The sequence below is a fragment of the Thunnus thynnus genome, chromosome 18 (assembly GCF_963924715.1).
Source record: "Thunnus thynnus chromosome 18, fThuThy2.1, whole genome shotgun sequence".
NCBI lineage: Eukaryota > Metazoa > Chordata > Actinopteri > Scombriformes > Scombridae > Thunnus > Thunnus thynnus.
In genome coordinates, this window is record NC_089534.1 from 27,953,060 (window position 1) to 28,529,775 (window position 576,716).

Consider the following 576,716-nt stretch of genomic DNA (forward strand, 5'->3'; position numbering starts at 1 on the left):
CTGGTGGAAATGTAACTGCACATACAAAATGAGTTTGTTCTCATTTAAACAAATAGTTCAACATTTTGGGAAATACACACATTGGCTTTCTCTCCCTGAGCGAAACAAAAAGATTGATATCAGCCTCTTGTCTATGTGTTCAGTATAGAGCTGAAGTCAGGACATGGTTAGCCTAGCTTAGCATAAAGACTGGAAGCAAGGGGAAACAGCTAGCCTGCCTCTGTCCAAACTTCAAAAATACACCTACCAACACATCTAAAGCTCACCAAGTAATATGTATCTCATTTTTTAAAATCTGTACACAAGTAGAAATGTGAAAATTTTTCAAAACGCTGATTTAGATTTAGGGTCATGTTCAGACAGACTTTAGCTCTGCATGAAAAAAAGCAGTTGTCTCATTCATTTTAATAACATGCAGGTTTCATGGCAAAAAAAATTAGCTCAACTTTTGTTGCAATGCAATACTGCATCATCTGGTAACAGCAGTAAGACTTGGGAGTATTGTTTGATGTGCAATATAGATTAGTGTAGGCGCAGTTTTATGACCCACGTGTCTCTTCTGAAGTCTGTAGGCAATGGAAACAGAAGAAAACAGATCATTCATAAAGGGCCCACCCTCTTACAGTTTACTTTGTTGGGACTTGGTGGTTCTGGGTTTTGATTTTTTGATTTTTAAAAGTAATTAATGAAGTCATTTCTCTAATTCTATCTGACTGTGCCAATAACTGCAGGCTGTTGATGCTCGGAAGACAGATCTGGCATTTTCTGAAGTGTCTTCCACACCAAAATCATCTTTCACAATTCCAAACAAATCTGCTGATTAACTCATAAGGTCTGGCTGTGTTTTTTTTAAATATATCAACAGCAGTGAAAGTTTAAACAACATAAAAAAAACAAGTAGAGACCTTGGCATTTTGATATTTACTCTGATATGTCTCTTGTCTTGGCACTTGTCATTTTTGAAAAAGTTGTGTATTTGCCTGTAAGCTAAAGGTGCATTGTTCACATTGTTTGTCTTCCTCGTTCAGAATGGCAGACTAGAGTGTTTCCCATCCCGTTACAAAAGGAGAAAAAGGAGAAAACCTGCCTCCTGATGCATCTAAAGCAGGCCAGCATGTCTGCCGGTGTGATTCATCCCTCTGCAGTAGACTAGACCTCTTTACAGGAAGGCCGTGCTGGAAGACAGCTCCCGGCTCGCTGCCGCTCCCTAAAATGTGGATCAGCGAGCTTAATATTTCGCTGATTGCTTTTATTTGGGGAAATAGGCCTGAAAACAGAGTGGTGCGCTTTTTGCTCCCAGCACTTTACCACCTACTTGAATCATGCTCATCCATTCCCATCTGTGAGCCTCATATTATAGGACAAACCTGTGTGTGACTGCTCCACATGCGTATTTATATACACCAGAGAGAGCTGATGGATGAATTTCAGATGTGCTTCCCAGGAGTCTGAGGGGATGTTTCCATTTCTAGACTGGGGGAAAATGCTCTATGCAGCCCATGGGAATAGAGTATCTTAGGTGCCTGTGCTGCCGTTTCCATTCGATTACCTCATCTCAAACTGCTGCTGTTACTCCAACAGCCCCCTGTTCACGTTTTGCATGAAACAGAACAAATGCATTAACATTATGCATAAAATATACAAGTGAGCGTATGTTTAAAAACACACATGAGGGAGAGGACTCAACATCTGCAGAAAATTATTTTCCTATCACATGGTGAGACTGTAAAGTCCAGAAAGAAATACAGCATGCGCAGTTACACCCACTTTGTTCCCCTTCTCCTTCATTTATCCCCACGACATAGACTTTGATTTATTCCAGCGTCTTGCATGCACACAATAACAAGGAAAAGTGGACCTGAGCAGCATTATCCGCTATTCGGAAAGTGGAGAGTCATTCCACAGCACCGTTCGCCTCATACTGCAAGTTTCTGTTGCAATAATTTCCCAAATGGTCTCTTTCTTAACTGTGAGTTTCCAAAAATACATTACACATACATACATAACACTCTCAGTGAGGAGGAATATCACACAGCAAGACTATTTCTTATTATATTGCCTGCAGACCCAAGAGACACCAAATCTATAACACCTTCCTCATCCACAAATGGACTATTGAAGACAATAATTCCTGAAATGAATGTATCTGTGGCCATGGGGCAAAGTGTTCTTAATTCACGTGTACTGCATTCTATAAAAGGACGTTATTCTAGCAATACTTTATACAGACAGAATGTATGAGAGTGTAATGAGATAAGTTAAATACAATGGGAAACTAAACCCATACAGGTAATTAGCCATGACCTTAACTTTACTTGGTTTGATGATGTTTGCCCAGTACTAGTAAGCAAAAATTTAATTGTTCCACTGAACATTTTGCTCCCCTAATGCACCATAACAGTAGTTCCCCACACCTGAGCCGAGGTGTGGAGAACTCACATCAAAATGTGTACCAGACTCCTATGTAATGAAACCTAGTTTACTATTCCAGCAAGTGGGCCGACCCTTTGTAACGACCTAGCAACAGAGATGATTTCTGGTCCCTGTTGAGTCAGCCAGCCAACTTGATCTAATGCTTTCTAGAGATCGTGGGATTCCCCAAACTGAATAAATATCTCACATATAAACACAAAACTGCTTTGCTAGCTCAATCTTCTTGTAACTAAAGATATCTGCAGAAAATGTCAGAGTGGTGAGTGGAGCAGGTGGACCCAAACGCAAGAGACAGCAGGCAGGCAGGATATGATGCAGAATATTTAATGAACAATATAAAGTCACTGGAGACACTGGGAACAGGAACCAGGAATAAAGACCATAAACGCAGGAACACCGAAGATACATAGACACAGCAACAAGGGCCAGAAACACAGGACATAAACACAGACGACTAAAGCGAGACCGAACTGAAAACTGGACTATAAATACACAGGGTGTGATTGCAAACTGAACACAGGTGAAGGAAACGGGACGCAGGTGAAACACATGAGGTAATCAACAAAGGTCGGAAAACCCAGAGACTAAAGCTAACAAGACACAAGGAGAAAACATTTCAAAATAAAACAGGAACTAAAATAATCAGACAACAGGTGACACAACACAAGGGCAGACTGGGAGCTGATAAACTGGGGAATATACTAGGAGTAGGGCTGGGCTAACAAGGGTGATGCAGGGCAGGTGAGAGGAGGTGCACATAAACACAGGAGGAACACACAAGGGAAACGGAGAAAACCAAGAGAACAAAAACAAAGTCCAGGCAGGATGTGACAGAAAATTACATTTTTCCATGGACAGATTTAGCTACAGTTTTTAAGCTAGTAGCGCCGTGTTACCGACACAGCTGATGGAGGAATCCAGAGTGGAAGCTGAGATATACTGTCAACTTGAGGGAAAATGATGAAGTCTTGTTGTGTATGGGGGTGCAGGGTAAAAATAAAGAGTGGAGAAGGGTTGGGGTTTCTCAGTGTGTAACTCGTCCCACAGTCTCAGAGTTCAATGCACTCGATAAAGGGTCCGTTTTGTTTTTCCTACAATCCCGAACCAGTTCAGTTCAATCCAGTTTCACAAAACATAAAAGAAACACAATTCAGACTATATATCTTCAAATGTTACAGTTACAGCTGAAAATGACAACCGAAATAAACAAGTTTGCCAAATTCACAAATCTCCGCAACTCAATCAACTGCCAGTTGTCTACATGGAAGTGACTGTAGTTGTTGTTAGCTCGACGTCAGTCTATAGTTTTAATGAATGGTAGAGTAATATTTTTAGTGATGAGGCATTTTTCATTTGAGCACGGCTAGGTGTGCTGTCATGATGATTTGATCATGTTCTAAAATGTCTAGTTGACCAGACTGCTTGGTCGGAATTACCTGTTGTATAATAATGATAATAAAAACAACTATAAAAACTAAACACAGGCAAACAAGGGAAGCAGCAACAAACAACAGTGGGAAGGCTTGTAAATTCAACCCAGCTGACTGTCACTCCAAGTCAGCTGCTGTGTGGGGATGTTCATCCTCACCCTGGTCCACCCTTCGCTAGAGTGTTGAAGTGTCCGTGCCCTAACTGTAGAAAGACAATGAGAGCAAACAAAAAGGCCGTTACCTGTTGTCTGTTTGACGAATTTATTCACACCATATGTGGAAATATCACCTAAAAGACCTATGAACTGGCTGTCAGCAATCAGTCTAATATACAAGTGGTATGTTATGGTTGTTGTTCTAAGGAAATGCATGCCCCTCCTCCCAGCGAGGATGCGAGGAAGAGACACAAGAACAGAGGGGCTGAAGCTGCCAAATAAAAAATCCTTGGTTCCTTGGTGTCATTCCTAAGCGACAGCAGTTACTTATGACGTGCTGCACAGCTGTATCACCTGTCAAACTGACTGATACGAATGTCCACAGAACCCCCTACTTAAGAAATTAAAATTTTTAAACTTTACAGTATCTTAGATAGATAGAAAGAACAAGCTCTCATAGGCCTATACAAGTCTATATACAAGAGGCCTTTATTCATTCAGTTATGTATTTTTTAACATAGCCAATTATCAGTAGTATTATTACTGCTGTTGTTGTTGTAATCATTTAAAATTCCTTTTAAATTGTCTAATTATGTAATTACTTGCATTATTTTCATCTGCACAATAATACACCACATAGCTGCTTAAAGATGTGTGTATGTCAATTGTGTTGTAGAATAAAAAACAAATAAACAGCTGCAGTGTGTGATTTCACTACATTTAGCAATTGAATCAATCCATATATTCTAAAATGTGTGTATTGTGAGTTATCACACACAAGGTGATTGTGCATCATATTGCATCACACCATGTAACTGTGTTTTATAATATATGTGGATCTGTTGACACAACACTACAGAATAAGTGCTGTGAGAATAAACTGTGAATAAAGAATGACTGAATATCGTTTAGGATAAGTCATTGTCATTTAGGTAGTCAATCATGCCAAACGTACAAATATCACTCAATGTCAGCTGGTGCTTCAATTATCATACTTGCTGCAGCTGATCATTAACCAGATGTCCAGCCCATGGACCAGCTGGTGCCATTTAAATCATGAGCCACTGTGGTTATAAAGGTGAAAGATCCTCACCGTCTGATTGTCCATTCAAAAATCACTCTGAGTAGGACTGACTGATCGGTTCTCAAATGAATCCAGGAACTATATGTGCTGCCAGGATCTGGCATGAGCTCGAGCGTAAGGTCGAGCGCTCAAGACACAGGAAAGTGCAACTGTGCCGCGGCATTCTACTCCTCCAGCAGTTAATAATCACTACGCCACTTGAAAGATGTCATTTGTAATACTTTGCATTAGAATATAGTAGAATATTAGAACACAGCAAAATATTAAAATGCAGCGAATGTGTAAATAAGCTTTACAAAGGTCAGTTGTAGCTAATACTGAAGAGCACATATACAATTTACCTGGATAAATCTATAAGTCCTATACCTACAGAAGAGACATGCACACTGATTGTGATCTTAATAGCTACACATGTTGATCATTCTGTAGGCTAGTCAACATATTCACTGTTGTGTGTCAACACAGACAACGACTAGGCTACAATCCTATATTGCATTCTTTTGTAGCCTGAAGATCCACCATGTCGCCATTATATGCACAGAAATCCCACAGTAGTTCTCAAGATCTACTTTGATGGGGAAAGTGAGATTGTGCAGGATTACTGCCTCACGTGTACCTCCATGGACGCTGTGATGAGGCTACTGCCACCTGAGGGGAGCCGTGGCTGGGGGCACCACATTACCGTACTGACAATTGTACTGGCTGGTATACAGCTTGTCATATAGTGTGGTGTCCCAGGCCTTTGAAGTACCCCTGTCTACTGTTCTTAGGTATGTAATTTCGAATAACATAGGCAAATACATTCTGCCACAGTATGAAATGGCATGCCTTAACAATTGCCCATATATCATCTACTCCTGTGTGCAGGCTGGTTCACAAAGGAGTGAGGAGGATTGCCACCCTGCACCACGACATGATCAAACTCCCCACCGCCCAGGAACTTAATGAGGTTGGTCACCAGTTCCAGCTCCTGGCCAGCAGTCCTGTGTTTGGCACATGCGTCAGTGCCATTGATGGATGTCATGTGAGGATAAAAACCTCCACCAGGACCTGCTGGCCAGGACTGCCTGAACAGAAAACTCTTCCCTTCCATCCAGCTACAGGCCGTGTGTGAAGGGATGGGCAAGTTCTTTAACACGTACATGGGTAATCTGAGGTCTGTCCACAACACCAGGGTACTGAAAAATAGCGGGATGTTTAGAGGTGCTCTGTAGCCTCCACAAGGATACTTCATAGCGGGTGATTGTGGCAACCCCTGTATAAACCATCCTATTGCCATCATCACCCCGTATCGGGAGCCACTCTCCGCCCCACCTGTGCATACTGGTGCGTTACAGGATCACGATTACTGACTTTTTATTTTTTACTAGGCCCTCTTTTTTCTTATGTATCTTGTCCGTGCCCTGCCTTTGTTTTGTGGATGTTGTATTACTTGCACAGGCACTCAGATTTATTTCATCCTATTGTGTTCATCAAGCTTATTTATTGATCTTATTTATGGACCTGTATTCCACATACAGCACCCTGGTGTTCTTGATTCCTTTTGTTGCTGTATATTATATTATTTCTCTGCCTGTTTGTGTGTTACTGTGGTGTGTGTCACGCTGCTCCAAACAATTTGGCCTTAGTGGGATGAATAAAGTTGCTGGTAATGTACACTGCAAACTTGGAATTTGTACTATCTGATGGATATTTGTTTAAGGATTGGAAACCGGGATGTAAACATAAGCCTTACTTATTTTGTTCAGCATTGATCTGTATTGACAATATCAACAAAGGTTTACCCAGAATACATAAATACCAACCCTGGTGGTGGCACATAATACAATGTCATAAATTAAAGTCGAATCTGGACTTTAATGTAACAAAAAAAACTTAAGTTCAACTCTTTCTTACAAGTTCTTCAAAGAGATCCAAGAAACACTCAGTCTGTGCATGAGTGGCCCGAAAGCGCTCAGCCTCCTCCTCCAGCAGCTGCAACAGCCCGTTTCTCCTCCTTTTGGGGGGCTGCATTTACGCACAAGGCAGCATAACTTCATTGATTATTTAAATCTCCAAACATGCTGACAGGATCGGTCAGGATCTAATGTTAATTAATGTTCTATGTTCTTCTACACATCCAGTAGGTCAGCTGTTAAGGTGTAAACAAGGCCAAAAACTAAGACTGAGTAAGCGATGAGCACAGACTGAAATAAAAACAAAGACAGACTAACTAGTAAGGGCAACTAAAATAATTATAATGCCAGAATATTTTAAAGACATCAAAACCAGAAGACAGAAAACAAACTTAACCCATAAGTTCACATCCCAATATTAGATCTCTGTCTATTGACTCAAAGTGAATAACAGAACAACATAAGAAATGACTCCGCACATTGACTGGCATAGCTTAACAAAATATACATGAAAATAAATTAAGTCCAGAAGTACTTCTCCAGTGGACTGGTGGACAATGGCAACTAAGAAATACAGAGTCAGACTCTCTAGAGTCTCTAGAGTCAGTCACAGAACCATGACAAAAACTGAGAAGTGCCAAATTGACAGAGACAGATTTTGGACCTCATTAGACAGAGAGATCACAATATGTTGAAGTCTCTCATATGGGAGCATGAGGACCAGGTAAGTAAAACTACTTTAAACCCTTTGTTATAAAATCAGGGCCGGAGTGTGCCCGTGATGCCCCTTCTAAAATTAACTGACCACACAGCCAGTTTGGCATGCCCTGCCCCCTGTTTGAACTGGCTGTTGTGCCCTTAAAAGAAAGCTGCAGATTTTCTCATTTAAAACTATATGAGACACAGCAAATAAACAGACTCTGTTTCCCAGTGTCTCCATCATCACGCTGGACATCAATAGTAGCACAAAATGCTCCCACCCCCACAAATGTGTGTGTAACGTCAACGTTAACATTAACAGCAAATACATTAACGTTATGTGATAAGTGTATCAGTCACACAATCTCCTATCAGGCTCATGGAAGTGGTCAAAATTATTTTCTCTGGCAGTTAGTATTTGTAAGTCTGCCTGTAACACGTGTCTGCAACAGTGAAGTCTGGCAGCTTGATATATTCTGTTTCTGCAGTATAAACGTCAGTAGATGCTTTGGACTCATTTTCACTCATCATTAATTTATTTCCTCCATGGCAGAAAAACACGTTACAAGAGCTTTCAGAAACTCCTGCAGGTTAAACTGGACTAATGAAACACTTAGTGCTGACTGACTTTAACACACTCGCTAGCCTAGTAACATTAATGCCACAAACAACACATAATGCAACACTCCGTGTGAGAGTCAGTTTTACACGTCTCATGTTGTGAACATGTAATTGTCTAGCCATTAGCGGAGCGTGTATGCAAATGAACCTATCCGGTCTTTAAGTTGTGACGCAACACCCTTTCAAAATGCTGTTTCCATGTCAAAGTCAGTCAGGACTCTGGTCTTTTCAACAGTGTCCCTTGTTATTTGAATGGATCTGAGTCAACAAAAAACCTAATTGGTAAGTTCTAAGACTTACCAATTAGGCCTGATCTGTGTTTCATGTGTTACCAGTTTTATCTTTATCAGGGTGTGGTGGTTGTTGAGGATCTTTACCAACTCCAGGAATATCTGAAGTATTGTGTCAGGAGTTTTTACATTTCCGTCTCTTCCCAATCTGCCATACATATGTTAGCTTAGGCTGGAGCAAACCATTTGCCCATTGCTGTACCTTTAATGTGGAGGTAATATTGCCTGTTGAATTCAAAGTCATTTCTTGTTAGACTCAAGATGTAGAATTTCCTTGTCCTTGTCCTTGTCCTTGGTCAATCTTCAGATGGGTATTTTCCATCCATTTTCAACAGCTGCCATTTCCAAACAAATGTCGATGTTTGTGTAGAGGCTGTCTACATCCATGGTAAAGAGGATACATGGCTCATGTAGACACATGTTGTGGATTTGTTGGATGAAGTCTTGTGTATTTTTGGTATAGCTGGGGTGGTGGCTGGACAACAGGTTCAAGAAAGAGTCTAAATATTCAGTTATACCATAGATTTCACTCCCTCAGTCTGACACAATGGGACGTCCAGTATGTTCTGTATGGAACAGGCCATGTTTCTGGAGGTTTATGGATCTTCAGGAGAAGGTAGAAGTATTGTGGTCTGTGAGGTTCCTCCTCTTTTAGATATGTTACTTGTTTTTTTGTGAGAAATTTTCCGTAGGGTATTAAGGACCTCTGCTATTAGATCAGCTGTTTCCAAAAGGGTACATAATATGTGCTGTCTCGAAATTGGCGTAAAGCTTCTTGAATGTAGTCATTCCTGTCCATAATGACTGTGGAACTTCCTTTGTCTCCTGGTTTTGAAACAATGGATGTGTTTTCCCTCAGTTCCTGTAATGCTTTCTCCTCCTGGGTTGTAAAGATTAGTTTGTCCACATATTGCCTCAGCTGCGGCACTGTTTGTTCGTCCATTTTAATCAAGGTTAGCAGTTCTGGGGATAATTTGTCTCGGTCTGGTTCCCATTGGGATTTGGGTAGGAACAGTCCTCTAATTTGAGGTACATTAGGGCCGAAATATGCACTGAGTTTGAGTTTCCTGTGGTATTGTGAGAGATCAATTGCAAATGAATGTTTTTGTTTCTAGCCCTATTCCAGGTTGGGACAAAGGAGAGGCCTTTTTTCAGGACTTGTTTTTGTGCCTGTCTAAGGTGAAAGTAAGTTGATTAATAATCTCCTTATTGTGTGGTTGTACGTTCTCCTCCAGGGGTTTGGTGATCCTAAAAAAGTCTTCCAGGTATGTCACATTTTGCTGGCTGTTTTAGAGGTCCATTGTATGTTAACCGCTTCTGTGATGATGATTCTTTTTCCAAGTGTGGTATCTGATGTCCCATACCCTTGATGAGTTTTCCTTTAATTTTCTCCAGTAATTTTCCAGAAAAGTTGATGGATGGGATAAATATTTCCGCTTGAGGAAAGGATGTTTTGGCTGCTTCCAATATGGCATAGAGGTCTTTTTTGAGCAGGCTTGGGTTTCGTTGGTTCCTGTTATTAAGTCCAAAGGATAGTATCACCTTGATTACTTTATCCGTCGTTAGTGTTTTGCATCTTAGTAGGTTTATCACATGACTGAGGTTAGCCCCTAGGTAGCTGTCCACTTGGATACGGGCATCAGGGATGAGTGGTAATCTGGCAATGTTTGAATCTCCAATGATCATAATTGATCTGGTAGGGTTTAGATCCCAGTTGCTGTATTTATTTCCCTTGTGTTTGTGGGTCTGATGAAGGTGAGTGTCCGTGCAAGGTTCTTCTGTGGTATTGGTGTCCATGATTCCTGGTTCAGTACCAAAGGTGGTTTTGAGGCTTCTTCGTGGAGGTCTCTGTGGTAAAGGACTACCTCCTTTACCACAGGTAAAGGAGGGAATCTCCAGACTAAGGCCCAGGTCAAAGCATATGTTGAATTCTGGTATTGTTGTAGGGTTGTTTGATGTTTTTTTTCCTCATGGTTGGGTTAGGGTTTGGGTTAGGGTTAGGGCCGAAAATACCAACCTGTTCTCTTTGAAATCATAGAAAAAAGATGCTTCTTATAACTTTGGATTTTGGTTGATAATCATCCAATTTATGACTTTTTCTCCAGTAAAAGGAACACAGTCAACATTTTTACAGCTACATCCACGTCTGTGTGTGAAACAGAAGTGTTGAGAAGCAGACACAGCATGGACTCTGGAGCAGATTCACCATCATGTAAAAAAAATCTGACAACCGGAACTCTGACAATGTCCTCTCTCCATTCATATATGGATATTTATGCCAAATTAAAAATTCCTGAACATAATGACAAAAAATCACTACATTTAAATTTATACTTTTTATATATCTTCCCCCAAGCTCTCCTAGAGCATGTATAGTACTACTCAAAGGTAAAATTATGGCATTTCTGAATAGCCTAACTTGTCCCGAATAAAACAATATATGCCAGCCTGGGTGACACACACAGTATAGTGACTATGTCATAAACCTGTAAATGAAGGAAATTAAAAATGAGAAAAAAATAGGGGTTTTTAAGTAGTTTTTTTGTATTGTGGTGTGTTCCCTGCTTCAAGTCAGTGCTGATTTTTCAATATCTAACCAAGACCAAAATCTTTTCCAGTCTGAGTTGCCTAAATACATCTATAAAAAGTAATCATGCTTTATTTGCGAGGAGTGGAGATTGTAGGAAAAACAAATAAAGGGCCACTCCACCCCGTTTTACACATAAAAATCAGTTTACTCTTCACAGTGAGTACAACAGTTATATAGTGTCCTCTGTGGCTCTGACTCTTTATTACTTTTTGGCATTTTATTTGACCATTGACAGTGAAGCCTGCCATGAAATGCTGTAGCCTAAAGCAGTCGTTTAATTAGTGCTCTAAGCCTACTTGAACACCAACCTGTTTTGGTTTTTTTTTTGGTTTTGTTTTCTGTATTGTTGGCTTTAGCCTTTAGTCAATAACGGCAGTTGAGAGATGACAGAAAATAGAGGGGAGAAAAGAGGGAGCTGCCTTTGTGAATGCATGGTCAGCTTCTTAAACCCATAGCCCTCCAGAATGCCTCTGACAACTACATTCTTTTGTTCTTCACAAAAAATGAGTATGATCTCTTAAAATACAATTGTAATAAATTTGGATAGCAGTCTGAAATAATGAGGAGTTGTAGAGCAAAGGGCCAGAGTGAACAGTCCTTAGGACAAAGGGATGGATGTGTGGTGTGGTAGACCTGACAACATGACAGCATGTCTGAAGAGGCATGAGTTGCCTTTACTGATAATTCAATTAGATTCTTTATTGACTCCATCAACAGACCTCTCTTTGCTGAGCATTTATTGTGATCTCAGACACAGCAGCTTCAAGTGGTAACACCAGTGATATAATTAGAAATATTCCTTTTATAAATTAAAACCAGTAAATGTTTTATTTGGTATAATATTCATGGTATGAGCTCCATGTCTGTTTGGATTGACTGTTCAGTTTGAGTGTATGGGTGCCAGTTTGTTGACTGCCTCTTCATCTTATTACACAGAATTTTGGTTTAGCAATTTGGCTATGAATGCTAATTGTGCTAAGTGTATTAATTAAATTACTTGTTCAGTGTCAATGAGTTTTTCTGCTTCTCTACATCTATTAGACAACCAATGCTTAATCACAGCACTGAATAATGAAATTGCTGGACTGCAGATGACTGCAGCAAAGATACATGTACTGCACAGCTTTAATGTCTCACATTGCAAACACGTGCTTCTACTTCACATTTATGTAGCCTTTGGTGTTCATCACAGCTGCCTGATGCTTTCTATCAGTCTAAAGTGTGTTAAGCAGAGACGATTATTTGCCACATCAGCGGAAAGGCTGACAAATCAAAATCGTTACCCGCAACAAGATTTCCCACTTTTTATACCCATGATAGGCAGCCAGTGCAGCCAACCATAAGACAGTGGGGAAAATGTGACAATGAGCTTTCCAGAAGCTCTGTTTGATCATGGTTTAAAAACATCCTGCAGGTCCTACAAAAGTGTTGCGGGTGCAGAATATATTTCCTCCACTCCCATCTAAAAACAGCGGTGTACGAAGAATTCAACCATATTTTTTTTATGAACAATGGGTCAAATGACGTCATGTAATGTGAAAGGTGTCGCTTGTAGAAACTTTACTGTTTTGGTTCATCTTTACTGCTCTCATGAACTTGGTTTCCAGCAACAGAAAAAAAGTTTCAATTAAACCCACTGTACACTACCTGCCCAGCACCACACAGCAGACAGTTAGCAACTAGCTGGTGAACAACTTACATTAACAACTAGAGACTGTGCATATAATGGCAGGTAGGCCAAGTGAAAATAAAGTTGTTTTTAAGTGTCTATGGTAAAAAAAAAAAAGAAAGAAAGAAAGCTACTCATTGGGCTATATTGCATAATTTAAATATAACTTTCAATATATTATTGGAAGTCACTTTAAATTAACTATCATTACTATATTATGGTTTGGTTTGAAGTGTCTATGATGACATACAAGAAAGCTGCTGATAGAAATCTCATAAGCTCTCCACCATTTTGCAGACACTTTTAACATGGTCCCTTTCTTCATCTCCTCATCGTCCTGTCTACTTTCAAGTCAAGTTTGTGAAAGTGCCAGGTTTTACTATCAGATCATGGTGTACAAATGACACATGTGCAACATCAGTCAAGCTTTATCCTCACTGCGTAACAAATCTGATAAAAGATGATGAGCTTGTGATAATGTGATAAAATCACACAAAAGTGATTGATCAATATTAAGTTAGTTAATAAATACAGCTTTGATTGGCATTTTACAGATGTAGACTCTGTAGGCTTCAGATGATTAACAACCTAGACAAAAAAAATTCAATTTAAATTCCTTCTCTCACCCACAGTTGGCTTTAGAAAAACATGCCTGGTCTGAAAGACTGTGTGTGGTGTGCACATTCTGTTTTTATAAATACCAGTTTATGTGTGGGAAATTGAGTATGCATGTTTTTTGTGCGTACACATGGTTTATCCATCTGGCCTCTGGTCATATGTTATGCATATTAACCACTACGCAATGAGAATTCCCAAAGCCCATATTTGTTTGCCTTTTGGCAAATCAGTGGCTACTAGCAGTTCTTGTTTCCACTGTAACCATGACTGTACAGACAACAACTTTTGACACTGAAGAAAAAGTCTGAATTTGATGATACTGAGAAAAGATCTGAAGTGGGGGTTTTTTGTTTTTTTTTCCAAATCAGATCCATGGAGGTTGGACATTGAAAATACTGCTGCAGTGGTGGAAGAAGTATTCAGATCCTTTACTTAAGTAAAAGTACCAATACAGCAATGTAAAAATACTCCATTACAAGTAAAAGTCCTGCTTGAAAAATCCTACTACAGTAAAAGTACATGAGTATTATGGGCTTGATGTAGTTAAAGTATTGCAGTAAAAGTAGTGGTTTGGTCCCTCTGACTGATATATTATTATATATGACATCATTAGATTATTAATACTGAAGCATCATTGTGTTAGCAGCATGTTACTGTTGTAGCTGCTGGAGGTGGAGCTAGTTTCAACCACTTTATATACAGTTAGCTAGTTTAGTCCAGTGGTTCCCAACCTAGGGTCGGGCCCCTCCAAAGGCTCACCAGATAAATCTGAGGGGTCGTGAGATGATTAATGGGAGAGGAAGGAAGAAAAAACAAAGTTCTGATACACAAATCTGTTTTCAGTTTTTGGACTTTTTCTCTAATCTTTGGTGAAATATTGGATAATTTGAACATTTATTGAAATGAAACCATGTGAGAACTTTAGATGGAAATTCAGTGGAGCTGTTAACAACTCATAGACATCTGAAATGTGACCCCGACTACACACTGCTTTTTGTAAGACGTCAAAAACCAAAAAGGTTGAAAAGCACTGGTTTCATCTTTAACAATGTGTTGTATTTTAAAAGCTTGTTATATAATCCATTGTGTCAAATCTTCATCTGAAAAGAAACTAAAGCTGTCAAATAAATGTAGTGGAGTAGAAAGTACAATATTTCCCTCTGAAATGTAGTGGAGTGGAAGAATAAAGTAGCATCACATGGAAATACTCAAGTAAATTACAAGTACCTCAAAATTGTATTTAAGTACAGTACTTGAGTAAATGTACTTAGTTACTTTCCACCATTGTACTGCTGTTACTGGAAAGAGAGACTTCAGCTGATTCTAGCATTGTGCTTGTGTGTGTGTAATGTCTTTGTTTTCCATTTTAACAGTGAGAAAAATTAATGCAGTTACCTTCTTTTACAGTCGACCATGAAATCTCCACCAGACCATGTGCTGCCCTAAAAGTCACAATTGCCATTGCAATGAGTCAATCAACTAAAACCATGTCTGTTCAGTAAATCTATTAAACGGCATAGGTGTCTATGGTGCTATAAAGCGAATCCTCCTCCACACCAACCTTTACTTTCACCTGGTTGCGCAATCTGAGAGCTTAGGAGCATCACTTTGCTGTTGGCGGGTGATTACCTGTGCAGGCTGAGCGGTAGCGAGCTCACAGTGACGGGGCCGGGCACTGTGCTGAGGAGAGGAGGGGATCAGGGCTTAGAGGGAGGCTGCAATGCCTATAGCCTACAGTAATCCAGGATCACAGAGTTAGCTCCGTTAGCTTCTCCCACTCACTGCGGGGATTAGAGACACTGAGCTGACCACTCTGATGAAACACTTACAATATCTGGGGACTGACAGAGACCTGGCAGGGGGATGGTGGAGGGGGGTTGGACCTGACCGTTAACTGACCGCTCGGATGTTCACCATGACATGTAATGAAACCACAGAATCAAGCCAGCCTCATTAATATTATTTCCATATGGGCACATGCTAATGTGAAAACATATATACAAATTACTTAAACCTTTAACTTAAATGCTTGTTGGTAATTGATGTAATTGACTGATTTAATTTAATTTAGATGTAATTAATCTTTTAAGATTTTTTTTTTCTGACCAGATCTAAAGAAAAAGAAACAATGCTTTCTCCATCATCCACCATGATAAATGTATATTCACTGGCAGGCTGCTTTGTCCAGTCCAGTGTGTGTGAAAGTTTTGTAGACAGTCCTCACCACAAAATGACCACATTGGTTGTTCAAACACTTAAAACTAACTGTTTTCCTGACAGGCGACCTCTTGTTGCCGCGCAAATAATGACTTTTCTCTCTCAGAGGCAAAGGTGGAAGTAGCTTTACATTGTTACAGCGCTGTAAAACACTATAAAACGAGGCTGGGGTGTGACTTGACTTGACAACATTGGATTGTTTAATCATGACCACAGTCTTTTCCTACTTTAACCATTGAGGTGGCAGATCAGAAAACAATCATGTGAATAACTTTTGCAGTGGTCATTTGTAAGTTTTGGAAACCTCTGACATATAGCCTAAAGTTGTTCTGCCAGTTGGATCACCAGATCAGAAAAGGTTTAAATAGGTCATTTGGAAACAGCCCACTATCCTAGAAATTATTGGTATTTAATGCCAATGTTCTGTACAAATTCAGGAAGTAGTGTGACCTTTCCGTAGCAATGCAGAATGTAAGTGCGTAGGAGAGTGTATTGAGTCGGACTATCATGCAGAAGGGTGAAGACTGTAACCACAATCTTTCCCTAACCTTAATCATACTGCAGTTGACAAACGCAGATATTGCAGAAAACAAGAATGTTAAGAACCTTGTTGATGAACATAATCCATGGTTTCGCAAAATTTGTAATGGGTCTATCCTCCACCTAAATTGCTGCTTGCATTTTCATTCCATCCTCCATGGTTTTCCCAGTATTAACTCTCTTCTCATTGCGCCCTCAATCATCTGATCCCCTCCCACCTGCACGTCTGCCCCTCATCTCATTAGTCCCTCAGTAGATACACCAGTTCACTCACTCATGCCTCTTGTCAGATTGCCTATGTGTTCAGACCTTAGTGTTCTAGCCTTCTCCCTGCCTGCCAGCCTGATCACTCACCAGCCCAAACCCTGCTTTTGATCTCTGCCCCCTTTTGGACTTGTTCACTTTGCTGACTGCCTGCCTGTTACCGAATCTGTTTCTGTCTTTCGACCAAGTAAACTGTCTTATCCCTACCTGTTTTGTCACCATGTCCTGTCTGTGAGTCCTCCTCATTATATCAGAAATGCTACAGAATTGGTCAATATAGACATTCTTTTCTGGCGATAGTGTTATTCGCAAGGCAGTGAGAAATGATGTATTTTGTCAAGTGTGAGAATTCATTGTTGAACTTGTAAACACTACATCAGGGAAACAGCAAGACAAGACAAAAAAATGAACTCTAGAAACAGACAACGTCAGCTGTCACAAGCGTCCAGCGTCCACTGAGAAGAGGTCAAAGGTCATCAACCAGGAATCAGCGGACAACCAGAGAATCATCAAGGATATTCACATCTGACACAAGAAAAAGGGTACCATCTCCCCCCATATACAACCACGTATTATCACGTGACCTAAGTTCCATACTTAGGTCAAATGATGACAACTGAGCCATCTCCATGATAACTGAACAGACTTGAACAGATGTGGTTGAGAGCTCTGAAAAGCTCGTAAGTTGACCTTAAGTCTTGTTTATTAAATCGTTAATCTTTGTAAATTTTTGTCAGACCTGTTGTGTATATTTGCCTGTAGATGTGTCTGTGTATACATATGTGAATGTCTATTTATATATTATATATTTTACATTGCTGTATTTCTAATGCGCAAACAAATAAAATAAAAAATATGTATTATTATTATAAAATTTAAATAAGCTGGGGCTCTTGCTCATGTTCATTGACAGTTATTATGAGATTAATAAAAACTTAAATAGTTTAAATGCAGCTATAACCCCTGTAACTGGCATACAATATTTATTTATAATGATTAGAATCCAATAGTTCCATGTCAACCATCATGTTGACATTACAAGAGCCATCTGATGAAAATAGCTTTCAGGTCTTTTTTTTTTTTTTTTCTAGGTTTGTAATCTTGAGAAGATTGAAATAATTGTGTCATGAAGACTATTTCAGGCTTCATGTCTTAACTGTTCACTGTGAAAGAGCACACAAGGTGTTTCTAGGGGGAAAGTAGATCAGCTCCAAATATTCATGCAACCAATACAATACAAACACTTCACACTAATTCAAACTTGACCAAGTCTTTCATTTACACAGCAAATTGCTTCTGTCAGTATTACCTCTGTCAACATAGCGAGCTCCTGGTGATTACTAAAGGACCAGTCTTATTTTTTATTAAAGTTCAAGTTGAAATATATTTAAATAATTTGGTGAATGTGTGAGTCCTTTATGTGTCTGATTTGCTAAGGCTGCTTGAATGCCTCTCAGGCAACATGTACAGAAAGGTAAAGTCTGGTCAAGGTTTATTCATTTGTCTGTTTTACACCAAATCATTTCTTCTATGGTACAAGTAGCCGTGTGTGTTGAGTTTATATGTCAATCACTTTGTGTTCTTTAAGAGTAAAGTGAGTTGAAACTGCAGATTCTGAGTCTCAATGTATAATTTATGAGACCATGCACACTATAACTTTTTCACCCTCTGCTACTGGCATTATTTATCAAACGAGTACTGAGTCATCACACCCAGACAAACTCTACCTTCAGTTGTTCCGCTGGGTTTGCAATAGGATGGTGTATTTCTTTCTTGAGACATCATCATTGAAAGCTGAGCTTAATGTATCTATCAACAAAGATAACTTTAACTTTTAAACTTTATACTTAAAATATCAGAAGCTTGGCAAAAGTTGTACACCAGTTTATCAAGAAGCTAGTTCAAAAAAATCACATTTCTCTGCCTTTTATAATTGATGCCAATTTTCTGCTGTTGATAATTAAGATGGACAAATGCCAGGACAATGTTCTGTTGTGAGTACTGCTGTGAAAGAAATTCAGCTCACTGATTCAGGCCCAGCCTAAGTTAGCTCTAAACATAAACTTCAAAAAATAGTTTAATATTTTGAGATTTATGCTTGTTTGCTTTCTTCCTGAGAGTTTGATGCAAAGGTCATTATCAATCTCATGGCTGAGTGTTAAGTACTTTGCTGGAGACTGGAGAGAATTAGCCTAGCTTAGCATAAAAACAAAGCAGGGGTTTCCCCCTAGCCTGTCCAAAATTCAGAAAATAGAACTTCCAGCACCTCTCAAGCTCACTGATTGACATATATCTTGTGTAATCCATACACAAATAAAAATGTAAAAAAAAAAGACAATTTGTGGTTTTAGGAGGGGGGGGGGGGGCAGTCTAAGAGACAGTCTGGTACCATTGTGTGTGAGCTAAAGTCAGTTGAATGAATGAACAGACTTATATGTCTTATAGATTTATGTTGGTAATAAACTGTGTGACATATGGCTGAATTGAAGGAATGTATAGCAACATAGTTTAGTAGTGAGCCAGTGTCAAGCAGGCTGGAGAGCTAATGGTGACATGGATTTGTACGCTAATGCTAATCATTGCTAGTATGCTAATGTTACATCCTATGTTATTTCTGTGCTATCCCTTCAAAGTAATTGGGTCAAAAATGTGTTTTAAAAAAATAAGTACAAGTTTTAAGATAAGAGTTCACATAATATTCACAGCTGATGCTTTTAGTTGTCATATCTGTGAGTACACTGGGAAAGAGAATTACACTGACTGGTGCTTTTGGTATAAAAAAAACTGTTCAGTTAGATGATATTAGTTCAAGGTTCAAGTGGTAATAAGAAAGTTCATACTGTTACACATACTAGAGCAATGTTAAACACCTATTACTCCTATTATTTACTTGTTGTTTTCATGTAAAATAAGGTTGTCCATTGCTCACCTGTCTCTACCTAAAGGAGAGTAATTCTGCAGCTAAACTGTTACTTACCTGTCACTTACCTGTAATCCCTGTAAAAGAAAGAAATGTAACTGAACACTTGCCTTGGATAGCCAGGATATAAAACCTGTGAAAAGAGAGGATAGGAATGTGTGTTTATGGCATTTTGTATGAGTTATCTGTGGTATTGAAATGTTTATTATTATTTGTTACTATATTTGGTTATGGTGTAAAAGAATAAGGAAGTAAGTAAAAAGTACACAAACCAGTAAAGTAGAAGCATGAGTGAGTTCAGAGTATGCACAGAACAGAGAGTGCTTCTGACTTAAGTTGTATCTTCATATTTCCAACAGGAAATAAATGTGTTGCACCAGAGTGAGCTTCACATCATACTTGCTTAATAACATATCCATCCTCCCAGCACTTCTGTGCAGCATCCCTGGCTGTAGCTCAGGTTGCCAGATACAGTGGATGAGCACAGGTTTTAGTAAAGCTGTCTGTACAGGCACAATGGTGCCAAAACTGGCAACCTCACTGACAACAAGACTCTGGGAAGAGGTAATTATATTTTTGACTGACTTAGTATTCAATAATAAAAGTAGAAATAGAAATTGTAATTTCTATGACACCTTAGCAATCTTAATCTGCTAATGAAGATCACAAGAGATGATTAAAAAAAAAACTCTAGAAAAGCTACTCAGTGGACCTTGAGGTTGTTTTGTTAAATGTTGTTTCCAAGGTCAAAGATAAATATTGAAACTCCTACTGAAGTTGTGCATGATTGCTTTGGTATGATTAAGGTTACAGAAAGACCATTGTTATGGCAAATGAACTACAGTTATGTGTGGTGGTTAAGGTCAGGGTTAGGCAACCCAAACACTTTAATGTCAGGGACACATTGTAGTTCTTGTTACTAAATCAGTATGTGTTAGTTGCAGGTCTGTGATGGCATGCAAACTTTGGTTTGCCCACCTGCTGATCCACACTCTTTTCACCTCACTTCATAAAGGACATGTTACTTCCTGCATTGGCACTGAATGATATGTAGAATAGTCCAATATGGTTAATAATTCCTTGGATGCTGGGTACACTGAGGTGTTGGTAGGTGTATTGTTTCACTTTGACAGAGCCAGTCTAGCTGTTTCTCCCTGCTTCCAGTCCATGTTCTCCTCACTCTCTGAAAAAAAGAAATAAATATTTTCCCAAAATTTGTATTCATTGTCCTTCTTTCCATGCATCATCACATGTCAAAACCTTTTTAATGAAGATGCTGCTGTCACTACAGTTTTTGCAGTGACTACTCTGGATATGTCCCCATGAATTATATGACACTGCAAGTCATCACACCTGGCTGTGGCCTCAGGTGGATTTTATACTCACACAGAGCACCTCCCTGCCTGTGACAACCACTAGCTCACAGTTTTAAATGACCTCTCTCTCAGTGACGACATTCAATACCACATCGCCATGGAGCCACACAGCGAAGAATGCCAATGACTTCTGAATGAGTCATGTCAGCAGTGCTCTTTCACCACCGTGTCACCCCCAATGAGCCTCTCTGCCGGCCTCCCCGCCAGAGATGTGAGTAACTGTCACATTGTTGACAACATGCAAAACTGCAGAAAGTGTCAAGGAACAAATTCAATTTATGCGTTTTGGAGTTATCATTATGCATGAAGAGAGATGCCTTCTTGGCTGCCTAAGAGCATATGCAGCACTGAGAGTGATCCAGCAGCAAAGTTCCCGTGCAGCTGCTGCATGACAACTATATCCCTCAAGGCCATATTCCTGTATGTTAGCATGTCATTGCAAGGCACTGCTGGGATGACACAGTCGGGGAGGTATACATATTTGATGACCTCTGAGTGGGAGTTCAGTGGATGATCAAAGAGAAGAGAAAGAATCTGCAGCCCATTAAGAGAAGAAATATTGGGAATACAGAGGGGGTTCACTGCTTAGTTTTTATTTAAAGCATATTGCCTGAATATTTAAGTTATATAGACTTAGTCTTTCATTAGTGCAACAAAAAAGCTGTCAGTTAAAAAAAAAAGGCGTATTCTTTCTGATAGTGTAATTTCCTGAGCCTCAGGGCCATCATGGTGTTACGACTGCTGCAAATACATTTGACATTTCCACCAGTGTAATAAAAGTGTGCGAAGGATGAAGAGAACTACTGACATTTATGGTAATAAAAAGAGCGGTGGGCAATGCACTGTATGTGTTTGACCTCATCCCAGGAAGGGAGTTGACTATGCATTGCTTTTTGAAGTGGCCAGGTAAATGAAAGGAAACTGGTAAAATAATAAGGCAGAGAGGTGCTGGCAGACTGGGATGCGCTGTGTTTGAGGTTGAAGGAGGGGAACAAAAGAATGACATTCTGCTAGTCGCAAAAAAAAAAAAAAAAAAAGGACATTTGTAATCCCTGCTATCACCAACAGGATGAAAAAGTATATCAGGGAGCACGCATGACCTGACTCACAAGGTAGAGGGCTTACAGCATGTCCTTCAAGACTTCAAGGCACAACACGGCAAAGAGCTCCATTCTTATATACACACTGACTTCATGGCACTTTAGGTGTCCTAAGACAGACATTCATTACTGCCCTTAAGGGGATTGATCTTTTCATTGCCAAATTATTTAATCATATCTTAGTTTAATTCATGTTGTGGTCTGTGCCATGTCATAAACAACACATAGCCTATAGTCTGTCAGTGAAAATGTTCATATGCACACCAGTGTCCCAGTCTTATCCAGGTTATAATCATATTAATGATAAGATATGGAACTGAAGAGACCTTGTTATTCATATCCTTTATCCAGGTTACTGATCATCTGTGCAGGAGTGTCCTTAACTCTTCAACAAAGGAAAGTCTCTGTTCAAATGTTCTGTTCATCTGATTAACTAATACGTGTCTCTAATCGTCCTCTCAAGATCACATGTAACTGTTTAACAATAAAATGTATTGCAATGCAATTGTGGTCCAATCTTTCCCATTTATCCAACAATGACTATAGTTTAACACTCTGTCAACACATCCATTTATTTACTGTAATAACATCACACAAGGTCTGCCTTAAGGCTGCTTTCAGACTGAAAACAGCCCTACATTAAAACAGTACAAGGGGCTGCATTGGCGGGGGCGTGTTTATTGAGCTACTGATGAGACAGTGAAATACAATCCAGGTCAAGTTGCGTTGCAGCAAAAGTTTAGCCCAGATCAACTTTTTGTCAGACGACTGCTGAGTTTTTTAGCCGAGCCGTCAGCGTTGGCACGCCAGCTGCGTGAATGCATTACCCCCATTCAAATGCGTGGGAGGGCTGCATTTTTTCACACATAGCTAATGTCAGTCTGAACGCCCCCTTACTCCTGACAGACAAAAGTCATAATTTACACAGCCACTGGAGGTTCTTGTCACTTACTACCTTCAGTCAGGTGCTTACTGCTGGTCTAAGATCTGTTGTCACTTGACTGAAGTTACATCACATGATGACAACTGAACCAAATCCATGACAACTGAGAAAACTCCATCCACTGATCCACTGCTGAGGGCTGTGAGATTAAAAGCTCTGGAAAAAAATCTAAAAATAAGTGAACATTAAGATTATTTTGTTGAACATACAGTATGTTGTTTCTAAAGGATATGGCTGTCAATTTACTATATTTTTTTATTGTCAACAAATCGCATGTGCAGAGCCAATTCAACAATGAACTCATACTACTAACAAGTATTGTGTGTGTATCTAAAGCCTGATAATTCTTATTCCACTGTGCCGTAGACCATTGTTGAAAAATGTAAAGTATATAGTCAAATTATACAATCATAACCTTACATAAGAATATTTCATTTCCAGGCAGAGTTTTCACTGTTTCCTGCTCATATTACAAAGACTATATTAAGTGAATGAAGTTATATCACAGTTTATTCTCACTATTTTGATTTCAGTCTCGACTTGGTCTCAAGTTCATTTGGACTCTGTCTCGTCTCTCTCCAAATGCTCAAACTTTGAGTTGTCTCAAGTTCGACTCCAGTGGTCTTGACTACAGCCTTGCATCTCAGCACTCTCAGGTTATCATAACCGATAGAAGTGATGGCCAAAATAACAAAAATAAGACCCAGTTTCTACTAAACCTTCATTTTATGGCTGTCTTTGTTTTTTTCTGCGTCACATACCTCAGTAACTAAACCTTTCCAGGTGTGCCTGTGAATATTTGAAGATGTCAGACTGTTTTATATTGTTTTGATGCACTGATACTAAATTCATTCATGCTTCTTCCACTGTTGTCCCAGTAATATCGAAGAAGACTGGAAGAAAATCTGATCTGCAGGGTAGCACACTTCCTGACATTGATGCTGAGCAGGCATAAAAATAGGAATGAAGAGCCTGCTTGCTATTGAGAAAAGAAAATGATTCAAAATTACCCTTTTTTGTCAATGTATACATTCACTTTCTTCTTCATCAGCGGATTTAATTTAAAAGGCTACTTAAGAGAAACATGTAGCAAGAGATGCTACTGAACTGTGCACACTAATAGACATAATCAAGGCTAATTCAGATGAATAAGAGAGCATGTGTGGGAAGCGGAGCTCTGATATAATGTTTTTCTTTCTTACAGTCTCTTAACTGCATCCTCCACTAAAAAGATGCACTCAGAGTTGTGTTAGTATAGCACACACTACTCAAGGTCCTCAAGGAGAAATTGTTATTGCTATACGCACTATGGAATCATCTGATAGACTAGATAAAGAGTGATTTATCCCACGGGCCCTCCCCCTTTCCTTTGACTCCAGCAGAACAATCACAGCGATTCTTCTGGATGTCCAGACTGTCACTGCTGTAATCAGGGCCTGCCACACTCCGGAGTGAGGAGCCCACTCTTTTGGAACATTCCACATTCAAGGTCCATTAGCTGCGAGCGGCACAGTGCTTCACTCTACTCTAACATGTCCTTGAGAGAAAACGGCTAGAGAACCATGAAATGTTGGTCACATATTGGGGAGTTGTGGATTGGGCCCTCCTTGAGACAGAAGTAGATATTACCACATTATGACTGATGCCATTAATCTCACCAAGCCCTGAAACGTGACGTGAGGCCCTCATGAACACTGAAGTGAAACATTCATTTGCTGTTTGAGCGGTAACTAGGTTAAATGGACCTGGTGGCGTTAATGGAGCCATCACTGTTGCAGTGAGGCCTAACTGGGAGCTCTTGCAGAAATTATCTACAAACCCTTGAAAATGAAATGTGGTCTCTGTAGAATGTGGTTTATCTCCACTTGTTAAAAAAAGGAAAGTTAGTTCCAGGTTGCATTACTGACTCTAAGGTGAAAAGAAAAATCCACCTGCGGATACTCTCACACTGTTAGATATCATCAATTTGTGGTGTTCAGTATAACCCACGAGTGATGAAGTGTTGTAATTTACTTTTTTTTGGTGGAACCACGTTTCCTCAAGCCGCCTCATCTAGTTCAAGTAGCGATTTCCTGCATTTCCCAGAATGGCTTTTGACAGTCCCCAGAGAAGAGGCTTGTCTGTCTGTGTGTGTGTGTCACAGTATGTTTCCACCTTAGAAAAACTCACACAGAGGAAGTCATTGTATCTGGTATCAAAAAGTTAAATACCAAAAGCTGGCATTCCTTACTGATGCTCGAGTGGTATCAAACCTCACTGTAGCTGCACTCAAGGTCTCATCTGATCATCCAGTTATCTGCTGGAGAAAGAAAACTACACTAAAAAAGAACTGTACTAAATGCTGGAATTTAAAATATGCCAACTGCTCTGTCACAATGATAAAGTAAAGGATAAAGTAAAGGATTTTTACTTTAAAATTCATAAGGGGGCATTTTGGGGGCTTTTTGCTTTTGTGACATTGTTGTGACGTCCACTGGGGATATAAAAGCTTCTTTAATTGGGAGCTTGACTGGTCATAAACTGGTAAACTGGCACATTTTTATATATACACACTATTTGCTACGGTGCCATTTTACAGGAACATGTAGAGAAAAAAATTCATCCACTGGGGAAGACCATAAGGTGCAGTTGAAAGCTAGCGGACCTTGACTTAAGTGTTTTGTTAAACTAAAGTCGACACGTGACACATGATTGAGTGACATTATAGTAATGTGATTTGTTTTTAGTAACAAGTAGTAAAGTGATTACAATATTAACAGTTGGATGGTAGGACTGATAGTAATTCCATCTTGTATTCAGAGAGCAGACTGTTCCAGAAAGTGTTAGCTTGTCGCAGCAGCTGGGTGTGGGAAGATGATGCTAGCTTCTTGCCAAAAGAGGAGGAATACTTCTTCATCTTTCCTCAACTCCAAAGTTGTCACATGTTGTGTGTTCTTAGCTGGCTAGCTAGCTACGTTCAGGAATCACTGGGGTTTTGCTCACAGTTGGGAGCATGTGTGAACTGCAAAACTTTACCAACTTCTTTTTAGCTGAGTCACTGTACACACAGTAACGCAGGAAATGTGATGGAAACAGAAAGGAAACTCTGGCACTCTCAGCTATGGTGCTGAATGTTTGCGAAATTGGTTAAACTACTATTGAACCAGAGGCAGGTATAACCTCCTCTCTCCTCCTCTCTTCCTCTCCTCTGACTGTTTGGAAAAGTAATATATTCACATCACACGATAAACAAGGGCATTAAAGCATCTGACAGGTAAAACATAAGACTCATGTAGGCTGTTATGGGAGGTCAGTGTGGGGGCTGCTCTGATTGTGGAGTAACGGGTGGAGGCATAAATAATATACTGTATATATTCCCGACTCAATACATCAGTCTGAAGTGCTGGCTCAACCATAAATCGACCATAAATAACCTTTCGGTATAGCCCTAAAGTTAAAGGACAAGTTCGCAATTTTTCAAATCTGTCTTAAAACAACAGTCAGGTGCCCAGATGAACACTGGAACAGGTTTTCCTGTCTTCCTTTCTTTTTTATAGTCCTCCTCCATTCTGTCCATCAACCCAGTAAATCAAAATTAACGACAAAATCTGACAAATTGGAACAATATGTATAGGTGACTAACTGGCACCATAATTTGTAATGTGGTCACAGGTGTATGTAACTAGTAATATAAGTAAGTACTTGTCAGTGCTTCTAACTTATAAAACATACTGTCTTTTTCTGGCATTTTTAATGTTTTTAAAGTAGTTCTGGATAGTAACTTGATCTCATCTTTGTTAGCCGGTGCACTTCTTGTGCAGGGGAAATCATTGAGCACATTAGAAGCCCTGGGGCTGAGTTGGGAGACAGTTTGCTTGGCTGGACTGGCCTGCTACCCTGCACACTGTCTGCTGGGTTGAGGTGGAAAGGGGAGGATTGTTCTCAGGTCATGGATGAAGGGATGTTTGAGCCCAAAAGCCTGCGGTGTCCACAGTCCCATGACTGAGGAGATTGTGTATGTGAACCAAGAGTGAAATTTGCCCTAAGCCTCCTCTCACAAAACCTCCCACACTTGACGCCTGGAATAAGTGGTTCTATGTCCAACATCCAGGCAGGAATAAATATGATCGATTAAAAGGTCGGTTCCTCTTAAGGAAATGTATTGTGATATGAGTTAAGAAACTCTCTGTCTGCTGTATGTAGTCTATCATTTTGATGTGAGAAGTTTATAGCTGATGTCAACAGCATATTGTGTCAATATCTGAGAAAGCTTTGGGTATGAATCAGAAACTTGAGCTCTGCAAATCAGAGTAAAACTTGTTTTCAGCTGATTCCCTTGTGTTTCTTTCTCTTAGAGCATTGGCAATGGGGTGTGATCACACATTGCAAGCCATAATGGAAGAGTTTGCTTTGGTGGATTTTTGTATTTGGTTTGTTTACATGGCCCATTTACAACCAAACCACAGCTGGTAAACAAAAGTTAGGCACTGTCATCCCACGAGGGTAAAGTTTTCTGCAGTGGTTCTATCTTTAGCACAGCAGACTTTTCTGAGCTCTTTGTTGTTATTTATCATAAAAAAGCAATACAAAGCTTTTTCATGGCAGACATTTTGACATGTCACAGCTGTAAAAGCACCTCCCAGTACTCCTGATGGCCAGTCCGCCCACCACTAAGGGTGTTTTCAAACCTATTGTTAATTTGCTCTGGTCTAAATCACTGGATAAGTTGGTAAACTTGGTGCGTTTTCCCCCTTGGTACGGTTTCTTTTCACAAAGAAAAATCAAAAATGCATCACTGCAAGTTATGTGAGAACACTCATGCCACTTATTGGTCACATGTCTAAGGCGGGAGCAAGAATGCCTCAGCTAATTCTTGATTCATTCTCTGGCTAGTTGTTAGCAACGATTAAATTCACTCATCTGCATCCCCGCATGCACAGCACACCTGGCTACAGGAGCCATTTTGCTCAAACTCGCAGGGTATACCTAGTACTCTGTGAGGATCAAGCTCAGATCACGTTCCCACCACAAACAAACCACTCCAGAGTTGATTTGGGACCAGACTGAGACCACCTTCTGTAAACGGTCTGAAATCGACCTGTGTTTGTTTGTAGCTGGACTACTGTAGTTTATGCCCAGACTGTGTCAGTGGCGATTTTGCATTTTAACAGCAACTATTTGTGCTATAAACAGGAGTTCCCAACATTTTTTGCACTGCAGACAATTTTTCAATTGACAGTGGAGTCTGTTTGTGGGTTAACATGCATGTGCTTGTAAGTGTTGTTTCTCGCTCTATTTACCTTCCCAACACACAAACAAGTCTCGAAGCCTTGATACCAAATTAGAAAATGACAGACAGATGCAGAAAAGAGATCATGGATGAGCATGACAAACAAAACTAAAGAGACTGAAACTTTATTTGGTGCGTATTTCATTGTGGTTACTTACTAAATTTAAAGTCTCCTTCCACTTTTTATTCTTGTTCCCGCAGTTGGATGTTTCGGCTTCACTGTGCAGAATGATGTATGTGCAGAGTTTGTTTTCACCTTCATCTGCTAAAAGTGGAAACTTTCTTAGTGCTCATAAAAAATCTGATTTTTAGGGGTGGGCCTAAGAAGTATGGTATTAGTAACTGTATTATAATAACTTATTTTCGAATTGTAATCTGTTACGCTACTCATTACTGAAAAAGTAATTACATTACTGTAACGCATTACAAAGTCACTGCCAAACACTAGGCCAAACTATTTCATACTCTGCTGTTGTGTCTGCTGATAAGGTATAACAATGATCTCTTATACCCTTTTATACAGCTAACTCCACACACAACAAGTGAAAGGGTTTCCCCTAGAATGATTCCGGAAACCTCAGATGCTAATCAATAAAAAGAGTTCTCCAGAGTTTATACAGGTCCAATTTGTGATGCAGCGCCTTCAGAAATCTGTCTGCCAGGTGCAACCTGCTCCTACTCTGTCCTTTTATGTTTAACAGGAAATATCCTCCTCATGGTAAACTTGGCTTTAGCGAAACGTGGCGAGAAACGACTCTGTGCAATCAAATCTCCTGTTGATCAAAGTGTGCAGAGTGAACACCCTGCCAGTTTTGTTGTGGCTGGCCTGTTGCAGTAATGCTCAGGAGCCTCTCACTGTGAGTTTGTTCCGCATGGTGACCTGACTCCCTGAAAGAAGAAGCCTCTCCTGTGGCACCATGTGGCCAGACAGAACACACTCGTCCTCCCTGACATTCTTATGTGCCCGCAGCCAGGGGAGAGAGCTTTTCATGCTCCACTGTTTCCACAGAAAGCAGTGTTACTTCAACTCCCAACCACTGGGAGACTGGGACCTGTTCTCTCTTACTGTACTGTGAGTCAGAGAGTACAGCCCACTTTCACCTGGATGAGTTTGCTTGAGAAGAAAGAGGCAAAAGGAGCAGGATCCAAACACATGAAAGACATTATTCATGGAAATGATTACTTGCTCATATGGTAAATAACAATTTCCACCAGATAAAAAAGGTTCTCAATCAGCACTTATTTTCTTTTGGGAGATATTTCATAGAGGCTTTGAGGTGCAACACAAATCTCCTAGCAACCACAGCTGACTCTATCATACAGTCATTGGCCCATTAGAGAACTGGCCATGTCTCCAATAACAGAAAAGGATATATGAGAACAGAAAATATGATCTATTTTGTTTGAAGGAAAGTTCATTATTTTTACATTATTTTGTTGGTCTTTGCCAAAAAATAATCCTGCTTTATGCAATGTGTTGGAACTTTCTAGTGACCTCTAGTGGTTGCGCAAAAAAGACAGCAGGCAGAAATGCAAGCCACTACCAAGACAGCAATGCACACCGCTTTATTATAATCACATAGAAATTCTACATAAGCAAAAAACAAATAGCTGTTTGTCATTTACTACTTTTACATACACATAAAGAGTGGAATTATGATCATTCTGAATTTTCTTTTGATGAATTATAAGGTTTTCTTGTGGCTCAGTACCAATCTGCAGCACAGGTTTTGAGAACTAGAGATGTCCCCAAAGTTTTTTTAGTCCCCGATCACCAGTATATGTCAATACACAGTCTGATCTGATACGTATATTTAACTAAATGTTAATTAAATATGTATAATATTTGACACATCTAATTTTACACAAGCTACTTCATCCAAACACCAAAGGTCTTAGTTCAAAGCTATTCAAGTGATCAGATTAGATTATTGATGTGATATTAATGAAAGTTTAAGTGGAGAATGTGACTCCTGAAATTAAAGTGAGTGAATTAAAGAGTGAAGACGTATCACTCTGTCGGAGTTGTAGGAACTACAAACACTTGCAGTGGTGTACAGTGGTGTGTAGAGTGGGGTATCTTCTCTCACAAATGATCTTTGAGTACAGACTAGGGATGTGCAGAAAGCCCAGTATTTGTATTTGTATCTGTATTTGTTGAGGCAGCAAAATTATTTATATTTGTATTTGTATTTGTATTTGTATTTGAATAAAAGTGGAAAGAGGCTTAAAAATCTTGTTTTTGTTTTTATTATGCTTTTAATTTTAGAAAATTAAAGTGTTACAATAAGTGTTCATAAATAAACTACCTTGTGAAAACACTGGGTCTTGAACTGGAGTCTCCCAGATCATAGACGACTGTGCTGACTACTGAGCTAAAACTTTACTCATCGCCTCATCAGACAGACCTCTAACTAACAAATATTTTTTAAAATATTTGTATGAAACAAATATTTGTAAAAAAACAAACATTATTTGTGCTTTGCCGAATAATGTATTTGTATTTGGGCACACCCCTAATACGGACACATACTAACTGTCATCTATTTACTCACAGAATTAACATTAATCAGCAACAGGTGATATAAAAATGAGAAACTGCCAGCTGAATGTTTTCTGCACTGCTCTTTGCTAGTCAAGAATAAAGCAAATATGTGAATTTTTTCAACCTTGGTGGATGTAAAAACTCAGTCACGCCCCAGTTTTCACTCACATATACAAGCAAAATGCTTGCAGTGTTGGCTGTTGTACAGGAGAACTGGCTGCAACACTAGCAGGCTGAGGTGGACAAAACTTTTTCTAGAGTACAGAAAGGATCTGATTTTGAGCAGGTTTATTTTAGCTGATTAAAATATGGTTCAGATATCAATCCTTAGGACTGGTTCAGGACATCTTTAGTTCAAACCATTTAAAAAAAACCCTATCTAAGCAGCAGTCATATAATTTAACACACAATGTAACATTTTTCCATATAATACACTGACATTTTGCCAGTCTTGGAATCATGATTCTCAGTGATCTGGTTGTTTTGCGTGCATGGAAACATTCATATATGGTTGCCTCAGTGATACTGTTGTAACTTAAGAGTTGTATCCTCATGAAAAAAACATTCCCACAACAATGTCATGAAACCAAATGTAATATCTGAGTTGATACCCACATTTAAGGTTTACAGTGAGTCAAGCCTGCTGTTCCTGATCAAAGCTGTGAGCTGTGGGCCACCAGGGAGCTCATTCCTCATGCTTAAATAAAGCAATCACAAATTAAGTGAAAGTGGGATAGGGTCTGAAATCAAAACAAAAAAACTTGGATAATTTTTCTTAGCAGCTTGGATTCTCTCATACAGACACACACACAAAAAAGATTCAGCAGAATATCCATGAAATGCAGAGCTTCATTTCAAAATGAGATATCCACTGTTGGATGATGTGTCAGCTGCTCTGGTAAAATGATTGCTGGCATGAAATTTAAACTCCTGATGGAATAATAGTTCTTTAATGGTTATTTCAAGACTTGTAAAGCAGTTCCACTTCAAATGAAATAATCATCTTTGGTTTTACTCAACATGCATATAAAAGCTCATATGGAAAGAAAGGCATTAAATACAAAGACTATAAGCATTGTGAATCATAAATGCCATGCATAGGGATTTAGCAGTGTTCTTAAGTATGGTATTAAAACCGTCAATTTGTATTAATCAGCTTTAAAGTGGTTGAAGAGGACATGAAAAGCTCCGTTTCAATAAGGTTTATTTTCTGAATGCTACAGTCAGAAGTGAGGGACACGTCATTCATGATGTACTGTGTTCTCACTGTCCCTCCAGTGTGAACTCCAAGTGAAAAACTGGTGACACTGGTGTCACACCAAATACAGGATTTTCATTTCCCACTTTGAGGCTAATTTACTCCATTAATTATTTGAGGGAGCCTGAGGACATGGTCAGATGAAACGTTAGGGCGTCCTGAGGCAAACATTTGCTTTTGGGCCCCTATATATAGATAATAATTATGATCTTCATTCATAGAGAAACTTTCTTAACAATGTTGTTTAAACAAACATTAACAAGACTGGGGTCTAGGGTCTACAGTCATGCTTGCAGCTCTGTGAGGCTCCGTGGTGCTTTAAGCTAAATACTAATGTTAGCATGCTAACACTCACAATGGCAATGTAAGCATGCTGATGATTAGCAGGTATATTGTTTACCACGTTCCCCATGGGCCTTTCTCAATAACAAGACTAGGCAAGTTTAACTCAGGAGAACAGATTTCCGAGGACAGAAGGACGCAGTACGATCATTCTGCAATTGGAACAGCAGTGTACATGCTGACAGCAGCAGTTCAGCTTCAACACAACAACCTGACTGTACTGTGACAAAATAATCTCAACTCAAAGCTCCACTAACACTTTTTTCTCACATAAAATAAGGCTTATTGACAGAGAGATGCAGTAAATTATGTTATTCAGTCTGTAATGTAACTATAATAAAAATCCAAACTGTTGTGTAGCTTATTAAAATAAAATGAAATTCAATACAGAGCGGTCTGTTGATATTAATACATTTATATTTATTGAAGTGTGGTGATATTTGTACATATGGTGCAGCGCTGTTGTTCTGTCCAGTAAGAACATGAAGACTCACTTTACATTCAGACAAACTAATGTGGCAGCTACAATTGTTAGATTTCATCTGTGAGACCAACATTTCTCTTCCAAAATGAATTATATCATATATCAAAATGCTACAGAGACATTAGAGCCAGTGGTAAACAGAAGAGCTGCACAGATCAGTTCATGGGATCATGTTGTCATGTTTGTTCTCCCCGAGATGACGACAGACGTTGACCAGCTGCTCATCTAAGGAGTCGGGTTGCTGCTGCGAGATGACCGGCTGGTCTCACCCGGCCAGTGGATCCTCACATCTCTGAAAATGTCAGAGCAAATTTCCAAATAGACGTTATTTGAATAAATTGACCACGTATTGGGAATGTAAATGGTTACTTTCGCACCTGAAAAAATATTAAAACTTAATAAGATGACATATTAACCGCTCTACAGCGAAAATTACAACAGCTAACAAAAGTTTGCATAGTTTGGAGCTACTGGAGAACGCATGCCTGTACTAGGACATTGCAAATAAAATCATGTTAACTAACTTTTTGTTAGTTAACTCGAAGCAAAAAAATCATTGGGGGGATGCAATTCATGTCTTTAATCCAAAAAAATATCTCTTCTATAGATACCTGTGGTCTATGTTGATGAGGTATGCTGGGGTATAGACTAGCTACATCCACTGAGCATAACAGATCATAAGTTTCAACAAGGCAGTTCTTCAGGTTATTCAAAAAGCCTGTAGCATCCCTCAGGTAAGAGTTTAACCCTTTCATGCATGAATTATGATAACTTCAGTCAGGAAGTGTTTTTATTCCTCTTTAGGCATGAAAAAAAATGCCATGAATTGTTTTATTTGAACAGATGATCAATTGTCATTTTCTCCCAACATAAAATCAATACTTGGAAATTTTAGCCATTGTATTACTCCTTAGTTGTTCCTTGATGTTACAAAATTTTATTTACCTGCAAGGGTCGATTACTATAGAAGGATTGGCAAGATATTCCTGAGCCGGTGAGCATTTCCGGCCGGCAGGGGGCCATCCTGGTTTTGAGCTTTTACAGTCTATGGTTTTGAGAAATTTGTGTTGCACTTACAAAGGCTGGCCAATGGATGGCAGCGTATGGGATCACTAGAGTCCACTGTGTTGGCTGATGTGCAACTATACCATTAAAACCCATGCATATATAAGAAAACGGCTTTTGAATAGCTGTCCACTGTAGTGACCACTATGCATAAAAGGGTTAAAGTGTGAACCAAGTCTTTGATACATATATAAATTACACATATTGAGAAATAGGTTAGTGATCCAACGCCTGAAATAATAAGATTTTCTAACAATAAGAAATTCTTATGAATTTTTGAGAGGGAATACAGAACTTATCTAACAGGATGATTCTGAACCATATATTTGTATTCATCACCATTTGCGTGTCCATCTTGTGAGGCAAGTTTCAAAATCATTTCAATTCAGTTTAATTCCAGTTGACAAAAGGTTACAGCTGATGAGTTGTTCACTTGGCACTTCATTGTGGTGTACATTCACATCTGCTGTTTGTGATCACCTTGCTCCCACATTTTAGCAAATATCTGTCCGGTTTTATAATAGAATGTACAGCATGAAGGACTGACAGAGCTCAAAGGACATGAGAGACTGTCTTCTACAGCAGTCTGACAAACATCGACTGCTATTTTTATGGCAGCGCTAATTAGATCATTTTTCCCCACACGGTGCTGGGATCAGCTGCTCGGTTACTGTTGTAATAGTCATGGTGGCTGGCCACAATGTGTTGGTATTTGTGTTTGATTATATTATGTTTATAACAATAGGATATCATAACAGAAGGAGTGGTTGTGTAATGTGTGATAATACAATATTTCATCTTCCAAAACATAAAGTGCAGAGTGATCGTTGATGAAGAATGTAAATAGTGTACCTGCATCATTGCACTGATACAGCTGCATCACAGCTCTTGTGAGTTTTCAGCATAGAAACTGCTACAGCAACACAAAGTAAGCTAGTTGAGCTAGTTGTAAGCTAGTTAATGCTGAGTGTAACTTTGTTCCGAAAATGGTCTTTAATCTGATATCTATGGTGGATGTTGTTCTTACAGGCCATATGACCTCCTCACATATGTGTGAACCAATAGAGACAAAACAGGAAATGGAACAGACAAGAAAATGGGCATTTATGGTCAATACAGTATAAATATATCACTTGGACATAAGCAGCAAGGCAAGCACATGACAGACAACACCAAAAGAAACAAGCTCAACTTTCAAATAATACTGATTTTTTATCAGTTTTATCATATTAATTAATAGCAATATAAATGAATACACAAAAAATGCAAATAAACAGCACATCAGCAGCACATCACCCACATGCATGCAGAAGCCATGAATGCCGATATTTCATGCTCATCACAAACTGAATCTGAACAGCAATAGCAAAGCAGCGAAGCTAAAGCATGAAAATAGCTAACAACAATGCAGCCTCATAGCTAGCACTGGCATTGGCAGACAAACAGCCTGTACTGAGCCAAACATGCATGTCACTAATGAATGAAAGCCCAGCAGCATAAAACAAGTCAGCCAATACAAGCACGGCTTCAGTGCTCTACGCCATGCTTCATTCATTGGTGTTATTATAGTTATGCTAATATGATTAAATATTAGATGATTTCAAAATATCCACCAACTGTACAGAGATAAAACATTTATTGCACATATTCATCTGTAACATATATATTTATTTTACACACAGAATCTTGAATATGCTGGAATTAAAAACAGTTACAGAGAAAATTATAATTTGCTCAAATCCAGTCTATTTTAGCCTCTCGCAGTCTTTATCTGCATGATATTTCCAATCAAGAACTTGTCATTTAGAGCATTATTCAATGGCACGTTGCATTTGATTGTCTTTTAGCAGCAAAACATTTTGACAGACATCAGATAAAGACTTGTCACTCGATACAGCCATATTGTTTTCCTACCTTGCTCATCAGAAACCATTTCCCTCCAGACAAAACTGTTTTGTGATTTGTGCAAAACGAAGAAATAAGCCCTCTGTCTCAAATGCCACTTGTCAAATGGATTTGACTGACACAGATTGCAGAGGATAAGGTTTCAGACCACAAATTTCCAGCCTGACGTACTTGGCAAATCTGGCTTACCAGTGAGGCATAAAGAACTGTCGTCTTCCCTCAGAGAGGTTTACTTTGGAGAAAACTTTGTCTTTCAGACCTTTTGACAGCATCTCAGGCTTTACTTCCCCTTAATTTATGATCCTGAATGCAAAGCATTGTTATACCTCTCTTCATGTAATCTGTTAGTCATTCTTAAACAGTGGTCGATTTTAACTTTCATTTTGCCTCTTCCATGTGTTTTCACTACATATACACCTCATATATCAATGTAGGCCTATTTTTTTATATATTGCATTTGCATGTTTAAAGTCCCCCTCCACTCAAAAATATGTTTTTCTTCTTGTTCCCACAGTTGAGTGTTTGAGCTTCACTGTGCAGAATGATGTATGTGCAGAGTTTGTTTTCACATTCATCTATTAAAAGTGGGAAGTTTCTCTGTGCTCATTGAAAATCTGATTTTAAGGGGCGGGCCTATGAGCATGATTTGTGACGTCACAACTAGTTTGGAAGCCAATCGTGGTCCAATATTCAGTCTACACAAGTTTGATGTGGAAACTTGAAACCCCCAGTGCACATACACTGGGAATGAACTTGTGTCCAACAGTTCAAAAATTAAATATATTTGCCTATTTTGCCTGGAATTTTTAATGAGGGAGAAGGAGTAGATGCTATTTTAAGGATTTTCATATCAGACACATATTATTGTTCCAAGCAGAGTATTTTTACATGTCTTTATACATATATCGATTGGATCTTTATCTGGAGCAGTTTTTTTTTTCTGAAAAAAAAAAAAAAAAATGCATGATTTCTTTGCACATTGATGCTGATGCCACTCAGCCACACTGAGTGACTTTATAACCATATGCATATGAAAACTCATTGACCTTAATTTATCGACTGATACAATAAAAATATGCATAAATAAAGAAACTTAATAAACTCCCATCCGATTGGAAAGACTGTCATTATTTCATTATAGCATTCTAGATTTAGATGATTTATTTTATTGTCTTCAGTGCAAACATTCAAACATTGCTTGTAATCCTGACAAGAACAGCTCATTAAATATGCAAATTTATGGAAATCTTCTACAATGCAAGAAACTACATCAAATTATACACTTGTCTATATACAGTATGAATATCTGAGTATATGTAGCATTAATAAGACAGCAATAGAAGGGACGGAAGTCGACTATGACACTTAGCTTCTGGGTCCTCCTATTTCACATGGATGAGTGAATGTCACTTTTTTTGACCGCAGCAAAATGCAGAAGTCCCCATGCACTTTGACTGCATCTATAACTCAGTCAATGGTCAATTAGCTTTCATAAAAAAAAAACCATTTAAAGCATCAATGCACACAGAAATCACACTTGTTTTTCAGTGAATGCCTCTCTAGTTTTTAAAAAATTTCCAAGAAGAAATGGCCATTATGTAGCAGTTAGACCCATAATTTCCAAGAATAGAAAATGCATCAAATAATCCAATTTCAAACAACAATCAAGCAAGAGTAAGGCAAGCAATTTGCTGTGATGATGCAAGTTTGTAGTAAAATTGGTGCTTTCAAAAAGGCCTGGAGTACATCTGTATTTTCAGACCAGCTCCTGTTTATAGAATTCAGCTGCTGCTCTATGATTCCATCTGAGGGCCTTTATTTTGCAGACTGTCATTGCAGTGCCTCAGGTATTTGTGCAATAGATCTCTGCCAGATGGTGACCCTCTGCCAGTGATTAAGGTTAAGATTTCTTTATTGTCATTGTCATTTCTCAGCATTCACATACATTGAAATAAAATTTGTCCTCTGCGTTTGACCTACCCTGTACACTAAGAGCGGTGTGCAGCCTCAGTGCAGCGCCCGGGGACCACCTCCACTTCTTTTTGCTAGTATCAGTGGTCAGGGGCACTGACAGGAGTATTAATACATGTCTTTGGTCTTTTATGCAGTAATGGGGACTGGACTCTCACAGGTTAATTTTCTCTGGCTCGATGAGAGATTTTCCAGGAACCCCCCTTGCACTTTGATGCAGTTTAGGATCCACTTCCTCAGCCCCTCGGCTCTGGCTGACCACTTCCCCCCGCCATTCAGTCAGAACAATTTCCAGACTCCAAGCTTCATAGAATTTGTCATTTTAGCTGCATGTGGTTTCAGCTGCACCCATTGAAATGATGACAAACTGTCATTACAGGCAGACCCAACAACTGTTTACCACCTCATCTATATTCTGCAGCCTCATGTCCTTTTATTTACAGCTCATAGCCCCATTTCGCCTCCCACCTCACCCACATTGTTATCACCATCATCGTCAGAAAGAGGCAGCAGACTGACTTCCATATTGAAAGCTGAACATCCTCGTATTTTCAGTAAAGTATGGCAATTTTTGCTGAGGGAAATATTTCACCTGTGATGAGCTCTGTGCCACAACATATACACAGAGCGTCATCCTTCTTCCTGAAGGAGTTAATAACATCTGTGTGTACTTCTGGTCAGGGTGAAGGTCAGCACTGACATGATTTCAGCGCTGCTCTATTTCAAGTTATCACTAATAAAGGGCAACAGCGGCGGCCGCTCACACTCTGCTGTCACGGCGACACACCTGATCAGCCCCTCTGCTTCTCAGAGGGTCGTGGTTGTTCAAGCCGCAAGGTTACTTCTTCACGAACCCACTGGGAAGGAAAATTGGTCATATCTAGAAAGATGGCATTGACATCTTGACACAATACTGCATCGAGTACTGTGTGAAAATATAGTCTGACACATTACAAGCACAACTGAAATGTAATTATTTGTGTAAATAAGATTTATACTTATTCACAGGTATGGGCATGAGTAAAAATGAACAAAATGAGGCGGGCAACAAAAGAACTAAAAAATATATATATATTTTTTTTTTACATGTAAACTAGCTGAATCTTATCAGGCCCAATGAATTGTTTTATATTATTTTTCATGTTGAATGTCCACTGAACAACTTTTCACCCATCAGTTCACATCCAGTCAAGTTATAGGCAGTCGCTGATGAAACAGCAATGTAGGCGAGCAGCTAACAGATCAAAATGGAAAAAACTAAAGACAAAAATAGCCAGTGGTGAATGCAAAATTGTGGACAGTACATAGTCGAAGGCCAACTCACATATATGGGAGACATTGGGTGTGATCAGAGACTGTGAGAATAACATTATCAGTGGCTTTCTTGCTGGTAAAAACTGCCAAAAACTATTAGCCTTTGACAGCAGCAAATTGTCACTGAAGAAACACATCGACAGCTGCAGGAGCACAGGTACCACGTCAATCAGCAATACTTTTCCCAGAACAAAACTCTCAAACCACCAGAACGGGAGGTCAAAGAGAGAAGCTTCATATTCACTTCTGATAAACTTTTAAATACATTTTTGCACAGACGGACGACTGTGGATTTTGTCCTCCATCACTTACATTGCAAGTGCATGATGAAGGGATCATCTAATGGTCAGTATATAATTGACATATTTCTTATATCAGTATGACAAATGTGATACTGCTCCCAGAAACCATACAGTGAAAAAGACACAATCAGGATGGATATTCCAGTCACTACTGATTGACAACTTAACCCCCTCTCCCAAACAGAAAATGGTTAATATAAACATGATGTCAGTCAACATAATGAAGTGAAAAAGAAATGGCAAGACTGTCCTTCCAAGAAAAAACAACAGTCTCGGTAGCTCAGCAGCCACCTATGCAACGTAATTATTGTACCATGATTGTTTGTGTGCTTTTCATGCTCTTTCAGTAAGGAAGTAACGTACTGTATCCCACAGGTGAGCAGAGCTTCAATGCTAAAAGCTACAGATTTGATCAGTGATGCTAGTAATTCAGTTTAGCTTGAGTTGGTGTTCATTCATGTACTAAACTCTTGAACAAGTGAACATTTCAGTCAGATTGCTCTGGACTGTAGTTAATGAGATATCACGCTGTGCCAAAAAAGTGATCAAGGAACATTTTTCATCTGATGGTGGCGCTAGAGGAAATCAGCCAAGATAATTAGCATATGCACATGCCCATCCATGGTTTTACTTGATTGGACAAACTATACAGGAGAGATATTTTCTGTTCTGTTTTGAGTGTACATATGCCTTTAAAGTTCCCACATGCTGCGGCTGCTGACCGAGGTTTCCTGACGAGGTAATCAGTCGCTGGCTCGGGCTCAAATAAGCTCAGTCCTGAATGAGCTGTATTAATAAAGCAGAAGATATGTTCAAGGTTATTACTGCTTATATAGACGGCGCGCGCTGCTTTCCGTGACTGAGAGGGAAAGTCTGTAAATTGTTGAGGGAGAGAAATATTAGACTTGTATATTACTTCTCTCTCATCATCCTCCCCCTCAACCCGGCTGTGTGATATCATGAAAGCTGGCGACTCCATAACTGCATCTCTAACTGTGAGTTGTTATTTGTTCTGATTTATCCTGGGGCTCCTATTGTGGCTTTATTCACTCTTTTCAGTTTGAATGTAAAACAGTTTAACATCCAAAAGGTCAACCTCATATTGTAATAAAGAACAATATCCTAATTGTTCTTCAAAACCACAAATTATGTGATCTGCAAGCTCATTAATTGGGAGAATGTAAAATTCAAAATTCATAATTATAATAACTTAACAAGGCAAACTAAGTTCTTTACAAGTGAGAGACACACTAAGAATAAAACCATGAATTCACAATATACATGAATATTCAAACTAAGGACATAAAATCAAGGCAGAAATAGAAGCATAATTAAACTGGTGATGATTATTTAAAAGTCAGACCACAGAAGTTTTAAGATTCTTCTTTTAAACCGGGGCAAGACCACAAAGACATTAAAGCTGCCCTTATGAAAAAAGTATTTTACCAAATGATGTGCATGATGTGAAAGGTGTTGCTTATAGTGACAAAACCACAGAGAATTATCACCAACTCTGCAGTTCCCTTCAGCTCTATAGAGAGCTTTTACCATCTTTCAGCTCAATATTTTAGTTTTTTAGCCAACACCTTTACTGATTTGGTTCAGTCCAGCCAAATGGTTACCGCACATGACACATAACCGCAATGTCCTTGGTTTAATTCCAGATAGGGACCTTTGTTGCATGTCATACCCATCTCTGTCCCTTTGTTTTCTATCAGCCCCACCTCTATCTGCTGTCCAAAAAGAAGGCAAAAATGCCAAAAAAATTCTTGAAAAATTGGAAAAAATGTGAGTTTTCCTCCTGGTTGGATTAATATTCTAGCAGGTGTTGTGATGAGCAATGAAGGGAAATCTTAATGCAACAACATATACTGATATTTTAGACAATAGTGTTCTTCCAGCATTATGTCAACAGTTTATCTTCCTTTCCTGTTTCAACTCTTCCTCCGTGCACAAAGCCAGCTCCATAAAGAAATGCTTTTCCTAGTCTGGTGTGGAAGAACGTGACTGGCTTGCAGAGACCTGACCTCAACCCCATCCAACACCTTTGGGATGAACACCCAACATCAGTGCTGGACCTCACTAATGCTCTTGTGGCTGAATGACAGTCCAGGAGTTCAGGTGCCTATAAGACTACAGGCTGTTGAACTGCAAGAAGCTTTGAGACATCTACTGCATTACAATTAAGACATTTGATTGATTTTCTGGATGTCAGGTCTTGGAAAAAAAATTTAGCTGACTATCTATGTATCATACAGTTTAAATGTGGTTCCTCATAATTATATTGCAGCACATCAACTAAGGCACCAAAAACTCACAACCTCACTTTAACTCGTTTTTGCTGGCCAGTGGCTATAATTGACCTGGATGGCTTTTTGGAGTCATAAGATATACATGAATTAAAAGATAGTTAATTGCATCATTCGAACCCTACAGTAGCCTGCGGCTCTGTGCTCTCTGTTACAGCCTCATCAACACTCTTCTACAGCACCACATACTCCTGCAGAAAAAAAGAAAAACACAACTTCTTTCCATGCACTAATCAACTTTGAAAGTTTATTTCATAGGAAATATGCTCTGTCATCACTGCATGGGTAGGACAGCAGCATACTGCATCCATTAAATCCTCATACATTTTTTAACAAGCACTGTTCCCAAACAGTGTACTTCTGCAAATACAAACAAAATACACCTTTCACCGCGATGTTGAGTGACTCATGATATTAAGACTTTAATTAGCAGCCGGCGTGCTCAGAGCTTAGAATTGCTGAGCTGTGATGTGTTAAGCAGTATCCTAACTTCCATCCCGCAGGTCACTACCTGCATGTTTCAAAGAACATTTGCAATCCCAAGAGGAGTTTTATTATCAATGTCTCCTCATCTCCTGCCCACTGAAGAAGGCTGGTGTGGAACAGGAGAATGTATGGATGTGATGCCCAGACAGTTGGCTCCTGCTGGTGCTTCTGCGGATTAGCCTTAAGAGACGTTTGCTGCCTCCCTAAACAATGCTGCCCCTGGAGCCCTCTGTGGATTATAATGAAGACACAATATCCACACAGCCATGGACCTGCTGGCCCCTTCTCTCATCAAGCCTGTTGGATGATACTCCAGCCGTACAAAACGCAGCCACAGTTTGTAGGTTGCCTTAATCAGCCTCTCCAGAGGTGGCACATGAAGGTGAGAGCAAGTATCAAGAGTTGTTTTTTTTTTTTATCCCCATGCTACTGTGACACAGACAGGGTGTCTGGCAGCTGGAGCTTTTCACAAATCAGCAGAGGAAAAACAAGATATTTTTGGATGGTGTTTCATGTTTGGAGTGAGGGGTTTTCCAAGGTTTGTCAGCTGATGAGGCAGTCAAAGGATCATTCCGGTATACGCCGTAGCTAAGCTGCACCTCCTCAAAAATGTAACGACACATTAGGAATACAGCAGATGCTAATAAGAACTGTGATTGGTCAGCTTGGGCTGTGTGTTTTCTCCTACAAGTTTCTGATGATGGTCCAGATAGTTATAGACATGTTTGTGTCTATATGTTTTAAGACATATAAAAAAATACTCTGCTTGGAATTATAATTTGTGTTTGATATGTTTTTTCCACAAAAAAAGTACAATTACCACATTAAAATTCTCAGACTGACATCTTCTTCTGAATACTGGACCATGATTTGCTCCAAACTAGTTGTGATGTCACAGATCATGCTTGTAGGACCATGCCTAAAACTGAGCACAATCTAGGTTTACCTTTGTTATCATAACAGGAAGGAACTGGAATCTCCCTTTAATAACTATGGTTTTCTTAAACCTGTCCATAGATGACTCATCATTGCTGTTCTGGAGCTTTCAATCATATCACACAATCTCCTTCAGCAGAATTATTCGTAATTTGGACCAGTTGGGTCAGGGCTTCAGGTTATTTGAGGGTTCAGGTTTAAGCACATATGTATCGATCAGCCTCCATTAACAGACATCCTGTCCCAGTCTACAGAGCACCCAGAGCCCCAGCACTGTAATGAGCACAGTCCTCAGAGTAGAAGGTTAAATGTGGGTTTTACTTCTAACTAAAGTGATTTGGATAATCTGGATAAATTGTTCTCTTGTTTGTAACCTGTCTGATTGTCTGACCGCTCTTGTTTCTTGACCTGTGGGACTTCATAGCAGCAATGTTGTTGTGATACTTAACTGAGATAAATCGTGGCCAAAACTACAGAAATCAGACTGAGGTTGTAATACATTAGAACTGTCCTTTAAACGAAGGTCATGCAGATTTTTTGCAGAGCACCATGCGGATAAAGTGTATTCTGTTATAACACACACACTCTCCTCTGAGGCCAGAGTGCTAGACAGACAGCCCTCACCGGGTTCAGCCGTGTCAGTCTAGTTTGCGCACTGAACTCCTCACCTCCTCCCTTCTCTCTTCCTGTGTTAACAAGCAGTCATTTAGAGCAAAAGGTTGCCAAACTGTTGCTCCACTGCTACTCAACTTCCCACTCAGGTGAACGTCCAGCTGCAATAATGCATCTGGGATTCACATGGATTGAAAAGACACACAGTATCTGTTGGATTCATTTTCTCCAGCTTAGTCACGTTAGGAAGAAATGTCTAAATTAAACTACTCTGACCTTTAGGTAAAGTGAAATACCACTGGTCTCATTATTCTGAAAGATAGCTGGAGGCAGGAGGAATATATATATAACCTGTTATGTTGGTTACACTTTATGGAAAAGTGCAGCAGGCTTTGGCATGCCTTTGTCATGACATACACCATACGACTTCTATAAAGCTTAAATACAGGGCTTTGTAAATGTATTCCTGGTATTAACAGCTCACTACAGGACATATATAAAATAATGCAACCCCTTAAATCCCAGGTGCTATTTCATAAATTGTGTTTTAAGGACTCAGTGCAAATATTACAAATGATATCTCCCAGAGGGCAGTGCGACATGTAAAATTAACTGAATGGCACCTATGCTGCAAGAGCCTGGTCACCTTGGTCTGCAAATATGTGATCCAGGGGATTTTTCAATGACTTTACTGCGAGAGGATTAGCTTTTAACAAGAAAAATAATATGCAGGACAAAAAAAAAAAAAAACGCTGCAGCTTGGGTTCTTATACCGGCGCCACAGCCAGCAGCAATTTGACAAAGATTTTCCTGTTATTATTCACTGGCATACATATTCATCGACTGAACACACAGGGGGCAGGCGCATGGATCTACCAGGGATGAGGTCATGGTATTATAACGGGAAGACAGAGGACAGCAGGGAGGCGTTAGCTGGGAAGTTGGGAGATCCCAACCTCTTGACTGCAACATCTCCGCGGGGTGAAAGCGGATCGTTTCACTCCGGGCCGGTGGCCAGGAAGCAGGACCTTAAGCACCCGACACACAAAACAAGATGGATGGGCTGCGATTATTCACAGCTGCGATGGCGGCTTATTATCAATCATATCACACTGCAGATTTGAGCCTGTTGCAGTGAAGAAAAACATGATTTTATTAAAGTTGCGTTAACAGAATTCCCTGACAATTAATACATTTCATAAAGAAATTATGTGGAAGAAAAATGTGGACTGTGGGCACCTGAGATGTAGCACATTCTTTCATCATGGCGAATGGTAGTAATAGATTCAAATGGGTGAATTATGCCTATGCATGTTATAATGTAGTAGCATTACTGATTAATGCACGCTCTGAAGTGCGAGATTATTTTAGCAAAAAAAAGCTCTGAGGCTCTTTATCACTGCTTTAGCTAATTGTGCTCCCCTTGTAACATGATTTCCTACAAATGAGAATGTAAGGAAGAGTGGGGTTATGTGCCGGAAGATGCATTGTCTTCCTTTAAATGCCCCATTAAGCTCGAGCTAAAGGATTATGAGAGTCCTCATTAGTTAGCCTATTCCTCACCCTGACATGCCATCTCTTATGGGTATCCCTGCCGTCAAGGCTCTCTGAACTGTGTTTAAACAAGGCGAGGGCCTTGTCAGAGCAAAAAAAAAAAAATGGAATTATGAGCAATGTCTGAAAAACTGTTCATTTTTTTTTGCAGGATGTCAAATACAAGCTGCCTTACCTGAGTCATTCTTCTCCGTTAATCCAAAACACTCTTGCGTCTTGATTTGTGGTGTCATTTCTTTGCCAAAGCAAGGCTCTGTCGAAGAAGCTGACGGGGGGGCGGGGGGGGGGGTAGGATTTAAATGTGAATGAGTAATGTGCTCCGAGTAAGAAGGATGTGTCTGCCTCTATTTTTGGCCTCTTAATTGGAAACTGATCTCCACCATGGCAGTTTTCATGAAGATGTAGCAAAAGAGGATTAGCTTTGAAATAGTATCAAAGGTCGTTAGGCTTAGCGGGATTCCACAAGTCATCCAGAGTACGAATGTGTCGTCATCGCGAATGTTTGGCTCAGCAAGCCGAGGTGGGAGCGTTAAAAAGGGAGGCTAAAACAGCATGCATTAGCTTCCACTGGCTCAAGGTTGAACAGTGGCCACTTAGATCCTGCTTTTTTTGTCGAGCACTGAAAGTTTGTCCCCGTAAAAAAAGCGGAAATATCCAATATTGCATTTCACCTTCTCCCACGTGTATTTCAGTGAATCACGATGCATTTCATCACCAAAATGATGACATCATCTAAAACGCGCTTTTATTGCATCACGCTCGAAAGGAAAAGCACGCAAAAGTCGCACCCAGTTTTAAAGGGATATACACACAGTAATAATGAGTTGAAGCCTGACCCTGCATTCTCCTCTCGTAGCGCTCTCACTCATTGAAAAATGACAGAAATGTTGATCCACATCATTTCCAAGTCTGGAATAAAGTTGAAATGAGTGGTCTCTCTATTACACCTGTGTAATCTCTGAACCATCAACGACAGACATTGATCTCTGTCTTCAAGGGAATCCGAGTAAATCAATCAGCCAGGCAGGCTACAGATAGCACAGACCCCCCAGATCATCCTCTCATCAATAAAGGAGCAGAGCGGTCGATGGTGTGAGGCCAAACTACTGCTAACTACACTGGAGTGCCAACTTTGCCCGTGGAAGACTGGATATACCCAGGATGATGACTGCTGCTTTCTCTCTTTTGGGAAGAGCTGCAGTAATCAGTAAAGCAGAAATACTTAATGAAATGGGACCACTCACCACATCTCCACCGGTGTTAATATAGGCTGCAGTTGCAAGAGAGTATTCATCCTCATGAAAATCATTTCAAGAAGTCACATGTGTGTAGTGCTGCATACGGCAGACCATCTTAGTTCTTATTAGTTTGTGGTCCTTGTGGAGAGGAATATTGGTTCATCAGTTTTTAAACTGTGTGAACTCTGGATGTGGATGGTATAAGACAATATGTGTTGTCTCATGGTAAATGGGCTGTACTTGTGTAGCGCCTTTCTAGTCTTTCGACCACTCAAAGTGCTTTTACACTACGAGTCACATTCACACACATTCATACGCTGAATGGCTACAGGGACTACCATGCAAGGCCCCAACCTGTCCATCAGAGGAATCTAATCATTCACACACTGATGGAACAGCCATCAGGAGCAACTTGGGGTTCAGTATCTTGCCCAAGAACACTTTGACATGTGGACTGGAGGAGCTGGGAATCGAACCACCAGTCTTTCGATTAGTGAACTCTTCTTCCTGAGCCACCGCCACCTCATGCCATCTACAGTGAATCACGATGGGGGAAGCAAAGTGTGGTCATGTGCCCAGTGCACTAAGGGCATGTCAGCACACTTTTGGTCATTTTGCGGCCATGGCTAAGTGTCAGTGTGGCACCTCTCCGCTCACCTTTCTTCTAACCCTTAGTTTCTGGGTTCTGGGCTGAATCCACCTTTCCCTCACTTGAATTCCTTGCATCTTATTCCCTCCCACTAAAGACATGAGGAGAGATGCAGAAAGAAGATGTTAGGGAATAGGAATTGAAGAAACATGTTTTCAGAGAAATGAGCTGTTAATAATGTATTTGAAGTTTTCACTGTGCACTCTGTGAAAAACAAGCAGGAAACAGAAAGTAATCAATTGAAGACTTTTTTCAACAGTTAAAGTCAAGAATTAAGTTTAAAACAAATTCATGGAGAAAACTGTGCAGTAAATGTCAGATACTGAAGTTGCATTAAGTATTTCTGTAAATTGACATCAAAGTGCACTATCTGTAAGGAAATCAATAGGGTGGTCAGGACAGGCTGCCCTCTGGTCTGTGAGCCATGTAAAGCTCCAACCCTGCTGGAACTGTCTCTATTCAAGCTCATCCACTGCATTAAGTCTCTACATTCTTCTCATTATGAACGTACTAGGAAACCAATTAATTGAAGTGATTAAAGTGTTTCCTAACTCAAGTGAAGTTAAGAAGATTGAGGTCAAATAGTGTTAATTTATTTTAGTGAATATTCTACTGGTGCCCCCTCATATGCAAATTATCAAAAGTTCCCTGCTGCTTATACACTGATTAATTCCCAGCCTTAATTGTTGTGTCTGGAATAGCTCGGGGTGGACAGACAAAGCTGTTCTTTTCTTCACTCCAGTGTCTTAAAGTGATGTGTCTCACAGTGGAACAGTATGACGAGGAGAGGGATCCCTCCAAGATCCCTCAGATCTCGCATTTAGCATCACAAACTGCCAGCTTGGAGTCAGACAAAGAAAGCTACATTCAATGATGGCAAGTATCTGCCCTCACCTGTTCACCAGGAGCAGTAGTGCAGTAGCTTTTGGCAAGAGAGCCCAACAGGTCATGAGTAATTGATTTCATTTGTGAACTCGAATTAAGTAAATTGTGCTCTCGAATTATTTCATTTGTTTACACCAAATAGTAATTAGTGCCTTCAAGTCTAATTACTTAAAGTCTTAACACATTCACTACATTTGTCCTACAAACACTGACATACAGTATAATATACCACTGTGTAGCCTAATGAGCTGCTTGGATTTAATGTTTTGGGGGTTTTTTTGCTGCCTTTGACATCTCTTAAATATACTGTATGTTAAATGTTAACAGTGTTAAGACTGACAGTTCATTCTTGACCTTGGGAAAAAAACTCAACTCAAGGTCCACTCACATGCTTGTTCTAGAGCTTCACATGGGCTTCATCAGCAGATGAAGTTTGTTCATTTTGTAAACCTTTCATTATTCTGGGCACTTTCAGAGTTTTTTGTCCATGTTAACTTAGAAGTTGAACTTGACTGTTGGAAACAGCAGCTGAGAAAGCAACTAAAGTTCACTTAAAGTTCACTCACTTGCTTGTTCTGGAACTTTCCATCATATCATGCTGTCCTCATTTGCTGATTTAAGACTGAATCTCTTGTCTGCAGGGGAATAAATTATCAAGTTTTTTAGCCAACGTGCATGAGAAGTCATGAGCATGAAAGTTCGAACATGTACGTTTCCATGGTAACTGACAAGAGAACAACTCCATGTGCTGATGAAGACAGCTGTGGCAGAATGTCATTATAGATATTGTAATAATATCTCATCTTCAGTTTTTAACTGATGACTTAGTATTATCTTCAGGTCAGTGTGCTGTATTTGCATGACAGTTAAAACCTTCGTATATAAATTAAAGCTTTGTTATAAGTGAGTAAGTGGACCTTTAGTTGAGGTTGTTCCCTCAACTCTTAACAATATTGTTAAAGATTATATTCTGGTAATTCATGCACACAAATTATTAATTGGAGAGCATGAATTAAGTAAAAGTAGTGCACAAATTATTCATTTTAGAATATCAATGAGTCATTTGTGTCAGATCTGATTCAAAGAATCAAAGCTTCTGTGTTACATGCAGTGTACAGTGAAACTTTTGTAAAAAAAAAAAAAAGAGAATGAAAAATTACAGAACTGTACAAAATATAAAACTTGTTTTTTTTTGTCAATTCAGTCATCAGTCTCAATGGGTTTAAAATTGTATAAAACCTGTTTAAAAAAATTAAATTGATTAATGTGCTTTGACACATAATTTGATACACTGAGCATGTTACAGTAGTTGTCTCTGGTATATTTTTCATATATTTATAGAAAACACATCTCTGTCTCAACCCTCCTGATACATTGTTGTCATCTTCTATCTTCTCTTGCTTGCGCTCTGCTAGTTTTTGATCACTAGTTTGGCTGATATTTTGTTTTGTTTGTGAGGTGGTCTGCCAATTTATAGCTTCTTTAGGGCCTGATATCATTCAGATTGACACAAATTCTTTTAAAATGATGTTTTTACAGGCTGGAGCCCGCACAACCACAGACTGAATTTCAACCAGTCAATACTTCTCTACAATCTGGTATCTTTTCCAAAAGTCTGAAGAGCACTTGACGATCCACTGCAAGATGAATGATGTTGATCTCACTCTGATCAATAACTAAAGGCTTACATGAACTGTACAACCAATCTCACTTTCCTTGTAAGGTACTTGTGGAGAAAACACTCCATATAAAAAGCTTTATGACTATACTGAATACATTATGGTATGCATTATAAATAAGCGGGTTTCAAGCATATCAGAGCACTGAAGCTGTTAAATTTAAAGGCCTTTTTACACATATGAACCTCTCACACTGTGCTGGACAAGTCAAGTGCACTTTTTTTCTCCGACAGCAGCAGATATGCATGATATCTTTATAAAGACTAAATCAATTTAGCACGATTTTAGTCTCCCTGTTCCAGTATTTTATATTTATAAACTTTCTGAATGTGAATGCTCTCCTTTGATAGTTGATTGTAAATGGTTAATGTACTGTATATTGCTATGTCAAAATATTAATTTCTGCAACTGAAGCATTTAGAGCAGGTTGAAGCCCTGGCTTTTGACTTGCAGGGACATTACATTCATTCACCTCAAGTTTTGGAGCTTTGACCATGTTTAACATTCAACATCATTGCAGTATAAAAAAAACCCCTGAAAATCAAAAAAAAAAAAAAAACATATGTCCCTTTTAAAATTTGACTTCATGCAATCTGTTGGCCTGCTGGCTTGGTCTCTGAGCTGATACTTCATTTCATTCATGACTTGTATTAATTCAGACATCTTTCAAATGATTATTGCACAATAATAAATAATAAACACCAACGTATCCTTACACATATCACAAGCAAAGATAGGGATGACTTTTGAGATCAGTTAAGTAAAACTACAGACAAAATTGATTCAGTGATTTGTTTAGTCAACTGTATATATATATATATATATATATATATGTGTGTGTGTGTGTGTGTGTGTGTGTGTGTGTGTGTCTTATTATGTTGTTATTGTCAGTTAAAGTATGTTACAACACCTATAAATACCAAAAATATGAATATATAAACATTTATGAAGCAGTATTCACTGAGGATTCATTGTTGCAATATTTTACAACTGCCTAGAGTTATGTGTGATGTTTTGACATGTTTTAAAATAATATGTCAGTTGCTATTGTCAGTCACTATCATATTACCACTTTTTATACAGCAGAAACTTGATGTTCACATGAAGGCAGAAGACAGAAAGAGGAGTCTCCCCTTGCAGAATTAACAAGCTTTGTCTCACACACACACACACACACACACACACACACACACACACACACACATATACACACACATGCATGCACAGTCTAACTCCAAGGCCAAGACAGACACAGCGTGTGGTACACTGAGTGTTACAGTGTATTCCCTTCCCCAACACTTGTGTACATGGAGAACACTTACCATGAACCCCGAGCACTAATTATAACATAGCAAGAAGTGTATTTATTTGTTTTGCTCACTGTGCTACAGTACCATACTTTCTGGCTGGAATATAAGCTTCATTATCCCAATGCCTATGGAGTGGTTTTTGGAAGTGGGTTAGTTGTCAGGCAGCTTTGAAAATCCCCAGCTTTTGGCTGCTCTTGACACTCCAGTTGAACCCGTCCTATTAACGCTGGATTACTGTGGAGAGGCCGTGTTTCCTTGACAGGACTAGAGCATAACATCTGAGCAAGGATGATTTCATCTCGCTCGTTTTTAATTGCTCTAGCATCCATTCATGCACTTTCAAGATGCGCCAAGCAGCTTTTGCAGATTCCAAGGGAGAAAAAGTCAAGGTTCAGCAGAAATGGCTGATACCAAATATTGTAGGTTTATGGCTGCAACATCAAAGTTTTATGGTCTCAGGATAAACAGATCCCTCTTCAGCTATAATGTGTTTTCTAAAAAACATTTCAAGGGAGCTTTTGTTGTTTTTGTGTTCACTAACAGTCAGCATGAGCATTACAGAGAATTTGAATTTGTAACTAAATGAGCTTTTTTCTAAAGTATAGTGATGATCGTGATCACTGAGCAGACAGAATAAAGTCAACATTAGCTTCTCTGCTGGTGGCAACTTATAGAAAAAACCAACAGGCTGATTTTCTAGACGTTTCCTTCTACTAACGCTGCTATCGTGGTGTGAATATTATTCATCATGTAAGATCGTGCTGGACCAAGCAGCAGCAGCAGCTGATACTAGAGAATTCATATGTGACAGGGAAAATGAAAGGTGCATGAAAATTACTGCTTATACATGAACCATTCTTGTTCAAGTACATATAAGTGAACTGACAACTTAAGACATGCATCTGCAGCAGTCATTAGGGTAATCACTTATACCACATGGAAGAAATGTTCCTGAAGAGACTCATACTGAGATATCGAGGCAGTCATGGTTCAGCCCACTCTTCTGTGTGATACTATAAAATTATCTAATAAGTGTCATATCAAAATAGAGTTCTGGTCTGTTCATTTGAACACAGTATGAGGTTTATTAAAACAAGTGCTTGGAGAGAGTGAGGATGTTGTCATTATAGGGTGAAGATAACAGCAAGGTCACAGAAGTAGCAAAAAGGAGTGCAGCGTGTGTACCTTACATTTCCCCCTTTTTGATCATAAGATCAATCATGAAGTTAACTGTAACAGTTTGACCTGAGAGGTCCATCCACACACAGCCTATTAGTGGCCATTTATTCATTAGGGACACCTTTACACTAGGGATGCACAGAGGGCCCAGTATTTGTATTTGTATCTGTATTTGTTGAGGCAGCAAAACTATTTGTATTTGTATTCGAATAAAAGTGGAAAGAGGCTTAAAAATCCTGTTTTTGTTTTTATTACGCTTATAATTTTAGAAAATTAAAGATGAAAATTAAAGTGATGTCCAAATTAAGAAATATGCGTCATGTAGCAGGTGGATGTGACATAGACGTCACAGCGGAGCAGAGGAGAGACACTGAGATAGCGACTATAACTGACCTGCTCACTGGTAATTTGTTTTTTTCTTCCCAAAAACAAATAATTTAAAAAATATTTGTATGAAACAAATATTTGTAAAAAAAAAAAAAAACACTATTTGTGCTTTGCTGAATAACATATTTGTATTTGGGCACACCCCTACTGTACACCTGCTTATTCATACAATTATCCAATCAGCCAATCATGTGGCAGCAGTGTAATGCATACAATTATGCAAATACAGGTCAAGAGCTTCAGTTAATGTTCACATCAAACATCAGAACAGGGGAAAAATGTGATCTCAGTGATTTTGACCGTGGCATGATTGTTGGTGGCAGACAGGCTGTTTTCAGTATTTCTAGAACTGCTGATCTCCTGGGATTTTCAAGCACAATAGTCTCTAGAGTTTACTCAGACTCAGTCATGGTGCGAAAAACAAAAAAACATCCAGAGAGCAGCAGTTCTGCAGACAGAAATGCCTTGTTGATGAGAGAGGTCAGAGGAGAATGGCCAGACTGGTTGGAGCTGACAGATAACCACTCTTTACAACTGTGCTGAGCAGAAAAGTATCACAGAATGCAACAACATGTCAAATCTTAAGGCAGATGGGAAACAACAGCAGAAGACAACAGCGGGTTCCACACCTGACAGCCAACAAGAGAAATATGAGGTTACAGTGCCCAATTTAAATCTAATGCTAACATTCAGTCAATACAGTGAATAATATGTCCATAATATTACAAAGTGGAAAGTACAGGTGTGGAGGACAGGGTGGTGGATGGGCATGAAGCACATCTGGCAAAGCATAGATATATTTTCAGAAAAAATGGTTTTAAAAAACAGCAGCATTGTTCAATGTTCTTTCTGGCGACAGGGTTACTGAGCAAGGATTACTGTATGTTAGCAAGCCACTTGATAAGCTTACCTTGTCTCGCGTCCTCAGTAGAAGATGGTGACATGATCTCCTGCTCAGCTACTCTTTACACTGCTTCTGACAATGAGAGAATGCAAACTATTTCAATGTAAGCTACCTAGTGTCTCCAATATTAGGCTTGTTTGAGATTAACTGCACCTCGAAAGTGAACAAGATCAGGCAGCAGCAGCTGGGAAAAAGTGACAAAAAGCTGCTCTCAAGTCAGACAGCAGCCTTCCAAGAATATAAAGGAAGTCATACAAATGTTAACATCCTGTTAAATCTGATCCCAATTTATTAAAATCTTATCAGATCAATCTATTCAAGCCTGTAGCTACTCAATCACTAACAATTGTCTTTTTGATGATGTTCTGTACGATAGAGTACAGCCCATTAAAATTACCTGGTACATTGTGATAATCATGACAGTGTTTGTTATGTAATCTCCAGTATTATAAAATCATTTTTCATGGAAATGTAACCGCTGTAGTGGGCGAAGCCGCGATATCGACCAATCAGCTGCCGACCTGAACCACCTATAACTCACTCACATCCTCATAAAGAAGTTCAAAACATCATTTTAAAAGTCAAAATGCACAAGAAGAATTTCCCATCATGCCCTAAGGTCTTGCAATTACAGAAGCTGTGGCGCCTGGCTCGATCTCATGAGGTTATCATTGCCCACGTACGCATGACGTCAGAGCAAGTCATGATCGCACACAAATCTGACCGGCATGCATTATGCCTTAGAGGCTCCAAAACACTAAAGATTGCTCCTTGAGGGCCCTGGGTGGTTAGATCCACTCTATATCACCCCAAGTGTGATGCAGTGATAATTTATCCCTATCCCCAGATTCTCACTCTGATGACTGAAAAATAAGCAGTTCATTCTGCCAACTGCAGATTTTCAAATTTCCCCCCTCTAAACCACTGTGGGTCTGCGGGTTGATTATCACACATCACCGATAACAATAATGACATAAAGTATGAGAGATTCAATTATGCTACTCATGATTTATTTGCGGTTTAATGATTTAAAAAACAGCCTGGTTAAAAGACATTAAAGCTAGCAATTATGAGGCAGTGTAATTTACCCTTGACGACTGGCCAGACTATCATTTCAGCTCTGTTCTGCTGAACCTCATGCCAGCAATAATTGATATGAGGTTGATATGATCTTGTGTCCTCAGAGCAGCAATGATTATCTGATGTTTGTTTGCTCAGTCACGTTGTGCAATCGCTTATTCAATAATTTACTTTTTTATATCCTCAGGTGAGCACTGCCTTTGATTGTTAACCCACCAGACATAGGCATGCATCTTTTATTTTCTGCTTCACTCTGCTGCTGTGACATTGCAAGTTGCTGCTGTGCTACAACGTTTTTTTTTTTGGGGGGGGGGGGGTACTGTACATCTGGTCTGGTAGCATTGTGTACATCCGATTACTCTGTGGAATTTGTTTTCTCTCCCCAGGAAGAATCACACATTCTGTAAACAAACGTTGGAAAGTGTTCAGATGCTGTTTGTTCCCACCGCAGACTACCATTGAAATAGCAAATTTTGATTGTGTAGAGAAAGATTTACATCTAATAAAATGTAAATGCCAAACTTTGCAAGTAATTATTTCATGTTTGTGTAGAGAGTGTACGTTCACTATGTGTACACACATATATGTACTTATATATTCATATTTATATGTATATATACACACACACACGCATATATATATATATATATATATATATATATATGCGTGTGTGTGTGTGTGTGTGTGTGTGTGTACATCTTTCTATAGATATAGATATTTTAATAATACAATACCTGATATTTTTAATGTATATTTTTAATGTTTAATGCTGAAAGTGACCCATCTGTACACAAGATTTTTTTTTTTTTAATTCTTTATGTAATTCTGTGCTGGGCATAAATGTACTGCTGCAGTCTGGTACATGGGCTGCTCCATTATTTATTAGAAAAAGTACAACAAATTCCATGTAAAACCCACAAATGGATTTCAGTAAGGCAGAAATACTGCAAAACTGTGACAAACCAGTAGTTTGCCTTGTCTTTACAGAGGAAACCTCTGTTGTGTCTCCAGCATTCAAATCTCCTACCGTCTTTTAATACAATATCCTAATTTATACAACACGATGCTTACAGAACTCAGCGCAAGCGCCTCGTTCCTGACTGCATTACTGTCATGCCAACAATGACGGTAAAGCACACCCTCTCATGTAATATTGCTTAATTAGAGTCTCTCCTAGAACCATGTATTCACCCTGAACTGTCGTAGTACAGTTCGGTCCATGCAGTCGTATGAAGATTACGCTCAATGACCCAAACAATTACTGTCAAAATAGTTTAATAATCCACTTACTCAGAACAATATTTCTAGAGCATGCACTACTTAGCTGTAGCATGGATGTATGCTAGAACCCGAAAAACTGAAAAATTCTCCATAGCAAGACACATTCTAACTCCAAACAAACAAACAAACAAACAAAAATAACTCATAGCATTTTGTAAAGGACAACTCTGGCAAAGTGCAACACATGACATACAAGGGAGATTGTTGTGATTGAGGTGCTGGGCTACAGATTTAAGTTTTACTGAATCCAGTAACATTGACCGGCGCTTTGAGCTGAGGTGTTCAGTGAAGTGGAATAGGAAGAGACTTACTGTAAGTCAAATCATTGTTTCATGTGGTCAGACCTTGTAAACAGCAGATAGACAAAGGGATATGTGATAACAGCATGGATCAGTAGTGTTATGGTCCTAAGAGGCATAGATGCAACACGACAGAGACAACTGAAAACTGCTACAAACTTCACAGTGACAACAACCCAGAGAATTTTGAGCCTCAGGTAGAGCTGAATCAACACAAAAAAACAACTTTACAATATGATGCCAGAGCACAGATCCTACTATTATAACTTTTGAGGCCAAATATCATGCTGTGGAATCAGATACAACAGAGTGTGGAGGAGGAAGTGTCCACCGGGGCTATGTTACAGCTGAGAGATAGGCGCCGCAGCCAGAGTGGCTTTGCTGCATCGACCGGTGCCCGGTGAGGATCGTCAGAAAGAATGGAGAGAGACTGAAGAGTCTGTGCAACAACAAACTTTGCAGTGCTTTGGTAAACTTGACTTTGTTTTCTCTGAATACAGAATAACACACTAATGTTGTGCTCTGGCAGGATTCCGGCCTGTGTTGAGCTCTTGGAAAGTTTGCAATAATCCACATAGCTGACGCGCTGTTTGTTTTATGATCCTTGGACACCAGTACGATATATCCAGACTGATGAGGAAAAACATTTTGTAAACGAAAATAAGCCTCAGTAAAGAGATATAATGTGGCTCACTTCTAACTTTATCTCCGCTAACCAGCCGCTCTTCTGGGAAACACCACCTGCGTTGTGTAAAACACACCATCAGCAGCTTTGGATGGGACCACACGCAATGCATTCTGGTTGTTGGTTGTAGGCTTTCCACCTTTAGAGTGATGGAGGAATCAACAGCCTTTTTCTCAGTTTTCTCTACTCATATGGCACCAATTTGGAAATTAATTGAACATTTCTACTACATAGGTGACCTAGTTTTAAGAAATCATATTTACAGCGGTGAAATTCCTTTTTAAGATCAAATGCAGTTTTCTCAGAACCCCCCAGGGGTCATGTGGCAGAAATAAAATATTGAGTGGAAATCTGTGAGCACAGATTGGCAAATCGAGGGCACATATTACTAAACCGTGCGCAAGGATTGGCAAACCATGCACATCTGATGGCTGAGACGGCCCAATAAACCTCTGTTGTGGCCCATCCTGTTCTCTGTGACCACCCAAACTGTGTTTTAATGAAGCAGAACTCACAATATAGTTGTTCTCATTTATATATGTGCAGATATTGTGCATAATGTGCATATTTGCAAAATATTTGCATAAGTTTCTGTCGTAGAGTATGAAATTCCATCATGGCTCATTGATACTATACTAGTATGACCAGCAGTCATTACCAAGCTGCTGCTGCTCCAGATAAAATCATTATTTCACGATCAGGACATCAGATGATGAAGCTGCTGTGAGATCGGCTGTACTGACCATAATATCAAAACCAACAGCAGCGCTTTAAAAGTGTATCATATTGTTTGATGTATGGTGCTGTCTGTTCTAAGCACTCCATACTGAGCTTTTGTTTTCTTTTGTTTGTTTTTTGGGGTTTTTTTTTTTTTTTTTTGCTGATGCTGTATGTGTAGCAAAAAAGCTGTGTAATCTTATAATGTGTTTATTAATAATGCTCAAGCAAATAGTGTTCCACAGGTTATGTCTACTTTATTGGATAGTTGAATAGTTGAACCTACAGTAATTCATGACACTTGGAAGTATTTGAAATGGAGTTATTATTATAACAAAGGTTCAGGAACAAGACAACGCCCCTCTCGCTCACTAAATTCAATCACCTGTGCGTCACTAATTCAATCATCCGTGCATACCCATATAAGCGTGTCTAACCCCTTTCTCTCCCGTTCATCTCAGTTCTCACGCGACCTACAACACGCTTGCATCGCAAACACTTACCTCCCGCCCCTTGCTCCGTGATCCATGTTCCTAGGCAACATACTGCCCGCGACTAGATCCAGCAGTACCAACGAGATATGTCCTTCACCACCACATCCACATGGAACCCTTCTCCTCCAGACGCCACACTTCGGATCAGCTGGGATCCAGACGCTCCACACGCATCCACGCAATGACTCAGATGTGGCTCTTTTACAAGCGATTAACATCTTCAACCGGATGTTTGTCTCTCAAGGAGACGGTCGTCCCACTCCTACGAAACGATGATAAAGACAAACTTTCCGACTCTATGCAGACTCTACTTCCATCAATCCTCTCGCCAGCAGCTCAAATCCTCCCGCTCTTCAGGGTTCATTGTCCGCCGCCGGGCCGACGCACGTCGCACACCGATGATGTCACAACACCGCCTATTACAACAGAGCCCAGACTTCTTCAGCCCCGGCTGAAGGTATGGATGTATTATAAGAGCTCTTATTATACATCCATAGCTGAAGGCCAGGCTGAACTCCAGCTACTGACTGACAACAAAGCCAGGTTCTTCCTACTCCTCTCTGCCACAGCCTGTGGCCCACAGGTTATATCTACTTTATTGGACAGTTGAATAGTTTAACCCATGGTAATCCATGATACTTGGAAGTATTTGAAGTGTAGTGTAATAAAAGTGCAATGTATCCTGGTGGTCCTGTGATGGAAGACAAATATCCTGTCATGTCCTCAGTTTGCATCTTGGACTCTTGTTGCATGACGTTCCTCTGTCTCTGCAGGTTTCCTCTTGCTCTCCACAGTCAACCGTGTAATACAGGCTGAATGCTCAGTCTCAAAACAGGATAGAGGAAAGATGTTAAAGAAAAGTACCAGCACCTCTATACAACACTGTACTTAAATCCTCATTTTAATGGAGCTATATTCATGTTTAATTTGAACTGGTCCTGCTCAGAGTAATGACATCTTGTATTTTCTCTGTGGTGAGCTGACAGTTGCCTCCCATGCTGACTGCAGAGTGTTTCAGCGAAAGACCTAAATCTTTGTACTTAAGAAAGGACCTATTAATTGGCAAGCTTTCAGAACATAATGGTCCCCTTAATTACTGTAGTTAGTGTTTTATTTATTAAAGGCTATTCCACTGCAAAGTTTAACTATTTAAGCCTCTATATCTTCAACAGAAATATTCAGTCTGTGCCAGTATTGACTTTAAGACAAATATTCAGATGCAGTACGCTGTCAATTCTCTACATGTATAATTATAATTAGTGAGATCTAGGTCATTTCCAACTATATCTGGGTCATGACTGAAACAGTTAAAAATCAAAAGACATTTGTTGATCTCTATATTGTCTTTTTTTGTATTTCAAAGTTGAAATAATTCTCCTGACTTTTTGCTATAATTATAAACTATAATTGTTTTCTATATTTTTCCTTTCTTTTTGCTAAAAGACATGCTGTCAACCTCCCTTGATTCAAAATGTTGAAACAAGACTTTTTTCCTCCTTTTGTGTATTAGCTACCAGTAGCAACAGTCTGTTCATTTACAACATTTAACATCTGGGAGGACCCATCACGCTGTTACTTTAAGTTTTTATTCCTCTCAGGCAGTGGCAGATAGTTGACCTAGCTTGCTAATGTTAGCACTAATTCCCAAAAGATGTTACTTTTTGTGCATCTTCTTGCACAAAAATTACATGTACTGCTATAATATTGCATTGGGCGTGTAGCCAGGGCTGTTGGCTGGACTGTTAACCATCAGGTGCTGAGCCCAGATTCTTCTCCATCAAAAAACTTTTAAAGTTCATTCTTCCCTGATAGAATATTTCTTTTGGCATGGATGTGAGCCAGATAAACAGCAAAGATGTGGCCCACTTTTGGAAGTGAATGATGGGCCAAATCCAGCCCAAGGGTAAGACAGCTATGGCTGAATCATAACAAAGCCTGGCTTCTACCAGGAGTAAGCCAAATACAAATAGTTGATAAGGCTCATAGCTGGGCCTGATACAGAATATCTGTATAGCTGAGTTCTGTTATGGCCTTACAGCCCTTATGTGGCCCGCATATGGCTGACAGACCAAAATCCATATTTATCCCAAAATTTAACCATAACTACACCACACTAGTGATCTGGCCCATATTTCTAAGTGAATGATGAGCCAAATCTAGCCCAAGTCTGTAATAGCCTTAACTGAACCATAACATAACCATAACTGTACCAGAAGTAAGCTAAGTAAGGGACAATCAAGGAGAAGGTGTGCATTAAACGGTTTTAAGGCATGACGTGGAGACAAAGAGCCGCTTGACGCGAACCATTTAACTCTCACCTGCTCATTGATTATCCTGTTTATACCATGCTCATTTGCCAACAATATAAAATTAAAGCTTTTTTGTATTAATCTCATCCTTCTCTTCCTCCATCATTTTCAGGTCTCAGTTCCTTGTGCCATTTTTCCTCTTGGTTTCTTTCTTTTCTTCTCCATTTCTTTTCCTCTGCTGCGTCCCATTCTTCAAAACTTCATAACGAGTAAGCTTTGACAGCTGTGCTCTTTAATGTCGCTATGGTTACAGGTTGGGTAGCAGACAAATTTAGAACGGTGATTAAACTTGAGCCGAATTACGTGTACAATTCACAGTTTCAATGCACACCTGCTGGTGTATTCACCCAGACCACGGTATAAATACATATAATTAATTTGGCTCATACCTGGGCCTTATGTGGAATATCTATATACCAAAGGCTTTGATGTGGCCCACATATGGCTGACAGACCAAAATCCATACTTTACCCAGAATTTAACCTAAACAACACACCTGTGATCTGGCCCACATTAGGAGTGAATGACAGTCCAAATCTGGCCCAAGGCTATAATAGCTTTAACTGAACCATAATATACCCATGAATATTATCCCAGAATTTTACCAAATGAGCTATAGCCTACTTTGACTCATAAGGTAAACAGTCCAGATATCCAAAAATTTTAAAATGTCAATTTAATATTTTAAATTGGCAATTTACTTGTTTCTATATGATTTTTCCTAATAAAGCACAGGTTAATAAAAATAGTAGTCTATTAAGCATTGGTTAATAAAAGCATTATTAATTCCAATTTGGCAAATGCAGCATTTTGTGAAGCCTTTTATAGGCTTCTAATACAAACGTTTCTAATACACGTTTTTCTTTTTATTTACAAAGTCCACAGGCTTGTCATTTTAACAACAGAACTTGCTTGTCATCTATTGTTCTTTGTCCTTTTCTGTGACCTTCAATCACCACAGTCTGTAGGAAGAAAATGAAATAGAAAAATTATAATTGCACACAATCACGCAGAGACTGATTACCTGGAACAACAATACACACATCAGCAGGGGTGGGTGAAGAATAGAATAATTGTACTTGAGTATGAGTTATAGTTACAAGAAAACTACTTAAGAGTAAAAGAATATTCACTAAAAAAAAACCTACTTGAGTAATGAGTACTAGATTTTTAGTTCATACCATGTGGTAAAATAAAGAACTGTGATTCAAAAAAGTAGCAATTTATATGTCTATCTATCAATCTATCTATCAATCTATCTATCTATCTATCTATCTACCTATATCTATATAAATATAATAGGCTATATGTATATAATTATGTTATAAAAGTAAAATATTAAGTGCAAAAGATGACACGGTAGCCTAATCAGAATGCCTAAATAATGGCAGTGCATCATTTAAGCAATGTTACACCAGAGCATTACAACATTACAAACAAAATAAAGTTGTGTTTTATGGAAGCTGTGGTAACTTAGCTGTCAATGTATGACATGATCAGAAAAAAAAGTTGGATTGGTAATAAAACTTGTCTCGGGTGTTCTCACTGTTTGAAGGACTACCAGACTGATACAATGTAAAACCTTTGTGCTATCTAACACTAGACTAGGCTAGTTTGGTGTCACTAGTGAAGGGGAGGCACAACTCAGCTATCACTGCTAACAGTTTGGCTGCTTACAGTGCAATATCATGTTCATGGAACTCATACAGACATTTACACACCTTGTTTTACTGGCTCAGCATGAGAGGATGTTTGTGCCACTGCTTCAGCTTCAGCCTCTTCACCAGTAAAACATCTTCTTTAGTGACAAACCGGTCAAAGTGTAGAATTATTCAGGGCTAAAGAAAAAATGCATTGACAATGCATTCAGGGTTACAGCCCCTTCTTTCAAAGGTCAGGATGATGTGATGGCAAATGGCCAGACTGTCAAAACTCATAGCAACAGATATCCCTGTTAGCTCAGTATGTTCCTCTGTGGCAACTACTACAGCTTGAGGCTGAAGCCAGTGTAGAAGTACTTTAAAGTGCAATGCCACTGATGTGTACTACATCTTGGCTCCAAAAATTCCCTGGCTCCTATAGAGTTGAGAAGTGTGAGGGGCCGCTGGTTCCAGAAATGTTTTTCCCCATTTTGTATTCCAATTTTAAATATTTCTTTAAAGCTGGAGGATGAGGGCAGGACATTTCTTTTCGTTTGATAACGTTAAAAGTAAAGTTAGACTTCTGTCGTCTTCCCGACTCATTTTAAAAAAGAGAGAGAGCAGCTGTGGTCGAGTGAGCTACTGAGTGTATGAAGAGAGGGAGCGATGGTAATGAGAAAGCCAGTGAATCAGATCAATAAAATTTTATTTTCTGATTGTTTCACAGTGGTTACATTCTAGAGCTCAAACACGCCCACACACCTCTGCTCAACCCTGCAGCTGTGCGTTGCAACACCTGATTTGTCCTGAATACAGCCTGACAGGCATGCAACAGCTCTCATGTGCACCCTGAATGACAGGCGCACAGAAAGGGCCGGTAAAAACAGATATGTTTTGACAGTACACTGGCCCAAAAATGTATTTTTTGACAGCCTACCGGGATGTGTCCCAGCATGCCTGATGGCCAGTACATACTGGTCATAACCTACTGTTGTACTGCTGTAAAACATTGGATATATTGTTTTGAGCGTCACACAACCCCCACGAAATGACACGTTTTATTATCAGAATTTGATCCATTTGGTCCTATAACATGCAGAAAGTCTAGAAGAGCCGCACAATTAACAGCCAAGGGGCCAACGCAGGAATGTCCCCCCCGACACTGTGAGAGGTTTATTGGCAGTGATAATCAGCATTGTGTGAACTCATTTGTCAAGGGCTTGAATGTAACAGACATTCATCTATATGTAAAAGTTCCACGCTGCAGGTTTAAACAATCTCCTTGATGTTACTGAACATAGAAACTCAGGACTCTCTTGGATAATGTAACTATCATATAGGATTATATTATGATCTGCACCACTTTCAATTATTTCACCTTCGTTACTGTGAAATGCTGAATTCACTCAAAAGTGACCCAGAAATTAAAAGTCCACTGGTTTATGCTGCAGACTGTAAAATCAGTTCTCTCAAAATCATAATCTTTAGCTTCTACCAATTTGGTTGTGGCACACATGACCAAATTTCAAGCTTGGTGATTGGCTGTTGCAGTGTTGTAAAGAACCAGATATTTTCTAACACAGTTGTTCATCTTTTGTACTCATGATTTAATTGGGAGAGTAACACTGCAGAAAATTCCATTTTCATTTCTTCCATTTTTAATTACAATTTTGATCTTATAAGTATACAAGTCAAAACAACCAGGAACATATATATATTGACTTCTCAGCAAATTCATTTAAAATTTAGTTGGACTTTAAAATAAGCATCCTGTTTGTGATTTACAATATACTAAAACACAGAATAAGCAACTAAACAACAGTCCTGACATGAATTCAGCCAGCTCTCAGTCAGGGAAAACTAAACATGAAACGGTCAACTAAAGGACACATTCACACTGACCAGTGGCTGGTCAGGCTTACAGGGTACTTTGTGATAACCCCGAGCTTTGAACATTGCCTTTGAAGATTCCTGTCCCAGGCTGAATAACAATGTAATCACATCTAAAGTCGGGTTCCTGCTTTGGGCCTGAAACACCTTTTCCAAATGAAACCTCGGCTGCGAGAGGTATTTGTGTTTCCAAGATTTCAGATGAGTATTTCCTGCTGCATGGGCACATGCTAATAACATTGCAGATCAAATCGACAAAGGATTTATTATGACAAAAGTGAGCAGGAAATTCATGCCTCTGGCTGATTGCCACAGCGTTATTGAACTGCTCGGTTGGTGACACCACCTGCCTGCCACGGTATTGTCATCTTATGGGAGAAAAGTAAAGCACCCAGCAGAGTGCACAGTACCCAGCCATCCATGCTTTGACTGATATGTAACCTGCTTCTGTCCACTTCCTAAACACATTGACACATGCTAACATTTAATGATTGTTTCATCTACTAGAAACCATAATCCCCTAATCTCTGTTTGTCATATCTATCATCTCCCACTGTTCTGTGCAGAAAGGAAGGAGCCCACCTTCAGCTCAGGAACTAGTAATCCGCTTACAGTCACATGTGAAATGGAAGAAACTGTTGTTTTTGTTGCAAACTGGCCAACATCAGTGGGACCTAAATGGAATGGCAGGAGGTCATTTCTGTTGATGAATCACACAGATGTTTGTGAATAGGCTTCATAGTGATGCTGATTTAGCAACAAAAAGAGGAGGTTAATTTGACTAAAGATTAATTTAGTCAGGGCATCCTGGTGGCCCAGCAGGTGACGCTGCACACAGTGTCCTTGTAGCGTTATGACTTCACTTACATCAACCCCAGTCTCACGTCATGACTTCCTGTCTGTCTCTCCTCTGCAGGCTGTTTAATGTTGGAGAGACGCCTTGAAAAGGAAGAAAAAAATCGAACAATTTTCTGTTTTGAACAGTTACCAGTGTTTCCTTGAAGTTATAATCCTTATGACACCTGTGGCTACAGGTGGGAACAGTGACAGAAGTGTAATGAGAGTCATCACCTCTGGGCTAGCTGCTGCTCCACTAGCATCTATAACTATGTAACTGTTTTTTGGTGCCTCTTAAAAAAAATGGAACATGTTCCTGGAGTTAATTGTCCATAGATAAATCTACCATTAGAGTTTGAACCCCTTATGATTGTAATCATGTAACAATTAATTTGTTATCATGCAAAAAACTACAAATCCCATGAAGTTTTACCAGTGCTACAGCATGCATAATACATCATCATGACCATTGTTTTCTCCCCGAACTATGATATCCACCAGAGCTTTCCTCTGATGTCATCCTTCATCATTTTCAGCCGTAATCTCAGCTGTAAAAAAAGCCAAAAACATCCTCTGAAATGTGGGGATTTGTTGCTTTCCTCTGTCATTTTAAATTGAAAATCTTTGGATTTTGGAATGTTGTTTGGACAAAACAAGATATTTAAATATGTCACCTTGGGCTGTGGGAGATTGTAATGGCCATTTCTCAGTGTTTTCTTGAAAATAATAATTAGCTACAGCTCTACAAATTTTCAGTCTGGACAAGTCTTGATAGTTTCTTCTGTCAAGCTGGTGATGTTTGTTAAATGCTCTTAAACCAGAAATGTCAAACAAAACTATTTAAACTATAGTTATATAATCTATAGATCATTTTATAAAAGATCAACATACCTGTCAAGACATATGAAGTGAACCACATGACATTCTGTTATGTTAACATTGATGGCTTTTAGTAACTTGTGTTTTTACAAATGTCAGTGTAAATATGAAGGTTTTCTTACTTCTAAATCAGGACCAGGACGGTAAACGGGGTCAGCAAACATAGTATGAGCAGTTACAAAAATGCAACAGAGGAGTTATTAGCAGTGTGTCTGTTTACAGCACTGCCAAACAAAGCATGGGTGAGGATTTATCACATCAAACCACTGATTCAGAATTCGCTATTGAATGTCGTCATCATGTGAAATGTGTGCACATGTAGCGCAATAATTGAGTTGAATAATTTAATTTGAATTTCCCTGAATGTAATATGTGACGCCCCCGCCACTAATGTTTATGTGACAGCTGATTAAGAAATAATAATAATAAAGTTCATTATCATTACATATGATTACGAAGTACTATATAGAGACATTTTCAAAATGTAAATAAACTGAATGCCTATTGATGAAAAATAATAAATAGTATAAAAAATGTTGTTTCACAGAAAGTATGAATGAACAATGTTAAAAGATTTAAAACTCCTTGCAGAACCAATAAGATCTCCCTGTGCCACATGATCATTTTAATGATTTTAATGTATATATTAGTAATGAGTATCACAGTGGTCTATCTGAGCAAAATGTGTGACCCCCTCTGGCTGTGTGTGGGTGTGTGTGTGTGTATGTGTGCACGTGACCACACACAGCCTGGACAGAGCCGTGCAGTGAGACAGTGTTGTTGAGACATCACAGCTTTCCCTCAAGGTCAGGGTCAAAGTCATCTCCTTTTATCTAGCAAAGAGAAAATAGATGTGCAGCCACACACAGACCCAATCATGTGATACATATAACCATCAGAGCCACCTACATGAATTCAAATGCATTCAAATGCATGCATTACAAAATGCATAAAAACAGAATAAATGTAAAGTGCAGAGGTGATGAATGAGAAATGTCATTGCTTTTGGAGGACAGAAACAGCTCTTTAGGTGCTGCGTTAAACAGAGATTGTCATTATGTCACTGCTATCAATGAATACTTGTATTATTATACTGCAAAATATTTAATATCCATATTGTTACATGAAAGCACTGGCTTATCAGCAGTGTTTTATGATAACATCATAGTAATAAATTAAACACACAAAGGGACTTCAGGAAGGATTAATGTTGCCCCTCTACTGGCATAGTTTACGTATTTGTATGAAGATTTCAGTCTAAAATCTGACATACATCATGTTTGCTTCGAGTCTTATGTTTGAAGGATATTTTAAACTGTAAAAGATATGCTTAGATTATTTTGAGTTACAGCAGGTGTGGAAAAATTGCTGATTACATTTTTACCAATAAAAAGAAAATCCTCTTGACTCGTCTTGGCTTACAAATATGACCTCAGTAAAAGAGATTAAAGAGTCTAAATGACTGACAAACATCACTTGTATTTAAGTCAATTAAAAACCCTTTTTCTTTTACAATGATGACCTGCGTGGTATAATACTGACAAATACTTTGAAAAGCAAATGCAGGTACACTTAGTCTCCATTCACAACTGGCATTGATATGTGATGTCAAGAAAACACTCACGTTATTGCAGCTGTAAATACACATAGAACAAATTACAATAGGCTATTTTCACAGAAGACATTTTTTCATCTGACAGCAGCTACAGCACAGGAGTAAATAACAAAATGAATGATGGCTGAATTCTATTAAGTTGATTCAGTTAATCAGTTCTTGTGCATGCTGGCTCACTGTCACACTGTCATGACTTGGGACACTTGACTAGAACAGAGAGAATGTTATCAGTAACACCTGTGCTTTTGCAACTATGACAGGTCTAAATGTCTGCTATGAAAAAGGAATGCAGTGGCAGAATGTAACTAAGTACATTTACTTTATTGCACTTAAGTACAATTTTAAAGTACTTGGACTTTACTTGAGTATTTCCAATTTGTGCGACTTAATACTTCCACTCCACTACATTTCTGAGAGAAATATTGTACTTTCTATTCCACTACATTTATTTCACATCTATAGTTACATTTCAGATCAATATTTTATCCATAAAACATATGATCAGTTTATTAAACATGCATTAAAGATCAGAATCCTACTTACCTAACTTACAAATATGAACACACGTTCATCAGGGAAAAGTGCACTGCTAACTAGGGATGGGAATCAAGAACCGGTTCCAGTTTAGAACCAGTTCCAAACTATAGGATCCATCGATATCATATGCCTCCGAGCTAATCAATTCCAATCAATTCCTCTTATCGATGCCCAGGCATGTGATGTTGACGGAACGAAAAAGGTGGAACTGCAAGTAGTAATGGGCGGACCGATTCTTTTCACAGTATCGGTTCCTTCGGGTTGATACATGTAAATGTATCGAACCTTTCGAGTTTTGATACCTTTTGCAAAATATGCCGTCAGTTTCGTGCCGACTGACCCACAATATTTCTCTTCAGTGCATTACCAGTCATCATGTATAAGTTTACATTAATGAAGATAAAATATTAATTTAAATGCATTGATTCAGCATCCCACTTGTATGTAAGTAGGCTATATAAGCTAAATACGATGTTCAGAAATGAGATGTGACACTGACTAACGATCTGTCTTTTTGAGGGGCAGGTAGCAGACCTCCTAGTTCCAGAGAGCAGCAGTTCGTTCAGTCTCGTTCAGTTCAACCTGCAGTCTGTCTCAACTCGCTCGTCTGATTAAATCGCTTCTCGTTCACTCATATGTCCTAATTTGAGAGAACGGTTCATTTGATCTCGTTCAGTGAGTAGCTGCCAGGTTGTCTCGACTCGAGTCACTCACTGACGATCTCGTTCGAGACAATGATTCCTGCTCATTCATTGGTGCTCATTCATGTTTTGAGCGACTGTACTACTATAGCAGGCAGGTGTGAGCAGTACCCTACAATAACAGTGAGAGGGCAGAGGTTGCAAATATGTTTTGATCTAATGACTAAACAATTGCCTTTGTGAGACGAATGTGAAGTATCGTGAACTTTCTACACCATCACCCAGAGACTAACGTTAGCGGAAATGATAATGATAAAGGAAATGATAAAGAATCAGACCGATAAGCAGAATCAATAATGGCATTGGTATTAATAAAATCTTGTCAATTCCCATCCCTACCGCTAACGTCAGTTAGCATTCTAGATAGCCAATCAGCTGTTCAGCTGCAGCACACAGCATTTAAGCATACCTGCAAATGTCACTTCAGACCTGTTAGTTTGGTTGTTGCTCTTCAAAATCCCTGTTAGCAACACATTGTCTGTCCATGACATGTAGCTACAGCAGATTGTTTCTGTTAATACAGTGTAATACTGGTAGCTTGCTAGCTGCTGTCAATCAAACAAGCCTCCAACATGCTCCTGTAGCTACTGTCAATCAAACACAGACACCGACACACCCCCAAGTCAGCTGAGACCAAAAGGAGGATTTCTGATATTTTTCCAAAGACTTTTTTTCTTCATTCTAATAATGAAAAACTATTAACAATACTTTTGAACACGTCATTATTTTTGACTGCAAAGAGGACCAAGGTTAGTCAAAGTTATATTAGAGATAAAAAAAGAGGGCGAACATTAAAAACATTACTAATTGCTGTGCAGTGATGAACGGTAAGTGACACCCCGTGACCTCCAACACGCACTGGGATGGTTTGCAGCGGAATGTGAAGCAGCTGGTGTTGAGAGTCAGCACATCCAAATCTGAGGCCATGGTGCTCTGCCAGAAAAAGGTGGACTGCTCCCCATGGGTTGGGAGTGAGTTACTGCCCCAAGTGGAGGAGTTCAAGTATCTCGGGGTCTTGTTCACAAGTGAAGGTAAGATGGAGTGTGAGGCTGACCGGCGGATCAGTGCAGCATCAGCAGTAATGCGGGCATTGTACCCGACTGTTGTGGTGAAGAAAGAGCCAGAGCCAGAAGGCAAAGCTCTCAATTTACCAGTCAGTCTACATCCTAACTCTCACATATGGTCATGAGCTTTGCGTAGTGACTGAAAGAATGAGATTGTGGATACAAACAGCTGAAGTGAGTTTGTTCTGGAGAGCACCTGGGCTCAGCCTGAGAGACAGGTTGAGGAGCTCGGACATCTAGGAGTAGAGCCGCTACTCCTTTGCGCTGAACGGAGCCAGCTGAGGTGGTTTGGGCACCTGGTTAGGATGCCTCCTGGACACCTCTCTCTGGAGGTGTTCCAGGCATGTCCAACTGGTAGGATTCCCTGGAGCAGACCCAGAACATGCTGGAAGGACTACATATCTCTTCTGGCCTGGCAAAGCCTTGGGGATCCCCCAGGAGGAGTCTGGGTTTCCTTACTCAGTCTGATGCCACCATGACCTGGTCCTGGATAAACGGTTGAAAATAGATAGATGAATGGATGGATGGACTTCCAGTTTAATCTCCAAATAAAGTGCTAGCTAATCTAGCTAATCTGTTGGCTTGTTTACAACCTGTTTGATTGTCTGACTGCTTATGTTTTTTGCCCTGATGGATCTGTTTTAGTGATGTCAATGCATTCATAGATCTCAGAAAATACTTTGGTGAGTGCAATGTTGAAATGATGGGCAAAAGTGGAAATATAGGACCCGAGTTGTAATAAACCACAATTATCCTTTAAGAATGTCTATTGTGTCTCCCTTCAACAAGGCATTAAAGGCAGTAGTTTCTTGATTCCTACACATGAAATCAATAGCAGAGCTTGGAAAATAAAACCCAAGTTGTAATAAACTATAATTTCCTTTCACTTTCTTTAATGAGGCACTACACAGCACAAAACCAACATGTCAAGTAGAGAATATTGCATTCCTCAAAGGTAGCTGTTGAGTTTTAACTGTGAATGTATCATCAGTTGATGTCGAGGGCTGTGTTTGAAGGCTGTTGTTCACATGAGGAAGAGGTGTTGTCAGAGCGGAATCTCAGATGACAGGGTCGTAGCCTGCTGCCATCCTCCAATATATTTTATATTATGCTAATGTTCAGATTTAATTGTTCACACAGGGGTTAGTGGATGTGACTTTGACTCAGAACTGACCTTTCAGTTAGCCAATAAGCCATTCGTTTCCGCCATATTAATATAGGAGATTTATATTCTCATAATGGAGGGCCTCCACTGCAGTATAACTCACAGTGATTAGTGACTAATGAATGAGTGCCAACCTGTGTTGTGGTAATGCATTCCTCTGACTGATTGTGGTCAACCCTGTTTTGGGAAGGCAGCCAAAGAGAAAAGTTTATTAGTGAAGCCATATTAATTAACAAGTTACAGGAAATTAATCCAGGAAGGGGAGTCCATTACTCTCCTGAGCATGATCTCACTTTTATCATATCAACTGTGATGACAAAAAGAAAAAAAAAGTAATATTGCAGCATTGCAGGATGTTTTACAATTACATATGAGGGATTTTCAGATCCCCAAACAGATATTGCTCTAAAATGTCATTGGTGAGCTATGGTTGGCTTGTTCAGTGAGAAAGTGAGTTAGTAAGTTGGAGCTATGGGATGGAAGGAGTGGCTATAAGCAGTTGCTTCTCTCCCCTCAGACCAGCACTCGATATTACCTTCCTTTTTTTGGCTGGATATGGCGAATGCGGGAGCGCTCAGGATGAAGAAAGTCTCCAATTTTGAAGAATAATAGCGTATTCAGCTCAGTTATGAAGGAATAGCCACTCAGACATTAGACACCTGTTGATGGAAAGAACCCCAGGTCGAGGGAAGCTGGAGATTATCAGTGAAGGTGTTTTAAAGCCATCACTTAACTAGGAGCAAATCAGCAGCCAATCTAGATGTTACCCTACCCAGATTGACAGAGAACTGGAGGCTCATAGAGGGTTTATATGTGGCTTTCTGCTAGCAGATGGATTTGCTCTACCTCCACTTTAATAAAATGTTCATTCCTGGGGAGAAAAACATTAAGCGTCTCTCCTCCACAGATGCTTCTCTCTCATATATAACACAATGTCCTCTGACTTCCAGCATGCATGAATCTGTCACTAATGGTCCTGGCTTTATAAACCTACACTGCTTTATGCAAATGATGCCAACATGGAGCGACAAAAGAACGATTTGGGAACAAGACTAGAATGATAAGTTACATTGTCAACGTGAAGGCTCACTGTATTAAGCCAACAATATAAGAGACAATTTGCTCTGTCACACTGTTCAAAATTGCTCCAATCATGACTTCTAACACTTAAAAAGAGCAATAAAGGAGGATTTTTATTGCTCTATAACACCAAATGACTGTAATATACCTGCAGGAGTTGGATTGGATTTTAGATTAATTCCAGTCACTCCGTGATTACCGGGCCAGATGCTGAAATATCTGGCTTTCACAAGTTATATTCTGTATAGAATTCTGCATTTCATATTTTGAAAAATTTATTTTTGGAGGGTGATATATTATGTTCATGTTCATAGATGTTCATCATGTTCATATTTAAATTTGATCCTTCCACTCAATAGTTCACCTGTATTTTAAACATGTAACATTATTGCTTATGTGAGTAAAGGCCATTACAATCTATCAGTGTTCTTCAAACATGCACCCACAAAAACACACACACACACACATCTTTGCTGTTACTTCCAACATAGTGAATTTGCTACATCATCTGAAATTAATACAAAGACTTCAAATACAAATACTTCAGTATGTAACGTTTTTCTGAAAAAAGAGGGAGCGCTGGCGTCATAAGTCATATGATAGCATTGGCTTTTTGGTTTGAGGTTGGCTCCACATTTCGATTTTGAAATCACTTGGAATTTTTTCTTACACACTAGGTCACAGCCACAGTGAACATTAAACAATTTTACTATCAGGGCTTCACACAGTTTATCATACCAACACCTGAATAAAGACAGATCCCCTTTACATCAGAAGAAATTATTGCATTTTCTTATTAAATATTAACCTTCAGAGAGAAAGTGCAAAGGTGCTATATTACACAGCAAAGGCCATATATTTAATGAGGAAATTGTTTACACTGTCATCCAGCAATTACATCGATCACATTGTATGGTCACTTAGCAGTAATCAATCAGAGCTGTGAGTAGCAATGTGGGACGAAAGAAAACTTTACAAGATGGGAAGTCAAACGGGCATCGGTCACAATCAGGTGGTGATGTGTGAGGAAAAACCTGCTGATGTTAGTTTGATCATCACCAGCTATACACTTATTTTACACTGTCTATATCAAGCATCATCATATTTTCTTGTCTGTGTTTTTGTAGCATTGGAGCAGTCGATGTTGGTTCAACATCTGCTTCACATTTATGTGACAGTCATTTCACAGACGTCTCCATGCTTTGGCAGAGGTGTATTATGAAAGTATCAACACCCCCTGTTGAAACTCTATGCCTCTCTAGGGGGTACACCCACAGTATATACAGGGTTGCACCTCTAAATGTATCAAACTCTTGTTTTTTCTCAAGTGTTAGGTATTGTTCATAAGAGTGCAGGACACATTAACAGTAGGTGTGGGTATCATTTTATGGTAAATAAATAAAAATCCTCCGACATGTATGTACTGTATCATGACAGTAACAGCAAAAAGAACTGAATGGAGACAATTATTAACACTTATACACACTACAAGTGTCCAACTATCAACCAAACTGCAGCAGCAAGTCTCGCCAAACTCCTCAGGAGGCAGGAATATAATAGTATCCTTAGGCGAACTAACACTGAGTCTACTGTCTGACTCTGGTACATGAACCGTTCTGGCAAGCCAGATGCCTCCAAGCAGTGTTTTCAGTAGTCTCTGGCATACAGGCAGCCATTCAGCATGTGTAGGAAGTGTCGAGGAGTAAGTATGTATGAAAGCTGGTATCAGTAGCAGACTAGATTGTTACGCTGTATCTGTTTCCTTCAAGCAGCACCTTCTGAGTGCAGACCTGGTAAATACCAAAGTCAAAAAAGTCTCAGTGGAATAGATTAATTATTTCTTTTTTTTCCTAGCACTATCCCCTAGTTTGGAACCACTGATTAGGATAACATTACACAAAGTAAGTTAACTGCTAAGATCTCAGAATGCATCATTATTACTAAAAAGAAGTCCCACTGGGCAGGAAAAAAATAAACCCCCAGGTAGCCGAACTTGTTTGGAAGAGAAAACTAAAGTGAATACACACAGTTATCCTGTGCAATGAGGGCTGACCTCCAAATAAAATGGTTCAGATAATTTGGATAAACTGTTGGTTTGATTTGGTTTCTTACCCTGTCTGACTTAAGTGACGTGTTTTCAGATCTCAGCAAATACTTTGCTGAGTACAATGTTAGCATAGTTAGTATAGCAAGTGTTTTTAGATGACACATTCTCCTATTAAGACATATTTTATATTATTACAGCTGTGTTTTACTATATTGTCATTCATTATCAGCTTATACAGCAGCCTTTACTATATAGTTATAGTTATTAACGTATTAATAAACACCTATACTATGTATGTGTTTTTTTATAAAACGTTTATTAAATGTTTGAATTCCAATTAAGTATTGGATCATACAATGTGATCAGAACATCCATAGTTGAAAGTAGTTAATATCTACAACTCGATGCAGAAATGACAGAGACTGGAAGCATCAAAGACACTCATGCACAGATAATCAGTAACCAGGACGATGAAACAGGACTATAAATAATCAGCTTTCTAATGTTCCATAACATATCCTGAACATGATTTAAAGCCCTCATGGGCACCTGTGGATGTCAGAAACTGTGGATTTTCAGAACTGAAAACCAATGCAAAGTCTGAAAAAAAAAACAGTTTTTAGGAGACAGAGCGGCAAGTGAGAAACCCTCTCTTAACAGCTCCTGAGTTCATTCCCAGGCATTATGCCACCGCAGGAAACAGGCAGTCTTGTCAACGTATTGACAGCTAATTTAATAAAGTGAGACAATAAAGACCTGGGCAGACACTGCATCAGCCGGAGCCATCCTGGCATTCCTGCGTGAACGGCGTCCTCACAAGGACAGAGGTGCAGCCTGTCAAGATGGCCAGAGCACTGTCAAAGTCTGCAAACTTTCCTCGTCTTGAAAAACCACAGCGTATCAGCAGCCTTCACAGCATGTCAGGGATGAGACACAGCTCCATTAGCACCTCAGGCTAGCTCCGATTCTCAGACCAAAACATCAGCGTCTTGGAGCCTTGGCTTCCAAATGTTTTAGTCTCAGTCATGGACATTAGAAGAGATGGGACTGTGCCTTATAGATAAGTGATATCTGACAGACAGGAGTGTTCTGATGATTAAACTGTAGAAAGAAATCTCCCCTATCCTCCTGTTTTAGTTTCTTGCAGTGGAAAGTCCCTTTCATACTGTATATGGGTTTTATTTGTCTGTATTCTCTAGTGATTTATATTGTGTCCGTTTATATCAATTTGTGCCCCCTCAAAAATTTTGGCTATACTACGCCCTTGTCAGTATCAGTTTGTTGTGATGTGGTGGTTCATAGATCTCATACATCATCCTAGTCGCCAACAACCACAACAGTCTGTTTGTGTGTGTCCAGCAGATTGGTGTGTTAGTTACACAACATTGCTTGGAGGCAGAGTTTTCTGGCCCTGGAGACAGAAATAATCTCATTGGAGTTCAACCTCAATGGCTGGAGCCAAAAAAAACAACTTTTTCAGAGTGCAAGGTAACATTTAGCATGACTTTCACAACTTGAAGGTAAAGTATGAACCCTGAATGAAATACAAATTTAAACAAAAAGCTATCATAGTATTCATGAGGGAGGTCAAAGTATATGGCTTCACTGCTGTTTTATCAATCTGGCCATTAGCAACAGCACTACTCCCTCATGTCCACCAGGTGCAGAAAATGGTACTTTTGCTTCATAGTTCATAAAGTACATCTGCTTTGTGCTATGTTACCAGTGGCCGAAGTTCATAGCGTCACTATGATGTCATCTTGTTTAACTTGCAGTCCCCTAAACTAATATTCTTTCCTCCTCTGATGTCACAAAAAGACACTTGTTGACTGACCTGACTGTGACCTGCTTTCTCTCAACAATACTGTGGAGTTTGCTTGTCTGCCTCAGGATGCCATGGACTAAAATTACTCAAGAAAAATAAGTGACTTCTAGTTAGCTCTATAGCTCTTTTGCTAGCAGTTAGTTAGGTAGCTAACTAGTTACAAGCAAGCAAAAATAGTTAATACATTGCTTGCTGACGACAAGCTGGAAGCAAACAAAAATGATTAATTGATTAATGGTCATTGTAAATAAACCAAACTGACAGACAAATGGCACCAGATGAAAAGCCACAGGTTTATCAAAGTTCATGAAGACCCTGAATGTCTTAAAAAGATGTGGAAAAACTAGTCCACGCATGTCTTACTTCTAGGCTGGATTATCGCAATTCCTTATTATCAGGCTGCCCCAACAAGTCTCTAAAGACTCTCCATCTGGTCCAGAATGCAGCTGCATGTATACTGACAAAAACTAGGAAAAGAGATCATATTTCTCCCATTTTAGTTTCTCTGTACTGGCTCAGTGTAAAATCCAGAATTTAATTTAAAATCCTTGTCCTCACCTATGAAGCTCTTAATGGTCAGGCACCATCATATCTTAAAGAGCTCATAGTACCCTATTACCACACTAGAACACTGCGCTCCCTGAATGCAGGCTCACTTGTGGTTCCTACAGTCTTTAAAAGTGGAATGGAGGGCAGAGCCTTCAACTATCAGGCTCCTCTCCTGTGGAACCATCTTCCAATTTGGGTCTAGGATGCAGACAGCCTCTACGTTTAAGAGTAGGCTTACAACTTTCCTTTTTGATAAAGCTTATAGTTAAAGGCTAGGCTCGCCTTGGACCAGCCCCTAGTTATGCTGCTATAGGCCTAGACAGCCAGGTGACTTCCCATGATGCAGTGAGCTCCTCTCCCCTCCTCCCCCTCTCCATCTGTATGCATTCATGTACCGTTAATGCATATTACTAACTTGGCATCTTCCCCGTAGTTTTGTGCTTTCTCGTTCTCGAAGGAGACCTGCGGACCAACTGCTGTCCAACATGACGCCCACCGCTGCTGCTATTATTATTAGTCATTTTTGCCCACTGCTACCACTATTATTACTAGTCAAATTTCTATTATTATTATTGTTGTTATTGTTATTATTGTTGTTCTTCTCTGTGTCCCTCTCCCCCTCCCTCTTTCTCTCTCAACCCAACCAGTCACGGCAGATGGTCGCCCGCCTAGAGCCCGGTTCTGCTTGAGGTTTCTTCCCAATAAAGGGGAGTTTTTCCTTACCACTGTTGCCAAGTGCTTGCTCATGGGGGAATGTTGGGTCTCTGTAAATTAAAGAGTGTGGTCTAGACCTGCTCTATGTGAAACTAAATCAATTAACAAGCTAACTAACTTTTATCAGTGCTAAAAAAAAGACTAAAATGTTAACAGTTTTCATTGACTAAAACTATACTACAATAATTACCGTTTTCTTGGACTAAGATAAGACTAGACTTTTACTCAACTAAAACTTGACTCAAAAAAACAGGATGAGGTTGACTAAATATGATAAAAACTAATAAAGACATTTAACACAGGACTAAGACTAAGACTAAATAGTTGACAAATAGGTTAGATCCATAAGTGTCCATCATTTTGTATATTAGGTTTTCCAATTTTTTTGGTACATTCTGATTCATATCATAGTTTAAGTTGGAGGCAGTGAGGCAAACTGAGAGCTTCTCTGACCTACTTGCCCTCACTCCCACACACACACACATGCACACGCTTCCCTTGAAGCCACACTTGTCTGTGCTGGTGAAGGTATGTTGATTTGAGGTACACCACCTCTGTCAACCAAATAAGCAGTGAGCGGATGGGCGATCAATAAACTTGTTCTAATACCGCTCTGAAAAGTACCTGTTTACCACAAGGACGGTCCAAATGAAAAGCTGTCAGTCCAGCACATTGATGGAAGATAAGGCTGTAGTGTGTGTGTGTGTGTGTGTGTGTGTGTGTGTGTCAGGTATTCCTCATGTTGTGGGGACGTAAATCTGTTTACACAGTCATGTTGTGGGGACTCGCCTCCCTTATGGGGACAAAATGCACGTCCCCTTAACATAAATCATTAATTTTAAGGTGAAGACTTAGTTTAAAGTTAAGGTTAGTTTAGGGTTATGTTAAGGTTAGGGTAAGGGTTACAGTTAGGCAAGTAGTGGTTATGGTTAAGGTTAGGATAAGTCTCCAGGAAATGAATGAACGTGTGTGTGTGTGTGTGTGTGTGTATGTGTGTGTTTGAGTGAGTGAGTGAGTTTGGAGAAAGGTTTGGGTGGCTGCTCCAAGGTGCTGCTTTTATTGGTTTTGACTGTGCGCAATGAACAAAGGAGCATGAAGATGATCTTGTAGGTGATGACAATTAAATAAATACTTAGCTTATCAGAAATTGCTACAAGGTGACTCTATATTTATGTAGTATACAAACTAAGTTGTTGGCCTGCTGCCTCTATCGGCCCTGAGAAAAACAAACAGCCCAACAGAGAGGCCATGTCTATTTCCTGTCTTTTCCCCTGAGCTGCCTTTAATTTGCTCTGTGGCAATGCACCCACATCAAGGGCCAAGGGCCAGGAGCTGCTCATTTTCTGGAGTGTGAAATGTCAATATATACTCACAACAAAAGGTATGCCGCTGCACGTCCAGCTCTGCAGGCGCACTTATTTGAACCAAAGCCCTCGCTGTCTGAACACACAGGCGGTCTGCAGACCCAAAGTTTCACATTACCACTACCAAATGTCCACCTTAAAGATAAGAAAGTCTGCAGAGCCAGAAGGTCCAGGATCAGGTGACCATTTTGATTTCTTGTGTATATTCTACAAGGATAACCTCATGATGATGTACAGTATATGTATAGATAGGGTATGTTAAAAAGGAAAAGGAATGGCCTGAAGCAAATGTTCTTTCCTTCCCTCTGCCAAATATTAATCTCATATAAAAATGAATGATAATTTTAGCTGAGGGGTCACATTGTCTGCATCTGGAGTCACAAAAGGCACCAATTAGCCATCACAGGAGCAGACAAAATGACCTATGATTGGCTCTTTTGAATTCTGTATAGTTAATGTATTGTATTAGAGGTTTTATAGTATTTTAATGGGGAAAGGTAACGCAGAATCAGACATTGTTCCAAGCCACGCTGGCGGCAGAGGTTATGGGCATTAAGTGAACCGATTCGTGACAGCAATTCCAAATGAAAGTCAAAATAAAGGGCAGCGCTTGAGAGCTGCTTTTATCTGTACGCAGAGTGAACCATCATCCTGTTTATTCATGCACAAAGAGCGGTGTTAAGTTCCCTATATCCCCTTTGATGCTGTTGGGCTGGCAAGGCATTATCCCTCTTTTTATGATTACTGCAGTGGATCTGATTTAGCTGATCTCTTGTGGGATTCTCCTCCAAACCTCTCCAAACTAATAGGTTTGCCATGTTTAATGATGCACAAAATCTTCCTGAATGAAAGTTATTTATCTTTATGAACGTCCTCAGAAGTTGTCTTTCAGTCGGAAATGCATTGTGTCTGTCATAGACTCTGGGTCAAAGCAATAAAAAACCACTCATCACTGCAGAGGGATTTCAGCCAAGCCAATAGTAAAGGGTGAATGCTAAATCATAATCAAATGCTGACATGTCATCACTGCAATATACATGTATTTCAAATATAATCCTTTCGATGCAGGCTATAATACTTTAGTCCGCAATCATACAGTAGATATACCCAAGAAATAAAATAGCTGCCTTTTACTGCTTTTTCAACAACAAAAACTCCAAACTAAATAACAAAATGCATTTTTTTCATCACTATATTGGGGAATAGTTACAAGTATAGTATGTGGCATGTAATGTTTGATAAAAATATAGTAACCAAACATTAATATATAATAACAATGCTAAAAATATGGTAAATGGTAAATGGACCGCATTTATATAGTGCCCTTCTAGTCTTCCGACCACTCAATGCGCTTTACACTACATGCCACATTCACCCATTCACACACGCATTCATACACTGATGGCAGAAGCTGCCATGCAAGGTGCCTGCCCACAAAGAGGAGTTTCTAATCATTTTCACAGCAGTTTGGGGTTCAGTATCTTGCCCAAGGACACAACATGCGGACTGGAGGAGCCAGGGATCCAACCGCTGATCTTCCAATTAGTGGACAACCCACTCTACCTCCTGAGCCCCAGCCGCCTACTACTAAATAAAGCAAAAACAACAAACCATCACAAAAGGCCTTATAAGCTATAAGAATATCCTTATGAGTCATTAATATAATTAAGATAGGTATCCCATTTAGTAATTATCTGATCTACTCATAAGGGAAAACACTGAGGTAATATGGATATGTCAATGAGTGGTGTCAGACGTACACCGACTTTCATTATTCAGTGAACAATATCCCACTTAGGATAATGGCCAACTGAACCCATTCACAAAGCATCCAATGTGTTTGATATTTTATAGCGCAAATAACATGGGCAATAGTGAACCTCCCGATCAACAATTACCTAAGTAAAAAACAACCCAACTGAGCTAATTCTGATTTAATGCTAAGCCTAACCCCAATCCTAACCATCAGGATGACAATAAATAGTGTCTTTAGAATTGTTACAAAAATTATTTATAGACCATTTTTCCTAAACTGCTACGACTACGGTTAAAGTTGGGTTCTCATATAGCAAAATTGCTGTGGCCCCAATCCAGCCCTTACCTGACACTTTCAGCACTTTCATTTGGCCCACATACCGTGTGGAATGATGGCACTTAGGCAGTCCACTCTTGTTTCCCAAATCTGGGCCACAAGCAAGCCAGAGTAATGCCATATGTCAACGAAGACCAAACCAGATAAACCAGAACTGGCCTACATCCAGCAAGAGCATCACATCTTTACCAAAAAAGGCCCACATTTGATTTGGGATATTTGGGCCATATTTGCTGGTTTACATATGGGCCATTTCAGGCTCACATTCATTTTGTGTGGGCCAGAAGAAGGCCAGTAGTGCCACATCATTGCCTGAAGGGGCACCACTTCAGTATGCTATCTGGGTTAGGTTTAGGTGAAAAAACAAACACAAAAACAACTAGTTAACACATGCAGCAAAAGTATTCATGGCTAAGATTAGCAAAAGATTGTGGTTATGATTAAAAGATGATGTACTTGGTTAAAGCTTCATTACTTTTATATTAACAATGATGGATTGAATGACTATGTGTAATGTGAAAAGTGTTGCTTGTAGTGAAATATCACCCAACTCTGCAACTGTTTTAGCATCTTTCAGCTCACTGTTTTGGTTTTATGGCAGACTAATTTACTGTTTTGGTTCCGTCTCACCGTTCTCATTGACCTGTTTTCCAGCAGCAGCAGGCAGCTAATTTCAGGGAGAAAGCTCTAAAAACTCACTGTACACTACCTGCTCATTACCAAACAGCAGGCAGATGAAGTTAAAGTCAAGCTGTTGAACATAGTGGAGCATTCAGCAGCTAAACAGACAGATGTCTTTTCTCACGAGTTGGTGGAGATGACTTAAAATCATCAGGTGGACAGAAACACAACTGCAACTCAATAGTAATGTTGCTCTGTGTCTGCTGGATGTGTAAATAGGCAACTGCTTGCTAACATGATAACTAATTAACTTTATAAGGCCATTATAAGTCTGGTGTTGTGTTTCATTTACATTGGAAAAAAAGTCTAAAGACAGTAATCTACAACATCTACTCACAAGTGTTACTTCTTTTCTCTCAAGACAAGAAAATCTGTTGGCTGGTCATTCCAGATCAATTTCCCTTTAAGTTTCTATTCAAAATTCTGGAAACAAGTTTAAGCGCTTTGGAATCGAGTGCAAACCTTCTATGATTCTGTTTTCTCTTCATGTCAAAGGAAAGATTTGAAGACTGAAGACAAGATTGAATAACATGGAGGTTTTGGCACTGAAGGAACTGCTGGAACTGAAAGAACCAAAGATATCGGAAATCTGAAGAAAAATGCTGTAAGACAGACCACACAATAAGATGAGACAGCTGAATTCTAACAGTTGTTCATTCTGTCAGACCACAACAGTATGGATAGCCAGATCATACCAAATAACCTTCACTTTCAAACCCTAAAAACAACATTGCCTTGAAGCTGAATGAGGCTGAATTTATGTGGTAGACATTGTTCCAAGTTTTGGATTTGAACTTTGAACTTGGTTTTTAAGCCAGCAGTGAAACCCCTCCAGCATGAGGGTGTTTTGGATTATCTTCAAGAGAAACCATCAGAAAGACAATACTGTAGCATGCAGTGGGAATATATACTGTTCACTCCTGTCTTCAACAAAACAGCAGTAGTGAGCACAGACATGGAGGCCAGGGGGACTAATTATCTGTTTCTATTTTGTTCACATAAAGGACCCCCTACCAAAACATGTCTGGGTTTTGCAGGACAGTATTTAGTTATGTTGTCTCAGTCAACAGCTCTGTCACAATCAGTCTCTGCAAAACCCATCAACTTTAACACTACCAAGCATGTACACGTACACAGCACAGGTTAACCACATTGAACTTCCATGATTAAATAACAAAATATTAGTCTGCTCTTGTACAATTAAACAACAAGACAAAGAAAGTGGAAGGACTTATTTCTGGCACTTCTTCTCATATGTTTGGGTTCATTCTGTGGAAGTTAATTAATGACAAAATTATTAAGTGAGCACAAAATAAATTTTAATACTAATCTATCTGTGAAAGATAAGACAGGGACTGAATCATAAGAGCAGAACAATATTTGAGAGCAAGTGAGGACAGAATCATCATGTGTGTAAGAAATGTGATGATTGAGCACTCCCGGTTTTGGCAGTTTGGATCCCTCACAACTCTAATGGAAAATAAGCCTCACTCTGTAATATTGGGCGGGTTGTGAACCACGTATCCCAGCGTGCTTCACAGACGTTATCAATTTGACTCTAATAATCACATTTGGGTTCATTGTTCCAATGCATACTTGTCAGAAATTGCTCCTTCTTGTGTTTTCTGGTTCTCAGAATCATCTTAAACAGCTATCTCAAACTCAGATAACAGTATGTATGAGCCACTGGCCAGGCTGCTCTCTCAACACTCAAGACATGGGAAAGACAGAAGAAAAATGTAAATTGAGTTCACACGAATCAGTCTTTTCTACAAAAAGAATTTTAAAAATTCCACTTTTTTCACAATGACCAGGCATTTCATTCCTAAAGTCATAGGGATAAGTGATTTACACACAGTATTTCTTTTAAAGGTGGTATTTCCCTTTAGACAACAAGATTTTCTTTGTGTTTAATTGACCATTTTTGCCAAACCCCAACACTATTTTAAAAGTAGAACCCTGTAAAAGGGTCTTAAATACGCACTTGATGGTACATTATATCATGGCAAAAGGATGAGGCTAAAGATGCATGTCCTGGCTAAAAGTCAGTATCCTCTTCAATTGATGATCCATTCTGAAGAAATAAAAGTAAGGAGCAGAATTGTATTTGGATGCTTACAGAGAAAAACATACTTAGCACAAGCAACACAGAGGTTTGATCTATAATTTATTGTTAGTTTAAAGAAGTAGTAACGATATGTATGTGAGAAAAGGGTTTCTGGTTGAGTACAAACCAATGTGTTTGTCGAACATGACATACTGTAAGTTATGTTTGCCACATGTAGTGTAATCTTCCCTAAATACAAATGTAATATGTCCCAAATACAATAAAGAGTAGGACAGATATGTGATAATTACACCCAACTCTGATATGGTTGTATCAAGAACCAGCTCGATGTCCAAATCCTGAACAGCATTTTTTTTTAATGTAACCAAACCGCACAAAGTAATGTTAGAAGACCACGCTACTAGTGTTTTAAGTAGGCTAAGGCATGCAAAGCGTCTTATGTCAGAGCAGGCAAACTCTATGTTTATTCCATTCCTTTTACTCTGTTTTCCTCTTGTGTTTTAAGGTTTAGGAAAGGCAAAAAAAGACACAACCCTGCAAGCGTCACATGCCTGCCATGCCTAGTTATGGATGCTTATCTATGATTAGACGATGGCTGTTGTGCGGAGGGCAATTTTAAGTATAAAACAATGGAAAACATAGTGTTTAGCATATTATCTCCTCTCTCAATTGTTTTCATTGAAACTAAGGGCAAAGTGACAGATTATCCTCTATTAGAAGTTTCTATGATTTTCCATCAACCTCTAAACTCTCATTCTTTTGCCCTTTGTAAATAATACACCTGTGTGTTTGTCAGACATTATTTAAATGTTTAGCCAATTTGCCAATCATATGGTCCACTGCAGCTCAGAGTCCTTGAACTGATTGATACTGAGTATTTGAACAACATTTAAATCTTTGAATATCTGCCTTCCTAATGCAACTTAATGATCTGACTGACCCTCTGTGAAGCATAAGGACTGGAAGAATTGGTCTCCATTATCTCCATTCCTTTTATCATACAGCTCCCTAACATATGTGGAATATGCTGCATTCATCTCTACTATTCAGTGCTCCCCGTTCTTTCCTTTCAGAGTGTGGAGAAATGTGAAAAGCTTGTTACATGCCAGTGAAAACTTCTCCTGCTGGGTCGCCCTCACACTCGCTTTATAACAAGTTGTTGGAGAGGTGCTGTTGCACACACTGAATAGATGAATTCCTCTGGCTAAGGCTGCATGTGAAACAACCCACTTACTGCCTGTCGACATCATGCTCTGGGTGAAATTGTATTCTTAGACATTTATCTGTTACATGAAGACGCATCAAGTTGTGGCTAAATATTAATTGTTCCTCTTTTAAAACACGCGTCTGACTCCAAATGAAACCTAGATACGCTATGAAGTTCTCATTTGTCACGCAAAAGATGTCATCTGTTGGTGGGAGCCGAGTCTACAAGAGAAGACAGCTGTGTGATTAAAATTCTCACACGCTCTTGCAGTCTAAAATACTTTGGGGCAGACGGCTTATTATGGCATTCCCTTTCATGTCTTTGGAATAAACTTATCACAGTAATACTCTTCCCCAGATCTCACATTGATTCACATCCCCTTCGGCGTGTCAGGAAACTTCAGATGGAGATGAAACGAGAAGGGGAATAAATAGTCTTTCAGATATGCAAGTCTCTCTAATCAGCTGTGAGACAAACAGTGAGAGTTCAAAGAAAGGTCAGCCATCAGCACAGCAGTTCTAGACTCATCTAGACTGTGTTTATGCAGCTTCTCAGCAGTAAGGATGCCCATACCACACCTTACGAATGGTCCACCCCATATGGAAAAATCTAGACAAGCTCCCCTCAACCCTAGACAGAGTGTGGGCCCATAATGGGAAGTGACAGGCGACGGATGATAAAAAGAATTCTTCCATCACCTCCTTGGAAAAATGCATTTGAATAGCTGGTGTCCATTTACTTGTCAGCATGCGGTTGGTTTCATGGTAAGAGCAGGTTTCTATGAAGTCAAGTCCTCCACATAAGATGCTGAGCAGCAACCTCATGCTTTGATCTCTTTACCTGCTGTGTATATTTGATCTCATCCTCGCTTTGTTGAAGTCTGACTGCTGTCTGGCTCTCAACGCGGCAAACAACGGCCTCATGCTGAAAAGAACACGGAGGATGATTGACATGGAAAACGAGATTGCCACACATTTCCGGGGTTTTCCATTCAGGCAGTGTAATGTCACAAAGATTTCCAGAGTTCAGGGGATCTCTTGTGGGGTGTCACGCACCTTTGACAGTTCCTGCTCTGCCACATCAAGGCCTGCCATTGCTAATTCCCTGCAAACAACATGCTTCCCATTAATCCTCAAATTGGGGCCCACGGTGGTCCTCCGGTCGGCCCCCCTGATCAGCTCCTGACGTTGCATCGTGTCACCACCACAGGCACAGCAATGCTCTGGTTACCTTCAGACTGGGAATTAACAGGAACACGTGTGTCCGGGGAAAAATGGGCCCAATTAGTCAGTTGAACCATTTCCAAAATGTGAAAAAAGGTCTGTGTTAGTAGAGCAAGACAGTGAATCTATGTACTGCAAAAAAAAGTATGGTATAAGTATCAAGGACAGCTACAGCCCTACTTTTTTTGGAGGGGCGGTTTTTACTCAGTACTGCACCTGCCTATCAGTATAATTACCACTGGGGTCAGTGTACACCCACTGGCCCTCAGCAGTAATAAATGTTGCATTTCAGGCATGTTGGAATGAAGGAAACTCCCATTTCATTGAAGGAAAAATGCAGTTTTTCCCTGGAAAGATTTCACAGCTCTTGACTTCCAGGAGGCTTCTTGGCTACAGTTATTTGGTGTCAAGTCAACATTCAGCTTACACTGTGCATGACATTACACAGCATTACATCAAACACATTTATAATCCTGAAAACACAATTAGGTAAAACATTCAGTGTTGCTCAAGGGTGTAGGTTTGCTTTCCTGTATCTACTGTCTATATTAATCTGGCAAATAACACATTATGATGAAACTGGTTATCATGATTTCCCTAACAATGGTAATCCCACAAAAGAATTAGAAATGCTATATGTACAATATGTATACTGCTGTACACTCACTGGCCACTTTATTAGGAACACCTGTGCAGTCTAATGAGATCCAATATAACAGCTCTGCCATAAATTCTACATTTACGAAGCTATACAGTTTCAGTTTTTGTTGACATTGTCAGAAAGGTGATAATTCTACTTTATGTTTATTATTGAGGTGGTAGTGTGTGGTGGTGGTGTACTGGAGTGCATTATATTGAAAGGTGTTCCTAATATTTTGTCCACTCCATTTATATACATGTGGAAGGCAAAATATTAGGAACACTTTTCAATATAATGCACTCCAGTACACCACCACTACCCACTATGACCTCAATAATAAACATAAAGTAGAATTATCACCTTTCTTACTCCGATACTTATCTGATGACAGATAAAGTTGTATTTACATCTTCACTAAACCAGCTTTTTCTTTTACTGCCTTATCTTTGTTGTTGTATGTTCAATACTTTTATTCAAAGAAAACTGTGACGAAGAGGTCACAGTAGTTTCTGCAGATCCTCCTCTCAGGCTGGATACGGGCCAAACAACCTTCGACAATCAGAGGGCAACCTGTATGTAGCCTCACAGACAAAACCGATGGCAAAAGAACATTTGCACATGCTTTTGCTACGGTAACAATTTAAGGTGGGTTTAATTTTAATGATGCATTTATTTAAAGACATAATATAGCTGTTGTATATATTGTTGAGTTGTGTACTTACATTATACCAAATGTTTCTAACAATGCTCAAACTCAAAGAAATCCATAATTTTATTCAAGGCAATGGTCCGTTTCATTTGGTCGCCTGTCAATGGCGTCATGTGCCCTTTACCCACTCTACTTCCTATAACTTCCAGAGAAACACAGGAAATATCAGATGATACATTAGAGAATAAAGAAGGAACTTGACAAACTAGCTAGCTAGCCACTCTATTGTCTACTTTTGTTTGTATTGCTCACTCATGATGGAGCATTCATTACCATTTGCTGCACGTTCTGTCTCCGAAGCTGTCCCCATAAAGCCACCAAGCCAATGCGTACGGTAACATATGTAAGTAATGCTAAGTTAACATTATGTTGTGGCTATTTCATTAGAATGAAAAGACATAACGTGAATGTAACTGTATTACCTTGTCTGTGAACATGATTTCACCTCTCTTCTTTTCCTCTTCTAAGTCACATCAGATCTATTCTCATCGGCAATCATCTAATACTACTTCACAACATCATCAAACTCCGTCTTTTTTATTGAGAGACCCCTAGTGGCAGAAATTACATATTGTGCAATTAAATTTCATAACAGTTTTTTGGAATTTCTTATATATTTTATCTATTTTCTTGCTTGCTTTCTTTATTTGCATTTTAAAAGAGTATTATTTACTCTGCGTGCAAACCAGTTGATTTTGAAAGGTGAGGGAGACATTTACCTCCCCATGCCAAGCCAAGCAGAAACCACACTCTTGGTATACAGTAAGATACGATTCAATACACCTTTATTTGCAGCTTACTAATTCATTTTGCGTCCTCAGGCAGTTCAGTTTAAGAGGTTGATGTACAGATTAAACATGCAGTTACACATATGACATTTTCCATCTATAACAAATCATATCCTTTGGATTCAGATCTCAACACTGATCTTGGTTAAGCAACAAGATAGACTGATGTCTAAAAGAATTATTCAGCCTGTTGAGTTTAAATTGAGGGACTCTAAATTTACTTTATGGGAAATGTAGGATCCAGGGTTTTGGAGGTTATCCCACACTGACCAAAAGTCAGGATACCAAAGTCCCTTCTGCTTCAGTTTCTATCATTCTTTTTTAATATCTCTTAAATGTAATTGAGAAAACGGAATGGAGTGTTACACATTGGGTTAATTCAGCCTCACAAACCTAGGTTTCACTTCTGTTTTTTTTTGTTGTTTTTTTTAGTTGGACCAGTGAAACACACAAAGGTTACAATTATCACCTACAAGCTGTGAATATTCAACTTCTGACTTTTAAATTGAATGCGGAGTAAAATTAACCTCCACATGACTACTGCACCACACTTATGGCAAGTGTATATTAGGCATTACACAGAACAGTCACTGTTCAAATTACAGCAGAACGCCTTCTATGTTTGAAAGATTCTGAACAAGCAAAATAATTTATAAGCTCAAATGTCCTCTTTTTGATAAGAGCAGCAGTCGTGTTAAACAGTATTTCTCTTTGTAATATGGCCTCTTCACCTCCTAAGCAGCCAGCCAGAGGCAAATCAATATTCACAGTTTGTAACCTCAGGTGAGAATAAGGTGATGTGGTGCTCAGTGCTTCCTGAAATGTATTTGTTATTGTCAAATTAGGGGCCGAGGGCCACTTTTGTCAGAAAAGCAATATTTAACTGCAAAGAAATTATTGTTTTCTATAATAGTCATCAATTTTAAGGGTTAGGTTAAAATTTTAGACACATTTGTCTTTGCAATATTATTAATTTGCAGCTCTGGGCGAAGTCCTGTCTAAGAAATCAATACAGCACACACAGGTTACAATTAGGTGGAAATTAATCAGAACCACTGGCTTGTTCACCCTGTAAATAATCAAGGGACAAGTCCTGTTACCACCTGGAAACCAAACAGGAGTAAAACACCTGAGTCTGGTGCAATTCAAGGATCAATCAAAAGTCTTTTATGGAAATGGTTGGAAAGGAGAGAGATTCTGAAATCGAGCTGTGATGAATACGCTGGTGGAGGAGAGTGTGCAGAAATCAATAGCAGATGATTCATTTCTGGCGGCGTAATGGTAGCAAGCTGAGTCCCCCAGGAAGTCTGAGCCATTTCCAAGACTGTGTGTGTGTGTGTGGATACGTCTGTGTATGCCTCTCTTTTTCTGTACAATATGCACTTGTGTATTTTACATGTATTTATGTGTTTGGATTTGGGCATTTCTAAATGTGTTTGTGTGTGTGGGTGAGATAATAATAACGAGAAAGAGACACCCACACACTGAATAGATGTGTTTATGAGCACACCTATGACGTTTGAACATTAATTCTTAATACTCAGTATGTGGCCAATAAATATATAGACATAGAGTTCACCTAGACTCAGGTTTGATTTCTTGTTTGAACCACACCATCAATTACGTCAACACATACTAGAGGGTGGAGGATAGGGTTCAGACAAAAATTTAGAAATGATCTTAGGGTTTGGTCGAGTTTGGTCAAATTATACTATATTTGTAACTGCTGATGACAGTGCGTAATGTGTGTGTGTGTGTGTGTGTGTGTTAAAATAATATACCTATAGCCTATATAAAACCGTGCTTTCTGAAGGCCATTTACAAGGTGCCCACACATGTAATAATCATGGTAAACTGGCAGGCTGTAACCATGGTAACAACAATTGTGTGACAGGGTAACACAAATTCAGTGCTTCATCTTATTTTAATGGCATCGGGCTCGGGTCAGGTTCGGACATAAAAAACAGAATGCCTTTTGGGTTTGGGTCAGGCTCGGTTACTACTCTCTCAGATTCGGGTCGGATTTGGATAAAAATATGCAGCCTGAGCCATACTCATCACCATACACATCAAATTATTGATTATATTTATAACATGAAACTCAAGACATCAATCAAAAGGGTGAAATCAAATATTTCAGTCCCTAAAAGCAAAAATTTGTGATGATGATATAGTGAATATACTGTAGTAATGAATATAATAAATCCATCTTACTAAACAGTTTGGAATTATGATATAATAGGAAAACAAACTCTTCACACAAAGAGATGATTAACCATAATCCAACTAACAAGTTGACAATAAAATGGAAAACAATGAACAGACGTCTGTTGGTGTCCAACCTGCTGGTTGGGGCCAGATAAGAGATTGCAAGATACAAGAAAGCAGAAAAAAGATGATTAACAAAATCAAGATGATTTTTTTTTTTTTTCCAATTTTCAAAAACAAATCAAAGAAAACAAGCTGTTCTTTGCCTGAAGTGATGAAAATTGGTAGACAACCAGTGACAAGGGGTCATAAGAAGACATTGCTGCACTTTAAGTGGTCACACATAATCACATTATTCATATTAGATTATATTGCATATAAATCATAGTCTTTTAAATCAACATTCCATACAGCAGCAGAACCTAAAGGTCTATTCAGTTATGTTTTAATATAGACAAGAGACAAAATCAAGTTTGGAATTTACAGGTCATTAATAGAGTACCAATCATCGTTGTACTATTATAACATCATCAGATTCACTTGGAATAGTTTATTCTTTAAAAAGGATTCAAATCAATTCAGCAGAACCAGAGATACTGTATTTTTTATTCCATGCATTCTCCTTCTTCTACTACTTCTTCGTCTCCTTCTTCTTCTTCTTCCTTGTCAAAACCTGGTGCCTGCATTATCCACGATGCACAATGCAACTCGACCACCAACAGTTCAGTCAGAGTTTGGGGTATTTTATGCTAGTAGCGGCTAATGCAGCCTGGAGCTGCTAGCCTCAAGCAGAGATGAGGAAATGAGGGACTTCTCTCTAACTCCACTTCCCCAGATTTTTTTCATTTTCAAACTTGTAGTCTTCAGCCCCAACCGATGCTGACTGTGTTGTGCCTAGTGTACTAGTGCACTCTAGAGGGCACATGTGAGCACCGTGACTGGGATGAAGTGAAAAAAGTTGATTCCTAGGGACGCCGTACGCATTGCTGTATGTACTTGTAGATATATTAAAAGTGTCAATGGGCAAATTGGAAGTAAATTTAAGATCTTGAAAATTTCTGAGGCTGTATTCATAAAAATGTCAGACTGTGAAGTACTACTGATACTGTATATAACCGTTTTGACACCATTAAGTAGATCGTGTTTCCCAAAGGCTGAATCTAAATGCCATTTTATGTCTCATTGATCTATGCTACCAACTTGTTTTGATAGATATTAACTGAATGTGCTGACATGCCAGAAAATAAATTCTGCTCCCAGAGCAGAGTATTTAAGAGTTGTTGGGCCCCCAGACTGTAAACTCTGTGCCTGAGAGATACATATTATTAATTGGACTGCCCCTGTATCAATATAATTTTTATATTTTTGCCTTTTTGCTTAAGCACATGAAATAATATTGGGTTGTGCATACACTTCTTTGTGGCTGTGTAAGCCTTACCCATCCCTTTTCCATCACAGTCACTGCTAGTCCCTGAAAATCCTGTTTCCAGACGGCAACACATCCCCAAAACAGCATTGTTGCCAGAAATCCTCGCCTTTTCAAGATGCTTTTATTGAATCGATAAGTTCAAAAGGTGAAGATCTCGTATTGTAAAGGTTTAGACACCAGCCGTTGCAGGGAAACTGCTGCATCATAGCTGAGGCAAGTGTTGAGAGGTAATCTTTAGGTCAGGCTACAGACTGGAGGGCTTCACGGGGCCAAAGACAAATAGAGAGGGGAATAGTAGATGTGTTCATTCTGCGGAGATTCATTGCCGCTGCCATGCCATAATTATCTCCACTCTGGGGCTTGTCGGCCAACCATTCTGCAAAGCACTCATTATACACTGTATATTGTGGACACTCTTTGTCTTTGTCGCTTTCCCTCTTACCCCTTCCTGCTCAGTTTCACTCCCCTCTCTCCTCCCTCCCAGTCTACCTCGTCTCTGTGAGTGTCGGATGTGGTGTCACTTCTCTCCTCGTGGGCTCGGGGTACGTAATTGAACGGCTCTGCTCCCCGACTTCATTTTATTCAAAGTGAAATGAGGCCGGCCTCCCGGGGTATCTTCAAAAAAAACAAGATAGGGGTGGGATCACGACGGGCCGCTACAGTAGGGGTGTGGAGCACTGGTGAAAATATCAGGTGAGACGTGTCTGTTTCTGAACCACCTCAGGGTGTTTGTGTGAATTTTGTTCTGCTTTTTGAGAATCAGTGTGAAACAAGTAAATAGTGGTCTTTTATTTATCTGCACTCCAGAGAGATAATATTTGACCCATTTAGATAGAGGAGTAAAGGAGGTAATGGGATATGGTCGACACTTGATCAAAATGCTGTTTGCAGAGGGTTTCAATTACATTTCACAAAAATAACAAACATATTTCCATTTGCATGAACTGCATGAAAACTACTAATTGTGAAATACCTCTATCTATGTTCATATAAACCAAAAAAATCATACACACATTGTCGGTAAATATCGTTATATATTGTTTGACCTCCTAAAACTGATTTATTTATATGAAGGCTAAAATATGCTTCTCCAAGCTCAACTTGTATAACCTTAGTAGATTTTCTGCTCCGTTTCAAATCCACATCCCCGCAGGTGTTGGATCAACCAATCAGCCTGCACGGGTCTGCATGAGAGGAGGGTTGTGTGTACTTTGGCTCTGCAATCTGTGGTTACCCATTGACACCCTTCTCTATGTAGCAGAGATGTTCACTAAAGCATATTTCCAGTTTAAGTTTAAGTAAAAACCTGCACAGCTCCTAGAAGAAGAAGATGATGTACCCATTCTTAATCCCACCTTCAAAGCTCTGATTGGTTGATTCTTACTGGGGGAAACAACCATCAAAGAGCACAACACCAACAGAGTTGAATTTCTAAACAAATCAGAGATGTAGGTGGTGATTCAAAGGTCTAGAACAAGGCTAGAAAACCATAAAACTCAGCATTTCCTCCATGTGACCATATCTCTCTATATAAAGCAAGGAATCTCTGTCTGTCTGTCTGTATGTTTGTCCTTCACATATCTAAAAAAAACAGTCATCTGATCTACTCCATACCAGGCAGGTGTACTGCCGGGGACCCAAGGAAGTGCATTGTCAAGTGTGAAGTTGTTTGGACATGCGGTTCTCAAGAAATAAGCAAGTGAACAGCAAGCCACTCAGCCCCGTGTCTGAGTGTAGCGAGAGCTGTTTGATATAAACACTCTCACATCAGCACGGGGCGGGGCTTCTGAGCTCTGACTTGCTGAGTGGGACAAAGGCACATGCTCAGCTCAGTTAAACTGCCTGAGAGAAGAACGACCTTCTACGGTTCAACCTCAGTTTAGTCTCGCTGGTGAAGAAATAATATGCAATTGGCTTGTTCCGAACAGGTACTTTTTGAATGGGCACTGCGCTAGTGTCTTGATAAATTCGCTTTAACAGATAAACTGTTCTTACATTTGGAACTTTGTAGTTATTTTGTTCAGTGTTAAATTGAGCAGCGTTCCTGTAAGTAAAAGCCTTTCAGCACCCTGTAAGGCATGATGCTCTCCTTTTTCTAGTAGGCATTTAATGTGAAACATCTGTGAGGCGTGTTGGGTTCACTGACCATTGGTTAAAGCTGCTTTTTCCACTTCACAACAAGCTACAAATCACACACATTGGACATGCAGTATTATAGCTTTGCAAAGTTGATATGGCTTATGTGTTAGCATATAATTGCATATTTACAAATCCAGCACACAGGACACAAAGCAACATTAGCATTCAGCTGTTTTTCTGTCCGTCTGATGAATGTAAATCCAATATGCACTCTCCTTTTAGCTCTGGTTTTATCTAAATGCTAAATGCTCCACTATGTTCATCAGCTAGTTGCTAACTTGTCTGTCTAATGTTTAGTGTTGGGCTGTAAAAACCTAAACAAATTTGCTAAAAGACGCAGAGTTGGGTAATAATTCCCGTAATACCCTTTGTCACTATAAGACACCTTTCACCCTATGCGTAGTCATCTGATCCAATGTTATTGGATCAGATGACTTTGTTATTGTTATAAGGCTTTTATTATAGACCAGTCTTTGTTTGTGCTGGCCAAGTAGATGCAGATGAGAGGATTTCCTGTTATGTCAAAGATTCAGACACAGAGACGCAGTACAATTCTATATATTGTAATATAGCTGTGCTGAAGTCTCATTCACTGTGCCAGACATGTTCGCCCTTGTTTATGAGCGTTGAAATTGGGGTTTAAAAGGCTTTCTGTGCCCAAGGAGGTCCAATGGAATTCTATATCCTGACAAAACATTTGTCCTTCTCTAGTGCCAAAGCTGATCTGTCAGGCTTTACTGTAGCTCTCTGAACACCTGAGCAGGTCCCTGTGAATACAAATACATCACTGCACCTCGTCTGTTTTATCCCGCTTCAGCCTGCCTGCAAGTCTTGCTATCTGCTTAATCTGTGGAGCCTGAAGTTGTAAATTCAATAAAGTAAGCTGTCCTCAAAATGTGTATGGCTGTCTGCTGTTATTATGACATTTGTGCCTTGAAAATGTGTCAGCGCAGGAAAAAGCACTGCAGGCGTCTCCTGAAACTTTCTCCATGTAAATCTGATCAGTCCAAAGAAAGGAATGATGCTTGTTTCTACAGAGCAAAAGCACAGTTAGAATTCTGTATAAGAACTTTGGATCATTCAATTTGTACTCTATTTTCCTCCTTTGTCAAAAGGCAGCCATGAGGATCCTGTTTTTGCTTTGTAGTCCCTCTCTAGCTGAGTATCATTCCTCTTTATCTGAGTAATAACTGAAGCGGCAGCTTAGCAAAGCATGTGTATATGAATGTTTGAGACAAAGCAAGACCCCCTTAAAACATAAAATGTCCTGTCACTACCTCCCTGCTCCCAGTTTTCCCCTTGTAAAAATAAATGGCAGGATCAATGCTAGCAAACAGAATTCTCATGTTTAGCTTTCATAAACTATATGAACATTTATGTTGTGAGTCTTGCATTGCACAAAGCCAAAACTTACTTGCAGGGCTGGTTGGTAAACTACTATAGCTAGCAAGCTAAATGCTAACATGTCAGTAACAGCTGCTCACCAAGTTTCCCTTTATTTTCTTAGCACTGGATCCTTTACTCCTCCTTGGCATTTTATTTAATTGAACATAATTAATTCATTCAATAAAGAGTTATTGAAGTGGAGGACAAGCTAGAGAGTTAAATAAAAGTTAATGGTACTGATAGCATCCTCCATTTTGGACTCTCCCCAGATAGCATACAGGAGTGGGCAACTTCAGGCAATGATGCGGCACTGCTGGCCTTCTTCTGGCCTGGACATGAGCCTGAAATGGCCCACATGTAAAATAGCAAACATGGCCCCAGTGTTCCAAATCAAATATGGGCCTTTTTTGGTAAAGATGTGGTGCTCTGAGGTATGTGTATTCTGGATGTGGGCCAGTTCTGGTTTATTCGGTTTGTTCTTGGTTGGCATATGGCTTGCTTGTGGCCCAGATCTGGGAAACAGGAGTGGACCACCTAAGTGCCATCATTTCACACGTTATGTGGGCCGGATTATAGTGCCGAAAGTGTTGGGTCTGGACTGGACCTGGGCCACAGCAATGTTGTTATCGTGGTCTGGCTCTCAGTTCCCTCAGAGGTCAGTGCTGTCAAGTCAACTTGCCATTGGTCAAATTCGTAAGTCAAAGTTTATCAAAGTTGGACTTGCCGCAAAAAAATTTGACTTATTTAATTGATTTTTCTAGTGTGACCGGGCCTTAAGAGCTTTCAACAGAATGCTGGGTGCCATTAAACCATTTCAGAAGAAGCAGGCACAACAAGATGACATAAATAAAAGAGCACCAGTCAAACTGGCTTAAACAGTGAAAAACAATCTCGTATGTGATGGAAATATGACATTTCTCTTTGTTTTATGTATTAATTTGAGAAACGTTACAGTCTCTTCATCGCTACACATAAGGAGTTATTACAAACCCAGCTGAAGCAGCTTTAGCACCGGCTGTTTGGCTGGGAGGTCCCCGGGGCAGAGGGAGAGCATTTGCCAGGCAACACTTCACCAAAAAGCATGGCATGAGAGGCTTTTGCTCCAGGAACAACAGTAACAAAGTATTTGTTCCTGTTGGTTTGATTTGTACTTGTAGATTTGATTCATAGCTGTAAACTTGGGATTCACACATACAACTGAGTTCTGTTTGAACTTTTTTCACCCACAAACAGATAGATGTTCAACCGCAAACCGTTGCGCAAATCTTCTTTATGCACTCACACATTGGAAATTATTTGTGCAAATCTTTTTCATTTGTTCAAAAAACATCATGCACAGCTACAGATCTCCTTATGGATTCAAAAATGAAATATATTTGTTCAGATATTTTTTACTCATTCAAACCTTTGAATTCATTTGATTAAAATGTTTTTACACATTCACACATTTGAATATATTCACACAAAATGTTTTCACAAATTCAGATATAGTGATACAGCTACAATACATATGACCCTAATTTTATTCCATACTAAATCTGTTTCTGTTGTACTTTGTCGTATTTTGCATGTATTGATACCCCAGACTTTTCCACCTCAGCCAAGTGTTCTTTTCAGATTTTTGGCATTTCCCCTCAGGTTTTTTTATGTGCAAATTCAAAATGGGAATAAAAACTGGTGGATGGAAACACACCTATTACTACCATGAGTAGAAAACTGCATAGCAGTCACTACTAAATATAATTCCACTTTTGAATGTAATGATGTTATCATAAATTACAATAAAAGGAGTAATTTGGAATATCACAGTATGTAGTTGTTAATACTAATTGTAATAGATACAGATGAATTTTCAATTTCTTGTTGAATTCAAGTTAATATTGATTAAAATATTTGTCAGAGGCATCATTAAGCCATGCAACAAAACCATTTTTCATTTTATTTTATAATCTCCTAAAAATTACTGAGTGTACTAATACCACTTAACTACAACATCCACAAGTCAATTCTGACAGGGGACCTTGGTTTCATGTCATACCCCTCTGTCTCCCCATGTTTCCTGTCTGGCTCTATACTATGCTATCCAATAAAGGCATAAATACCAAAACAATATAATAATCTGTGATGTCTACATGATATATCTAATATCTGTTCTTGTATAATTTAACATCATTTTGTAGCACTCACCAGGTATAGAGTTTTCACTTGAATGGAGCAGTGACCCCCTAGAAACGTACTAATGGGCCCATTTGACCCCCCCCCAGACAATCCTGACTCAAACACTGATATATTTGTGTGGCTTCGTTCTCCTCTCTAGTGTTTGTCACCACTGTCTAGACTCATAATAGCTGATATGTGGGGAGCCTGATGGCCTTTGCTGGAGGTGAAGCCTCTTTGCTCTGTGCCAGCAACACACTGTTACCCCAGATGCTCCTGGCTAGCAGATTGTCCCCCCAAGTCACATTTCAACAGCAGGAAGGAGACTTTCCCTGCTGAGGACGCACGTCCTACCAGCGACGGAGCGAACAGCCATTGCCTATAGAGGTGCAGCGCTGCCAGTTTGTCGAGCTGCTAAATCACAGCCCCTTGATGTTGGGCTTGATTGGCATGGTGCTCTGAATGAACAAAGAGTGAGCAGAGATCATAAAATTTGGAAACAAAGGGCGCCTGCACTTTTGAGGGAGATGTTTACTTCACACACACGAGCCGATGGGGTTCATTTGATGCAGGAGCAGGCTAATTGTGGAGACAACACTTAAATCTGTGATAATTATAAGTGATCTGGGGTGAAATATAATAACTAGGAATTGTGCCCCAGAGGAAAGCGGATGAAGCTGTATTTCATGAGCAAACCCAATGTGCCTGTCGGTCGGCCGCTGCAGCGTCGCATCACAACGGTGATCTTAATAAGGGAGCATTAAGCAAATTACCTGTGAAAATGGACAGTCATTTTCCTGCCCCAGGCAGCCCTTTTTTCATCTGATTAGACCATTGCAGTCATTAATCTGAAAGGAGGCCATTCTTCAGCAGCAATGTGGCTTTTCAGGAATGAGATTGTTTATTCATAATGTCATGTAGTAAAGTGACAGGGTTATGAGCCTGGGTCGGACACAGATATATATCATAATCGACCTCGAGTGGCTCAGCTCTCCCCTCTGTTACTCACACTATCACCCTTTCTGAGCATGACGTCAGGAGGGTTTTCAAGCGTGTGAACACCAAGAAAACAGCAGGACCAGACGGTATCAGTGGGCAGGACCTCAAACTATGTGCTGACCAACTAGCGCCAGTGTTCACAACGATATTCCACCTGTCCCTGGCTCAGTCTGGCCTACCCACGTGCTTCAAGAAGTCCACCATCACCTGTGCCCAAGAAAACAAGACCAGCATGCCTGAATGACTACCACCCAGTAGCACTCACCTCTGTAGTGATGAGGTGCTTTGAAAGGTTGGTCAAGGGTTACATCTGCTCCTCACTACCCAACACACTGGACCCACTACAGTTTGCCTATCATCTCAACTGATCAACGAAAGACGCCATAGCACACATCCTTCACACCACCCTATCTTACCTGGATAAGAAAGGGAGCTATGTGAGATTACTGTTTATTGACTACAGTTGAGCATTTAACAGCATAGTTCCCTCCAGGCTCATCACAAAACTCAAGTACCTGGGATTAAACACCTCACTGTGCATGTGGATCCTTGACTTCCTGACGGGCAAACCCCAGGTGGTGAGGGTAGGCAGATACACATACCCTCATTCTACCCTCATCCTTGACAGGGCTGCGTTGTGATGACAGCTGTGATGGGCCTGATCACAGATAACAAGGAAAAGGCCTACCTAAAGGAAGTAGAGGAGCTGACCCGCTGAGGTCAGGACAACAACCTACTCCTGAACATCAGTAAGACTAAGGAGTTGATAGTGGACTTTTAGAAGAAGCAGGGAGGAAACTACACCCCCTTTTATATTCAAGTACCTTAGAGTCCACATCACTGAGGGCCTGACCTGGGCACTGCATACTGATTCAGTGGTGAGAAAGGCAAGGCAGAGACCTCAGACGCTTTAGGGCATTCCAAGTATCTTCTCAAATACTGAGGAATTTCTACTCTTGCACCATTGAGAGCATCCTGATGGGGAACATCACTGCCTGGTATAGAAACACTCACATATTACATACACTACATCTACATAGCCAAGAGTATGTGGACACCTCAGGATTACAACCCTGTGTGATTGTTGAACACCTCATTCTGAAGCCTAAGTCTAAAATGCTGCTCTGACAGTATCCAATCTCCTGGGAAAATGCCTTTTCTGCCTAGTACTAAACACGTTCTTGCAAACAACTATAACTTCAATTGTGAAAATATTTCAAATTAAACAAGCAGCTTTGACACTACTGTATCTTCATCAGAATCAGGTGTTGAAATGTTGGTCAGTTTCCAATATTGAAGGCTGCAAATATATCAGAGTGATCCAGTCCTTTTTTCCCTCTGAATTTGCTCTCCTTATTCTGACAGGCACTTCAGCTGTACACTACTGGAGGATGCATAGACCCCTTTTCACCATCAAAGCTAACTCTAAACAGAGATACCTATATACTTTTTAATTGTAGCTATGAATCAAACTACCAATTTCAAAAAATTGAAATTGATAGTTAAGACTGAAAGAATTTCGGGGATCAACAAAATAACCTACAGAATTAAAAATCAAGAATCAGAATCTGACTCAATGAAGTAACTAGTTTGAATATAAGGCCTATAAGGCCTACAATAAAATAGTATAGAAAGATATCTCATTAGACTCAGGCAGATAAGAATCACATAATAAAGTTGCGAACTTAGATGTGATAGACTGAATGTTAAAATGATGGACTAAAATATTAACTTCAACAATCAATCAAATTGACTGGTTATGCCATTAACTTAAGTATTTATTTAATTCATTTTCAATGCATTTTTTTTTTTACTTAGCATAAATGGTATGTTATGATGTGTGTGTGTGTGCGTGTGTGTGTGTGTGTGTGTGTGTGTGGGTGGGTGGGTTTGTCATAGGCTACTTTCAGGGACAAAATCCTGACTTCAAACCAGTTAACTGGTGACGGTTAGGGTTAGGTTAAGGTTAGGGTAAAGGTTAGGTTTAACCTAGGACAACGTGTGTATGTGTGTGTGTGTTGGGGTCTGTGATAAAGTTTAATGTCTACATGTTTTTTTCCTTACATTCTTTTCTTTTAAAGCAAAAATATATGTAAAACTGTATTAATGTCTGGAGCATTTCATGCCAAAGGTGTTGGATGGGGTTGCGGTCAGGCCTCAAGTTATTCTACACCAAAGTGGGAAACCATTTCTTTATGGAGCTGCTTTATGCGGGGGAAGTGTCATGTTGAAACAGGAAAAAGAAACACAAACTGTTGACACAAAGTTGGAAGAACACTATTGTCTAAAATATCATTGTATGCTGGTGCATTAAGATTTCCTTTCACTAGAACTGAAAAAAGACCAACACATGAAAAACAGCTCAAAACCTAAACTATGTTTCAACTCTGTCCTCATACTTGTGGGTATATAGTGTATACAAAACACACATACTGCAGAGAGCTCACATATATAGTGTATACCCACAATGAAACACAATGCCATTGCCATCCATTTTACCTCCTGACAAATCATGTAATGGGATGTGGTCCACAGTCCGATACCTGCTATTCACTGTACGTATAAATCAACAGAGAAGTGAGAGTTAGATTTGCACGTACTGTAGTCTTCTTTTATCTTCCAGCTCTGTTGCTTACTGTTTCCTACTCTTGCTTGTTCACAGTGCTCCCCACAGGGAGGTAGCTGTATTGCACCACCATCACTTCAGGAGGATGGAAATTGAAGGTTCTTTTATTTGAAAATGTTATAAAAGCATTTGGGTTTGGAAAATATTTTCAAATTACAGATAATTCTCTCCTCTCAAATGTCACCGTTTTCAAGTACAAGCTCGAGCTTGGTAATTACCTTTCTAACATTTTACACCGAGTGCCACCTCATGCTATCAATTATCCTGAGAGATATCTCAATGTGGAATCATATCAGCCTCATATCCTGGAGAGTCTGGAGATAATGACATGATGATATGTCATTTACTACTGTTGATGAATATTTAAAACAATAATTTCATCAAATTCTACTGACCTTAAAGGTTCACAACAGAAAACAATGCTAATGATATAACTGAGCATATATTGACTATGGTCAAGTTTTCTTCTGCATGTCTCACTGAATGAAAACTAAGTCTCTCTCCAGCCTCACAGTAACTTGAGAACTGCAAAGAATTTCTGCTTACCCTGCAAGGACCTTAGCAGTTGACAATATAATTTCTTTATTCATTGTTTATTTATTTGCTTCTTTTTCACCACGGTGGAAATAACAAGAAATGCCCTGAGAGAAACACCCCAGCTCTCCCTGGTGTAATTGGTGCTGCCTTCATACTGGTGTGTCAGTCACCCACTGCAGCAGATTTACAACTTCATCTGATGTGGGTGAAACCCCATAAGGGCATTTTCCCCTGACAGCTTCTGTTTCACAGCGTTACAGTGGTTACAGTCCATCGCCAGCGAGAGAGTCATTGTTCAGAATTCATATACAGCTGAGTGTGTCAGCACAGCAGGCAGTCTGAACCATTATGCAATAAAACAGATGATAACCATTTAAATTGCAGTATTTTAACACCATGAAACTGAATCCCATAATTTTTCTTAACTTAAAATTACATTTATGTACCCATTATTAATGATGTCATTAAGTTATTTTAAGAGGATAACTAATGGCTTGTAATATATTAAAGTATTTTTAATGGATTATCTACACTGATTAGTGGCTTTTAAAGGGGTTAAAACCCTTAAAGTAGATAAAATAAACATGAAAATGATCCCTTAATTTATACCTTGACAAAACCTTTATTTCTCAATTAATTCCGTCATGACATTTCTTTTACTTTTATATAATATACAGTATCAAAATCTAATGTTAAGATTATTATGAAATTAAATTAAGACTAGGATGCTCACAAGCAGAATTCTGTCCATTTTGCTCTTTATCTGACTTCTTCTGGAGCACCACCCCCAGGTCAAATGATCACATTTGTAGACAAGATAATAAATGGCCATATTGCATTGATATTTTCTCACCACATTCATGCTCCACATTGATTCAGTGCAATAGTGTCATCCTGTCAAATTTGATTTTATCCTCACTACTGATAAAGTTCTCATAACTGCAAAATTATTAAAGGATAAGGCTGGTGATTTTCTATATTTTTCTTATTGTCAGCAATTCTCATGTTTAGATCCAAACCAACAATGAGCTCATCCTCTTTTTGGAACAACAGAGGTCTACGGCACAGAGGAATGAGATATATCAGGCTTTGGATACAGACACAATACTTGTTAGTAGATCAGTTCATTGTGGGTTTGGCACCAACCATGAGATTCGTTGACAATAAAAAAATATAGAAAATCACCAGCCAAGTCCTTAAGTTCTTGATTACAGCAGGGCTTTAGACACAGTTTTTAGCTTTTGGCTAATTCTGCATAATTTTGTGCACCCATGTAAAGGAAAACTATGGTTTCTTACAATGTGGGCTACATTCGTAGCTAGCTAAACTGTTAGCTTGTTTACAACCTGTCTGATCGACTGACTGCTTGTCTTTCTTTCCCTGTTGAATCTATTTTTAGCATTGTGGCTGAATTACAAGATCTTTGGTGAGTACAATTTTCTATATAATGATGTATAGAACCGATGGCCTGAGCTACAAAAATAAAGCTAAGTTGGGGGAAAAAAATATCAAAATCGGTGCAGCAGAACCAGAGACATCGTCTTTTATTCCATGCATTCTTCTACCTTGTCAAGACCTGGTCGTTGAGAGTAACACTGACAGTGGCTCCGCTGGACAGTAGCTAGGATAATCAGCGGTGCTGGGGCATGAACAGACAGCTAGTCCTGTCTGGAATCCACCTTGTTCTTCTGCTGACAGGCTCCGATGCAACACTTGAGGATTATAGGAGGTTTGCTCGGAGGCGTATTCACTTTCTCACCCAGATTTTCCTAAACAGGATTTGACTATGCAACCTTTCAGTCATAAGTCTGCCTGTTTAAACGTTAGGCTGCTGCTGCCTGATGGGCTGCTCACTGAAAATTTTCTCTGTGGTTGTTAGTTCAAGAGATTATTCAAGTTATAAAGTATGCAAAACCAGTTTGAAACTCAGCAGTGTTCACTTTTAAATGTTGGTGAACTCCAGATGACCGGTCACTTTTGGGCCAAACTTCAACAGCACTAATTGTTGTGTCAGGCTATGGACATGAAAAATTAGTGTCCCTGTCACACAGAGTAACATGCAGGATTAGTTTAGTTGTGAAAGGAGAGAGTTGATTGGATTGGATTGAATGATGTGATAAAACTAAAGAAGTTGCCCATATGTAGCTCTCTTCAGTCAGAGATATTTCAAACGTCATGAGTCTGTATGATTAAAATCATTGACAAGCCCCCCTAAAAAATTGAATCTATCATTTTGTCCATTGAAATATACATTAGTCTCACAGAGTGTGTGCTAGCATGCAGCGAGCCCACAGAGTAAAAAATACCCTTAATATGACAGGACCCATGGTTCACCAAGTAATAAGTATGGAGAGTATTGCACAGGGAACATCCCAAATATTATACAATATAATGTCTTTGGGTGCTCCCAAAGAGCTACAGATTAAATTGAGCTCTGCAGCTCAAGGATCCTTGGCTTTGGGCCCTTGTTAAGATAAAATAGGTAATAGACATAAGAGAGTATATACTGCTATATGAGATTCTCCCTCTCTTTTTTTTTTTTTTTTTTTTTTTTTTTTTTTTTTAATAATGCTTTTGTCGATTTCACTTTCTGGGCAGCTAGTGTGCCCCATGCAGTCAAGATTCTCCTTTCAATTATTTCCAGTATGGAGAAACTGTGGTTTGAATAACCTGAACTGTGCAGAAGAGTCGCAGCAGGCATTGCGGTGTTCTGGCTTCCAAATGAGAGCCACTTGTCAAGGTCATGCTGCAATCCGTTATTAATTTGTCCTCTGACAATAACTTCCCGGGGTCCTCCCTGCCATCTTTCGCTGGAGCAGCTCAATCTCTTGCGTTTACAGGAATGTGTTCACAGAAATCAGCAACATCAGTCACCTGCAGACAGCCAATTGAATATTTTGCCCCCTGCATCTTTTCAAATGACCATATAATGCCACCGCTGTTGCTTAGATCTGATCAGAAAGATATTTCTTATAGAGACAGTTAATGGGGACAACGATGCCCGCAGATGAGATTGCCTCATCACATTGTGGCTCCAGTCTGCAGTAGTTTGTATTAAAGAAAGGCCACCGAAGCTTTACTGTCACTGAGTATGTAATGAAACTGCAATGCATAAACTGGGGGTATGAAAATGTTTACTGTTTCCTTCAGCTTTTTATATCACACACCAGATTCAACTAAAACAGTCACACAGCAAGACTAATGGTCTAAGGACCTGCTAACAGCCTCTAGAAGCTGCAGCATTCATTACACCCTGCAGTATTAAAAAGTAAGAGCCACAGTATGCTTTGAATATGGTGCTTTTGTAAGCCCCCTTTTCTACGTCAGACTTTGCTGGCTAGGTCCACCAATTTTTGTAACTTTCTAAAACTGACAACCCAATGAGCATTCCCGCCTCACACAGTAATTGGTCAGGTGTGATGAGGTGTGAAAGTAGGCAGGGTTTGAACTTCTCTCTTAAAGCTCTCTGTTTTCATTCTTCATACAGCTATTTCTGTCACTTTTCATGTGTACAGCTGAGCACGCCATCAACGCCTTTGAAGAGAGACTGTCTGAAAATATGAGCTGCTATCCTTATTTTAAAGGTCACATATTATGCCCCTTTTCCACAAGTTAACACAGTTCCCTGGGGTCTTAATAAAATGTCTCTGACATGCTTTGGTCAAAATACCACAAGGATCAAGCACCACAGCAGCCTTCACACCCTGTCTAAACAACCCTGTTCAGAATGGCCGGTTTGAGTGTCTGTCTGTGATAATGAGCTGCTGCTCACTTCATCCCCCTCTTCCGCAGGTTGTGCAAAGCAAGTACAGCTTCATGCTACCATGGCAACTGCTGAGTGTGAACCCTGGGAGAAACATGGCTGCTGGAGTAAACATAGCGATGTGACCAGTTTGAAGTGGAGTCAGATCCCGACCAAGAAGAGGCTCCCAAACAAGTTCAAGCATCAAGGATACAACAGGACGTTTCTGAATGTTAGTTATTAACTTTATGTCACTTTGACATTTCTTTTTGTATGTGGGTACATTGGCTAAAGTCATGCGGTGTTGCTGGCTGGGGTGGCTGTTTGTGTCACGGACAATCCACTGGTAGTGACTCTGTTTATAAAGGGTGTTAATGTACCAGTACTAGGTATAAAAGCACGGCATGTTTATAGGATTGTGGAAAAATGAAAATGAGGCCCCTGAAAATTAGGTAATGTAAACACCATTTTGCTATTAGTTACACTAAAGCTCAAGCTCAAACATTGTAGGTAAGAGCCAGCAATGTTTTCTTGACAACAGTACCTGCAAATTGGCCATGCAGGGAGTGTAGGATCGTCTGCCAACTCCTCATAACTTGTAGTACTGTATGTTTACCAGTTATTACAGCATTTGAACATTATGCACTACATTAACAAGTTATGAAATTGTTGCATTTGGTGACGTATGTACTTAGTAGTAGTAACAAAACATTCAAATACACAACACCTGCAGTGTTGTCACTTTTTTAATCTCTTTCCTGGCACAAATGTATTTATGGGAATTGTGCAACAATGCTTACAGAGCTGAGAATGTCTGCTGCAGGGAGATACCACAGGTAGTATGAATGCTTGATGAATGAAATTGTAATAATGCAGTCATTATCTTTTCTACATTCCATGTCACGTACCTTTTCAAATTTACAAGGTTACAAGAAGACTACAGCAGCTTCTGAACCAATCATCATGTATGATGGATCATCCTTTGCGACATAGACTTTAAATTGCAGCTCACCAGTTTTGTGAATGCTGTATCCTTCCTCCCCATCTCAAATACAGCCCGTCAATGGCTTCAGAGTGAGTCCCTAAATATTTTTTGAGTTTAGTTTTAGTTATTGTTTATTGGTGTAGTTCTGTGTACCATAAGTTAATCATCTTTCTTTGCTACTTTGCTACATACCCACCATGTGTTCCACTGACAAAAGGAGGAGGCATCCAACCACTTCCTATATTTATAGACTGGGTTAATCATCAGTGAAGAATGAATAACTTCATCAATTACCTTTCTTCAGGATTTACCTGCAGGAATGGTACAGCCCAGATTGATTCTGATGGATTGCTGATGGAAGGGTCTGTTTAAGCAGTTACTTTTTGGCTGTTACAGGGGTTGGATGTCAGTGTGTAGCTGTGTGCATGTGATATTAAGTTAATATAAGTTGCATTTACTGAGTTGAGTTTTGGTCAGTTATGCCAAGTTAACGGTTTAGTTGTTTGTTTTGTACATATTCTTGATTACACGTGTAGCATGGTGTCACCTTTTTGTAAATAAACCACTTTTTGATATACCTGCACAAAGTTTCTTTCTTCTGTCTCCCACCAATTTCTTAGCCTCTCTGGTCAGGCTCCTTGACAGTAGTCATACTAAATGTTTCAGCTGGATCACAAAAAGGGGAAAATTAAGCATAAAATAAAAACCCCTTGAGAAGACCAAAAATCATCTTCCACAAACACGTGCAATTGTTATTGTTCTTGTTGTTCTTTCGTAGATACAATATGTTTGACATACTAATATTTGACATTCTCAGTGACTTGGGAAAGTCTGATACTCAAGACATATTTTTACTTTCAGCAGATGTGCTCACTAGCAGCTCAGACAAAAATAATATTGGAAGTTTTGGATGTAGACCATGAAATCCTGGCTTAATTTTCCTGTAAGCTGTTTCCTCTCCTGTCCCTGTTATGTCTTAATGCACAACTCTATGCCCTAATGTGTGTGAATGAGACAAGTGTAACTTAAGCTGCAGACCGGCTACATACTGGACAGGGGTGGGAGTGAAATGGCCTCCATGATTCACAACAAGTCATAAACTTCTTGTGAATCTCTATAAAATCAGCAGCAAGAAACACTGGAGACCTCACCATCCACTCTCTCAATTTACTCTCCCTTTTTTTAAGAGTGTTGATACTATGAATTTCATCTTACAGATATTCAACTAACAAACTAATAACATTAACATTAGTGTGGATCCTGCAGCAAGTAACGCCAGTAAATTACATCTAATATATTTCCCCAGCTGTTAGCATTAGTGCTAAATGGAAGAAGAAACACAGCAGTTATTTTTTAAATACGTTTATCTCATGTGCAGTTTTGTCACAGACAGTTGATATTGATATCCTATCCTAATTGATATCCTCTTTCAGGAAAAGGTTGTGTGGTCAATCCTGCATTGTAGGTTGGTAAAGCAGTCAAACAAAAAGTGGTTAGCACACATGTACAGGTTATTGCTAACTGTAGCTAAGACATTGCCATCAAAAATAAACTTTATCCACTAAGCTCTTCTGTCCTCTGAGTGAACAATTTGTGCTGGTCTGTGCAGCCAACAACAGCGCAGTTCCTGTGTTTAGCCTTTAGCTTCAACATAATGCTAGCAGGTCTGGCGCTTACGAGGAAAGAATGGCGCATCTCCATAAACGTAGTTCTTTAGCCATAGGTGGAGATACTCAGATGGGGGGAGTGTAATTTTAATGAGTCCCCACTTGACGCAGGAGGGGGAGGCAAATCTGAATGGCTCATTGAATGTCTAATGTCAATTTTAAAAACTTAAGCTCCACTTTTTGCTGAAGAGTTTTTGCTAGCTACTTTGTTTGTCATCTGTTGTCAGACATTATTATTTAATGGAACACATGTCAGTGTCATATATGATGGTCTGATTCATCCCTCTGTTTCATGAAAGCAGCTCCAGTCTGCCTGCTAGCTTCAGCACGGAAGGTTCGTTTGTTTTAAACACCCACGTAGCAGGAGTGAATTGGATTGTTGGTTGCTCCTTGTTAACAGTAATAGCTGTCTCCATGTCACATACGAGAATACAATGTTCAAAAGGACAACAAAATGAGTGCTCCTAGAAGCTACTACACAAAGTGCGGTATGCAGCCAGTCTGAGCTAACAGCTGTAAAGTGATGGACAGTTTGCATAAACACTATTTCAGAATCTGAGAGGTGAGAAACTGCGTTTATGTGCATTTAGTCTCCACTACAGCCTTGTGTATAACCGTAAAAATATTTCACTTGGCTTAACCATTACTCTATACCAGAAAGACTTTGACCATAATACATTCACCTGTTCATCTCTGCTGCTGTCACAGTGTTTTGGCGTGAGAATTATTTGAGCAGCGTGAGCATGTGAGACACACCCCAGAAGCATGAGTGTTGGCAACCCTGCAATCTCGCCAGTAGACGTGACTGGACAACACAAAAACGGAAACGCAGTTTGTTTCAAGAATACCAAACAATTAGGCTCTTTACACATGAGCAGTAGATAGGAGCTGTGCACCAACAAAACAACCCTAGGATGTTTTTCCAGATACCTGTGAGACAACTAAATACGATTCAAGATTTTTAGATATTAGTTTGATCAATAGATCCACGAGTTTGAAGGGTTATAGCAGACACCAAAACATTGCCCAACTGTTTATAATATTACCAGGAAGGATTTTACAACTCTGAAAAATTATCACTGCAGCAATCATTTTATCTTGTATCTGTATCTGTTGTATCTGTAAGGTACATAGAAGAAATACAATGTTCACATTAGAAAGTAATAAACCTTGTCGTCTTGCAAAGGAAACTGAGACTGGGATTTTTGTCCATCACAGGTTATTTTCATGTTATGACTGTGAGATCCCGCCCTGCTCCCTAAATAATTTTTTTCAGTGTTTCATGTCATTCATTCATTGTTTCCTGTTTTATTTTGAAATACTCACTTCCTTATCCTGTTTCAGATACTTCACTTCCTGCCCTTGTGTGGTACCTGCCTGTGTGATTGTCTACCCTGCCCCGATTAGTTTCACATGTCCCTCATTGTCCATCCCTCTCCATGTGTGTATTTAGTCTGTGTGTTCCCTCTCTCAGTGCCAGTTCGTCTGTGTACCCAGTGACAAGCGTTCCAGCCTTTTTCCTTGCGGTGAGTTCTTGTGATGTTTTTGATCTCTGCTGTATTTTCCCTGGACTTCCCCTTTGTCTTCTCCTTGCCGAATTTGTTTGCCTGATCTTCTGACTGACTCTCTATGTATCGAACCTTGATCAAGATTTCTATCTCTGAGAACTGGCCAAATCTTTGGACTTAGCTGACTCTGACTCTGACTGTCATGACAAGCAACTCACCTCAATCTGCCTAGTGGTGAGAGAGCTGACAGAGCTCCACAAAAGCTTCCAGGCTTCCATCAGCAGCCAGGTTTGCCACCTGGCTGGCCAACTTTAGCAACTAGTGGTGCACCTCAAGCCTCTCGTCATATGTCCCCCTGTCTCACCGCCTCTTCCAGCCCACAACCCAGTTTCAGCTTCACCTCCAGTCTCCGCTCCAGCTCCAGCTCCAGCTCCCACATTCACATTGCCAGCCCCCAGTACCTCACCTCTCTAGACCTGAATGTTTTTCCAGGGACTCCAGACTGCTGGTCCAATGTGGTCTGCAATTTGAGCCACAGGCATCCTCATTTCAGACAGAGCGCTCAACGATAGCTTACATCATCTTCCACCTCACTGGCAGAGCTGGAGCATGGGCCAGGGGTTCTCCTGTCTGCTCTTTGTTTGAGCTCTTCACAACACCGTTCACAATATCTCTGACCACACAATGTTGGGCCAAGAGGCAGCTAGAGTGTTAATGGGCCTGCACCAGGGCAAACATTGAGTCTCTGACTAGCTCATCCAGTTCCACACCCTGGCAGCTGACAGCGGTTGGAATTCTCATTCCTTGTTCAACACCTTTGTCCATGGGCTAGCCGACCCCATAAAGGACCAGTTAGCTCCTCTAGAGCTTCCTTCAGGCTTAGACCCTCTCATCTCTTTGGCCATTAAGATTGGCAACTGTCTCCAGCAGAGAGAAAGAGAGAGGTCCAAGGCTGTTGTTATCCTACCCGTCCAGAGGGGGCAGCCCATAGCCATTCGCCCTTTTTCCTGGCATTCTCCTGCTTGTCTCATTCCAGTGGTTGCCTCATCATTATCCCCTACTTCTTCGGAGGAGCCCATGCAGTTGGGGAGAGCCAGGCTCACTCTAGAAGAGTAACAGCGCCACCTGCGGGAGGGCATATGTATCTACTGTTCTCAACTGGGTCACTTCATCTCTTCGTGCCCAGTAAAAGACAAAGTTCATCAGTAAAGAAGAGGGCACTGGTGAGCTGAACCACTTCCTCTACTTATCCCTCTCGACTCCTCAATCAAGCATAGCTTATCATTCCATCCCAGACTCTCTGTCACTCTGTGTTAGTGGACTCCAGGGCAGATGAAAGCTTTATTGATTGGAGATTAGCCAAGAAACTTAGACTCAACTTAGTTCCCCTGCCCAAGCAATTGGAAGCTAACACTTTCCATGTCTTGTCTTATTTATTTATATATTGGGACTATGTACAGTCTTAAACATATATGTTACCATTTGATGTCTTGTACTAGAGTTAGCTTGTAACTAATTTTCTTCTGCAGTACCTTCAGCAGGTCACAAGTAAGACATATAACAGCACAATAACAAAGAGTACAAAGCAAAAAAACACAAAGGACACATAATACGAAATATGAAGCTACACACAATAGCACATCACATACACCCACAATGTCAACTAGAAATGACTAATATATGGTTGTCAAATTAAAAGCAATGGACGTCTACTGTGTAGAGTCACTCAACGCACTCAACCCATTCAACTTGTCATTGCCAATAACCACACTGAATTCCTGAGCTTCCATCTATCCAACTCCCAGTTACATCCTCATCCTGGGTTTTCCCTGGCTCACAAAGCACAATCCTCACTTGGACTGGTCCACAGGGGAAGAAACAGGCTGGGGCAAGGAATGCTAACTTACCTGCCTCCCAATCCTCACTTGGACTGGCCCACAGGGGAAGAAACAGGCTGGGGCAAGGAATGCTAACTTACCTGCCTCCCATCAGTTTCTGCCTCAGACCCACCTCAACCTTCTGATGTTTTGCTTCCTGCCTCGGATCTCCAACTGCAAGACTCGCCTTCTGTGTTTCCAGAGCCTCCAGCAGCCTCTGAGTCTCCCGAGTGTTCCAGATTTCCTGAGTCTCCTGCCTTCTCACTTCCCTCTGCATCGCCAGATTCCGACTTCTTGGACCGCTGCAGAGTCCCTTCCCATTACCTCGACCTCAAAGAGATTTTCAATCAGGCTGTGCAACCTCTCCACCCCCTCACTGACCCTATGACTGTGCTATTGCCTATTGACTTGCTACCAGGTACTTCACCCCCAAGTGACCCTACTTTTCTTTGTCAGGCCCGGAGATGGAGCCTATGAAGAAGTATATTGAGTCTTCACTTGCTGCTGGAATCACTCATCCATCTTCCTCTCCTGCTGGGGCTGGCTTCGTCTTCGTTGACAAGAAAGACAAGACACTTCATCCCTGCATCAACTACCAGGGCCTGAATGACATCACCATCAAAAGTAGGTACCCCCTCCCTCTTATCTCTTAGGCATTTGAGTTATTGCAAGTTGCTAAGATCTTTACTAAGCTCTCTTGAAATGCATATCATTTGGTGTTGATAAAGGAAGGGGACGAGTGCAAAACCGCTTTCAACACTCCCAGTAATGCCCTTTGGCCTCACCAGTGCTTCCACTGTGTTTCAAGTCCTGGTGAATGACGTTCTTCAAGACATGCTGAACCTGTTCATCTTCGTCTACCTGAACAATATCCTCATCTTCTCTCTCTCAACCACTGACATCACCATCCTTACATTCCATTGCAGCGTGGCAAAAAAAAAAAAAAAAAAAAACCTGGAACATTCTGCAGTAATTAGTGACATGATGGTTTTGTCCTCTACTTGTGCACTCCCTTACAATCCCTATACGAATCCCTGCTGACTGTCACAACCAATACAGCCATTTTGCACATTTATCCATCCTGACATCCTGGCCAGCCTCACCATGAAATACTGAGGTCCAGCTTTGGCTGCTGGAGTACAGCCAGAGGCAAGAAGTGAGGGGGTGTGGAGGGAAGAGAGAGAGGAAAGTGAAAGTTCTTTAGTGTGTGTGTGTGTGTGTGTGTGTGTGTGTGTGTGTGTGTGCGTGCATAAAACGAACGTGAGATTCTCCCTACACTTCGGAGGATGCATATAAAGCTCTTTTGGGAAGCGGGTGAAGACACAGAGCAGAGCACTATGTCTTCACCTAGTGAAGAGGCTTCTTGCCTTTGGCTGTACTCCAGCAGCCAAAGCTATGTCTTCACCTGGTGAAGACATAGAGCAGAGCACTATGTCTTCACCAGCACCAAGGTGAATTATGCGGGTAGAATGCAGGCATGAGGCCTGAAATATTCACCCTGGTCTAAAAAAGTCTTCAGAGACCCACAGCAGACAGTCCAGAACAACCGAGAACCTGTTTACACTCATTTCCTACAGAGGCATGATCTGATGGGAGATTTCTGAGCAGCTCCTTTTGAACAACATCTACATCGATATCTGTCAAGGTGTTCTGAACATCTTACTCACTTATGAAGCAGCTCTCACTGACCTGATTGTCCAAACCCAGGAAACTCTTTCTTTCACTCACTGGTCAATCTGGATTGTTTTGTATGGTTAATCTCATACTTCAGCCATATAAATCTTTAAAGAGGAACTTCGTTGATTTTAAATATCAGTGTGTGTTTCCTGCTACTACTGGACTGGATGTGAAAAAAAAACATTACTATCATTTATTATAACCATATTTTTTTTAACTTTTATTTATTCAGGGAAGTTTCACTGAGAGGAAGCCTCTTGCAGGAACGCCCTCACATTTACACAGTTACACACATTCACACCTAGGAGCTGCCCAGTGGCCAACAGGTCAGACTGTGATTGTACTGGGCAGCTCCACTGGCACACACTTGTATCTCTGTAGTGGCGTAAGTCAAGTTGAGTTGCATTGTGGGTAATGTATGCACCAGGTTTTGACAAGGTAACTATGGTAAGTACAGTAGGTCAAAGTTGAAGCAGGAAGTGGGGCTGTAAACTATGATGAATGTTTACAACAGAAAATTCATTCTACACATGGATGGATTATATGAATTGGATTCCTAATACACAGAGTAATAATTGACCTTATTTGCTGTTGCAGTTGTCCCTTTTATAACGGCAGTCCATGGGGAAAATGCTTTTTGGGCCGCAGGGGATATTTTTTGCTTACTACTGATTCCATGAGTTGGCTGACTGAACTACAGTAAGTATAGTCAGTCACACTTGAACCAGAAAGTCAGTCTCCAAAATCTAATGGACATTTACAAAGACATCTTGCCTTTTAACATTTTTTAACATTTCAGTAAAACTGAACTGTGCAGAAAATAGTGAGGGTGTATTGCTGTTCTCCCTTATAGTGTATTCTCCCTGTATTCTCAACACAATAATGCAATAACTGCCTCAAGATTTAAATTCACTTTTTTGTATTGTAGTTGAATGAAGAAGGGAATTAGGACAGCACACCTAGTAAACTCATTTTAATTTGAATTGCCACAATTCAAATTAAAATGAGTTTACTAGGTGTGCTGTCCTAATTCCCTTCTTCATTCAACTACAATTTTTTTTAAAGATTCAGCACCCAGCTCTTTTGACTGTGAGTTGAGCGGGTTGTACTATAAAAATTCTTTTTTGTATTGTACATTTTTAACATTTTACTAACCAAGCACCAAAGCAAATTATAAACACAACAATACTTTATGAAAACTTTGCTAAATACATCACAATGCCTCATCAGCAGGAAAAAGCTATCTGGCCCAGTGCATCATTGCTGCAATACAGTATTTAAAGCGACTACGAGAGCAATATGAAAACCAGAAACAAAAAATATGTTGTGTCTGTTTTTTTTGTCCTCGAAAAAGTGAATGGAAATCAATTTAATTTTGAACTAAATGTACCATTTACCTTCGGGTATTTTTATAGTACTCATTTATTTATTTTTATTATTTTTTTAAGTTCGATATTCATCTGCAAATCTTCACAGCAGCATATCCTTAAACCTAAAAGTAAAATAATTTCTTTGCTAATTTTTAAAAATAAGTTCTAATCATACATATACATAGTTAGTGTTGTTTATAGCTGGAAAGGTTGCACGTAGATGTGCATGGGGAGTGATGGAGAAAAAAAATCACAATGAATGGGCGCCATGGTTTAAAAATGTTTGGAATATGCAATAGTGTACACTTTTTGTTGCACCTTTTGAAGTAGATAATAAAAATTTCCATAAAGTACGCACATAGCACTTTCATGTGCTTATCACACAATCTCATACACTATGATCTGAGGCCTGTACTACGAAGAAAGTTCAACATACCCGGGATATCTTTTCATTATCTGGCTTCACTGAGCCTAACATTGACCATCCAGATAACCAGTACTACTAAGCTGGCTATCAATTAACTCTGTCAGCTAGGGGTTTTCCAGCTACAAGCATGTGCATGTGAAAAAGGCAGGGTTGTTAATTACAAGCAACATCATCAGAACCATGAATGAAGTACTTTATATGATATGAGATGAAACAGTGATACCAAGTACCTGGCCTGCGGAAAAATTCTGTTTTAGGGACAGCAAAAAGTCATATTCAATGAAGTGAAATGTAAACATACAACATAACAAGGTGTAGAAACACTAGAAATAATTCCCAAATATTAAAAGTAGGCTAAGGTTTAAAATACATGTAGGAATTATTAGATGTGACTAGTATCTTTTGCTCTTTAGTTGGATGATGAAGAAACCATTCTGAAATGTCACATAAAAAAACTTAAAAGTAATGCCAGACTGTTTCTGCTACCAAAGCAAAGAGTGGAAAAGTAGTTAATGACTGATGAGGTCTATTTGACCCAAATGTTGCATTTATAATCATGGGAGCCAATTAACAGTGTGTGGATTATTTTTCTAAGAAAAGACAATCTTTCATTTTTATTTCCACTTGTCATCAGTCATCTCATGTTATTCTGAGCTGCAGTGATGGAATCAGAGTGTAAAATCATCCACACTGTCAGCTGTCACTCCAGGGAGAAAATAAACTTTGCACAATTAAAATGCAGCTAAAAGCATCATTATGTGATTAGTGTCATAAACGATCTCTCTGTTTGTTAGAAGCTCTGTTTTAAAACCAGAGTGGAAATAGAAAGTCTGGAACAATAAAATGTTTCCACTGAGTCACTTTATTCTAAACTCAGGACTTTTGTCCATGTCGGGATCACGTAGGAATGATGACTACTTTTTTTCCAGTGATCTGATTGGTCAGTGGTCAGGTTGTGATCCGATCCTCTGAAGTTAACCTGCTCCGGAGCAGGTTAGCTGTTCAGCATGAGTTACCATGGTGATGTACCCCAGTAAGAAGTGAACCACCGCTGTTCCCCTGAAAACCCTAACCCTAACCCTAACCCTAACCCTAAATCCTGCTTCATAGTACAGGCCTCTGGCGTCTGGGATGTGAAGTTTGATAGTGATACCAGTCATAACAGGCAGTTTTCAGTTTTAGCTTTGAGAACTGCTTGGGCAGTTAATTAATCTAAACAAATTGATCAGTGTTCCTTAAGTGCACTATTAAAAGATTTACCCAGACAAGTGGGCAGTGTAAACACTAGTTTGTTTTGTTCATTGATTACCATTTGGACCCTCCAGCAAGAACCAAATCTGATACAGATGTGCCACTCGTTTGTCTCGTCCACTGTGAGCCGCTGCTACATGAGATTATTAAAACTAAATATCTGGATCTGTGCATGGCTTTATGTCCACATGTTCCTATACAATCACACTTTTTTTAATGAGATTTAAATATCAGGATTTTATATTCATGGCAGCAGGAAAAGGCTTTTAGGATGTGACCTAGCTGTTGTATTTAAATGTTCAAATACTATTATTCTAAACAAAATCATGTCAAGTGATAAATGATATCCATTTAGTACGAGTTGTTTTCGGATGATTTTGTTGCCTGTGTGTAGTAATCAGATGAAGTGTGATGCACTAAATACTCTCAGGGGAATATAAACTAATGAGAGCAAGAGAGAAAACATATTTCCTCCTGCTACCTGGGGACCAGCCCGATTTTTAAAATGACAGCTAAGCAAAACGCAACTTCAGGATGACTTTCAATTCATATAATTTCAAAACCAGTTTTTTGACAGTGACACAATGGGGACAGGCTCTCTTCTACTGGAACACACAGTCTGACGAAGGCAGATTAAAAGATAGATAAAGGGAATAGATAACAGCATGATACAGAACAGATGTATATGAATTGTGGGTTTGACAGGACAATAGAGGAAGAGCAACTGTAGCAAAAGGACACCAGAAGATATGAGATATCAATATAACAAGCAAAAAACTGCACCAAGTCAGATTTCTTTCAGCTCTGATATGGATGATACGAACCGGCAGCCACTGGTTCCTATTCATTATTACAATGGTATGAAAATGAATTTGTGGATACCTGAACATGCTTGAGATCAGTAAACATATAATGACAATAATAACAATAACAACAACAGTAATTTATTCTGTAATTTTTTCAGTATCATTGTGTGACAGGGCAGTGCCTACCCAGAAATGTGACCTTACAACTCCAGATGCTAGAGATTACATAATTTTGACACCAACAAAAGGCAGACGCAGCAGAGGTTTGAACCTCTTCAGCCTGACTTCCTTCTATAGTGAAATGATTGGACACCAATTAATAAATAACATACAGAAATATTCTGTACACAATTGGATTAACAAAGTTAAATCATGCAAAAGCACTGGCACTAGCATACATAAAGTAGAGTGCATAATATTCACATCAAGCAGATGGAATAAAATGAATCAAAGCCTTTAGCAGATGCTGGAATGGATGTGATGAAAGAAGTACACTCATTCATATGGATTGGGAGTGCTCTAATATTAGATAAATATAGTGGATGGATGGACTGTGCTTAATGTATATTATGAGCTCTGAAGAGCTGCTTTATTAGGTTGTGAAGCTGTTCACAAAAGAACTATATTTGCATCCCTAACAGCTGTTAAGGTCATGAATAATCATCTATTAAGACTTGGAAAACATGAATTTAGTTGCTTGAAGCTGAAAGTTCTGGACCTTATAAGTCTTTTTCACAACAGGCAGTTTGACTTGTCATCACAGGAAAACACAGGTGCGCTGGCTTAATGATATTGCTCACTGGGACATTTAATTAGACAGAGCCATCATTGATGCCATTAGATACACCTGTGTTTTTCCTGCTTTGAGTCCAAATGTTTGCTGTGAGGAGGGCCTATTAATATTGAAAATGTGTATCTAACGTGCTATCATCTAATTGTGACATAGAGTGAGTATGGACCACAAATAAATCAAATACATAAAAGGATCTTGACTAAAAGCATAATACACATGAATGATATTATATTGAGGTTATTTATAATGAGAGCATGTGGATGTCAATGAGACTTCCTATAATGGCTGCATTTGCTGGGGCAGAAACTTGCTGTTGGGCCCCTATGACCCACTCATTCACAGTGCTTTGTGTGATGATCATGTTGCTTTCAGGTTCCCGTCTAGAGCAGTACACACAGAACTTTCATTACACTGTATGCCCAGAGGCCCAGACACCAACCAGTACTCCTATGCTGGAACAATACCACCTGGTCCCAGGCTTTTCTCTGAGTCAATTAGTTTGTGATGATTAAACAATCATTTGTTTAGGAAAATGCACCATATACACATAATGTAAAGCAAATATGAAACAGAGCCCCTCTACAAGACGAAGCCACAATCTTCATGTCAAATAATAATGTAGGACCTGCCCTAAGGCCTGGTCACACCAGCGTTTAAACCAGCGTAAATATTTTATGTCATATTCAACCTTGGTGAACCTTTAACACACAAATTTGCACCATAGATCAATACCACATAGTCAGTGGCAACTGACAGAATCCAAAACGGAAGAAGCTATTATAGCCCATTAGCTGTTGCAAAAAAGTATTTTATATAACCCTACTCTAAAGACTAAAGAGACATGGTTTGCAGGCAGTTATAGAGTTGTAAGAAGGAGGGGCTGCTGGTTCTATGGTTCTGTATTCCCATTTCAAATATTTCTTTAAACAATCTCCTCAGTGTGAAACTCACAACTCTCCTGGATAATGTAACAATCATATAGGATTATATTATGACCACCAGTTATTATTATTTCAACTTTGAACTTTCAACTTCTGAGAAATTACATTTTGTTCGTACATTACATTTTGTTTGTGATTTTGGCTAGCTAAGAATACTACAATATGCATGCGCCTCAGGTGCTGTTGCTATGGAGAAGATGCCATGGGTGAGATTCAGAGCATAATGAATTCAAAACTGAAGTTGTAAACAGTCATTGTTGCTGAATTCACTCAAAAGTGAACTGATTCACTCTATAGATTGTAAAATCAGTTTTCTGAACACTGTGATCTTTAGCTTCTGCCTGTGTGTGATCGAATTTTAAGATCGGTGATTGGCTGTTTCTTGCTGAAATGCACCTTGGGAGTCATAGTTAATTTCTACCCTGAAATTTTGAGGTACACAGTACCTTCGACTTTTACTAATGCACCAGATATTTTATAATGCAGTTGTTCATCTTTTGCACTGATGATTTAACCGAGAGAGATTCATGCTGATCCAAGCCGTAGAAGTGCTCAAACTGTGAGGCACGAAAAAATGAATAAGATTTTCACTCCTGGGACCAGGGGTGCCTGAAATAGCTCCTCCCACTTTGTTACTCCATAAGGCAGGAGTTGATGGTTCTAAAACCACATATTTCACGAGGTGCACGGTTAAACTTTGCGGTGCACCTTTCTGGTCTAACCAGGAACTGGATTGCTATTTTACTGTCATCATGAAAATTCTCTAACAGATTTGCAGTTGATCAGATAAACAAAAATCTATTGACACAGTGAACCAACCTTGGTAAACACCTTCCATTCCTAACCGCTGATCTGGATGTTTGGCGTTCCAGCAGAAACAACTAATGATCTGCTGGCTGCTTCTGGGTTTACTTCAACACACATTATTGCAACCCTTACATTTCATATATACCTCTTACCTCTAGTCTGTTATGTAGTTCTCGACCTTGGAGTTTGGACTTCATGTGGGATCACTTGATCCATAGAAAGATAGCGTAAAAACCTGCATTTGTTTGATATTTTTCAATTAAAAATGGGTTTAAAATATGTAATCATTAGCATGCAGTCAGTGGCACACCCTTTTCTTTTGATCATAGAATTGAAAATAAAACTGGCTCACAGAGCTGGTTGACAATAGTGCTGAATCCCAAACATTACTGAAACAAATGAAACAAGTGTAAGTGCTTATATGGATGTTATGATTGAAACCTTTTCTCTTCAACCTCAGAGTCAGTTTAAGATACAGCTTACATCTGAAAATGTATGTTAAAAAAAATCTGATACGAGCAGCAGCAGCTGATGCAGGCCTGTGGTGTGAACACAGCCTCATTTTCAGTCTCCTAGTCATCATGTATCCTGTTTGCTGCTTGATAGCTGCAGTAGTTCAACAGGTTCTTTTCAGCATATGGCGTGACTGTGGGATTCTCAGCAGGTGGTAAATCCTGCAGTGTGAATGCATCTCCAGCAGCTGTGGACATAAGAAATGTTTTTACATTTCACTGCAAAGCTAGACACTTGTGACATTTTCTATCTTCTGTTGCAATAGGTGAATGTTGTTAGTCAATCACTTTTCACAAAGAAAACATTCCAATCCACTCCTGTCATTTGAAAACACAGAGACAAGACACACTGACATTGACTTGTCTGTTAAAACTTCCCTGTCATCACTGAAAATCTTACATGCCGGCTCGACTATGCCATCTTGACAAGTAAACAAAATACTCGAGATGACGATGGATTGCTGTTTTGAAAAGTTTGACTGACGCCTCTTTTCAAGCGCTTATCAGCGGTGTGTAACCTGCGCCTGCGGAGGACACCACTCAAAGAATGCCAAATCATGTTGTTATCATCACCCAATACATCGCTATTGTGCAAAAACATTAGCATGAAAGAGCAGTTAGTTTTGTTGTGATCCCAGACATGTCTTCTTTGGTAGCTTGGTATTTTACAGAGCACATTATGGTCCATATATAAAGACCTGACAGTGGTAAAACTGTCCTCCAGAGAGACACTCACTGTGTTGGTTGATGGCTCATTCACTGCATACAGCATTCCTCTTATTGGAGGTGACTCCTGAATGGCAGCCTGCCTTTTTCACAAGAATCTGAAAACTTAGTCTTCCTGTCAGCAGGCGCTGCCTTCCCAGCAAGGTATTAGACCTCCAGTAAATTAATAAGCTCCCTGGCCAGACAAAAGCATGTTCTATATGGATGTAGTTTAGTGATGAAACACAGAAGCCAAATGATAACAAATGAATAAACGATAAAAGCTTAAAAAAAGAGGAGAAACAAATATGTTTGTGCAGGTGTGATAACATATCCCAAGGGACTTTTAAATAACGTATCAGACAGCCCAATCTTTTCAATCTGCGTAAAAATAACACAACTTTACACTTTCAAATTGCATGCAGTGCATACACCAATGTTGTGGACTTTGGCGTATGCACTGCACACAAGATTGTGAGACCGGGTTGTCTCAGAACACGCAAAAAGATGAAGCACTTCATTATCTATTATCTAATACTACTAAGTGAAGGGAGGTGTTGGAAATACAGCACAGTGGAATCTAGGTCACACTTGATTTGAATAGTCCAGTGCTGCTATTCAACTTATTACTAAGTGATATTAAAAAGTTTGAGTTTCAGGTGAGACAGAAGTGGGAAAAGTAGAAGTTGATAATAGGTTGGTTCATCTTCAGGCCAGAGTGAGGGGGTGGGGATGTTTCAGAATATAGATACAATATTCAGCAAAGCAAAAATGACTTCCTATGGACTTAAATGTGTGTTGTGTTAAAGGGAAAATATTACGCTTTTTGTAATTTTCTGTTATTTATATACTGATATGATGTCAGATATCTATACTGAACATGGTCAAAGTTCCAAAACTTGAGATTAACATTGAGGTTAATGTTTAGAAACAAAAGCCTGCTCTTAATGCTTCAGTTTGTGACGTTCTTTTCTACCTTGCAGATGAGCTGACGTCAGCTTGTTGCACATGCCCATAAGCGGCTGCCCATTTTGTAGCCTTGGTTGCTAAGGTTGTTGCTAAGGTTTTTCCGTGTGTTGTCCACTCTCATATTTTGGATTGGATTCCAGCTCGAACATGTACGGATGTACTTGAGAAGGTGACATTTCGAGTTAAGAACGAGAAAAAATTGTGAAATCCTGCTACTATAGTTTGCTTCATGGTTTGTTGACACAGCCTCCAGGTGGAAGTCTGCTAATGGGCAGCTTCCAAGAGCTGGCCAATCAGAACACACTCGGCTCCTCAGGAGGGAGGCCTTAAAGAGACAGGAGCTAAAATGGCCTGTTTCAGACAGAGGCTGAACTGAGGGGCTGCGAAAAGGTCGGTATAAGATAAATAAGGAGTTTTTTTATTGTAAATCATGCAAAGATATTCCAGTAGAGCCCCAGATTTAAAATATAGACCTGGACATGTGCAGAATATGTCCTCTTTAATCTGCGATTTGAAGCCTAAAAGCATAGCATTAGTCAACAGAACTGGACATCAGATTTAGATGTTCAGTCTGAAATCAAACTGTTTGGGTGTTAAATACAGAGCTTAGCATAAAGACTGGAAGTAGGGGAAAACAGCCAGCCTGGTTCAATGGTACATCTACCAACACTTGTAATGCTCACTACAAATCACATCATATCTCAGTGTACATAAACGGATGTAAAAGCAAATATTTTTAATTTTGAGGGAAGTTCTTTTGTTGCAACTTTTTATTGATCAGTTGAAGTAAGAGTGTGCAGCCTCCCAGTGTCTTGTCATCACTGGGTGGTTTTTCCAGGTTTCATACCATCATGTACAAAAAACCTGCACTCACTGTTCTTATCTGGCAACCGGAGATGCTTTAGTCCAAGACGCTGCACAGAAGTAGTGGGCAGTGTGAGAAACGTGTTATTGTTTTTATTTGTCAAAAATAAATTTCCAGGATGTAACTTCCCCAAAAACTACAAATAGTTGTGTTAAGCAGATTAAATAAAGGATATTATGCATGTGCAGTCGCTCTTTTTTTGAAAACACTCAACTTCGAAGATTAATAGTTTATTGGGAAACTGGACCCATGATCCCACTAGACTGAATATAATTTGGACCTGCCTGGACACAGGTCCCAGGACTTTGTTACCCGGCATTAAGTTGAGAATCAACACTGCATTATCCAAAGTGTGCACCCATGTAAAAGCCAATGTAGCATTAATGGGACCTATGTTGCTGTTACTGAGTCTGATTTAATAAGGGAATTGCAATGGTGATTGAGGTCATCTTCCTCATCTGCTTCTTTCAAAAACAGTCCAACATCTGAGCTCATAAGACTATGCACTTTCACTTCCACACACTGCTGCTGACATCTTAATTTGCTTCTGCCAGGCAGGTTTACTCCTCTGCAGTCCTTTCAGAGAGGATTATACACCATGCCTATTTTATTCACCTCCAATTCCAACAGAAATATTTTAGCTATTGGCAAAAAAGAGAAATTTATTTGATTCAGTTTACCTGCCACATAAACGCTGTGTGCTCATCCAGGAAAATAGAGAGCACTCACAGGTGAAACCTGCTTGATAATTGCTATTTTTCCACATTCATTTCCTTCTTCCGTATTTACACACAGGCCAGAGGAAAGAGAAAAGGCTCCACAATTGAAGTTATTACACAGGGGTCACAGCCGCTGACTTCCAACCATGACAAGAACTCTGTCTCATCGTTCTTTTTATACAGCTGCATGTGGTTCAGGCTTTCTGCAAACGCATTCAGGCGGCAAGTGACTGCTGCAGCCGTGCATTCATAAGGTGAAGTACCTGACTGCTTTCACAGGGCCGGGCCATGATTGAGCAACTTTCTGAATTCTCCAGAAACAACAGCACTCGGGAGAGCGTGGACGGGCCAGACTCCTCTCCTGTCTAATCGTGAAGAGATGCTACTCCTAAAGTGATGAACGAGCATTCCTGGCTCATTATTTTTTCAGCTAGACACAGGTTGTCACTTTGGCTCTGCGGAGTCAAAAATAAAATTCCAGACTTTTTCCCTCAGACTCGCATAGTTTGAGCTCTCAGTAGACATCTTTATTATCTTGCCAGTGGATGCTTTGCACACATAGTGTTCCTGTTTCTGACAGTAGAAAGACACTTTGTTTTTTTGTGTAGGACTGGATTAACAGAAAGAGATGCTACCAGTAATCAGACCCAAGCAATTTCAAGATTTAAAATGAAAGATTAATAGTTGATTGTACATTTTGCAGCAGAATCTTGGTTTCAACCATGTCGTGCTTAACAAGGTCATCAATATCAAAGTGCTTTTCATTCTCAACAAATAAATTCAGTAGTAGCTGTACTTCAACTGCAGAAAAACAGGCTACGTTTAGAGATAGCCATTTATTTCTGTTGTTCTGTTAATGCAAACCCAACTCTTCCTCCATGTTCGTCTTGATAAATTCAGTATATTCATTTCCACAGATTCCATCAGTGCAGCCACAGTTATACTGTTCTGAGTTTCTCAATACTGTCTTCAATCGCTTATTTATTCCTGTCACTTCCACTTTTGTTTTTTGGGGGTTTTTTTATTGACGTTAAGCTACTGGTGCTGAAACTGAACACTTCCAGCACAAATATTTCACATTAAAAGTCCTCAAAAGGAATAATCCCCATGTGAAGCCACTTCATATGCAAATGAAGCTGCAAATTTTTTTTAAGATTTATTAAGTTAATTCAAATCAAGTTCCTTTAAATTAGAAATCTGACAAATATGTTCATAAATAAATTCCTTCAATTAATTTGCGTAATCCTTGAATTTAATGGACCTTCACCTTCCCAAATTTGAATGTTGACACAAATCAGTGCAGGTGTATACATGATGTGTGGGAAGCTAACACATTAGCACAAGTTTTGGGTGATTGAACCATTTAAGTGTGATGCAATTTATAAGGACAAGAGGGGATTACAAAGAGGTGAAACCACTCCTTTTAAAATATATAGTTCCCTTTGCAAGCACTTGCTCGTTTGAGGCTGGATTTGTGGTTTGTATTAAACCTGTGGGAGTTAAGGCTAGACGTGACAGATGAGATGAAATGCACACTTGACTTCTAGACTACACCCTGTGACTTTAGGCTGCTGCAGGACATGAAAGCACCACCATCTCATTACACATGGTGAGTTCAAATAAACATGGTGTGCTTCAGGAGTTTTAAGTAGCACAGTAGTGTTTGCATTGCTGTCTTCAGTAGACGGGTGGAGCCGCAGCACCTTCAGCATCCCTACTTTCCGTACCTATGGGTGAATGTACAAAATGTTCTTTCATAACTCTTCATTAAAGGAGACCTGTTATGCTCATTTCCTATTCTAGGTCTATATTTTTATTCTGGGATTCCACTAGAGTAGCTTTGCATGATTCACAGTTCAAAAATCTCCTTATTTATATTATACTGGCCCTTTGTGCCCTTTATATGGGGTGGCTGTGGCTCAGGAGGTAGAGCAGGTGTGAGTGTGTGTGTGTGTGAATGTGAATTAGATTAGATCCTGATGAGCAGGTTGGCGCTTTGCATGGGAGCCTCTGCCATCAGTGTATGAATGTGTGTGTGAAGGGGTGAATGTTGACATGTATTGTAAAGTGCAGAGTGGTCAGAAGACTAGAAAGGCGCTATACAAATGCAGTTTATTTACTACTTATGCAGCCCCTCAGTTCAGCCTCTGTCTCTGACAGGCAGTTTTAGATCCTATCTATTTAAGGCCCCCCCCCCTCCCATTGAGCCCATTCTGTTTTGATCGGCCAGCTTTCAGGAAGCCTGCCAAGGGGGAGCGGTATCAGAGTTGTGTTAAGTTACTGGCGATGAAAACGCAACATTTCCTGCTTTAGTACATCATGGCTTGACGTGACTACCCCCAAAACAATGGAAAAATGCTATAATGTTAGCAGAGAGGAGCAGTGAAATTGTGCACTGTGCATGGAGTAGATAACCATATAAAGAAACCTGTCATGAGCTGAGGTCGGCTTGGGCTAAAAGTAGAAAAAAACATTAGAAACCAAGCGTAACCAGAGCAGTCTGAAGCAGGTGCTTTTTGCTCAAAGGGATTACTTCTACATATGTTTACCTCATTATTTGACACTTGGTCACGTTTAATATGAACATCCGACATTGTCACATTATACATATATGACTGAAAATAAGGACAAGCACAACACAACACAATTAATTTCTGTCATTAACAAAACTATCCATTAACGAAAAAAACAAACAAAAAAAAACCTTCTGTCATAATTGCTGGTAGGCTTTTAATTTGAAATATCTACAGGAGTTTGATTAATGGTAAATTAACAGTGCTCAAAAAACAGCACACAAAAACAAAGAAAATAGTAATTATGTTAAAAAGATAAACTCAGCAGCAGAGTGGTGAGTATGATATGACTTTGTTGTTGTTGTTTTGATGGAATTACAACTGTGGAAATGTATATATTATGCTGAATTTACCCTGTGAACCATGAGTACAGTTAATTTAATTTTCAATGTTTTTTTTACCCGGCCTTTATTAGCAACTGGTCTTTACATGTTCAAGACTCTTTTAAGCCATTATTTAAATACCAGCTTTTATTTGAAAATTTACAGTAATTCCCATTTATGTAAGAACAAAATCCCCTATCATCAGCATAAAGTGTACAAAGCTCCCTTCTGCTAAATAGCTTCTAAATGGGACTCTTTAATGTTTATCTGCTGGAATTAATGCCTTTTGCAGGTGAACAAGCTGAGGGAGGATCTGCAGCAGGTCCCCTGACAGAAGAGAAATTTTAATTAGCATTGCTTGCAGTTTGGGTCACCAACATAGACATCCATCTGAGACTGTTCAATATTTAATTAAATGGCTGTTGCTTTACACCTTTGTTCACCTCAGAACACAATTCCCTGCAACACCTTTTATTCAGCATCCCAATTAATCAGTGTGCAACACTTAATGAGAAACAGTTGTCAAAGTAAATATTCAATAAATCCCTAGGGCATCACTTTGCTGTCTTCTCAAGTGATATCGGTATTTTTTTTTATTAGTTTATTTGTCAGGAACAAAGCAACAAACATTGTAACAGGTTACAATAACATTCTATAGATGTGTTGCATATAAGATTTCTAGCCACGGCTAATTTGTAACCCCTGTCCATGGTTGGGCTTTTTTTCTTCAAAATGGTCATAACATGCCATCTCTACCAAAAGTACATTGTTTAAATTGAGCACATAATAAATAGTGACATTCTCATTAAAATTACAATATTTACATCACATTACAATCATTTTACATGTGTTGTGTAAGTGTAAGTGTGCATGTGTGTATTTAAAGTGTTAATGTAAAGGCTTAAGAGCAACAGATTCTAATTAAACAACAAATGCAGTATTGTTGTCAAATGCTACAATTTCTTTTTGCAGATATCAAAAAGGGGGATCTGGTAAATGCACCCATGAGTTCATTTATTTTTCACTAGCTGACAAAATAGATGCAGGCCAACTCTATTGAACTGTCTTCATCACATATCATGTCCCACATTCATGTTATCAGAAGAAGAGCTTGTCATCTCAACCGTGTTGTCTGAAGTGCTCATGTTTTAAACTGTGATATTTCTTCTTTAAATAATAAATGACAATAAAAATCCAACCAATTTTTGTATGAAATTTTAATACTTGTCACTTTTGAGTTTTGTGTAATGTTGCCACCTGTGTATGTGGTATAACATCCCATGAAAAACACATATTCCATCTAATTTGCCAAAAGGAGGTTGACTTGAAATGTCACTTGCCTTCAAAGTCACCTTTCTGGCTTTGTTTGCTTGTTTGAAGGCAGCACAAACTGGAAAAAGTGCCTTTTTCATAGCAGACATTTTGGCGAGACAGGGAAGGCATAGATATAAATGATAAATGGCTTACTGGAACACTTACAAAAGGAACGGAGCAATCGTTAATCAGTTAAGCCTCTTTTACACATAGTTCCCAGTAAATTACTGGGATAACCTTTCAGTCGCTAGTGAGTCACACATGCAGATACATTCAGGAACATTTCCGTCTTGCACCTTTTTACACATGCAGTGGCAATGCCGGAATAGATGTGTATGTGTGTGTGTGTGTGTGTGTGTGTGTGTGTGTGTGTGTGTGTGTGTGTGTGTGTATGGGTGGGGGGGCCAGGCCAGAGCATAGAGTATGAAGTTTGCAGTATAATATTAGGTGTGAACGTCAGTGCAATGTGTGTGCAGTTTAGGTTATTTGTCAGTGGATAAATGCTCCTGCTGTAGCTACATTCAGAGATGTTTCTGGTGGAGCGGCATGTCCGCCCGCTGAGCCCTGTTAATCAGCAGGAGTGACAAGTGAATTTTAAATCCATAATTACAAACCAGTTTGCCGTCTCTTTCCCATGGATCTGACACCCCACATCTCCGTTCTCCATACGCCTGCTCGTCAAAACGCTGCTCTGCGCTCGTAGGAGTAGTTAACATTATGGATATGATTTGGACTGTGATATTAAAGATAAGATAATAATGTTAAATGGAACCGAACACAGACATACAGACTTTTAAAAAGGGAGCTGTTGCTTGAATCGAGGAGACATTGCTATTTTTTTTTAACGTTTGAATATTTTAAATAAAATGTTCACACTCTTTTGTAAATATTTATTCACGTAACTTTAACAGTATTGCTTTCATGAAGCCATATCAATTACTCAAAGCTCTGTCAGACGCTCAAGCAGATTATTCAAACTCTTCAATCTGATGAAGCTTTGAATAATTGATATAGCTTTATGAAAGCAATACAGTTAGTTATGTGAATAAACATTTATAAAAGAATGTGAACATTTTATTTAAAATATTCAAATGTTAAAAAATAACAACGTCTCCTCTATTCAGCAGAGTCTTGTGATTGGTTCGCGTGCTCCACATGAAAGTGTCTATTGTCAGAAGGACGTAACCCTTTACGTGTTTATCCCTGTAATGTCACTGCTATTATTCACAACGCAGCTGCACCGGCATTTTCCCAGAAATGTTACTAGGTCTTGAGGTGGGAAATAGGCGGTACAGATTTCCCTGAATATCGATCCCTGCTCCTATTCACACATGACCCCATGCAGGAAAAGTTCCTGAATATTTCAGGCATAAACTGCATGTGTGAAAGGGGCTTTACATGTGTGCTCAGGTCAAAATGTCTCTAAAGAAAAAAGCATATTCTTAATTTTCCTATATTTTAAAGCAAGTATGTAACTTTTGAAAGAAGGAATAACGCTGTTTTCCTGTTACTAGTGAAAATTTGAATTCAGAGGCAATTAAACACTATTTCTCCTAATTTTTTTTACTATTTCTCCAGCAGGACACATGGCTGTCCCTACATCAAACTGAATCATTCCTGAGATATTTTTCACTCGCGAGAGCTGACCTCACCAGTATCGAAAACCTCTAAAGACATCTATAGTCATGTGAAATGTTTTGCGTGCGTGCCTCTTTGTTTCGTGTGACTCAAGTGTGTCCTTTCTCCTGTTTGATCACAGGGATTATTTGGAGGTTTAGTCTTTTAAGTCCCATTTCGTTATGCCCATCTAACTTGTTAGCATTTAAATGACTTTTTGTAATTGCCTGGGCGAATCTTGAAATAACACGAGGCGAATAGCTTTTTTTTCGCTCCTCCTCTGCACTTCCTCCTTGTTGTTAACCTCCCCATTTAGTCTCAATAACAAACAAACAGAAAATCCTCCAGATCCCTGTCAGAAATTTGGTTCACCTTAAGTGATTCAGGTTGCTGTCTGCTAGTCTGGCTTTGATGCTTGTCTTTGCAACACAGAACACTTTGAGTTTTACTAGCCCCCATGGAAGAAATATTCAGCAATTATTCTCACAAACCCCTGGGAGTGAGCCATGAGAGACACTAAAGCGTTAGCATGCTGCTCACAAGCCCACAGAGCAGTTTGAAGAGCTTCTTTGAATGTGTGTGAGAGTGTGTGTACATATTTGTGAGGACAGTAAGGATGCCTGAGATGTCCTGCGGTGAAAGTGCTTATCTTGTATTTACACATAAGGACTTTGGGCAGGGCATGACTTCATATTTAATCTTTAAGCCTCCACTCCAATATGATTAAATTCAGAAAAGGAACCTATAGACGGAAGTTTGCCAGAACATCCAGCGGGACTAACCCCTGGCTGTCCACAGCTACTGTCAACACCAGTGAACATATTAAAGCTGCAGGGTTATGTCTTTTTCCTGCAAAGATGATGATGTTGGTCAGTCTTTTCGTCTAACATTTTGCTCCAGAGCTATCACAACAACTTCAGGGCAGATAGCCTTGAAATTCCATGGTCCCTTATCCTTTCATCGAGCACCATCTAGCACCCCCTTCATCTAAATTTCATCTGTCTCAGTTGACTTGACTTGTACTTTTCTAGATTGATTGGAGACTTAACTTGTACCTGTTTCTGCTGACTTGAGACTTAGTTTGTGCTTGTCTTGATTTACTTGAGACTTGACTTAGATTTGTCTTGTATGACTTGAGACTTGACTTAATTTACAGGACCTGAACTTGTCTCAACTATTGTTGGGCAAGTTACCTGAAAATTGTAATTAATTACTGATTACAGATTACAAATTACATTACTTTACTTATCACTCAGCAGCAAAAGTAACACTTAGAGTCCTCCACACTTACGCATTGCATCTTCTGTATTTAACACATGTAGAAACAGAAAATGAAATGTTTGTGGTTTAACAAGCAGGCAGGAAACAGTTTGGAAGGATTTACTGATCATCCAACAGCTAACATTAGCGTAGCATCAGTGTCTGCACACAGCACTCCAGAAGTCCCGACATCAGCTGCACAATTCACACACCCTCCAACTCTGAACTAAACTAGCATCAGGAGACTCCTGAATGTAGGTGTGCCCCTGGCTAATGTTAGCAAGCTAGCTAAGAGGACACAACATAGGAATAGGAGTCATCAGTATTTCATATTAACAATTAAATTACAGTTACAAACTGTGTGTAACATGAATGGTGTCACTTGAAGTTCTCAAAAATATCACCCAGTGATGCAGTTCCCCTCAGCTGTCCGGAGCTTTTAAGCCCCTTTTATCTCTTTTTCTGCCAGCCCACAAACTCTGATAAACCCTCTGGTGGCCAGAGGTGAGACTCCAAATGAATAGTAATGTAGACCTACAGTGTAAACTGGCAACTCTTGCTACCACAAAACAATGTTGTAAGATGTGTTATTTAGATTGTTTTTTCTGCTCCCCAGTGGCCAAAGAAAATCTGTTAGTGCAACTTTAAGAAGTAAATCACACTTCATTGCAAACTAAATCTTGAAATGAGCAGAATAGGGTAGATTTTTACTCCATCACTTGGTCTCTGAAACAGTTGTTCTAAAAAGAAATACACAGTACAGTATTCACATCTTCAGTATTATTGACTAAAATTAGCAGAGTAAATAACTGACTTAAGGCTGTTACACACCTGTGGGCACACTTTACCTTAAGTAGAAGCTTCCTTTCAACATGGAAGATGTTTTTATTACACTTTCCCACAGTCAAGATAAGTCAGTGGATTAATGTAGCATCAAGCACTTTAAAAATTGTGTTTGCGTGACACTGATAAGAAGGCAGCTTGTAATAAAGTTAATATCAGTGAGGCAGCATCCACAATTGGACAGAAACAGAGCTTTGTGACAAAAAATAAACAGTGGAATGAGCAAGGCCATGGCCTAACATTGGATGGCTTAGCTGTGAGACATCTGGGCAATACAATACTAAAACTTGATATATCTGCAGTATGATCAACAGAATTAAATGAAAGGTGGGTACTTAGTGGAATTGTCAAATGTATTTTTAAGTAAATCTACTTGACAATAAGTAGAATTACTTAACCACACATTTGCCATAAGAGGAGCATTACAAAAACGAAATAAAACCTATGAGGGTATTATATTGCAACAGGGAAACGTCAACAGATCAACAACCTATGAAATGAATTAAAAATAATTAAGAAACCAAGAATAAAGCAGGTGATTGATCAAATACAAATATTCTGGTCCTTTGTTTATGTTATTACAATACTTGAGATTTTCTACTACAGATTTCTTATTAATATTGTTTTCCAAATAACGTGTAAATGTAAATGTGGTAGTCTAGTTCCACATAGATTATTTTTACTCATTCAGCTGTATCTATTTAGGTTAACTAATCACTGAAGTTTGGTTAAAGTCACACAAAGCAATCTAATCAGTATAATGAATGATTCTGCATCCAGGTGTTAGAATAATAGGTGTTGGATGAGTCAGTGCTGGCACAGAAGTGTTCAAACACGTACCAGGGAGCTGATTTACATTTCCATATGAAAATGATAGTTAATTAACTATATTTAGCTTGCAAAGGAGGTATTGAGCACAGAGGCAACTGGCTCATGTTTGTGCACAACAGAACTGTATACATTCTTAACACTTTTAAAGGACCAAGACTTGTGACTTGATTTGAAAGTTGCTTTGACAAGACTAAAGACCAGACTTTGACTTGTCTCAATTGACTTTGGTCTTGACTTGAACTTGTCTGAACTGACTTAAGACATGACCTTGATTTGTCTTGATAGATGTAAGACTGGACTTGGACTTTTCTCAAATGATTTTAAACTTAACTTGAACTTGTCTTACTTGATTTTAGACTTGATTAGAACTTGTCTTGAATGACTTGAGATTCAACTTAGACTTGTATTGATTGGTTTGAGACTTGACATGGACACACTGTATCACGAATGACTTGAGTCTTAACTGGAACTTCTCTTGATTGACTTGAAACTTTTATTATTTTATTATTTATTATTATTTATACTTGTCTCACATGCAAGACTTGACCTTGTCTGCACTGACTTGAGACTGAGACTTGACTTATCCTTGTCGCGATTGACTTGATAAGGACTTGTCAGTATTCAGAGTCCTGAAAGAAAGACTTCCAAATGACTTGGAATTGGCTTGTGGAGGTGTGTGACTTGGCTTGGTCCAAAGGAATTCAGAATTGGCTTACTGACTTGCTTTGACAAGATTTGAAACTTTTATAACTTGACACATGACTTGGCATGGCATGTCTTGACTGACTTGAGACTTAAGATTTGACTTGAATTTGTCCTGATTGACTTGTGACTTGATATGAACTTAAAACAGTTCTTGTTCAGTATATTAGAAATTAATGCCATATGAAAAAAGAAGACATTTTAAATGTGTAAAATATGTCATTGTTAAAACACATTTGTTTTATTAAAAGCCATGTGTCTCATGGTCAAATGGTCCAAATGATTTACTGTCCTGAACGAATTTTTGATCATCCTAAAAGGGGGTGCCCCAGCTGGTTTCAGCCCCTATACTGTCACTATGCAGTCATGTTATAATGAATGATTTTGCTCCATGAAATTAAGAAATGTATTATTTGTGCAAGCAGAGAGAGATATGAGGATATTAGTTCATTATCACTATCATCATCTCTACAATGAGACTTAATAAAACTGTAGGCCTCAGTGGATTTCATCAATCTAGTGCCTACATCTTGTACAACACTTACCATCAAATTACTCCAGCCTGTCCTCATTTGTTGATTCCCCCAGTGATTCATTGTGGCTTCACTATGATGTTGGCTGTCTACAGTATTGTCTGTGTCTCAAACGTCTTTCCTTGTTCTCTTGAGCAGTTCACTCACCTCCCAGTGAATTAAATAGTTTCAAATGAAGAGCTGCCAGCAGCTATTCACTGTGAATGTCTCCTCCTCCTCCCTTTTCAACATCTCTCACAAAAGACAAAGGTGACCTCAGAGACTTGTGTATACCTCAAAATCAGAAAAAGAAGAGCTGCAAGAAACAAACAACTGTCAAGGACTTTCACAGATGTTGGAAGTAAAAGAAAGAAAGAAGGAAACAAACTTTATGATTCAGTATCAGTTCAAAGAGTTCAGTCTACAGTGCATTTAAACAAGTGTTTTGAACCATATGGTTTCTTGAAGGCTTCTAATAACACATATTGATACTTTTTGACTAAAGTTGCTTAATATTTTCTGCTGATTTTCAATTGCTTTGAAACTTAACCGTGGAAAAAAATCCATTCATGTGGCAGCTATTATATTATATTCAAACTTACTATCGATCTCTTTGAAGGGTTTTATGTCCTGGCTGGGATTCAAAACTCGAGGATGGTGTTACATTTTTAGGATCTTGTCATTGATTTTTGACATTGTATGTCCAAACAGGCAAGACCAAACACTCAGTTTTTAGAGGTGCTACATTACTGTCATTTTGTAGGTGCAAAACTTTGTTGCAGTCACATGGTAGCCTAAAAATGGGCAATCACTTATGCACTTACAGAAAACAATGAAGGGACCTTGTCCAAAAGGGCACAGGAAGAGAAAGGCTGATGGTACGGAGTGCTGCATGGACTTGTCAGTGTACAACCAGCCCAGTATCACGCCAAAGTGTGCCCTGGCAACCTCCAGGGCTGGAAAATGAAGCCAATGCGGAAGTGCCAAAAACTGCAGTTCCTTGAATGGCCACTTGAGGCTGGCTCCAAATGCGAGCCAATCCCCATAGACCCCCGTGTTAAAATGCCCAACTTTACAGCAGAAATAAACATGTTTACAGTCTGGTACACAAAACAATTTTGGTCTCTATAGCTAATTTCCCCTTTCATGACAACTGTATGGGGGTGAATTTTTTTATAATTCACCCATTTAAATGTTATTAGCCGTAAAGTTTTGCATAATTAAGGACGTAGCTGCTCTGAGTGACAGCTAGCCACTAGGTGGCTTGTTTCAGCAATCAGGCCTCATTCAGCCAGCTCAGGTCCACCTCTTTGCCCATTTTGGATTAGCCGGGAGTTAGGTGGAGTCAGGCACGCTGGAAAACGTATTTAAATCTGCACCAATCAATATTTTTTATTTTATTTTTTTTTATTTGGTAATTTTATGCGTTAAATAGATAGGATAGTAGAAAGGTGACAAGAAATAAGGGAGAGAGCTGGCAACAAAGATCTGTTGGAAACAATGCAGTTCATGGTCAATGTCAAATAAACAAATAAATTAAAAAAAAAAAATAGAAAATGGTCAGTGACTTAATCCTTAAGCCATGTCGGTGCTCTGGCAATCATTATTATTTATATTACCAATGAATTCAGTGGCCATTGTGGCAGAATGTGTAAATAGTTAGCCATAACAACCTAACAAGATAATAATAAGTCTGATGTTGTGTTAGTTTGTTTTGCTTCTCCCAAGTGATCAAAAAAAAAGCAATTAATGCAGCTTTAAACCCCCTATGTTTATCATTTTTATGTTATTATAGTAAGTTTTTTTGGTAGAAAAATTAGAGAGCCTGAGTGAAAATTGGTGTGGCCAACCTTTATACTATCACTGGGGACGTGCAAGTCAGAAATGTTAAAATTCTACACATGAGGGCTTTAAGAAAAATAACATTACATAGCAGCAATGTGTTTTAGCCTCATATGGGATTCATCTGGAGACAGGGTTTGCAGAGAACTGCAATGAATGAATGTTAACTATACCATTCACTGCTTGTTAGAAAATGCAATGTAAGGTGTTATGTTATGGTAAACTTCTGAACAAGGTGAAACAGTTTCATCATTTCATTATGACTTTCAATCTTTATATCAGTCTAATCCTGAATTTCCATTTTTAGAGAGAAACACTTCATCACTATACTGTAAGTCTACTGTTTAGTCCACTTGTGAGTGATGCAGCTGGCCATATAGCAGGACAGGGTCCTTCAGCTCTCTCCTCTGCAATGATGTCCTTCAGTATTTGCAGTGGAAGCCTCCCAGACTGAGCTGGTGTAAGGCAGGGCAATAATGAATGACAGCGACAAGGAAAGCAATGCTGTCACCTCATACTCAATCACTGTGAATTCATCTGGGGGAGATGGAGGAAGTCTAATCTTACAGAAAGGAAGGAAGGAATCTTGCAGGAAGTCTGGTCTCGCAGGATCACCCGTGGATTCTGTTCTATTCACAACAGCGGCATCTGCTCCAGCTGCATGAAGCATGGCAACTCGCTACAGTGTCACTCCCCCCCTCACGGCGGAGCGACGAACACTATCTGTGCCCTCTTTTCCTCTTGTTCCTGTCAAAACACTATGTAATTATGTTGAAAGTTCCAATTCTAGAGAAGAGGCCTATGTTTGTTTCTGTCTTTCAAGTCCCAGCTGCTCTGCTAATGCCTTGTAAAACTCCTGAATTACTACCATAAATAATCCTTTAAATGATGCTTAAAGTATACAAGACTAAACCTTAGGAAACAGTTGAATGTTGCAGGCTCAAGTCCATTTTTGGTCTCAGCTCTCAGATGCAGTTTGCCAGATTTGCAGGTCTTGCCCTTTGTCTAATATTCAACACAAGGTTAAAAGAAAGGATGTATAAAGAAAGCCACTCCATTTCAATTCTGCATTCAGAATGTGATCTTTTTGGTCAAGTGTATATTAGTATTTTAATGTCATAGCTGGTCAAGGTGAACTGTTGGATAATTTGATTTACTGTTCAATGCATTGTATCTCATAGGACTGCTGATGATTACAGGACTGATGATTTGAATCATCAGTCAAGGAGCCACCAATTCAGTCACTTATGTTGACAGTCCAAACATGTGACTTTGGACGTGTAGGTCCCGAGTCTTCTTTGAAAATGAAGCAGCACCTGGAGGTTCCTCAATACCCTCCGGATCATATTTTTCATATATGTAATCAATTTATCCATAATTTTGTCATTCTGTTTGTCTACACTGTAATTTTGTTATTTTGGTCTATTCTGTATACACACAACATCTTTTGGGATCCTGGAAGAGAGATCCCTCCTTTGTTGTTCTTCCTTAGGTTTCTTGTATTTTTTCTACATTAGAAGTTTTTTGGGGGACTTTTTCCTCATTTGTATCAAGGGTCTAAGGACAGAGGATATTCTATGCTGTACAGACTGTAAAGCTCCCTGAGGAAAATTTGTGATTTGTGCTATACAAATAAAATTGACTTGACTTGACTTGAAAGCCCACACACCGGCAACGTCTTGATACGCCATTATCCTATTCCCCATCATTAACACGCATAAATTCAGCAGCAATTTGATCACATGCACTGCCGAGATCATCACATCATGGCTCCTCTACCCTGACTACAGAATTTCTGTCTGTATGGCTCATTCAGTGTGTGCTACAGGCATCAATTGTTGTCTGTCAAATGATATGACGCAGTATGATGTGGCTGGTGTTGCACTTCACAGGTAAAACATAACAGGAGGTGCACTGGATTGTGGTGTAATTGGGCAGAGGCCATAAGAAATATTTCTCATAATTATTTTACTCATTAAAAATGTATCAGTAATGTTGGGTATTTTTCAAAACAACCATCTATATCAACAGAGGTCTACAACCATTCTAGCAACTCTGTGAAGCTGTACTTACCTGCATTAACAGGTTTTGTGTTTGTGTCCACCTGGTGAATGTTAGTCCAATATTCATTCTCTTTTAGTTCTGTTTTTGCTCTCTACCACTTCCTTTGGGAAATATCTGGCTCTATAGCTGCTTAATGCCCCACTATGTTCACCAGCTAGTCTACAGCTAACTGTGTCTGTTTGCTGTTTGGTGCTGAGCAGGTAGTGTACAGTGGGATTATCAGAGCTTTTTCCTGCTGCAAGAGGACTGAGAGTGAACTAAAACAGTAAAGTAGCAGCTGGACAGCTAAACAATGAGCTGAAACTCACTATAAAGCTCTGTAAAGCTGAGGGGAGCTGCAGAGTCACTGATAATTCTCTATAGGTTCATCACTACAAGCTAACCAGCTGACCAACACATTACACACCATCATTTGATACATTGTTATTATGAAAAATATATAGATGTGCTTTAAACACAGTGATGCTTTGAGCTAAATGCTAACATCAGCATGCTAGCATACTCACAATTACAATGTTAATATACTAATGTTTAGCAGGTGTAATGTTTACCATGTCCACCATTTTAGAGTGTTAGCATGCTAACATTTGCTTATTAGCAATAAACACAAAGTACAGCTGAGGCTAGTGGAGATAATTAGTTTTGTATGTATTTCTCCATAAACCAAAGTATTTAGCAAATCAGAGTTGACTTGGAAAGTTTGAGTACAGCCTTTGTGACTTTTATGTTGATTATAGTTTATTAACATCTCTCTGCAAAGTAACTAGTAATTATAACTGTCAAATAAATGCAGTGAAGAAGAAATATAAAGTAAATCTCGGGTAGATCAAAATTGTACATAGCCTACAATAGTAGTACTGTACTGTATTTAGTTATAGTACTTTCCACGGCTCTGCATAACATTTTATGTCCTGGATTAAACAAAACTTAGTAATGACCTGGACATTTCCCCATGGTTGTGGTCTATGCACACATGATTTATTAGCAACCTTAATAAATCTTGAAATTGAAGAAGTTCTTTCCAGTTGTTTGTTGGAAAATGGATAAAGGGAGAAACTTTGTCAGAGTCTGCCACTACCACCCAAGTTGGTTGAGTAGATTTCCGACAGAAAAAAGTGGGCAATCATCTGGTGTGTGCCCATGTTATTTTTCACAGAGATAGTGTTTTGATTGCCTGGGGGGAGGAAATGGTATTATTTACTCCAAAATTGCATCGCTTGATCCGCATTGGATGAACTAGCAAGCTGAGACTAAACATTTCTTCCCTCCTCTACGTCTCATATCCTCGACACAAGCTCTCTTTTCCGCCACACACTGCAGTACTGAGAAGTGAGACAGCTGTCTTTACAGCTGAAGAAGTGGAAGTCTACCACCTCTCAGTTCGATGGCTGTGTCAAAGGGCTTAGTGGGAATACTTAAACACAGCAGGGCCTGAACAACATGTCTCCTCAAATGAGTTCTTCGTATCAGGATGAGCTGGATTTCAGTGGTTCCAGGCCTCTCACACTGACCACCAACGAGGAGGGGGAAAAAAAAGCTAAATCTGTTGACTCTGAAACTCAAGCTCTACTTTTAGAGCATGCTATCCCTCAGCATAAAAACTAGTGAACTTTCTGTTCTGACTGCTGTTTTCCCTCAAACTTCTGTGGTCATCGCTGGCACAAATAAGCGGCTGCGCTTGTGTGGGCAAAGTGTGAAAATGAAGCAGGTGCGAGATGAATCACGCCGGCTTGTAAAGGCATTGAGGGAAGATAAAATTAACACATTTCACACATTTCCTCTGATACAAACTCGGGCATACGCTGCAGTTTGGATGAGAAACCAAACATGGAAAAGACCTCCAGGCAGCTTCTGGTGTGTGCAACACAGCTCGCCATCACAGCAACCACCACAAATGCTTCCTAAGTTCACTTAAAATGTTATCCGCATTGAGCTTTTTAGAGCCAGAAAACATCACTATAATCAAACAGTGCTCTATAAAAAGGAGTGGAAACAGAGGTTGAGCCATCTCCATCAGCTAAATAACTGTGGTAATCAGTGCCAATAAGCTGGGGGCATCACAGGAACATCCCTCCTTCTTAACACTCTACCTTTACATATCAAATGGCAATTAATTCCTAATATGTGTTAGAAATTGCCTAATTACCACATATGCCCGCTGCTCTCATTCACCATTTGGTGTAAGCACGGGATGAGTGAGCTGTTAATGATGTTCAGTTCAGAGTAGTGCTCTGCCACAGTCTGGCACAACCCAGAAACCACTGTTCCTTAATTACAAGCCTGCATACTGTATACGCCATCATCATTACTGCTGGGAGAGAGACGACTCGTCTGCTCCAACTGCAGCCACCTACATCATCATCAGCACTTTTCTGTCCTTCTGTCATATTCAACACACCTGAGGCCCAGGAGACTTTTTAATGCCATTTTCTTTCCATTGGATTGTGAACGAAGAAGAGCTGCTCATCTTAAGCTTTGGGAACAACATTTTTCATCATTTTCTGGCATTTTATAGACCAAACAACTAATAGATTAATCAAGAAAATAATCGTTAGTTGCAGCCGTAAAGCTAAGCATCCAAATAAAAAGTGAACAATTAGCGTAGCAGATGACTAACTGGATTCAGTGTCAGGATTCAAAATCTGCTGAACGTCTTCCTAAAATATCCTCCGTCTTTAAAGAATTCAATATCACTGACAACAGGAACTGATAGGAACTAAATATGATATTATTCATGAGGATTTGCTTCCCTGTGATATCATTTCACTCATCATTTATGAGTGTAAAGACACGCTGGCTCTTGATTGCCCTACAAAACAGCTAAAAGATTATCCGTAAACTTGGAGCTACGGGAGAGTTTCCTCAGAGCTGTCACTCACTGGTGCTGTAATTGAAATGAAAATGGATTTTGAGCGTGACATTGTATGCAGGTCACATCTTAAGGCCTTTCCAAGTGAATCCGGGGTCATGTTTGTGCTCCTTTCATGTCCTGATACCAGAGGAGTGGATAGGACACTCTGTCTCCATCTCCGCTGCCCTCCTTTCAGCTCCCTTTGTAGCTGCATAATGAAAAGTCTCTTCACACTGTGAAATTTGAAACATTACAAACAAAGTTGCCCCATCTCCTTTCTTGGTACTGTTTCTGCCAGCTGAAAGGCAAAACAAAGCATGGATTACCTCTTTTTTTTTTACAATTTAAACAGCAGTGCTCAGTTATTTTATCTAATCCTTCGTTTGAGTTTCCATCTCAGCCACAAGAAAGCGATTCTTTTCACATGAACAAGAAAATGTTCTGATTTTATCTCTCCTCCTTGCTCATCCTGGCTCCTGCTAATGCATTCTTTCCTGTTCAAAGCAGGTCAGGGTTGTTAGCTTTTGATAGAATGTCAGGAATGGTTAAAATCCTAATAACAGCATATGTCATTTGGTGGGCACAGAGAATGCTAACATATTTAGCATGGGTGTCTTCAATGGCAATGGCAATGACGATCAGTTCCCTCTGAGTCAGTCAGTGTTTGTTACACGCTCGGTGCATTTATCCGGGTGGGACCACACAGTTAAACACAATCTGAAGACATGGGAAATCACAAGGAGAGCTTGATTTAGTTTAACCTGCGAGTAATACATTCACAGTGTGAAGCTGCCAGATAAATGAAGTGAATCGGAGGTTCAAAGTCTTCGCTCAGGTTTGCAGCATGCAAAAACACCAGTGGGAGATCTCTGCTACTGCTTATCAGTGGAAGGAATCACAATTCTTTTCCAGCAATGTGGTATTCATTATAGTCATACACAGCAGAGATATGACTGGCTGTGGGTACGGCATGTCTCGCATAGAGATAAGCACTTGTTGGTCATACCTGCCTGCACTCATGATCATGTTATCAAGTAAATGCACATGCCGACATGATATGCTAACTTCCATTCTCAGCCCTAGCGACAGAACTCCCATCGAGACCCGTCGTTTTAATAGACAAATGGAACCCTCTCCATGCACGCAGGAAACACAGACAGCGAGGCAACTGCATGTCAGCTTACACATATGTGGCATTCAGGAAATTGCCAAACACTGATTTATGTGCTCTCCGTTCCTCAACACAAGCCCAGGAATAATTAGAGGAAATATTTCCTGTGCACGCCCACGCTCTCAGCTCTGTTGTGCGTCTCCGGCCCAATGACAGTGCAGGAGTCTATAAAAACACAAGCGGCCTCAGAGAGCTATCCGCCTGCTGCACCCCTGCAAAAGCACCCGCGGGAGGGAATAATTGGACCCAGCTAGCTGTGAATTGGGCTCTGGCAAACTATGTGCAAATGTGTTGAATTTTGAGTGACTTGTGATAGATATACTGTGCGCCTTGGGCCCTTGAATACATTCTATATAGTGTGTCAGGCTCCGGTAGCCATGGCTCACGACAATATATCAAGATGCCGCAGAGGAGTTGCAGCTTGTATGCTGGTTCAGTCTCTGTCATCTTGTAGATAAAGGGAAATCATGCTGTGTCAGGAAGAAATGACCTAATACTATTTGTCCTGCTAACCAGTGCTTTTCTTTCTCCAGTGGTGGTAGCAATATCACCATGTAGAAATACTCAGTCATACATTCAATCATTTACTTGAATAAACATACAAAAGTATTAGCATCAAAATATGCTTAAAGTAGCAAAAGTAAAAGTACTCATTATGCAAAATGGCCCATTCCAGAATAATGAATCATTATTATTTTATAATAATACTTTTAATAATACTTTTAATTGGATTGTAATCATTGATGTCTTGGTGTACATTACTTTAATGTTGTAGTTGGAAAAGGTGGGCCTAATTTTTATTACTTTATACTTCATACTCCCAGGGTTGAATATAGTTTTATCTTAAGTTAATAATAATATATAACCATTTATTTGTTGATCATATTTTGTATTATTGAATTGAATCTGCCAAGTAACCAGTAACCTCAGTTATAGAATAAGTGTAATGGAGTAAAAAGTACAAAATTTCTCTGGCATAAAAGTACCTTAAAGTACATTACTTGAGTAACATGTACTTAGTTTTCTTCCATCATTGTCTTGTCTTTTACAGAGCTGTGTCTGAGAGTCAGGATGTGGTTATCTTGGAGAAATCTTTGGTTTTCTAAGCATTCAAATTATAGCTTCTGCTCTCCATCTTTTTTATGAATAGGCTCTTTTTCACAGCAGATACTTAGTAAGAAATAACACAGATGTCACTAATAACATTAACAATGACTGTTCTATTCAAGTATCCCAGTGACAGTGTGACAGTATGCACAATATCAGGATCCTGAAATTGAAGCAGCTAAATGGAATTCCGCCATCATTAACATCATTACTTACACCTGTGCTTTTCCCATTATGACATGTCAAAATGTCTTCCATGAAAAATACTTTTATCTTTCTGAGTTTAGCTCCAGATATGCTCTTAAAACACTGGAAAACACTGATGCATGAATAAAGATTTAGATTGTTCAATGCTTACATTAACCCTGCAAGTGCTCCATTTGTATGTCTATGCTGGAGACGTTCAGGCACATTGTTGAGTGTAGGTTACCTGTGTTTTGTAAGTGCTCAGAACTCTATGGAAAGCAAATGAGTCCAGAAAATTTGAAACATAAACAATGTGCAAATTACACGTTGAGAACGTACAAACAGCAGGTTAACAACGTGCAAACAATATGTGGCTTCAGGTGTCACTTTTATGCATTTTTGGCCTCTTTGGCTTTCCATAAGCCCAACACACAATCACTTCATAGTTTGTCCTTGCTCTTGTGGCCACATCTTGTCTTATTTTCTGTTTGGTCATAGATCAAGTTAGTCCATAAACCAGTTTTTTTCTATTCATGGACTGATAATGTTAACATTAACATTAGCTTGAGAAACTGATTATCACTGCAACAGGTCAGATAAGCAACCAATTTCTGAAATGTCTTGCATGGCTGAGGATATTGTTTTACTATTGAGTTATTTGATTGTGCAGATGCAGGTTGTTGGATATGAAAGGACATTTGTTTATTTGTCCATTTGTGCTTCTTTCATATCATTGTGTTGACATTCACTAACAGAATTTGTGATACATTTCATCGTAGTTTTTGCTTTTGCTTTTTATTCAGTTTTCTTCTCATCTTCACCATTAAAAAGAAGGCCATTAACAAATTATTTTTTGAATTTTTTTTAATTGATAAAATTAAAGGAGGCTGGCTTCACCCCATGATGAAAACACTCCAGATATTTAGATGATGTCAGACACTGTGTGCTAAACAAAAGTGTTGCTCCAAAGTGAAATGTCCCTTTGACAAAGACATCACTGACATTTATCATTCAAAGTTGTGATAACATCAGCTCAGACAACATGTGTAGCAGTTTCAACGGGAAGATGAACTGAGTGAGAAAGAAAAGGCTACAGATCTCTGTCAGTCAGTCTGTCAGTCCACTTCACATACCGATGATTCCCTCTCAGTTGTGAAATAAAGATGATTTTTACAAATCTTTTGACAGAGAGGTTGAAGTCAGACCTTACATGTGCAACGTTGCAGGTTGCACGGTCAGCACCGTAATGTTCTTAATGCAAACCAGGCTTTTTTTGTACAGAGCTCTGCAACTCCTGCTGTTCCAGAGTAGAGTAATAATTCTAATAATACACTAAAACAGCAACATATTCAACTTACAAAAACAAGTAAGAATATATTTGATATATGCAGTTGACCATGTTCTCCACATCAATTCAAATTTGCCCACCAGCTTTAGTTATGTGATCGAATCTGATGAAATGAAAAATTCAATTAAAGCAGTGCTGAATTCAAGAAAAGTAAGGCAAAAGTTTTCATTTCATTTTTCATACTGCAGCAAGACATGCAGGAAATGAAAAAAGGAGAATGAGAACGCTGACTCCAACGTTGGAGGGCGAATACAAAGGAAAACTGTAACTCAGTTATGTTCTTCCCACGGAGTATAAAATATACATTGACTTGGAATGAAGGAGTCCCATGTTTAATCCATGTAATCATATGAGGCTGACTGTGGCACCAAACTGAGATGTGGATAAGGAACAATGATTGTGTCCAATGACCCATGAGGGAGCCGCTCTGAAGAGGAAATTAAGCCTCTTTCTGCTCATCAGGGGGAGGAGGATGTATTGTTGGTATTGGGGAAATGACTCAAAATTCTGTAATTTAGCAAATGACAAGCAACTTCACCAGCAAAGAAATCAAACCATATTGTTACTATTCTTTGTCACTGTAACACCCTTGCGAAAAGCAAATTTAACAAAGAATGGTGAGAAAGTGGTGTTATATGGTCTCGTTTTTAGCTTTAACTTTCATTTATTACAACAAAAAGTAAACCACCTGGAAGCTGCATCTGTCTCATACTAGTGAACTACTCAGTCATTTAATTATTAATTTCCAAAATAATTGGATGTATTGTAGACCCTGACACTGGCTGTGTGGTGGCACAGGTGAGTTCTGAATGTGGAATGTGGAATAAACTGAATGAATAAAAGACAGTAGAGAAATAACAAGTGTGTGTGAAGACTACTGAAGCATGTGGCCTTCTTCCTCAAAGTTCCACTGTGTTGTTATTGGTCAGCTGTTCATTTTTTTTTTTTTTAAACTAAGCATGATGACGAAATTTCTCTAACCATAAGAAAGACTGAAAGTTCATTCTTGACTCACCACAAGGTCCAGTAGTAGCTGTTCTGGAGCTCTCGATCATGGTACACAATGCTTTTCAGCAAATGGAGTCTACCCACATGTCATGCTGTTGTAATTGTTCAATAATCTATTTTTCTGAGCACCATGTTGTGATACAATTAGTACAATTATACCCAGACATGTACTTCTAAATACTGTTTATTGAACTTTTTGAGTATTTCAAGTTTTTGAGTGTTGGGTGCTATGCATCTTTCAGGCCACAAGAGTGTATAACACATTAACAGGATATGTAGGTATCAAGAAAAATTTCATCATTATCCTCCCAAAGTATCAGGCTATAGGCTACTTAAAGCAGAATGAATCTCTGCAAAGAATCAGGGCAAAAGAATCGTTGCCAGCATAAGCTAATGGACCAGCAAATCTGTATTTGTATTAGAATAAAAGTAGAAAGAGGCTTAAAAATCCTGTTTTTGTTTTTATGACACTTTTGATTTTAGAAAATTAAAGTGTTCATGAATAAACTGCCTTACAAAGGAGGTCCCCACATCGGGTCTTGAACTGGAGTCTCCCAGATTATAGACGACTGCGCTGATTACTGAGCTAAAACTCTACTCATCACCTCATGCAGACAGACCTCTACCTAATCATACACCCATAACACAGAGACAGCACACCGTGTAATGTGTAGGGAGGAACTTCAAAGGCAATTATTGCTTTGCACTTTTCATTTATTGCCTATTTTTTACAACCTAACTTTGTGGAAAGGAGAAGGGGAACAACAGGTTATGGAGAGTCACTTGTAAGCACTTTGCTAGTGTCAGTAGCTCAGCTTTATCTCTGGCGAACACCCCCAACAAATAGTTTTTTAAATATTTGTATGAAACAAATATTCGTATAAAACCCACTATTTGTGCTTTGCCGAATAATGTATTTGTATTCGGGCACACCCCTGATGCATACATACATATAAATATTCTGTCAGGCACATAATTGAAGGAAATCATCCAGGTAGCATTATGTTTCCCAAGAACATACAGTATTTTGCTGATGCAAAGTACAGGTGTATGATTGTAACATTTAGATAAAGTTTCTGTTCTCTATGGCAGTATGTCCAAAGATGCTGATGATGAGACTTAAAAAGTAGAGTAACTTAAAGAAAGACGTTTATCTGTAAAATTTCAGTCCACCACCATGATACTAGAAACAAATGTGGCAATTTGTATAACCACAAATAATTAATGGATTTTTTTTTTAATGGTAAGTATATTATGTTCTGACCCAAGTGTGAAATAATAGTGAAAATGAACAACAAGGTGAAAAGCTGCAGTGCATTATATAAACAATAAATTACATATGGGGACAGTGAACTAGTAAAATAGTGATAGTATAGGTCAAATTTGTAAAATAGTCAATAAAACTACAAACATTTACAAATACTCTTCTATAATGTAAGCTATTGGAGGATGGAACGTGTTTATTTTAAAATGTAAAAGACATTTTTTCTTTGAAAAAATCTGATCAGCTGAATTAAATTAAATTAAATTAAATTAATTACACCCTAACAGTAGATTTTAGTGAAAAACAACTTTTTTCTGCTTGCATAGCAAAGCAGTGTTTGACTGATGTCCTCTGCACTAGCACAGTGATGTTTCCATGTTTGGCTGTTGCAGATCAGCTCTTTCACTAAACTCCACAGAAGCAGGCCCTGACAAGCTCTGTTAGAAGCGCTGATCTATTGCTTTTTCATGGGAATAGATATCTGCTGCTGGCCGCAGAGAATACTGCATCCTGTTGGAGCAGGAAAATAAGCAATTTTCTACTTGGCTTAGGGCCTCATCCATAGGAAGCATGAATATATGTGACCTCTGCTTGACAGTTTTGCTGATGTGCCTGCTGAGGCCGGCATGTGTAAATGAATCTCAATTTCCTTTATTAATTTCAAATGTCACTATAAATTTGCCTCTAAGTGGACCTGACCCGACGTTTCAGTTCACTACCACACAAGAGGAGGTGACTCCCATCACGTTCACACACACACACACACACACAACACTTTGACATGACATGGAATGTATGGGCATTACCTTTGACCTCTGACGGTGAAAGAAATTATGGTTTTAAAACATGCAGTTTAAGTATATATATTAATCTGCTATTGTCACAAGGGGCAGCAGTGCAGTAAAGGTTAAAGACATCAGTGTGTGACAGAATGTCGTTTTCTAGACCTTATTTATATCAAACATTTCATACACAGGGAAAACTAAATGAGCTGTATCTAAAAATGAAGAGGGAAGAAAGATCAAGGGAAAAAAGAGCCTTTCACAACAATACAGTTATTGAAAGACAAGATAACAAAAGACAGTTTCAAGGCTATTGAGTACATCTCAAGTCCTCAGGAAGCTATAGAAATATAAATGCTAAAGCTTCACCAAATTCTGAATTAATCCTTGGTACAACAAGAGGACCAGTGCTAGATGATCTGAGAGGTCTGGGTGGCTCAACAAAAGGCTATTCAGTGCTTTGTAGACAAGTAACAGTGTGATGTATTTTCTGTTCTATGGTGGAGTAATAGGGCCACTGTTTGGAAAGAGATTGCAAGAATGAAGTCAGAATTTTACAAGAAAATGTCATGATATTATGACCTCCAAATGACTTAACTGGGTTGATTAGATTACATATTCATGCTTTAGCATTTCTTAACTGTCCATATACACAAAATTGAACATTTTTCTTTGCAAAACTGTTTGGACAGCAAAGTGATTATCCTGTGACTGGTATTACAGGGTTTAATAAAGAGGGTTTTGTAAAGTAATGTAATCAGAGTGGCACAGCTGGAATATTGGTTCTCCAGGCTGCAGGTAGGTGAACGTTCACGGGGTTGCTCTGAGACGTTCATGTGGCCGTCTCTTTTATACTTGTATGTAGCATATTTACATTTGTTTTCGTCTCTGTTTCGGACATGCCTCCCAACAGCAATGGAATCCAGCAACCAACAAAATAGCAGTACATTACTAAATAACAGGAGTGTCCCTTTAAAGATCCCCTCCACTCAAAAATATGTTTTTCTTCTTGTTCCTGTAGTTGGATGTTTGAGCTTCACTGTGCAGAATGATGTATGTGCAGAGTTTGACACTGGAAGGCTGTTCTCACATTCATCTGCTGAAAGAGGAAAATTTCTCTCTGCTCACTGAAAATCTGATTTTTAGGGGCGGGCCTACAAGCATGATTTGTGACATCACAACTAGTTTGGAAATAAATTCTGCTCCAATATTCAACTTACACAAGTGTGTAATGTAATGTGGAAAATTGAAGCCTCCAGAGCACATACACTGAGAATGGACTTTACAGTGAGGTAGGAGACATCTTGTATCCAACAGATAAACTTTTGAAATGATAAATATTTGCATATTTATGCATTCTGGAATTTTGAAAGAGGGAGAAAGAATAGAAAAGTGGTAATTATACTTTTCTTTGTGAAAAAACCCCATATCAGACACACATTACTGTTCCAAGTAGAGTATTTTCATATGTCTTAAAACATGTCTGGAGGCTAAAACTTGCTTCTTTAAACTGTAACTTTCTGCATGTCTTGCCTTTGCAAAACTTGGAACGCACACTAACAACAGTACGTGTGATACTACTGGGACATATGCTTACATTTCAGTGCTTGAAACTTGGCATAAGAATGGAGAGCATTTCCAACCATAATAAATGTGCTTATTAGTGAGTTTTATACAGACAGATATATTAATGATGTATTAATTAAAAGCTGAAGCACCTTTAAACCTGTGGGAAATGCAGCGTTTCAATTAGAGCGCCAAGTAAAACTCCAGCCAACACAGATCTAAATCCAACACATCCTTATAAAAAAACAACAGTATAGGGCTAAAATTTAGGCTGGCATAAACAACCTATAGTTATGTTTACCCCATCTAGCAACCATAATAATGCACTCTGGCTTTCCAAAACCATTACAAATCATTGCTAAAAAATAATGTTTTATGGTGTGGCAACGCTGTGATTAAGGTCTGATTGGGTTTAGGCACAAACCACTTGGTTAGGGTTAGGGAAAGATCATGGTTTATGTTAAAATGATCACTTGAAATGTGGTTTATACTTCCTTAAAGTTACATAACCTTCATTGTCATGGCAACAGTAAACACCATGACATTATGGTTTTTTTAAAAAATGCCCCAACTCATAGTTGGAAACCACCAAACCTGCCTCCTTCTTATAAGGCAAAATAATAATATCAAGTCACCTTCTATTGACGACATCTGAACTGCATCACTGACCCTCACAGCTCATATTTACTAAGGCTGTTAGATGGCGTTAACGTAACTATAGGTCTGAATTTTAGACCTATACTGTCATTTTTCTTGTGAAGACGGGCTGCTAAATCAGCAATCTGGCTTTTAGTATCACTCTCTTCATCTACAGGCAGCTAGCCAAAGTGAGATTGGAGGCCAGATTTTCACACCTGTAGATAAGGCCAAGATATTTACTTCCTCCCCGTGTTAAGAAAACAAACAGATCTCAGAATAAGCCACCGTGTCACGTGTGAGCCACCAGCACATTGAGCCTGTCAGAGCTGGTATGGCCCCGACAGAGAGGGGGAATAACTTTATCTGAGATATGATGGCATCTGTCTCTCAAGCAGCAGACTCCTCATTACAGGCAGTTTCTTTGACTGGTTGTTCAGACATCAGCTGTCATGGTTCATCAGCCATGCCAGGTAAGGGGCAAAATAAGCAGCTGCCAGGAGTCTCCTCAGCTGCAAAGGAGCCATGTGGAGATAAATGCTGGGACACAGAGCTCTGGAAACACTCCAGACCCTCAGTCACTCTGACGTCTGTGCAGTGTAACCCCACATTTCATTTGAATTCATGTCAGCAAATTAGACTGTAATTGTTATTTAGGAAGTCGAGAGAACTGAATCACATAAACTGTATTGTGTTAATATATAAATGGAGTGTTCTTGCTGTATATAGCCATTCAAACAATGTATATTTATAGAATCATCTGCATTCTGAGTCTGTTTCTCTTCAGTAAATGAGACTCTCTTGAAAAACTAAAAACGTAAGAGAATCAACAAATCTGAAATGATTTTAATCACAAATGTTTAATGTTTAATGACAACATTGTTAGAGGATGATGTTTCAGTGGTTAAATTGAAACTTGAAAAAATCCCCCTCCACTCAAAAATTAGTTCTTTTTTTCTTGTTCCTGCAGTTTGATGTTTGAGCTTCACTGTGCAGAATGATATATGTGCAGAGTTTGACACTCGAAGGCTGTTCTCACTGTCTGTTAAAAGGAGAAAGTTTCTCTGAGCTCATTGAAAATCAGACTTTTAGGAGCAGGCCTCCAAGCATGATTCGCAACATCACAACGAGTTTGGATCCAATCCTGGTCCAATATTCAACTTACACAAGTGTGATGTGGAAACTTGAAGCCTCCAGCGCATAAACACTGAGAGCGGTGTCAGTGGGACTATTTCTTTAGTGAAAGTAGCTTCAGTAAAAACTGTTAACAAGAGTTAACCAAGACACTATCACATGTGATTTGTGTGTGTGTGTGTGTGTTTTGTGCACTTCAGATACGATTCAATTAGCCTCCGTTGTACTGGGTGAACTGCAGATATCTCAGACAGACAGATGTTCATCCCACTAGTTGCAAGCTACCCCATCGTACACTGACTGTCATTAAATGCACCGACCTCAAATTGAGCAGCAAGTATACAGGCACTTATCTATAGCACCATATTCAACAACAGTTTGACAGCAGTCCAGATTTCCATCAGGTCAGTTTCCTTTGCACTCTTTATGTATATCAATTCAATAAATGTTCTTTTAACTATTGATTTATAAATGATAATGGAGAGCATGTTTTTCCAAGAATGTAGTTGCCAACAGAGTTCTGAAGATGGAGGAGCTGCAGGTTTCAGTGGTGTTTTTCCACACTGTAAATTCCTATTTCAAAGCTTATAATAATATCCTGAATGGTTGTCAACATGAAACAGAAGAGTCTCCTGAATCATTTAACAATACTGTGGGCTATGTTGTGTCCATCAGGTTGTATTATTTCAACTTAATTCCCAGGAAATTGTGTTTTTTTTCCCTCAGTCTGGTATGGCAGCTGGCTCTAAATACTATGACACCAATGAGCCTCAGCCACCTTTGCTACAGACAAGTCAGATGTGCAAATCAGAGCTTTATCAAATTCAAAATGCTTTGTTCTTGCGATTGTGAACAAGAAACAACACTTTGCAGAATTCATCCAATATGGACCTAGAATCCAAAAGTGAATTGAATGTAACTGCAGAATGTTTTATCACATTTCTGCAAAGCGTAAATGTATGCCTCTGCCTGTTTGGGGCACGCAACAGAATTTTAAGCTTGGTGATTCATTTTTGCACCATGGAAGTCATAGTTCATTTCTCTCCTTACAGTTTCATGTACACAGTCTTGGTCCTGACTTCTTATCAAAGAACCAGACACAGTTGTTCATCTTTTGTAGTGACGTACTGATTCCACCAGGATAGTTTCATGACCACCCAAGTCTTGGAAGTGCTCCGACTGCTGGTCCCCTAACATTGTCTGTGCAGAAAATGAACAGCACTGTTACTTCAGGAACCCTGGACACCCAAAATAACTCCTCTCATTTCACAACTCGGTATCAGGTTTCAGTGTCACTCCTGCATGATGGGGTGTCTCCTGCATGCTGGTCACATGAACACTCCCTGGTGTTCCGTACTGCTGTGTGGAGCAGCGCACAGACGTCTGAGTGGAAGTCTCTGGTCAGGCAGAGAGATGATGCTAAGGGGTGGCCATAATCCCCTAAATCCCTGAAAGGTTGTACACCTGACCCGATGGCACTGAAAAGAAATTAGTTCCTTGCACTGTAACGATTTGTTATGGGGTTTTTGAGTTGAGAGGCAGTGGCTCTAAAACTCTCTCCACTTTTTCTTGCTGTTTCTTATCATCTCCAAAAGAGTCCTGAAGATACTCGGAGGAATAATCACAAATAACAAGAACGCCCTTGATCCCTGTCTGACCCCCCTCTGGAGACTGCCACACTCTGCTCCTCTGTGTTCTTGCCTTGATACTGTCCGTCTGCTCAAGGGTACGGACATTACCTTATCCCACTCCTCCAGGCGTTTTGATGCACAATACTGATGTGCTGCAGCACTGGTCGCTGGCTTAGCAAGGGCCTCTGTCTTTATCACAGCTGCAGACTCTTGACTGGGTGAGTGGTCAGAGTACCAAAGGAGAAGATGCCAGGAATAACTGATTGAATTAACTTGTCTCTGATGCAGAAAGCAGCTGTATGTGTAAAGTCTGCAAACCACAAAAAAACAAGAAAAAAAGTCTTATCTTTCAACATGCCCTTTAGGATACAGTGTCGAGGACACAGCCAGGTAAAATAGGTTTGATAAATGAGTCTTTATCAGGAACTCTGTGGGAGCAGTCGTAACTTCATTTCAAGACTTTGCTACCAGACATACTTTGAGATGATGTCACTGGCTATATGAGCCCTGTGATAACCTCTTATGTTTCCAATAAAAACACCATGCTTTTAAATGAGTGTAAAACAGCTTCAGCTTTGAACCACTGTGTACCAGTGATTTGTTTCCATAATCATATACTCCAAAGCCAAAACAAATCCGCAGACAGGCTTGTCAGGCTGGTGGCTCCGGATGAAATGTGGTGTTTACCGAGATGGATCCCATGGGAGCTCTTTGGAGAACTAATCTACAACTCTTGATACTATCCAACAGTTTTGCAATTTGTTTAAATATGATTGATTCCCCTGGAAAACATATACTAGTGCACTGAGCTAAATGCAAAATATATAAGAAAGAAAAACAAACAAAGCCTGTCAATGAAGAACTGGCTGATACTGGTTAAGCTCAATGTGGTCACATTTTTTTAACTCTCAGCTTCAGACATTTAAAGCTGAATGTAAGACATTCAAGCTAAGCTCAATCAGTATTATGCTTGTTGGTCAAAACTCTTTGTTAGATCTCTTGAATGTTTGTTAGTTAGGAGTTTAGGACTATATAATTAATAAGGAGTGCTTAAGGTTTTTTGGCCCATAGTTTTTAGTTTTTTGGCAACTAAATTATTTATGGTTTGAAGGACTGGGGGACAAACTCCTTAAAAGATAAATTACAGATCTCAGAATAAGTTAGGCAGGGTTGTGTTGGGTTTGAGCCAACCCTATTATCAGATAAACTCATCAATATTGAATGATTCTGCAAAACCACCAACAGCAGCTAGATGATGGCTCCAAAAAATCCCCGGCTCCAATATATTCCCATTCAAAAAACATCAACATCTCTCTAAAAATACCAAGTCAATCATTTTTTTCTACAAGTCATTATAGTCTTAATCGTTAAATTCAGGCCCTCTAATAAGTGTGCTGGTGGTCATCTTGGAAATTATTGCTCCATTAGTAAGATTTGAAGACTTATAGTAGCTTTGATGTCTGCCTATGGTCCAGTGCCAACATTTTTAATATTTACACTTTCTATATTATCTGTGCATGGCAACTACAGTGTGGTTAAGTTAGAGAAAGATGGGACAGGTTATAAACTGTGATTAAAAAAGTACCCCAGTGATTTAGTGTTGCACTCCTATAACATTGTCCGACTCACACTGGACAGTTTAACAGAAAGGTTCAAAATCAATGCCACAGAACCAGAGATATCATCTTTTTTACACAAAGCAACTAGTACACTGACAGTTTGATTGAAGATTCAGTTATGCTAGCCTACAGCAGAGATGAGGAGTAGGCTACAGAGGTCTGGTAACCTCACTTCTTTCTAACTCCACACCCTCAGATTTGTTTCATTTTTTTAAAGTTGTAATAAACGACATTCAGCCACACTAGATATCAACAAACCCCTATTTGCTACGTAAAGATATAGTGAAGTAATGGTGACTTGAGCAGTGAATGAAGTCACACTCCCTCTGTGTGTGTTGTTATCCAAGCTTCTCTGTCCTTTGTTTTGGTAGCCAGTCCGGCCTTGCGTGCATGTCAGTGCATGTGAGTCCCTCCATGTCCTCTGCATCCATTTCCAAGATGGCAGCCAAGTCACAAACTTTCTTAAATTAAAGCTAAACAGTACAATAAAATATGTTTCTGAAAGCATTTTAGGCGAGAAATAGGTAATGCAGTAACAGAATCTTGATCTATATTTGATCAGCACTGCGTAGTTTAACAGTTTGATCTGAGTTTCATGAGCTGTCAGTTCAGGAACTGCTCTCTTTTTTTCCATATTTATTGATTAAAAGGCACACATATTTGTGTTGGTTTGAGATGCTGGTGCAACTAAGATATCTAGTGGCTGAATGTCAGGTATTGAAACTTTAAAATTGTAGTCTTCAGCCCAAACCAACACCGACTCAAGTGACATCACTGGAGGAAATTTTTCAAATTTCACACAGCTCCCTCTGGAGACACAAAAGGCTTTATTGTAACTTTTTCACATATGCAATAGTACTCCCCAACACTTGGAAACAGACAGAGTTCCTTTAAGGTAGAGGTAGGGTTATGCAAAACACACAGTTAAGGGTCAGGGCTGTATAAAGGATGCACTTCTTCCTTCATTGGTAAATCATAAACAGCGACTTAAACAGCTTTGGTGGTTGGCTGTCAGGGTCTATTGCACATCCCATTGCCCTGATGAGACAACTAATTGGCTGTGCTGAGCGAATAATCATGACATCAAACCATCTATAAAGTGTGGACACATTTTAGATTTGACATATGGGAAAGCTGTGGTAAAGGGAAGGTTGTTTGCTGACTTTGTAAATTGCAAGTATCTTGCAATAATGTTACCATGACAACAAATCTGACATGCCCTAGTAACTTGTCACTCAGTGAGGTAGCAGAGGCACAGTGAATAAACCAGACCACATCAGTTCTACAGGTTTAGGATAAGTGGTTGCTTTCAAATTATTCTGGGTAAATTACATATTATTTCTCATTCATTGGAACTTCATTTTTTGAAAGAGTAAAAGCCCTAGAGGGTGGTTACCTCTCAAGGCTAGAGCTATAAAAGTACAACTCAGTGTGGCACCTAACATTTATAACAACATAGCCCCGGAGTATCTCAAAGGCCACTTTTGTTGAATTAACTTGTGCTTGCTGAAGTTTAATACCAACATGAGTACTTACTCCTTTAAGTTCTCTGGTGCCACAAATTGAAATGAGTTACTTTTCCCCATAAAAAAATCAGTAACCACTAAAATTTTTAAAAGGTCAAAGATTTGCTTATGAGATGTGTGTAAGCTTACCACCCCTTACAATTTGTAGGTAATTTATTTTTTACTAAAAATTATGTTTGTTGATGACTTCAAGTGATTTTATTAATGATAATTTATAATTGGTTTGTTGATAGTACGATGTTACCTAGTCATCTGGAATCTCTCTCAACTGAAATCAGTCTTGGACTATTGTGTCAAACTTAAGATGTGTGTGATATAATGTCTCCATTCTTATAATGTCGACTAAACTAAACCTCTAAGTGCTATAGATAATTCACCCATTAAAAAATCAGAACAACAATTCCACAATCTCTGAGGGGCATTCATTCAGCTTCATTCTGTTTAAAAAAGCCTCAGTGCAGTGCAGCATTTAGAAAAAAAACATGAAATATTACTCCAACACCCGTGACATAAAAAATGAGCATAGTTTGCCTCAAGACATTTAACTTTTTCCAATAAAAGTAAATTCCATATAGAAAGTCATGAAAGTGCAGGGCAATATTTTCACCTCATTAAATATGAGGTAAAAATATGAAACACCCAACTTGTCAGACGATAATCCACCAGGCAGCTGTCTTGTCCCCCACACCAACCCATGCTCTAAAAATCACCCAAAAGGTAGCATTAGTGTTAAAAATGAAAAGGTCAGCCACTCCCCCTCAGATGAGCTTGAGTGGATAAATGATCCCACACAAGAAACAACAGAGGGCTCATCACACAAGTGTCTGGGTGGGTGGGCGGAGGGTTATGATGGGAGGGGAAGGCCCTGGTGCTCCCCTCTCTCAGGGCCACTTATCAAGTCTGATGAATCCGAGCCTTGGCAGAGCAATGCAGAAAGGTCACTCTCAGCTGGTGCCCCCCACTCTCCACCCCCCCACATCCTGTACAGTGGTACAGCCACCACCAGCTGTGCTGGGCTGTAGGGTGGGAGGATGGGGGGTGGCAATCTGATTCAAATCAGCTCCTCAAGTCAGAACAGAGAGAAGGCAAATAATGCATTCATTTCTACCTATCTTTGAACATGCCTTGGCTGTAATAGTCCCTTTGCTACAGTCTTTACAGAGCCTTCTATAGGATTTAAGCCACTCTTTCAGGTGTAGCTCTTTGATTCACACTGTGACTCCATTGGGTATTCAGCCGTGTGCACACTGCAGAAACAGTTGCTCAGACTAATACTAATTAGCCTATGGGATTATTTTTCAGGTGATGTATTTCGTCTGTCAAATAAAATTCAGCGTAAGTGAATGGAGCATTTAGATAAAGTTAAAATAATTTGCAAAATGACTTTGCAGCGGTCCCCAGTGTCTACAGTGCTTACTTGTTGGGGAGGGGGTGAGGTTGGGGGCTATGCAGCGACGGGAGTTGCTCCACTTATAGAAAATGATTCAGGTGAATATTTGCAAACAGTGGTCTTTTTTTCCTTCCACTCTAATTAAACAATGTAAGTCTTATCGGGGACAGGGATATCCATAATGCCAACCTGGAGCGCTTGTGGCACTTAAAAGCCATAAACACAAGACAAATGTTCATCAGCTGCACAAGTGAACCATAATCAATCATACAACTTAGCAGAGGAAACACATTATTTCCCTTGTAGGAGAGTGCTGAGGCTGACATAAGAATATAAATGAATGCATTCTAATCGTGAGAAATTTCTGTGTATAGTGGTACACAAACGGATGAAATATACTGGCTTTATATAACTGGAAAAAAGGAGGGAACTGTGACTGATCACTATCAGGCTCATCTAAGAGGGAAGACAGCTGTAGGAAGTGCAACAGCAACACCCTGTGGCCATGAGAGCACATAGCATGGTGACTACTACTGTGCATGAGACGTTAGGGTTAGGGTTAAGAGAGACTTATCGGTGACAGCAGTTGGTCTTTAATGTAAGAATGTGTCTTCTCTGTGTGTGAATTCTAAATTTGATGTGAAATAAGTGAAAGGATATAGAGATCAGTGTCATAAGAGAACTTTTAGAGGACCTTGTCAAAAGCTTTGCAGCAGTATTTTGGGCTACTTGCAAGCAATCCAGAGATGTCTTGCCACAGCAGGTGGAAATAGTCTAGATAGGATGAAATAAAAGCGTTGATGTTCATCTCCAATCGCACAGTGGCTCAATGGGCCTTAGATTTGACTAATATTCCTCAAGTGGAAAAAAATAAGAACAAGTCATACACTTCATACACTGGTCAAGAGTCAGTGCCTCATCAATAGTAACCACCTAGATTTCAGAGGGCAGCAGCAGTCACTAAGTACATTTACTCAAGTACTGTACTTAAGTACAATTTTGAGGCACTTGTACTTTACTTGAGTATTTCCATTTGATGCTACTTTATTCTTCCACTCCCCTACATTTTAGAGGGAAATATTATACTTTCTACTCCACTATATTTATTTGACAGCTTTAGTCACCCTCCAGATGAAGATTTGACACAACGGATAATATAACAAGCTTTTAAAATACAACACATTGTTAAAGATGAAACCAGTGGTTGCCAACATTTTTTGGCTTTTGACATCTTACAAAAAGCAGTGTGTAGTTGGGGTCACATTTCAGATGTCTATGAGTTGTTAACAGCTCCACCAAATAGTGATTTTTCCCTCTAAACCTCTCACATGGTTTCATTTCAATAAATGTTCAATAAATGTCCAAAAATCAAGGATTAGAGAAGAAGTTCAAAAACTGAAAACAGATTTGTGTAACATAACTTTTTCTTTTCTTCTTTCTTCTCCCATTAATCATCTCACGATCCCTCAGATTTATCTGGTGACTGATCTCTAGGGAACCACTGGACTAAACTAGCTAATTGTATATAAAGTAGTTCAAACTAGCTCCACCTCCAGCAGCTACAACATGCTGCTAACACAATGATGCATCAGCATTAAAATAATAATAATAATAATAATAATAATAATAATAATAATAATAATAATAATAATATAATATAATATAAGGATTTTTCAAGCAGGACTTTTACCTGTAATGAAGTATTTTTTTTATATTGCTGTATTGGTACTTTTATTTGGGTAAAGGATCTGAGTACTTCCTCCAACACTGGAGGACAGACAACCAAGACTTTCCATCATCTTAAGATGGTCTCGTCTTAAGATGATGGAAAATGTTAATAAATTCAACATTTATTAGTATTAAAGGATAGGTTCAAAATTTTTCAAGAGTGTCTTAAAACAACAGGTGTCAGGTGTCCATATGAACAGTGGAAGAGGTTTTCCTCACTGTAATCATTCATCCTGTTCACACTGGCTATTAAAAGATCCCCTTCAAAAGTGCTTTCAATTTAAGTGATAAGTTCAACCAACATCAATAACGGAGGAAAGTTTATGCTTTGTTAGCTAAAGCTAGATATTTTGCTAGTGCCCTTGAAATATGAAAATAAATCAAATTACTTTTTTGAGTCAAATATTATTTATATTTACAGTACACATTCAAAATTTGGTTGTATTTGTGGCTTGCTAGCTTGCACGTTTGCTAGCTACCTAAGTTTTAGCTATTTCAGCTAGGCACACTATAAAAATTCAACATCTAGATCTTACTTTCAGATTGTTTCAATTTGAGACAGAAAGATAGCAGTGCTAATCAGTTTCGGCATAGCAGCTATGCTAACTGTTAGCTCACCTTTGCAAGCTAATGTTAGCTTACTTCCATGGTGGCAAAATGCTAATCTTAAAAGAAAATATGCATTTTAATATCATAATAATAAAGCTGTAGTAGCAGATTAGTGTAAACTAATAAGTAAATTTGAAAACTTTCATGTTGGTCTCACCTTATAATTTGCGCATCTTTGCACAGCCATTTTTACCTCCTTTTTAAAAAAAAAATGCACCAGTTAAGCAATTCTTATTGGACTGAATGAGTGCCTTTTTTGGTCCTTCTTGCTGAAATTTTCTGCCGTTGTCTCTTGATTTCCTGAAGCTGAACTTGGTGAAAAAGATGCTAGCTAGTTTGGATATTCCAAAACCGAATAAATAATGCATCTACCGGCACAAAACTGTTAAGCTAGCTCATGGTCCTTACAACAAAGAGATCTAGTAAAGAAATGGAACACAGCGTTTTGAATTTGAAATCGATAGACTTTGACGGCTAATATATCCCTTTCTAGATACAGTGTCACAAGCTCATAAAAAGTTAAAACAAAATTGTCAAGCTAATAATCCACCCTAAAAGTATGTAAATATCCATACTATAATGGCAAAAAATTAACCTCCCGCCCAAAACATTTTTACAATCGTTGTGGACTGGCACAAAGCTTTCTAGCTAGTTAGTTTAACCAGTTAGCTCGTTGTGAAAGCTCATGCTGCTCAGCCACAGGTCTGACAATGCTTTGAATTTACAATGAGTCCAGTTTTGTGCCAGTATGCAGTTGGTGGGCCCATGCAGTGCTCTTATGGGACTGACTCATGGATGTATTAAGAGAACCGGATACAGAGTTGGAGGCTGGGCCGTTTCACTCCTATGAAAGCTGCTCAGTGGTGCATGAAGCCAAAAAAAACACTTCCTGCTGTAAAGAAACATCCATATGTTAACATACTTTGCATACTCTATTGGCCCAGTGCGTCCATGGGGCATGCTCAGTAGAGACTTCCGGCGGCCAAGACCACTAATTTCTGATTCAGCCCTCTAGTTAACTTGAATGGGGATAAAATGATTCAATCGTGCAGCTCTTCTAGGCTTTCAAAATGTGATCAGACTGAATGGATCAAATTCAAATGATTCATTTTGCGGGGATTATGATGCTCAAAAAATGTATTCGCTGATTTATGGATGTCTCTTTCACAATGTAAGTCTATGGGAAAAAGTCTTTATGTGCCCAACCTAACGATGTAATTATACGATTTGGTCACTATGTCAAATTTCTTCAAAACCCGGTGCTGTTGCTAGGGGCATGAACTGACTTGGGAGACCGCATCTACTGTACCCGTTAGCTGCTTTTCTACTAAGAAAGCTAGTAGAGGGGTTTTCCAGTTTTTCAAATGCTGTTACAAAATTGACTTTGTCCCTCACAATCATGGTAACAAGAACCCTACCTGCTTTTTGTGTTATAATTCATAACAAATTTAAAGAGGTATTCTACATACGTTTTGAATGAAGGACTTTTACTTTAATAAAGTTTTTTGACAACATGACACTATTAATGTCACAAAAGAAATAAAATACTTTTTCCAATCAATTGTTAGCACACAGGTAAAAACCGGCATGTTTGTGTTGCTGCCTCATCGTTAGCATCATCATTAAAATGTAAATTAATTTATCAGACAGACTTTTCACAATTCACCCAGTCCTTCTGATAAATTTGGCGTTATGTTTCACAAAGCAGAACTCTTGATTTAATGAAATCACATGTTATAAAACTATAAAACGTGGATGTGCTGACTGGCGATGTTTCGAAATGTCAAACAGTAACGTTACACATCTTACTTTACTTTTCTGTCTTTTCTTTAGGAGTCATACAAAGTCATACATTATGATTTACAATATCTGTTAAATTGAGCAATATGTTAACAGAGTATGGAAAGTAGTAAGGCCGGACCGGCAGTCATTGAACTCCAACTCCAGAGTGTGTATTTTCGGAGCAACGGGCCTTCAGAGCAATGGGCGTTTGTTTTTGAGATAATGGGCCATCAGACTATGGGCTTTCGGTCTAATGGGACAATTTTGGAACTATTGAGGTTTTGGAATAGCTCCTTGCCCCTCTGGGAAGGCCCATCGAAACGGATATTGATTCCTCACGTCACAAACTGTTGGTCCAATCCATAAATGATGCAGGTCAAGTTTGCTACAGGGCACCCTCAAACCTCAAGGGAGCAGGCTGAAGCATGTGATCAAATCTATCCCACCTATGCGATCTCCGCCAGGAGGCTGGAATGGCACAGGTAGGATTCTTTTCAAATTCTGAGCAGAGCAAGGTTTTGAGCAATCAGGAACTGGTGACAAATTGGCAATTGGCACCGGGTCTCTGTACCCATCCCTACTGACCAGTAAAGCCTACATCCTTTTTTTTCTCTGGCCTTTTCTCCCAACATCACACTAGTATAGGTTGGCCACATAAGCTATGCCTACATGGCCCTGGCAAGCCACCTGGTGGAGATCTGCACTCTATCAAGTGCATTTATTTGTCTAGTTATGGAGAATGAAATTGATTTAGCTCTTTGAAATGTTGTTTCACCAGTCCTGAGTAGAACCACACTGCAAATTAAACAAATGTTAACTTATTCTATCTCCGAAATGAAAGTGTCTGGGATATTATGGATTACGGACAGTTTCAACAACCATGTTCATATTCAGCTTGTATTGTTATCCGGTCATCATATCATTAAGTAATACCTTGAATGAGAACAGTTTTTTTACCCAGCCCTAAAATATGTATTTCACCATAACCACAAAATAGTCTTCTTAGGCTATGGTTAGGGTTTTACAACTACACTGTCATCATCTTTTCAAATGAGCTCAAAATCATATTTTCAATTATGGATGTGTAAACAATATAAATGCAGCAGTAGTTATAGGCTAGTGTGTAGCCTAAGTGAAATTGTGTTCCTTGGTAAGCTATGTTTAGGCAAGTGAAAGACAAATGGACAAACATAGCCATAAATGACCAACTTACAGTACTGGTTTCACTAGCTCAGGCTTATGCAAGTGACATTGCAAGACACATCGTAAGTTTACAATATTAATTGAAGAGAGCAGAGAAGAGACATGCCAAACTGGCAGTTCAACATAAATGCACTTGTAGTGCGCTCACCCAGCCATTGGCCGGGGGGAGCATGTGCAGCTCCTATAGAGGGTACTCTTAGCAATGTGGCTTTTGTAACAGGCGCAAACACATACTGCTAGGCAGCTGGCCCTCAGCCAGCATTAGGGTGGCCCGCAGATGTGAGAACATGGGGAAAGAAGGACTGGGGGAGAATGCTACACATGTTGCTAGGCAGTTAACCTCTACCTAGCACTAGAGTGGCCTTCAGATGTGACAGAAAGGGGAGAGGTGTGTTAGGGGAGAACAAACACAGAGCCACAAGGCAGCTAGCCTCTAGCCAGCGCTACAGTGGCCTGCAGCTGTGAGAGCGTGTGTTTGAGGAAGCCAAGTGCAGTCCAGCACTGCGCTACATGAGCACTGGACTGCTCCCCTCAGAGGGAAGCAGAAAAAAATGGATAGCCCTGAATTGATTTGGCTGGGATGAGGGACCTATGATCTTGGAAGGGGGGAGAGGGGAGGGTGGGTGGGGTTTTCTAGAGAGTAGAAACAGATGAGTGGAGGAATTCAGGTGTTGCGAAAGAGTGGGGAGGTGGGGGGCCTTAGGATGTATGAGGAATAGTGACATGTGTCATAGGTATAAGCCTTCATCCTGAAATTATATTATTACTATTCAAATCTGCAGATATTTTTTTGTAAACAATCTGTTACTGGTATCAAGAACTTTCATATCAGTGCATCCCTCACTTTTTTTCTCAGTTTGACTGCTGCATATATGCAAATGATGTACTAAAATGCGTATGTATGCAATATACAATAATTCATTGTGAAAACAGCAGTGATTCACATCTGACACATCTAGGTCACCAAAGTGGTACTCAAAAAATTAATCCATTGTTGGCAGGTCTGGATTCACCCCGTCCACTGCTAGAGCTCACAGTCTATTTGATTATTAGGTCATCATGCAGCATATCATATGGCCAGACAGCGAAACTGCTGAGAATGATGATGAGGAATATCCCATCGAGATGAGATGCCGAATAATGAAGTTCATTCAGACAGATATGTGGTCACCTTTGGACAGATCTCTGCATCCTGCATGTGGTATATGCAAAAATACCCTGATTTATTTTTTCCCCACCTTTTACCAAATGCCATTCATCGCAGGTGGGCCACATCGACAAATCTATTGTATGTTGGGGGCCAGAGCATTGGGGGGAGGGGTTATAAAGCAGGCTATTTAAAATGCACCAGTGGTACTCAGACTTGGCCAAGTCAGGGGCCACATGACAAAAAATATTTGTTGAAAGAACCACATTAGAAAAAACACCCCATTCACTAAACCAACATCAGGCTACTATTAAATAGGCAATTTACAACTATGAAAAAGCATGATCATGTACTGAAATTTATTAGTATTACCATGGCAATCCTACCTATTGATATATATGGCAAAATTGCAAGCAGTGTATTATTATTGTCATGAAGGGTTTCCCCTGGCAATTCAAATGCCTCTATTGTCCCTGTAGTAGCCTGGGCTACAGACAGCCCATCAGCCCAAAGTCCATTGATGTAGTAAAGCCCAAAACAACTGTGGTAAAGTCCATAACTATAGAAATAGAATAATATAGTAGGCTACATACAGAGCCTGATCAGCAAAAACTCCATAATTGCAGCTTTATATTCTCTTTCCCCCAGGAGGGAGAGACAAACAATGGACGCACACGCACACACACACACACACACACACACACACACACAGGGAGAGAGATGGGGGAGAGATGAAGTGAGACACATACAGAGGGAGAGGGGGAGAGAGAGGCTACAGAGACACATACACAAACACTTTTACAGGTGGGAGAACACAAGAGTGACAGAGAGGGGAGAGAGACACACACAGAGAGGGAGAGAAGGGGTGGGAGAGATAGAGACACATATAGAGTGAGGGGGAGAGAGAGAACACTTCAGTTTTACTGTACAAAAGTATATTAGTCAGTAAAAGGTTGGCAGGAGATGAACCCCATTCAGTGCAATTTGTGACATTCAACGCAGTACTTTTGTAATTGGGCTCTGTGCTACCTGGAAGCAGTAGGCCACATTACTTTTCACAAAGCAGACAAATGCAACTCATCTTTGAATGTTGGTGTCTTTGATCTTGTCTTACTGTGGTATTTTGGAGGGATTTTTGACCTCATTTATTTTTATTTATTTATTTTTGGAGTGGTCAAAAATGGTTCGGTTTTGCACCAAATCTTTGGTATTGAGTCAAAACCTTGCTGAAGCAATCTTACACATAACTGAGCTTGAGAATGGCTATTATATGCTTCATTCATAATGTTTTAAGTCCTTAGACACTCTAAACATACAAAATTTGATTATGCACTTAAACGGAACACATTTGACAGTTTTATGACTAGGAAAAATTGAGAAACAACTGCTAAGCTGCATCTCAAAGTAATCTTCAGCTTCCCAGCTTTCAGATGATGTATACCATTTCTATGTGACATCTACTGTTGACCTTTTATCTCTCTCTAAATATCTCCTGTCTCCCTCTGCCAAAAATGACAAAAATGGGTCAATGGTGGGTCTCAAGGAGCTAACTCTAGTTAACAGATACATCTCACTGGCTCACTGAAATTTACTCCACAGTGCACACAAAGTAGATTTCCATGAGCCTCAGTCAGCTTGTACAGACAGGAGCTCCACCCCATTGACTTTGCATTGGTTTGGCTGGCTAACTAGTGTGAGAAACAGCATGGATTTTTCTGAGAAAGGACTCTACCAATCAACATCATCATTGGCAAATAGTAGGGCTAGTGTTCCAAATCAGAACTATTCCTTTAAATTAACTCTTATTTGTGTACTTTTTAAATGTACTTTTTCAAGCATCAAAATTGAAAAAACCCGATGAAGTTTTGGACGGGCTGGGAGGTGGTTGTCGATCCCAAACGTGCTTCCAGTTTCTCCAGCTGCCTCGTCATTTCTCCACATACCAGTGGTTTGAAGATGCCCTCCAAATTTCCATCAGCATCAATGAAATGTGATTTGGATGTATTTAATTCAGTCAGACAGACAGAACCATGGACAGGAGTGACTGCAAGTTTCAAAGTTTATCAAAGTTCATCTAAGTTTATGAAAGTTTAAGTGTTTTTTTAAAGAGTCATTAAACACATGGCCATTTTGCTGCCATAGTGGTTGATATTTTCACAATGGGCAGTTGCACACATTGCCCATCCCATTTGGTGATGTCAGAGTACTTCGTTGGAGGTACTATCAAAGACTGTCTAGACTATGGTCGTGTTTTCCATGTTTGAGATGCAAAAAAGCAGTTCTAAAACCATTATGTCTGCTGTTGCATGTTGTTTTCGTCCACCATGTTTCTCTGCTGAAGCTTCCTATGATCAGACAAAAGCTACTAACCCTACCATCCAAGCTCTATACTTTTAAAACCCACTGTTCAGTAGGTTGCCCAGTAGGTGAAAATTCAGCTCCCACTGTGCAGTAGGAAAGTTATGTTTTTGTCCTGCACCATGTCATGGAAGAAAATCACATTGCATATTATTAGTGTCAACGGTAGCAATATGGGTTGAAGGGAGAGGGAAAATTTAGGGTATATGTAAAATGAACTTAAAGACATTCTTGAGTGTTGATGCAATTTCTTGTTTAATGTCAGACTGTTATTTCCCTATGGGGACATTACCTTGTTACAGCACAATGTGTTTAGGGGTAAAAGAACAGCTTAACATTGATGAGGTAAAAAAAACAAATAAAAATGAATAATATAAAACATAATGATAAAATAAATGTAAAAATAAACATGAACCCCTGGTCAGGTATCTGCCTATACAGGTAAGGAACGTAACAGTATGTATATACAGGGTACAGTCATTATGTAGTTATATACAGGGACATGAATGAAGTTCTATACACTGTGTGAAAAAAGTAAAATGTACATAGCAGATGTGCAAAAGACATGCATTCAGGTTTTGTGCAAAAATTGTCAATCGTACATTAAACCATTATACTGTGGGCGATGAGGGTAACTGCACAGAGATGGGTATGCTAACATGGGTTAGCCTTTACAAGCACATAGTTTTTTCCTTGCCACTGTCACCATGTGCTGCTCATGAGGGAATGTTGGGTCTCTGTAAACGAAAGAGTATGGTCTAGACCTACTCTATGGGAAAAGAGCCCTGAGATAACTTCTGTTGTGATTGGCGCTTTATAAATAAAATTGACTTGACAGTTTCCTACATAAATGATTTATTGAAAGCACAAATATTCACACTACCTGCATCCAAACCAAGGCACTATAGACCAGTAAACATGCAGTTTGATTGCAAGGAAGCAAAAAAGTTCATGCACTTAAAATATGAATACAGTTTCTGTGCATTTTTTAAAAACTGGGTTTACTGGAAGTTTATGAATTCAATATGGCGTCATATGCCTGAAAGATTTGGGAACTCCTGCATTAAGTTCAAGGAGGGCTGAATCGAGGGCAACTGGACTTGGTTGTGGATACTTGAAGACGTTTTGCCTCTTATCCAAGGGGCCTCTTCAGTTCTAGTTGGTGGGGAGTCCCAGGTATTTAACCTCTGTGGGGACATTAACAAGTTCATTGATACCACTTGGTTAATTAGTGCTCCTAACTGTTGTAATGACAGTCGTTAGAGTCGTGAGAGTCACCTAAGGCCAAGTGTAAATGACAGTCATTGGAGTTGTCACATGAGGCCAAATGTGAATGATTGTTCCCCTGGGAATTACTTAAGAATTACAGTACTTGAAACCCACATGTCAAAAAGACTGAGTGATGTAAATCCTCATTTCTGGGGAGATGAATAATAATTTCTTTCAAACTTATTAAAAGTAAGCTAATATTGCTCAGTCAAAGAGGGAGAAGGTAGCTGCTGGTTGCACCTTTTTATACATTTTTGCAGTTGTATCATTCTATCTGTGGGCAGGATACCACAGGTCAAAAGGAACATTCTGCTAATTTGTTTGCAGAAAACAGGGAAACTCAAGGTATTGAATGTACATGTAAAGAGCTTAACCAGAATAACCGAAATATTTCCAGTATCTGGATTATTATTATATTTATGTCATCTGTGTTTCTTATTATCTGTGCATGTAAACATAGTACATTATATACTTGACATTTGGGAAATTTGGGCACAAATGATATCATGAGTGGTATTACAGAACATGTTCTCTTTCCATGTATTGTGTAGAAAACAATTTATATTATCTGCTGATATTCCAGCATCTGGAAGCACAGATCGTGGCCATGTGAACCTGAAGGTGAAAGGGAGTCGACCACAGACCGAAGCAAGAGAATGGTGACTCAAATTCGGGGACCAGAACTTCACTGTCTGAATTGTCAAGGGTCATCACTGCACCCTCCCGGTCAACATCTGAATCTGTAAGGCCCTAAAGAAGAGGGGAAAAAAGACGGTTCAGTTACACTGGTATTTAGCATTATGCCTGGATATCCTTCGTTATATTGCTTTCACTGCCTTTCTACTCCATATTGCCAGCTGTATTGCTGTCCTTGTGATTCTTTATGTTGACAATAAATCATCAAATTAGGGTACCAAACCATCACATTAGACTACATGAATGAATGTACATTTCATGCATGTCTTTTGTTCAGTGAACTGCTAATGTAGCACACACTGTCCATGTATTTTTTGCTAGCATCATGGGGCGGGATCTCTTACATCAATTTAATGTATTCATTTTTTTTCATGCTAATCTATGATTGGCCAAGAAACGTAAAATGACGCTCCAAGGGAGGATGTCCTCCCTAACCAATCAACAACCAGAATGCAATATTGACATCGTGTTGGTCCAATGATAGTTTCCAGATTTCATCTTCAATTCTCTCCACTGTAAGGCAGAGTAGCAGCAGTGGATAAGAGCAGTAAATAGCTCCTTGCGTTGGCCAATGCAACAGTTAGCTTCTTGTGGCAGCCTGAAGGACTCTTTATACATCCATGGAAGGACTGTTAAGGACTGTTGTTAAGCTAATGGGAGAATGGATCTGGACTGTGTAGCGAAGCAGCGGCAGGACACCACCAAGGAGGCTGGAGAGAGAAGCAACCGGAGAAACAACCAGGAGAGTTAGCTTGTTTGTCATTGTTGCTAATGATATCAGACTGGTTAACAAGCAGCCACAAAGTTCTGTTAACTAACAAAGAACATGACCAACAGTCACAAATGGACATTATGACATGAATACTTCATCTCCATGATAGAAAGAAGATGTCAGATAACGTGAGTCAGATACAGCTTCTCTCTCTCTGTCTCTTTGGTCGCTAATTTCATCTCTGATGGTTAACTGTCTCTCTGTGTGGCTGTTGTGTGAATTTATCTCCTTAACAAGAATGCAGCAGAGATCATATAATGTGTTGTAGGTAGTTTGCTTGTTGAAGTTACAGTGAGCTGTCTGGACTCAGTCATTCATTTGGAATTGATCCAGTTTTTAACTGAGTGGTTGTTCAGTCACCTGTTGATGTTGTGTGGTTAGTGAATCAGTGTGCAGGAGGTCTGGCTGCATGTTGTGACAATTTCTTTAGTTTTTTTTTAAGCTGAGTCGTATATTGAGTAATAAGCTTAAAGTAGCTAGAATAACAAGTGTTAACATGTCAGCTTTGTAGACTATATTTTGTATGTCGTGCACATAGATAAGAGTGTGTAAGTCATGTATTTGATACATGCAGTAATACTTTTTGTGAACCTACACTTTTAGATCTGTGAATGTTTTTAGTGTTCGGTCTTTCTAGTATTCAGCACTGATCTGAACCTGTATCACATTATAAGCTTTGTGGTACTTTATATATTTCTGTTTATTAAGAAAATACATAGGAAACACATGTAAATCATGTGATATGTTGTCTATATTTGATGAGAACATAAATTTGTTGTCACAATAGAACAATACTATAAATCTGAATTTCACTTTGTTGGCAAAATGACACATTCTGAACCACTCCACGGCTAAAATGAGCACTTCTTTGTTTAGAAATAATATGTATAAATGTCTTTAAATAAGTAGCCTTTTTACCACTCAGGGGTTTTTGTTTTTTAAAGCAAATTATTTTATTGGCATATAAAATTGCCCCCCACCCCTCCAATTTCATCAGGTGGGGGACGGTGATATAGTATGATCCTCCCCAATTTTTTTAGTCACCAGCCGCCACTGTTTTCTGAGCATCCCCATTGACTATTCAAGAGGAAGTGTCAAATGTGGGACAAAAATATTTGTACTCATAGGTTGGATTTGTACTCGTAGATTTGATTCATAGCTGTAGGCTTGGGATTCACACATACAGTTGAGTTCTTTTTCCACAAACAGATAGATGTGTAACTGCAAACCTTTGTGCAAATCTTCCTCATGCACTCACACATTGGAATTTATTGGTGCAAATCTTTTTCATTTGTTCACAAAATGTCATGCACAGCTACAGATCTCCATACGGATTCAAAAATTAAATTGTTCAGATGTTTTTTACGCATTCAAACAATTGAATTAATTTGACCAAAATGTTTTTACACATTCACATATTTGTATGTATTCATACAAAATATTTTGACACGTCCAGATACAGCGATACACAGCTACAATACTTTAGACACTATTTTGTTTCCATAGTGAGGCAGCTTGAAAATAGGCCTACAAGTATCATTCTTGTGCGTTCAGTGTCAGGAGCTCCTGAATGCAATCATAAAGCCCTAATGACAGCTGTATTTTGTCCTCTCAAAGATCACATTAAATTCCATTTCCAGCCACTAAATGTCACTTTGGTATTGCAGGATATTACACAACTTCATCACTTCCGTCACATTGCTGCAATGGTGATGCCACACAAGCATACTTCCTTTGCAAATAGTGAAAGTCACCTATCTAGAATGAGAGTATGTCACCAGGTCTGACTCTTGAAAAGATTCAAGCAGCTGAGAGAATAAATAAACATGCAACTTCCTGTTGACCTCAGGTCCCAAACCATATGCCAGTGCAGGTAGTCCCAGCAAAAACTGCTAGGTTAGAGCATTTTAATCACCTTTGAAATGAGCGATTACAATAATTATTTCAGGGGAGAGGGATGGCGCCTGCTATTAACAACCCTCTGTTCAATATCACAACAAATTAGTTCATGCTCATTAGTATGAGTTGTGCTTGCCTTGTGGTTTGGAAAGCATCCATTGGGAACTTGGTTTATTACTCCCTGTGAGTGGAGCATGTAATTAGCATTCATCAAGTGCTGTGTTTATATAACATCCCTCCTCACAAATGTAATTTTGACATTACATAAGTATTTCTTGCCTGATCAGGGAGGGTCTCACTTGCTAGGCTAAATTGATACCTCAAAGGTCAGCAGAACTTCCATTGAACTCAGAAGTCCATGGAGAAACACTGGCAAAGATGCTCCGACCCAACAAGTTGTATTTAACACAACATAGCACATGCAACAATTCCTTATGAGACAGCCACACTGTAATCAAACCAAATTATTACAATAACAATACATTATATTTATAGAGCGCTTTTCAAGGCACTCAAAAAAGTTTGTTTGACAAAAATGTTCATAACCCAAGAACCACTTACAAGCTTTTTTCAGTTTTCACCTGCATGTCATGGTTTTCCAGAGATGGATTTGTGATGTATAATAAGACCTTGTAATACATCCATGGATGGACTTTGCTCAGCTTCTAAGCAAACTTCATTTGTTGAGATTGTGGTTGAAAGCTCCGGGAAAAAGCTAGCAAGTTGACCTTGAGTTAAGAAACTTTAGCTCAACAAGTCCAGTGTACTGTATATTTGTCATTTCAGCAAACTACTGTACATACACTCAGCAAAATTCAAAACATTAAAAGACAAGAAAAAAAGGGAAAGAAAAGAGGAGAATTGCCTAATGAGTAATTATTTCCTAATTAATAATTAATATTAGAAGGAGAGTTGCTTGTTCTGCCCTCCAAGATGGGTCCCCTGGTATGTGTGACTCTTGTAAAACCGAATAAGAAAAGAAAAGTTGAGTTGACATTTATAAAATACAGTTGCAAGGGATACTAATGATTATTTTCATTATAGATTAATCTGACAATTATTTTTCAATCAATTGATCAATCATTTGGTTTATGCAATGTCACAAAATAAGAGGGAAAAACTGCCCATTGCAACTTCCCACAGCCCAAGCCTGGTGATGTCTACATACCAACCATCGATATTCTGTTAATGATGTGGCATTTCTTCACATTTTTTGCTGCAAAATGACTGAATTGATTAATTATTTATCCAAATACATGCAGATTATTTTTCTGTCGATCGACCTCGCGATTAATCGACTTCTCGGTTCAGCTCTAACATAGTTAAATCAAACTAAAGGAAAACAAATGGAGCCTTTCCTTTGTGGAAAAGGTTGGAAAAGCTCCTGTTCAGTGTGTAGCGGACAGAATTGCAGTGCGCACACACTTCCTGATGGAGCTGCTCCTGCGAAGAATAAAAATACTCTCCTAGCAAGCCTGCTAGACGAGTTGTGAAAAAGTTATGTTTGGTCTGTCAGGTGGATAGAGAAAGACTAGTTTTAATAATGGACGTTATTATTCGATTTTTTCGCACATGAATAACAGAAGATATCCCCATGTCCAGAGAGCCGGCGCTGGTGACAAGTCAACTGCGAAGGGTTGAGTTGTTGAAGCTATTAAGTCCCGGTAGCTAGCATTAGCATCCAGGCCAGCTAATATACCGTAGGCCACGAGTAGCTTGTTTTTACTTGCGGCTGTGATATGGTGATGTTACTGTAGGTTTGTAGCCTTGCTTGTCGTATGCCTCAAGCTGTCTTTTAGCACTCTTGACTTTCTGTGACAGTTTTTGGGCAGCTACAGTTAGCTCTGCTAGTCAAGCTACGCGGTTAGCCAATGCATCATAGTAGCCGACTGGAGGCTAACGTTATGTCATTCTGCTGTGTTTGACAGCTTGTGCTGCTATTTTTTAAGGAGCCAACATATTTCTCATGTTGCTTAGCCATACCACTGGTTAATGACACGTTAGTTATACAGTTGTGCCATTATGATAGCTGTCGTGAAGCTGTATTTAACAGATTTCTTTTTTGTCTGTAATTTGCATGTTTTGCCTTCAGTAAGTTACTAGCTGACTTGGGCCAGTAATGTCTCTGACGTTACCATCCGCCGAAATGCTTGAAACACCTCCTGGATATCCATTTGAAGAAATAAACTATGAGGATATTGAAGTTGAGGAGGTAGGTGTGTTTATTTTTGTAGTCAGCTTATATCAGCTGGCACTGACAAGTCTTAATGAATGCTGTATACCACAGTTCAAAACAGGTTCAGAAGCTTACACCTCTTCTCAACTGTCCCATTTTCAGGTGGTGGGGAGAGGAGCTTTTGGGGTGGTTTGCAAAGCCAAGTGGAAAGGCAAAGATGTTGCAATCAAGACCATTGAGAGTGAATCAGAAAGGAAAGCCTTTATTGTTGAGGTATTGTTGTTATTGCCATAAATGGAGTGTTAGTTTATCTCATTGCTACAGCATTTTTTGTTGACGTGTTCAGACAAGACTTTATATTACAAATTCACTTATTTCACCTCTTTTCAATGCTTAATTATCAGTACCTGCAATGACAGACGAGGTCATAAATGGTTGTATACCTAAGGTGTTGAACAGCATGAATGGAGATGGAATTATGAGTAATATTTCCTCATTGTTTTCAGCTCCGGCAGCTTTCACGTGTGAATCACCCCAACATTGTGAAATTGTATGGCTCTTGCAATAATCCAGTAAGTTAATTGCAGTGTTATCACTGTGTTATCACCACAACAATTCTCTATACTAAGCACAAAGCCCCATTGATGAGCTCAGTATAGCCTGCACTAGTAGGTTTATTCTGTCTGCCTGGTTCAGTCTGTGAGTTTCTAATGATTTTCTTTCCCACTCAGGTCTGCCTTGTGATGGAATATGCTGAAGGAGGGTCATTGTACAACGGTAAGTCTACATGTTGAATTAGAGAACAATTCTATGATGACCAGAAAGAGCATTTGTTCCACTTTGCTAGTTGTGAAATGGACACAGCCTTGGACAGACATGAGAAGCAGCCCTTTTCAGTTGACCCACCCTCCCACTGTTTGCATGTTCTGTCATTTGTGTAGTTCCTTTATAACCCTAACAGCCAAAACACACTTGGCATGGACGCGGCGTGACACGTCTGTCGCATTATGGCCACAGCTGTTACACTGACCCCGGAAGCTGCGCGTATCCGCACAGGCATTGCGCGGCTGGTCTTTTTTTTCTCTCTTTATTCGTGACTACGCAGCGATCCAACAGGTAAAAACTACATAGAGATGCAACATTGCACATTAAAATAAATCAATCAAGTCGGTGTGTATCCATGATCATGCAGTTAAAACGATGTAGTTAATTAATTCAGTACCCGTAAATATATAGTCTACGTTTCCAAATCCTGCATAACCAACTGCGTTATCATTTTGCAGAACTCAATATGCATGCAGCGACAGAGTCGGAGTTGGTGTAGTAGGTAGAAAACCCTGCTCCGCCCCGCCTACGTGACGCGCCGTGTCCGTGCCTGGTGTATTTTAGCTGTAAGACTTTGCACAGTGACATGCAGTGCAGCCTTGTTTTTCCCTGCATCTGATATCCAAATGGACCTGATAAATACTGATGTGTTAGAAACAACATCATGCAGCAGTTTTGTAATGTCTTATTAAGGATATGTGTCAGAAACCTGCACTTTGTATGCTAGTATAGCATCACCTCGCAACTTATGGTCTATAAGTAGTAGAAACAGTGACTTGTGGGGAGAAGACTCCCTTTGACCAGTTGCATTTAAGAGGTATAGTCTCAAACATGCTAGATAGTTGAAAGAATATCTCTTGGACATCAAAAACTGATGATGGTAACCTTCATAACAGTCAGATTTATTGCAGGGCTGTAATGGAGGCTTGCAGCAGGTTGTACAGGTGCACTTAATAATCTGGTAATTTACTCTGTCATGCAATAGTAAGATAAAGTGGAACACTTTAATTTAGCATCTTTATAACTTACAGTTTTTAAAAATATAGTCGGCACTTGTGTTTTCAGTTAAAGGATCATTTTGGTTTTTTTGTTTTGTTTGTTTGTTTTTTGCAACTTGGATCTTATTTTGTAGTTTTGGCCATCATTTTTATCTGCAATGATGAGATTGAACTCACCAAGTCAATCGCTGACATCTGGGAATGCAGCAAGATGGGGCAAGAAACACAAGCAGACAGTCAGACAGGATGCAAACAAATTCCAAAGCTAGCCAAACCTTTTTGGAAGAGAAAATAAAGGCCAACATTAAAATGATTAGCCAGACTGTATGTAGTCCATCCATCACAGTTACAACTTCAAATTTGTCCTGTTGTATTTAGTATGTGAAATGAGGGATGAATATTGACATTTTGGGAGTGCTGACTTTCAATTTTACCTTCAAATAAAGTGGTTTAGATAATCTGGATAAACTATTGTCTTGTTTACAACTTGTTTGATCATCTGACTGCTTGTGTTTTTTGAGCTGTCACGCTTTGTTTTAGCTATATTGCTGTGTTGCCAGATCTCAGCAATTACTTTAGTCATTTAACCAGCAGAAGTGGCTCACTGAGATTAAGAATCTCTTTTACAGAAGCGTCCTGTCCAAGACAACAGCAGCACATAGAATATAAAACACACAAGTTACAATAAAAAGTATAGACTACAAATTAATGTTCAGATACATGAAATATGAACAATCAAGTGTCAAACAGATGTGATGAGAAGGATAATGTAAAATGACAGCAGCCGTTGCACCATTTCAAATCATGTTGAATCAGATATGCTAAAGACTAAAATTCTTAAAAATAAATACATAAGATGGACAATAAAGTCATAAAACAAGTAACAGTAAGATATTAACCAAATAAAACTGTGTTGAAATACAGACTGTTAGACTGGCTAGTCTCCACATCAGAAAGAATGGTTTACTTACAGTACATTGTTATCATAACAGATAGAAATGATGAGCTAAACTGTGAATTGATGTGTTATTGATTGCAGTTCTCCTTTTAAATGTTGTCATTCACACATGCAATTAGAGGCCGTTTAACTGTAAAAGAAACAATGCAGGTATTTAATATATACCTGAGTGTTTCACACTTCAAATAAGCCTTGTGTTATAATAAATCTGATTCAAACAGCTCCTATTCTCATGTTGTTATGATTGGCACCTTTTAGTTTCAATGGGACGTGAATCCCATAATAAGGGACTTCCTGCTGTGCTTCAGACTTCCCACCTCTCCTCTCTAGTTACTGAATCTTTATCAAAGTTGCTCATGAGTGTTACAGTATGGTACCAGAACTTCAATGTTATTCAGTTTAGTCGTGAATACTGTTTTTGAAAGGTGCACTGTCACCTTTCCCTCCTGGAATTAACTTGTTAAGAAGCTATAGCAAGTAGGCAGTCAGACCCGTGTATGTATGTATGTGTGTGTGTGTGTGTGTGTGTGTGTGTGTTTGTGTTTGTGTGTGTGTGTATGACGATGTGTTAAAACACCGCAGGGCCCAGCTGCCTGCTCGGTTCCTCTGGAGGGTTATTGTCTGTGGTCGTGGTTGTGACTGTGCTCTCTTGTCCACAGTGCTGCATGGTGCTGAACCCCTCCCCTATTACACTGCTTCCCATGCCATGAGCTGGTGTTTACAGTGTTCCCAGGGCGTGGCCTATCTCCATGGCATGAAACCAAAGGCTCTCATTCACAGGGACCTCAAGCCACCCAAGTATGCTCCTCCTCACCTCACACTCTCTTGTCTCCTGTTTCACTGAGCCAAAGTGCCTTGTGGCTTCCTTTTTATGTTTGTTTAATTCAGTTCTTGTCCAAAAAACACATACACTTAAACTGGTCAGGCTATCTGAAGTGTAGAGGTTGCTCTAAGTCAGCAGAGTATTGCAAAAAGTGTGTTATCATGAATAGCAAGTTATTGCTTCTTAACATGTTAAAATTGTGTGTCTTCTGACGTTAAAAGCATGTTTACATGTAAATCCCAAGTGTCTTTTCCTGTGTTTTAGGGGTTTAGGTAATATCACAGTACTGTCTTCTTTCTTCATTCAAACTATCACTTTAATAAATTATTACTTTAGCAATTCAAAATAAGACTTCTGCTGCTACTATTGTATTAATACATTTCTCAGTAGCATGCTAAAAGAACATGCAAAACCATGAACAACTGGGGACAGTAGATGATGTAAAGGGGTTCAGTAGATCAGACACAAAACTCATCAGACAAACATGCCTTTAAGGTCTCAAAAGAGCAGTTTCCATCCTGCTCCACAAACCAGTTTTTCATTTTTCTGTGCTTCATATTGTCAAATGAGTTTTTAAGCTGGTTTCAGACCAGCGTTTTCACTGCAGGAAAAAACATTTGCATTCAATAAATGATTCAACACAGGGTTATCTGGCAAAAAAGTTGACAACTTTTTGAACAAAGTACATAAAAGCATGCATTTCAAGTACATTACTTTTGAACCTGAGTGTAGTAATTCAACACTGCTATGATGGAGGAAGAAATAGTTATTACTCTGATAACTTTCTACAGTTGTAAAATCCTTCCTCATAGTATTCCAAACTTATAAACATAATATTGTAAAATCATGGCTCTATTACTGAAATTGGCCCTCCTGTATGCTATTTAATTGCTTCACCCAGTTACACAGTATTACTGATGGACGTTTAGACCCCAGAGGTTGTTTGCCAGACTATGGTGGAAAGAAAGCTCCTGGCAGGACTCTCTGGGAATGATCAGCTGGTGTGTTTCCTAGAGAACTGTTGTGGAGTTTCTAGGAATAAGTAGGTCATGCATTGTGACAAATTGTCAACTCTGGGTTATCGGACATGAATGTATTTATATACTTTATTTAGTGTTCCTTCCCAGAGTTTCTCTTGATATATTGTTCCATTTAAAGCACATACGCACAGATATATTAGCTTTTGTTTCTGAAATGTCACTTAAATTTCGTACACATCTCTGTTAGTAGTAGTAGTATTTTTGAAAGCTTTCCTTTTTTGTGACATGATCAATATTTTCATGTTTTTTTTTTTGGCCTCTAAAAATCATTGATTAACTTTTTGGCTGAACTGTTGACAGTTCATGTCCACATGTGGAACCACTGTGTACCTGTAACTGTTAACAATACTGTCTTTTATTCCACAAACAATTTAGAAAGCTTCTACTTTTTTATTCATCCTTTCATGTTGAAAGTGTTTGGCTTCTAATGGGGTTTGCTTTCTTTGTTTCAGTCTACTTCTAGTGGCAGGCGGCACCGTGCTCAAGATATGTGACTTTGGAACAGCATGTGACATTCAGACCCACATGACCAACAACAAAGGAAGTGCAGCATGGATGGCCCCGGAGGTATTCGAAGGCAAGTATGAGTGGCATTCCAACTATTTGAAACGCTTTAGATAACCTGCCCTGTCAGTTGTTTTTAACTAAAAAGCTGTGATATGTATCCAGACACTGTTTTATTTCTTTACACTCTCACACAATCATCACAAAGCAGTGAAACTTCTCACCTGTTTGTATCTGCTCTTTCTTGCACCCAACTTTGCTTTGTCACCTCTCACCTTAATTTCAGCTTAGCGCTCCAAGCATTGAGGCATTAATTCTTGATTCATCGTCAGCTGCCTTACTTCCCTGCTTTATTGATGACACTGTCTCCCAAGCATAGTGAGAAGTAGTGGCTTTATTTCCCGCGGGAGACTACGGTGTAGAATTTAGCCAGCAACCTAATGTATTTCTACATGATCAGACATGTTCTTGGCGAGGGGGGTCAAGAGGAAAGATGAATTAAGCCGTAGTCATTATCTTGTTTTTGGAGGCAAGTTACAAGACTCATGTGCAACAACTCACTTTTGCCCTCTCGATGAACTCTTTACAACTAATTAGCATCAGTGTGAAATATGGTCAGAACACCTCAGCGCAGCAACTTTGAAATAGCTTTGTGATGTGCACTTTCATTCTACAATAATAGGTCCAGTAATTAAGCAACACAGGAGCTTTTCCTTGGTAAAATTGCTCCCTTATTTTCATCCTCCTCCCCTCTGAAAGCAGAGATGAGATAAAAGCTCCTGTGCTTTCCCAGGCACATCCTCGCTCTCATCTCAAATGTGCCACAGGGACTTACTTTTATCAGTCAGCCAGCGATGTCAAACGAAGCCTTTTTTCTGTGTTTGAAAAGGACCTAAGTGTTGCTGTGCGTTCCTCTGTACTCGCAGGCAGCAATTACAGCGAGAAGTGTGATGTGTTCAGCTGGGGGATCATTCTCTGGGAGGTGATCACGCGCAGGAAGCCCTTTGATGAAATTGGAGGACCAGCTTTCCGCATTATGTGGGCTGTGCACAATGGTGAGTCACGGGGGGGGGGGGGGGGGGGGGGGGGGGGAGTTCAGGGATGCAACGTGTCCAGCTGTCAGCCACTGTGAGTCCGTAGACGTGCCTGCACATCCAGGTCTGCTGGGAGACTGAAATTTAAGAAGAGAGCAGCTAAAAGACATGTTCACCTGTGCAGCACTCCCTGCAGTTTATTCTAATGCAGAGGCAGATGGAGGAGAATACCAATGTGTGCCGTTAATAATACCTGGAGACAAGTTTAATGTTTTTCAACCCTGAATCTGCCTGCCTGAGTCATTACCGGCTAGAGCAGCAGGCGAAGTGGGATTTTAGCATAAATTTGCAATATCTCATAGCTTGTCTGGTGTGATGCCAAAAGTTATTTGTTGCGTTGACTGTGTGTGAACAATCACTTCATTTCTTTTTTGTTATGTTCAGGTACAAGGCCACCTTTAATCAAAAATTTACCCAAGCCCATTGAGAGCCTGATGACTCGCTGCTGGTCTAAAGACCCCTCTCAGCGGCCTTCCATGGAGGAGATAGTGAAGATCATGACTCATCTAATGAGGGTAATCTGTCCTCACACACTGCTCACCATCTCTACAAAGCTTTTATTAAACCGGAGCGAATGAATCAATAAACCTGGCGAAATAGTTAACTCATAGAGAGCACAATGTAACGTGACAGTCGCTGGAGCAGCTCTGTAGGAATGTTTGTTGTACACGAGTTGCATCATTACATACACATGTTACAGATGTCAGCCTGGCTCCACATGGCTTCGCTTTACAACGTAGACCGAGGCATGGCAGACTGCAAATCAACTGAGCACGCTTTGTTCATCTTCAAAGAAAGATGAACTGTTGCCTTCAGTTCTGCTTTGTTTTGTGTTCACATTGACTTACAACAAATGAGCCCAGAGGAATAAACATAAAGGCACTTGGACTGACAGGTTACTCATCGGACAGTTTGCACAACTGTCATCCTCCATCATCAACACTACATGGAGTGTTATTTGTCCAAACTGTAACAAGACCTCATTTGTCAGAAATAATGACGAACAGCTAGAAAAAGTACAAAACACAGGTGTCTTTGTTCTGTAGTATTACCTGAGGGATAAATAATGTGTGGTTGCCATGTTTCACTTAGTTCTTAATATGGAACTGATAAAATATACAACACACACACAAATAATCTAATGACTGAATGACCTTGGGTGATTATACACAATAGACAACTTCTATAGATGGTTGAGAAGATTGCTCTCATGACTGCTCTGTCAAGCTACCTGCCAGTGTTTGAACTTTATTTCTGATGCATTCTTGTCCAGGACATGTCAGTGTAACTGACTGCTGAATTGAAGTTATTGTTAGTTATCATATGTGTGTTTCTTTGAGAGTCAAATGCATAATGAAGCTATATTTGTTAAATGCAGCCTTACTTAATCCTTCCTTCTGATTTCTGTTTCCAGTACTTCCCAGGATTTGATGAACCCCTGCAATATCCATACCAGTATTCAGATGAGGGACAGAGCAATTCTGCAACAAGTACAGGTACTCAAAATACTGAGTGACGTTTAGAGAAAATGGAAGAACACAGACATCAGGCGTTATCAGTCATTCTTCCCGTCCTCTGTCCTCCTCCCTCTGCTGCTGATGTCTATTTTAACGTCTATTTATGATATTTTAACTTGTTTGTAACAATTGGCTATTGGTTTAACAAGAACATTGCGGTTGTGTGAAACATCCTGAGAGACTGTGGTCAGAGCAGGTGGAAATATTGATTTTTTTACATGTTTATGCTTGTTGAACAGGTGGTTCGATAAAGTACTTATTGTCTTTTTACTGGCGAAGCTTTTATTGCACTTAACTAAACAAACTAAGTTTTCATCAACTCAAGTAATCTGCAAGTTATCTTAAGGTCACTGTGTCCACCGTGGCCTTTCTCCTCCGCTGTTCGCTCTGTGTGTGTGTGTGTGTGTGTGTGTGTGTGTGTGTGTGTGTGTGTGTGTGTGTGTGTGTGTGTGTGTGTGTGTGTGTGTGTGTCTGTGTGTGTGTGTCTGTGTGTGAGGAGCTGTGCCCCGCCCTCGGTGAAACACAGAGAGCAGAGGAGAGGACAGAGAAGCAGCGTGACTATAATGACAGCAAAAACTCTCAGCATAGTTTTATTGTTTTCATTTGGCTAAGGCACTGTGAAGAAACACTAAAGCGCTGCACTAAAGTGTTATGATGATAGGGGAAACCCTGATTACCCTGAACAGTGATGTTGTCCCCTTGTGACCAGGCTGCGCAGCCACCATTGGAGTCAAGTCCTGCCGACAGTCCTGCCTGTAGTTTATAAAACGTCCTATCGGTGCCAGTTAATCAGCCAGACCAATTCATCTATTTACAATATGTGCTTGTTGTTTAGTAAAGGTGAAGGACTGGCACCATTGAACCTATACTGCTGTCTACACTTACCAATCCAAATTTCCACGGCATTTATCCTTCTAAAGTTTACTTTTTTATGGTGTGGTGTCAAATAAAGGCAAACATGCCACAGACATAATGTTAAAATACTGCACCACAGTTGACAAAGTATAACAACTACAAACCTTGTCTTCTGTTCTGTGTCCTGGGGAATAACAGGTTCATATGTGGACTACACTGGCACCAGCACAAGCAACAAAAGTGATGCAAACATGGAGCACAGTGATTCTCAAGGGAGCAACGACACTATCAAGATTACGCCTCAGTTTGCACCTCACTTCAAACCAAAGGTAAACCCACTTTAAATATTTTGATGAAAACCATTGAAACATTGTCTGTAATAATAGATGTAGATGAAGTTACAGGAGAAAGTAGTGAAAGTCTTTTTTTGTGTGTGTGTGTGTGTTCTTTCAGGGAGACCCGTTAAGGACTCTGCCTCTGTCCAGAGGGGGCAGCGTTGAGAGTCTGCCTGCACGAACACAGTGCCTGGCATCTTCAGACAGCAAAAGAATGAGCGCTGACCTGTCAGAGCTGGAGCCCAAGATGCCATTTGCACCTACAGGTAATGTCAAACATTGTACAGCACAAAGCAAATCATGGAAAGCAGGAAGAGGATCGAAGCACATTGGCATGATTTTATGATTTACTGAATTTTCATATTTTTCATTTGAATTTAATTTATTTATTTATGTTTTGAGAAAACAATTGCACACAAGAAAGGCATGCAGTGTTATTGTCAGTCATCGAGGTGAGTGTTTTTGGAATGAGGCCTTTCTGAGTCCACGAGGAGCTGCTCTCCTGCCACCAGAGTCAGGATCTTTTTCATGTGCTTTCATCACTTTGAGGTGGATTGATTCTTCATACAAGCATAACCATGTGGAACACCGAGGCTGTCAACCATCTCCCCTCCTTCAGAGGCTCTGACAGAGAGCAGCATACTCACCAGTGCTGCCATGTCAACATTGAACCCTGAAGAGCTCCCACATGTAGTTTAGATTTGAATAGAAATATTATTATATTTGAATTTGATTTGAGCACAGACTGTATATCAGGTGTTTTTGTTGTTGCACTTTTAAGTTTTTATACTTGAATGTAACTTTAATGAGTAGAGTTCCTGTAATTCAAGCATCAGCACCCTCTGTTAGATTGCCTTGTTGAACTTTTTTATCCAGACAGCATTCTGCTGAATGCCTGCTGTTGTTTGTGCTGAGAAATGTCATGCAGTGGCTGCCAGCAGTCAACATGGTACCACTCCACAGTGTCTGGAATGGACGGGGTGCATGCTGCCCTTGCACGTAGCACATTGTATGCTCTGCATGTGTGTGGCCTACATTTCCAGTCCAGCAGTGGGCCCCCAGTCTGTAGTCTGCATGCTTGTTGTGTACGCAGCTGTATGTGTGTGTATATGTGTTTTCGCAGCACGCCCCCAGTATAAACGAGGCCACCGTAAAACAGCATCATTCGGCACCATTCTGGATGTTCCCAAGATCGTCGTCACAGGTATCACTGGACCACTGGACCACTGGGCTTCCTGGTGACCGGGTAGAGCTGGCTTGGCTGAGGCTGTGGGTTGCTCTGCTCTGACATGGCCTTCTCCTGTGTGTTACTCCATACGATACCAACCATAGAATTCACATGATGTTCATTCATGCTAAATTCTCTCAAAGGGCAGTCTCTGTAGTAGAAAGATCTAAAAGATGTAATTGAGCTGGTCCTGGAGTCACACACATCAGAGTTGCCTCATGTCTCTTTGTCTTTTGTGATTTGTTTACTTGACAGAAACAGAACATGAGTCAGCACTGTCTCATCTGCAGTCAGGTTTTACACCCAAAAAAATAGTTCTAACTAATCAATCTTCCTCAGAGATTGATGAAGACTTTCCATCAGCGGTGTCAATGACAAGACATTTTTTGCTGACTTGTGGAAACCCAATCAGTCGACACAGATGAGCTAAGATTCCTAACTCATGGCCCTGTCCTCTCTGTCATCTCTCTGGCTTGGCTGCAGCAGATCATGGGTAGCAGGAGTAAATCAGTGCATCAGTGCTCTGCATATCAGCTCGTCCTTGCCTTTCATGCATAGAGGACATCGAGAAAGCATGGCTAATTTTTCCCCCCCTCTTGCTCTCTTTACATCCATTAACTTTGAAAAAGTCATTTTGATTAATTTCTCTCACATTGAGGGTCAGAGCTATTATTACAAGCAGAGATACGGATGAAAGGAATGGGGACAGCTCTGGATGTCAGAAAAGGCTTCTATTTTGGAGCCTTGTGAGACACATTGAATGAGTGGCTAATTTAATCCAGTGACTAAGGGAGTCAGCTGCTGCATGTTATTAAAGGTAGGGCACTTGTCAATGCATGTGCACACCTGCACATCAGTAGTTTCCCCAAGCACACAAATCCCTGGTGGCCATCAAGTAGGGGTGTAACAGTATAAAAAATCCCTTATTTCTGGCACAATATGGTTTTAGTACAGCAGGGACAACAAAAAAAACGCTGAAGACAACATTTTCTGACTTCTCTTTTGAAAAATGTAAACATTAATAGTGGCTCATCTGCCATGAACCTTAAATTAAAAATTACAGCACTTAAATATTGGCAAAAAAAAGCCAAGGGTCAATATGTCACTAATGCGCCATCATTATTACTAAAGACTCAAATATATTGCGTTCTCTTTGGAGTGTTTGTCTTTATATTTGCATTTCCTCAAATATGAAATGAAATTGTCCATTAAGACAAGTGCAACATGTCTATCATTAACTTAAAACGATCTTTAGAACCAGCAGTTTAATTCTTTCTCATTCAGTTCAACAGTTATGTTCATTCTCAGTCAGAACTCACTCTGTTTTGGATTTTTCTTACAATTCCATGAATGACTGACAAAATCTTCAACTTTTTGCAGCAATTCAAATATTTAACTGAAACAAAATAGCAATTTAGTCTATCAGGTTACAGTTGCATAGCTCTCTGTAGTCCTGCATGTCCAATCAGAGGTGGTGAGAGCTGCTGGAACAGTGGATAATTCCTGGATGACTGAAGCTTGTACACATTGACTGTATATAAATATGGACAACATGTCTCCACTTCTACCGCTATGCAAAAGTGAAGCCAAAATATCTCCTCTCTGGGAGCAGCCATCTTGCTTGTGTGACGTCATTTGGAGCCAGAGTCTGTGGTGTAGAGTTGGGAGGCGGGATAATGGCCCACAGGACACGCCCCCTCAGCCATCCTGCCGTCTGACGGAGGTTTGAGAGCGGCTGTCACAGCTGTCAATCATGATGTCAGACCCCTTTAAAAACAAACTTTTCAGAGAAATGAGCACTTGAACATACATCAGTGTGATAAGAACTACCTAAAATGACAGAAACCATCTTTGGGAAAAATTTATTTGATGTGTACTTTTTTAGTTTGGCTCTTGTCCCATCCGCTAACATGGAGGGGACGGGACTTATGACCTATACTGCAGCCAGCCACCAGGGTCTGATGGAGATGTTTTGGCTTCACTTTTGGGGAGTGTCATGACATCCATATTTATATACAGTCAATAGTGAGTGTATACTGTCACATCCATGAGATCATCAGACTTGGATAGTTAAGCAGACAAATACTGTCCCACTGCCAAACCTTTCTTGGTTGATTTTGCACTTAAAAACCATAGACTAAAGTAGAATGTACTTAATGCAATTCAACAGGTTAATTCAGTGCACCAAACTGAAGAAAGCTGCATACCAAACAAAACATCCTCTGGTAAATGGTTCACAATGAATTCATATACCGTTACATCCCTGCAATCGTCAAAATGGTTGAAAAATGGTGGCTGCCAGTCCAGAATTGTGGCTCCAAACACTTTAATTAATTTGTAACTTTATTAAAAGTGCATGTATCCCATAGTAAAAGCATTTAGTAAAAAACATTCAAATTCAGTTCAGTTCATGGTTGGAGTAGAGTATTCCACTCAGTGTATTGTAACAGATAGAGAAAGTGAAGATGTGTTCTCTTTGGAGTGTGTGTTTGTGTGTTGTGTCTCTATTGTGAGCTTATAGTGTTGTCAACAGTCATACTAACAAGCCACAATCAGTGTGCTTCATATTGAACACAATTCAAAATCTTCAAATCCTGTGACATACGGGTCTAGAAAATGCACACATGACATTTGAAATGTAATCATTTCAAAATACAGGAAACTATTGATTCTGCTTGGATGATGTATAGATTTACTTCCCACGTGTTCATAGAATTATTCCTTACAGATACACTCATTCATATGCTTTGGTGTTAGTGTGTGAGCTAAATGGTAAAAAGTAAAAACTAGAGGAAATAAGGACAGCAAGGCTGTATTCACAACAGCTGTCATGCCTTGTATTTCAAGTTCTTTTTGAAGCAGATAGACCTGGTTATATCCCAAGCAGCAATAGTTTGAACCTGGTGTGTACCTGGGCAGCAGATGAATGAGTGATGACTAGGAAGGACAGTACCTGCCAGTTCCCATGGTCCTTGTCATAGACCCCTAAACATTTCCCAGCATCCCCACCCGCTCCTAACCCAAACCAAGTCAGTGCAAACCCGTCACATAAGCTGGCTCAGCTGTTGATGTGGATAGGTTTGGTCTGCAGTGATGTGTGTCTATGTTTGTTGTGCACTGTTAGTGGGGCCCGGTTCTTGCAGCGCTGCGGTCACGTTACAGCCGTGCCACAGCACATGTTGACAGGCCAGGACGTAGAGGGTTGAATCAGTGCAGCTGTCCCTGTGTGGCTCTTTGGGTCTGGATGTCCCTATAGCCACAAGTAAACACGGGCTCCAATCCCCCACCATTACTACCCACAAACTCTTTTGGCTTATTCTTTCTTCTGTCTGTCCTTGTCCCTCCATCCTGTCCACAGCCACATGTGAGCCTCAGAGACGTCGGTCTGTGCAGGATCTGCCGGGCATTGGCACAGAGTCCAGCCAGGTAAGTCACAGTCATAACTAGATATGAATGGCAGAGGATCTATGCGGCTTCATGTGTTAGGACAGGAACTGCTGTTACATCTTGAAGTATAATTGAAATTTCATTGTGTGGGGCTTTTTTGTTTTTGTTTTTCTCCAAGTACAGCACAGCTGCTCTATAAATTATATGTCTTGTGTTCTTTTTTATGTTTTATATATGTACATACATATATATATATGTATATTTATGTTATGTTTATTAGTAACGAGCAACGCTGAACTTAAAATCAAAATCTACACTGTAGATATCACAATGGGACTGCTGGTATCCCCTTGTGCCAAGTATAAATCCAGTTTAACAGCCAGAAAATAATGATGGCACAACACAAAAAGAGCCTCACACTTTGATTCACAGCACACATTAGCTTACTAGCTAATGTCTCCATATCATCTGCAAGCATGACCACGTCTTGTGTTGCACCTTGGCTTGCTGAACAAGCTACCAAACATTCACTGTGGGAGAAGTGCGCCGCTAGCATAATGTTGCAGGCTACACAGCTAATTAAAGGATATGGTCACAATTTTTCAGATCTTAAGGTACTGTTGTGTACTCAACAGTGTTGTATCATCACTTTCAGCTCAATACACAGTCAGTTTAGTTGTAAGAAAATAGACTTAAAGGACCGGTTCACAATTTTTCAAGTCTGTGTTAAAACAACAGTCAGGAGCCCAAATGAACATTGAAACATGTTTTTCTTGCTGTAATCAATAAAAGACAGCCCGCCCACTCAGAGCCTTAAAGGCTAAGGAGTGTTTCTGATGTATTTCCAAAGACATTTTTCTTCCTTTCAGTTATTTAAAAAAGGAAATAAATTAGAAAATGACTTTGGCAATTATTTTTGACTGCACAAGTATTTGACTGGTGATGTCAGTAGGACTTTGATTCTAGTTAACATGGAAGCTAATAAATAGCCTTGATCTGAAGCTACCTGTTGTTAACATACAATACTTACTGTAGCCTACATTGCCTTCAGATAATCAATTAGACGTCACTTTGTGTTTTCAAAATTGTAAATAAAAAGTTGAGCTCTACCAGACGGGTTTATTTCTGCTCTCCTAATCTACTTTATGTTTTTGTTTGCCACTTTCATCATTCCTTTTTTCATGCAAAGCATGATGGATGTTTTTATTGATGTCGTCTTTCAAAAGGATTAGATATAGTCCTTGTCAAGAGAAAAATCCTTGGGGAGAAAATGTCATGGAATATGACATGTGTTTGATGTGTCAGCTCCAGGAAGATGAAGACATAAGTGAGGAAACCGCCCTCTCCTCAAACACGCACAGCTTCAAATAAGCTTCTTGGCTCAGAGCATTTCTCCTGCTTTCCCAAACATTTGTCTTCATTTGTTAGTAGGAAACCCACAGCTCTCTGCAGTCAAAAGTTCATGTAGAGTTCAGCATAAAGACTTTGTACAAAAATACTTTTGCTAAAGAAAATAGTTTGTGCTGTGCTGGCGGTGGGATCAACCTGCTCTCCAGATTCTCAGCAGTGTGACAGTTGATTGATTGTTGAGCTTTTAGTTTCTGTTAGTTTGCTTTGTTACACCATTTTGATTCACATACCAGGATCTAGGGAGACACTGAAACATTGCATGTTGATAATGTGTTGTTATACCACTGCATACAAAATAATAATATTGTTGTTCATGGTTTGGTTTCTCATTAATTTAACTGGATATTTTGCTTTCCTCATATTTTTTATTTTCATTGTATTAAATTTGGCCAACTGAAATTCATTGTAAAGCATGTAAGGGACAATATCCAACAAGCTGTATTTTCCAAGATTGTAATGGATAATGAAGGGGTGGTTTGCCACATTTTGGAGTAGGCTTCACATATGAATTCAAAAGTCCTCACTTTCTCCGCTAGAATTATGTCATTTGCCCCAACTCTTCATCAACAATTGCAAGCTGACAAAATCACACAGCACCCAGATGTGATTGGCTTCCCACGTGATTGACGGTGTTTGTTTGCTCTTGCAGGGGAGCAGGAACAGCAGCCGGTCCTCCAGTCCTAGTGTGAGGATGATGCCACCTGATAAGACAAGCAGTAGAAGCTACTTCCCTGATGACCCCTCAGGTACTCATGACATTTCCACTGAAGTGGTGGTAATATTAACAGAAGATTTCATATAACTTTGCAGGGTTTGTAACATCTCTAACATCTTTAGATTTTCACCTAGTTTGTATAGCAAAAGCACTGAATTACACTGACTACATTTAGCCATAGTACTGCTGTGTTAACAACAGTGTTATGACATCACTTAGAGTTGATAAATTTTTCTGAGAGGATGCTAAGCATATAAGTGTTTCAGTGTACTTAGCTGTAGAAGTAGTTGGGGTTTTTTTGTTTGTTTTTTGTTTTTTACACCATTAAATCTATTAGGTTAATTTGAGCACTTTCACTCCTGTAGTTTAGTTAGTTCATATCCCTGGCAGAGGTCTCTGACATAGTCAGAAAGCTCCTCAGTGGCAAGTTGCTGGGTGTAGATGAGATTCACCCTGAGATGATGAAGGTGCTAGACATTGTTGGGCTGTCATGGCTGGCACGCCTCTAAAGTGTCGCATGGATTGGGGACTGCCTGTGGACTGGCAGACCAGGGTGGTGGTCCCATTTTCAAAAAAGGGGACTAGAAGGTGTGCTCCAACTATCGGGGATCACGCTACTCAGCCTCCCAGGGAAAGCTTATGCCAGGGTTCTGGAGAGGAGGCTCCAGCTGATTGTCGATCCTTGGATTCAGGAGGAACAATGTGGATTCCATCCTGGCAGTGGAACAGTGGACCAGCTCTTCACCCTTGCAAGGATACTTGAGGGGTTATGGGAGTTCACACATCATGTGCTTTGCGGATTTGGAAAAGGCTTACAACCGTGTCCCTCGGAGGACCTTGTGGGCAGTGCTGCGGGAGTATGGGGATACCAGGCTGTTGCTGCAAGCCATTCGGTCCTTATATAATTGCAGTTAGAGTTGTGTTCACATTCTCTGCAGTAAGTCAGACTTGTTCTCCTCGGCATCAAAAGGAGCCAACTGAGGTGGTTTGGGCATCTGGTTAGGATGCCTCCTGGACGCCTCTCTCTGGAGGTGTTCAGGCATGTCCAACTGGTAGGAGACCCCGGGGCAGACCCATAACATGCTGGAGGGACTACATATCTTTTCTGGCCTGAGAAACCCATTGGGATCCCCTAGGAGGAGCTGGAGGGCGTTGCCAGGGTGAAGGATGTCTGGGTTTCCTTACTCAGTCTGATGCCAACACAACACAACCCAGATGAGCAGCAGGAAATGTAGGATGGGTGGAGTTGAGTTAGCTGGTCCACACAAGGAAGAACATGTTGCTTTCTAGTTCAGTCCATTTCGTGTTCTTACTGACTTGTTTCAAACACACCAAGAGCAGTAAACATGAAGTCATATGGTAACTTTTTCATTGAACAGTTTTGGTGATGTCATCTTGCATCATCAATGCAACATGGACCCTCAGAGAAAAACTGAAGCCAGACATTTCTCCATTCTCTGTTTAAGGGTGGCTGAGATTGACACTAAAATGAGAATAGCTAGTCCACCTTAAAGCTCAGTCCACCTTAAGTGAGCCTGGTCAGATTAGGCTAACCTATTGTTGCTGACTTCTGGGCTAACTCCCTTCACTTTTCCAGCAGTTGGGGAAATAACAGACAAGACCCTTCTTGGTCTTGAGAAGCTGCTAACCTTTTGCTCTGCTCCCCTTGCTTCACCGTCACTTTTCTGCGGCTCACTCTCTCCACTTGCTCAACCACACACTCGCTACACAAACACATTAAACACTGACCTATTCCTTAACAGAGCTACGCTACAGATGTCCTTTTGAAGAATGAGGAGGGGGAGGGTGACTCAGAACAATTTTATGATAACGTAGGGTGTTGTCATGCTTGCACAGTATGCAAGTGAAAATCATTAGCAGCCTATTGATATTCATGATCATGTGAAATTTTGCAGCGGTGGTGCGCCGCTGTAGAATGACTGTAGGGAAAACACTGTGGAGAATTATATAGATGGCTTATAAAGACTTAGATTTCTTGACAGTTCACAGTCAGTAAATCAAAAGCTAATATTCTTTCACATTTAAATTCCTGCTGAAATCACAGATATACTGTCATAAAGTCCTGTACTTTGTCCATCACAAACAAACCTCACAAGTCAGGATGGAAGCAGACTGACACCCACTTTTTCCAGCCGTCTGGTTCAGTTGTTTAGTTTGCCGCAGAATTTGATTGAGCTTACAGCAGACTAAATGAAGCAAACTAAAAGCGTGTGTGTTTGAACCACACTAAACAGGTTAGGCATTAAAGAACCTTACCAGCATATACTTTCTTTAGAACAGTTAACAACATATATGATAGTAAAGGTATTGTTACTGCGGCCTGTAGTTGTCGTGGTTAAGATAAATAAGTGAAGGTTGTATTTTACTGCTGGAATGATTGATTGAAATGGGCCACTGCTATCAGTCACCGTTTAAACACAGTGGCTATAAAAACATCAGTGTCATTGTTGCCAGATGTTGTAAATCTGTCAGGCTGCACTGTAGATGATTTACGTTGCTAAGGAGGGGGTCAGGGGTCTTTTCTGAAGAAAGACCTGTGGTAATTCATGTTGAAACCTGAGGACATAACTGATAGTGTTCCTGTGCAGTCATGAAAAAAACCAAACAGCTCCTGCTTTCTCTGTTCTCAGACACCAACGGCTCAGACAACTCCATTCCCATGGCTTATCTGACCCTGGATCACCAGCTACAGGTACATCATCCAATCAGCTGCCAGCACACAAAGCACTGTATGTTTAATTTAAATACAGTCAGATATCAGCTGCATTGAATCAGCTTTAACTCTGTTTTGGTGGTGTTGCTCTTCCCTCACACAGATGAATGGAAGGACATTGGAACTTTACAGTATCAACTTAATAATGACAGGATTATTCCTGAAAACAGGATGCCTTTTACACATGCAGCGTCAATGAGATATTTGTCTGCTCAGGTTATACTGTGTGATGCATGGGCAGATCACTTAAAGTCAATTAACAGCTACGTGCATGTTTATTTCCAGCCCCTCGCTCCTTGTCCAAACTCCAAAGAGTCCATGGCCGTGTTTGAGCAGCACTGCAAAATGGCCCAAGAATACCTGAAAGTGCAAACAGAGATCGCCCTGCTGATCCAGAGAAAGTAAGTCTAGCTGCACCTGTCGCCAGTTTATCTGTCGCATTCGAGCTGAGGACATTTGTGAATAGATTCAAGAATAAATCATAATTTCAGGGAATGCCTGATAATCATGTTTCGTCAGTATCAAAAGTAATCCAGCTGATTATCTGTACATCTAAAATGTAATATTTATGTAACACTATTTAACTTGTGGGTTAAAAAACAGGACTCAGATGTATCCCACCACACCCTAATTTTATACAGTATTAACTATAAGTTTAGTAGAGTTTGTCCACCAGAGAGTAGTGACAACTTAAAAACATTCTGCCCAACTGAAAAATGCGGCTGAGGCACTTTCAGTGTAGACACAGTGTAAGTGTTCCTCCCGTCCATACCGGCTGCTAAATTATTAAAAAATAAAAACAGCAACATCAGAGTTCAAAGAGTTAATCTCACTTCATGTCCCATCTGCGCAGGAAGGAGCTCATCGCTGAACTGGACCAAGACGAGAAGGACCAGCAGAATACGTCCCGTCTGGTGCAGGAGCACAAAAAGCTCCTGGAGGAGAACAAGAGTCTGTCCACGTACTACCAGAAGTGCAAAAAACAGCTGGAGCTGATCCGGGTCCAGCAACAGAAGAGACAGGGCACGTCGTGATGAGACTCCCCATCACAGACACATGAACTGCTACCATCCCCTCCTCTCCCCCACCTCACACCTGCACTATAACACTACCCACTCTCAAGCTCTGCTCCATCTCCCCCTCCCCACCCCAATACACACACACACACACACACACACACAGTCCAGCTTTGTAAAGAGACCTGCATTCTACTGTGTCCTGCATGTTGCATTGTAGACCCCATGACGTCCTCTGTAGATATATTTGCACATCTTCACAGAGTATTCTGTGACCGCAGACCAAACAATCACTGCCCCCTACCCCCAGACCCTGCTGCCGTGCTTCAGGACGGACCTTTCCTTCTGCAGACTTCAGCGGTGTGTGTGGGCGGAGTGCGATGGCAGGCCGGTGAGGGTGGGTCGTGTGTTTCTACATGTTGCTCTCAGGGCCTCTGGGCTGCCTGGTCAGTGCATGTCCACTCCTCAGCGTCCTCCGGTTGGACCGCTTCACCCTCTCAGCGGCCACACCGGCCTCCAGAATGTGAAAAAAAACAAAACAAAAACATGACGGCTCTTGAGCAAAAAGTGTGAATCATATGCAGAATTTTGAGAGGATGTTTGGAACTACAGCGCGTGTGGAATCCCTGTTATGCAAAACACACACCCATAAATTCATGTATTTATCTCTAACCTCCCCTTTTTCTAAACACGAGCATGAGACCGCACCTGTTTACTTCCTCAAGGTGTTTGATGTATTCAGTTGAGAGAGGGATATACCCTTGATCCTCCATCACAGTGAAAGGAATCGCTCGGGGGTTTGTGTAAACCCGGATGCAGCGTTAATGATCTGCTCCTCATGCTCTTAAAAAAAACACACACACAACTAGTTTCCAGAGCAAATAACGGGAGCAGAGGATTCCCTATAAGAAACTTTTTATTTTGACTTCAGTATTGTTTTGCGTGTAGATGTTTTTGTCTTTTCTATTCAGTAGTTCACTTTGTATGATAGCTGTTTGTGTCATTTTGCATTAGGACATATTTTCTCTGGTATGGGAATGCCCGTGCAGATGAAATAGAGGAGCCTATACCTCTCTATACAGTATGTAGTTTGTTTTTAGTTCACATGTTGCCTTAGAAGTTGCCTGCATTTTAAGTGCTTGACTTGTTTTATGTGACATTTAGCGGGGATAAAGGCTTAAAAAAAACAACAAAAAAAAAAAAGATATTTTTATTGTAACAGACATTGAATGAATTTGAATTCTTCTTTCCAGTTGGGAGTGAGAAGGATGTATGTCGGTAAGCTGATCATGTAAATGTTTCCCTCAAGCTTTACATCCAAAACAATGACAAAAAGAAGGATTGGATGTGATGTGTGTTTTTTTTTTTTTTTTTTTTTCTTGATCTCATATCCCTCAAGTATTTTTGCACAATCACTTTGTTTTGTCTGGTCATGTACAAATTTTATCTCATTTAAGCAATTCTGTTTTTAAAAGTGGAAGACATGATGAGTCAAACTTTTAAATGTGTTACTGTACAGGAGTTGAATGTTCAGCGGTTCCCCTCCTGAGTTTTTGTTCACTAAGAATTCATTTACCAAACTCACCACACTGTTTGAGTGTTTCCTAAGCTATTGGGAAATGAGGTACAGTAGAAGACAGTGAGCAAGGCATTATGAATAAACTGAATGGTGAAAGATGAAGTTGTTCGTGCGTAAATGTTTGTGTTGGATACATGGACTACATGGACTTTATTTTTTTATTTCTGCCTAACCAAACACTTTCTGTAAAGCCATGTAATTTATGACAGTTCTCATTACAGTTCAGTACAGTTTCTCTGCTGAAGACACTGGGTCAGGAAATGAAAAATGTAAGATTTATATGAATTAGCAGATATTATGAATATTTGTGAAGCAACTAAGATCCATTTTCAAGCAATTAAATCAGCATTGTCTAGAAATATAACAATCATTGTCAGTACATGCTCTATGTTCTTCAGGAATGGCATTATAGCATTTCTTCACCACTTTGAGGGTTCTTTTCAATAGTGTCTGATAAAAAGCCAATTAAATTTAATTTTTCCCTTGAGCCCCGATAGATCTGCCAGTACGGATTGTGACTGCGGCATAAAATACATTAAGTCACACATTAAAGGTGTGGCCCTGTTTGCTGTAGGCTCATCATTAACCTGTTAGGTTGATGAGGGAACACTCATTTATTTTTTTAATTGTTATTTTTGTGGGGTTTATTGTGATTCTTGCTAACTAGAGCTCCTTTACAACAAAGTCCCTGGGAAAAAGTAATATTAACCAAACGGTCTTAAGTCAAGGTCTACTTAAAGGCTTGTGGCAGAGCTTTCAACCACATCTCATGGTCTTTATGTAAGGGATAATGTACAGCGAGCGGGTCATTATTGTGAAATGAACCCCGACAGGGTGGTGCAGGAGGGGTGTTGGAGTTCGGTCATGGATTTGTCAGTTGTCATGGAGATGACTCTGTTGTAACTGAGTTACTCAGTCCTAAAGACCGGACCTCCCCTGAGAGGAAGACTGGAATGGCGTATGACATCATCATGACACCACATGTAACAGCTGTGGGGCACTCTACATCACCAAAACAGTTCAGACTCAGAGGACACTCACACCTAACAGCAGAGATCATTTTTGAAAGGGTACTGTCTCCCTCCCATACAGCATGTGATCACCCGCTATTATGTGGCTTAAATTCCAGTATGTCACATGATGACAATTGAGCCAGCTCCATTTGCAGATAAGGACCATCAAATTGAGTTGAAAGCTCCAGAAAAAGCTAGAAAGTGGGCCTTGAGTAAAGTTTATCTTGTCAAACTCTTTAAAACACTTTCAGCATCCTCTTACTCACTTTTCTAGGGAGTAAATCGACCTTAAGCTCAAGCTTTCAAGCACATCTCTGCTGTCCTCCTCAGCAGATAGTTTGTTCAGTTGTCATGGAGATAGCTCAGTTGTTCAGGTTAGGGTGTTGCTGGGGAACAACAATACAAAGGTATACACATGTAGTCTGGGGACGAAATGATAGAAAAGGGCTTATTTTTGACTCTAAAAGTTCTCCAGATTGTTTTCTTTCTGTCCCCTAGAGAGACATGACTGTTTTATATTATCTGTCAAGACAGACGCCTGTTTCACTTTCTTGAGTTTGGATATTTTGACTTGTCAGGAAAAGCACATGTGGAATTCATAACATTAATGGTGGTGGTCAGTTCCATTAAGTGTCCCAGAAAGTCATCAGTGAACCATCAGTGCACACTAGCAGGGTGCTGGAACTGGCTAATGTAAATACTACTAGTAATAATGCAGTTGTTATGGATGTTATTGAGTACACCTGTGTTTATCTTACTGTGACATGTCAAAATGTTTGCTGAGAAAAATGTCTATAAGGCAGCAGCGTGGTAGAATGTCAGTGTATGGTTCACTTATGCTGTATTTCAAGACTTCACCATGAATTCCTCAAACTTAACGTGTTTGTAGCGTTAGCCACAAGTTTTGGGGGTCATGGTTCCAGTCATTTCAAGTCCACTATAAGAGGGTCTGTTTTTCCTTGTTTGAGGCTAGACTCCCCTCCCTGTTTCAACATGTAAATGTCCCTGTATACAAAACCAGGTTCATAAAGAAACATTGTTCCCAGTCTGGTGTGGAACAGCGCTGAAGCAATTAGATCAATCGATCAACCAGTTAGTTGACTGACAAATTACTTCTAACAATTTTTATAATCAATTAATCGTTCAAGTCATGTATCAAGCAAAACTGCTTTAATTGGTTCCAGCTTTTCAAATGTGAAGATTTGCTGCTTTTCTTTTGTACGTCAACAGGACTCAAAGGACTTGAAGTCTTTAAAAGCATTGAATTCAGTTCTCCAAAAAAGGTCTTGATTCTCAAAGGTCTTCAATACTTTCTCTTTCCTGTTGTAAACAGTCATTTGATAATGCTCTGTGCTCTACCTCTCGGAAGAGACAGAGCTTTACTCAGACAGGTAGCACAGTACAGTACAAACAGTGTGTTCACTCAGCCAGCAGGTGGTGCTAAACATCCAGTCATCATCTTTGACACAGAGCCGTGAAGCTGTTTTTCACAGACAAAGAACCATACATCTTCCAGTGTATTAATGGCCGGGATCAAAGTGGGTCCTTATTAGGTCATGCTATACAAGGCTCAGCCAGACCTACTTTATTGATTGTGTGAACATCTTTTGAATGGAGCTGATTTATCTAATATAGACATAGATTCAGTTACATAAGCCGCGTCTGGCCTTTGATAGTGAGGACCCTGAATATGACCCGTTGGAGTGTTCACACTGAGGAGCCCTGGTTTCTGATTTACGTTCCAGGTTGAAATTATCTTCGCATTCTGCTGACAGAGGCTTTTGGGGTTTTTTTGTTTGTTTTTGTTTAGTTTTTTTTTACTGTCTGTGTTTGAAGTTGACAGCTAAATGGAGAACAGTGAGTCATTTCATTGTGGAGAAATGATGTCATCTTCCTTCTCCAGCCAGGTATTGTGTGTGTGTGTGTGTGTGTGTGTATGTGTGTGTGTGTGTGCATGCTCCTGCCTGGCCTCACTGAACTGGTGGAAATAAGGAAGACAGCGTATTGTTGCCAGCTTTGTCCTGTGCTCTTTTGTTCTCAGAAGGACATGTAGTGTTTGGCCCTCTGTAAGCTGGTAGGAAATCAGGGGCGATGGTCTGTGTGTGTGTGTGTGTATGTGTATGTGTGTGTGTGTGTGTGTGTGTGTGTGTGGGTCTTCTAGAGAGGAAGGATAGTGTCCATGTGGCTTGTGTGTGGAGGTTTGATTGTGTATGTAAGCTTTTATTTTCACAAGAACACCCCAATGACATATTTCCAAGACTACTTAGGACTTGCTTCCTTCAATATGCGTGTAAAATCCTTTGAATTTCTTGAAACCACTGCCAGTACAGTACAGTACAGTACAGTTTCAAGAGCCAAAGTCCTCATCTTAAAAGTTTTAAACAGTGACATCATGAAGCTGCTGTCTAAATAGAATTCAATCTAATATAAATGTTAATTAAATCTGGATGTATTTGTTCAAAGAATACTTAAACAAGGTTACAGATCTGACAAAGCATTCTAGGTCCGTTTTCAACACTTGACAGTTTTCGATACTTGGTTTTATGGAGCCGTTTTGTCAGCAAAAAAGTATTGAGGTTTGATACCCAACCTTTGCGCAGCACCTCCAAAACCTGGTTTAATGTGTTTGCAAGGATTGCTCAGGACTTCTTAAATGTCTGTGTGCAGAGTAACACTGCGTAATCCTTCAATTTTTTTGATTCTAGTGAAGATATGATTCCTGTTCTATGGAAGCCAATTTCAGAAGCTAAAGTCTTAACACATTCTGTACCAGAACTTCGCCTGAATAAAATAGAGTCTCAAATTGACAAAATTGTGACCTAAACCAGGAACTATCTGATCAAAGAATAAATAAAAGTTGACAAAGCATTCATGGTCAGTTTCTGGTATTGGACAGTTTTCGATGCTCAGTGCTACAGACACATTTTGATCAGCACCAAAAGTAATTTGATGTTCAATACCCAGCCTTAGTGCAAGTGTGTTTGCTAGGACTGTGCAGGACTTGCTTCTTATATGCTTATGTGTAGAGGGCTGGATAATCATTTGAATTTTCCAAAACGAGTGCTGATACAATACCTGAGGTTTCGTATGGAAACTGGTTTCAGAAGCTATTTCTCAAATGTCAAATGTTGCCTAAACACAACAAGCTATACAAGAACTTTAATCTTTAAATCCGGGAAAAAAATATGTAATGAAATCAGGAACTATCTGATTAAAGGACAGGTGAACAATATTATGAATATGATGAAATATTCAAGGACAGGATTCAGATGGACAGTTTCTGATATGTGGTTGAGGTTTGATACTCAGCCTTAGTGCAGCAGCACCAGTACCTGCTTTAGTGTGTTTGATCTCTAGAAAAATATGAACACAGTTTTTCTTGTTCTAATCTTCATGCTTATGATAAGATAATACACAATAACATCCTCATCTGCCTTTCTTCAAGTGTATCAATGAATATAAGGCACTATTGTCATCCCTCTTCCCTCTTTGTGAGGGAAAGTTGATGTTGCACTTGAAAACCTGTGTGTGCTTTAGATTTTATCTATGGCATGGTAGCCATGGAAACTGGATGACATAAATAGGCTAGCTGTGGCAGAGAGAGATGTTGCAGTTTTTAATAATGGACAGAATTTGGGTCATAATCTTGCATGTTGGTCTATAAATTGCACCGTGTGCCAGTTAGGACTCCATTAATCTGCATGAATCCCTGGTCGGTCTTCAAAGTGGCTGCAGGCGATTATTTAAGGACTCGATAAGGTCTCCTCTGCAGAGTCAAAAGATGTTAGAGGAGGAACAAGCCTCACGCTCTACCGCCAAAGTCTTTGTTGACTCCACTTCATGCATTATGTAATTACACATTGCATTTTAGATACGGTAACAGCGTAAGTATGCTAATTGGGATCATGAATTAATTTGTTATTTGGAACAGCACTCAACTCCGTCATTCTCCATTCATAATTTCACCACGGGTCTATTTAGAGGGGCACTAATGAGGGTGAGAGGAGGGAGAGTGTGAAAAGCTGCTCCTTTTTTGATGGAAAATTGGGAGCAAACACTTTTACAAATGTATTTTTCTATGATCTTTTTTTTTTTTTTTTTTTCATTTTTATCAACTTGACAGATCAGCAGTGTGGTTATGTTTGTTTGATTTTATGAGTCATAGAAGAGAGGTTGAGGCTCTTGGCATTTATATTGGCAGAGTGAGAAAAGGTCAAAGCTCTCTGTGCAACCTGCTGGAAGACACAAGTACACTTTCCACTCCACACACTGTGGAGGGTGACAAGGGGTCACACACCCACCCACCCATTTACCAAGACACAGACTCAAAACCAGCTCCCCTGAGTGTATGTCAGAACTACAAATAGCTGGGGAAAATTAAATGTCTTAAAATGTCGATTCTGTGGAGCTTTTTAATAGATTTGTATGGGAGAGAAAGCTGAAGTTGAAGCACTTGAAAGAAACTGAGTTGAAACAGAAGCACTGAAAGGCTTAAAAACAGTGTTTCACTGATCTCTCTTGTTGAAAGTTCCAAGTCTGTTGCACCTGTCACCACGCCCAACAGTGATGTCACAGTGTACTGGCACACCCTAGAGTACACTTGTACATCACTGCAACAAGGTGGATGAGAAGTAAAACAGCTGGAACAATCTTAAGTTGTTCTTTAATCACTGTTGGAAATTGAAGTGTCAGTTGAAGTGAAAGGGTTGAAAAGAGTTGAAGGGCCAGTGGAAATATAAGCACTGAAAGTGGATGAGGTGAATGTACTGAAAGTACATGAATGGGCGGTGGAAGTACAGGCATTGAAATGAATGATGAAAGGAGTTGAAGTGTCAGTTCATTTATTGTTTATTTATTTTGATCCTTGTTAGCTCTCACCAGCACAACAACTACTTTGCAACTACAGGAAGAAAAATTACTACAGCATCATACATACAGTATGCACATACATGCATAATTACATACACGTACATAAAAGAGGTCATAAAGTAAAATAAAGCACTGTACAGTACTTGTTTAAAATATAATCCACAGTATTTTTTCACACACATTGCAATCAAAGTTGAAGTACACTGACCAGCATAATACACACCTATAAAAAAAACAAATTCAAGAACAATTCAAGTCCAAGTAAGCATAAAACTGAACACTCTGCTCATACACTTCCATTATACAAACGTTAGCTCGAGGGAGCACATTATTCCTATTGAGGCTGAGCATTTTCCAGTTTCTGTATGAAAGCATGTGCAAGTTTAAAGGGCAAAAAAGCATCCAGAATAATGATAATGACAAAGTAAATAAGAGTGTGCTGCTCCAGATGAGTTGTAATATTGTATTTATGACCGCCGGTCAATGGAACACCTGCATGTGACGTGTTGAATATTGAACAGCTGACCGCAGCAGACAGCATGCTGCTGCTTCATGCTGGAAAGCACTGCATGAGTAAGAGGTGAGGCATCTGTGTGTTACGGTAAGATGAACATACTCTTCCCAGATGCCCTCAGGTTCGGGACTGAATGAGTGGGAAGTGATGAGAGCAGGGCATATAAAAGAAAAGAAAATGCCTGTCGTGCAGCATCAGCTTACTCCTCATGTCACCACATTTTTGTCTGCTGAACACAATTGGTTGACAAAATTTGACATTTTACAAGCAATATGTGAGGTGTTTGTCACTGTGTTTTTATTCAGGGAGGGACAGCCTCTAAAGCAGTACTGATGCTGTGATATTACTAACATTCTCCACTGACGCCTGAACTGAAGACATTCTTGAAGGGTTTAAAGTTCTACCACAGCATCTTTGTAGCAGCAGATAAAAATGTCTGTGGAAAACAATTCAGTTTCTTTACCATGTAAACACAAAGCCTGTATCAACCCGCACAGTTTTCCACAAGCAAAGGTCTAGGAAAAGCACAAATAAACAGTCAAATGTCAAGAGGGCAGCTTTGGTTTGAGGTCTGCAAGTTTGGAGGTGTAAGTTGTACATTCAGTTTGCAAATTAGAGTGGAGGCTGATAAAAACAGGCCACATTCACACTGCAAATTCAATGTCATTATGCATCAGATTTTATTTAGATATTTTTTGTGTGTAGGCATTGTGAGTTGACAATTCAACACATGAAAAACCTGCCACCCACGATAATGCTAATGTACAGGATACAAATAAACATCATGTTGACAAATGTTGACTTTGGTTAGAGTCAAGTAAAAGTTCAAAAAGTGAATTTTGATGACTGTTCAAACCAAAGTTTCAATCCCACAAATCAGTCACACGCTATATCAGATTGAACAGCATATGAAAGTAGCTCAGTCAGAACTGAAAATGCCAGTTGGTGTGATGGGTTTTCTGTTCTCATTGTCATTCAGTTAAGAAAAACTTTGTCACTTATATGGGAAACATGTCAGATGTGAGCTGATTCACTTGCAATGTGAAAGTAGCCAGTTTGTGCCTCTGATGTATTCATGTATCATTACATCATTACATTCAGTCACAGAGCTAAGCAGCCACTTTTCTGACCTGATGTCTAAAAAACCCAGAAGGTCCTTTAACATCACTTAACACTCCTTTGACACATCATCCAATGTTGAAAGTATTCCCAGAATTCTCTTTTTCCCATCTTGATGAAATGAAATGAAAAATATTCTGTCTGTTCCATGAGAGAAAAAGATTAATAAAGACAAAATATTACTGATAATAGCTTTTTAAATGGTGGCTCATGTTGTACATAGCAAGGAGATATGTCATTTCTGGCTACCATCTTGGTTCGGGAAGAATCACAACTTGGGAAACAGATTTTTATAGTGCAGATTTATTTTTTGATCCAGATGGACAGAAGAGTCTGAGGATTCTGGAAGTCACTTCAAGCAGTCAGGTTACTTATTTAATGCTACTGTATCATTACAGAGTGATACAGAGTCAAACTCACTGCTTTAAAACTCAGTGAATTGATTTTTGCCACTTCGGAGCAGCAGAAATGGCTAAAAACACAACACTGGCATGGTCCAATATTCACTTTCTTTTAGCACTGGTTTGGTCTCCACCATCTCCTGAGAAAAATCTCTGACTCTTTAACTGCTAAATGCTCCACTGTGTTCACCAGCTAGTCTCTAACTTTGTCTGTCTGCTGTTTACTGCTAAAGTGAAGTACAGTGGATTTATGAGAGTCTCACTGAAAAGAGCTGCTAGCCTGGGTTTGCTCACCTGAAAAACAAATACAATGTGCAAAAACGCTCCATAAAGCTGAGGGAACTGCAGAGTTGGTGACAATTCTTGGCAAATTCATCACTACAAGCAGCGCATTACACAAAGTCCTTCGATCCTTTGTTTATATACATGTTTTGATGATTGCAGCTTTAAAGGACCAGTGTGTAGGATTTAGTGTCATCTAGTGGTGAGGTTGCAGATTGCAACCAACTGAATGCCCCTCCAGTTCCTCTTCCAAGTGTGTAGGAGAATCTATGGTGGCTGCGTAACTCACAAAAATGTGAAAGGCCCTCTCTAGAGCCAGTGTTTGCTTTGTCCATTCTAGGCTACTGTAGAAACATGGCGGTGCAACATGGCGGGCTCGTGGAAGAGAGCCTGCTCCCTATGTAGATATAAAGGGCTCATTCTAAGGTAACGAAAACACAACGATTCTTGTTTTTTAGGTGACTATAAACTAATTAAAACATACTTATGAATATGATATTCTATTTCTGCAAATAAATCCCCCTAAATCTTACACACTCGTCCTTTAAATATTTCATTTTCAAATAATGATTTATTACAAAGGAAGGAAAAAAACAGTATAACAGAATAGAAAAAAAACTACATTGTCAGTAGAGGAAGACACAGCCCGACTTAAGTTTGTTAAATGAAATAAAAACCTAATATTGCTGCATGTTGCTCCCATAATCAGATTCAGTATGTGCACAGCAGACACTGTGTGTGTATGTGTGTGTGTGTGTGTGTCTCGGGGGGGGGGGGTGGGGGGGGGGTTCTGAGCTGGAGAGTGCTGGCGAGTGAGTTTTGAGTGGTACAGTGCGACAGCCTGTTATTACCACCCATGTGACTGACAGCGTGTGGGCGAGAAGGTAATTGCTGAAGTATGCCTGCGGTGACGAGGGCCTTCAGGGGAGCGGATGTTGAGCAGACTGAGGCACGCAGAGCCGCACAGAAGCACAGCCAGCCCAGAACTGATGACTCATCTCTCACACCCCATTCACTCCTGTTTGTTTACTCCGCTCATCTCCAGCCAGAGCCTAAGCGATGACAGACAGGGAACTGTCACCCAATGATTGGGCCGTCTTAAAGGATTTCACCTGTTTAGACTTCAGGACAAGCGGCTTAGTTAGATCCAGGTCCACTTCCCATGTAAACAGCCTCCAGATCTGGCAGACTGTAAGCCTCTGTTTACTGGACTAAGAAGGAGAGTCAGACATAGGTCTAAATTTACTGACTGCACTCACAACGCTGGAGGTGCTGCTGTGACTAGGATTAGACTGCTAGACAAGTAGGCCTTTATGTATTGCATTTAGTCATTTATTTTTGCTTTTTATACAAACTCTTTATACACTGATGGCTTCATCTCTACTCAAACCAACAGAAGATTTAAGATTCTAGTCTCAATTTCCAAAGAAACAATATATCAGGTTGAATTTTTGGGTAAATGTATATAAAATTATGCACAAGACATCTAGAACATGAAATATTACTTAGATGGTTCAGACATGTGCAAACATCATATATCTTAAATGAAGAGCAGATAGTGTGTGTAATACAATGTGGAGAAATGTGCTTTCTAAATTTATAGAACCTTAATTTAATGGTAAAAGTTTAAAGGTCAGATCACACAGATTACAAAGAAACATATTTTCTAATTTAGCTCAAGTGGTATCAAGCCCTGCTAATAGTTTTACTTTGATTTGTCCAGGTGTGAGGCTTCTGTCACTGAGATTTCTGCCTCTGTCAACTGAGTCTTTAAGGATATCCTGTGCTGATGTGGAGAAGCTGTTGACAAAAAAAATGTTTTAACCTGTTGGTTCCCATGGTGAGTTTTACTGTCCCATAACGCTCTTGTCTAAATATTGTTTTGCGGGTTTTTCCGCAATGAAAAAAATAAAATTATCGGAAATGGAATTTTGGCTTTTCTCCTCAGGGAATCATCCAATTTTGACAGAACCAGATCTCATAGGAAATTTGTCTTTTTTTGTACGAGATTAAAAACCTCTGCGTGTCACTATGTACTATGTACCAGGATAATTATGTAATCAGTGAAACCTACATTTCACAAAAATAAATCACCATAACAGAATTTAACATAACTTAACTCACAAAAAATCTGAACTAAAACTTAAAGCTGCATTAATTGATTTTTGGCCACTAGTGGGCAGCAGAACAGGCTGTAAACACAACATCTGACATATTATAACTTTATAAAGTTGTTAAAGTGAACGTGTTAGCAAAAATTCTGCTATTTACACATAAAGCAGACACAGAGAAACATTTGCATTCATCTGCACATGTATTTTTGTCCACCTGATTAATCAAGTCCAATGTTCACTAAATTCAGCTGATTAAAGCTAAAAAGCTCTGTAGAGGGAAACTGCAGAGTTGGTAACTATGAGCAACTTCTTTCAACTTAAATATGACATGTGATTCATTGTTCATACAAAAATATTGATTAGTGCACTTTAAATAGTGTGGTTGCAATGTTGTTGCTATTTGACAAAAACAGAAATTCATGGTTGGTTTTGAAAAAGTGTGCTGTCACTTTTAGAGGTTATGATACAAAACTTTGTGGTTTTTGCAGGATATGTGTGAACCGGATTGAACAGGCGTGGTGTGAATACAGACACTGGCTGTGGAACAAACTTCAGTGTGAAAAACATCTCCTTTCAAAATAGGTGTAAATTAAATTTCATGACATATAATCTTCACCTCTTTGCAAACCATTGGCCAAACCTCCAGAACAGTAGCCAGACCTGCCAGTAAACAAAGCCCCCCTCTCTGGACACTTGTACTTCTGGTTTGCTGAGCCCTTTTGTTGTTATTGAAAGCAATGATGGTTGTTTATGTGTTTACTGGTTTTCCCCTGATCTGAACTCTGCAACTCTCCAACTCACCGCCCACGTACATGCATGCCACGCACACTCGTACACACATTACAAACACATAGTGACAACCTGTCATCTGCGGAGGTTCAGCCTTTTACCTTTTAATCTCTGAGGTATGGAGAGAGCTGCAAACTAGCTAAATCTGTCAGATGGATCCTGTGGTAAGCCGGAGGCAGGGATTGACCCTACAGTTCCTTCCACTCAGCCAGCCAAACAGTAGGTCTTCAGAGAACAAACACAGGGAGGTGGGTTCTTGCACCTGGGTTCTTCTGCAGCATTCCAATATTTTCTGTCTGTTAACCTTTTTGACCCTGTCGAACCCAGCAGTGGGTTTATTGATAAAAAAAAAATGTTGCGCAGCCAAGCACTGTTCAGAACTTTCAAATTCTTGTCAAGTTTGCAAGGTTTTCTGAATTGTGTATAAAATGATGCACAAAACATCTAGAATATTTGTATTTGAGGGGACTGTATTATCATGTGCAGAGTAAAAACTCCACTGTACACAGAAATTCTTTGTGAGCTGTCTTGTCTGAGTGCCAGACTGAAAAATTACTTAAGAGGGTTAAAGTCTTCAACCTCAGTGACCCACCAGTGAGTCAGTCAGTAAAAACCCCTGCTGTGCAGCCAGACTTTGCCTAAACTTACAGAACTTGATGTTGAATTCTCATGGTTTCCAAACATACCAAATATGTCAGGCTGAATTCTGATGAAATGTCCATTTAACTGAATGATGCAGCCATAAAAACATGGAGTCTCCGGTTTAAATATATATATGTATATATATATATATATATATATATATATGAGAATATGTATATATATGAGAATACATATAAAAATAGCACATATGTTTTCACACCAAATATCCAAAAACCACATCCACATGAGTTTTTTCACGTTACTTTTTGCTTTTAATGTGCAAAAAAAAGCATTTTGGCCTCAAAACCTCACAATGCATGCAAAATGAAAACATGTGCATCAAATGAGGTACTGTATTATGAATAATGTTTAAGAGTGCATCACATAATTGTACTTTTATTGTTGTGTTTTTAAATTAAATGGCCATTATCAAATAAACAGAGTAAATAAGCAAACTATTTCAAACTCTTTGCAAGGCCATTGCAAACAGAGTTTGAGCTTAACAGAGCTTACACAGAAGTCAGTACTTGAAATGGAACTTTGATTTTACTGTATTTACTACATATGCATGATCTCTGCAAATACAGATAATGAAGTCTGTCATACAGTAGATCCTACCTTTATACAAGATAAAATGATAAGTGTGACTATACTTCACCGTCTCACTTTATTTATTTGCTCTTTATCAACCTCAAAGTTTGGGTTTTTACAGTATTCAACTTAATTTAATTAAACATTTAATGTTTACAATGTATAACCTGTATGTTTATGGAATCATAAAACATACAGTGAGCCAACACTGAAACACTGGAAAGTATAAAATAATAACCTACAATTTACACTACATGACAGATATTAAACAGTCATATTAAATGCTTACATTTTAAATACAAGTAAATAAAAAACAATGTATTACAGTAGTGATGAGCAATTATGTTACTACAGTAAAATATCAAGAAATGTATGCAAACACGGTGCAATGATTATTGATCTGTAATATGTATAATAAAAACATGTTAGTTTTAATGTAATGTAATGTAAAATAACGTAAATTTCCACAAACCCCATGTGCAATGGTGGAAAGGGGATAATTAGACAAGCTTTGAAAAATGAATAAAAATACCTTACAGATGAATAAGTATAGAAATGATAAAACTTTACAACATTTTAAAACATATAAGCATCATATAATGTCAATGACGTGGAACAGGGAGATATAACAATGTGTTACACACTATGGAAAAATGTATTTTTCGTTAAAAGTTAAAAGCTCCTTTAAAAGAAGATGAGAACAGGAGAAGACAGAAGTAATTAGACAAGTGTTAAAATAAATAATAAGGATACATATAATTATATATAAAAACAACAAATGTGTACGATATGCATTCACAATTGCAATTGCATCACGCATGTGAATATTTTACTACAGACAGTATAAACATCATATACTGTAGTTTCAGTGGCATGTTGGAACAAGCAGAAACAGAAATGTGTTACACACTAAAAAAAACAATGTTTTGAGACAATGTAAAGGTTAATCAGGGTTCAAGCGGTTACACGTATTCCTGAGTGTCTGTTGTGTGTGTGTGCATGTTAATTCAGTGATGGGACATGTACATGAGTATAAAATATACATTGCTCGTATGTTTTCCTTCATGTGCAACAATGTGTGAGTTTATATCTTTTCGAGGAATGAGGATCTGTCCTGAAGGTAACCTGAGCCCGATAGGTGGATCTGTGGCAGCCTCTGTTATGAATGGCGGTTAAAATGGTCCCTGAGGCCCCGTCAGGCTCACAGTAATTGATGTAATCAAAGGCATTTGGCTGTAGGTCACATGCTGGCTCGCTGGCTGACAACAGCGCTGCATTTACGTCTTTGTGCCTCTGCCTGGACTTGCCGCTCTCCTTAGCCAGCGAATTTGTGGAAGTTCTTTTTGGCTGGCGGTCCTATCACGGTGACCGCAAACCCAGATGAATCACTTGGAAATGAGTCATCCTCACTCTCGAAGTGATGACTCTTTGACTGACGTGTTTCTCATTCTGAGCAGAGATTTTTTTTCATGCTTCTGGATCTGCTTTGAACATTTTTCCTATGAGTCATTGCTTGAGCAGATGCAGGATTATACATGTGCCTGTTGTGCTCACATTGCAAATTTACTGAACTGCTCTGGATATTAACTGTGAGCTGTGTTGCTGTTATTGGATGAAATCCCCCCAATAGCTGAATAAAGAAAGACATTATTTAAACTTGTCAAACATTCTAGTTGCACAGTATGTTGCAAATGGCTCTCGTGTGTGCTTTAATGAGACTCGCTGTGTGCAGACAGGCTCCTGGAGAAGCTGCGTGCAGCTGCCGTTTATGTGTGTGTTTGTGTGCGAATGAATACACAAAATGATAATGTTTCATCTAATCCATCCTAAATAGCAGTCTGTTTTCACTAATCTGACTTGTCACTCAAGTTGAGTACATCACAGTCAGGCTGCATCCAAGAGTTGTACTGTACGTCTGCGTAAGAGGAAACTGGTTGGAAATATTTCCACATTAACACGTCAGGCTTGTCTTGTCAGAAAAGTTTTATTTTCTTTAAATTAAGTGAAATATTCCAGTACAAATTAACTTTTTTAAAGAATTTACAAGAATCAAGGGTCATTTTTCTTGATTCTTATTCTGTTTTCATTCAAGATATTAATTTATAGAAAATGATTTAAACAAGTTGTTTTCGAAACAAGTAATCTTACTGCAACAGATTTTTCCACTTGTTTTAAGAAAAGGCTCTAAATGATAAACAAATCTCAATCTTAATTGTAACATAATTTACAGAAATATTGTACCACTAATACTTTCTATTTGGTAATAATGCAGTTATAAATGTTGGTAATTCATGAGTAAATGCTCGCTGGTTTTTCACATCCTAATAAGTCATCAGGTTTGTTAGTAAGTTGTGTAGAAATGTATTCATTGACTCTGTGCATTGTGTGAGCACTTTGATGCTCATATTAAGTCCAGTGCAACCAGTGCCCCTCTGCTGGAAAAATACTTCATTTTTATTCATTTATGGTTATTTGATTGAACACAACTTTATTAGAAATATAAATCATGTGATCACAATGAACGCTAAAAACAATAAAGCTCTTAAACCTAGTTTGTGACAAGACAAGCCCCCAAAAACAGCTACGAATGCAGGACCAGCCTAAGTTGATATTGTACTTTAGTGCTGCAATTATCCATAGAAACTAGTAATTAATCAAATAACCAAAACCAACAGACTTGCAGTCAACTTGGGGCTTTGGGTTTGGAGCCGACTTTGCCCAGATGGTAATCCAGCCTTGTGAATTTGAACTAACTATCTTTTTAAACATATTTATCTAATCTTTATTTAACCAGGTAAATCCCATTGAGGTCAGAAACCTCTTTTACAAAGGAGACATGGCCAGACATGACAATACAACATCAAGAACACAAAGCAATACTGAAAACCAGGAAACAATGTTATGAAGGCTAAAATAAGCTAAAAACATTGATAATTAATAAAGGATAGCATCGTTTTTACCATTTACCATTTACAATAGTCTTGAATTTGAATCATCATATTCCTCAAAGCTATCTGAAAAGGTAAAGTTGGATGAGGACAAACACCAGCCACAGGGATTTTTTTCAGTCTAGCAACCCCAGTGTTTCTCTTACTAATGGCTCATAACTGATTTATAAAGCTTTAATAAATAATTAATTAACCACTCATAAGATTAGAACTTTATTCATTCCAAAGGAAATGTTTGTGTCATAGATTGAACACAGTAAAATAAATACACACATATTATAGTCTATACAGTATATTATCAGCCCAGTACTTCACTGCCAACGTTGACGGAGGAGGGATCCCTCTTCCAGGATGAACACACAGGGAATAGATGTTGTATATATAGAGTTGACAAAAAATACTTTAGTAAAATTACAATATGGAGGAACAGAGTGTCAAAATTAGGTAAATAGGTGCTGTCAAAACACCAGGAACTGGAGCTGGAGAGAGAAGAGACTACACCACAAGAGTCAAAACTGAATGCTCTAATATCAATGTTCTTGTCTGACAGTAGTAAAATAAAATGCACATATATGGTAAAATAAAAGTAGAAAAAACATACAGGCCTGTGCAGGGTATCAGTTACTATGTAATAAATTACAGCTGTTGGCCATGTTTGGCATAATGTGACTGAGAGCAGGACTAGCACAGTGTTGTACCTGCACCGCTGGTTAAAAAATAACACATGTGAGTTGAATGGACGTGCTACATGTTTCAGTTGCTTCTCAGTAATGCGTGCATGACAGGACACATTTTCTTCTGACACCTATCAACCAAACAACAACATTCCACATGTGTTGCACAATCACCAGCGCTGCCCTGTCCTGAAGCTGAGAGTTTCAGAGTTTCCACAGACGGGGCCTCCCTCTGCATGGAGCTTCCTCTTTCTGTCATGGAGGAATCACAGACATTTCACATGCTGCTTTTATTAAGTCTAATTAGACTTCCTGACATAAGAACACAGTGTTTGTCTACAGTGTGGGTGCTGGGCGGGAAGGTTAGGCCAAAGCCATCACTCTGTAGACTCTTTCAACCCCCCCCCACCACCACCCCATTCATCCCCCTCTCCTTCCCCCCTTTTTCCGCCACCCAACCAGTCAGCCGCTTTTCTTATAGAGGCCTTGAGGAGAGGTCAGCGAGTGCAGGAATGCCGCTGCACTCTGTGTGTCTATGCATATGTGTGCAGGGAGTCTATACTCTGTAATTAAATTCTCCTCATGCATTTAGTGCACTGGGAGCATGAGCAAGATGTTGACTGTGAAAGCACCACGATGAGACAAAGGGATCTAGGCTTGTCTCCCAGCCCCTTTAGACACGGGGCCGCTCCTGCCTGCTGAAGGCCCCCGGCCCGGCTTTGGAGCTCCATTGCTTTAGGTTTCAGAATTAAAAACCCTCAATTGTCCTGAAGGTTTCTGCGTGGATGAATATGAATATGAATACCTTCACTAATCTGGAGGATTAGCTGCAGGATTGTCAAACTGTGTCTCTGGACCCCAAAAATCACCCCTTGACAGATTGCAGCTCTTTTAGTGCATTACTTTTTATTTGGCATTTAGCTCCTTATTTCAGGGCACCTCTGATTTTCCTCTGGCACATTTGACTTTTAAATTATAAGTAGTGCATATTAATTTCAAGTTATGTGCAGACTGGAATGAAATCTGTGCCTGTCATCTGAGTTCTTAGAAGTAAGCTGACTTTGCACATAAAAAGTATCGTTTGGATTAAGCAAATGTCTTCACTGTCTGCTATGTTTACAGAGCCTGTTGAGAAGCAGCTTTTTAAAGACCTACTGAAATTGGAATTCTTACCACTTTTTGTGTGAGGCAACATAAACTATAATGATAGTGCAGCTATCCACATTCAGCTAGCTCTAAACAGTTAGCAGTTGAAGCTGTGTGTGTCTTTACAACAGTAGTATAGTGACTAGAGATTTAGCATTGTGTAGATGTATGTATTGCTATTGTCTGTTATTGCAGTGAGTAGTTTCTAGAGGGCAAAAATAGTCTATGTTCACTTAAGGAAGTAACATGAGATGGAGAGTCCCACAAAACAATAAAACAACAATATTCAACATGAGGGACAGTCTGACCTACTGTGCTGTTCATTTTTAGTATTCCACTCAGCAAGCGGAAGCTATTTAGCCTAACTTGCTAACATTAGTTACTGACCCACTAGACTTTACTATTCTTTCATGTTGTTTCAATACCTGTTGAGACATCGGCAGCTCCTGCACACTCAGTGTTGTGTTTGTCCTGCATTACACAAAGATGGAACAGTAGTGCTGTCTTGCTTTCGTGGGTTCAGATATGGAAAGCATGGAGTAAAGCACAAGCAAGTAACATTTGGAGTAATGTATGGAGTAAAACACTGAGTAACATACAGAGTAATGTATGGAGTAATGTATGGAGTAAAGCACAGAGTAACGTACAGAGTAATGTACAGAGTAACGTATGGAGTAATGTATGGAGTAAAGCACAGAGTAACGTACAGAGTAATGTACAGAGTAACGTGTGGAGTAATGTATGGAGTAAAGCGCAGAGTAATGTACAGAGTAATGTACAGAGTAAAGCACAGAGTAACGTACAGACTAATGTACAGAGTAACATACAGAGTAACGTATGGAGTAAAGCACAGAGTAACGTACAGGGTAATGTATGGAGAAAAGCACAGAGTAACATACAGAGTAACATACAGAGTAACGTATGGAGTAATGTATGGAGTAAAGCACAGAGTAACGTATGGAGTAAAGCACAGAGTAACATACACAGTAACGTACAGAGTAACATACGGAGTAATGTATGGAGTAAAGCACAGAGTAACGTACGGAGTAATGTATGGAGTAATGTACAGAGTAAAGCACAGAGTAACGTACAGACTAATGTACAGAGTAACATACAGAGTAACGTATGGAGTAAAGCACAGAGTAACGTACAGGGTAATGTATGGAGAAAAGCACAGAGTAACGTACAGACTAACGTACAGAGTAATGTATGGAGTAAAGCACAGAGTAACTTACAGAGTAACTTACAGAGTAACGTACAGAGTAACGTATGGAGTAATGTATGGAGTAAAGCACAGAGTAATGTATGGAGTAAAGCACAGAGTAACTTACAGAGTAACGTACAGAGTAACGTATGGAGTAATGTATGGAGTAAAGCACAGAGTAACGTACAGACTAACGTACAGAGTAACGTATGGAGTAAAGCACAGAGTAACGTACAGGGTAATGTATGGAGAAAAGCACAGACTAACATACAGACTAATGTACAGAGTAATGTATGGAGTAAAGCACAGAGTAACATACAGAGTAACGTATGGAGTAATGTATGGAGTAAAGCACAGAGTAACGTATGGAGTAATGTATGGAGTAAAGCACAGAGTAAGATACAGAGTAACATACAGAGTAACGTACAGAGTAACGTACAGAGTAAAGCACAGTAACGTACAGAGTAACATACGGAGTAATGTATGGAGTAAAGCACAGAGTAACGTACAGAGTAATGTATGGAGTAATGTACAGACTAACATACAGAGTAATGTATGGAGTAAAGCACAGAGTAACGTACAGAGTAACGTATGGAGTAAAGCACAGAGTAATGTATGGAGTAAAGCACAGAGTAACTTACAGAGTAACGTATGGAGTAATGTATGGAGTAAAGCACAGAGTAATGTATGGAGTAAAGCACAGAGTAACGTACAGACTAACATACAGAGTAACGTATGGAGTAAAGCACAGAGTAACATACAGAGTAACGTACAGAGTAACGTACAGAGTAACGTATGGAGTAATTTATGGAGTAAAGCACAGAGTAATGTATGGAGTAAAGCACAGCGTAATGTACAGAATAACGTACAGAGTAACGTACAGAGTAACGTATGGAGTAAAGCACAGAGTAACGTACAGAGTAACGTACAGAGTAACATACAGAGTAACATACAGAGTAACATACAGAGTAATGTATGGAGTAAAGCCTGGAGTAACATATGGAGAAATCTACGGAGTAAAGCACGGCGTAGTGTACAGGGCAATGTATGGAGTAAAGAATAGAGTAACATACAGAATATTGTATGAAGTAGAGAATGGAGTAACACACGGAGTAACACACGGAGTAGCACACGGAGTAACACACGGAGTAACACACGGAGTAATGCGTGATGTACAGAGTAATGTACGGAGTAACGAGTAACATTCAGAAGAAAGCACGGTGGGTGGGGTAATGTACAAAATAATGCACAGAGCATTTTTCTTTTTTAAAGATATGTTTTTGAGCCATTTTTAGCCTTTAATGGAGAGCTGATATTGGAGAAGCAGAAAGGAAACAATGGTACCAAGTCGGAGTCAAGCCAGGGATATTGCATGATTGTAACCATTCAGCTACCAGGGTGCTCTACAGTTTTCCAATTCTGACATTGCACATTAAAAGTTGCTTTACTCATCATCTTCCCTTGCATACAGTATGCATCTCTCTCTTCTCTTCTTTGTCTTTTTTCCTTCTTTTTTCTGAATCTCACTCACTTTGATGCTTTCTCCATGCCAATAACAAACGCCTGTTGGTGTTGTTTTGATGTCAGCAGCAGAACCGTCTCAAATCACCGGTTTAATGTATGCAGCAGCACAGCGAGCCGCTCTTTGAATGCCACTCATGGAATATCCCGTGAAAAGTGTGTGCTGCTGAACTATGATAATTCATAATTACATGCAAACTCCCTGGGGGTAGTTTTTACATCAGAAATTAAAACATCTCCAGTGAGTGTTCGCTTGTCCAAATAGGATGTGAGCTCCTTCCAGAACAAAAACCTGCCTCCCTCAGATGGCTGGTGTTTAAGCTGAGCAGCGTTCCCCAGCTTACTTCCCTCCCACCACCTTGCTCCTCTCATTTAGCATCATGCATTTGCATTTCTGTTTGTTTGCTTTGGTTTGTTTTCATTCCTCAACACAGTTATAAATAAGCCTCCACCTAACAGGTTTTCTCACGAAGTGCAACAGCTTAAGCCTAAAGTCAATCCACATTACATGTTATCATATTGTCATGTAATATTTCTACAGAAATCTGTATTGTATTGGTCAATGCTTAGTTTGTAATAATTACAGAATGTGGCATCATGATAAACATCCTAAAACATAGGAAAATTAAGTTTTGGTATGATATTTAAACTATGTATTTCTCTGCAGCTCCAGAAGCTTAAAGAGTCTAAAGTTTACTGTGTCACTTGGATTTGTTAATGTGAATGATTGTGATGTGATGATCTGAAGAATGTTTTGTAAAGGGGTCCTGTGTCTACCTTTACCATTTTGTTTATGTTGTATTCACATGGTGCATATTCCTGAAGAAAGTTTCATTTAATCAAGGTGGTATATTTCAGAGCTGTTAAGAGTCAAGACAAAGTAAAACTTCGATATTTCTAAAGAAAAAAGCAAATATTTAAAAGAAGAATCATTTTTAATAGCTGAACTGATAGCTGAAATCAGTGCTTTATTGCTGTGTGTTGCCAGGGAACAGGACTTATCAAAATATATTTATTTTTAAGATATGAGCAAACACTGCATCTGAAAACAATCCTGGAACAATTAGCCTGCATGCAATGAAAGGTTCTGAGCATGGAAGTTTGAGACAGACAGTTCACCCTTGGTTTGACCCTTTAACCTCTGTTTGAAAGCTCCAAAACCAAAGTCGTTTGAGATTAGATCATTTTATTACATAGGTTTAGGAATTTCACACAATAGCCTGTATTTTCAAGTCATTAAAAACATAACAGTAAAAACGTTAGAAGGTTTTAGGATAAATGTTTGTTAAAACAGGTGACAAACTTCAAGTTTGTTTCCAGAATTACACGCAGTTCGTCTCAGTCCAAGTTAGACGTTATCTTAAACTAGGACACTGTGTTTTGATAGGCTACCAGTTGGCCGCTTCATTTTCGTTTAACACGGTTTGATACAAAAAAATAAGCAAACATTGAGTTGTATTTACGTTTGTGGGCACAGCTGTGAAAAATGCCTTGTGTCATCTTTCATCGTCATATTCCCGCTGTGTGCACCGGGTAAGGGGGGCTGGGGGTGGGCAGGCCGCCGAACCAGCGAGCACGAGGGGAGGGATTTGAGCTAACAGCCCGTAGTGCGATTCTCCAAACTGCCCTGCGCACGTTCCAGGGAGTACGCGCACGCTTCCCGCCGGCCTCAACGCAAAGGCGCCCCGATCTAACGATGTTGTGAATGAGGGGATAGAGTGACGTCAGCGGCTGAATGTCAACAATGTAGCGACTGAGAGGAGGCGTTCCAGTCGAGTGTAACAAACAGCGGAGACGGAGCGGCACGCACACACACACACGCGCGCGCGCGCACACGTACACACAGCGGCAACAACAGACCGTAGAATCTCAGACGTTGTGTGTGTGTGTGTATGTGTTTTTTTTGTGTAAGTGAGAAATAACCGAGTTGCAGCGACGGGAGAAGAAGTCACCTCTCTGCAGCCGGGAGGCTTTGAGGAAACGACAAAGCGAGTCATCATGTGAAAGAACTTATGTGGGAAACGGACAAAAGGGCTGGAATACGAGCAGAATAGAAAGTAAAAGGTAAGCTGGCATGCACGTTTCTTGCCGTCTTCTCTCTTTCTGTGACGAATATCTAGCTGTGTTATTTCTATGTATTCCCTGTTTGCCAATCTCAGTCTATTGTTGATGCTCTCATAACCGAGTTACAAACTTGCATAAGTGGCGCAGCGGTGGGCTACAGAGTCCTCACTGTGATATATGGACAAAAAAAAGTCACTTATAGAAAAAACTAAAAAACCGCATGCATGGATCTTGAAACCTTGGCGGTGGTGCAGATATTAAAGGGTGTAATGTGTTGGGGTGTGAACGCGGGTTCAGGAGTGAAACACAACTCTGTACCACATCCTGTTATGCTTTGAGTCAATACGCCGTGTGCGCTCCCTTTTCTCTGCTTTTGCAAAGTAGATGCGTTAGTGATCCCAGAGGAGGGTCAGGCAGGCTACCAGCAAAAATGCCCCATGAAAGAAACTGTCACTTGCAGCGTCATTAAACACCCCCCCTCAGTCACTGCATGTACATTCATCATATTAATCTGGACAGGAATACTTTTCATGATATTATTATTATCATTATTATTATTATGTAAACTTCTGTTGTTATTTGCATTTCTCCCGCTGTTCCTCAATCAGAAATAACACATCATTACACCTTCTCATTAATCCACATAAAAAAATGCATCTAAATATTTGCTGTGTAAGGAGAGTCTTTATTGCTCCGACAGCCAATGGAATCATCGCAATCGCTCGACGGTGCTGTTTAAGAGCCATGTCTTCATTATCATTAACCCCTTACTGTTAAACATTAAAAAGATAGGAAGCAAGCCTTTATAACCACACACACACACACAAACACATTATTATTATTATTTTCTTAAACCGATCCCAAGCGGTGACTGTATCAAACAGCTGCGCCTTTACGCGCGCTCCTGCATTGTCATGTGAATTGATGCTGCAGTAGTGGCTTAGTCAGTCCCTGTCAGTCTTATTATGAAGGAGTCACTGATGTAGTGAATTATGCTGTGATGCAAGTCGCCATGAGGTGTCACAAATAGATAGAAAAAATAAACATGGATTTTTTAAAAAAAAAAAAAAAAAAGAAAAAAGAAAAAATATCTTTTAATAACATTTTTGTTTATTAAAAAAAACCACCTTTAATTATGCAGAGTGATGGCACATGCTGTTACGCACACGTACATCTTTAAGATGTTATCAGTGGCTCGTGTGTTTGTGACTAAGTTTACACTAATAATGAATCTGTTGACAAGCCATATTTCAGCTTCCAGCATCCACGTTTGCTTTGCGGAGTCTCTGGTGGAATTAGAAGAAGCATGTGTCCACAGAGCAGTGCTTGCTCTTGGATAAGAAGGCAGAATAATTGTGTTTATTTCGGGATACTATTGTTTGATCGCCACGTGTTTGACTCGGCGACCAGGTGCCTGAAATCATAAGGGAGTGGAGTGATGCTGCCATTAATGCGGTGATACAGCATTTTGAAGAGCGGTGACATCCACGGCATCACTGCCTCTTTGTCTGTTAGTGCTGATGCAACGCGATGATGGCATCACCCTCTACTCTCTACCATTCCCTCAACATATATCAGGATTTCTCTGAGATTCTAACACAGAATGGTTGGCTTTCATGAAGCAGAGTTGCGAATGATCTGGAGGTGCACAGTGAGAAGAGAAGGTGGAACTGTCGTAGTAATTCCTACTCATCTTCATTGTGACGGGAGCTGGAATGAAAAAAAAAACACATTCTCGCTCACTGACATCGCTCTGCTTTCACAACACGTGCATGGCGGCAGCACTCATGCGCAGTTTTACGCACGGAGCCTTTTGTTCTGTACAGTAGCCCCCGCTGCCTTTCTTTTCCCATGCATGGCAATCCCCTGCTTATTGTGAGGGGGGAGGAGGGGGGGGAGGGGGTGTCCAAAACTGTAAACCCCACAGTGACTCAGTCAGGCTTAAATGCCGCTTCATCCAATCCGCTGTGCAATGCTTTTATTCCTCCAGTTTAGTATCCATATTATTTTTATTTTCTTTGTCCATTAGTATTAATTAAGAAATCAATTAAATCACAAATGACATTCTGAGTGGGAGGCTAATGCTCTACAGTATACCATCACTATCTAGATAAAAATACATTTAGAAAATGTGTTATTTTCTAGTATTTCTAGTAAGATTCAGTCATTTCAGAGCTTAAGCCGGGCTCACACTGCAGGAGTTTGAAATCCTAACAGATATATTGAAATCGGGTTAAATCACACACTGAAGAAGAAACTTCACAGATGTCCTTCTCTCTAATCTCAAACATCCACACACTACAAGATTTGAAAATAACGAGGCATCACACATACAGGATATTATTAAGATTATTGTGCCAAAGGGAGCAATGCACCACCTCAAGTGATCTCACGGGGAAGCAGATATAAACAAAATGGAGACTGACGCGGTGCAACGATTTGCTTCAGTAAAGCTCTTTGTTCATATGGTTATGATGTCTTGGAAGACTCGTTATACAGACAGTTGAGTTCTTGCAACAAGCCTTTCCTCCATCTCAGCTGTCCAACGTACCTGTACAACAGCTTGTTGTTGTTGTTTCTTCATGGTCGTCATTTCAAAAGTCCTCTCATTCACTTCTGTCTCCTTGCAGACTTGTCTCTCTCACTGGCTATTGTGGTCCTGCTCTGAAAGTAGTGACGCAATCATCCAGATTTTAAATCCTAAACATCAAACATGTTTGAAATTATTAGGGCGGCCCTGATGTGTCTGTGAGCAGTTCTGGCGGTTTAAGATTGGATCTGTAAACTCCTCACATCACCAGATAATCTGGGCTGAACATCAGCACTGACCAAGGTCCCAGAACAGATTTCTCCTCTGATTGTCGGAAGAAGTGAATCAAAACTCCTGTAGCCTGAGCCCGGCTTAAGACATCTTTCACAACGAACGGTAACATCAGGCAGAACTTGAGGTTTCCAATGAAGATCTGTTCCCTGATCAGTGCAAGCATGCAGTGCTTGTAATGCACTCTTACCATCATTTTAATTCTTACATTAGGAGGAGAGTTTTGCATAGTGTGTTTTTAATGAAAACTGCTAATGTTGACTGTAGTCTAAATGTCCATTATCATCTGATGATTTTTTCCACAGTCCAACCAGTAGTATCATCACACTAGAGCTGGCTGATCATTGAAATCAATATCAAAATATTGATGTAAATATGTTTACACTATTTATTAGGGCTACAACTAATGATTAATTAATATTGATTAATCTGTTGATTATTTTCTTGATTCATTGATTAGTCGTTGGTCAGTAAAATGTCAGAAAATAGGAAGTATAATATGAAAAATACTGATCACTGTTTTCCAAATCCCAAGATGCAATCTAAAATGTCTTGCTTGTCCAAACCTAAATATATTCAGTTTATTATCATAGAAGAAACCAAAAAATATCCACATTTAAGAAGCTGGAACCAGAGAATTTTAAAATTTCTTCTTAAAAAATGACTCAAAAATGATGAATCAATTATTAAAATAGTTGGTGATTCATTTTCTGTTGATCAACTAATTGATTCATCAATCAATCCGTGCAGCTCCACTAATTATGTATATCATGCCAAATGTATGTAAAAACATCAGATCAAATGGTTTATTTTTAGTAAAATGTCTTTTTGGCAACTGAATTCTGTGAATTGAAATCTCAGTCTGGTCTGTGATTCCACTGAACACCAGTAAACAATTGCTCAGTTGTTGCATCATATATTTTTCTTCTGCCTCTTTCCATCATTATAATAGCTGCAACTTTCAAAGTCACATCATGAGTGGTGTTAGATGGTAGAAATGCTGAGGGCGTGACTTTATATACATTACGCTGTAAATGCTGTCATCAACATATTTGTGGCGGGGAAATTATTTTCATTATTATTTTTATTTCATTGGTTTAAAAGTAGCTAAATGTAAGTATAAATTGAGGGTAAAAATACTGGAATCAGCCTATAAAATACTTAGCTGTGGCAGGTTTTTGATTGAACAATTTAAAGCCAGCACATGACCTCATTGTCCAAAACAGGAGCTGCAGTCCTATCTGGGCTGTTCACCTCCCTAAAAAACTGTTTTTGGTTAAAGAATGAATGAATCTATAATAAGAAACTACACACAAAACATTTAGAAATATTTTAAATCTTCCTCTTCCTTTCTTGTCTCCCGCCCCAACATTCTGTCACAACTGGAAGTACATCACATTAAAGGAAGCATGAAAAAGATTAGTAATAATCTTGGATAGAGTGACTGTTGTTATATCACAAGGCAGACATCTCTCAAGTTGAGCCTAGCTTGGGAACATCTCTCAGTCTGAGCGGGGCTGTTTTGGGGATCTAGACATAATGAGTCCCTCAGGGTTCCCGGCCACAGCTGAAATCCCACACGGCAACAGGAACCCTTTATGTGACCCTGCTGGTCCTTCCCTGCTGCATATGCACAACTGTACCATCCAGCACTACCTCCTCCTGATTTCTGTCGAGCCTGCAGTAATCATGTTTTATGTTGCTGAAGTTCCTAATTAAAATGACGACAGCAGAAGAAGCTGCTTGTGTTCAAAAGTAACCCAGCACTTATGGGTTAATGATTCATGAAATTGCAGTCGGAGTAGGATGTGATGGAGTGATCAGCGCCTCTTGCTGTGAGCGAAGATGAATTTCTCCTGACGACAATCCTAGCAGCCCCTTGAGTTGCTAAAAGTGCATCATTTTTTATTCTTATTGGATAAAACAGAAGTATGGTTCAAAAGAAAATCAGATCCTCCTTAAAGAAATGAACAAAAGGCTGCAGATCCCCTCCTCTCACATCGATTTTTTGTCTTTCTGCATCATTAAAGGATTGCTTGCATCACTGAGGATATCTGAGTAACCCCCACTAGCTCAGCTCAACATCCCAAGTCAGTGCCTTGCCTAGAAAAAAAAAGAAAAAAAACATGTTCCCAATAGCTCTCCCACGTCAGCACAAAGGCATGTTTGACTGGGCTCCTGCCAGTGTGAGGCGTAGATGGAACAGCACTGCTGGGAGAAATCTAAGATCCTGCACTTTACACCAAGGGCTATTGTTTCCCCCCTCTCTCTATCTCTCTCTCTCTCTGTCTCTCTCTCTCTGTCTGTTGTGATCCCTTCTTCCCCCCGTCATGTCATGGCTGCTCATTCTTCTTCTCCTGTCGTTCTCGGCAGCGATGTGCACTGACGTTGTTGCTCTCCATGTGAAATCAGATTGCATTATCCCGCCAGAGCCAGCTCCCATCAGTCTGCGGTTGCAGAGTCTGTGCCTGTCTGTGTGTTTGCTGCTCAACTGAGACACTTGCCAAGAAACTATCAAATCTAAAGCACCACAGGCAGATTTCTGATTGTTCTGTTTTGGTTTGGGTTTTTCTTTTCTTTTGTTGTCTGTAAGAAATTATCAAGACATGTAAATCATCCTGATAGTTGCGTCAAACCCATTTGATGATCTCCCAGACTTGTCTCACCGCCTCAAGCAGAGAGCTTCACCTTATGAACTCTGAGCTAATACTCCTTAGTAACTTATCCTGTGGTCATCCATAAGTTTACCACTGTGCAAAACATTGAGCTAATTAAATGATGTACATCTGGTCCTAATAGCTGTGGAATTAAAACATTGGAAGAGAGGGAAAGGGAGGGTGGGAGGTTTATGAAGCAATTTAGAGGAATGAGCCATGTGTACAGTGGCATTCAATGAATGAAGAGAAAACATTTAGCGCAGTCTAATGACCTGTTTGTATTGGATTAATGCGGCACTACTACTACTACTATTACTACTACTACCACTACTGCAACAACTACTACTACTACTACTACTACTACTACTGGCAAGGGACTAGGAAGCATTGCCGAGGTCTGTTTAAACTTGCACCCACTGAGCTGGAGAGGGCTCAGTGTAGAGGTGTTGCTACATTTTGTTTCCTTACATTCAGTGTGTGAAGCAGAAGCTGGAGGTGCACACAGCTGAACCTGGCACCGCTGCTGTTTTGACGCAGTCTGCACCTCAGTCGGAAGAAGCCGGTCTTGGAATAGTCTGCAGGGAATGGTTTAAATGATCTCAATTCCAGGGAGCGTTTTAAAGACACTCAGCAGTTTGATTTTTTACTGTGAAGCAGTTTGTTGGATTTTTATGTGTTCAGCAGTGAATTGTAGGACATTAACAACTAATATGAGTAATCTGTTGTTAAATGTGGAACAATTCTATGGAAGACAAAGCCAATTCAGTTAAAATGATTCAATTAATTAATGACTAATAAGATTAATCAAATAGTTAAGATGAATCGCAGAATTAAAATGTCTGACTTCTGAGATTCTGAAATTTAATATCAGAATTTTGAATTCTGAGAAATAAATGTAAGAATTATTTTATTTCTCAGAACACTGACTTTACACCAACAAAAATATGAACATATTCTCTGCATTGTTATAATTTCATGATTGGATTTAAGTCTGAAACCTTCTGAGATTTCTGTTTCTGAGAATTCATAAGATTTCTTTTTGCAGAATTCAAACTTTATTCTGGAATTAATATTTGAATTTAGATTTTTTTTTTCCTGACATTTCTGACATTCTCAGAATTCCGACTTAAATTTAAAGGCAGAGTTCGGATTTTTTTTTTGAAGTAGGGTTGTATGAGGTGTATCCATAGTCAGTGTATTACCTGCAGTAGATTTGGGTTGACATGCTATGCACTGTACTGCTGTGGACGGTGACAGCAGAAAAACGTGTTTTAGCCACCTAAAAAAAAACCCACCTAAAAAAATCAGTTTAAGTGCACGCTATATTTAGAATATTTTCATTGCTTTATCTTGCCATCAGATAGTGGTGAAAATATTCTAAATATAGCGTGCACTTAAACTGATATTGAGTTTTTTACGTGGGCCTTTATTTAGGTGACTAAAATACATTTTTCTGCTGTCACCGTCCACAGCAATACAGTGTTTAGCTTCCGTACGGGTACACCTGTTTGCTTCTCCAAACTGGGAGCGTGTCGACCCAAATCTACTGCAGGTTATTCACTGACTATTCACTAAGTACCTCATACAACCCCACTTCAAAAAATCTGAACTATGTCTTTAAGTTCTCAGAATTCTCTCTTCAGAATCAGAATTCTCATTTTCTTATTACATAGAAATCATTGTATAAATTAACTCAGAAAAACACAATGTGTCTAAATTGTCAGAATGTTAATGTCAGACTTTTTGACCTCAGACTTTTTGAATTTTGAAAAATTACTTAAATTTAAGATTTCTTTTTTCTTAAAATTCCAACTTAAGTTCATCATTAAATTTAAATAATTTTTATTAAAACTTTTAGAGTTCTGACTTTAATCTCATAACTTTGGAAACAGATTAAGAAGTCTAATTGTCTTCTCATAATTTTTATAATTCTGAGAAAAAAGACAAAAATAATGATTCATCATCAACAGCAACATTTTTTACATTAGACTTTGATCTCAGACTTCATTTTCTGAATTTTGAGTTCTGACATTATATATTAGAGAATTCTGGCTTAAACCTAAATTCACAGATTGATCACTTTATTTTCAGAATTAATAATCTCAGAATTTTCATTTCATTTCAGAAGGAATCTCACAACTCAAATACTCAAATATTTTTTTATTCATGTGGGCCTAATTATCTTCCATACATATCAATTTTCCTTTCGTCATTGGGACATTTCAGTTGTGACATTGCCACTGGGACACCTATTCTTGAGTAAAAATAGCTTTGAAACTTTAGCATGTGTCACGGTTGCTTAAGACAACGCCCCTGAACACACACACACACACACCCACCCAGTGCTGTGTGAAACACACGCCTCCGTATTCATCCAAATTCTTTGATAAAGCTTTTGCATGTTGTTTTTGAATTCCACTGTCTTGTGTGTGTGGTCTATCTTTTCTTTTTTTTTTTTTTTCCAAGCGTCACAGAAAGTGAATGACATGTGCGCTACAGTTTTTCTCCCCCCCGAGCCCACTGGGAAAATGGCGTCCAAAGAGCCACATCAAGTGCTTTCGCTGTGTCTTGATATTCACCTTGGTAACAGTAACAGAGCCATTACCACTGCATCGAGCTAGGCCAGCTCTTCCATATATTCATGTTGGATTTTCTTAGGGTTGCTTAGGTTATTCATAGTAAACATTGTTATCTGTGTGGTCCCCAGAGCCCACCCCCCACCCCCTCTACTACCACCATGGAAATGATGTGCGTACCATATCAAATGAGAGCAGTTTGCTGTGAAAACGAGGCGGTGTAAACAGTATGTCTCTAGGGTTAGGCCTCCCCTGGTGTTTGTAGCTCCTCTGTGTGTCTTCTGGAGAACACTGAGACACGTAGTAGTAGTATTCCATATAAAAGTCCTCTTATCTGTCAGCATTTTTCTCTATGCAGCTGCTGACTCAAAAATAAAATGGACCAGTCTGTCCACCTTAAACCTAATCACACATACTGTACAGCCTGTTTCTATTTGACAAAACAATCTCACCACAAGGTCCATTTATTGGCTTTTCATGAGCTTTTGATAATCATATGATCTTCTTCAGCAGCAGATGAAGGGAATATTTCCAGGGTTGAGAATGAACTTCAGCTTGGATGATGATGGATGTCCTTAATGTGCTCATTTGAACATCTCCATCAAACTCCATTTGCTGATGAAAATCATGTGATATGATTGAAAACTCCAGAAAAGCTACTAAATAGACCCAGAAGTTAAATTGTTTTGTTAACCTCTGCTTCCAAGGTCAATAATTATCTTTGAACCTCAACTATATTTGTAGAAATCACATGACATAAGTTGGCTACTGTAATGACATAAATAATGAATATAAACTAAAAGGCACAAAGAGTGCATACCTTCACCAAAGCTGCACAATCCTCCTCATTTATTTGAATTGTATTAAAATGATTAGAAATTTTTAATTGCCTTCATCAAAAACTATAAATATTATAATGAAAAAATTGCTTATATATAAATTACATAATTATAATAATATAAATTATGGGTTTTATATTTATTATTTTTTAACATTTTATTTTAGTCATTGTGTTCTTTGTCATATTGCTTATCAAAGAGACAAGTAAACAGAACCAAAAATATAATTTCCTTGGGGCACTAATACAATTAAAGGAAGATACAAACAAAATAAAATCATATGAATATTATGCCTTAATAGAGACTGACTTAATGAATCGGCACATATGGTAAAAAAAAAATTAAGTAAAAATAAATGGAATAGATCTTTTCACCCATAATTTATCTAAAACCTGCATGTGCTACTTTTTCATTGTGAAAACTTACCAGTTCTTACTTTTAGCATGCTGACCACATCCTCAGACAACTGTTTCTGACAGATTACACGTATCAGTTGTTGATCACAAATATTTGTGTTTCTAAATATAAAGTACCCTTAAATGACATTAGCATGAAAAGTGTTAGTTTCGACATGGTTCTCCCCCTCCTGCACAGGCAGAAGAATGCTGTTATATGCGTCTTCCTCTGAAGTCTGAGGTCATATCCTTATATGTGACACCCTTTTGTTCTGTTCACATTGCATTGCAGACTGCAACAGTGAAAAGCTTACCAGTGTTGCTGCAATCACCACTGTTTTTTCTCCCTCTTCTTGAGTTACTGGTGTTAAACTCACCAGAGTACTGTGCGTTCTGTTTATAGTCATAACCCAGACAGCCTCCTGTATGCAGTAGTAAGGATTGGATTGCAAAAATGCTGTGAATATGATATCAGTAGCACCATAATTTGTCAGACAAGCTTAATGGAATTTTGTCATCTGACTACATGTTGAAGTAATACTCACCGTTAACATCTCTATCTCTGCTCCTCCAAGACCGGATATCCAGAGTTCAGGTTTTATAGAGGCAGACCGATATTATCAGATGATATCCAAGACATGTCAGAAGTGCCATGTATTCTGGCAGAACAGACATTAGGAAGCAGAAAAGTGGCATTTTCTTTCTATATTTAATTTAAAGTTTTCAAAAAAATCTCCACTGAAGATCCACTTACTTGCTTGTTCTGGAGCTTTTGACCGTATCATACCAACCGTATCATTGTAGTTCAATCTCAACTTTTAAGCCAAGAACCCTGTGATGCTGTTTATCATGTACACCTGTGATGTTAACATACAAAAATGTGTTATCTTAAATGGACTCTTACGTCATATTAAAGTTTATTGTTCCACTGTAAAATATCTTTACTAAGACATCGGTCGAGCTCTAACTTTTTGCACACCTTACTTTCAGCATCACTCTCAGATTTCTCACCTTTACCGCCAAGAATCACTCTGTGTTTTCTGATGAGTGTTATTGAGTTACAATGGCTTCACTGGCTGTAATTTAAACCATTGGTCGTAAGGGGCTGAATGAAGCTAGTTCCCATCTTGCTAGAGGGCTTGACGTTTCCTGCCAAGGTCATTTTGTTTTCCCTCAACCTTCTCTGTCCTCTGGGTCGATGGGAAAAAGAAGTGGCGCTCAGTCAAGCATAGTGGAAGGTATTTTAAACAATCAGCGGATTCCTGGTACGGGGAGTGAGATCATTGTTTTAGTGAAGGAGGGAGGGGTTGGGGGGGGAAGCTGGGATGACCCCTGTAGCAGGACGTTGTTGTCCACCACAGCCACTCAGTGATCGCCATGAACCCTGAGGTGACACCAGCTGTGGCAGAGGTCAGAATTCCTCCCTGGATGGATTTATTTGTACTGCTTTGCACATCAGAGACACCCTGCAAAAACAAAACACTCCCATTGTGTATGTGAGGCATGTTAACATGGAGCTCTGACATCTGCGGCTGATGAGCAGGATATAAATAGAAAATAATAAGCATGCCTCTCTGAGGTCGGAGTAAACAAAGTGTCAGGGAAGAACTATTGATCATTCAATACACAACAATTTGATCTCTGGTTTGCTTTGTGAGCTCACGTATTAGAGTTGACATTTACATCATTACAGCCGCTTGATCCTGAACTTGATGATTTCACAAGATCATGAACTCAGTTGCACAAAAGCCATCTTTAAAGAGATAGTTCATTCAAAGTACAGCAAACATATTCTACACGTAATCCGAGTGGTATGTATTCATGCTGATAGCTTTGGTTTTATTTGTCTGGGTTCAGAGATATCTGATATCTACATTTTCTGCATATACCCCAATACAATCACGTTAGAGCTGAATGATCCATTGTTTTTGTATCAAAATTGCAATTTAAATGAGTGCAATTTATAAATCACCAGAGCCACAGTTTAAAGGACAGGTTCACAGTTTTTCAAGTGTGTCTTAAAACAACAGTCGGGTGTCCAAGTGAACACTGAAAGAGGTTTTCCTCACTGTAAAAGTAAAGTAAAGCGAATCCACACAGTGTCCACACAGTCGATTTGTGCAAAAATGCATTTAAAAGTTGATATGAAGCTTATATGAGGCTTCAGCAGTCTGAGTTAGTCATATCAAGTGGATATCTGACACATTTACAGTCTTTTTAGCTTCAAATTCCCTCTTTGTGTTTCCTCGGACAGTGTTTCCCTGTTGAGCTGCGGTGGACATAAACTCATTAGTTCATCTGAAGCTTTATATTAGCTTCAGATAAACGTTTAAATACACAGAAGCACAGAGGGAGGACTGTGGATTTTGTCCCTCGTCAATTCCATTGTAAGGTCATTATGAAGGGATCTTCTAATGGTCAGTATGAACAGGAGGAATGATTATAGCAAGAAAAAACTATTTCAATGTTCATTTGAGCTCCTGACTGTTGTTTGAAGACAGACATGAAATACTGTGACCCTGTCCTTTAAATTATCTGCCTACTGTTGCCAGCAAATTTACTCAGCTGTTTCTAATTAGTGTTAATTTCATAAGTTGGCAAAACTACAAGATGAAACTCTTTACAGAATTCTAGTTTAAAGGCTTTCTGCATACTAGTGTATAATGCTCGGCCAAAGTTTTTTCTTTGAGAAAAAAAAAACCACTGTATCATTTTGATGCTTGAAGACAGAATAGACTGCATGGATTTGCTCTTAAAAAACAGCAACGGAGGGGTGAGCCTTTTCTCTAACCTGTCTCACTGATTGCATTGTATCATTTTCACGTTGTTCTCATTAGCAGCTAGCTTGGCTGTTGTTGACCGAATGACAGCCAGCTGGTGAAAAGTGCACCGCCGCAGCTGAAATTTAAAATATATCTTCTCAGCACATCATATCATAATTTCAAGCATATAATTTTTAAAACTCTTAAACAGGACCTCCAGTCCTCAAGCTGCTCCTCCTGTCAGTCTGTGAAGCTAACATTAGCTGAAGCAGCTATAGTGCGGAGATGTCAACAGGGCTTGTCTGCCAGATATGAAATGTTTTACACTGTCAGACATTTTTGAACATCAGTTTCTTATTATTACGATAGGTGGAAAATCTAGCTGTTATCAATAAATATGTGTGAATAAAAATTATGAACTAATTGGGTATTTTCTCCTATAGAAAACTAGCTAATGTAAGTTAAAGTAAAACTAGCCTAAAACTGCATTATTTTATCTGACTCCTGTCATGTACAAACTAGTACAAGTTTTTGATTATTAATAATAAAAAAAAAACTTCATTTTTAAGAAGTTCATTACCCAATAGGCTTGAAGTTGAATTTATAGAAAAAAACAGTCAGAAAAATCCAAGATGTTTTCCCCAAGTCATGAGGTCCTAAATGAGGGTTAATGGAATTTGATTTGTGATGCTCACAGCATTGAACAAGGATTTTTCATTTTATTTTATTTTTAAATCAACATCAACCACTGTTTTAAGATATAGACACCAAAGACCTCACTGTGAACTATACTTTTTATAGGGGTCATTTGTTTGGTAGAAAGCCATTTCAATGACTCATTAACAGAGACAGACAGACAAAACTATCTGCGTGGTTGCCACTGGAGGTTTATGAGAATATTTTTTATTTTTTGAAACTTGGGTGAGCCAGCCCTGTTACGCATTTGAGGCAATTTACAGTAAACCAAATCATATCTTCATTGACGTTGTTGAAGCGGTGGAGTGTAAAACAACAAAGCGTGTTCCGTGTGCGGTTTGGCAAAGAAGTGCAGCTGTAAAGGAGTTTGTGTCGGGGAGGAGAAGAGGGTTGGGGGGGAGGGGGGGCATCCTGTGAGACCAGCACAGGTGGTTGGGAGGGGGTTGGCGTAGTGGTGGGAGGGAATGGGGGAGACGTTGTGGGCGTGGAAGTGCAGTAATGTGCCCACTTCCTGCACCAAACCCCTGTGCTGCACTGTAAACCAGTAAGCTTACAACGAGATCAGCAGGATTTGTCGGCGGTGGCTCCTTGCCATTTAACAGCAGGCAGCCATAGGTGGAGATCCTGTCTGTGCACTCTAGTGGCCCACTGTGCCTCATACTTTTCCGTATGAAGTTTTTTTTTCTAATCATGGCACAGAAAAAGGAAAATAAATGCTACAGTAAGAAAAAGCTATGAATTGAAGGCATACAAACTAAGAGCGTGACGTTTACAGCAATGGTTTTTCCATTTGTTGCACACAAATATGGAACAGAAAACATGAAAGTCAACAGAATTTATTTGGTTTAATTCATGTATACTACCCTTCATGTGGAGAAATCTGTATATGGATACTGTTCAGCTAGGTTTCATCCTGTGATTTTAAGTGCATGACCCTATAAAAGTTCTCTCAGTGTGTGTTCACACCAGACATGTTTGGAGAAGTTCAGTCATACTCCAGAGAGTTCACTCCTGTATGTTTGTCTGGTTAGTCAGATGGGAATGATGCCATTTGAACTTTGGCGGCACCGAAGAAATCCACTAACTCCCTGTCCTCCTCTGTGTTAACGGCATTTGGGGTTGTTATTGATTTAAAGATATTTATTACTAATTGGTATGTGTTGTATTGTAGCTGAAAACCCCAGTCTTTCAGATTCAGCATTCAGATGCAGTTTTGATGTTGTCTTGTGTCCCATATGTGTAGGAATGAAAAGTCATGTCAAGAATGTCATGTCTCTGTGGGTCTATGCAGAGAAGGGTGTTATGGGTAACTGTAGGTCGTAGAGGCACGTAGGGGAGCTGACGCACAGTCCTCATAAATTCAGTCAAAGAGAAAAGTTGAAAAGAAAACAGGTCTAAACGTTCTGCTCAAAGTTGTTAATAAGAAATAGTCACACCAACAATTCTACAAACATGCACATAGTCAAATTTCAGAATAACATTTGTAAGTTTGTGTTCAACAGCTCTAGTTTGAAAGGCTTTATTCGTTTTGTCAACCACGAGGGCGCCAAGCTGCTTAGACTGAAAAGCAGTGCAGAGACAGCAACTTTGACCACAGTAAATGTGTCTCTTTTAGCTAACGGCACTCAACCATGTAGTTGACAGAAAAAGAATGCTAGTTTTATAAAATTAAAGTGATATCAGCTTTAATACATTGGTGCTGAACGTTGGCACTGTTTTGTCATGTTCTGCAGAATCACACACATAAACAAAAAGAACATTTTTATATACAGTATATGAAAGATGTATATCATAAATTATAAATGATGAGTACTAATATTGCAAATCACATCATTATATCCCTTGTTATAGGAGTGAGTAATGTAATCCAGAGTAACTAGAGGAAATGACCCTACAGCAGAGGGTTTTATGGCCATAAGAAGACGGATGTTGACATCTGATAGCCAGCAGTTACTCATTCTTGCAAAACCTCAAGTAATAAAAGGCGTTCTTAAGCAGTGGTACATCCAGAGAAGGTGAATTATAAACAAATCTATATATGTCTGTAAGCCCTGGTTAATCACAGGCAGAAAGTATGAACCTAAATGACCCAAATAAACTATAAAGGGAAGTAACAGTTCATGGTCAGTTCAGTGGGTGTCCACCTGCAGTGAGTAAGCAGACTCTTGTTGTGTACCTGCAGTGGTCACATGCTGTCCTGTGCAGTCCACAGACCAGACTGTGTCATTAAGGACAGATGGTGAAAGGTCAACGAGGCTAAGTTGTGGACGGTCCACTGTTGATATACTGAGTCACAAGATCTGCGTCAGCCAAGCGTGTCAAAACAACACAGCGTATCGCCTGTGAATCTGCTACCTGTGTGTGACTTTTGCACCAGTTACCCACAGGTTTTATGTTTCATTTTAAAGGTGAATGTTTAATAAGTATACTTTTTCCTCTGTTTCTGGAAATTACATCTTGGTTTCAGTGGTTAGACACCCCATCATAAAATGCCTCAGTCTTGATTGACTCCTTGGCAGGCTTTTTTGAAGCATTTGTACCCTTTTATCAGCATCTGTTTGAATGTGAGCGTCTGTTTAACTGTTTTTTCACTTGAAGGTGTGTGTTTTTTGCTACCTTAACATATGAGGCACTTTGTAAACACTTTTCCTGATGAGTAGAAAAAAATGTCATTATTTCTTCATTATTATTCTATCAATAAGAGCAGGTATTGTCGGCCAATCAGAGTCCAAGTTAGTTACAGTTTTGGTGGTAAGGACATTAGCCTTCAATCTCATTTAATAAATCCTTAACATTACTCCTGACCCATTTAGTGCTTTAGATAATTAGTTGATTAATCAATTAGTCAACTGACATCCAGTAAGAAGGCCACACATTTGCCAGCTGCCAGTGAATATCTCTGAGGTTTGGACTGCTGGTCAGACAAAACAATACATTTAAAGACCTGACTGAGGTAAACTGGACTTGTGGAAATTGTGATGTTTTTGAAATGGATATTTTTAATATTTTCTGTCTAAATGATTAATAGTTTAATCACAAAAATTTACACGATTAATAGATAATTGAAATTTGTCAGTCAATAGAGTCCAGCTGTGTTCACCTCTGTCTAGGGCTGTAGTCTCCTGGTCGACTGGTTGATTAGTTGATCGATATGCTCTCGTCTCATTGGTCGAATAATCTCCGTGTTACCTTCATAAGGAGAAAAGTGCTAGCCTTCCAGGATTAATCCATTATTTCCTGCGGCAGGAGGGACAGACTAATTACCTGTGAAAACGGGATGTATTCAAAACACCCGCGTTGTTTTCACTCACCCAACCTAATGGAGACTGCTGGGTCTAACTGTACTCAACGTTTACTGAGCGTTTACTGAATTTGCTAAACGTTTACTGAATCAGTGTTTCTGCTATAATTATCACAACAAGAATCCCTGCCAGGCCAAAAAATATTTTTAATGCCAAAAATAACACCAAATATCCATTCATTCGGAAATCAATAGCGTTCAGGAGTCTCTGTGCAGCGCTGTTCTGAAACGTGAGTCACCTTCTGTGTCGTTGCCTGGGAAACTATTGTAAGGTGCAACTCCGTTTAGGAATAGGACATTGCGTAATGTGTCTGTGTAGTGAGTGAGAAAGAGCAAACAACAGGAAAGCGACAGTGGATGCAAGGTGGAGCAGAGGAAAAGGGTAGCAGTAAGTTGTCAGCCTGTCAGTAAATGTACAGTACAGACTACAGTGTGTCACTTAATAAATGCTAAAAAGTCACATCTGTTGTTTCCCCAAATGCTGGAAAAGTGAAGGGGGTTAGCTCCAAGGTTAGCAACAATAGGTTAGTCTAACCTGAAGACACAAAACAGAGAACTAGAGAACAGAGAAATGTGTGGCTGCTGAGTTCACTGTGCATCTGATTAATTCTGCCAGGAAAGGATATAGGAATGTTCCTCCATCTTATCATATTCTCTTTACAATGTTTTATCAAAGCGTTAATATTTTCAGCGTTCTGTTGATTAAGATTTTGGTGCTGACACAAGACCATTTGTCAAGACAGAGGCTGTCAGTGTCTTATACAAAAGTTTAACCCAACCTAAAAAATTCAACCAAAAGCCAAATCTCTTTCAATTCCATGTGATCAAACTCTTTTTCAGCGTCAATAGATACAATAATTCCAGGAGTTAGACAATGATTGAGATAATGAATAATTGTCTTGTATTGTGATAGGACATTTAACCCTAAATCCAGTCTGATCTGCATTCACAATGTAACCAAATCCACTTATAAGCCAATACCTTGGATAGTATTTTTGTGTAGAGAAATGGGGCCTTCCAATAGATTAGCTTGGTCATCTGATAATTGTGGAATATTTACATTGTTTAAGAAGAGTCCTTCTTTGAGCTTATCTGAGTCAGTCTCTGAGCTATATAATTTCTCATGAAACCTTTTAAATTTATCATTAATCTGATGGTTATTCATTTGGCGTTGATTATTCTCATGTAACTGAATTAAAAGATTTTATGGCACTACAAAGATTATTTACATACATGGAGAACAGCAGTGGTCTTAGTATGGAACCCTGGGGCACACCTTTTGATACAGGGAGGAGGGCAGAGGAATACTCAGCATGTTAAATGTTGTCCAAGAACTTTGACTAAATAAAAGTACAAAATTGTTGAACTATAATTAAAATCAAGAACTATCTTGATTAAGTCTTGATAAGTCAACAAGATTACATATTTGATCAGACATTCAATGCTAGCTTTCAGTACTTGACGGTTTTAGATATTCAGTGCTACAGACACATGCTCAGTACTTTCACATACTCAGTACTATTTTGGGTTGTCTAAAGACAACCCAGAATAATTAGAGCATAGCCTCAGTTCTCTGGGATAAAGTGTTCTGCATGTTAAAAGTCCAGTTACAGAGGTTTTCCTATAAAAGGCAGAGAAGAAGAAAGATGGAGAAACAAAGGCAAACAGAGGGAGAGAGTTAGTGAGAGTAGAGATCAATAGTCCTGCTGCATGAAAGGCTGCAGGAGCCGGCCATTTAGATGGATTACAGTAGCGCTGCTTCCCTTTCATCTCACTCAGGGATTGTGTCTGGAGGGAAGGAAGCAAATTGGTTCTCATCATGCTTAGCAAGTGCTGCTCAGTCTGATTCTGATAGCGGAGTCTGTTTGAACACTGTGACGTGCTGTACAGTATATTCTTTCAGGATAATATACAAGAGGAACATTTAAGCCAATGATCACAGTCATTCCCTCCTCAAAGAGCACAGTGACAGACCAGAAACAGGCTAATCTATCTACTCTTTGCTCTGCAGCTCACTGTAACCATCATGATATCTGTGTTGTAAAGGTGCAGGTTCAGGTTCAGGTTGAGCTTTTTAATTGTTATCAGTTGACACCAGTGGCAGAATTAGATGAGAGGGGAAAAAAATGAGATTTCACAGCTGATTTGAATCTGAAAGTGAAAGATTTCTTTAACCACCAGCACAGAGAGAGAGACACTATTCTGGTAACTCCCGCCACATTACAATCAGGGCTTAATCATCTTAAACATACTATGGATTTAAACTTCTCTAATAGCTATGATGTGAATCTTTGGTTTGTCTGTACTGTAAAAAAAAAACCCAGCAGATTCAGTCTTCAGGACTAATTCCACTTGTTCCCAGAGAAACATGACAGGACGGGGCAGATAGCTGCACTCATACCAAGTTATCCTTCAAAAATTGAAAAATGACTTGAATTAGAAACAAGAGTTCATTTTCTCAGCAGCACACTGGTAGATTTTAATACTGTACATTATAAGAAAATACAGTTTTAAGACTGAAAACAGAAAAAAGATGTAATATATGTGGCTGCAGCGAATGATTAGTTTCTTTATTGATTCAACTATCCTTTACATTTTAAATTTTAAAATGAATTGAGCATTAAAGTTCATTCCTGACCTTGGAAGTCTTTTTTGTTAGTAATTATTTAGCCCATGAAATGTTCAAATGTTGAAAAATAATGACAAATGGCTGTTGTATATTCCCAGAATCCACACTGCTCCTTGAACTGCTAAATTTGTCCAACCAACAGAACAAAAACTCAAACTTATTCAATTTTCACTGACATCAAATAGAGAAAGCGTCTTCATTTCTAAAATTAAATTCTAAATATAATGTTGGTAATTCTACTGGATAAATGAATAATCAGTCATTATTAAATAGTTAAGGATCATTTGTGTGAAATCAGTTAACTCATATAGTTTTCTCATCACTATGGAGATTTTTATTTAGTTGAAGTTTATTTAAAAGCAAACTGTGCATTAATAATGAATATGAAAGTATTAGGTGAAGAATTTGTCACCATTGATACACTTGGGATTTGGAAATTTGTCAAAATAAATCTTAAATCAAGGACCACTCACTAGCATTTTTTAGAACTTTCTACAGCATTTCATGGTCTTCCTCAGGGGATGTATTTTGCTTAGTAGTTGATGCAGTTTGCACAACTGAGCATCTGTTGAGAACCAAGAGATGTGGTTAAAAGTTCTTAAAATCATGTTAATGAAAATGAACTCCTGTCACTCAAGCAACACGGGTGTTTCAGGTGCTTTTTAAAATGAAGGGCCATTTCCTTTCTACTGGGAGACTGATCTTCCTTTTCCTGCCATGTTTGTGATTCTGTACAGATTTCTGAAACAAGTAACATTTACAGAATTTACAGAAATAACTTGTCATTTTTTCGCTTGTTTTTAACAATTCAACAAGATTGAATGACTTATTTAACTTATTTTGAAATGTCAAAACTACTCTTTTAGTCACAAAGTCTTATAGGTATATGTTTCAGTAGTTTTCCTGTTAGAATGGATGAGTAATTGTGGATGATAGGAGGGTCTGTCTTCATGTTGCAGGGACGCCCTACCCCCGCACCAGCGACCTGCCAATCATCTATCTGACCTCGCATCTTTCTGACTGATAGTGATGTAGTCAGTGTGACTGTATGCTGCTCGTGGATAAATGATCACTAATCACAATCAGAAGATGAAGCACAAGTCTGTAAGTAGCACTACTACTATCTTACATACTCCACCGTCTGTTTCTATTTTTCAAAACATTATATTATGTTGACAGGAAGGCTGTTTTTTATTTTTTCCTGTTGTGGTTACACTGCGTGAAGCCGAGGCAAACATTTGTCACAGTCACAACACGCATAAACAAGAATTCGGTTGGTGTATTGTGTCTGATTCTTTACATTTGTTATTTACATTGATCTATATTTAATATGTGATTTATAATCCTAGCAGCAACAAGACTTGTTTATTTAACTATAAAAATATTAATAGTTTCCTTTCTGTTTTAACGTTCAAAGTAGCATGTTTTGGTCTAAAAGCAAACATGAGAAATTCAAAACAGATCATGCGAAGGCTCTGGAAGTCTGATAATGTCACTTGTGTGTTCTCAAACAACAGCAGAAACCACACTGTTCGAAACTAATAAATTCTTGACAAAGTGCGCATTTCCATTTATAACTAACTGTTGCAAAGGAAATAAAGCTTCCTTCTCTGACTTCCTTTGCAGGTGCTAGAATAGCGGCTGTAGTAGACTTAATATTGAATGATAATTAATCCAACTGTGACTTTCTGTCATTCCTATGCCGGTGTAAGTCTGTTAACAAGCCATTTAAAAAAACAAAACAACAAAAAAACGGCTAGATTTTCAACCATTTCTCTCTAATAGTGGATCCAGGCAAAAGATCCTATTGAACGTAACTTGTAAAAGTGGAAACCCTGAACTCTAAAGTGACATGTTGCTCACAAATCTCTTTATGGCAGCTATCACGTGTATTGCGTACGTATATAAAGTCAGAACTCTTATCCGTGCTTTACTTAATAGTCTACCAGCAGACACAAAGGCGTCCTTTGTCCTGGAGCTGTTAGTCTCATAGCCAGAGTTTGTGGCTTAGTGTAAGTAGTGGAGTTAAAGCGGCTGTAGTAGGAGTAGAAGTTGTCAGGGTGCTTAGCCCAGGCCACGTGGAGTGCTGGCATCTGTGTGTCACACCCTGAGACCAGCTCAACGTGGATACTTTTACTTTTGGCGGCTGTGGCATGCTGCTCTGGCCTTGTATGAGTCCGGGACCTGCCACTGCATCTTAAAGTCCAACTGATATGATCATTCATTTTTTGCTAAGAGATCAACACACATCTCTGCTTTTGTTTATTTTAATTACCAAAAAGCAGAAATGTAATTTTCATTGATTTTTCTGCAGTGACAGCAACATCCGTACTGGTGTTCTTCAGGTCGCTTGAATTTTCTTGTACTGACTGATGATGTTGGTACTTTGTTGCAATTTCTGTGTGGGAGGGCACTGATGATATTTTGTTACTGTATACGTATATACTCATACTTGCTTCAATGTCAGCAGGCCATTTTTAGCACGCTATTGTATAGGTTTGAACCAGATGGGGAGGGCGACAATACATCACCCATCAGCACTTTGTTATTCCACGAATCTGTGCTCCATAACACACAGTGTGCTGAGCTCACAGAAATACCTTTTGATGCTAACGCTAGCTAGCCCCCCCTCCTTTCTATAATGCATGAAGAACACAGTACTGAGTGTGCAGGAGCTGAAATAACATGAATGAAAAGTAGCATCCAGTGGGAATTAGCGCTAACGTTGGCAAGCTTGGTTTGTTAGCTCCCACTTTCTGAGTGTAATACAAACTTAACAACATTATGAGTCTTCCCAAATGTTGAATTTTGTAATTGGACAGATAGTGTTGCTAACAGTTGCTAACAACCATGCAGACTTGGTGAAAAAGAAGGAAAAACGCCTTGTCTCAACATTTGTAGGATATTCACTGTGATGTTCTTCAGCACACTACAGATGCTGTTTCCACAAATGTATCCAGAAATAGTTTTACTATGGGTCAATATGCATATATTGTAGCATAGTTAATATTTCCTTGCACAAAATTTGAGGATGATTGAAATTTCAGTGTGACTTGGACATGTTTGCAAGTTTGTATAGAAATTTTATTTTAGTCTCTTTACATTTGTCATTATTCTGCCTATAGTGGTGAAAGTAATACCTCAAACAGATGCCTAAGGAAAGCTAAAATACTGAATGACTTCCTGCTTCCTGTCCCTGCCCAGATTAATATTGAATCTTGTGTGGTTGTTCAAACAATGTCTGGCAAAAACAGGAGAACAGGGAGCCAAGCTGGACTGAGAAGTAATGAACTGAATTGTTAAATGAATATGCCGAAACAAAAAAAGGTTAATGTGATCCGAAGTTATTGTCCAGTCTGAGGCAGCAAATGTGTCAAAAAAGTGATAAATATCTAAAGGGTTTTCTTTGTCTCCAAGCAGCATTTGTGGCATATTTTTCTTTTATTTGTCAGGAAAAAATACATTTCCCTAGAATGCAATTCCCTTATTTTTGTTGTGGAGGACATTGTGCAACAGAAAACAGCTGAATGTTTTGAAATGTACTTAAAGGACTAGTGTGTAAGATTTAGTGGCATCTAGCGGAACTGACTTAGCAGAAATGTAATGTAATATTCATAAGTATGTTTTATCAGTGTATAATCACCTGAAAATAAGAATTGTTGTGTTTTTATGACCTTAGAATGAGCTCTTTATATCAAAATAGGGAGCAGGTCCCCTTCCACGGAGTCCTCCATGTTTCTACAGTAGCCCAGAATGGACAAACCAAATACTGGCTCCATAGAGGGCCTTTCGTGTTTTTCTCGAGTTTCGCAGCTACCATAGGTTCTCATAAATGCTTTGAAGGGGAGGGGGAGGGGTATTCAGTTGGTTGCAATCTGCAACCTCACTACAACCTCATAAGAAATCTTAAGAGATCTAGCAAAACATTCTTTTAAAAATGCTTTATGCATTTTTTCTAGGAAATGCATGTTGTCTCCAGTTGAAACAAATGTGAAAACATCCCAATACACTTGTCACACTTCATGTTTTCTTACATAAAATCAGGGGTTATAAGGGGTCCATGAACTGCTTGCCCTCTAATTCAGTCTGAGCTCCAGCAATGTGTGTTTTACAAAGCACATCATTCAAACATGGCCCATGTCTGTAAGTTTAAGTGCCATTGCTTGTTGCCTGGGTTTGTGTGAGGCCTCTCTGAAGTATCCGCGCTCGACTGTACGAGCCTGTCTGCCTGTCTGCTTCCCATGATGCACCTCCCCATCTCCAGCTTGGCGAATGCAGTGAAAGAGGCCATTGTTCCTGTCACTCTGAGGCATGTTGCATGCACTTATGACACAGAGTGGGAGAAATTATTCCCATTATACCACTGGAATGTCTTTGAATCAATCAATTCTGTATGAATAAGTACTGCTCTTTAGCAGACTTTGATATACAAAGTCCCTCAGTCACAAAAATGCTTGTTTACATGTTTGAAAGGAAGGGAAACAAAGTATTGTACTGAACAACAAGTAATTTAAAGAAGGAAAAATGCAGACTGTTTTCCCATCAAAAGCAACACCTTGTTTTATGCTAATTTCCTTTCTCATTCAGGCATTTTTCATTTTTAGACCACCTCCAGAGCCTGATTCAAATATCTGATCCGCTGAGTCGAGCGGTCTGTTAACACTTTGCAAGAAAACAAGTGGCTTTCAGGACTTCTCTCCCCCTAATTCCTTTCTTTTCTCGCTGAGCTTTGATTGATGTGCAGCAAACCACAGTTGGAAAAGCTTGCAGCTTCTCTCATGGATTTTTTCGGCATGATGTAATGTTTTGATGATCCTCAGTGTAGTATGCCATGTGCAGTGACATCAAAACAAAAGAAATATCCTCCCCCTGAAAAGGTGGACGTCTCTGTCTTCTCAGGCAGATCATTTATGCTCCACATACCATGAGACCCTTTGAATCCCCAAAACAGGACGTTCTTTGCTTTGACGTGCGTGAGAACATTTGATTCTCTCTGTTCTCAAGTTCCAGGCCACATAAAATCCTAATAGAAGTGAGGCTTCCTGATCCAATTTCTATGTCTACAAGTGGTGCAAAAAAAAGAAAAGCCTATCCTTTTCTGTTTGCAGCCCTAAGCTGAGTCGTAGGAGTCTTAGCCATGCTGATACTTGAGGTGTAATCCAAGAGCGCTATGCAGAGGTCATGAAACACTGCCCTAGCCGTCAGTGGTGAGTCTATTTTTAACCCTGCTGTATCACGTATCACCTCTTGCCATTTTGTTCTTTTGTTCAGCGAGGAGGGATATTTCGGGACACTCTCGGGTAGCCTGGGAGGTGAGGTGAGGCAGAACCTCTCCCCGACAATTGATCTTCCCTCTCCTTCATGTGTGTGTGTGAGGTGAGGCGAGGCCCACGCCTGCCACTGACCTATTGCAGGAGTTCAAAACGTGCTCTTCCTTTTCATTAGGCTGGGCGTCCTGCGCTGCTACCAAGCACTTTCACTACATGCGTATTTGTGGTTTCTGATAGGATCCAGATGCAGTCTGGATCACCCGTGCAGACCTCGTACGAGCTTCACATGGCCAACAGTAAAGGAATATTTAAAGGAGCCTTGCACCTGGGTCACTATAAACAAGGGATGGTCTGTGCATTTGTAGTATTATCAGTTCATTTGAGATCCACAGTGTCATGTGAGGGGGGTTTGGACAGTTAAAGGCTAGAGTATGCTTGAAACAAACTAGTTCATAGGTAAAAGTATTTACAGTCTCTCCTTTAGGGTGGTCATGGTATTGCATTTGGTTTTCCACATGAAAAATGACAGAGGTAGTTGTGTGAAGAAAGAAAAAAGAAAGTTTGAGAGAGATGCTCAAATCCTGCTTAATTTTGTTGGGAAATTGTCGGACACAGCTCCCCAATTGTGATGACCAAAAAATGTGGGGGGAAGTGGGTTTCAGGTACTGTTTGAACATCGATAAACACTTGTGCATTCAGCATTCTGATGTCTTAACTACTTATTCTCAGTCGTAATAGACTGATGGACATCATACATACATCACACATGCTTAAATCAGAGTGACTTCATCTTCAGTTACCAGTATCTCAGTTTCCCACCAGGGATTAAGACTTTCTCAATAATCAAGGTAATCTGTACATCCATGTTTACAAAGCAAACAGAGCATGATTTTTCATTGTGCAGATTTGACATAATGTAAACAAATACAGGTTAAAAAAAAAACAGGGCTCAGGTCAACAACTATGGACACAGACAGAAAACCCAAACAGTTTCAAACTGCATCATTGCAACACTTTTTTTTTTTATAAAGCATGTCTTAGAAAATGTATATTATCACCTTTATGCCAGTTTATGTCATTTAACTTATTCTGCAAATAACCATATACGGCACACCTGGCTAAGATATGTACTATAAGCCTATAACTGAAGGGTGTGAAAACCAAGCTAAAACACTCAAGGGTGCAAAGGTTTAAAGGGTGAAGGACACATAAAAAGTTGCCAAATGATATACCATTCAAACTGACAATTGGAAAGTGCCATTTGTTGATTCCAGAGGTCTAGTGAGTGATCAGGACAAGACTTAATCTCCGTCAGGGAAAAGCCCACAGGCTCGTCTGCTGCTGTATTTGTTTGAGTTGGGTTATGATCCTTCTATCCAGTCTGCTGCTTTGTTTTGCTCAGACTTTTTGCTATGAATGTGGCGGGGGAATGTGCGTGGGGCGGGGTGACAGAGGGGGGGGGAGAAGCGCAGGAATTCCCACTCACTTGGCTCATCTTGCATTTGCTCTACTCCTTCGCCGAATCCCGCCACCACACACGGAAAAGGGAATGTTTTGTTTGTGAAACACAGCGCTCTCGGGGCCGTGCACGCCATCGTTGTTTTCCAAGCATCAGGGAACCGGGAGACGCTGCACGATGTGGCGGCTCGGTTAGCGGGAGGAGCTGGGTTCATTTATCTGCCTGTCACGGGCCCCTTTTTGCTTTTATTTTTAGCCAAAATCCATCAGGCCTGACAAGCGGGGCAATTTGAGCCAAGTCGAGGGCAGCGCTCCAGGTCCCTTCCACAAAGTCAATCTTCTCCTCCCCTCTTGGGAAAAAGCTCCGGACAGCCCTGCTCCAGGCCCAGGGTTTTGTTGAGTCATGTGAGATCATGTACACAGAAACACAGGAGAGGTGGGGGCTGGAGATGGAGGGGGCTGCGGGGTAAATGAGGCGGGTGGGGTTGAGGCCAGGGGCAGCAGGGGAGCTAAAATCTGCTCACAGGCCAGCAGACAGCAGAACGAGCTGGTGCTAGCCTTGTATAAGGTAATGTCTAGCAAGCATGTTGGGGTGGGACATGTGCACAGATTTATTTTAATACACTGGTGGTCTTGCCAGTGGGGGGAGGGATGTCGAGCCTGCCAACTCGTCCCACAACCACTGTCACACAAGACGGGATTTTTTTAGTAGACAAACACTGAAAAAAGGTAAGTTTCAGTCCGAGTTTGACCTTTTAATCTGCATGATCAGACTGGACTGTTTCACATCCATTGAATGATGTTTGCACTCGTTTTCATCATCCTGTCTTCATGCAGTTGGACTAGCTCCTCTGACGGATATGTGTTTTGAGTTCATTGCCCTGTAGGGAGGTCTGGATTTGGCATGTCAGACTGGTATTTAGCATTGCAGTGATACAGTATGAGTAGTCGCCTTAAGGTAGACATGCTGCACAAAGGCAGGAGTCTGCTGTAGCTTGATACCTGAATGGATATGTGAAGTCACAATTAAGCCATCAATTCGCTTATGTGACTTGGTGTTAGATGTTTGTTTAAAAGGCTTAATATCAACTTTAGAAGACAAAGGATTTCAATCTCTTACCCAGCGAATTAGACACTGTTAGGGCTGCAACTAATGAATCATTTCATAATCGAAAAAAAAGATTATTGATAAAAAAATAGATGAGAGTTTTCAGAACCAAATGTGATTTGAGAAGCTGGAACCTGCATTTTTGTTTGATAAATAACTTTTTCATAAATTACAGTTGAGAGCAAAATATCACTCTTGACCTTGAAAATAGAAGTTTGACAAATAATCTTGACCCAAGGTCCAATTACAAGCTTTCAGCTGCATCTCACAGTCTTCATCAGTGGATGGAGTTTGCTCAGAAGATGATGCTCAGATGGGATGCAGTTGAAAACTCTGGAAAAAAACTTTTTTGAAAACAAAAGTAGTTGGATATTTTCTGTGGATCGACCAATCAACGATAAACTTATAATTTCAGATATTCATTCACCGCCATATATTGTAATTAAACCATTGCATTACAAATACTACAAAATCTATATTAAAGCTGTACTGTAATACACCTAATGACAAATAGTAGGAACTACTCAGTTTTCGTGTGAATTAAAAATGAGTCCCAGATCAATCCCAACTTTACCTGAAAGCATTTCTGCAATATTCACATAGTTTTAGGGTTTGGGTTGATGCACACTGAAATGTTGGCTCAGCCTTCACTTCTAACTTACAGCTCTCAGCATCAGCATAGGGAAAAGCATGGTTTTATAGCACCAGTGACTATCATTTTTTTGATTTTGCCAACATAACTGGTGTGGCTCTAAACAGTGGCGGTCAACAAACATCTTTTGGACCAATTACCATGAAATTTGGTACACATATGTTCACCACAGGATAAATGACATTTGGTTATCCCCTCACTTTCATCCAGTGTCATCATCAGATCAAAATTTTTCATTTGTCCAATACTTGGTATATGACTGCACTGTGTTAGTGGTGATTGGCGATTGTTAGCATGCTATCATGCTAAAGTAAAATGGCAATAATGGTAAACATGGTAAACATCACCTGCTAAACATCAACATGTTTGCATGCTAATGATAGTATCCTCAAGATGATACTAGTATCACCCCAAGAAGAGAAAATTAATTTCTATCCTACATTATCTTGATCCCTCAACAGCAGTATGAGCTTTGTAGGATCAAGCACCAGCTTTTTTAAAGGCCAGATATTTTCCATTGTGGAATTAAACTGTTTAGAGGACATTCAGTGGGTTAATAATTTTTATAGCCCATAAAAAGCGGCAACACTCTCACAGGACATAAATCAGCACAGTCTGCCTTCGCTTGGTCTTCTTAAGCTTGTTGGAAACAAGGCTGTACACTGCAGTGGCAACCTTCTCCACCCCACCTTGAGCGATGAAGGTCACACAAGAGGAGAGTTAATGACCAAGCACACAGGGCAACTTTAATGAGCCCTGCACAAGTGTTATTTAGATTCCATTATAGGCTGCCTTCCCACTCCTGTTAGAGCTGTCAAGAGGCTGTATATCCTCCGTCTGTGCAAGTGTGACTTTTGACTCTGCTATGTATGTTCATGGGGGGATGGGAGTAGATGCTCCATACGAAGATTTATATAAAAACACTGTTTAAAGGGGGAGAAATTATACAACATAGCTCCAGTGTGCTGTGTGTGCCAGTTAAAGTTGTTTGTATGTATGTGTATGTGTCAGATAAAACTGAGTTACTGTGCGATCCTTAAAGCTGCATATATTGGTGTCTGGCTCCATTTAGCAGTGAATGGTAACTGTTTGACAGCATGCTCATGTTTACTAGCTGGTCTTTGATGCCAAAGCAAACTTGGTGTGAAAACAGGCAAAAGATCAAATATAGGTGAGTCCAGCTTTCTCAGACGTAATCAATCTCTTTTATATGATCACTTATTCAGTTCAGTGTCTGTTAGAGAGCTTCACCTCTGTCTCTGTCTCTTTATATAGGGATGCATCAGTTACTTTCATCATTGTTTAATATGTCAGTTACTTTTTCGATTGAAAGCAGCAAATCCTTACTTCTTTTTGGTCATTTATTTCAATAATTGAAATTTGTTGATTAATTTTCCATGGCCTAACAACGAATCACTGAATTGTTCCAACACAGAGTTTTGACCTTACTAAGGGTAAAGCTCCTGAAAAGCTGGATCCTACACTCTCTATAATACAACTCAATAATGTCTTTCATTTAGACTCTGTATTTAAAACTGCAAAATTTTGCAGCAACTTCGGTGAACTTTGACATGGAAATTTGTGCTGTTGACCAATAGCAAACTGTCTAGACAGTGCTGACCTTTGAGGGAATGGAGAGCCAGTCCAAAACAAAGGACGCTATCATAGCCTATTAGCTATGCTGCACCAACCGCTTTTATATAACTCAGCTATATCAGAGAATAAACTGCTCTACAAAAGACACTTTTTGCACACAGTTAGGAATCTGACACAGATGGTACAAATGCTTCTCTGAATAAACTGTGCAAACTTATTATCTGATTAACAACCAAGGGCTACTGTGACTAGCTGCTAGCATGTTCCCAGCCAGCTAGTGTGTTAGTGGTTAGCTCTCTATCTACTGTTATATAATAATTGCTCATCAAATAACTCTGCAAGTAGTCACTACTACACCCAGATCCTAGCACCTCCTTTTTTGGGAGGGCAGGCATGTTTGCTACCCCAGTTTATAATGCATGTTTTCTGTTATTCATTTTAAGTCTCAAACACATAATCCTGATGACATTGCTATTACATCATCAAGGGTAATTTTCTCAGAACAACAGAAGACATTATAGGTGAGGAACTTGCTCTAACAATGGCCTTTCTTCAAAGACAGCATTCTTATTCTATCTATATTTTGCCTGCAGTACGTGTGACTTTGTTCCAGTGGTTGATGTCTCATTTTAGAGGCAAACCCTCAAGTTTACAGACATTGTCCAAGCTATGACTGTTATTGATTGCAACTTTGTAGCATAGTCTTTGTTGCTTGAGACAAGGGGTCCATAAGTCGTATGTCACCCCCAGTTGTCACCACTGTTTACAGAGCCTTCTACCAAGGACGGGTGTCGTGGGTGTCGTTGCTATGCCTGTGGTTAGTATGGCACTCCTAGCTCACCCATGTTGCCCTCTTTCAGCGTGACATCACACACTTGCGAGGCAGCTATCAGACTCCAGCTATGTGGCTTTACTCAAAGAATGGAATTCTTTCCTTCCCTTTGTTATTCCACTGGGTTGTAGATTGTTGAGTTTAACATTAATTAACTATGAAAAATTCAATATTGCTCCAAGGATTATTGATGTTAAGGCTTCATAAATAGCTCATAGAGTCAGTAGTGTGCTGCATTGAATCAATAATGTAAAATTCCCAATTATTTTACTCATGCTAAAATCGAGATGACCCTTCCAAAGGCATGTGGGTCTCAAGACTTGTGGATTGTGTTAAGGATGTTGTTTTCTTCTTAACTATTGATGCATGCAAATTCCTACTGTGTTGTCAAGACTATAGGCTGAAAGGATGCCTCTGGAATAAAAAAGCCTTAGGAAGTTTGGGGCTGTAGCCATGAACCATGGGAACAGCAGAGATGGAAACGGAACGCGGACAAAAGCAGATTTTCTTTTCTATAAATTGGAGTTTACTTACCTTCTGACACAGAACGGAAAAAGGAGCCCGTTGAAAAATGTTCCGTAACGTGGTGGAAGTTGGGGTCATTGTTCTGCCGGTTCATTTCTGTACCGCAGCTCTGGATCCGAGGACCCATCACCATGGCAACCATTATGTGGGGCAATTGGCGGTGGAGCACTTTAGAAATCTCCTTGGAATATATTAGTAGCTGCAAAGGCCCCACTCTCCTCACCTTCAACCTCTCGCCATTGTCTCGGAGCTAGTTTACTTCAGGCGCTGTTCTCAGGATTTCAGGCCTTGGCTCAGGAATGTTCGACCTATAGCCCGTCTCCATGCAGGGACGTAAAAACAACCCAGCCGCTGTCGGCTGAGGTTTGAAATCTCAAATAAACAGGCTGAAATCCACAAACCTACCAGCAGTGAAGGTCCGCTGCTTCCGAACTCTCACCGTCTATTTCTATACGGAAGAAATCTAATTAAAAAGATTCATTTCATTGACTCATAAAGGCCGTAGCAGTGCAGAACTTCAATTTCGATTTTCATCAGAGAAATGAAATGATTTGCGCTTCTGAGCTAAATAACCACACACTGTTTTTCCTGATGTGGCAAAAACCCAAATAAGATGAAGACTTCATTCGCAGCAGATGTGCTGAGACTCAAATTTCACTGTGAAAGAGCCGCTGATTCAGAATGCCCACTGAATTGTCAAGCTGTTTTTGTGTGTGTGTGGTCATTAACTGGGCCCTACCTACTAAACAAAATGTGGAATGCTCTTAATATGCAGTGTGTTCTTTTTTTCCTCTTTCTGTGCAATATTACGTTTTTGCCCTTCACAGACATTTCCCTCTGGTATTTTGTCGGCAGTATAGGTTCTCAAACCTGAAACACTCAGCAATCTTGTGGACTATCACCTGGGATCGCTCAAAGGCATTCAGTGTAATACCACTTTTCCTTTTTAGATAAAAAAAACCAGTGCCGATTTCTGTGTTACGGCCCGACATGGCACATTATTGTGGAGGAAAACAAGCTTCCTAAAGATCTGCTAACCCATCTGGCTGAGGTGATTAGCAAAAGCCGAGGCAGATGGTGCCATGGCCAGACTCTGCATTGCTTCAGGGGTGTATTAATCTGCATATACAACTGACAGCCATGTTTGGCTGTGAAAAATATTTTTGTGTGTTACATGACTGAGTGTGAAAGTCAGTCTTTTCAAGCAGTGTGTGAGGTTTCTGGTGGAACTGGCTCATTTACCGTGGCGAGCCGTTTGACTGGGACCCTCAGGATGTTTTTGTTAGGGGACGACGGGCGGGTGGGGGTGTGTGTGTGTGTGTGTGTGTGTGTGTGTGTGTGTGTGTGTGTGTGTGTGTGTGGGTATGTGGACCTTCCACTCTTCATCTGCAGCAAACACGCTAAAGAGTGAATGAGCCACGCAGCAGCCAGCCCCCCCCCGCCACCCCCCCTTCACTGCTGGCAGCGGGGTTTGGAAATGTTGACACACGAAGCGCAGAGCAGCCCCAGAAACCCCAGGAATCCCCCCGAGAAGACGCTGGGCGGGAGGGTGAGGTGGAGCCTTGGAATGCACTCGGAGGAGTCAGTCACTTATTTACTAGCTGAACTCAGTGAACCCTGCCTGAGTCAGCCACTTCCACCACGGCCAGTCTGTCCCACCTCTCCCTCCCACTTTCCTCTCTGTTTTGTTCTTTAACCTACCCTAATGCTCCTCATTTGCTCTCCCCTCCCCTCCCATCTCCTTATTGACAGACACTCGGTTTCTTGACCGCTGATTGGCTGACATCTTTGCCCATTCCCCAAGCAAACTAATCCAACCCCCAGCTGACCCCTCTCACCCTGTTGCTCACCCTCAAGCTGCAAACGTTGAGGTCATAAGCTCATGATGAGATAATAAAACAAATGTAAGGAATGTGAGTCAAGCTGGGTGCTCAGTCAGGGTACAGGAAGTACCACACACGTTTTTGTTTCTATGATAAACACTTAGTTTGTGGAGCGAATGTGACCCGACTCTTCCTCCAAGCCCACTTCCAACAGGTTAATCTGCTGGTTGACCTCGTCCCATATTCTGAACTGGGAGGGGTTTAAGCTGAATGGTTTTAATGAATCTAGGCAAACTTAACAATACATAATAAACACATCTTCTCCTGCATCTCAGCGCTTACCCTTAAAAGCCTGTTTTGTGAATACTTCAAATGTGCAGGCAACTTTACCTGCCATACTCATGTTTGAATGGAAAGCCAACATGAAACTGGGAACCCAGGGTCTGATTCAGGAGCCACACAACCTTACTCAACTGTATGTGTAGCTCACTACATTTGTCTAAACAGGGATACAGTACAGTAGGAGCATGTTTCACTTTTTCAGAAAGACCAATGAAAGAAATGCTGAATGAAAGATGTTTCATTCATTTTTGCCTCTTGCAATGCAGGCAAATAAAATTAAAAAAAAACACTCAGAAAACCCCATTAATCAAAGACCATCAGTATCATTCCCTACATTTAAATATTAAGTATAAATATCCAGCAAACAGTGAGCAAACAGACATGAGATGTGAGTTGCATCCTAATGTCTTGTCAGTTTTAACAATGCTTAGGCACTGTCAGACTGTGAGAAATAGACAGAAGAAGTCTTTATTCAAACTAATAAATTATGGAGTAGACTAGAAAATGTGTTTGGGTATACAGCAGTAGTAAGCTGCTGGTCAATAATTAAGACTCATCATTTAAAATCCATCCAAGCATCACTGTTCTCCATGTTTAAATAAAGCCATTACAGAACATTTACGTAACGGACACCTAGTGTCACAATCACAGAGACAGATGAAGCCAGCCAATATGATATGCAGATTCTATGTAATATGTAAATGGAGGCAGGATGTGGAGAAAGTCAGACACTCCTCAGCCGCAGAGGGGCATTATGAGAGCAGGCCTAATGATTAATAGCCGTCTCAGTCTTTCTCTCTGACCACTGATCTGATGAGAGAACAATAATCTATGACTCTGCGGGAATCCAGCACTGTCTTGTCAGTGATACTCTCTGCATGTCAATTACTCTCACTGGGGAAATGTCAATGGGCTTCATCTGAATGCGGCGCAGCGGATGCTGGAGCTCTGCTCAAAAAGCGACAGAAAAACAAGTCATTTATTCTTGTATTGAAAGATCAAATTAATTTTTTTAATATTTTATGAAAACAGAAAAATTAAAAGCATTCTTTTTTAGTTCTTCTGATGCTTTGTGCGTGTGTGTGTGTGTGTGTGTGTGTGTGTGTGAGAGAGGAACAAGCTGTTCCCATGTCAGCAGCAGCCAGCGTAGATGTGTTCAGCAGGGTGCTGCTCCCGCTCACTTTATCACCTTCATCTGGCTGCTGGACTGATCCGTGTCACCGGCTGACACATTATAGCAGCAGCTTCTGTTTGGTTACATGTGCTCTGTCTGTGCTGAGGAGACTGTGTTTGTCTAGTAGCAGGATAGCTCAAGAAACAAGAAACAGATTTCAATGAAATTTAGTTAAAAACATGGGCCAAGATCCAAATGCACTAATTTCTCATTAGCGTCTGACTTGAATCAAACAAATGCATCATCTCTGTCTCATCGCTATATTCTAACGCAGATCCAGATGGAGGCTGAAATATTTGAAGCTTTTTCTTTTATTGAAGTAGCAGATTGCGCAGCCTAGGGTAGCACGGTGGTACAGTGGTTAGCACTGTTGCCTTACAACAAGAGGGTTCTGGCTTTGAAGTCAACAGCCAGCTGGGGCCCACAGACCAAAAACATGCAGGTTAGGTTAATTGGTGACTCTTATTGCCCTTAAGTGTGAGTATGAATGCTCTCTATACTATATGTATGTGTACCCTGCCTTTCACCCAATGTCATCTGAAATTGGCTCCAGCTCCAGCGCGACCCTCTAGAGGGTAAGCGGTTAAAAAAATGGATGGATGGATGGATGGATGGATGGATGGATGGATGGATAGATGGATGGTTGGATGGATGGATGGATGGATGGATGGATGGATAGATGGATGGATGGATAGATGGATGGATGGATGGATGGATGGATGGATGGATGGATGGATTGTGCAGTGTAGTGCAGTCTTGGTAGGGGTGTGCGCTCTCAGATCTATACCCAGCTTGTGTAATGTGCAGTTTTGCCCTGGTCATTGACCCAAAAGGAGTTAAATATGATGTGTTTTGGTCTGAAGTGCTTTGAGTTTATCTTTTCATGTTGTTGTAGCTGATGTTTTATTGATCTTTTATTCTTCATATGCTATCAGTTGTTAGCGTGCTATATTTTTGTTATCAATATCACCTATTTTATTAATAAAATTGTCTAAGTAATGTAAAAAAGATTGAAAAATGCCAACAATAAGTTTCCAGAGCTCAAAGTCAAGCTGCTTATTCTGTTAATTCTAATTCTATTTTCTTTTTGATGTGAAACAGAGAGAACCAGGAAAGCCTCACATTTGAGAGTCAGCATAGATTTCATAGTTTTACTTGATAAATGACTTAAACAATTATTTAATTATATTATCAAAATCAAAAGGGACTAATTGATAAATCCACTAATTGTTTTAATTAGTTTGCATTGCCTTTTTATTGTTAAGCAGATTGAGTCTGAGCTATTAGTAGTCATTACAGGAAATGAATATCTCTTGGAACCACAATAGTATTAAATAAGTGCTTTGGTCTTGAATATGCAGCAGATTTTTTGCATCTCCACTGAGATAAATATTGAGAAACCCTGCAGCAACATAATGTTTGAGTTGAGTGAGTTTATTGCTGCGGTGTTTTTCCTCAGAGATCACCTGTAAGTCAAACAGTGTGATCTGTGTTGTCATTGCAGTTTCTGTTTTGCGGGTGGAACTCTTCTCTGTGTCTGTTCAGTCATGGTGGCTCGTAGTAACTGCCCTGTTCTTTGTCTATATTGAAACTGCTGTTGCCTGTGGTATTATAAAAAGGCATCACTTCCTGTGCACCAGAGTTTGTTTTTTTTTTCTTATGTCAAACCAACTCGACTCTAGGTGTTACAAAGAGAATGCGTAAGAGAGGCTTTGCTGAACTGGATGTACTGTACTTACATCTTTATTATATCAGTTGATAGTAGAGAGAACAAAACAATTACTTATGAAAATGAAGTTGTTAGTTTAATAGTGCAGTCGTGAGCAGGTGTGTCCAGGTTTAGTACTGCGTGTGTGTGTGTCTCAGCCAGGTGTTAAATGCTGCACAGAGACAGGCTGTGACGTCACTAAACTCACCTCGTAAAGGCAATGTATCAGTCAAAACAAGCTGACAGAGCTGAACCTCAGTGCCAGGGGCTGACGGGAAAGATGTGCTAGTTTTCACTAAGCTAACAAATCTCTCATTGATCTTTTTTTTTTATCTCTTCTTTATTAGCTAAGAGTAATGTAGAAAACATTCAGGTAATGTTAGGAAATGAGACTGCTTAAAATGACAAATGCCACCAGCAGCAGATTATGCTTTAGCTAATTATTGGCTGTAATTTTTCAACTTTATTCTCATAGTTGCATCCATTTTAACTTTGGGAAGATAACTGTTTAGATTCAATAAGGGATTGAAAGGATTTGCACTGAATACGCAGATTTGATCCTGGATTTGAATGGGATGAATCACTATCAACCTTAACCCTTGTCTTTATTATTATTACCTATCTAGCTTCACATTTCTAAAAGGCAGATGATGGGAAGTCAGCTGTGCTCTGAAACTGAGGTAAAGCCAATTCCTATATTTTATATCATCATTACTGAGCCTCTGGGAGAACTCCAAACTTTGCTTCCGTTCTGATATAATGCTACTTTTTGTGGCTGCACTAGATCTTGCACAGTATTTCACTATTAGTACTTCACCATATTTCCCTTCAATGACATTTGACCTCAGTCTGTGTGTTTTTGCCCGTGGGGTAAGGAGCAGCTAGAAAACACCTAACACACCCCTAAAACCTTCTACCGAGCCTTCTTTCCAAACCAAGCAAGAGAGTGAGCGAGTGCACCTTTTTTGTACTTTTTTGTTTTGACTCTCCACATCTCAGCAGAAAGTAGGTCACAGGCTGACCGAGGTAAAGTATGAGGCAGCAGTTTGCTGGCCGGCCAGATTGTGTCTCCAGGAAGTTTAATGCAGAGGAGACGTTAAACACACAAGTTCCTGTTTGACATCTGTTTCCAGCGGGCCTCGCAGGCCGGCCTTCCCCCCCTGCCACTCACACTCAGAGGCCTTGTTCACCTAGCTGCTCGATCAGCCAGGTTTGTCAGTTTAACTGCTCTGTGACCCCTTCCTCCCCTCCCTTCCTAGAAACCAGAAAAATTCTGATGACGTGCCTATCGTTGACTCCGTGCCCAGAATAACGAAATCTTGAGAGATAAAATCAGGAAAGACAGGTTCTTACGCAGGCAGCTACTCTGCTAGACTGCAGACCCTCAGGGCTGTGAATAATTAACCAGGTGTATATTTAAGAAGACAAGGCAACACAGTGTGTGTGTGTGGGGGAGCACATCTGCTTGATGTGAATGATCACATCCTGCCATTTTACGCTCAGAAGTCCTCAAATTGCAGCTCAAATGAAGGCATGAGAGAGAGTAAACTGGTGAAGGAATTCTCCAAGTGAGCATTCAACGTGACAGCTACAGTATACTGGTACACTTTGGGGTTTGTTGTTTTCCTCAGGCTGCTCTGAGATGGCTCGTATTTGTTTTTCCATCATCAATAAACCGTTTGTAAACCTCCGCTGTCCGTCCACCGGGCTTCCCTTCCGCACACATATGAGCACGGACACACGAGGGTATATTTTTAGCCGCGGGGAGATACTGTGACCCGCCAGACATCAGAGGACCAATTATCCTCCTACTACACCTTGCTTCACGTGAAACCCTAGATAAGGCAAGTCGGAGTGAGACAGCAACTGATGTCAGAGGCGAGGCTGAAAGGCAACACGAGCGAGTGACAAGAGTCCAGGCAGAGTTCCAGAAGAGCGCTGGATGAGCCAGGGCAGAGTGTTCTTGTGTGACACGGTGAAAGGTGTCACTGCTGCTCCCACCTGGACTCTGTGCTGCAGACTCATGTGGATAGAGAGCTGTGGCTCCGAGAGCTGGTCAACAACAACACACAGCTTCATTTTACACTGCAGAAATATCAACAAGTCCAGATGGAGCTGATTTGAATGACTTTATATGCTTTTGGGTAGTTTTCTGCAGCCTATAACACTGCATCATATTTATGTGCTTGTTGCAGGATTTTAAAATCTTCATTTAAAAGGTAACTATTACTGTTAAATAACTGTTGTGGAGAAGAATTGAGCAGCAAAAAGTGTAAATACTCAAATAAAGTACAAATAGCTCAGAATTAAACTTAAGTGCACTACTCAGTAAGTGTAATTAGCTACTTTTCACTACTACTTGTATAGATGATTAACTAGATTGAAGTGTCTATTGCAAAATCCAATGCATTAACAACTTAAATGCAAATTCAGACAAATTAAGATATTTCATCACATTGATGCAACAACCCTTTAAATCCAATACTGCCATAATATGGCATATTGATTTGGCAGCACTAGTGCAATGATATCAAAGGTACAGATACATTAAAACCAGTAAAATCTGCTCTGAGGTCTTCTCTCAGTATGTGTTATTATATTATTATTCACTTGTGAGTAATAATGGTCTGTCACTTGTTTTGAGGAGGATAAAATCTTAATGTATAATTCAGGTTTATTACAATTTGGGTCTTATTTTTGTAGTTTTGATCATCTTTTCTATATAACATTGTACTTTTCAGTTTCTTAGATCTGAGAATATAGTGATATGGTTTCAAAAATCTGGCTAAAGTGTTTACAAACTCTCTGATTATCTGACCGCTCATGTTTCATGTGGTCCCTGACTTCTTGTAGCAGTGTGACTGTGCTTCTAAGTGCAGCGATTCATTTGGTGGCCAAACCTATGAAAACAAGAGCCAAGAAAAAATAAACTGGCATTATTATTTTAGATTGAATCTGATTTTCAAAGCAGCGCAGCATGGAGTCTTCTAATATATCAACAGATGCATTTCACTAAGTGCTATACGGTTACATATCATGCATTAGATCAAAACAGTTCTGCCCACTTTCCTCACCAGTGGAGGCAGATATCCTGCAGTCAGGGATGTGATACCGTCTGATTTTATGAATACGTTAAAACCCCTGTACATTTTTCCTGTGTGGAAACAATGATGGTTAGTAGGCGCAGCCTACATTTCCACTGATTTTTTTTGAGTTAAAGCGTTATAGTGGGTGATTCAGATTTTCCACTTACTGTAAAGCTCCTGGCAGCTGAGAGTTTTCTGTGAGTAATTTGTTAGCTCTTAGCATGATGTGACAGCATCTTCAAAGTTTTTCTGTGTTAGGTTACATCTCTGTAACAACTCATCATCACGTCTGACACAAGTTGAGTCAATAATGATGCTGTCATAAAGAAACATACTGCACATCTATATGCTAGCTGAGTAGTTTACTCTTCTTTCAGTAAATGACGAGAATGCAAAGTGAAAGCAGCTGCTTTATGAGCACTGTCCTGGCTGGCTCAAAAACCATGACAAATAACCGGAGGTCACACAAGAAGTTAAAGCAAAACACCAACTAAAACTTATTTGAAACAACTAAAAGTCCCAAAATGCTATGAGGTGTGGCAGTCAGTAAGTCAGTAGCGTGTATGCATGAATGATGAAATAGTGAGTGTTGCATGGTAAAAGGAAAAACAAAGACAAGGATGTGGAGCGTACAGCGTAGGGAGCAGAGTTCCCCCTTTCTCTCCCTCATGGAATAAGTGGGGTGTGCTCTTAAAGTACTGAGAAGACAGGGCCCAGGTGTCCCAATAAACAATGACCACACCTACTGGGCATCTGCATCACAAAAGACAAAGACAAACAACCAGTCCAACAGCCAAAAGAGGCGGGGTCATCACAGCACCAAACTATGTCTTCTTAATGATTGCTTTGCTGCAAAGCCAATTTAGTTACAAGGGATGAAAAGCTTCTGCTTGTTCTGTGTGATTCTGCAGTTCAGGACTTAAGAATCTCAGCAGCTTTGACGCAGCGCTGATCGATAAACCATGAACGGAGGGTGCAAGAGATTCATCAGGAAAAGCTGGAAAAAACAGATGGGCTTCTCGGTTTCTCTCAGAGTATGTGGGAGTCAGTGGGATGAGACTGGGAAAGAGAGAAGAGAAAAAAGGGCTGTTTGTTGTTGCTCCGCAGCGCTCCAGGCTGAGATCAGACTAATCAATAGCAGGGATAATGTGGAGATGAGTAGTATGACATCAATATTAGGCGCAGAGTCCCAGAAACACCATTGTGCTGCTCCCCCCCACCTGCCTTGTGCTGAGTAAACAGTGGCTCCCCAGAGAGAAAGGAACTCATTGATGTGTCCCTCCAGCCTCCTGCCTCTGTGCATTGTTTGGCCTCCCATACACAGCCACCTCATCAACAGGGGGGACCCTACCTGCTGGCCAACAGAGGATGAGGAGACTCGGTCAATCGATGGTTAAATACGACGACGTCTCGGTGGTTTGCCACATTGATGGACTCCCCCAAACCCCCAACCCCCCTCCCATCCGTGACTCTCGCGCCCGGCGTTTTTATTGGATTGTGAAATAAATCACTGAGGTTCTGTTGGGATGACTCATGTGGGCGATTGAGTGGTCTTCTTTGTAGCAGGTTAAGGTTTCACTGACGCCTGATGATTTTACAACAGCTTTCATTTGCCCAGTGGGAAAGTGTGAGAGAGTTTAGTTACCAAATAAGATATCCTGAATTTGATTAAATCAATAATATCTTTCCTTACAGCTGACTCACTTATTAAATGGATATGCAGTCCTGTAGCTTTTTAGCCACACCAGTAGCAAGGCTCCTAGGATGGCATTATCAGTGTGTGCGTCCACCAACAACTATTGGATGGATTGTCATGAAATTTGGTAATCACTTGCAGGTCAAAGTTGTCATTTATCCAGTAAAATATCTACACATCTATAAGAGGGATTGGCATGAAATTTGGCACTAATATATATTGATTCCAAAGGATGAATCCTAATGACTCTGGTGATCACCTGACTTTTTGCACCACCATCAGGTTGACAGTTTTTGCTTTGAGTGAAAAATCTCAACAACTGTTTGATGGATTACTGTGAAATTCTGTACTCATGTTCAATCATGTTCCTTTCAAGACAAGTTGTAATAACTTTGGTGATCCTCTGACTTTTCCAGCACCATCATCAGGACAGAATTTTAATTTGTCCAATACTTTGACTCCCATCAGCCTTAACTGTACTTTGTGTTCAGTGCTAATAAGCAGCATGCTTACACGCTAAACTTAGATGGTGAACATGGTAAACGTTATACCTGCTACATGAGCATGTTAGCATTGTCATTGTGAGCATGTTAGCATGCTAACATTAGCATTTAGCTCAGTATGGCTAAGTACAGGCTCACAGAGCCGCTAACAGGGCTGTAGACTTTTAGTCTTTTTGTACTTATTGTACACTTGTTGTATTGATATGAAACAACTCTTAAACGACAAAATAACTCTTAATGTTGCAAGGTTTATAAAGGATTTTAATGGAAATATTTCTGCCAAATACTGAGAGTAGAAAGACCAGATGAGATATCCTGCAGCAGACCTAAAAAGACCCAAACATCTGGCTTTACTGTAAGAGCAGAGAAAAATAAAAGATTCCAGCCATGCATTTTGGTGTTTAGTTTGGATAACTTAAAGAATATCTGCTGTGCAGAGATCTGTCTTTTCAAATGGGTGCCATGAAATTCCTGATTCTATACGAGGCTCTTTTTGTTTTTCCATGTTATTATTTCTCCCTGCAGTCATCGATGGGTAAGTAGCCTGACCAAGTTGGCTCTGCTTCAAACAGTGGAGCTCTTCCAGGAGCTGCCCAGCAGTTTGATGAATGGGTGCAATCCCCCCATGGTTGATGCAGGAGCAGAATAGGTAGAAAGGATAGGAATCCTTATCTCTCTCTCTGCAAGGAATGAGGCATGAGGCATGTGTGAGTGAAGCCACTGCCAGTCTCACGCTGGTCATCTGTTGAGATGAACGTGTGAGCTGATGCCCTCTGGGTACTGCTTCAAACTGCTTAAACTCTGGAGGGAAGAACCAGCAGTTTAAGTATCCCCAATGCAGCTGAAGTGCATTATTTGCTGATCTGCTGATCAAGCCTGTTGTGCCTCTGCAAGAACTTAAGTTTCGCACTGATGAGTAAATTTGCTGCATGATATTGAGTTAGAGGGCATTCTCTTGAGTCCTGTCGTCTGGCACTTTGTTTGTTTGTTTGGATAGATATGATGTGGCAATTCATTATGTGTCATCTGCTAGTGGGTTAGTGTTTTGACAGTAAACAGAATGTCTCGTTCAATTACAGCTTTATGGCTACAATCATAATTGTAGTTACCTTGCCCATAGTTTTTATCAAAATAGGGAGCATGGGGTGGAAACAACACAGATTTATTCTGTGCTGAAATGAATAATCAGTTGAAGGTTAATAGACAACTTTTTAATCATCAATCAGTTGTTTCAGTCATTCATCAAGCAGATAAAACTATCTTCAAATGTACAAAAGCTTCAAAAAGTTATCAAAAGGCTTTTTCACATGAAAACACTGTTTAATAATATTAATATTAATAATAATGATAATAATTAATATGGCCACCATGAGATGTCCCTAAATAGAGATACTGTGAAGAACTAGTAGACTACTACTACTAGAAGAACTGTGCTCTCTATGTAGTGAAGGGGAAAGTCATGGACGGGTAGGATGATCGTGAAGCACATCCAGGTATCACGGCACTAGAGTTTGTGTTTTGTCACAATCCAGCAGTTAATGTGAAACCATAACTATGATCTCTCTCTAATTCTAACCAAGTGTTTTAGTTGCTCAACCTTAACCATACCAAATTTTAAAAACATTCTCAATGAACATAATCTGCGGTTTAGCAGAATGGTCTTTTATCAACTCTGTGTTTGGTGATATATATATAGTATATATATATAAAGGTGGAGGTGGAAATGACTCATAAACCAGATAGTGTTCAGAGTTTTCTCATGTGTAAGGGAGAGTGTCAGACGGTTCTGACAGACTTCAGTCATCCATCCCCCCCTCATGGCGAGCCCTGCTCTTTTCAATGGGGATACCCAACGTAATTGGTGGAGCTTTGATGTGATGCCGCTCCACTAAGCCTCTCAATTCAGCACTTAGCACTTAACAATGCATGTTTCTTTCATCTGCAAAGCCAATTAATTTGTGGCGTGGAGTAGGATTTCAAAGAGCGGCTGCAGAGAGGGACGTATGTATTTTTCCCGATTTTTCAGCGGAGAACAGTGCAGCATTACCACAGACAATGCATCCGCTGTGTATTTGAAGTTGTGCAAAAATGAATTAAGCTGTCATCAGAGGTGGTCACACAGGCAGAGAAACCGGTTCACCTCAGGAAACTTTAGTTCATATCTTTTCCCTACAGTAACCTTACACTGAAAGATCAGTATTTATCAATAATAGTTTTTATTGTAGCAAGAAATGCCACCAGACAGCAAGTTCAGTCTTATCACTGGAGATATTTATTGTGTTAAGAGACAAACAGTCCCTGAGAGTCATTCATGCAGCACTGAGATGTACTATTAGGCTTGTGGAACATTTTCTGACTCATTCCTGGCTTCCTCCTTCATATTATGACTCAGAGGCAGAGGGTGAAAAAAGTTTCAGACTCCACAGCATTCCTCTGTGTGTGTGTGTGTGAGAGAGAGAGAGGGAGAGCAAGACGGAGAAAGAGAGCTAATGCAAACAGTTGTTCCTGAATCCATAAAATTATATAATCAGATTACAAATGCAAAAGATAATAAAAGAATACTTTATTAATCACAAAGGGAAATTAAAGTGTTACAGCAGCTACTTGACATAAATCAAAATACAAAACACTTAAAGGCTAAAATATATACAATAACTAAATATATTAACTCAATTATAACAATATGTAAAAGTAACTTGAGTTACTCCAAGATACATTTCTAACAGTATGTGATTCCATTTCTGTGGCTGTTCCAAGAAAAGCATCTGGTTTACTGTCTGAATTATTCACTTGAACATTTAGAAGTTAGATTCATGAAATATAGATTAGTTTATGGATTCATGTCAAGTCGTGCATTTATGAAAGTGTTAATCCCGTCAGCAACCAGAACCCACTGGATGTAGAAGCCTTTTGGGCTTTTATTGGACCCCTTTAAAGGCAGCTGAGTATGTGTAAAATACAAGTCAGTGACTGTGTCTTACCCCGTTCAGGCTCACTGATTCTATTGCAACTTTTTGCTGCCTGCATTGCAAAACTATCTCACCAAGTCAGTTGCTTTTATTACTGGAATGATCTTTTTAAAAGACGTGAAAGAATCCTCCGGTGTGGTGAGAAATGTTTATCTGGTTTCCAAAATGGAGAAAAGAAGGCTCTGCAGACTTACTGTAGGTCTAATACAAGTATTTCATATCTTCATATCTCATAGCTAACATTTAGACTTAGGAATTAATAACATTAATAATAACTCCATTCCATTTAAGTGTGCCAGTAAGCCATGCCATTGAAGAAGCATGTATAATAGCAAAGTCTATGATAAAACCAAGACCAGAAAATGAATGAAACATCAAATAGAGCATACTTTCTCATAAAAGTTTCGATAAAAAATGCCAACCCTATAACTCAGTATTTGACAATTCTGCAAAATCCTGGAATACATTCAAAATTTTGCAAATCTGCAAATGCCAACTGCAGTATGGTTCAGGTTAGTGTGTCATATCTGTAACTGTATGTTTAATCTGTGTGTCAACCCATTAGACAGAACTGCCTAAGGACGCAAATTAATTCAGTGTAAGCTGCCAATAGAGTTGTATCGTTGCATACTGTGTTGTAGCGGATCATGGTTATGGCAAATTAACTGTAGTTATGATTAAGCTACTAAAACAGTAATTTTTTAGGGAAAGTCTGTGGTTACATAAAAAAGGTCATGTTTATTGCAGGTCTGCAGAGGATGAGAGCTCATATCCTGCATGACAGTCAAATGCACTACATACGTCCATCCCAACCCACGTACCCTCTGCCTTGCTACATAAAAGACACACTACTTCCTTCACTGTCACTGAACATTGGCGTTGGACATAGTTCGGGAGATGCAGAATTGTCCAACATGGATGTAATTCCTCAGATACTGGCCTGGAAAAGCAGTTTACTGTTGTAACTTCAAGATCCAAATACATAGGAAGCTCCACAGATACAACATATCGTAAAAATCAGTACGGAAAGCAATCAGGAAATCTAAATATAAAAATACATTGCAGAAGTAATAAAAGGGAAGGAAATGCGGCACAGATATGTCATGAAATGCAGTAGCTACAGCCCTCAAACAAATCAGAAAACTCCATCTATAACATCATATTTACATCCAAATCCACATTAAGACCCACATGATGTGTGCATCCAGTGTTTTTTATATCTCCCTTAATTGTCAAAACCCTGAAAACAGAGAAAGAAGACAGTGTAATAATGAGACTTACAGACATTAGTAAATGATTGATTCATTCATTCATTCATTAACAACGGGATAATTAATATCAGCTCGTCTAATAGAGCTGTTAACTGTTCACCCATCCTCTGTTTTTTCTGTTCAGTCGACTTGTTTCAAACCTTTCTAGAACCTTATTCTTGCTGGATTTTCTTGTTTCAGACAAAATTTTTAAGATTCAATAATAAGTCAAAAATGACTAGGATGGGAATGTTTGGCAATTATTGATTTGAAATGTCAGAAGTTCAGAGACTCTTGTGCAAAAAGGTCAGATGAGCCTCTTAAATGTGCATCAGACCTGTTTACTCTCACTTAGTAATCCTCCCAGCACAGTATGGACATCTCACAAGGCTGCATAAATGTGTGTGGCCCTGTGCTGCTCTATTTCTGTGGGAATGGGGAAGTGAAATAGAGTCCAAAATGCCCCCACCACCTCCCACTCCCACTGCCTCCACCTCCATAAGTATAGTGTGTGTGCGTGTGTGTGTGTGTAAGAATGGGAGGGGACGCATGTCCTGCGGCAACCCCGGTGCTTTGTGAGCTGTTTACGAGTCTCCTCTGTAGCCCTTTCCACCGTCCCTGCTCCTCCCCACCCTCCCCCCCCCGCGCCCCCGTCACTCCCACCTCCCGTCACCTCGCCGGAGAAAGTTTGTTGTGACGAGCCCGAGCAACTGTTTGAAACAAGATTACGACTGTCACACAGGATGTGAAAGAGTTCAGAATAAGTCAGCTTGTTGCATATACTCTCAAATGATATCTTGTTGGTCGTGTTTACATTACCTCGTCTGACTGTGATTGTGGATTCCTAGATCACAAGCAAAGAAGAGTAAAAAAGCTCACAATCTATCTTTGAAAAGATACAAATTGCAGAGGCAAAGTAGCAGCAGTCTGTGTGGTTTACATCAGCGCTTCCCTCAAATAACCTTCAGTCAGTGGAGGGCTGATGAATGGACCATGACTCACTTGAGGCTGTTGCCCTGACAGGTGAAGTCTGGGCTGGGGCTTTTATGAGATCTGCAAGCTGTAGAGGTGAGAAAAGTTCACCAAATGAGGTGTGTGAGGGCCTGAGGCACTGCTGAGCCACACTAGTAAACTGTGCTCATGCTGAAGCTTGTGTACATGAACCGACATATCTGAGATACTGCCCCAAAACACACTTACAGAATGCATAGTTGTCACAATTGCAGCTGGCTACTACCTCATTATCAATGCTAAGGACAGGAACTAATAAAGCACCGTTTTAGGGACATTTGAATAAAGGTTATAGTTCACTTTTTACTGCTTTTGTACAGTGTTTGCAAGAAAAATGTTCTATCTTGCTTAACATGCTAGATGTTGCAATATATTCAACAAAATGCAGATGAAAAGCAGATGTATGTAACAAAATGTCTAAAACCTTTAGTATCAACATGTTTGAACAGACGTCTGGGTTTCAGAAACAAGTTGCTAGTCCTCATTTTCACAACTCAAGTCCAACTCAGGTCTGAGGTCAACAGCTCTGTATTAATGTTATTTTTCAAAGCCTATATCATTACCAATATAAAGCCAGCAAATTGAGAATGAATAACATCCACATTGGCGCAGACTACCTTCATCTGTCAGAGGGGAAGAGTGATGACCGTGATCAATCTAAACCTCCATGCTTTCAGTCAGTGAGTCAGTCCCTTAGTATCGTAGTCGATGTAAAATTCAACAAAAAGCAGAAAATATGGGAATAAATAGTCTCAAACAGTTCACCTTGTGCTGAATTGGATCCAGTCCCACGTGAACCAGTTTGCCAACCTGCTTCCAGGAGCCAAATGTGGAAATGTTTTGCTCACCAAGCTGAAAAAAGCAGAGTTACAACAGACAAACCAAAAGCTCCAAACCAGACAAACATTAGCTGTCCAAGTCAACAGTGGTCACACTTTATTGATCAATCTTCCTGTTTGTCTTAGTAAGAAGCACTATTCTGATTTTAGGTGTTAAACATCTTTTAACAAGTTGTTTCAAAGTGAGAATTCCGGTAAGATGACGCTTAAACACGTGTATGCTTTGAGGCAAAGTTCTCATGGATCATTTATCTTGATCAATACTTGTATGATGAGATTAAGGAAAATGACACTGTCTACTTAAGGGTTAAACTAGATGACATTCCATATGTCCATAGTGTTATTGAGCCCATGTACGCTGCTAGCTAGTCAATGGCTGGCTTTACATTAGAACATGCTGAGCAGAGAGCTGGGTCGTGCATAGGAAGTGGGACATCAGTAGGACTTAAGCATGGATGGAGAGCAGTGAGAGCAGCTGGTTAGCGTCGAATACCCGCTTCTGACATGTGGAACAGCACTCATTCATCAAATCCAGGAAAATAAATCACCTGCTATCACATCATCCCTGAATGTGTGCTCTTATCTCATTGTAGTGAGGAGAGTTCAGATAGGCTCTGCGTCGCTTAAACATACTTTCCTTGCACTTCTTCTGCCGCACATCACATGTCTTCTCATTGCTATAGGACTTGGCAGTTATTTTCAGAGGTGCACACCCCCAGCTTCCCTTTACGTGAGAGTTCTTCTGTGAAACTACACTACTTTCCTGTTAGATTAAACACTCAGTGTAGGGAAAACTGCACTGTCTAACCTCATGTTTAATCATACATCAGTCTATTTTTTTCCTTGAACCCACTTGATTTTGCACTAGATCTTCAAGATTGCTTCAATCTGAAGTTATTCACACCTTGCTTGGCTAGATGTGCAGCAGGCTAATACATTCTCACAGGCACAATGGACAATAATGAGGGAAAAAGGAACAAACTGGAAATATATGATTTTACTACTTCATATTGTTACTGATGACCTTTATCAGGTGAAGCTGACAATGTGAACACACCTGTATTTATACATAGAAAACATCATCATCTTGGGATGATTAGTAAAATGTAACATCATGCTCAATCTGCATGCATAAGAGGATCATTCTATTGATAGTTTTTGCAGCCATTCCCATCAGTAATAATAATATTGTACTCACCAATCTCCCTTAATCACTGACATCTCATCACATCACTACTACTGTACTTACTATAGTCGTGCACACAGTTTCCTGTGCAATGACGGATTATTTCAGATATTTTACATGCGCTGATTTTCAGTTTTACATCCAAATTAAGTGGTTTAGATCATCTGGATAAACTGTTGGCTTGTTTACAACCTGTCTGACCACTCGTGTTTCTTGACCAGTCTGTTCTGTTGCAGTGATGTCACTGTGATCCCAGATCTCAGCAGTTACTTTGGGTAATACTCTGTTATCATGAGGGGAAAAAAAAAAGAAATCATAACCAAAACTACAGACCAATGTTGTAATAAAGTGGAATTTAGTAATCTGGAATAAGAGTAAAGAGAAAAACTTAAGTTGATGAAAATTTGGTATATTATCTGTTTATGCATGTTTTTGTCTAATTTTGTCTCTGTTCATCTTTCTAACTTAACACTAAGCCAATACCTGGAAAGCACCTGTGTGTATATTGCCACATAAAAAGGCCTGGAAAAAAGACTTGGAAAGACAGTCCAAAGTCTAACCACAAAAGCATCTTATACATGTGTTTGTCAGAAAAAAAACACTAAATCCTGGCTTTCCTCAACAGTATTATTGCAAGCTTGGCCATGACTTAGCACTTTGCTGGCTAGTTCTTATCTACAGGTGGAACTGTGTACAGATTTAGGTCATAAATAAACTTAAAATTGAATAATTGTCCCTTCCACCATGTTGAAAACTACTTACATCTGTTGCTTTTGTTCTGGATTTTTGGAGTGCCCACTGGCCCACCGCAGCACACCCAGCCAAGTAAGATGGAACGATGGATAATGATGGGAAAATAGGGCCCAGGTCCTAGTGTGATGCTTTAGGGCTATTAAAGGGCAAGAGGGTGAGGCCCAGCCAAGCCTCTCTATGTTAATGTCTGCAGTATGCTTGACAGAAGAGTTCCTTCCTGATAAGAGCCTGAGGGCGGAGTCCATGCAGTCTGTGTGTGGTCATGTTTGTCCCCTCCCACCTCAGCAGATTAGCTGCACAGTTAATGCTTAGCAGAGCAGAATGTCAGGGTCTGCCTGACACGTCCGGCAGTTATGAAAGTTAATCAGACACTCTCCATGAAAAACCAGTTGTTTTTAACCAGCTGAAATTCCCCTCCTATGGCTCTGCTTCATCATACATAATCATCACGGTTGCTGTCCCGGAAATTCTCTCATGTTCTATAATAAGGTGGACATGTATATGTATCATTTTTCATAACCATGACTGCATGATGCAGAGATTTTTTTTTCCATACTGGAAATATAAAGGGCTAAAATAATGACAGATCAGACATAAACCCAGTATAATCTAACATGAACCTTTGTATGTTTATTTTTGTCATCTGGTCAGTCTGGGCCATTATAAATCCATTGAAGGATTAGGCGGCTAAAAATAGCCTCTTACGATAGCAGACTTAGTGCACAGTCTAAACCATAAACAAACAAATGGCAATTTCTCAGTGGCCCAGTCTGCCAGCATTTCAGGGAGTAATTTGTGGTGTGCAGAGCGGTTGACCTCGGTCAGGAAACAGCGGCAGGATAAAGAAGGGCCATTTAGCCCTGTTTGGAGCTTAAGAGTGGCCTTCTCGCAGGCCGTGTCCACTGTGTGGCAGCTGCATGGCCACAGACAAGCTAAAACGCTTAGGACGCTCAAGCGGAGATGTGCATCAATCATGCCTTCCAAGAACTGTGTGCAACTAGAAAAGCCAATGTCCTACCGCAGACCATCGTCCAACGTGTCATTTCAGCCAACGCTGTCTCTCATCCACAAATAGCAGCAGCTTGCGTCTGCGTTTTTTTTCCCCAGAGGTTCCTCAGGGCTGATCTGAGAGGAAGGCTGGCCTCCTGCATCAGTCAGTGTAATGTTTGTTCTACATATGACTACAGGCTGAGTGAGAGCGCCAGAGGAGGGTGACCTTTGAGTGCAGGGCAGCAAGACTCGGAGTATTTCTGTTTAACTGAAGCGTGTCAAGTAGTTTAAAAGTTTAGTGATGTAGGTTGTTCCTGCAACAATCCTGGAGCACACAGAGTGTTTCTTGTAGCAGTGACAGCAGTTGGTGGACTAAGTAAATTAGGGCTATTGAATATTTTCTTTTTCCATTTGCTGATTTTCTTTAACTAACTGATTAATCATCACAGGAAAGTTTCTTATGTTGAAAAGACTTATGTTTTTCTTGAGGCTACTTTGGGGCAGTGACATATTGTTACCTTACCTCTTAGCAAACAGTAGCTTATTTACACAACCACTAGACGCAAAGCGTCTAATATTCACTCTTTTTAGCTCTGGTTTGGTGTCCACCAACTCCCAGAAAAATATTGCGCTTTTAAGCTATTAAAAGTTCGCCAACTAGTTGCTAACTTTGTCTGCTACTGGAAACAACGATGATGAGAGCAGGGTGAGATTGCTGTTAAACCAAACAAATTAGCTAAATAGGCTAATACCCCCATCATTCCGTGATGAGAATATTCATGGATTATTCTAGCAGTATGCTTGCATTGTAGTCACAGTATTTAAATTGCTTAAATCAGCTACTTTTTATTGTGTTCGTAGCTGTTTGTAAAATCAGATATACGCAGTGTAAGCTCTCTTTAAATTAACCAAATGTATTGTATTAGTATTCATTTTGAATTGTATGCAGATGTAACTGCCAGTGATGGTAGATTTGCATTCATTTTACCACAGGTTTGAATATTTCAGTTGTTCCTTTGCCAAGTTGGAGATTTTCAAAATCTCTGACTCAGTTTTTCCCACTCGACTACTCATAATTACAGTCTGAATAATGATGTGACATGAACAATTATCCATGGCTTCGTTACTGCCAGCAGCACCTTTTACATTATACAAAGTCATTTGATCCATCACTAATATGAAAAATATTGATTAGTACAGCTTTAAAGGAAAAACAGAACACCTCTGTGACCCCAACTTAAACAGTGAATGATGGGAAAGTGGATCCAGATCTGAACAGATTACACTTAAAATAAACCATTTGCATATGAGTAACCTTAATTCCCCTTTGATTTACTAGTGAATAAAACAGAGCATGAAAATTTCCCTCAGTCACTCTTTTCATGTTTGCTTTGAAAGGGAAATTTACAAGCAGGAAAGGACTTAGTCACATTCAGATGCTGTCCTTTTATTATAGCTTTGTGCATTTATCTTTTTAAGGAGATGGATAGATGGAGATATGAACGCTCAGTCTGGCATTATATTCATAGTCAGCCTGGCTGCTCTCATCCATAACGACGCTAACAAATGGCAGTACACAGGTTTATCTACACTCGTAAGATAAGTCACTGGAGAGGCCAGAGTGCAATGAATGATGAAGGACTGAAGATTTTAAGGCTGCATTTCTTTTTTAAATCGGATATTTAACAAAGAATACGTCGTCTGTTTAAGCCCTGAAAAATCGCTTGATTCTCTTTTCTCCTTTGTGTGAGAGTGTGAGAAAAAAGAAATCCCATCAGAAGAGGGTCATTATGTGAAAACAAATAGTCCATATCTGACTGGATGTGTGCTGCCTATAGATATGGTGCTTTCAACTGATCATTGGATTAGTCATTTCCAGCCATGATGGAAAAATCAATCATGCATCGTTCAGAAAAATGTCAACCAGTAGTGTATATACCATCAGTGTCTGAACCGTGCTGTGCTGTGCTGTGGTTGTGGGGTGTACAGTGTTGGTGTGGGTTCAGGTTTCGGGTCGGGGTGACTCGTTCAAAAAAAGCCTGTCTGCTTTTTGCACTCGTTGCTCTTTCTCCTTGAACTTGTTACAATTCAGTGTTTTAATCAAGTGGAAATCAATAGTCCCAGAGATAAATATTGATTTCTCAAGAGCCAAGACTGAGTCATCTGCACCTTTATAGCCGCACACAATGACTGTTTGAAAAAACAGCAGAGAGGGAAGGCTTTGTGTGAGGTGTCCATGCTGTCAGTGTGTTGATTTTACAATATGGTACACATATTTTTAAGTATTTAACACGGAACAAAAGTAACACATTTTTCTAATAACTGCTACCTGAATAACTCTTAAGTTACTTTAGAAGAGACTGCTGGATACTATGGTAATGAAACATTATAAAATGATTAGTTTTGTGAATCTACATAATGACCACATTCTTAACAAGTCATTACTGATAAAACTATTTCTGGATTCATACGCTAGACATTTGATAAAACCAAACCAGTGGTTAAAAGCTGGGGTTTCTCTCGCTTCTTGCACACCAAAGACATGATTTCGTGCAATGGAAAAAAAAAACTTTTGGAGCTGTGTTTTTTCCTCCAAAATTTCAACTAGTGAGCTGGTGGATTATCTGAGTCATAACTGCAGTCAGATAACGGTCTCTTGGACTTCCTGTGTGATATTTATGCACACACATTTTTCACATTTTCCTATTGGAGTCTCAGTTCAAACCCGGTCTGCAACTCTGAATCAGATGTTTAAGCAGCACAAAACAAATAACTGCACTTTTTATTTGTAATTGGCTAATATATTTGTTTTCCCTCAGTTAAAGGAATGCATTGTACCCCTTCTGCCATCTGTGGTTTGTCACAAAGGCATTCATGATGATGCATTACTTTAATTTGAGGTGACGTATTACTCAATATGATGGCTTGAAGGGGCAAAAATGTTTTAACTAATATTAAAATAAGTAGAAATGAATGTGTAGTTTTGTGCTGCTCAGGAGTTGATTTAGAGTTAATCAGGAAAAGCTAATAAGTGATCCATGATTCAGACTTACTCAGGAACTACTCACTGATGAATCATTAATTATCAGTTAGTTCATAACGTGCACCTTGAAATATGAAATAGTTTCACATTCTTGGAAGTGCACAGATCGTGTCACTGATGTTTCTGTGTTTGCGTGTGTACAGATGCAGCAGTCAGGTTGTCTTTACTCAGACTTTCTACTATCGTTGTGTGAAAACAAACATTCAGAGTCAGATTGCAACACTGTGCTGAACAGATTGCTCTAATGGCTGCATGACACAGCTGGCCCACCCATGTGTAAATAAATCATAGGTTGGATATGAACAGTCATTACTTAGCGAGGGCTTTATGACTGTGAGCTTTTTTTTCCTGCCAGACAGAAACAAATGTTACATGTTGTGGAAGTAAAAACACAAAGATGATCAGAAATGCTCTGTCACTACCAGACTGACACAGACAGCCTCGGAATATAAATACATTAAGAAATGTATTTACGACCCAGTCTAATCCAATGATCAGAACCGAACAATGCCTGAAACATTTGACACACTTTTCACTGTTGATACAGTTCATCCTCCCTGTGAATATTTCCACTGTGACTTGTGATGCTCGGGCGTGCTAAGTGGTCCAATCAATAAGCATTGCTTTCTCTTCTCAGGTTGAGTCATCAAGACTGCTGCCCCAAAAGCCACTAAACCGCACTCTGTGTCACCTCTGCGCACACTTGAAACCATAACCTTTCATTCTGTGCCCTCGCACTTGATTCGAAGCAGTCAGGTCTTGTGTTGGCGTAGTTTGACAGCTCTGACTGACCTATGATACATTCTCTACTCTGATGCCTTACAGTAGATAAGGTGACATGCATGTTATGTGAGTTGTGTCTGTTTAGAGAGCTTACAGCCCATAGTGTTTCACTTACGTAGCACATCATTAATCATCACATGGCTAGATTTGTGACTCCTTTTGTGAAGCTATTTTGCGGTTCTAAGTCATGTCAGGCTGACAGTAGCTTTGGAAGCACAAATCACTGAAATCAGCTGAGTAGTGATGCTTGCTATGAAACCTGCAAACTCTTGCTCTTGATTCAGACAGTCGGGCTTCAGCTAATGCTGTGAAATGAGAACGGTGGTTAAATAAACCACAAATACATGCTGTGTGTATGAAGAGTGAGAGAAATATACTTTCAGACCATAGAGAGATTACAAAGAGAGACAAGTAGAAGTTGCGTCAGTGGTTTTGTGCACTACAGTCAATGATGCTGATATAAATCACAATACATTCTTGATAAATACATTACATGGCACTATCTAATTGATGTTTCATTTTGGAACTGTTCTGCTCTCTCAAAGATGAGCTTGTTGCAAATATTTGGACAATTCAGGGTTTATAGAGTTTTTTATTAATTTGCAAAGATATCATGATGGATCATATGAGAGTATTATGGGGTATTTTGACATTGCAAAGATATTACGGACACATTTCAGTGATTCAACACTGTGCATCCAGTGCATTTGGGAGAAATCATAATTCCTGCCATGTTTCTTCTTTTTTTATTTCCAATTCAGAAAATGTGATATTCTTATATTGCAGAACATTTTTGGTCAAAGTGGATGGTGGTGTGTACAAAGTGCAGGACTATAACACCAGAGACCAGACTTAATGCCCTCCATCCATTGATTTGGTAGGTTTAGGCTACACTTGGTTCTAAGCAGCATTACTCCTGAAAAACATATGTACTGATGCAGATTTGTTGTATCTGAACGTAGTTTTTAGGAGACAAATTGTGCCTTGTGTTGTACTACAAGCTTGACCTTGTTACTGTCAGAGCTCTTGTTATTTAAAGACATGATGTTGCAAGATGCATGTGTCGGCACTCCTGGCTGAAATGGTCATTGAATCTCTGTCGTACACCAACTACTCACACAGTCCAGTCCCCTTCCCCCAGAGGGTCGTCTAACCTGGTATGGCCATTCTCTGGCTGTGTAATGTGAGTGAGCTTAAAGCTCAGCTTCAAGTGCTGAAACATGTGAACATGTTGCAGCCTCCCCTCCTCCTCCTCCTCGTCCTCGCCCTTCACACTGGCATCGCTGCAGCCACAGTAAACTGACAGCGACGGCTGTTCAGCAGATTCCTGGACATGTACTGCCTGAATGACGTACAGGTCAGAGGTCTTCATGGGTCCAAAATGTTGGACCTGACCTGAAAGGGACCCGTGGAAAACCTACCCGAACCCGGCATGCATAAATTTTTTTTTTTTTTTAAAAAGCTGACCCGAGGGGGACCCGAGCACATCCAGACCCGACCCAAGTAGACCCAAAGATAACAGACTTGATCCAAATTGCGGTCGACCCAAACAGAGAGAGAACACAAACACCGGCACCAGCCTGATGTGCTATCAATTAATTTGATCAGTTAAGCAGCAATATTATAATAATAATGCCCTAAGAATGAATTTAAAGTCATAGCAACCTGCTGTAGCTACCAACAATAAAACCTTCTGTAGCCAACTGGGTGATAGACAGACAAAAAGACAATGTTCTAAACTATTTCTGCTTTCTTTTTTTTAATATACATTAATAATAAATGTAATATATGTAATATCAAATTCCAAAATTAATTTAACTTAATTTAAGTCTTTTAGATGACTGATTTTCTTAAAATAAGTTTGTCTTTGGTTCCTATGTCAGAACTTTTTTCTTAACATTGTCATAAAACAGGAACAAACAGCTGATATTCCAGCTGGTTTTACCTCCTTGTTCTCCTTTTCCTTGTACTTGTTCCTCACATCCGTTCCCCTCACAGTTCACATGTTCCTCTCATTCAAAAAAAGCATTGTTTTCTCCTGCTGTGATTGTGACGTGCCACATGATCAGAACTGATATCACATACACTTGGGTCCATTGACATACAGACCCAAGACCAATGGCAGTAAAAGGAGACCAGACTCGACCTGATTAGATTGAGTAGAATTTGAACCCAGTCCGAATCAGGTCCTGGGTCAGAACCGAGTGGATCTGTGAAGAATTCTAATAGTTTTTTTTGTCTGATTACTTAGAGAAGGCAAGCCTGTGAGGTGGAAGCCAGCAAGATAGTTAGATTCTTCAGACTGTGGAAGATCACTATGTTAACACACAGAACAGTTACTGGTAAGATCACAGATTTATTTGCATGCATGGGAGGAGTTAAGATTCATTTCAAAATATAGGTATTCTTGTGTAACGACAGATCAGCTTTTTTCAGCTTCAATTCTATCTGAAATTTCAACAACTGTAATACACTGTTCTGTTACTGAAGCAGGCGGACACTTTGTTAAAGGACACACCATCTTCATCTTCATCATCATCAAAACATAAGAAGCACACTTAATGAACCAAGCAGCATCACCTGCATCCTCATGATGGTTTACAAGTCACTTCCCCCAAATTAGTATGGAAAATGCATATTATATGCAATTTCTAGCGAGTGGAACAAAGTCAGAGCACTTGGATCTCACTGTAATTGCTTATGTGCTTTTGTGCAGTGCAGGACCGTCTTGCAGTTCTTGTTGTGACTGGTTTTCTGCTGACTTCTTGGCCAGATCGTTTCTGATAAAGAGATTTTGATCTGAGTGAGACCTTTACCTAGTAAAACAAAGATGCTTTGGAGAGCCTCATCCATTGAGTGTCACACGTTCCCCCAACTGATCTTTATGTAGTCAGAAGAGGCAACACTGTTGTCATGGTCCAGTATGAATGAGAGCTGTGTGTCAAGTGGTCTTTCTTGACTTTGTGGAGGAAGAAAACAACAAAACCTGTCAAGTGCGTTGTCGAACAAGCTTGTTTTTTAATGCTTGAAAGACAGTTTGGAAGGTATGAATTCACATAGCCTCTTGGTCTTGCGTGTGGTCTTTCACAACATTTAGAACTGTAAAACAAGACGTGAGAACAACATGCAAACACATAAACAAGAAAGAATCTGATGTGAAAAAGCATCAGCGTGGCGTCCAGCTCAAGCCCTGAATTTTCAGACATGTTGGATGTATCTTTGTGCTCGTCGAGGGTGTATTCCGATCAGTCACATCAGTAGATGTTGTCTTTCATCTTCCTCACAGCCTGGCTTTGCTGTGTCCTTTGATCTCAGCTGGATATTTATACCATTGCTCGGGTTTTAACGCAACAGCAGATTGTGAAAAACTGCTTTTCTTTGCCATATCAACAGACTTGTACCCTCCAACCCACACACACACATATATACACACGATCACACGCGCACACACGCGCTCTTGGCTTTGCACACACACCCACACACACTTACATGCGTACAGACGTGGCTTTTGAAGGTTTTTACGTGGGCGATGCCTCTGTGTCAACTCTTTCCTGTGGGGAGACTTTCCACTTGCCTTTTTTCCATGAGTGCTCTGAGCGTGAGCTTTTTTGTCAAAACTGACAGTTGAATTTTTGTCAACTTCATGCATGCCTCAAATAAAGACAACCCCTCCCCTACCCCCACCCCCAACTCTTCCATCCGCTTCCACCGGGCCCCATTAATAATGCAACACATAATCCAGTCTTGGGCACACTCATCCAAGCAGCCCCTTGGCCTGCCAATCACTGGCCTAATTAGCACAAGATCTGCTCCTTCTCTGGCTGTGGTGGTGGAGCTGCTGCTGGAAAATACTCCACATACCCTAATCCAGTCCCTCAAAGGCCACTTTCGCTCTTGGCAATGATGGTTTTGGGGGGTGTTTCACTTCCATCGTGAGGTGATTTTCTCTGCTTGCAAACTGAGGTGTCTGCAAACACCAAACTTGTTTCCTTGTTGACTCAACCAATCTCACAGGAAGAGGTGCAGGTGTACCTTGTCATTCTCAGTGCGAAAGTCGAGCATGAGGTAGGAAATGCAATTTTCAATCTGCTCTTCTCTCTAGCTTCTATGGTAGTACTCATATATATTTGTGTTTTGCGGTGACTCTTGTGCAGTAATGTATGGCTGTGGTGCTTACATTTAAGGCTGAAGCTGTGTCAAATGAAAACCAAACTGAGTCATGTTGAGCCACACTTTCTAAACTGATAATTAACAAATGTCAAACATTTGTTCTCAGACATATCAAAAAATGAGATCAAACCAAAGACAAATGAGCACTAATATTATCTCGAGACCAAGACAGAGCCGTGGCAGAGCAGCACAGCTTCAGACATTTGAAACAGCGAGGCCGGTCTATAGATAACCCAGTGTTTCTATCACATGTGCAGCGTGTTACCATATAAGACAGCAATATGACTCACCCCACTCACTGACCTACTATGTGGGAAGTCATGATTCATGCAAGCTGCATTTAAGCAGGCAGAGCCCAAAAATACTCTGGCATGCCATCACACAAACACATACACAACTATCACACACACACACACACACGCACACACTCACACATACCTCACTTGCTCAGTCATACTCACCCACCCACAGACACTGATAGGCTCAGATGCTGTCGGTAACATACAGTGAGAGACATTAGAAAGTTGTCAGAGCAAAGACTGGAATAACAAGATGACTGGATGTGTGTTGATGCCTTTCTGAGGTAATGCCAAACTTACACTTGCTTGTTTTCAAGGCTTAATTTCAATATATTTCACTGGCTTTGTATAGAAGGCAAAGATGATTTTTGAGAAATAAAAGTTAACTCTGGGCCTATGCAACAGGTTGCATTTCAGCTATGCTAATAATTTGTTGATTGCATATCTTTGCTTATGTAAGATGGATATTGGTGCTTGGCAAACCGCAGATCCTGTCATTGTTCTTTGTTGATTTTGTTCTCCAAAATGAGAAAGTCTTTCAAAAATGATTAGTCAGCATGATATGGGTGCTGTTGCGGTGATAGATATAGCTGGAAAACACCACAATGATACCAAGTTTTGAAGACAAATCTTAGGGTGTTTTCAAATCTGCATTCGGTCCGGTTGAATCGGACTCTGGTTCATTTTCCCCCTTTAGTTTGGACGGATAAAAACACAGCAGTTGTACTCAGGTTTGGAAGAAAGCAACTGCACAGAGACCCTTTAGAGGATGTGGTCTCAGTCTGCTCACAAACAAATTCTGAGCGGTTCGTTTGTGGTGGGAATGTGAGCTGACCTCGGTCTGACCCGACTACAAGGCGTACTCTACAAGTTTGCTGGCTCGGATGTGGATGAGTGAAATCAACATTTGTTTCGCAGCGAGCTGGAGAATGAATCGAGGTCCGACCGGGACTAACACGAGTACGTTGCTATTTTGATATTTGGGCAGATGGAAGCTCCCTCAGGACCAATGAGCGGAGTGAACATTCTCACATGGCCTTTAGTGATGCATTTTGATTTGCTTCAATTTTTTCTGTGGAAAAAAAATGAACCAAGGGGAAAATGCAACAAGTTTACCAACTACGAACACCCTAAGAAACTTGTCCTCAAACACCTGGCAATGAATGCTCACTGTCCATTTTGACATTCAGCTCTTTAAGTCACAGATTTCTCACTTTCACCCTTCTCTCTTGATATTTTCCTGATGTCAAAGACATAAGCCTGAGTGCATTTTTAATGCAGATGGCGGCTGCACAGATAATTAGTTTCTTAGTGTGTAATCCAGCTGTCTTTGATGGTTTCGATGCAGTTTGTGCTCCACACTAATTGTTTCTTTTAAAAGGTAAATCTCAGCAGTGGTTTGAGTATTGATTCATGTGGCTGAGGTCACTGCCTGGACCTTTCCATCGCAGGGAGATGAAGTAGCTCTGGTGTTAATTAGGCCGATTGCAGATAGATGCAGGTTTGTGCAGTGCTCCAAGCGCATTCTGGGCTGTGCTGTCTGACGCTCACATTCATCACTGTCAGCAGTGGGAGCACCGTGGGATGGACCGCAGTTTGGCGGCACCCAGGGGGGGCTCAACCTAACCTGGGTTACCCCAATCATCTGACCACACTGGACCTGAGAGTTGTTGAGACATCACATGACATGAAGGGACTCCAGAGTGGGTCCCTCCTCAGGTCCGACATGTAAATTAGAACCAGGACAACATTTCTGAAGTGCAGCTGAACCTTGCACATGAACACCTTGTCTGGGTCGAGCTTTCTTGTTCAGGAATTGATGCTGTGTTCTCTCCGCTCTGTGCCCTGATCAAAGCGCAGGGAGACAGTATTGATTTATATCTGGAGTGAAAAGCACTTGATCCATTTGTGGATGGACTTGAGCATAATGACTCCAGCCATAGCCTGAAATGACTCTGTGTCCTCCATGTCAGGTTTTACCTTGAACTTTCTGGAACGCCATCTATTGTAAAAACATGACTCTACCTGTCACATCCTGCACACACCGAGTGTGATTGACCTAGTCTTTCGCTTTATCTTTTCGTCTATTTTTTTTTTAGGATGAATGATTTAGAATGTTCTGTAATTAATTACACATGATAGATTATTTAATCTGTGTCAGTGTGATGAAACATGGCAAAGAAACACTCTCATTATGCTTCCACATTCTTCAGTATGTAATCAGCAGAGCTTGGTGAGCATCAGCAGCATGTCTCAGATGTGGCTGTCTTGCATATATTATCTGACGATCAATAGCAGCAACCCAGTGACCTTCTGAAAGGATGTTTACCCTATCAGCAGTGTGGAGAAAGAGGAGCCTCTGCCATGGATGTTAACAGACTTTCTCTGTGGTCAGAGTGGAAAGCCCCAAAAAACTCCTCCTGTCAAGTTGTCAATGCTTTAATCTTATCACGCAATCTTCACAATCGCTTCTTTTGATTTTGAACACAGAGGATGTTTCTCATTTCAATGAATATTCACACTCTCTCTTCAAGGTGTGAAGAAACTTTAAATTTAAGACTCAGTTATTTGTAAGTCACACTTTGCTTGTTGTAAAGCAGGGACATGTCAGTTTTCCTTCCTCTTACCCTGACTGACCTCTCCTCTCAAGATAATTCATTTGTGATTTAACAGTGTTGTCCAAATGCTGGCAGCAAGGTGGAAGTGTTTTTGCTGTAATAATACTGTTGTCTAGTTGTACAGTATGATAGAGCCTGAGCAACATGCTTTGTCTGTGGCAGATGCAGATGAAAAACACATTTTTTCAGGAACTAAGAAAAACAGCCTTGTTTCTAGTTTTGATGACAGTGCATGTTTAATGGTATGCAACTGGTTTTGCAATGGTTTCATAAGCCACAGGGGTCATAGAGTTGAGTCACGCCATAGACCAACACGTAATCATCCTGAAGTTACAACATAACAGTAATAAACATCATTTGTAAAGTGAAAACCTTGGATCAGAATTAAAGTTATTAAGTTTTTACATGACCAATAATAATTATTTCTGGATAATTTAATTCATTACAAGTATATTAACCATCTTACAACATTTAGACCAGAGTCTTAAACAGCTGGAGTGTGCAATAAATGAATGAAATAAACAAAGAGGGGGGTGTAACAGCTGGGGAGACATTTGAAGCAAGTTAGGAGCTGGGTCTGAGTCCATGCTCATTAATATTTTCTATAAAAGCCCAAATAGAGACATCCCTGTTTAATCAGGCCCTGTGCCTGATATCCCCATTTGATGGTCATAATGATGCTCATTAACACGTTTCTGATGATCTCTGCAGTTTGTCCTGCAGAGAAGCACCACCCTGGGTATGATTAGCACCACCTTTTGATAAATATTAAAGCACACCACCTATGGTGCATTAAATGTGTGATGCACTGTATGTGTAGATATGGATATGTTTTAAGATTCTGGTCCTGTCTTAATTATGAACTTAAGTGTAAAACCTTCTAAAATGAAAATCTCATGAATTTGAAATGTAGTGTTTACAGGAAAGTCATACATTTTACAACAAGTGGGAGCAACTCTATTAAATGATAACTGATCAAATACCCACCACCCTCCCCCATTATGGGAAATCCCCCAACTTTATGGTAGTGTGCTAGTACATCACTGGAGAACCCCTTTAAAACCCCTTTGGATCATGAATGTGCTCTATAAAGGTCGTGGCAATCTGCCTTTTAGATATTGATGTTTTTTGTGTTATTTAAAATAATTTTATAATTGATTAGAAATACAGACATTAGCCTTTGTCATAGATGGAAGTGTTGGTCAACAAGAAATGTTGTCTTGACTTGATGAGGGGGGGTCACCAAATACATTAGAAATAATCCTCTGGGGACCAAGGCTCCCCATACCAGATTTCATAGCAATATGGCAATATGTTGCTTTAGACTTGAGTGTTAAAAACTTTCATACATACTGATGAATAGATGGACCATCACTCTGACCAACACTGCCCCAAAATAATCAGAGAGTATGGGGAAGCAGATAGATTCATTTGAGGAAATGAAACCCCTCCAAAAAAAATACTCTGCATGTTTTATTCACAGACAGTACATAACACTACGCATGAAAAGGCTTCTGCATGTAAACACGGACACAAAGCAGACCTGTAGGAGATTTTCACTTGAACTACACATGGTGATATACACTCTGGATTAGAGCTTCCATTTACCTCCCATCATCGTCATCACCATCCATGTTGACATTTGTCGCCTTGTACAGCTCCAAAGCCATTCATTGGTGTAGCCTAATTTGATAATTCCAATTAAAACCATGTTCATCCTCAGTGTAATTACAGTCATCTGGCAGGAGTCCTCCCCTCTAATTGTGCACAGTGACACAGTGTTCATGTTTGTCTCCCTCTGACTGCACTGGCTCAGTGGATAATGTTATTAGACCATAGCAGCAGAAGTTGAAACTAACCTTGTTTATTACAAGGAGCCACAGGGTGCGCTTCTATTTTGTCACAATCATGCCACATGTGTAGATGTTCCATGAGTCAAAGTCATTCCAATCACTCGAGAGATGTTCAGATTATTGCCTCACAGTAAGTAAACTGTGGGTCAGACCTCATGGCTGTTATTTCCACCAACTCATTCTGCTCCACACTGATCCATTGTCTCCCTGTTTGAGGCGCTTATCTGTGAGGAAAAGAGCATTATCACACATGTGGGATATCAATTAGTGATGTAAAGAATGCAAATATACAGCGAGAAGGAATGTTTGTTCTGACTTTCCAGAAAAACTTCTGAAAATGCTGTCTGACCAGTAATACAGCAGCATTTCTTTCTACTTTCTATAAAAGGATCATTCCAATTTATTACAGCTCGGGCCTTATTTTTATAGTTTTGGCCATCTGTCTAATCAGTAATAATAACATTGTATCAGTAAGTACTGTAATTGCCTAGATTTCCGACAGGGCAACAAAAATGAGTGGTCACATGATCGAAACAACAAACGAACAAAGGTGAACAGTGGAATTATCACCCCAACTGTCTGTTGTAAACATTCATCACAGTTTACAGACCCACTTCCTGCTCCAACATTGACCTATTTACCGCACTTACCATAGTTGTGCATGCACAGTTTTCTTGTGTAATGACGGGTTATTAGCAATATGTTGAATGTGCTCACTTGCAGTTTTACCTCCAAATAACTCTTTCTTGACTTTGTTGTATCCATGTCACTATGTTCCCAGTTACTTTGGTGAAAACAATGTCATCATAACTGATAGAAATGTGGAAAGACCCAAGTCATTGACAAAACAATGTACAGGCAAGGTCTGCTTACTCACATGTTGTGGCGCTTTCGACTGTATCGCACAGTATTCATCAATGAGTCAAGTTTTGCTCAATTGTCATGGAAGATGTAGATGATGTAGGTAGATGTAGACAACTGTAGATGTATAGATGATGATAAAAGATAACTATAAGTTTGAACCTCTACAGTTCCATAACAACTGAGAGAGACTGATAAGGACTGTGTTAAAATGTCGAAAGCTCTGGAACAAGCTAGAAAGTGGAAATTGAGTGGAGATTGTTGACAACTTGTGTCTTATTTTTGTAAGTAAGTCATTTTCAAGTATGTGGCCTATTGTATCTCATTTTGGAGTAAGAGGACCTTTAGTGGGGAACCAACTGTCAAGCACAAAGACCCAAGTTGTAAACTGGAATGATGCTTTCATTACTCACTTATGAGTGTCCTTCTCCTTCATGCTTTGATATGGAAGCTTGTTCATGAATGAGTCCGAGAATGTAAATACATCCTGAGACTGTTCACTGAGTCTGTTCTGAATCTGTCATCTGACCACTGACTCAGTGGAACAACATGATTAGTCATAGCGTCTCACAACTTAAATACAGTGAACTTTGAGTCTGATTCTATTGTTTTTCTCGGAGAAATAGCAAAGCAAACAATGATAAAAGCTACAGCAAAATGCTTTTTTGCAGATCTCTGTGTTGTAGATCCACATAGAGAAGTCTAGAGAGGCATGTCAGAGGAATGTGTTGAGGATATGTAAGCTCCCTGAATGGTGCATGTTATTTATTTTTTTTTGTTTGCTTTTTTTGTATAATAGTAGCAGTCATGACTGTGCCGCTGGGGGCTCAGTTCAGCCCCTGAAGTCAGTCTACCCTCAATCATTTATATATTTCATTCTGCCATGACCCAGCCCCGCCTCTTCCTTCCACACACCCTGCACATTATTCTGCTGAGACCCAGCAGAGAGGACACACATCACAGAGCACATTATGACACACTGTCACACATCACCACCCAACCCCACCCTCCCACCCCTCCTAGTTAAACCCCCCGAACCAAGACCACGTCATATGATACAGCCGGGCCAACACTGACTCAAACATCCTGCTGCTTGTCATGTTACAGTCACTGATGAGCTATTTTTTTCTTCTGTAAACGCTCATTTGTGGGAGCATTCCCACCAAAATGCTTCAGCTGGTTTATACAGAATGTATTCTTTTTTTTGTTTGTTTGGTTTTGTTTGTTTGGTTAGAGTTTCTCCAAGTCTTAGTTTTTCTCATATAATAAACTGATACATGAAAAAACAGAATAGTTCTAGTTATCTGTTCTGAGTTATCTGTTCTATCCCGCAGGGTAACTCAGCTGTTTCCACGGTAATTATCAGTGACACCTGTGACCTGCTGATAACCAACAAAAAAAAGGAAAGCATTGTTCACAATTTGTGATATGTGTTGCAGATGAAACAATGCGACAGTATAAGACTGTAGAAACATTTACATTTCTGCAGCTACTGCTACACTCTGAGTTATCTTAGGAAGTCATCCATGTATCTGTGAAATGCTTTCCGTGAGCACAACTTCTCCTTGCAGCTTGAAGTGGTTACTTGTAACATAGCACTGATTGACAAGAATTCAGATCAATTCATGGTGTAAATCATTATCAAGCAAAAATATATATATAGTGCTTGAAAGTATCAGTTGATCTTTTTAATTCAAATGAATTTATGAATTGATTTACCTTTGGGTGTTCTACTGTTAGTCAGAGAAAACATTTCTCTTCACTTTGAGAAATTATGAAGGGCATTTTTCACTGTTTAGATCAATATTTTGGGAAATGCAATATAGGCCTTCTTTCTCAGATGGATCAATTTGTGTTAAGTACAGAGTCAGGAGGCAGTTAGCCTAGCTTAGCAAGAACAATAATTCCCTGATAATTCCCCCTTAAACCACAAACTGTCGTTTTTATGTTTTGGTTTGTGTACAGGTGAAACAAACAACATAAAGTGTGTTAATTAGTCAGCTTTAGAGATGTTGGTAGGTGTGTTGTTTAACTTTGAACGGAGACAATCTAGCAGTTTCCCCCTGCTTCTAGTCTTTTAGCTATGCTAGGCTAACTTTGCCCTGACTAGCTCTGTACCGAACACACAGACATGAGACTAATATTGATCTTCTCATCTCTCTCAGAAAGAAAGCGCGTAAACATATTTACCAAAATGATGATCTATCCCTTTATGTAAGACTAAATTTGGACAGTTTTGCACAGCAGTAGATTGAATAAATCTTACGTCGATATGAAAAAGCAAAAGAGAAAGAATCAAACTGTAGGTGTGACTGCACTGTAACACCCTCCAGTAGCAGTGCTATAGTGGTGTTAGTAAGCAATCAGTCTTAATAAGGACAATGGTTAGGCAACAGCAGGTACAGTCAATATCTACCTTCCATTCACACATGAAGGTTGTGATAGTGCAGTGACAGGTGAACATACTTTTAATACACCTTCTGTACAATACAGCAGCGTGTGGACTGCCATGCACACACTTTAAGTGGCACACAGTAGCTTTATGAGCATAATTGCAGTAATGTGGAGTGCAGAGCTAACAGGTCTGCAGCCACATTAGTCTTCATCAGACTAAGCCACAGATCAGCAGGCTCACTCCAGGAGCAGCCAGTGGTAAACCCTGCTCTGACCACCGCTGGAGCATATTCATCACCATCACACTGTACTTTTGATCTACACAAGAATGTTAGCAACTCAAGGAGAAGGTTAGCGGCATCAGTATTAGTGTGACAGAAAGAGCTGCCGTCAACAACTGACCCTAGCCAGAAGTAAAAAAAAAAAAAAAAAAAAAAAGAAAGAAAGAAAGAAAAAAGAAATCTTTTGCATCCATCAGCAGTTCTAATCAGAATTCTGCCACAACCTGCTATTTTGTGGTGTGTGTGTGTCTGGGTATGTGTCTGCGTGTACATGTGTGTGTATGAATATGTTTGCACTTGTTTGTGTGTGTGTGTGTTGTGTTTGTGTCATCCTTGCATTTTCCTCCCACTGCAACAAACCATCTGAAGTACAAGTGAAGCGAATGCGCATTCCAGGGTAGAAATAGCATGTTTGGATTGCTCTGAACCTCGCAACCGCATCTGGAAACATTATTCTTGGAAGACAGGTCATTATCCTCGGAAGCCAACTGAGAAATGTTTGGTGGAAATAAGCAAACTATACAACAGTTGGACGAGCCAGAACCACAGGAGAAGTCTGGACTGACGTAGATGTTCCAAAACAGCCCCCACAGCAGACTGTTTGTTGTAGCAATAGACTGATCCAGTGAAATCTTTACTACAACTATGTGACAGGTAAAGAGCTGAATCTACTAATGACCTGATGTGAAAGGACTGTAATGTAATTGCTGAAAAAAACAACTGATGACCTCAGGCTTAGCCAGGTGGAGAGATGCCTAACTTTCCTACCTCAGATTAAGTCAGTGTAGCCTCACAAAACCAGCCCATAATTTTCACGTCCCTTATTGTGGTCTAGGTTCAGTACACATTTGCCTGCAACAGATGTCATTTCAAGGCTGTACAATGCTGAAACATCAACATTATCCCTTCTGGCACCTGGGGCCAGTTGCATAAAAATAGAATCTTTGACTTAAATATAACTTTAGACACTTTAATTTACCTGTTGCATAAAGCTTCCCTATGGGTGACTAATGTAAGACTTAATTAGATAGCCAGTCTCGCAATGCATCATGGGTGTAACTTCAATCAATTCAATGGAACCCACCCCCCCAAAAAGCGGAAAAAAACAACTGACAACCTCAGGATTAGCCAGGGGGAGAGGTGGCTAACTTTCCTACCTCAAATTAAGTCAGTCTTAATATTTATGCAACAGACAGGCTTAATTAGACTAGTCTAACCTGACAATCTAAGACCAGTCTAAAGCCAAGACTAGTCTTAAACTAAGTTTATGCATCTGGCCCCTGATTGGACAAAAGTGTGATACACCTGTGATAGGTCTTTTCTTTTTGATCTGTCGATCTGGAAATGCTATAAACTGTCACCCAGAATCAGTTTCCTCATAATCTTGAGTTCAAAAGTAGGTCATACAGTAGGTGAGTCATTTATATAGTTCATCTACACCACCATATCTGGTTATTATATATACCATAGATAGACATGACATTTGGGGGTTTTCACTTACCATATTTGGCTTCCACCTGTTGAGAAAATGGTTTTAAATTCATTGATGGCCTTTGTGCAATCAGTAAAGGACAATTAGATAATACATAAATTCTAAAAGCTCAGTCCTAATATTTTGCAGTCAGCACATTATAATCATGACACAAGAATGAAACATGTGCAGCTGCAGTAGTTTGTAAGTTGCTACAATCAAGAAATGCCTTTTTTACAGTATAGTTGTGTTCTAAATTCAGTTTGGATAATAACTGTAAAATTAATTTTGAATAGAATTTATAATTATTATATTAAAGCTAATGTGAAGTATGTGAATTTACTACAAAGAAGAGACGGTCAGAGCTGACAGATCTTTCCAACATTGTTCAACATTAAGTGTTCTCCTGGTGATCACTCAGTATTTACAGTATATTGAGCCTTTTTACTCCATATTTAAACCTTTCACAATTCATTCTATGGATAAGAGATTGTAATTTAAATGCACCTACCAGTTACTTTCTGATTTTCTATACTTTTTCCACACATACTGGCCCATTTGAGTGAAGTCAGAGATGTCCCTCATCTTTAAACAGGTGGTGTTTACTAGTCTCATACTTACCTTCTGTACTATAACTTCTCTATATCCTGATGAAGAACAAAAACAACAGCAGTTACACAATGTTAATGCCAAACACTGCAGGTTTTTGAAAAAGCTGGATTGGTGTATAGCGCATGATTGCAATGTGGCACATGGAAACAAACAGATGCCAGTATCTAATGATTCCATTCAGCACTTGTATATATTTTGGCAACTGTCTAGCAGATTGATTGCCTGACTCAGTATTGAGAGCTCTCCTTCACTGCATTTCCCCGTCCCTTTCCATTTACATGGTGATCGGTTTCTATTTTCACAAGATGGGGGCTAGTACCAGTTCCAAGGTGAAGATGCCTATCAGTCTCCATTTCCACATTGTGGACTTGTAGTGACACTCACACACACCGCCTTTCTTGAAGCTTTGAGTGTGTTAGGATATAAGATGCTCTGGCTCTGAGAATCCTGGATTATGGGGAAATCATCAGACAAAAATGGCTCTGCTATAGTAAGGCATCCATGTGGTGGCAGTTATCAATGTGTTGAATTTTCGAGTCTAACGGATGTTAGCTGTGATTCCTCATTTTCAGTAACACTTCTCCTCTTGCTAAGCATTTTTCACACTGAAAAGTGTGAGTCACTGAGAACTTCCTTTGCTTAACTTTGTGATTTGGTCAATAGGATGATAAGGTGTAATGTTTTTACCCTTTATCTACACAAAAAATCCGCTATGACCCATTAGCTGTCATTTATATGTTATGCAAGGTTATATGACATGTAAACATTCAGCACTGCAGATTATTTTCTGTCCAGTTATAACAAGGAGAAACTGAATTAGAACAATTTCATTCAGAATGAGGACATTTTTTTCTATGTAATCACATTTTCTAGACCTCTGAATTTCTCTGATAGCTTGGTAGTCAAAAAAACACTGATAGGAACTTTCCCGGGGAAATCTAATTTGGAGCACTGTGTAAAACTAGGACAAAAGGACAAAGTCACCTCATGTCAAGGCATTAGTTTTGACAGAAAATGTAATTTTATTCAGTGAAATAGCACACATTAACTCAAGTTCAGAATTCTATTCTTATTGAGGGTGCCTTCACTCCTTCACACCTATAGAACAGTGAGTTTAATGTTGTCAACTGGATAGAATTAATCAGTGTGCCATTGTGCCACTTGATGATAGAGAGTAGTAGCATTCATTTTAAACTTTCAACCACAAACCCACATATAGCAGACAGGCATCTTGGCACAGAGTATCGTCTAATATAAAGGCTCTTTGAGCAAGTTGTGTGTGTATGTGTGTGTGTCTGGTGGGTTCTCTGAGGGAAGATCTCTCTGTGTCTGTCATCACAGGGTGAGCGGAATGGAACGTTTGGCAGAAAAATCAGGGCCACGTGCTGTTATGTTCCCAGAGCTGAGCTTCTTGGGGTTTGTGTTTTGATGGAAGTGTGGACTCATACTGACTTACTCCAGCCAGGACACGAAGCTGGAGCCAAAGGACATCATAACACTTTTTGATTTGATATTATTCATTTATACACACCTGATCATTTAAATGCAATGCTCAGAGACAACAGTATCTTGCCTTTTTCCAAAACTTCTTATCTTATAGTTTCTGCTAATTACTACCTAGGCTCAGCAGACAACTGGGGACCCTGAGGGTGCGAGCAGTTGCCCACTTGCTTGTCTGTGTATCAATAGGTTTGTGGTAATTACAAGTTGTTTAGTAATATGCATCACTAAAGCAGAGTAAAATGTGAAATGGCAAGGGTCTTAAGGTAGGTCCTGCCTTAGTACCTAATCTGTGGCTCTGTCTTGTTTCAAAATCAGTTTTTCATACCTTTAATATTTTTGACCATTTGGATCTCCTGCCATGTTTCTGGGTAAATGAATTGGAGGACTCATCAAGGGCCCACAACTCATTTTTGTCCAGGGCCCCCTAACATGCTAATCTGGCTCAGTTAAATCAGAGCATATTTTGAGACTGTGCATATATCGTAAAGTTGGCCTGATAAAGTTTTTAAAAAGCCAGTTTTTCTATTTTTCTTTCAAAGCTGGTTTGTGTAAATATTATGCAGTATTTCTCTAATTTTCATGCCTGAAAATGAACCACTACTGTCATTATGGTGCTTATATATGGTGAGGAAGCTGCTCTTGTACTTATACTGTCCCCTCCTTCAGCTGATGTTCTCTTGAGTGTGTCCAAGCTGCTCAGCATACCTTTACAGTGAGTCCTCCTTAGATTACAAACACATGTGGACGTCTGGAGCAGAAAGTACAGCACACTTTACTCAGGACTCACTTGTCTTCCTTTAATCTGACTGGAATTGGCATTTCAATAAAACGTGTTTTTATTCTGTGTTTTTATTTGGTGATGTAATTACCCGAGTTTGTTTGTGCATGTGATTTGAATGTGTGTTGGGAAGAGGCAGTATGGGTACTACTTTCAAACTCTGTGCTCTGGTGATTTGTGTGTATGGGTGTTTTTGATGTGTCCACGCTGAGCAAGGGCGTGCACAACAACATTATGCTGAGTTTTAAATGTTAAAGGGAGGGTGAGCACGTGAAGCAGAGAGCAGTCAGTCAAGCTTGTATGTGTTGAATCATGGGGCTGGCTGCAGCAGGACGCCGGGGCTGATGTCAGCCCTGCGGTATGTGCTTGCTGGGCTTGGCTGTAAGCTGACCCCCCTCTGTTGTGCTTCTATTTCCAGGGCGTGAGCGGAATGTCCGTGGATGAGAAGCCTGAAGCCCCCATGTATGTGTATGAGTCGACGGTTCATTGTACCAATATCCTCCTCTGCCTCAACGACCAGCGGAAGCAGGATATCCTGTGCGATGTGACTGTCCTAGTGGAGGGCAAGGAGTTCCGCGGGCACCGGGCCGTGCTGGCCGCCTGCAGCGAGTATTTCCTCCAGGCTCTGGTGGGCCAGGCGGAGAATGGCTTGGTCGTTAGCCTTCCTGAAGAGGTACGTCCATCAAACACACTGTTTCACTGACAGTCTTCTCTTGCAGAGGTGGAAATGCCACTGGCTTTTAGACAATGCAACACTAAAACTCCCCATTGACACCAATACAAAAGCAGTACTAACCAGGTTCTCTGCACTTTCCTTTAGTATCTGCAGCCACATACAGTGATGCACTGTGACCATTAAACCCTCTATCCACCCTCACACCCCAAGCAAAAGCACAGCCAACAGTGCAAAAAGCAATTTGATGACTGACAATTTGTTTTATTTATACAATCAAATCAACACATCCATGGACACGATAACATAAGACATGTAGGGTATCATCCAGTCTTTGATAAAAGCAAGCAGCCAATAATGAACACAGCACATTAACAGTCTTATAAAGTACAATTACATGAATCAACAATCCAACTACAGCTGGTACACCTCAAGCATTTGCAGGTAGTTAGCTGAATTCTGATGTGTCAAGTGTTGGTCTTCCATTCTTCATCAGTTCAAACTTTTCTGTAAAGTTCAGTTCAACAAGCTAGCAACAATATTATTAGCTTCCCCTCAAGCTTCAAGCTGGTGTAACTTTCCTTATTATTAAAGAATGCAAAGTAAATTTTAGAGGTGGCGTGATTGCATATAAAGTCAATGTAAAGGTGTAATTCCCTGGAACAGCGCAAATTGAAGTGAAGACAAAAAAATTCATGCCTATCCCAAGGCTTTATGTGTCCACATATGAAGGTAAGAGAAAAAAAGAAGAGAGACTGGACGAAAATAACATAAAAAAATTGGAATTCCTGGTGAGTTCTGAGATCAGTGGGTGTACAAACACACACACCCACACACTGGTCAGTGGGTACTTAGCTAGTGAGCTACAGCTCATGTTTGGGGTGAATAAACACGGATGGCAAAAATAGTTCAGGGGTCAAATTTGCCCCAGTAAAAAAATTTGCTTCATATTCTGCATGAATACCAGGCTCAGCACCTGGATGAAGTGACTGGGGAGGCTGTTAAAAATTTTTCATAAAATAAAACTCAATAAAATAAAATTCATTGATTTAACCATGTAATAGCCTGAGAAAGGCTAAATAACAACATAAGACTACTGTTTCTAAATCAGAAAATACACTTATTCATCAGAGCACTCACATAAGAACATCGCACTAGCAGAGCACTAAATATTTTTGACTTTATGAACAATTCTCTGTCAAAATCAGCAAGGGGAGGTGCATAGAAACAGCTGTTTGCAGCTTGCAGCGCAATCTCTCTCTCTCTCTCTCTCTCTCTCTCTCTCACTCTCTCTGTCTCTATTTTGTTGACTGTCCCTTCACTTCCCTGTCATTTCTATCTGTTCTATCTTCTGTCTATTACTGCAATGGGTGGTGAAAGGCCCAGAGTCGCACTGCAGGATGGCAGCAGGGGTCCACTTATCCTCAGGAGAGAGGGCCATTTCAGACTGTAAAAAGTGGCAAGCTATAGAAACACTGGATTCCGCCAAAGCTGTGTTGGTGAGCTCCTGCAGTGGTTTCACCTTCTGCACATCCAAAAAGTGAGGACTGTCTGGGTGAAGGGCACACCGCCTCAACCAGCTGGCTGTTCCATTCACTAAATCTTCTATTCATCTCCCTAATGACATTGTTCAGTGTCCTGAAGAAGAGCCGCTTGCACTCTGTCCTGCTGGTCTACAGTGCTCTCCATCATATACAGTTTCAGGTGTGTAGGGACTTGGCACATTCTCTCATTTGGCGGAGGAGCTGCTATTTCTAATGGGTCAAGTCACTCCTGAGCTTCTCCACACAATCCAGAACGCTTTTCACAACCTTCATCCAGTCTAGAGGTCTGTTTTTTCATCCTGTAACACTTTGTTGGGAGGGTCAAGGTTTTGACCCATGATTTTGTGGACTGCAGCAAACCTGAAGTGGGAGTCTTGAACTGCTTTTAGGATCCCTGCTGCCTCTATTCTTAGTTGCGTATGAAGGCCACTGCTGTCAATCTCTGCAAGGAACAGCATCATAAGTGTTAACGATGACTGATACAGTAGCCAGGTGACTGGTCTACTTTTGGCCCAGTAGCCTTTTCAGACATTGTCCCATATGCACTGCGGCCACAGTTGGCTTTTTCAGGAACTGGTAAGCATGTCACTCTCATTGAAAAAAGGCTTGTAGTTCATTCTCAGATGACATGGCATGAATAACCACTAGATGTAATTTGTGGTTGAAACAATGTACATACAGGACTTCTCGTTCAACTTTCTCCTGTAATATTTTCTGTACACCCCCTCTTTTCCCCAACATCACACTCACACCATCGTAACATTGGCTGAGGATCTTTTCTGCAGTTAGCACTGCTTTTCTCAGCTCAGAAAGGACCAGGTTTGTCAGACTTAACACATCACAGTGCTTCAGACTGGCCATTACCAGCAGTCTCTCAAGAGTTACATTATTGTTGTCTAGATAATGGACCACAGTTGACACATTCTCGCAACCAGTTGGGTCCTTGGTCCTGTCCACCTTGAATGTGTACCAGCTATCTCCTATTTCTTCATCTATTTCACTGGTCACTATTTCACTCATGAGCCCTATTGTCGTGCTTTGAATTCTGTGTGATGTGCATGTGGAATTTTTTGGGATAGCGCTAAATACTCCATCATAGACAAAAATAGTTCTGATATCCATCCTTATTCCTGAACTGCGTTTTGCGGCTAAGCAAACAAGCCTGGTAACGTGCAATACATTAATATTAGCTGAACTACAAGTAAAAAAGCTAGCTTGGGTTTCCGCAGCTTTTTTTTTATCATGACGCATGCGGCACACACACCCCCTACACACAACAGTGCTGTCCATGGTTCTGAAACAACAGCTAAGCGATAGTCACATGTATCTCGGCCAATAATTTTGTTTTTTTTTTGGTGTTTTTCTATAGATACATAAAGCTTAAACAGAGGGGACAAAAAGTCCCCTTAAGAACCCTCATGGCACTGGACCGGTTGAATATACCTTAAGAGGTAAAATGTGATTGGTTAGTTTCAATAACACCCCAGATTAATGCTTCGTTTCATTGTTTCAGTACAGTCATCTAAAGAAAGAATCCTCTTTTTTAGATAGGAATTCACCAATGAAGCATTTTGTGCTTGATTTGTCCAACACAGGGGTGTTGGGAGGGTTAATATTGACTTCAAAACAGTTAGATATCATGATGAATTATTAAATTAGACCTAATAATTTGATATTGATTCATTTTAGGTGGCCTAGGGGCCCCTTGCTGTTCTCTCCTGCACCACACATTTTCAATTTCACCTTAACTCCATCTGCTCCCTTTTTTCATATTTTATCACCTCTCAGCTTCCATTCACTGTTGACTTATTGATTATTTTTAGAGTTATTTTATTTTCCTTTCCATTTTGTCATCATAGAGGATGCCAGTAAACAGTGTTTTATTTCATCTGTCATTCGCTGGAGGATAAAGACTGAAACTGGAGTGAAAGGTGTGAGAAAGTGCATTATTGAGCCTATAAGGCTGTGATTGCCAATTAGCACCTGACAGCTGCCGCCGCTGCCGCCGTTGTCGGCAGCAGGTAGCACTTCACGGCGAGATTAATGCCACCTCGGGCTTGGCTCTCATCAGGTTCAGCAACACTCCTCACTCTTGCTCACCTCAGCTCTCACACTGTCACTTTAAACTGATCCCCTTCAGAGCTCTTCCACTGAACACATGATGAAAGTACCCCTCTGACGTATTGATGTCACACACCCACACTCACACACACATATGCATACATACATGTGCTGCTGTGAAAACTGGGGCACATCCTGCATGTGCTGTGGAGTTGGCTCCTCGCTGGGGCCAGTGTGCATTAATAAAGTAACGCCTGTCAAATGACTTTGTCGCTGCACTCATTGGAAAAGAAATCACCATCAGATTGTCGTCTTATGTAAAATGAGCATCACGGGCTCTTTTTTTCCTCTTTAACTCAAAGAATGACTGCAGGGAATGGCTCCTGGATGCTCAAAGCAGCATCCCTTTCATTCACTCGCTGCGCATATGAATAATGCATGAGCTGCTGTGTGTTTCAGGTGTGAGATGGAGTGTGGAAAGTAACATCTTTGAATGACTGTCTCTTAAATGTGCCAGAGAAAGAGTTGCTCCCATTGAGGATTTAACCAAGTCTCCTTTCCTTTGTCCATTCCTGCTCAGTTTGACAACATATCACGTATTTTTCATTGTTTCATCTAAATGGCAAAACAGCATACAATGAATATATTGGCTTTATTCTGTCACAATGGACACTTGAGATAGCTGTTCAACAACAGCCTGGAAATGCAATTATATACTGTTTGCAAATGCAAAAAATGCAATTAATAGTTTTTATATCATGAATCTCATTCGTTAATTATTTAGTATATAAGATATGAGAAAATGGTCAATAATGTAATTTCTTCAAAATCACTTGTTCTGTTGGCTAAAATTCAGAGATATTAAGTTTACAATCATATAAAACAGAGAAAAGCAACCAAATATTTGCTAATGCATATTTTGCTTGATAAGTGACTTAAAATGATTAATCAGTTAACATATCTGGTGTTGTCAGCAGCAGGATCATTATTCATTTATTTAGGGTAAAGTAGTAATACCAGTGTAAAACTACTCAGTTAGAAGTAGAAGTCCTGCATTCAAAATCTTAATTAAGTACATTATTATCAGCCAATGTGATTAAAAAGCCAAAAGTAAAAGTTCTCATTATGCAGAGTAGAAGTATACTGTGGCATAAAATGGAAGTCAGTTTACCAGTGGCTCATTTTTTCATCTATTTAAGGTTGAATTGTCCTCAAAATAGTATTCTTCTGGCCTGTTCAGCAGGTAGTACATCTCTGTCTGACTGTCTAGACAAGTCACAGCCACATCATGGAGGAATGTCCTTTCATTGATGTAGCCTGTCAAGTTTTTTAAGGTCCCCTGTCGCCCTTTGCTTCACGGTCAGTGACTGAGGCATGCTGACGCATCCCTGCCTCGTGTCTGAACGCCGTCTTCTCTCTGATGATGGGGGCAGGGCTGGGTCTGCTTAGCCCACACTGGTCTGTGTCAGCTCAGAGTAATAGCCTGTAGCTCTGCTAGGTTAGCAACACTTCACTGACACTCGTGTGTCTGGCTGTGGTCATGGAGAGCATTGCTTCAGCAGCTACTGTAGGCTGCCACCTATGTGTAACAAAGGGCAAAGGCCTCAGCTGCCACTCGGGGAGAGAGGGGGAGGTTGATGCAGATGAACTGTGAAACAAAGACCACCTCCCCCACCACCTTCATCACTCCTCTCTCATGGCCTCACCGCCCCTGGAGTAGCCAGGGCTGGCGTGGTGAGTGACATCATCTATATCTAATGTGATTGTAGGCTTGCAGAGGGGCAGCCAGTTTCATCAAGGGGCTTTGTTGGCCATCACATCATGGGAACAAAACAATCCCGCTTTATCTCAGAGATGCTGTCCTCCCGGCCAGCCTGCAGGGGGAAGGAACAGAAGCACACTAGGTTTGCGTTGGACGAAGGAGGCTCCACACACACACACACTGCATTTCTCTACATCATATTTCTTGATGAACGATAGAACAAAGGGGGATTCATAAGAATCAGCATGCCACAGATACAAGCCAGAGAGAAGAATTTCAAAGAGAGCCCTCCACTGGAGAGGAGCAGTCATCACTTTGACAAACACAAATGACCTCTATATAGTGAAACTGTGTGCAAAGATGTGATTCAATCCTAGCTGCCATGATGCCAACAGACTGCTGTCAGCTAGTTATTAGTGAGTAGCACATAACCTTTGTTGTCCTGCATAAGAGGCTTATAGTAAGAAACTGATGATACTCACCACTGTACATTGGAATGTTATTCCTACATTGCAGCAGAAACCTAATTTATTGAAGTAATCAAATCAGTGAATTATTCTGTTGACTTAAATGAATCAAATAACCATTCACAGTCATTCCAATGACTTGCTATTGCAGTGTCCACTTGTGTCCGCATCTGACATCCAGCGTGGGAATGCTCTGACTGGCTAGATTGATTCATTCCAGACCACTGTGGGGACAGTGGAGGGCCCCAGTATGCCCTGTCTGATTTTTATTCTGGAAAAAAGGAGAGGGCAGCACTGTGATTCAGCAGAGCGCTGGTTCACAGACCTCAAACCACCTCCTGTTTGTCAGTTCTTTCCTTAGTCATGAGCCAGGGAACACTGCACTTTTTTCATTTCCAAAAGAAAACACTCACACACATACACACATACATAGAAATGTGCACCCTGTGTCAAAATGGAGAGTGTATCCACCTGCAATGTCACAAAGGCTTTGCTGTGATTTATTTTAACTAAAGTGGTGCTTGTGGCCCCTAAAGGCTGCAATCTTCTTTGCACCACACTATTCAAAAATGTTGGGTGGAATACTGAAGAGTTTGTTATTAATGGCAACTTAAAAGTAGCCTTAGCATCAAAAATAGTAGTTTGTAGTAGTTTGTCTTGATGGTGGAAAGAGTTAGGGTTAGGGTAGTTTCAAAAACTAAAAACTACCAAAATCTCTCTTTATTTTCTTTGACAAAAAAGACTCACAGAAGGCATATCGTGAGCAGCACGTTAGCAGAGCAGCAGCAGCAGCAAGTGCTCCATCTGTGTGTCTACACTGAAGGCGTTCAGGTGCAGTGTTGAGTGTAGGTCACCCATATTTTAGAAGCACTCAGAGCCCAACACACAATCATTGCAGTAACACGGATACAACGGAGGAAAATAGACTTCAGGTCACGTTTATGTGTATATAGTGCAAGTGAAATGCAAGCCATTACGTGGCCCGTGTAGACCGCTGTATTGATTAACATAGCAATGTATAATATTACCTTTCCTCATCATGGTTGTTGTTATTCTAGAAAACCTTGCCTTGTTTAACCCTTAATATTGATCTCATTTGAACTAGCTTGCTAGACAGCAATTTTGTTAACATTATTAAGTCCATGGGGCACTTTTTTTTCCCTTTCTTGTTAACTCTGATCTCAGGTCTATTTATTTTATTTTTTAATGCAAGCAGATTGCAGTTGGTGTGTGTCAATTATTCTTTTCAATATCATTAGGCTAACTACTTATATTTCCATTGTTCGGAACAGAAAGATAAATTTGTACTTTGGGCAAGCAAAAAATTGGCTTCAAATGTTTTATTGTCTGTACAGCTATCTTTGTTTTATAATAGTTTTAAAGGGAGTATTGGACCACAGTTGTTGAATTGTGTCAGTTCAAAATAAGTATGCAAATCAGAACATGTTCTATGTCTGGATGAATTCCTTGAATTGATATCTTCAGACCAGACATTTCCTGCAGAGCTGCATACTTAATCATTCAACTTGTGTTTTTTATCAGATAATGATCAAATTTTATGTGAAATAATTTTTAATAAAATGACAGAAAACTATTGGTTTTGGCTAGACCAGATTGACTGAAATGTTCAGTATGATCTGATGGCTAAAAAAGACTAAAATGTCAACAGTTTTCATTGACTAAAACTATACTAAAATAGTTGCGGTTTTCTTTGACTAAGATAAGACTAAAATGCTCTGACTTTTACTCAACTAAAACTTGACTAAAAGAAAACAGGAAGAGGTTGACAAATATGATTTTTTTAAAAACTAACAAGGACATTTGACAGAGGACTAAGATAAAAAAATTAAAAAAAAAACAGCTGACAAAATTAACAGTAGTGTCCAAGGCAAATCAAAATGGGGTTATGCATCCAAGCAGAGATCCAAGATAAAGATTGTACAGGAATAGGTTTAGGGAAAAGGAAAGGGAAGAGGAAAGACGAGGAGGTCATGAATGTGCTCTGCAAATTTCATGGCAATCTGACGATTATAATATATCATGTGTGCAAAGGTGTCACCAGAGGAAAGGTCACAGGGTAACCAAAATGGAGTTTTCTGAGAACCGTCATCCACTATGGATCTGCCATTAGATTTGGTAACGTCTCATTAAGCACCAAATTGTAATTCAAGCACAACATTTGTCCTTACACTGACTTCACAGGGAAGATCAGTGGATCACCAGAATCACAAAAAATTCCTTAGCAACCTACCCTGTACTGCAGTTGTTGAGATATACTGGTTTGGGCCAAAGTGTTGGAGACAACTGACAATGGGAGACTGTCCTCATCTGAAAAATGATAGAACTGATGAGTGTTTCAATTGCCCCTAATGACCTACAGTACCAGTCAAAAGTTTGGAAATGCTTTCTCATTCCAGGGAATGGGAAGGTGTGTCCAAACCTTTGACTGGTACTGTATGTTTACGTATCCACCCCGGAAGTCAGGTTGGATGGTTGGGTCAGCAAACCTTCAGATGCTGACAACATTGGATTCTTTTAACCATGACCACAATTTTTCCCTAACCATAACCCAATAGTTCTTGCTCCCTTAACTCAACCAGACCTAAACCATAGAGGTGGCAGATCAGAAAACTGTCAAATTAGTTGTTTTGGAAGACAATGATAGTTTCTTGTTGCTTGTGAGACAACAGAGGCAACAAAGAAAGTATTTTCTTCTCATAGACAGAGCAATATTTCAAGATAGACCAGACACGCAAATGTAATGCACTTATGGAGGTTTAGAACAGTTGATGAGGGACATCCGTCCACTTCAGGTCAACCTGCACAAAACCAGCTTAATCTGAGGGGGGCTCACACAGACTGACCCCACACCAAGTGCCTTGCCAGGACACTATCACACACACACAGACACACACAGCCTATTAGACAGATGGTAGGAGTCAGGGACAGAGCCCTGCCTTCCTTAAAGATGGGGGTTGGGCGGTAGAAGATGAAGAGGAAGCAGTAGAGAGAGGAGTGATATGGTGCAGTGGGAGTGCTGGCACTAATACCCAGCCCCCTTAGTCCAGCAGGGGGTCTCTCTTTCTCTGCCAACACAAGGACACATCTCATCCCATAAGCTGACAGAGAAGATGCAGGGTCTTTGTCTGAGTGTGAGAGGCTGGGTAGAGGAGCACCTTGAGCAGCCAGCCTGCCGCGCGACAGCCTGTGGTGTGATCCCTGTGTTTATGCACTTTGTATTTAACCTCCAAACCCGGCACAGTTAAGAAGCGAACATCCTCCTTAATGAAAGGAAAAAATTCTTAGCACAAAGCTGAGGGTAACACTTTTTTTTAGTCCAGACACATATAATATACTTTTATACAATTTCCACGATTTGATGTTCGTTTGGTCCAGCCCAAACACAATCTCATAGTGTCTTAAACATTGTAGAGGTGGGGTCATGTCCTCTTCAGTGTCTGGCCTGTACTGTAAGCTGCACTGCGAGAGGATTAGGATGTACACTATCTGATTTAATCCACTGTCAGGGGGAGGTTTACTTACCCACAGCTCAGCACCAGGAATGTCTGAGCTTCTGCTGTCACCGAGAAAGACACTTTCCTTACATTACAATTGTCTCAACATCACTGTGAAGCTATGTTTCTACTGTGCTCAGTACTACTTTTCACTGCGAACACTGATTCTAATATGCATGAAGCCAGACTCCCCTTGAGTACAAAATCATTACCCTTACTGAACTATTAAACACATGAGCTCAGCTGAAAGTGGCAGGCTGATATTATGAGCCACAGTTGGCTTATCACTGCTATATCTTTATTAGTTTGTATGTTGGCAGACATGCAAATAGAAACGACAGAACACCAACATTTCGTATGCTGTATTTGATGTATTATTGACTGTTTTTTGAACATCAAACCCTTTATGTGTATTTAGGTTTTATTAGTTATTAGTATAGTTTTATGAATTATTATTTATTATATTGAATGATTAAACATGACTAATTAAAAATTTACTTTCATCTTATAATTACTCTTTTTGTAATATTTGATTATACGACTGCAAAATATTCCGATTCAGTGCACATCTTTATCATAACTTAATTACTAAATCAGTGGTAATTGCCAAAAATGCACAGTGTTTATGAAGATTAATTCTTTATTAAAAATCAGATTGATATCTTTTCAGTAATTTATTGATTTGAAACTGTTAGATATTGGTGTTGGGATGAAAATCACATACATTAGTTTTCCTCCATTACAGATATAAAGGTATGTGTGTGGGTAAAATAGTTCATTTTAATGGACAATCCCAATGTTTTTATGATTTAATTCATTTAAAACATTGTTTATTGTGTGCATTATTCCTAACTTTTTTCCAGAGAACACTGTAGCATAATATTTATTATATTATATTTATTGTATTACTATTTATTTATTTATTATTTTGTTCACTATCTTGTTTCATTCATTGATTATGATGTAATTTGTAACATATAGAGACTTTTTATATATGTGACAATGAATGACATGTCTAATAATTATTATGTTATACATTATTATTGTTAATTATATCAATTTTACTGTTGTTGTGTGATAACCGGTGCATACTTTATAAATCATTCTGCCCTTACAACTGCAGTAATGTGCAATGATACTATAACTTTTCATACCAGAAAGAGGTGAATGCAAAAAATGGCTGCCTGCAGGTTGGAAAATGATATATTTTAAAAATTATAGCAAAAAGAAAGTGATTGACCCATTATCTCATCCCTCTCTCAGTATTATGTAAGTCTAATATAAACAGATAGATGGGTTAATAATCTGCTGTATGTCTGCTCCAGCTGTCTTTATAAAAGACTTTCCTTTGGCCCAAGAGCTTTTCTGTTCTGCGGCAGGCCTTTGTCCCTGCACATTTCCTGTCATCTCTTCCAGCATAACAGCTCAACCCACAATGGCGTCATGACAGCGTACAGTACAGGGCCTGTTTCATTTCCATTAGTGCTGTGACTCAGGCTTCTTAATGTTTGTCTGCAAACACAGAGGTTCATGTCAGGTTACTCAGCAATCTGATGTTAAAGCATCGGCTGCTCCCTCCAATGGAGATGGAGTGTTTTCTTCTGCGCGGGGAAGCACATTGTCATGCCATGCCATGTCCTCATTAGCATGCATGACATGCAGGAATTCACTGGAGCACATTTGCATAAATTAGCCCTCTCTTCTACGGAGGTGAAAGGCCAATGTAAGAGAGGAGTGCTGGGTGAGGGAAGAGGGAGGGGAGGGTGGTGTAGTATTGCTCAGCCTGTTTATGAAAGGATATTTGGCAGGCTTCCTAAAAATGTCATGCGAATTATCCACGTCTGTGATTGGCCACTGCCTATAATTTCCTGCCCTGTATTGGTATCGTCTGTCCGCTCCAGACGCAGAGCAGGGCCGTGTTAGCCTAAAATGGCCCCAATCTGTCATGGTTATGAATTTGTGCCTTTGTCTTAACTCACACACTAAGTACTACTAACAGCTGAAATGCTTCAAACGTCATGACAGTCAGCTAATGACCAGGAAACACTCTGTGTATCCTCCCTGTCCTCCTCTTCTTCCTTTAACATTTAGTTTCCTACACTGTGACCGTCTCCCTTCCTCTCTCATTCTCCTCTGTGCTCTGTCCATCTTCCCCCAGTATTTACCCCCCCTCCCTCCCTCCATCCTGTGTCGCTCCCTTTACGCTTTCCTTCATTAGGCTGCTGTGCTGGTTGTAACAGTGGAGTAATCACATATGGTGCAGGGCACATAAAGACGCGCTCCCGCAGGCAGCAGCTGCTGATACTAGCTGAAAATAGATCCCTGGTACGCTCAGCACTTTTCCTCCAGCAGCTTTGCTGTTTATCAGCAGGCCTGGATGCAGCGGGCTGGACGCCCAGCCTCATTTAAGCTATGACTACCTCACCATTACAGTCAGCATGGCTCGATCCACGGAAACTAACTCTGTGTGTGTGTGTGTGTGTGTGTGTGTGTGTGTGCATGTGCATGAAGAGAGGCCAATGACAGTTACCTGAAGGTACACTTGTTCAAGTTGCAAGAGAGTTTGTGTTCTGTTCTTGTTGTGTGTGTGAATATAGTAGAATATATCTTAATTTATGCTGTATGTCACTCCTCAGCACACAAATCAGACAGCACAAGTGCACTGCAATTACATCAACATACAAGTCACAGTGATTAAGACAATGAATGCTGAGGAATACTCCACTGAGTGTTGGTGTGGTTTCGTCTTTGTCTCGAAAACTTCAGCTATAAAATCCAAGCAGAATGTTGTCTGCTTAAACAAAACTCCACATTTCTTCATTTTAATCCTTTACTGAAAAACTTTACACTTCAAAAACAAAATAAAACATGGTAACAGGTTAGCTATGATACAGTCTCATCTAAACCAACAAACAAACAACGATGTAACTTAATATTAATATAACCAATATAAACTCATTAGAAGTAGGAGCTGTTTGCACTCATTACTCAACTGTATAAAATATTTTACAATGGACATATAGACCTAGTTTACATTAGCAAATTGAATAATACAAAATATGAATTAATTGTAAAGATTTATCTTTTGTATGGATGGCTCTAACAGCAATACACAAGTCAGTCAGTTTTCCTTTTAAGTGACAAGTGAAGGCAAAACAAAATTTACCACAGGACTGTTTTTGCAGCCTTACCACAAACAGCCAAATCACCAACAGTACAGACTTTATCTGTAGCCAGCTACTGTAGCAATGCATCAATTTGTGTGTGGAGGAGTGTGTGTCTGTGCGGTGTTTACGGGACATCTCAGAACTCACCAATTTCTGGTGGACTTTCCATTTTTCCTCTCATCTCTGTACGTCAGGTATAAGCTTGAATTTATTCTTTTTTCATGGTGTTCAAAGAGGAATGGCTAAAGTACAGCACATTACAAGTATTATTATTCATCGTCACAGAAATAAGTCTTTTTAAAGGGGCACTCCACTGATTTTACATGATTTTACATGATCAGTTTACTAGTCATGTTCAGCACTACTCACCCTGATGCACAGGGTTTTAATGTCTTCTTTTGATCTAGAGGAGCTTTGTCAAATGAGAAAATAAGCCCTAATGTTGTCATAGTGATGTCATTATGGTTATTGTAGCTTTGGCTTGGAATCTGTTGCAGATATCCTATGTTGCAAACTAAAAGATGTAAGCTTTTACCAGATAGATGGTCTAACAAAAATGCTGTTGGTTGCTCTGTGGGAAATATAGGATCCAGTGTTTTTGGGGCTTGGCCCATACTAGGGAGTATCTCAGCCTCTGCTGCAAAACTAAATTGCTGGACTACCCCCTTAATGCATAAATAAAAATATAGAATATAGCAATATGATTGTAAAGATAAAACACTGTATCCATCGTACAATTTATAGTGAAAAAGATCAGGAGATTCAGATGTAATGGATTCATTATTGCAGAGGGTACAGAAATGTGTGTGTGTGTGTGTGTGTGTGTGTGTGTGTAAGCTCATGTTCCTGAGCAGTCCTGCAGTAGTAGTGTAGTGGATGTGCTGTGCTCATCAGTAGAGCAGATAGTCCAGTCAAAGCCTCTACCCTCCCCCCAATCCGTCATACTCAGATACACACACTCCCACCCACTCACTTACTCTAGCACAGGCACACACACACACACACACACACACATACCCCATCCCCCCTCATGGATATGGAGTCAGCAGTTGTTGGACTGTATGTTACCCAGAGCTCACTGCAAGTTGTTTTAGACCAGAGTCAAATCAAGTCAGTTTTATTTATATAGCGCCAAATCACAACAGAAATTATCTCAGGGTACTTTTCACATAGAGCAGGTCTAGACGGTACTCTTTAACTTACAGAGACCCAACATTCCCCCATGAGCAGCACTTGGTGAAAGTGACAAGGAAAAACTCTCCTTTAATGGGAAGAAATCTCAAGCAGAACCGGGCTCTAGGTGGGCAACCATCTGCCTTGACTGATTGGGTTGAGAGAGAAAGAGAGAGGGGGAGAGTGAAGAGAGTAATAACAATAACTAGAATAATAATAATAGAAATATGACTAATAATACTAGTGGTAGCAGTGGGCAAAAATGACTAATAATAATAGCAGCAGCGGTGGGCATCACGCTGGACAGCAGTCGGTCTGCAGCCAAAGGTCTCCTTTGAGACGAGAAAGCACAAAACTATGGGGAAGATGCCAAGTTAGTAATATGCATTAATGGGACATGAATGCGTACAAATGGAGAGAGGGAGGGGGAGAGAGCTCAGTGCATCATGGGAAGTCCCCTGGCTGTCTAAGTCTATTGCAGAATGACTAGGGGCTGGTCCAAGGCGAGCCTAGCCTTTAACTATAAGCTTTATCAAAAAGGAAAGCTTTAAACCTACTCTTATAGGTAGAGGGTGTCTGCATCCTAGACCCAACTGGAAGATGGTTCCACAGGAGGATTCAAGCCAGGAGGACGGTACACTATAACAAATAGAACTGGCTGTAATGTTTTCCAGGTTGGGTGTGAGAAACTAAGAACAAGGCTTTCGAATGAGTTATAATTACATTTAGGTCTAGGGTTGATAATTAGGCTTGAGTCGAAAATGGCTGCAACTCCTCCTCCTCGGCCAGTGTCTGGAGAAATGTGAGTATTAATATGACTGATGGAGTAAATTCATTTAGGCTGACATATTCTTCATGACAGCCAGGTTTCAGTAAGACAAAATAAATCAATATGAAAATCTGAGATTAGATCATTTACTAATACGGCTTTAGATGACAGAGGTCTAATGTTTAAGAGTCCACATTTAATTCTCCTATTTTGTTGTACTATTGCAGTGATGGTCTTAATTTTTTATCAGATTTGGTATGTATAACTCCTCTTCTGTTTACTTTATATTTAACTGATTTAAGTGGTCAGAGGGCAGGAACAGTTTCTATGTGGTTTTGGGTGGGTAACTGCTCTAAAGGAAATGCAGAGAAGCATGTAGGACTGCAGCTCTGCTTCCTGGTCTCAACTCTGGGTTGTCATGGTTTTGGTCTACTAATAAACTCAGCCATATTTCTAGATATGAGAGCAGCTCCATCTAAAGTGGGATGTATGCCGTCTCTCCTAATCAGACCAGGTCTTTCCCAGGAAGTCTGCCAAATATCTATAAAGCCCACTTTGTTTGCTGCTTGTTGAATGATGACATGGTCTGTACATGTCATCACTGGTCAGATTAGGCAGGAGCCCAGAGAAAACTATGGAGTCCAACATTGTCTTTGCACATGTACACACCGACTCAACATTAATTTTAGTGACCTCTGACTGGCGTAATGGGGATTCGTTACCGCCGATGTGAATAATAATTTTACCATATTTATGCTTATCCTTAGCCAGCAATTTTAAATGGTATTCTATGTTGCTTGCTCTGGCCCCAGGAATATGATAGGCCTGCCAACAGAGTTGGTTTCTCAGCAGGTGTATTACTGAACACAAGACGGATGGAGGTCCAACTACGTGACCCAGCTGGAGTGCATCCTGAAGACTGGAAAATACAGAAATACCTTACTGTACTAGTCCCATCACACATTATCGTGTGTGCAAACAGATTTATTTAGCATATGTTCAGATTGGTTCTGGTATGATGTCTTACATCACGAACATTTGACTGTTTGTAAACACATCACAGCAGCAAGAAATTCAGCAGATGTGTAAAGAAAAAATTAGCCAATTAGAGAATAAAGATTCAAACATAAAGTGAGACACACCAACAGGAAACACGCACGAGTATAACTTTTTACAGCATGATTGATCAAATGTGTTCACCGCTGCATTGACAGTGTAAGTAACTTTTAATCTGACTTCTAAACCAGACTGTGAAATATTTCAAGCTGTCACAGGCCAGCTGAAAGAAATATTGAAAGATTTGACAGCAGTTGCTGCCAAAAAGAAGCGCCTCATTTCACAGGGCTGGAATTACACTATGGAATAAGAAACACATTTATTTATAGCTTTTTAAGAGTGACTAGCAGATAGTAGATCATGAAAGAAAACAATGTGTAATGGAGGGAAACCAGGATAAATGGATGATGGAACTGATAGGTTACACAGGTACAGAGGGATGACAAATTAAACAAATGTTCAAAAATGAGTGGAGATACATAAATACAAATACAATGTACTCCATGATACAGTTAAGCAGTTAACATCATGCTCTGTAACATGTATAAGAATCATGTAGATCTAAGTGACTTTGATAGAGGGTTTAAAGGTCTGAATGAATGATGAACACCGAGTATGATGTGAATCAGATGATCTAGCCTCCTCACCAGATCTCAACCCAACTGAACACCAAATGAGGGAATATCTTTTGGGAGAATGCTGTTTATCCCTCCAGTGCAGTTCTAGAGACTTTCAAACAATAAAAAAACCAATAACGTTAACACATGGTTATGTTAACAGCTTTTAAATTACTCCCAAAATGCATTTGTAATGAAACAAGTCTCAGCTGTTTTCTAAAGGTAATCTATGGTAATGGTTCATAAAAATGGTTCTCATGAATAATAAAATACACAAAAGGTTGGAAAGCAGAAGTAAATTTCTGTCACTGTGTTATATTGTATCTACGCTGTAGTGGTTAAAATGGAAAGCAAACTGTAACTGATCTATAGTGGCACCAAACACAGGTCTGTAGCTACTATTGAAGATACTGGAGTCATTTCCTCTGGATTTTTTTTCTGTGAATCTGGAGGTTTAAGCTATTTGGGAATTTTTTATGGACTTATTCCAATTTTTTCTAAATTTTAAATTTAACCAGTAAATAAATTTAGGCCAGTAAATAAATCAAAAAGTGAAGAAATCCATGGGATTTTGCCGACTATTTTTTTATCCCACATATGTGTTCCATGCTCAAAGACAGCATTTAGAACTTACTAAAGAACAGTTAATTTAGTAAGTCAAATGTGAAAAATCATTCAAAATGTTATTCATGTTGTCTGTTGTTTATATTGGGAAGAGGGTACTCATGATTTTAGTATTTAAAAAATAAAGACCATCTTCATTTTCATAAACAGGTGCAGTAAGAACATCAATTGTAGATAGTATCATACAACCCTTTTAAACCCAGTTTCAGTTCAGTATAGTTGTTCTGGCACATAATCACAAGATCATTTGAGTTTAGCTGAAAGTCTAGTTGGGTGCTTCACATTTTAAAGCTATAATTTACATATCTGTTCTTTAATCACATAATCCCTCCCTGTATTTTGGAGTCATGTTCCATTCAAATTGGCACAGACACATCCTCCATTGTGTTGTTGAGTTTTGAGCCTCTAGCATGTATTGTCTATAGTTTCACAAAGACGTTTTTTGGAAAATGAACAAGAAAGAGGTCCACAAAGTATTGACTCTATGAGTTTTAAACCTCTAAAAAATGAAAAGCAGCAACCTAGCACACATATTTATTCAACTGCCAGAAAATCTATAAAGCCTGATGATTTAATACATTCTTAGATGACCTCAAGATATTTTTTACTGACATATTTGTGTTTCCTCATGCATACTGCATAGTCGTTTTTCCAGGCGGAAAAATCCACAGAGTAAATTCTGTGGTTTTAAAAGCTTGATTATTTAGGAGGGAAAATCCTGTTTTACTAGTGGGGTGTCTGTCAGAGACCGCTGGACCTGGAAGCTGCTGCAGTGCTCACAACAGTGTATGTCGTTCCACCTAGGGTAATTCATCTTGTTTTTCCAACAAAGCCAGCAAAACAATCAGTAAACAGTTGGCTCATTAAAACCACATTGTGCTGCTCATCCCCTACATCTGGAAGCCTCTGTTAAGTCTTGTAAGGAAGATTTTACATTACTCAGCCCCTGAAAAGGTGCTTTGTACTGTAGACCAAACAATACCATCCCAGTTTCAAAGTGAATCCATTGTAATTGGGTTCATGAGCGCACCTTTTCTCTGTTGGGTTTGATCGCATTCCCAGAGTGCCTAACAGTAATGTGTTTGTCACCAGAGAATGAACCAGGATAAAGCTGCAGGGATTGGGTGTTAGAGCTTGAGTAAAGTGATGAACACAACCTAGTGTGAACCTCACGCTGATCTCCAAACAGCAGACAAGCATTGTATTAAAGCCAGCTCCTCTAGCTCCTTTCTCTCATCTGTGTGCTCAGTGACAACAGCAGCAGAGGGCAGCCTGGACTTCTGCAGGCTCAGGAGTTTACCTAATTATCTGGCATTAAGTCTAAATGGAAGGCTTCCCTCTATCATCCCACACCACATGGCCACAACAGGGATAAGCCACAGTCTTACAAACCATTAGGCTTTACAGGCACTTGACCTGAGGACGCAGGGCACTAACACAGAAAGTGAGGGTTTTGGGCCATGCCCTGATTGGAGTACTTGTAGTACAGAGCACTGCTAGACACATTCATGTCAGTGTTGTGAGGGCAAAACTCTAAAGGGTAAGCAAAGCAGGTATCCAGGTATCAAACCTTTTGTTCGTAGAACCAGCAGTCTACTGTCAATGCCTGGTCAGATTCCTAATCTTTTAAGTTATTCCTTAGTCAAATAGTTTTGCAGATTTTAGAGCATTTAGTTTAGGCAGCTTGTGTTTAAACAACATTTAACTGTTGAGAACCTTGGCTTGCATTGTTGAATGAAAAAGTGCTTCTCAAATAAGATATCAGAAAGTATTAGTTTTCTATCTGTATCGAAACTCTCAGAACAATACCAAACCTCAGTACTAAGGCTAAAATAAAAACCAGACCTTATGTGTAATTCACTGAGCAAACCACAAAGATCTCCACAAATCCTTTCTTAAAAAATAGCATCATTTGACCATTGAACACCATTCTTGAGGCAGCATTTTCTACTTGGAGTCCTGCTGCCAAGAGTAAATACATGTAACAGAGTGAATGTAAAGCAGGTAAATGTATGGGACTAACATTTGTGCTTAGACATCCTACATCAAGAAGTAAGGGTTTTGCAAATGCAAAGCAGTGACAGGAGTGGGTGTAGGCAAAATCACTGATATGACCACAGACAGACAGTGGTGAAGGGCTGGAATGTCCCACAGGTTGTTTTTTTGCGAATATTAGGTGGACACCGACACTTGCCAACTGCCCCAGAGCACCAGTTCTTATTTACTGCTGTATAGAATGTTCAGTGCTGACCCCATAAAAAGATTAACCGGTACTTTACAGTGTTTGTTTATGGTTGTTGGAGCTGTCGGGTTTTCTCACCACACTCCAAGTGCTCTGAACAATGGCTGTGCTGATGGTAATGCTGGCAATTTCCCTGTTTTTTTGCAGGTCACTGCCAGGGGATTCGCCCCATTGTTGCAGTTTGCCTACACTGCTAAGCTGTTACTCAGCAGAGAAAACATCCAGGAGGTCATCCGCTGTGCCGAATTCCTGCGCATGCACAACCTCGAGGACTCATGCTTTCGCTTCCTGGAAGCTCAGCTGCGCAGTGAGGAGGATGGCTTGCTGCTCTGCCACAAGGTGGCGGTGGAGGCCAACAACTCGGAGGATGAGACCATGCAGTCAGAGGCGGAAAGGCCCACCTCCCCCAGGGCGCGGCGTTGTGCTGACGCCCTCACCTCCTTTCCTGACGATGATCGGCTAGCAATGGCTATACCCAGTAACTTCACGGATGGCCGGCTGGACTTTGATCGGCATGGATCGTCAGACCTGCCACGATGCCCCAAGTACAGGAAATACCAGTGGGCTTGTAACAAGCACAATAATGACACCTCCTCATACACCAGTACCTCAGTTTTTCCAAGCACATTAAAGGAGAGTGGCGTTAGCGGGGCAGTGCCGGGTCAGGGCAGGCTGCCTTTGGCACAGATCAAAGTTGAACCACAGGCAGAGGAAGAGGCCATCTCATTGTGCCTGTCAGGGGATGAGCAAGATGTCAGGGATAAGGACAGTGTGACAGCCATGGAGATGGATAACCCCATATCTGTGGAAAGAACCAAGAGAACCAAGTCCCCTTCCTGCCTCCGAGCCTTCTTCAAGAAAGGGGTGGACCTCCCCAGTCTGCCCAACACATCACAGCAGCTATTCGCCAACAGACTTGTCTGCCCCCAGGACAAAGGAAACTCTCAGGGAGATCATAAAAAAGACTTCAGGCCTTTCACTGGGGAGCTGGGTCTGTCTGTTACATCCCCAAAGGACGTGGACGGTTTCCCTGCAGGGTTGTCCCTCAAGTCCTCCTCCTGCGATGGGGTCTGCAAACAGGAAGTTGAGCTAGACCGCCGTAGTGTCATATTTTCCTCAGGGGCCTGCAACCGTCTGGGAACCCCAGCGCATTCCTACCCTGGTGGGAACTCTTTGGAGATGGAGCTCTCTGAGCACATGCCAAAAGGCCTGTGGGCTGGAGCCAGCCAGTCCCTCCCCACCTCCCAGACCTATTCTCCCAGCACCACTTCCACTGAGCCCCCACTCCTGTGCCACCCACGGCCCAACACCAGCTGCCCAGTGCCAATCAAAGTGTGCCCACGCTCGCCACCTTGTGAGACACGCACCAGGACTTCCAGCTCCTGCTCTTCATACTCCTATGCGGAGGACGGCAGTGGAGGCTCTCCCTGCAGCCTGCCTCAGTTTGAGTTCTCCTCCTCGCCATGCTCCAATGTGGCACGCTGCCTCAATGTGGACCAGCAGGAGCAAAGTGTGGGAGGGGATGCCCTTTTTAACCAGGTGCGGCCCAAGATCAAATGCGAGCAGTCCTACGGCACCAACTCCAGTGATGAGTCGGGCTCCTTCTCAGAGGGAGACAGCGAGTCCTGCCATGTACAGGAGAGAGGGCCAGAGGTGAGTGTTTAACATTGTCTTTCATATGTAACACACAATGTAACGATCACACTCAATTCCACCTTGGCTAATTATATCGCAGTGGCCTGCTCTCTAGGTCTGCATTAGCAGTCATTAAATCATCATGTAATTGAAGCAGGAGTGCTCAGTATAAGATTTACAGCACCACCAAAGGGCACAGATGTGCTTTGATATTATTAATCTGCTTTATGCACTGCTGGAGATCTGTGTAATGAGTCTGAATATGAGAGTCCAAATGCACTAGGACAGTCTAAATGCGGGAAGCTGTGGTACTGATTTTAAGACTGTGATTGGTTGATCATCTCAGCTGGAAGTAGTATGTGTCTGAGAAACACTGCAAGCAATTGAAGTGTCAGGATTCTCTCAGGGTAGAACTGCCCTCTGAAGTGTTTCCCTCTGGCTCTGTTTGTCTCCCTGCCAATGCCAACTAGCCTAACCAGCTCATTTTATCCCAGCAGAAACACCATAATCCTGCGCCATAAATATGCACATGCTCAGTGTAGACTTGCCGACTTCTGACATTTGTGATCTATCGACAATTAGCTGAGATACACAGCTGCGGCGAAGTGTGTGGTGTGCTGCAAAGGGATTACAACCAATACATTACAGCAGCAATGTGCTATGGCCATAAAGTTTTAGTGGGCGGCGGTTGTAGTGAGTTAAATGTGAGTGGGCGAGAGGTTCAGCTTGCTCTCATGATGGGACTGTAGTGCAGCTCAACAGTGCTGACAAGGATGAATAGCCAATCCTCTAATCATCCTCCCCTAATCCACCTGGGCAGACAGCCTCCAAGTTGCAGACTAGACGACTGTTGTTGTTTACCGGGTAAAGATCAGTGAGGGACTCTGTAATTCGCAGATGGAGCTCAGCGCAGGTGTAATAACATCAGAATGAGCAGCTTTCCCACCTGAGGGAAGGTGAAAGACAGTAAAATCAATTCACAAAGAACAGCTTTGCTTCCTCGTAGCGCTGCTGTTTACCCACTTTAATGATTAAAATTTCCACCTGCGTCTCAGGCCTTTCGCTGACACATGCTGTTTCTGTCAGGTGAAAACCTTTTATCTCCGAAATATCTCTCAAATGCTGCCAGGAGCTGAGTTTCCCAGGTTGGGATTTGAAATGCTTTTACAATAAATTATACATCACACTCAATCAGTCATGAGGTATTTAAATGTCGCTAGCACTAGGCATATATGTCTTCCTCTAGACTGTGACATCATATGTTGGCTGCTGCAGAGCTTGAACTTATGACCTTTTGGCTCCAGGAGGCCATCTTGATTCTTGTGATATTACATTCAGTGATGTTTGCTCGAGGTGTAGGCAGAATTATATTTGATGAGCTTGGTGGAGAGCGCTGCTCTAAGTGCACAGAGGATGCCGAAAGAGAGAGAGAGAGAGAGAAAGTGGTGCGTTGCCATGGCGATCAGATTCACAGAGCAAGTCGGTGTGTTGCAACGGTTGGAGCTACATGACAGGATTGTGCTTTTCCGTGGAAAGAATTCAGTTCCGCTGCACAAACAGGGCTGCAAAATAAAGAGGCTCAGCAGTAATGTGTAATTATTACCTTCATACCGTGGCACACATCACCCATCACCCTCAGATTTATGGGTCTTTTAAGAGCCTGCTGAATGTACCACAGTAAATGATGTGGGATTGATTTACAGCGCTGAGCTATCAACCAGCCCAAAAATGACTAGGAGACATTTCAGCTGCCTTTGTCATTTCTTTGTGTGGGTATGACTTTGTTTATATATGTATGTGTCAGCCATTGTAGGTGATCAATTACTCCACATAATATCCTCTGTCAAACCTATCGTCTCACACAGTGTTATCTGCCAGCTCCAACTCACTATCACAGGCTGTTGATAAGATTCCTCATCAATGAATGTTTCTCAGATCAGCCTGCTCTACAGTTTATTGCACCAGTCAGTCTAATAGCGGAGGTCACAGAGAGGTACTCACAAAATGAAGCTCAGTGTTAGGTTACTCCTCCTAAGCCTTTATGTGGTGAAGAAATGCTACCTCACGCTTCCTGGGACACTCATTTTCCTACCACCCATCTCTGTAATTCGGCCATACAAACAAACACAGGGAGAAAGCTGGCCTCACTGTGTTTGCAGAGCAAATGGCAGAGGGGGGAAAGCAGCTTTGGTAAAAATAGCTGCAGCCCAGGACTGCGGACTGGACACAATGAATCCCGATGAGGAAGGAAGTTGTTAAAGCGTAGGCCAGTCTGACCGAAGCCTAGTCATTCAAGGTAGCCTGTGTCACTTGAGGTCTCTGGGCAGCTCCCGCTCTGTGGTTATGGACTGTTTCGTTCATATGAGCCACATCTATGTCAAACTAGCAATCCCTTTCACACAACAGTCATCATAGGCTAACTCTAAAAGACACACCATGTAACATCTGAAAGAACAATAACATTCCTCTCTCACAAATGAGAGAGAGTTTGATGTACTGTCCCACTGCGGTTTAGATCTGTCTATAAACTGGTCTAACTTACTATGACAGCAGTATATTGTTCAAGTGATAGTCGGACTCACCTCCTACACAACAGCAATGATGGAATGAACTATTGTTATATTGTGCTTCAGAGAAAATCATGCTCAGTATGATGGGGATATAGGGGTGAAATTAGAAATAAGAGATAAAAATATGGCTTTAGTTCATATGGATATAGATATTATTGTGTAGCTGACATTACTGGGTCAGTTCACACACTTTATGACTCTTCTCTGCTTGTGAATTAATGGCATCATGTTTTAGCAGTTACCATGATCTCATAAATGCCAAATTAAAAGTTGAATCCAATAGCAACAAAACACATTCCCCCATTCAATACACTCTGTGATCAGTACGCTGATGTCTAATGTGAGCTAATAAACTTTAGAGACGTATTGTCCTCTCCACTTATTTTACTCTTGCACTAAGTTTTAGCATTTATCATCATCCCATAATTGCCAAATGGCCATTTTTTAGCCAAAGTTACATAGACTTACTTTAATGGCCTTTATTGTAGCTCTGTTACAGCTTCCCAGCAGAACCATGTCATGACAGGTGACTATCTTATTTCAGTGAGAATACTGGAGTATGCAATCAGCCAATGTTGTCTATGCTGCCACAATCCCACTTGGATTTGACCTTGCCACTGCAACCACCAGAATCTCAGCTGAGGATGTATTACACATCTCTCCACAGCACCATTCGTACCTCAGCCTGTCTCTGTCTCTCTCTTTGTGTCTCTCAGAGCTCCAGTTCCTGGTTGCAGTGTAGGCGTTGAGCTCATTCTAGCGTATCGTCTGGCCACAGCGGTGCAAATATTGATCTCAGAGCGAGTGGGAGGAATGAGGAAGTAGTCCTGATACATCAGCACATTGTTTTATTTTTTCATCAGGCAAAAAATGAACTAGAGTGAACGTGTGACAGGAAGTACACAGACCTTAATATCAGTTCCGCTACCCTTACACAATGCCAGAGAACCTTTGCTCTACTCTAGATATGATGTGGCTGTGGTCTGAGTCCTATTTGCCATTCATACTGATAGCTGTGGAACTGTTTACTTATTTTAGTCACACGTGATAGTGATAATATATGCATGAGATGTCAGATGAAATCCTAGTAACTAGTGCCTTTTTGAAGTGATGTTACTCTTTCATCCTTGAGCACTATGGCATGCAAGCAACATGAAAACATCCATCAGTGTCATCTGGAAAAGGAGTGTGCATTGGAAATACAGTATTTTGAGTCTTGTTTGCACACTGTGTGATATGTGGAAGGAGGCTTATTGAAGTTTAACATTTGGGGGCGTGTTTTCCCATTCATGTACAGCTTAAATCTATATTTAACTTATAAAAAATGTACTTATGGTAATACAGGGAGCCTTATTTTGTAGCCTCCGGAGTACGCAGAGGGAGACTTGTTCAAATTGAGTGAGAGGAGTGTTGTTTAGCCAGGCATTTTACTTTGAAACCTATATTTATCTAGCTTGATGCATGTACAAAAAATGTAGTAACAAGGTAATGAGATATGGTGCCTCTTCATTACCCCCCAAATCGCCCCTGGAGTATCTGCTGCGTCGCTTCGGAGTGCTGAGTGGAGCGGGACAAATATAGAGGCCAAACAGAGGAGATATTTTTGTGCTCTTATTTGTCGTGTCTGCAGAGAGGAAAGAGGTAGTGTGTGGAGTGTGTGATCAGGCTGGAGTAGAGATCCCCAGGATGCTGCTACAGCTGAGTTACTGCAAACTGTACAGTATGTGGGCCCTCGGGGCCAGCTGGGGCACAGAAACTACTCTATTCCTCTTCAGGGCTTTCAATCCTGTGGCAGTCCTGGAAGCACTGAGACATTTAGCATCCAGCTACCTTACAGTGGTAATCTGCGAGATTCTTGTTGTGTTGATTTTGGCGGCGTTGTTGCTGCTTGGCGGTCGGTGCCGTGGGTTATTTTTCACTGACATTCCCAGAAATAACTTAGCAATCAAACAGTAAGTTAGCACTGCAAGTTTCTTGTTTTTGTTTTTATTTTTGTTTTTTGGTGGTGGTGTTTTTCGGTTGTCCTGTTGATTGAATTTGATGCTTTTTTTCTCAGTTAAGTACCCATTTCTTCTTGTGATTATTCCAAACAAACTTTGCTGCCAGTAATGCAAAAAGCATCAGAGGATTTCTCTCTGGAAATATCTACGTGACCCTGAACGCTTGGAACATAAGTGCAGTAAAACAGTTGTTTATTATCTGAAAATGTTGCAGATTATTACTTTAACCCCCGGGACACAACAGTTACCACTGAACCTCTCAACATTATCTTCATTAGAATCTGACTGAGGACATGCATGTATGCTGCTGCTGTATAATCCTGTTTACAAGCATGTGAGATGTAACAGGGTTAATTAAAGAGATAGCATGAAACACTGATGTGCAGGATTCTAAGTGGCACTTTACAAGATAAGATCTTATTTTATTTTGGATTAGATAAGGGACAAGTATTACACAGACCTGGACCAGAGGTGTCAGGCAGGTGTCTCTTAGAAAATTGCTTCAGCTTTTAAAGCAAACTGCCAGAGAAAATATTTGTGTGCTGAAGCCTCGGGGCTTGTTGTGAATGGAGACAGTGCTTTTGTAGTGTAGGGAGTGTTGAGTCTTTAGAGCAGGTCAAGAGACTCCAGGTGAGCGCAGAGCACGGTGACCCCACCCAGTATAGGTCATCCATAGACCCTGCTACAACTGCCCTCAGCTCTCCTCCAGCTGCAGGCTGCCAGCTGTCCAGCCTCACACACTGCAAAAATATCCAGCTCTACTAGTCTTCATATCTCTGGATGTTGTTTTCTTAACCAGCAAAGAAATCAGATTGTTTTACTGCAGTCAGCAAGACTATTAAAGGAATATTTTGGGAAATATGTATACTCATATCGTAGTGCAGAGCTGGAGTCAGAACGTGGTTAGCCTAGTTTAGCATAAACACTGGAAGCAGGGGGAAACTAGCCTGGCTCTATTAAAGGTTTAAAAATACACCTGCCGACACGTCTAAAGCTCACTGAGTTAGTTTAATCTGTACACAAACAGAAATGTAAACATTTGTAGTTTTAGGGGAGTTACAACAGTGTATCCATCCCTCCAGCACTTGTGCAGAGTCTCCAGCTGTAGCACAAGTTGCTAGATGTGGTCAGCGTGCACTGTTTTTGGTTTTGGTCTCTGTACTGGCAACCTCGTGACAGGACGCTGCACACCGTTGCTGCACCTGGCTGTTGTTCACCAACATGTAACTCCCCCTAACAATAAAAATTGTCATTTTAAATTTCAAATGAGATATGCTAATTAGTGAGCTTTGGAGATGTTGGTAAGTGTGTTTTAGAATTTGTGACTTCCTCCCCTGCTTACAGTCTTTATGCTAAGCTAGGTTAACCACAAACTGACTCCAGCTCTGTACTTAACACACAGACATGAGGTTGGTATTGAGCTGCGTATTTCTCAAAATGTGGAACTATTCCTTTAAGGATAATGGTAGGGCAGTATTGTTAGGATTTTATTTAAAGGATCAGTTCAACATTTGGCAAAACAAACCAGTCTAAAATGATCAATCTTGTGACTCTGGGAAACAAAAACTTTTCAAATCACCAGTTTATGAAAATAAACCAGAACTAGTACTGAAAGAAAAGCAGGTGAAAATAATCATCGCCTCCTGAATTTTTCACTTGTCCTACATAAATAGAATTTTGAGACTTGAACATAGATTATTTTTTACCAGTGCACATTGCCAGGACGGAGGCCCAGCACAGTACTGGTCCTGATAACAGATGAGCCCTACTTTTCACTCTGTACCCCATTTGCAGCATAATGACCCAGAGAAAGAGAGTGAGTGAAGGTGGGGAGGAGACACGAAGAGAAAGAAATGTAAATCCAGAACAGTTGGGTGTGAATTTATGACCAGCGTTGAAGCGTACTCTGTCATCCCAGCCTTGCTGCTGAACTGGTTCTCGTGGTGGAGCAGCTAAATTTAGCTGTCCCCAGCGTAACGAGCGACTGGTGGATGAGGGGGAGAAAGAAACCATCGCAAGGTCACAGCGTCTCCTTCCCCCTGTTTTTCTAGCCTGATTCATCCAAAGATCCCATCAGATTCTGTGTCTGGAAAGCGCTGTGCATTATGGTATCTAATCACAAACAGAGTCATCTTCTGCTCTGCTTTAGATGAAGCTGGCAGCTCAGAGTGATGCTTTATAGCTTTCCCCGCGCCTCTCTTTGAGGCTGGAGTTGTCATGCCCTGGCAAAGTAGCGAGAGCCAAGTGTGGCCTTGAAAGCTCGGGCCATTATTTATTCATGTGTCTGCATGCAGATGTCGAGCTGAGATGAGAAATAGGGCTCCCGGCGGCTCAGAGGGCTGCACTTCTAATGAGGAAACTCAAGCCATTCTCTCTCTCTCAGGGATAGATTGACATCTAGATTTGCTCTTCAGTGAGGAGTAATTTCGATTCTGTCATGAGTAGGCACCTTGCTTTATCCCCCTGAGTGCAACGCTTACACCAGGTGACGCCTCAGCCACTGCTGTGTACCGTCTGGTGTAGAAACGGAGCTGCGCTGCCTCTGCTGCAGACGAGTAAGCGGGTAAGGGTCTCCGGGGAGCATCTGGCCCTGCTCGAGCAGCCAGGTACAGGTACAGAGTATGGAGTCACATCACTCGCTCCTCTTTCTCCTCTCTTCCTCCTTTGTTTGACTTTGTTCTTCCTGCACTCCACAGAGGCAGCCACAGAGAGGGAAAGGGGAAGAGAGGGGAGAAAGAGAGAGCTGCAGCTCCTCTCATCTCTGCCAAGCTCTCCGGCTGTCTTCCTCTGGCTCTTTGTTATGCCTCCACTGCTTCCCTCGCTGCCTAAAGCTACAGCTCCCTGGTGCACACAGATACTGCTGGGGTGGATCTGCCTATGATGTGCTTATCATAAGGTTTGCCATCACCTGAGGGAGAGAGGATGATTTATTGTTGCTCTCCAAACTGAGAGAAAGAGACCAAACACATGCAACCTTGATATGTTGTCATATCAGCAGAGAAATATCACATGGTCTTCTGATTTTGGTTCGTGTTCCTGTGCCAAATCACTGCTTCTGCATTTATCCCACTAATTCTTTTGTTCTTCAGCCGTGAAGACTGCTGCTAGTTGCCGGTGCAGATATTCATGCCCCCAGAAATCACCTGACACTGATTTGGATCAGGTTGACAAGTCACTGCCCCCCTCAATCTGTCATGCTGGCACCTTTCCAGGTGCTAAGGGACAGATGGAGAGGGACTCTTTTCTTGGATCACCTTTTCCCCTCTGCTTGAGATTGTGCTACATGTTAAATATGAGGCTGAGAGAGCTGAAGTGCTGCTCTGTGTGGCATGTGGAGCAGTGCTCTTTTGCCATCTTGTGCTCAAATGGAGTAACTGTCTTATGCCAGTATAGGCATCAATGGTACATTGATTCACCTACGTGTAATGGTCCTCTGTTTAGAGTGCCTGGTGAATTAAGCCATAATCCTTCATTGACCTCCTTTGTTTAATCACAGAGAGAATGTGTATAAAAGAGAAGCAGTTAGTTAACGAGTTAGAGATGTCTTTTTTGCTGTTGATGTGAATTTTCAATGCAAAGTCCTGAATTTGCCACCAAAATTAAATTAAATTGTATTAAATACAACTGTAACTAAGGGCTGTAGATAGGATTGTAGAAATGCTGAAGCTATGAGTAGAAATCTGGGGAAATACCAAATGCTGATGTATTTTTGGCAAATTTACACATTTTGACTATGAAAAAAATACCCGAATCCCCCTTAAAAAAAACCCGTCATGTAATTTCTGTTTATACAATATAAATCCCACATGAGGTTGTTCAAACCTGAAACTTTCCCAGACAGCCCTGAATGCAGTTTGTGAGTAAAGTCAAAACAAAACAATAAAAAACATTAAATTAGCAATTTCCATTTCCATTTATCCACTTGGTAATGGATTAATCACTGTCAAAAGTCTATAATTATTCCAGTGGCTCACTTCAGTTAATTTTGTACATTAACTGTATAAACAACTGACATCCACCTTAATAAATACTCACATAAAAGACACCTGTCTGATGTTTTTCTTCCTCTTCCAGGTGAAGCTCCCTTTCCCTGTAGATCAAATCACAAATCTTCCACGGAACGACTTCCAAATGTTGGTGAAAATGCACAAACTGACCTCGGAGCAGCTCGAGTTCATCCATGACATGAGGCGGCGGAGTAAGAACCGTATCGCGGCGCAGCGCTGCCGCAAGAGGAAGCTCGACTGCATCCTGAACCTGGAGTGTGAGATCAGAAAACTGGTGAGTGGACCGCTTCCACCTGCACACTGTCACCATCTGTCATCAGACACAACAGTGATCTCACCTGCTACCTGGACCGAGTAAAGGAAATGATGATGTAATGAAATATGATCTCTCAGATGGTGTTGTTTAGAGCAGCTCCATCCTGTCAGCACGTTCACACCACTGGAGTGCCCTCTGGTTGCCATGCTGACGGTGTAGCAGTGTGTGGGCTGGTGAAGCTCTGGCTCAGTCTGTAGGCTACTGTCATGCTTGAAGTCTTTGATTTGTTGTGTCATTCTCCTGAAATATTACACCAGTCTGTTAAAAGTTTTATGACAATAATAATAGTAAACTTTTAGCACCTTTTATCCATGATATACAGCTCAAAGGTCTCGCAGACTGGCCTGCTCTAAATGCATGCAGGCAGAAAGAGCGTATCATGATGTAAGAGAAGAATTATTTCCCACCTGATAGTTGATAACCTCATAAAAAATATATTGTTTTTAGCAGTATTTGAGATTACACAATATGACAGGAACACTAAGAACATGGGCTTTGTCGGCCTCTAGTGGCAGCATGATGGAAATGCAACAATATCATACTTTTTTTTTTTTCTTTCACAACACTATCCAAGCAACAAAATAATATTTCATCATATGAAACACTGTAATCATAATATTGATTTTGTTTGTAATTTTTTGCCAAGAACAAAGCTTTTTAGCCTTTAAAGCAGAAATGATTTGGTACATATGTTACTAGTGAATGGAATTTCAAGAACCATCAGTGTTAGGAAATATATAACAACACACATTCGTCAGTTTTTAGTGTCCCTCAGAAACTCGTGTTGTTGCATTTCTGTATTTGCAGTGCCATATGTGCATCATCAGATTGGTGAACGTGTTTCTCAATGTGCTTGTGTTTATTCATTTGTTTGATTTTTTTTCTAAATGCTGCTTATGTCTTGCAGATCGTTTCTTTTTTTGTTTGTGTTTTGCATACTTGCTGGTGTTGATTTAACCCGGACACCACATGTAAATCACTCCCTTCCTCATACCTAGTGCACTGTATTTACTTTCTCTGATTTTATTTGAGTGTTGGGTCTGTGGTATGTACACTGCTTGTTGCTAAAAAATACCACAGTGCATTGTGGGATACATTACAATGTGCAATCCATTACAATCTGATGACTCAGCTGACTGATCAGTGTCCAAAATCTCAATTTATTGTTCCATAAAGAGACAAATACCAGTGGTTTATGGAATAGTGAGTGACAAACTGACAAACACAGCCTAACAGAAGTTCAAATACTGAGTGTTTTATTAGTAAATGCCTGTCACTGCTTACAAGCTCAGTAGACAGTGAGTAGGAGCGTTTTCTACTGCTTACAGTCAAAGTCTGCCTTATTCTCTGAACCTCTAAAGTGAGTCATATTATGTGTGTGTGTGTGTGCAGGTGTGTGAGAAGGAGAAGTTGCTGACAGAGAGGAACCAGCTGAAGGCTTGTATGGGTGAGCTGTGGGAGAACTTCTCCTGTCTGTCGCAGGAGGTGTGCAGGGACGTCCAGCTGAGCCCAGAGCAGGTCCAGTCTTTACACCACTACTGCCCAGTGCTGCGGCCCGCCAACTCCACTGCCGGCAGCAACGCTGCCCATGAGCCCAAGCCTGCCCCCAGACCCGCCCCCGCCCCCACCACCACCACCACCACCACCACCAGCATCGACCTCACCACCCACTCGGGCTCGGCCACACCGGAACCCAGCCTCCACGGGTCGCCAGGCCCTTCGGAGAGTGAGCCCGACTCGGCCGTCAGAAACGGGGCGGACAGAGATATGGACGGCCAAGACGCCAGCTTGTACACACAATCAGGGCTGTCCGTGGAAAAATCCAACCAGACGGTAACAGTTGATTTCTGCCAGGAAATGACTGACAAATGTACAACTGATGAGCAGCCAAGGAAGGACTGCACCAAGTAGTGGTGGTTCTCTGTGTTGTTGTTTTTGATGTTTTTTTTTATTATTTAATTTTACTCTTCTGACAAACCCTCTCTTGGGGTTGTTGAGACGGTCAGCCTCTGCCAGTGTTCACTGAAAAACAAGCTTTGTTTGTATTTATGTCTTTTTGTGCTGTCAGTTTTTTGTCTTTTTTTTTTTCTTTTTTTTTGAACGGTTGACACTAAAGTTGTCTTAACAGCAGCAATACTGTTCTCCAGGTATTCTCCTCTTACCATGACAGAGTGGGAACTTCTCACCAAACCCTTACAATGGTGCTATACTCGCCCCGGCAGCAACCTCTACAGTGGAGACTCTGTTCTTCATATCTCACACATCACAACTCAAAGTTGAACCTCATCGGACCTAAACAGCAGCTCTCTTTGTCTCTCTGTGTACCAACAGTATCTCTGTTCTTGCCTTTCTCTCTCTTTTTCCCACTCTGTCTCTGTCAATCTTCTCTACCTCTTTCTGTCTCTCTCTCTCTCTCTCTCTCTCTCTGGTTATTCTCTCGCTATATCTCAGAGGCCCTTTTCGTCACAGCAATTCAAACTCAGGAAAAAGAAAATCCTCTGAATGTTCAACCTAATTCATGAAAAATGAGAATACAGCTTCTGTACGTGAGGAAGTTGCGATGCAGTTAGACTGTAAAATGTTCATATGCAAAAATGTCTTCAAGCGTCTCGCATTTGTATTTCTGTACAGGAGAACTTTGTACAGGCTGTAAACCGAAAACATTCCTCCTTTGCCTTCCTCAGCACTGAATTGAAAGGAAAAAAAAGATTTTTGCAGGCAGTTAAATGGCTATTTTTTCTCCCACTCATCAGCAATACCATTGTATTTGGATGTTGTAACGGTGACTTTCAAGTGCTTGTTTGGCAGAAATGTATATAGTATGGAGCATGATGACTGTAACAGTGATTTTGTACAGGTAGAGGCTTAGATGTTTCTTTTCACCGGGGTTATATCAAGCACCTTTTTGCTAAGGGAAAATCTTTGCTTTGCTGTTTCCTGTCCTGCCTAATGAATATTCCCCATCATGGTGGGTGTTCTTATACTCAGGAAATCAGCTCAAGACACATTTAAACACACACATACAGTACATACAGACACATGCGCCAACACACACACATGTCAGATTTTGAGCCCCATGCATGTATAAAAGTTAGACGTTCAAGACGTGTTTTTAACGCGCGGCTCAGGCCAGCTCCTCTCCACCCTTGACTCCTCTTTAAATGTGAAAAAAAAGCGTTCTGCCTTGTGTTTTTGGAGGAAATCTTATTTCTTATCAGTATTTAAAGATATTTTTTAAAATTAGACTTAGTTCAGGCACTTTGTTTCCAGCCCCAGGCGCTCAGAGCCATTTAGCACTTCTATGAGGGTCTTTGTCTTTGTTTCAGACCCCTTAAAATTCTGAGACTGGAGCACTTAAATTGGCACTTCAAGAGGAAACATCTTGCTGATATAACTATATCAATATACAGTAAAGAAAAAAATTCTATGAAGAACACGTATCGGAAACCTCTCTTAACACAAAAGAAAGCTAATGTTTTAGTATCAGAGTGTTCACTCCTTATATTTGTATTTCTTTAGGAATTGAATAAGCTAATTCAGAATTCATTTGACGTGAAAGCAGTGTATGTGTTGTCCAAATGATTGAGTAACAATCATATAAAATAGTAACATGTTTGCCCTAATTGTGCATTTGTTTGAACATCCTATTTGGTGATGTGCATGCATGCTGCCTATAGCTATAAGCCTAGTTAGTTTGTCTAGCTTCTGTTTGCCTCGTAAGTTCTCTCTGGAGCAGTCTGCCTTTAAAATTATATATTTTTTAAATTAATTATTAATGTATAAACAAGCTGAGTTATCTCGACGGTTGAATTCAATTAGAATGTGAAGCTTTATTCGTTGCTCTTTAAAGCCCCAATCCAAAATGGTGCCCCATGTTGATGTTACCTCCAGGCTAGCTGCTCTTCCACTAGCTTCTGTAACTCAACACAATCTCTTTTAGCATTTCTTTCATTGGTTTTTCAAAACAAATTTAAAAAAAGGAATTGTGTTCTTGGAGTTTACTATCCAAATCGGCATATACTACAACACCTGCTATTAGAATTTGATCCCTTTGTGATTCTAATAAAGTAAACAGTTGGCTTGTTAGCATACAGAAAACAGCGTTCATGAAGTTTTACCAGCATGGCAGCCCCCAACATAAGTCATCATAGCGGTTAGTTTATCCATGGTATCCACCAAAGCTCTCTTCTAATATGTAGCGGACGTTCAGCCCCCTCTCTCCTGCTATTATCACAACCATGTCCAAACTAGCTGCGCTCAGTCAAAGGGCCCTCTGTCAAGCTGGAGACATTTAACCCGCTTGTGGTAAATGTTCATTGAAGGCAGCTGAAAACTGAAATACTTTTTCAACTAACATCATTTTATGTAATTTACTGTCATTATGGAGTCAACCACATGGCATACCGCGGACGATGGTTATGTTGAAGGGATTTCTAGCTTTTTACCACTTTACTTTATTACAGATGTCAGTGTGATTTTGAACAAAGTTTTCTTTCTTCTGGACCACAACCAGAAAATTCTGGTTTTACTTTGAAAACTGATTCATTGTGAGTTTCTGTAACATAGACCTCAAGTGTAACAGCCTCACGTCACACAGTTGTGTGTTTATTGGATGTTCATTTGAGCAAAGAAAAAGATTTTAAAAGAGACACATAGGATTCATTTGCTCATACAAACTGGGATACAGAAAAGAGAAACATTTAATTTGCAGATACTTAAGCAGATTTGTAACATTAAACTACAAATTTTGTCAGCAATGCTGATAAATACCCCTAATGTTAGACACCTCTTCTGGTTTGGGAATTTAATCAAAGCTAGGTAGTCTCACCTGAGTGGCCAGTTTACAACCCTAACTATTTGAATTCATGTTCACCACTAATATATATTGGATTCCATGAATTCCAAAAACTTCAGGGTTCTGTTCCAGAGTAAGAAAAACTCATTCAAAATCACATTCTCAATATATAATACATTTGTAATAATGCAAATTACTAAAAATCCATTTACAACATAACCTTGTTCCACATACCAATATGTCATTAAAATGACATAGAGTTCAAATTCTAGTAGAAAGGGCAGTAGTTTACTAATTTATCTTAGAATATAATAGCTATCAATAAAGAATAGACAGTAGGTAATGTAGATAATGAATAGCTAGCCTAGCAAAGAGCCACACCCCCTGTCACCCACCCATCCCCCCAAAAACATTGGTTCATTTTTTCTAATGTGTGTAGGCTCAAAGGCAGTGTTTTATTACTTTTCAAGATTATTTTTAAGGTATAAATTTAATTCCTGAAAAATCTGTATGGTCAGAAAAATCTTGGATTGGGGCTTTAAGGCTTGGATTAAATGTTGAAATTGAAAAAAAAAAAACATTTGAAGTTCTCCCCCCGACTTTTATTGATGTAAATTTTAGATGTAGTTTAAAATCTGGTCTCACATGTGAGACTGTTTCTGTTATACAGCCACAGAGTAACTCTTAAGTGTATTTTATAAACCTGTCTTTACATTTTTAAAAGACTGGTCCCTATTTTGTAGATGACATAGACACACACGCACAAACACATGCACCCACACACATACAGTATATATCCATACAATAAACAAACACACAGTACATACATTGTGGCACAGCCTGAGGTGGGAGCAGTTGTGGTTCTTCATCGACTGGTGTGATTTCTCGTGTTTGTTCAGCCCTTTTTTCCTATTTGTGCTCTTTTCATTCTTGTACACATATTTACTGAAGCAGAACAGTATTTGCCCATGTGGAGGTTCTACCAGGTTCAAGCCAGAAAATTCAAGTGAAACCCTCTACATCACTGAAGCTTCTTTTCTGCAAACATTATGCAACTCATTTTCTGTTCATGTACTTTTTTTTTAATTTGCTTCACCTTAAATTGAGGAGGCCCAGTGTTGCATTGCAGAGCACAGACTCTTCAGCTTTATGTTTTTCTGTTTGGAGAAAGTTTGTATTGTAGCAACTGTTGTAACAAAGGCCCCAGGGTATCTCCTCAGATACCCTAATAATCCCACAATGATCACTATCTTCTGGTTTTTCCATAGCAGAATTTCTATTACATCTGCTGTATGTTGTTAATTCAGCTTAAACCCATAGATTCTCATAGAGTTATGAAGAGATCTCTCCAGTCAGAAAAGCTTTTTGTCCAGACCTATAAACTCTTTGGCTTGCTGCATGCTCCAACACTGGCTGTTTGGCAAAAGTACAACAACAGGGATACTCAGTTTCAATGGTGAGATGAGTTAATGTCAACATCCTAATTACATCTTTAAAAAACATAATTTCTACTGTTGTTCAAAGGGTTAGTTCACTCAAATTACCAAAAAACCTCTGGTGGTATCTCGCCATGCAGATAGTGTTGGTTTTACTTGTCCAGTGCTCACACCACTGAAAAATTACATTTTAAAAACACAATTCAAAAAGTTCACCCCCATTAAGATAACTCCAGATAACTCAAAACTACCCACATGGCCAGATACCAGTAAGTGAGAAAAATTATTTTTTTAAATTTGGATGAACTGACCATTTAGTGTCTCAGGGTGCCATTTGAACCTGCTCTCCATATCACTCTGAAGCAGACTTTTTTTTTCTTTTTGAGAGTAAAACAAAAACTCCCTTAAAAATAAGTTATTTTCACTTAAAGCTGCATTAATTCATTTTCTGGCCACTTGAGGGCAGCAGAACATGCTGTAAACAAGACACTGACATATTATCACCCTATGAAGTTGTTAACAACGTTTTAGCATACAGTTGCCTATTTATCCATCAAGTAGACACAGAGCAACATCAGCATTTATTTGGAGTCATGTTTGTGTCCACCTCAAGAAAATACGCCCAATATTCACTCTCCTTTTAGCTCTGTTTTGGTCTCCACCAACTCCTGAGAATCTGGCTCTTCAGCTGCTAAATGCTCCATTATGTTCACCAGCTAGTCTCTAACTGTGTCTGTCTGCTGTTTGGTGCTGCGCAAGTAGTATGCAGAGCTTTCTAGCTAAAAACAGCTGCCTTCTGCTGTGGGCCTGAAACAACTGAAAACACGGTTGATGAGGGTGAAATTTGCGGGCAGGACAACCAAAACAATGAGCTACAAGAGACTCAAAATCTCTGGAAAAGCTTAGGGAAATTACAGTCTGGTGATACAGTAATTACCTGTGACCCCTTTGTCATTACACATTTTACTCATTGTTGACATAAAAAAAATGATTAGTGCAGCTTTAAATTGATTCCAAACATAGAAAATACATTGAATGAATCTAAGAATTTGATACGTAGGTATGAGGAATCCTCCAGGTTACTTTGTCAGGTCATATGTGACAATATTTGTTTATAACCATTACAACAGACTGATTTAAGTCAACAATTTTACTCTTGCTGTAACTCTGTAATTGAATGCTCTTACCTTTTTGCTGTGTATTAGTCTTGTTTAGTTACATTTTTTGTTGCTGCTTCTCTGAATCAAACACTGGCTTTTCAACTCCAAAGGTTGTTCTATAAAAGAATATGAACAAAAACATGCCTTTCTCAGATTGCTCAACTTTATTGAAAAAAAAAAAATCTGGTATCCTGGTTGAATGTGCAGGCTGAAATCATTGAGTAAAATATAAAAATGGAATATGTTTACAAATAGGTGTCATGTCATGTTTGATCAATTTTTGCCATGTAAAATTGCTCGGTTCAATTGGACTGGTTCTTGGTGTTGTGTAAAGAGACAAAGAATGAGTTTCCTCACCTTGTCTTTAATCCACCTTTTGGGATGGGTCAACATTACATGGATACAAGTGCACCTCCGATATTTGCCTTAGAACTTGCAGAGGCCATAGTTCACATTCAAGCGAAGTGAGTGTATGCAGGGGCCTGGGCCCCCATCCCTGAGTCACCAGTGCGGACTTTCTCACACTTATCTACCTGTGAAATCCTTCATACCTCTCATTACTGGTCAATGACTGTATCAGCAAACTGCATCAGGTGTTTTTTCTACATGCTTTTTACACAGATTATATGGATTATTGTATTAGTAGATTTTGGTGCATCATTTTTAATGTAATAGCTCTTAAGCTTGTAGTTCAAGTTGTTGTTTTTTTCTTTCATTTTTCTAGATGACTGTTTGTGTTAATATTGTCAATTTGAAATAGCTGTTATTTGCTTATTCTCTACTAAGAGTTCTTACCTTTATAATTTTTAAATGCTACATGACCCTAATTAATTAAAATGACTTAACCATTGTAAATACGGTATTGTGCAAACCCCATTTTCATTCATTTCAATTGCTAGTGTTATATAAATGACTTTTTTGTCTAGACACCATTTCTCTTTATGAAATAAAGAAACATGCATATCATGCTGTTGTTTTGTGGATGTTTTTGCCTGAGTGTGTCTTTTCATGACAAAATGTTTGTTTTTGTTTTTGTTTTTTGCCACTTGGGGGCAGCAGAACAAGCTGCAAACACAGTACTACACCTTATAAAGTTTAGATGGTGAGCGTATTTGCTAACTTTGTCAGTCTGCTGTTTGGTGCCGGGCCGAGGCTTCAGCAGTCTGAGTTAGTCATATCAAGTGGATATCTGACACATTTACAGTCTTTTTAGCTTCAAATTCCCTCTTTGTGTTTCCTCGGACAGTGTTTCCCTGTTGAGCTGTGGTGGAAGTATAGTAACAAAAAGAGGGACTTTGTCACTAAAAAGACTGTAACGTTGAAAGATATCTACTTGATTTGACTCATTTGGATGCTGAAGCTTCATATGAGCTTCAGATAAACTTTTAAATACATTTTTGCAGGTCAAGAGGGTCAACAGGGGCACGTAGCTCAATTTTGTCCTGAGGCTTCCTAGTCAGTTAAACCAGTCCTGCATTGGATCATTAAATTGAATTGGGGTCATCCTCTGGGGAAGCTGCCCATTTATTATCTTATAAATCATATAAAATTAAGAATCTGACCAAAGGTGGAGAAGTGTGAAGGTCAGGTAATGGACAGAATGGACAGAAGTCCTTTAGGAGAATGAAAATTACATAGCAATATAATTTTTCAGTAACATTCATGTGTGTGAGTAAACGTTTCGACCATTGAGTCATCACTATCAGCCCAGTTAATCTCATCCGACCATGTAGCTTTGTATCCACAAGAAATGTTATAATAACCTGACAGAATAGCTGTATAAACTGCTGTGGAAAGAAAGTTTTGGACAAAGGTTGACCAACTGAGTCACATAACTGTCTTCAGGACAAAAAATGCACTGTAATCTTTATTAGAGTCATTCCAGACTAAAAAACATATCACACAGACAAATCAGTCTGGGCGTACTGAGGAGGGGAAAGTGTTTAATAGAAAAAAACAGAAACATTCACAATAAAAGCTGACATTTGTCAGATATATTCATGCTAGGCTAGTCTCAATCGAAACGAAATGTTGAATTTGAAGAGCCCTTTTTTTTCTCCAGCTCATTCTGTATGATAAACCATAAACACTGGTATAAAGAGTTCTCTCATCTTTTTTGTGGTTGCAATTTCCACAATCTGTAATTACAATCTTCTGTCAAATATCTTTGCGACAGGCCTCATTTTATGAGCCTTCACATATGTTTTGAGCCAAATATAATTTTGATTCATATTTGATTTGTTGTCTCCACAAACCCAACCCTAAATAGCAAGTTGCTTGCAAACTAACAATATAAAATTAATGAGAAGCTGGAGATATCATTGTACACAACATGAAGCAAAGTATTAAGCATTGTCTGTGGAATGTCATGTGAGTAAAACTGAACTGAAGCTCTTGTTCATGCATGATACATACTGTATAAACATACTATGAAAACATAACGTTGCAGTTGAGAGAGGATGAGATTCGCTTTGCGATCAGGATCCCTCGGCCCCTTTAAAACTCCTACATGCCTCCAACTTTGTTCCCAAAACCATCATTTTCAATTTACTTTTTCATGATGGAAGACAGCTCCAGGATCATGCTCTGAAAGAAAGAAAAATACATTGTTATTATTCAAATCACAGACACAAACACATCTCTCCTGACAGCAGCTGAAAATCTTGTTTTCCTGACCTCCAGCTGACCCTGACCTCCAGGTGTAACCTCTCACCTTGCTGCAGTGATGTAGAAGTGTATTCCAGGGTGCATCACTGACCACACCCATCAGTGATGCTGACTGTGATCAGTGCAACAGACTGGAAACTTTAAACCAGAGCAGGCAGGGAAACATGCATTTCACCTGGTTTTAAATTACTCTTATTATTTCCCATTTTCCTCACATTTTTTCTTCAGAGTGTTTTCCCAAGAGCATTTCAGATTTTAAATGTTCCAAATTTCCCATGTAATAAGGGGTTGAAAAAAATAACAAAGAAATCTAAACATAATAATTAATAATATTTTTTTTTCAGATTTTTCTACAATATTTGCATTTTTACTTGTGAAATACTTGATAGTTTAATCTCTTAAGGTCTCTAAGTTTAAAAAGGGAAAATCACTCTTCTCACTTGTCTGAAGTGGGTGTGACTTAGTTGGAAAAAAGTGATGTCATGTACTTCCATGAATCAATCACAATTTAACAAAATTTTAATCAAAATATGACTAAAATTGTGGAGTTGTTGCCCATGTTGCCAGGACCAATGTCATAGAAATCTGATCAAACTGATCAAACCACACCCACACAGTTAAAGTCTAAATTAATCATACTTATGGGTGTTAGGGTTAGGGGTTAGGGTTAGGGTTTGAAACCAAGTTTTCAGGGTCATTATATGACGGCAAGCCTCCAAAAAAACAGTGAAACCACTGGTCTTGTGTGTGTGTGTGTGTGTACCAGGTATTCCTCATGTTGTGGGGATATAAATCTGTTTAGACAGTCATGTTGTGGGGACTGGCCTCCCTTACTGGGACAAAAAGCAAGTCCCTAAACACAAGGTTCCCCTACACACTTGGAAGGGGAGGTGGAGGGAAGGGGTATTCATTTGATTGCAATCTGCAACCTCACTGCTATATTAAGGTAAATTTAGGCTAAGGTTAGGGTTAGGGTTAGGGTTAGGGTTAGGGTTAGGCATGTGGTGGTTAGGGTTAAGGTTAGGATAAATCTCCAGGAAATGGCTGTAAGTCAATGTAATTTCCTCCAAAGTGATAGAAACAAAACTCTGTGTGTGTGTGTGTGTGTGTGTTGGTGGCAAAACACTGGATGAATTTTTACGAATAATTTCAATTATTTAAAGGGTAAGTTCACCTAAATTACAAAAAAATGTTTTCTCACTTACTGCTAGTGGAATCTATCCATGCAGATAGTTTTAGTTTTATTTGTCCAGGTTTTGAGATATCTTTCTCTTTGATTCTTGCCTCTTTTAGTTTGTGGTGCTTGACAGCACTTGAGGTAAGTAAGAAAACACGCTTTTGTTTTGTTTTTTGTCATTTTGATACATGTTAAAGAGCAACTTAACAGCAGTTGTTTGCTAACCCCCAGTAGCATAGTTCTGACCTTCCTGCAGTGATGTACAGGTGTACTCCATGGTGTGTCAGTACACTCTGACATCACTGCTGGATGTGATTACAGGTGCAATAGAGCACACTTTTGAACACACCCAGCTGACTAAGGTGCAACAGATTTCAAACATTCAACTAGAGCGGAACACTGCTTTTTAAGTCTGGAGTTAAGTTACATATTCAGCTATATTCATCAGACAGCCAAATAGTGACATTTGTTGCTTTAGGTACTTCAGATAAAACGTGACTGGATAATCATTTTCTGATCTGTTCTCACCATGGACATCCTCCTCCCGGCGGCTGGAGGTGGGGGGGTCATCACCGGACTCTCTCCCTGGTTGAGGTGCTGGGCCTCGACGTCTGTTCCACTCTGAGAATCGGCGCTATCAGACGGAGTGGCCAGCTTTCCCTCCGACATTCCTCTGGACATGAAACTGCACTTCCTGGCGGTGGGGTAGTGGTCGCTCTCCGGAGAATCACTCATGTCACTGAGCTCCTTACAGATACTCACTCGGCTCTGCTTCCTCTGCGCGTTCCTCAGGGCTGCTGGGATCTCCATGTGGCTGGCCATCAGTGTAGGTCGAGGTTCTGCGTACTGTGGCTGGCCGGAGCTGTGAGGTCCGTTGGACTCTTCACTGCTGCATGACTTCCTGTTGTCCAGAGTGTAGCGCCGCTCCACAGCCCCCAGCTGCTGCAGAGCCTGCTGGTTGGAGCTGTTCAAAGTCTCCCCATGAGCATCAGACACAACAGAGCAGGTCATCTGTGTGAGCTGCATCAACCTTTGTGGTGAGGAATTAGTGAGCACGCAGACCTGCTGCACCATAGAGTTTTTCTTTGACCTGTACACGCTGTCATCATCTCCATATTTGTATCCATACAAGCTTTGTTTGATCTTCTTCACTCCCAGATGGAAGATCTCTAGGAGGTTGAGGAATAAAGAAACTCCGGCAATAACCAGCATGAAAACCATGAAAATGTTCTTCTCTGTTGGTCGTGACACAAAACAGTCGACACTGTTGGGGCAAGGCAACCGTTCACATTTGTAGAGAGGAGACAGTCCAATGCCATACAGAGCACACTGACCTATTATAAAACCCACCTCCACCACAGACCTGGTCAAGATATGGAAAACATATGTGCGCAGCAAGGAGCCTCGAAGGGGAGCTTTCCTTACTTTCTTCTGTTCATCTAGTTTCCTGAGCTCTCGCTCTATTCGCTTATGATCCTCCTGCGCAGGGTCTGTCCCCTCCAGCTCAACTTTCAGACAGGCTTTCTTCTTGTGCCTCTCCTTCTCAAGGGTCCTCAAACGGTACAAAGCATGCCCCATGTAGACCAGAGAGGGAGAGGACACGAAGATGATCTGAAGGACCCAGTAGCGGATGAGGGAGATGGGGAAAGCCTGGTCGTAGCAGACATTCTTGCAGCCAGGTTGCTCTGTGTTGCAAACAAATTCACTCTGCTCATCATCCCAGACGTCCTCAGCCGCCACACCAAGCACAAGCATCCGGAAAATGAAGAGGATGGTGAGCCAGATCTTCCCCACGATGGTGGAATGAATATGGACCTCTTCTAAAATACTCCCTAATAAGTTCCAATCCCCCATCTTGTGTTACATTATTATTTGCTGTCATCGAAGAAATAATCACGAGTAGCCAGTTAGATCAACAAGCTTTTAGAGACTATTCAGTTAACTTTTACGATGGGAATATTAAACATGCAATAAAAAACTTGCTTTACTTACATTTTTCTAGGGTGCTTGTCTCATGTGCTTCAACGTAAAGCCATCATGAAAGAGCAGATTCATTTGTGGAGACATCGGGGCTTATTTGTTGTCCCTTAGAGACAGACGAGACCCCACTGTGCAGTGTAGCTGACACTATTTCAGTGCTCCAGTTTGCAGTGATTGATCCACCACATGACCCTATAATGCCCTGAGGTTAGTTTCACCCTGCCACTTTTAACAGGACACTACATTGGAAATAGCACCAACTGAGATGTCAATACACAGCCAGGCACAATGTTTTCAACTTTCTTGCTTGTGATGTAAAACATGTGACCAAAAGTAAGTGGACACTCATGTCCATGGGCCTTTTTCTTGGGCTGTTTTTGTGGCTTGGGTTTATGAATGAAGGGAAATCTTAATGTTCCAAGATACATTGATATTTTAGACAAAAGTCTTATTCTAACTGTATGGCAACAGTTTGTGTTTGTTCCTTTCCTGTTTCAACATGACATTTGCACAAAGCCAGCTCTATAAAGAAATGGTTTCCCAGTTCGATGTGGAAGAATGTGACTGGCCTGCAGAGCCCTGACCTCAACCCTGTACAGCACCCATGGGATGTTGGAAAGCAGACTGTGAACCAGACCTTATCACCCATAACACCAGTGTTGGACTGCACTAATGCTCTTGTGGCTGAATGGGAGCAAGTCCCTGCAGCCAGGTTCCAACATCTGAAACCAGCATAGTAAAGGCATAGTGGAAGCAGGTTGATGAGCATGGTTTGGGATATGTCTAATGTCTGGATGTCTACATATTTTTAGCCATACAGTGCATTTCTAGGAACTGAACCTTTATATATTTATTTAGAATAACTGTGATCTTTGTCTGCTTTTTTATCTCTTACTCATACAGTGTTGCATCAATGAGTAATAGACAGTATATTTAGTCTGACAGAGAAACATGAGACATCATCCTCCACTTCATGTCATGACTGATCTGGTGAGTTTCAAATTGTGCCCCTAGGCACTGGCCTCAATTTCAACACTTTGTGGCCCACTTCATGAATATTTGTGTCATGGTGAATACAGTATATTGTGCCACCTAACAGCTTATCTTCCACTTGTACCAACTGGTGTAGATGGTTTATGCCCCCAATTTTCCATGAATGTTTTACACAGATTCCATAAGCAAGAATTCAACAGACATAGTAGCATAAATAAATAAAACTTTATTTTCAGTAAAGAATTATATACAATATTCACAATATTGCATTCTATGCTATTTATAAGCAATATGATAAGTCAAACAAAATATCATTGAGGCCCACACATCAAAAGTTTAAATTTGTATTAACAGAGGTAACTGTCCTGTACATGAATTGGACATGTAAACATTGTAATAACCTTCAAACACATCAAGCACCCCCCCCTCCCCCCCAATCAAATACTTCCATTAAAATTAGATTCAAAATATCACTAATAGAATTATATTAAAATGGCCCAAAATATCAGTCCCATAGCTCAAGATCTAGAGATGGGTGATACTTCAAGTTGTTTCCCATGAGCCTCCAGTAATGTTAGGAACTAAATAAGTCACTTGATTTAAGAGAAGCCCAGGAACCTGGAATTATCCCAGCTCAAGGACAGTTTTCCCAACTGTTTTGAGAAAAACACATGTTTAGGACTAGATATAAGATGAAGTTGAGACCAAGATATTTGAAGCTTTTCATATCTGCAGAGGTCGAGAAAAGAAAGCATGTAGATGAGGAAAAGTTTTATGTCATAAGAACCAAACTTCAGTAAGGAACCAACGTCTGATAATATACAGTACCGATACTGAAGTAGTGATTGCTGCCGTGGAGGTGAATCACCAATAACAGTGATGTTTACTGGATTTTCACTATGTGGATGTTTCACCGTTCATATCAATATTTTCAGTCAGTATTGTTGAATTCTTATTTTTCACACTTTGACTTATTTTCAAACAGGCACAGTTCAACATCTGAAACAAAATACCTTCACCACTGTCTGACGGTATTTTGAGGTATTTTCATTCTACTTAACTGACCTGGTCAGAGTATGCAGGGCTTCACCTCTTCCTGCACCATGTCACATTAACAGCAGCCTACCTGTGTTGGTGCTACAGTATGTGTGTAAAAATGCTCTGATAGAAGAACAGTTTTCAGAACAAAACATCAAGCGGACAGTCAGTGAGATCAGGTGTCCATCTTCCCCTGCTTCTTAAAAAGCTTCATGAGCTGGTGAAATCTGTGAGCGATCTGAGAAAAGGACAGTTGAGAGTCAGTGTATTTTCCTTCAGTATAGCAGGTACAGTCATCGAGCATTCGTGTGCATGTCACACACTGTAACTACAACTGTGAACTTACCTGCTCTGATGGTTTATCCAGCTTTTCGGCCAGGGCAGAGAAAGTTTCACGTGAAGCACCTTTTGTTTTCAGGTCAATAAGAATAGCTCGATCTTCATCTCTGGAACAAACAGAATACACATACTCAGCCATAAGTCTTTACAGGAACACCTGTAGGAATAACCAGCGACATTTCTGCTAAATTGTTCACTTGCATTCATTTAGTTGTAAATCGGTGCCTACAGATAGCCAGGAGGTTTTGAGCTAATAGGCTTTTTTACATGTTCTGTTTGTGTACAGATTGAACAAACTGCAGAGCTGAAATGAGTAGTCAACTGACAGAAAGTTAATCTGCAACTATTTTGATAATTGATATTTAATTTCAACATTTGCTGGTTCCACCTTCTACAATGTGAAGATCTGAAGCTTTTCCTTTTCATATATAATAGTAAACTAAATATCTTTGGGCTTTGGACAGTTGGTTGGATAAAACAAGCAACTTGAATATAACATCTTGGATTCTGGGAAATCATAAACCAGCAACGATACAATGAGAAAAAAATGTGCAGATTAATCAATAATGAAAATAATCATTGTTTGCAGCCCTTCAAAAGAAATACATGATAATCAGTGAGCTTATCTATGTTGGTAGGTGACTTTTGGAAATTTGGACAGAACCAGGCTTGCCGGTTACCCCTGCTACCAATTTTATGCTAAGCTAGGCTAACCATGTCCTGTAAATGGTAAACAGCACCAAACCTGTGATAGTTGGGTGCTCAGCCATAGCCATGAGCCTGTTATATTATATTATATTATATTATATTATAAAATAACACATAGACATGAGATTGATATCAATCATTCTTCTCACTGTCAGAATTAAATCAGATACGTCCAACTATTTATCACTGTTGCAATTATATTGTTGTGAAAGATTCTAATGAGATTTCATGTGGTTAGGAGAGCATGAGAACTTGTTTATGACTTGAAAATCAAAGCTGAAAATCTGTTGGACTTGGGGCTTTAACACCAAGATTTGGAAATTACTTGTAACTTGCAAAAAAATGAATTTTTTCATCCTCTGGGCTCTCGTAAGGCTAAAAATGATTTCTGGTTTGAAGTGGTGGAGCTATTTCTGGGAAATTAATTCCCTCATGCATCAAGTGTTTGCAAAAGAAGGGAGGAAAAAAAGAAACAACATAAGTCTGACTGTGTTTGACCTAGTTGGCATCATTTACTTTAATAAAGTAAAGTAAGTAAGACGGGACAAAATACTGCGTCAGCTACTGACCTGGTCCATGCTATCACCACTGCGCCTTTTTTCTTGATGATATTCTTGGCAGAGAGACTGTTGGGGGACAGAGGTGAAGATGAGGATTTGGATTCACTATCATCTTTCTTTGAGTCAGGCATCATCTCTTCCAAACACTCCTCTTGCTCCCTTCTGGACCGCTTCACTTTTGATTTCTCTTGGTGCTTCTTCCGTTTTCGTCCTCTCTCATGATCCCTTTGGTCTTTCTCTGGTGTGCTGCTTGCATCCTCTGCAATGGTGAGACTTCTCTCTGACTCTGACACCTCCGTTTCATCTCTGTCTGAGTCTGAAACATGTGACAGTGATACTTTTCTCCTTTGATATGTTTCAGAGCTTCCAGCAGGGTGATGCAGACTGTTATTTGACAAGGCAGTTTTAGAGGGGCTGATGATTTTCTGTGATTCAGACAAAAGAGTTTTTGAGGGACTTTGTTGAACTTGCGTATCTTCACCTTTGTGGTGTGTTTGACTTGCGATCTCATCAGTTGTGAGTGTAACACCTCCTCTGGTGGTTGCTTGGTTGATCTGCCCAAATGAATGATCAGAGCTTTGAGAAACATTGTGCAAACTGTTATCTGAAGGAGTTGTTTTAGATCGAGTTTTTGGAGATGCAGACAATGTCACTGACCCCACTGGAAAACAACCTTTTGAGGTACTTTGTTGAGCTGACCTATCCTCTTTTTTGTGGGATAGATCTTTTCTTAGTGTTGAGTTCTCATCTTCAGTGAGATAGTTATCAGCACCGGTGGCAGCCTGGCACATCCCAGAGCGTCCGGTGAGGTTGGAGAGACTGTTCTCTGAGGACATAGCATTGCAGGGACTGCTGTCTTTTTGCGACTTGTCCAACAACACAGCTTTTGCTTGACTTTCCTGAGTTGCCACATCGTGTTCTCCACATTGCTGCTCTTCTTCTATTAGTGTTTGACTTAAGCTCTCATCAGCAGTAAGAGTGACATCTGCACTTGGGGTTGCCTGACGAATCTTCAGGATGAAATGATCATTGGATTTCTCCATCACTAGCGCCTGCATGGGCAAGTCTGGCTTGAACATGAAAGGTCTGGCAGCTACTTCCGAGGCCACGCTGCTGCTGGACCCGCAGCTGGAGTCGTCCGTGTCGAGGGCGAGGTGAATGTCCTGCTCGGTAGCGTCTTCACCATCCAGCAGAGCGTCCTCACTTATGTGCGCGCTAATGACGCTGTCTGGAGTGGACATAATGGTCATACTGGATGGCTGTAGGAAGCTGAGATGGCTGTCGGACTTGAGGGGTGATGGGATGGTGAGGGAGACTGCCAGATCTTCAGCTAGAATGGAATAACACTTCTGTGAAGCAAGGCTGGACTGCAGCATCGCTCGACTCTCTGATGGCACCTCTAGCAAGCAACTTTCATCAAATAAAGCTGGATTCAGCGGGACCTGATCTTTGGACCGTGGAGACGACACCTTGCGAGGTGAAATGCTTGACCATGTAGTGATAAGTTTGGAGGGAGTATCAAATTTTGTTGGGGAAAGCAGTTTAGATGGAGAGTCAAATTTAGATGGAGTGGTTATGCTAATGAGTCTTTCTCCATCTTTCCTTGGAGTACTGAGGGACCAGGCGGTGTTGTCTCCGGTGATTCCACTGGTCTCCAGCAAGTCAGATCCTTGCAGGAGACACTTGAAGATTTCTCCCATTTGAGAGTCTCTCACCAGGTTGAATGTTAAACTGGAAGCTTGCTGTTCAGTGAGCAGTTCAAAGTCAGTTTTTTCAAGCAAAGAGACATTTTGAGAGACAACCAAAGAAGCCATGTGATTTTTCTCTGGAGTTGAAGGAATTTTAGTAGGAAGGAAATTGACCACGGTTTGTGAATTTCGGTAATTTGGTGGATGCTGGTCAACATTACTTTCTTTTTCTACACGAGTCATTCTGATATCTTTGCCTCTGCTTCCGAGGCCTGTTCTGTAAGGCACAACAGCACAAGGCTTGATACGACTCAGGCTGGCTGGAGGAGACTGTACATCCTTCTGTTGACACTGTGGCTTCTTAGCAGGAGGCTGTCTAGACATGTTCTCATTTCCGCTGGCCCTCTTGTCCTCAGCCTGAGTTCTTGCTGGTTTGCAAAGGCTCTTCAGTGTTGTGTAAATGTCCTTGAACAAATAGTCAACTTGAACATCTACAAAGTCCCACAACTTTTGCTTCAGATCGACTGCCTGCTGTTCAAAGATGCGTTTCACGATGCCATTATCTGCTACTTTGCTAAACACAGACGCGACCAATTTCTTCAGCTTGGATTTCAGCTCCACTGCCTGACTGCATATTTGACCAAAATGGGCACCGTCCACAAATTCTAAAAAAGACTCCTGGAAATTCTCCATCACACCATAGAAGCTCTTCTTAGGAAACGTTTTATGAAGCTTCATGTACTTTTTTCGGATTTCAGAGCGAACCAATTTAAATGTCTCCATTACTTCTTCTATAGTGGAAAAAGAAGCTTTGCTTGCTGCAGGGCAAACTGTTTTAAAACGACTCTTACTACCAGTAGTTGGGCTTGGTGTCGATGCACCTGCTGTTTCAGTCATTTCTTTTGAAGCAACAGACCTTTCTTCAGATTTCCTCTTTAACACAGACTTGGGACTTGCTTTTTTTCTGACAGGACGCACTAACTTGGCCCTCTTGGTCGCAGGAGCAGGAGAAATTGCGGTCGTTTCATCGCTTTCGCTTAAAATTTCTCCTTCCTCCAGTTCAGTGTCAGAGAGACTTGAAGGCAGGTCGGATACCTTGTCCAGGTTTTGTGTATCATGTTTTGAAGGAGAACCTGGGTATTTGTTTTCTTTGTTTACATCCAACTTCTTTGAGTTGACATCAGCAGTTGTAGTGGTGAATTCTGCACAGGAGAGAGATAGAAAAGATGTTATATAGTAGGGCTGGGTTAAAAAAACAGAACAAAACAAAAAAAACCCCGAAAGAAAACGATTTTCCAATTTAAATGGATTTTCATTTGAATGATGTAATATTGATTCATAAAATCGTGAGATCAATCTTTTAATATATACTTTTTCCCATGGATGGGTGAAGCTTAAACCCTGCTGGTCTCGTGTGGCCAGCCTTTGGTTTTTTGCACAACGATCTTGCTGAACCTCAGTTTAATCAAAAACATGGCGGGGGCTGCTCCACTGCAGGCATCGCCAAGTCTGGTTGCATTTGAGATTTAAAAACTATGTAAACAGAGAAGAGCTGGACAAAAGCAAAGCCATAAGATGTGCAAAATGGAGGTGAAATATTGTGTCAACACTCACTGACTGTATAAGCTGTAGACCTGTACTATATTGTGTTGACTGTTGTAGTGTGTTGGTCACCTTGAATAAAAAGGACATTAATGTAACTGCTGTGGGGTTAATTCTTCATATAAATATTAATATTTTTAATAATGCACCAGGTTAGATGGTTCCTTGTACAACAGTATTAGATCTCTGAGAATCTCTTTCATATCCAAGCAAAACTGGTATTTTAACTGAAATATCCCTGATCAATTGATATTGAATTGAATTGAAAATCGAATCAGGACCTTGTGAATCGAATTGATTCAGAAAGTCAGTATCGATACCCAGTGCAATTATATAGACGTTTTGACTTAGCGTCTAATATTTATGATTAAATATTAGATCCTAAGTCATTAGCATCATTATTATTATAAGGTTCCCATCTTGTAATGATGTGGATCTTGTATTAATGAGTCCCATCACTCAATATTTAAAGAGAAAAGGAAACATGATTAACAGTCACCACCATCTGAGGAGACATGGCTACGATGACAGTACTTGATGTAATTTACATATTATTACCTCCTTGGTTGGAGGCATTGGGGTATATCGATGTCAGTTACACACTGATCTGCTTAGGTTTGCTCTAGCAGTCTACTAGTTCTCCAGCTGCTGCCTCTATAAACTATTCAACAGTTTCAAACAGACACATTTACACATTCATGGGTGCATATTCATTTGCTGTCAAAGTGTTCATTGATATCAATTCTGGCAGTGAGTAGGGATGTGCCATATCGTATCGTTAATGATATTTTTCTGCAGTATTGTGACGGTATTTTTTCAAAAAGGAACTTGAGTAGTGTGGAGATGGTCTGATAACAGGAAACGTTCAAGGAAAAAGAGCACAGGTGCTACACAACATTCTATCTACTATTACTAACTATGAGACAAGTCACGCCAAGATCACTTCTGGTGACAATGATTGATTGATCAGTACAGTGTATGTTTGTGTTGGGCTAATTAATCAAAGCAGGATGTCGCAATGTTGTAAAAAAATTAAACACTGAAGTTTATAAGTTGGGAAAAGTGGAGGCTAATGTTGCAGTCACAGTCAGGTGGATATGAGAGGAAACAGTCACCACACAGAGAGCAAACAGTACCAGTTAAATGAGAGGCTGAAGGTAATTTGGTAATTACCAGCTGGACACATTTTACACAATACAGTCTGCAGCAGGGTGAAGAGGCTTGGGGTTTGGTATTTGTCAGTTGGACTCAGCTGACTAACGTCAGTACAGCAGGTCCATTTACAACAGTGACTCTGATCAGAGTTATTGTAAAGCAGTCTGTCTGCTTCTCTAGAACATCCCCAGAATCCTTCAGGTAACACTGACTGAATACAGGGATGGCTGTATAAATCTGACCACACAATCCAAAATTATATTACAATTACATTGTATTATATTGTTTCTATTATGTGTTCATGTAAGAAAATGAATATTGGCTGATACATTTTGGTCTGAATTTTTAATCCCTAAAATATCTAAATCGGCAGTGTTCTAAGGCCCATCTAACTGGATTAAACACCATAAGAAAAAGTATGACCTCTTTCTGTCATCTTACGAAAATGAGATAATTCAGTTTGAGATTGTAGTCTGTCGAGATAACCTCTGAATTCAACCATTACCAAAAGGTAACCATCTTAAAAAAGATATCAGCTTGACAAAAACACATAACAGGCATAAAAAACCTATTAGCCACTCTGTTCTTCTATATGAACATAACATTTAAAGCGACATTGTCAGGCCAACATTACCTTTCTGAAGACTTTTGACATGACCAGGCTTGCCATGAACATGGAAATGATTTCTCTTGCTTATCCGTATTGGGCTCCTCAGCGGGCTTATGGCATCAGGCATTCTCTTCAGATTGCTCAGTGTGCGCATCATGGAGTCCTCATCATGAACTAATGGCATCGAGCTAGAAGGCTCAGCATTACTCTCATGACTCTTGCCGGGACCGAAGCTCTTCTTTGGTGTGAAAGTGAGGTCACTGTACTTCTCTGGCAGGGCTGTCTCCTCTGTTGTACTGCTGACTTTTGACACACCGATACAGCCAGTGGAAGAGCTGGGCTCAGTTGCAATGCTACTGCTGTCATCTTCATTTGTCCTTGTTAACACGTAAATCGCTTCAGGCAAACTCAGCCCTTCTTGTGGAAGTGATTCCAGGCTTATTGTACTAGATACAGGATCTGCATCTTTAAGACCATCTTGCATATGAAGAGCATCTTTCTCGTGAGCGGAACTGGATGAAGCGGGAGGACACGGTTCTTGCTGACAGTCCACTGGTAGAACAGTGGGAGAAATTTGCTCACTTCTGACTTTGGTCTTGTCTTTAGAAACAGGTGTTCCCCCTCCGTCTGACACGACGGCATCTTCTGTGACTGAATCCAGAGAGAGGCTCTGCGGTACTGCACTTTTAGAAAGTTCCATACTCGAATCAAGCACAACAGATTCTGTAACAGTAACAGACTGATCAGTACTATTTCCACGGTTTACTTTTTGTAAAGAATTTCTTGTGTGCTGTTCATTAATGCTTCCAGATGTTTCACTGAGACCATCAGTAGCCTCCAGTTGCTCAGGTCCATCTACCAGGCTGGCTGAGGCCAACTTGGTTTTGTTCTTTAGAGAACTGCTCTCTGATGATTTTGGTGTGTGATGTGCAGTCATCTGATTCTCTGCAGTATCAGGGGAGTGGCTAAGTGCTGAGGTAGTTTGGACTGAATTGTCTTCAAGCTGCTTGTCAGCCACAGGTGTTTCTCTCTGGATTTTGTCCTTTTCCTGGACATCTTCATCACACTTCTTATGCGTCTTTTCAGAAGTTGGAGTTTTGTCCAAATCAGAAGGCCGCTCTTCAACATCTTCCAACCTGGCTTCTAACTCACTGCCCTCTAGTTCATCAATGACACACATGTCTTCAACATCAGGCTGTGAACCCTCATCATCTGGACTGTTTTCTACTACCTTATCCACTGGTGTGAGGTCATCCTGGCTGCCATCGATGGGCAATAATGGCTTCTTAATTGGTGAAAGGGTTAGATTCAAGGTTTCCATGAAACACAGTTTCCTGTTTGGAATATTTTCCTCCGCAGAGCTTTTTTTGGCTGTATCTGGATCTTCGGATACTCTTTTTAAGGCCTTGTGTGTCTTTTCTGGTCTTTCCTTGCTATGGGCATCAACTTTAGCATGGTCTAATTCTTTTGATCTCTGTTTTTCATGTTCTCTGCTCGTCTCTGACACAGTGCTCCTCTTATGCTTTCTGCTAATTTCATCTTCACGTCGCCTCTCTTCCTTCCTCTGATGATCCTTAGAAAGTTTATCCCCTTCCCTCTCTTTGGAGGACTCTCTGCAGCGCTCAGCATGTTGATTTGTAGAGGACTTCTTCCGGTCCTTTGAGTCTGAACTTATGCTGTGTCTGTCACTAGTCTTGATTTTTCTATGATCTCGACTGTAGGTCTCTTTAGAGTTGTGAGCTTTACCATGTTCAGAGTCTGATGTGACCATTTTGGATTTATCTTGTCTCCTTTCTCGACTTTTCCCTTTTGAGTCCTGAGAGGAACCTGAACTATGTAAAATCTCTGGCGGAGGGCTTTTAGCCCTCTCTGATCTGTGGTGCCCCTCAACGCTTTGGTAGTTCCTGCTTTTACATGACCTGGAGTCATATCTCCGCCCTGTGTCTTTGTCTGTTTTGTGAGACCTGTTTTTCTCAGAGGCATAACAGTCCTTGTTATCCTTGGGATCTGAACCAGTTCTATGTCTCCTATCCGTTGCTTCAGATAGTTTTTGAGTGTGATATTTTTCCTCTCTCTGTTTGGACTTGTGTTTGTCTGACTCACTATGTCGGGTTGATGAACTGGTGCTGGATTTGCTGACAGAGTGCTCAGTCTGTTTGTCTGCTTCTTGACAATCTCCTCTTGAGGAACCTTTTGAATGAGTATCAGAGGATGCTTTTGAAGCTCTGGTCTCAATGCAAGAGCCCCTGGCCTGGTTGGTGGAATTATCATTGTCTTTCCTGGATGGTTGAGGGTGATCCTTTGGAGGATGATCCTCCCTGGGAGGTGAAGTCAGTAGTGGTGGAGGAGGCGGGGGAGGAATGGATGGTGGCGGAGGAGGTGGACGACTGGAAGGTGGTGGAAGAGGTGGCCTATTCATGGAGCTGCCTGAGGAGGTCCGGCTGGAGGAACTTTGATACTGCAGATTATTTATACGAGAGTGATGATGCCGACCTTCCTCTGGCCTGTGGAAAATGGTTTTAATAATCAATTAACATAGATCCAATCAGTGGAGGTATGTACATAGGTAGCTTTTTGACTACAGTCCAGTGGCTAGGAAATCATATAAATTAACAAACTACTTGTGACAAGTACCAGCAAATTATTTAAAAAAAAAAAAAATAAAAAAAAAATAAAAAAAAAAAAAAATATATATATATATATATATTAGGAATTTTTATATAACTGGTTACAGTTATAGTCTGTATTATTTGCATATTAACACTTACTGTTGGTTCAACCTCTGAATCTCAGCATCTTTTCGTGTCACCTCCTGTCTAGCTGTTCGTAAAAGTGCAGAGATGTTCTTTTTGAGACGGTAGTTCTCAGTGTTCAGCCCTGTATTCTAAAAAAAAAAACCCCAAAAATAAACAAATACGGGTTATTTTTTTTGGCATTTTTCATTTGACAGTTGAAAGTGTAGAGACACAGAACACACAGAGAGAGAGAGAGAGGTATGACATACAACAAGGGTCAGTGGCCAGAATGGAACCTCAAACATTGTGGTTATGTGGTACATGTTAGTGATACGTGGATCGACTCTGATGTCATCTGAATCCGCATGTACGCATAAATCATACACCCGCCACCCACCCGAATGAATTATTTTCTCTGACTTACAGACCTGCAACCGCATGGACCTTTCACTCCACCTCTAGCTGTCCCTGTAGGCTATATTGCCTTTTAAATTATGTTGAGCAGCGCAAGTTTTCCAGGTGATTTCTTACTGTGTGTTGTATTGATGTGTGAGTGTTTTCTTTAACGATTTCTTTCAAAGATTAGAGAGGCTGCTTTCAGTAATTCTAAACGTTTCAATGCACACAATAATGTCACTGCAGCAAATACTGTGGGACATTTAAGCATCAAAACTAAAAACTGTAGTTATAAACTTGACAGGACAGAGTGAACTCTCCAGGGGAAACACACAAACTTTTAGCTTCTGAAATAAATATAAATAGCTCTGATGGAGCTCAGGATTTATCAGGAGGGCAGCTGCTTTACTCCAAACAATTTCACTGTATGAACCTGGACTGTGTGTGTGACCTTTTGTGTAGACGAACACAGAACATTAATTAACATTAGATCCTGACCCATGCTGTAAGCGTGTCTGAGATTTAAATAATCAATGAAGTTTTGACTGCTGTGCCTCGTGCGTCAACGTGTACAGCGTTTCTCTTGATGGCTGTGAGTACATTTACACAAAAATTGGGATACTGGGCGTTGTTTACAACAATATATAATAATGAAATATATTTTCAGTGCTTTTGTATGGAGTCTAATAATAAGAAACAATCAATCATTTCAATAGCTAAAAAATAAGGACAATGAAACAAACCTGCGTCTCCATCTGCTCGAGTCTTCTGCGCAACTCTTTAATTTGGTTTTGAGCTGCTTGGAATCTGGACTTCAACTGCAAACAAAATGAAAGGGCCTGTGAGATGGTTGGCCAGCTGACAGCAGCCCTCTGCATTTTATCAGAGCATGGTGATTTCAGAAACTTTCAAAACCTCCATGGGAGCATTTCAACATGTAACTTGTCATACCTCTTTTTATACACAAATATTATGTATAATGCTGAATAAAGGTTCACCCCATACTTGACAATTTACACCAGACTGTTCACATGGACATCTTTTAGCTGCTTTTCACCTCAGACCTACATAACAACTACACATATGGAAAATGCAGACCTTCATTCATGCCATTCACTAAATGAGGACCAATGAGGGTTCCAGCAGAAAAAAAGGTTGTCCCGCCAAAAAGGTTGATCTGGATCAGCTTTTGCTGGACTGCAATGTAACATCATCTGGCAAGGTGCTGCCGTGGCCAATTATTTGCTCCTGTGTTGTTTAAACACAGTTCTGATTTCAGGCTGAATGCCCACTAAGACAGGGGTTACAATACTCTACCTCATATACAAACACTTGTGAAAATTCAGTCACATGAAGACAGTTCAATTTGCTGAAGAGTGTCTGCGAACCTACGATCTACTTTCCCATTCAAACATTTATTTGAGACCAATAAAATCAGAATTTATTGATCAAAGGAAAAGTTGCCATGAATATTAACGATTCTTGCTGTGTTTTTTGGCATAAATAAGCAAATACGCATAGACAAAGACCAGTAAACAAAGACAGGGAAAGGAGCAGAGGCTGTGTGAGTGGGGGAAACCCTGAACATGCACAATAGGGTGACTTTTATATACTCATTAGAATAATCCACATTCACCCATTTATAGCACAGCTGTACATTGTTTACTCTGCAAAAGATCCAGGTTGGGAACAAGCATAAACAGGCATGTTGATCTCTGCACACCAACAAACACAGGTTCGTCTCAAGCCTCACCTTCAATATGAAATGCCTATGTGAACAACAGTGAGAAGGGAAGCATGGAGAACATGGCAACTAACCTCAGTGTAAGAGGACTCTCTGCTCTGTAATTCCTCTGTTACAATTTCTTCATATAGATCCATTGAATTCTTCAGCTGAGAAGGATTTGATGAGGGTTTCTCTGCAATAAACCAAAACAGAACAAGGAATAAGATCATTTTCATTCATATTTATAAAGTCAGCATCAATATTGAACAAAGAAATCTGGGCTTTTAATATTATTAGTAATGATATGTAACAGATCAAATGGAATTATTTCAAGAGTTTTACCTGCATTGCTGCCAGATCCGATTTCCAGGTCATCATAGATATCCACTGAATCTTCACTGACATTGGGCACAAAGACTGTGGATATTATAAATGTATATCATCACACATGTACAGCTGTAATCATGACTTTTTTCCATGTAAGTCTTAATGCAAAATCACTTCATTGCCAGTAAATACTTGTGTGTGTTTTTTTTAACCATATAACATCGATGCCACAGTTTTTGTTCCATTATGGGAATTGTTTAAGGGACTATACAGCACAGTTATTTTACCCCTCAAATAAAACTTCGGAAACTAAATACAGTGCACTATGCAGCAAAGAGAGATTTATTTGGGATACATAATGTGTGGGAAATATAAATGTTTCACTCCATATATTTAAAAAATGATTTCATCTGTAGAAATGAAGTGCATTTTGGGAAAGCATCTGCAAATATTTCACAATCTGAATGTTTTCTAAGATGAATTTTAGCTTTATGTCAGCAATCATTGTGTGATTGGGGAATTTGGAGGGAAACCACAGCTTGGGCCACTGGTAAAGACATCTACATTGTACTTTACATGATATAACAGTCTTATTGCAGAACAGAAATCTTTATAATACACAAATCCAAATGCAATAGCCTTATACTTACGACCAGATGCACTGTTGGTGTCCATTTTCTCCATTCTTCCAAATATCTCTGACTCACTTTCTTAAGGAATATCTGAAAACAATACCAAAATAAATAATTAAATAAATAAGTAAAAATCAATAGTTATTACCAGTCTACAAATAAAATCAGTCAGAACTTACTTCACACAGGCGGAAGATTAACCTGTGATATTTAGCTACATTGAAAGCAGAGGCAAGACACAATCAATCAGGAAACCCATTTCACTCATCCACAATTACTTTTAGACTGATAAAGTCATCTTTAAAGAAGCATTCCACCATTTTTACACATAAGGTCAGTATAGGAATCATGGTTAGTCCAACTCATTTTGTGAAAAACTGTTGTAGAATGTAATCTGTGACTCTGGAAGATCTTTGTCACGTGATCTACAGTTTTCTCTTGGGCTTGGACATTACACACTTATAATAGAAAGCCTGAGTTACAAACAAGGGGTGTGGAGTTTGAAAGATGCCAGCAAGACATGACTGGAAGACTGGCTGAATTATAGGAATTGTAGGATTCAGTTTTTTTGGAGCTTGATCCATATTAGGGACTAAATTTCAGGGTATCTGTAGATGTGCAGCTTCAGTTTTGACTTTTGTTATTTTATCCTGTCTCTTGTAAGTGCAACCAACTTCAGTGTCCTTTTAAGATTAGTTAAACATGCCTCACTATAATATCTGCGGACAGCATCATACTGTGAGACAATAGAAATCAGAGATTCTGCCATACCATTAATACCCTTTAATAAGTCTGGTCATTGTGGTCGATGTTGCAAATCAATGAGCAGGACTGTTTTATGGCAATATAAGATTTTTATGATTCTACATCAGTGTAATGAAGAACTGCGATTTAATGGGCATTTTATGTACTGAATTAGATGTCCTTCATGTCTGATCATTTTATTTTATTTATACAATTTCTCAACTGTTTTTCCCAGAAAACGTACTATAAAAATTACATATATGGTAATAGAAGAATGTATTCATATTCCAACAGATACAGATTAACACTACACCAAAGCAAACAAAGTGCATGTGTTGTCTGTAGAGGACAAGCTAAGGTTTCTGTGTTGTTAGCAGGATTCATTAACACTGTGTGCTAGCTGGAGCTCTTTTGTTCACTGCTGCAGAGAATAGAGCAATAAAGCCTTCCAACAACAGTTGAAGTGAGGCAGAGAGAAACAAAGACATTTTTAATAAGTTGAGCTGACTTAATGTTCTAGGTGAATAATGCTTCAGTTTGACTTTATTGTCCTTGGCCTCGATCTGATATTTAACACTGAACTCAGCATGCTATCATTTACAGTACATCTACTTAACTTAGTCCTGTCCTAAACTCTGAAATCCCACACAGCTTAGAGTTCTCCTGAAATTTGCTCCTGAAGCAGATGTAACAAAATACAGAATGGTGGGCAAACCCTACTAAAACTATGCTTACCCATTTTTGTATTTTCTTGAAGGACATTTTATCTACATTTTTCAGCTAACACAAATCTCTAAGACACATTCATATAACCATATATGTAGTGAGAAACGTAAGCTAAGTACTGGTTTCTTTCTTATTTTTCACAAATACAGACATAAGTTTGTAGTTAACCAACAAGTTTAAGTCAGATACCCTGAACCCAGTTCGCTGCATATTTAACATACCAACGTAATATTATTAGTTATCTATCAAAGAATGTGAGTCTGCGAAGCCTACGCGTTATAAAAAGGACATTTGAGTGAGTTAACAATGAATAGGTTGACTTACGTGTTTGCGTATTGTTATATGTCCTCTTATTGTTTACAACTGTAATGTCGCGCCAAGACTTCATTGCACAGGAAGCAACGACATTTTCCCGCGCTGTGTCACTGCCTGGCAGCCATGGGTTGCAGCTCCTCTGAGGTCCAAAAAACCCTGTTAAAACAGGAGTCAACCCCTAAAGACGACCAACTGTAACGCGACTCGTCGACTTCTTCAAAGGTTCCCAGTCCCCCTGCAGTCAGCGGACATGAATGAAAGCGTTAAACAGCAGCAAGGGTGGCAGAAAGTTGTTTCTCTCTCGCGGAAGAGAGTCGCACTCGGTCGCACTGTGCCGGGGTCGCTGTCCGCGCGCGTCATCACCGCGTGACGTCAGGAGAGAGAAGGGGAGGGGTGTGCAAAATGGAGATTTAGTCCTTTTCTCATTTATTATTAAATTATTAAAATTTATCATGATTTCTGTCTGTACTCATTCAAGTGACATTTGGACTCAAATTCCCTTATTGGTACCTATTACAGACGTCTTATTTTTGATTTAAAAAAAAACGATAAAATTGCTGTGTCTTTTGGTCAAACAACCATTTTCCAAACCATATTCCAAACGACAAAAATGTCTCATGTGGAACCTCAGACATTCTGTGGTTCTGTCTGCGGTGCATCTAAAAACAAAAAAGCTTTAAAGACTTGTCATCTCTTGAGCAACATTGTGGACAACACTGAAAGATGAAATTGGTTTGCAATATTGCTTATTCACTTTTTTAAAGACCCAGTGAAATGAAAAATGCATTTTCCCAGTTTTAGCCCTGTGTTCCTGTGTTAATTGTTCATTTATCTCCAGAAATACATGCCAAATACATGTTCACAAATCGGTATCAGAGTATTTTTACATCAAAATGCCTGTCTTTTCTCTTCCTGTAAAACAAATGTTTGTTGAGATAGGGAGAGATGTGTGTTTGGATATCAGTGGGCAAAACCTTTGTTTTCATTACTAAAACAATGTGGCTATTGAGGTCTAATTCATTCATTTCTCCTACGTCCCCCTCCTGATTTGGCAACAGGTGAGGAGATGTGTGGAACCCATACTCCTTTATAGCTCCGTATTGTGTTTAACTCTGTAAGCCCCGCCCACTTTTAGCGGTCCAATCAAATGCGGCGGATATTACGTTTCACTGGGAAATACGTCACAGTACAGAAACTAAAGACGCTCTAACTTCCGTTTCACTGGGACTATATTTATTTATTTTTCTCTTTTAACTGGTGTATGTATGTTTTTACATTGTATAATTTTATTGCCGCTTGTGTTTTTGTGATTAATTTATTTTATTTTTTCTCTAATACTCCCTGTACTGTTATTTGTGTTGTAATATTACTGTGTTGTTAATAAAGTTGAGGAGGAAAGAGGAGGACGAGGGGGGGTTTACTCCAACCTGACCCGGAAGGATTCGTGCTTCCCTCACATGTGGACAGGATTTTAACCTAACACAGTGACGGGAACGTGTTTGTGTGTTGTGATACAACCTCAGACAGACAGACAGACAGACGCGTGATGATCCTGGCAGTCTGCTGTAATAACAATAAACCAGCAGAGCTGTTAACACACCGCGCCGAGCTGCTTGTGGCTGTAGATCGCTGCTGCTGCAGAGGCGACACATGATACGATGGAAAATTTAGAGTTGAGCCTGTCATCACTGGGCACCATATCCAGACATGTTGACAAAAGTCACAACGAACTGAGCCAATATCTGTCGAAACAGGTAAGATATGTTGATTTCTGGCTTGTATGGGATGAAATCACGTGTTAAGAGTTGTTTATTTTCACACTGTGATGCCAAATGTATCCTGTGTGCAGCATGCTGTAACCCCCCCTTCACATGTGTACAGATGCCATCATTTTACTGTATATTTTGTCGTTAAATCTATGCTGCTGTCATGTTAGACCATATGATGTAAATATTTTTGAAGAAATATAGATTGATGTGTGATTTTTATGTGAAATTTAAATTGGGACCTGTTTGCCACATGATCTCTCCTCAGATATGGAGCCAGCAGGACAGGCAGTGTATCCTGGAGTGTTTGGCTCAGCTGCTGTTAGAGAAGGATTATACTTTGCTGATTGCACGACACCTGCGCCCACTGGTCCTGGACCTGCTGGAGCGGAACGCAGAGAGGGTGAAAGCTGGCGGCAGGATCAACCATGACCTCCACGAGCGCCTGTGTGTGGCCCTCAGCAAACTGCTCGGCATCAGCCCTGATGCACAGGCGTAAGTGTTCTGTTCATCCTGAGCATGGGACACGTCCTCTCTCTTCTACCTAGCCTGTAAAGATGCTGCTGCTGATGTAGGGTGCTGCATCAGCACACATGGCTGGGTTTACTCAGTTGGGGGCCCCTTGGGCAAAAATGAGGCATGGGCCCTTTTTGACACCTCCCATCTCCCACCACTCTTTCTCCCATGTATCTTATCACCTTCGAGTAAACAAATTAAACAGGTTTATTTTCACAGTGTTAGCACAATATAAATGTGAATAATGAAGGTATTACAACTAGTGTTTGACACATGGTGGAGTGTGAGAGCAGATCTGTGTCATTTTTGTGTGTTACAGAGGTGGAGTCAGGATGTGGTTGGGCTAGCTTATAATACAAATGTAAACATCACAGTTTGTGGATTTTGAGGAATTATTTTCGGGGACTATCTCTTTATCGAACATCAGCCGGGTGCAGTGACTGTGTGCAGCTTCTTGAAATCTTGTCATCACAGTGAGGTTGCCAGGTTTGGTACCATCGTGCTTGTTCAGAAACCAAAACCTGGGCACATAGATAAACCCCAAGCCATCTTGCATTTCTGATTGAGTACAGAACTGATTTGGAAGGGGCAAACACTACTCTAAATACCAAGTATTTCAGCAGGTTACATCCACCCTGACTCATTTTCTACTTCTCTCCATAAGGTTTGCTGCAAGGTACTTCAACGATGCCCCGCCAGTGTTTCAGAGGCTCTTCTTCACCAGTGAAGAGTCATCAGCTGTTCATTATGGCCCCAGGAGGATGAAGCTGCGTGACCTCATGGGTGCCACCCTCCGCTTCCTCCAGAGCGACTGTGCCAAGTTTCGAATGCTCTGGGACTGGAGTCCCTGCGTGTCCCAGCTACTCACCAGCGACGTCATGGTTCGAGGGTATGTACCTGCTTCCTCTTTACACCTGTAGAGGCCTCATGAGCCATATAGTGTAACACATCCCACATCTGGTGTCAGTGTTGACAGTCCACAAATGTAATTCTTGAGTGATCTGTGAGTGTAGGTCAGTTCTATAATGTTTTAAGCAAATCATCCAGAGTTGTTTCTAAATTAAAGGACTACATGTGTATCTTTGCATGTCTTGGCCTGTTTGCTATTAATTATTTACATTACTGCTGTCCAAAGCATACCATACTTTTTTGGATTTTCCTTTTTTGTTTGTTTTAATATGTTATTTTTTATATTACATAATTAAAATGTTATATTATATTGTTTACAATTTTATATTATTTTTATATTACTAAAATTTGGTGTGATTTTATGCTTTTTATTAGATATCGCCAGTAGAGAGATAATACTTTGACTTTTCAAATCAATCCGTCATGCAACAATAAGCTGCAACAGTAGCTTTCGCATGCTGTTCATTGTAATACATTTTGTATCTGATTAGTTTCTGACACATCTGATAAACACTATACCAAGTAATGTGATATATCAAACAAGTGTCTGCAGGTTTATTTTTACAGCTTATGCGTTGTTGGAAGTTTGGGAAAATGCATTCATCAGTTCACAAACCTAAGTTATGAAAATTGTCAGCACCAGTGTGGTAAATACTGATTTATAGTAAATAGGCTAAAACATGCAAAATCACCTTTCCTCTGGCACAAGTTTATACTTCAAATCACTGCAAGTTGTAGTTCAAGAAGACTTCACTCAGCAATTTGTATAAAATCCTATACATCTCTTTATATGTAATTTGTATCACAGTATCAATATATATTGTTGTATAGTAGATTCTATAGAAAATCAATGTAAGAAACAGTTTATAAAAATAAAATGATAGATAAAATGCCCACACAGGAATGTCTGTTTTTGGCTTATCCATTAAATGAAATACTTGTCTTAAGGTGTAGTTCCTCTGATGGCCACTAGATGCTGGCTCCAGTAACATTTCTTACTGTGCTGAAGTGACTGAGAAAACTGAAAATTGGGCAAAAATGTTGTACCCTACAACACTGAACTTGTGGAATAAATAAATTTTGGCTAATTTCTGCAAAAGGAAAAAAAAAAGCTCACATAAGCAGCAACTTTTCTCAAGCAATTTACCACCACAGCCTGTGTCTTAAATTACACCACTGAACCTTCCCTTACACAGGTTGTCAGTAGATAATTTCACATTTCAGAGAGGAATGTTTGTCTCGTCTTCTGGCTCCATTAACACTAGGATGTCAGCGAGCAGTAAATCAAAAGTTATACTTCAAAACATCCCGTCAGCATCCTATGGGTGATGTCACAGACAAAGTATTAATATTTGTCCTCGTGCATGTGTCTTCGTGTTTTATTTAGCTTCCATTCAGCTGTTACAACAATGTTAATACTGTTGTATTTCTTTGCTGCTACAGCTTTTTATACAACATTTTTACTTTCTGCGTGTTTGTCTAACGAGTTGAACATACTGTATTTTCCCCGTTGTCTCTTACAGGTACACTGCCCATTGTTTAGCACTTGTGTCTCATATGACTGATAATCAGAAAACAATCTTTCTGAGGAAGGTGCTGACAAGTGATGAGATCCTGCACATGAAAATTAAGTATGTACCTTTATTTTTCCTTTCTTTATTTATTGTCAAATCCAGGGATTACCTAAAATCTTTAGTTTAAATGCTGCTATTGATACATGAAAGTAATAATGGCTAAAACAGCTCAGTGTTTATTTGTGAAATTAATATTATTATATGTATGATTATATACATTTTTGGTTTATTTCTGTTTGGAGGAATGGATGCAATTCAGTTCAGATCCTCATTTTTCATGAATTAGAAGAAAATTTGAGTTTTTACATGTTTTTACACTGGTTTTGATTGCTTGAAATTGATAGAGAACCAAAAGGCATTGTTTGCCTTCACCTAGCTGTAATTCATAAAATGATGTTAAAATTATTAGGGCTGCAACTAACGATTATTTTCATTATTGATTAATCTGCAGATTATTTTCATGATTAATTGATAAATCATTTTGAAAAAGTGAAAAATTTCCCAGAGTCTTATATTGGCCAACCAATAATGGAAAAAACATCATTTACCTTTACAGTCATCTATGACGAAGAAGCATTAAATCATCACGCTTGAGGAGCTGAAACCAGCAAATATTTGGCACTGTTGCTTAAAAAATGACTGAAACAATTATTTTCATCATTGCCGATTAATTTTCTTTCGATCAATTAATCAACTTGTTGTTGCAGTTCTACAAATGATACTTTCTAAGCTGCGTTTCTTGACTTTCTCTTTGTTCCTTGTTTAGAGCTTTGGAAGAAACTCAGCAGCTGGAGGTAGAAAAAGCCCTGGTATTAGCCAATCAGGGCTCTGTGATGTGGCGCCAAGAGAAGGCTAATAAGTTTACCAGAGGCCAGGTGGTATCAGAGGACCTGTCTCAGAATGTTGTGGCAGTGTGCGGTGTTGTTCTACCCAGGATCATTCCTAGACAGACTGAACAGGTACGTACCCCTTGATTCGTCACACAAATAGTCTGCTGTTGATCTGCTTAGTCTTCATGTTGATTTCTCTTGGTAGATGAACCAAAAGGATCTGGTGCTGGTCGACTCAACCTGCCGTAATCTGAGAAGGCTGGCACTGGCTGTGGCTTCCCAGAAGCCTGTGCTCCTTGAGGGTCCTATTGGATGTGGTAAAACCGCCCTGGTGGAATTTATGGCTGCTGTTACTGGACATACAAAAGCTACAGAGATTCTCAAGGTCCAGTTGGGGGATCAAACTGACAGTAAGGTGAGAGAAGATGGAATCTCCTATGGGAGATTTTGGACTGACATGTTAGATAGCCAATTGTTCCAAGTGGAGTATTTTTATATGTCTTAATACATGTTGGAGGGGATCTTTAACATTCAGTGGGAGCAAAACCGAGGCTTAAAATCTGTGAATGTGTTGTGTTTTGTTTCACAGATGCTGCTGGGGATGTACCGCTGTACTGACATACCAGGAAAGTTTGTGTGGCAGCCAGGAACACTGACACAAGCTGTATCTAAAGGCCAGTGGATCCTGCTGGAAGACATAGACCATGCACCGCTGGATGTGGTGAGTTACATACTCTGTATACTTCATTTTCTGATTAGATTCCTGATAAACAATGTTTTTTAGTACTAAACATTCTTAATATTAGTCCTCTTTTGACATTATGTCACTGCCTCAAACCAATCTGCTGTTGTTTTTTAGGTATCTGTGCTCCTGCCTTTGATGGAGAATAAAAAGTTGATGATTCCTGGACGGGAGGATTGCATTGATGTTGCTCCTGGATTTCAGTTCTTTGCAACAAGGAGGTAAGATTATCACTACACTGTAAATGTAGTTATGCAACAGCAGTTTGGCTGTCCTAGTTTTCCATCCAGAGTGTTTAGATGCTGTAGTGACTGTAGTGACGTGAATATTAGCAGGTTTTGGCAGGGCTGGATTTGTCTTTGGAACATTTATATAAACATACGTTCTGTTCTTGATTTTTAGATTACATGCATGTCCCAGTTCTAAATGCAACATTATTTGGCCTCTCTGATCTTCTTGCACTGTTAAGGACTATTCTTCAAGCAAACTAGGTTTTAAATGTGTTGTCCTCATGTAAAGGCAAAAGTGTCTCTTCTGGTTGTGAAAAGCCTCCTGCTGCTGCATCACACTGCCTGCCTAATCTCACTCCAACAACTCTTTGTAGTCTAGATTCAACTGGCTTAATGCAAAAACCTCTCATACGATCATATTTGTTCACCAGTTTTCTTGTATTTAGTATTTGGTATCGGCTACAGACGAAAGTGGTCCAGACTTGTGGTACAAGTTATGCACAGATAGTCTGCCTTTCTGGACAGAAGGAAAACACTTTGACTAGATCTGAATAAATCTGGAGTTTGTCACTGAAATCAACAAATAAAATAAACTTAAAATATAAACTTATATTATGTTTACCATATAATGGCCTGCCAATTTACTGAGAGGCTGCAAAACAGATTTTTAAGATTTTACTGGCATGAGTTTTACAACTTCTACAGTTTAGTGCAGCATTAGTTGCTGGGAAAGTTCTCACTATGACAGCTGCCCCTGAGTCTTTATGCAGGTCGCTGGCCAGGTGAGCATACTCTGTAATATTCTCTCTTTATGATCCCTTTGACTGCGTTCCATCTAAGTCATAGACCACTTTGCTTTAAAGGTGCAGTGTGTAGGATTTAGTGGCATCTAGCGATGAGGTTGCAGATTGCAATCAATGGAATACCCCCTCCTCTTCCAAGTGTGCAGGAGAACCTACAGTGGCCGTGAAACTCGTGAAAAACACGAAAGACCCTCTCTAGACCCAGTGTTTGGTTTGTCCATTCTGGGCTACTGTAGAAACATGGTGGTAGCGACCCGAGAGTTTAGGGTCGCTTGACTCTTGGATCTGTAGCAGTTCTACTCTTGCACCACTGACTCTTATAATTTTTTTGATTAAAAGTTTTTGATTTTTGACACCTAGCCTTACCTACCAATTAGGGGTTGTCATTTACGTGTTATGATGAAACCTCACAAACACACACCTCCCCACGAACTGGAAGAATAAAAACTTACTGAAGTTGTCAGACATAATGAAGGAGTAACAGTGAGTCATGCTTGTGTTTGGCAGGATGTACTGCAGTGGTGGCAGTTGGCACAAACCACAGAACTCTCATGCAGTGCTGCTGGACAAGTACTGGACCAAGCTGCAAATGGGCAACATGACAAGAGAAGAGCTGAAGAAGGTGAGTGTTGAGATAAAATATGGAATATTTAAACCATGTTTGTGTTTTAAGATTATTTCTATTATTTGATGTGATAGTGAGGGATTTAAGAAAGTCAGTGTGTTTTTTTTATACTGCCATAATTGTCTTTAATAATCTATTTGTTCTAAAATAGAAATGACAAAAGGCCTTAAACATAAACTGCTGCAATGACTATACAGCATTCCGGTAATTACGGAGGTTCCCTCATGTATTCGGAGCTCACCCTGTCTCTGTGCGTGTAGGTGCTCATCAGCAGGTATCCGAGGCTGACGGTGGTGACAGACCGTCTCCTGGATATCTACTGCCAACTGACTGGAGAGAGACACTCTGACACGGATGCAAACAGCCTCCCGAGCCCTGATGACAGCCAGCAGCACAAGTCTGAGGACAAAACCACATCTCTGGAGGGCAGAGCGCTGTCACTGAGGTGAGGCCCTGCTCATTACGGGCGTCTTCACTTTCTTTTGTCATTTTCTTCATGTTTCAATTAGTTTGACTTGAGAATTTGTTTTTACTTTACAAAACATTAAAATCTCTTTTAGTTTTCTGTTAGCATGGCGCTAGCATTAGGTGGTTCACCAGACCTTTGTCTTACTTCCTGCCTGTTTAAAACATGCAAGGAGTCAGAAAAGACGCTGTTAGCAAATCTAAGCATGCTCTTGTTGTGAGCTACATGAGCTATCTTCACACAAATAGATCCAAATGTCATCCTAATAACAACTTAATATCAAGTAGAAACAGTTGTAATTTCATAAGATAGAACATATTACATTTGAACAAAACGTTGGTCTAAACAACAGTGCAGTACTGTAGTGTAGTTCTATAGATGTTTGCAGTTTTCTGCCTCAATTAAAGACTTTTTTATGATGAACATAAGAGTGATTTATAATAGCTGTATAAGCAGACTAAATTGCCACTTAGTTTTTTGTTAGATTTTTGGGGCTTATTGTTTTGTGAAGCCCTAACCTCCGACAACATTTAGAAGTTGATACAGAAGCTGCTGTAGCAGTTGGGAGCAGTTACATTACATGTTTTAAGACATATAGAACAACTTAAAAATGGATCATTTGTGTCTGATATGTTTTTTCCACAAAAAAATTCAATAACCTTATTACCTAGAAACTCTTAAAATGACATCTACCTTTTCTTCCTCTATGAAAAACCCAGAATCGCTGAATATGTAAATATTGTTCATTTTAAAAGAATAACTGTTGGACACAAGATGTCTCCTTCTTCACTGTAAAGTCCATTCTCAGTGTTTGTGCTCTGGAGGCTTCAAGTTTCCACATCACACTTGTGTAAGTTGCACACTGGACCATGATTGGCTCAAAACTAGTCCATGTCTAAAAAAGGCTCTAATTGTGTAATTGATCCAAAACCAGAACTAATCTAGAAGTGAATTGATTCAAATTGCTGAATGTATTAATTCTACCAACTCAACCTCTAACTTCCTACCATCTGAGTGACAGAAAAAAAGCTTAATGATTGGATATTTCTCACTGCTGTGCACTCTGGGACTCGTATTGATCTGTTCTTCCTAAATCTTCATGATGTCAGTCTTGTACCTTTTTGACTTAAGTTTTTAAACAGTTTAATTTCCCATCAAAGTGCTGGAAATGCTTTACAGTCAGTCAGTTTATGGGAGGAAATTAACTAATTGACACATTTTCTGTCAAACTGACCATGTGATTGAATATCTTCCATATCCCAAGTCTACTGAGATATACAGGACCACAGGCCACTTCCATGAACTTGGCAAACATAGCAAACATAGAAAGCTTTTGCCCCCTTGGCCTCACATCTGTCAGATATCCCCCCAATCAAAACTACCAGCCAGTCTGCAGCGGCAGCCTCCACCACTTTAATTAGCTTTCCACTAGCTGCTGCTGTGTTCAATAGATTATTGATTGGATTGTCCTCTGGACGCTGGGCTTGAATCACAGATTCTACTGGTCAGTCCAGGGCGTCCTCATTAGGTAACAGTTTTATAAACACCTCCTCACTTAGCGTCATTACCCATCTGCCTTGGTGCTTTTTGAATTTTCCATGTGCTTTCAGTGGGATCCATAGAAGGAGTGTTGGTGAAGACTCATAAATCAATGTGCTTGTAGTTTCCATGCTCTGCACTTCAATAGTACAGATGCTTTTCATGGGTCAATGTAATTAACTTCATAGCTCAGCCTGCAATGCTCGTTGCTGGTCTAGGTCATCAGGTTTTATTTTATTGAACAAGATTCGTACATAGGTTCACAGTCATGTTTACCTCTCTTTACTTATTGTATTGCTGTTTAATAATATAAGCCTGTACCAAAACTATTGATAACTTTTCTCACCAAGCTCATCATCATCATTTAATCCAAGTCTTCCACATCTGATAGGTCCATTTTATTGTGTCCCTGCATGCTCAAAAGTCTCCAATCATGTTTTTTTTTGACATGTCTGCCTTCACACTTCACAGAGATTTACTGAAATGGTGTGAGCGAATCAGCGTCAACTTCGACGGCACCTCCTCAGCCACAGCACAACATGTCTTCCAAGAGGTTGGTAGATTTCTGAAAAAGCAAACCAATAATGATTTAAATATCTTTCCCACACAGCTGACGTAGTTTAGCACTGCTCAGCTCTGTTTTTGATTTAACAAAGAGTGTAAACATCACAAATAGACAAGCTGTGGTAATGCAATTTGTTATTTTCATTAACTTGAAGCCTTTTCATGGTGTTTCTCTCTGTCAGGCTCTTGACTGTTTCACGGCAATGCTGTCTCATCCCGAGAGTCGACTGCGAATGGCTGAGATCATTGGAAGCAAGCTCAATATCTCCAAAGAGAAGGTATTGATTGGCATTGATCAGTCTTATTGAGGGACAAAACAATGCTTTTGTTCAAAGCACCACTTGTAAAGCATTGATTGATTGTATTTTTGACATTAATGTGATTCCATACTTGATGACAATTTCAGCCCCTTTTAAGTTATGAATTGCTGTGATGAATGTTTCTCCACTTTCATGATGAGGTACATTTTAAACAAAAAACATATTGTGATTCTGACTGCTGGCTCCTGTTCTCCTCCAGGCCCAGCACTTCTGCCAGATGTATCAGCCTGGCATCTCGCTGACCGAGCTGGAGGCCTCGGTGGGCAGAGTGACTCTGGGTCGAAAGCAGACGGAAGCGGTGCAGCTGAGTGTGTAAGTAGGACATCCTGCCCATCCGCCCCCTTTGACCTCTGTTTACACCATATATGCATCTACCAGTTACTGTGCCAACATTCACTAACTGATAGACCCAAATAAAGCCCCTGGTGGTAAATTGCATAAACATTGAATTGATTTCAAACTACATTATGGTAAACAAAGCCATCTAATGGCTCGGCCATCAGGACATGCCCAAATATCCATATTGATTCTCTCCTAAAGCCAATATGAATGAGTGTCAAACTTTGCACTGAAAACAACTTGAAATGTGTGAAGAACTGAGATGAGTGTGTGCAGTATGAAGGTGGTCACACACACCTTAATCTGAGGGTGTAATAATAAAGTGTATAGATATTTGATCTTTTAGATAATTTGACACGTGTGTCTGTCTGTGGATTGTTAGATTTGTAAAAAATGGAAGCGTATCTGTTCTCTGAGAGGGGCAGTTGGGTGACGTCAAAAAGTCTTTCTATGTGCACTGCCCTTCACAGATGAAAACTTCTATTCATAAGCAATTGAACACACTTTTTCTCAATTTAGGGGTTTTACTGCCGCAGCCTTACTTGGTCTGGTAAGACTAGTAGCTTGTGGTGGCTAATGTTAGCTAATTTGAGCTAACTTTAGATATTGCTTTTTGACCTCTCCACTTGTTTACTTCTATGCTAGGTTTTAGCATCCAACGTTATTTTGTATTTGCTATTTGTGGCCGCATTCAATGCTGTTCAGCGTTATGTATATTCAACAATCTTGTGTGTGAATAAAAATATGATATTTCAGGACCTGGGCTCTATAGTGAACAGTTTTCACACGGACTGTTTCTTTGTACTTCATATGAAAAGTCTTTACAATGAGGTCTGTGGATAATTTTCATGCTAACAGCCTTTTGTTTTCTTGTGTAAAAAAAAGATAATTATCCCATTATCTTGTGAAAGCAACCTTTTGTTTTTTGTGGATACGTTTCTGGAGATGATTATGTCTTAAAGGATTTTTAAGATAATTGCAACACATGACCTCTGTCAACTGCTATAGAAAAATAATCTTTAATAAATTCAAAAAATAAAATAGGATTAATTCAAACAGTTGGTAGCATATTATTAGGCCATTCAGCATGCTCTTAACGTTTTTTTTTTTTAATTGGTGAACATAACAGGACATAAACACAATAGGTGAATAAACAGAGGTAGACATAGAATAACACTGAAACAATTCAAACTTAGCAAAGACATTGCAAACAAAGTCTAAACAACAACAGAGTAGGGCTTGTGTGTGAGTAGTGAAGATATGTTGTTGACTGTCTTGGTATGATGGTATGGTGTGTGAGAGGTGACAGGACTACTGGTATCTTGTTCAAACATGTTCCAGTATATTATGGTTGAGGGGACTCACCAGTATCTACAAATAAATATCTACGAAGTATACAACCCTGTGCGTAATCGTTAAATGTGTTTTTTTTTTGTTTTCTCCATGAACAGGGATAACCAGACGTTTGCTGCCACACGACCTGCTGCTGTGCTGCTGGAACAGCTGGCAGTGTGTGTGGGCAAGGGGGAGCCTGTTCTCCTAGTGGGAGAGACGGGAACTGGAAAGACCTCCACTGTCCAACACCTGGCCAGAGTCACAGGTGAGATTGGCTTTACAAGTCGACACAGACAGAGGAACCTAATCACCAGTCTTCATTCAGATATTCCTTTTTGTCTGTAGAAATAATGTTGAGCTGGGTCTGTTTCTTCCAGGTCACAGGTTACGAGTTGTGAACATGAACCAGCAGAGCGACACTGCTGACCTGCTCGGAGGGTGAGTGACAGTGAGCACAGCCAAGGCTGCTTCTCATCAAGTTTGTTACCTCAAATTGTGCCAAAAGAACAGCAGCTCAGTTTTTTCACTTATTTGGCCCTCAGATTATTAAGAGTACTCCTCAAATTTAGCTTTGTACCCTATAACATCATCAGACTCATGATGGAGGTTTTTTAAAAAAGGGAGATAATTATTTCACACATTCTTCTTTCTTGTTAGAGCCTGGCGCCTACGTTACCCAAAATGCAGCTCAACTTGCTAGTAGCAACTAATGTAACCTGGAGCTGCTAGACCGCTAGAAATTACCCAATATCATCTGTCAATTTGATAGGTAAAACCAAATTGCCAGGGCTGCCAGGGTCATGGTACAAAAAGCATATTCTCTATTATGATGCATCTAACAAGTGTGTTCCAGCATTGTTAAAATAAAAGGCAGAGGGGATGCTTGAAGTACACGTCAAGACAACCTGGCATATTTAGGACTGGCTCAAAGGATGGTGTGTATCCTTGGTGATGTTTGAAACTGTCATTTTTTTGTCTTTTGCAGGTACAAGCCAGTAGACCACAAGCAGATCCTGCTCCCCCTGCGGGAGGCCTTTGAGGACCTTTTCTCCCAGACGTACTCGAGGAAGCAGAACCTGACGTTCCTGGGTCATGTGCAGACCTGCTTCAGGGGGAAACGCTGGCAGGATCTGCTCAAACTCATGGACCACGTCTGCAAGTCTGCGCTCACTCAGGAACTGCAAGAGAAATCAAATGGTATTGTACTAGAAAGAGCAATCACTGATAACAGTTATTATAGCGTCTGCTGTAGCACAATGACAGACTGATATTTTCCTGCGTGTTTGTGCAGCTGCCTTGCTGCAGGAGCAGTGGGAGGCGCTGGCGGGAAAACTGAGTCAGACCCAGCAGCAGATCCGAGCCTGTGAGACAGCCATGGTCTTTGCTTTTGTAGAGGTAAAGCCCTAAACAGATCCTTAACCTCACCATCACACACACTGATACACAGGAGTGTATGACCCCAGCTGTAGCCTTGGTGGAGCAGCTCTAACGTGTGTGTGTTCCTCTGTAGGGAACATTAGCCCAGGCAGTGAAGAAGGGCCACTGGATCCTGCTGGATGAGATCAACCTGGCGGCAGCAGAGACTCTGGAGTGTCTGAGTGGACTGCTGGAGGGCAGCGCCGGGTCTCTGGTGCTGCTCGACCGTGGAGACACTGGTGAGGAACCATCATCATTCACTGACAATGTGATATCTTATATGTGCTGGTCATTGTAGCAGAAACAGTGCTGGTATATTTCTGGCAAACACACACATGAGAGAAACAGAGAAACCAGGAGATTTCCTGTGCTCCCCTATAGATCTGCACCGTTTGTTGATAATTGTCATCATCAGACAAGGAGCCACTGATTTGATTTGACTGACAGAACGTCATTCTGTGTGAAGTCACTGTAAACAAATCAATAGAGGAAACAGTATGGCAGACTATAACTTAAACAGCTTTGTTTTACAGTCTCAAAATTATCAAAATCGAAAATGATCTAACTGCAAACCTAACAACAATGGAAACAGTGAGCAGTTGCCCAGCAGGTGCACTGAACTACAGTGTAACTGGGTGGAGATTTGTCTTAATTTTAGGTCATGTGTATTAATAAAAAGCTGTTTCATGTGTAGTGATCAAATATTCAAAGCTTCAGTCTAAACTGTTGACCTTGAAGATTCTGATTAGTGATTGGTATGTGTATATGTAACATAACATAACATACTGTAATAATAATTAAGAGGCAGCAGCTGGTTCTAGTCCTCAAACTAAAATCATCAGTATCTTTACTGCTAAATGTATTTGCAGATTTACAAGAACAAAGAATGTCTGAGGATAACTCACTATCACACATGTCTCTAACATATATACAATGCTGACTAATAGTTACTCAATTGGAAATTCAGTAGTTCAGTTGTAAAAACAGTCAAAAACAAAAATGTCTCTCGAAACTACCGAAACTACTGAATGATGCATCAAACTGAAAAGCTTAAGCAATTCACACCATTATGTATGTATCACAATGTGGGATTTAAAAGCTCACAGTGAATGTCCTACAGAATCACCTGAAAACGTTGTATACGTACATGCTGTATTCACAGTTTGTCGTATTTATCCATAGCATCTTTTTCTTTATATATTCTTGGGACTGTTCCTGATATTGTTGTGTTTTTTGATCACAGAGCCCCTGATCCGCCACCCAGACTTCCGGCTCTTTGCCTGCATGAACCCAGCTACTGATGTGGGGAAGAGGAACCTGCCTCTGGGCCTCAGGAACAGGTGAGGAGGGCAGAGATGAAAGTGAAGGGAAAGGCTTTTCCTCATGAGCAATAGTAATTCTGCAGCTGTCCCTTCATTAGAAAGATTCAAACAGTGATATTATAAAGAAATGTGACATGTTTGATGTATAAACCTGTTCTGTGTGTGTGTGTGTGTGTGTGTGTGTGTCTGCCAGGTTTACTGAGCTGTATGTGGAGGAGCTGGAGAATGAGGGAGATCTGCGTATTCTGGTTTCAGACTACCTCAAATGCTTGAATCCACACAGGAACATCATCAGTGGCATCATAAGGTTAGACTGAACATAATGTTGTCACTAAAGCAACCATCTCCCCAACGGAGTTTGACTGTTACACTGCTGTAAAGTCATGGGCCTTGTGCACGATTGTGTAGTCAACATTATGTAGCTGTTGACTATAGACAAAAAAGTCAGTTTCTTATCTGTCTCATCAAGCCTGGCACAACTGGTCATCCACTGCTTGGAATGAGCTGTTGGAGATGCAGTTGGAGCAGCAACTATGAGCCAGTGAACACTGTTGTTGCTGTTAATAGTTTTATAATAATAATAGTAATAAACTGTATTTATATAGCAGCTTTTTTTAAAAACTTTTTAAAAAGCTTCCTTTTTTAAAAAAGCATTACAACTTGCTTTACAAAGTTTTTTACAAAGAAAAAACACAAATTAAAAACAGTCTCCACCATAATTAAACGATATCTAGCAATTAAAAGTGTAGAGAATAAAATACTCAATACAATATGATATAAGAAATATAATGAAATAAGATAAACAGATAAAAAACATAAAACATTGTGAAACTGGAAAAATTAGTTACAATTAATACAAGGATTTTTTTTTAAAAAAAGGTACATTTTAAGAAGTGATTTAAAAGACTTTTTTCTTTATTTGATAGTGTACAGTAGAGAGATGAGGGGAAAGTGAGGAAGGACTAGAAGTAGGGATATTGTGATAGAGCTCAGTTTAGGCAGCTGAGGCCACCAGGATGTCTCTCCACCTACATTTTTTCAGTGTGTTTAGCACCACTGGCTCTAGTCAGCGATTATCAGCAGCCATTCACCCAATTCAGCAAGTTGAATCAATGGCAGCAGCTGTTGTTGAGAGAAAGCTTCAGCCTGTTGATGAATCAGTGATTCACCCAATTGCTGAGGTATTTTTTTTCCCCTGATACATCATTCGTATTCTCAGCATATGACGAGATGTTCAGCTGTCAGTCGGCTGTCATCTTTGCTGTGTGTTCTTTTTTTTATTACTGTTACACAAGTAAGACACAAGACCAGACAGATAGAGCTACACAACAGATAAGAAACAAACTGAAGATACAAACGACATAATAGACAGATAACAACTACCAAAAATATCTTCTAACACAATAAATCATAATAATAGTATACAAATATTGCTTGTAGTAATAATAATCTTTGTGCAACTTTACAAAACATGAGGCAACACAGCAGTCAGTATTTGTCAGGACTAGTTCTGTTAAGTTGGCTTGTTGTGTCAGTACATGCCAGTCCTCTTCTTACCAAGCCAACCCAAACACAAACCTCATGCCTGTCCCTCGTTCTTCATGCCTACTTTGTTGCGTTTTTCAAAATGTGTGTGCCTGCAGCAGGCTGTGTGTTGAATCACTACTTGATGTCTCTGTAATGGTTGTGTTTGTGTGCAGTTTTTACCTGGCAGTAAGGAAGGAGGCCAACTCCCACCTGGTGGATGGAACAGGCCACAGACCACACTATAGCCTGCGTACTCTGTGCAGGGCACTGAAGTACGTGGCAGCAAACCCCTGCAACAGTGTGCAGCGCTCGCTCTATGAGGTAGGAAGCTATAAAGAAATAATCCACTGGCTGTATTGAGACTTGCCAGTAGCTGAACGAAGTTTGGATCATTTCACTGTTTTTGAGTCTCTCTGCTTGGTGTTTACAGGGTTTCTGTCTGAGCTTCCTGACTCAGCTGGACAGAAGCTCCCATCCTCTGGTCCAGAAGCTGGTGTGTCAGCACATCCTGATGGGGAACACCAAGTGTCTCAAACACGTAAGACATCCTGACAGTTGGCTTCTTCCCACTTAAAGTGCTGTCATGTTTTATAATAAGTTCTGCATGGTTCCAAATGGATGTGTGGATATTTTGCATTTGAACTGTAAAAATATCAAACCTTTAAAATCAGTAACAATCTCAAATAGTGTTCTGAGCCTTTTCTGTCAGTACAACATGTCATACTCACCACTCTGCTGCTCTAGTTCTGCTCTATTGTTTATTAATTGTCTCTATTAATAGAAGTGAAATACTGTTTTCATGCGCACATTGTTTGCAGTCCCTTCCACTCCCTTGACACTTCACACGTCCTTTTTCATAATTAACACCTGAACAAAGAGGCAGATGTAGACGTGTGCAGGACAAAATATTCAATCAAAGAACAAAGCAGGGTGTCTGCACACAGGATTTCATCTCCCCAAAAATATTTAACTGAATAAGGCAATGACTTTTTTTCACTCAGATTTTTTCAGATCAAAACATTGCTTTTCCAGTCAAATACATTTTTTTAGCAGTTAGAATATGTGCGAACTCCCTAATTTGTTCTCACATTAAGAGTCTCAAATTTGGCTCAAAGGACATAATTGCCGTCTCTCATGGAAGGCCCATTAACAGGAATGTTGAGTTTCATTGACAGTAGCTAAACAGCAATAAAAAAGTACAACCAACTGTGAAAAAAGAGTGAATGAAAACAGCATTTCTGCAGAGAGAGGTGAGTATAATGTGACTCTTTACTGTTTATTATAGAGTACAGGTTTTTACCTGACCTATAGTACAACCAGCCTTTATTTGTTTGTGCTGTTATTAGCATATTATTAGCCATTATTTGCCTTGCTATACTTATATTTAAGAAATATATTCATATATAATTTACAATAAGAGAAGATTCAGTGAGCCATTTATGATGATTATTATTAGTAATAGTGAGTATACATGCTATATAATGTATGTATATTTACATCATTATGTATAAATACAGTTTTTTTTTTCCTGATAAAAGTTTGTTTGTGGAATTGTTCCTTTTCCAAGTCAAGAGTTAGATGATAATGTAGATGAAGGTGAGACGAGAATATTTTGTGGGTTTTTTGTTGTTTGCTCTTTTTTTTTTAGCAATATCAATAAAATGTGTTTGTCTTAACTTAAGGATTTAGGAAAAAACATGGTAATATTTATGGTTTGACTAATATGAGCTTCAACAGTGGTTTTGTGTTGAAGTCACCTGTTGCATATGTATGCTGTGCTGATGTTAAAAAAAAAAAACACCTATTAACAATGCAGTTGAAACTCAGATGTGTAAGTAATTTCATGACCGTCTTGTTACGTTTCTTTCAGGCTATCCCGGCACCCTCGGGCCGGCTCTGCGTGGAGGTGGAAGGCTACTGGGTGTCCCAGGGAGAGATGGAGCCAGCTCTGGACCCCAGCTATATCCTCACCGCCTCAGTCAAGCTCAACCTGCGCGACCTCGCCAGAGTGGTGTCTGCAGGGTAGGAAAGCTGTTGCCCAGCCTGACCCCATCCCTGCCCACGATTTCCCCCCAAATCAATGGGCTCATCTATAAATGTCCAGACGTTGATTTTGTCAGAGCTAACTCTGTCCCTTTAGGAACGAGTGCATCACAAAAACAAATGCGGTTGAACTGAATAGCCCTGCAGTGAGTGACCTGCCAGACAGGAAGCCGTTTGCTTTTATGCATCTGTACGGCTTCTGAGTTGACCTCCTGAAATCTTAAATAGATATCGATAGAGATTTTAGAGCATTAGTGAGGTCCAGCACTGATGCTGGGTGATAAGGTTTGGCTCACAGTCTGTGTTCCACTTCATGGAGCTGGCTGGATTCAGGGATGTCATCTCAAAACAGGAAAGAGACAAACACAAACTGATGACACAAAGTTGGAAGAACACAATGTCTAAAATCACTGACTGAAGTTAATACCCTTTATTAGAACTAAGGGGCCCAAAACATGAAAACTAGTCCCAGAGCAAAAATACAAAAAAGTATGTGGACAGGAATATCCACCACATACATGCTCTCCCTGCTGCCTGCAGTTGTCTCAATGTAAACATGGCTGCTGAGGTCAGTAAGGGGTAAGGGGTGATGAAAGCATGATTGGATTGTCATTGAATTCTTGCATTGCGTGAGCTGCCTCAATTGATTTTTTTATTTGTTTAGTATTTAAATACATGTTTCAGGATTCTGGTCACAAACATTAAGGGGAAAACAGTGTTTCTCATTGTGCTCGGTTTTGACACCCAGTGTCATGAATATAGAGACGTTCTGGTCTTATTATTGTCAACACTGGCTGCTGTATGATTCAGCCGTCCCTCCCCACCACTCAATAGGCCTTTAGGTTATTTTGGTAAACTCAGGTTACAACATAACACGACATTGAGCTGATGACAAATCAATAGTCTACCCTCTCATCACTCTCTCTCTCTCTCTCTCTCAATGTTTCATCCTTACAGGACTCACCCGGTGCTGATCCAGGGAGAGACGTCTGTGGGGAAGACCAGCCTGATCCACTGGCTGGCTGCAGCCACGGGGAACCAGTGTGTGAGAATCAACAACCACGAGCACACTGATATCCAGGAGTACATCGGCTGCTACTCATCAGATGACAGGGGCAAGCTGATGTTCAAAGAGGGTACGAGTTCTCAGGCTAAGCTGTTTCAAAAGAACTTACACATCGTTAGGCATCTATTTCACATTTAGACATAGATGTATGATATCTCAACCTTTTATTTATAGGTGAATTAAATAAAATCAAAGCAGCATTAAGAGTAACAATCAGAATATTCAAATATAAGAAGGAAAACATTGTTACCACCAGATCTCAACCCAGTTGAACACCAATGGGAGATTTTGGACTGAGGTGTTAGCCAGTGTTCTCCACCACCATCATCAAATCAGCAAATGAGAGAATATCTTTAATAAGAATGGTGTTCATCCCTCCAGTAGAGTTCAGAGACTTCAATGTCAAGGCACACTGAAGCTGTTCTGACAGCAAGTGGTGGCCCAAAAACACTTTATTTTGGCTTTTCCTTTAATCTGTCACCTGTCTGATGTACAAATTATCCCACCAGTATGTTTTCTGGCAGAGAAAAGAAAGCTCAGAAATCAGCTTTTATATGATCATGTAGAGAAACCCAGGAACATACAAGTGTAATTAAAAAAATACAATCAGAATGACACGACAGGTTGGGGATTCAACATGGAGAAATCCCCCAGTTGCAGGTTGGACCTCATTATTTCTAAAATCCTGGCTACGGCCCAGTCACTGGGTTCCTTCATCACCATGAACACACACACTGTAATTTATTTTGACTCAATCCCACACATACTGTCCTGCTGCCATAAATACTCACTAGAACACCAAATGTGGATTAATTCTGCTGAACATAATCCCCAACAAATGCACTGTTTCCTCCTGTTTGAGTCATGTTTGTTATAAACTACAGTGACCAGCTGTCGTAGGAAATTAGTGAGCCTTTTTAAAAAATGAAACAATATATTTGTGGGCCGTTTTTAATGATCTATGTCTTCAGTAGGAACCAGTAGGCTCGGTGCTGAGAGCCCCAGACTGGGAAAGGAAGTCAGAAAGAGTTGAGAGACAAACGAATATATTGTTGGTTTTGGTCTCTTTTAATGGGATTTATTGACAGTAACAAAATTACTGAATAATTATCATTTATGATTTAGATTTAGGAAGGGACTGTGAATAGAGTCAGACACAATAATTATGTCTCTAGAATGAGTCTTTGAAAGAAGATGAGCGAAAAGCACATTTTTGCATTCAAAATCTGACAAACTCAATTTCTTTTTTATAGTAAATCTTTGGGTATTTTGATTTTTAATTTTCTGATTTTTAATCAATTACAGTTACATAAATACACTCTGTAGTCAAGCATACCTACAGTTAATTGCACTGAATATAAATATACACAATGTATTCCACTCATCTGAAGCCACTCACTCACTGTTAGTCCCCGTCTGCTATTGAACTCTGGCATCACCCCAGACTAATATGTCGCTTGTTTGTGTATCTGCTGCAGGCGTTCTGATCGACGCCATGAGAAAAGGCTACTGGATCATTCTGGATGAGCTGAACCTCGCCCCCACGGACGTCCTGGAGGCTCTCAACAGACTGCTGGATGACAACAGGGAGCTCTTTGTGGCCGAGACACAGGAAGTCATCAAGGCTCACCCCAGATTCATGTTGTTTGCTACCCAGAATCCCCCTGGTCTCTACGGTGGTAGAAAGGTATTCCATTCATTCAGTCGGATAGAGATTTGTCTGATGGCATGGTTTCAGTGTGGTTCTCTTCAGGTTCAGGACAGCGCTGATTTTGTTCCTTGTTACGGTTGATGATGTCAGTGGGTGACTTTGGTCCATCATGTAGGTTCAGATGGAGAAACCCTCATAACTACTGGCCAGATGTGCATGAAATGGTCCCAAGAGGATGAATCCCAATTTTTTGGTGACTCCTTCTGGTGACCAACATCAAGTCAAATTCAATTCTCATGCACAAGAAACATTAAAATAGTACAGACAGATTGCTGTGGAATTTCATCCTCTTGAGGATAGAAATTTTAATGATCCCATGAACTTTCCTACAGCACCATCCACTGGACAAACTACTGGTAAAGCTCTTACAGCTCAGGTCAGGTCAGCATGTAAAAATCCAAAATTTCACAAGGAAATCAATTTATTTTAATGGAATCACCACCATCTGTGACTCCATGTCAATCTCTTGTGTAAAGTTGCTGTGCAAATTACTTCTGTTAACCAACAGCAAACCTTCTTGACAGTGCTGACTTAAGGGAGAGTCAAAACAGAGAAAGCTTATTAGCTTTGTTGCCAATCTAATTTTGCATAAGCCTGCTTTGTAGAGTATTTATTTCAATAATTTTAGTTCTTCAATTTTGGTATGAATTGCTCATGGTAATCATACCATATTATAATGGTTTGATAAAAACTATATTTATCAAAATAGATATATTAAATATACATCTCATGTAGCATCTCTGAAATTCAAAAAACCCAACAGCACATCTAACAGAGTCACATAAAAAAATCATTTTCATTCACATAAGCAGAAAGATGAGAGCTTGACTATTTAAAACATGATGATCATAGGACATGGTGATAAGCTTCATAAAGGTAGTATTCAGTGTGGGAATGTTTTGTTTGACTGCATTATATTTAGCTAATTCTACCTGTCAAACAAAATTTACTAAGTGATCTGCATCCATCCCCCAGGTGCTGTCCAGGGCTTTCAGGAACCGCTTTGTAGAGCTGCATTTTGATGAGCTGCCCAGTGGAGAGCTGGAGACCATCCTCCACCAGAGATGCAGCCTGCCTCCATCCTACTGCACCAAGCTGGTCAAGGTCATGCAAGACCTTCAGGTAACTGTGCACTCTTGTATGTTGTTGAATATTGGCCAGATTGTTGTAACCCTTTGAACCCTGGGCTTATTTTACTTGTTTTGTAATCTTGCAGTCAATCTCAGTAGAGTCACTACATGTCTTAGCCAGGCATGGCGTTTATTGTTGTTTTCAGACTAATTTGGGCTACTCAGAAATACCACCATGTTGCATGTGAGTGTACTATACATGATTTAAAACTGTAAAATGTATTGTTTTCAACACGGGGTAAATATCTGTAAAGTATATGAGTGGATAGAGAAGAGTTCCAGCAATGTAAGAGCCATGTTGATAGAACATTCTGAGCCTTAGCATGGAAAGTCCTGCTGAATGAACTATTAGCACTTCCTGTTTGTACTGTGAGCACGGATGTTCAGGCCACTGTCACTGGATTACTGTGACACTTAACAAAACTCAAAAAATGATGATTATAAGACAGTTATGAGGAGTGTCTTTTTCTAAACTGACTGGATTTTTGGACCTTTATTGTGATCAGGACTTTAGAGATTTTTACAGCCTTGTAAACTGTAAGTTACACTGAATCTAACAATCATGTCTGCTTGTTCAGGTTTGACTAAGTTATGACTCTCAGGAGGAGGTGTGTGTTTATTGATGTAGATGAGGCTGAGAGGAATACCTTACTTGTTGTTGTTACCTACCTCTTTTTGGGGCGATCCTGACTGCATGTGTGGAATGTGTTTTCCTCCTCCAGTCCCTACGCAGGGGATCTTCTGTGTTTGCGGGGAAACACGGCTTCATCACCCTCAGAGATCTTTTCCGCTGGGCAGACCGCTATAGGCTGGAGGAGCAGATGGAGGCCTCTCAGGACTGGCTGCAGCATTTGGCTGATGACGGTGAGGCTTGTCAGACATCTCTGTTAAATCACAGACAGACACTCGTGTTCCACTGAAAGCCTAAACGAAGCTGTTGTCCTCTTCGTTAGGGTACATGCTGTTGGCAGGACGTGTGAGGAAGCCGGAGGAAGAGACCACCATCCTGTCCATCCTGGAGAAACACTTCAAGAGGACGGTGAACCCTAAAAACCTGTTCTCTCAGAAACAGGTCACCAGTCAGTTCAGTGAGTGGAGCTTTACAACACTTGAATCAACTTTAACTTTAACTTGAATCCAAGTGAAATCCCAAACAATGAAAGGAGAGAATAGAGCCATCCAGCATGTCTGATGAATACAGTATAATGTTGGCTTTATGTTCTGATCGGCAGGTCCCTTCATTGACAGCATCGCTGGAGTTCCAGAGGAGTTTCGCCATGTGGTGTGGACACACGGCATGAGGAGACTAGCTGTGCTGGTAGGACGGGCGCTTCGATTCGGCGAGTCTGTCCTGCTCGTAGGAGACACTGGGTGAGATTCAAATGTCGCAGCCAGGCCCACTTCATTCTGTCTTTAAGAAGATATATATAACATTTATTTCATCAGGTCATCTCAGATTCTAAGAGTAAAATGGACATGGTCAAAAGCTGACCAGGAAAAAGTGTATGAGAAAGAGTGCTAGACAGATGTTTGTTTGTTTGTAGTTATTTTTTAAATGAGAGCAAGAAACGGCTGGAAGTAGTAGTAGGAAGAAGAGCGTAAGAAATACCATGTGCAGAGTGTGAAAATGTGAAAAAGTTAAAGGGGCTCAAGTGTTGAGGTTTGCAGTTTCTGTTTGCAGTTTCCATTCCATATGTCCTAGCCCTTTAACACAACACAACAGTATTAAACCAGCAACAAGACAAACAGTAAAAACACATTTACAAGAGTCCAATCCTCTGAATGGACGGCCTGAAACTTATGAAATACTATAGAAACAGATGTCTAATTTCTATCTAGTCGGTGCAGAACAGAACTCACTGGTCAAATTCAGCAGATTTCGCTTTGCTCTTTGCTTGTGTGTGATATTGCCTCCTGTAGTTAAGTATAGAGTTTTAAGAACTTAATAAGTATATATGTTAATCATTCTAAACTCTTTTGTCCTGTTCCCTCACCAGATGTGGAAAGACTACAATCTGCCAGCTCTTTGCTGCTTTGGCTGGACAGAAATTTTTCTCAGTCAACTGTCACCTCCACATGGAGACGTCTGACTTCCTGGGAGGCCTGCGACCCGTCAGACACACACATCAGGTACTGCAGAGTCTGTGGTTGGTTGGAGGGTTAAATCTATAACAAAGACACAGGAGCAGAATCTCACCCAGAATCTCAGAATCTCTTTTTTTTTTAGTTGGCAGAAGTAAGATACACAACAGTAAATCCTTCTTTTTACTCCTGGAACTTATAACTTAAAAATATAATTAAATCATATTTATAATAGAGAGAAGGCAAAGGACAGTGTCATTAAATTGAAAAGAAAAAAGACAAAGTGAGTCTGTAAAATGGACTCCTTGGAAAACAAGTAAAGCAGAGTTTGACCCCGTCCTTGCTGTGTGTGGCTGCAGGCTGACGGGGAGGACTGCAGGCTGTTTCAGTGGCTTGATGGTCCTCTGGTGCTGGCCATGAAAGAGGGAGGAGTGTTCCTCATGGATGAGATCTCCCTGGCAGACGACTCTGTGCTGGAGAGACTCAACAGGTAGACACACGCACACACACATATATATATATATGCACATTGTTTTTCAATTGACACCAGCTGTATTTTCTGTGGCTGAAAATGATTCATATGGACATTTGAATTTGGGAATATCCTAACAGAATTAATTTCATAACCTTATTAATATGAATAAGTTGGGATGTAAGGCTTTCTTGGGACATACAGTAATTTTTTAACCACAAACTGCCTTTCCTCTCACAAAATACCTGATACACATTTTGCCTATAAAAATATGGATTAAACATGACATCTCATGCCACAAAACATACCTTCTCTGAGCCTTTTCAAGCTTTTAGTGCACCTGTTCATGACAGTAAGACTTGTACACAATACAGTGCATTTATGAGTGTATGGTGCCACAAAGTGCACTTGGTAGTACATTTCAAATGGCACATTGTACATTTTGTACACATATTGTATTTTGAGCCACAAAATCCAACATGAACTTGACAGGATGCCCAACACACAACCACATACAGGTGATTAACAGACTAAGAAAAGCCCCTGACAGTGTGTTTTATCTGTTGTCAGTGTTCTAGAGACGGAGAAGTCCCTCGTCCTGGCAGAGAAGGGCAGCGGGGACAATGACGATGTGGAGCTGATCAGTGCAGCTGCAGGTTTCCGTCTGGTAGCTACCATGAACCCTGGAGGAGACTTTGGCAAAAAGGAGGTAAATAAAGAAAAAAAAGAAGGATGTTTCCATGTTTCCACAGTGTTTTCAGTGGAGATTAGAATGAAGGCAGTGAAGTCCTGCCTGCTCACTTTTTTTAAAAGAGACAGTATTGTATTTTCCTGGAATTTATAATGCATATTTTGAATGTAGGATGTTTGTCCAAGTGATTTAACATGCTTTTTAAAATGTATGAAGGTTCTTTAGAGCTGTGTATGACTTTTGTGCTGGTCTGTGTTTGGACAGCTCTCTCCAGCCCTCAGGAACCGTTTCACAGAGATCTGGTGTCCTCAGAGCAACGGCCGCAGTGACCTGGTTCAGATCATCCAACACAACCTGCGCTCTGGCCTCTCAATCGATGGTAAACTGGCTGAGAGACGTGTAGATTTACGCTGAAACAAGTTTTTGAAGCAGTCATTCAGTTACACTACCAGCTTCACTGCTCTCTCCATAAGAAAATAATGGATCACATTGCTGCAGAGCAATTCTGCCACTAATCATGTGTAGAGGGTCATAGTCTTATAAACTACATGATGACAGACAATGCAGGTCTTACTGAAAACATATACAAAACAAATTTCACTGATATGCTTCTTTGAATCAAACACAGGCGGCGATATCGCAGAGCTGATGCTGGACTTCATCGAGTGGTTGACCCAGCAGGACTTTGGCCGGCGCTGCATCCTGAGTGTCAGAGACATCCTGTCATGGGTAAACTTCCTCAACGCTGTGTGTGAGCGGGACGAGGATGGCTTCATGACTATGGGAGCCCTCGAAGATGAAGAAGAAGCAGAGTGGGATCTCAGACTGGACACTGTTACGGCCTTCATCCACGCAGCATGTCTGGTCTACATAGACGGCATCGGCTCAGGTGAGCAGATGGCTCATTTTTACTTCCACTCAGAGTTTGACACTCAAAGGAGCTGTTTGGGAAATACGATCTGAGTCTCCCTTTTTCTTGCAGGGACCACAGTGTCCTGTGCAGACAACGCCTTCCTTGCTCGCCGGCTGAGCCTTGGTTTCCTGCAACAGCGGCTGAGCAAGATGACCAAGCTGGATCAGGATATGCTGGACGCCCTGAGAGTCTATGACACCAGCCTGCCAAGGGAACCCCAGTGGGGTGAAGACTTCTTCGGCATCGACCCCTTCTACATCGCCTTAGGTATGGACCTTGGTGATTTATAAGATGCTTTTTTAGATGCATATGATGAAGACCATATCCTCAATCATCTACTTCTCATGGTATTTGTTAATGCCTTACTAGCCATACGTAACACATTGAAATGCTTTATAGCAATGCATTCCTTATATATTGCTGGGTCGACTGGTATCAGCCCCGTTCCCTGGTGAGCAGGGCCTATAACAGTCGATGGTAATGTAATGTCCACATACAGTGTTGTTCCCCTTTTCCTGATTGAATAGCTCATCACTCTGTATGTATGCATGTATCCCCTCAGGGCCTCAGACGGAGAGCCGTAACCTGTCAGAGTACGCCATCGCAGCAGGCACTACCGCAGTGAATGCCCAGAGGCTTCTTCGAGCACTGAAGCTGCAGAGGCCTGTGCTGCTGGAGGGCTCGCCTGGCGTGGGAAAGACCAGCCTGGTGGCAGCGCTGGCAAAAGCTTCTGGGAACCACCTTGTCAGAATCAACCTGTCTGAGCAAACGGTAACCATTTATATGAACGTTCACAAGCTCTCCACTCTGTTGCAGGATGAATATAAAGTACTAAAAGGCTCCAATGCTGATGATATGCTCTCTCTGGCAGGATGTTACTGACTTGTTTGGGACAGATCTCCCGGTGGAGGGAGGGAAGGGAGGAGAGTTTGCATGGCGTGACGGACCCCTTTTGGCTGCTTTGAAGGCAGGCCACTGGGTTGTCCTGGATGAGGTAGGCGCCACCATTCAGGCATTTTTATACACCAGATTTCATGGCTGGGAGCCTTTTCTTGTTTGCAAACCTTTTGTAAAAAGAAATTGTAATGATGATGCTGAGATAATCTGTGATTTAAACTGACCTGCCTTGTTCCTCATGCTGGCAGCTGAACCTGGCCTCTCAGTCGGTGTTGGAGGGTCTGAACGCCTGCTTTGATCACCGAGCAGAGATCTACATTCCTGAACTGGGCATGAGCTTCCAGGTTCAGCATGAGAAGACCAAGATCTTTGGCTGCCAGAACCCTTTCACTCAAGGCGGTGGACGTAAGGGACTGCCCAAGTCCTTCCTCAACAGATTCACTCAGGTAACAAACAGTCACTGGCGGACTTGGGGGATGTCACACATATTTGACAGTTGATAGCTGCAACTAAATCTTACAAACTGGTCTTTTAAAAAATACAGTCTAGACCTGCTCTATGTGAAAAGTGCCCTGAGATGACTTCTGTTGTGATTTGGTGCTATATAATTAAAATTGAATTGAATTGAATAAACAAACTTGAATCTTTGTATTGATTCTCTTTGATCCGCATTCATGAAATCTGACTTACCTCTTTGTTTCCAGGTTTTTGTGGACCAGCTAACCAGCAAAGACATGGAATTCATAGGAGACTCCATTTTCCCCAACATTGATAAGGAAATCATTGCTAAAATGGTGGAGTTCAGTAACAGGGTAGGTTTTCTATTCCTTTTCTCCTGTACTATATGACTCTGACTGTCTGCTGGAGCGATTTTAAAAGCTGAATTACAGACTGTCCAGCATCAGGCAACTTTTCCCTTGTTTATGACCGTCAGTGAGTCAAAAAAGGCCTAAAAGGTATTTTCCTTCCTTCTATAGCTTGTCCAGGAGGTGTGTGTGGAGCGGCGGTGGGGTCAGAAAGGAAGCCCCTGGGAGTTCAACCTGCGCGACATGTTCCGTTGGTGTCAGCTGATGCAGGCTGACCAGTCGCCGGGATTTTTCAACCCAGGCCAACATGTAGCTGTGGTGTACGCTGACAGGATGAGAACAGAGGCTGACAAGGCTCAGGTACACTGTTTAACCATGCTTTCATTTGATGGTCCATCTGCAGCATGTTGAATTAAGAGATAAAAGACTTTGTTATCCTTTGTATCATGGCGTGTCTCCCTTTTGTTGTGGCCTCTTGAGCCAGGTCATAACAGTAGGGATAATATTCATACCACATCTCAACCATAATCTACTTAATTTATGCAGCCTTTCACTTGTGGGTTTGAGCCACATTATCACATTTTGTCATCAATGTCTCTTAACTTTCGGTTGGGCACTACAAAAGAATTATAAGTGAAGAAAGGGCTTGCTGTACATTAAAAGCCAACTTAAAACTTTCTGTGTCTGCCTCATCAGGTTTGCTTATAAATCAACAGATCACAATCAAGTCATTTTGAGCTATTACTATCACAGGCTCTTTAAACCCAAAGTTACTGACTGAGACCGGTAGGAAAGTCTGAGGGCATTGGTGGACAGAAAGTGGCAGGTCTGGAAAGTTCCTTAGAAAAGCATGTGCCTTTCAGAAAGGAGAGACAGAGGCACAATAGGCAAAGCCATGAGCTTTGACTTGTTGTGACAGAAAAGCTGGAACTAAAGAATGTTTGGCATTTTTGCCTTGATAAATGACTTAAATAATGGAGGCGACCATATACAGACACATGATAAATTAAAGGAAAAACTGGTACAGGCCTGAATGCTTGACCCCTACAGTGAGGGGATCTGGTGGCTCTGTTATGCTATGGGGGGCATTTTGCTGGCATGGTTTGGGTCCACTTGTCCCCTTAGAGGGAAGGGTCACTGCAAATAAATACAGAGTTGTGAACCTCCTCCTGTCCCACACAGGTGCTGTCTGTGTTCAGGAAAGTGTTTGGGGAGGACTTTGAGCCATACACAGGCTCCAGACAGTTCCATACCACTCCTCTCAACCTGCAGGTTAGTCCAAACACAAAAACCTCATCCTGCTTTTCAGCAGTAAATGTTTTAAATTGTAGCGACAATTAAGGATTTCCTCTCCCATGGACTACCCCTGTAGGTGGGCTTCTCAGTCCTGCAGCGTAGCGGCGGAGCCCCTGTGGCCTTGGACCCCCCACTGTCCATCACACACCAGGCCCTTCGGCCCCTGGAGTCCCTGATGAAGTGTGTAGAGATGGGCTGGATGACCATACTTGTGGGGCCTACGGCTAGTGGAAAGACCAGCCTGGTGAGACTGCTGGCTCTACTGACAGGGCACCGCCTGAGGGTCATGGCCATGAACAGTGCCATGGACACCACGGAGCTGCTGGGAGGCTTCGAACAGGTAGTTAGGAACTCAGTTTTCTAGTTTACCAAGCTTGTTTCTTTGTCTGAAAACGTCAGGTCACATCACTCTGCACTCTTTTTGTTTTTCCAGGTGGATATCATGCGGCCATGGCTGCAAGTGTTGGAAAGCGTGGACTACATAGTTGCTATGGTAATAAGGCGTGGCCTGATGTCGCTTGATGTCGGCATCCAGGACACAGAGTTCCTGCTGCAGACATGGGGTCTGTTCTGCCACTGGCTGAAGGAGGAAGGGCTGCAAAGATCCGGGGGAACGGTCAACTCTGAGGCACTGAACAAGCTGGAGGTCATCATCCTCCTCCTGCAGAAACTCAACACCAAGCTCAAAGTGTTCACAGGTAATGGCCAACTAATAACTGCATACTATCTTGTAAAAAGGAAAACTGTATATAAGAATGAGAATGTGTTTCCAGTGGTGTGACATGCTTGTGTTTGTCCTCCAGACATGTCCAAACTGCAGATGGACTTCACGCTGCTGAAGGAGCGTCTGGCCCAGCTGGAGGACGGATGGACCAACGGAGGCTTTGAGTGGTTGGATGGTATGCTGGTCCAGGCCCTGCAGGCTGGTGACTGGCTGCTCATGGACAACGTCAACTTCTGCAGGTGAGGAAACTCCAGTGTTCTTCATTAATTTGTGTACTTTTTGATGTATATGTAACATTTTTTCACTTGGGATTTGGAATTTTGGGATCATGGCTGCGTCATTAGCTCGCTGGGTTTCACAAATGGATAATAGTTTGAAAAATGTCAAAGATCACACACTTCATTAAGGGCCAGAGAGCACTCAAAGATCAGTTTAAAACTGTTTAGAAATTTTATACAAGGAAGCGGTATTTTAATTGGTCCATTATTATTTTTACCACTCACATTAGGCTAATTGTGGCATTGGCGTGGTAGATAGCAACAAAAAAACTAAACTAAATTAAAAAATGCAACTAACCACAGGACAAGCATGTCTGGAAATCTCTCAAAAGTCTCTCAAAAATGGGGTTTTAAAATATGAGATTCTCAAGGATTATAACTTCAACAGTGATTTTTGTCATTTCAGTAGGCAGTCCAAGGCCTGAAAAAAAAAAAACAGTTTCAGTGTTCCAGCATTTGGTGATTTGAATTAATTGTGTATTATGTGCTCAGTGCGTCTGTCCTGGATCGCCTCAATGCTCTGCTGGAGCCTGGCGGATCCCTCACCATCAATGAACGTGGCGTCATAGATGGGAAGACCCCGAAGATCACCCCACATCCTAACTTCAGGTAGTACACCAAATTAGAGCTTGTTCACTTTTTGTTGAAGTCATTAAAGACGTCGGTGCTCAGCTGATGTGTGTTGGGCTGTGCAGGTTGTTCCTGACCATGGACCCTGTGCACGGGGAGCTCTCCAGAGCCATGAGGAACAGAGGGGTGGAGGTTTACATCCCTGGGGAACATGAGGGGGTCTGCTGGGACACACTGGACCTGAAGACCCTGCTTCATACTGCGGGAGTGACTGGGGACTGTGTGTGTGATCTGCTGATTGAAATACATAAAAGCATCAAATCTGCCATCTGGGGTAAGCCTCGACAACACGAAAACAAATTAATATGCTGTCAGGAAGTCAGTCTGCAGAGTTAATCAAAAACTCTGGCTGCTACCTTTCAGATTCCCCTGCTTCATCATTGGCCTCCCTCATCCATGCTGCCACCCTGCTATCCTGTCAGCTGCAGAGAGGTGTAGATTTGCCCAGCGCGCTGCAGCATGCCTGTGGAGAAGCCTACTCCTTCAGCCAACGCACCACTGCCAGCCAAAAGGTATCAACACCCCATTATCAATCAATGCAATTCCACCTGTAATATTTCTCTATTTTTCACATGTGGTGTCCCCCAAGGGTCTATTCTGGGAACACTTTTATTTTCTTTATATATACTGCCACTGATACACTTTTTACAGAGGTTTGACATTAAATTCCATCTCTATGCTGATGACAGACTGCTGTATGTCCCAGTAAGACCTGGTGACACTGCTAGTTTAACCCAGATCTTTTCATGTCAGCACCACTTAACCAATCTATATTGGAGATTCTTCTGTTTTTCCCATTGTCTTTCACCAATCTTATGCAGTCACAACAGGGCCATCTATCATTTGAAATAAAGGACCGTGTACACAACTGGAGAGTTCACAACTGAACTCTAGTCATTCATTACAAAACAAGTCATTACATTAAGTTACATCAATTTGAACTGTCTGAGATTTGCTACATTTTAATTTTTTAAATCATTCTTATTATGTTCATTTTTATTGATATTTGTCTCCTGCTTTGTTAGGTCACCATTATTATGAAAGTTCAAAACTAATTTAATTTGTCAAAAATGTCCATTCCAGCATTAACTTTGGTTTGTGACGAGGGTTTCTCAAAACTAGCCTGATTTCCATATATTTGCTGCAAATGTTAATTGTCTACAGAGCATAAATCCTATTATTTTGTTTACTCACTGTCCATTCAAACTGAATCTAGTGAGCATATTCATGTTCCTCAGAGGATGAATAAACATGTGTGCATTATTATCCCTCCAGCAAGCCCAGCAGGTGATTGAGCAGCATTTGGCCATCCTGGACACGGAGGACTGGGGCAGTGGGCTGCTGTGTGCTGGGGTTTGGCCTGACGGCTTCCCCTCTGCCCTCCTCTCCACGGAGGATTCCTGCTTCTCCGCTGTCCTCCGAGATGGACAGGTCCTGTCATTTTGCCTGAACACCCTCAGCCTACAGGGCAAACGGTAAGGATGGAACAACACAATCAAATAAGTCTACAACAGATAATAAAGGAAATAAAGTTGTACCTTAAGTTGAAATACTGAAAGCAGTTGAAGTGGCAGTTGAAGTGGCAGTTGAAATAGAATTACTGAAAATACTTAAAATACTTAAAGTTAAAATGGAACTCATAAATGGGTGGAAGTTTCCTCTCAAGTGTAAATGCTGAACAAAATTCAATGTCAGTTTTAAGACTTGAGGTGTCAGTTTAAGTGAAAATGCTGAAAGCGATTGTACCCTCATTTAAAGAGTAAGAGATAAAAGTCATTGAACTGTCAGTTGATGTGTAAGCACTGAAAACATTTGAAATATCAGTACAACACATCACTGCTGAAAGGACCTAATAGCACCAATATGGAAAAAAAGCTATATGATTATCACTTCAGGAAATATTTGTTAACACTAATTGTGTTTGCAAAGGAATCGTCCACTGAGCCTGAGTGACCTGCAGAGGGCGTTGCAGAGCAATGGTGTCCATGAAAGCCAGGTGTTCTCAGGAGGAGTGGTGGATTTAGAGGAAGGAGATGCTCTGCGTCTGATTCCCACAGCAGTGAGACTGCTCACAGAGAGAGCCTCTCACGGAGACTGGATCCTCCGCAGCAGCTGGCTCTCACACCTAGGAAAGAGCTACAAATATGCCCCTGGTTTGTTACTCTGCACACGCAAACACACACATCAACCCAATATTCTAGACTTAAAAGTACAATGTATGTACAATGTACAATACATTTTCTTGGCAAGAATAAAAGTTATATGTTTTTGTCAAACTGCAAATATTCAAGACATAGGCATCACTGGCCCATCGCTCGTCAGCATGTATTACATTTCACATCACAACTGCAATACACTGCAGAAAGTAAAATGTCATGTGATTCTTGACTCTTCTAGATCCAGCTCTGGTCCAGGTGGAGGCAGGAAACAGAGCTCTGAAGGCTGTGTTCGGTAGCAAACTCACTACTAAGGGCAAGTCCCTTACAGAGTTGCTGCAGCCACACAGCATAGGTAAACCTTCTTTCATTTTCTTGTTCTTGTGTGAAAATATTTCTATTTAATTTTATCATGTGACTAATTTGTATCTCCATTCCCTGCAATTTTCATGTATATTATTAAAAACTTAAAATTCAGAGGTAAGAATTGGTATTTGAGTCATGCAATAAGGCCATTAAGATTATAGTTTATGACATTGCTAGTTTTAGGGAATTTTCAGTGAAATAGTGGTGAAATAGTATACTGTATGTTCTATCACCAAGCTATTAACCATTGTTTTGTTTATATTCCCAGATGAATACAGGATTCTGGTGGACATGCGCTGGAACAAACAGTACCTGGATATTTTAGCCAACAAGTGTAACTTTGAGGATGAAGAAAGATACATGGAATTTCTGGAGGCACTGAACGCAGTTGCCAACAGGTAGGAGATCAACTTTATCCTGATTGCCATGTGCATGACTCTAGCTCAGACATGTAGCTCATACTCGACTTAAAAAAAAGACTGCTGCAGTAGAACAAGTCAGGGTTTGTACAGTGTTAAGGATTAGAAATGTGACATAACGCAGGTTTAAAACTGTAAAGCCTGGTTACATGTCTGCACATCTTATATACTGATGCCACTGCTGTCATTTCAATAGTTAAGGTATTCTGTAAGGTTGCTGTAAAAAGATGTTGTGTGAGATGTATGAAGCGTACAGTAAAAGATTAAGAATTTTCAGCTGTTAGTTGAGTAGAAGCCTGAAGAAGGACATTACTGGGAGATGCAGATGTGTAAAGCTAATGATATGTTTGTGTTTCACAGAATTGTTCTGATGATGGACAGAGAGGAGAGGTCTGTCATCTGCACCTGTGCTATCAACCTGTCTGCTCAGAACTCTGCCCTGAGAATAGCCACAGCCTTCAGCAAAGGTTTGCACAGGACACTTTGGACAATTGTGAATTCGCAAAAGCATAACTCATATGTAATAGCATGATTCTTGATACCCGCTATCCACCTGTGTAACTTAGTTACATGTTAAATGTCTACAAACTGAGCTACTTAGGCCCTGTGGTAAGCAAAGCATTGCATAATGAGCATCAGTCAGCTTGTGTTTTCCTGCCCTCACAGGGACTGTGGACATTGGTCACCTGCCCCACCCAGTGCTGATGCACCTGCGGACCTTCTTTGACTTGTGGGACTCATTCACCCTGCAGGCTGTGCAGGGCGGACAGCCCTACATCTCAGACTACATCATGTTTGAGGTCAGAACTGTCTCTCTTTACCACTAAGTCACTTTATATCCACAATTTTCTGTCCCTGGGTTGTCCTGCTGTTACTGTTACTATTACTGCCATTGCCATTATTACTGCTGCAGCTACTACTACTACTGTTACTACTACTATTACTACTACTGTTACTACTGCTGTTACTGCTACTGTTACTGCTACTACTACTACTACTGCTACTGCTACTACTACTGCTACTAATACTGTGACTTCTGCTGCTACTGTTACTACTGCTAACTGCTACTATTATTGCTACTGTTACTGCTACAGTAACTACTACTACTGCTTACATTACAATAATACTATTACTACTACTACTGCTACTATTGCTTCTACTGCTACTGTTACTACTGTTGCTATTACTATTATTACAAGCTGCTACTGCTATTATTGCTGCTACAATAAGCACTATATATATATATATATATATATATATATATATATAAATATATATATTGCTATTACTGATGCTATTGCTAGTACTACTGTGCTACTACTGCTTTTGCTACTGCTAAAACAGGAATACTAGTACTATTGCTAACCTGTTGCTGCTACTATTGCTGTCTGTACTACCTCTTATATCTCTACTCTGTAGTGAAACCACCACTACTTCAAGTATTATTTACCTGGGTATGTAAGAATAAATGAAAAAGAAAAGGTTAATCATTACAAGTAGAGCAGAATTAATTTAAAAAAAGGAAAATGTACATTAACCTGGGTAATATTACTTCAAAATCATGAAGAAAAAGCATGTCCTCAGTGATTACACAATGGCCTTATGAAACACAAACTTTGTTTGCTATGGTCTCCTCACTCATGGTTCTCTACTTGTCATGTATGTTTAGATCCTGCAGCTGCTGCAGTGGCGTGATCGTTTCTGGGATGTTTGCAGCACGCTGCCGGCTGACTCTCAGGGCATCTCTGTGCTATCTCTGCACTGGCAGTGGGTACAGAAACACCTCATCCTCCGACTGCCCCAACTGCTGCTGGGAGATGCAGACATCACATTGGAGTACTGTTTTCTCCATACGACATTATACAATTTATGATTATTTTACTTATTTATTGATTTACTAAGTAAGATTACAATAGGATATTTTATCTGACATATATTACTAATATGTGATACTGCTTTTTTTCTCAATATCTTCACTTGATATGATTCTACTTAACACTTACTAACACCTGTAATGAATTTACTGTACTCCAGAGGTCACCAGGAGCTGCAGGCGGTCTCAGCAGCCATCCAGACTGTTCTGTCCACCCCGGTGTCTGTGGCCACGGCTCTGAAAGGCATCCAGAAAACCCTGGGGAAAGCTCTGCCGTTCAAGGTGGGGAGATACTCCATCAGCTCTACTTAACATCAGACCTAGTCTTCGCAGATCATCATATTTGTTGATTTTGTTGATCTGAATTGCTTTAAAATGATCTTTTACAGTTGGAGTCAGTGGCTGAGTGTGCAACTCGGCTCAGGCTCTTGAGTAAAGCCCTGGATGTGAGCGATCTGAGGCTGGATGGTACCACTGGTCCTTGGAAGCAGGAGCTGGTCCGTCTTCAGAGTGCTGGGCTCGGGCTGGACATCAAGGAGAGTCTGCTAGAGGCCTGGGGCCTTGTTCTGCTGGCAAACAACCAGCTGGATCCACAGAAGTCTGGTGAGCTTGTGTCACAGAAAGACCTGTCTTACCCGTGAACCATTATAAAAAAAATTTAATGTACTTTTTGGGGCATTTTATGGCTATATTGGTTGCACCCTCTCTCTGCTCCACTCTGTCAACTAGCCTATTTACTTGCTCATCTGAGTCAGAAGATGGGGAGATGGCAGTAGAAATTCTGTGCTCATGTGGATCGACATATCAATCATTTATGAGCTTTTTTCCTTCGATAGAAAAAACTGTATATAGTGATTGTTAAACTAGTGGCTTGGCTATGTGCTGCTTTGCTACACATCTAAAAAGCTGATTGTTCTTATGTTCATATTTTGGGGTGTGATGAACAGTCCAGTCTCCAGGGGACTGGAGCATTTAACTTTTTGTCCTGTGTCTACTCTAATGGAAAACTCCAGTGTGATATTAAAGGTCCAATATGTGAATTATCACTTAATGCTGTAATACATTTTCTTATCAGGAGTGATGGAGAGGTTGGTGGCGAGTGTAGAGCAGCAGCAGCGCCAGATGACCTCCAGTGGTCTCCTGGAGGCCTGCGCCATGTCTGAGGGGGATGAGCCAGGAGATGGATTCCACCTGGCCAGAGGGGAGCTGCAGCAGCTCAGCCGCAGGGCTCAGCTCTGGCCCCTGATGGAACAACTGGCCATACTCAACCAGCTGAGGCTCAGCACAGACCTGCTGCAGCTGGCTCTCTCTCCTGGGTAAAACTCTTTTCCTGCTTAACAAAATGAAACAAAAACATTGATGGAGACTTATCTTGAACCAGTTGCCGAACTGTTCACTGAACTCTTCCTGTCGTTTTGCAGCGACCAGGAGGCAGAGGACAGCTTACGTCGGGAACTCTCCAGACATCTTCGCTACTGCCTCCAGTCCTCACCAATGAACGTCAGTCAGCTCCAGCCACTCTGGTTCCTGCTCAGCAGCGACAGGGTTAGTAGCAAAGGATAAGGACTTCCTGCAGTACTTTGAATTGATAATATGTAATCTGCCTGTGCTATGCTGAACAGTTACTGATTCCAAGTTCTGTTATGTGAGGATTTGTTACCTTGTTCTCTTCTCTGTTTATATGATTGTAAACTGAACATCTTTGGGGTTTTTTTGGCAGTTGAACAGGTGTACCTTCATAAAGTAGCCACTGAGTTTATGATGATGATTCTTTCTGCCCTCTAGCCGGCAGAGGAGCTGCAGTTTGTGTGGTGTGAGCTGCTGTCTGAGGCTCTAGCTGCCCTGTGGACCAGCAGTGTGACATCAGACCCCGACCGCTGGCTGAAATGGGACCCACTGAATTCTGAGACCAAGCTGACTCCAAAGCTACACCACGGAGCAGATAACATGGTATCGCTCACTAATATCTTCTATTGAGATCAGTCTGCCGATTATAAAACACAACAGATTCCTTGCTGCTTTAATAAAATCACTGAGCAGTGTCCATGTTGTTTATAGGGACCAGCCTTGTTGAGTAAAGCGGTGTGGTCACATTGTATGCTGGGAGTGCTGAGCAGCAGTGAGACTGAAGGTCGATGGGAACCGTCAGGGGCCGCCCTCCTCTCCCTCTCTCATGTCACCCTGGGGGAATGGAAGGAGAGGATCCAGCAGCTCCAGGATGTGTCTGCAGTGTTGTGGGACAATATGGCCATCCCTGCACTGGCTGAGTTCAGGTAGGTTAAAACATTAAAAATGTTCTTACAAGGTCTTCTCATTTTTGGCTTTGTTAATCACCTCTTGTCTCCATAGGGGCACAGACTTCAGGCTGCAGGGCGCCGTCCTGCGTCGGCAGCTTCAGAGCATGGCCGACCTGCTGCCTCCCAGCCTGCAGGAAGGCTACATGGAGAGCTGCGAGAGCCTGGTGGAGGACCCCGACCCACTCATAGCAGCTCAGGAGATCCAGACAGTCTTCCGAGACTTCCTGCCTCCCAATATGCTCCCTGATGGCCTAGTGGAGGCGTGCATCACCTGCCTGCAGCAATATGTCCAAAGCAAGGTCCAAGGCAGCAACCCGCTGGCCCGATCTGGAGTCTTCTGGGTCAACATGGGTCTGCTGCAGATCAAAGTGTGGACACCACAGACCATCTTTGACCCAGCTGTGAAGAGGGCCTACAAACTCAACTACGCTCAGCAGGAGGTCAGCAACTGTTTGTTTTTGGTGCTTTTCATACTATTGTGCTTTTGTCACATAAAAGATTGATATGAACTTTTTTTGCACCACAGATATTTTTAGCCGTGCTAGCGGGATCACTCTAGGGAGGACAATGTCGGTCGGTCTGTTGGTCCACCACGTTGGCCCAGACTGACAACTATTAGATGAATGAAATCCAAATGACCCCTGACTTTGACGTTGACAAAAATGTGTACATTTTTCAAACCTGGCAGAATTTAGTATACTGTATTTTGATGAAATATGACAAATAAAAGATTAACTGCTACAACACAATGCCCCATCCTGCCTTCAGAAAATGTTAACTCCAGTATCAAATATTTCTTTAGGATTTTATGTGATAGATGCAGGGAGGCGTTCACTACAGTAGAAGGTGGTTAAAGCAGGAAATACTTCCGCTGATGTTTGACTTGGCATGTCCGTCTCTTTTTCTTGCAGCTGGCTCTGCTGCAGGAGGAGTGGAGAGGACGAAGCCTGTCGTCTCAGCTGATGACTGGAGCAGAGCTGGAGGAGAGCAGCACCACTGATGGTTTCCAGCATCCTCGAATCAGGTGTGAACCAGATGCAAGTAGCTGTAGCATGATATTTTAACCAAGAACATTTGGCAGAATAAATTTACACACTACATACAGTGTTACTCTCACCACGGGAAGTCAGTACGTTTATTTTTCTTATGCACACTCAAATTTTCATTTATACATCCAGACTAGACTGAGGATGAAAATTAAGGGTTGATTCCAAATGGTACAATTCCTGAGAACGTTTAATGTAATCATTCCTCCTCTTCATGCACACAACTACGTGAAAGAGGATGACTGATTACATTCATCCAAAACTCTTTCAGTATACAAATGGTATGTGCCTTATGATATAAGACAGATTTGTGAAAAATTCAAACTTATCCTTTAACCACTGGTCATAGGTACCTGTGGATCCGTATGCAGCAGGTGAAGGAGCAGATAGCTGAGCTCTCCAGGAAGCAGGCCTGTCGCCCCCATGAACCCCAGTATGGGAGACTCTTCCAGGAGCTCCAGCACTACCTCTGCAGCATCGGCCAGGCATCAGCAGTGGAAGACCTGCTGTCCCACCTACTGAAAGCCCTGCAGGGCTCCTCCTCCAAATCCAGGTCAGCAGTCCAGAGTCTGCTGAAGGAGGAGGCTGTGTGGCAGAACTCCCAGCAGCGCTTCTGCCAGAGGCTGCTGGAGGACTACCCACTGTACCCAGATGTGGTCGGGCCTGTGCGGACCGGCATCCTCCAGCTCCGGCACGGTATGAGGTTGGTAGCCTCCCAGGTGGCCGCCTCACTCACGCCTGTACCAGGACTTCCCAAGCTGGTGTCCTGCCTGCTCGCCTTACCCTCCCTGTCCCCCAGCCTGCCATCCCACCTGGCCCAGGCAGACTTCCTCTGCTCCAGGGCTTGTATGGACATTCTGCGCAGCCTCATGAAGCTGCTGCCACAGCAGGACCCAGAGCATGTGGTCCCCCAGTCCTCCACACTGCTCCTCAATGCTCTGCTCTATGTGCAGTGTCACACCCTGTCCACAGGAGAGTTCAGCAATGAGGCCCAGAGCCTCTTCAGACACATCTGTCAGGTCAGAGCCACTGATTTCTGGGTTAAACATCTGACGTGTTGCTGATTTACTGCTGTCAACCCTTCATGTGATGGCAGCTACAATAAAGAGCTATGATTTTTGTTGACTTTTCAAATTGCACACTTGCTGCTACTGTGTTGACTGTATGTTGATGCTCTTCAGGCTCTGGTGAACGAGTGGGACGAGCAGGAGAGAAGGCGGAGAGAGCGAGAGCAGCTGGAGGCCAGTCTGTACCGCAACCGCAGTCGGCTGCATGGCTCAGGACTGACTGAGGACGAGCAGGAGGAGAGGGACTTCAGACGCCAGTTCCCTCAGTTCCACAAGGTATTGTCTCTGTCTCCTCTGTCCCATGATTTGGTGAAACTGCAACAGAGTGGTTGCAGTGCCATAATTAAAATCAAAATATTTAACTAAATGTTGTATTTCAGACACAAACTATTTGATTTTGATGAAAGATGGATGGGAGATGCATTCTGGCAGTGAAGCGCCCATTGTCAGTTTTGTACATTGTGACCTCTTATTTCCTTAACTGAGTTTTATTTGAAAACAAAGTCAATTCTATTTTAAAAAGTGAATATTAAAACAAATTCTTAAAGTTTTCCAAGTGGCCCCTAAAGGCTGTTTATTACAACCCACAATACCGAAAGTCCCCCTCCTCTCAAAAATGTGTTTTTCTTCTGGTTCCTACAGTTAGATGTTTGATGATGTATGTGCAGAGTTTGACACTGGAAGGTTGTTTCCACATTCATCTGCTGAAGGTGGAAATTTTCTCTGTGCTCATAGAAAATCTGATTTTAAGGGCATTAAGCCAATTCTGGTCCAATATTCAACTTACATATATGTGATGTGGAAAATTGAAGCCTCCAGTGCACAAACACTGAGAATGGACTTTACAGTGCAGTAGGAGGCATCTTCTGTCCAGCAGTTAAACTTCTGAGATAAAGTATATTAACATATTTATAGACTCTGGAATCTTTAATGAGAGAGAATGAGCAGATGTCATTTTAAGGATTTTAAAATGGTAGTTACACTTTTTTTGTGGAAAAACCACATTAGACACACATTATTGTTCCAAGCATTGTTCAGAGATTGGATCCAGAGCAAGATTTCTTTTGAAATGAAAGAGTTGGACAGACTGTCATGACCATCTTGAGGACATGCCACCAGTGAGGCAAAAAATGTGCTGTCCAGACAAAAAGCATTCAAAGGCTTATATAGATGCTTGTCAGCTCATGGTATGTGTCCACACCTCATCCAGGACTTTGCAGACATCGTGTCTCAGCCGACCCTGGAGGGTCCAGCTGACGCAGGACCGGAGGAGGAGGAAGCTCAGGAGGAGTCCAGTGAGAGCGGCTTCCTGTCACCTGCTGCTATGAACATGGTGGTCCAGGTTCATCAGCGCCTGTGTCTGGGATACGCCCAATCACTGTGGTACCAGAGCACTGCACCAGCCAATCACAGCAAAGAGCACATCAAAGCCCTGGTCTCCTCCTACCAGATCGCTGCCCCCTTGATGTCACGCTTCTATCATCTGATTGGTCAGTGTCCTTGTTTGCTCTCATTCATAGATGCAAAAGGAATGTTTTCCAGTATTTTCTAGCAGCAAAGCAGAAATGTACACCTGTAAATGTATTACTGCTTTAAAATGAATCATGGATTATTACTTCCTGTGTTTCCCCTTCAGACGCAGAACTGGACCAGCAGCTTACAGGCAGTGAACTGCTGCTTTCTGCCCTCCTCCAGAACACAGTTCAGGGTTCAGGGGGTCCTGATGGCCTGGCCGTCACCTCAGAAGGACCTTATGACTTCTACCAGCAACCCAACATGAGCGAGGCCCGCCTCTGTCTTCCTGTCCTGGAGCAGCTGAGTGTGGCTGTGAAGCAGAGACTGGAGGACTGGCCTGAGCACCCGGCTCTCGTACAGGTCAGTGACGCTTTTACATCAAGAGTGAGTGAGCAAGAAGGGAGGTTTTTGTGCTGTGGGAGCAGCACAGACTGAGTTTTCAGACAGAAAACATACATATATCACATTATACAATATATCCTATCCGTATCAGAAAAAAGTTAGTTAGCTAGATTACTGATGACAAGCTCAAAATGTAAGTAACAACCCAGAGTGTCCATCTAGAAATGTGTAAAATTCTCTCATCTTTACACAGATTGTAACAGTCAAAGTGTTGGCATTTACTGGTTCTGTAGCCTGTAGACAAAGTAGATCATCTCCTGCTCTAAATACATGTGTGTGTTGTGTTGCAGCTGACAGTGGTGATGGAGAGGATCATGGCTTTCAGTCTGTCCAGCCCACTGGCCAAGTTCCTTAACGGCCTGGAGATACTACTCAGTAAAGCACAGGTGAGCTCTGTCAGCAAGGTACTTGATGTGTCATGTATGTTTACAGTAGTGTATTTCAGGGTTGCATGGAGTGTTGATACAATTAGTCAAGTAGAAAATGAATCAGGGACAATTTTGATAGCTGACAGTAATAATTACATAAATACCTCAAATGTAAAGATCTGGTGCACAGAGTTTATCACTTCTTTCCTCTGCTGTTCTCATCAGGACTGGGAGAATAATGCCAGCCGCTCAGTGTCTCTGCAGAAGGAACTGGAACCAGTTACCCAGCTGATTATCCAGTGGCGCAAACTGGAGCTCAGGTAAGACACAGTGGGGCTGGAACCCTGTCAGCTTACCTTTTAGATACTTATTGTAAAGTTATAATTCTTAACATTTTCATTTCTTCAGCAATAGCCATTCAATGTATTTACATTCTGTTATTACCTTTCTGTAGAGCAGATTATATTGTTAATATTTCCAATGCAGGATTCAAATTGCCTGCACTTGCACAAGGGATTGACTGGAAACAATATATGCATATTCTTTAAAGTAACTGTTCATAATTTCATCTCATTGATAGAAACCTCCGTTTTTACTTGTTGCTCTCCTACAGTCATAACAGAACTATGTTACATTACTGCTAATGCAAACTAAACAGTCATTTTTGGTGCTTTTCAGATCAATTTTGGTTTATAATTAAAAAATCAAGTTAAATCATCAACTATCAGCTCTGACCTCAGTGACAAATATATTACATTTCCTGTGGTGGCTTCACAATAAAAGCACCATGGTTAACCTGTTAATCCCTTTCTATATGCATAACTCCCAGATGTGGCTGTGCAGTATTTTATTGTGCTGAAACAAATTACAGAGGCTCAGTTCAACACGGATTAAGAATTGACTACATTTACAATGGAACTAATGTCCTGTTGATACTTGTCATGTCATGTCTTGTACCTGAGATTAGCTCAATTAGCAACAATAAGAGACCCAAAGAAAGCTGCTGTACACTTAGTATACTGACATTAGCTGCACAACAAAAAACCAAAGCGTTTGCAAAACTAATAAAAGTCATGTCCAGTGTATAAACTGTTTCATGTTCCTGTATGTATTATATCTATGCATAAATGCTCTGATTGTGTCCTGTTATCTCACTCTTGTGTGGTAGTTGTTGGTCAAGCAGTCTGGACAACGCAGTGAAGCGGCACACTGAGAAATCAACCAAACACTGGTTCTCTATCTACCAGCTGATAGAGAGATATCTGGAGGAACAGAGGATGGATGCTAACACAGGTACATACACACTGGCTCTCGGTTTACTCTGACATTGATAAGTGTTTATTTTTTCACTTGACAAAAATCTCTTTGAACATTTATGGTGGGAGATTAAAAATATAACAAAGTAAAAAATATCTTAGCTCAGTTTACCTGCTTGTCATTCTCTACATGTCTCTGCAAATGGGGAAAAATACCAGTGGAGAATAAAGTCAGTTCACCATTGATGGTTCACTACTACAACCATTTCCCCATCAAACAAGTATCAAACACAAAAAATAACTCACCATTCAAAATGCTGAGACTACTAAGACTTCTGTTGTCCTGTTACAGGTGAGGAGGTGGAGCGCCTCTCCCTGTCCTCAGTGTCCTCCACCCTCCAGGCCTTCATGGAGGGCTCCACCCTGGGCGAGTTCCACACCCGCCTGGTCATGCTGCTCAGCTTCCACTGCCACCTCCTGCTGGTCTCCAACCAGCCTGGACAAGGTCAGCCATCACCACTCTCTCCTATACAAGGCTTGTAATAAAAGACACAAACTTTCACCAATTGACAAATCACTGCATCATGACAGTGACCTCTCATGTCTTGATTGCAGTAGCACAAAAATGATCTTTTATTTTCATTATCAACTCAACAATAAACAACAATAAATATATGTTAGTAACAACCCTGCACAGAATGGAGAGATCCAGATAGTGGTGTGCAGTAGCAGACACGTATTTGTTTTAAATTAAATTAATTAAATTTAAATTAAATCTTGACTGGTCAAGTGGATATTGACGAGTTTATTGAACCTATGACCAGACGGGGTCAGCTACACTGTCCACATGTCATCCATCATAATATCTCAGACATCACTGATTGGATTTCAACTAAACTCAGCAGTGCAATGAAATTACCGTCTCATTACTGAAGTCTGTCGTTTCAAAATAGATTTGACCCATGACCGATAGTTGCAGGTCAAGATCCAGTCTGGCTGTGAGAGAGACTGCAACATTGATGCAGGACCACGTGTTCATTGTTGCTTTATTTTACAGAACCATTGTCCAGTCTTCTGTGGAACCTGCATAAATACTACAGTCAGTTCTCTGACTGCATCCAGACCAAAATCAGCCAGCTCAGACAGCCCATCGAGAAGGAGCTCAAGGTATATATTAGTGCTAATTTAATAGTAGAAAAGTACTTTGAAACCTTGTGATATTCATAAGTTCCACTGTAATGTGATTTTTTTGTCCACAGGACTTTGTCAAGATCTCAAAGTGGAACGATGTTAGTTTCTGGTCCATCAAGCAGTCAGTGGAGAAGACACATCGGTAAGATATCACCATAAATGTACACCTTTATGTCCTCCATTTACCCTTCAGCACTTCAAGAGCTTCCCTGCCAACTCTTATCTGCTCATATTTTTCCTCTCAGGACTCTCTTCAAGTTTGTCAAGAAGTTTCAGGAGGCTCTGAATGGTCCGAGTGTTCCTGCTCTGGTGGAACAGGGAAGCAGCGCCAGCTTGGACAGTGTGGACACCAACCCAGAGGAGACACCCGTCCATCGGGTTCACCGTGCACTGAAGAGCACCCTGCCTGGAAAGGGCAGAGATCTGCAGGTAGAAGTCTCAGTCCTTTCTAGACCATTGTTATTTATTACTCAAATGTATCATCTATTTTCCTGTTTTCACCACGTTTAATCAGTTATTGTCATGTGCTTTATGATAATGAATAGTAAGTAGTACTAAGCTAAATTGGTTATTTCAGAATGAGGAACCAGAGGAAGGAGTTGAGGCTGCATCTCTACAGGGACGTCTGCCTGTTCTGGTCAGGAAGATGAAGAAGATGTGCGTCCAGCTGCTGAAGAAAAACCCAGCGCCTGAGCTGGCTGAAGACCTGGACTACTTCACTGGTTAGAAAGCCACTTGCACACATAATATTTACTGAGCATATTTATCCTGCCAAAAGGATAAACACTTTTAATTTGAATGATCTCAATGTCTTTGACACCACCCTTAGGATAATTTATGTTTTAGCACTACTGGTCAGTCTGTCCACTGCTTTAGTCCAGACTGAAATATCACTACAGCTGTCTACTGCAAGAGGCTCGGTTGTGCTGGGTTATACTTAGGAGTGTTTCTAATATTTTGTCCATATATGATTGTACAGCCTTTATTTGTCACCAGATCTCTGTCAGCAGCTGGAGGTAAATATTAGTTTGGAGGCTGACGGAGACATTTTACACATAAGGTTCTGTTAAACTGTGATAAGGTTCATGATATCAGTAGCTGAGAGGGCTGATAGAGATACAAACCACACAGATCATTATTTTTAATTAGCTCCACCTTTTCAGTCTTAGAACTGCTGACTTTACACATACTGCTGCTGCTCTTTCTGCCAGGACATACCACTGTACTGTACCACACTGTTGTGAAACTAGAGGCCACAGATGCGCTAAACACTGTAAAATAAACTCTTTTCAGGCGAGGTCATCAGCAACCTGCGGGACCTGCAGAGCCTCAACATCGACATGTCAGCGGATAAAGAGAAGCAGAAAGCTGAGGTCAAGCATATCCTGCAGCAGAAGCAGAGAGCTCTGTCTGACCTGTTCAAGATGCTCACAGAAATAGGTGATTTTCCCTCTCTGATTCACAGATGTCTTGTTGTATATTGTCACAAAGACACAAAAATGGTGAATAACCCTGTATATTTGTTACCATCGTCCCATAAAGGTCTGTCGTACCGTAAAGGCCTAACATGGAACAGGACAGCTGACCCAGAGAAAACCCTCTGTATGCAGCCGCTGGAGATGAGCACGGCTCTGTCTGCTGTCAGGAACCAGGAGCAGGCTGAGAGCATGTAAAGACAACCTGTTCATTCAGATTGTATTTATATAGTTTATATAGTGTTTATTTTGGTTAAATACTGCCAGTGAAGTTACTTTTGGTTGTGGCATATTAGAAAAATCACTTAACATCCCGGCTTTAATGAGACACTGTAAATTTGTAGAGAAGAAATAAGACTTACAAAGTTTTACAAGTTTTTATCATTATCCCTGAATCGTAACAAATTGAAAAGTTAATTATATAACCATAAAGCCATTCCATAGATATTATTGTGTAGCTGACAATACTCACAGTTTGATGAGTATGTGACACTTTTCAACTTGTGACACTGTTATGCTATATTTAGCATTTATTATTATCGTATAATTACCAAAATAAAAGTTTACTTCTTTAGCAATTAAACACATTCCTCAATTCAGTACACCCAAGGTCATATCCCTACTTTTGTTAGTGTTACACTCTATATTAGTGAGGGCACTGAGCTACTGTTCAGCAAACGTTACATAAATTTGCTATAAGTTATCAAAGGAGATGTCAATGAATTTATTTTATTGTTAATTTTACTGAAAAAACAGCTAGGTCATTCTGAAGTACATAGTTGACAACCCCACAATACATAGGTTCTCTGTATGAAGGCATTTTTTCTTTATTCTGGATGTTGTAGGTTGTTTACAGAGTTGTTGACAGCATGGGATGGATGTCAGAAATACTTCTACCGTTCATGGGCCAGAAGAACAGCCATGCTGACTGCTCTCCAGCACGCTGCCAAGGTCAGAAACAACATACAGATTCTCTGGTGGTCCACAAGATAATACCTTGTAGCATTTACTAACTACTCTGACAGCTCTCTGTCTAAAACTTATAATGAATGAAGGCCAAGAATTACGATGAAGCACACATTGTAGCATCTGCAGCTAGGAGTGTTGTCTGTGTACTTGGCCCTGTAGTCTGAAGTGTGTGTGTGTGTGTGTGTTTGGTTGTAGGAGCTGGGTCTGGGGAACATAGAGCGCTGCAGAGGTTTCTCCTCTCACCTGTTCAAGCTGCTCCTCAGACAGAGGCAACGACTGGCCAAGCTCACTGAACAGTGGGTCCATCTCAGGTCAGTCCGCTGCCACACCACCATGTTTCCAAGACACTGCATGGAATGTTATCACAGTCACAGAGATGTTAGAAGGACCCTCAGTCAGCTGTTTACAACAACTACTGACATGTAGAAGCTGCTCTGCTGAAATATCAATATTTTTGGTATTTTTTGGTATTTTATACGTTTATTTGACAGTAGACTAGATTGTGGACTGACACAGACGCTTTAACCTTCATCCTCACATTGAAGAACAGCCTCCCTAAACCATACTTCACCAACACCAACAATAGTAACACCACCTTTTATCTTTCCTTGTGTTCTCACCACACACAGGAGGCTAACGAGCAGCGTCCAGGATGTCAGGACCCACCTCCAAAGCCACAGCGAGGACGCAGGCTGCACGCTCCCGCCACAGGCCTCTCTCCAGGGATGGGTGAGCAGAGGGCAGTCTCTGGCCTCTCAGTGCAGCACCCTCCTGCAGCAGCTGTCCTGGCTGCTGCAGTGCTGCCCCGAAGACCCCCAGCAGGAGGAGGCAAGCAGCTGCAGGCAGCACACCCTGAGGTGCCCGTCTCCACTGGCGGCACAGCGGCAACCTCCTGGCTGTCTGATGCGGAGGGGAGATGCCGCCTGGTGCCAGCTAAACCAGCGTGTGACTGTAATGTTGAAGCAGACCCAGAACCTGAAGACAGAGCTGGACAACATGGCACAGCAGACCTCAGACAGAGTACTGCACACATGGTAACACACAATCACTGAGTTTACTTGAGAGTGAAATCTAAAAGTCGTCGTAACAAAAGACAAAAATAGTTCTAGTAACAACATATTATTATTATTATTATTATTTTCCACAGGAACTATTTTGTCACGTGCTGTTCAGCCTTCGACCAGCTGGCGTCTGTGGTGGCTCAGATGCCCAGCATAGAGCAGCACTTCACCCCTGCTGTGTGTGTCAGCATCACAGACAGCCAGCCGGCCATCACACAGAGCCTGCAGTATGTCAGAGGACAGGTGGAGGCTAACATCACCGAGTTCACCACCTGGAAGACCCAGCTGCTCTCCCTGGGACACCAACACTCAGGTGAGTGCACTGAACAGTCGTCCTAATGTAATCAGTCCTTCAAATATTAGACAGAAATGCACACAGACTAACTAATGCTGCTGTTATTTCCAGATGACCAGCCTGCCTTCTGTTCTGAGTTCTCTGCTGAACTGGAGACAAACATCAACACAGTGCTGTGTGCTGTCCAGACGCTGGTGAAGAGAAGGGAGAGAGAAGAGCAGAGAGAGCAGCAAGGAGACGTCAAGAGAGGTGAGAACGATGTGTTTATGTGCAACAGGCAGAGTTGTTCATTACAAGTAATATCATCAGAACCATGAGAATGTTATGTTTTCTCTGACAGCATCAGTGGTTGTCTACATGGTGTTACTCAATGTTTCAGAGAGTGCTGAAGAGGTGGAGGAGGATGAAGAGCCAGTGGAAGACCTGCTGAAGCCCGGTCACCTGACTCGTCTGCTGGAGGAGGAGCTGACAGCTGAGGTGGAGGCTCTGTGTGTGGGAGATGTGAGCGCTGGGCTGGAGAAGCTGCTGAGCCGCCTGAGGACACACAGAGACTCCTGTCAGCCACCGCAGCTGCAGGTAAACACAACAGCTGGATATATGACATGTAGAATACTTCACTGTCCAGACAACATACTCTGTACTGTGAAAATGAAACTGTAATAATTTGTTTTCATCTAAATTATTATTTCAGGATCGGGTGTTCTAGCTGTTCATGGGTTAAAGTGTGTCATCATGCAATTCCATCAGCATCTGTAATGTTCCTGCTGTGTGTGTGTGTGTTCAGGAGGTGGACAGGGCGTGCAGGATGCTGGTGCGTCTGGAACCCTTGCTGGGGATTTACTCTGACCTGGTGCGTTACTACCTGGCTGTGTCACTGGGAGCCCACAGGAGCACTGGGAAACTGCTGTCTGTACTGGGCAGCATCTTCACTGAACTCGCTCAGAAGGTACACAAACAACAAATGTGACTTAGTCTCGCTTTCATAGATATTCTTTAGAGATCTGGGCATATTTAAAAGGATCAGCTAAAGCTGATCAAATTTCAAATTACAGTGTGTGATAGTGAAAATGTATTGTGAACACCGGTGCGAGTGACTAAATCCTGTCGTCCTGCTGGCAAAATGTACAGATTGGCTTAATTAATTCTAACTCTTTCTTTCTCACTGGCAAAGAGTAGCAGCCAGCAGCTTCATATTTTTATCCAGCGCTGACTGTCAAACACTGACATCAGTAGATTATACCAGCTGTTGCTAATCAACTTTAATTCTGCGTATAACTTGATCGCAAGCAAAAATTAAACTTGGATGTTGTTGGGTTTGTGTTCTCTCTATATCCGGTGTCTGTAATATCCCAAAGATCATTTGTGACTGACTGTTATTATATTTCCAATAACTCCAACAAAGTGATACATCTCCTCTCTAGATGATCACATCAAGTCAGTTTCATGAGTCTCATTCTTCAACTTTCATTCATATCAGATCAGTAATTTAAACTGATCAGTTTAATAGTTTTGAACTAGAATATTCAGTATTTGGATTAAGTAGCTCATGAAAAATGTGCCAAAGTCAGAAGGCTACAGCTGATATTTCACTGTGACAGATACATATTAAATCAATATTTCATATACTCTGCTGTTATATAAAAAAAAGTATCAGATCAAACTTAAAAACATGATGGGGACATTCCTAGTATTATTAGTATAAATGACTGATGTCCTGATTGTTCTGTTGTCCTCGTCAGGGTTTCTGCCTGCCTCAGGAGCTGATGGCCGGTGGAGACGGTGAAGGCGCTACAGAGTTTCACGACTACGAGGGCGGTGGTATAGGAGAAGGCGAGGGCACCAAAGACGTCAGTGACAAGATCGAGAATGAAGATCAGGTGATGAAATACCTTGAATTTGATTACTAATCTGAACCTGCAGGTTTATTCTTGACATTGGAAACAGCAGGAAAAAAGGAAATCTGAACCTGCAACATGTGTGTAGGTTGATACCTTTCACAGATTAACTTGTTGTTGGTAGTATTAAGTGTACTGCATGAGATCATTTGACCAGCATTGATCATGAATGTATCCCTGGCATCACGTTGTAGGTGGAGGACACCTTCCAGGAGGGCCAGGAAAAGGAAGAACAGCAGGATAAAGGGAATATCAAGGCAGAAGACAACGCTATCGAGATGTCAGAGGACTTTGATGGCCAAATGCATGACGGGGATGAGAATGAAGGAGGTAACTTGATTTGAGAGGTGGAGGTATCCTGTAGGCTTTTTTGGCATTAGATATAATGAAATATGATGTCAGTTCAACTAAGAACGTCTTCTTCTTCCCTCTGTCATTTGCAGGTGAAGATGAGGAGTCTGACAAAGAGGAACAGGAGGAGCTGGACAAAAAGATGGGTGACCTGGGCGAAGGACAGACGGACACTCTGGATGAGAGAATGTGGGGGGACGATGAGGATGATGAGGATGAGGAAGGAAGTGATAAGGAGGAAGAGTCTGGCCAGGGCATGGACCAGGTACATGAACACAGTTATCACATGGGTTAGGAAAATAAAAATCCTAAAAGACAAATACATTCCAGGTTGGTATTATCTCCTAAGAGAAGGCTGCTGTATAGTTTTCTCTCTAACCTCACTCTGCATAAATCATACTGAAAATATCAACAAATGTCTCACTTCACTCAAGAAGTAAATATTTAAAAAGAATACAAATTTTGAAAAGAGGAATATTAAACAACACTATGTATTGTAAACCTGCCCAAATATTTCTAGTTGCTGTTTTTAGATTGTTAGATGCCACTTTTAGCTGTGAAAGTGTCACCAGACTGAATATATATCAACTACTGGATGGATTGTCATGTCATTTTGTGTAGACATTTATGGTCTCTAGAGGATGTATCATAATCACTTTGGTGACCTCCTGACTTTTCATCTAGTGCCGTCATCAGGTCAAATTTTTTAATACCTGCAAAACTAATACTCATTCGATGATTAGCATATGCTAACATGCTAACACACTAAACTGAAATGCTGGACCTGATGAACATTACCTGCTAAACATCAGCATGTTACAGGATAAGGTGGTTGTTATTCTGTATTTTTCTCCTCCAAAAATCTGAAAAGACCAAAACTAATGATGTGTTAAACTGTCTCTCAATTCTTTCTGACTTTCCTACTTCTGTGGCTCTCAGACACAAACCCATTGATTCCCAGTCAAGATGTAAATCTTTAAAAATGATTCACAATATATTTTATATTAATATATTTTATTTAATCTTTACTTAAACAGGTAGTCTCATTGAGACCTGGATCTCTTTTTCGAGAGAGACCTGTGTATAAGAATAATCATGTACTGTTTAAGCATAGACAGACGCACAGATGATTCCCAGACATGTAATACACATTACTGCACATTAGTTTCACATTAAGAAAAGCAAATACATAAGTACAACCTTTTAAAATCTTCATGTGAAATTAGAGAGTGTAAAACATACTCAGTAATTTCTTAACCCTCTTGTTGTCTTCCCGTCGACCATGCAACCTGTACTCCCGGGTCAATATTGACTCGGGAGGACAAAAGTCCACAGATGTTATAAATTTTAATAAAGTAGTGTGTATAGTGTGTGGTATGGAACCATACGTGATTTTCAGGCAATTAGATGAAAGAAATCTATATTTCTGATATAAAAACATTTGAAAATGGGTCAAATTTGACCCGAGGACAACAAGAGGGTTAAAACAACTGGTCACTGCAGATTTTAATCTCTGTGCACATGGGATTTGATCATAATATGAAAAATATCAAATGTCAACCTTAACTTGTGACACTGTGGATTTGTTTAGGGTGAATCTGAGTTGGTTGCTAAAGACGACAACTTGGATGCTGCAGACCCCAACAAAGACAAGAAAAACCAGGACAAAGATGAACAGATGGATGCAGAGGAGAAAGAGAAAATCAACGAACAGGGAGATGAGGTAATTATTTTATGTAGGAGAAGGAATGAAGAAGTTCTCTGATATTGTTGCCTCAACGCGTTTGCAGGAGTCATTAGACATCGTCAATGTCATTTCCCTTCCTTTCAATTCTTTTCACTTTTGTTCTTTCAAATGTTTAATTGCCATGTAGAATCAAACATCATTAAACTTTTGACAGATCTCTTATTTTATGGCGTTGCTGTGTCTGATCTGTGCTCTATCTGTCTCCCAGAGGGAGTTTGATGAGAATGAAGTGGACCCCTACCATGGTCAGCAGGACAAGAGGCCTGAGCCTGAAGCCATGGATCTACCAGAGGATCTCAACCTGGACAAGGATGATGAGGCTGGAGACGATGGAGAGGGCGAGGGTGACGGTGAGACCTGCTGCTCAATTAACATGTGCAAAGCTGGGTTCTGGAATATGTAAAGTGCATATGACCATAGTTTTTACAGAGTTTCTGATTTCTTTTTTTCTGTTGTTTAACATAAATTTGACATTGCAACAGAAGTCATTGGTTGATACCACTAAGAAAAATGCAGCAGTCAAGGAATTTCTCTATGCTCAAGGACATCTCTCAATTTTTTAAAAACTTATTTCATAGCGTCATTGACCGCTGACTCCTCACTCCTCTTAACCGGCTGGTAGGAGCCACAAGTGATCAACAACTGCTTTGGTTTGGAGTCTAATTTCCTCTAGGGACAAATAATCATGCCTTGTTGCCATGTTAGATCAATTGGTGCCAAATTTCAGTACCTTGAGAGCAAGTTGTGTTGTGAATTCAAATAAATATTGATTAAATTCCTTATGAGCCTATCGTAAAGCTCAGCAGTCCTCGCCATTTTACAATATGCATTATGACAGTAAAAGGCATTTCCAACAATCATTTTGGCCTTTGTCATGGCTCAAAAACTGACATCCTTAGAAAAGCTTGGTCTCATCTTGAACCAGAGCATCTGCAGATTAATTCCATACCCAATATTTTGTGATCTATTTAGGCACAATATGAAATGAATAAATCCCCGTTTTTGTTTTCTTCACCACCATCTTGACTGTACACACCTGTACACACTCTACTGAGTGCAGTCTTATAGTTGAATCTTGAATCTTTTAGGAATGTGTCATTAGGAATGATTGTTATATACTGCTGGGAGTGCTGAAATAAAATTTAATTTATTAATAACTAATTCTAGGCCATATGATCCCTAATGGTTTTCCATCATACTTTCATATTTTAGTTGGCATGATCATGAAACATTTCATTCAATGTGGTATTAAAAAGGTCTTAAAAAGTATTAGATGTGAATCCTGTGTTGACTTGTCAGTATGTTTAGGCTTTGGATTGTTGGCAGCAGAGGAATTTAAAAATGTCACCTCAGGCTCTGAGAAATGTTCTTTTATAGACTCAATGAGAAATCAGTCATTGATAATTGTTTGTTGTTGCCCTATTTCTGTTTATAGCACTTACATAAAGTTTAATACTGTTTAGTGATGCTTCATGATGTCTCTAACAATGAAAGAGAAATACATTCAGTTGTTAAACACAGTGTTTGTTTTGACATTTAAATCTGGATATGAGTTCAGTGGAGTCTTATGGCACATTTTTCACTCTTCAGAGGAGAATCCATTCGACATCGATGAGAAGGCCATGGCTCCGGATGAGAAGGAGGACGGACAGAAAGATGGAGAGGAGGGAGAAGGAGCAGGGGAGATGGAGGAGGAACAGTCTGACCAAGCAACAGAGGAAAACGGTCAAGAGCCCAAGACTGAGGAGGAAGAGGAGGGAGGAGGAGAGAAAGCAGAGGGAGACGAGGAGTCTGCTGAGAAAGATCAAGTAGAGGAGGAGGAGGAGGAGGAGAAGGAGGAGAGAGGAGAGGAGGCAGGAAGAGACGAGGATCTGATTGTTCCAAACGACAAAGGAAACAAACCAAAGGTGTGTATTTAAACCAGCTGCAATGTAGGATCAACACACAACTTGTCCACACACAGTTTTGTTGTGTGTTTGACTCTCGCGACTTCTCACACCTGCAGGATGAGGAGGATGAAGGTGCGGATGAGGATGAGGAACAGCCGGAGTCAGCTGAGAGGAAGGAGCACAACACAGACGGTCAGACTGGAGAGCAGAATGTTCAGAGTGATACAGCTGTGGAGCTGGCAGGAGAGGCCTCCGAGAGAGACCAAGCTAAAGAGGTGTGCTTCACATTCACTCACTTCACCTGCCTGAAGTCTGTTAGACTACATGAGACAAATGACAGGACTCAGGAAGCCCATAGGACACAGTTCAAAGCCTGCTGCAAGTTACAACATGAGTGGCAGGCAAGAATAGTGAAATGAGTGGCACACAATGCAAGGTTTAAGCCATCTGGGCTCTTATTTATCAAGTGTGTCTCAGAGTAGGAAACTGTTTGGTCCTATTTTTAGGAGATGTAGTAAAAGCATTTTTATCAACTTTCTTAACTTAGGAAATCACTCATATCTCTGCCACTATATAGGTGTACTGCAGAGGTGTCCTAACCTGTTGCAGGAGATGGCAGAGTATAAAAAAAAAAGAATATTTGAGACTGACTTTATGCAGGATGCAGAGAACATGCTGTCTCTGCAGAAACCACTGTCTTCATAATGTTAACATTATTACATTTATTGTAGTGGGGAACATGCAGCTTTGTAACAGTGATGATTCTGTTACAGCCAACAATTACAGCATCATCAATCAATCTTTGATCACACTTATGCACATCAGAAACATAATGTACATGATGAGGGTCCACAGTAAGAGCGGACTCAAACTTATAGGAACACAATCATGTCATCTGCATAATGACGGATATTTCAACTTCATTAAATCAAAGAAATATGCTCTTGTTTTTTATTTAAGTTATTTCATAGAATAGCAGAGCCTGGCCTAATATTAGAGATATGTTCTTTTCACAAGACTGCGTTACATTACAGAAATAATTTTTCTCCTTATGTAGGGAACATAAGTTAATCTGCATCATGAAGATAGTTAATATATACACATATACACAAATAGATATATTAAATAGTCAAATGGGATCATATCTTTTTTTATTTTTTGTTTTTTCAGATAATAATGTAATATTTGAGAGATGTGTTCATAAGGTACATTTCTCAACACTGGGTGACATTACAAAAACATTTCCTTGTCTAGAAAATATTTCCATTTTCTGTGTTTGTTAGGAGCATGGGAGCGGAGCAGCTGATGCCAGCCAATCAGAGGGCCACCAGTCAAAGCTGACAGCAAGAATGGCTTCACAGAAACAGACTCAGAGCAAGACTCAGGTACGGTCAGCCTCAGAGTGAGCCCGAAACATTTTTCTCTGGTTTGTATTGGTCTCATCTCAGTTTTCTTGTCTTTAAATTTCCTGTTCCAGAGCTTTAAGAGAAAACCTGGTCAAGCAGACAACGAGCGGTCGACGGGTGACTACAATGAACGCATCAACAAGCGTCTGCGTACGGTGGAGAACTCTAAAGATCGGACTGAGGATGGCAAGCAGAGTGACGCCCAGCAGGAGTCAGACCTGTACGAGCACATCAAACAGGGAGAGACGTCCTACGACACTCAGACATACGGTGAGCACCAAACACACCGCAGGAAAGGAAAGTTAACTGTTTAGTGACAGGTTTGAATAGATGTGATATGTGTTGATCTTGCTGCTTCCAGATGTTGCCAGTGCAGACCAGCAGAAAGCAGCAGGGCCTCAGCAGGACCAGGATGAAGATCAGAATGATGAGGATGTCGCCATGGAAACAGAGGACCAAGAAGAGGACCTTCAGGCTGCTGAGGTCCAGGAGCTGAAGCCTGAACAGCTGGACTCTACCAAGACCTCCCAGAAAGGTGTCAACATATCTTCTCATACTGATTTGTTCCTAAATAACTCCTAATTCACTTAACTGTTTTTGGCAAACTAAAATATGTTTTGAATTGCACTTAAAGTACAGATAGCATCTAAAAATACCTTCAAAATGAATACATTTTCTGGTACAGGTATAGACAGTGGAGAGATGGAGGTGCAGATGCAGGGAGAGGAGGAGGAAGAGGACAGGTTGAAGGACCACCAACATCCCAGAGATGAAGAGCGAGCAGAGAGGAGCACAGAATCCACTATTCACACTGTTCCTGAGCTGCTGTTGGACGCCATGCAGGTACATACTGGAACTAGTACCAACACACAATTATTATTATTATTATGATGTTATTTTCTTATTATGTCGACTGTTTTTAGTTGAACAGCCTCTGTCATTCTCTCAATGTTACTTTGTTGTAACATAAGAAGAGTCTTACTGTTTGTGTGTGTGTGTGTGTGTGTGAATACAGAAAGCAGAGAGGGACCCAGAGGAGATCAGGAGGGAGATGGAGCTGCAGTTGGAAGCTTGGCACAAACTGGCTCCAGGAGCTCAGGAGGAGGTGAGTTTTGTTCCAGAATTAGTCTTTTTTTTCCACCATTTAGAAAGACTGACATCTACTCTGACAGACAGACTGATTTCTATCTGTTTATATGGATAATAGAAACAAACTGCATACAATAGAAAGCATTATTATACTTGCCTACTTGAATACTTGGAGGAGGGCTCACTTTGGCAGGAATTTTGTCTCTTCTGCTCCAGCAGCCCTAAATAAAATACCTGGCTGAATACTGCGTATAAATACATGTATACTGTGTGAGTACATGTACCCGTGTATGAGGGTATATGTGGGGGTTCAGGAAGGGGCATGAAGTGTAGTATATATGACAATATGTCCGCTGTATGTATTTGTATGTTTTTTTGCGTGACATCAACATGTGCAGATTGTAAAAACAAATTTACCTCCTGGGACAATAAAAACTATTAATGTTATCTGTGCTACAGAAGGCAACATTGCTTCATGCCTCCTCAAACATTGGGCATGGGGTGTCATTATAAAATCTTACCTTCATGAATTACTTAACAGATTGCCACAATGAAGTATTTGTTCATAAAATTTTACTGAAGACCTTAGATAGAAACAATCTTGTCTCTGTGGAAAAGAGTAGACGTACTGTAAATGAATTTCTTAGTTATGTCAGCATTTGCAAGCATTGTAAATATAGTGTTTCATGTATTAAATGCAAATTTATAGCTCATAAAATGTAGCCAATCATGCAGAATATCTTCTGTCTGATGGGTTAACAGCTACTTTCAATTTAAATTGTTTTCAGTGATGTATTTAGTCTCCACTGGTGGTATTTAATGTTCTCATTGGCACTGAAGAGGTTGTAAAAAGTCTCAAAACAAGCAACTAAATCAATTTCAAATTGAAGAGTGTAAAAGAATTGAAGCTGTATTCAAATCTAGTGTCTCACCATGATCATATATCTCTGCTCTTTACCTCTTCTCTAAGGTCAATTCAAACACATCACAGGTCCTTCGGATTCATTACACACCTCAAAATGTTCCTTTTTTTAGAAATCAAGCATGCCTTCAGAAATGATCTGCACATAAGCTACCATCATAAATACAAGAACAGTAGCATTAAAATGTCTCAAACAGGTTTCATCATAACATTAACCAAATATGAAGTATGTGATACAGATACTGAACATGTGACTGATCTGTGTTCCAGGAGAGTGCAGCAGCCTCCATGTGGCACCAGTACCAGACTCTGACCTCAGCTCTGTCCCAGCAGCTGTGTGAGCAGCTCCGCCTCATCCTGGAGCCCACGCAGGCCGCCAAACTCAAGTCAGTGCCACCACACCACACTGCACCATGACAGCTGTGATTTATGTAGTCTAGTGAAAGATGCATTAACTATCTGTTCCAATGAACTTCTAATTATTGTTGTTTCTTTTGTCTTGATTTTGTCTCTTGTGATGAAACTTGAAAGGGGGCGAAGTTCTCATTGTGTGTCTGTGCTAATGTTATATATCTAATCACCTCAGGAGAGAAATATGTTTGAATATACCAGCACTTTGTCATTTGTGATGTCGCACTGCTCCACAGAGGCGATTACCGCACAGGGAAGCGTCTCAACATGAGAAAGGTGATCCCCTACATCGCCAGCCAGTTCCGTAAAGACAAGATCTGGCTGAGGAGGACCAAACCCAGCAAGAGAGAGTACCAGATCTGTCTGGCTGTGGACGACTCCTCCAGCATGGTGGACAACCACTCTAAACAGGTGAGAGAGAGCTCAGCTTGAACCAGGACTACCTGCAGACCTGCGCCTCATGTCCTGCTGCTACAAACAGGGAGGGTCTAGTGAAAGACACTATCTAGTTGCATTATGGGAAATGTAGGATCCAGTGTTTTGGAGCTTGATACATTGTAGGCATTAAAAGTCAGGCTATCTCAGTAGTGTCTCTGTCAGTAGTGTAATACTCCTCCACTTCAAAGCAGTCAGAAGAGCAGAGACATAACACACATGTAGAAACGTCATGTGGAATAACCAGTGCTGTTCTAAGCTTGGCAGATAATAGTGTGTCTTGTAGAATTATGAGCAGATTAAATCACCAGAGGTCCCAGGATAAGAATGAGCTGTTGGGCCTCCATTAACCTCCCCCCTGCTGTGCAGTGTGTATACTAGAGACACACTAAGCCCATCTGGGCATAATTTAATGGCTCAGTATCGACTAGAATAAACCCAGATCAACTGCCGATCCTCAGCCTGCTGGTGCTGCAAAGCTGCTCTCAACAGATGTGTTCTACAGAGTAAAAGTAGAGCGTGTGAATGTGAAAAATGATTTGGGCACATCGATGTGAGTGACTCTGATATCTGACACCTAGTTTGGAAAATACACAGATTCGTTAAATTCAGACAACAAATGATTGAGACAGCTGCTGTCAGTTTGTGTCAGAACTCAGCCAAAGATCATTTATGAGGGAAGAATCTCCACTCTGTGTTTTTGTAGTTCTAATAACTCCAACAGAGTGAGATGAGTCACATTCTCCAGTTAAACTGTGATTCATATCAGATCAATAATTGAAGATGATCAACAACATAAAGCAGAACTTTAGATGTCTGGATTAAGTAGCTCATGAAAAATAAGGTGTGCTAAATTTATGCTTCACTTGCTTATTTAATTTTATGCTGCTGTTTGTCATCTTACACGGAGTCAGAAAAATAAAAATATGTGATAAGTTATATGAATGGAGGAATAAGTTATTATCTCATAAATAAACTAACACTGTCTTGTGTGTGCGTGTGTGTGCGTGTGTGTGTGCGTGTGTGTGTGTTGCAGCTGGCGTTTGAATCCCTGTCGGTGATCATCAACGCTCTCACTCTGCTGGAGGTGGGACAGGTGTCTGTGTGCAGGTACAAATATTCACTTCCACTGTACTGTTGTGTGTATATATATATATATGCACAGTGATGACGCTCACACGCTAACATTTAACGTCTGCTGGCTTGTCTAGTTTCGGCGAGGAGGTGCAGCTGCTTCATCCCTTCCAGCAGCAGTTCAACGATGAGTCTGGAGCTCGGATACTCCGACTCTGTCAGTTCCAGCAGAAGAAAACCAGAATAGCACAGGTGTGAATCCTGTCTGTGGAGGGAATCATTAGATGTTATTTATTTATACATTTATCATGAACTATCAGACTGTTCATGTCAGAGCCTTTGTAGTTTAATTTATAACAAACCCTCTTTTATTTCCTGACTTCCTCAGCAAATGCTACTTTTTCTAGAAGCTCTTACTTAATATTTTTTTATGTAAACAACTGGTGAATGGAAGTTAGAACTACGACCACTAGATGGCGTAGGTTGACACTTTTTGTGTCTCTGAATCTTGGTCTGATGAGTATTGAGACATAACTTACTATCACATAATAAAAATGATAAACTGCTTTACATGAGACACAAACAGATTATATAGATTACATTTTGTTTGAATCCAATATGATGTATTGACCTTGTTTTTGGTCATGATAGTGCACCTCTTCCTGTCACACTGACTCTCTTCACTCCTCTCTCTCTCTCTCTCTCCTCTGCAGTTTTTGGAGACCTCAACTAAAATGTTTCTGGCAGCTCGACAGCAGATTCCAGGATCTACAAATTCAGGTAATGACTGGAACTGCATGATGACTCATTTTGCTGACATACTGTTGTTGGAAAAGAAATCATCCATCATGTTTGAGATTTAGAGATTTGTATCCTTCAGTATAAAGCAAACCTGTGCTGTGTGGTTTCCTGACAGTGTTACAGGATGTAAGATGTCAAATCTACCTTTTTCACACTTAAAAGTATAGTTTTAAAGGCATGAATAGGAACCATGATTGGACCATGTTAGAGCTAAAATATCTGTTCGATTGGTCGGTTGGTGAAGATTTTGGAACTTCCAAGTTAGTGTGGCTGCTTAAGAAATGATTGTTCTGCTGCTCTACCCATGTGCCACGAAGTAAATGGAAACAGAGCCCAGGTTGTATCAGATGTCCAACAGACAAGCCTTTATTGTAGCAGACAGAGGCGAGGAAGTCCAGGATCAGAGCCAGCTCCTCTGAGGGGAAAAAACAAGTGATTGTGATTGAAGCTATAAAAACCTCTGATGAGGCAAACATTTCCTTCTCATGAAACTGGGATACAGGCGGAATTATAAAGCTGCTCTGCCAGCACCAGACCTGTAAACGCTGACTCACAAAGACTGGAAACTACAGAACTGCCTCAGCAATACTAACATAACCTAATAAATAATCTGATACTTTGTTGTTTTTGAAAGATTCCAAAGCATGGCGGGTGATCTTCCAGCATTAAAAATACACTTATCAATAGTTTTATATTAACAATGGATGAAATGGTTATGTGTAATGTGAAAGGAGTCACATTAAGTGATAAACTTACCAACAACTATCATGACTCTACAGTTCCTCTCAGCTGTACAGAGCCTTTTAGCCTCTTTAGATTGTTTTGGTTTTCCTCCACCTCATTTCACAGTGTACTCCAGAGTACACTGTGACATCACTGTTGGCTCATGCAAACAAACCTACTTTACCTGAGTGTTGACACATAACTCTCCACATCTCCTGTCTGACCTCCCTCCACAGAGACGGCCCAGCTGCTGGTCATCGTGTCTGATGGCAGGGGGTTGTTCCTGGAGGGGAAGGAGCGGGTGATGGCAGCAGTGCGGGCAGCACGCAGCGCCAACGTCTTCGTCATCTTCGTGGTACTTGACAACCCCAACTCACGGGTAAGAGACACAGAATTTTACCTTTTTTGGTTTTCTAAATCTAAGTGTGTAAATGTAAGTAAACCCTGGTGCTGTGCTGCAGGACTCCATCCTGGACATCAAGGTGCCCATATTCAAAGGGCCGGGAGAACTGCCAGAGATCCGCTCCTACATGGAGGAGTTCCCCTTCCCCTTCTACGTCATCCTGCGAGACGTCAACGCCCTGCCAGAGACGCTGAGCGACGCACTCAGGCAGTGGTTTGAACTCGTCACGGCAGCCGACCAGTAGACCAATGAGAAGCCATCTTTTTCAGGAAGGGAGAAGTGGGCAGCAACCAACTGCACAATGCCACTCTGCTGCTAGCGTCTCAGAAGGACTCAAAAAAGAAAAGACGGTTTTGCCGCTGTACATGTGCCTTTATTTTCTTATTTTTACTGTCATTTTAGTGGACTGTAGAATTTGATAGCAACCTTTGCTGTTTTGTCTTTGTTATCAGGGGAATTCTGTTTCTTTTGTAATGTAACCAGGATTGCTTTAACTTGCACGTCTGAGATGAAATGATAGAAACAAAAATGTGATTCCCTCGTGTGTGAACCACCTCAGTGAAGTCAGTAAATACCTCTGTCCCTGTGTACTATACCCCTGATTCACATTTGTGTGGATGTTTTAGTCAGTGTTACCATCACTTACCTTCATTGTGAACACACGCCGATGATGTACAGAGCTGTGGGATTGTGTTTTGTGTAAAAGAACTTCCTAACGTCATTACAGTAGCATGTCGGTATGGTCATGACTGACACTCGGAGGAAGTCAATAATGTGCCTTGGAGAGGAGAACAGTATCGCATCTCACTTCACACCTGATTCAGCTGTTGGGGTGATGGATCAGAGGCACAGTCACAGCTCCGTCAGATATTCGGCTCTCATGCACTTTGAAGCACAGAGACTGCAGACTCCAGTTTTGATAAATGTCCCAGTATAACCCATTTTAGTGGTTTAAAGACACATATCTGCAGTGTTCATCTTCCATCCATACTTGTGACTTCCGCTAAACGAGACCTGGGAGCTCGTCACTGTGTCCGTTAGGGGTAGGTGTTGATGAAATGTGCATTGAAGTGTTTATTATCACCTCTGTGTTTTGTAACGTGGACTTACATGTACACAAACATATCGGTCATATTTAAAAGGTTGTTTCTTAATGCATCCGTGTGTCAAACCCTGACACGAATGATCCTGACAATAAACAGTTTACAAGGTTGCTCTGTGTGTGTGTGTGTGCTGCTTATTGACCCTTTTCACAGAAGACATTTTGACTTGTGATTGCAGAAAAATCCCTAAACTATTCTGGGTTAAATACAGTACCAGTCAAAAGTTTGAACTTATGTCATATATAATAATATATCAGTCAGAGGGACCAAACATCTACTTCTACTGCAATACTTTAACTACATCGAGCTGATAATACGTATGTGCTTTTACTTAAGTCAAATTTTTCATGCAGGACTTTGATTATAATGGAGTATTTTCACATTGCTGTATTGGCACTTTTACTTCAGTGAAGGATTTGACGTCTTCCACCGCTGCTCAGGTGTCTTTATGTTTGTTACAGGCTGTTCCTGCAGTTGTCCTCCTCTCCACCAGAGGGCGACACATAGTGAGTTAGCCGGTATTATTTCCGTCACAACATCCGATCGTCAGGCTTATTGACCGAGTGGTGTTACATCCATCCGTCCACAGTTACAGCTGTGAGAGATGGCAGGTTCAAGGTTACCTGTCGCAGCGCTGTCTTTAAAACAGGTAAACACACTCAGCAGCGGAGGGAAAGTAGTTTAGAGCTAAAAGCTACAGTCAGTGTTTGACTGACTGTAGCAACACGTTAGCAAGCTCTACACCTGAATAACATTGGTACTCTTTCACTGTTTTACACTCCAAGGAAGACTTCTGTCCTTTTACTAACTTACTCTGTCTGGTGTAACGTTACCGTGAAGTAATTGAGTTTAAATCTTCTATCTGTGTGTGTGTTCACCGGAGACGCTGAAGTTAGCTTCTGATCCGGAGTTAAGGGGAAAGGTAAGGGTAACATCAATAATGATATTTAGTGGCGGATTCTCTATTATTTCAACACTTACACGTATGAAAGAGTGTTAACAGTTAGACATCGTAGCAAAAAAGCCTTAACGCCGTTTGAACAGTTTCATCTGTGAAACCTTTGTTTTCTCATGAAACCAAAATAGATTTCAATGATATTTCTGTGTTTATAATCAAATGCAGGTTTCACAGGTGTGAACGTGTGTTTAAACAGCGTCAAGACTTTTGCTACGATGTCTAACATTCTTTCATAAGTGTAAGTTGCGAAAAAACAGCCGCTAAATATCATTATTGATGTTTCCATTACCTTTCCCCTTAACCCCGAATCAGAAGCTAACTTCAGCTTAGTTCACCGGAGTGTTTACCTGCTGTTTACTGAAGGTCAGACTGCAGGTTTAACATATATTACTTACATATATATAGTTTGTGTGTTCACTGAATGTGAATATTTTGTTTCTAATCAGATTGTGTTGGAACCATCGTATCACTTAAAACTGATTATTCCTGGTCCAAAGGTAGATCAGGTCAATGTGTTTTTAACTGTCTTGTGGTTTCTGCATCAGTTTTTACAGAGACAGAAAGTTTTGGGGATTTACAGAAACATGTTGAGGACCATACGGAAGGTACCAGACGAGACAGACAGGAAGTACCTCAGAGACTGGGCGCGAGACGAGTTCAAGAGGAATAAAACCGCCACAGACCAGGTAAACATGTCAGAATGTGTTCACTTTATTCACCAGGACACCAGGATCAGCCCTGGTGTCTGCTGGTCAGAATGAGGAGCTGAGTGACGTACAGCAGTGTGTTCATCAGGAGCTTTGTTGATGTTTCTTCACTTGTGACTGACAGGCGTCACATGACTGAAGAAGCTTTTCAGATGAGATGCTAATTGTCTTGCAGTTGTACAGTATATATATCCTGTGACCTGGAAGATGAGTGTTTTCACTGATTCATTGATTGATTGATGATTTTTTTGTAGGGAAGACACTGTCATGTTTATTATCTCAGGGCTCCTTTATGTCAGGAAAGTAAAGAAATAAAGATGGTAAACTTGGATCATTTTCAGATTTTTGAAAAGTTTGTGAATTGGATCAAAAATCATTTTTCATTCACGTACTTATTTATTTTTCATGACTACTGTTAATAATTTACTTGAAATGTTGATTTGGGAGCCTCATTAAATGGACAGGCTTGAAAGTTATGATCATTTATTCAAAATCACAATGTTTAAACTAAATATAGACTTTTGAGACGGTGATTGTGTAAAGATGTTTTATTTATTTTCCCAGCATCCTCTGCTTTGTTGACTACTGATGTTTGTCATCTTATTTTTCTGTCAGGATGCCATCCGGATGATGATCACACAAGCTAACAACCACCTGGAGGAGCTTCAGAAGTCTCTGGCGTTGGCAGGGAGTTAACACAGACTGCTCTCTGTTACTGGAAGTGAACAATGCAGGATGGATTGAAACTACTGGATACTGGTTCAAGGCTGCTGGATTAATGGGACTGACCTCATCCTGTGCTGCTGATGAAGATCTTTTACTCATCACCATGTGAGGCTGCCTGAGTTCATCTGACAGACTCTTGTTTGTATTGTATATATGTAATAAACAGGAAAACATGAAAACACAGATTCAGAATGATCTTTTTTTTTCTTTTATAAAAAATGTTTTCTGGCGTTATCATTCAGAGTGCATTAAATCCACTGAAGACCAATTAAGCAACATGTATGAACAGACAGTCACTAGATCAAATGTACAGCAGATAATAATACTGCAACACAACTCTGAGCTTTCTTCATGCAACGTGTAACTATCTGTACAGGTAAAGACGGACAGGAGGCATTCTGGGAGATGAGATTACAGCTAGTCAACGCTTCAGGATCAGGACTTGGCTTGTTTGTGTTGACATCCTCAGCTGGGTAACAAAAGGTCAATGTGTTTGTATGAAAAGCCAGTCTGTATGTGTGTTGCATCACCTCTCACTGTCCAGTTAAGTAGATAGTAAAGAACTCGTTCCACTGACACTAAGACAACTGGAGCTAAAGATCTCCAGACATGTTTAAGATGTATATACACACAATACTCTACTGTGAATATATGTGTAAGATAGTTTTTCCACAAAAAAAAAAAGTTAAATTATCTTGTTAAAATCCTTAAAATGACATCTACATCTTCTCCCTCATTCAAAATCCCAGAACCTATGAACATACAACTCTATTATATGTGTGTGTGTGTGTGTGTGTATAGTTTGTGCACTGGAGGTTTGAAGTTTCCACATCACACTTGTGTAAGTTGAATATTGAACCAGGATTGGCTAAGCTAATAGCCAAACTATTTGTGATGACACAAATCATGCTCGGTGGCCCGTTCTAAAATCACATTTACAATGAGTTGAGAGAAACTTTCCACTTTCAGCAGATAAATGTGAAAACAAACTCTGCACATACATCATTCTGTACAATGAAGCTCAAACATTACTGAAGGAACAAGAAGCAAAACACATTATGAGTGGAAGGGGACTTTAAAATAGAGCTACTATAATTACACAGCGGCTACACAAACCTCCACATCTGGCTGGATGGCAGTGAGGACTGACGTGTGACAGCGTGTTTTAGCTTGAGGCCATCGTGTGTTTGTAGATCACATCTATGGAGGCTGGAGTGTGCTGCTGGAACAACCGTAAACTCTTCCAGTCACCGTCTCAACACACTGTTCATATGCAGGTCAGTGCACCTGTATGTGTGTGTTTTTTTGAAGCTGCACAATGGAAACTACATGTTAAAGCAGGAGACACATGAGTTATGAGATGGACTAATAAGTCAACAGAATACCAAAGAGTAGCATTTAAAAACAAATTCTAAAATGTATTTTTGCAATTTCATTTTCATATTCAATCATTAAAGAAATATGATAATATCCCTGATTTTACTTCACTATTTTACTTTTACTTCAGTTTATTAATGCACCATTAAATAGTAATTTATAAGCTTTTTCATAAGGTGATCTATTCACTAAACTGATTAGATGTAAACACTGAAACACTGTGAGAGTGTAATTATTGTAGTGGCACACTCCAGACTCCACACATGAGGCCATGCAGCAAAACTAAATATTAATCCATGCAAAAATAATTCAGTAATCTTATATCATAGCTGCAGACTCTTCAACTTCCAGCAACATTTGACGTTTGAATGGAAAATATAGCACCCATGTGATTTACGTAGAAAAGTGTGTGTATGTGTGTGTGTGTGTGTGAATAAACAGGTCTTCCTTTGCAGGTGTGTAGTCACAGACACACCTACATTAGATGCAGGCCCTGTTTGACGTGCTGCTGTGATGCAAACTGTTACACTGAGCTATGAACGTTAGTTAGTCAACTCTGGTTGAGTCCTGCACACCGGCAGAGTTGAAGAAAAGCTGCAGTTTTATCACAGTCGCTCCTGGATAGGCACGTCTTCACCCGGACTGCTACTTCTGTCATATAGTGTTAATACAGCAGAGGAGAGAAGTGGTTGAGGAAGAAAGAATGTCAAGAGACAACAAGCTTTATACAGGACTGAAAGACAGAGAGAGTGATTAGGGCTGCAGCTTCCCTAGACCTCATGGTTACTGAAGACACAGTGATAAAATGCATATTTCAGCACCTTTTTCTACCTACTACCAGTCTGATTCCAGCATAGAGACAACAAAAAGCTTATGTTGCTGTGATTCCCTCCATCCAGCCAGCTGTCACTGTGGTTTCCTTCCACACATCATGTATGTTAATGAGAGACATGTTTGCTACTAGAAATGGCACATTAGATCAATTTGTTGACATCTAGCTTTACATCTACTGGTTTATTTACAACGCACAGCTGCCTCATTACTACACTACTGTATGTACACATCTCCAGTTACCAGCAGGAAAGTAACCGCAACATGGAACTGGTTTTAGGCGTCTGTTAAACTGGGATACCTGGATTCCATTATGGTATGATTGAGTGGATCCAGCCCCACAGCCCTGGAAATAATGAAGTTATCAGTTCTATACAGTCTGTTTAAATGGCAGTTGACAGAGTGGAGTGTAGCCTGTATGTTCTCCAGCCAGGTAGTGACAGATGAGGTGTGTCAGCAGTCATCATGTCTGTTAGTCCTCAGCATGCGGAGTTCGTCCTCCAGATATGTGATCCTCTCGATCAGCGCCGCTCTGTCGGCCTGAGCCCTCTGATCTGCCTGCCAGCGAGCCTCCTGCACCTTCCTCTCATACCAGCGCTCCATCTGCGTCGACACCGCCTCGAAGAAGTACTGTGTCACCTCCAGAGCGTGCATGTTGTCCTTCTCCTGAGCGAAGGAGGGCTCGCTGGGTTGGTCTCCGAAGACCTCCAGGGTCTTGACCCCTGCGGCCCCTCTGGACTTAGTCCTGCCCTGTGAATGCTTCTTGTGGTGCTTCCCTCTGTCCCGGCCTCGCTCCCTCTCTCTGAGCCTGCTGTCAGTCCTGCTGCTGCTGCAGCGGCGCTCTGTGGCCGGAGACAGACTGCTGGCCCTGTGCCTCCTGCTGCCGCTCACCCCGCACACCATCAAGTCCACATCCTGCAGGTCCTGAGGCTTCGCAGAGATCGTCGTGCGCTCCTTTGGACGAACCACCTGGGTAGACATGAGTGGGCTCCTGGCTGCTGCAGGAGAGGTGATGTCAGCATTATGAGCCTTATCACCATCTGTTGAACGTTCAAAACACATTCAATTCCACTGTAACCACTAAGCAGCATCACCCAGTCTCCTCATCATTAGCATGCAGTAGGACTCTGCAAGCATGACTTATCTACAGCTCACTGCTGATGGTTGACTCTGGCAGCATTGTTATTCCTTCCAAGAGTCATGACAGTGCTCTTACAATTATAGAACATTAATTACATAAGCCACTGCAAAATAAGTCATAAGCTAGTATAATGAAGAAATGATAGCCTCATATTCAGACATGTTTTTCATCATAAGAAAACCTTTTGACAGTGGAGTGACACCTCTTGGTAACACTACAAACCTTAGCTTCTAAAATCGAACTCAGATCCACAACACTTTTTTACAATTTAATTTGAAATTTTACATTTTGTTCCTCATGAATGATTTTCACAACTGTTTAGTTGAACTGACAACAAACAGCTTCCTGTGAATATGTTGGACACTATAAATGACTGTACTCCAGCATGGCCTGTAAAACAGTTTGACCATTTTTAAATGATTTCCACTAATACAGTCCAATAACAAAAAAGTGAAAAATGCCAAACTGTATCTTATAAATGATGTATTGATTTCTAAATGTAGTAGTAGTTTCTGAGAGGTATTTGAACACTCACTAACAGTCTCATTTCTGGGGTCATGTGATGTGGAAGCAGGTGGGGTGAATAGAGCTTTTAGGACTCAGTCTGTGTGTGCATGATGAGAATGTAAATGTTGATATATTTGTTGAGATCTGGTTGGATGAGCTGATAGTTGAGGACGTACCTGGAGAACTCTCCACATGAACCACAAAGTAATGGTTGGCTGAGCCGCCCTCTGCTACGCTGGCCTCGGCCCTGCTGGAGTGTAGGAGTGCAGGGCTGTTCTGGAGCTCCAGGCACTGGGAGCTGCCTCCCTGGGTGGCAGGCAGTACGGTGAGGCCGGCTCCTTCTGCATCGTTCAGGCCCTCTGCCACAGAGGAGGAGCGCTGCAGCTTGGTGCTGCTGGGGTCTCCTGTGACACGACCCTCCATGTTCTGCAGCTTGGACAGACACCAGCTCTTCAGCTCACTGACCAGGGACGCCTGCTTAAAGAGCACAACACAGCACACACACGTACTTATATTATCATGTCACATTTGTTGTACATTGTCCTTTCTTCTCCTCTGTTTCAAGTGCATCTTGGCTTATATTTTCCCTGCAGTTATGTTGACAGTTTCAGTTGGTATTTGGAATATTATGCATGCAAGAAGGATGCAGTAACCACTTTCAATGAGAACCACCTGTGAAGGCCTTTCAAAGCAAAGAAAGCAAACAGTGAGAGCTGCACAGCTGACTGTTGTTGCTTGGTGTTACCTGTCTCTTCTCTGTCTCCAGTCTCTCCTGCATGGCCTTCTGTTCGATCCTCTGCACACACTCGCTCCTCTCTGCTGACACTCTCTCCACTGTCATCTTATCAAGAGCTCGGATCTGACAGAGATCACACATATGAAAGCAGCCAGGGTTTGTTTAGTCATTCACTGCTACATGTTCTCTAGTTTTACTGCATTCTTTCAAGTATTCCCAGCGGCTACACACTCATTGCAGACTTTATTACCACCCATCCACTTTTTTAGACAATAGTGTTCTTCTAGCTTTGTGTTGGTCCCTTTCCTGTTTCTCTTCACTTCCTGTCACTTGAAAGAACTTGAATGTCCTGCACAGTCCTGACCTCAACCCCATCCAACACCTTTGGGATGAACTGGAACACAGACTGAGGCCCTGTTTACACCAACATTAACATCACAAGAGGACAGCTCTAAGTACAGGTGTGAACGCACCCAAGATGCATTGAGGACACATTGAGATCTGATCACATTTGGAGGTGGTCTGGCTGCATGTGGCCACATTCATTTAGCAGTGTGAACACAATGTGTCTTTGGCCACATTAAAGGACCGCCTACTCAACTGACGTCCTCTATTTTCCAGCAGACTAGGCACAGAACCCTCCATCCAAAGCTGTGTTCAACTTGTTTGATAACAGGATAAAGAAATGCATTATTTTGTTTTTCCATTTTTCATGTGACTTAAAAAAACAAAATCCACCTCCTGTTTTTTCCTGTTTTCTCCGTTCCCCGAACCTGTTTACCTCTTCAAATCTACAACTGGAATAGAAATGAAACCAAAACCAAAAAATAACTTGTTTTTCACTTATCTGGCTAGAAAAAATTTCCGGAAGCTAAAAGTTTAATTCTGTTTCCTCTGGATAGTTTCCTCTGTCCTGTCAAGTTGATAACTACAGTTTTTAGTTTTGTTGCACTGCTCGACATAATGGAGCTCAGGATTTATCAGGAGGAGCCTGCTTTACTCAGAGCGGGGAAGTGAGATCCAATCACAAGTGGTCACTCAAGACTCATGTGGAGACGCATGTTAATACCAGGTGTGAACAGACGTAATTAGAGCTGTCCACTTGTGATTGGATCACCTGAGACGCATGTTAATGTCAGGTGTAAACAGGTTCTGAGAGTCAGTCCCTGTCACCCAACGTCAGTGATGAACCTCTCTGATGCTCCTGTGTTTGAATGGCAGCCGGTCCCTGCAGCCAGGTTTCAACATCTGAAACCAGATGTGAACAGCTTCACTCCAGCTCAGTGTCTTGTCATCCAGCAGTCAACAGTCTTGTTTTCTTCCAGGTTGATTTCCCATGTTCATCTCTTGTATTTTGGCCTACATACCTATCCCTGTTGTTGTTTTGATGTTGTCGATTATGCGCTCCTGCCTACATCCACGATTGTATTTTCTCAGGCAGCAGTGATGCTCATAGTACATGCATGAGTGACTGCATGCAATCTGATAGATCACTTTTATCAGAAGCTGTGAGCACATGTATTATGAATGTGTAGTGGCTCCAGAGGGAGATGAAGCCAAAGCGCCTGCACTGTTACTTTAATGTTCCACCTAGTCAACTGCACAGGGAACAGAACAGCTGACCTCTGCTGTGTAGCTACTTTTCTAGATGCAATCTGAACTCAAACAAATGCCGGTGACATGAAGACTTGTCACGCAAAAGATGTTAGGTGCTGTTGCAATGCTAAATCTGTGGAGTACTCTTTACAACACTGTTTACAACACAGTATCAATAAAGCAGGACTTTGTCTGTGTTGTGTAACTGGTGTAAGTATTGAGGAGTAGGCTACCAGTTTAATTCAACATATTTCCCATTAATGTTTGGGTAGAACTGGTCTCTTCAAAATCACAGGTCATTTTTCCACTAAGTTGTGAGCGGTGTGACCAATCTATTTTACTTCAGTTTATCTACTGCAGAAAAAAAACTTTTTCTGTTACCTCTCCTTCTGCATCAGATTTTTTTTTCCTTTTAAAAAGGAGAGAATCAAACAAACAAGTGTGAGCGAGCAGGACCAGCAGCTGCCGGTTTGTCCTTCGGGGCAGTGACACACCCAGCGGGGTGGGAGCTGGTCTGGTGCAAGACTCCTTCATTCTCTGCTCTAAATCACAGGTTTCAAACCCCTGCTTCGTGGACTAATACAGGGCCTCAGAACATTTTCAGCCTCATAGGCTATTTTCGTGGTAATGGCCTTGAACTTGGTGTAGTTAAAGTAGGTCATAAGTAAGCAGGGAACCAGTTTTTTACACCACCTTTCAGCATTCAGCAAAACATCACCACAGTTTATTAAAAGTCATGGTGTGCACTCTTTTTTTCAAGCTCTGTTGGCACCAAAGAACAACACCAAGACACATGAAAATACAGATGTGTGTCCTCCTTCAAGCAAACTGCTGTTCATCATGAGTGAGAGTGTTATTCTAGCTGAAGTTACAGACCTCTCTGGATGACACCATACCAAAACTCAACCAAAAACCAATTATGATCCAGGTGACTTCAAATGAAAAGCCCTGCTCTGCTTGTATGTGGCCAGTGTGCATCTAAACAAAGCAAACCAGAAGTGCATCACAGTAAATGTTTCTGCTGTGGAGCAGAGGAACAGTACCTGGTGCTTGTTCTTGCGGTCCAGCTGGCCCATCTTGCTGTTCATTAGGTCCTGCACAGTGTGGATCTCGGTCTTCATCTCTTCCTTAGTGGCCTCCAGCTGGTTCTCCAGTTTACTGATGAGAGGCTCACAGCGGCAGCCGTTCAGAGGAGCCTGCAACACACAGCAGTCATCAACAACACTGCACATACAGCTAGTGTGTCCAACAAAGACAGACTGAAACTCCAGGAACAAGGTAATCCAAGTGTTTCGTCCGTCATACAGGTCTTTTATGCTAAATTGTAAGTTGTGAAAAAGCAGCATTGTTAAAAGGTGTTTTATTGGGCACACAGAGGGCCTTCTTTAACTATCACAATTTCAGCAATAGTTCAGCCAGTGAAAACACTTGTCACAATGTTTATCGCATCAAGTGAAAAGATGCTTTTTTTTTTAACTAATATTTCATCACTTGTGTGCTTTTTGATCCATGATGAGCAAAATATTGTGAATACGTAGTAAGGCTAGTGTTTTTCTGCTGCCCAAGCAGAGAAGAAAAGTACAGTATGTGCCTGAAGAAAATGATCTGATCTGGTCTATGTGAAAGAAATGTTTCATTCACAATTCACTGAGCTAACTAACAGTGTGTGGACTGTTTTTTAATAAAAACATATTTACACAGTACCAATCAAATGTTTGGACACACCTACTCATTCAAGGGTTTTCCTTTTGTTTTCTACGTTGTAGAACAATTTTTTTCTATTTTAGATGACTCAGAGTATCCACTGTTTGACTGTTGGCAATATCTTAACCAGCTTCATGAGGTGGTCACCTGGAATGGTTTTTCAATGAACAGGAGTGCCTTGTCAAGAGTTAATTGGTGGAATTTCTTGCCTTCTTAATGTGTTTGAGACCATCATGTGCCGAGGTCACGTTGGTATACAGCAAACAGCCTAATTCCACTACAGTGGTAATCCATATTATGGTATGAACCTCTCAACTAAGTAAAGAGAAACGACCGTCCATCATTACTTTAAGACATGACGGTCAGTCAGTCCAGAAAATTTCAAGAACTTTGAAAGTTCCATCAACCATCAACACTGTGATGAAACTGGCTCTCATTAGGACTGCCCCAGGAAAAGAAGACCAGGAGTTCCCTCTGCTGCAGAGAAGCTCATTAGTTACCAGCTTCATAAATCTCCAATTAACAGCACTTCAGATTAGAGCCCACATCAATGCTCCCTAGAGTTCCAGTAGCAGACACATCTCAACATCAACTGTTCGGAGGAGACTGTGTGAATCAGGCTGTCATGGTTAATTGCTGCAAAGAAACCACCACTGAGGGAGACCAATAAGAAGAGAATTGCTTGGACCAAGAAACACAAGGAATGGACATTAGACCAGTGGAATCTGTACTTTGGTCTGATGACTCCAAATTTAAGATTTTTGGTTCTAACCATTGTGTCTTTGTGAGATGCAGGGGAGGTGAACGGATGGTATCTGCATGTATGGTTCCCAACATGAAGCATGGAGGAGGAGGTGTGATGGTGTGGGGGGGCCTTGCTGGTGACACTGTTGGCGATTTATTCAGAATTCAAGGCACACTTAACCAGCATGGCTACCACAACATTCTGCAGTGACATGCCATCCCATCTGGTTTGTGCTTAGTAGGACCATCATTTGTTTTTGAATAGGACAATGACCCAAAACACAGCTCCAGGATATGTAAGAGCTATTTAACCAAGAAGGAGAGTAATAGAGTGCTGCATCAGATGATCTGGCCTCTACAATCACCCAACCTAAACCCAACTGAAATGGTTTGGGATAAGTTGGACTGTAGCGTGAAGGAAAAGCAGCCAACAAGTGCTCAGCACATGTGGGAACTCCTCCTGTTGGAAAAGCATTCCAGGTGACGACCTCATGAAGCTGGTTAAGATATTGCCAAGAGTGTGCAAAGCTGTCATCAAGGCAAACAGTGTCTACTTTGAAGAATCTCAAACATTAAAGATATTTTGGTTTCTTTACTTCATGATTCTATATGTGTTATTTTATAGTTTCAGTGTTTTCAAAAAGAACACAAAAAATTAAGTGAATGAGTACGTGTGTCCAAACTTCTGACTGGTACTGTATATATCAAAGAACACATAACTGAGAGACGGCATGAATTTACTCTGACTAGCCAGGTGAGTGTTGAGGCAGTGAGTGCTCTGACCTGCATGATTTTGCCATCCTTTCCTCGGTACAGCGTGTAGAGCTGATAGGCCTTATAGTTGTGTGGAGGGATGGATGCATGAGGCGAGATTCCTCGCAGTTTGCCTTTCCTCCTGTGAAAGGCTTCACTGTTCCTGGTCTCTCTGCGGCGGAGGGGGTCTGACAATGATGGCTGCAACATCAACAACACCTGAGGTTAGTAATTATTCTACCTCTTCCCTCTGACAGTGACAGAGGGAGAGGAGAGTGCTGCTCATTGCCTTTCCTCGTCCGCATCTTTTGACAGGCAACCTCCAGTCACAAAACAGTTTTAACCCTTCAAAAGTGAGGTGATTCAGGGACCTACCTTTTCTTTCTGCTTCCTGTTCTTTCCCTTCCTGGTGTTTGACTCGGTCACCTCAGCGTGTTTGCAGGCGGCTCGGTCACTGCTCTGTGTGTCATCTGCAGCAGATGCACTGTCCTGCAGGAAGCACAGAGGAAGAGGGAGGGGTTTGATAAATACCTTTCCAGGACATTTGAAATATGTAAGCATCCACAACATTGAGAAATAGACACAGAAAAAATGTTGAAAGTATCTACTTCAGACAAAAATATACAGCACTGATACCCAGCTATTTGATGTGTTTGATGGAATGGTGGAGCCATAATAAACATGGTCTTGGGTTTGCATATTTCACTCAGTGTAAACATTGTAGAGCTTCAATAAAGAGCTGATAGTGAACTGGTACAGAATATTTATAACACTGTCAAACCATGTGGAATAAGATGATTTTAAAAAACCTTAAAGCTTCTTAAGTGGAAATACAGTACAAGGAGAAAACTGTTACAGGATAAGGCTGCAGTGAGTCGATGCATTACTCTCCTGGACACTGCACTTTTATAACACTTCATCAAACAGGAGGAAATAGTGCATTTGTTGTTTTCAGTGGCTCTAGTGAGTATTTCTGGCAGCGGGATTGAGTCACAATAAACTACAGTGTGTGTTTATGGTGATGAAGGAACATATCACCCAGTGCAACAGTGTGACTCATTGATGTGTTTTTAATAGTTTGTGGACAACAATGGAGCTCTATGGCACAGAGGAAGAAGATATATCAGACTTTGATACACACACAATACTTGTTACAGCAGCTCTGAAACGTCCTTTACCTTACAGGGCAGCATCTCATCTCTGGGCACAGACTGAGCTCTGCCCTCTGCCTTTAGCTTGTCTCTCCTCTTCCTCAAGCTCCTGCCACGCACAAAGCTCTGCACCTGAACACACACAGGAGACAAAATGATCATTATAAAATGGACATACTGTAGATAATAAATTCTTTCCTTCTCAGCTTTTCTGTGAAGGAAACTTGCTGCAAATAATCTGACAGAGGAAGACTCTGACATCTCCTCAACTGTCTGAGGACACTGTCTCACTCTGTAGGAGATACCTGACTACTACACAGCCCAGAGAAGTGTGTGTGCTCTAATGTAACAAGTGATGTGTTGAGGAGAATGAGGTGGTCAAAACACTTTTCTCATTTATGTGTTAAGACTGGTAAATGGTAAGTGCAATAAAGCATTAAATGCATTTAGTCATTTTCTCAAATTGAAGGGAAATAAAAGACATGTGACGTCATTCATAACCGCTGCATACGCACAAAAAGGTTAGGCTGAAATAAGGCTGACGCACACGTTCTGACAGAAGAATGAGCACACCTGTATGGAAACTCTGACCCATGCGTATAAAGATTTTGGAGACTGTAAATTGGTGATGCAGATGGTGAGGTGGTGAATTAAAGCCAGATTGTATAATGATTCCTCTCACACATTTCATTTCACTTCATATCATAAACATTCAAACCAGCAGTGTTACATGTGTTTGTGCTTGTAGTCATCCAGAACTATTCCATAAGCACCTTTCAATTTTAAAAGATACAAGACAACTAAAATCTTCACCAGTTACATCTGGAATTTATGACTTTTATCTATTGTTGAAATAAAAATGTGATCCGCTGTGTCACCATCACCTTCCCAACCCTGTGAACAGAGAGGAGAGGGCCGGGCTGTATGATACTGACATGTACTGACACTCGGTCATGGTCAGTTGTGGAGCTGCTGAAATGCCAGGATGATACCAGGATGTGGCAGGTGGCAGGATTCTGGAAAGTCTGGCTTTCCTTTCCCCAATATTAACCCTGAATATACCGATTCCTTTTTACCTCAGCCACATTAACTAACTAATGACATTATAATCCAAGAAATTCAAGATTACATCAAATATCTTTAAAGAATTGGAGAACAAAGTGGTAGATTTTTGATAAAAATCTTCTAATACTGTGCATATATCACCAGTATGATTTTAATTAGTTTTCATATCATTTTTGTGTCGCTGTGGCTGCCACACACACACACACACACACACACACACACACACACACACACACACACACACACACACACACACACACACACACACACCGCTTTCTCCAGGCACGTCTTCACCATCTGCAGTGATATATGGACTGTGTAAATTGATTTTGGAGTTAAATATAATGCTTATTGGTTGTTTTAGATATTAAGTGTGTGGTCTCATCAGTCATGTACAGAACCAGTCAACAGTTTGAACACAACTTCTTATTCCCTTGAATGAGTACGTGTCCAAGTGCTTGACTGGCAGTGTACATGTCTATAGATGCTTAACAAATACCAAGCAGTCAGCTTCAGTGTCCCAACAGTCCATACCCTGACAGTGTACAGCAATGCACTTCTTCTTCTAACAGAGTATGAGCATAAAGATGTATCTCTAAGTATGAGTTTTGTTTACAGCTGGCCTGTACTGGACAGACTGGCAGTTACTGGTTTTACCTGTGGAGCTTTGGTCAGGAGAAGAGCCACGTCTGGGTTGTTGTGTTCTCTGGCCTGGTCCAAAGCTGTCTGACCTGCCTGCACAGACACACAGACAGACGACACATGATTTAGAGGACAGAGTAAAGAGAAAAGTGTAAATGTCTAAATAGCCACTGGGCCTTTGAACTCAATGGAATGCCTTTATTTGGAACAGACAAGCCTTTTATTTCTAATTCCAGTTAATGCAATCTCAACACTTATACTTACTTACGTACATGTTTAGTTGTTGACTTGATTAATTCAGTATCAAATACATTTACAAAGCTCTAATTCCATCAGTACAACAACAGAGTCACATTATACTCACCGCTAAGCTGCTCTCACTTTGTCCTTTTAACATTTTTTTTTATTAAATACCTTAAATTAAGTGGCCAGGTCTTTATTTACCTCAGTGGCAGAGAGAAACAATCTTTATTTGGGACAGGTTTATATTAGAAACAGGCATTTATTTCTAAGTTGACCTGATCTCCAGTTAATGCTAGCTCAACACTTCCTCCATGCTGACTTTTTGTCTGGATTAATTCAGTGTAATGTTCATTTCCACGGCACTAATTCCATCACTTCCATACTGCCTCTTCCCCCCAAATGATGTTAAAGGACACAATTTTTCTGTCTTAAAACAACAGTCAGGGGCCCAAATAAACTTTGAAACAGGGTTTTCTTGCCATGAGCATTCCTCCTGTTCACACTGACCATTAAAGAGATCCTTTCATAATGCACTTACAGTGGAGGTGATGGAGGACAGAATCCACAGTCCTCCTTCTGTGCAAAAATGTTTTTAAAAGTTAATCTGAAGCTAATATGAAGCTTCAGCATCCAAATAAGTCAAATCAAGTAGATATCTTTCAACATTACTGTCTTTTTAGTGCCAAAGTCCCTCTTTTTGTTGCTAAAAGTGTAAAATTTAGCGTTGAATTTACTTGATAATGGCTTAACAGCAATGGAAAAAAATAGGTATGTTGTTGTACAACCCTTCAGTGTTTTTATGAATCATCTGCCTTTATTTGTTCACTTGTTCTATTATTTTATCAAATCTTTTTGACACTGCAACAGACAAATATTCTCTGTATGTAATGTCTGTATTCCTGACATTACAATACAGGATTCTGGAGTACAAACAGCAACCGATTTCTGCCGCATGGAATCACCAATGTGTAATGTTGGCTAGTGCAGCTTTAAATAGACGACAGGAAGCGGGGACAGCATACTTAAAAGGAGGTTGGTAACAACAGTAATGTGTGCTGAAGATGAAGAAAAGGCAAAGTGAGTGCACAAACACTTCTTCTGCATTAATGATGTAGAAAGAGGCTGCAGGCGCTCACATTGTTGCAGATGCGGCTGTCAGCTCCTGCCTCCAGCAGTAGACGTACTGTCTTCTTGTGATTCAGAGCAGCTGCCACGTGTAGCGGTGTGTCCCCAGCCTACACACACACACACACACACACACACAAGGAACAAGAGGTGGTGGTGTGAGAGTGTACCATTTATATCTTTAAGACATCTGCTGCTTGTATGAACATTTAAGTCCTACGCATTAAACAGATGATCTCATGCAGAGTGACGCACAATGCAAAATCAAATCAACTATCCCTGCTTTCACTGAATATGGATCTCACATTAACAGCTGGGATTATGGAGGAATTGTGCATCTATTTCAGCAGAAAACTGAACTTTTTCTTTTGAATTCAAAAATGTGCCAGCCACTTTTTCAAGACAGATTTTTTTAAACATTAGCTAAAAGTTCCAATCAATAGTAGTCACATTCCATAGTGGCTACTACTGTATATAATAACCACAGACAAGATGGTTAGTATTCAGCTGGTGTTGAGAGGTCATTCTTCTGTTCAGGTGGTAACTCACCAGGTTCTTCTCTGACACGGAGCAAAAGGCTCCCAGCAGGATGCGGATCATAGCCACATGGTTGTAACGGGCCGCTACATGCAGACATGTATCCCCTGCCTGGAAAAATATAACATTTAAAATATGTCTCAGCACAAAGAGAAAATACATTATAGTGCTTTTTGAATGACATGCGATGATGTAAATCATTATTAGATTCTGTATATTATACAAATTAATTTACATGACAACCATAAACATAATGGATCATCCCTTTTTGCAATCAAATATCATCTTAAAGTTTATTGTTAATATTTTTTTTCCTGAAAGGAAAAAAAAGAGATCCTTGAAGTAAAATCACTAGTGCTCCTTTTACTCTCCAAGCCTCTAAGTGTGTGAGCTGATGAAAATGTTTGACTGACAGCTGAGCCAGCAGGGGCACCAAATAAACCTGCTCTGCTAACTGGAGCTTCAAATGATTGTGCTGTCAGCAGTGTTTTCATGTTTAAAGCTTTATGCTTTTCCTTATTTTCACTCATACAGTGTGTAATGTTACAATGTCAGATGTTCATAGTAAATGTGGTCAAAGGGCCAGTAGAAGATAAGATATAAGATAAATAAGGAGTTTTTTTGAACTGTAAATCATGCAAAGCTACTCTTATGGAGTCCCAGAATAAAAACATGGAGCTGGAAATAAGCAGAATGGATTCCCTGTTAAGAACCCAACCATCCATCATCTTAACTGACCAGTGTTGACATTTGAAGTTTTTAAGTTGGTCAATGTGCTTCCGAGCCTGTAAACTGACAGCAGCAGTGCACCTTTTATCCAGTGGATGTTTTGCTTGCTCAACAAGCCAAGATGCAACACAAGATATGCGCTTGTTTGTAATAGAAAGAATAAATATGTAAGAAAGCTAATGTTCTCCATGATTGAAAACAAGAAAACATGATAAAATATAGATTTTTTTTCTCAAAGGAGAACACAAGATAAGATGAATTCACCTTCAGCACTTCAGCACATTGACATCACATGACTGCTGATGGTCAGACAGCTGATTCATAGACTGATTGCTGGTCTGTTATAACCTGACAGCAGAAGTGTAAAGTAACACTTAAGAAAAAAAGTTCAACATTTACAGCAGCGGTTCTTAAGAATTATAATTTGACTCCACTGAATTTCAGAGATAAACACACACTTTAATATACATTAGCTGACAGGCTTTTACATTCAAACATATGATAAATTCATACGTTTTTAGTTTTAATTACCCAACAGTATTGAAACATATAGACCTACAACCTACTTTTAAAATATTCCTCATACTCCTGAAAAGATTTCTCCATGAACTGTTCAAAGCAAATCAGTTGATGACAGTGCTGCTCCTGATTTTAACAGCTTTTCTCTGTTTCATGTCATTTTAAACTGGGTTTTTTTGGACTGTTGGTCCGAGAAAATAAATCAATAAATGAATAAATACATACATACATGCATCACTTTGGGTTGTTTTGGGTTGTTAACAAATAAAAAATTCATTTACAAATCTAAAAAAATAACCCAGATTAATCAATACAAGAAATGCTTTTTTGGCCTGAATCCTTATTAATGAACAAATCAATAATTTAAACACTAAAATTGAGCCAAATGTATTTCTATTATGTTATGTTATTGAATTTGAGACTTAATGAAAGTGTGTGTGAGCACCTGCCACAAACATCACACTGTATTAAAATATTGAAGGCCGAGTGTCATCACATAAGTGCATCTGAGGACGGCTGCTTGTGATCCACCACTGACAACCTCCTCCTGGATTGATTTTGTGCTGAGTAACAACAGCTTCCCTGTGAGGCTGCATTTTATGTTTGAAGTGCAAATGTACCATGCAGCGTTTCATAATTAAGAGACTTGTGTGCCATGTAAACAGTAACAGCAACGCACTGCCAAGAGCAGAGCGTCATCCTGGGTTTCAAAGCCGCTGGATAATAGAAAGCAGGTGGATATGAACAGATACATAAGTTTGTTCTCAAAAAGAATTTTACATGAAGAGACTGAAAACTTGGAAAAAAAACAGAAGAAGAAAAGATCATGACAGTAACAGATGATGTATACAAACAAGGATGTAAATGAAGGAAACAGACACTGGTCTACTTCATGTTACATATTTACCTGATAACATGGTCATGTGATATTACCTGACTTTACAAGCTGTTGAGGATTGCCTTAATGCTACATTAAACATTCTACCAGTAAACAATGGATTGTGGGAGGCCTGTGCCAGTTTTGTCCTCCAAATTCAGAAATAAGGAGGCTGTGTTTCTTGGCCGCATTTAAAAGAGGCTTAGAAATGAGACTGTTGCTGTTGGCTTGTTTGAAATGTAGGATTCAGCTTGTGGACTGGGAAGCAGCTACAGTGTGACAGCAGGGTAAACACAGCTGCACATGTAATTACTGACACCTTTGATTTACGTGTGCCACATACCAAGTACTGACAATAGAGTTGGGAAATGTGAGGAACTTTTCTGGTTCTTATCTGGTTCTTCAATAAGAAGTTGAAGGTAGAAGCCTGCAGACACTACTCCCAAGGTGCATTTTAGCGAGAAACATCCAATCACGGAGCTTAAAATGTTACGTACACTGCTAAATATTATAGTTTTGACACAACTAATAATACGATCTGCAGATTAAATCAGTTTCCTTTCAGATTAATTTTGAATTTATCAGGCATCATTAGTTTACCTTAATCTAAGTCACATCATTAGGGCCTGAGCCCCAAAGGGGCTTGTTTCTTTCTTCTTCTTCTTTCTTTATTATTACGCCACTTCAACCCTAAATTTGACCCCCTAAACATGTTCAAAAACTCACCAAATTTGGCACGCACATCAGGTCTGGTGAAAAATTTGGTAAAATGTAAAAGTTATCCCCCGAAATGCCAAAATGTGCTCTATAGCGCCACCTACATATCTAATATGGCCGCTATGGCCCGTAGGAATGTCGTAGAGAGATCGAACCAAAACTCAATTATTCGTCTCATCAAGACCTACAAATCATACACTGACACCCCTGACCTAAATCCAACAGGAAGTCCACAATATGCCCATCAAACAACTTTGCGCTGTGTGTCAGAAATATGTTTTTTTCTGTTGTCCTATCCTGTCCTATCATCTTGCGATCGCTTATATTAATCCAACGACCTCCAGGTTAGAAACTACTGTGTTATAGGACCAAGAAGAGAGAGATGCCTCATGTGTCTATGTCTGAAAAAGTGCATCCATCTCATTATCTCTGGCATGTGAGTCCACCGCAGCCTTGCTGGAGACTTACATGGTTCTTGCTGTCGGGCCTGGAGCCTCCCAGTAGAAGAACCTTGGAGCTCTGAGCGTGACCGTTCTGACATGCAAGGTGGAGAGCTGTGTTTCCTGCCTGGAGGAGGAGGGGAAGAGAGAGTGTCACTGTTTATTTATGTTTACTAATGTCATTTGCACTACGTGTGTATTTTTATTATCTCATTCAGTTTTACTGTATTTACATTCCAACATTGATGTCAACACCCGTCATGTCAGTCATGCTACTGCTGCTATTCTGTGCGTGTGTGTCTACAGAGGTTTTTAGGAGATATGGGATGCATAAAAACATTTGATTCTGAATAAAACCCTGGAGCTAAAGATTATTATGTTTAACAGTGTGCTCCAAACTTTATATTTTTATTGTTTCAAATGGACATCAGCATCGTCGTAGAATTTTCTCCAATCAAGACATACTGTCTCAGTACATGTATTAACTAAATACTAACATATCATTAGTATAATAACATACTAAATAATATAATATACACAGTATATTGTCCTATGTGTATTCCTGTGATTTGTTTTTTCTTTCAGTTGAGAATCACCTTGTTTTTAGCGTGAACGTTGGCTCCAGCCTTCACCAGCAGTTTGACAGACTGACTGAAGCCGTGCCAGGACACCTCATGGAGAGCCGTGTTGCCATCCTGGCACAACAGAAAACCACACAGAAAGATACATTAACAACAGACAGACTGATCCACTGGACTTAAAATGATGAAGAACCTCCTCCTTCATAACTTAAGTCTAGCGACTTAATGTAAAGTCTCAAATAACAGCCCAGTCTCAAATAACAGTGTGCTATAATAGTTATATAATAGTATATCTATATTTCCACAGCACTTATTCAATCATCACAACAACAGAGTCATGTCATACTCACCACTCTGCTGCTCTGAGTTTCTTCTTCTAACAGAACCACTGTTTTCATTCACTATTTAATCCTATTTAGCCATTTCTTTTGATTTCTGTTGAGTCAATGAAACTCAACCCCCAGACGTTTCATATTAAAAGCTCTCCAGGAAAAACAGGAATGATGCCCTTTCATAATCAACAATAAATTGGAGCAGATATTAGACCTCTGTTTCAAATAAAGGTTCATCCTACAGTAAAAAATAAAAATATTTGAGAAGTGACAGTACATTGATAGTGGGTTCTACTTGAAATTTGGATTAAACGTGACAGTGAGTTTGGATGTTTTACATGTTCACTATGACTGTCAAAAGGTACAAAATATGGACTTCCTTGTCATGAACTCTCAATGAATACTCAATTCAATTCACTCTTTTTAAAGATATGAAGACTTCAGTCATTGTTTAATGTGCTACATGGAACGTGACCTTGGCCATGTTTCAGCTGCAGAATACTCAGGACAACAAATAGTTGAACAAAAAAGAAACCCTGACAGTAAATGAAAGCTGTTGCCATACTGTATAGGCATTAACAACCACATTTTTCCATACTGACATGCGTGCAAACTGCAAGGTCTATTTATTCTCCAGATTTTCTCCAGTGTATGTAAGAGCACTGTTGTGAGATTATTCAAAAGTGGTTGACTGTAAAGCAACGGGACTCTGACAAAACAGCTTTGTTAAATCTGTGATGGTATTACTGGCTGGAATATTTTTGTACACCATGAGTTAACAACTACAAATACACATTCAATGTACTATATATTTGAGCGTTAATGGAATCTGACATAAAGCACAATTAAAACAGGGTAAAATGTTTATAATCCATAAACTTTAGGTCCGGCTAAGTTTGTGAACAAGTCATTTGCTATTTCTCTGTGACGCTAAACACTACTTTTCATGGTGGAATGAGGCTAAGCAGATTACAGGCACACTGGTTTCTCTCTGATTATCAGATGCTTTAATGCAGTCATTATTGTGGCTTTGAAACTCCCCCGTTGCTTTGACTGATTGTAATTAAGGTGACGTTAGCCTCCATGTATGTTTCTGTTTTTTGATCTGCACCTTGTCCTGCCTGTCCAGTGCACACCCTTCCTGGATGAGAGCGCTGATAACGTCACTGTTTCCCACGACTGCAGCCCGGTGTAACGCCGTCTGCTCCCCCTGCCAACATAAACACACAAACACTGACAAATTATACGGGACAACAACCACTCAGAAACACGACAACAAAACAAACATCACATGAAAACCAGCATCATTCCAGAAAAAAAACATTTCCATCACAGGAAAATCTTGGAGCCCCAGTCTGGTATTTTATTGTGTTGTTAATTTAAAGTGTTTTTGCTGTGTCGTTTTCATGCCACCAAGGTGCATGAATCTCATTTAAAATCAATTATCTTCTGTTAAAAAAAAGCATTTCAGTTGTTGAAAAGTTGACATGGAGATACAAGATTTTCATTCATCAGAGGTGACACTCCTGAAGGAATAGGAATATGAACTCCTGCTTACTTTGAGTAGAAAAAACACGTAGATGTCTTTTGTATATCACTGCAAGCTAGTTAATGATATGGTCAATGAAATTAGCCTAGCTTAGTTAGCTGAGTTACTGCACATTAATGGGACCAATAGGTTGTTCAAAAGAAATACACGCTTAAACTTCTACAGATGGATAGCTGGTCTACATGTCCTAATCTACGTATTTATGAAGTCTTGACTTACAGTTAAAGGAGTTCAGTATTTTGGGAAATACACTGATTTGCTTGCCTGCTCTTTCTGAGTGAGATGAAGAGATCTATATCAACCTCATGCCTAGCTTGGCTTAGCTTAGCATACAGACTGGAAGCAGAGGGAAACAGCTAGCAGAGAAACAAGGACCGTGTGCATTATCACAGAGTCTTGACATCACAATGAGGTTGCCATGTTTGCTACCATCGTGTCTGGACAGAGACCAAAACCAAAACCTGCACTCACCCACCAAAACTAGCACAGACAGTGCACGGGCGGATGGATAAACTGTCAAGAAATAGTTCCAACACATAACTCCGCCTAAAACCACAAACTTTATTTTTTCGTTTTTATTTTTCTGTTTGGGTAACAGATTGAACAAACAGCATGACATGTTAATTAATGAGCTTTACAGGTGTTGGCAGGTGTATTTTTGACTGTACAGATCCAGGCTAGCAGTTTCCCTGATTCCAGTCTTTAAGCTGGGCCAGCTCTGTACATGACAAACCTGAACCTGACATTGATCTTCTAATCTCACCTTTGGAAAGAAAGCAAAAGATGTATTTCCAAAAATACTGAACTTTTTCTTTAGAGTGATAGTTTTGTTATATTTAGTTTTATTCTTTTTTACTCAGAGTACAAAAAAACTCTTAGATGCCTTTCCTATGTCTCTGCATGCAGTTTAAAGGTATGACCAGTGAAATAGTGGGCCTGCTAAAAAGACATGCAACATTTATGATTTTAATCTAATTTTACAACAACTAAATTATATCATGCACCCTTCAGCATCATTCATCATTGTTAATAAGCTAAAGAGTATGAAATATTCAGCTCTCAGTGCTACACAAGTTTTTCTACCACTGAGCATCAGTGACTCAACACAACAAAGCTTGTTGTTGCACATACTGTACAGTATATTTAAAATAGTATATATAGTAACGAACCATCTCTTTAACTGTTGACGGCTTTGCAAGCTCTTTTTTTAATAAGCACAGCACGTATCCCGTAGCTCAGAGCTGTTATTGACTCAAGCAGTGATGATGATAATATGGTCCCGATGTAGCAGTTAAACCAACCACAGCAGTTCAACTCAAACACTTTACTGTTAGGAGTCCACTGTAGTTTGTATAAGCATATGAAAGCAGAACAGACAGCGTACAGTCCCAGGAAAAAGCTTCAGCTCACATTTATGCTCAGCCATAAATGGAATTCCTGCACACAGAGCAGATTAGTGGTGAGTGACACTTAGCAGGCCAGCTTTGACATGAGAGCTCTATAAGCAATGATTTCCATGAGAGAAAGAGGAGAAACAGGAGGGAGGAGAAGAGGAGAGGGTCGGCCATTCCAAGATAGATAAGAAGTGAGCCGAGCGCAGCAGCGGGAGTGGAGGAGTTGAGTTTCAGGGAAGGAAGGATGGGGGGACAGATTTCCACTGGTTCAGTAGGAGCAGGTTTGGCTAACCTCCTTCACTCTCCCTGATCCTTCAGGCTCTTTCCCAGCCCTCCTCCACTGTCTTCTCCCCTCCTGCTCCTCCTCCTCCTCCTGCCTCAGTCTGCAGCTCCTGCTCCCTCCAGTCGAGGAGGATGGACTGCAGCCTGTTGCGGAGCTCATTGACCACAGAGAGTGAATTTGGCAGTGCCAGAGATCTGGGTTATCGCTATCTGTGGGGAAGGGGGGCCTGCATCCTGAGGGCAAACCCACGAGTGGGCAGTCCAAAGAGTCCCATTCAAGGCCACTAGAGGTCATTAGACTACAGCTGTGTTTGTGTTAAAAAATAATTGAAAGTATACAATGATTCCAATAAAACAGAAGTAGTCCGCTGGTAATTATCAATCAAGGCTGAAGCACAGGCTGGAAGTGGTTGAAAAGTGGAAACGTAGCCGACGCAGGTGACAGACAAATGCATCTACTCACATCGTCTTGGATGTCCAGGTCGCAGCCAGCTTTGAGCAGGATACGCACAACCTCAATGTGGCCTTTGTAGGCAGCCAAGTGCAGGGGGCTTCTGCCATACTGTGGACACAAAACACACAATTCAGGCGAGTGAACAAAAACACCACAGGGCACACAACATAAGCACACAACCTCCCCGCAGAAGCAAACAAAGTCGAGGGAAAACCCACCTCCACTGTCCCACACACAGAATCACTGTGCAGTGAGTCAGATGTTGCTGCAGTGTAAGTAACTGTGGTCATAGCTGCCTGGTGGTACGACTGAACACAATCTGCTGCAGAGTACAATCTATCTTAATAATGAGTCCAGCGAAAACAAACAAAGCCTTAAAACATCCTTAATATACAAAACTTTAATTTTTAAAGCTAATTTTTAAGTTTTCGTTTATGTTAAAAATATTAGAGAATGTAGTAATGACACAACTTCTAGAGCCACTCAGGAAAAATAACAATTACGTCTTTGAAAAATTCTTCCTTTGTGTGACAAATGACTTATTACTGGCTACAGACTCTGGACTCTGCTCTCTCTAAGTGCAGCCTTCAACACCACAGAGCACAAAATTCTTACTGAGAGACTGAGGAAATGGGCAGGAATCACTGGAGTTGTACTGGAATGGTTCTCCTCTTGCCTGGAAAACAAGACATTTTTGTCTCCATCCAAGATTTTAAATCATCAACAGCTAGCATCACCTGTGGACTACCTCAAGGATGTATTCTTGGACCAATTTTATTCTGACTGTACATGTTACCCCTTGGACATATCATTCGGCAACACAACATCTCTTTTCACTGTTATGCTGATGATACACAGTTACGCTGATGATACACCGTTATACCTAACTCTCATTTAAACCACATGAACTGAACAATATAACCATACTGCATTACTGTTTATACAATTTCAAGGACTAGATAGCAGCTAACTTCCTACAATTTAATAGCAATAAAACAGAGGTGTTGATCTTTGATCCAGAACATCATAAATTACAAATACAGTCTTCCCTTGGTTCACTTAGTACCAATGTTAAGTCTGTGTCAAAGAACTTTGGAGTAACTTGCACACCAGTAATATCATCCCTTGTTTTTATCAATTAAAGCTGGAGTGCAGGACTTTTACATGTAAATGAACATCTGTTACATTCAAGCCCTTGACAATCAAGTTCACACAATGCTGATTAAGCCTATCACCGCCAGATACATCTCTGTAATTTTTGACTGTTAATATGTCACTTTATTAAGTTTTAAAAATTTTTCCAGGCAAGAAAGTAACCATTTAGATTTCCAATATGTGGTCAGTTTATCCAAATAGTGCCTATTTGAAAGTTTGGTCTGATTTTTTCGGACCTGCGATGAGCTGCTAGCTGGGTGAGACCAGCTGGTCAGCATTTGTCATAAAGCACATGAGTTTTTCAAACAGTCAGGAGCCCAAAGAACATTGAAATAGGGTTTTCTTGCTGTAATCATTCCTCCTGTTCATACTGACCATAAGAATTTCCCTTCATAATGCACTTACAATGTAAGTGAGGGAGGCCAAAATCCACAGTCCTCTTTCTGTGCAAAAATGTACGTATTTAAAAAAAGTATCTAAAAGTTTATCTGAAACTAATATGAAGCTTCAGCCATCCAAATGAGTCAAATCAAGTAGATATATTTCAACGTTACAGTCTTTTTAGTGGCAAAGTCCCTTTTTTGTTACTATACTTCCACCACAGCTCAACATGGAAACACTGTCCAAGGAAACACAAAGAGGGAATTTGAAGCTAAAAAGACTGTAAATGTGTCAGATATCCACTTGATATGACTAACTCAGACTGATGAAGCCTCATATAAGCTTCACATCAACTTTTAATGCATTTTTGCACTAAATGACTGTGTGGACACACTGTGGATTTTGGCCTCCATCACTTACATTGAGAGCACATTTGAAGGGGATCTTTTGATAGCCAGTATGAACAGGAGGAATGATTACAGTGAGGAAAACCTCTTTCACTGTTTATATAGACACCTGACTGTTGTTTTAAGACACATTTGAAAAACTGTGAACTCGTCCTTTAGGCTCTCTTTTTCATTCTTTAAACAACTATTGAACTATTAAACAATGGCCTGACTATCTGTCACTTTTCATGTGATCACAGAGTGCAACACTGTGAGTGTCGAGAGTTTTTGAAAAAGTGTGCTCCCTGTATTTAAACAGTGTCATGTCTCCCACTCACTATGACAGCCAGCGTTTCTCCTCACCTTTGAGTGTGGCTGTTTGGAACAACACTTTCCAACATGGTTAAACAACACATCCTGCTAAATTGTTCGTTTCTAGGATAACCCAGCCTTTATAGTGGAGTTAGGCCATCTTGCCTGAAACCAAAACCACCTCTGTTGACATAAAAAACAACAGAGGCTCTTCTTCACACAGCAAATGCCATATATATAATGAGTGTGACTACTGTTTAACATCCTGTGGTAATGGAACAAGTGCCAGTCAGAATCCACTGATGCTCTGTAATTTATCATGGAGGCTGAGATGACGTGAGGAATGTCAACTGTGGGAAATTCCTTCTTACAGCAGCCAGGAGATATTAGTTTAGCCATTGGAAGGATCAGGTTAAAAGCTCTGAACACATCCTGTCATCCTGCACATTACATCCAAGATAATGAACTCTGCTTAAGTGCATGAAGAGGAATGGCCGAGCAGGATGTCAGCATGTAGGTAACTGTTCAAACTTCAAACACAAGATCCATGTGATCTTTGTTAATCTGTAATTATACTGTGTAAATACGGTTTAATTACAGATCAAGTGTGTATTCCCACACAACAGCACAAGCCGCATTACATCCCAGGTATTATCTCGGAGTTTGGAGGTTGGTTCTTTGTTTGGGTGCGGCACTGCTCTGCTTGGCATTCATGTGGTCCTCAGATTGAGTTACACTGGGCCTGGCTTGGAGTGAAGCCACCAGCAGAGCTCAGGTAAACAGCCGGCTTCTGGCCAGCAGGAGGCCTCTGTTTGTCTCCAGACTGACTGAGGGTCTGTTTGTGGCTCTATGGGCTGGTTCTACAAGGTTCTTCATGCTCTGTTGGACTGTCTCATGGAAGCTGTCCTAATTCAAGTCTTTGAGATATTACAAAATGTATTCAAAGACCATTGGACCACAAGTCCTCATTCTTCTCACTGTAGTAGAGTCGTCAAGTGGGAGGGACTGCTGGTTGCAGAAGGGTTTTTACTAGGGCTGCCCCCTAGAAGTTGCTGAGTCGATGCATCAGTTGAGAAGCCCGAGTCAACTTGCATTTTTTCAGTCGAATCACTGCCTTTTGTTTTTAGCTATGTCATTATACACAAAGTAATGCAGGGTGACAGCATGACAGGCTGTACACTTTTACAGATTCTTGTCCTCTAATGACCTAAGTACACAACTGTGATGGAAACAGAGGACAGCCCGAGAGACGCTCCGTGCTACGCTTGGATTATATAACTGAACTAATACCAGGATGACCAACAAATGATGAACAAGAGCATTAAAACATGAATCGTGCAGGTATAATTTTGAAACTCATGTTGGCTGTGTGAGGGTAGTGTGGGGCGGCTGCTCTGCAGGTGCGCTTTACTGTACTGCTGTACTGTAACTGTGGTAACTGGGCGGAATTCAACAACTATTGCAACTGCAATAGCTGCAATATATCATTAATGTGTCTTTAGTGGCGAATTTTAAACTCTGTGATTGGATATTTCTTGCCGAAATATTCCGTAGAGCATGTCTACACAGGTAATGTTTCTTACACCCAATCCTGTGCCTGAACACATCCTGTGAAGAAACAGAGCACTATCTACTGCACTGCTGACATGCTACTCCTATGTCGACACAGTGTTAGGAATCATGGCTAACTTGTACAAACTTTTTTTGTCCACAGGCTTGAACACCACCTTCCATTTTTTATCAAAGAACTGGATATTTTCTAACACAATCTTTTGTAGTGATTTAACTGGGAGAGTTTCACCTCCATCCAAGCCTTAGAAGTGCTCAAATTGTGAGTCAGGAATCATTGTCTATGGGAAAAATGAACTGGCCTTTTACTTCCAGAACCAGGAGGATCTGAAATAGCTTCTCCCACTTCACATCTGTATGGAGTCTGTTAATGGACAGTACCAGATTAGCGCCCCTCGTTGGCTAATAGAGACGAACAACTGATATGGCTTTGGAATTGAAAAAAGATTAAGTATAGGTTCACATTTTTTAATTTCATCTAAAAACAATAATTACTGGTTACTGGTCACTGTAATCATTCTTCCAGTCCCTAAGGCCGTATCTGTATTTCTATATATTATAAACAATACATATACTCTTGACAAAAAAAATCTCAAGGTCTACTCAGTCGCCTTTTCTAGACCTTTCAACCCGATCTTACCATCATCATCAGCAGGTAGAGTTTGTTCAGTTGTCATCACGTGACCTAATATGGACATGAGTAAACTGTGAACTGTCTCCAGTTTTGTCTAGTAGAGTGTAAACCTGGAGATGATCAGGTACTGGACTCTAAACCATCATCTCCTCACATTTTCTTCTTCATTAACAACCTCATCTCACCCCCCCACACACACTTAATCCTATTTGCCTTCTTTTATTTTCATCTGTTTTATGTTTTTCTCTCTCAGTCTCAATCCATTCATCATATTAGCCTCCCAAAAACTATCCCTGCATTCCTGTTCCTGAGCAGAGGAATTTTTCATATCAAACTTTGCCCCCTTTATCCTGGATTAAGCGTTCATAATGGCACGCTGCCAAAATACCCAAATACAGCTGGTTGGAACAAAAATCATCAGAGCGAGCGACAGCAGATGTAATATTGTTGTAGCTGTTACAATATGATGCCATGTGTTCATGTACCCATGGAAAATAGGTTTGCACTGCCAGCACAGAAAACACTAAGCACATGATAGACAACAAAAACAGCCAGTATAAAGCATTCACAAATGAATAACACTTCTGCACTGGCTTTGCATGTGGCCTCTTTTCATATCAGCTACCTGAAATTAAGTGTAGTTTAAAAAATACCATTAAAGCAAGGATTTGACATGTTTTTACCTGGACATGTAGCTTTATGTAGCTTTATATAGCCTGCAACTCAACCAGAGACAGTTTTCAACCAGCTCTTGCAGTTAATATTAAACATTAAAATCTGCCAGTGACAGTTGTCATTTCAGACGGCAAAATCGAAAATCAAAAAAAAAGAGAAGTCTGTTTTTGTCTACTACTGTCTGAAATCTGAGACAGTTTTTGATACTTTGTGTGATGGAGACAGTACTGAGTACTGCGCTAACAGACTGCCCCATCTGTGCACCTCATCTAACATCCAGACCATTGTTCTAGATGAGCATTGGCCCTAACTGGCACACGGGAGGGTTACATCACATTCTGTGTATTTGTAAATAAAACCGTGGTGTGTGCATGCGTGAGTATGTGTGGTTACAGGAGATGTGATAAAAGAATAAAACAGAGCTTCAGGGGACTCTGTTGCCAGTTACTACTGTCACTGTGTGTGTGTGTGTGTGTGTGTGTGTGTGTGTGTGTGTGTGTGTGTGCATGTGAGAGAGACTCTTAGACAGAAAACTGTGTCAGTGTGATCCATCTGGCCGTGCAGCAGCTCAGCTGTGCTACTGTTAAACATCTGGGTGCAAACAACACACTGCTGCTGGAGGTTACACAGCATGGAAAATGTGTGCTGGCTCTATTACACTCAGCATTCATTCTCAGCTGACCCATGTCATTACATACAGTAAAGTTTGTCATTTTGATTGCAAATCCAAGTGTCCAAATTCTGACGTGAAGGGATAGAGAGAATGGAAATGCCTTAAAGGTCAACTGAGCAGACTCCATCCACTGATGAAGACTGTGAGATGTGGTTGAAAGCTAATGCAAAAGCTTATAAATAGACCTTGAGTTTTCAAAATGAGTTACTGAAAAACAATTATGGTTTCAAATTTCAAACAATACCCAAACAATGTTTTAAAGCCATGCCTCTCTTCTGATTTGCTTTACTATGTGAAATTAAGCAGATTCACATATGCATGCAACTTAATTAGATGGAGGATTCATCCTCTTAAACATCTAGAGAGGCAGTAAGATCTCCTCATGCTCAGTGTAATTAGGAGGAGATGTCTTTGCATATCTCCGTGTGGCACCCACATGAGAACACACTTCACCAGAAGGATGAGAGCACTAAGATCATCCGGATCAACTTGAGTGTCTCACTCAAATCACTTCAATGAGGATGAAAACATTGGCTGGAAATTATTCCACAGATGGAATCCAGAGCTGCTGGAATTATTTTCACTTGTTTTGAAACATGTAGGGGTTGTGTCATGTTAGTGGCTCCAGTGCTGCTAAACCTTTCATGCTCTGCTTTGTGTCTAATTAGTGTAAGAAGTCCAGATGAGCCTACAGAAACAGTGTTGCTGGATATGTTGTCCAAAGTGACTTACTTCATGATGACTCTCAACTGAAGACAAAGAGTGAAAGGCTTTGCAGTGAAAGGAATGTGTGACTGTCTATCTGCTCCATTCACTAGACCACCTCTATGAGTCACACAACTCAGTGAAACAATGCAAGTAAAACAACACCCAAAAGCTACAGACAATATAATACAGGAAAGATAAAAGTTAAAAGTCGAATTGCGCCAACCAGTTGATTTTGACCCTGAACTCACTGTGAAAAAACAAGTCATCAGAGGTCATTCCATTTCCCACACAACTTCCTGTACTTATCTTCTCTGGAACTATTAGTTCAGACTGCAAGTGGGCAGGTAAACAGGACAATGAATGGTGTCTCATACAGTGATACTGCAGGTGATCGTTACTGCATGGTCGCTGTGTGTCACTCATTTCGCTGGGGAATTACTTGAAACAATGAGGAAAAACTCCTGCACATTGTCTCACTTACTGCTGGATTATTTATATGTTGACAGTATTTCAGTCAGACGGAGCTGACGGCTGAGTAACACAAGTAAAGTAACAAGTAATGTAACGCATTATTTTTGCTGCTGAGTAATGAGTAAAGTAATATAATTACTTTTACAATGAATAAAGTGTAATCAGTAATCAATTAAAATTTTCAAGTAACTTGCCCGACACTGACTGTCATACATAAAATATTATATCATAGAAACATCCCTAAGGAACTGCTAAAAGGCTAAACAGGACACAACACACCTGTTTTAACCTCTTTTTACTTTCTCATGTAGCAGGGAAAATTCTTCCACTTGTTTGCTGACGTGCATGTGTTACCATGGTTACTGAATGCATAAATATATACATGACTTATACAGATCACAATCAGCAGATGGATTAAATTGCAGTTTAGCTTTTCATGCTAAAACCACATTCCTACTATCACACAGTCCTGTGGTTTGTCTGCTTTGCTTTCACATCACAAATGAACCACACCGTAGTCCAACTGGAACAGAGAAAACAGACCAAATAACTGGATCGAGACTGCTTGAAAAGGTGGGTTGTTTGGTTTGCAAACCAAACCAAACAAACTGACATGAGTTAATCTGAAAGCACCCTAATCAGGAGAACGGTTCTTTCTGTTGAGCCAATGGATAAGAAGTTAGTTTCTGACAACAAATTGTAACCAAATTGTTGAGAAAGGACCCAACATTGGTATAATCACCCAAATCATTCAGAATCCCCTGGGGCCATAAATACTCACACCAAACTTCATAGCAATCTGGCCAGTAGATTTTAAGATACGATGCTCTGGACATAAGTGTTGGATAGACACACCAGCTGACACTCTATTACTAGCAGCGCTACATAACAAACCTAACACTACAGCAACCATCAGCTCATTCAGGACCACTGACTCACCTTGGTGACAGCTACTTTTGCGCCCTTGTTGATAAGCTGGACCACATTGTCGGCTTGTCCCTTGTGTGAAGCTATGAGGAGGCGCTCGGAGAGTGCGAGGACCTCAGCCGCATCCTGCTGGCTCATGAAGCAGGGCGAGTGATGCTGCCGTCTCCAGACACGGTGCTCCAGATGGTGGGAAGGCAGCTGTGGCGATTGTCTCCGATGCCCTCTAACTCATGGTGAGCCTCGCTGCAGACAGAGGTGTCAAGCAGGAGCTGGAAAGACTGCCAGTGCTGCTGTTCCTTCTGTTGCTACAAACTCCACCAACCGCTGGGATTCCTCCCCTTCATCCTCTCAGCTGCTGGGACGAGAACAGGAAACACATGGAATGAAAACAAGCCAGCATGTGCTTTGTTCATAGAAGGCTGGCAAACAGGAAAACAGGGGCGGAATGGGCAGAGAGGACTGACATCAGCATCACTACTGTCCAGGTTGCTAAACCCATGTACAGTCCTCGTGGGATCATGTGAGCTGTACAGAAATAATCCGCAATGAGAGCCAAAAAGAGGGGTCAAATGTGGTCAGAGACTGAGTGCCTGCTGTACTGTGAAGCCCCCCCCGTTCACATACAGTGAGAAATAAAAAACCACAAGAACGCAGTCGTAGCTACCTCAAACAGCACAGACACACTGCTGTGGTTTGATGAGTTCTTCGGTGACACACGTCTGCGGTTGTGGTCTAACCGCAGGGAAGGTAGAGTGAGTAAAAGGAAAAAGGCTGCTGTGTCTCATGTGTCTCATTTGATTTCTCATCATCACTAAAACAGACAGACGTTGAGCTGTCATTTAGTATCTCCGCCTCTACAAGTTCACTGGAATGCATTCCTGTCTAATTAGGCATTTCACAGGTCTTGCAAAGAGATCCCTGTTATCTCTCAGTTTGTGTCAATGTACTGTTCTGACTGCTGACATTATCTGCAGCCTTTAGAATATGACTCCAGGCCCAAGCCAAAGCTGTGAAAATCAGATAGAACGTCTTGTCTATCAATGGAAAAATCAACCAGCTTTTTTTCTTCCCCTGGTGAAAGAGTTGATGCAGAATTGAAGCTATTCCTTCACAATACCAATTATAATCCTAGCTATAATACTCATCTGGAGAGACTTGAAAAGAGTGCAACTTGTACAGTTGTCTCAGCTTTGAACACTTTCAACCAAACTCTAGTAACAATGTTAGAGGAAAACTAGGGTTTATTATTACTGGGGTTTTATTTTCTTAGCCCTGGCCATTGATTCTATCAGTTATGACTGAACATGGTTTAAACAAAAGTACTTCATGTGCTCTCGGAAAGTGGAGACGTCACTAAAAAATAGCTCCAACAAGGCAAGAAACATGATCAGACAAGGTGTAAACATAACTATTGTTTATCCATAAGTTTCCATAAATTGTCTATAAATTTGACTATCCTGCAGGTTGTTTAACAGCTGGTCTGATCACCTGACGGCTTGAAAAATGCCAACAAAACAAACATTTTCTATAGATTTGGCGTATTCTTGTTTCCACAATTAGATTCCTTATGTATACTTATAGTTAGTACGTTCATACTAATATTACACACATCTTCTTCATGAGCCTTACAATTTTTGGATTTTTTTTATGTAGGATATGTATCTTTCCTTTTGACATTTATATTTCTACTGTAGGATATGCACTTATTTCATTAATGGTTTGATATTATATTTCTATCTATAATCCAAGGTTTTCAACTGGTAGAACTCATTGGGATTGTCTGTATGGATACTGGGAGGTGCTACTGCTGCCCTCTGATTGGTGCTCTCTTCCCGGGCTATGCTTTACATTTACATACTGTGAAAAGGTCTCTCCCTTTTCACTGGGCCCTGGTTCCCAACATTGCCTGCCAACCTGCTTCATTTACATCCCTTAAAAGTTTCCAGTGCCAAACATAATCTGCCCTTTATATGAGGTGGTGTAGTGGCACTACACACACAGTATATACGCTACTGGTGCTTTTTGTCTGTATGAACCTTGAGTGATGAAGGCCTGAGAGGACAGAAACATTGTTAATAAAGTAGGACTGATTGACAGGGTGCAGGATTTTTTTGCTCCTTTCGAAATATTAATGATATAAAAACACATTGACAGATGACAGTTATGAGAAGCAGGTGGAATAGTTCAAGTCATACTGTAAAATGAGCAGGAAATAGTGGAGACAGACGCTCTAAGCATGTCATGACAAGAGCACTCTGTCATTAAAGAGGCTCTATTACATGTTATTTGGGCTGTCAGTACTCACAATTATACGGGCAGATACTATAGGGATTTGTCCTTTTGTAAACTTTAGAATACTAGTAGAAAACAACATTTCATGATCCATGAGGTGCTTATTGGCTGTTAAGTCAGAGCTGCAGCCAGGATAATCCATGCTCACTAAGCTCCATACAAGTAAACACAACACACTACAGTACACACAGAACAAAGGCAGCCACTTCTAAATAGTATGAGGTTAAACATTTCTCTTCCATAAAGAGAGCATGCCTTCTCTTTGAAAAGCTGAATACACAAGAGAAAAAAAAAAGCTCCATCTAACAGCCACTAATCAAAGGTCTGTTCAACATGTGTTTCATCAGGGACTTACAGTACACTGCCTATAAAAATAGCAGAAACTTTGAAAATTTGATGTGATTAATAAGGTTGTTCTTTGGATCATAGGAAACGAGAGCATGTAGCGATGCAGTATTTTCTGCTTTTCTGTTGTTGGTTAAAACAACAAGAGATAAATCTCTCTTCTCTTTTCCATACACATTTTTTGAGCCATGAGGCCTTTCATCACAGCTGACAACCCCCCCCCCCCCCCCCCCCCCCCCCCCCCGACTAACTGTAAGGCTTCAACCAAAGTTCTCTTGTTCATCCAGTCATCAAAATAGTTGCCCTCAATTAACTGGATTAATGTTAGTGTGTGATGCAAGGCTCAAGTTATTAAAGAGATCCCTGCATGTGCCCCTCGTTCCCTCTGTGAACCTCAGTGGGGCTGCATTAATATCTCTGAACCAGTCCAGTGCTTCTCTCATTTCTTTGTTAAGTCCCCCTTTGATTCCATTTTTATCAGCTGGTAAAATACTGGATAAACTAGTTATTCAATAGCTTCTGTTGTATAGATGAAAAATGTAAGTTAGGCTTTTCACACACTACAGACACAAGACTCTCCTGCTATACTGACAGTGAACTGATGAACATCACCTGTTTTCTTTTCCCTCTCAAACTCTGTCCATCTCATACATGACATTGACTACCTTTACATGCACACTTATATTCCAAATTTGATACGGGTCATGTAAACAGCATATTCCATTTGGATATTCTGAATTAGGCCTTATTCCGAATGTAGCATTTTCTGATCAAGACATGTTGGATATGCCAGTATATTGTGGTTTTAGGAGTGTTCTTTGCACATGTATACAGCACATTCGGAATATGCAGCTCAATTGGAGTTTTTGTGACACACAACCTCTTGCCTGTTTACAGTCAGCTCTGTGTGTTGTAAACAAACCAACTAGCCAGCAGTTTGCAAGGCTGGGATAGAGATGCATGACGGGCTAGTTGTATAGTGCACCCCTGTGCAGGCAAAATGATATATGCTGGAGCAGGAAGGCAGACAGAGGAGAGGAATAAGAGGAGAGTGAAGAGCTGATCAGGGCGGGCTGGAAAAACAGAGCGTGCCTTCTCCACAGCGGGGGTGGAGGGGATTGGTTATTATCCTGACATGCAGTCATGGACTGATGGTGACGACTCAGTGTGATGCTCCAAAAACACTCAGCAGTGTAGTAAATATCATGGGACAACCTAGGTACCGGATGTGCCTGAAACTATAAATCTATAATATCAATCATATCGATATCACTTATAAATATCAGGCAGCACCTCACTGGTGTACTTCAATACCTGCAGAGATCTTGTGATTCCTGTTCCAACTGCAGCAGAGGGAAACCCTGAAAACACTCTGCATATAAATATTCATTGTCATTATCCATGTAAACAGCTCAGTAGGAATATTGTCTTTTTTGGAATAAGGGCAAAAACTGGAATATTTGTGCATGTAAATGTAGTCAGTGTCCTCATGCTGTCTGAAGAAAACGTGCTAACCTGAAACTTTATAGCCCTGCTTGCAACAGAGCACTGCTGCTTCTTTATTCTTCCTATATGAATCAAATCCATACAGCAGATAGTTTAACACAGCAGCACAGGTGGAACCAATAACATTCGAATCTGTCTTAAAACAACAGTCAGGAGCCCAAATGAACATTGAAACATGTTTTTCTTGCTGTAATCATTCCTCCTGTTCATACTGACCATTAGAAGATCCCTTCATAATGACCTTACAAAATCCACAGTCCTCCTTCTGTGCAAAAATGTATTTAAAAGTTTATCTGAAGCTAATATGAACCTCCAGCATCCAAATGGGTCAAATCAAGTAGATATCTTTCAACATTGCAGTCTTTTCAGTGCCAAAGTTCCTCTTTTTGTTACTATACTTCCACCACAGCTCAACAGGGAAACACTGTCTGAGAAAACACAAAGAGGGAATTTGAAGCTAAAAAGACTGTAAATGTGTCAGATATCCACTTGATATGACTAACTCAGACTGCTGAAGCCTCATATAAGCTTCACATCAACTTTTAAATGACTGTGTGGACACACTGTGGATTTTGGCCTCCATCACTTACATTGAAAGCACATTTGAAGGATCTTTTAACATCCAGTATGAACAGGAGGAATGATTACAGTGAGGAAAACCTCTTTCACTGTTCATGTGGACTCCTGACTGTTGTTTTAAGACACACTTGAAAAATTGGGAACCTATTAGAGCTGCTCAATCATGACAAAAATCATAATCACGATCATTTAACAGATTATTCATTGACTTTGGAAGCGTCATGCATTTATTGAACTTTAAAAAAAACAAAACAACTGTGGATTTCTTTGAACTTTAAATATAATTAAACTAAAAATAAATGTAAAACAATGACATAAAATAATAAATTACATTGTATATACATGCATATATACACATATATATACACATATATATATATACATATATATACACACACACACACACATACACATATATATTTATATATATATATATATACACACACATATATACATATATACATACATTCTTCAGAAAGCTGATTTCTTAACTGTCATGTGAAAGAGAAACCTGCTTTCTGTAATGGGAGTATGATATTGGAGAAACGTGGTTTCCACTCCCTGGAGTAGCATCCAAAATCTAACCTGCAGATGTCTAAATAAGTCAGTTTCCACTGCTGAACATCTGACTGTTAAATTCAGACACATTCACACTATGAGGATGACTCTGCTCTCACTGCGCTGTCCAGCTACTTCGAGACACGATGCGCTAAATTTATAACACAAGACAAAACCAGAGCATCACTGTGAAACGGAGAGTAGCACAATAATCTTTTCATCTCGATTAACATTATCTTGTTTTCATAATCATTGAACAAAATCGTAATTGAAAATAAAATTTGATGATCGCCAACCCTAGAACCTATCCTTTAATGATGACTCTGTTCCAGCAAGTATAGCAACACAATGCAATTTAGCAATTAATAATGTTATTAGTTAAATCTATGGTATGACGTCAGCATGTGGACAGTAGGAACATGTTTGACTTTTTAGGAAGACAGCTGAGGAAGCATGCACTGGAGCAGAGGCTAACCTGGCTGTGGCAGAGGGATTCCAGCTCCCTATTATGGAAGGCTGTCGTTAAATATGAAGGAGCAAACTCATTAAAATCAAACAATTTAAACAGAGCATAATGAAATTGAACATTTGTCTTTATTTGCTGTCAACTCGCCTCCATCTGAGCGAAAGAGGAAGTTTGCGTGTCAAATAAAGCTTATACTATAAAAGTAGCGTGACCTGTGAAAAGGATTAGCACTATATAATCATTCTTTTTCACAGGGACATTACAAAGCCATACATACAAACTGTAACCTGAGAGGAAGACAGGATGTGAGAGACGGTGAAAACAGCATTTTCCACTCAACGCTGATTGTATGCAGAGGAAGAGACATGTCCGATCTGATCCCCGGAGTCTAATCTGTGACGACAGTACTCTAATGATGGTGTGTTTCATTACTGCAAATGCAGCAGAGAATGAGATGTAACATGGTACAGATGACATCAACAAGACTGATTCCCGGTGCCGCGGGCCTACATGGCTAAATCCAGATCAAGAAGACAGTAGCCCTTCATCTCAACTCTACCATACACACGGCTGTTCATTTCCACTGGACACCGTTTCAATGTTAAAACAGAAGAGTAGCTACACTTCTAAAAAATTAAATGGAGTGGCAATGGAACTCTTGAACCCTTTTGAGTACAGACAGGAAGTGTTTTTTCTCGCCAGTGTGTTGTATTTTGGGTTAGTGGGGGTGTGATGGGTTGTGACACTCAAAAACATTTATCTGCTGATTTACAGACGTCTCTTCTCTTTCAGAAGTTGTAGTTACACAGTTTGGCCGCTATGTCAAATTAGCTTTGTACTGTTCCTGGGTGCTTGTGTAAAATGGACTATATTGAGTGTTGCATTATGGGTTGTTTGTAGCCTTAATGTTGCTAGGCAAGTGAGTGTCTTAAAGTCTGTTTATAGAGAGTGTGTTTCACTAGTCCAGTGTAACCTGCAGTAGTTTCTGAAGGCTCGCTTAACATGTTTTTCTGCCACGGAGGACATAAATTCATGATGACTGAAAACGAGTTCAAACGTCTTTCAACATCTCTACTGCAGAATATGTCAAGCTGCCAAATACCACTGTGACAGATGATAAGGAGCTCGAAAAGACAAACGGGCAGTCGTATAAATGCTAACTGCCGGAGAAAATCATTTTTGACCACTTCCAAGACCCTGGCAGGAGAGTGTGAGTATGTAACCATATTTTCCAAAAACAGGTGGTTGGAAAGGGGGGTGGGGTGTCTTATAATAAGGGTCACCTTATATTCAGGCCAATACAGTATTTAGGAACCAATTATTTCATAACATCTGAGATTTAAATTTTTTTTTTTCATGGCGGTTACTGCGACAGTTTGAATGGCTTTGCTAATTTGTGCAGTAAGGAAATAATCAATACCACAGCAGCTCTACATGATGCATTTAATTTGAGGATCCTACATAGTTCTTTCTAAAGATTTGTCTAAGTGGAAACCCAAAATGACCATTTGTAGACTCCAAGGGACACACTCAGTAATGACATTACCAGCATTCATGGTTTTCCACGGCTCTTTATATTGGTGCCCAACTCATCTGAAATAAAGCACACCTAAGCTAACATCAGAGGAGAGGAGTATGTTTTTTGGAGGTGTTCATTTCCTGGAGGAAATCCTGCATCAGAACTGTAAAATAACCAAATCAGCAAAACTGCACAATCCACTCAAAAAAACATTCTTGTGCTTAAAGAATGGAATTTCATGCAATGCAGTTTCCTCAGTGGAAACCTGCCTTGCCATACACTATTAAACTCATAATGTTATTGGCTAAAATGTCAGCTAGTCATCCCTACTGAAGCCTGTGACTGGCTGGCTGTGCACAGCAGAGGAGTTTGCTTGTCCATGTTGTTCCTTATACTGGCAACATTGCTTCGCTTTTCTGACCAGCTGACTGGCCAGTAGTAGCCACAGATGCTAGCATGAGGGATTTTTTTTTTTTAAGGAGGTTTACGAGGATGGTGGGATAGACTCGTATGGTGAAAATGGTGTTAGTGTATAACAATTCAATGAGTATCTCCCCTCACGCAAAACGTAAGCAGTATGTTGTACACAAATAGAAAAGTCATACACAAGACAGTTTTTACAATGTTTCTCCTCAACCCAGAACACCCTGAACCCCCCTACTTACACCCCATCCCCCAGGCCTCTTCAACAAGGAATAACATGATAGTATATTAGTATAGATGACAAAGATAGAGGTGATAGTAGATAAAAGTAAGTCAAATAGAATAACAATAAAAATGTAGTATAAAAACAGAAATGTAGACAAGAATTATAATAAATTATAATAGTGAAACTAATAAAGTAGAAGAAAGAAAAAATAATAGTTACTAAGGTAGAAGAAAAATAAAATAGAATAAAAGTAAAAATATAATCATTAACATGTTTAAACTCACTTTCTACTTCATTCATTTGTTATTACTCACAAATATGTATCCAAAAACATACTGTATGCTGGCAGAAAAACTGTCCCTAATGTGTCCAGCCCTGAACTGAACTACACACATTTTACTCTCTAAAAATGAGACCTATAAAAACGGCTCTGACAAAACAGTACAGTATTGTTTTCATGCAGTATGGAGGATGACATGAAAGAATGAAAGAGTGACCTGAGGTCTGCAATCAACAAATATCCTTGGAAACATTCCCAAAAATTCAAAATTAGACCAAAGAATGCATGAAAACGTCCTCAGCGGTCTCTGTCGCTGCACTCTCACAGAGGTCAATTCACTTGAGCTGAAAAGGGTTGTGATGCACTATGGTAACGTTTGAATGACTCCCTCCTGCCAGCTGAAAACTGAATAAGATTAAACGAACGGGGGGGAATTCTCTTCCCTGACTGCATTCCAGTTGATTCTACAGAAGATCCCGTTCAGTCAGAGACCCACGCACACACAATGGAGGCCTGGCAGTCACTGTGAGGCTCCTCACACGCAGCTAGGCAACAGGGCTTTTGTGCAAACTTTTAGGAACTCAGGACTCAGTTCAAAAACAAGAAATGCCAAGCCCTCGCTTTTCACATGGCTGAGAGAGGACGCCCCGGAGAATACTTATTAACCTGCTCACTACTGACAAACACTATCTTCATATCTGGGTTAGTTCCTTCCTGGAAAAAGGGGCAAATAACAGAGGAGATGAAGAACTTTTATATGAGTTAGAAATAAAATTATAGTGACCCAAATTACAAAGAGCTGGAAAATATTAGCAGTGGCGCATTTGTAAGTTTATACTATATGGAGAAAGTCAAATGGGGCCATTAGCATTTTTCTAAGACGTCAATGCTCCGACAACGCTTCGACACCAAAAAACTGAGAATTGTTCAGCAATTATACATTTTATGGCTGAAAAATAGGTTGATCAAGAAAGTACAACCGTTTGTTTCACCGCAGCCTAACTATGCTGAGAAATATTTTATCACTATTTTTCTTTGAAGCAGATTTAAAGTTCATGTCTATCTGGAAAACCTGTCAGCTCACATTAGTCTTAACAGCTACATTACTGGGAGACTTAAAATAACGTATTATGTCTATGTATTCTTATGTCAGCTATGCTTACAACAGCTGGGAAGTTTCTATAAATTATATAATCCTATAAATACACTAAATTAATTCAAGAATTCAAGCTTCAGTTGATACTAGAACCCTGATTAAAGCCTGGAGGGAACCCAGGTGTTTCAAGGAGACATGTCCACACCCAGGGCCTTCATGTCTTTTTAAGCACCCTGCCTTGGAGGGAGAAGTTTGGGTCAGACTGGGGTCAGCAGCCTGGTTGCTCAACTCTGACCTCAGAGGAATGCATCCTGCCCATTGTTGTTTGTTGCTGGTGAAATGTAGTAGTTGTTGGACGATGCAGGGTAAGACAAGGTTTGATGTAGCTACTACTACCCACAGATGTCTGAGATCATCAGGGTTATCATTCTGCCCTGTGCCTGGTAGAGGTGTCATCAGCCTAATTCAACCTAATATCTAGAAAAGGTGGTGATCACATGATGATCACAATGACATACCTGCTCTAACTCACCAGAACACCCTTTTTTCTGTATAGGTAACTAAATCAGGGGACATTATATCATGCTCATATCAACGTTACCTAATGCATATGGTGTAAGTGTGCATGTAAGCCTGTTCATTTGTTTGGAAAATGGTCTGTTGCACGGGGTTTAGCGAACCAAGAAAAGCTCCTGATGTTTGGGTCAAAGCAGTTTCTGTGATAGCTGACATGCTCCATCCTGTTATCAGGCTGCTGGAGATGTGATGGGCTTCATTTAGAGAAACAGCTGTGATGGGAGGTGCCCGCTTGATAATATCAGTGACATATCTGCTCTGACACTGACTCATTCACGATTACATACAGAAAACATTTCTCGCAACTAGAGGTCTTTTGAAGGCAAAAATATTTTCATTGGTTGGTTTTAAATAAATGGGTGGGGAACCACGAATTCCCAGAATCAAGTTAGTGCATGAGAAATAACAGCTGAAAATATAAATAAGCAAGATTCATGACCAGGTCAGGCCTGTTTAATTGTTTGATAGATCCTAATGCTCACAAGCACAGACAGATGTAGTTGAGGAACTGTCCCTGTAGTAAAAAGACAACAATCATCTTTCAACGTCTTTTTAGTGACTAAGTTCCTCTTTTTGTTACTATACTTCCACCACAGCTCAACAGGGAAACACTGTCCGAGGAAACACAAAGAGGGAATTTGATGCTAAAAAGACTGTAAATGTGTCAGATATCCACTTGATATGACTAACTCAGACTGATGAAGCCTCATATAAGCTTCAGATAAACCTCTAAATGCATTTTTGCACTAAATGACTGTGTGGACACACTGTGGATTTTGGCCCCCATCAATTAAACTGAAGCACATTTGAAGGGGATCTTATAATAGCCAGTATGAACAGGAGGAATGATTACAGTGAGGAAAACGTCTTTCACTCTTCATATGGACACCTGACTGCTGGTTTAAGACAGACTTGAAAAACTGTGAACCTACCCTTTGAGACACTGCTTTCTTTGTTTCTTTTTTATTTTTTTTGGGGTGTGTGTGTGTTGGAGTGGAGAGGACAGGACGTCCACAAGCTACTTTCATCAAGTTGCTCTGCAGTATACTTTCCCTGTCTGCAATGTATACTTCTATAAGCCTGGTTTTGTGTATACATGGCAGAGAAATCTGATGTCCAGGAGCAACCAGGTTTCTCTAATCCCCTATCCTTATTATAGTAACCAGGTTTATAGTTGAAAAGACAGTTAAGATAACAACATTCTGAAGAAAGCTGACTGTAACCTGCTTACTTCAGTGCATGGACACACTCAAAGTTACTGATACACAAAATCAAATTTTAAGATTTAAGAAATTTAGACTTTGAATATACTTAAACATTTGTCCTAGCTAGGGTTAGGGTTAGGGTTAGGGGTTAGGGTTAGGGTTAGGAGATGACTCCACAGTTCAACGCGCATGTGAACCGCGGAGTGATTGCAAAATTGAATGTTTCATTGGAGACAAAGTAAACAAACTGCTGTAGCTACAAGTCATGGACCGACAGCGTGTCGCTAACAGGGATTTTGAAGAGCAACAACCAAACCAGCATCTAACAGGTCCGAAACTACATCTGCAGGTTTGTTTACATGCTGTTTAATTTGCTGAGCAGCTAATTAGCTATCTAGCTGCTAACTGACGTTAGCAGTGCACTCTTCCCTGGTGAATGTTAGTTTGGTGGCTCGTTCAACAAGCTAAACTGCAGAACAAGACGTGTGTTCATGTTTGTAAGTTATCATCAAGTTTTGATGATGTGGACACAGGCTGTTGTTTCATTCACTACCATGTTTGAAGGAGGAAGGTATCATGCCTCATATTGCAATTTAACAACTGAGTATTAAATATTTGATATATTTTAAGATTTTATTGAAACATTGGACGTCTTGAATGTTGTTTTCATTAAAGACCATGGGCAACAGTTCCTTGCTGTAAGTGTTTTACAGAATAAATGAAAAGCTAAGTTATATTTGCTGATCCGAAAAATGATCCGATCCGTGACTCAAAACCTGATACGATCCAAACCGTGAGTTTTATGATCCATTGAACCCCTCATGGTCATCCCAGAGAGAGCAGTCTTTTGATACTGTACTCGGTAGTGAGAAAGGCCTCATGATGCCACTATGAAGTGATGTTTACAACAGATAGTTTGGGTAACACTTCTACTGTTCCCGTCTGTTCTCTCTTCCAAATACGTCTGTCTAACCTGGGGGACATTTGAACATCAAACTCTTACATGCTCCAAAGTATAACAACTGTCTGTAATTATATCATTATGACACATTATGTAAAGAGTCCTGACACAGCAACACAAATACATTCTCTGGGGAGACAAGCGTTTCCACAGTAAGAGTGCCAGATAAATCAAACTATCACAACACCATGACAGCCCTGAATTACACCTTTCACAACAGTGTTTAACTGGTGAGTAATGCTGAGTCTGTGACACACAATTAGTGCTTTCTTCTACATGTTCTCGATGCAGTGCTGAAGTCTGTGTCATCGGATAGCTGTCGACACCGTAACAATGACTGAGAGGTGAGAAGGCAACTGTGCATCCTTTCAGACCCCTGGACAGCAGTTGATATCCGAAGTATGCCAGGAATGTACCTGCTAGTGCCTGCCTGTCAACATATCCTACAGGAGCCCAGTCAAATCCCCATTAAAAGTTTAGTGGGTGTGAGAATGTTAGATCTGACAAATAAGGAAGAGATGTGACCCATTCACTGACCCCTACAAAATACCCTGAAAAGTGCACCGACATTCTTAAGCCTAAATGTAAGGAATGGAATGCAGTTTTTTAGTTACTCCCTTCTGAAAAATGGTGCCTGTGATAATAGGTTTCTATAAATGATTAGCAGAGGGGAGGGTGGGGGGTTTATATAGCTTACCACCCACTTTGACAAGTGCAGGTCCAATCTGTATTAAAAACCCACTTAGCTCTTGAAATAGTAAAATACAATGTGTGAAGGTAGCTGATGACTTTTGGGGACAAAGTTTTAGCTTTCTGATCAAGCAGATGGCTACTAAAATACATCAGCATTCATGGAGAGGCAAAGCAAGGCTACATTTAGGTTTTTAGACTTGTAACCTCTCCCAGAAATAAGCCTGAGCTTCTAACATTACATCATGTTTTGCACTAAGCGTGAAAAATGAAGTGCTCTTAACGCTTCAAACGCCAGCTTTGAAATATTTCATGTTTATAGAAATATAAAAACGTCCCCCTGAGGAGGTTATTAAATGTTCTCAGACACTCAACAACACACACTTTGCGAGAGGTCACAGCCTGCAAATCCTGCTTCAGAAAAAAAAAACATAACATTCACTCCATCTGGACAACAAAATCTGTATTACCTTTGTGCATTGAGGCAGGGTATGAACGCACTAAAATTAACTTCAGCGCTCTGAGCTACAACACTGCCTGCTGTACATTCCCCATTATGTGGGTCATCTCTTCCCTCTGTTTGTATGAGCTCTCACAGCCCCATAAAGAAGGCCTGCACTACTATACAGTCCCATGGTGCTCTGATATACGGTGCCTTCACTGATCCAGCCACAACTCTTCAGTACGTCTCATTACATATATATGAAGCCTCTGATGTACAGTTCAAGAAAAACAACAGACCCTCTTACAACCAACATTCTAACACCGTTGACAGAACAGTTACCCTTCCAGATGAGATTTGTTTGCTTTTAGAATATCTTACTTTGGGAATTATATTCTGTTTATGATTTTTGAGGAACAATCTGACTGAATTACAAAACAGACATTGGTGCCAGCTACCTGTGCTTGACAGTTTGACACATTTCAGCCTGAGTGACACAGAGCCCTGAGGTCAGGAAATTGCCCGAGTTGAACATGTTGAACATCTACTCATATAAAACTTTATATTTTAGGTTTAATAATAGATTCAACTAAAGCTGGACATCTTTTCTGTTCTGTGCTGTTATCAGATGCTTCAACAACAAAATGACACTAAGTAAAAGCTACAAGCCTCTGCTCCATGAACTATATTTGACTTTCATTAATCTCCATTAAAATCTTATGTTTCATTCTGAGCTAAAGACCCAGCTATCTGCCAACTCAGGGCCAATGGTGAGCCGCAAATTCACTGATCTCTGTTAGCTTGGTGTTAGCGTTACATTTCCTGGCTGAAATTCGTTATTACCATATCATGTGTTTCACATTTGTATGAAATGATGCGTTTCTTTTGATTGCAATGACAGAAATCATAGAGTTTGATGAGTGAAAGTAATTCCTGCAGTGACTCCACAAAGCCCTTTCACATCCAGATTGTGGAGATGGGAGAGAAGCACAACGTTCACATTACTTTTTCACAAAGTCCGTGTCACAACCAATTTCACACGAGTGTTTTAAGACTGAATAACTTCCACATTCACACAGAGTACCTTCATCTGTCCACTGTGATTAACACAAACATCTCTATTGCTGTCAGAGGAAATGTGTTCAGCTCCGCTCTGTCGCCGCGGGAACGGAGGCGACGCTTGACAGCCTCGACCAAACCTAACCTTTCTCCTGAAAATGAAAGTGCTGACAAGATAAACATCTTCACAGAGGAACAGATTGTAACTAACTATTTTCATTATCAACTAACCTGTTGATTATCTCCTTCATTAATCATTTGGTTTATAAAATGACAGATAACAATATCATAGAGCACAATCTGACACATTTGAATGTTTGGTTTTGTCCAAACAACAAAGATAAAGATATGCAATTTAATATAATGTACTGAGCATCAAAAAGCATTTTTGCTTGAAAGAGACAATTTTCTTTCGTTTGACTTATCAATTAATCTTTTAAACTTTTCATAGTTATCCAAACAAGAACAAAACAAGCTGCTCTTCAAAGCTCATAGCAAAGACATAACCACAAACCCTACACATCTATTTTTGTTCCAGTGTTGTTCTGTTTTGTGTGGATTAAGCTGAGTGTTGACCAACAGCACAGAAACATCTGCAGCTTCTCCTCCACTGCTCTCAACAGTGCAGATATTTGAGTGAACACTACTGAACCTGACTGCAGAAGGTACTGTAGATGTGTGGGATCACTGACATGACTAGGTGATGTGTGTGAAACAAGTGGCCAGGATGAAGGCTCACAGAAGCCCTCCCTCTATCCCCTGGATTTCACTCAAAACTCAGCCATCTGTCTTTCCTGCACAAGTCAGGGACAGAGAGCCAAAACCAGATTAAAACAATACTTTGACCCACTCACTAATCCCAAGATCTGTTTCAGTGCTAGCTAGCTCACGGCAGCAGCGAGGCAGAATCTGCGCTGATTGAAGCATTTACAGTTGACAAAATGGGCCGTAAATACCCCAGGATATGCAGGGCAAATATTTACGGCTATATTATCAGTTTAATCACCATCAAGCATGCTGTGCAGAGATGGGAGGCTCACACACACTGTTGGCTAATCCTGAGGTCAATGCTGGAAATAATAAACCATCTGTCATCCATGTGACAGCTGAGCTAGATGTGATAGCCATCTAAAGAAATAGTACAGAGGTCAACCTAAACATATCAGTCAAAATAACAACATGTAATGCCTTTACAACTCCGCTGGGATTCACTCGACGTTTAAATGACTGAGAGACTGACCTTTTTACAAGCAGAGAAGGACTATAAACCTAAAACATTGAAATTCTAAAAATAAAACACTTTAAAGCAACAGGTCTGAAACTTGCAGACATTTTTGTTAAAGAGTAGTCTTGCTCCTCATTGTGTGCTATCAAATGACATGTAAATGCTGTAAAAGTGGCCTTGTGAAAACAAAAAGCATGTGGGGGAACTCAGACCATGGTTCACTCTCACGGTCAGGGTGATGATGTGTGGCATCTGGAGGACAGTGGTGTTTAAGTATTCCTGGTACATGATGAGAACATCTTATCAAAGCTACAGTAGCAGCTAGCAAACACAGAGAGCCAGGTCACAGCTGGCAGACTTCTTATAGTGAGCCATACAGTGCAGGTATGTCACTCATTTTTTTGCATGTCAAGTCTTTGCTGTCCTGGTTTCTCTCCTGCAGACAACTGTTGATGCTTTGATTTTAAGCCAAGTGCTGAGAGTACTGCAGAGAGCTGCAGTACTGTATGTGTACCTCATACTGCAAAATTCTTCTTGACAGGGCAGTTCATCCATATAGTAATATAGATTTGTTTTTCTCACCATTATTCAGACAGATTCTGAATATATACATATATATATATATATATACTTATACAACAGAAGACAGAATTACTTAATTATTATTATTACAGAAAGGATGTTTCTTTGGTATCACACTGCCAATACCAGTTATGAGAGTAAATCTTCCAAGCTTGGTCAGGAGTTCCTGACCAAATCTCCTATCAAAAGTCAAATAAACAATATGACAATAATAATAATGATGATGATAATAAACAACTATTAAAGTATAGGTCATTTTATATCATAATATTAGGGCTGCAACTAACGATTATTTTAATAATCAATTAGTCTATTGATTATTTTCTCCATTAGTCGATTAATGGTTTAGACTGTGAGTCTTCAGATTGCTTGTCTGATTAAGTCTGAAATGTTAAGATATTCAATTAGGCTAACTCTCATATGAAAAGAAAAAACAGCAAATCTTCACTTTTCAGAAGCTGGAACCATCAAATATTTAACTTTTTTTTCTTGAAAAACATTTGAAACTATTAATCGATTATCAAAACAGTTGACGATTTATTTTCTGACAATCGGCTGATAGATTAATCGACTAATCCTTGCAGCTCTACAAAACACTAATATATATTTAAGGAGGGATGTTGCAGTTGAAATTGGGCGTCACTGATTCTGAGACGTCCCTGCTTAAACCATCCGTCCCAGCAACTATTAGAGGACCTGACACATACAGTTCATTTAGAGCTCATTTAATGAAATGGTTAATTAGTACTCAGCTCTGTCAGCACTTAAACTTAACTGCACCTTATTGTCCTCAGTCTTTCTGTGCTGAACTTCCCTTGTTGTCTGCTGTCACCTGTTGCTATCTGGCTATGTTGCTACTGCCAGTCTGTCCTCATGCACCAGCATGAATGTCTTATTGTCTTATTGTGGTCTTGCTGTCATTGTGTCAGACTGATTTATGTATTTTACATTCTGTTCATGCTTTTTGATGTCCGTGCTTATGTGTTGCATGTTTCAGTCAGTGTCTAAAAATGCAGCTCAATGTGTTCTTATTCAATTTACATTTCTATTAACATTAATATCTTCATGTATTTATTATTTTGTATTATGAGCCTCTGTGTTGCATGTCTTAAATAGTACCTGAATGATGTTTTTTATTAACATTAATATATTAGTTTTTCTTCATGTTATTATTTGTTTTGTATGCTTATACATGATCTCAATAACTTGGTCATTTTAATCTCATATTCATGTTCTGTTTTTAGGGTGACTGTAACATCTGTCTCTAGTGCATTTACAGCAATGTTTATTAATGTGCACTGTCCCTGTTAAATAAACCAACCAATAAATAAATAAATACATATTAGTATTTTGTAAAGCTGCAACGATAGATAAAATAACTAGATGGGAATGCCTGTTTTTGTCTAATCTGTTGACTGGTCAGTGATTTTAACACTGCCCACAATGAGCCAATAAAAGCACAACTATTAGAGGAATACATACCTTGGTGTAAACAGAAAAGAAATATCTCAGACAGTTGACAATATACAGTATATCTTCATATTGTTCAACCCTATAACTGGTAGATACAAAGTGCTGATTCAATCCAGTAATGATACTGAACTTGACTTTGACCCTCAGTTTGCATCAATGAACTGAAATTATAAAGGACAGAATCAAAATATTCCACTACTTCTACATGCCAAAAATATATCAGTTATTATTTTGTAGTAGTTGTTAGCTCTTTTTGTTTGGTTAGAGCTGCAACAAATAGATTCATCAGTCAATCAGCAACAATTTTGACAATCAAATATTCAGTAAGCATTTTCTTTTGAAGCAAAAATGGAAAAAAATTCACTGGGTCTAGCTTCCCAAATGTGAATATTTACTATTTTTTCAAACTCTTCTATGATAATAAAGCAGTTATCTTTGGGTTTGGAGCTGTTAGTCAGACAAAACAAGACATTTTGAAAGGTGACCATGGACTCTGGAAACTTGAAGGACGTTTAACAGACCACACAAACAATCCAGAAAATAATGGCTAATTGATATAATAAGAAGAGTTAGTTGTGGTATTGGATGTTATATTCAGTACGATCCCAGACACTTAGTATTGGCCTGATATCTAATGGCATCATCTGTTTATTTCACCCTTTGATCTAATTAAGTATGTTAATGTTACAGTTTTATCCAAGCATCACTACTACAAACAACCTCACACTTTGCTTTTCACATGGTCTTAAGTAGAAGAATTACTTGGTTGAATGAGCTTCTTTAGCAGTGCAACAGCATCAAAAGATCCAGCTTTAAAACAAGGAGGAAGACCCTCCCAGTGGCTCTGACCAGTCTGGAAGCCACTATAATCACCTCCTGGCTCTGCTTCATTGTCCGGGAGCACTGAGCAGAAAGGCCTGTTGTGTTCCTCAGAGGGATGCCTCTACCCTTTAGTGGTACCTTACAATCAGTTCACCATTGTGGGCTACACATGCAGCCTTTCTTCACCGTAACACCACCAGGTCAGTTACTAAGCCTTTCTCTCATTTTCTTAAAGGATCATTCTGATTTATTACAACTTGGGTCTTATTTTCATAGTTATGATCATCATTTCTATGTTATAATCACATTGTCCTCACCAAGTTCATCGCTAAGAAAAAGAAAGAAAAAGAAAGAAGTTAGACGGGTCAAGAAACACAAGCAGTCAGTCAGTCAGTCAGTCAGTCAGTCAGTCAGGTGATAAACAATCTCCAGGTTAGTTTAACTTATTTGGAATAGAAAAAAAAGCTGAACAGTAATAAATGATTACCCTAACTCTCTGTTGTAGACATCTGTCACAGTTTACAGACAGACCACCACTGTACTTACTGCATAGAGAATTTCAAGGTAGCTGTCTCCATCAATTTCCAGGCTGCCTCTGTCAAAATAAGAGTCCCCGCGGATGTTTAAAAAGTCTTAAAATATATATTTTTTGAAACTTTAGGTCCAAAGATGTCTTAAAATATCTTCATTTTTAAGAGGGGAGGCGCTGAATTTTGTTATGTATAAAAACAATGAGGATAAAAATTGTAACGTTTCTAATAACCGGACAAGACCACAAAAAATGAAAACGAAGTCCAGCCCTCACGTAGAGCAACCACAGCTTACATTAACATGTGAACACAGCTTCAAAGAAGCTTTCCTATTCAACAAAACGCAGGTATTTTTTTTTCTTCTTTCTGCTGTCATGCCTTCAGATATTTCTGTAAAGGGGAGGTTGATGCTAAGCAATACGTGTCTTGCTTTTTTTTTTAAATAGAAATAAAACCCATTTAGTTCATTTTTGTGTATCAGCGCCCACGTTCATCAAATAAAAAAAATTTGTAAAATATTAAGTGCCTTATCAATACTTCAAGTTCAAGTCAGAGTCCAGACACTACAGTTATAAACTTCAAGTGTCCGTGAGTCTACAGCAGAGTCACAGCACAGAGTAGCAGGGTTTTCTGCTGTAAACAAACGGAGCTGTTAGCGAGCAGCTGCTCTCATGTCTCCCCGGGTCTCAGTGCTTGTTTTCGGCAGAAACTCTCCCGCTCTCTGCCTGCTCTCAGATGGTAGGTGAGTTGCTCCAGTAGCTACAGCCTCACCGTCACACACACACACGCTCTCTCTCTCTCACTCTCTCTCATCTGCACACTCACTACACGCTGAGCTATTTCTTAAAAAGGAGCTGTACTACTTGTAGGTTATGTAGCCTAATTGAAATTGTGCTCCTTGAAATGTTTAGACAGAGAGAAATTGACAAACACAAGTATCAACAACCAACTATCAGTATTGGAAGATATCTAAATATATATATATATATATATATATATATATATATATATATATATATATATATATATGACTGGGTTGCGCAAGGGCCAGAAGAAAGCACACACACACACACACAAATGGTTTTACAACTATGCGGTACCACCTCCGCCTGATTTTGGGCCAGGAAAAACCTTGTTACTGTAGTTGTGCAACGAGGGATTATTAATGACACTTCAGGTGCACTCAGTATCAGTTTTACTTCCAAATAAAGTGGTTCAGATCATCCGGATAAACTGCTGGCTTGTTTCCAACCTGTCTGATCATGTCGCTGCTTGTGTTTTGAACTTCTTTTTAGTGATGTCAATGTGTTTCCAGATCTCTGCAATTATTCTGGTGACTACAATGTTATGATAACTGACAGAAGTGATGTACAACACCATGAACATTAGACCCAAGTTGTAATAAATCAGAATAGTTGTGCAGACAGACTGTTTCTCTGTTTGTCTAATGATGACAGAGAAGGATTGCAGTCAATGACAAGAGACATCTGAAAACGTTTTGTCTTCTGTAAATAAAGTGATCTCTTATCATCATTAGTCAAGATAATAAGGATAATTCACCAATTTTTCACTACTGTACATGCACACACCCTTGCTAACATACACACATACTGCATATGGGCAAAAAGTAGAGCAAGAAGGAGGAGGTGTAGCTGCTCATACTGCCACAACTCCAGATCTCCAGCTGTGAGAGCTGAGTGTCAGCTGTGGGGCAGAGCATCCCCCCCTCTCACCCCCCCCACACACACACACCCAGCAGCCCCAACACTCCCCTCTGAACACGCACACACACACACACACACACACACACAGAGTACGCCAATGCTACACCAGCCCTTTGTCTCTTTTCACACGGCTCCTGTAAGAAGCGACCCAACACCAATATTTCCCTCACGTCTTTAATCCTCTGCACTGGGAGAACTTGATGACAGCAGATGCAGTGTCTGAGAAACAGCGAGAGGCCGTGCGCGGCTGTAAGAGTTCATTGTTTCAAGCTACCAATAAAGGGTTAAGTGGGATTTAGAGCCCCTGCAAGGCCAAAGACTTAAGAAGGCTCCTTTTCTAATGCCACTGAGCTATTCACTTGCCCTTCCAGTGCCTCACTAGGAAGCAGTGCTATGACAAATAGTGTGCTAATCCCAGGATTTGTCCTATTATACTGCCACCTGAGGCTGGGTTTCAAATTCTAATATGTAAATCTGATTCCAAAGTGATATCATCTCCTTAAAAAACATCACAGCATTAATATCATAGATTTACTACACTATAGTGCTGAAAAAGCACAGTAAAAACTAATGTGACACCTTTATCAAGATTGATTTTCACTCACAAAGCATCATGGGAATTGGCAGATCTCAGCATATGTACTTGCACTTGGCAACAAAACGCTCACAATAGCCCCATCTCACCATCTGACAGACAAATCTAATAATCACCGCTCATACAGTGTTGAGTTTCCGGAGCTTGTAAAACGGGGGGCCCCCTCTGCCCTGTAGCCCATTAAGACTCATTATGTGCCCATTATACACCTGGTGACCTCTGACCTCGTCAGCACAGTGATGCGCTAATCAGCTCCCCGGGGACATGAGCAGACGGACAGACGGGTGAGGCTGTTGTTCATACTCCAACTGCGTGGGTGCATTCATTACCCTCACACAGACTGCGAGGCTGCATGACATGTCGCTGTGTTCAGGTGGAAAGCTTCTCTCTCCAAAAACAACTACTTTTTAGGGACAAAGGAAAGCAGCACTTTTAACATTATCTAGAGTACTAAAAAGCTAAATAGGGATGTCATAGCCTTCATATTGTGATAGCTCACCTTTTAAAAAGGGGCACATCACAGATTCTACATGTCAATTTATTAATTATGAGGAGTTAACAGTTGTATAATGGTGTCTGTGGCTCTGGAGGAGCTTTGCCAAATTGAAGAAAATAACCCTGATGATGCTATAATCTATATTTTTATAATAAATGTATCAAATGACAAAGTGAAAACAGTGTCAGGATGTCAAAGGGGTCGCTTCTGCAGAGAATTTTTGCCCAAATCTGCAGCTCCCCTCAGCTTTATGGAGCTTTATAACAAATTTCAGCTCATTATTTATCTGTCCAGCTGCAACTTTCCTGTTATGGTTCACTCTCAGCGCTCTCATAGAATTGTTTTCAGAGAAAAAGCTCTAAAAAGCCACTGTACACTACCTGCTCAGCACCAAATGGCAGACAAACAGTTAGCTGTAGACTAGCTGGTGAACATAGTGGAGCATTTAGCAGCTAAAGAGCCAGATATTTCCCTCAGGAGTTGGTAGAGAGCAAAAACAGAACTAAAAGAGAGTGAAAGTCCAGATATCTCTGCCTCCGTTTGATCGATTCTGCCCATTCTTTTTATTTTAACTGTCCCCTCAGGTCTCCAAACTTTATAGGAATGCAATATTAACTCACTGTAATGTTGCTTTAATATCTAGGTGTATTAAGCAATTGTGGGCTATGATGAAAATCAAAGAGTAACACTTCTTAATGGCAATATTGTATTTTTTTTAATGTTATTTTTGTATCATTGCAATGACGTACTTTGATTCCTGTCTAGTTATTTTATCAACTGATTCTTCACTGATCCAGAAATTTTGCAATGTGCGTTAATATCACAATATCAAATGATATATCATGACAGAGGATTTCATTCATATCTCACACGCCTGGTCCTGTAATTCCTGAAGATTTACCTGAGACCTCCTAGTGCCAGACACTAATATATATTAGAATTTATTGTGTTTTTGTCGGTCTATATTACAGGCAGCAGAAAAGTCAAACTTTTACATTGTCTCACTAGGTCAACCTCTAGAAGAATCTTCATTTCACAGGGACCCTGACTTCACCTGAGACACTGCAAGCTTATAAACAATCTCATTCAAATAAATGCACTTCATCAAGGTTGCTGCGAGCTCACAACAACCCCTTCATCTGCCTTCTGGGGGGAAGTTGCTGTATTATGTTGAGGTATTATCATTATAACACATTACTGACCAGCCTTTCTTAATAAGCTCATATCTTCTAACCAGCTTGAATTGTTAAACACCCTCAATTTGAACCCTCCTAGACTTAAATATTTAGGTTAAGCCTTAGGCTAAGTTCCATGCTGCAGAGAGGATTTCACTTAAGCCTACTTTATTTCACATTTCCTTGGTATTTTTTCACTGGCTGTATAATTTGAATCAGATACAGCACAGGCTATTTTGCTCCTACTTTCCTAATTAATATTTTATTAATACCTTGATTTATTCTGGTTGTCAGACACCTCTTACTTACACTGAACTCATCTGAGTCCAGACCAAAACATACCTTTTAAATAATGAAACATTTTGTTAGAATATGCTGTAACATTAGCAACTCCCTTATGGGGAATAGTGTGAATATAATGAGAACACAGGCGAGGTCATTCAACAGTGAGTAGCATAGACACAAACAACAGCTTTCTTAAGGGATGTCTGGGAGGCCTTTCAATTCAATTCTTCACTGAAAAAATGACCGAATAAACTGAATATAATGTACGACAAACACACACTATTATAGCACCTAAAAGCAGGGTACAAAATTAACTTTTACCGGCCAAATGGCTGGTGAATGTTCAAATTTTACAAGCCACTCAATAAATTACCATTATTCTTTTGGCTGGTGAATAATATACCATCATTTGCATATTTTACCAGCATTTGGCTGGTGTCTGATGCTAATTGTGTGCCCTGCCTAAAAGTTAAAAAAACAACAACACTATAAACTCCCAATTGAGTTTCCATATAGGCTAACACGTTATAATAATATACAGGTACAGGAGTTAGACACTTCAGAAATAGTAGTTTGTGACAAAAACAACAAACATATTTATGATGAAGTCGCCATAAATTCATCAGAGTAGGCTACCATAAAGCTAGAACTTACAGAAAAGTCACTGTGGCTGCTAACTAGCAAACATTATTTGAATATTGCAGTGATTTTTTTGCACTTCGGGAAGTCAAAGGAGCGTAATTCAAGTCAGCAGAATCCCACACGCAGACCTCGTCACCCCCAATGTACGCAGTTCAAAAATCAGCCATGTAAACCCACATAATTTACAGTAAAACACGCAAAATACAAATAATGAATAAAGAGACTTACCCAGAAGAGAAACTGCCTCACAAAGTGTGGACTCGGTCTCAGGCGGAGACGGTGCTGGCTAGTCCGACAGTCCCGCGGAGGGCATGTTGTTTGAGGGAAACACACGGTCGCTTCTGTCGGAGCTCTGTGCCGCCACCGCCTCCCTCCCTCTCTGTACAATTTGCATGTCAACAGACCAGCTGACAGACCCCGTCAACGCTGAGAAATGAGAGGAAGAAGACACAGTTAAGAAGGAGTCTGGTAACTTTCTCCTCACATGAAACGAGTTCCGGTCCAACACTCAACACTCAGACTCTTTGACTGGACGCTTTGCTAGTGCTGTGGCTTTGTTTCTCCAGGGGTCTACAGACTATGTTTATCAGTCATTACACAGGTCAAACAAGCTTTCATAGCCTAATAAAATCATAATGGGGTGTAATTTTTGGCAGTTAAACTGCGATATCTCCCCTGGGTGCTGTCTGAAAATAACACTAGAATTAACACTAGAATAACACAAATTTGATTGGAACAACTCAGATAACCTTTCATTCCTTGTATTCCCTCAAAATAGAACAAAGTGTTTACCTGGGACACTCTTTACACGTTGCGATGTCTACCAGTCAAACCAAAGAGGGCTTTTTGAAAAAAATAACTATTAGAGGCTTGAGGAGATAAAATACAGTAATTTACAATAAATAAAGCAAAGGTTTGAGGAAAGCTTGAAGAAAAAAAAAGAAATTTGTGTCAGAAATATGTTTTTTCTGTTGTCCTATCCTGTCCTATTATCTCGCGACCCCTTAGATGAATCCAGCGACTACATGCCTGAAGTAGGAAACATTGGTGTCAGCTATTGGTATTCTACATACTTACATTTGTACATAATGTTCCACAACAGTATCTGTGACACTTACACTCTGTACAGAAATGCCATCATTTGTTTTAACTTGCTGCTGTCAATCATTATGTCTCACATTTTTCAAATGATGGATGGATGTCATTCCTGAGATATTACTAGTAATTGTAAAAAAGTCCTTTCAACTCAAGGACGGTGACATCTGATCAAATGCCTGTTCTATGACACTCTCACTCTTTTTGCATCTACAGTACCGGCCCCCAAGCAATGGAGACCAGAATGGGGCCCCGTCCTGGGGAAGAAGGGTGTGTCTGCAGCAACTTGGATGTTTCATTCCACTCCTCTTTGTGCTCTTCTTCATCTGCTGTCAGCCTAAGACAATAGTTTCCCAAAGAATGGAACTGGATATTGGAGAAGTGAGTACTGTATGCAGTGAAACCGTCCATTTATGATTCTCTGTTGATTCCTCTGCTGACACCAGTGCACTTTCTTCAGCTATATGGAAGCGTCATTGTCTCATCCAGTGAGTCAGAGGAATGAGAGCTGATCCAAATTGTGTTGCACTGACCTGAGGGCTTGTTCAGATCCATCCACAATGCAAAGAGCCACAGCTTCACGCATATAAAGTGCTCACCAGTGTTGATTTCACAGTGAGAGAATGAAGTAAAGACCGGAGGATGTGTGGGGTAATGTAGATCAGATGAAGATTCAGAGAACCATATACCACAATTCTGTATTAAAGATTATTAAAAAGGCTGCTGTAACCTACAAAATCAGTGCCTGCCAGGTAATATTTTTATATGAACCTTATTTAATAAGGAAATCTCTGGAGATACATCATCTATTCACAATCACATAATGTTGTTATTTAGTTTTCATCTACATGTAATGTTGGAAATCTATGGAGTCTGGAATAATTAAAGACTTTAACAGTATGTAATTATAATCTGTTTATAATTTGTTACATATTGAAAAATTGCATTTCATTTATTTCATTCAATAAATTTGAATAAAAAATAATAATTAAAAAGATTGGCCTCGCACACAGCTGTCAAATCAGCTGTGGTTCAAGGCATAGTTCAGCATTTTGTGAAATATGATTCTTTATTTTATTTTCCAGAGTGAGATTAGATGATTGATATCAATTTCATGAGCCTAGCTTAGCGTAAAGACTAAAAACAGATAGCCTATCTTTTGTTTGTTTGTTTAACCTGCATATAAACATAAAATGTTTGTTGTTCTTCACCAAGAACGTTCCAGTAACTCCCCCTAAAACAACAAACTGCCATATTGACATTTCTGTTAGTGTATGGATAGTTTTGAACTTTGAACAGAGCCAGCTAGCTAGCTGTTTGCCCCATGCTTCCAGCCTTTATGCTAAGCTAGGCTAACCACAGCTGGACTCCGTAAAATGAGATTGGTATCAATCTTCTCATATAATTCTGGGAAAGAAAATCAAATTAATGTATTTTCCTAACATATTGAATGATTTCTTACATTTTCAGGAACCAACTAATTGTAACTAACATTATGATTATGTTTATAATCGCTCTTTTTTCAATTAAACTATTTGCTTGTAAAATGTTAGCAAATAGTGAAAATACCCATCACAAGATCCCCCAATGTCTTGTTTTGTCAGGCCAACAGTCCAGAAAACCAAAGATGTTTGATTCACATTTATATAAATCAGAGAAAAGCAGCAGATTCTTACATTTGAGAAGCTGGAACAGAGAATGTTTGGCAGTTCTGCTTGATTTTATGTAAAGCACTTCTCCTTGATAAATAACTTAAAGAGCTACTCGTTTATCAGACTTGCTCTTGATTAATTGATTGATAATCATTCCGGTACTAAATAATATAAAGACAATCAACGCAACACATTCCACAACTTCAGATATTTCACATCTGGGTCGGTCATAGAAATCTTTTGTTAGTGCTGCTCTAGAAATAGTCTAAGGTAACAAAAAGAAGAGGTGTGCCATATCTGCACACAATGGATGTGCTAGAAGCAACTTCTGTGCAGCTGCCCATTTGTGTTTTAAACATAAATCCACAGCAGGGAGGCTGTGGCAATAAAAGAAAACTCAAGAAAGATTCTCAAGCAATTTTAGGAGGAGAAGAAGGAGTTTGTGTTAAGGAGCAGACTGACTGTGTGATTTACTCCCAGAGCTCTGGGAGCAGAGACCACTGAAACCTGATGGGTGTAATCTTTTGACCTGGAGCTTCAACATAAAGCCGCGGGTGATTTGTCAGCTGATGTCAGCGGCTTTAGTTCAGTCATAGTAACCTTGCTAAGGTACATGTGCTTTTCTTGCCCTCTTCACTGCTTCTGACCTTTGATGTTCAGCAGAGAGCTCCTCAACAAAAGCGGTAAAGACGTTTTAATCTCTCTCGTCTCAAATTGCAGAGCAGAAATCTGATCCTGCATTACCGCATAACCTTCTGTTTTGGATCCTGACTTTTGCCAGAGGAAACGTGCAACATTTTGCCACAGAGTGTAAATAACAACCTCTTTGGAATGTGATACATGGTGCTATCTATACTGTTGGTCATAAACACTCTCTCACAAGTTTAGATAAAGCTTGTAACTTAAGGAAGACAAACAGCCACATGTCACTGTTGTATAGTAGCAGGTTTATGGCTCACTAACACCACAAACAAGGTTGATGTGACTGTAAAAAGAGTCCTCTGGGATTTTGCAACACATATTTTTCCAGTTTTTATATATATATTTACTTTTTATTACTTTTATTACCTTTATTTCTGATATGTGACAGTAACGAGATGACAGGAAATTAAAGAAGAGAGAGATGGGTGATGACATGCATCAAAGGTCCCAAACCAGCACAAACTGGGGATGTTGTGTGTATGGTGACATCTTAACTCCAAGACGACCAGAACGCCCCACATTTAAGTAGTTTTTAAGACTTGTGAGTTCACTTGTATGTGTAACAACATGCAGGCCAGTGCTTTTGAGACCTATGAAGAGCTGGATTTATCCCCTCACACATCATCATGTTACTGCACCAACATTTGCATTTTATGGTCTCATAACTGTCAAACATATTTTCATACTGAACACAAAGTGAATTTTAGATGAAAATGTTTCAACTTGAGTGACAAAGATTTGCATTTATAATAAGGTCTAAAGAAAAATATCAAAGAACAGGAGTTCCTCTACTTTTTCAGGGTCTGAACTGTCACATTAACACTACACAGGTCTCTGCACACACAACTGGTGTGTACATTGCTAGCTAACATCAGCTAATGCCTCTACAGTGGGTACTGTGGGGCAAAGACGGACTGCACAGTCAAGCAAGGTGAAAACTTGCTTTGCAGTCAGTCAGGAGCGGATAAAATTAAAGGACAGGTTCACAATTTTTCAACAACAGTGAGGTGTCTAAATGAAGACTGAAATAGGGTTTTCTTAATCATCCCTCCTGTTCATACTGACCATTAGAAGATAATAATGTACTTAACAATGTAGGTGAAGAGGGACAACATCCACAGTCCTCCTTCTGTGCAAAAATTTATTTAGAAGTTTATTTGAAGATAATATGAAGCTTGAGTTTATCAAATAAAGATGATATCTTCCAACGTTACAGTCTTTTATTAAATAAATCCTTACTTGTGTATCATAAGAATGTTTTCCTGTTCAGCTGCAGTAGAAGGATCATAATAAAAAGAAACAGTAACTTTGAAAGATATTGACTTGATGTGACTAATTTGGATGAATGAAGCCTCATCTTATCTTCAGATAAACTTAAACGTCGTCTGCTGGGCAGGTAGTATGCTGGTGTTGGTTTGCAGGGTGGAAACAATGAGCCACAAGAAGCTAAAAAGCTCAGTAGTACTGTGGTGAACTGCAGGCTTGATGATATTTCCATGTGGGTCCATCAGTAAGAGCATCACCTTTCACATTAGACATAATCATGTGATCCACAATTTAAAAATATTGATTAGTGCAGCTTTAAAAGCTCAGAGAAACCCAAAAACATTTGTAATTAGAATAACATCAAAGTGTTGAATTATAGCTCAATTATAATTTAATGTGCAGAATATTTGAAAACGATTGAAAAATTCATTCCAAAATAACTTACTGGTTGGTGGCTGCAGGGCCTTAATAGGCCCTTTAGTTTGCATGTGCCTGGGGCCAGCTCTGTCTGCATGATAAGGGCCTATAAATGTGACAGGCTGTATTTTGCCATTGAGCAGCAGCAACAGTAGCAGCAGCAGTTCTTTGTATACTTAAAGTAACAAAAGTCTCTGAATATTCCATTGAATGTTACAACAAACAAAAGCATACCTGAGAATGATGTAATGCTATCAAGAGTTTGATAACCACGTAGTGCCATCATGTGGTGAGATGACTGAATAACATTATTCAATATTTTCTGATTCAGTGATGATCTTGACTGTCTTGACTTCAGCAGCAAAGGCACTGTTGCTGTAATTCACAAGAACAAATCGAAGACTTTTATTGTAAAATTAGGCATTTGCCATTGTAAGAGAGTAGTATATATTCTCACTAAATAACTGATATTCCAAGTTTGAGCGATTGAATGTATGCTTCTATATATAGTGCAAGATAAATGTCTGACAGAAAAACCTAGGGAGGTTTCTCAAATATAAAAAAAATCGATTACATATCCATAAGGGGACAAGGAGCCCTGATTTTATGGCTGTGCAATGACCAGCGCAAGCAGCACTCAGACAGTTGAACCATCTTTGCCTATGTGTGTGGTATTTTGGTTCTCAGTGCAGGTGGGAGGGTCATTCAGATTAGGCAGTGCAAAGCAAGTTACTGGTATTTTAGTGGAAACTGGGTCTTAGAAATTGTGCTTAAAATCAAAATGAATGAAAGTGAGACCAGGCTGCTACAAAATAACCACACACACACACACACACCTCTACACACATCAGACTGGCCAGTTAGAACTTGGCATTCTGCCTGTTTGTGGGAAACATTGGATCAGTGGGACTAATTAATCTTTCAGTTCATTTAATCACTTCCTCTTTTCCAACTTTGTTGTTTCATGTATAATTCCCAGACCAGGATTGAGTTGTAATGTCACAAATCCTGCTCATAGGACCACCCATTAAAATCTGATTCTCAGTGAGCACAGAGAAACTTTCCATGCAAAATATTTGGATTACTGGGACTCATTAAGCTACATCACTACCTCTTTTCCAACTTTTTTTTTTTTTTTTTTTGGAGCAAAAGTGGCATTTTATTTTATTACTTTATTCCTTGAATGCTTTGCCGTGCAAATGTTGTCACAACAATTACATGATGGGAACATATGAATTAACACTGAAATAGTGCAGGATTGATGCCATCATATAAACAGCTTGACTTTAAAGATCCCCTCCAGACATGAATTATGACATACACTCACTGGCAGCTTTATTAGGAACACCTGTGCAGTCTAATGAGATCCAATACAACAGCTCTGCTGTAAATTCTACATTTATGAAGCTTATACAGTTTCAGTTTTTGTCGACATTGTCAGAAAGGTTATAATTCTACTTTATGTTTATTATTGAGGTGGTAGTGGGTGGTGGTGGTGTACTGGAGTGCATTATATTGAATGGTGTTCCTAATATTTTGTCCATTCCATTAATATACATGAGGAGGGCAAAATATTAGGAACACTTTTCAATATAATGCACCCCAGTACACCACCACTCACTGAATGGAGGGGGGCCGATAGCAGATGGTGATGAGACATTTCAGAAAGGGAGGGGCAGAGAACAGGCCTGTGCCCAAGCCCAATCAAGGATGGTCTCAATGACAGGCAATAAACATGGTGAGTAGAGGTTGATTTGGATGCTGTGTTAATGCTCCCCTTAAGAACGTTGTCTATTTACTGAAAAAGCACAAGGTTTTTGAATGTGATTTCAGTGTGTACAGTATCATTATGCATAAACCAATGGAGTTTTTGGAGTACTGTGTTGGTAGAGTATTAAATGTAGTTCTTCTAGCACATACAATTTTTTTTTAGGTATCTACAGACTTTGTAATTAACATAATGCATACTAGCTCATCAAGAGTGTTTGTTTTTATTGACTTATCTTTTACATTTAGTAAAATAACATCTTTTTTAAAGGCCAAGTTCATTTAAATTGGCAATTTTAATGAGATTTAGCTTTAAAGGGTTTAGGCCTAAACAAAGCAAAATAATAAGTTAGTCATTGACCTGTCTTTAACACTTAAAAATGTTTATGTTATATGCAAATGAATTGTTCAGACAGAGCAGGTCGAAGACCCGATTTTTGACTGTGGCAGGGAGCATTTCTACATATGTTCACCTCAAGTTATGGAAATTTGACCATGTTTAACATAGATGTCTGACATCATAACAGTATATAAATAACAGAAAGTCACAAAAAGTATAGTAGCCTTTAAGTGGCTACCTCATCAGTTTTACACATAAAGGTCACTGTTTTAGAAACTGGAGAAAAAGTGTTTACTATGCAGGGAGGATGAATGAAAGACACCATGGAGTTGCATTATGGGAGGTGTAGGATCTGGTGATTTTGGAGCTTAACCCATTCTAGTGAGGATATCTCGACCTCTGCAACGTCGATTTATGGTGGATACACTGGTTTTCATTATTACATATTATTATTATTGGATTATTATTGCTGCAGTAAAGTGTTAGCAGCATTTTAGTGTTGCAGCTGGTCGACAGTGAGCTAATTTTAACTATTGTATATGCTGTTAGGTACTTTAAGCTGTAGCAATACATCATATTTTACAAGATGAGCAAGTTTTAGATGTAAAATCTTTATCTTCAAAGTAATGTTAAAGTATACCTGTCTCAAAATTGAACTGAAGCACAGTACTTGAGTAAATGTACTTAGTTACTCTCCCACACTGGGAATAACCATACTGCTGACTTAGTATTGGTATTTCCAGTGTTTTTCATATTTACTGATTGTATTTAACCCTCATTTTTTTAGGAATGTTGGCTAAACACATCTGCAAAGGGCACTATGGTAGTAATAGTGAGGTGAAGGAGGGAAGGAAGGAAGAATATCACTTACAACTTACTTTTTCTTTCCAGAATTATTGGGATCCAAACTTGTAATCTCTAAGTCACAAACTCATTTATATAACCATTGCTCCCTGTTATCTTTTAAAATATACAACCTGAAAATATGACTCATGGTGTGACATTCTGAATCATTTTAAAGCACCTGCGGTGATCTTGCCACTGATGGATACACAGATGTTTGTTTTTATTGCATCACTCTGCTAAATCTTCCCTCACCAGTGTTTCTCAGCACATGCAGCAGCAAATGATTGGATGTTTAATGCAGAGCGACAGCTCTCTTCCCATTATACTGTCTGTGTCACACATTGACACGCACTGAGGCACAGAGGCTGTCTGCATAATGTTATAGACATCCTATTTCTTTTCCCAATGACACTAGATTTTGTTTCCACATATTTTACAATTTTTTAAATTAGGTGAGATGTCAAGGAAACAATGTTCAGGTAAAAAGTATGACAGGGGGGCCCTCTTATAGGAAACTAGACTTTTACCTGTTTAGATACATGTGTTTAATGATGATATTGATTACATTTTATTTTATCTGAGTGGTTAAAATGAAAAATGTTCCATTTTTACACATCTTCAATAGGCAGTATTGGGCTGACATCACAATTAGCCTTAAAATAGAACTTGACTGTCTCTAACTGGCCTGCATGTTATCCACCAGTCCAGGGTTTAGCTTTTTGACTATTCTGTGTGTGAGAACTGACAGGATATCCACAGAGCCAGTGATTGGTTGATGGGATGTTCTGACTGTGGACAGTTTGAGAGACTCCCACGGTTCTCATAGAGCTGATTCAGCCATTATCACAAGAGATTCCATATTCAAGAGATTCAAGAGCTTTTATTGTCACATGCACTGCAACACAGTGGGTGGCAACACTGAAGGCAGTAAAAATTGGCTTCTTCAAGCTCTTGTTCCAATTTGATTATGAAATAGATATTTACAATTGTAAAAAAGGGGAGAGAGAGGAGAAATAGAAGAAAAAGATAAGAGAGAGATGAAAAAAGTATATATATATATATACACAAATATACAGTACATTATATAGCATATTGGTGCATAAGTGCAGTATTGCACAAGGGTGATAAATAGATAAATAAGTGTATTGCACATAAGTATTATGTGATAAATACTTCTGGTAAAAAATATAAATATTTGGGAAGTGTGTGTGTGTGTGTTTGGTGAGGGGGTGTTATCACATGACCTAAGTAAAGTTTGAATGGGAAAAGAGGAAAAAAGTAAGAAAGGCAGATAACCAACCTGCCATAGAGACAAAGCAGTGTAGGCGTACTTGCTTTCCAATGGCACATGATCTGATGATGATTTCCTGCCTGCTAGGTACTCCTTTATTGTTGAATGAAAGATTTAGTACTAAATCATCATTCAAAAGAAATAAAAATAAAAGTTTTCTTAAATTTTACTGATAAAAACATAGACAACTCTCTAAATAAAAAGATAATTAGGCAGTCAGATACATCGTTGCATATAGTGATTTGAAGATGACACAGAGCTTTTACAGCAGGATGTTAAGTACTAAGTACTTAGGTAGTAACTAATTCAAGTGCCACAGAAAAGCCAGCAGATGTCAGCAGGATGCCATGTAGCATATTACAATGCTTGAGGCAGCAGAGGGGATATGATAGAGTTGGAGTTTTTTGTAATGTCACCTCTCTGACCTGTCAGGGAACGTCCACTTCACATGTCATGTCATGTATTTAGCTGATGGTTGTATGTGTAAGCACTGACAGTAGCGAGGGTCTCTAGCAGAGGACATGTAGCTGTTTATGAGGCTTCAGGCTGGGGATCAAACCTGTGGCCACAGAATCTCGTCTGCTTCTGCAAATACACAAGAAATACACACACATATTTTAATTACATTTCTGATTGTAATCACATAATATATACAAAATTGAGTTTATTCTTGACCATGGAAATAGTAATTTGATAAAACAATCGTAATGCAAGGTCCACTAACAGTGCTTGCTTTTTTCCAGAGCTTTCAACCATATCACATGGTCTTCATTCACTATGGATGAAATAAGAACACCTTCTGAGCCTGCATGATCATCTCCAAGACAAGTGAGCAAACAGATGAAGACAGTGTGGTATAGTTGAAAGCCCTGGAAAAAAAAGCTAGTAAGTAGAATTTGGAATTTTTTTTATTTGGTCAAACACTTTGCACAGTTTAAATTCTTATTGCTAGGCTGTCCTGCCATCATCTGATTACAAAATGCAAATCTATAAATACACACCATTATAAACTATCCTGTCTACCATAACGTTGAAATTTTGCATAATTTTTGCTCACATGAAAGTTCATCTGAAAAGACTGTTTGGACCGGTGTCACTGATGTCACTGTTCATGTGATAGAATCTATCTGAATATGTTGTTTCTTGGACTGTGGTCATTAATACAGTGTGGGGATGTGAATAATTCATTGATGTATATGCCTTGGAGCATGTGCTGTCCTTTGAATGGACATACTCTGAATTTATTAGTAAAGGCTATATTTAGATATAAAAATACAGTTCAGATAATGTGATGTTTTGGAAGGTTCTATAATCATGTGTAACTAAATATTGGAAAGCGATATTTCATTCTTGACCTTGGGAATAGTAGTCTGACAAAATAATCTCAATTCAAAGTCTTACTAGTAATTTACTAGCACTGCCAGAGCTTTCAACGACATCACATGGTCTTCCTCAGCGGATGGAGTTTGCTGAGATGTCACGGAGATGGCTTAGTTGTTTTCTCGTGACCTGAGTATGGAACTTTGGTAAAGCAGTAATAGGTTACTATTCTCTTCCATCAATAACCACATGAAGTTCCATACTTATGTCATGTGATGACAATGAGCAATCTCCATGACAACTGAAACTCCATCTGCGACTGAATATTGTGAGATATGGTTGGAAATTCTGGGAAAAAGCTAGTTAATGGACTTTAAGTTACAACTGTTTTATCAACTGTAAAAAAACAAAAAAAACCCCCAACAATCTAAGCTTAAAGATACTTACTAGCTTTTTGGAGCTTTCAACCACAGTCTTCATCAGCAAATGGAACAGGCTCAGGTGTCATCACATGACACAAGTGTAGAACTATTGTCATATCGTTCTGCATTGTATTATATTGTTATCACATAATCATAATTTATGAGCAATGAATTGAATGTAATGAAGCTATCTTCAATCAGTATTGTTATACTCTTCCATTGAAACAGTGGGAAGAGACAGGACTAATGACAAAATTACAGGAACAGTTCTCTTTAATCAGCCTGATGAAGGAAAAGTAGAGAAGTTAATTAATGACAAAACTATTGAGTGAGCAAATTCAAGCTCTCCAAGGCCAGATTTGAGAGGATTCTTGGATGGGTTTGTATGCACAGAACAAGTTTTCAGTGCAAGTGAGGACAGAATCATGAACATAATCAAAGTTCTGAGGCCACAGGAGAAATTGTCTCACTAGATTTTAGCAGCAGTAGGGCTTGATTTGCGTCCAATCTTCAAAGCTGCTCACTCCCAGTTCTGGCAGTTTGTATCCCTCACATTCAAACTCCTGCTGAGAACAGAGTAAACTCTATTGGACTTCACCCATAATTGAAGTGTCATCCTGTTAAGTAACATCAGACAAGATTCAAGATATTATCTATCTATCTATCTATCTATCTATCTATCTATGTAGTTTTTCAAATATATATATATATTATATTTATAAGTAGCACTTCATTTTACAGGTCGGCAAATTTCATGGTAATTTCATGGAAAGTAGGTGATAATTAGCAAGTAACTTCCAACTAATTTCTTTAAGATTACTCGCAAATTTCATGGTAATTACCCCAACATTTACCTCAAATTTCATGGAAAGTAGGTAATAATTAGCAAGTAATTTCCAACTAGTCTCTGCCTAACGTCTGTAGGCCAGTAAATTGAGGTACATTTTTTAACCATTTATATTCTCACCAATTTCTGTATATTTTCTGCAGATCAGTCCAACTTAATAACAAATTTTGTAAATGTCAAATGTTTTTATTGTAAGCCACCATAAATTGCTAAACACTGACAAATACAACTTCATAATCAAGAATCAACTTACTAATTACCCATTTTCAAAGTCTCATTCCTTGCTTGCTCATTGAGGCCTGATAATAATGTCTTCATGTCACTCAACAAGTTAAATGTCACTTTTTATATTTCAAGACAACAATAATAAACAAATTAATTTAAAAAAGGAAAAATGTAACTTTAACAAAGTTTTTGAAATGAAAACACAACATTTGTGTTAAAACTTGTACACCTCAAATAACGCTCTGATGTAATAAAAACAAACTACTGAAAACTAAACTGAAGCTGAACTAAATTGAGAAGCCCAGATTGAGATACTGTTGATACTATACTCAGGATCAGCAGCATAGATTCCCTACCTCACACAAGTTACATTTTTACAAAAACTGGGGAGGACAGGAGGAAAACCAACATGGAATCTTACAACAAATCGCATCAAACTATATCACTGTCCCCCACCTCATGAAATCAGAGGGGTGGGGGGCAATTTTATATGCCAATAAAACAATTTGCTTTTAAAAACAAAAACCCCTGAATGGTGAAAAGGCTGCTTCTTTAAAGACATTTATACATATTGTTTCTAAACAAAGAAGTGCTCATTTTAGCCGTGGAGTGGTTCAGAATGTGTCATTTTACCAACAAAGTGAAATTCAGATTTATAGTATTGTTCTATTGTGACAACAGATTTATGTTCTCATCAAAAAGAGACAACATATCACATGATTTACATGTGTTTCCTATGTATTTTCTTAGTATACAGAAATATATAAAGTACCACAAAGCTTATAATCTGATACAGGTTCAGATCAACAAAACAAAACATTCACAGATCTAAAAGTGCAGATTCAAAAAAAGTATTAATGCATGTATCAAATACATGACTTACACACTCTTATCTATGTGCACGACACAAAATATAGTTTACAAACCTGACATGTTAACAGTAGGGGTGCAACGGATCACAAAACTCACGGTTCGGATCGTATCACGGATTTGAGCCACGGATCGGATCATTTTTAGGATCAGCAAAAAAAAAAAAATTCTGTAACACACTTACAGCAAGGAACTTTGCCCCTGGTCTTAAATGAAAACAACATTTAAGATGTCCAATGTTTGACTAAAATAAAATATATAAAATATTCAGTGCTCAATTATTGCAATATGAAGCATGATACCTTCCTCTTTTAACCATGGCAGTGAATGAAACAGCCTCTGTCCACATCATCAAAACTTGATGATAACTTAGAAACATGAACACACGTCTCATCCTGCAGGTTGTTGAACGAGCCACAAAACAAACATTCACCGCTAATGTCAGTTAGCAGCTATGTAGCTAATTAGCTGCTCAGCTGCAGCACATTAAACAGTGTGTAAACATAGCTGCAAATGTCACTTCGGACCCGTTAGATGCTGGTTTGATCGTTGCTCTTCTAAATCCCTGTTAGCAACACGCTGTCTGTCCATGACTTGTACTTACAGCAGTTTGTTTACTTTGTCTTAAATGAGACATTAAATGTTTGCAATTAATCCGCAGTTCACATGTGTGCCGAACCGTGGAGGGCGATCAGTACGGATCACGGATCAACTACAATCCGTTACACCACTAGTTAACACTTCTTATTCTAGTTACTTACTATACGACTCAATATACGACTCAGCTTAAAAACAAACTGAAGAAACAGCAGACTTCCTGCACACTCATTCACTAATCACACAACATCAACAGGTGACTGAACAACCACTCAATTAAAAACTGGATCAATTCTAAATGAATGCGTGTCCAGACAGCTCACTGTAACTTCAACAAGCAAACTACCTACAACACATTACATGATCTCTGCTGCATTCTTGTTAAGGAGATAAATTCACACAACAGCCACACAGAGAGACAGTTAACCATCAGAGATGAAATTAGCGACCAAAGAGACAGAGAGAGAGAAGCTATATCTGACTCAAGTTATCTGACGTCTTCTTCTTTCTATCATGGAGATGAAGTATTCATGTCATAACGTCCATTTGTGGCTGTTGGTCATCTTGTTTGTTAGTTAACAGAACTTTATCGCTGCTGCTTAATCAGTCTGATATCATTAGCAACAATGACAAACAAGCTAACTCTCCTGGTTGTTTCTCCGGATGCTTCTCTCTCCAGCCTCCCTGGTGGCGTCCTGCTGCTGCTGCGCCGCACAGTCCTTAGCTTAACAACAGTCCTTAACAGTCCTTCAGGCTGCTACAACAAGCTAACTGTTGCGTTGGCTAACGCAAGGAGCTATCTACTGTTGCTACTCTGCCTTACAGTGGAGAGAATTGAAGATGAAATCTGGAAACCATCACGGACCAACGCGATGTCAATATTGCATTCTGGTTGTTGATTGGTTAGGGAGGACGTCCTTCCTTGGATTGCATTTTACGTGTCTGGCCAAGCATAATTTAGCATGGAAAAAAATGACGTACATTAAATCAATCTAGGAGATCCCGTCCTGAGGAGGACAGCAGGAGCTCGTCCTTCTCTGTCCCCCATTCCCCCCCCACTGCCCGCCACCACCACTTCACACACACCGCTCTTTCTCCTCTTGCCCTGCAGGTGTCACTGTTGAAGCATTTTAAACAGAATTTCAGTAATGGATTGTTTCCAAAGAAGAGAGAAAAAATAATTTATAAATAATACTGAGGGTTGGTTATTGTTTATTTCAACCAAATATTCTTTTTTATATTTTGATATCCCTCTTGCCTCTCGAAAATAGAAGAGGATCAACCTCCTCTGCCTCTATGGACCAGCCTCCACGGGTTTACATCCTTGATTTGATGATCATTAGACATAAAGCAAACATATATTCAATATTCATTTTTTATTATAGTTTTCTCTTTTCAATCGGCCTAATTGTTATTACTATACTATTTTTTAATTTCTTGTGCAATTTAATTTAGCTTCAGTTTAGTTTTCAGTAGTTTTATTTTATTACTTTTGTTTTTATCACAGATTGTTGGAGAGCATATCAAAGACTGTCATTAAATGGTTCCATCCATTATCAAGTCAACCATAGGTGACACTTTGTGCATGCACAGACAGGGTCTCATGCACAACACATTGAGAGAGCCTGGCATTCTTATAAGGAGAACATCTACTGCTTCGGGGAAACCAGACGCCCACAGCTCTTAAGATGAACCTCAGATTCATCAAGTGGAACCACTGGTTGGCCAAAAAACACTGTGATGGAGTGTTTTTAAAGACATCAAAGTGTTATTTGAGCAGTAAAAGTTTTAACACAAATGCCATGTTTTCATTTCAAAAACTTTGTTAAAGTTACATTTTCCTGTTTTTAATTAATTTGTTTATTATTGTTGTCTTGAAATATAAAAAGTGACATTTAACTTGTTGAGTGGCATGAAGACATTATTATCAAGCCACAATGAGCAAGCAAGGAATGAGACTTTGAAAATGGGTAATTAGTAAGTTGATTCTTGATCATGAAGTTGTATTTGTCAGTGTTTAGCAATTTATGGTGGCTTACAATAAAAACATTTGACATTTACAAAATTTGTTACAAAGTTGGACTGATCTGCAGAAAATATACAGAAATTGGTGAGAATATAAATGGTTAAAAAATGTACTTCAATTTACTGGCCTACAGAAGTTGGAGACTAGTTGGAAATTACTTGCTAATTATTACCTACTTTCCATCAAATTTGAGGTAAATGTTGGGGTAATTACCGTGAAATTTGCGAGTAATCTTAAAGAAATTAGTTGGAAATTACTTGCTAATTATCACCTACTTTCCATGAAATTACCATGAAATTTGCGGACCTGTAAAATGAAATGCTACCATATACTGTATATATGTATATATTACACTATATATATAAAAGGACAGAATCAAGGCACAAAAAGGTTGCATATACAATCATTGGTCAGAATTTGTCTAAAAGACTGTGAAAAAGATCTGACACAAACAGCTGGGTATGGGAATGTTCTTTCGAAGCATGCTTACCAGAAGTAGTTACCGGGCTCCGTCTTATGTCGTCTTTGGACGATCAATTTTGTATTTGCAGATTCATTAAAGCATAAAGGAAAAGTTCAACATTTTGGGAAATATGCTTATTTGCTTTCTATCTGAGAGTGAAATGAGAAGATGGATATCAATCTTGCCTTTGTGTTAACTAGGGTGCTGGAGTCAGGACGTGGTTAGCCTAGCTTTGCATAAAGCTTTGCATAGGTGGAAACAGTTAGCCTGGCCCCATCTAAAGTTAAAAAATGTACCAGTAAAGCTCACTGATTAACACATTGTATTTTGGTTGTTTAATTGGTACACAACCAGATATACAATGGAACTATTTATTGATGGACAACAGTTTGTAATGTCACTATGACAAGAAGACTACATTATGCTGCGCACAGTTACTGCATTTCAATGTACCACAACATTGTCAGTTAGTGAGCTTTACAAGTGAGAGATGCTTTTTACCTGCTAGCTGTTTCCCACTGCTTCCAGTTGCTATGTTGCCTAACTCAATACATTTGCTGAAGCACTGTACAAGTACAATTTTGAGGTATTTGAAATTTACTACCATTTGATGCTGTTTTATAATTCTGCTCCACTACATTTAGCTGTAGTTACAATACTTTTTACATTTAAAACTTCAGATAAGCTCATAAAGTACAATACATTGTTTCTGTATATATCAAATCACTCTCTTCCCAATCTGTTTAGGTTGTGACCACTTACTTGAAGCAAATGAGTCAAATGACTCAGTCATTTTCCAATAAACGTCCGACAGGGTTTCATTTAAATAACTGCTCAGGGTGCAGAGGTCAAATTATCCAATATTTAAGCAAAGACTAGAGAAAAGTTTAAAAAAAAATAATACAAATTTGTGTAGCAGAACTTTGTTTTCCACACAGATTTATCTGATGACCCTTTGGAGGGGCCCGACCCCTATGGGAACTGGACTAAACTACCTAACTGTTTATAAAGACGTTCAAACTGACTCTAATTCAAGCAGCTACAACAGTAAAATTGTGCTTCAGTATACGATGGTATTAACAATCTAATAATGTCATACAGTAAATGATTTATCAGTCAAAGGGGACATTTTACTACAGAGTGAGTAATTTTACTTTTGATTCTTTTGACTCATTTTGATTGGAGACATTCGAGTGGCTTGAATATTCATGTGCAGATTATATGGTAAATCATATCTAAACCCTTCCTTCCTTCTCTACTTTTCACATTTTATAAGCAATACAAGAAAAAAAAAAACAATGCATGGAGACAGTCTATTTAGAAGTACATTTTTAAAAGGTATTTGATGGAGAAGAATCTGGGCTCAGCCCCTGATGGTTAAAAGTCCAGCCAAGGCCCCTGGAGCAGTACTTGTTACATTACATTACAAAGCGACGATGATGTAAGCCACAAATCCGTTGACAGTTGTCATCGTTCACTGACACAACTTAACATTCCACCTGAGTTTCCCTGTTCATGGTTCATGAGGGCTTGGATTAGGGAATTAAATAATAGTTGTTACCTCTGTAACCCAGATATTTTTTTCTACTGAGCAATGATTTTAAAAAAGGAAGAGAAAAAAAAACAGACCAAAAACCCCAAATGTGTCAAGCTCAGTTCAAATCAGATCCTTTTCCTTCCTGTTCAAATCAGACCAAACTACCCGGAGCCATCAACTTTACACACACAGGGATTTGTATGACTATTTTATCGTGTTTTCTTTATTGAACCATGGCTTTTCAAGGAAATGTGTGTAAATGTTTATTAATTTATCCCAGACACAGCATATTACAAGCCACAGCACAGATGTCCTTTTAGGACAATAAGACCTCAAGGATCTGCCAGTGGGTATAAATCATAGCCAGACATATTAGAGCATGAGTCAGTGCATTACCTTAAGCAGCAGATGCATTAATAAACAACACAGATGAGTGTGGGATCCGCTGCCTTCCTACAGTGTTGTGTTCCTAAGTAGTGGTAGCATAGGCAAATCTGATGTGATTTGTTTATTTGGGGATTAGATGTGCCGAGAGTGCTGTCTAAAATCTGGATTAAAGACGGATGTGCGTCACACAGGACGATTGTGTCTGATACATTATTCTTGGAAGTTAGGACTGTTTTCTGTAATGTTGCTCCTTAGTTGCTGCAGTCTTTGGAGCACTGTGTGGAGGAGCTTGACAGCATTGTGGCAGTCCTCAAAATCTTCAAACTTGTTCTCAGACATTTTGAAAGCTGAAAATCAGGACTCCTTGTGTGAAAGAAAGACTTTATTTATGAAATTTTGCTCTGAAAGCATTACATTCTGAACATTTTTCTAAAGATGAAGGTAGAAGTGAAGTTGGTTTGGAAGCTGATGGATCAACATATGCGTGTTTCTTTCTTGTTTTCACTTTTTTTGCACTGAGAAATTATATGACTTGCTGTTATAAAGAGTTCCATTCCAAAATGAGATATGCACCTTAAAGAAAAAAAAAAAAAAATTACATTTTGTCTTGGCGAATGGTTGCTGCCATGAACCTAGAGCATATTATTGGTCACTGAAAAGATTAATGAGGCAAGTTGAGACCTTGGTTTTAAAGGAATAGTTTGACATTATGCTTATTCATGCTTATTCAGAAGAATGATACAACTCTCATATTTGTGCATTAAGTATGGAGCTTGCTAGTTAACTAGCTAGTTAGCTAGCTACAGCCAGCTCAAAATGTAAATGTGTTGTTTTATGGGGAATTTTTGACTGTAACTTTGAACTTGACAACCAGCAGTTTATCAATCCACTCAGTACCATTGTGTCTCTGCTGGCAACCTCACGCTGACAAGAAAAATCTGGAAAGTCACTGTGCCTGGCTGATATATGGCAAAAATATTTCCAGTATATAACTCTGCAAAACCCTGTCCTTTTTACATTTCTGTTTGTGTGTAGATTAAACAATTAGTCAATTAGTGAGCTTCAGAGATGTCAGTTGGTATAGTTTTTTCACTTTACAGAGCCAGGCTAGCTGGTTCCCCCTGCTCACACTCTTTGTGCCAAGCTAAGCTAATTGCCTCCAGGTTCCAGCTGTGTAATGCACAGACATGGGAGTGGTATCCATCTTCTGACTCTCAGGAAGAAAGTGAATAAGAGCATGTCTCAAAATGTTGACGCCTTACCAAAAGGATGTTATTCCAGGTAGAATCATCTGCTTATTGACTTGTAAATTTAAGGTACCTGCATTTTAGTGGATATGTTGTACTGTGGAATGAAACTGTAGTACTTGTGATGGGTGAAATCACACACATCACAGTGTGGCCTGCCTAGGTAAAGCATCTAGCTTCAGTACATACTATTTACCCACAAATGCTAACTGGATGGAATACTGCTTAGTTAGTTACTATGCAATAACTAATGGTGCCCAAACAAACAGATGAAAAAAAGCTATTAAACAATAGTGGTATATTAAAAAATGTTCACTTAAGGCGGTTCAAGTTGGTTACATCACTAGTAAAGCTTTCCATGTTTTGAAGTCCCTTCTAAGAAATATACAACTAGAAAGACACAGTCTAGCAGCATGCATCAAGCAGTGTTTGTACAAGCCCTGTTTCGTGCATCTTTGCCAACTTAAGGTGTAACGGCACATGGATCTCTTGCTGCACTAAAAATAAATAGATAAATATTGAATAAAAGAAACTGAGCCTATAAATACACAAATAAATAAAGACTTTGCTCAGCAACAGTGATGTGTGGTGTTTCTTCAATCTGGTTAATGCCAACAGTAGTCCATGAGTAACAAAGGGCAGCAGCATATACTGTCACTTTAATTGAAATGTTGTCGCTGTAGTAGGAGCGCTGTTAAGGGAAGAAAGCATAGTATTTAGCTCACTTACTGCCTCATTAGCCATCTGCTCTGGACACATTCAGTTGTGTGACAGTCAGTTCCAAAGTTTGCAGCGGCAATAGCAGTCAAATTACACACTCTTATTATTTTGACAGTTTGATCATGAAGATAGAAAGTTTCAAAGCAGAGAGTGTTATTTAGGGAAGTCTAGTCAGGGGCTGGTTGCACAAAGATAGACTATGACTATGGCTCAGATCTAACAGTCCAATTTCAAATACAGAAGACATCTAAGTCAAGCTGTTGGAAAGCTATCTATACTGACAATGGATCACATGACCATCTAATGTGAAGCAAAGCCCATTTGTAGTGATGAAACCACAGAGAATTATACAGGAGTACTCTGCAGTTCTTCTTGACACTAGTGAGATTTTTAGCCACCTTTAGCTCAATGTTTTGGTTTTACAGTCCACAATCTCCCCTCAAAGGCTGCCATCAGACTGAAAACTCACTACTCTCATTCTTTTGAATGGAGTCAATCTGGTGGCACAGCAGGGGTGACAAAGCAGAGAGCTTAGGCAAGAATTTGAACCAGGCTCAAATTTTGCCTTGCCGTCGCAATGAAAGATAAAATAGTTGCCGCCGTGATAACTTTCCAGAGTTCAAAAATCTGTGCAGTGTGCAGTGTTCTGACTTCCAAATATAAACCTTCAAATTCACAAATATGTGACTCAAACTGGACTGGACTATTGTGTGTCCGGTATGAAGCAACATGCCCCAACCAACGCAACCCCTTGCATTGTTTTTAACGTAGGGCTGATTTCAGTCTGAATGTCAGCTAATCAACCTTGCTTCCAGCAGCAGCAGGCAGCTGTCTTCTGAGAAAAAACTCTGTTAAACCCACTATACACTACCTGTCCAGCACCAAACAGCAGAGACATACCGTTAGAGACTGGCTGGTGAAAAGAGACAGATATTTTTCTCAGGAGTTACTGGAGACCAAAACAAGTCTAAAAGGAGAGTAAATGTTATATTTGGCCAGAAACATGAGGTAATATATTTGATCTATGCGTTTTTCAGCTTATGTGGAGATCTTCTGTTGCCTGGTATATTCAGTCATTCAAATCATTTCAGTATTGTGCTCTGTGATGGCTGTTCTCCCCAGAAGGAGAAACAATCAACCAATCAGAGCTTCTTCCTCTTCCGACATATCCAGCTAGCTTTCCATGAAGAAAAACAACAGAAACATGGCCACAAAATGGCTAAAGCATGGATGAGATCACTAACACCTGTTGTTGTACATTGACTTACAGAAACAACAACTCTTAAATCTAAGTTTTCCTTTGATTCTTCGATTATTGGGCTAGTTTTTCTGGTCCTCGGTGGCAAAAATGATCAATGACTACAGTGTTAGATAATTAAAATAATTAATATTCTGGCTAAATCAAGACTATTCACTAAGTAAAAGATGAGCTAAGCCATTCAGCTCTGTTAAGTCCAGCAGCTGCTCACTTCCATCTGTAAGACTAACAAGGAAATTTCACAGGGTAAGTTCAGTGATAAGTGTTGCAGAGAAAATTTTAAAATGGAAAGACATAGGACAAAAGTAAATCGTGTTAATGCAGTTATTACAAAAAGGAATGGAAATATGGATGTAAACAGTCAAGAGGTGGGTTACACAAGCTTTGAGTTTCAGCTTAGGTTTTATTTTTGTATCTCCAGCCCTTGGCTCTACTAATTATGATAACCTTTAACTCACCAAAGTCATTTTAGAGATCTGGGAACACAACATCATCTTTAAAAATGGGTCCAACAGGGCAACAAACACGAGTGGTCATTACGATAGTTATGAGTATGCTGTTATCATAAAAGATGGCTGGAGTTAGAAAAACTAAAACCCAAGTTGTAGTATACTAGATTTTTCTCCAAGGTATAATAATGTCTGTCCAGCTCTTCATTCCCAGACAGCCTTAGGGTGGGGTGGCTATTGTGTATGTTATGCTTAAAATTAGTCTGTTTTTGGCATAATACTAATCTAGGAGCAAAACTATGTGCAACCAGCCCCAGGAGGTCCCTGGAATATGATTGGGGTACATATGATTTTGTGATAAAATAATGTAAAGGAATAGAAGCTGAATAAGCAGTCGCGTCCAGCGCTGATATGTGAGCCAGAGTTGAGGATATTCACACTCAGAAGCGTGTGATAATCTTCAGCCATCCTGCCGATCATGTTGCTCCACCTGAACATACAGGATGGAAACAAATACCTCTTTTCTAAGGTTAACGAAATGGTTTCCCAGTTCTTCCTTTCACTGCAACAGTTTGGGCTAAAACGCACACACTCAGCAGTACACACACCAGTAGATCAGGTTAAAGAGGATGTAGGCGCCAGGGAAGATCATGCGAGAGTAGGTGTCGATGGTGTGGGTGTTCTGGATGATCCGGAAACCGCGGATGCCCTTCTTCTTGGTCCCCGTGGACTCATTGTCAAGGGAGAGATGCACCACCATTCGCTCCTGTTTTTCTGACGCATCCTCAGCAGCCATGGAGGCCCTGGTGTACCCTGCCAGGCTGTTGGCATCCGCCTCGCTGTACGTCCCATCCAGCATCATGGTCCTGGCATGAGACATGCCACAGGTGCAGGGGAGCGTCTGGGACTGGGCAAGAGAAGGGAAAGAATCAAGTTTGAGTAAAAAGCTAAAAGCACAGTTTAGAGATGTGTTCCATTTCTGAAAAGGTCTTTGTTACCTGTTCCCTGACTTTTTCTCGGAGCTTCCGGTCTTTTCCGTCCCTCACCGTTGTCAGGTAGTTGACAGCAGCATATTCAAGCACAGACAGGAAGACAAAGACAAAACTGACCCAGAGGTAAATATCCACAGCTTTGATGTAGGAGACCCTGGGCATGGAGGCGTTGACTCCAGTGATAATGGTAGACATGGTGAGCACCGTGGTTATACCTGAAGCACAGAGAATATACAACCTAGTGTTAGCATGGCATCAAGAGGGCTTTTTTGGAAATATCCATTTCATCTCTCTGTGCAGTAGAGAGAGGGATCTGGGACATGTAGGATAAAGACTAGAAACAAGAAACTGAGCCAGCCCAGCTCTGTCAAAAGTGAAAAAATATGCCCTCCAACAACTCTTTTCACAGTTAGAATTTTAAAAGTTGTCGAATTTGTTTCTGAATTTAGTGATTTCCTGTATCTCTCAGGAGGACAACACTTGTAGAGAGTATGTGTGAATATTAACATTCAGCTGCACGATAGGTGCAGAGAGCAGTGATCTACAAGAGGGAAGCACTTTGTTACAATTGAAACAAATCTAGGCTTATGCCTATCAGGCTACTCTACATATCCTTTAGCAACACTTTTTCTGGTCTGCAACTGTTGGTAGAGGAATACACCACAAAATCAAGTTTGATATTGGTAGTGCAGCAAAGTCAATTGCAAAGCAATACTCCTTTGTAGTTCCTGTGACTGAGACTGTGAGAGATGTAAAAAGCAATACCACTAAATTGTTGTAGCATTTTATTGATATGACAATAATGCACATAGCAACTTTAAAAAGTTAATGGAATAGTTCAATGAGATGAGAAGATTTATCTCAGTCTTATGTCTTTGTGTACAGAGCTGGAGTGAGCATGTGGTTAGCCTAGCTTAGCATAAAGGCTGGAAGCAGGGGGAAGCAGCTTGCCTGACTCTGTCCAAAGTTCAAAAATACACCTACCAACACCTCTAAAACAAACTAATTAATAGGGATGTGCAGAGAGCTGTGTGTTTATGAATAAACTATCTTACGAAGGAGGTCCCCACACTGGGTCTGGAACTGGAGTGTCCCAGATCATTGATGACTGCGCTGACTACTAAGCTAAAACTTTACTCATTGCCTCACTGCAGACAGACCTCTACCTATTTATACACCCATAACACAGAGACAGCACAGCATGTAACGTGTAGGGAAGAACTTCAAAGGCGATTATTGCTTTGCACTTTTCATTTATTGCCTATTTATTACAACCTAACTTTGTGGCAAGGAGAAGGGCAACAACAGGTTATAGAGAATCCCTTAAAAGCACTTTGCATGTGTGAGTAACTCAGCTTTATCTCTGGGGAACACCCCCAACTCCGTAAGTGATGTCCAAATAAGGAAATGTGCATCATGTAGCAGGTGGATATGATTCCCCTAGTTGAGACCTGCGGATAGACGTAACAGCGGAGCAGAGGAGAGAGACTGAGATGTAATTTGACATGTTTTTTTTTCTTCCCAAAAACAAATAAGTTTTAAAATATTTGTACGAAATAAATGTTCATAAAAAACCCAATATTTGTGCTTAACCTGTTGTTGAGAAATTCTGAGCATTGGTCAACACCATGGTGAGGAAAGTGTACAGGAGCCTTGATGTCTTATGCTGAGAATATTTATCGAAACACTTGGCCAAGCGGAAAACAGAAACAGTAGACATCAAGGTGTTCTGCACAAGATCGTCTCTTCCCATTCTCCCTTCTGAAAGTCTGACTTTTAGTCTTTAACCCCAACAAATCATCCCACAATATGAAAAATTAGTCTTATTGGCTCATTTAGTTTCTAAACAAGGAGCTCCACTTTACCCGTGTTAGTTCAGGTCACGTTGCATGGTACTTTCAGGTCACTGTCAGCACAGTCTGGTTATGCCAATATAAATCTGCACAATCACCTATCTGTGGTGTCTAGGGAGTCTTGGGCCATCTTCCTGACCTTGGTTAACAATGCCAATTCACTCACTTTATCAGAGTGGCTCCAGTTTTCCCAAACATCACAGACAGTTACTCTCAGTCTCAAGGAAAGAAGAAAATGCCTCCTTCTGCTTATTAGTGTGACCTCAAGGCCCACGCTTGACCCAGTATAACCCCTAAAGATGAAAAATTCCATAACATTGCCAAATAACATATTTGGATTCGGGCACATCCCTATTAATTAACATATTCTATCTTGTTTATTTAACCGATACATGGACTGGTTTTATATACTATTTCTTAACAATGTATCCATCCACCCAGCATTTCAGTACAGCATGTCCGGCTGTAGCAAAAGTCGCCAATTATGGTCCATGAGCACAGGTTTTATTTGGGTTTTGGTCTCTGCAAAGGCCCAGTAGCTTTTCACCAGGAAATAGCTCTAGACTAACTCTGTTAAGCTGTCGTTTGACATTTTTTTATCATGTATTGTGATTATTAGTGGGCTTCTGAGGCAATGGTAGATGTTTTTCTTTTGGATAGAGCCAGGCTATTTGGTGAAGAAAGTGAATAAGCAAATTTCCCAAAATGTTGAACTTTCCTTTAACAGTGTGGTTCCTCTGGGGTTCAGCCATTCTAACTGGGTTATGCTCTCAGGTCATTATGATGTGCTTTGGACACACACTGAATTTGAACGGACAGGACAGGTCAGTGTGTTGCATATCTTCTTACCTAATGAGACTCTAGCGGGGACGGCCCTGCGGTCAATCCAGAAGGACACCCAGGACAACATGACCATCAGAGTGGCAGGGAAGTAGGTCTGCAGCAGGAAAAAGAAGATGTGACGCCGCAGAGTGAAGTTGATGTACAGACGGTTGTACCAGCCTAGAGACAGGGAAGAAGCAAAACACATCAGATGTTTGCAATTTATATTGTTTACGTGTCAGAGGTAAAGCAGGGGAATGATGTGCTAAAATGACAGAACATACACACAAAACACAGAATGAGGTGAAATACATAATAATATGCACAGGGATGATGGAAATCTGAAGCGGTGTATGAAACCAAACCAAACAAATAAAATAAAAGCTGAACAGGAAAGAGATAATTGCATTGGATAACAAAATCTATGACAGCAAAAGCACAGAAAGGTAGAAAAAGGCAGAAATACATGAAATATATTAAAATAAATAATAAACAATAGCCCAATTATGTGTATTTCACACATTTTTCCCCTCAGTTTTCTTGAGTTACAAACTCCACAGATGAAGTACTTATCTCTGCATACAGTGATGATCTCATTGGATGAATAAAATCTCATTGAGGCAGGACAAATAATTATTCTTAAAGTGAACGTAGAGAGCTCTTACTGTCTCCTACCTATAGCAAGAACTATGTTTTATCTCTGATAACCATGAGGCTCATGAATAGTGCTACCCAGGACAATTGCTCCTTGAAAGACAAATTGCTACTTTTTCAAATGTAAGACACCAACTTAACTGCAATGGTAAATGGCTGCACTTATATAACACATTTCTAGTCTTCCAACCACTCAAAGCACTTTCACACTACAAGCCACATTCACCCATTCACACACTGATGGCAGGGGCTGCCATGCAAAGTCCCAACCTGCACATCAGTAGGAACTAACTTATTCCTACACAGATGCCACAGCCATCAGGGGCAATTTGGGGTTCAGTATCTTGCCCAAGGACACTTCAACATGCGGACTGGAGGAGCGGGGAATCGAACCACCACTCTTCCAGTTTGTGGATGACCTGCTCTACCTCCTGAACCACAGCCACCCCAGGCAATACAGTGTGTTAAGATGGATGCTAGGACTCTCTATTTTTATTTAAAAATTTGAATTATCTTTAGCACGTGGGAGAAAACAGTATGTTCAATTTTTATTTATCTGTTTGAGTCATAACCTATGTGTATAATGCTCTATCCATCTGACCATGTTGCTCTGTGGGTAAACCAGGCTATTGTTATTGTGTTGTGAAGTAATGTGAGGAACCATTTTTGAGTTGACATCAGATGGAAAAATCATTGTTTGCTGATTTTTAAAAATACAACTGCCTTAGTAGTTTCAGCAACGCTATTTTGTCACTCAGTGAGGCAGTGGTGGCACTGCAAATGAACAGAACAACATCAACCCTTTAAAAAAACAGCCCTAATGGGCCAAAAGTGTCAAAACTGGCAATGGCAAGGATTTCAAATCCTTTGAAGATCTTCAAACTACTTCAGCTCATTCAGAATGTTGCTTCTAGGATCCTTACACAGAAGAAGAAAAGTGAGGACATCACACCAATTCTCAGGTGTCTGCACCAGGACTGTAGTCAAGATCACCTCAGTCTGAGACAAGTTTAAGTTGGATCGAGTAAAGAGAGAGTCCAAATGGGGTTACTGTCAGAGTCAAGACCAAGTACTGTCCTTTAGAAAAGACTGAAATGTGACAGCAGCAGGAAATCTTGATTACAGCTCTCAGAAAAACATATAATTATATGTTATGTCATTATATATAATTATATGGAAACTAAATATCATCGCACAATGATAAGACAAGCATTACCTGCACTTGTAAATGACAGAATATAGAAGAGTGCCTCTCCAGTCTGCTGCCAGAGCAGCAGGCAGCACAGGCCAAAATAAAAAATAACTTTGGTCTTGACCAAGTCTAGTTGGCTTGGTCAAAACCTGACGGAGGCAAGTCAGACCCGAGTTCTACAGCCCAGCTTCCATTATGTATTCAATAGAGTCCAAACTACTACTTGTTCTCAAATGGTTTGGAATCAGAATATGTCTTTTTTTACCATATGAACCCTCTCAGCTGTTCAAGTCATCAAGTAGTGGTCTGGAAACTGTTCCCAGAGTCCAAACTAAACATGTAGAAGCAGCACTGAGGAGTCACCCTGACTTTAACTACCTTTAAATCCAGCTCAGAAACTGTCAAGCATTCACCTTGCACTTACATTCTGAGCTGTCTTCTATTCTCTCTTTTTAAAAATCTTTTTTTGTTCTTAATTTTGCATTATATGAGGAGCTTTGAATTGCCTTTGTATTATAAAATGTACTATATAAATATAATGGCCTTTACTTCCAATTTCCCCTGTTCCCCAGATAAGGTACAAACTCAACACTTGCTTCATGTTGACCTGTTGTCTTGATTAATCAGTATAATGTCCATTTCCACAGCACTAATTCCATCAGTAGAGCAAGAGTAACGTCAGGCATTCCACTTTGTCTTTTTCCCTTAATGATGTTAAGCTGTCATGAATGAAACTCAACACTTCTTCCAGAATTCAGTAAAACTCTTGCAGCCTTCTCTTTTTAGGTTGGCTTTTCATCTAAAAAAACAACCCAAGAACATCAGAAGTGTTGAGTTTTAATGGCAGTAGCTACGGCAAAGAAAAAAACCCCCGACTGGAATTAATTAGAGTTTGAAAACATTATTTATGTTAATAAAAGTAACTCAGAGCAGCAGAGTGGCAAGTATAACATGACTCTGTTGTTGTACTGATGTAATTAGTGCAGTGGGAATACATGTTATATCAAATTTACCATGTGTGTTGTCGTGTAGGCTACAGGTAATTTCAACCTCAATGGTTTTTTTTACCTGGCCTTTGTTAGCAACCGGCTTTTATTTGTCAGTGCTGGCGACTTTGAGGGTCAGGGACCTTGCAGCTGTTGAGCGCTTATTTGCGCATTTGGTAATTCAGCCTTACACAAAATTCCACTGATCATTCATTTTGCCACTGTACCTGTGCTGCTGTAGAAAGCCAGTCTGGAGGTAGTGTGAAACTTCTGGATGAGGAACTGAGAAAGAGAAATCCTGTCGTCGGTGCTCAGAGACTCATCACCACTCTTCCAATACAGCATCAGGTCCTCGTCTGTGTAAGCATCTGATGGACAGAAAGCATGAATTTAAGTGTAGAGTTGTATTTGTTTCATATCAGCAGCAGTAACTGGATCATTGCTAAGACTGAAAAACAGATCAGAAACTTAACAATGCCATCTGTCAATGTAGTAACACCCACGGATGTTAAAACATGATAGAGGAATCTCCACTGTTGTTGTGCACCGACTTCTCACTGATAAATCACTATTCTATGTTTCTGGTAAGTGTGATGCTGGTTGAGACAACATGCTGCAAAATGCTTTAGGCCTTTAATAACTTCTTGGCAAAAGAGAGGAGTGTGAGGGAACTTGAATTCTTACAGCTCTCCAGCTCCAGTGTGCATGTCTGCGAGTCCAGTGGGAACCGACTGAAATCCATGTTGCACGCAGCAGTAACTGTAACCCTAGGGAATTAAAAGCAGAGTGTAAACCACACCATCTCTGTGCGTGCTGCACAAGGACCTGCCAAGTCTCATTTTGTTGGTGTGAGGAAACCCTGTGTAGGCACATATGTGTGTGTGTGGGAGCTTCCTGTCCTAACCTCAGGCTGTAGAGGACGTGACCGTCGGGGAAGACCCGCAGCATGATGTTGTCAGTAGTGGTGTCGTGGATGAAAGACCTCTTGGAGTGGACGAAAAACACATCCGGCACCCAGATTTTCTTCACCAGGCGGCCGTCAAAGGTCATGCTCTTGTTGGTGGAGCTGGGGAAGGCCAGCCTCTCATCCTTCCAGTAGTGCCTCAGATACAGGGTCATGGTAAAGTCCTGGGGGAGTAGGGGGAGGGGTGACAGAAGCAGAAACATCCTCTGGATTAAGTCTCACTAGGACTCTACTTGTTTACCGCTTCTGGTTTATTGAATTCCACTGGGATTACACTGTTGCGGCCGGCCACTGCTGGATTATATGGATTGTTTATGACTAAACATACATGGTCAACAGAAGTGTCGAACATATGTTAACTAAGTGCAGTCCAGAGCTTCCATTGGTCCTAGATTACCCTTGACTTCTCGCCTCCTTCCCCCTGTTGCTATGCAGGCAGGAGTGGTCCTGCCACAGGAGATCATCCTCTATCCCTTTCTCCTCATGTCATTACATAAGACCAAATCAGTTTGGAATAATGGCTGCAGCAACACATTGTACTCTTGGCACCCACCGCGAAAATACCTTTGATGTTGCATAAGATGAGGTCAGGGGCATGTCTAGATCTCTCAGATGAGGTATAACTGTAATGCTGTAAGTTTACTAATGAGAGGTATTTCAAGTGTTGTGATCCTAAGTCTGTATTCTTGAATTATTATTTTAGGGTACTGATAACTGACAAACTTGATTTTAAATGCCCTGAAACCTCTTGAAGCAATACTGTGTTACTTTTGAAAAGAAGAAATAACAGATTCTGTCTATTACAAATAAAAATTTGAGTTGATTAGCAATAAAACAGACTCTTGCTCAGTTCAGTACACTCAGGTGTTTGTTTGTTACAACCACTCTTGGTCTAGTATGACCAGTAGCTTATGGTCACTGATGTTAGCTAATATTAGCAAACATAAGATAGTTAATGCGGTGTAACTATCATTATTGAGTCAGTTTGCTGCATAGTACTGTACCTGTGCTACTGTTGTACTACACTTTAGCATTAACCATTATCTCATAATTGCTGCAGTAGCTAATGGTGACTAATGTTAGCAAACTTTAGGTAGATATTGTTGTATAACTGAATATAATGAATCAGACTGACTTTACTTGTGCTACTGATATACTACATTCAAGCATGTATTATTATCCAACTGCCACAAAATGAAGAGTTGTATTCATTAGCAACAAAACGCTTTCTTTCTCAGTTCAATACACTCAGTTGTTTTGCTACAGGCTCACTTGTCTGGTATGACCAGGATGGTGGCTAATGTTAGATAATTTAGCAAACATAAGACATATATTGCTGTGTTAATGGCTCAGTGCCATGACTTTATGACTCTACTAGTGCTGTTGTCGCATTCACTGTTAATGTATATTCTCGTTATTGTCAGCAAATCCCATGAAAATTCACAATAACAATGGATTGATCAAATAACAAGTGTTGTGTGTGTATCAAAGTCTGACATATCTTCTTCCTCTGTGCCAGAGAGCTCCATTGTTATCCAAAAAATATTAAAAACATCAATGAGCCACACTGTTACACTGGGTGACATGTTCCTTCATTACTGTGAACACACACACTGTAGTTTATTTTGACTCAATCCCACACACACACTCCTGCTGCCAGAAATATTCATTAGAGCACCAAATGTGGATTCATTTGCCACTGAAAATAGTCCCATATAGTCATATGCAGTGGGCTCAATTGGCCCCTTACTCTTAAATACATACATTCTCAGACATACACAAATAACTGAACCACAACACAAGTATCCATATTTGCATTAGGGTAATCAGGAATGACATGTTTTTATCACAATTTAATGACTTAAAACTGTATGTGCTTTAGTGTGCATAATTCCAGCCCTTGTTTCTCAACATGCTGTACAATTACTGTGTTATACTTCAGCTATGAAGTTGGCTTGGACAGAGAAAATTACAGAACAGAACATTATTTTCCTTCATGATTGTTTAGGTCACTCACTGAACACTTAAAGCACATTTTGCACTATTATGCCTTCTAAATGTTGTCTATTTCAATCATCATAAAATTGTATAACATTTATAAATACAATAAAATACTAATTGTGTGTTGCAAATCTCATTGAAGCAGTGTAAACTGCTACAAATGATTGAATTAACTTTTAGTAAATTAGTTTCAAGTGTATCTTAAAGCAACAGTCAGGAGCCCAAATGAACACGGAAACATGTTTTTCTTGTTTTAATCATTCCTCCTGTTCAGACTGACCATCAGAAGATCTCTTCATAATGCACTTACAATGTAAGTGATGGGGGACAAAATCTTTGAGCAAAAATATATTTAAAAGTTGATCTGAAGCTAATATGAGGCTTCAGCTTCAGTTACACAGTTAGTCTTTTTTAGCAAAAAATCCCCTCTTTGTGTCTTGAGCGACAGTGTTTACCTGTTCAGGTGCAGTGGAAGGATTGTAACAAAAAAAAGGAATGTTGCACTAAAAAGACTGTAACTTTGGAAGATATTGACTTGATCTGACTTATTTGTATGGCTAAAGCTTCACATTAGCTTCAAGTAAACTTTAATTTTTTGCACAGAAGGAGGACTGTGGATTTTGTCCCCCATCACTTACATTGATAGTGCATTATGAAAGGATCTTCTAATAGTCAGTACGAACAGGAGGAATGATTATGGTAAGAAAAACATGTTTCAATGTTCATTTGGGCTCCTGACTGTTGTTTTAGGACAGACTTGAATAATTGTGAACCCATCCTTTAAGCTAACATTCTTTCATATCATTGGTAATGAGAGGTTCCAATAAAAAGAAGGTCTGTTAAACTATTCATTCATCCATCAATCATAATTTTGAATTTTGAAATCAAGATTTATTTCTTCAGAAGGAACCAATGGGGTCTGAGTGCCACAGACGGAGTAGGAAATCAGAAAATATTGAGAAACTGACTAACACAGTGTTGTTTTTAGATTTGTTTACCACAAGAAAAGTACAGAATAATGCCAGCCTTATCCTTATCCTCTTGTTTTTGCAAAACTGGACTCTTCCTAAATGACACAGGAATAGATCATTTGCTGTAACTGTCAGGCATCCTACAGCTTTGTGCCATAACATAATGTCATTAAGAGCAGCCATCGCCTGGAATCGTTCATTTTTCCCTTTCTGTCCCAAAACAATTAAATACAAAACCCCGGGATCCAAATTAAATGTAATCCTTGACTGTCCTTGCAAACGAGAGCTTACACAACATCAGGATGGCAGTTTTGGATCCAATTTATGGTTCCAGAACAGAAGGTTTAATTACATTACTCAACATGCATTCAGTTTGACTTTGAGCAAAATAAACAATTCCTACCACTGAGCTTTCATAATGTAATTCTAATGATCCTACTGAAAACAACAACTAAATAACTAGAACTAAAAGGATACCTTAATCTGTCATTTCAACCTCCCAGTGATGTACAGATGCCAGTAAAAGAACACTGGTATCAGAGGAGCAACTATTGATTGCTTTATTAAACCACATTTAGAATCTGATCTAGTTCTTACAAAAAGAAAAAGTTGGATTGAGAAGTGTTACCACAGACGTAGTCCCTGTGGTGCTCATATGTCCATTTTCATGCTGTTACTGAAGAATGTTCATGCAATGCCTCATTAGCTGCTTTGTTTGAGAAGAGCTTCTTCCCCATGTGTTGGATCAGAGTGAGTCCATTTGTTAAAGTCAGCAACTTTCAGAGCTGAATCTGTCACAGATTTACAAGTTAGATTTGTAACATAATCTACTGGAATAGTAATATTATATTTCTACCTCTTCAATAATCTCATTACTTTCTGTTTTCGTTTTGCTAGCAAACCTGATTGGATATTCAGTTAAAGAGACAGAATAATCCATGTAATCCTCTATTTTTCTACCCAGACTGAATCTATTCTAATTACTGTTATTTTCCGTATCTGCAGCAGATTTCAATTCTTTTTGGAATCCATTTTCCCCTGATCCTTACTGTGTGTACCGTGTGGCATTTAACAACCTCAAGCCACTTACCATGTCTACTTCTGATATGCTGTCCAAGCTCTCCACCTGAACATCCACTCCAACAGGAACAGCTGGACCTGCAGATGAATATCAGTCAGACAGATTAGAGTTTATATCCATATTTTTCAGTTGTAGTGTCTTCTAGTATGTTGTTTGAACAAGTCATGTATCATACTCAGGATTGGAACCGAGTAGTGCATTCCATAATACAGTATGTCCTACTGTTATATGCAAAGATGCACATCATACTAATGTGGGAACTTGCACTAAAATGTGTTAATTGGAAATCAAAAGGAATATACAGTAAATGAGTTTACCAACACGATCACCAGAGAGAACATTGATATTGGACAGTCCTGCAAAACGCTGGATTTTGTTATTTCTTTCTACAATATCTGTGCATGACAGTATGGTGCAGTGCCCATTCGAAACGTGCCTGTTCAGAACGGGCCGATTGGTTATTATTTCTCAAGAACCGCATATGTATATATCAATTGACAAACATATCAGTTAAAATGATGGGGAATCAATGAATTAAATGGTTTAAATCCAGACAGAAACTTCACCAGCGAGACTAAACTGAGGTTCAACTGTAGAGGCAGTTTATAGCCTTCCATTGGTTGATTCTGCTGCCAATCAAACGTGTCTGCGCTCCTATTGGCTAGTTTTGCTGCCTCCACCTCTGTAAAAATACTCCTGTGTATGCTCATTCTTCTCTCTCAGGCAATTTAACTGAGGGGGGCGCATGCCTTTGTCCCGCTCAGCAAGTCAGAGCCCAGAAGCCCCACCCTGCTGTGATGTGAGGGTGTTTATATCAAACAGCCCCTGCTGTTTGCTTGTTTATTCAAAGTTAATTAAATGTGTCGCATGTCGAAACAAATTCACACTCAACACTGCACTTCCTTGAGTCCTCAGCAGTACATCCGCCAAGTGTGAAGTAGAGTCAGAGCCCAGAGGTCCCGCCCTGCTGTGATGTGAGGGTGTTTATATCAAACAGCTCCCGCTGCACTCAGGCACAGAGCTGAGCAGCTCGATGTTCACTTGTTTATTCAAAGTTAATTCATAGTAAACATGACGCGTGTCCAAATTGCACCAAATTCAACATTGCATGTCCTTGAGTCCCCAGCACACCTGCTGAGTGTAAGGTCGATTGGATGAATGGTTCTCGAAACATGCAAAGGACATACAGACAGACAGACGAGAGACAAGAGATTCCTTGCTTTTTAGTCAGGTGTCTGAGACATCCTGCAGTAAGTCTTGAACATACATGCCAAGTTTCGTTCACAGTATGCAGTTCAATAGTAGAGCTTCAGTCTCTTAAACTTTTTGTTTTAGTTTAGGCAACTAAAACACTTAATGTAAAACTCATGGTTTCAGTTTCAGCAAACCTTAAAGGACAGGCTCACAATTTTTTAAGTGTGTCTTAAAACAACAGTCATGTGTCCATGTGAACATTGCTGTGTGGTATGATTTGATTAAACACAAAATAATTTAATGATATGCATCATGTAAACCCAAAACTGAATCTAGTCTTTAAACTACATATTGACACAGGGCTGCTCTTTAAGACAGGACGTCAAGAACAAACCCACTTTAAAGGGAAGGTTCACAATTTTTCAAGCATGTCTTAAAACAACAGTCAGGTGTCCATATGAACAGTGAAAGAGGTTTTCCTCACTGTAATCATTCCTCCTGTTCATACTGACCATTAGTCAGTGTGTCCAAACAGTCATTTAGTGCAAAAATGTATTTAAATGTTGATGTGAAGCTTATATGAGGCTTCAGCAGTCTGAGTTAGTCATATCAAATGGATATCTGACACATTTACAGTCTTTTTAGCATCTAATTCCCTCTTTGTTGTTTCCCTGTTGAGCTGTGGTGGAAGTATAGTAACAAAAAGAGGAACTTTGGCACTAAAAAGACTGTAACATTGAAAGATATCTACTTGATTTGACTAATCTGAACGGCTAAAACTTCATATTAGCTTCAGATAAACTTTTAATTGCATTTTTGCACAGAGGGAGGAGTTTTACTGTTCATTTGGGCTCCTGACTGTTGTTTTAAGACAAACTTGAAAATTTGTGAACCTGTCCTTTAACTGTTGTCCTGCATATGAAAGTCAGATGCTCTCTCACACCATTTTGTGACATAAAGGACACAATACATCTTGCACTGGCACTGGACATACATTATATGCAGCAGAAAAAGCCAACATGAACATAGTTCCTCAGGATACTGGGCTGGGGTTTACACTGTAGTCAGCTAACTATGCATCCCTAGTCTAGGTAGTTAGCTAATCATAGTCCCCTGAGGAGATACACTAATGATATGCTAAAGAAGACAGTATACTCCTCACCAGAGAACAGTCAACTGCTAAAACGAATGCCTTGTGGTCATGCAAATAATCTCTCCTCTCTGTATCAGAAGATGTGGAAATAGCCTGACATTGTTATAGTGCCTCTAATTGTCTTAGTAGGTCTGGGTGATGAGAGATTGTGACTCAAATCCCATCTCCTACCAACAGTCAGTCTTGTTTTCTTTTCAACATGACTTTGATGGCAGATTACAAAATGTCATGTTCACCCAGTGGTAGAAAGTAACTAAGTACATTTACTCAAGTATTGTACTTAAGTACAATTTTGAGGTACTTGTAATTTACTTGAGTATTTCCATTTGATGCTACTTTATACTTCCGCTCCACTACATTTCAGAGGGAAATTGACATTGTGGGTGTATTTGATGTGCTGTTGTGTGTAGCTTTGTATTTTGTATGATGTGTTTTGTGTGGTTTTTTTTTTGTTTTTTTTTTTTTGTTTTTTTGTTTGTCTTGGTTTTTTTGGGTTTTTTTTTTTTTTGCTTTGTACTGTTTGTTGTTGTGCTGTTGTGTGTTTTGATTGTGGGGGACCACAGATGCAAATTAGCTTCGAGCTAACTCCAGTGCAGTGCATCTTTAATGTTTAAAACTGCACACTGTTCCCAATCAATAAATCAAATCAATCAATCACCCAAATATTGTACTTTCTACTCCACTACATTTATTTGACAGCTTTAGTTACTTTTCAGATGAAGATTTGACACAATGGATAATATAACAAGCTTTTAAAATACAACACATTGTTAAAGATGAAACCAGTGGTTTCCAACCTTTTTGGCTTTTGACGTCTTACAAAAAGCAGTGTGTAGTCGGGGTCACATTTCACATGTCTATGAGTTGTTAACAGCTCCACCAACAGTAACATGCTGCTCTAACACTGATGCTTCAGTATTAATAATCTAATGATGTCATATATAATAATATATCAGTCAGAGGGACCAAACCACTACTTTTACTGCAATACTTAAACTACATCAAGCCCATAATACTCATGTACTTTTACTGTAATAGGATTTTTCAAGCAGGACTTTTACTTGTAATAGAGTATTTTTACATTGCTGTATTGGTACTTTTACATACTGTAAGTAAAGAATCTGAGTACTTCTTCCACCACTGGCCCCTCCATACATATACTCATACAAGGTGTCAAAAATCCTCGGTAAGTTGTTTCTTTGTATTGTGGAGAGTAATGAACACTACAGCCTCAAGGAGCCAAGCAAGACGCAAGTGGAGCCCAGGGCAACTTAAACTGAGGTCAGGACATTTAAACTTGAGTTAAAAATGCTTAGACTGAGGTTTTATTGCCAAAATTCATTAAGGCACAGAAACAAGGATTAAAAAAAGAGAACCTGAAGAAAACTAACAGAAAGAACTGGAATTCTTGGTGACTTCTGAGGTCAGTCTAGTCACATTAAACTCACACTCCACACACACTGAACAGTGCATATGTAGCAAGCAAGCTACAGCTGACTTACAGTTGGTACACTGGCTTATTTGGAGTGAATAAACACAGACTGCATACTCTCCAGCAAGAAAATTTGTGCAAATAAAGTGAATTGAAAATGTTTTTTGCATTCTGTCTGAACACACTTTTAAAATGGTAAAGAGAATTTTGTATCAGTCTTCCTAAAATGTCTTGTTAACTTGTTTGATGCTGTTATTTGTCTCCGATGAAGAATATTAATCATTAAACATTAATTATGCAAAGATGTTATTTTATTTCAAAAGAAATATGAGTGTCAGTTCTGTTATAATTTGTATTCTCTCACACACTCCTAAAATAACAAGACGGGGTATCCTGCTGAGCCGTGACCAATGACTCAAATGATTTCACAGAGAACTTGCATTAAACACAATATTCTCTATTTGTTGATATGTTTTGTTTAGCTGACTGAGAGGATTATATTTAAGGCCAGTTTGGGATTTAGCAGGAATATAGATAGGTATGCTTTATCATCAATAGCAAAACAAACTCACACACCCTTCTTTCATTTGTGTATTAGTCATATAGAGTCACATTGGCTGCTGAAGTATTGTTAATCTGCACTGGTGAGGGTGCCAGCCTTACATAACTAGTGACACGGCAAAGCTGCTACCTGGAAGAGGGGATATTAACTTGTGCCCAGTTCCAGCTGTCAGCAGAGTGTCCTCCCTACACTCACTCACACCATATGCCACATATCACGTGCCAGACTCAGTAGAGCTTGAGCTCCTGCTGACATGTTGCCTCTGTGGACATAACACCAGACACCTGCTGAGAAAAAAGCCTCGGCCAGCGGTGCTTATGGAGCGAGGTCAGCCTGTGGTTTCGCCTCCGCTCTCTCCGCAGCTGGGTCACAGCAGGCCACAGCGAGAACTGATTCTGTGGTAAATAGCACTGCGGGGACACAGCAGCGGTGAAAAAGGTCTTTCCAGAGGAGAGTAAAAGCTGTGAATGTTCCCTAAATTACAGGCTATGGAAGGCTGTTTGCTGTGTTGAAGGTTAGCCACACATTCAGACTGAAAAGGCAAAGCTTGTTAGACGGGACAGTCGGGTGCTGGAGAAATGTCCTGCGTGTGGTTTTGCCAGAAGATTTCCTTTTGCTATTTTGAGCTGACAGCATCAGCGAATTATTCTACGTCACTGATTATCAGATGAGACTCATGAATGCATCATAGCAATGCTCCACTTCATGATTCCTGCTGGCCCTTCTAGCCATCAGTAGTACTTCCGTGTGGGCTGATATCAAATGGGGCATGAAGCAAGAGTGCGTCAGCCAATGCTCTCTCCCTGACCTTACAGTCCCCTGAACATGACCAACACAACACTGAGTATCAACATCACAGTGGAGAAAAACACCCTAAGTCAAAGTTAAAATGCAAATCAGCCTGTTAATGAGCGCACGCAGCCTGCAGAATGAGCAGAGTGATAGTTTCATTGTTCTGCTTTCTTTAAGGCACCACTAAACCCCAATAGCTTCATTTAATACCTCCTCTTGCTCTTTAAAATGTAATTATTACCAAAGCATGGGAGCACAAACAAAAGCATATAATCTATACACATGCACAAAGTGACATAAAAGCAAACATATTATTAGCTATGTGTGGGGATTTATCCAGCTAGTGAAATTTTTATCAGGCTAATTATTTGAGTCACTGTGTAAATGGGCTTTCATTTCTCTCCGTGGATGAAATTTCATAATGTTTCTAATTAAGAAAGTTACACTTGTATGTTACATTAGAAATACATGTTGGTGTTGAGGAGGGACCAGCAGATGTTCAGGCATATTAAAATGGTAAGCCTGACATTGTGTAACGGGAAAATTTCACTTCTGGAGGCAGTTTCTTGGGTTTTTGCAGGTACTGTTTAAGATGTGTGAGCGCTCCCGCCTGTCTTTACTGCTGTGTGCTAATCTAATGGAACTTTGTGTTCCTCAAGTATTTAACGGGTAAGTTCACCCACAGGGCTGGATTAACTCGCTAAGGAGCCCTGGGGCAAAAATGAGCTGTGGACGCCCTGTTCCTCCCGCTCTCTGTGTGCTGTATTCTGTATGTACCCTGTCGCCTTCAGCTGTTCAGAGCACACAGCACACTACACATGGCAGCTTCATTATATTTGGTCCAGGTACCAAACAGTGTGTTTGGCTCCAGGTTTGCAGTGTCAAATTAATTTGTGGTAATTTGATCAAACATATATTAATTTAGGAATGTGAACTGAAATAATAAAGTCTTAAAACTACATTTTGACATCAATACCATCTACTAGTGAGGCCTACAAGATCAGGTATTAACCATCGCCTTATGATTTCTGTTGATACTGACACATTTGCACTCAAATTATAACAAACTAACAAACACAGTGAGTCTGGGGCTTTCAGGGGCCCTTGGAGTCTAGGGATCTTTGCCTGGTTGGGAATGCTGCCTTGCTCTCGATTTAAAAGAAAAAAAATCTTCTTCTTGTACTATCTAGCCACACAAATAGTTCTGTATTATTTGTCCAGATTTTCAGATATCTTTCTCTGACATTTGAGCCTCCACTCCAATACAGTGGAGGTGAATGGACTTCTGTATGTGGTGCTCACAGAACAGAATTAATATTAAAAATGTAACAGTGTAGATGAGGGTTAGGGTTAGGGTTAGGGTTAGGTAAGGATGTAAAGCATCTCGAATGCTGCTGAAATATGGGGGAATAAAAGGCCCCGGAGTTAATGTGCAGACCATGAGCTGCAACATCTCCAGTTTGTGTCTGTCAGTGGACCTTTGTTGCATATCATTCCCCATCTCTCTCTCTCTCCTTCATTTCCTGTTATCTTTATGCTGTCAACTGCCCAACAAAGGTGTACAATGCCTTTGAAAACTATTTTAGAAAAGCATAAAGACTGGATGCAGAGGGAAAAAAGCTTACCAAAGTTCAAAAGTTCAAAAAAACACCTGCCAACAGCTCTAAAGCTCATTAATCAACACATTGCATCTCATTATTTAAGCTGTACACAAACAGAATGTAAAATGGTGAACAGTCAGGTGCAGCTTCCTGAACTTTTGATGTCACATTGAGGTTTGGTATCATTGTGCCTCTACTGAGATCAAAACCTGTGCTTATTGGCCAAAGTGATATTAGCCTGAGATGCTGCGCAGGGTTCTGGCTGGATGGATACAATGTTGTACTGTGAGCATCACAAACAAAATTCCATTAAACTCCATTCTACTGAGATGGAGGAAGAAATCCCAGAGACAGATATCTAATAAATAATCATAAAACTATCTGCATGGGTAGATAATAGATGTAAGTGAGAAACATTAGCTGTTATAAGCATACTGGACCAAGTAACCAGAATGTTTTATTGAATTCAACTTTTCATTTGTAAGAAAAAATTTGCATAATTTTTTCATTGTAAAGTTTCATAGTTGTGCTTTAAGGGCTACTGGATACATAAACCTGCCCATCATCCTCCCCACACACAACACAGCTGTCTTGAAACACAATGTCAGTTTGTAAATTAGACATGAAAAGCTTTCACAGAGAGTCAAATATCTCCCATTACAGCTGCACTTTGCAAGGATTCTCAGTCGTTCATTTACTCAGCTTTCAAAGATGGAAATGTCCTCATGTAATTTCTATGGATGTGTCGAGAATAGAGGGGAAGAAAACTCCCAATCCATTCCACCTAATGATGCTGGATTGCTCTTCTTTTCATGGATTAGCAAGTGTAAATCCACCATTGGTTCACCCTGGCTAAATTAGACAGCGAGGCCCGTGCATTAGAAAGGATGCATGTGGTGGAGGGTTCTTCACAAATGAGGGGGAAACACGCCGTCTCTTTAATGCAAATGTGACTAATGCATGACAGGTCTATCCACCCTGTTAGATATGTTTCTAAACCCGAGGCAGACAGGGAGGAGGAGCTCCATAAATAGATGTACCCAGGAAATCACAACCCGATGTGATGACAAATACTCCCACCAAACAAATGTCTTCTTCCCTTCAGCTTCCTGAACACGTTAGATTTGCGGGCCACAGCGGGGGACCGGCCAGAGGGAGCAGCGCAGGTGCTCTAATCAGGATAATAGAAACCCTATCAACATTCACACATCCACCTGCACATAATTGATAATGCAAACCTCATCCAGCATTGCTCTCTGAAGCTACAAGAATCTTAACCAAGCAAATGACATTTCTATATTCAATATCTTTGTTCTTTGGGATAAGCTTTCACCACAAGCAGTTTATTGTGAGCATTTGGACAATAAAATGCTCCACAGTCAGGATTTGTGTGATTGTGACTTGGGAATTTTCTCCATCCCTACACTGACATCCTCACTGGCACGTCACAACGTGGTTCTTGATAGTGTTCGCCCAGCAAACAGGAAGCGGCCGTATAAGAGGCTTTCATTAGTAACACTGCAGTCGCTCCTTTTGAAGCCAGGAGGAACCACAGCAGCTGCTGCGCGCACACACACTTCTTCCTCAGCCAAATGAGCACGCGGCAGTCTCACAGGCAGCAGCGGGGCGCATACACAAGTCAGCTTTTGATGATGTTTGAATAAGACGATTGCATTCTTCCTCTTCTTCTTCTGCTGCTGCAGAAGCTGCTTGCGCCGGGAAACAAAAGCTGACAAACACAAGACAAAAAGTGATCCTCAGTGGGATCCACGCTGCCATCTGTGGCTGCAACTATAGTCCCAGAGGAGCATGACATTTCATTTAGCTTGCCACCTCCTCCTGTGCTTAAATGGAGCCCATTTATGTTAAATACCAGAGTACGGGACTCTTTAGTTCAACAAATAAGCTTCTTATTTTTAATTGCTTCCCCAAATCCCAGCAGCATTGCCATTGGCCTGTCATTCAAGGTGTAAAGCAAGGACACACATACACCCTCACACTTGTACTCAGACCCAACACATGACTGATCAGTGTCAGTTCTGGAAGATACATACAGACATTGAGACGTGGGAAGGTCTGGCAGAGAAATGAACTCATCTTGAGGCATCACTCTGAAGTGGCAGAGGGGATGAGAGGTTTGTTTGAGGTTTTCTATGAGGTGCTGCAGGATAACCTCTGTCTGACTCTGTATCACTATGTGTTTAGAGTGTAATAGGACCTGCTGTGGATTTCTCAGTTTCTTCCTTTTTTCCCTTTTGGCTTTAGGCTACAAACTCCACATCTCGTCTATTCCTGTCCTCTTTAGGTCTCACATTCAAGTTCAAAAGAAGACAGGTGGAAGAAATAAACCTGTCTCTGCCTTTCCAGTCAGCGTGGCATCATCATTCATTTCACGCTCAGGTTCAACAAAAGGTGAACCTTGACGCGTTAACAGCAGACAGGCTGAGTCAATGTTAACTTCCTGCTGAGCTGAAACATCTTATTATGTTGATGTGATATCAACCAGATAAAAGACTTCTTTAAAGATCAAGAACAATGGATATATATTCCCACATTATCATCAACATGATCACTGATTGTAAAGCCCCCTGAGCTTACCTGCGAAGGCGGGCCTCATGGTGAAGTCATGTTCATCTATGCGCAGTAGGTGGGTAGTCTTCACCTTTCGGGTTTTGGTTCCATCCGCAACCTTCTTCGACAGAGGACTGACAGCAGGCAGCAGACAGAGAGGAGAGAGTGTCATTAGAATGAGACTACTGTCAACAACCCCATGAATAGATCAAAACCAACCATGCAGTAGTCCATCCATCTCTCCAACTCCACAAACATATTGCCACAGAAGAAGGTTGATGTTGCTGCAAAACCTGCGTTATGTCCAATGCTAATGTTTTTTTTAAGATTCTTCTGATAATATCTGTGCATGGCAACTTTAGTCCAGTTAAAGGTGGGCAAGATCGTGGTTATGGCACCTAAACTACAACTAAGGTTAGGCAACTTAAAATGTTGTGTTAGAGTTATTAAAAAAGGAGAGAATTAGTAAATCTATGACAGAACATGAATGCTCCCATATGGAAGTCAGATCCACTACATGCCTGATCACCCAGATGTCCACGCCCTTAATTAAGGGCAACACACATAAGCATATGATGTGATGTGCATCAAAACACCCACAACCATTACTTTCTGTGTTAGCCTTCACACCAGCGGCATCTTGACACATGACAACTCTCTAGAGAAGCAACAATTTCATCACATCCAGTCTCTGGATTGGCACATCCTGACTGTGTGTCGACTGTATGACTCGTTCAGTGGGTGCTACGGGCGACAAATGATGCAACCATCCACAATGCAGCTGCTGTGTGTTGCGTTTGCTTTCCACCTCTCTACTTAAAAGGTACACTACTTCCTACATTGGCACTGAATGTTTGATGGCATTAAGTGTAAATCATGAGATGTGGAAATGTTCAGTATGAAGTGTTTCCTATGTTTCTGTCTGTAGCTCCAAACACACTGGTTCCTCCTGAAGATGCAAATCTGTAAAAGGCAGCGCACAAATATATAGTTTTATTTTTTAAAAAGACTATTTCCCAGCTGGGTACTGTAGTTTTCAACAAAAGTTACTCAAACAGGAGGATATAGTGCATTTGTTGGGGACTATTTTCAGTGGTGGATTAATACGCTAGTGAGTATTTGTAGCAGCAGGACCGTGTGTGTGGGATTGAGTCTGAAGTAAACTACAGTGTGTATGTTCAAGGTGATGAAGGAACATGTGTGTGACTCACTTATATGTTTTTAATTGTTTTTGAACAACAATGGAGCTCTACAGAGGAATGAAATATATCAGGCTTTCATACACACGTAATATTCATCAGTGGATCAGTTCATTGTTGGTTTTGGGTAGAGTGGAGGAGGCCCGTGGCTTTGCAGAGGACATTATGTGAGCAAATTACAAATCCCTCTGGTCACTTTTTTGTTATATCATTTTAAGTACCTCATGTTTTTTTCTGAGCTGCTTTTAGATTCAGTTTCTGCACGTTACTGTGTTCAATTATTCATTCTTTAGTGAATTTAATTGTAGGTGATTGCTGTTCTGCACATTTGAATGTACCACAGTTCATTTAAAAAATGTTAATCAATTGGTTTTGCAGTAAAAACAAAATTCTGCTCAGATGAAGAGCCTCAAAAAGGCTGGGATTGACCCAGAGCACAGTCAAAACTTAGTGTGGAGCTGGTAATGCAGTAATGTGGAATCAATTAGTCAGTTAAACGATTTGTCAATTTTGATGATGCATTAGTCTTTGAAGTCATATTCAAAACAGCAATATGAAGGTCCAGCTCCTGTGAATATGAATATTTTCTGTTTTTTTAATCTTCCCTTAAAATAAATCTTTGGTTTTGTTTATCAGACAAAACAACACATTTAAACACATCACATTGGGCTCATCACTATCTTCCTACATTTTATAGAACAACTGCTTAATCAGCTAATTGAGAATTGAGAAAATAGTCATCAGATGAGATTATTGCAGCCCTACTATGCAGAGCCCATCTCGAAATATTATTGAAATGAAGCACTGTCTGCTGCTAGTTCTTTGTTCAGCAAAGAGATAAAATCCAAGAGGGCTGTTAACAGAGATGTGACAACCAGGAAAAAATAACCATCAAATAATTGGCTCAATAAGAATTCATGAAATTCTTCGGCTTTTGGCGTCTCTCCTTCTTCTCCTCCCTCAAATCCATTCTAACAAAGAATCTGTCTTCACCTGGAATAAAATCCAACATATATTTTTATCTCCATTGATTTTCTGTGTTTTTGTAAACATGCACAAGGTTTCACACGCAGATGAGTTGGAGCGGACCGCTGCGCTCTGACAGCACGGCTGCTTTTTACGCACGGTTTGGTTCCTACAAATTAAGCCCAAAATAGCAGTGAGGCGAGATGTTCAGTTACCAGAACCTCACTAATGAATGACTCACATTGGAAATTGATAGAAACAGGGTTTGGCGCTGCGCAGATCGCATGTAAATGTTGCCATCCTGGATGTTCTTGGAAATGAAGTGGAGGGAAAATCCGCACAGACGCCTCCGCATCGGAACCTTTCCCACTTTTTTTTTTTTTTTTGAAGGATGACATCTACCTTAACTGTCACTGTGCTGTTCAGTGTCACACAGATGCCAGTGTTAATAGGTCTATTGCGCAGAGTTGTGCGTAAATCAGACTTCTCAGAGATCCAATGGAGAAGGAAGAACAAACGATTTTCCTTTAGCTGTTGTGTTTGTTTTATGATCATGCCTGGAGGTCAGAGTTCACAACACTGCTTCATTTAAATAGAATAACATTTAAAAAAGAAAAGTTTTCCACACTTACGTGCCTGGCTTGTGAGTCTCTGCCGGAGCAGACCATCGCTTTTTCCTACTTTTGTGTTTCCGGCACTCACCGATCAGAATCAAACACAAAAGTAAAACCAGAAACCTGACGTAAAACGGCATGATGAGTTTAAAAGTCCCGCAGCGAGTCGATCAGTGACGCCTTCGCTCCGCGTGCAGGAAGCTCTGTGCACGGTACCATCTTCCTGTCAGAGGGAAGAGGAAGGTGTGAGAGTCGAGGGACTGTGGTGAACTAGTGCGCCGGCTGCTTTGCAGAGAGAGACGGGATGGTGAAGTCTGATAAGCGCTCTGATTGGTCTTCAGACTCCAGAGAGGCTTTTTCTGGCTCAGGAGCGCGCAGCATCAGCACCACATGCAGCGCGCTGCAAAAAACATACGTCCCTCTTGACGAGTCTGTTAGAAGCAGAGACGCTGCTGAGAGAAGGCAGCTTGTCCTCCGAGGACCAAATTAAAAAAAAAGTGGGAACACGATGACACCAATATTCCTGCTGCAGATGTGCTTGTTTTAAGTTTTTTACAGATTGGGAACCCTCCAATCTGCTCAAATGATCAAGTTATTTATGTCTTGATATTATTGTTTAAAAACGCTTTTCTCCTGAAAACTGGAAGAAAAAGTGAAATTATTTCATCTCACTCACATATTTCTCTAATTTCGGAAGATTTGAAGACTAGTTGCATGGTTTTGTTAAGATCATAATTTTTTGCAGTGTAGGACAGTGTAAGGGCATCCTCTTAAACTGACGTAAGACTTGATGACCACATCTGTCTCACTGTCTGAGCTTCTCTTTACTCCAGCCGCCTGCAGACTCTGAAGAAAAATCTACTTTTCCTGCACAGAGCGGTCTGTTACTTGATACTAGTGCAGTGATGAACTTTATACTGTTTTGCTCTTAGATAGAAAAGTTCTTGAAAGATGTGAGTTGCATTAGAAAACAGCGGCGTTATCTGAGATTCATATTTTTATCTACAGGTTTCCATACAAAATTCCAAAAAAAAGAGAAAAAAAAATCAGTGGAATGTGTAAGGACAAAGTATATTTACCATAAAGCAATATTTACCACACATTTTGGAGAGAACATTGTCTCTTTTGTGACTTTCCAGTTGATTTCTGGTTGTTTTCTTCTTGACCTTTGACCTCCATCATACAGCTGCCTGTGGTGTCAGCTCTGTGGCTTTTTGTGGATACTGAGGAACATTAGGTTCTCCCAAACTCCACTTCTGTTCCCCACATGACAAAGTGTTTTTGATCACAAGAGATTAAAAGGTATAATCCAATCAAAATCATGTTTTCTAGACGACAGAGTCCAGCTGGATGAATGCAGAGTTTTCAATGATTGAGGAGTTTCAGCAACAAGAAAAGATTTCCCTCCCTTTAAAAGGCTTTTGAAGTTTTAAGCCTGGCCAAAGCCAAACAGATAGATTAGTTGTAATACCTCCGTTTTAGGCTGATTATTTTATTAGAAAAAAATATTGTCAGACATAAGCAGTAACTGCCTTTGTGAATGAAAGGAAGGGAATGCAGGGAAACTGCAGTATCTACAAAGAAAATTTGCTTTTTCAGTTTCCTTGTCTGTTTGAACTGATAAAATAGTTCATCTATCGTTTCATACACTTACATATAGGATTTAAAGGTAACTCTAAATCAGAGTTTAGTCAATCAAAACAAGTCCTAGTCAAGTCTCAAGTCTCATCAAAGTTAAGTCTTAAGTTTACGAGTCCATTAGAGCAAGTCCAGGCCAAGCCTCGAGTCCACTGAGACAAGTCTGTCACAAGTTACTTGTAATGAGTCAAAGCAAGTCTCAGATCTTTGAGGTAAGTCTCTTGTACACTGAAACATGTCTGAGTCAAGTCTAAAGGCTCTGTGAGAAGTCCAACAACGATCAAGTCAGTCAAATCAAATCTGAGTCAAGCCTCAATTCTCCCAAAGTAAAGTCTGAAGTTTTCAGTTTTTTGAAGGCAGGTCCAAGTCTCCAGTCAACAGAGACAAGTCTGAGTCCAGTCTCAAGTTACTTAAACTAAGTTCAAGTCACGTCTCAAATGAATTGAAACATGTCCATGTAAAGTCTTTTCAGGTCCTTGAGGGCAAATCCAATTCAAATCTTGAGTAAATAAAGACACATCAAAGTTCAGTCTCAAGTCCAGTGAAACATGTCAGAGTGAAGTCTTACTGAAGCCAGTCTGAAGTCCTGGAGAACAGTTCCAGCTCAGTCACAACTCTTTATGAGCTGATATCTGTCTGGTTAAAATGACACATATTAAAACATTTTGCCTTTGAAACTATGTTAATAGTGTTTTTTACATTTCAATGCACAATTACAAACAATTATAATGTGATACAACCTGCCTGTTTTATTCTCTCACCAGGTCAAAACTCAACACTTGACTGCTGGAAGACTGGATTTAACTGAGACTTCTGCCTCACAGTCACTTAATTCTGACCAAATATGCAGTTCATTTGGCTTTGCAGGGAGAAAAGTGAGTGAAGGTTTACTTAACTGTAAGTCACGTCATCAGCCTGAGATTCTTTCAACATCAAGTAAATACAACTAAATAGAATGTAAATAGCTATGAATGCAGCGCCAGATGTTCATCAGCCGCTGATGTTAAGGGGAGGATTCTCACTTATTTTTAAGTGGCAGACTGCTTGAAGAAAGAAGAAACAGTCCGTCCAGCTGAACGTCTCCGTGTATCCCAGAAATAAACAGCTAATTTCCTGTGTGTCATAATAGCTATAGATAGCATAGTCTTGCCTCTGATTCCTGCCATAATCACTGCATAGGCGGTTGCTACAGTGATATCTATTAGAAAATATGAGATGACAGGGGTGGCTAAATGTATTTTGAAGACATTAGGACCTGGTAATTAGCAGACATATTATCAGGAGAAGGTAACAGCGATGCCAGATATTCCCTGCAGGAAGCGTAGGTACAATAAGATTTTATATAACCTGATGCATGACAAACACATTCTTTCATTCAGTGATTTATTTTCTGTTTATATCTTGGTATACCAGCCTTGGGCACAATAAGTGAAGAGGCAGATATGAAGAGATTCTGAGAACATGAATATTCAGAGAGGATCTCTGCTGCCTTCAAGTAATACCTGTACATATGCAGGTAGAAGATGTTGCTCAAATAAGAGAAAAACCACCAAGACAGATTTATTCCCCTCAACAGGTAGACTGCTACAACTACCTCTGAGCTATTTGTGTGCTGCCAAGTTGCTGTAGACACTTTGCTTTATGAAAACCACATTCATGTTTACTTGTGCAAATAATCCCTAAAATTATCTCACCGGTAAACGTTGCCGTGGTGATAACAGTTCAAAGAACGCTGCCTGCATGTTGTACTTTAGTAAGCATGTCGTATTTAGCTGATCCTGGATCAGTCAGCTCATTACCTTCACAGGGTTGCTGGGAATTTTGACACTATGGGCTCTGTTTTCATGGCAGTGCAACAACCAGCGCTCTGACTGTTGGTTGTTTTTCTGACCTTGGAATTGACTTTACACACTAAGTTTGTGCGCTAAGTCTCATACTAGTGATTTACTCAACCAGGCTGCACCATTAAAACTTGAGGAATGTCTTAGCTAGTGTTGAGTAGTGATGTGTACAGCAGTTGCTAGGAAACATCTGGAAGAAAAAGCAATCAACTGTGTAAAAGGAAGTCACTGCATCACCAAAAGCTGTGACATCACTTCCAGATATTATATGTTATGTCAGCCAATAACACTTTGTGAATGTAGGTATAACCTTGTTTTATTTATACAGTCTACATACATGGAAAACATATGTGTTTTATCACTGGAAGCATTCATGTTGCTAGTTTATAGTGAGAAGGAAATATTCAATTACAACACTTAAGCAACCTTATTTAAACATTTAGTCTTAAAAACGTTATTTATGTCTCCCAATTTGAGTTGTATTATGTTATTTTGTAAAATGTAATTAAAATGATTAAACAGCAGTTCAATGAAGTGTCACATCAGATATGACGACCACATTTCATTTGACCTCTAACAACCTTCACTGTCAGCAGGTCAGATATCAGTGAGCTAGTTGTTGTCAGTTGGTTGAGTCACCTACAAAACAGTAACACCTGGCTGTTAGTGGTTGTAAATCTGCAGTAAATCTCTACATAAGAACTAGTTTATGTGGTGAAACAAGTTTTAATGTGTTGATGCATTAATCAGTACTTCTGTTATCACAAGGCTAAGAGTGAGCTGGTGGCATTGACTCCAGGTCTGATTCTGGAGCAAAGTCACTCCGTTGCCAAAGTGGAGATTCTGTCAGAAAAAAGCAAACTAAATACTGTGCAACAGTTCAGAACAGTGCAGAATTTGTTTTCATTCATCTGCTGAAGGAGGAAAGTTTCTCTGAGCTCACCTTCAATCTCAGTTTAAAACCTGGACACACCAGCAAGATTTTGTGACATCACAACTTCAGAGCCAATCACGATCCTGTATGCAACCCACAGAAGTGTGATGTGGAAACTTGCAGCCTCCAGTGCACAAACACTTTGAACGAACTTGACAGTGAAGTAGGAGACATCTTTGTCTCAGTTAACATTTTGAACTGAAAAATATTTGCATATTCAAAGATTGTGGATTTTTAATGATTGAGAAGGAGGGGATGTTAGTTTGAGGATTTTTATCTTTTGTTTGTCACATATTCTTATTTCAAAGCAGAGTAGATTATATTTTATATGTCTTAAAAATGTGTGGAGGGGTCTTAAATCAATCTCCAACAAGTAGATGTGTCTAAATCAGCATTAAAGATGGATGTTTCTTACAGTATGTATTGTCCACAGCTGCATAACATGGTATGAAAACTCCTCCTTCAGTTCATTCTAATCTACAGCCTCTGCCAGAGCACCGTGCCATTACACACAGGCTTCCACTCTGTTTACTTTGATTAAATCACAGTGGAACGACACCAGGCTGCTACAAAACAACCACACGCACTTCTACACACAGCAGACTGGTTGATTACCGGCCCTCATTATTCCTCTGCATCACTGGCTCCTTTCCACCGTTTTTAGCAAAGTGCTGTTTTATTCTTGAAGTGCATTACGCTGCAAACGCTACTGTGACCAGTCACAACATCAAATTATGACTGAAAGAGTGCTGGATTGATGCAATCACATAAACAGCTTCAACAAACTATTGTCATTGTATTCATTAACCGTTACAAAGCCACAGCATTGCTGTTCACATCAAGACGTCACTCCATTTGTTGAGCTGTTGTCATGCTTCTCTGTGATTGGTTAAGTTGTCAGTGATGGTTGAGAGTGTATTTATTAATCACCACACCCTCCCATCTATATTCCACTTCACCCAGTCCTTTAGCACTTTGCACTGCTGCACATACATGAACGCTTAGAGACGCTAAGACTCTAATCCCTCACTTTGCACACTTTGCACTGGTCGTTGCACTGGTGCCTTTAAAACAGAGCCCTGTGTTGTGTCTGAAGTGACCTATCAGGAAGTTAAAGCACATGAAGAAGAAGTCTCTGCATATATACTGTGTGCAGATGATTCGATGATCAAATAATTACTTTGAGACAAAAATCCCCAAATAATTCCATGTTGTTGACATATTATATTATAGTTTTAATTAAATAATGGGAACAAGTGGCAGCCCTAGGATAGACAACAATTACATGAAAGGGGACGTGTGTGTGTGTGTGTGTGTGTGTGTGTGTGTGTGTGTGTGTGTGTGTGTGTGTGTGTGTGTGTGTGTGTGAACCGATCACAAACACAACAAAGCTTCCCGTTCTTAAAAATGCATGAGACTGGAGAGTAAAATTCACATTGATTAAAAGACACCCTGGAGGTGTTGTGGTGAGTGGAGCGCCTCCTCTGCAGGAACAAGAGTTTCCCTCAGTGGAGACTGAACCCTGTGCTAATGAGCAGAGAGGGCAGAATGTCAGTGTCAGCGACCGCCTCGGCTCTGGCTCCACTGCAGCTGGTCATAGTTCTGTTGGGGTGGTATAGGAGGAGGTGCTGACTCTGTGCCGAGAAGGAGGGGCAGCCTGGCGCGGTCACAGCTCGTAGTCGAACTTGTACTCGTTGGCCAGGTAGATCCTGCGGAAGATGAGCGCAGCCAGGGCCAGAGTGAGCACCACGATGAGCACAGCTGAGCCTGCGTGGCTGTCCTCCTGAGGCTGGTGAGGGGCTGCGATGAAGGCCAGCCTGCTGGCTGCTTCTCTGCCCTCTCTCTGGCCCTGCTGGCTGTGCTGCTGGGCACGACGCTGGCGGGGGCTGAGAGGACGACCGACGCTGGGGGCCGCAGGGGGCTCGGGTTCCTCTTCACTGGGAGCCGGAGCCTCTGCCTGCAGGGGAGGAGGATGGCATGAGGAAGATGTGAGACAAGACTTGGCATTAGAGCTGAAACAGTCAAGTGTTTCAACAGAAAATGAAATGGCAACTTTCCAATGATAATCAACTTTCCAATGATGAGGGAGGAGAGGATGTGTGTGTGTGAAGGATTTTTAACTCTTTAACTGCAAACTCTTTTCTTTGGGTTTTGGACAGTCAGTCATACAAACATATCAGAATGTCACCGTGGGTTCTGTGAACTTGTGTTGGACGTTTTTTTTTTAGCTTTTTTCAGACATTTTAGAGCCCAAAATATTAATTAAGAAAATCAACAGTGGAAATGATCAGTTGCAGCCCTACTTGTGCTTACACCAACAAATATACAAACCATGTCTGACTGAACAAGTAGTGTATACATACGGGAAAAAAAAATGCTGCAAGCAAATTTACCAAACTTGTGTGTTTGCTGCCACCAGAGACAGGCTCTTCCTCTTAAATTACTTCACAGAAATAATCTGTTATTCATGAGTTTCCTGGATCAGCACATTGGAAACTAGCATCAATACTTTGTGTTAGAGTTAGTTAAAGATAAAGTTAAAGTGAAGGGAGGGCAGCAGGCTGTAAGGGGGATGACTAACCATTGAGCAGAGCTGATGGGCTCAGTTTTTTACACAGAAAGCACACATTTCACCCAATTAGAGATGGCTGGAGGGAGGAGAGGCGGTAAACAATGCACAGTTATCCCTCTGTGTTCTTCAGGCTCAGCAGAAGCAGCAGCAAGGCAGTGTGGGATATAGCAGGCTAGGGATGCACTGATCCCACTTTCTCAGTCCTGATACCAATACTCGGGCTTTGGGTATCGGCCGATAGCGAGTACCGATCTGATACCAGTGTTGAATTAATAAGCTGTATGCCTCACTGTGTGGAAGAGACTGGGATCATTCTTTCACATGTAAGGAAATTCATAGATATAAATGTATTGTTACTTATTAAAATAACAGTATCTGATACCAGATTGGCCCATTGTCACGGTACCTGATCCTGCTGTTTGAGTCAGTATCGGATCGATATCAGTATTGGTGCATCTTTACCGTGGGCCAGTCTGTCTTCATTCTGGACGAGTCTCTTCCCTCCAACTCTACAGCAGATGGTGAGTCCTATTTTTGACGTAGCCTTCCTCAGTTCATCCAAACTCAGAGACACTAATCTAAGTTGACCCTCCTCTCTGCTCCTTCAGACCCACTCGCCGTAGCTCTGCGGTTAGCAGCTGGCGCCAAAATCAATCCTCTTAGGCAACAAAGCTCGGACCGTATCATCTAAACTGGTGAAAAGAAGCCGTGGAAACACAGGCTTCCAGCCACCATGACACACATCCACGGTGATGTTAAGACAGACAGAGTGCTGATGTCTAGCTGCTTGATTTCACACACTCACTGCAACCAGTACAGCTGGCATGGTGCTGGCTGCACAGTCAGCGTGCAGATTGATTTCCTTCCATACACATTAAAATGATTCTGTGGCTCGGTGGGATGTCATCAGGTGATGAAGCGTGCCACCGATTAACAGGAACAATGTGAAAGATGGCTAAATGACTGCACACAGACAGCAGCATATCATCCTTTTGATTTCAGGCTGTAGAGCTTCAGAACAACCACTGCTCTCCAGTATTGTGGAGCTTAATTGGATTGAAGAACCAAGTGCAGAATACTGAAGACAGGTTTGTTTTAATTAGAACAAACATCAGGAGCAGGAATTAGTGCAAAGGGTTAATAATCCTTAGTATCAACAACAATATGTTTCATGTCTCAGTGAGAGATGTTAAACATCAAGTGTCAGCTCACAGTGTTGCTCTCTGAGTCAAATATCAGCAGCTTCTTAGACCAACTATTAACCAGGTAGAAGATACAAACATCCTCACCGGTGCTGCAGTATCCTCAACACATGAGAGAGAAATGGAGCACAGCACACATGTCATGTCATGTAACACTCTCTTTGTTTAAAGATGCACTCCAGTCATTTAATATTGTGCTTTCACAAAGTTAGGGGACTCACAAGAGACAGATGAAATGAAGAATAGTCAAAACCCAAAGCAGCAGAGGCTGAGAGATCCTGATATCCGGTCCCTGGTACGAGTCCTGGATCCTACACTTCCCATAATTAGGGAGGCAGCAATTTAACTCATATGTATGTCTCACTGCATGAAGGTCATTAAAAGAATTTCTATTTAAGGTACCATGATGCCCAACAACAGAGTCAGCAGCCTGCAGTGATAGTGGAAACACTGATTTTTATCATGACACTGATGAATAAGCTGTATTTAGTGTGCATCAGTCACATCATGGTCGGTACCCAGTCTTTGCTTTAAAAGCTCAGTATTGGTGTAGATATCAATCCATGGGACTGGACAGCTGTGTACCTCCCCATAATGCAGCTCAGCAGCATCTTTTATTTGACCCTCCTGGCCTGGTGAACACCCACGTCTTCAACTCTGCTCCCAGTTTGTAACATGAGTTTTCTGTTATAAATGTGTTGTTTCAAAGTTTGAGCTGAGATAACCTGATGACGGCTTCATTTCTCAGACAGCTTTTAGGCTCACGTCCTACTTTACCTTGAATTGATTGTTTATTTGAATCCCTATTAGTCGTTACCTTGGCAACAACTAACTTACTAACTCCAATGACTATAATAACAGAATGACAGTAAGGCTTGAGATGTATGTGAGATGATTGATCCAGCAGTCAACAATTCAGAAGACAAACTCACCCACTGAACTGCAGTATCACAACAACATAAATAAATAAATACATACTGTGATGCATCTCCATCATGTTTCAAGTATATGTAGGTTGCTTTTCATAGCATGCTGAAACAAACTGACATAAACTGCCATGTGGAGGATAGTAAAGCCATCTAAAACTAGTTGATAGGCTAAAACATTCAAAACCAGTGGGATGATGTGTTGTATAAGTGGTGTGTTGGCTGAGGGCAGGTTATGTGCTGTCCTGTGCAAACCCCAGAGTGGCAGTATAACACCTACCAGTTCAGCTTGGGGCCCGTCAGCAGCTTCCTGTCCTGCAGATGTGGAGGAGTCTCCCTGGGTGAGTGTGGAGGGCTCGCTTTCTGCACCTCCGCTCTCACTTGGCTGTCTGGATATACTGGACTCTGCCTGCATTAACACACAAGGAGCTACTGGTCATATGGCTGGACAATATGACCTAATCTATGTCATGATAAATAGTCACATTTACCTCAATAATGTTATTTATTATGTTATTTTATTTCAGAACATCGGTATCAGCAGATATTGTTTTGCTAAGAGCCGTTTCCATGGTGAAGAATGTATTTTAATGTATTTTACGCTCAACAATGAAAAGCCTTTGAAGTTTTATCAACAGTAGCTTATCTTCCATCAAAAAGGGGCAAATGAGTAGAAGTGATAATACTGTGAGGTGAATTAATGAAGTAATGCAAACATCTTCATCACAGCAGTTCTGTTAAGAGAAATGAGAGCAGCAGTGAGTACATGACTCTCTTCTTGTACTGATGGAATTAGTCCCATGGAAATAATGAATTTATCAAAACAACGGCTTAACATGAAGGAAGTGTTGAGTTTAAGAATTTATGGTATTCTCTATTTAATTATATGGGATATTAAAAATGTTGATATGAATAAATTGTTAAGTGATGAGTAATGGTTTATTGTCTAGCCCTCTCGTGTCTCAGCACTAAGGAAATCTGTTTCCAGCTGTGAGTGCACAGAGAGAGAGAAAAAAATAGTAGCAGACATTTCTTTGTAGCTTGTGCGGCGAGCAGCTCTTTTGCTCTTAGGGTTAAATCGCTGAGTGAACTGTAAATCAAACGTGACTTGTGTAACAGCCAGTGTTTGTACCTTGAAGTTGATTTGCTGGGCCAGTTCTTTTGCCTTGTGGTCCTCGGGGCTAGGGTTGCTGTTGGGGGTGAGAGCCAGGAGGGCTGAGCGCATGGAGCAGCCGCATGCCTCACAACAGAAGTCTTGGGACCTGCCAGAGAAGAGGCAGCACATGGGAGGTCAACCTGATGCGAGAGTGTATCGTGCCATTTGATGAATAACCAGGCAACTCCCCTTTACAAGCAAACATAAGACTTTACCAATGAAAAATAAAAAATGAAAAGAGTACAATGGCAGAGATTCAATAACAAAATAAATGACTTGTTAATTATGAACAGCACCCGACATGACTGCTTAGGCTCACTTGTCAGAATACATCAGGTTAATCTGCCAAGTCAACTGAAAAAATACCTCCGCAATTATATGATGGCTCATGTTTGTAATGCATCATTAAATGCCATTGGGTTTAAAATACAAAATATTCTATTATATCCACAGTGTTGACCAATACTGATGCAATGCATTAGCTCCAAGACTTTACCTTAACTACACAAATACTTCTTGCTTAAAGCTGCTCTAATCAGTACTTTTAAATTAAAGGTATACTATGCAGGATTTCTCAGTTGTTGTTTGTAAACACACAGCATTCAAAGTTGGCCCCTCCTCCCCGGCTCAACGAGCGAGTGAGAGAGAGAGAGAGCGCAGCGGTGGTTGAGTGAGCTAGAGAGCGAATGGAGAGAGCGAGTGGCGCTGGCGAAACAAAAGTCGTGAATCAGTCCCCTTCCATGGAGGTCGCCATGATGCACCGCCATGTTTCTACAGTAGCCCAGAACGGACAAACCAAACACTGGCTCTAGAGAGGGCCTTTCGCATTTTTCGCGAGTTTCACGGCCACTGTAGGTTCTCTCACATGCTTGGAAGGGAAGGGGGAGGGGAGGTGTATTCAGTTGGTTGCAATCTGCAACCTCACCACTAGATGCCACTAAATCCTACACACTGGTCCTTTAAAAGGATTAGTATTGGATAAAATAAAGCCAGTAAAATGCAGATCCTTTTATTACACTGTTTTATGTCTACTTCAGCCTGCTAGTGTTTCAGTGCTGCTCTACTTTACAGTCTACAGTGCAGCATTTCACTCTTGTATGTGACTGAAAATTACAGTGTGTGACTGTGAAAAAGTATTTGAGCATGCTGGTGCAAGTGACTCAGAACTCTCATGTTCTAGTTGGCAAAATACATGGATTAACTAAACTGCGACTCTAACTTGGCAAATAGTAGCAGTCAGTTAGCAGCTTCTCATTTCGAGCTGGCACTGACTGACTTTCACCAGTTTAAATGACAACTGTTGACAGCAGCAGATCATATCAGTTGTCACCGGTTAATATTAATTTAGTGATTAACTTGATGGTAGTCCAAAATTAATATTAATTAATATCTCCACTGCTGTACAGTTGAGTCTTTCTATAGTTCCAACAACTCCAACAGTCATACATCTTCTCTCTAGAGGATCATGTCAATTTCAGGAGTTCTCCTGTTAAACTTAATTCATATCAAATCAATAATCTAAGCTGATCAACTTAGTTTTGAACCAGAACCTTCAGTATTTGGATCAAGTAGATTGTGAAAATGTGTGACAAAGTCAGAAGGCTACAGCTGACATTCTACTGTGAAAGATACATGTTACATTACCATTTTATATCTTTTGCTGCTATATAAGCATCAGATCAGACTCAGTATTGAAAATATTGAAGGACTCGGACTGGGATAGGGGCCAGAAAAACTTGACTGGGACATCCCTACAACTTGGGTCTCATTTTCTTAGGATACCATTGTACTTAGCAAAGTTAAAAAAAAAGAGTGAAATGGGGCAACAAACACAAGGAGTCAGACGATCAGACGGGCTGTAAAGAAGCCAAGAGTTTATCTAGATTGTCTAAACCACTTTATCTGGAGGTAAAACTGAAAGTGAGTGCACCTGTAATATGCAATACCTCATTGCACAGGCAATCTGTGTGCACACAGTTATGGCAAATACACAAGGTCAAAGTTGAGCCAGGAAGTCAATCTGTAAACTATGATGGATGTTTACAAAATTGAGTTGGGGTAATAATTTTATTGTTCGACTTTCTGTTTTCTCTGCCAGTGTGACTAGTTTCTGAGTTTGGTTTGTTTCCAACCTGTCTGATTGTCCGACTGCTCATATTTCTTGACTTCTTTTTAGTTATGTCTCAGTATTCACAGGTTTCAACCTGATTGTCAGACTGAATAGCTTTCAGTCTGACATTGTTAGCTGATTTTCTTGTGGGAGAGGTTTGTTTTGCCTTAACCAATAAGTAACGAGTGAAGTATCTGTCCTGTGGCATCATTTTCAGCTGACATAGAAACTGTAGAGGTTGCTAGGAGCAGTTAACATTTTTCATGCCGATCAAAGAAATATACCAGAGTTGTTCTTCTATAAATGTACTTACAATTACCTGTACAGCTTTGTGGACATTTTTCTGTCATTGTTTTTCATGGATGTAGCTAGGTAGCTAGCTAGCTATGTAAGAAGATGATGTAGACATTCTTAATCCCACCTGCAAAACTGTCTCCAACTATAACATAACACCAGAAGTATTTAAACACTGAATACATCAGTGATGTGAGCTGTAATTCAGGGCTTTGACAAGTCTATCCTAATTCTAACTTTTACCTTAAAACCAAGCCCTAGTCCTCAAATAGCTCCGGGAAAAAGTGATGATGCACACATGCATGCAAACACACACACACACACACACACACACACACACAGTGGAGCAATGTACCAGGCAGCCAATCAACAGTGTATTCGAGCCACAGTTTAGATTTGTTGGCTGATGGTCAGAGAGTGTGCCGTGGTTAACATGAACAATGAAAACCAGACAAAGCGCTCTAAATTATTCAGGCACTTCAATGTTAAATCTCACAAAGTTATTGGCATGTGCAGTGGGAGACTTACTGATTTTTCTGCCAAAGAAAAATGTAACCATCATTTGGTGTTTGGCGGATGGTAATTTGGGGCCCTGATTATGGAGTTACAATGATTTTATTTATCAGGACTATGTATGAACCCTGTAAACAGACTGGCTGAAACCTCAGTGTCAAACACTGCCTGTATCTGTGCCTCAGTGTTTGTGTATAAGCGTTTGTTTATTGCATTGGTTTTCTGTTTGTGCTGTCGGCTGCCTCGCTGTGTATCCTCAGATGACAGGTTTGTTTTTGCCTTCACCACCTGTGGCACAATCACATGCCAGGTACCTGCTTAGGGTTCAGACCTATGCTGCACCTTTAGGCCCTCATGTCAGTCCTGACAGCAGGGCTCGGTGCAATATGGCTAAGAGTAGGATCAACACAACCGCTTAGTGCAGTGATGTGGAAAAAACATAAAAATGCAACACATAAAAGAGGTTTTTTTGTGGATTTGTCTCAGAAAAGCTAATCGTCCCTTGCAGCAGCTAATGGACTGATGCTACGGCTGGAGGGATGAATCATGGTCTGAGGAACACCAGATCATCACTGTGGAGCTCCTAAGGCTAAAGGTGGCGAGGACAGATTTGGATACATTATAGCATTAAATGATCCAAATCAGTGTCTTCCTCTTGAGTCAGATGGAAATTGGATTCCTTCAAGTGAAGTTACTGTAATGTAGCTGGGGAAGAGGCTTAATAAGCATCAGACTTATTGCATGGCACAGTGAATGTTACGCCTCTGGTCATCATGTCACTGGACTATGACAGCTTGTACAGGCAGTCTGTGTGTCTGAAAGCGGACACCATGCAGACAGGCTCCAGGGTTGGTTGATGGTTGCTCACATGAATGACTATTAGAACCGTTTCAGGCAGAAGTGCTGCTCATCAAGAACTCATCTGAGCTCTTAGAGAAATGCCAAAACTGGAGATTTGGTTTGTTAAAATGTTAATCAGCGGTTCAGAAGTGTCGTTCTTGCAATTTCATTTCACGTTTAATATCATTTAGTAGCATAAAAGGTGAGAAGGCCTTAGAATGCTTCAAACAAAATGTTTGTTAGATCATCTAACAGAATCTGAAACTCTCTTTCACCTGGTGGAATCAGGAGAGGGGCTATGTCCATCAATTTTTGTAACTTTCCAGAACAGACAATTATGTGTGTCTGGAGGTATCAAAGTAGGCAGGGTTTCAAATTCTCTGTCATTATTCATTCTGCACCACTTTCATCATGTTTCATGTACAACTGTGTGCAACACCATGAATGATACTGTCTGAAAGTGCGCCCTTATTTCCATTTGTGATTCATTGAGTTCAGACTGAAATGAAAAACACAGCATTCTTGGAGAGTGACTGGGGAGGCAGGATGATGCAGCCAGGAGGAGGCTTTGATAAAAGGCTTTTCACCCAAGAAGGCTTTTCAAGAGTGGCCATTTGGAACATTTTTTGAACAACCTTTGGATGTGGTTTTCAGACCAATATCAACACTGTGTCCAAAAAATACTCCCCTCATTCATTTCATTTATACCACTCTGTGGCATAGCAGAGGTCCCAACAAAGCCGAGTTTGGTTAAAAAAGAAAAAAAAAAAAAAACTGCTCATCATTTGCTACAACACAATGCAGAAAATATTACTGTTTTACGATGATGTATGATGTTTACTGTGAGTTGTAACATTCTGTCTCATAGTATTGTAAACTGCTTGGAGGCAATTATTAAAACTGGACTTCTACGACTGAATCCTTGCTTCCACAGCTCTCTAAAATATTAGAAAAAATATTCTATACAAGACTAGATGACTTCATCACAAAACATAATGTACTATATGAACAGCAATATGGTTTTAGAGCTAATAGGACAACTTCGTTTGCACTTAAAGAATTTGTAGAAGAAATAACAACAGCAGTAGAAAATAAAAAATATTCAGCAGGGGTATTTCTCAAAAAGCATTTGACATGGTAGACGATGACTTATTAAAAAAATGTAAAGATATGGAATTAGAGGGATAGTACTCTCCTGTCTAACCACCTACCTAGAGAATAGATATCAATACGTTCAGAAACACAATTTCAAATCACAATTACCGAAGGTTACTAGCGGGGTTCCCCAGGGCTCAGTGTTTGGACCATTGTTTATTTTGTACATAAATTATACGTGTGTCCAAACTATTCTATTTGCAGATGATATGCATTTCCTTTGTTGTAACTTAGAACAACTTTTGGATACAACAGAAAAGGAATTGAAAAAGCTTGGTTTGATGCAAATAAACTAACACCAAATTTAAGTAAAACAAAATTTATAATCTTTGGTAATCGTTCAAATAACTCAAATAAGAAACTCATGATAAATGATGCAGAAATCGAAAGAGTGACAGAAATTCAATTTCTTGGAGTGATAATAGATAATACATTATGCTGGGAGACACATATATTATATTAACGTTAAAATATCAAAATCAATTGCAATACTATATAAAGCCAAATATCTTCTAAATCAGACTTTGTTATACACCGTACACTGTTCCTTTATACTCCCATATATAACCTGTGTTGTAGTGTGGGGAAATACATATAAAACAAACACTAATCTAATCTTCATCCTTCAAAAAAGAGCCATAAAAATCATAAACAAAACCACTTATAGAGAAGCAACAAACACACTTTTTATTAAATTAAAAGCACTAAAATTTAAAGATCTGGTTGACTTCAAAACTGCAACTGAGATGGGTATCATGGACACTGGTGGCAGATAGTTTAGCTTTCATATTTAATGATTATATTTAAGAGTTTACTGTTAAAGCAAACAAACAAACAAACAAACAAAAAACAGAACAAAAAAGGGGATAGGACTAGAAAAGTTTTTAACTTCTTCCTACTCCTTTTCGCATTATTTGAATTGTTTACTGGGATTCTGTTATATATGTTTGCTGAGGATTTTGTTTGTTTTGTTTTATTGCTTATATATTTTATTTATTTTATTTGCAACATAAAGAAAACTGAATATATTGGGCTGTAAGGATTTTCAAATGCTAGATCACACACAGCCCAAAAACTGCTTTGAAAAACATCCTTCAATTTTTACAAAAATGCCTGTGCAATTCAAAATAAAGGGGAAAAACATGCCCCTAATTACTAAGAGTACACTTTCTTGCATTGTGCCCTGTTCCACCCCCAATTTATTGTTGAGTTGTCAAATATTCATGCATGCTGTGACTGTAACTGTCCCCTCTAGCCTGTAATGGGCCAGAGGGGACAGTTATAAGCACATATATAGGAGTCTATGACCACACAATTATTTTCAGAGTTTGAAGCAGTAGAAAATGTTGGCACCATGGCCCAGGGGTAGAAGAAAATGTCTACTACACTGAACTACTGTATCCTAAAAACTTAATGTACCTTAAAATAATTTGACAACTGAGGGGTGTTGGAGGGATAGCTCTGGACAGTAGGGTGTGGGGGTATAGACAAAATATTTAAAAAACAACTTTCCACTTAAAATGAGCATTATAAGCTTTACAAAAGTAAGAAATAGTCTGATGTTTTTTCCTGATATCACATGTCTGTCCCTATGCTTTTCTATACAGGAGGTACTTCAGCTTTCAGAAGTGTTTTTCAGTTGTCTGTCTCATGCATTTGATGAAACAGATAAGCTTCTACTTTAATCTAAACAGCTGTCCACACTTTACACACATAATTACGACCTGAAGTGTATTTATGTAGCTACAGTGATTGTGTATTGGAGTCTGAGCACTGCCAAAACATGAACAGCCTGAAAGCATCCTGTGTGATTGTGACTGAGAAGTGACACTGCTGCGTTACTTACATGCTGCTTTCCCTAAACCGCATCACAGACACCTGTTGACTGCAACTGGTGGTTGGTGACTGAAGACACGATTTAGCCTGCAAACTGAATGGATCACAGCCCGAGAAGGGAAAGAGAATTCACTTCGCATAGTTGACTGAAAGATGCTAATGATGCATGTTATTAAAATATTTTAGCACATACTCTTCTGTTGGCATGCCAACTACCTGGAGGTTGCCCTCCTACAGAAGGGTTGATGTTTAATCATATCAGCTGTTGTCATCCGACCTGTTTCTATCACAACAATACCCACCTTCTGAAGCAGACTCAGAACATCTAACTTTGGACAAGCTCCAGTTTGGTATATTTGATTTGCATTAAGAAACACTAGAACCACCTCTGAGTTTCAATTAATAAGAGCAGACATTGATATATATATACCATGTGTGCTGCTCTGTGGGACAAATCTAAGGATTTGGAGCAAACTGGCTGACATGAACATGTCTTTATGACATTGTTAAATAAGCCAAAATACTGTATACTTGGCCGTTTTAATACAATATAGCCTATGAGGGGGAACAAACAGGTCTGTTACCAGTTTTCTGCAGTTTCAAGTGTATGATGTGTAATTTAATTTGACAAAAACTATTACTAAATTATTATTTGTACAAAAACTGGTACAAATTGAGTATCTATTTGGCAATGAAAATCTTTATTTAACAGTTTTATCTTTATTGCAGCAGATTTTCCATTTTCTCAAAGCTTTATTGTTTTGAGTTCACTTGAATCTTTTGTTCTGTAAATAACATTGGTGAAGTGCATGCAACATGGCCATCAGTTAGACCACTAAGTCCTTATACTTTATTAAAAAGGACTTCTAATAACCAATATCACAATATGTGGAATGAAAGCAGGTCTCCTGTATATGAGTTGTGCACTCAGGTGTCAGCAGTGAGTGACATTTTTCATATATATTTCTGCGACATCCCCAGACCTGCACACGGCCCCCTGTGTTTGTCCTGCCACATCACAAGCTGCCCAACTTCTTTGGCAGGTTACTTGTCAGTTATAAACTCAGCAAACTCAGAAAATATTGGACAGCAGCCTTTTCCTGCTGTGCGGGGGCCCTTCTCTGACTGACAGCTCTCACAGTCACCAGGGGCACAGAAACAGGAGATGAGAAACCGAAGAGAAGCGCTGCCTCAGCCTCACACTGAGTGAAAGAAAAGGTCTTCCATCCGGGGGATAAGCAGCCACGTATTTATAGCAAAGTGTGTCTTCCTGTCTATCCACACATGCGTCGGCGTCTGTGTTTGCCCGCCTGTCAGACATTTTTCATCCAGTTTTAAGCAACATTTATACAATAAACTCTTTGGATTTTGGTCATTTTTAACTATATCTTTTAACCAGTAAAGGATTTTAGTCATCGGATGTAGATTTTAAATTGTTTTCAAAAACTGTTCACCGCCGAAACCTCATCTGGCACTTCAGAAGGCCCTATGGGACTCGAGAGTCCCGCAAATTCAACTCCCGCAATCAGCCCACAACCTTAATCTTAGGTGACTTGACAATCAAAAATGTCAGGGTGAGATCAGGAACAACGTACCGTTTTCCTGGTTCCACTGTCCGTGACATTGCTGACAAAGCTGCTGAGGTTTTATCTAGTTTGCCCAGTGTTGATAAAATAATTGTCCATGTCGGCACCAATGACATCCATAATCATTAGTCTGAGCTACTTAAGTCCTTTGTGTGTTTATTCAACACTGAAAAATTCTGGGAGTTGCATTTACGTATCCAGTCCGATCCCCACTTATAGCCGTGGTTACGGACGTTTCAGGAGGCTACTATCGCTGCACACTTGGCTCTCCTTGACCTGCAACTTCCATAATGTCTCCCACATTTTAACCTTTTCTGGGAATGCATCCAAATATTCTGAGGGCTAAGATGCTGTCTGCAAACATTTCATATAGTAAAGCCCCAGTAACAATGGTTCTCTCTGGAACTTTTCTGCTGCATACATTCTAGGACCTGTCATCTCTTACTCTCCATTTTTTCCCCACAACCATCTCAAATAACTCCTCCACTGGACTTGACCATTCTGACCTTCCTCCTACATTACAGTACATTATATGATGCCCAATACTCATTTGGTCAGCTTCCTCTCACCATCCTCTCCCCTGGTGCTGACCCTTACTCCCCCTGGTGGCCATCCGCTATTTCCACTATCTCTGTGATTTGCAACAACAGATTCCCTCGCTGTTTTTCTAGAAAGCAAGTAGGTGAGTAAATATGTGCAATTTACATCCTATTCGCTGTATGCCTGTTTCCTTTCCCTCTGCCCTGTCAATGAACAAATTTGGCCATCACAGCATGGATATAAAGTCACACAGCTGACGGACTCCTAGCCTAGCATGCTAATCATACAGTCTATCTGTAATACCAATGTAGGTGTTTGTTATTAGGCCATCAATCGTTTGGTGAGCTGAATGATTGAGACCAATATGCTGCCAATCAGTGTGGTAGAAGGCGAGGGATTGAGAGAGCTAGTTTGATACCTCAAGCCTGAGTACGTTATGCCATCCAGAACTACTGTGACTAAACACATTTAAAACACTTTGAGGTGAAGAAGGATGAGCTAAAAATCAAGCTAACAAGAGCAGAAAAGCTAGCTCTGACCACCGACTGCTGGATAGCTTTCACAAACGAAAGCTACATCACAGCTTTTCTTAAAAATTAAACCATTAGTTACCAGTTAATGGGTGTCGGTCTATCAAAAACAAAATTAACTGAAACTGACATCCCTACTTTGAAGTGTTAAGTTTCTTAATCACTGCGCCTGCCCCCTTACTCTTCATTTATAGGCCTCCTAAACCAGTTTGTTTTATTTCAGAGTTTTCTGAGCTTTTATCTATTCTTATGCATAAATATGACAAGGTGCTTATTCTTGGTGATTTTAATATTCATGTAGGTTGTCCTCCAGCAACACTTGTAGTATGAAGAACAACTTTATTAGTTGACCGACGTGTTTCGGCTTATATTGCACATATGTAAATCAGATAATATGCATACATTTGGCGCAAAACTGGCCCCTTTCTATGCAAAAACAGTCCAATTCACAAAGACCAGGTCCAGTGATAATAACCACACATAGAGTGAAATTATTAGCTTTTACAGGGTGGGGTGGGGGTGTTAAAGTGGGTTTGGGCTTATCTCGGACTTTCAGCTACCTAAAATAAAAATGTCCTGACAGCTCTGATGGAGCTAAGGATTCATCCATAAGAGCTGCTTTATTACAAACAATTCCACTGTATAAACCTGGAATCTGTGTGTAACAGCTGACCGGTGTAGATATGTAATAGAACACAGAACATTAAATATGGTCAGATCCTGACCAATCTGGTGTTAATGAGGTTACAGCTGCTGTGCCACGTGTGTTAATGTGCACAACCTCTTTCTCAGTTTGGAGACGCACTCATCGTTTCAGCTGCTGTGTGACGCTGCAGCCAGCTGTGGGCAACAAACAGAACATCAGTTCTGATGTTTCTGTGAAATCCTGATTATTGTATGATTCAGACATTAATCTGACATGTTTCAGACCTGCCTGAGTCACATTAGCTGTATGTTGACATTTGACATTTCAGTAGATGATCTTATAGGGTTAGGGTTAGGCACGTCAAGTCAAAGTGACGTCCAAATTCAACACTAAAATGTATTATTTTTGTTCATGAAGTCAACTGTCTGTCATAAGGAAAAAGAAACAATCACTGTGTTGTATGTAATAGTGTGTAAATCATTATCTGTTACATAAAATTCATTTTATTTTATTCATGTCATCAGTGCAGTGCCTATCACATGTGTCTGCGTGATGTGCATGTCAGATCACTCCTCTGTGGCTGCCTGCAGCTACACTAATCAAAACTCAGGTTTAGTCTAATTTTCAGGACAAACAGGACAGGAATCATGATTCGGGACAACTGCTACTGGTAATTGACCATAAAGCTGTTGTTTTTAAACTTCCACTATAGCCCCTATATCCTAATCTCCACACTACAACATATTCTCACGTTCTCAACACCGGTTCTGCAGCTAAATTCTGTAAAGCTTTTAATTCGTCTTCCTTTAATTCCACTTTATTTCCTCTCGAACCAGACGCTCTGGCTTCTGGTTCTTTTCCAAACAGTTTGAAGCATGCTATTATTCAGCCATTGCTAAAGAAGTCTAATTTGGATGAGGGTTACCTTGACCCAACATACTTAACCGTATAAGTCATAACAAGTATTTACTGCTTTTCTGTTGCGTTCAATCATCATAAATGATATATTTTATGTTTACTGTAAGTCGGACGAAAAAAGCAGGTTGAAAAAGTCACCTTGGACAGTTTTATGACATTTTACAGACCAAATGATTAATTATCAGATTAATCAATGATGATAATCTTTTATCGCAGCTCTAATCAGATTAGGATTATATTGTCAATTCAATTATTAGTTGTTCAGTCTGTACAGTGATAGAAATCAGATGAAAATATCCATCTCACTTTTCTAAGAGTCCAAGGTGATGTGTTTGAATGTCTTGTTTAATCCAACCAACAGTGCAAAACCCCAAAATACTCTAAACTATAAAAAGCATCAAATCCTCAAACTAGAAAAGCTAGAATCTGCAAATTTTAGGCATTTTTGCTTGGAAATTAACTTGAACGATTAATTAATAATCAAAATAGTTGCTAAATAATTTTCTGTCAATCAACTAACCGATTACTCGACTATTTGTTTAAGCTCCACAAAATTTCATTTAAACATAATTTTTTCTATATACAACAACAAATCATTTATACACATTTACAAACTTGCATTTTTTCAAGCAGAGCTTTTAATAACCAGATTTAAAGGATGATTTACGAGCACACACTTATTGATCATCACTTGAAAAACTCAAAATCTCAAACAGACTATAAATAACTCCTTTGAGACAACTAGACAAACTATTAGTACCCAGGTTCACTGTCTGACTCATCAATCTCACTGTTAAGAGGCAGAACAATCACTTTATTTAGCCTGAAATCTTTCTAAATCTGCAACATCTGTTAGTCTGGAAGTTTAAACTCTTGTCCTCTCACAGTGTCCGTGATTAATGCCGGGATCACAAACTGCATGAAAACTGGACTTTCAGCCGTCAGAGAAAACTCCCTCACAGATAACTGAGCCTCCTAGCTGCCTGTCAAACAGCAAACAAACCATAAACATTCTCTAGACAGTCTGGATCTGAGTGGAGTCCTGCGGGGATCAACAGATGTGAAGTCCGACGGCTGCTTGCTCTGCCTCCGCTGCAACCAACAAACTCCACAAATCCATTCAACAGCTCCACCATCCACAGCCAGACACACACAGCTGCTTATTTACTATGGAAATACTGCTAAAAACTGGCGCTGACTATTTCCAACACCATGGCACTCCAAGCTCATACCCCTCAAAATGTTTTGGGGGGAATTTTTCCAGATTAATCTGGAAAAATCACATCCTTGAGAACCAAGACAGCTCTTCTTAAGGTAACCAATGACCTACTGCTGACTGCAGACAGATCTTAGTTCTTTTAGCTTTATGCGCCACATTTGACACAATTGATCATGGTATCCTCTTCTCTCAGCTTATCAAGCTAATACCTCACCAACAGAACCTTTTCCGTTGCTCTGGGTAATTCTGCTTCCTCGATGGCTCAGTTGAGTTTTGGTGTCTGTTCTTGGCCACCTTCGGTTCTCCATATACATGCTGACTCTCAGCCATGTTATTCAGAACCATGATGTGTTTTACCACTTTTTTGCTGACAACAGTCAGTTGTATTTGCCATTAAAACCCACAGATCCTAGCAGCCTAGCAAATCTTACAGCTTGTCTCTCTGATATTAAATCCTGGATGTCCCCAAATTTCCTTAAATTTAATGATGATAAGTCTGAGGTCATTCTGTTCGTCCCCCTGATTTCCATCAGCTCTTTTGATGCTAACCTTGGCGATCAAGTCAAAAATGTTGTTTGGTCATGTTTCTTCCAGCTCAAGATACTCTCTAAAATTAGGCAATTCTTATTAATTGCTGATTTATAAAAAGTTGTATGTGCTTTCATCTATTCTTGGCTTGATTACTGCAACACACTTTACTTGGGTATCAGCCAGGACTCCCTCCACCATCTCAAACTGGTAAAAAAAAGTTGCTGCTCGACTTACTAACAGGATTAGATTTCACATTGATATCAAAATCTTATTGCTCACTTTTATGGCTTTGAACGACCTTGCGCCTACATACATCTCTGGTTTATCGGCCTGGTATGTGCCCTCTCGGCCATTAAGATCCGCAGATGGAGCCCTGCTGGTTACTTCCAGGTAACAGTTGTTACTAAGGGTGATCAGGCTTTTGCTATTAGAGCTCCCACACTATTGAGCTCTGCCTACTGAACTTAGACACACTGAATCAATCTCTTCTTAAAACTTTCCTCTCCTTCTCTGGCATTATAGCATTTTCTCTGAGGGAAATGCAGTGTGAAATGAAGAGCAACATGCCCACTCATGCTCCCTCCAGAGACTGGGTATTTTGGCGATAATGAATTTGTCATCTTGCAAAAGCAGGACTGGCTTGGACACGCTCCTTTGCCTATGTGACAAGGCAGTTATTAGTAGGAGGCATGCCCAGTGAGGCTCAGGTGCTGATTACATTACATGCTTGTATGAAGTTTGCAGTTTTAATGCCGTCTAATCAGCATCACAGATGTCATACCCACACTGATAAAACCCTCAGCCTGTGTGTTTGCTAATCCAGCATGCGAAGATCATATCATCTGTACGATACACAGTGTTCCACGCCATTCTCCACACTCACCTCATTATCACTCTCCATCCACAGCGCTGCATACACAACACATGCTCTGCAGAGAGTAGAAATTGGAAGGGTTTTCATCAACCAAATCTTACTTTTTGGCAAGGGCCCTCCTCTCCTCTGGGGTATAATCAAGAGATCCTATTGCTCCCTCTCCTTTTGTTGGCATGAATCCGATTATAGCTATTAGGGCGGTTCGTACTGAAAGAGAAACAGATAAGAGGAGAAATAAACAAAGAGGAGATGAGGAAAAATTAAAAACAGAGCACGTTCAACATTGCTGAGTAAAACAGAGAAGGTGAAATTACACGACAGGCTGCACATGTGGTCATGTTCAGTACCCATGTTACATAAGTGGGAATGATGCTTTGTTTCTGAGCATAAGCCTGGATTTAACCCAGCCTCTGTGAGGACATCCACCATGCGTCTGCACTCACATTCTCCAGCTGGCACGGGACACGTTTTAACAATATGGTCGGGGTCAGGGCTTTGTTTGTGTCTACAGTATGTTATGACTGGCTGTGTTTGGTCTGTGCTCCAATCTATGCATATACTGAATAAAACATCTGGAAGCACATTATATCTGACGATCTTTGGAAGATAAGCCTAGTTTTAGGGTTATCTACATTGGATTTTATTGTAATAGGTAGCAAACAATGGGCCTCATGCAAGAAACACTTGTATGAAAAGATTAACAGCTGGCTCAAGGTATTTGTGTCCACTATCATGTTGTGTTGCAGCTGACAGTGTAACATCATCTACTGTAGGCTGTAATATTCTCTCCTCTAATATCTTTAACAAAACTGCCTCTCATATTAGTCATGCAGCGCTTTGCTTTAGAAAAACATTTTTTAACATCTAACTTCATGTCAGAGCGTTCCCTCTTTGTTTTTGTCACAGTAGAGTGCTGCTCTGATGGATTCATATCTTCAACCTCAAATTCTTCTTTTTACTCTTTGGGAACATTTTTGTGAATGAAATTTGCCCACAAATGGAGCAAAAAAGGGCATCTTATAAGGCAAATTTAGGGCATCAATTATGATAATGATCAACTCTCCCAATCTAGTAATGATAATAATTCATAAATGATATTCGTCAATACTTCCTCTGAAAATGAGCAAACAGCACATTTGTTGAGGGAGTTTATTGCATCTGTCTTGGAACATTTGTACAAACAAACTCCATGAAACATATGAAACCAGGTTATTCATCTCACTACACACATAATTCTGACAGTATCCAGATTTATGAAGGGGGGGGCTCATCATTCTTTTGCTTTTCTACTGTTTACCAGTAAATTGTACTGGCGCATGTTTCCCCTCTTTTTGTCTCTCATGACCTCAATGGGATAGAAGTTTATAATTCATTAATTATTATTATCATTTTTTAACAAATATGTGTTTATTTTTTGGGAACAGAGAGAAAACTACAAAAAAACAAACAAACAAAAAAAACCCCCACAAAGGAACACAGCACATCCATAATAACAACAAAAACCACAGTCAGAAATTAAACACAAAGCAGTTTTTTCCTTTAAAAAGTACAAATTGAAATAATTTAAAAACATAAAAAATGAGAAAAATGACAAATCCCCTGAAAAAAAGCAAAAGTACAGGGTTCCAAATCTTATTGAACACACTCCCTTTGTTGTCAATTTCATTTTTAATTGGTGGAATTTGTCTCTGATTCACAGGCGTCCAAATTTCGCAGTAAACTGCAGGGCTGCAGCTAATGATTTTATTCATTATCAATTAATCTGGTAATTATTTTCTCGATTAACTGCTGGGTCTATGAAATGTTCAAAAATTGTGAAAACATGCCATTCACAATTTCTTAGCCCACTCTGATGCTTTCAGTTAGTTTGTTTTGTGCATCAACAGTCAAGAACTAAAGATATTCAATTGACTGTTATACAGTATGTCAGAAGAATCAGCACGTCCTCACACTGGATCAGTGTTTGGTGTATTTGCTTGAAAAATTACTGAAACAACTAATCCATTATCAAAATAGTTGACAATTTTCTGTTGATTCACTAATCGATTAAATTAATTGTTGCAGCTCTGATACATTGTGTCTCTACGGAACATCGCTGGCTTCATCCATGTCTTAAAGTGATGCTTTTTGTCATGGCTGATGTAAATGTCTGTTACGGCTTTATTCAGACATGACAGGACAATGGGCCACAATTCCCATGCTGCATTTGCCACCTGGTGTGTGAGACAGAGAGGTGTCACTGCTGGAGAACAGCAGTCAGTTGAAAAACACAGAAGAAAAAGGTGGATGTGTAAGAGTTTTGCTGGATATTCAAAACATGTAGTTTACATGAATAAAGCATTTAAAATCAGATCTGATTGTTTTTGTGGTTATATAAAGAGTGCTTTTTACTTCTCACACTGTGAGGAGAAAGAGGATATGGGGATGGGAGGTTCAGTGACAAATTTTTAATGGTGATCTTAATAAGGTGGAAGAAGATGTGCATTTAACAGCTCTCTCTGCCTGAGTGTTATGGAATAATTGGCAGGCCTGACTTTAATGGAACATGGGAGCAACAATAAAATATATCCCCTGCATTAACACTGTTCTTGTTACACTGACTGACCACTGACCAACTTAGAAACTCAGACTAACTTAAGTAACTTGGGCTGAAAACACATCTGCTCACCTTACAGACAGTGATCAGAAACCTGGATCAGGTGCTGTGTTCAGTACTCCAGGAGTCCAGGTAGCATACTGGGCTCAAAACTGGAATTAAAGCTCCAGGTTTCTGATATTTACTTGCACTCATTTATGGTAGTCATCAATGCTTTGTTAAATATTACCAAGAGAACACTTCAGTTGTTACAACTCACTACTTCCTCATTATAGCGTGTAACTTATAAGAATATGGGATCATGCGGGGACACGGCAGCATTTGACTTCACTATTATTCATTAAAATATTGTATCTAATGGCTAGTTATAAATCATCTTTCACAATAAAATACTGACAACCTTAACGGCAATAGCATCTTCACCACCAATCTGTAACATCAGTTGAAAATCTCCTACTTTATGAAAAGAACAGTTATTAGACTGGCAACATTTTCCCTTTTTCAAACAGAGCTCCTAGGAGTGACAATGGATATCGGAACTACACACCCTGTCAAATTATGCAGTTGCAGCACGGCCTGAGATGAAAACCCATTACATAAATTGGACTTAATTCAAAGTAACCAGAAAAATCAAAGTAAAAGCAGAAAGTTACCCGTTTCCACCAGTGAAGTTGTGTTAAGTGTGCGCTCTTCAATTAGTACAAGAAGAAGCAGTAGCACATTTTACTTTGATAACAGCAGTAAGTCTGTTAAGTCCCTGCTAACTTAAATTTATCCTGCTAGGATAAATGAATGAGTGTGTGTGTGTGTGTGTGTGCGTGCTTTTCCTCCTTGTCAGGATTCTATGAAAATGTATCTAACAATGTATGGCCAAACGTATAAGAGGTATTGATAGTCTGTTGGATGATATGGTTGTTGTAAAGTGTTCCTGCTTTGGTTGATTCACAGACATGGTTGCTATTTATTGTTTTTATTTGATCTTTTCTACATTTTATTGTTTTTATTGTTGTATATTCTTTTTGGCAGACTTGTTTGTATTTATTTATTTGAATTTTTGTCATTTTACTGTTTTTATTGCTGTATATCACTCTTGCCAGACATGTCTGCTAGTTATTTGCTTTATTTGACATTTTATTGTTATTACTGTAGTTGTCATATATTGTATATCCTTCTAGCCCATAAAAAAGCTTAATGCTCAGTCAATGTTCCCAGAATAAACAAGTAATATGTATATTTTAAAAATTACTCTTACTTCTTACCCCTGAAAAAAACAGCTAGAGGGAAAATGTACAAATATATTCATAAATAAGTATATATTTATAAATGCATTGAAATAAATAGAAATATGTAAAATATGAAAACAAATATCTCCTCCAAATAGACATCAGAGGGAATGTTTGAATTACTTAGCCACACTTGATTAAATATGTAGGCGTAGCATATGAACTTAAGCAGGAGCCAACAGTAGTGAGTGTAACCCTGGAATCACTAAAGCTGGCCTGCCTGTGATGTTTGGCAGTACAATTATCCAGCCAGGCCTTCTGTGGTCACTCCAAAAAGGACGAGAGACAACTTGTACACAACACTTTATAAGCCCAGCAGGGGAAGTGAAATCTCTAAGGCATGGCTAGTCATGTGACCTGCAGTACCTGTTAGAAAGAGCTTCAAGGCAACCTTTGTTTTTGATTTAATTCTGTTATTGATTTGAGCCTTTTTTTGGTCATGAGAGGGAGTCGATAGGGAAAAAGTGCTTTGAAGAAGATGCACCATCTCCCACTGAGTTCCGTCTGATTAAAGTCCCATGCTGAGAAGTTACATGAAAGCACCACTCAGCAAAAAAAACAGATCACCAGTAGAGAACTAAAATGAGATCTTGGTAGAAATACATTATCAGTTTTGACGCTGGAGGTACAGAAACATGGCCTTCTGCCTATGTGCAGGCTCACCATCAGGTAGTGACCAACGGTAAGTATACACGCTTGGTCATAGGAAAATCTAGAACCTCCAAATGTCACACCAAAAATCACCAACAAATCGCCAAGACACATGTTAGTTTTGGGACAGCATTTGGGTGTTTTACACATTTTAAACTTCACATTGCATAAATTGGCAAAATTTGAAGATTTTAGTTGGTCCATGTTGTACAAAAGTGGTGAACACTCATGTGAAATGGAAGGCCTAAAGTCTACAGGTTCATATTCAAACATAAGACTTCAAAAGCACCTTCAACTCTGTGGTTAAAAGTTAATACTGTAAATTCTTAGTCGTGGCCGGGGCCTTTATTTAACTCAGATTCAGAAATTTAATTACAATTTACCTTATTTAACTAGTTGTTAATGAAAACTCATGTTCACCTGTTGTCTTGATAAATTCAGGATAGTCTACATTTCCACAGCATTAAGTACATACTGAGTTTCTCTTCTCAAACACAATATTGTTTTCATTCACTAATTATTTCCAGTCACTTCCATCTCGTAGTTAATTGCTGCTAAGCTACTGTCAATAAAACACCTTATTTGCTGCACACACTGTATGGCTCAAAAGGCGTAATTCCTCCATTTCTGGGATTGCTATACAATATGAAAAGTCTGCAGGAAGTATTCAATTTCATCAGAGCAGACGGAACTGAAATTGGAGAAAAACAAAAGCAAAAAAAGGATGTGCATTAAAAAAGTATGACATGACTGTTGTACTGAAGGTATTAGTGGATATAAACGTTGTACTGAATTTACCATGTGAGCTATTAAAATATCTACCTTTCTGGTAGGACTGAAAACACTTAAGTGCAGAGTTCAATGTTGGTGTGGAGGTACTCTAAAAGGAGAGGGTAATCCACAGTGTCAAGTGCAGCGCTCAGGTCAAGGAGAATCAGGAAAGAAGGGGAGCCTGCAGGGTCCAGGGTGGGCATCTTGAGGAGGGGGGGTGGATGACTGCGACCTTGAGGGCAGATGGAACACTACCAGTTTGAAGGGAGAGATTGACAGTTTGGGTGATCAGGGGACTGAGAATGGGGATGTATGATTTGAGCAGAGCTGTGAGAATGGGGTCCAGGGCAGAGGACTGCATTGGGATTGGGATCCCGCAGGTTCTGTGGGACCCAGGGCAAATCTTGCGGGAGAGGGCAGTTTTAACTTTGCTGCGAGTTGGAGCAGGTGGTCAAAAAATATACTGGACGTCCCGGGATTTAGCCAGCACTGCAGGCTGACCTTCACAGAGCCGAGCTGAGTGCTCAGTCAGTGCTTATCCTGGTGCCCTCTGACAACGCTACCTGCTGCCACTCCTCCTCACACACATACACACACTCATAAGTGCGCACCAGCCGCTGCAGCAACCTGCCTACTTCACCTGAACAAGCAAAGAACAGAAACACCAAACAATGCTTGCATATTGCAACACTGCAGGTTATTTCTACTTTGTGCTTATTTAGGAGGTAACAGAGGAGTTGTAAGCTTGCTTCAAGTTGCATGCCATCATCATTAGGAGTGCATTTTTTTATTAATACTACATTGTAAAATAAAGTGTCTTCCCTGGGGGACGGGAGAAGACACAAAATCAATGCAACTCTACTGTGCAGGCGTGAATGGTCAGAATGTTTGTGGGAGCTGGTGGGAGTGGACACACACATTGCGAGTGCGGGCAGTAATGGTCAGGAATCCAGAAGGAGTGGGCGGGAGCGGGATTAAGAAAAAAGTCCTCACAGAACTCTAGTCCAGGGCACAAGTGCAGGGTTTCATCTTCCTAAGGATTTCCTCAATGTGGCTCTGCCTGACGCCAGTAAAATGGTGTAAAGACGAGTTCCCAGACAGAGGGTCAATGACAGGAGGAGGCAGAGAGGAAGATTTGGATATCAGAGAGCGGATATTGTTGACCTTGGCTCTGAAAAATTAATGAAGTTGTTACATCGCTCTTCTGATGCCTGAATTGGGGAAGATGACTGTGGCCTCAGGAGATGATTTATGGTGGAAAAAAGACGCTTAGGGTTGCCAGGATTGTTATTAATAAATTGGAGTGGAACTGTGACCAAGCATCTTTAAGGAACTCTGAGGTTCAATTTATGGACAGTGAGCCCAGAGCGTCTGAAGCGTCATTCCAGGACACGTGCAGCTGTTTTTATTTTACCCAGGTCATGAATGAACCAGGGAGCAGAGCCTGAAAAATTGATCTCACCTGTCTTGACAGGGGCATGAAGATCAACAACACTGCTCTGAGATGTATTGTAGAGGGCCACTAGTTCATCCACTGATGCAGACGCTGGGCAGGTGATGTGCTGGAGGTCCATGGTCATGATGGCTGGGTCCATGCTTTTCCAGTTCTGAAAAAGCGTTTAGTAGGGGGTGACAGGTATGTCAAATCCACATGTACATTCATATCACCAACAATTACAATGTTGGTTGACATGGAGCAGAGTGAGGAGGAGCAAGGCATTCAATAGTAGAAAGATGGGAGGGAGGGCAGGCCTCATTAAGCACTGAGTAGTCCCCTGGTTTTCCCAGGTTTCAGTTAGGCACATGAAATCAAGAACCTTGTCCAAGATGTGGTCATGTATGAGGAAGGATTTATCGATGAGAGATTGTGTATCAATAGTTACATGGTGGCAGGAGACAGAGCTGAGGATGGAAGTCTCTGCAAACTCTGCAGTACACTGTGATCCACTCCATATTTTACATCTCACCTGGTATGGGGTAGTTTCATGATGATGCCACAGCGTGAGCCTCTATGGATGTAAAGAGGTCTGTTTCTTAAAATCCCAAACTCTTGGCAGCAGGTTAAAAATGCCTTGTCGGGTTAATTAGGAAGCTGAACTCCTTAGCTGTGTGGCGGTGTAGGACATCATAATTCAAGCAGTTGCGTCGTTTAGGTAGAGTGGCAGTGCTGGTAACAACCACAGTTACAGTCACACAGTGGAGATCATTACAGCAAACATGAGAAGAATTCCAGTTGAAGAAAAACCCCAGTCACGAGAGTCTGTCTGTGATTTCGGCGCTGATAGAGAGTGCAGGGGAGCTGGAGGAGAGGGATCCCAATAGAGCAGGTAGGAAGCACTTTACACTTTATAATCCAAAAATCCATAAATTCCAGTAGATAGTCAGTACATTACTTCATTTAATCCACCAGTTCAATAGAATGTATTTCAACTCAGGGAGTGATCAAAATACTCAGACCGTAGGGCTGTGCAATATGACCAGAGACTCATATCCTGATATAGATATAGCACATTTTCTGTAAATTCAATGAATAAATAGTTTCTGGTCTGTGTCAGTACAAATATGCAGATCGACCACATCCTGTCAGATATGTGTCACAGATATCTGATTGATTTATTTGACTTGTAATGTGCAAACCTTGTCTCTTAGAACCCCTGCCTAGTTGACAACTATATCTGTTATGTTACTGTAAGTGCAATAAAAGCTTTGCAAGTAAAAAGCCAAGAAGATAAAATGACAAAAATGAGTAACATAAAAAGCTCACACAAAATGTAGAAAGGCCACGATAAATTGAGTCCAATTTTTGTGTAAATGAAAGTGTCTTCACTCAACAAGATACTTCTATGACTGTCCAGCTCAACAAATAATATTCATTCTTCATTCTTTTCCAGATTATATTAAGACGCTGACCTGCAGTTGAAGAAAGAGCTAACTGGAGGAGGTCAGGGCATGAACTACATGTGTAGAAGTGGAGTGTTGTCTTTGAGAGTACTTACTGCTCCACGAGGGCTGCCAAGTCTCTGGATGGTGGCCAGAGATGCTTAGACAAATCTTCTTCCCAACTTCAAATCTTCCATTCGGCTAGGGGGGAAAGCAATAATAAGAACGTGGAGGTGAGTGTGTAGGTAGAGATACATGAATAAAACATACATGCTAAAAAAAAGTTTGGACGAGCAGAGTTATATGGAGGTTTGAAACACTGAGGAACGAGGGAATGGTGGGTTATGTTCTGCAAAAGCTTTAAAAACAATGAACGCAAAATGAAATAGAAACAAGAAAAAATCAATGGACACGATGAAAAAGTGTCTGTCACAACAATTCAGAATACCCTGGCTTTTATAAGGCTGTCATTAGTGTAGGTGTCATATAGCTGCCTGAATATAATAAGACAATCTCATATTCTCACTAAACCAGTGCAATACCCTTTGACAGTGTGATGACAGCCGTGTCTTTGTTCTGACAACTGCCACTACGTGTGATGCAACCAGGAATGGCTGAGGGTTAAATGACATGCTGTCCATTTTCCACACTTTGATCATCTGATTTGACGTCTTCCTGCTCCGCTTCAGCGGTTGAATAATCGGATGAGATTGGGATGTGGCCCTCGCTTGTGCGAGTGCGTCTTACTGTGAGGAGGATGATGCTGGGGGGCTTCATGGGGTACTCTGGGGGAAGCACGATCCTGCCGTGGTAAACCCCACCGTCGAAATCTGAATCTGGGGGCCCGCGTACGGAGAAGTGCCATTCAAAGAGGTTATCCTGCAGGGAGGAAGAAAATGTCGCATTGAGCACAAAGTACCAATATGTTCATGAGGAGAGACGTAACGCTGTGACTTCACATGTCTGTCTGACATGAGTGTTGTGCCCTGTGGAGTGTCATCCCCACAGTGGTTTGCTGTGTTAATTTTGCAGTTATTTTGATTGGACAGGATCTACCATGAAAACTTCACTGTATACCTTCAACAATGACTCTCTATAACTTAAAGGAAAATTATGGTTTATCACACCTTATCTTATCTTTGTATTATTTTTGTAGTTTTGGCCAACATCTCTATCAGTTCATGACAACATCATAAGACACAGAGCAGTCAGTCAGCTGATCAGACAGGATGTAAACAAGCCAAGAGTATAGCCAAATGACATAAACCATTGATTCACTAGTGTTGCAGTCCAAAAGTGAACATATTCTAACTGTGTGTTCAGACAAACGTGAGGCAAATTTTTGCTTGCTTCATTCTTGCCTATTTGACCACTGGACTGTTTGTGTTTATTTACCCCAAACCACCAAAATACCAACTGTACGTTTGCTGTAAGCTAGCTAGCAAAGGATGCACTGACTGTGTCTGTAGGAGTCTATCAATTTGCGCTGCCTGGTCTAAAATTTGCTTCGCCTTCTGTCTGAACACACATGTGAGTCACTTTGGGCCTCTTGTTTGAAAAGTGCTGTGCAATTACATACAATTATTATTAGTAGTCTTATTATTATAATTTGGAGGTAAAATTGATTGTGAGCACCAATAATCTCTCAGTGCACAGAAACACAGTGTGCCTACACAAGTACAGCAAGCAGGTCCAGGAAGTTGGTCTGTAAACTATGATGTCTTTTTTACAACAGACAGTTTAGGTAATCATTTACTGCTCTTGTTTGTTTTCTCTTCCTAATAAGGTTGATTAATCTGGTGGTTTGTTCACAAGCTTTGGTCATCTGGCTGGTTCTTGCTCTGTCTGATTTGTTTCTAGCAATGTTGCTGTGTTCTCAGATCTGATGAATTATAATTACCAATAGAAATAACAGAAAAACTACTTCATAAGATCCAGGTTGTATGAAACAGGGATTCTTCTTCAGACTTCCCTCTAACTCACAATGTCAACTTTTTGGTAATAACTGTATGATTACCAAAGATGATCTGACTGTACATAATCTGTCCATGTTTCATGTCACTTCTTAATTATCAGCACAGGAAGTGTTGTTCAAGTGGTGGCGCTCAACTACCTGAGGGAATAAAGAAATAGTGGCACACTACTGCACTGTTGTGTCCTGTGATGAACTTACTTCCAGTGGCTGGGCATGGTAGTGCTCTGTGGGATCCCTCAGTTCAGCAGCCTCCTTCATCAGCCTCTTTACCGCTGGTTATTCAAAGAAAACAAAGACACATACACACATGGAGGTCAGTGCACACAGTGTGAGATAGTTGACCACATCCTCATAATCATTATAGCTTACATCCTCAGTGTTCGCAGCAGTCCACCACCTTGACTTGGTTTGAACCCCGAAAATTCCACCCAATTGAGTGGATACATTTCCAAATGCAGCAGTTTTAGAGGCTAAAATTCCTGATTAACAGATGCAGAGGGCTAAAAATGGGCTGCTTCTCTGGTTAACAGGACGTTAACACAGCAAGACAGACGAGTAGAGCATGCAGAGAGGACAGGGCTCCATGTACTGGCAGCGCACTAAGTCTCTGCTAAGAATCACACTGACTGTCACACTCATTCAGACAGAAGAGTAAAACTGCTCCAACAACAATGCTCCATCAAATGTGCAATCCAAAAGTCTGGCTTTACAACAACAGCTAGACACAACAAATTATCAGCCAATATAAGCTTGTTGCAGATATATCGGCTACATGTTGGCCAATAAGTAACAAGAAACTGCTGTACAGAAATGACAAATGAGGTTTGAGGTAATTTAGGAACAGTGTCATCACATAGTTTATCAACCAGAGAGCACTGACAAGTTGATTTTTCAACGGTAAAATAAAAGTTACAATTCTTTCAAAAACAAATCTAAGGGATCCATATTGAGATTTTTTGTTTCTGTTATACATTTATTTAAAAAAAAATAAAACCCATTAAAAGATCCTTTCAAAATGTACTTCTAATGTAAGTTATGGGGGACAAAATCACAGTGCTTTGTGCAAAAATGTATTTAAAAGTTTAACTGAAGATAATATGAGGCTTCAGTTGTCCAAATTAGTCAAATTAAGTGGATATATTCATAGGTTTTAGTATCAAAAAGAGGGAAATTTAGCAAAAAAAAAGGTAGTATTATTAATCTTTTAAAAAAAATGTTTTCCCCTTGCAGCACCACCCGGGCAAAGAGATTAAAAACACCTCCTACAACCACAGAAATGATCAGTCAAGCACAACCTTGCTATATTATTATATACCCAGCAAAACACTTTACATACATAGAGCACGTGAGCAAATAGGAATTAAATTAAATATCCTTTCATCCAGTGATGTCAGGATGTTAAATGATGCAAATTTTGTGCGAGCGTTGTCTCTTTTTTGTAAACGAAACAAAAACAAAAAGCCATCACTTTAACAAACCGATGAAGCCAACGATGTTACGTATTGCGTGTCTGCAAAGGACTTTAGCTGCTTATTACAGATGGGCAGATGATTAGCAGATGACAGCAGGAGTCATGATGCTGCTGCATGCTACAAACACAGCTGAACTTGTAACTCAGGCTCAAGGCAGAAAGAAAGTAAACAAGATTTATTTTTATTTTTTTTTTATTAAAGTTGTGTTTAAGGGGTCAGTCACTACTCATGGCGGCTTTTTTAGCTCATGTGCAGACGCAACATGCTCCCAAAATGAGGCGCCGGACAAGCATCTGCTGGCATTAACCCTTGTGTCATGACCCAGCCCGCAACACACTGCTGCATTAATCTGAATACAAACAACCTCATCACTCTAGGAAGGATGGTTACACAAGTCCAGCTGATGATGATGATGATGATGACCATGGGGGCATTTACTCACTGCTCTGGCAGCAAAGGACACAGGGACACTCCTTGATGTAATGCTGACTACTGATCTGCAGTCACTCCACTCCAGAGACTTCAGGCAAGTCCTCAAAGCGAGGCTACATTAGAGTCCATCTAGGGCAATGCCTGAGGTTCAGTATCCCATCATTCTCTAACACAATGTCATGAGTCACAACAACAGGTGCTGATGTCACAGTCTCAGCCTCATGTTAACAAAGTGCTCACTTCAAGTTCAAAGGAGCTTTTGAGCTATCAGACAGCAAGGTCAATTTGCTTGCTTTTGCTCTCTTATGGGCCGCTCCTAGGGCCGCGGCTATCAGCTACCAGCCCACTGCAAGAGGAAACAGGATGGGGCTGAAAATTGGAAAGTAATTGTGAAAAGGAAAGCGGAACTAAGAGGTATTCATGGAGGCAAAATTGGTTTGGAATCCAATCGAGTGCAGACTGCTAGAGTGTTGAGCTGGAAATGGAGACTGTGAAATGAACACGGGAGAAGAAGATGAGGGGCGCAAGTGGGGATGGGGTGGGAGGGCAAATAACAGGGATGAAGGCGAGGCGAGCTGAGAGGATGTGCAGGCTGCAGGGGGAGTGAAGCAGTGGAGCAGAGAGATGGCCTGACACCACGCAGCTTTCAGGGCACGTGTTCGTCTGATTCTGCCCGAGGACAGACACTCTTCAGTGAAGATGTGAACCAACCACAGTAATCCCACATTGGACACACAAAGAGAATCGGGGAAGAGTCTGTGTGTGTGTATGCATGTGTGTGTGTGTGTGTGTATTTTCAAGGCTTCCCCGCCTCCTCCTGTTTACACAAGAGTGCAGGGGGTCATGGAGTGTTTGCGGTTTTACTCAAGCTTAAAATTATTACGACAAGGGGGCAGATGAGAACCTGATCCTGTTTAAGAAGAAATTCAGCCTTCACGCATCAGAATATGACAACGCCCTGGCCCCAAAACTGATCAACATACACCTCATGTTTTGGCAGTTTTGCATTGCAAAAACCTTTCAGACGACTGTATCCCAAGTTGATGAAACACAGATATGTATCCAAGTTTTAAAACAAGGAAAGTAGCCAGGACTCATTCCTCCTATCTTAAATCTAAAACTTTAGCCACATTTTCCAACTGACAAACATCTCTATTTCACTGACAGACAACTGCAAAACAGAAGAGACCTGAGCTGAGCTACACTGAAATAACCTGCTTGAGGGTTGTTACTGCTTGGACATGATGGCTTCTAGTGTCGTCTCTGCTCTCATTATGTATACATTCCACCTTCATCAATGACAATCTGAGTTTTCTGATAACGTTAATCTTCAACAGAGGCCAGAAATATGAACAAAGCAGCCCATGTGGTGCTGCACATAAGAGCCAACAAATTAAATAACAGACAGAAAGCTTAACTGTGCAGTGATCTGTGAAGAGCCGAACATGCGGCTGCAGCGCTCCACGCTGTGAACTCCATCAGTCACGAGCAGCAACATAACATTTCAAATGCACGAATGCTGACACAGCTGTAGGCAGTGCAGCTTGCTTGTTGAAGCCACAGTCTCACAAACGGAAGGTCGTGAGTGTGATCAGAACAGCCAATGTGTCCAGAAAAAAACTTGGTGGTTTTAACTACAGTAATTACTGTACTACTGGTGCTTTCAGAATAGATCTGGGGCTCAACAGACTTATCCAAACCAAATTGAGTATTGAACATGCTCATGTTTATCAAACCCAAATCCTTTAAAATTCCTTTTCAAATCCTAATACGTTTCATTTTCAACATTTGCAAGTAACTAAAGTTAGAAATACCAACAATCCCAAGATTTAATTCAGATCTGTAATCACTTGTTGTTGGCTGAGATTTTAGTGGCAGTGTAATTAATATTCACAACTTGTAGCTACAATCTGAAAATAAGATTATCAGCAGAGGATATTAAATTTTGATAAAATATATCTGACACATAATAGGTGTAGCCAACTAACTTTGCAGACCTCATTTTTCACTGGCTACTTGCTCCAAATACTGAAGTTCTCAATGCACAAGTTGAGAGGCTTAAATAATGATATCATCTGCATATACTGTAAGTTTAACTGGGAGATTCTCCTGAAACTGATGTAAGAAGAGTCACCACTCTACTGGTCCAAACAATCCACCAGCAATCATAGAGTGTTGTTAGAGACTGATGTTCTGTTTGCTAAAGAACAATATTTGGCTGAGTATAGAAACCAGCTTGCAGAGAGCACATCAACAAGGCGTCAGCAAAAAGTTTGAATCTACCGGTTATGGAGTTAACATAAGCTACAGTTGACATAATCTCCGGCTGGTGATGTTTGCAGTTTTACCTGGTGGAAAGTCAGCCTCACAAATGTAAACAAACCGGAGTGTGTGGATGAATATGTGGGTGATTCACTGCTACAAGCGGCTAGTTCCTGTGTTTACTTTCATTCAGACTCAGAAACAAACTTTTCAAATAATTCATATAAACTCTTTGTACTCCTGACAGTAGAATAAGCCACTATAAACCTATATAAAAGGCCCAGTCACACAAAATATTAAAAAATACTGTGAAATTTTTGGTCATACTGTCCAGCAATAAAACAAACTAATAAAAAACCCCTTTATTCCTTATGTAATGCATAACAGTGAATCAGTTCATTGCACTGAACAATATCTTAATCATTTCTGATTTTACATATTGAAATTGTAAAAGATTATTTACACCTGAGAAGATTAGCAGGGATAATCACTAAGACTCATATGTATAGCTATGATGTGACCAAACAGGAAGTGGGATTCATTTTTTATTGTTCCCTGCTGGACCAGTTTAACAAGCACAGAAAGCTCTGACACATTACTTTTAAGCCAGAAAAATATGATTATCATGGCATTGACATGTTATCCAAACTCCTAGATAAAATCACAAAATCAATATGAAATCAAAGTTAACAGCCAACTCCATATTTTATGTTTATAGGCACATACACTACTCAAAATAAAAGTGGCTGAAATATGATCCAGTCTAACAGGAGGCATCTGAAGAGTCACACTATAAACATAACAATAAAACAGAAACTCTGACAAAAACAAAAAAAGCTTAATTTTTGATTATATAGCTCAGAGTCTAGTCTTTATTATATTGTTTCTCATGCTGAAGAGAAGACAAAAGCAACGGATATTCTCTGATAGTAGGAAAATAAGCCTGCATATCATATCATATCACCAACTATGCTGTGTGCAGACGAAACCCAAACATTGTAAAGGAGACAGGAAACTCTAATGTTTGGCACAAACACTCCAGTATCATCCTTAGCTCCTGTAAAACCAAAAGTACAAGCAGCCGGTAGCCGGTAGCCGGTGGTGCAAGGATCAGAAACAAAGTGTCCTCATGATGTTCCTGAGACCAAAGAATTGTTATGCAAGAGAGCAGAAGAGAGCGGTGCTCCGAAACAAAATAATAGTCAAGGAGAGAGAAAGAGTGAAAGAGAACATTTTTGACAGCAATTAGAATGAAAAGAGGAGAGAGGGGTGAATCAGCAGGGAGAAGGTGACGTGAGGTACCTCTTGAAAAGAGGCTGTTGTGACTGGAGTGGAAAACGTCATTCCACCATTTTGGACCCAGGAGGGAAACTAAAATGCTTATTGATATGCCAGTCTTTATGTGTGTTGTGCCTATGCTGTCAATTCAAAGCAAAAAATGGAGGAGGAGGAAAGACTGGAGGACATGTGTTGCATTGCTGAGTGTGTGAGAAGGAAAGTGAAAGCAGTGGCCGTCTAATCCCTGCGTGTGAGACTCTGTCTTGGTCTTTGTAGGTGTATTTCTATTATTGCTGATTTCTTTTCCGTTTCATAATTCCAAAGCTTATTTATGCACTGAAATTCTTAACTGCATTAAAAGATTTTTAGTCTTTACTCAATGTTCAATGCTAACTAGGCCATATCACTCCCTGGATTTTTCTTCAGAACAACAAATACCTCAATTAAATGAAGGGATTTGGCTGTACGAGCATAGTAAACATATAATTATGAGTCTGCTGGGAGTCTGGGACATATTGGCAGCATTTTGCATATTTTTGCAGACTTCTGCAAAACACTTTCAAATTCAGCAAATTAATTCTGCCCATTTAAGGCTGAATGATTCTAGTAAAATATGTAATTGAGATTTTTCTGACTAATATTGTAATTTAAATTTTGATTACTATATTTTAAGTAAATGTGCCCATATTGGTTGCCTATATGGTTTTAAACAAGATATGTATGTTTGTATGTTTATTGTGTGTCTACGTAGCTGGAATCAGATAACTTAATGCTTCATCATGACATTTACATGTGGCATATTATGTACTGATAATGGCTAGTTTGCCTGTTGTAGGAATAATGACATAATACTGGCTTTGGACAAGTGTAGTCCAAGTCTAAACATATTTAAATACAGAAGAGAACTCACAGATTCTAGTAACTAAATTGATGAGACAAGATGTGTCAGACTGAGTACAGCAAGTGACAATGATTGATCAAATCACATCATACTTTTATTTTGGAGTAATTAATCAGAGCAGCATGTTGCAATATCAGTTTTTACAAGTTGGGAGAGAGAAATGAACAGCTCTATCATTCACAATGAGGTAGGGGAAGGGATGAAAAACTCACTGCTGCCATGCCAGCCAAATATTTTACCCAATAGAGGTTACATGACATTAGTTTAAAGTTAGATACTGACAGAGCTGTCCATAACAGCCAACTGCTCATTTAAGTCCAGACGGCTACTTTACTATATTCATTTTTGATTCTAATAAAAATTGCTTTAATGAACGCTGCATTTTCCATACAGACTACGCCACATGGATGTTTATGGCTTAACAATGACGGAACAAATGAATTATCTTTATTTACACTGTGCTTTTTACAGCAGAGCCATCTCTAAGACAGCACTGCACACACTTGTAAAGCAGGCAATGTCTTGTGTCATATGAGGAAAACGTAGGCTGTGACTCAGCCTCACACTCAGGATGATAGTGAAGATGACAATGAAGATAAAGATGACTTGAAGTTGAGTTGATTTAGTAGATTCACATAATTTGAGTCAAGGGATTCACATGTTTTGTTATTTTAGGCATAGGTTTATTATATAAATAAATTTAGTTTAAAACCAATACATAGGCTAGATAAGACATGGGATTAAAAACATGTTCCCCCTTAAAATTTTTGTTGAATAAGAGTATATTTATGTTTCTATTAAAACAATACATTAACCATCATTGTGGCATGTCTTGATAACTTTACAGTGAAGGTGTAAGCAAATAAATAGAAAATAATAAATACGGTCTAATGATTCTTAATTACAAAAGTTCTGATCAGTCAGGAATAGGTGTGGTTTTAAATATTAATAGCTATTTACAAACTGTGTGGGCTAAAATGCACAAGAAGCCTAATTCTCCTTTACAATAATTCACTACGTGTTTACAATCAGGTAGGCATTTCATTAAGATCAGTGTATATTATGGAATAGCAGCATTCAAATGTGCAAGAGGTCATCGAATTTGGGCCAAAACACAGAGCCTGCTGTTGCTGTGTGTTTTTACTATATGTAGAGCACAGCGTATCTTTCCAATAAATAATTTTTGGTCGAGCATAAATAGTACTGACATTGGCATGTGGAGAGCATAATAAGCCAACACCTCACAGAATTAATGGTTATTAGCTACAGCTGAGCAATTTTACCACCACAGTTGTCATTATATTTGGCAAAATCAGTTTTCGACTAAAACTTCCAACTTCCAGTTGTAGCTCCTGCGATTTGACAATCAATCTTTCTAATTGTGATTTTGATATAAAATGATTAATTATTCAACTGTATTTTTCTGAAAGGTAGGAATCCGGTAGTACGCCGCAGGGGGCTTTGGTGGTGAGGGTGTGTTGTTTGAGGTACCAGTGAGACAATGAAATATGATCCAGGAAATATAGATGAATGCATTTAAGGACTTATCAGAAGCCAATGGGGGTTTTCCATATACTTGCTTTGATTTGATGTGTCAGCCTAGCACAGCAAGGATTTGCATATCCATTACAACAGGGCTATCCGCTTGAAGGTGTGTCTTTAACTGATGATGTGCTTGTCTTGAGTCAATGACGTTTAAAAGCAGCGCTCTCTTAATCATTGTTTGCTCAAGCCCCCAGGTGCACCAGGCTGTGACTAGTGGTCAACGGAGAGGATGTAAAACGGTTGATACATTTTTTGAGCGTCACAACCCTGCGGAATGACTCGTTTCACTATCAGAATTTGATCCAATCGGTCTCATATCATTTGGAAAGTTTAGAAGAACCACATCAGGAATCATTTTATCCCATTCAAGTTAGCGGGAGGCTAAACTGGCAGTTAGTCGGCTCATCCCTGAATGATGATGAAGCCCATCATTCTACCTGGAGGCAGGTTGCAGTGACGTTTGGAGGTGGGTTGCGGTGATGTTAGGCATGCTTTGACCTGACTTTGGCGTGTTTGAACTGGTAATGGAAACACAAATCAACGCGGCATGGTTTGACTCATTGCGGCCAAAAGTGCCAATGGAAAAAGGTTTCAGTTTGGAACATTCACAGGCAGGATTTCACAACTCTGGAAAGTTTTCATGGTGACAACTGTTTGATCTTTCAATGCAATGATCACAAGGTAAACAGTTGAATATGGTGTTCACGTTACAAAGTAATCCACCAGGAATGTGCAGTTGCATGTATGTGATTGGCTACCGCAGCATGATGATTCTGGTTCAACTTCTTGCCACACGACCACTGTGTTTTTTTGCTGAGCCCTATGCAGTCCCTACTCCCACAGCGTAAACGCACTGTCCTCATTCAAATGAATGGGAGGACTGCCATTTTTCACGCATTGCCGGGTTTGGTGCGAATGCAGCCTTAGTAGTTCTGACAGCACAGGGAGTAGCGGCCTCCTCCACAACTACCCCGCAGGCCTTGGCACAAGCCAGTAGCACTGGGCCCTATTCCCATAGCAGCAGCAGTAACAAATGAGGCATTTAGCTACACATTATGGCTGTGTGGAGGAGGACTGAGTGCATGGAAAAGACAGAGTCCAGAGTTTGACTGTGAGCAAGAAGATAACATCCAACCACACCATCCTCCTTCTCCACATCCTGTACAGCATGCATTACGCTGTTCATCTTATCTTTTGTTTAAATATTGTACATGCACACTTTTCATCTTGTGTCCTAAAACAAGTACTTTTTTTTTCTGTCTTAAAGTAAAAGAAAGTTTTACACATCTCACCAGTCTTGAAAATGCTGGTGGCAGGGGTCAGAAAGAGAGAGACACTTTTGGGTGACGGGAAGATGAAGAGAAATGGAGAGACTGACAGAGCTATATAGCTAAAAGCTATTCAGGTTAAAACATCCTCTCCATCTTCCTGGTCACCAGTTAGTCATGATTTCCCACTTGGGGAATCTATCAGTGGCCTGCAGAGAGGAATCAGGAGCGCTCAGGTGTGATAGGCTATCGGGGCTGTACAGGCACTTCAGAATGAGAGATGTACCGCTTGGCAGAATGAGCTCAGAGCTTCATTTACCAGTATCTCGGCTGGCAGCACCAGCTTTGATGGCAGGGCCAGTGGCACTGCTAAGCTCTTTGGGTCATGGACATGATATCCTGGTGTCTGGATCAAATCTCAGTGGGTAGTATTTGATCTCCATGTGTCAAATTATCTGTTCATCACTCTGCCTACTTAACCACCTGGCTGTCCATCAGTCTGGTTAATTCATAAATAACTTCTATTATTAACTTATCCTTAAAAATAAATTCTACATTAGGTCTTATTTTTGTAGTCAAAATCCTATAACAATGTATCGGCCAATATTTGATATTTTTACATAAATACATAATATAAATAAACATTTATGAAAAGGTTCCTCTCAATTTGGTTGTTGAAAACCAAGAAACGTACTGAGCTGAACATTTTGATGTTTATTTGACATTCTGTTCTAGAATTCTTGTTTCTTATTGGCCAACATGCATGCCATTAACAGTATATCTGTGATAACAGTGATCTGTGATCGGCCCATATATCTGTCCTGTTGATTATGTATTACTAAGAATTGGAAAAATGGCGACATTGTTATAACAAAGTCTGATGAGGTAATAAATATGAGCAGTCAGACAATCAGACAGGTTGTCAACAAACACCTAGTGCAGAGAGAAGAAGCAACAGTATGTTAGCTTACCTGTAGCAGCTGAATAGTGTATAACGTTTCCAGTAGCAAGTTATTTTTTTACACTAGGTAGTGCGGTAGCAAGACAAAACATCTATTATTTATTCTAGTTGGCTGATTGGGTATTCTGAGTTCATGTGCCCTTTATGATTGCTGAATATTAATTAAACGGGTGTGCGCACAATATTAATATGTACTTGACACCAGCTTTTCAAGAGGGTTCCTTTACTGTGGTGTACTTGGTGAATGATGAAGTAGTAGCAGTTGCCATTCTAATGGTAAGGGAATAGGGCTATGGAGCCCTTTATTGAATAATCAATCACTTGGACACATGCTTTGTTGTCAGTGCTGGTAATGTTCAGCTTTTGAAGCTGGCCTTGATTGTCTCACTGGGGGTACAAGAGGACTGGAGCACTTGACAGACTGTCAACACTCCCTCTAACATATGTGAAAAACACTTGAAGGTCAGTGGCCACAAGAAGAAAAGGCAACTGTATTGTACTGGTGTTTGCAAAACCCCAGATTATGTTCACTGACATGTTCTTTAAAGGGAAGTTTTCCTACAATTTCTCTGCATGACAAAAGTATTACAGTATTAGCAAACATCACCAGATTTAAATCAGTATAATGTGTAAAACATAACGTGTGTATATATTAACATTGTTTCTGCTATATTCACTCAGGTGTGATACTACTGCTATTCTCTGTGCCTCATTTATCACTAGAGATGCACCGATCCACTTTTTTCAGTTCTGATCCGATTCCAATTCCTGAATTTGGATATCTGCTGATATCAATACTGATACCAATACCAGAGCTCTGGATTATTATTATTATTATTGTTGTTGTTGTTGGTGGTGGTATTATGTGTAAGGTTACATGAGGCTGTAGTAAACCACACAAGGGTTAGGTTAAGTAGGCTTCTCATACAAACAGGTGTAGGAGTACAAATTGCCATGGCAACTCCTTTAATGTTTTGAAAAACTTGAAAAAATCAAGTGCACAGCAAGGCAATATCAACTGGCAAATTGACAACTCCTTCATAAGCTTTTTAAAGTGAATATTTGAAATAAAAGTGCAAGAATTGTGTAGAGAAATAAATATCACTAGCAGCTGTTATGAGTTGGGATGGCGTTGGGATGGCGGTGGCATGGCCGCCTCCGGCTGCAACCATGGGCTCTGCTGTCTGCAGCGGCCCAATGCCAGTGCACCTTACCCAGCCTGCCACTGAGCTGCAGGTGGGACACACTCTGCCTGCCTGCTACAAATATCTGGATGAAATACCAGACGTCCCATTCCAGAATTGTCCAGAATTGTCCCAGTTTCAAGCTGGGTGCCCCGAGTCAAAATAATAATTATATTATACTTGTTTTCAGCGCTTACATAGACATTTATCATGTTCTGTCCCACTCATTATTACCTAACCCAATATAAAAACATAAACAATGCACCACGTCTGAACTGAGCACTGATTTGTCTGTATGTGTGTCAATCAATCAATGTGTCATTGTCAAGGCTGTTGCTAACCTATGACGCTTGTGGCTTTTTCTGACCGAACCAGTCAGTATGCTAACAGTTAGCCATCATTCTGAAGAGAGAGTCGGTCTTGTCTAAAGAGCTCCAGGAGGTTTACTCCTTCCTTTGTAAAGTAACCAACAACGAAAATGCAGTGTTCTACACACACTGACAACAGTACATTTTGAAATGATGAAAGATCATATTAAGATGGCCAAACAAGAGCAACGGGGGTTTTTACAGCCCATAAAGTTATTTATAGGCCCCGAAGAGATTTGTATCTTCCTTTGTTTAAAAAATAATAATAAAAAAAAACAACTGGCGGACAATGTGTCACAGTCAGCCATGTAGCCAGCAGCTTGCGCTCATGCACACTGACAAATACTTTGGTGGACTTTGGAAGACAAAACATCATTTTTCATCTGCTGAGGCGCTGTCCATGGTGTTGAGAGCTGCTAAGCACTGAAATAATTGTCCCCCATCCTGATGAAACGCCTATGGTGCGCGTGAATGAAAGTGCAGTACACTTAAGGGTCCTGGTTTGAATCTGGATTGGTACGTGGATCAGTACTGATATCAGATGAATGAATTACGTCAGTATTGGCACCCGACACCAATATTGGATTAAATGGTCCATCCAACCCCATCCACTACCCAGACCTCCATAGCCCTACTACACCTCACTACATGAAGGTCACACTATTTCATGCTCTCACATTAATGTGAAATAATATTTGCTCTGGATGAAATGCAAATATTTGCTCTGGTTGAAAATCATGTGCTGCAGATATATCCAATATGAATGTACTGTAATTCCTCAGCATGCTGAGTTGGAAGAGGAGAGGGGACGAGGAGGCATTCCAGATTTCAGTACATCACTGTCCCTGCCCGTGCCTGGATGCACCGTGACAGGCGCTCCAGTGCTCCATATCCCCTGCTGAGTTTCATATCCTATGCCCATTTTTGGCTCTTCCTTCCGGTAACAGTGAGCAGAGATGACAAGGAAAAGCCCTTTCCCACACAAGTGCCTCTGGCCTATGTTTCATTCGCAGAGGTCCGGTCACTGGCCCAAGGCAATAGAGTGATAATCCTTGGATGCCAAATCATCTTATGTAACACACATTTTTGAGTGTTTGCCACCGGGAATGATTCACAGTCGGTACAGAGGGGAGAGAGGAGACACTATTGCGTAATAACAAGCCAACTTTAAATACGTGACAGGTACAGATGAGGGAGGGAAGAGATTCTTCCATAGTCTGAGCACTTTTTATTGTTGCTGCTGCTTCCACTACATTCAGCTAAAAAGGTAAAGCCAGGAACACAAAAGACAGATAATCCCACTCTTTGAGTCAGCTCCTCAATTTAGTGAAAACGCTAGGGTGCGATAAGGTACAGTGAGGAAGGGTAGAATAAAATACATTTTATACCAGACACTGCACTAACTGTAGTTATTAAAATTTAACATAAACCGTACAACACAGTGAATGTGATCATCAGGGATGTGCACAGAAAAACAAAAGGTAAGCCATGATTCAAAATGGAAACAGCTGTCAAAGGCACTGCATCAGTGTACACTCATACTCCTACCACTTTAAAAACAGCCTGTTCACAGTCTCAGTATTTATCAATGAACCTCATGGGTGCTTCTACCTTCAAGCTACATTTGCTGGTAGTGATATCCAAAGTGTGCAGAAGGAAAGCAATGTCTTTCCTCTAGGTTGACTGCTTCTGGGTGGTGGTGGAAGCCTCAAGGGAGTGGGGGGGGGGGGGGCTGCTGAGCAAAAGTTGGGAGACTCAGCAGCCACACATTTCTTCATTCTCTGTTTAGCTTCGTCAGGTTAGGCTAACCTATTGTTGCTCAATTAGAGGCTAACCCCCTTCTCTCTTCCAGCAGTTGTCTTGAGAAGCTGCAGCATGTATTAACTGATACACTGTAGCCTCTACAATACATTTAGTGCCAGATTGACAACTTAATGCTAACCCTTTCCCCTGCTCACATTTACTGTCACTTTTCTGCCGCTCGCACATTTCACTGACTACGCACATTACACACTGCCCTATTCCTTTAAACAGCTATGCTACCAAGACTTCCCCAGGCAATGACACAGAGGTTGACTCATGTTTCGAAACTGCACTGCACAGAGATGCACCCAAACGCCATTGATTACAGAATGAATGGATGTTTGGCATTATTTTTGGCATTAAAAAGAACTTTTTTTGTAATGGGGGAGGTTCTTGTTGGCCTGGTGGCCCGCCAGGCCTGTACAAATATAGGGGAAACACTGGAAAGTCAGTTGTATATGCCATTGAATGTAATGTAGCTTGTCCTTAGAGGAAATAATATCACTGCTGCACTCACACTGTAGATCTCTTAATGTGGTTGATCACAACTTTTGTTTGAGGGTTCTTTTCATAGTCAGCCAATGCCTGTTCTCCAAGAGTGCTGGTGGAAATGGGCCCGTTAAAAAAAAAGCTAAAAATAAACAGAGCATCTCTAAAGCAAAGTTAAGTAAGACGTTAACCAACGTTAGCAAGAGCTCTTATGTTCACCTTAAGAGTCAGTCTGATGATGCAAGTTATTAAGTTAGTAAAACTATTTATATTCTTCACAAATGGTCACTACACCAGCTGATTTCTGCTTTGTTGGGCTGGAAGCTGATTTATGGACATGAATTATAACTTTTTTCCTAACTAATATAATTTTGAATAATCAGCTTGCAGGTCATAGGAAACTGGATGGATGACTGGATGGAATGGATGAAGAAATATTGTATTACATGTTTTGAACAGCCAGACTCAGAAAACTTCTGTTATGATATCCTATTCTTTTGAACATATAATAAAACACATTGAGACCTGTCACCATGACTATTATAAGAGTAACATGAGCAGCCGATCACAGGATAGGGTAGCTTTGAAAGTTTCTCATGTCAATGCTGAACTGGGACAGACTGGTGTCCAGTTACTACTGGAATGAACTGCAGAATAACTAAGTTAGATACACTCATTTCTCTGAGACACTGACAGTCTGTGATGATTGTTTTGTGTGATTGTCTTGTATTGTGAAAAGTTCAACTAACTAAATGAGTGTGTATTATTCTAATGTGTTCTATAACAGATAATGAATTGGTGATGGAACATATGCATGAAGAAAAAACTACAGTAAAGGTGGCTCAACTGATACAATAACTGACACTCAATATCAAAACTGAAAACTGGACTCACCAGTTCCAACTCAATGGCTCCAAACAAATCATGCATGCCCGGGGGAATTAAGCACCTGTGTGTGTCTGCAGTATGTCTACGTGTGTGTCCTTGGAGAAAAAGAGTTGTACAGCTGTAGAGCAAACATTAAAGACCCCCCCCAATGAAAAGCAAGTCTTGTTAACACATCCATGTGGTGTTTTTCACACGCTACAAGACATATCAGGAGCGAAATAAGCAGTCAACGCCATGGCAGAGCATTTCCGCTTTGAAACTGCAGTGTATCAAGGACAGTCTCAAAAACACAGATTCAGTCAGGCAGCTCTTACGTCACAAATCTAAGGAACCAATAATTTATAATTTAAGATAATTATATGGACAGTCTACCTCCTGGGGTTTTTCCCCCCCAACAGCTGAGTCTGATCTGCACGGAGGATTTGAAAAGCTGAGTCCAGCTGTTTTTGTTGCAATTATTTCCATAACTTGTAGTGACACATGTTTCCAATGTTTTTGGTTACTTGCTTCCTTAATAGGCACAGAATGTATTTATGGATGAAACTTGTAATCAGTGTAATTATTCTCTGGTGTTTCTATGTCTAGATTTTGCGATACATTGTGCAGATCCAGGTGTGTCTTTGAGTTCTCGACCTCTCAGCCACTCTGAGTCATGTCTATAAAGACTGAGTTACCTCAACAGTTGAAAATGAATGCAGTTTAGTTGATTTACCGCAGGATTTATCATTCTGCTTGATTTGCCTTTGTCAACTTGATAGGTGGTAATAGACACACTAATAGAAACAAAAGTGTCACATTTCAAATGTATTTCCGCCTGTGTCTCTGCATATTCAGGTTTCTCAAAACCGGGATATTGGTTTAATTTGATTTCTGAAAAGGATAATGAAATTAACATGCACAAACCTGACTGGAATACTCATGTCCATGTACAGCTCTCACTGACAAGGTTTATTATCCTGCACTATTATCATATATCCAGGGTTCGAAATAACACCCGCCAAGTGCCAAATGCAATCCAATCACAATGACTGTAGTTACGCATGTAAAATGGAGAAAAATAGACCTGAAGCCTAAAAACTACACTTCGGGTCACAGCTATGCGCCCTGAAGCGGTGTAGACAGCTGTATTGATTATCATAGCCTATAACTGTACTCTTCTGTCAAACTAAGATCATTTTGCTTCTAATTTTGCTCAGGCCTCTTCTTAAAGTTTGTATTCAACATACCTTATTATCTCAATGAAATGTACTGAAACAAATGTTTATGTGACACAAAAAGGAAATTCATTATTTTGGCCAGTAAAAAAGTTAATTTTGGACACTGCACTCAAACTCAATCCAATGTTTCTACTCCTGTTTCTAATGTTTTTACCCTCTTTTCTACTTGCAGCATGATCACACATTCATACAGTTCATTCATTGTTTTCTCTTTCATTTTCAACTCATACTATATATTCATAATATGCTTGGAATACAATACACATATACATGGAAATATAGTAACGTGGAAGTACCTATCAGTACTAAAGATGGGAATTAAGATTTTATTGATACCAATGCCATTATCGATTCCTGATCAGTTTTCAGTGTGGAAAATAATAGGCCTACAGAGGGTTTCAGTGTCAATTTAACTATTTTATTATCTCCACTGTTCATCAATGATCTTGCATACTGATGAATATATGAAACATAACTGGTAGATAAGATAAATGGTCCACACCCAAAAGTTAACTGCATTAATGAATGAATGAATTAATTTTAAATTTCTTCAGTCTGTTTGAGAATAACAAAATGAGCGGGAGGTGGAGTGCTCCGCTGTGGAGAGCAGCCTCTCTGCTGCGCAGTTAGCTCTGGGGAAAGACATCGTTGTCCAAGACACTGAATGGGTGCAATGTTTTTGAGGTGAACAGACTGAGCACCAAGTTATTTTCTTCTTATTTTCTATTCTCATTTCTTTGGTGGACCAAAAGTAATAATTTACTCATTAAATCAAAAAATACTTGCAATCACTGCCTTTTTTGAAGATAAATTACAAGATAGCTGAAGTTAGCATGTGTGCACTGTAGACAGTCCAGACGCTGCACTGCCCTCTCAGCTGACTTCCACCTTTTTTGTTCCGTCAACATCACATGCCTGGACATCGATAAGAGGAACTGATAAGCTTGGACGCATAGGATTCTGTGTAATTTGAAACATTTGAACCAGAAATTTGTATTTTCATTGATAAAAGTATAAACGGTAGGTTGAACCTCCATTTGTTTTTTTTATACTTTTATTTTGTTCTATTCTTCTTTAGTGAGTGTATTTTATTGCACCTTCAAGAAGAATAAAGCTATTGTCTTTTCTTATTTAAAATATGAGTGTCCTGTCTAACAATGTACCAGCCACTGAGGCCCTTAACAAGTCTTGGTTACTTACATACTTCAGTGATTTGAATATTGTCTTATTTTAGCACAGTAATCCTACAATGCTAATATTGTTCAGTTTCAGTTTCAGCATTAACACAGGGCAACATTAAGGGATACTCTGCTACTACTAACAGATATGTACCTCACGGAAGACCATAACAGACAAAAGTTTTTACTTTTTATTGTATATAGCCTCAATATATAGACAGAATCTTCCACACATATCACCTTCTTGCATTATCACAATTTATATGGCTCACATTCATAATGCCTAAGTGAATGAAAACTTAACCTTGACAGTGTTGTTGCCATGTTTTATCCATTTAGTCACACGAGAACATCAGCTGTCTCATTTTAGATGAACTAAACACAGAAAAACAGTATGTTGCTTTGAAACATATGGAGTTTTGATACTGCTTTGACTCACTTGTTGCTAGAAAAATAACCCATCTACTGAATGAATATCCTTGCAAATGAACACTCACAGTACTTCGTTTCTGCTCCAACTGAAATACATCCTTGATAAGGCTATAGCTACACAAGCAGACGTGTCCTCAACTAAGCGCACCACGTACTCTTTACATGTAAACTAGTCTCTTTAAGCCCAAGACAAGAGCCATGCCAGTACTATTCCTGTAGAAATACTGTACAACGAATATCGACCGTTTTCTTCAGAATACTATACATATAGACATTTACATACAGAGTTCACAAGTGAGATAAGCCAGCGAACACAAACATGAGGAAGCACAGTCAAGTTACAAACTTAGTGTACGTCTAGTATCAGAAGAAATGTCGAAATGTCATTTTGAAGGAGAAAGTTCAATTGTGTGTTAAATAATTGAGGAATGTCAACAGTGAACTGAGGGTTTCAGCTGTGTTAGTCATCTCTAGCAAACTCGGTGAGAGCTACAGAACAACAGATAAATGACATTTACAAGTGAGCTTACCTGGACTCTTGAGGTTATATTTATTCTCCATATCTAGAGACGTCGAGCACTCTGTTTAATGATGAAGTGCTATTGAGTTTCTGTTGCTAACTCGCTAGCTAATTTAGCTCCCGGCTACCAATTTAACGTTAGCTTAACTCAGCAACCCGGCTAGCTTGGTTCGTTCCTCAAATATGAGCAGGACAGCTGAAACCGTGAATCGTCCACTCTCCCCGGTGCTCCGGAAAGAAGCTCAGATGGAGATGAAACTATTTATGGCCTGTTTCTCAAGTTATCTACTGTTTCGGTTTTCAAACTGTTTGTTAGACGCTAGATGTCGGCGTGACGTCGTTTGTGGAAACGTAAACAGGAAGTGATTGACTGACTGCTGACTGGCTGGTTGGTTTGTTTTCGTCTTCTGAGACGGCGCATGCGCATTATTGCAAAAAAACGTTTCCGCATTGGTCTGCTTCTTTTATATGCAATTTAAAATAATGAAAAACTGGTATTCAGCTGCTCAAATCTGAAAACAATGAAATAGGTTGAGTCTTAAAATGAATAATATTTATTTAATAATTCTTTGATTTACTCCAAATGTTGGTTTATATGGGAAATCTCTCAAAGGAATATCTGACATTGTAATCATAATGGGTAAATTATTCATATTCAAATAAATAATAAATAATACATTTAATGTCGACTGCACTTTTTGTTAATAGTGAAACTCAAATTGCTACAGTATTAAAGGACCAATGTGTAAGATTTAGTGGCATCTAGTGGAACAGACTTGGCAGAAATGGAATATAATATTTATAAGTATGTTTTTATTACTGTATAATCACCTGACAATAAGAATCATTGTGTTTTCATTACCTTAGAATGAGCCCTTTATATCTACAGAAGCTGGCTCTAGAGAGGGCCTTCACAAGTTTCGTGGGGAATGCTTGCCTCTATTGTTTGTCTCATGGTTGTTATATTGATTGATTGAATATAAGCTTTTTTGTTATGTTTATACAGAAGGTGTTGGGCCACCATGTGCAGCCAGAACAGCTTCTGTGCTCCTCTGTATTGATTCTACAGTCTCTGAACTCTACTGGAGGGATGAACACCATTCTTCCAAAAGATATTCCCTCATTTGGTGTTTTGATGATGGTGGTGGAGAGCGCTGTCTAACACGTCAGTCCAAAATCTCCCATAGGTGTTCAATTGAATTGAGATCTGGTGACTGTGAAGGCCATAGCATATGATTCACATCATTTTCATACTCATCAAATCATTCAGTGACCCCTCGTGTCCTGTGAATTGGGAACTGTCATCCTGGAAGAGACCACTCCCATCAGGATAGAAATGTTTCATCATAGGATAAAGATGATCACTCAGAACAACTTTGTATTGATTTGCAGTGATCCTTCCCCCTAGGAGGACAAGTGGACCATGCCATCTGGTTTGTGCACAGTGGGACCATCATTTGTTTTCCAACAGGACAATGACCCAAAAGCTTGTTGGAAAACTGTTGGAAAAGCAGGTGCAGGAAAGGGTCATTATTGTTTTTCTTGTTTTAATTTTGCTGGGGAGTATGCTAATAAGTTAATATTGTTTAATATGTGCAATATGTTAAGTGATTGATTTCAGAATTATGTCTTCAACAAGGCCTTAATGAACTTCTATAATTTAATTTTTTTGGCTGCTTCAATTGAAAAAATGTCACTAAAATTGCATAATATATATTATATACATTATAATACAATATATATATATGAGTTATATATATATATGTATATGGTTGTTTCCATAGCAGAAGACATGACACAGCACATTATTATCTCACAGACTTGGCCTTACCTGAGTGTGTAACTCTTATTAAATCCCCTTAATTTTGTCATCTACAAATCAAAAAGCATACTATTATATAAAATATATTTCATGTATTTTTAATTTAACAAAGCCTTCAAAGTGTCTTTAATGGTACTCTGTATACTGTCATCATGGTAAATATTAATAAAGTATTATCAACTCCTCTGATGTCCACAGGCTATATGTCTTATCTTCAACCTTTTCTTGTAATAGCAAAGATCCAAGGTGAGGTTTGCAGGACAGCACCATACAAAACAAAATATTGTATGTTGTATCTTATATTCAAATTTCAAATTGATGAGGGAAGTTGGTACCTAACCAGCAGTACCTATCTTCCCTGATAGATATTCCATGTCTCATTTGCTATTTAATGTTGCCTGCATGTTATTTTTACTAAGCCAAAGTGCAAACAGTAACAGTTGTTCTGCTCCATGTGGCTTTGACAGACTTGACACCGCCATGGTTGTTTTTAAACCTCTCCACTACTGCAAAATTTAAGCAAGTTAAACAGTTAAACACTCATCGAATTCTCTCCATTGATCCATCTTTATGTTTAGACCTGACTGCCGCCATCCTGTCGTCCTCTTCCTGCCACCAAACATTCTGTGAAGATCTGAATATGGGAAAAAAAACTCACTGTCTGTCTGCTTGTCTCTCTCACTTAATATTAATGCAAAAGTAATTCAAAGGCTGAAATGTCAAGCAAATGTCAGTTTCAGAGATGAAGCAATACACAGAAATCTGTGAGTCACAAAGCAGGCTATTTTATCGAGATTTCACAGAGATTTTACTGATGCTTTAAAAGCTTTATCGAGGTTAATATGACTTACTTTGATCTTGACCTGCTTATGACTTTGTCCTGCCAGTACAGATGAAGTTTGAACCACTTTATTAAAATCCAAATATATAAAGATTTGTTTAAACTCCTGCCAGCTTGACTAAATTATAGTTTCCACCTGGCAGGATTGATGAGCAACTACACAAGATACATTTCAGGTGTTGCCAGATGATAAACAATGTAAGAAAGCAGAAAAATATATTTAATTTCAATTGGCAATGTGAAATTAAAGGGGGTCATGCTCATTTCCAGCTCCATATTTTTGTTCTGGGACTCCACTAGAGTAGATTAGCATGTTTCACAGTTCAAAAAACTACTTGTTTATCTTATACGGGCCCTTTATGCAGCCCCTCAGTTCAGTTGAGGTTGCAGATTACAACCAACTGAATACCCCCTCCCCTTCCATGCATGTAGGAGAACCTACGGTGGCCACGAAACTTGTGAAAAACGGGAAAGGCCCTTTCTAGAGCCAATGTTTGGTTTGTCCATTCTGGGCTACTGTGGAAACACGGTGGTGCAACATGGCGGCCTCCATGGAAGGGGACCCACTCTCTATGTAGATATAAAAGGCTCATTCTAAGGTCACAACGATTCTTATCTTCAGGTGACTATACATTATGTTGCTTTTAGGATAGATTTTAAGATTTTATCAATTACTTGCAAAGCCCTGAGAGGCCTTGCTCCAAGTTATCTATCAGATCTCTTATTGCCCTATGCCCCCTCCTGCTCCCTGAGATCATCAGATGTGTCACTTCTTGTAGTTCCAAGATCCAGATTGATACATAATTATTATATATAAAATATACTTCCATTGTATCCAAAATGATATAGATGGATTAAATCGCACTAAAGGTGAGAAGAAAAATATGTTTTGATTTTGGGGTGAACTGTCCCTTTAAGTTCATTTTATCAGACTCCAACCTTTTTTCCAAGTTGTTTTTTTTTTTTTGTGAATTACTAGATGATTGTATTTCCTCAGTCCTAAAAAATATTCAAATAAATCAGTCTAAGAAGGAAAAGTTACTCTTTGCTGTTTTTTTAAAAAAAAAAATCCTGCAACACAAAGTAACAAAGACAGAAGAGACAAATAAAGACAAACAAAGAAATGATGTCACAGACAGACAGATGACAGCAACATCCAAACATCCATAAAACAAGGTCCATAGACAGCTGCTGGCAGCACCAACAGTCAGGTTGGTGTACAGGGGGTAACAGGACTATTGTCTGAACAGAACATCTGGGTTTGATTGGTCTCATTGGATCAGTATTGTTAAAGTTACATCAATCATTATCATTGTAACCATATTTGCATTGTTATTAAATTGGCTTTGAGCTGCTCTGAGACCCTCAGGAGGTTGCTAGCCCATCGCAGGTCCGATTCCTGTCAGAACCATCCTGCAAACCTCAGGACTGCTGGTTCATTAGGGACTGGCAGATATGTTCAAATGTAGCCAAATTAAAGTTAAAGTTTGGGGAGATATGGACACAAAGAAAGCAACACACCATCACATTTACCTGACGAAGACCATTTGTGGTCAGAATGTTGTTATGTCCACATTGAATAATAGAGGATTTAGGAACATTGAGCAGGTATTTTTTCATCTTTTTGAGCAGATACTTAGAATGTATGGATGTGCGTAAGCTTCTTGGTGATTGCCTTTGTGGAGATCCGGTCCTCCACACAGCCTTCAAGCCAGAGGTGCAGCCCCATCACTGTCCCTGGCTTGAAGATTATTCTATTTATCCATAAAAGGAGGGAGCTAATTGTTACTTGCCCATTGTCTGGTAGTATATTATATTGTCTTCTAAATTGCTGAAACAGCAGAAAAATCTAAAACTGCGATGCCACATTAACCATAGATGAGCCCTTGACTGCAAAACACTCTGCAGCATCATTTCAAATTAACTCCACTCAACGTCAGATCTCCAGATCACATTGCAAAACAACAAAGGGATGCTTGACCACTGGCTCATGCCGTACCACATCAAGTGCAGCCCAGTTCTTCTGCATGTGTGCCCACGCACTTCAAGCCTTGCAGTTGATTGCTCTAGTCATATACAGATGCCAGGGGCATTTGCGAAACACACTGCTGCAATGTCAAAACCCACAGAAGCCACTGACATGTCATATAGGCCAGTGACTTTGCCCTCAACAGCATGTTCTTGCTGCATCATGTGCATCCATGGAGCCAATGTTGGAGATGAAGGAGAAACTTGGTTCTTATCTGGTGCTCTGTGTTCCAGCCAAACAGTGTCCTGTATCATAAAGCAGGTACAATGCAACGGAACTGTAAGTGATTTCCTATTCTCTGTAATTGTTCAGTAATTGTTCAACACTAGTAGTATAATATATAAGCAATTCAGTTCCTTTATTCTCTGCAATGGAGTTTTCTGAGAATTGAATTGTAATGTATTCATGATATTACCCTGAAAAAGTCAAGATATTTTCAAAAGGAATCGTAATATCACAGTGTAAGAAACTCAAGTCATCCCACAATACAATGCACAAAGGAAATGGAAGAGCTTCTTAAAACTGCAAAAAAAGAATTATGAATGACAGCAGTTCCATGAAGATCAAGGAAAACAAAACTGTTTCATCAAATCTTTACACAAAAACATTTTGCTGTGTTGAGATCATCCTTAACTGTTGACAATTCTGTCTCATGAAAATTAGGTTTACATACTACTAATTATTTTTTTCCCAATTATTTTGTTGAAGAAATGTCATCACTGCCTGGATCATGTTCACAGACTATGTTTTTTTTCCATTGAAGGAAGTGCTGCATTTGTGTAACATAGATGTAATTTTTTGACATCTATGTTACACAAGACCATGATCTTTCACTTACCTTTACCAAGTCCTGCCAGTATTTAAACTAACCATAAAACAGATAACTAATGCTGTAGTTGCTATAAGTGGATGTTATAGGGGAAAAAATTAAATATGTTGGTAGTGAACATTTTACTGGCCAGTATCAACATTTTGGGACTTGCCAGAAAAGTAAATTAACAACATTTCCCCAGTATATTAATATTATCTGTGCAGCATTACATTTCCTCAGGAGCATATTTGCTGTTGCAAATTAGTTAGCACATAAACAGAATTTCTAGGAGACAGTGTTGCCTTGGGATCAGAATGTGTGACAAAATAATTTCCACTTACTAGCTTTTTTCCAGTCACATTTCACAGTCTTCATCAGCAAATGGAACTGACTCAAGTGTTATTATGTGACCTGAGCATGGAACACCCATCTCTTTTTTCACCAAACTGTACTGCTCAAACATCAACAGCTTAATGCAACATTATTAACATGAACCCACCTCCCTTGTCAGTGTGGAGGAGGATACAGAGAGGGAAGTGCAGCAGATCCAGCGAGTTATAAAAAGTGGATGATTAAAATCCCACCCTGACTTATGTTTTGGTCTCTACCTGAGAATTCCTGAGAAAAACATCTGGTTCTTTAGTTACTAAATGCTTGACTATGTTCACCAGCTAGTTTTTTAATATTGTCTGCCTTGTGTTTGGTGCTGGGCAGGTGGTGCACAGTGGGTTTATCAGAGCTTTTTCACCGAAAACAGCTGCCTGATGCTGCTGGAAACGACACTAATGAGAGCATTGAGAAAGCACTAAGCAGTAAAGTTGCAGGCCGGAAAATTAAAACAATGAGCTTAAAGATGCTGTAATGCTTCATAGAGCTGAGAAGAACTGCAGTTGGATGTGTCACTATGACTGATCCTTTTCACATTAAACTTTCTGTGCTCATTTGACTCACTGTTCTTATTGTTCTTATCTGATTAGTGCAGCTTTAAAGTCACAAGATCTCTTACCACACTTACCACAAACCATTTAACATCTTCAGATCTCTGCCGGTACAGTAAAGACAGGACCCCCCTGAGAGGAGGACAGGAGTGGTGTATGACATCATCATGTCACATATAACAGCTGTAGGGATGATTGCCTGTGAAACAGTGAGCACCCTGGACAAGAGACTGAATGAACACCAGAAACAGACAACTGTCTGTGAATATCAGACCATAACCACTCACAGCATCCACTGAGAAGAGGTCAAAGGTCATTGACCAGGAGACAAGGGTTATTGGTTTCATCCACCAGTTATCATGCATCTGAGGTTCAATTTTTAGGTTATATGATGACACTTGTGCCACCTACATTCACTAAGAAAGACTATGAGATACATTGAAAGCTCTGAAAAAACTAATAAGTGGAACATGAGTCGTGGTTATTTTGACATTCATTTTGTTCACTCTCTGTGAAGTTTAACTGGCTATGGCATTTCACATTTTATGGATGTATTGTATTTCCTGTTATATTAATTTCTGCAGAATAGTGTACTATGACAATATAGAACATAATGTATACACCAAAGCATTCTTGCTCAAGGACACTTCAGCAGGGCAGAGAATTATTAACCTCAAGTTTTAGTTTAGCCCTACTTGTGTGGAGGGCTGCAGTTCCTGTGCACCAGAGGAAATACATTCCTCTAAATGTCCATCACAAGAAACTTCCTGAGCTCAAAGCTCCATTTATCTAATCAGAAAATGCTTCTATGTGTTGTTAGGGAGTGCACGGACCAACAACGTATTCTGTCATTTAATTTGGAGGACGTGTTGGAGGCTTTCTATCGTGCATCATTTCTGTAATTTCATGCCAAATTAATGTCACATTAGAGCTGAAAAACCACAACATAAAGAAGTAAACTGCAAAATCTTGAGAAAATATGTACCAATCCTCAGCTGTTAAATTGATCTCTTTATTATCTCTGCTTTTCTAGACAGTGAAGAATGATGAAAAATATAGATGAAAAATGAGAGCCAACAATAATATGCATGTAAATAACCTGCACATTAGCATGCAGGGTCCAAAGTCACGCCGGTAGCTCCTTTTTTATTGTGTGAAGTGTGCAGATAAGTGTGCATGTTGGCACACACTCTCCCGTACATACATATTACCCAAGGGACTAAACACATCTTATCAATGTTGTGAACAAAATAATTAGATGATGGAACAAGGGAGAATAGGGAAATTGATATGGGAAGATTGGATCAGAGAAGCTTATTCAACAGTTGGTAGCAGTCTGTCTGTTTAAATTTCAAAGTCAAAAAGAACACACAGCAAGGTGCAAACCTGAGGAATCAACAATACAAGCCACTCTTCTCCCATAGTGTGTTCATGTCATGTTGGATGAAAAGTAGAGAGTTCATGTGATCTAACAACTCAAGGTGATTGTATGATTGCTGAGCTGGTTGTGTGAGGGTTTAAAAATACTCTTCATGGTCAATATAGAACCACATTTATGAAATCTGCATTTACAAGTTAGTAAGTACCTTATTTAAAGGACCAGTGTGTAGGATTAAGTGGTATCTAGAAGTGAGGTTGCAGATTGCCCCCCTCTCCCTCCCTTTTACAGTGTGTTGGAGAACCTACGGTGGCTGCAAAAAAAGCAAAGGCCCTCTCTAGAGCCAGTGTTTGGTTTGTCTGTTCTGGGCTACTGTAGAAACACGGCGTTGCAACTTGGCGGGCTCTGTAGAAGAGAACCCGCTCCCTCTGTAGATATAAAGGGCTCATTCTAAGCTAAACACAATGATTCTTAGTTTCAGGTTATTATACACTGATTACAACATGACTATTAGATTCCATTTCTGCCAAGTCTGTTCCACTAGATGCCACTAAATTCTACACACTGCACCTTTACGTTTGCTTTTTCAGGCACTTCCACATGTATTATACTGTGATTTTATGTGCCTCCTTGGAGACAGAAGTAATCCATAACAAGCTAACAAAGACATCTTATAATCTTGTTTTGAAGTGTTAACAAACTGTTGCAAACTTAGACATCCATCAACAAGAGTAACAATAGCATTCATGTGGAGTCATGTCTTGTGAATTCAAGTCCAATATGAATTTGGCTTTTAGGTCTCTTTCAATCTCCACCAACTGAGAAACATGTCTGCCTCTTTGGCTCTGGGATGTTTCTTCGCCAGCTGTTTAGCCAGCTGGCTAACTTTGTTATTTGATGCTGGGCAGTGAGTTTACACTTATATTTTGGAAATTAGATTGTTGAGATAGTCCCTCTAAAATCATAAATTGCAGTTTTTACATTCCTGCTTTTGTAAAGATGAAACAAGCGAAATACAAAATGTTAATTAGTGACCATCCACCTTTGTGGATGTATATTTGAACTTTTTGACAGAGCCAGCTGGATTTTCCTCCTGCTTCCAGTCTTTATATTAAACTGGAACTGACATCAATCATCTCATCTCTCTCACAGACAGAGATTCCTATAGGAACTTCATTAGCTTGGGTTTTTAATAATAGATTAATGGTGAATTAGTGTATCATGATCATCCAAAAGCTGTTTTAGAGACTCCATTCTGCCAAAAACCAAATTACATTTGATATACTGAATTTTTCAAATAAATATTGATATAGATATCCATCTTTAAAGCTCCATGCAGTAACAAGCATTTGCACATGAAGATTTCGGTTAGAGCAACAGGGAAAAAATTCACACCTTATAGTAAATGTTACAGTCAATCAAACTTTCTTTTAGTTACTTGGCTCATCCTTCAGTTTCCTTCCATCACATTCACAGTGAAAATTTCTCTCTTTCTCTTCGCTCTGACAGCTTATATTCTTCAAAATTATGAACATCAACTTAAACTGCTCCTCATAGTCTGCGATAATGAGTTCGCACCTGAAACACATTCAAAAATGATGGCATTCGATTTTGACACGTTTGGGTCATATGATCAACTGACAGTTGGTGTGTGTATAGATTAACCTCTAATGAAGGGAGACAGAGAAAAAAAAGCTTTATGTAATGTCATGAGGTTGGCTCTCCATCAAGTGCAGCAATCTTCCACCCACCAAATCCAGATTAATTCTGCTTGTGTGTGTGTGTGTGTGTGTGTGTGTGTGTGTGTGTGTGTGTGTGTGTGTGTGTGTGTGTGTGTGTGTGTGTGACAGGGGTAAATCTGTCAGTTGCTAAGAGAAACTGGCAGACAGTGTATGATATTTATTCATCAGTGCGATGGGATTTACTGTACAGATCTTGACTTGAAGCTGACAAGCACAGCACATTCTGAGAGATGAGTATTTATTACTACAATGTCTTTGATTGCTTTAGAAATGACACTTTACATGGCATGATTTGCTCATTAAAAATGCATGTTTTACCCCTCAAGATGGCAGAGTTTCACCTAATATTATGAATATTATGACTCTGCTGCCCTCTATGGTTAAATTGTTAAAATGCACAGGGACAAACTTTTTATCAGACATCATATGTGCAGAAACCGTAATCCAGCAAAACAGAACAGGTGCTCCATTTCCAGCCAGTGTTTGTATGCTTGAGGTAGCAGACAAAAATAATGTGGAAAAAAAAGAAATTAAAAAATAAATAGTAAAATGAAATTACAAATCAACTTTGTTACATAAGGCTCTCTAGTTTTCTAGCTGTGCAGTATTTCTAGGTGTCCATGTATGACTGTAGGTAAGACATGAGGACTGATATATATGGAATTTTGCTATTAAAAAATAGGATTAATGACATATATCATTGTAAAGGCCAAATAATATATACATAACTTTGAGTTGAGAATCTAATTTTCTGTTGATAAAGCAGGTAGGAGGTGTATCATCCTCACACAGGTCTTCCTGTAGGGTCAAACAATCATACGAAGACAAGTGAATACTATAAGTACAAGGTTCAGTCACACGTGAGAATGTTCACAGCCACATCTGGCTCCCTCATCACTCCTGTAATCTATCAATAAATTAACTCTGTGACACAGGAAACAGAAGTTAAAATATATATAGTATATGGATTTTGTCAAAACAACAACCTCTCCCCACAGAAGGTTTGACTGACACAGACCCATAATAAATGAGTCACAGTTTCATCTGTGTGTCAACATTTAACCCACTTAATTACTGACCTACAATTACACTTAAGTCACATGAGAACAACTGAATCATCTCCATGACAACTGAGCAAACTCAATCCACTGATGAAAGCCACGACTGGCTGAAAGCTCTGGAAACAAAAACAAGTGAGAGGAGCTTATGATAGAACATTTCTGTCAAACTGATATTTGTAAGGACAACAATGAACTTTCATTCCACATTAAACCTATGAAATATTTTAAATAACTGAATAAACCGGTGCACTATTGTATTTTCAGATTTTGTATTTGCACGTAGAAAAGGTCTGTATGCAGTGCCTTTCTAGTCTTATTGACCATACACTGATGGCAGAGGCTGCCATGCAAGGTGTCAACCTGCTCATCAGGAGTGCCCCACAATGTTTCTATAGTCACCCATTCACACACTCACACACCAACAGTGCATTCACTATCTCGCCCAAGGACACTTTTACATGCAGACTGGAGGAGCCGGGGATCGAACCACCAACCTTCTGATTGATGGACAACTTGTTCTACCTCTGAGTCACAGCCACCCTAATATCAGTAATATTTCCTTATACATCAATTACTATTTTAATAAGAGCTCTACATTGCACATATATATATCTCTGGTAGTGTAGGTTGAGGTGAAATCTTTACTTACAGATAACAGCAGTATTTAAAAGACAGTTGCACAATTTCATTTGCACAATTTCCAGGAATGTTATATTGAACAGGAGCAGACGATATTCAGTGACATGTCTATTCTGATGACATCACAGCTGTCACACATGTTTGTAAAATCCTTGTTTACTATGTCATGTATAAAATTTGAGTTGCTTGAAATATTAACGATTCAAGAATATGATCTGGTAAGTATCTGTTTCTTCTTGCTTTAATATATTTTATGTGTTGCTAGTTAGCTTTTCTGTAACTCTTTTCTTTTATTGTTGTGATAACTCTTTATGTGCATTTTCCACCTGCAATGCCGCTTTTTCCTCAGTAATTCTCTCAGTAATGACCAGCAGGCGGTGCTACAACACTATTGCACAAAGGCCTGTGCTACGTTTGTTTCTGGTGCAGTAAAAGCTAACAAAAGTTTTATGATGCTTTATTAAAATTTTCTACATCATTATGATGCATTGTTAGAAACACAAGGCCCAGTTTTGAGAAAAGGTGACAATAACACTAGAACTGTACTGTTCAGAATGCAAAACAGCAAATGTATGCTCAGAATAGGAAAACAGAAAAAGGAAAACAACTTTCACACTTGCATAATCATAATAATTTGGAGACGGTAAACAAAAAACAGCAGTATCTTTACTACTCTATAATACTACTGTCATTTACATCAGGCCAGGAATTTCATTTATTTCATCTATATAAATCCAACCTGGGTGTGACTGCAATGATGTCATCACAGGCCAAGTCCTCATCCTCAGTGAGTGTGACCTGGACATGAGATTTATGTTGCAAGTTTTCCAGCCACATTCTGAAAAAATTCCTCCCTTTCACTGAGGAACAGTGAGTATGGTAGAAGATGCTGACACAGCAGAAACAGAGATCTCTTCATTAGGAAAAGCTTGAGAAGCAGAAGCTTATTTGGTAAATCTGCACTTGAGTGTGTTAAATGATCTGGAAACTGTGTGAAGAGAACTAGATGTCACTATATTACTATGCTGCCAAACAGCCATATCATTTAGCATTAATTATCACTCAGCTAAAACATTTCTCACCTCTGAGATGATGCTAGTTGCCTACTACTGTTTAACACACATTACAACCTGGCTCAGGTGAAAGTAACATAAACAAATTGTCTTATATAAAACAAATGCCAGTTTATTCAGACTCTGCTCCTGCAGACAGAGGTTGAGAAGTTGGAGGAAAAGCCTTTAGTAGATTCAGCTGCTGCTGATTGGATGGAAGCAATGATTGGTCTCAGCTCCCTGAAACTAGAGAGAAGAGGGCAGGCATTCTACACAAGGCTAACACATAGTGTAAGCTACAAAGTTAGCATGGAACAGTGCAGTAAATGATGTGGGAGAACAAGAGATAGTTCAATGTTTGGGAATTATGCTTATTTGAATTTGGATATCTGGCTCTGTCCAAAGGTCAAAAATAAATTAACACCTCTAAAACTAATTAATCAACACATTTGATCCTGTTTGTTTAATCTGTACACAAAGAGAAATGTAGTATTTCTGTCCCACTGCAATGTCACAGACCAGCGGCAGAGAAGCAGCTACAGCTCTGCCTTTATTTTGACTTTGTCAGTTTTGACTGGAATGGATGATTATGTTCCAGCTCTTCCTCTCATTTATCTTGTTTACTGATACATTACTGGAGGTATTGATGCTGTTGATGTGAACATTGTTCTACATTAGATCTAGTGTAGTTCTGACATGGACAGAGACACAGTATAGTCTCATAGATCTGTCTTATAATAGTACTGATATACAGTATGAGAATCATGCCAATGTGCCAAAAAAGGTTGAATCCAGGATGGATGGATTAATGGCACGGGCCACATTACAGTTTATTTCAATATCAGGATTTTAATATTATAAATGGACTGGTTTGATGGCATCAAACATAAAGGTATAGTGAATGGAGATGTGCCCTCTTGTTCCAACACATTTCACATCAGGCTAAGCCTTTAATGCCAGTCACCATGTTGTCTCTTAGTTTGTTGAGTAGATTCAGGAGTAGCAATGCAGTTTCAGCTCTTTATGCTTGCAAGGATACTGGAAGGGTGGACTTGGAGTCTTGTGGGTGTCTTGTCAGGGTGCTTCAAGAGTGTGCCAAAGCCGATGCTACGTGCCATCCAGTCCTTGTACAACCAAAGAGCTATATCCATATTCTTGGCAAGAAGTCAGGCTCATTCTGGGTGGGTGTCTTTGCTGTAGTTCTGCTGTCACTCACAAATAACTTCAACAAAATATGAATATTTTAGAAGGATTTGCCAAACTTGGACATTGTAAATAAATGGCAATCAAACTAAATTAATTACCCTCCAGAAAAGGTTCAGAGCACAAAGAAACATCTGCAACTTTACAACTGGAAACAAAGGTAAATTCTTACTTAGTTTGGTGCCACCACCCCAAATAAAGAGTAGATGAGTTCTGGCACTGGAAACTTTTAAAGGGATGTTAAAGAAGCAGGTCGGCAGGCCAAAGTATGTGCAAAAAAGGTGATGAAAAAATAAAAGAAGCCCTCCATCAAAATAATATTGTGAAACACTGGACTGAAATTAGTGATTTAAGAAAAAACACCAGTAATGTTGGAACCAGGGCCCAGTGAAAAGGGAGAAGAGAAACCTTTTCACACTTAGCAATGGAAGAATCAAAAGAAAACATAAAAGCAGCTTTTATGCTTTGTACAAACAGAGAACCCAATTCAAATGTGGCTGAAACTATTCAAACTAAAAATTGAACCAATAGTACTTTTATGGCAGTGAGATATGGATTTTTGAAAGGGTAAAAGCATCCAGGCAAAATCAGCAAAACAGCTTTTTTGGCTGCAAAATATGTATACACACCCCACAACCTGAGAGCTGGGTCTCCTCCTTTGTTCTACTGTTTTTAAAACTCTATATGTTCTATAGGATTATACTGTCTTGTGACAGAATTTTTATAGCACACTTTTATCCAAAGCACTTTACAGTTTGCCTCTCATTCACCCATTCACACACACACACACACACACACACACACACACACACACACACACACACACACACACACACACACACTCACACACTGATGGCAACTAGGCAGCCATGCAAGGTGCTGGCCTGTCCATCAGAGGTAATTGGGGTTCAGTATCTTGCCCAAAGACATTGTGACACTGCAAATAATGGACAACCTGCACTAACTGTTTAGACATAGTCACCCTAACATCAAAATTTGTGCAAAAAATGATTTATTTATTTTTTCAATTTGCCCTGACATCATCAAATCAAATTTATTGGGCATATTGATGCTCCACAGGATAAACTGTTTATTTACTGTTTACATTTTGGACACTCATCATGAGCCTTCCTCTAGCACCACTCTCAGGACAAAATGTGAACTTTGCACACAAGAACCTGTATTTCTCACAAGCAGACTGCCATGAAATTTTCCTGACCTCATGACCTTTCCTCCAGCCCCACTTTCAGGACAAACTTTACAGTTTTAGCCCCACTACTGGTGAGACTTCCAACACTACTCCAACAGCTCTCAAAACTATCATTTTCAGATGTAGATGAACATAAGAGCTTCTTCATTAGAGCTGCCATATATACTGCTAAAGTTAACAGATCCAGGCCTTGCTGTGTTGCCACACATACAGACCGTCAAGCTCTGACTGCACAGATCGTCTGCAGACACTGATGACAGCCTTGATGTCATGCATTTACTGTCACCATGCTGTTATTTAATAATCTATCAAAACAATATAAAAGGATCAAAAATAATCTTAGGCAGCAAAGGAAAAATGAAAGCTTGGGTTCCCTTTGGATAATCCTATAGATAGCAGATCTAACGACAAAGCGGAGCTCATCAACTCCCACTGCCCCATGGATGTTAATGCTGCCCAGGCTCCAGAACAACAGCATATTCACAGGTTTACTGAGGATCCTGAGGGTGTTCAAACACTAAGAAAGAAGGACATGTGCGCTTTGAAAGGCTGGATATGGAGCAGAATTGAGCACAGGACTCAAGGGAGTACAAATTTTTAGCAAAAT

At 40.0% G+C, this 576,716-nt stretch overlaps 9 protein-coding genes and 1 long non-coding RNA gene across 21 annotated transcripts; 5 read left to right on the top strand and 5 right to left on the bottom strand.

The window, feature by feature from the left end:
- Positions 1-170,672: 170,672 nt before the first annotated feature.
- On the top strand, positions 170,673-192,568 carry map3k7 (mitogen-activated protein kinase kinase kinase 7). Of its 3 annotated transcripts, none has more exons than XM_067573315.1 (18): positions 170,673-170,936; positions 171,365-171,484; positions 171,611-171,721; positions 171,955-172,020; positions 172,180-172,225; positions 174,889-175,027; positions 176,545-176,673; positions 177,527-177,651; positions 178,075-178,205; positions 179,105-179,186; positions 180,261-180,391; positions 180,516-180,663; positions 181,521-181,601; positions 184,984-185,051; positions 187,072-187,168; positions 189,789-189,850; positions 190,157-190,272; positions 190,725-192,568. In XM_067573315.1, exons 2-18 carry the CDS (start codon positions 171,392-171,394, stop codon positions 190,903-190,905), a joined length of 1,806 nt encoding a protein of 601 aa, XP_067429416.1. In that variant the 5' UTR covers positions 170,673-170,936; positions 171,365-171,391; the 3' UTR covers positions 190,906-192,568. The 3 variants fall into 3 exon arrangements, with proteins under 3 accessions (XP_067429416.1, XP_067429415.1, XP_067429417.1); XM_067573314.1 differs by having other exon boundaries at positions 170,674-170,908; XM_067573316.1 differs by lacking the exon at positions 181,521-181,601 and having other exon boundaries at positions 170,675-170,908.
- A 21,054-nt stretch (positions 192,569-213,622) lies between these two features.
- bach2b (BTB and CNC homology 1, basic leucine zipper transcription factor 2b) lies at positions 213,623-323,025 on the top strand. 3 transcript variants are annotated; one of them, XM_067571677.1, is made up of 6 exons: positions 213,623-214,357; positions 233,993-234,137; positions 284,889-285,143; positions 304,288-305,793; positions 314,420-314,626; positions 316,061-323,025. In XM_067571677.1, the coding sequence occupies exons 2-6, from the start codon at positions 234,099-234,101 to the stop codon at positions 316,577-316,579; spliced, it is 2,526 nt and encodes an 841-aa protein (XP_067427778.1). In that variant the 5' UTR covers positions 213,623-214,357; positions 233,993-234,098; the 3' UTR covers positions 316,580-323,025. The 3 variants fall into 3 exon arrangements, with proteins under 3 accessions (XP_067427778.1, XP_067427780.1, XP_067427779.1); XM_067571679.1 differs by lacking the exon at positions 233,993-234,137; XM_067571678.1 differs by lacking the exons at positions 213,623-214,357; positions 233,993-234,137 and adding an exon at positions 272,264-272,383.
- A 957-nt stretch (positions 323,026-323,982) lies between these two features.
- On the bottom strand, positions 323,983-328,042 carry gja10b (gap junction protein alpha 10 b). Its single transcript, XM_067571897.1, has 3 exons — positions 327,896-328,042; positions 326,432-327,778; positions 323,983-324,645 (listed from the first exon to the last, which is right to left on the bottom strand). Exons 2-3 carry the CDS (start codon positions 327,755-327,757, stop codon positions 324,607-324,609), a joined length of 1,365 nt encoding a protein of 454 aa, XP_067427998.1. The 5' UTR covers positions 327,758-327,778; positions 327,896-328,042; the 3' UTR covers positions 323,983-324,606.
- A 1,065-nt stretch (positions 328,043-329,107) lies between these two features.
- On the bottom strand, positions 329,108-344,540 carry LOC137168978 (CASP8-associated protein 2-like). The gene is made up of 10 exons (XM_067571896.1): positions 344,187-344,540; positions 342,411-342,482; positions 341,776-341,850; positions 341,526-341,626; positions 340,451-340,525; positions 339,345-339,460; positions 336,601-339,080; positions 331,531-334,411; positions 330,261-330,360; positions 329,108-330,152 (listed from the first exon to the last, which is right to left on the bottom strand). The coding sequence occupies exons 2-10, from the start codon at positions 342,442-342,444 to the stop codon at positions 330,090-330,092; spliced, it is 5,925 nt and encodes a 1,974-aa protein (XP_067427997.1). The 5' UTR covers positions 342,445-342,482; positions 344,187-344,540; the 3' UTR covers positions 329,108-330,089.
- An 880-nt stretch (positions 344,541-345,420) lies between these two features.
- On the top strand, positions 345,421-407,854 carry mdn1 (midasin AAA ATPase 1). Its single transcript, XM_067572650.1, has 102 exons — positions 345,421-345,931; positions 346,212-346,438; positions 347,124-347,348; positions 348,892-348,999; positions 349,709-349,901; positions 349,978-350,187; positions 350,362-350,493; positions 350,632-350,735; positions 352,055-352,169; positions 352,433-352,617; positions 354,649-354,730; positions 354,924-355,019; positions 355,261-355,373; positions 356,852-357,000; positions 357,113-357,173; positions 357,721-357,932; positions 358,027-358,130; positions 358,246-358,390; positions 359,395-359,491; positions 359,667-359,780; positions 361,174-361,321; positions 361,431-361,538; positions 362,871-363,022; positions 364,001-364,179; positions 365,588-365,796; positions 366,796-366,942; positions 367,673-367,814; positions 367,904-368,038; positions 368,183-368,321; positions 368,948-369,080; positions 369,392-369,522; positions 370,075-370,213; positions 370,460-370,574; positions 370,824-371,084; positions 371,178-371,375; positions 371,671-371,879; positions 371,980-372,102; positions 372,254-372,451; positions 372,710-372,817; positions 372,983-373,171; positions 373,994-374,083; positions 374,184-374,447; positions 374,541-374,805; positions 374,911-375,070; positions 375,602-375,718; positions 375,805-376,013; positions 376,103-376,251; positions 377,015-377,214; positions 377,669-377,892; positions 378,137-378,250; positions 378,530-378,659; positions 379,041-379,147; positions 379,347-379,480; positions 380,350-380,516; positions 380,715-380,835; positions 380,943-381,156; positions 381,629-381,869; positions 381,975-382,098; positions 382,339-382,503; positions 382,612-382,826; positions 382,903-383,290; positions 383,762-383,874; positions 384,246-384,915; positions 385,078-385,239; positions 386,174-386,453; positions 386,600-386,838; positions 387,171-387,266; positions 387,474-387,568; positions 388,417-388,541; positions 388,857-389,009; positions 389,562-389,671; positions 389,764-389,837; positions 389,941-390,124; positions 390,273-390,417; positions 390,989-391,135; positions 391,238-391,364; positions 392,016-392,121; positions 392,335-392,450; positions 392,769-393,173; positions 393,287-393,513; positions 393,607-393,744; positions 393,875-394,071; positions 394,280-394,441; positions 395,235-395,372; positions 395,585-395,720; positions 395,834-396,006; positions 397,333-397,464; positions 397,697-397,838; positions 399,079-399,395; positions 399,494-399,652; positions 400,661-400,762; positions 400,855-401,053; positions 401,145-401,318; positions 401,469-401,626; positions 401,799-401,888; positions 403,065-403,180; positions 403,442-403,616; positions 404,677-404,750; positions 404,852-404,966; positions 405,428-405,494; positions 406,475-406,617; positions 406,700-407,854. The coding sequence occupies exons 1-102, from the start codon at positions 345,836-345,838 to the stop codon at positions 406,883-406,885; spliced, it is 16,596 nt and encodes a 5,531-aa protein (XP_067428751.1). The 5' UTR covers positions 345,421-345,835; the 3' UTR covers positions 406,886-407,854.
- A 385-nt stretch (positions 407,855-408,239) lies between these two features.
- Positions 408,240-410,318, top strand: lyrm2 (LYR motif containing 2). The gene is made up of 3 exons (XM_067572660.1): positions 408,240-408,393; positions 409,248-409,388; positions 410,025-410,318. The coding sequence occupies exons 1-3, from the start codon at positions 408,349-408,351 to the stop codon at positions 410,103-410,105; spliced, it is 267 nt and encodes an 88-aa protein (XP_067428761.1). The 5' UTR covers positions 408,240-408,348; the 3' UTR covers positions 410,106-410,318.
- Positions 410,319-410,327: 9 nt separating this feature from the next.
- ankrd6b (ankyrin repeat domain 6b) lies at positions 410,328-464,185 on the bottom strand. Of its 8 annotated transcripts, none has more exons than XM_067572659.1 (16): positions 464,053-464,185; positions 440,065-440,404; positions 432,171-432,269; positions 429,594-429,692; positions 428,166-428,264; positions 427,598-427,696; positions 424,300-424,398; positions 423,762-423,860; positions 422,398-422,475; positions 420,703-420,807; positions 419,900-420,013; positions 419,555-419,725; positions 417,367-417,519; positions 414,737-414,850; positions 414,168-414,465; positions 410,328-413,383 (listed from the first exon to the last, which is right to left on the bottom strand). In XM_067572659.1, the coding sequence occupies exons 2-16, from the start codon at positions 440,188-440,190 to the stop codon at positions 412,797-412,799; spliced, it is 2,340 nt and encodes a 779-aa protein (XP_067428760.1). In that variant the 5' UTR covers positions 440,191-440,404; positions 464,053-464,185; the 3' UTR covers positions 410,328-412,796. The 8 variants fall into 8 exon arrangements, with proteins under 8 accessions (XP_067428760.1, XP_067428757.1, XP_067428758.1 ...); XM_067572656.1 differs by having other exon boundaries at positions 414,168-414,468; XM_067572657.1 differs by having other exon boundaries at positions 414,168-414,468; positions 440,065-440,407; positions 464,053-464,177.
- Positions 464,186-464,193: 8 nt separating this feature from the next.
- Positions 464,194-466,692, top strand: LOC137169455 (uncharacterized). Its single transcript, XR_010924460.1, has 3 exons — positions 464,194-464,292; positions 465,136-465,300; positions 465,380-466,692. It is a non-coding gene; the product is annotated as an uncharacterized lncRNA (long non-coding RNA).
- Positions 466,693-485,709: 19,017 nt separating this feature from the next.
- On the bottom strand, positions 485,710-509,787 carry LOC137168820 (gamma-aminobutyric acid receptor subunit rho-2-like). Its single transcript, XM_067571615.1, has 9 exons — positions 509,187-509,787; positions 506,417-506,523; positions 497,094-497,161; positions 492,972-493,195; positions 492,752-492,834; positions 492,295-492,435; positions 489,263-489,415; positions 486,567-486,775; positions 485,710-486,475 (listed from the first exon to the last, which is right to left on the bottom strand). Exons 1-9 carry the CDS (start codon positions 509,306-509,308, stop codon positions 486,161-486,163), a joined length of 1,422 nt encoding a protein of 473 aa, XP_067427716.1. The 5' UTR covers positions 509,309-509,787; the 3' UTR covers positions 485,710-486,160.
- Positions 509,788-512,945: 3,158 nt separating this feature from the next.
- On the bottom strand, positions 512,946-561,762 carry ube2j1 (ubiquitin-conjugating enzyme E2, J1). Its single transcript, XM_067571614.1, has 8 exons — positions 561,394-561,762; positions 543,384-543,457; positions 541,958-542,089; positions 541,327-541,411; positions 533,131-533,236; positions 519,414-519,543; positions 518,562-518,690; positions 512,946-515,538 (listed from the first exon to the last, which is right to left on the bottom strand). Exons 1-8 carry the CDS (start codon positions 561,422-561,424, stop codon positions 515,248-515,250), a joined length of 978 nt encoding a protein of 325 aa, XP_067427715.1. The 5' UTR covers positions 561,425-561,762; the 3' UTR covers positions 512,946-515,247.
- Positions 561,763-576,716: the final 14,954 nt, after the last annotated feature.

Coding starts and splice junctions, on each gene's coding strand:
- map3k7 (XM_067573315.1), top strand. CDS start 171,392: ATGTCTCTGACGTTACCATCCGCCGAAATGCTTGAAACACCTCCTGGA. Junction 171,722..171,954: donor GGAAAGCCTTTATTGTTGAG/GTATTGTTGTTA, acceptor CATTGTTTTCAG/CTCCGGCAGCTTTCACGTGT. Junction 176,674..177,526: donor CCGGAGGTATTCGAAGGCAA/GTATGAGTGGCA, acceptor ACTCGCAGGCAG/CAATTACAGCGAGAAGTGTG.
- bach2b (XM_067571677.1), top strand. CDS start 234,099: ATGATCACTAATCACAATCAGAAGATGAAGCACAAGTCT. Junction 305,794..314,419: donor TACAGGAGAGAGGGCCAGAG/GTGAGTGTTTAA, acceptor TTCCTCTTCCAG/GTGAAGCTCCCTTTCCCTGT. Junction 314,627..316,060: donor AGTGTGAGATCAGAAAACTG/GTGAGTGGACCG, acceptor GTGTGTGTGCAG/GTGTGTGAGAAGGAGAAGTT.
- gja10b (XM_067571897.1), bottom strand. CDS start 327,757: ATGGGGGATTGGAACTTATTAGGGAGTATTTTAGAAGAGGTCCATATT. Junction 324,646..326,431: donor CCGGGAGGAGGATGTCCATG/GTGAGAACAGAT, acceptor TCTTTCTTTCAG/AGCATGATCCTGGAGCTGTC.
- LOC137168978 (XM_067571896.1), bottom strand. CDS start 342,444: ATGGAGAAAATGGACACCAACAGTGCATCTGGTC. Junction 334,412..336,600: donor TGTCAAAAGTCTTCAGAAAG/GTAATGTTGGCC, acceptor TCTCCTGTGCAG/AATTCACCACTACAACTGCT. Junction 330,361..331,530: donor GTGGTGATAGCATGGACCAG/GTCAGTAGCTGA, acceptor TGTTTGTTCCAG/AGATGAAGATCGAGCTATTC.
- mdn1 (XM_067572650.1), top strand. CDS start 345,836: ATGGAAAATTTAGAGTTGAGCCTGTCATCACTGGGCACCATATCCAGA. Junction 365,797..366,795: donor GTCTCTACGGTGGTAGAAAG/GTATTCCATTCA, acceptor TCCATCCCCCAG/GTGCTGTCCAGGGCTTTCAG. Junction 368,322..368,947: donor CTGCTCGTAGGAGACACTGG/GTGAGATTCAAA, acceptor TTCCCTCACCAG/ATGTGGAAAGACTACAATCT.
- lyrm2 (XM_067572660.1), top strand. CDS start 408,349: ATGGCAGGTTCAAGGTTACCTGTCGCAGCGCTGTCTTTAAAACAG. Junction 408,394..409,247: donor CAGCGCTGTCTTTAAAACAG/GTAAACACACTC, acceptor TTTCTGCATCAG/TTTTTACAGAGACAGAAAGT. Junction 409,389..410,024: donor ATAAAACCGCCACAGACCAG/GTAAACATGTCA, acceptor TTTTTCTGTCAG/GATGCCATCCGGATGATGAT.
- ankrd6b (XM_067572651.1), bottom strand. CDS start 432,002: ATGACCTCTAGTGGCCTTGAATGGGACTCTTTGGACTGCCCACTCGTG. Junction 429,693..431,717: donor GATCAGGGAGAGTGAAGGAG/GTTAGCCAAACC, acceptor TTATGTTGGCAG/GGGGAGCAGACGGCGTTACA. Junction 427,697..428,165: donor ACGTTCACGCTAAAAACAAG/GTGATTCTCAAC, acceptor CTCCTCCTCCAG/GCAGGAAACACAGCTCTCCA.
- LOC137168820 (XM_067571615.1), bottom strand. CDS start 509,308: ATGCCGTTTTACGTCAGGTTTCTGGTTTTACTTTTGTGTTTGATTCTG. Junction 497,162..506,416: donor CATGAGGCCCGCCTTCGCAG/GTAAGCTCAGGG, acceptor ATTCATCTGCAG/GTCCAGCTGTTCCTGTTGGA. Junction 486,476..486,566: donor GAGAAAAAGTCAGGGAACAG/GTAACAAAGACC, acceptor TCTCTTGCCCAG/TCCCAGACGCTCCCCTGCAC.
- ube2j1 (XM_067571614.1), bottom strand. CDS start 561,424: ATGGAGAATAAATATAACCTCAAGAGTCCAG. Junction 543,458..561,393: donor ATATAACCTCAAGAGTCCAG/GTAAGCTCACTT, acceptor TTGAATAACCAG/CGGTAAAGAGGCTGATGAAG. Junction 519,544..533,130: donor AGGAGGGCCCTTGCCAAAAA/GTAAGATTTGGT, acceptor CTTCTCTGGCAG/GTCCCAAGACTTCTGTTGTG.